This window comes from Lithobates pipiens, unplaced genomic scaffold (assembly GCF_037356315.1).
Source record: "Lithobates pipiens isolate NorthernLeopardFrog02 unplaced genomic scaffold, aLitPip1_a1.2 Scaffold_28, whole genome shotgun sequence".
In the NCBI taxonomy this organism is placed as follows: Eukaryota; Metazoa; Chordata; class Amphibia; order Anura; family Ranidae; genus Lithobates; species Lithobates pipiens.
Window position 1 is genome coordinate 143,990,499 of NW_027507789.1, and position 576,716 is coordinate 144,567,214.

The 576,716-nt window shown below is 45.2% G+C and overlaps 1 protein-coding gene across 1 annotated transcript; it reads left to right on the plus strand.

Annotated features, from left to right (window-relative positions):
* Positions 1-84,835: 84,835 nt before the first annotated feature.
* Positions 84,836-391,608, plus strand: GRIN2C (glutamate ionotropic receptor NMDA type subunit 2C). Its single transcript, XM_077459635.1, has 13 exons — positions 84,836-85,353; positions 87,372-87,787; positions 185,970-186,556; positions 192,809-192,923; positions 192,999-193,210; positions 193,368-193,530; positions 196,835-196,988; positions 200,368-200,493; positions 255,244-255,473; positions 310,502-310,662; positions 321,108-321,295; positions 387,525-387,757; positions 390,038-391,608. The coding sequence occupies exons 2-13, from the start codon at positions 87,386-87,388 to the stop codon at positions 391,076-391,078; spliced, it is 3,612 nt and encodes a 1,203-aa protein (XP_077315761.1). The 5' UTR covers positions 84,836-85,353; positions 87,372-87,385; the 3' UTR covers positions 391,079-391,608.
* Positions 391,609-576,716: the final 185,108 nt, after the last annotated feature.

Genomic DNA, 576,716 nt, shown 5'->3' on the forward strand with positions numbered 1-576,716 from the left:
ATTGTGAGTGATCAAAGCGATTATATAATGGAACTATTAGAATTTGCTACTGGCCACAATTATTTTTGGTTTAATGGCAAGTTCTATATTCAACAAAACGATGTGGCTATGGGGGCTAAATTTGCCCCCAGCCTCGCTAACTTGTTTATGGCTAAATGGGAGGAGGATGTCGTCTATCAAGAGGGTGGTTCCTCACTAGTCCTTTGGGCTAGGTATATAGACGACATGCTCCTCCTATGGGATGGGAGTCCAGAGTCTTTGCGGGACTTCTTTTCCAATTTGAATCTCAACGATCAAAGTATTCATTTGACATATGAATCGAGTGCAAATAGTGTACATTTATTAGATTTGAAAATTTGCATTAATTCAGGAAGTTGGGAATTTCAGACTTTTTTTAAACCCACCGATAGAAACGGCTTTATACCTATCGACAGCTGCCACCATCGGTCGTGGCTTAACGCTGTGCCCAAGAGTCAGTTCCTCAGACTCCGTAGGAACTGCACTGACGTCGAGATTTTTAAACAACAAGCCCAAGAGTTAAGAAATACGTTTCTTGATAAGGGATATGATCCCATATCTGTGCAAGAACATTATGAGGAGGTCCTTCGGACAGACCGTACTTTATTGTTTGACCTCCCCCCTAGAGAACGTGACAACTCGCATAAATGGTCTATTCTGACTTCATACTCTATTCAACATAGAGATATACAAACTATTTTAAATAGACATTGGGGAGTGTTAAAGACAGACAAAACCTTATGCTCTCTGTTACCAGAACGGGCAAGAGTTACTTTTCGAGGTGTCCCGTCACTTCAAAGTAAAATAGCTCTGAATATAATAAACCCTCCTGTTCGCCTGGTATTTTTCCAGGATTTAAAGGGTTGTTACCCATGCAAAAAATGCACAGTGTGCTGTCATAACATAAATGGTAGGTCTAAAACTCTTCAGTTTGGTTCAACAGTTACTAACCAAGTGTATCCGATAAAGGGGTTCCATACATGTGCCTCTAGATATGTTGTTTACCTAATAACATGTCCTTGTGGGAAACAATATGTTGGTCGGACCACTCGCACGTTCTCTACTAGAGTGGGTGAACATGTCTCTAAAATTAAGAAATTGGAGATGTTAAGCATACAGTCCCGAGACATTATAGGGAGTGCCATGACCGCAACCCTATTGGCACTAGTTTCCTGGTAATTGACAGTTATGTCCCACCATGGAGGGGTGGAGCTCTGACCAGAGGCTTTTCGCAGCTCGAAACATATTGGATACATGAGCTCCAATCCTATCAACCGTGGGGTATTAACGTGGAATGGGACATTAATGCGTTTTTAAATAAAGCATAAATTCCCACACTATTTTTAACCAGAAGTTCTGTTTATATTTTGATAATATGGTATCGATGTCTGTTTCTTTTTTAGTCAATTTTTAATTTTTTTAATTATTATTATTATTATTTTTTTCTCTCATTCCTGTTTTTATAGTTTTCATATTTTTGATTTTAAGTCTTAGTCGAATTACCAATTCTAATTTTGATTGTATTTATGTGATATTTATCATATGGGTTCATTTTATTGTTGGAATGGTGTGTATTCATTTATTATTATATTTATATGTACACTGTGGGGTTCACATGGGGGTCAGCCCCCCAAGAATTACTATAGTCAATTATTAGAATGCATTATAAAAACATTTTTTTTAATTTTCATTTTTGTGGTCACTCACATTATGAGCGGTTTTTATTAGTTAATCTATGTTAATTTACATGCCCGTTTTTATTTAATGATGTGCAAAGCTTTTTGAACTGATTGTGTGTTCGTAGTGTTTTTGCTGACCAGAAGCACTGATCAGAATGAGGCTTGGACAGCAAGCCATGGGTGCCATTTTGCTGACCAGAAGCACTGATCAGAATGAGGCTTGGATAGCAAGCCATGGGTGCCATTTTGCTGACCAGAAGCACTGATCAGAATGAGGCTTGGATAGCAAGCCATGGGTGCCATTTTGATGATACCGGAAACAGTTCATACCTGGACCTAGCTGATAGGGGAGCTGACCTTCTAATGTGAGTACCCCATAGTCTATATAAACGTGGTAGCCGCAGTGTGCTAACATCCCCAGATGATGCCTGTTTAGGAGAAGCGCGTCGGGAATGGCTCATTGATGCCACTGCGTTGCCAGATTTTATTTCCATGCTTGTATTTGCCTGTAATATGTGTTGTGGAAATTTTAGATGTATTTATTATATATATTGTCATAAGAGTCCTCCTGTGTTCATTCTCCCCCAGCCCGCTCTTTTAAAGCTGACTGGGGCAGACTGACGCTGGTTGAGATCCGTTAGGTAGTGGATAATATCTTGGGGTTGGAAAGAAAGGTGTTTGCGGAGTGGGGGTATGTCCACCAGCAAAAGGGCCCCTGTACATTGTACAGACGATCGTCTGGGGACATATGCGTGCTCTGCGGGCATTGGTTGTGTGCGGATGTGTGCGCATTGTCTCTGCTGTGTCTGATCAGCACATAGAGATAGGCAGTGCACATCTGTAGATGGCTTTCCATTCACAAGAGATGTAGAATTATCCAAGTATACATTGTTCTCTGGAACAATGTATATATTAAGGATTTCTATCAACGGAATTATAGTCATCGTTCATTGGTTTTGTATGGTTTCCATCATTGAAAGCATTTGGTCAGTCTGTGTAACAGACTATTTGAATGTATACATGTCTGTAAAGGTACCTTGTATTGTATTGTATTGTATTTTATTGTATTGTATTGTCCTTATATGGGCATTAACATCCTGTTACTGCTGTGAGGTCACATCCTTTGTGGGAGGTGTTCAGCTGTTGGAGGCAAACCCTCCAGGGCGTGGCTTCCAGTGGGAAAAGTAAATAAAAAGCTTGGTCAAGGGCTCGCTGGAGCTTGCGGGCTGACGATGAAGCAGAAGGAAAGACTGCTCATGATGTCTCTTTAAATGGGTAAAAAGAGGGGCCTGGCTGAGGAGCAGCCAGGCTGAGATGAGGATGTAGGCTGCATTGGGGATGTCTGGTCATTGGGATGAATGTGTTGGAAGGTAACCTAAAGAATTATATCATTAAGACGGAAATGGGTGCTTATTGGAAGCACAAAGTAGGTAGTGGGGCTGTGTGCATAGCATAGCAGCCAAATTACCACGACATATGTGAGTACCCATTTACGCTTTTAACCACTTGCTTACTGGGCACTTAAACCCCCCTCAGTCCCAGACCAACTTTCAGCTTTCAGCGCTGATACACTTTGAATGACAATTGCGCGGGCATACAACACTGTACCCAAATGAAATTTTTATCATTTTTTTCCCACAAATAGAGCTTTCTTTTGGTGGTATTTAGTTACAGCTCGGAGTTTTATTTTTTGCTAAACAAACAAAAAAAGATGCAAAAAAAAAAAAAAAAAAAAAATCATGTTTTAATAGTTTGTTATAAAATTTTGCAAACGGGTCATTTTTCTCCTTCATTGAAGTGCGCTGATAAGGCGGCACTGATAGGCTGCATTGGTGGGCACTGATGGGCTGCATTGGTGGGCACTGATGGGCTGCATTGGTGGGCACTGATAGGCTGCATTGGTGGGCACTGATAGGCTGCACTGGTGGGCACTGATAGGCATAGTTAAGGCGGCACTAATAGGCACAGATAAGGCGGCACCGATGGGCACAGATAAGGCGGCACTGATGGGCAAAGATGGGCACAGATAAGATGGCACGGATGGGTGGCACGGATAAGTGGCACTGATAGGTACCACAGATAGATGGGACTGATGGGCACTGATAGGTGGCACTGATAGGTGGCTCTGATAGGTGGCACTGCTGGGCACTGATGGGCGGCACTGCTGGGCACTGATGGGCGGCACTGGGGTGCAGCACCTTTGAGGCAGATTGGGTGGCACTGTGGGGTGGCACTGTGGGTGGCACTGTGGGCACTATGGGCACAGACGGGGGGCACTTACTTTTACTTTTATTTATCCTTCAGGATGGCACTGCGGGAGGCAGGTGGGCACTGGCAGGTGGCATGTGGTGCCTTGCATTGCTGGCCGTGATCGGGACTGATGTCCCGATCACGGCCGCCGGTGATCGGGACTGATGTCCCGATCACGGCCGCCGGTGATCGGCTTTTTTTTTTCTCCTCGCGCTGTCAGCGCGAGGAGGAATAATAGCCGATTACCGGCTCCGTTCTATCACATGATCAGCTGTCATTGGCTGACAGCTGATCACGTGATAAGGGGTCGGGATCGACCCCTTGCACGGATCGGTGATCAGGCGAGTCTCGTAGACTCGCCGATCACAGAGCGCGCCGCGCGCGCCCCTCAGGGGGCGCGCAGGCCGCTCGTAACCGGGACGACGTCAATAGACGTAGTCCCGGAAATCTAGGTCCGCGCTAATGCCGTCATTCGGCAATAGCGCGGTACCCAAGTGGTTAATGTTAATAAAAGTTTTAAACGGTATTTCACTATGAGGCTGTATTTTCTTTTTGGCCTATAATATACGTGGAAGAATCTCTGTCCTCAGTCACCCCAAAAGGTGGATAGCCATTTCATCTATTTTTGGGTCATCTCTCTGTCTACTCTGGTACCCATGAGAAGTTACAAGTTTTGCCAGCTGTTTTTTCGTGTGGATTTACATCAATAAACTTGTGTGACTCACTAGGTACATACCTAACTGGGTCCATTACATCTGGTAAGCCTCCTCTCAAGTGGTGGTGGATTTCTGCAAAGTATTCACTGAAGTCACTATAACTTCTCAAGATATTGCACTTTGTCACCATATTGTTTCACTTATGGACTCTTAACACGTTCACCTTTTTTTTTGTATATTTGGATATAGTGTTGTCTAAAACATAGAATCATTAATAGTGTTAATTTATGCAGAGTTTTCACTATTAAAGTTGATTATATTATTTACACTGGTAAAAGATTATATAGATATTGTCATAATCTAAGCGCTGCACCTTTTTTATTATTTCACCATTTTGTTTGTTGCAGTAAGTCTGCGGTGCTGGCAGCTATTATTTATTTGTTGTTTGTGGATAGCGCGGTTTTTTCTCACTTTATATATACTATTTTACACTAACCTCAGTAAAAATATGTTTCTGGTTAAGTGCATTGGTGTGGAGTGTTGTTCCTTTTTCAGCAGCAGGTGGAGCCATCGGATACCCAGGTAATAACAAAGGTATACTGTTATTATATTGCATATTGTGGGGTTATCCTTCATTAGTTCCACACCAACATTGCACCACAGCTGTGTCAAGGGGACTGAGCCAAGTCAGTGGGGGTTCACTAGCAGAGTACAGGCCCAAACAAATTCAGCAGCTCCTCCAGGGGCTACATATATATATATATAAAATACACTGTCTGCACTTTATACAGTATATAGTCTACACTGACTACACTGTATATACTAATATATATATGTAGCACTGACCCCCGAATGAGCTGCTGGTTTTTGTTGGGCTTACCATTACCTCCCCTGTTCACTGTATCCGTCCTAGGGGTCCCATTGTAGAGTGGATTAAAGAATGTCAGCTCCCACACTTAGTCCTTTTTCCAAAGATTTATTTGAAAGAACATGCATTTTGCAATAGAGGGATAGAGGGTTAAGGGGGAATCAGGTACCTTGTAATTGCGGATTAGAGGTATTTACTTGATCCAGAGGACAAACAGCTTCCACATGCAGGTTAGGTACATGCTTTGGCCAATCAATTATCAGATATCAATGCACTGTGATCTCATTATGGGGCGTTTCGTGGCACTCTAATTTCCTGCGAACTCCCCATAATGTTCAGTATTCGCCGAACAGGCGAATTACCTTCGACTCGAACGTTGGGCTCATCCCTAACAGCAATTAACAGAACTGAATTGCTTTAACAACAGTATATAAAGACAGTCCTAACGTGCTGTGACAGTCCCAGTTTTATCATACTGGTCAGTGAATGGCCAGCAAAGTTGGGACATTTGAAGAAAGCACAACAGTTCCCAGCAGACAGCAGCATAACTTGTACAATATTAGTCTCCTACCAGACCCAGGGCACCCTCTTTTGAGTCTTTGGATATGTACTCTAATTAGTTCAAGGCCTCATATAGGGATAGGAGTTGTTCTTATGTCTCAGTTTCAATCCCACTGAGGCAGTCCCCCTCTTTTCTTTCCTTACAAGTGTTGGAGTTGCTCTCTAGTACGGTATGATCTCATCAGACATCCAAATCACACCTCGCTTTCCCAGGGAGAAAGTTAATCTCTGAGGCAGGGTCCTGTGCGTTCAGTAGTCTCTCCTGATTGTTGTCAGATATAGCAGCGCTCCGTCCTCCTTGCTTTGTTGCATCAACCAATTACCATCCTACAGGATCAATCCAGACCCAGCCAAGATGGCTGCCCCCTGCACTGGAAACACTCCATAGATGAGCATCGCAAAATGGTCTTAACGATGGCTGTTGTACTTCTGCATTATTGAATACTCAGTTTAACCCTGTCCACACTGCAGAAGAATAATACAGCAGCAACAATGGAAGATGTTTGGTAGCAGTAATCAGCTGCAGTCCAAGATAAATAATAAATATATATATATATATATTATATATATATATAATATATATCTCTTTTTTTTTATAAGTGATGTCAGCAGGAGGCAGAAACCCAGCAGAACACTGATCTTCCCATTGAAGATCTGTACAGAGGAACACATCAGCAGAAGGCAGGGAAACATCAGTATAATAAACTTCCCAGTGAAGAGCTGTGTGGGGTGAGCATGTCGGCAGGGAGCAGAGAAAAAGCCTTAGCCCTTGTACACACGATTGGACACATTCCGTCGAAATCTCCGATCGGAGCGTTTTATCGGATATTCCGACTGTGTGTGGTCTGCATCGGACTGTTTCCGTCGGACCAAATTTTCCAACTTGCTGGAAATATTTTCCGACAAAATGCTCCGATAGGACATACTTCGATCATGTGTAGAGAATTCCGATCGGACAAAGTGCCACGCATGCTCAGATCAAATTCCTACATCAAAGCTATTGGCTACTAGCCTGAACGTAGTCCCGTCATAACGAAATTACGTCATCACGTTCTGAAAGATCAGATTTTCCGTCAACTTTTCCAACCGCGTGTATGCAACAGTTTCGGACAAGATCCGTCGGACAAAATCTGACGGATTTGGTTGTTGGAATCTCCGACCGTGTGTACAAGGGCTTACACTGATCTTCCCAGTGAATAACTGTGCAGAGGGCATGTAAGCAGACATATGGCCATTGGAGGACAGGCAGGCTGCGCCCCCAAGTAAAATGCAAATAAAAAAACTGATCACTCTGGGATGGATGAGCTGTCCCTAATGTGGTCAGTTTGAAATAAGAAAGCAGAGGGACTGCCAGGAACACCAGGGATTTCACACAAAAACAGAAATACAAAGAGAACTGGAGACTTGTTAAAACAACTACATGGTACAACCAATAGCAGGAATATTAAATATTAGGGTAACATACACTTTAAGTTTCTGGCACTTTGAAATTTAACATAGTAAAAACGGTAACTTACAAAATTCACTCAGAGCTTTCACCCCACCCTCCTTTTTAGATGGAACAGAGATTAAGAGATATTGATATAGGTCCTCTGAAAAGAGATGCATGGGGTGGGATCATAACTTATTGGGGTGTTTTTTTGTAAATAAAACAGTGTAAATGTAAAAACTGCTTTGACACAGGGGTCAATTCACTAACGTGTACCACATGCAATGACACATTACTCATTTGCATAAATTATTGTATGCAGTAAGAAAGTTAATATATATGAATATTTATCTGCATCTAAAATGAGCAGACGTTAAAGAAAAACTTGAAGAGTAACTTCACTTTTGTTAAGATAAAAACCTTTCCCTCTGGGTGATCTACAGTTATGTACATTGCAGGGATTTTACCAAACTGTGTTGCAGATAATTACCTTTTGTCTTTCTGAAGAAATAGGTGTTTGTCTGTATCCATGTGCTCAGTGAATCTGTATAGGGGTGATTTTATAATTATTCAGCTGCTGCACTTGCAAGGCTCCCGTGTGGAAAGTGGCAGGGTCTGCATCCCTTTAGATGTGATTTACTATTGGGAGTATCTCACCAAAAATAACATTTATGTTACAGGGGATGCCAAAAATCTAATTTGTATCTCAGTGCGGAATCTGGGAAAATCAGTAAGCCAATTACACAAGCGGGAAATTACATTCAGAATGCCTCCAGATAGACATACTGCATTGCATTTTACAGAAGATTCCAATATTGCAGATTGAAAAGGAAAGGACATTTTTAATAAAATTCAATTACAATATGACTTGTGGCACAATAGAACATGCTATAAATATATATAAATATATATATGTATATTTTTTTTTTCCCCATGAAAGTGGAGTTGCCCTTTAAACAAAGCAGGTTTGTTTAATACAACAAACCATCATTTCTTTTTGGAAGTGGTTTGCAAAAAAAAATAACTATTCAGCTCATACATAACTCAATGGTGCATAATCAGTGAAATCTCTGCACCAATCTGTCCCTGCTATTCCCACACTGGGCACCACCATCTCACCTATCTCATAGGATAGGGAAGGTGAAAAACAAGCTGTCAATTGCAGTTTGCATGTCAAAGACACATTTGTTCATCCTACGATTACAATGGGTCACTGTTCTCTGCATAAGTCAGTGGCCAGGCAGGTGGTTAGAGGTGGAAATGAGGGCTTAGCTGCTGACTTTTGACATAGGGTCAAAATTTACATATCAGTAAGACTGTTTAGTATGCATACAATTCATGTTGTGGGAAAAGTAATTTAAAACAGCTGAAGGAGCAGATTATTGTGGTACCATTATGTTTACATGCTTGGGGAATGGAAATTATACTTTTAACAAAAGTGGCGGTTGTTGCATTGAACAGGAGTTGTCTTCTCACCACCAGGGGCCACATGTGGCTCTTTGCTTGCCTTTATCCGACCCTTGGACACCAACAATGGGCCACCATTGCTTCCACTGACACCAATGATGGGGCAACTATTCCTTCCCTTAACCACTTGCCGCCCACCATATAGCAATATGATGTTGGCAAAGTGGTTACGATATCCTGACGTCATACGACGTCGCAAGGATATCAAGCTGCTGCGTGCGCCTGGGGGCGCTCATCGTGGTGATCATTGTTGCGGTGTGTCAGTCTGAAACACTGCAACTCCGATCTAGGTAAAGAGTCTGACAGAGACTCTTTACCACGTGATCAGCTGTGTCCAATCACGGCTGATCACAATGTAAACAGGAAGAGCCATTGATCGGCTTTTCCTCACTCGCGTCTGACAGAAGCGAGTAGAGGAGAGCCTATCGGCTGCTCTCCTGACAGGGGGGGTTTGTGCTGATTGTTTACCAGCGCAGCCCCCCCTCGGATGCCCACCCAAGACCACCAGGACCCCCATGTATGGCCACTACACTGGACCAGTAGGTATGCCACCCTAGACCACCAGGGGAATGTCAATCTTTCCCCAAGCAACTGCCAATCAGTGACATTGAAAAATGCCTGCCAGTGATGCTTATCAGTGAAATCCAGTGCCAGCCATCAGTGCCCATCAATGCCGCCTTTTAGTGCCCATCAGTAACGTCTATCAGTGCCCATCAATGCCACCCATAAGTAACCATCACTGCAGCCTTTCAGTGCCCATAAGTGTCGCCTATCAGTGCCCATCGTCGGTGCCATCAAATCGGTGCCATCTCATTGGGGCCACCTCATCGGTGCTGCATTATCAGTGCCCATCAGTGCAGCTTTTCAGTGCCCATCAGTGAAGGAGAAATCTTACTTATTTACAAAATTTAATAACAAAAACAAAGAAAAACATTTTTTCAAAAAATTTTTTTTTTTTATTCGTTTAGCAAAAAATAAAAACTGGTGATCAAAGCTCTATTTGTGGGAACAAAAATTATAAAAATGTAGTTTGGGTGCAGTGTAGCATGACCGTGCAATTGTCATTTAAAAAGTGACAACACTGAAAGCTAGACATGTACATTCGTTTTCGTCCGAATGCATTTTCGTCTGAATTTCAGGTATTTTCGTTTTCGTTTTGACAAACGATAACGAAGGTGCAGAATCCGAAAAAAGAAAGATCCGACATAAATAAATGCTTTATTTTTGTTTTCGTTGTTACAACAGTTCGATATAGAATAGTAGATTCGATGTGACTCTGACAATAACAATCTGTGTCTATTGAACCTGTGGTCGAATGTGCCTAACCTTACCTCTATTAGTCCAAGATTATATAGAGAAAATATTCAACAGAGAAAATATTCGACATAGAGAGAAAAGATTCGACAAAGAGAAAAGAATCTAAAGTGCTAAATTTAAAGGCTAATATGCAAGTTACTGTCCTAAAAAGTGTCTGGGAACCTGGGTCCTGCCCCAGGGGACATGTATCAATTAAAAAAAAAGTCTCTATAGTATGCCTGTGAAGGAGTGCATGTTTCCCGTGCTTAGAACTGTCCCTGCACAAGTGTAATTTCTGAAGGAAAAAAAAGTCATTTAAAATCACTCGCGGCTATAATGAATTGTCGGCTCCCGTAATACAGAGAACACTCATTGAAAGTCATTGATAAAAAAAAAGCGTGGGGTTCCCCCAAATTCAATTACCAGGCCCTTCAGGTCTGGTATGGATATTAAGGGGAACCCTGCGTCAAATTAAAAAAAAAAATGACGTGGGGTCCCCCCTAAATATCCATACCAGACCCTTCAGGTCTGGTATGGATATTAAGGGGAACTCCATGTCAAATTTGACGTGGGGATCCCCCTAAAAATCCTTACCAGACCCTTTATCCGAGCACGCAACCTGGCAGGCCCCTCCTGAACCGTACCAGGCCACATGCCCTCAACATTGGGAGGATGCTTTGGTGTCCCCCCCCCCCAAAGCACCTTGTCCCCATGTTGATGGGGACAAGGGCCTCATCCCCACAACCATGGCCGGTGGTTGTGGGGGTCTGCGGGCGGGGGGCTTATCAGAATCTGGAAGCCCCCTTTAACAAGGGGACGCCCAGATCCCGGCCCCCCGTTTGAAATGGTAAGGGGGTACAAAAGTACCCCTACCATTTCACAAAGAAAGTGTAAAAAATAGTTAAATAAGACAAACACACTTTTGAAAAAGTCCTTTATTAAAAATAAAAAGATTCCAGCGGTGATAATCATCCGTCGCTGGATAGCAAGAGTGGATCATCTCTCTGGGGTCCAGCGATGGCTGATCTGATCCAGAGCAGCGAATCCATCCATCTTCTGTCTCCACGGAGGAGACACTGCGGGATCCCGGTGGCATGATGTTTCTTATATGTGGAGGGCGGGCCACCCATCACATGACCCCGCCCCCTCTGACGCAAATGGGGAAGCCAGGCTTCCCCAATGACGTATGGGTGACCCTGCCCCCCTCTGATGTAACGGAAACCTGCGTTACATCAGAGGGGGCGGGGTCACCCATATGTCATACAACAAATATAAATGTATTTTTCGAACGAAAACTAAACAAAATATTTCACTCTGCACATGTCTACTGAAAGCTGAAAATTGGCCTAGGCAGGTAAGTGCGAAAGTACCCTGTATTGAAGTGGTTAATATCAACGATTGCCACTATTCCACCTTTTAATACAAGGGACTATTTCTCAGACTGATACCAACAATGGACCACCATTCCCTCCACTGACAAGAATCATTAAGCATTGCATACTCCCACTGATGTCAAAGCATTTTCTACTCACAATTGTCACATTCCGGCCTCCAGAAAGTCTGAATCACAGTAAACTGGCCCTTTGTCAGAAGGTTTGGTGTGGATTCTGTTTAGGCAGGGCACCAAACCAGGGGCTCCAAACTCTCTAAACAAACATCTGATGCTGTGAGTGTGTCTAGAAAAGTACAGCACAATGCCATCTTTAATAAGTCGCCAGTGAACTTCAGATTTGGTGAATGCAGTTGAGCATATTACGCAAATATTGGGCAAATTTATGCTCAAACTTCGAAGGGACATTTGATCAATTAATTGCATGAAGTGAAATAACAAATTTATTGTCCAGTATGTGTTAGCTAAGTTGTATTACCAATTTCTGGATGCAATGCATTTTTTATGTTATCTTATATACAATGTTAATATTTGCTGTCTATTCAAAAATGTCTTCTATCATTGTGGTCACAGATGTAATTTGTAATGCAACAATAAAATTTATCAAAATTGAAACCACATGTAGTGCTAACTAGGCATGGGCTTTATGTTCGGGACGAACATTGGCTGTTCGCCTAATAGCGAACAATTTGGGATGTTCGGAGCAAATTTGAAAGCTGCAGAACACCCTTTAAAAGTTTATGGGAGAAATCAAAAGTGCTAATGTTAAAGGTTAATATGCAAGTTATTGTCATAAAGTGTTTGGGGACCTGGGTCCTGCCCCAGGGGACATGTATCAATGCAAAAAAAACTGATGTTTTTTCGGAAGCAGTGATTTTAATAATGCTTAAACTGAAACAATAAAATGTAATATTCCTTTAAATTTTGTACCTGGGGGTGTCTATAGTATGCCTATAAACTGGTGTATGTTTTCCATGTTTAGAACAGTCTGACAGCAAAATTACATTTCTAAAGGAAAAAATGTCATTAAAAAATTACTTGCGGGCTATAATGAATTGTTGGTCTGGCAATACACATAAAAGTTAATTGATAAAAATTACATGGGATTCCCCTACAGGGGAACCCTGAACCAAAATTAAAAAAACAAATGTGTGGGGGTCCCCCTAAATTCCATATCAGGCCCTTTAGGTCTGGTATGGATATTAAGGGGAACCCCGCACCAATTTTTTTTTTAAATACCATGGGGGTCCCCCTCAAAATCCATATCTGGTATGGATTTTATGGGGAACCCCACACCAAATTTTTTTTTTAAATGGCGTGGGGTCCCCCCAAAAATCCATACCAGACCCTTATCCAAGCACACAACTTGGCAGGCTTCAGGAAAAGAGGGGGGATGAGAGAGTGGTCCCCCCTTACTGAACTGTACCAGGCCACATGCCCTCAACATTGGGAGGGTGTTTTGGGGTAGCCTTCCAAAGCACCTTGTCCCCATGTTGATGGGGAGTAGGGCCTCATCCCCACAACCCTTGCCAGGTGGTTGCGGGCGGGAGGCTTATCGGAATTTGGAAGCCCCTTTTAAGAGGGGGTGGGGTCACCCATTTACATAAACGGGAGGAAGAAGAAGACCGAAGACCAGAAGAAGATGGAAGAAGAAGCGGGGAAAGAAGAAGACATTAATAAAGGAATTGGTAAAAACCGTCTATTGTCATTTTTGTCACTTTTTGTGAAATGGTCCATTACCAATTCACACAGAGGGGCGGGATCTGGGGGTCTCCTTGTTAAAGGGAGCTTCCAGATTCCAATATGCCCCCCCCCCCCGCAACCACTGGGCAAGGGTTGTGGGGATGAAGCCCTTCTCCTCATCAACATGGGAATAAGTTGTTTTAGGGGGCACTCTCTCCTCCCCCTCTTTTCCTGTGGCCTGCCAGGTTGCATGCTTGCATAAGGGTCTGGTATGGATTTTGGGGGGGACCCCATGCCATTTTTTCAATTTTGGCGAGGGGTTCCCCTTAATATCCACACCATTTTTTTAAAAGAATTTGGCATGGGGCCTTAATATCCATACCAGACCTGAAGGGCCTGGTATGGAATTTGGGGGGAGCCCCACACATTTTTATTTTATTTTTTTAATTTTGGTTTGGGATTCCCCCGTGGGATCTCCCATCCTGGGTGGGTGTCATATGATGTCCTCCCATTTCCGGCCATCTAGGGGGCGTACAAGCACCGCCAGCGGCGCGCGTACCCGTGGCCTCGCTCGGGACCTGGTGCGTGTGCCCCGGCGGCCGCAATGTCCGCCGGGCACCCGCGATTGCCCGGGAACACAACAGGACAGTGGCTCTGTGTATGTAAACATCCTGTCAGAGGCGAGGAGACCAATGGTGTGTTCCCAGTACAGAGGAACACTGTTTGGTCTCCTCCCCTTGTGAGTCCCCTCCCCCTCACAGTTAGAATCACTCCCAGGGAACTTAATTAATCCCTGCAGTGCCTCCTGCTGTCAGCCCCTTCCCTGCCAGTCACATTTACACAGTAATCAGTGCAATTTTATAGCACTGATTGCTGTGTAAATGTGAATGGTCCCAAAAATGTGTCAAAAGTGTCCAATATGTCTGTCACAATGTCGCAGTCACAAACAAAATCGCAGATCGCCATTACTAGTAAAAAAAAAAAAAAAATGCCATAAATCTATCCCTATCCCTAGCTTATTGTGATTTTTTTTTTTTACCAAAAATATGTAGAAGAATACGTATCAGCCTACATTTATTTTTTATTTTTTAAATGGGATATTTATTATAGCAAAAAGTAAAAAATATTGTGTTTTTTTCAAAGTTGTCGCTTTTTGTTTGGGTGCAATGTCGCATGACTGCACAATTGTCAGTTAAAGTGACGCAGCGCCGAATTGCAAAAAGTGCTCTGGAAAGGAAGGGGGTAAAATCGTCTGGGGCTGAAGTGGTTAAAATCACTGCTCCTGAAAAAACTGCCTTTTTTAAAACTTTTTTTGCATTGATAAATGTCCCCTGGGGCAGGCCCTGGGTCCCTTTTTCAGACAATATCATGCATATAAGCCTTTAAAATTAGCACTTTAGATTTTTCATGTTCATGCCCCATAGACTTTAATGGTGTTCGCGTATTCGAACTGGGGGGGGGGGGGGCGGTGTTCAGCTCATCCCTAGTGCTAATCCTCAAAGGGGGTGCTGGAAATAACCCAGGTCTCCATTACTGGTTCAGAGGCTGCTAGGCCCAAATACTAGCTCCAGAGCACAACGCAATGCTACATATTTTTGGTAAAAAAAATCTCTAAGCGTATATTGATTGATTTGCGGAAAAGTTATAGCGTCTATATTTATGGAATTTTTTAAAATTACATTTTTTACTAGTAATGGCGGCAATCAGCGATTTTGTGGGGCTGCAACATTGCAGCGGAAAAATCGGACACTAGGTGACACTTTTTTGGGGACCAGTGACACCAATACAGTGACCAGTGCTAAAAAAAATGCACTACGCTTTTTACCTTTATTATTTATCTATTTAATTTTGTCATGTTGCAGTGTTAGCAGCTATCTCTCTTTCTTTATATATAGCGCAGTAAAAACATATACTCAAATAAAAAAATGCACTGTCACTGTACTAATGACACTGGCAGGGAAGGGGGTTAACATCAGGGGCGATCAAGGGGGTATATCCGCGTGTGGCAGTCCTTAAGGGGTTAACAAACATATACAGTGAATATAAAACGTGTAAACCTCTGACACACCCTGGGCCCACTGCACAATATGAGCCAGGGTATCTGAGCTTCAATGCCACACCTGCTTCTCCAGGAAGGAGTCAGTTCACACTTTTGCAATTTAGATACATCGTAGGGACTTGCACCAAAAATCTGTTATTAGAACTACCTGCATCTCATTCAGACAAGTACCAGCGTTCGTAAAATTACGTTTTTTTAAGAAGGGGTTAAGTGTCTCACAAGAATGTAATTCTTGTGTGACCACTAGAGGGCTCCCTTTTTCCTAGAGAGAGTATATATAGAGAGCTGTGGAGTGGGTGTGGGAGGAGTTTGGGTACCGGATTAGGAAGAGGAGAGTTGGTCCCTGTGGGAAATCTTGGGGCCGGGGGCCCTTCTGGGAAAGATGTAGGCTTCCCAGAAACAGGTTGTTTGCTGTCAGTGAATTGTCTTGAATACATTTGCACTACTTCCTGTGTTAATTTAACTGACAATTGGGTGGACATGCAATGCTGTACCCAAATAAAATTGATGTAATTTTTGTTCCCCACAAATGGAGCTTTCTTTTGGTGGTATTTAATCTCTGCAGTTTATTTTTTGCGCTATAAACAAAAAAAGACAAAGACAATTTTGAAACAAAAGCATCCAATTAAAGAAAAAAAAAATCTTTATACATTTAAGCCAATGTGTATTCTGTTACATACTTTTGGTAAAAAAAAATCCCAATAAGCGTATATTGATTGATTTGTCTACAAACTATGGGATATATACTGAAATTTGTATATATTTTTTTTATATTAGTAATGGTGGCAATGACACTGGCTGGGAAGGGGTTAAGCACCTAGAGCGATCAAAGGGTTAACTGTGTGCCTAAGCAGTGTTTTTGTGTCGTGTGTGTGTGCTACTTTTACTCAGGGAAGCGATGGATTTTATAATGCAGGGACACAAAATCTATCCCTCCCCCTGTGGGAACGGAGCTCTGCGTTGTTTACTAGACATGTGCATTCGTTTTCGTTTGAATGCATTTTCGTCTGAATTTCGGGTATTTTCGTTATCATTTTAACAAATGATAACGAAAGTGCGGAATCCGAAAAACGAAAGATCCGACATAAACAAATGCTTTATTTTTGTTTGTGTCGCGGCAACAGTTTGATATAGATAGGAGATTCGACATGATGCTGACAATGGCGATCTGTGTCCATCGAACCTGTGGTTGAATGTGCATAACCTTAGCTCTATTAGTTCAAGATTATTATACATAGAGAGAAAAGATTCATCATTGAGAGAAAAGATTCGACATTATAGAGATAATAGCAAAAAATGTCGAATGTGCCTAATCTAACTCTATTAGTCCAAGATTATTCGACATGGAGAAAAAAGATTCGACATGAAGATTCGAAGAAGCATTCGCCGCGAGTGGACATTTATGGTCAAATGCTCTACCCATAGGCTATAGAAGAATTCTAATGTTGGTTGACTAGTAATAATAATTAATAAATATAATTATTACTAGTGTCATACAACATTCGATTTCTACTATAGCTTGTAGGTGGAACATTCGACCGGAAATGTAGGATTGCGGCGTCGTACAGTTTAGCTGCTCCGTCGAATCTTTGGACAGACATCATAAGCCTTCAATGACAGGCTCGACCTTAATTATTTCGGATTTTTGGAGGAATGCATTTTTAAACAAAACAAAATAAATAAAAACGAATTTTGGGAGTAGCTAAATGTATTTTTCGGACAAAAACAAAATTCCGAAACAAAATATTTCAGTGTGCACATGTCTATTGTTTACATAGGCAAAGTCTCGTTCTGTATCTGCCCGAAGATCGACGTCAAGTGCCCGTCACCCGCAGATCACCTTATGCTGTGAATAATCAAAGCAGATGCAGCCCGCCGGGAGCGCACATGCGCCCGCACCCCCTGTTGGCAGTGCAAAATTACATATCCATAGCTTCCAATTGTCCCTGATTTCGAAGGACTGTCCCTGATTTGGAGCAATGTCCCTCTGTCCCTCTTTCCCCCTCATTTTGGTCTGATCCATATAGCTGTATATAAAATGCACTTTTTATCTTTCAAAAAGTGTTAAACCTTTTATCTAAATTCTAAATTGCTGCATTTGTACATTTTAAAAGCCAATATAAAGATATGGTAGTGGTAAAAAAAAGCCCTTGTGAATTTAATTAACCCTTTTCTTGGGTTAATTCTCCTTTAAAGAGGAAGTAAACCCTGATGGGTTTACTTCCTCTTTTTTTCCCTGCAAAGGTAAAGCATAATGGACTACTATGCATCGCATAGTAGCTCATTATGTGTCACTTACCTGACACAGGAGCCAGCGAAGTCGCCGCTGTCCCCTGTAGTCCGCCGCATCCATCTTGCTGGTGGCGTCTCGCAGCTCCGACGAATCACAGCGGCGAAGCCGCGATGACGTCACTCCCGCTGCCATTCGGCGAAGCCGCGATGACGTCACTCCCGCGCATGCGCATGGGAGTCGACAAATTAGGCAAATCCATTCTTGGACTTGCCGCATTTAGTGCGCCTGCGCGCCGCTGTCTACGGCGCATGCGCCGTAGACAGCGGTGCCCATTTTCGGGCAAATATCTCCTAAACCATATAGGTTTAGGAGATATTGCTTGGACCTACAGGTAAGCCTTAATCTAGGCTTACCTGTAAGTCAAAGTGGTTTGAAAGGGTTTACTTCCTCTTTAAGGGGGTGTGGCAGGGTGAGTGCCCCATGCCTACATACGTTTTCTGGTAGGTGTCCCTCATTTCCATCTCAAAATGTTGGGAGGTATGCATATGTATACGTGATTCTGCACAGGAGTTCCACCCTGTAGCAGATTTACTGCTATGGGGCAGTCAGTAAGTGGTTAAGACAAGAGGCCTGTTGGTGGTACCCAGGAATCAAATGTTATGCCAACATTGCTTTTGGTCCCATGTACAAGTGGACACAGGATCACCAAAATTGGATAACAGGAGAGTAGAATTTTTTTTTCCTGGCAACATACCAGTGTTAAAATTTGGTGTATATCCTTATGGCCAACAATTGTGCAGTAACTTTGTAAGACATTAGGACAGCATTGACTAAAACCCCCCAAGATCATTCCTTGCATATTGCTAAATCCAAGTTGTGAGAAACCTTTATGTTGTTCTGAGGGCAAAAAAATGGGCCCTACTAGCAGCTACATAGGTGAACCTAGAAAAGTGCCCACTGGGTGTAGGTCAGTGGTGGAACTACCAGGGTCACAAAGGTCGCACTTGGGCCCCGGCTTTCTGCCACCGCAGAATAACAGCAGCAATAGGGCCCCTGCAGAACATGTGAAAGGGTCCCGCTGTGGAACCATAAGGTTCAGCTCGCACTGCTGTGACCCTAAAGTTGTGCAACTTGTGATTTCATTGCAATTTAACATTGCAGTCTATGACACTCAAATCACACAAAGTTCTCAGAAAAGTAGTGCAGGAATCTTTTTTTTCTTTATGTCGTTGTGACTTGAGTCGCACTGATTAAGATGGCACCCATTGAAATGATTGTGTTTTGAATTGTTATGTGGCTTTATGTGTTGCAAGTCCCAGCAGTGTGAACCAGGCTTTTTAACCACTTAAGGACTGAGCTTTTTTGAGATTTGTTGTTTACAAGTTAAAAACAATTTTTTTTTGCTAGAAAATTTCTTATAACAATATTATACGTTCTAACACCCTAGAGAATAAAATGGCAGTCGTTGCAATACTTCCTGTTACACTGTATTTGCGCAGTGGCCTTACAAGCGCACTTTTTTTGGAAAAAATACACTTTAAGATAAGACAACAGTAAAAACAAATTTTATATTGTGAAAGATAATGTTACACTGAGTAAATTGATACCCAACATGTCACGCTTTAAAATTGCGCCGCTCGTGGAATGGCGACAAACTTTTACCCTTAAAAATCTCCATAGTCGACATTTAGAAAATTCTACAGGTTGCATGTTTTAACTTAGAGGAGGTCTAGGGCTAAAATTATTGCTCTCGATCTACCGATTACGGCGATACCTCACATGTGTGGTTTGAACACCATTTTCATATGCGGGCGCTACTCACGTATGCGTTCGCTTCTGCACGCGAGCTTGTCGGGATGGGGCGCGCTTAAAATGTTTTTATTTTTTTATTCTTATTTGTTTTATTTTTTATTTTTACAGTTTTTTTTTTTTTTTTTTTTTTTTTTTTTTTAGAGGAAAAAAATGCATCACTTTTATTCCTATTACAAGGAATATAAACATCCCTTGTAATAGAAAAAAAATGCATGACAGGACCTCTTAAATGTGAGATCTGGGGTCAAAAAGACCTCAGATCTCATATTTACACAAAAATGCAATAAAAAAAAAAAATCCCTTTTAAGAGCTGTGGGTAGAATTTACATTTTGCTATCACTTACGCACTGCAATGATATGGAGACGGTTGAGGGCCATCTTCCCCTCATTCATCTCCATGTCAGGCCACAGGAAGGATCTGATTGTCTCCACCACTGCCGACGGCTCCGGTAAGCGGCGGAGGTGGGGGCCCTCTCCCGCCGCTGACAAAAGTGATCTCGTGGCGAATCCGCTGCAGAGACCACTTTTATCTTAAACCACTCACTGAAGAAGAGGATGCCAGGGTTTTGGCAGATAGCTGCTGCCATAACAACAATATTCCTCTTCAAACAGCCAACGTATAATGACGGTGGGCGGTCTGGAAGTGGTTGAAAGGCCCCACAATGGGAGTAAAGGGCCCTAGAACTAGAGGAAAGGGCCCCAGGACAAATGGAAAGGGGCCCCAGGGGTCAGGGGGGCCCTTCATGGTTTCTTACACCAGGGCCCTGAAGGTTCTAGTTACACTTCTAGTATAGGTCAATATATCAGACAAAAAAAAAAAAAAAAAGTGGTAGAAACCAGCACAGATGGATATGGCTCTACAAGAAGGACATATTCCCCTGAAGAGGGACGGCTGGGAGCTATAATTATAGCTTTTTAATGTTAGCCACCTCCAGCATAAACAGTATTTTTTTTTAATCTGTTGTAAAATTATACCTATTAGCCATACCTAATGAAGAGGAAAATATTCATTAACAGGCAATACTCCATCATTTCTCTATGGAAAGCTTTTACAAATTAATAACAGATTTGCTATTTCTTCTGTATTTTTCTGCTAGTTCTTTTTAATTAAAACATACTCGAATGCAAACAAGTGACTGCTCTTAAAGTGACACTGCTTCAGTGTAAGGTGGGTACAACTAAGAAAACTGCTCCTGGCAGAGGGTATCAATTTTGCATGTTGTGTAGAAGGAGAAATATCACAAAGAAGATTAATTAGCACTTTAACAAATGTTCCCAAATGTTGGAATATGTGTTAGTCAGAAGTACTCATTACCCCTAACCCGGAGAACCTGATATTTATCCATTTCAATCATTCCTCCACTAGGAAAGATCAGGCCACCCATACAGATGAAAAGCCTTTTTCCTTGTTCCTTTCTATACCCACCAAAATAAGTAAAGGCCCGTACACACGATCGACTTTTTGACAACAAACGTGCAAATTAGCTGTTTTAAAGTGGAGGGCCACCCTGAAAAAAAAAAATACATTAAAAATAAAAAATAAATCCTAAAAAAAAAAATGAGAATTTTTTTTTTTAACTTACCAGAAATGCCTGTTGCTAGGCACATCATCCTAATCTGCCTCTTACTCCTCCGCGGAGATCTTCTTTCTTCTCTCCTCCACGTGACGTCTTCTGGGTAATGGGTCGCGCTGTGTTCTGCGAACTGTGTGTCCCAGAACCCAGCGCACCCCATTCACAAAGCGCAGCGCGACTCGCGCATGCGCAGTAGGAAACGGGCAGTGAAGCCGCAAGGCTCCACTGCCTGTTTGCCTTAGTTGAAATGGCGGCGCCGGGAGCCGAGAGCCGAGGGACGGGCCGACATCGTGGGAACCCTGGACAGGTAAGTGTGTTTATTAAGTGTGTTTATTAAGTCAGCAGCTACAGTGTTTGCAGCTGCTGACTCTTTAAGGCCCTCCTCTTTAAGGCAACATCAGACTGTGTGTATGCTCCATCGGACAAACGTTTTCGGTTTTCATCGGACAAATGTTGGCTGTGCGAACAGACAAATTTTTCGACAACATAAGTCCGATGGAGCAAAGTCCGATCATGTGTACAGAAAACCATCGGACTTTACAAACACGCATGCTCAGAACCAATGCAAATGCAGAAGTTGACAAGTTGAGCAGAAAAACCACGTGATTTAGTGAAAGTTGGCTGAAAAAGTCTGATCGTGTATATGCTTAACAAGTTCACGGGCAACTCCCTTTGTACAGAAATCCACAGGAAAGTTTGTTTAAAGTCCGATCGTGTGTATAAGGCTTAACTTTCATCCAATACTAGCCATACACAGCTAAGTTTCTTTCATTCAGCCCAAGGGCTAAAGAGAAAAATCCAATAGCTTCTTCCATCCATGCTAAACAGTTTGCATGAAAGAATCTCCCCTGCTGGCTTGTGTACTCAGACAGCCACAGCACCCACGGCTGACTGACTACCTGAACAGCAACTGCATCTGATTGGATGCAATCCAAAATACTTCTACGCAGCATTTTTCAATCAAAGTTTGTAGACAGTCATCCACAACCCTTATTATTGTTTGGGATGTTTTTTTTTTTATCATCCCTAGCCACTCCACCTTAAGCTGCAAAGCCATTGGATAGGGTTGTACACATGCTGCAGCTGCAATGCTTTGCATCAAGATACATCAAATTTTATCCCCCACTAGGGATGCCCCCCCCCCCCCAAGTTCGGTTCGCACCAGAACATGCGAACAGGCTAGCAATTTGTGCGAACATGCAAACCCTATTAAAGTCTATGGGACACGAACATAAAAAATCAAAAATGCTAATTTTAAAGGCTTATGTGGCAGTTATTGCAATAAAATGGTTTTAAAACGGCTGTTTTTTCAGGAGCAGTGATTTTAAGAATGTGTAAAGTAAAACAATAAGAATGAAATATTCCTTTAACCACTGGGCACTTAAACCCCCTTCCTAATCAGACCAATTTTCAGCTTTCAGTGCTCTCGCATTTTGAATGACAATTACTCAGTCAGGCAACATGCTACCCATATGAATGTCTTGTCCCTTTTTTTTCCACACAAATAGAGCTTTCTTTTGGTGGTATTTAATCACCACTTTTTTATTTTTTTGCGTTATAAATTAAAAAAGCACTTTTATTTGTTTCAGTTATAAAATTGGCCACAATTTATACTGCCATGTATCTTTGGTAAAAATAACCCAAATCAGTGTATATTATTTTGTCTGGCACCATAGCTTGTAGAATCTATAACTATCACGCAATCACTCAAAATGTATCTCACCTGATCATACCTGATGTACTGACAGCCTATCTCATGTTTTGAGTCACTAACAAGCCAGGAAAGTACAAATACCCCCCAAATTACCCCTTTTGGAAATTAGACAATCCAAGGTATTTAGTAAGAGTTTTTTGAAGTTGTCATTTTTTCCCACAATTCTTTGCAACATGAAGATTTTTTTTCTTTTTTTTTTTTTTCCCACAGAATTGTCATATTAACAGATTATTTCTTTCACACAGCATATGCATACCGCAAATTACACCCCAAAACACATTCTACTACTTCTCCTGAGTATGGTGATACCACGTGTGTAGGGTGCAGGGAGCACCATCAGGCATTCTAGGGACATAAATTACACATTTAATTTTTTGACTACCGCTTACATTTTTGAAGGCCCTGGAGCACCAGGACAATGGAAATTTTCACAAAATGACCCTATTTTGGAAAGTAAACACCTCAATGTATATTCTATAAGGCATAATGAGTCTTTTGAACATGTAATTTTTTTCACAAGTTTTTGGAAAATGTGGAAAGAAAATGAAAATGAATTTTTTTTACAGAAAGTAGTCCATTTATAAAATATTTCAAAATAGCAAAAATAACACCCTAAAATATATTCTTCTACTCCTTCATATGGCGATACCACATGTGGGAAACTTTTCCACAGCCTGGCCACTAGGGATAAGCTTCGTGTTCGAGTCGAACATACGTTTGACTCAAACATCGGCTGTTCGCCCGTTCACCGAATACCAAACGTTATGGGCCGTTCATGCCAAATTCGTGTGGCGCTCACGGCCCACAATGCACTGCGCCATCGCAGTGCATTGCTGGCTCATGATTGGCCAAGCATACACTGTGACCCCGCATGCTTGGCCAATCACAGCGCCAGCAATGAGGAGAGCAATGATTGGCCACAGGCAGGATGCCTGTGGCCAATCATAGCTCAGGCTGTGTAGTACACGCCCCACACTATATAAGGCTGCCAGCGCGGCGGCCTTGTGTAGTGTGTTGGCGTCTGTAGGAGTTAGCGGGTGTTCTCTGTGTACCTTCAACACAGTATACACCGTCCATTATCGGCCGATTTTGCGCTCTTGCTCTTCTGTAATTGAGCTGTTAGCAATCTGCAGGAGTTTGGGCCTGTTGTCTGCGTACCCTGACTGCAGTATACACCGTTATATCCACCTATATACAGTAGCTAGCTATATTGCTCTTTTGTAATAGAGCTTGCAGTCAGTTGTAGCAGATTGTGCCTGTTTGCGTGCCCTGACCGCAGTATACACCGTTATATCCACCTATATAGCTAGCTATATTGCTCTTCTGTAGTAGAGCTTGCAGTCAGTTGTAGGAGATTGTGCGCGTTGTCTGCGTGCCCTGACCGCACTATACACCGTTATATCCACCTATATAGCTCTTCTCTAATTGAGCCATCTGCAGGAGTTAGTGGGTGTTGTGTGCCTCCAGCACAATATGCACTACCCAATTGCTGGTTTTCCCATCTCCCTTCAGGCCATTACCATGTCTGGAAGGCCAACAAGGAGAGGCAGACAGGCGCGAGCCAATAAAAGAGGGCAAGCAGGCTCTGTGTCTAGAGACAACAGTGCTGGTCATGGACGCGGTGCATCGTCATCATCAGCACGTGACCATGGGACACGCTTGTCCTTCTTTTCGGCAGCTGGACATGTTGAGCCGCATCATGCCGAAGACTTGGTAGAGTGGATGACCAAGCCCTCTTCATCCTCCTCATCCTCTCTCACCCAGGCTCAGGGTACTAGCAAAGCAGCTGCCAACGCATCGTCTTCCCTCCTCTCAATGTCATCATCAGTGACTCCTTCCCTAGACCCACCACGTCCTCCTGAGAAGTCTCCTGAACTCTTTGAGCACAGTGTTGGGTACATGCTCCAGGAGGATGCCCAGTGTTTTGTAGGCTCTGATGATTCTCAGCTAGAGGAAGGCAGTAGCGTGAGCGCATAGAGAGGGGATGCTCAAGAAGGACAGCAATCTGGCAGTCATGTTCCACAAGCTGCAGCATACTGCCAGGTTTGCTCCAGCAATGAAGAGGGAGGGGATGATGAGGGCACTGACTCCACGTGGGTGCCTCCTAGGAGAGAGGAGGAGGAGGCCCATGTCCAACGAGGCAGGATGCCCTCCGGGGGCCAGCTTAGGAGCAGCACACGGACTGAATCACACCGCAGAGCTCCGCCTGTGCAGGGCGCTGCCTCTGCGCGTTATTCTAAAAGTTCTTTGGTGTGGCCTTTTTTTGAGATGAGTGCATCAGATCACACCGCTGCTATTTGCAACATATGTCTCAAGCGTATCTCGCGTGGCCAAAACATCAGCCGCTTGGGCACCACATGCTTGACCAGACATATGTTGACCTGCCATGCAGCTCGTTGGCAAGCATACCTCAAAGACCCACACCAAAGAACAAAGCGGACCTCTCCTTGCTCCTCATCAGCTCGGATATCCAACCCCACTAGACCTTCAGTCCTCTCTGAAACCTGCTCTGAGTGGAATGAAGGTGTAGAATTAGGTGTGTCACAGCCAAGTGCTTCCGGGCACTCTGCTAGCAGTACACCCACGTCCGATTTATAGCAGGCAAATTTCCCTGCCCCAGCTGCTGGACTGTCGAAAAGTTCACTCCCAGCCATCCACATGCCCAGCGGTTGAATGCTAGCTTGGCTAAATTGCTAGCACTTCAACTGCTGCCTTTTCAGTTGGTAGACTCGGCCCCCTACCGTGAGTTTTGTACAATGTGCGGTTCCTCAGTGGCAGGTCCCCAAACGCCACTTTTTCTCACAGAAGGCGATTCCGGCTCTCTACCGGCATGTGGAAGGCAATGTCCTTGCCTCGCTGGACAGGGCGGTCAGCGGTAAAGTGCATATTACCACTGACTCATGGTCCAGCAGGCATGGACAGGGATGTTACCTGTCTTTCACGGCCCATTGGGTCACTCTTCTGGCAGCTGGGGAAGGATGCAGGACAAGGTGCAGTAGTGTTGGAGGTTGTTCCGCCACCACGCCTCCAAAATGCTACTAATGGTTTTGATACACCTCTCTCCTCCACCCCCTCCTCTTCTACCTCCATGGCCTCTTCCAGTGCTCTGTCCTCAGAACCAGCGGTGATCCCTAGGCATTCCAGGGGCTACGCAAGTACGCAGGCAAAACGATGCAATGCCGTGCTTGCTCTGGTTTGTTTGGGGGACAGGAGCCACACTGGGGCAGATATTTTGTCAGCTCTGCAGGGGCAGGCTGAGAGGTGGTTGACGCCACGCCAGCTTAAGCCATGGATGGTGGTTTGCGACAATGGCACCAACCTGCTCTCCGCCCTCCGACAGGGACAACTGACCCATGTGCCCTGTGTGGCTCACGTCCTTAACCTGGTGGTGCAGCTGTTCTTGGGCAGGTACCTGGGCTTACAGGATGTCCTGAAGCAGGCCAGGAAAGTCTGTGTACATTTCTGCCGATCATTTAATGCTTGTGCTCGGCTGGCTGAGCTCCAAAAGGAGTTGAACCTGCCCAAGAACCGCCTTATATGTGACATGCCCAACAGGTGGAACTCAACATTGGCCATGCTGCAGCGGCTGCTCACGCAGCAGAGGGCCATCAATGAGTACCTGTGCGACTACGGCACCAGGACAGGGGAGCTCGGTTTTTTCTCACCACGCCAGTGGGGCATGATCAGGGATGTATGCACTGTCCTGTCACCATTTGAGGAGGCCACAAGGATGGTGAGCAGTGACAGTGCATGCATCAGTGACACTGTACCTCTTGTCCACCTGTTGGAGCATACGCTGCGTGGAATAATGGACAGGGCACTTGAGGCAGAACAGAGGCAGGAAGAGGAGGACTTCCTTGCCTCTCAAGGCCCCCTTTATCCAGACAGTGTTCCTGCTGTCCCACCCATCGCACAGGAAGAGGAGGAGGATGATTGTGTCAGCATGGAGGTGGAGGCTGGCACTCAGAATCAGCAGCAGTCTTGTAGGGATGATTTACAGTCCCAAGAAACCCGTGAACTTGTACGTGGCTGGGAGGAGGTAGCTGCGGATCATGTTGTCCTTAGTGACCCAGAGGACTCCAGACCGAATGCCTCAGCTAACCTATGCTGCATGGCCCCCCTGATCCTGCAAAGCCTGCGGAAGGATCCTCATATTCTTCGGATCAAGGAGAGGGACCATTACTGGCTGGCCACTCTCCTTGATCCACGGTACAAGGGTAAGGTTGCCGACCTTATCTTGCCGTTGCAGAGGGAGCAGAGGATGAGACATCTCCGGGAGGCCTTGCAGAAAGGTCTGTGCAATGCGTTCCCAGAGACTGGGAGGTTACAAACTCCTGGTCCTGGACAACGTGTTGCTGAGGCATCGGTCAGAAGGAGCGGTGGAGAAGTTGGCAGCCTGACCGATGCGTTCAGACAATTTTTTAGTCCACAGCCCTAAGGTATGATCGGTTCCAGCAACCATCGCCAGCGTCTGATTTACATGGTGCAGGAATACCTAGGGGCAAGGTCAGACTTGGACACCTTTCCCACCGAAAATCCTCTGGCTTACTGGGTCTTGAGGATGGATCACTGGCCAGAGCTTGCACAGTATGCAATTGAGCTACTGGCCTGTCCTGCATCCAGCGTTCTTTTGGAACGCACCTTCAGTGCTGCTGGTGTCTTTGTTAGCGATCAGAGGGTGCGCCTGTCCACCGAATCAGTTGATCGACTGACCTTCATCAAGATGAATCAGCCTTGGATCACCCACAGCTACCAAGCACCTGAAGCTGATGTAACCGAATCATTTTTTTTTTTTGAAATATCACATCCCTTCAAGACTGCCTATGCTGATGCTGAGTGACTGTCCTGTTATGTTGATTGTTATGTTGATTATACAGGGGTGATAACCCTTCCCTATGTTTTCCAAAAAGCTTAAAAATAGTTTTTTTGACTGGAGCTACACTTTAAAAATGTACCAGTTCAAAATTACACACAGATTCTACTTAAAGTGGTTGTAAACCCTTACAAACCACTTTGACCTACAGGTAAGCCTAGATTAAGGCTTACTTGTAGGTGCAAGAAATATCTCCTAAACCTATAAGGTTTAGGAAATATTTACCCGAAGACAGCCACAAATCTACACAGTCCCTGTCTTGTTTGCACCTGTATACTGCTGTTCTGAGTATATAGGGCCTGGGGGCCCCACGTCTTTCCTTTTTTTAATATGGGTACGGGGTTCTCCTTAATATCATCTGTATAAGACCCAAAGGGGCTGGTAATGGGCAGGGGGGGCTACCCATGCCATTTTTCTCATTGATTTTCATCCATATTGCTGGAACCAGATATTACATTAAAAACGCAAGCAGTTTGAAATTACTTTTTTTCCGTTAAATGTCATTTTGTGCAGGGACTGTTCTAAAAACGGCAAACATGTGGCATTTCACAGGCATACTATAGACACCCCCCAGGCACGATATTTAAAGGAATATTTCACTTTTTTTTTCACTTTAATCGTCATTAAAATCAGTGCTCCCGCCAAAACGGCCATTTTTAAAAACATTTTAGGCATTGACCCATGTCCCCTGGGGCAGGAGCCAGGTCCCCAAACCCTTTTTAGGACAGTATCTTGCATATTAGCCATTAAAATTAGCACTTTTTATTTCGAACGTTCGAGTCCCATAGACTTCAATGGGGTTCTAAAGTTCGTACGAATTTTCAGTCCGTTGGAAAGTTCTGGTGCGAACCGAACCGGGGGGTGTTCGGCTCATCCCTACTGGCCACATACAGAGGCCCAACATGAAGGGAGCATCATCAGGGACATACATTTCAAACCTAATTTGACTACCTATTACACTTTTGCGAGACACTGATGGGCACTGTGGTGGCAAGGATGCGGCATGGATGAGAACTGATGTGGCACGGCTGTGGCAAGGATGAGCACTGCTGTGGTATGGATGGAGCATGGATGAGCCAGGGTTGAATGGAGCATGGATGAGCCAGGGATGGATGGAGCATGGATTAGTATGGATTGAGCATGGATGGGGCACGGATGAGCCAGGGATGGATGGGGCACGGATGAGCCAGGGATGGATGGGGCACGGATGAGCCAGGGATGGATGGGGCACGGATGAGCCAGGGATGGATGGAGCACGGATGAGCCAGGGATGGATGGAGCATAGGTAGAGCATGGACGGAGCATGGATGAACACGGATTGAGCAGGGATGGATGGAGCACAGATGAGCAAGAGATGGATGGAGCACAGATGAGCAAGAGATGGATGGAGCACAGATGAGCAAGAGATGGATGGAGCACAGATGAGCAAGAGATGGATGGAGCATGGATGAGCACGGATGGATGGAGCACAGATGAGCCAGGGATGGATGAAGTATAGATGGGCACATATAGAGCATGGATTGGCAGTGGGCACATATGAGCACATATGGAGCATGGATGGGCACATATGAGGCATGGATGAGCACATATGGAGCATGGATGGGCACATATGAGGCATGGATGAGCACATATGGAACATGGATGAGCACATATGGAACATGGATGGGCACATATGAAGCATGGATGGGCACATATGAGGCATGTATGAGCACATATGGGGCATGGATGAGCCAGGGATGCATGAATGGATGTAGCATGGATAAGCACAGATCAACACTGTGGGCACTCCAGAGACAGCCCACAGCACTGCTGCACCCGGCTCCTTCCTCTCCTCGCACACTGTATCGATTGGTGTAAGGAGAGAGGAGGAGCTGCACCGGACAAGCTCTGGTTTGTTAAGTGATCATTGGACGGAGCGATCACATGGTAAAGGGCCGCTGTCATTGGCCCTTTACCCCGCTCCATGATGCACCTGGTGTGGAGGTCACAATGGTCATGGACATTCCCGGGGGCACGCGGGAGTGCGATTCTGTGAGGACGTCCATGGACGCCCTCTCAGAATAAGCTGACCATGCTGTAACCATCTTTCGGCTATGGCCCAGTCGGCATGTGGTTTAATATCGTGCCTGGGGGTCCCCTTAGTCTGCCTGTAAAGTGGCGCATCTGCTTGCGGCCTAATGTATTGCTGACTCCCAGTAATATAGATAAAAATAAAGGTAAAATACAGTGTCCCCCCCCCAGTCCATACCAGGCCTTTTGGAGTTTGATTTGAAGATGGCTGGATATCGCAGGACACTTTTTTTTTTATTTTTTTATTTTTTAATAAACTCATGCCATTTTTTTTTTTTCTTAATTCTGTCATAGTGTTCCCCTTAACCACTTCAATACACTGTATTATATGCTGTACACTGACTGAACTGTATATATAGTCTACACTACACTGTGTGTGTGTGTGTGTGTGTGTGTGTGTGTGTGTGTGTGTGTGTGTGTGTGTGTGTATATATATATATATATATATATATATATATATATATATATATATATACAAATATACACACACACACACACACACTAAACTGCTTACACGCCACTAGCTAACGTTCTCTCAATCATTACACTTTTGGGGGCATGGACTTAGCCCCCTAAGCCATGATTGGCTAAATGCACCCTGCCTTTGGCCAATCATGGCTCTCACAGCAGAGCATGCTGTGATTGGTCAAAGCATGCACGCCAGGTGCATGTTTTGGCCAATCATCAGACATCAACGCACTGCGATCTCGCAGTGCATTACGGGACATTCCGTAGCGCTCAAATTTGCCACTAACACCCCATAATGTTCGTTATTCGCCGAACAGGCGAACACCTGATGTTCAATTTGAACTTATATTCAACTCAAACATCGGGACTATCCCTATCCCCAACACTATTGTGCTTGTCGCACAATACCACCCGCTGAATGTGACACATTCAACTGAATAGGGCCAAGCTACAACTACATATGAGGCTCGCAGTTGTGGGGTGGTGATTAAAACAAGCAGTGAAGAGATGACATGACGCCTCCTTATCACTTGTTAAACAGATTTTGTAAGTGTAAATGAGCCATTAGAATTGGCACTGCAGTCTGCTAAGGCCCCTTTCACACGAGTGGTCCAATCAAGTCTTGCCTGTTTTTTTTTTTCAGGTCAACCTGATTGGAGCCTCTACTCTTCTCTATGGGCAGTCAGATGTAAATGGATTTGTTAACCACTTACAATCCTGCCCATTTTCATTTGACATCCGCAGGAGGGATCTCCCATCCTGGGCGGGCGTCATATGATGTCCTAGGCTTCCAGAGGGGCCGTCTGGGGGGTGCGTGAGCGATGTTGGCGGCATGCGCGTGCCCCCGCTACGTCACTTGGTAGCCGATGCACGTGCCCGGCGGCTGGGATGCCCGCCGAGAACCCACAATTGCCTGTTAACAGAGCCTTACCATGGATCTGTGTGTGTAAACAGGTGAGAGGAGATCGATCATGTCTTCCCAGTACAGAGGAACACCAATCGGTCTCCTCCCCTTGTGTGTCCCCTCCCCTACAGTTAGAATCACTCCCTAGGTAACACAGTTAACCTGTAGATCGGTCTCTAGTGTTAACCCCTTCCCTGCCAGTGACATTTATACAGTAATCAATGCATGTGTATAGCACTGATCGCTGTATAAATGTGAATGGTCCCAAAATGGTGTCAAAAGTGTTCTGATATGCCCGCCGCAATGTCACAGTCACAATAAAAATTGCAGATCACCACCATTACTAGTAAAAAAAAAAAAAATAATAATAATAATAATAATAAAAATGCCATAAAACTATCCCCTATTTTGTAGAAACGATAACTTTTGCGCAAACCAATCAATATACACTTATTGCAATTTTTTTTAACCAAAAATATGTAGAAGCATACATATCGGCCTAAACTGAGGAAAAAAATAGTTAAAAATATAATTAGGATGTTTATTATAGCAAAAAGTAAAAAATATTGTTTTTTTTTTTTCAAACTTGTCACTCTTCTTTAGTTTATAGCACAAAAAATAAAAAACGCAGAGATGAGTTGTGGGGATGCATGGCCGTGCAATTGTCATTCAAATTGCGACAGCTCTGAAAACTGAAAATTGGCCTGGGCAGGAAGGGGGTGAAAATGCCCTGTATTGAAGTGGTTAGAGACCCTGGGCTCAATTCAAAAGTTTAGAACACTCTATTTCAGCCATGTAACTCATTTTCAAATCTCTTTGGGAACTAGACTTTTAAAGAAAATAACAAAAAAAGCACAAAAACAAAAAAAGTATCCTTATCCTGGTGTCTTAGCTTTGTAACTTCTCCTGTCACCACATCCTACATTTAAATGAAAGATATAAACCCAATTCATGAGATTGGAGCTGGGCACATATTATCTTCAGTGTTTTCTTATCTCTCTTCAAAGCACTATATCCTGTAGCTGTCTCCAGCTTTGTTCTTCTGTTATCTGCCTGATCCGTCAACAGATAAAAGCAGCCTGAGTTTTGTGTTGGGGAGGATGCTATGAATAGATTAACAGAGCTGAACGATTCAACAAAGCTGGAAGTCTCTACCTATGAAGAGAGGGAGGTGTGTGCCTTTCCTCCAATCAGCTGTCTTGCTGTGTGCCCAGGCTTCACTGCAATTCTGAACAGGAAGAGAACGTATGTACAGAGATTTGTTTCATATTTTTGTATCATCTAAGGCCCCATGCACACGAGACGCTGGTGAAAACTCTGCTGAACACGTTTTTTTAAAGTTGAAACCGGCATTTAGAAATGCTAGTTTTGCCGCGATTTTACCGCGTTTGCGTCTAGAAGCATTTAGTTAAGAAAACATCATAAGACCCTCCCCAACCTCAAAAAACAGTATTAACTATTTCAGCCATTTTGTGAGACCAGAGTGAGTAGCAGCAGCTGTGAGAGCAGCAGTGTACTTGTATTTAGCGTGTCACATGCCACGTCACCTGCCACAAGTTTGGTATTGTCCACTTGCTACGTCACCTGCCACATCACTTGCCACGTCAACTGCCACAAGTTGTGGATTTTCCACTTGCCACGTCACCTGCCACAAGTTGTGGATTGTTCACTTGCCACATCACTTGCCATGTCACCTGCGACAAGTTGTGGATTGTCCACTTGCCACGTCACTTGCCAGGTCACCTGCCACATCACTTGTCACGTCAACTGTCACAAGTTGTGGATTGTCCACTTGCCACAAGTTGTGGATTGTCCACTTGCCATGTCACCTGCCACGTCGCTTGCCACAAGTTGTGGATTGTGCCACGTCACCTGCCACAAGTTGTGGATTGTCCACTTGCCACGTCACCTGTCACGACACTTGCCACGTAATCTGCCACAAGTTGTGGGTTGTCCACTTGCCACATCACTTGCCATCTGCCATGTCACTTGTCATAAGTTGTGGATTGTCCACTTGCAATTGCAATTGTTTAAAAATCTCAAAAATGATGGCAAATTATGAAAAACCATTAAAAAAATATTTTAACGTCAAAAAGATAGGGCACCTTTAATAACGATTATAAACGAAAACGTGGCAAAATGCGGTACCTGCGTTTTGCCGCATTTGGCATCTGAAATGTGGAAAACTTTGCGTCTGAACCCATTTTTTTGCTTCTGGAAAAAATGAGGTTAAACGCAACTGCATATAAATGGCAAAAAACAAGACTGTGTACATGGACGCATAGGATAACATTGAATGAGTTCAGGGGCAATTGAAAAGTGTCCAACTGCCTCTGAACGCACGTTTAACAGCGCCTCGTGTGCATGGGGCCTAAGTCTGTTGGGGATTGCCCATTTGCCACATCACCTGCCACGTCACTTGCCATGTCACCTACAAGTTGTGGATTGTCCACTTGCCACATCACCTGCCACAAGTTGTGGATTGTCCATTTGCCACGACACTTGCCAGGTCACCTGCCACACCACTTGCCACGTCAACTGCCACAAGTTGTGGATTTTCCACTTGCCACGTCACCTGCCACAAGTTGTGGATTGTCTACTTGCCATGTCACCTGCCATGTCACTTACCACGTCACCTGCCACAAGTTGTGGATTGTCCACTTGCCACATCACTTGCCACATCACCTGCCACGTCACTTGCCATGTCATCTGCCACAAGTTGTGGGTTGTTCACTTTCCACGTTATTTGCCATGTCATCTGCCACAAGTTGTGGATTGTCCACTTGCCACGTCACTTGCCAGATCACCTGCCATATCACTTGCCACGTCACCTGCCACAAGTTGTGGATTGTTCACTTGCCACGTCACTTGCCATGTCACCTGCCACAAGTTGTGGATTGTCCACTTGCCACGTCACGTGTCATGTCACCTGCCACATCACTTACCACGTCACCTGCCACGTCACTTGCCACAAGTTGTGGATTGTGCCACGTCACTTGCCACGTCCCCTGCCACAAGTTGTGGATTGTCCACTTGCCACGTCACTTGCCATCTGCCATGTCACTTGCCACAAGTTGTGGATTGTCCACTTGCAATTGCAATTGTTTAAACATCTCAGAAATGATGGAAAATGATGAAAAACCATTAAAAAAAATATTTTTATGTCAAAAAGATAGGGCACCTTTAAAAACGATTATAAACGAAAACGTGGCAAAATGCGGTACCGCCGTTTTGCCACGTTTGGCGTCTGAAATGTGGAAAACTTTTGCGTCTGAGCCCATTTTTTTGCTTCTGGAAAAAACTAGGTTAAACGCAACTGCATATAAACGGCAAAAAACTAGACTGTGTACATGGACACATAGGATAACATTGAATGAGTTCAGGGGCAATTGAAAAAAGTGTCCAACTACCTCTGAACGCGCATTTAACAGTGTCTTGTGTGCATGGGGCCTAAGTCTGTTCATTTAACTGGGTATATGTGGGGGTTTACATCCACTTTAAACATCTCAAGGACAAAGAACTTTAAAATCAATTGGTATGGTATTATCTTATATATATACTGTATACAATATATATACCAGGGACGTGCAGCCAGGGGAGGCAGCGAGTGCATGTGACCTTCATCTGACCTGCTTCTGAATAAAGTCTGTAGACACAATTCTGAGGTCATTCAGAGTTCACTGAGAGCGGCATGTGACCTTCAGCTGGCCTGTGTAAAAAAGATTTTTTTTTACATTCTGTCTTTTTTTTTATTTTTTTAACAAAAAATAAAAACTGCATAGGTGATCAAATACCACCAAAAGAAAGCTCTATTTGTGGGGGAAAAAAATGATAAAAATGTCATTTGATTACAGCGCAGACCTGAATTTCTGATCACATGATCTAAACAAAAGCTCTGTAATCTTTTTTTTTTTTTTTTTTTTTTCTCCTCACGCTACCAGCGTGAGGAGAAAAAAAAAGCCGATCATCGGCTCATCTTCAAGGGACATCGGTCCCAAAGAGGAAGAGGCAATTCTGCCTCATCTGTGCCATCAGTACACCCTGCCAGTGCCACCTGCCATTGCCACATGCCAGTGCCATATATCAATGCCTGCCATCTATCAATGCCCACAAGTGTCACCTATCAATGCCCACCAGTGGTGCTAATCAGTGCCACCTAGCAGTGCTTGCCTATCAGTGTAACCAACCAGTGCAGATCAGTGCCCATTACTGTCACCCATTAGTGCCCATTACTGTCACCCATTAGTGCCCATTACTGTCACCCATTAGTGCCCATTACTGCCACCCATTAGTGCCCATTACTGCCACCCATTAGTGCCCATTACTGCCACCCATTAGTTCCCATCACTGCCGCCTCATCAGCGTACATCAATGAAGGAGAAAAATTACCTTTTTGCAAAATTTTATAACAAAATATAAAAAAATTATATTTTTTCTTTAAAATTCGTTTTTTTAAAACATTTTTAACAAAAAATAAAAACCGCAGAGGTGATCAAATACCACCAAAAGAAATCTTTATTTGTGGGAAAAAAAATTATATATTATTTGGGTACAGTGTTGTATGACTGTGCAATTGTCATTCAAAGTGCATCAGCGCTGAAAGCTAAAAATTGGTTTTGACAGGAGGGGGGTTTAAGTTCCCAGTAAGCAAGTAGTTAAACAACATGCTTTAGCAAACTACATTTTCTTCAGTTGGGTATCTAGGGGTTTACATGGATGTTAATGCTAGAGTCAGATTCCTCATTGGTGTATTTTATATACCCATAGTTATACATTAGAGCAGTAGTAGTTTAAATGGTTTAAGTGGTATTAAACCCAAAACCAAGAATGTAATATACTGCAGCCTGCCAATCCTTAAATGTGTTTGCTGCTTTAGTTTTTTTTAAAGCTTTTTTTCCTTTATCTTCTGTGGTAAATGGCCTCAACCCTCTGTTACTTTGCCTGGACAGCTTGGTATGTTAAAGTTGAAAAATAACAGACTTACCGGCTGGATCACCAAGTGAAAATAAAGGGAAAAAATCAAGGGCTTTTTTTTCAGCTGGAACTAGTGGAACTCGGTTCCACCACCTCCAGCTCAAGCCCTCTGCTCCCTGCTCACCATTATCGCTCTGTGGCAGCCAAATTATCACTTGTAAACACAGAAGTTTCGGCTTCTGTGTTAACAAGTGACAGCTTGGCTCCCTCAGATCAGATCTCCTGAATGGCTCCCACTAAATGCAGGATATCTAGAAGAGGAATGCAGGTGCCCAGGGTGTGTGCAGGGTATGGTTCAGTTCCTGCACCTATTATTTGAGAAAAAAAGCCCTGAAAAAAATCTAATAAAGAAAACAAATGCAGCCATCACATCTAAGGATTGATAAGCTGCAATTTAATACATTTTTATTTTGGGGTTTAATACTGCTTTAAAATTCTGCACCATTTTATTTAGCTTTGACATGCTTGGTCTAGACTGATTGGAAAAAAAAACAATACTCACTTATGTGGCATTTCCATTAACTCAGCAGGGACTCTGACTTTATGTCTGCAATACAGATATCAACAAATATGGATGTGAAATCCGCTCAAAAAATGTGCAACTGCAAGCATGTAAAATTGTAAGTCACAGCAAAAATGACATTCAGGTATACTTTACAGTGATAACACAAAAGGTGAAAATGAATTAGAACTTATCCTTAAAGGATAACTAAACCCAAGAACAAAATTTCATATATTGCACAGTCCTTAGATGTGGTGGTTTCATTCCTTTTTTATTTTTTTATTTTATTTTTTGCAAGCTAAGAACTATTTAGGAAAAAAATATAAAATACTGGCTGATCCTGCCACAAATGCAGTGTCCTTGTCCCTTCCAAAGATAATTAAATGATTAATAGATGAGCAGAACCTAAAAACACAGAGCATAACAGTATTGTTCAGGGTTGCTAACTGTCAGTAAATTTACTGACAGTATGTAAAAATAAGTGATTTTTTTATAGAAATCAGTAAATGTCTATTAGATAAATTTATGTCACTAAAAACCAGTCCTTTTTTTCAAGTAAGGTAGTGTTGGCTCAGCAAGTGCAAGAAAGAACCCCTTGATGCAGCACCAGCAGCCACTTATTCAGGCAGAGTTTAGAGCCAGTTGACATTACTTTTAAATAGAAGCAGGCTGGAGCTGTGCCCCAGCCCCTTGTGCCCTGTGCCCATGGCCCCACATGCCCTGCAGTTGCACTACACTCTCCTCCTGAGAAACCCGGCCTTCTCTTCTGCAACCGCAGTACTGTCGAGGGGGATTTGGGGGTGGAAGTAGAGTACTGTACTGGGGGAGGAGGGGATTTTGGTAAAGGGGGTACCCCGGTACTCTGCACAGTGTATGCAGTGCACCCCTGAACCCTGCACTCTGTACACAGCTTATACCTGAACCCTGTACGCAGCTTGCATCTAAACCCTGCACTCTGTACGCAGTTACACCTAAACCCTGCACTCTGTACGCAGTTACACCTAAACCTTGCACTCTGTACGCAGTTACACCTAAACCTTGCACTCTGTACGCAGTTACACCTAAACCTTGCACTCTGTACACAGTTACACCTAAACCTTGCACTCTGTACGCAGCACACACCTGAACCTTGCACTCTGTACGCAGCACACACCTGAACCTTGCACTCTGTATGCAGTAAAAACCTGAACCTTGCATTCTGTATGTAACTAGGGATGAGCCGAACACCCCCCGGTTCGGTTCGCACCAGAACTTTCGAACGGACCCCAAATTCGAACGAATGTTAGAACCCCATTGAAGTCTATGGGACTCGAACGTTCGAAATGAAAAGTGCTAATTTTAACGGCTAATATGCAAGATACTGTCCTAAAAAGGGTTTGGGCACCTGGCTCCTGCCCCAGGGGACATGGGTCAATGCCTAAAATGTTTTTAAAAATGGCCGTTTTGGCGGGAGCACTGATTTTAATGACGATTAAAGTGAAAAAAAAAAGTGAAATATTCCTTTAAATATGGTGCCTGGGGGGTGTCTGTAGTATGCCTGTGAAGTTCCACGTCTTTCCTGTGTTTAGAACAGTCCCTGCACAAAATGACATTAAACGGAAATAACACCATTTAAAACTGCTTGTGGTTTTAATGTTATATCTGGTTCCTGCAATATGGTTGAAAATCATTGAGAAAAATGGCATGGGTAGCCCTCCTTGCCCATTACCAGCCTATTTGGGTCTTGTACGCATATTAAGGGGAACCCTGTACCCATATTAAAAAAAGGAAATGCGTGTGGCCCCCAGGCCTATATATACTCAGAACAGCAGTATACAGGCGGTGCAAACAAGACAGGGACTGTGTAGGTTTGTTGTGTTAAGTTGAATCTGTTCGTAATTTTCAACTGGTACATTTTTTTAAGTGTAGCTCCAGTCAAAAAAACTATTTTTAAGCTTTTTGGAAAACATAGGGAAGGGTTATCACCCCTGTATAATTTGTTTTGTCGTCCATCTTTTTTCATCTCACTTGCTGTTGTCTCCTTCCGTTTGCAAGTAGGAGATGTTTGTAAGTTGGATGTTTGAAAGTAGGGGCCTGCCCTATATGCTCTGCAGAAATGGCGGAACAAGGTGTTGGTTTTGCCACAACATTGTAAGCCCTCAAAGTGACTCTTGGTGGGCGCTGGAGCGCCCTGCTGTGAACGATTATATCAAGAATTGTAATTACATGCCATTGTTGAACAGTGGTAGAAAAATTGACCTTTGGTGGTTGTGGTGCTGGTGCCACAACACTATAAGTCCTCACCGTTACTCTGGGTGGGCACAGGAAGGGGCCCTCCTGTGAAATATTATATCAAGAATTGTAATTACATGTCCCTGTTAAACAGGGGTAGAAAAATTTGGCCTTAGGCACTGCTGCTGGTGCCACCACACTGCAACCTCTGCCATATACTCTAGTTTTATTGCAGGAATTAGCCCTGCTGCAAAGCATTGCATCAAAAATTGTACTTAAACGCCCCTGTTAAACAGGGGCAGAAAAATTGGGCTGATGGCATCAACCAGGACCAGAAATGTTCTTCCAACATATCAGCGGAGGAGGAAGAGGATAGACAATCAACATAACAGGACAGTCACTCAGCATCAGCATAGGCAGTCTTGAAGGGATGTGGTATTTCAAAAAAAATTATTCGGTTACATCAGCTTCAGGTGCTTGGTAGCTGTGGGTGATCCAAGACTGATTCATCTTGATGAAGGTCAGTCGATCAACTGATTCGGTGGACAGGCGCACCCTGTGATCGGTAACAAAGCCACCAGCAGCACTGAAGGTGCGTTCCGAAAGAACGCTGGATGCAGGACAGGCCAGTAGCTCAATTGCATACTGTGCAAGCTCTGGCCAGTGATCCATCCTCAAGACCCAGTAAGCCAGAGGATTTTTGGTGGGAAAGGTGTCCAAGTCTGACCTTGCCCCTAGGTATTCCTGCACCATGTAAATCAGACGCTGGCGATGGGTGCTGGAACCGATCATACCTTGGGGCTGCGGGCTAAAAAATTGTCTGAAAGCATCAGTCAGACGGCCACCTTCTCCACCGCTCCTTCTGACCGATGCCTCAGCAACACGTTGTCCAGGACCAGGAGTTTGTAACCTCCCAGTCTCTGGGAACGCGTTGCACAGACCTTTCTGCAAGGCCTCCCGGAGATGTCTCATCCTCTGCTCCCTCTGCGATGGCAAGATAAGGTCGGCAACCTTACCCTTGTACCGTGGATCAAGGAGAGTGGCCAGCCAGTAATGGTCCCTCTCCTTGATCCGAAGAATACGAGGATCCTTCCGCAGGCTTTGCAGGATCAAGGAGGCCATGCAGCGTAGGTTAGCTGAGGCATTCGGTCCGGAGTCCTCTGGGTCACTAAGGACAACATGATCCGCAGCTACCTCCTCCCAGCCACGTACAAGTCCACGTGTTTCTTGGGACTGTAAATCATGCCTACAAGACTGCTGCTGCTGATGCTGAGTGCCAGCCTCCACCTCCATGCTGATACAATCATCCTCCTCCTCCTCATCCTCTTCCTGTGTGATGGGTGGCACAGCAGGAACACTGTCTGGATAAAGGGGGCCTTGAGAGGCAAGGAAGTCCTCCTCTTCCTGCCTCTGTTCTGCCTCAAGTGCCCTGTTCATTATTCCACGCAGCGTATGCTCCAAGAGGTGGACAAGAGGTACAGTGTCACTGATGCATGCACTGTCACTGCTCACCATCCTTGTGGCCTCCTCAAACGGTGACAGGACAGTGCATGCATCCCTGATCATGCCCCACTGGCGTGGTGAGAAAAAACCGAGCTCCCCTGACCCTGTCCTGGTGCCGTAGTCGCACAGGTACTCATTGATGGCCCTCTGCTGCGTGTGCAGCCGCTGCAGCATGGCCAATGTTGAGTTCCATCTGGTGGGCATGTCACATATAAGGCGGTTCTTGGGCAGGTTCAACTCCTTTTGGAGCTCAGCCAGCCGAGCACAGGCATTAAATGATCGGCGTAAATGCACACAGACTTTCCTGGCCTGCTTCAGGACATCCTGTAAGCCGGGGTACCTGCCCAAGAACCGCTGCACCACCAGGTTAAGGACGTGAGCTACACAGGGCACATGGGTCAGTTGTCCCTGTCGGAGGGCGGAGAGGAGGTTGGTGCCATTGTCGCAAACCACCATTCCTGGCTTAAGCTGGCGTGGCGTCAACCACCTCTCGGCCTGCCCCTGCAGAGCTGACAAAACATCCGCCCCAGTGTGGCTCCTGTCCCCCAAACAAACCAGCGCAAGCACGGCATGGCATCGTTTTGCCTGCGTACTTGCGTAGCCCCTGGAACGCCTACGGAGCACCGCTGGTTCTGAGGACAGAGCACTGGAAGAGGCCATGGAGGAAGAAGAAGAGGAGGGGGTGGAGGAGAGAGGTGTGTCACAACCAATAGTAGCATTTTGGAGGCGTGGTGGCGGAACAACCTCTAACACTACTGCACCTTGTCCTGCATCCTTCCCAGCTGCCAGAAGAGTGACCCAATGGGCCGTGAAAGACAGGTAACGTCCCTGTCCATGCCTGCACTGTAATATGCACCTTACCGCTGACCGCCCTGTCCAGTGAGGCAAGGACATTGCCTTCCACATGCCGGTAGAGAGCCGGAATCGCCTTCCGTGAGAAAAAGTGGCGTTTGGGGACCTGCCACTGAGGAACCGCACATTGTACAAACTCACGGAAGGGGGCAGAGTCTACCAACTGAAAAGGCAGCAGTTGAAGTGCTAGCAATTTAGCCAAGCTAGCATTCAACCGCTGGGCATGTGGATGGCTGGGAGTGAACTTCTTCCGCCAGTCCAGCAGCTGGGGCAGGGACATTTGCCTGCTATAATCGGATGTGGGTGTACCGCTAGCAGAGTTCCCGGAAGCACTTGGCTGTGACACACCTAATTCTACACCTTCATTCCTCTCAGAGCAGGTTTCAGAGAGGACTGAAGGTCTAGTGGGGTTGGAGATGCCAGCTGATGAGGAGCAAGGAGAGGTCCGCTTTGTTCTTTGGTGTGGGTCTTTGAGGTACGCTTGCCAACGAGCTGCATGGCAGGTCAACATATGTCTGGTCAAGCATGTGGTGCCCAAGCGGCTGATATTTTGGCCACGTGAGATACGCTTGAGACATATGTTGCAAATAGCAGTGGTGCGATCTGATGCCCTCGTCTCAAAAAAGGCCCACACCAAAGAACTTTTAGAATAACGCGCAGAGGCAGCGCTCTGCACAGGCGGAGCTCTGCGGTGTGATTCAGTCGGTGTGCTGCCCCTAAGCTGGCCCCCGGAGGGCATCCTGCCTCGTTGGACATGTGCCTCCTCCTCCTCCTCCTCCCTCCTTCCAGGCACCCACATGGAGTCAGTGCCCTCATCATCCCCTCCCTCTTCATCGCTGTAGCAAACCTGGCAGTATGCTGCAGCTTGTGGAACATGACTGCCAGATTGCTGTCCTTCTTGAGCATCCCCTCTCTCTGCGCTCACGCTACTGCCTTCCTCTAGCTGAGTGTCATCATCAGAGCCCACAAAACACTGGGCATCCTCCTGGAGCATGTACCCAACACTGTGCTCAAAGAGTTCAGGAGACTCCTCAGGAGGACGTGGTGGGTCTAGGGAAGGAGTCACTGATGATGACATTGAAAGGAGGGAAGACGATGCATTGGCGGCTGCTTTGCTACTACCCTGAGACTGGGTGAGAGAGGATGAGGAGGATGAAGAGGGCTTGGTCATCCACTCTACCAAGTCGTTGGCATGTTGCGGTTCAACATGTCCAGCTGCCGAAAAGGACAAGCATGTCCCATGGCCACGTGCTGATGACAATGCACCGCGTCCACGACCAGCACTGTTGTCTCTAGACACAGAGCCTGCTTGCCCTCTTTTATCGGCTCGCGCCTGTCTGCCTCTCCTTGCTGGCCTTCCAGACATGGTAATGGCCTGAAGGGAGTTGGGTAAAACAGCAGTTGGGTAGTGTATATTGTGCTGGAGGCACACAACACCCACTAACTCCTGCAGATGCCTTTATTATAGAACACCAGAGATAAAGGGGTATATACAGATGTATACTGTGCTGTGCTGGAGGCACACACAACTTCCAATAACTCCTGCAGATGGCAAGTGGTCTCAAATAGAGAACAGCTATGTAGGTGGATATAGCGGTATGTACTGGGTACAGAGCACGCAGACAGCACGCACTATCTCCTAACACTACTGACTGCAAGCTCTATTATAAAAGATAGATCACTAGCTATATAGGTGAGGTGAATATAGCGGTGTATACTGCGCTCAGGGCACACAGACAATAACCACTACACAACAGCAAGATAGAAAATCGGCCGAAAACTATCGGTGTGTACTGTGTTGAAGGTACACAGAACACCCACTGCTTCAGACGCCAACACACTACACGAGGCCGCCGCGATGGCGGCCTTATATAGTGTGGGGCGTGCACTACACAGCCTGAGCTATGATTGGCCACAGGCATCCTGCCTGTGGCCAATCATGGCTCTCCTCGCTGCTGGCGCTGCGATTGGCCAAGCATGCGGGGTCACAGTGCATGCTTGGCCAATCATGAGCCAGCAATGCACTGCGCCATCGCAGTGCATTGTGGGCCGTGAGCGCCACACGAATTTGACGCGAACGGACCAAAATGTTCGGATTTCGCCGAACGGACGAACAGCCAATGTTCGAGTCGAACGTACGTTCGACTCGAACACGAAGCTCATCCCTATATGTAACGCACCCCTGTATTCTGCATTCTGTATGCAGTGCACACGTGAACCTTGAACTCTGTATGTAGCGCACCCCTGTATGCTACACTTTGTATGTAGCGCACCCCTATATTCTGCACTCTGTATGTAGTGCACAACTGAATCTTGCACTCTGTATGTAGCTCACACCTGAACCTTGCACTCTGTATGCAGCTTACACCTGAACCTTGCACTCTGTATGCAGCTTACATCTAAACCCTGCACTCTACGCAGCTTACACCTAAACCCTGTACGCAACTTAAACCCAAACCCTGCACTCTACGCAGCTTACACCTAAACCCTGTACGCAACTTACACCCAAACCCTGCACTCTGTATGCAGCTTACACCCAAACCCTGCACTCTGTATGCAGCTTACACCCAAACCCTGCACTCTGTATGCAGCTTACACCCAAACCCTGCACTCTGTATGCAGCTTACACCCAAACCCTGCACTCTGTATGCAGCTTACACCTAAACCCTGCACTCTGTACGCAGCTTACACCTAAACCCTGCAATCTGTGCACACCTGAACCTTGCACTCTGTACGCAGTGCAAACCTGAACCTTGCACTCTGTACGCCGTGCAAACCTGAACCTTGCACTCTGTACGCCGTGCAAACCTGAACCTTGCACTCTGTACGCCGTGCAAACCTGAACCTTGCACTCTGTACGCCGTGCAAACCTGAACCTTGCACTCTGTACGCCGTGCAAACCTGAACCTTACACTCTGTATGTAGCGCACCCCTGTATTCTGCACTTTGTATGCAGTGCACACCTGAACCCTGAACTCTGTATGTAGCACAACCCTATATTCTGCACTCTGTATGCAGTGCACACCTGAATCTTGCACTCTGTATTCAGTGCATCCCTGAACCCTGCACTCTGTATTCAGTGCATCCCTGAACCCTGCACTCTGTATGCAGCTTAGACCTGGGGTATATACAGATGTATACTGTGCTGTGCTGGAGGCACACACAACTTCCAATAACTTTTGCAGATGGCAAGTGGTCTCAAATAGAGAACAGCTATTTAGGTGGATATAGCGGTATGTACTGGGTACAGAGCACGCAGACAGCACGCACTATCTCCTAACACTACTGACTGCAAGCTCTATTATAAAAGATAGATCACTAGCTATATAGGTGAGGTGAATATAGCGGTGTATACTGCGCTCAAGGCACACAGACAATAACCACTACACAACAGCAAGATAGAAAATCGGCCGAAAACTATCGGTGTGTACTGTGTTGAAGGTACACAAAACACCCACTGCTTCAGACGCCAACACACTACACGAGGCCGCCGCGATGGCGGCCTTATATAGTGTGGGGCGTGCACTACACAGCCTGAGCTATGATTGGCCACAGGCATCCTGCCTGTGGCCAATCATGGCTCTCCTCGCTGCTGGCGCTGCGATTGGCCAAGCATGCGGGGTCACAGTGCATGCTTGGCCAATCATGAGCCAGCAATGCACTGCGCCATCGCAGTGCATTGTGGGCCGTGAGCGCCACACGAATTTGATGCGAACGGACCAAAATGTTCGGATTTCGCCGAACGGACGAACAGCCAATGTTCGAGTCGAACGTACGTTCGACTCGAACACGAAGCTCATCCCTATATGTAACGCACCCCTGTATTCTGCATTCTGTATGCAGTGCACACGTGAACCTTGAACTCTCTATGTAGCGCACCCCTGTATGCTACACTTTGTATGTAGCGCACCCCTATATTCTGCACTCTGTATGTAGTGCACAACTGAATCTTGCACTCTGTATGTAGCGCACCCCTGAACATTGCACTCTGTATGCAGCTTACACCTGAACCTTGCACTCTGTATGCAGCTTACATCTAAACCCTGCACTCTACGCAGCTTACACCTTAACCCTGTACGCAACTTAAACCCAAACCCTGCACTCTACGCAGCTTACACCTAAACCCTGTACGCAACTTACACCCAAACCCTGCACTCTGTATGCAGCTTACACCCAAACCCTGCACTCTGTATGCAGCTTACACCCAAACCCTGCACTCTGTATGCAGCTTACACCCAAACCCTGCACTCTGTATGCAGCTTACACCCAAACCCTGCACTCTGTATGCAGCTTACACCCAAACCCTGCACTCTGTATGCAGCTTACACCTAAACCCTGCACTCTGTACGCAGCTTACACCTAAACCCTGCAATCTGTGCACACCTGAACCTTGCACTCTGTACGCAGTGCAAACCTGAACCTTGCACTCTGTACGCAGTGCAAACCTGAACCTTGCACTCTGTACGCAGTGCAAACCTGAACCTTGCACTCTGTACGCCGTGCAAACCTGAACCTTGCACTCTGTACGCCGTGCAAACCTGAACCTTGCACTCTGTACGCCGTGCAAACCTGAACCTTGCACTCTGTACGCCGTGCAAACCTGAACCTTACACTCTGTATGTAGCGCACCCCTGTATTCTGCACTTTGTATGCAGTGCACACCTGAACCCTGAACTCTGTATGTAGCACAACCCTATATTCTGCACTCTGTATGCAGTGCACACCTGAATCTTGCACTCTGTATTCAGTGCATCCCTGAACCCTGCACTCTGTATTCAGTGCATCCCTGAACCCTGCACTCTGTATGCAGCTTAGACCTGAACCCTAAACTCTGTATGTAGTGTAAGGATGAGCTTCAAGTTTGAGACAAACTCATGTTCGACTCGAACATTGCCTGTTCGCTGAACAGCGAACAATTTGGGGTGTTCGCAGCAAATTCGAAAAGCTGTGGATCACCCTGTAAAAGTCTATGGGAGAAATCTAAAGTGCTGATTTTAAAGGCTTACATGCAAGTTATTGTGATAAAAAGTGTTTGGGGACCTGGGTCCTGCCCCAGGGGACATGTATTAATGCAGAAAAAAGTTTTAAAAATGGCTGTTTTTTCGGGAGCAGTGATTTTAATAATGTTTAAAGTGAAACAAAAAAGTGTAATATTCCTTTAAATTTCGTACCTGGGGGGTGTGTATAGTATGCCTGTAAAGGGGCGCACGTTTCCCGTGCTTAGAACTGTCCCTGCACAAAGTGTCATTTCTGCAGGAAAAAAAGTAATTTAAAAGCACTTGCGGCTATAATGAGGCTATTGCACCCCTCCCAGCACTTCTGATGTACACTGCTACTACCATTCACTATATATTTTATCTGTCATCCATAGGTAAGAGTGGCTAGGACCATTGTTATGCTCCCCCTCTTTGCCTATGCATATAATCAATTACTATTGATTATTATTATTATTATAATATATGATTTATCACAGGTGTTCCAATATACAGCTGCTCCTGATGAGTGGAGATAATCCACGAAACGCGTCGAGCTCTTTACCATTGGATGCCATGCCCCAGCGGCCATAATTCTACTATGGGTTTGATCTACTTCAATCATCAATTCATTTTATTGGTTATTACTATATACACACTTTGGAATGTACTGTCGGTTTATTGTTTACTTTGTTATGTTTCATTATTATCATCGTATCATGAATTTTATTGGACTATGCGACAATTATATTAATTATAATATTTAATTTTGTATATCGTATATCTGATTATTATTAATATACCCACTGTACTACCTCTTGATGTGCTTCCAATAAATTAGTAATTTTAATATTTTATAATGATTGAATTAATTCACCCTAAGTAATTTGTTTCATATAAAGTCCCGTTGCCCATTTTTTGCCCCCTTCCCTTCTCCTTATTATATATTATATAAGGAATTGTCGGCTCCCCATAATACAGAGACCAGTCATTGAGAGTCATTGATAAAGAAAAATAAAAAAATAAAAAAAGCGTGGGGTTCCCCCAAATTTAATTCAGGTCTGGTATGGATATTAAGGGGAACCCCGCGTAATTTTTAAAAAAAAAAAAGACGTGGGGGTTCCCCCCAAATATCCATACCAGATGGTCTGGTATGGATTTTAAGGGGAACTCCACGCCAAATTTTAAAAAAAAGGCATGGAGTTCCCCCCAAAAATCCATACCAGACCCTTTATCCGTGCACGCAACCTGGCAGGCCGCAGGAAAAGAAGGGGGGCGAGAGAGCGTCCCCCCTGAACCATACCAGGCCACATGCCCTCAACATTGGGAGGATGCTTTGGGGGTCTGTGACCCATCAAAGCACCATGTCCCCATGTTGATGGGGACAAGGTCCTCATCCCCACAACCCTGGCCGGTGGTTGTGGGGGTCTGTGGGCGGGGGGCTTATCAGAATCTGGAAGCCCCCTTTAACAAGGGGACCCCCCCCAGATCCCAGCCCCCCTGTTTGAAATGGTAAGGGGGTACAAAAGTACCCCTACCATTTCACAAAGAAAGTGTAAAAATTTGTTAAACACACACACACCGTTTGGAAAAGTCCTTTATTAAAAATTTAAATTTTTTTTTAAAAAAAGATTCCAGTGGTGGTAATCCACTCTTGCTTTCGAGAGATGGCTGATCTCTTCTCCAGGGTCCAGCGATGGGTGATCTGATCTCTTCTCCAGGGTTTAGCGATAGGTGATCTCTCCTGATGGTCCAGCACAGCGCATCCATCCTGTCTCCACCGTAGACACTGCGGGAATCCCGGCAGCCTGACACATCTTAGCTGAGGAGGACGGGGCCACCCGTCACCTGACCTCGCCCCCTCTGACACAAGGGGAAAGCCAGGCTTCCCCAGTGACGTGCAGGTGACCCGCCCCCCTCTGATTTAATGGAAACCTGCGTTACAGGTGAGGCCCAGGTTGCGTGCTTGGATAAAGGGTCTGGTATGGATTTTTGGGGGGAACTCCACGCCATCTTAAAAAAAATTTTGGTGTGTAGTTCCCCTTAAAATCCATACCAGACTTGAAGGGTCTGGTATGGATATTTGGGGGGAACCCCACATCATTTTTATTTTATTTTTTTTGATGCAGGGTTCCCCTTAATATCCATACCAGACCTAAAGGGCCTGGTAATTGAATTCGGGGGAAGCCCACGCATTTCTTTTTTTTTTTTTTTATCAATGACTTTCAATGACTGTTCTCTGTATTACGGGGAGCCGACAATTCATTATAAAACAGAACAAAAATATTACAGCTCACACATGCAAAACTAACATTTACCTCCAGCAAGGCTTTTTTAAAAATACCTAGACATTTTAAAAAAACATTATCAAAAAATATGGGGATTTGGTCACACCATATTGCTATATGGTGCTTAAGCCCACTTACTACGACAAAGTACGCCATGATTAGTGGGTCCTACACGAGCCAAAGATTGGGAGATCCTGCTTCTCTGAACCATGGGAGCTATACTCCTCTGTATGGGAGAACATGAGGTCTCCACCATGACACAGGTGGTCACTAATGAGAGGTACTTACTGAGGGAGTGGGGTGCTGCACCCAAAAGGATTTGGTCAGAATCCATACAATAGACAAACAAGATATTTGGGGGGCACACCCAAAACAAATGCATAAAGATGGTGCTGCCATAAGACCATACAACAGAACAAAAATATTACAGCGCACACATGCAAAACTAACATTTACCTCCAGCAAGGCTTTTTTTAAAAACACCTAGACATTTTCAAAAAACATTGTTTGACAATTCATTATAGCCGCAAATGCTTTTAAATGACTTTTTTGCATTGATACATGTCCCCTGGGGCAGGACCCAGGTCCCCAAATACTTTTTAGGACAATAACTTGCATATTAGCCTTTAAAATTAGCACTTTTGATTTTGAACGTTCGAGTCCCATAGACTTTAACCTCCCTGGCGGTACGATTATTTCGGATTTTAGGTGCTAAAAGCGGTACCATTATTTTGCATGAAAATTTGGCGTTTTATATTGTAGTCCTGTAATTCTTAGGAATAACTCTCTTAAATCTGTCCAAACCAGAGTCTAGCAGACATCCCGGGTATGATAAAGTTTGAAAAATGAAATCATAAATTATAATATAATAAATAACTATAAATAATTGTACCAAATAATAATATAACAATAATAAAAATTATTCAATAATGTAATCAAATCAAAAACACTGAAACTTGCTCAGTTGCAGAATTGTCACTGTCATTACTTTTCAGTATTTGATGACGATCTCCCCACAAATCGCTATCGCTCAATTCTGCGAGTGATTCCAATTTATTATCGCTGTTTTCTAGCTGGTCTAAAACCATTTTTGATGTAAAATGACAGTTTGGTTGCTATGGACAATCTCCAGTTTCCAGGCATAAAGAACAGTTTCTATTATATAAAACTGCATGCAGAGCACTGGACAGACCACTAGGGACAAAGGGGATGTAAAATTATTACATACAGCAATGTAATCTGTAAGATTACATTATACTGTATGTATACTGTGTGTTTCATTTTTTTAATTTGGCGCCGATCTCCATCACCGGGCGTCGCAATTCTCGCAGGGCACGGAGATCGGCTCCGTGATAGATCGAGCGAGACACGGCTCGCTCGTACAGCGGGGAGACAACGCTGGATCCGAGGGAGAAGGTAAGTAAACATCCTCCTGGATCCAGCGATGCAGTCCCGAGTCTGGCTCGGGGTTACCGCTCTTGGTATAAAAATTCCACCCCGAGCCAGACTCGGGAGGAATACCGTCAGGGGGGTTAATAGGGTTCTAAAGATCATGTGAATTTTAAGGTCTGTTCACAGGTTCTGGCGCGAACTGTACTGGGGGGTGTTCGGCTCATCCTTAATGTAGTGCACCCCTGTATTCTACACACTGTATGTAGCGCATCCCTATGTTCTGCAATCTGTATGCAGTGCACACCTGAATATTGCACACCCCTGTATTCTGCACTCTGTATGCAGTGCATCGCTGAACCCTGCACTCTGTACGCAGCGCACACCTGAACCCGACACTCTTTACACAGCGCACCCCTGAACCCTGCACTTTGTATGCAGTGGACCCCTGAACCCTGCACTCTGTATACAGCGCACCCCTGAAACCTGCACTGTGCATGTAGAGCACACTTGAAGTCTGCATTCTGTGTGTAGCTCACACTTGAACCCTGCACTCTGTACATAGAGCACACCTGAACCCAGCACTCTGTACGTAATGCACACTCCTGGTATTTAATACCCCCTTAAGACCTTCCCACTGTTAGCGCAGGAGGTGATGCTGCTGCACCCTGAATGTGTTGTTTTCCCAGCCGAATGGGAATTATGCATTGAAATACTGTGTCACAACTGCAAGCATTTTGCTTGTGGCTGCTGAGCAGCCCCATTGAGCTCAATGGGAAAGTTTGACAGGCGATGCTGCCTGTGAAACTTGACATGTCAAGTTAAAATTGCTGCACTATGAAATTAGCATCGAGGCCATAGCAATGTGTACCCACTCAAGCAGCTACTATGTTCATTTAAAGGTAGGTGGTCAGCGAGCAGTTCTGTTTAATCATCCTCTTTTAGGCAACTCCCACTATTAGATCTGGTTGTGCCCATTGCTCTCTTTGGCCTCCATAACAGAACGTTTTTTAACTGTATCCCAGCAGGGTCGTTTATAATTTTCCATGTGTCGTGGGTAAACCACCATACTCTTTTGCGCTATTAAGCGCCCTTCCAGCTTTTCAGTATAATGCATCTTTAAACAACCCGTGTCTCCCGCATTTCCCCAATTATCAAACATAATAACCTTTCTGATGTTGGCTCCATCGCTCAAAACCAACTGACTTGATCTCATCCTGGGAGTAAACTTTATTCATATGAACAATGGAGCCTCATGGTTTCACAACCGACCAATCAAGCCCAGCCATGCCTTCAAACAGGAGGGGCTATACAACAACCAATGAACAATGACTAGGGGAGTCTTATGGGCATGTCTGGGCATGGGCAGTGTGTATGATTTCCTGTCTCTGTAAGCTATCATCTTCAGCTAGACCATGGAAGCTGCATGGCTGGGCTGAATCATGGACGCTGTCAAACAATAACGCACGCAACGACTCTCATTTTTACAGTTTGGCGTGAATCCTTATTCTGCGTTGTTCAGAGAACAAAGCATACCCAGATTATACTACTGTCCAGTGTGGATGGGAGATTATCTGCAGGTGCACGCAACCGCACCCCCCCCCCCCCCCCCAAATGTGTTGATTAAGCATACAGGGGTGACACGAGTGTATATCCGCTAAACCGATAATGTCTTTACAGAGCAAAAACACCACCCAGATGATCGTTCTCTGCATCGTGCAGGGGCCCTTTTCTGGTGGACATATCCCCACTCCGCAAACACTTCTCTACATCCCCAAGGAGCTTTTCACTACCAAACGGATCTCAACCAGCGCTAGTCTGCCCCAGTCAGCTCTTTAGAGCAGGTTACGGTAGAAATAACACTGGTAGACACTATGACAATACATATTTAACACATCCTCATAAAATTTACACAACACCATGTTGTGCTTATTTTTTAAATGTAAACCAGGCCAATTATCTGTAAGCCTGGGTTCACACTGATGCGACTTCAAAGTAATACAACTTTTGCACGACTTTGAATCCAACATCCCTGCGTGACTTCATTGCGGCATACATATGGCTTCTTTAACATAAGTCAATGCAAGTCGTATTGAAGCCGCACCAAAAGTAGTGCAGGAGCCCTTTTCTATGTCGGAGTGACTTGAGTCGCATCAATTAGAACGGTTCCATTGTAGTTAATGAGGTGCGACTTGTCATGCGACTTTCAACTCTCAAGTCACACAATAAGTCGTGGCAGTGTAAACCAAGGCTTATGGGTGTTGTCAGTGTTTACAGATTGTGTTTATACTGTTTGAATAAAACATTTAGTTTCTAATAGGAGTTTGGTAAAAATGTCAGGTTGTCAGTAAAAAACTTGCTCTGTCAGTAAATTTCCCTTGTTCTGCTTATAAAAATAGTTACGGGAGGTTGGCAGCCTTGGTATTGTTACTGTAGTCCCAGGAAGGTAGTAAAACAGATAAAGAATACAAATAAAAACAAACAGACCTTATCTTACAACTGAATAGATATGATCATTGCAGAATTGAAATGCAATGTGAGAAGCTGGCATGGGTAGCCCAAGGAAACCAATTAAAACACAACTATGGAAATGCAGCCTTGAAGAAAAAGAAAGAAAGCCCATACTGTAGCATATTAAAACTAGAAAACTAATTAATAAATCTGAAAAAAATGAATGGCTTGCAATGCATTGTACCAGGGGCGTTGCATGGTCTACAAAAGATGTGGGGCTAGAGCCCTTAGCAGCGAAGTAAATAAAGTCAGAATAACAGTTGCTCCAGAGCTTAGAAAATGAGCAGAAGCTCTGCTGACTTTCATCATCCAATTGTGTGCAAACAAAAATGCATTTTTTTTTCTTCGCACATGATTGGATATTCGTTGCAAAGTGAAGCCTTACCTCATTTACTAAGCTCTGGAGCAACTGCAAAGTGCACCGTCTATTTGCCTTTAGAAAATCAATCTTAATGTGTCCAGCTGTGATCCTCGTAGGTAATTGCTAGCTGTGTGAACGTGCCCCTGGATGACGCAATTTTGTTGCGAAACGCGTAGGGCTGAGTGGTACGCTATACATCACCTCGTGTTTGTGACGGTTTCCAGGAGAACGGGTCTGTCCGTGTGCGTCCGGCCGTCGCAACGGACTTAAGGCTTACTTTCGTCTACACATTTGTAAGTGCATTTTTACTTTTTTATCTTTAGTAATAAAGGGTTTTACACTATTTGGAGTTTTATTTTCCCTTTATGGTTCCGATGTCCCTGCTTTTGAGTCCCTTTTTGGACCTTTGAGGAAGACGTCCGGAAGTAAGTCTTCTTCCCAACCCCCACTGGAGTGGTGGAACCAGGAGGACACCGAGGACCCCCCCTTGGCTGGAAGTTGTATCCATTCTTACAAGTCTCGTGTGACCCTCTGTAGTGGGGGGTCATGTCTTTCTGGTAAGCAGCAAATTTTATCGTATGTTGGTGGTGGATCGAACACTCTTTTTCCCATTGGACTTAGTGGCTTATTTTCGGAGGACTTTATTCACAGCCTTGTGACAATTAGTTTTGTGGTTCATGTGTACGGACTTATTGTTCAAACACTGGGTGTCTTTGTCCCATCCTTTTTTATGTTGATATAGGTTTATATAATGGAAATTTATATTGTAAGGGTTAAGCTCTATGCTTTGAGTTATTAATTTATGTGTGTTTTATATCACGCACGTTATAGATATACACTAATCTATATATGGTCGCTAAACTTTGTTTACTATTTATTTCAATTTTTTGCACAATTAGTTGTTTGTATAAGTTAAGCACGGCTTAGTATTTTTTATTTTTGTTTGTTCTGTATTTATGTGACACAGTGAAGCCGCAGCTAAACGTTTATCCCTAAAAGTATCACACAAGAGCTTATATATCTTATACCTTTTTTTTCCACCTTAGCGCAGTTTTTTCTCCTTTTTTAGCTGTGTGAACAGCCATGAATAGGTTTGGCCACTGGCAGCCTGTCATTGCATTTTATGGGCTCGGAGGCTGCAGCTATCTGCTACCAGCTGTCAAAGGATTCTATAGATGTTTGCTACTAGGAATTGCATCATGGCTAAACAACCTGTGTGAATGTGCCCGTAGCTTCCATCAGAAGTATGTGTGAAAGGTAAGGATGAAAACACAACAGCATCATTGCGAGACAAGACTAGAAGGCTGTTACCCTAGAACAGCAAGTTTCTAACCCCTAAAACCCTGCAACAGCGTTCTGCAAGTGTGTGCACTGCATTGTGTGGTGTTTAACCACTTGCCTACTGCTGCACGCCGATATACGTCAGCACAATGGCAGCAATGGGCAAATAGGCATACCTGTGCGTCCGCTTTAATTGGCGGGGCTAGCGGGGGCGCATGCCCGCCGTGTACAGCGTGACCATGCCCACGGGACACGCGGACTCGATGTCCGCCGGTGTCCCAGCGATCGTGTCACAGAGCCGCAGAATGAGGACATGTAAACAAGTCATTTCCCCGTTCTGCCTTGTGATATGATGGAAATCACTGCTCTGTCATCGGCAGCAGTAATCACTGTCATGTGAGTGGTAGCTCATCCCCCATAGTTAGAATCACTCCCTAGGACACACTTTACATCCCAGTGTTTAACCCGTTCCCTGCCAGTGTCATTTACACAATAATCAGTGCATTTTTATAGCACTGATCGCTGTAAAAATGACAATAGTCCCAAAATAGTGTCAAAAGTGTCAGATGTGTCCGCCATAATGTCGCTGTCCTTGTTCAAACATGGTATTTTTTTTGTCTGAACTGTCTGCTGTCACCCTACAATTCTGAGATTCACAACCAGATATTGTAAGAGTTTCTGCTTCAGTGATCCAAGTTCCCACCTGTGCAGTGCATTCCAGTGCAGCCAACAAAAGTAGAACATGCCGTATTTTTTCTGTATGGAACTACACTGTAATGTGGCAAAACGCATCAAAAACATACTGGAACACATTACAAAAAAAAGAAGAAAACTTTGGCAAAAAAAAAAGAAAAAAGCAAGCGGGGAAAAAACACACTGAAAATGCAGAATGCATCTGGATCACGAAAAAAGTGTGGGGTGAACAAGCCCAGAATCTATAACACAAAACACATCCAGTACCTGCAAAATTTGTAAAATATAACTAAGGGAATAGCTTGTAGTAAGAAGCCTCATTTGTAAGTTTCTCCCCCTCTGAACTGGATTTATTTTTCCATTAACTCTGTGTGACCAATCAAAGCATCTGATGTATTGTACATTTGAAATGCATTGAAGTGTTGCACTGTTCAGAAATGTTCTGAATTTTTTTAGAATTTTCACCTTCATATACAACTTCTGATCAGACTTCTGAAGCACAAAATAAAAAGAGGGGGAGTGAGAGCAAGTGGGGGTGAGAGATTTGGGAGAAAGAGAGGGGGGAGAGCTTGGTCACAGTGTTTACTTACAGGCTTATGGCCTGTACACACGATCCGAAAATCAGGCGAGAGACTTTTTTTCGCTTAATGGTCGCATGTAGAAATTGAATAGGTTACTAAAGTCACGAAAATTCTCGCACAACAGAAAAAAAAATCTGAAGTGATGTCATGTATTGTATTTACGGACGAAAAACTGTACTGACTAAATGAAAATCGTACCATCTGGTATCATACGAGAAAATTTTTTGTGCTTGTACGATCTAATAATATCGGATGAATTGTCGTGATCGGCTCTCGAAAGTTCTGTACTAATGATCCGATTATCGTACGATTGCGTCAAAAGCGGTGTTTTTCGTCCGCTTTTCAGATCGTGTGTACAGGCCATAAGGCTTATCCCAGGAGACTCAGACAGTGTTCGTGTAGAGGAGATAGCTGCTGTTTCAAAGTTCCCACCCACACATCCTCTTCACGTGCAATGCACAGCCACCAGAATTGGAGTGAGGGGGAGGGGCGGGAGCAGGAGTAAATCAAGGCTTCCTGATCTCCTGTTTGTGCAGAGGGGTTGGGGGTGGGACTGCACTGGCTGGGCTCTGTGAGAATGTCAGACTCATGCAGCCATGACACAAGCAGCCCACTGCTGCACCCAGTAAGATACTCGGGGCTATGATCCCCAGATTTGGGGCTACAGTCCCAGTAGCCACCCCCTAGTGACCCCACTCCATTGCACTATATCCATATAATGCTTTTTATGAGGGATATATTGGAATGAGGACAAGCTATGTGCATTTTAATATGTACATATGCTAAACAAGCAGTAAATAAGTCCTCACTGACCTCTGTAGTTACAGCCAATGTGGAGCAATTGATCCCCGAAATGAACAACATAGGTAGTAAAGTCAGAAGCATTTTTTCTCTCTTGTTCTTGTGCACCTACTCTGTATGGGCACAAGAACTTCAAAAAAAATGAATGGCTTACAGTGCATTGTACCAGGGGCGTTGCATGGTCTACAAAAGATCTGGGGCTAGAGCCCTTAGCAGCGAAGTAAAGAAAGTCAGAATAACAGTTGCTCCAGAGCTTAGTAAATGAGCAGAAGCTCTGCCGGCATTCATCATCCAATTATGTGCAAGAAAAAAATGCATTTTTCCCAAGGCGTCTTTCAGGACAGCACCTGAGAGATAGCGACTCCTCCCTTCTCGTTGGGAAACACCTTCTTCCTCCAGACTTTAAAAGGAGGCACCTCTCTACCACACCTCAGTTATTGTGTATCCTCCGGCCCGGAGGGAACATCTTTTGGGAGGGAGTCAGATCTCTTGGGTGTTCCTGAGGGACAAGGCTTCCTTCCCTTTTTTTTTTTTCCTCCTTAAGGGACCCGCTGTTCTCCCGACCTACCCAGGCCTCGGCAGCGGTAGCAAGCGGGCTCCTCTTCCCCTCTTGGTGCTCGGAGAGAGCCGAAGATTCGGTGGCCGCCATGTTTTTTTTTTCGGCGGTCGCGCCGGAAATGACAGAGCGGGTCACTGGGTCGGCTGAAACGTAGTTTCCAGCGTGGACGCGGGGGGGGGGGGAGAGGAGCTGGTGCCTATTTCGCTTCCGGTCCGGTGCAGATGCATTATGGGAGTCCGGAGGCGGCGTGTAGCCACAAGTGGAATTCTGCACACCTGTTATGGAAGATTCAGCGTCTGCAGCGGTGGGGACAGGCACAGGCACCAGCAAAGCCCAGGTAGGAGGCAGCGGTTAAAGTCTGCCTTTTTCTCCTATTTCCTGGCGTTTGGTCTCTCTCTTTTTTTTTTCTTTCCCCCCTGGTGGCAAGGGGCCTGTCTGGGCACTAGAGGCTGACTGGTTTCTTCTCAGTGCACCTGTGTGGTGATCCCTATCAAGGCTGAGACTGGGTCTCACTAAGGGTTCCCTGTTTTTTTTCCCTTTTTTTGTCTTTTTCTTCATAGGCTAAGAGCTCTGACCCAAAGAAGAGATGTCCTTCTTCTTGCAGGGCCAAGCTGGGAGAAAATTGGAAGAAAACCTTATGTAGTTAAAAAGGAATCAGCCTCTGTATGCAAGGATCTGGTTGCCTCTGTAAAGGAGCTATATGCCACGATTCAGAATTTTCGTGACTCACTAGTAAACCCGGCTGCTAGTCAGCCTTCCACTTCAGAGTCCTCCCAGGGGTCTTTCCCTATCCCGGTATTGGAATCTCTGCTTGAAGACCCTTCAGATAGGGGAAAAGCTGTCCACTGCTCTTTCTGTTAAAGATTCGGAAGAGGAGTTGGAGGAGTCTGAGGTAGCCCCCTCTAAATTCAAACCTTCCCTTGAAGAGGTAGATGGGCTCCTTAAAGCCATTCATGCTACGCTTGGCTTAAGTGAGGAGAGAAAGGAATTATCACTCCATGACCGCATGTATGCTGGGTTGGATGAGCCTAAGGGCCGAACGTTCCCAGTTTATCCGGTCATCTCTGAGGCCATTAGGAAAGAATGGCAAGATCCAGAGAAAAAGCCCTTTTTCTCCAAAGCCCACAAAAGGCGTTTTCCTTTTGAGGAGGACCCTGCAGCAGTGTGGAACAAGGTGCCCAGACTGGATGCTGCCTTCTCCCAGGTCTCCAGGTCCATGGATCTTTCCTTTGAAGACATGGGAGTTTTGAAGGATCCGATGGAAAAACGCATAGATCTTTTGCTCAAGAAATCATGGCAATCAGTTATGAGCAATTTAAAACCAGAAATGGCCACAACGTGTGTAGCCAGAAATTTTGAATACTGGATCAACCAGTTAGTCGCATATAGCTGCAGATTCCCCCAAATAGGAAATCTTAGATTCTTTTCCTACCCTGACTGCGGCAGTTGCTTATATTGCAGATGCCTCAGCTGAGGCAATTAAGATGTCAGCCAGGTCAGCAGCTCTAACTATTGCTGCAAGAAGAGCCTTATGGCTTAAAACCTGGCCCGGTGATTCGGCATCAAAGAACAAGCTGTGTGGGTTACCCTTTTCGGGTGACCTTCTCTTCGGCCCTGACCTCGATAATATTCTTGACAGGACAGCTGATAAAAAGAGATCCTTCCCGGTCAAAAAGAAAAAACAGGTACCAAAACGTCTTTTTCGACCTCAAAAAACTCAGGATCAGGACAGCAAGTTGCAGGGGAGAAGGAAAAATTGGTCCGCCCCGAAGCCGAAAGGTAGAGGCGGAATTCTCTTCCGTCCTCCTACATAGGCCGAAAAATCTCAATGACTCGTCTCTGCGGGTGGGCGGAAGACTACAAGAATTTCTTCCGCAGTGGTCAGGGATAACTTCAAATCAGTTTATTCTGACCACTCTCTCGCAGGGTTACACACTCGAGTTTGCCAACAACCCCCCAAAAAGGTTCCTGATTACAAACACCCCGCGGGACTCGGTAAGGGCCCTGGCCATGAAGTCCTCTCTAGAGGAACTGATGCAGCAGGGTTTAGTGGTACAGGAGCCCCTGCAAGAACAGCAGGAGGGGTTTTATTCCCATGTTTTCCTAGTAAAAAAAAACGACAGGAAAATTTCGGCTGATTCTCAACCTAAAACCTTTAAACCAGTCCATCAGGTACAGAAGGTTCAAGATGGACTCAATTTTTTCAGTCAGGAATCTGTTGATACCAGGATGTTTTATGGTGTCAGTGGATTTAAAGGATGCATACCTACATGTTCCGATCTCTCCCCAGTCTCAGAGGTTCCTCAGGCTGGCGGTGAGGTTGGGGGGTGTGGTTCATCATCTCCAGTTCAGGGACCTTACCCTTCGGTCTGTCATCATCTCCCTGAATTTTTACCAAAGTAATGGCAGAAGCTTTAGCTCCGCTGCGACTTCAGGGAATCGCAGTTATTCTTTATTTAGACGATCTGCTGTTTTTCGCCCCATCCAGCGAGGAATTGCAGATCAATCTAGGCAAAGCTCGCAGCCATCTGGAGGCTCTGGGGTGGATTTTGAACATCCAAAAGTCGTCCCTAAAACCATCCCAGGAGATTCGGTTTTTAGGGTATCTAATAAATTCGGTGGATCAAAAAATCTTCCTTCCCTTAGACAAAAAGGACAGGATTTCCAGTGCAGTGTCTTTACTGCAGACCAGCCAAAATCTGACAGTAAGACAGGTGATGACAGCTTTGGGGGTTCTAACCTCAACAATGCCGGCAGTCCAGTGGGCAAGAATGCATTTCAGGTGTCTGCAGGCTTTTCTTCTAAAATCTTGGGATCACACAGTGGCATCCCTAGAGGCAGAGGTAAGAGTGCCAACCCAGGTAAAAAGGTCCCTATGGTGGTGGAAAAGACAGGATGTCTTATCAGAGGGGTTAGTCTGGGCTTTTCCAGTCGAGAAAAGACTAACAACCGACGCCAGTTCCTGGGGGTGGGGAACCCACCTAGGAACACGTTTTACTCAGGGATCCTGGGCCAAAGAGGAGGCAGAAAGGTCCTCAAACTGGAGGGAGCTCAAGGCGATTGCCTTGGCTATGGAATTGTTTGTTCAGGAGCTTCAGTCCCATCACGTTCAGGTCCTAACAGACAATGCCACGGCGGTGGCTTATTTAAACAAGCAGGGGGGTACAAGAAGCAGGTCGCTTCAAGTACTGGCCATGGAGATCCTTCGGTGGGCGGAAAAGCATTTGTTGTCTCTATCAGCAGTCCACCTAAAAGGGGATCTAAACAGGTTAGCGGACTTCCTAAACAGAAACCCTATTCGGGAAGCGGAATGGTCTCTAAATCCAGAAGTCTTCGCAATGGGGGCTACCAGAGGTGGACCTGTTCGCCTCAAAGGAGAACGCTCAGGTTCCCCAGTTCTTTTCCCTGGACAGTCGCGATGGGTCGCTGGGCACAGATGCGCTAGCATATCCATGAGAATTCTGTCTTTGCTACACTTTCCCCCCATTTCAGTTAATCCCGTTAATTTTAAGGACAAAGAGGGCCTGGTTTTCGACAATTCTAGGTCTGGCAATCAAGCCTTGTTGGCATCTGCCCCTCAGGCATGATCTGTTGTTGCAGGGCCCAGTAAACCATCCAGGAGTGGCCAGTTTCTGAAAGGCAGCTCCTTAGGAGCAAGGGGTTTTCCAGCCGTTTGATCTCTACCCTTTTAGCAAGTAGGAAAAGGGTTACAGGGGCCATTTATTCTAAGGTTTGGAAGCGTTATAAAACATGGTGTTTTTCAGCCGCCCAGGTGCCAGGGAGCCTTGTCTCCATCTTGGAGTTTTTACAAGATGGAGCAGATAAGGGACTAGCAGTTGGTACCCTGAAAGTGCAGGTAGCAGCTCTGTCAGTGTTCTTAGAAAGATCTGTAGCCTCAGATCCGCTGGTGATCAGATTCTTTAGAGCCCTTAAAAGGTCTAGGCCAGCACCTATTAAGGTTTTTCCTAGATGGGATTTGTCGGTAGTCCTACAGTCTCTAACAAAGTGTCCTTTTGAGCCCCTTGAGGAGGCGCCCCTTAGGTTTCTCACATTAAAGACAGTTTTTCTGATTGCCATTGTCTCTGCACGCACGATCAGTGAGCTAAATGCTCTGTCGGTTAAAGAACCGTATCTATCCATTTTTCCTGACAGAGTTATTCTTAGAACAGATGCAAAATTCTTACCGAAGGTAGCTTCAGTTCAGAACCGTATACAGGACATAGTACTTCCAACCTTTTGCGTTAACCCCAAAGGAGATAAGGAGACTCTTTTCAACATGTTGGACGTCAGGAGGACTCTGCTGAGTTATTTAGAAAGGACGGAGTCCTTCAGATGTTCAGATTCACTGTTTGTACTTTTCCCAGGAAGTAAAAAGGGTTTCCAAGCTTCTAAAGTTACTTTAGCTAGATGGCTGAAATTATCTATCTCGGAGGCATATTCCCAGGCAGGATTATCCCCTCCAGCAGGAATTTGTGCACACTCAACCAGGGCTCTGGCGTCTACATGGGCAGAGAGCTGGTGCCATCCCTGAGCAGATCTGTAAGGCGGCGACATGGTCGAGTTTTCACACATTTGTGAAACATTATAGACTGGACCTCACTTCGGCCAGCGATCAAGCGTTTGGCAGAAGGGTCCTGCAAGCTGTTGTCCCGCCCTAAGGGGTAAGTCTCTGTTATCCTCTCAGGTGCTGTCCTGAAAGACGCCTTGAGAAAGACCAAGTTAGACTTACCGGTAACTTGTTTTCCAGAAGTCTTTCAGGACAGCAACATCCCGCCCTATGGTATTGTATTATGCTACGCTGTGACTAACGTATATGTTTGTGTTCCAGCCGGGGCCAGAGGTTCTCTTCTACAACTGAAGTGTGGTAGGGAGGTGCCTCCCTTTAAAGTCTGGAGGAAGAAGGTGTTTCCTAACGAGGAGGGAGGAGTCGCTATCTCTCAGGTGCTGTCCTGAAAGACTTCTGGAAAACAAGTTACTGGTAAGTCTAACTTGGTCTTTTTTATTTTTCTCGCACATGATTGGGAATTTATTGCAAAGTGAAGCCTTACCTCATTTACTAAGCTCTGGAGCAACTGCAAAGTGCACCGTCTATTTGCCTTTAGAAAATCAACCTTAACCACTTCAGCCCCGGACCATTTTGCTGGTCAAAGACCAGAGCACTTTTTGCGATTCGACACTGCATCACTTTAACTGACAATTGCGCGGTCATGCGATGTGGCTCCCAAACAAAATTGATGTCCTTTTTTCCCACAAATAGAGCTTTCTTTTGGTGGTATTTGATCACCCCTGCAGTGTTTATTTTTTGCGCTATAAACAAAAATAGAGTGACAATTTTGAAAAAAAAAGCATTATTTTTTTACTTTTTGTTATAATAAATATCCCCCAAAAATATATCAAAAAACATTTTTTTCCCTCAGTTTAGGCTGATACGTATTCTTTTACATATTTTTGGTAAAAAAATCGCAATAAGCGATTATTGATTGGTTTGCGCAAAAGTTATAGCGTTTACAAAATAGGGGATAGTTTTATGGCATTTTGATTAATAATTTTTTTTCAGCGATTTTCTTTATTTATTATTTTTTTTTTTTTATTGTGACTGCGACGTTATGGCGGACACATCGGACATTTTTTACACATTTTTGGGACCATTGTCATGTATACAGCAATCACTGCTATATAAATGCAGTGATTCCTGTGTAAATAACACTGGCAGTTAAGGGGTTAACCAGTGGGTGGCAGTGTAGGGGTTAAGTGTTCCTAGGGGTGTGTTACTAACTGTTGGGGGCTGGGCTTTCATTTAATGAACACTGATCTCTGCTCCAATCATATGGAACAGAGATCAGCGTCACTAGTTGCTAGGCAGAACGGTGAGATGCTGTTTACAACGGCATCTCTCCATTCAGCCGCCCCGTGAGACGATCATGGGTATGTCCGCGGCGATCGAGTCCGCAGGACCCGCGACCGGAATCATGGGGGACCCGACCAGCATGCGAGGCAAGGCGGCATTAGAGATTGGACATACCTGTACGCCAATATGCCTGCCCGAGCCATTCTGCCGATGTACATCGGCGTGCGCTGGTCGGGAACCGGTTAATATGTATAGCGCTGGCTCCTGACGAGCCGGCGCTATGTTTTTTTGAAAAGTTAATTTGCCCGAAACCACAGTTGGGTTTCAGGACTATTTCTCTAAATTTCTGGTTTCAGCACCAGTCCAGCTGGGTTGCACTGGGTTCTCCTTGACCGCAGGTGTCGCTGTCACTGCCGGCAAGAGTAGAAACGCAGTCTAGCTGGGTGCTTTGAATGCCACTAATTCTCACAGAACCAGCCCAGTGGGAGTGTTTTCCTGCTGTGCATTATGGGAGGTGGTATTTACGGTACTGATGCCATGTTGTTAGGGGTTCCATTATTTATTTTCTGTCTGTTCACTTCTGGTGGACCTCCTGACCCAGCCCCATGGCCCTCCTGGCCTGGGGTGCGGAACCATGCATCCCGAGTCTCGGGGCCGGCTGGCTTGAGGCGACGCAACTGCGGGGACAGGCCTGACTGGATTTCGGGGCCTACTGATCCAAGGGTAGTCCGGTGCCGTCTCATCTGAAGGGAGAGGCCCAGCAACTGAAGAACCCCAGGGGAGGACTCTTCAGGAGAAGGCTGTGTGTAAGGCTGGCTTCTCTGAAGGAGCCTTGAGGCTTAGTTGAAGGACGCAACCTGGATCAACACACATACGATATCGCCGGTTCGTTTGAGAGAACCTGGTACCGTATGTTAGCTCTTTAAATTTATCTACGTCCCTCAGTAACGCTCAAGTATACATCACAAGTCTGTGGCAGAGACTTTGTCGAACACCCTACCGGTTGCTAGGCCTAGTGAGAGGTGGTCTATCCGGGGGTTGTTAAACCCATTTGTGAAACGGTCTTTATTCTCTGGATTTTCTCTAAGGACTTCCATTATTTTTTGCAATCTAAGTACCTGAACTCAATCCTAACCCTCTACCCTTTATTGAAAGACTCTGTTTCTGTTCCGAATAAATAACCCAAAAGAAGATTCAGTGCCAGTTTCCACATTCTTCGTACCATCTATCACGGGAATCCCTAGACGGAGAAGCAAACAAAGAGAGCCCAATAAAACCAGCAGCTCCTTCGGGGGTCAGTGCTACATATGTAATATGCTAAACAAGCAGTAAATAAGTCCTCACTGACCTCTGTAGTTACAGCCAATGTGGAGCAATTGATCCCCAAAATGAACAACATAGGTAGTAAAGTCAGCATTTTTTCTCTCTTGTTCTTATGCACCTACTCTGTGTGGATACATTAGAGATTAGCAAGCTGGCAGACTCTTAAATCACTACTAGTAAGGGGGAGCTGAGCTACTGAGAAAAAAGTGAAATGAAAACTGAAAAGTTTTGCCTGCAAATTTTTGGAATAAATCACCCTAGATTGGCTGCAGCTACATGTTGGAAGAGCATGCTATGTAAAGTTGCTTTTATAAACCGCCTGTGTACTGTGTGTATTATACTTTTCTATCCAGCAGGTGGCACTGCAGTGTTATAGTGTGTTATTCTATGGTAATGTGATCATAGGATGTTCAGTGTATGTACTTGTATGCTCCTTGTTCCTGTTTCAGGTTTCTAACGCTGTAAAACATAATCTAACATCCTCCATAAAAGTTAAGCCATTTGCTGTATCCAAGAAGCTTCCAGCGCTTAATTGCAATACTCTGCACAATAGGTTATGCGCCCAGCAGGCACCCAGGCACTGGAAAGAGAATTCTGCAACTCAGTGAGTACAGTGAGTCTGAGTACTGTATACAAGCTACTGGAAGATGGCAAGAGGTTCAGAGGTGAAGGTTGCATTTGCAAAGCTGAACAATGCCATTTACCAGCTGTGGAAGTTTAACCCGTTCACTGCCAGGTCCGTACGCCATACGGACCTACAGAAGTGCTCACAGGTGGCCAAGTACGTACGTTGTATGGACCTCACTTCTCCCTCTCCTATAAGCTTATGGTCACTTTGATGACCATGAGCTTATATTAAAATTGTTCAGCAGACTCTGCTGAACAATTCTATAACTCTGATCAGCGAATTACAACCCGCTGATCAGAATTATTAACCCCTAATGTGAAAGTGATCTCTCCTATATCCACTGGCAGCTGATGCATAGTAAACTGCGAGAAATACTATGTATCAGACTGTCATTTTATGAATTAATGGAATCTCTATACAGATTCCTCATTCATTCAAGTACAGTGCTACAGAGAAAAGAGACTATCTTCAGTCCCTTTCTCTGTCTCCAAATAGGAGATATGGGGGTCTGCTTAGACCTCTGATATCTCATTAAAAAATAAATGTAAAAAAAATAAAAAAGTAAAAACATATATAAAAAAGACACAAACACAGTAAGATCCCCAGGTACGCCCGCACTCACCCCTCCATGGTGACGGGCTCCCCCACACTCACCCCTCCACGGCTTCCTCAGCTTCTTCTCCTGGCCAACCCAATCCTGATCGGCCAGAAGCAGAAGTCGTAAGACAATAGCGAATATCAAAGTGGGTTCGGTTGGGGTGCAATGCTTTGCACCCCAACCCCAACCCCTTCGTTTGTTTGGGAAAAAATAAAAAACCCAGTGGTGATTAAATACCACCAAAAGAAAGCTATAATTTTGTTTGGGTACAATTGTCATTCAAAGTGTGACCGCGCTGAAAATTGGCCTGGACAGAAAGGGGGTGAAAGTGCCCAGTAGTCAAGTGGTTAAATGATCAGTCCCAGCCAGTGCCGATCCTGACCTCCCTGGGGCCCTAAGCAAAATTCTGCTAAGGGGCCCTCTAGCTGACTCATGATGCCATGAGCTATGTAATCCATTTGCCATTGCCACACAGTCACACCTGACACTTCAGTGCTCCCAATACAATCCTCCCTCCTTTAACTCTTTCACGACTAAGCCTATTTCTGACATTTGGTGTTTACAAGTTAAAATCGCTATTTTTTGCTAGAAAATTACTTAGAACACCCAAGCAGTATATATATTTTTTAGCAGAGAATCTAGAGAATAAAATGGTGATTGTTGCAATATTTTATGTCACACAGTATTTGTGCAGTGGTGTTTTAACCGCAACTTTTTGGGAAAAGGGACGCTTTCATGAATTAAAAAATAAATAAACAGTAAAGTTAGCCCATCTTTTTTGTATAATGTGAAAGAGAAGCACGGATTAAGAATGCAATGATATAAGGAGTGCTGGACATGACAGTGTGGATGAGGGACACAGAGGGTTAAGCTTTATGGGTGGAGCTGAGGAAAAAGGTTTGCAGGAAGCAAGTTCAGTGTAGGGGAGGGGTCATATAAAAGGGAGGGGTGTGGCTTTAGGGGATCATTCGGATCCCAGCGTGACACAGAGGAGGCAGTTTTTCTCTGCTCCTCTGTGATGGCCGACCTGGATGGGATTTTCAAGAGGCTGAGACGGGCAGCGGAGGCGCGCGGAGCGGAGTGGCTGCGGGACCGAGCGGGGACCTGGAGGACGCCGCGGAGGATGTCGGTGATGCAGGTGAGGCGCCGCTGCGTGCGCGGAGGTCTCGGCCTCCGGCGCGTTTTTTCCCCGGGGCCTACACCTCATCCACCTCGTGACTGTCAGAGCCCGGGGGCCGACCGCTCGGTCCCCCCGGCGAAGAGGAAGGTGCCTTGGGGGTGCAGCGGTAGGGGGGGATCCTCGGACTGGGGGTTCCAGCATGGGGACACGCGCGGTGGGGGGGCAGGGTTTGGCGCGGGGGGGGGTCGCAGCTCCCGGGATGGGGCGGGTGGGATGATGAGAGCCACCGAGGTGCCTGGCAGGGCTGGTCTTGGACACCAGCATGCCGGGGGTGGTCGGGGGCCACAGGCACTGCGGGATGCGCCTGAACGCGCTGACCAGGAGGTCTGCGATTCGCCCAGGGGGATGGCGGCGCCCCCAGCGCGCACCGCGGAGGACAAGTCCGAGGGTGAGCTGTCGCAGGAGGAGGTATTTTCACATGCAGCGCACGGAACCATGACTGTCGGCAAGGCCCCGGTGCGGCCAGGTAAGTCACGTGATCCTTTGGTTCTGACGGAAGCCTTGGGGGATTTGCTGGGGGACCCGGTATCCCAGAACGGCAAGGGGATGGGGGCAGAGGGCCGGTCGGCGGGGGTTGGGCATGTCGCCCTTGGGGGGGCCCACGGACAGCGGCGTGACCTTCTTGGAGGGGCTGCGGGCCCTGGTGGGTAAGTTTGCCGGGGGTTCGGGGGCGCCGCAAGTGGGTCCCTGGATGGCTGCGGGCCCAGGGTCGGGGGGAGGGGGGTCCGGGGCCACGCCGGTGGTGGACCCCCCGACCGCTGCGGCTTCTGGGGGGGTGGTAGACATGGGGCCTGGGGGCACGGGGGTTCCCCCAGTGGTCACGGAACCTGGGGCGTGGACCGATGTGGTCAGGATTGCGGATGCTGCCCGGTGCGAAGTATATGTTGATTCGAGGGCCCGGTGGGGGCGTGCCTGAAGCAGGAGGTGCGGGAGAATATTGGCATGGGTGAGTATGTGGAGATTTTCTCTTTGCTCCCCCTTGAGAAGTTCAACTTGGATAGGGTCAAGCCGGACAGTTCCAAAAGGACGACGAGGAGAAGCGTAGGTATACTTTCTACAATTGGCTTCAGGCGTTCGCTGGCTTAGCTAGCGTGATTGGGGAGAAGAACCCCGAGCATTGCTCGGCGTTGTTCTGCTGTATGGACGCGATTGGAGAGGCTTATCGGGTGTATGGGGGGGTGGCATGGCTGCGTTATGACGAACAGTCCAGGCAGCGGTAAGCGGTGCGGCCGGAACTATGCTGGGACCACAAGGACATCAGCCTCTGGATGAGGCTTATGTCTGCGGCTCGGACTCCTGCTCCGTTTCTTCAGGGGGGGGCGGGAGTGTGTTGTCCTCAGGGCTGCCGGCCGGGAAAAAGTGGGGTGTGTGCGGGCCCTTTAACGGGGGGCTTGTACATTCGGGAGAGCGTGCCGATTTAAGCACGAGTGCTCCGGCTGCGGCGGCGCCCTTGCACTGTCCCGCTGTTTCAGGAAAGGAAAGCGTTCCGGCGATGTTGCTCACGAAAGGGATGACGCCGGTAACCCTGGAAAGGATGCTTCCTTTCCTAAGTAAGTATCCGGATGGTGAGGTGGCGCTGGGGTTGATTTCGGAGTTTCGGGACGGTTTCAGGATTCCTTGTTCATTGGCGGAGGTGCCGCCAGTGGCCCGGAACTTGCGATCGGCTTTGGTATACCCTGGGGGTGGTAGGCGAAAACTTGGGCAAGGAAGTGGCGTTGGGCCGGATGGGTGGGCCTTTCGAAGTGCAACCGTGGGGCGACCTGGTGGTGTCCCTGCTGGGTGTAGTTCCTGAGAAAGAGCCAGGGAAATTTCGCTTGATTCATCACTTGTCCTTTCCTAAAGGGGGGTCGGTCAATGACTTCATCGGCCCTGATGCGTGTACGGTCTCATACACGTCTTTTGATGCGGCGGTGAGGTGGGTCAGGCTTTCTGGATGCGGGGCTCTTATGGCCAAGGCAGATGTGGGGTGCCATTGGCGGGGCCAGTTCTATATGAGTAAGTGCCTGCCCATGGGTTGTTCCATTTCCTGCGCCTACTTTGAGGCGTTTAGCTCATTTTGGAGTGGGTGGTGAGTGACGTTTCGGGCCTGGAGTCGGTCATCCACTATTTGGACGACTTTCTGTGCGTGGGCCCCGCCTGCCTCCAGTGTGGGTGCGATTTTTCTGTCTACGTTGCAGCACATTGCAGGTAAGTTCGGGGTACCGTTGGCGGGGGTTAAAACAGAGGGACCAGTTACGGACTTGGGTTTTTTTTTGGGATAGTGATCGATTCGAGGGCAATGGAGTGTCGATTGCCCGAGAATACATTACTTGATCTGAATATGGAATTGGCGGAGATGCAAGGATAGTAGAAGGTCCGGTTGAGGGCCCTGCAGTCTCTGTTGGGCTAGCTAAATTTTGCTTGCCGGATCATCCCTAGGGGGGCGGGTGTTCTGCAGACGGCTGTCGGCAGCCTCGGCCGGGGTGAGTGTGCCTAACCATGTTGTGCGTCTGCGGGAAGGAACACAGGGAAGACTTGCGGGCGTGGCTTGAATTCCTAGCCTCTTGTAACGGGCGGGACATGTGGATGTCGGGGCCAGTGAGCAATTTCGATGTGGAATTGGTCGCTGCCGCGGCTGGGTCGGCAGGTTATGGGGCGTATTTTCGGGGACGGTGGAGTGCTGAACCTTGGCCGCGATCTTGAGAGGTGGCGGGGTTGTTGGGCAACCTGGTTCTGCTCGAACTATTCCCGGTGGTGTTGGTATTGGAGCTGTGGGGGGAGGAGTTCCGTATTATGAAGTTGCGCATTAGTTGAGACGACATCGGGGTGGTTCAGGTCCTCAACCATTTGGCTGCTACGGCAGCTGGTGTTTCGGTGCTTACGGCTCAATGTTTACGTTTCGGCAGTGCACATACCTGGGGTGGAGAATTCTTTGGCTAACTCGCTCTCTCGTTTTCAGTGGGTCGAGTTCCGGGATCTGGCGCAGAGAACGGAGGAGGCTAGGGCGTCTTGCCCTGGGTGGATGTGGGGGATGCCCTTGTAGTCGCCGCAGGTTGGATTCAGGGGTCTTTGAGTGAGTCCACGTGGGCTGCCTATTCTGGGGTGTGGTCAGAATGGTTGGGTTGGAGCGGTTGGTCGGGGCTCCGACCAGCGCTGGTTGGTGCTGTATTGGGTGGCACGGAACATTGAGATGGGATTGGCACCTGCGTCGATTGATCGGAAATTGGCGGGGTTGGCATTTTTGTTTAAGCTGTGGGGAGAGCCGGACGGGAATGCGGATTTTTGGGTGCGGCAAACCTTGAAGGGGTATAGGAGGGAACGGAAAGGTCGGGATGCGCGCAGGCTGGTGAAGTGTGATAACTTGGTGGCGATTTGTTCCCGGCTTGTGGAAGTTTGTTCTTCCGCTTACAAGGCCATCCTGTTCACAGCGGCTTTTTCGTTGGCGTTTTATGGGGCGTTTGGGACTGGGGAGTTGGTGTGTCGGTCTAAACGGGTTGCTGAGGGGCTGTTGGATCAGGATGTACAGGTGGCTGCTGATCGGGTGAGTATACGGTGGCGGAGGTCCAAGCCTGACCAGCTGGGCAGGGGAGTGGTGAGTAGACTGTTTGCCTTGCCGGGCTCGGCAGTGTGCCCTGTGGAGGCGGTAAGGGCCTTTCGGGCGGTGCGGCTGGAGGGGGGGGGGGCCTTTCTTGCTGCATGCGGGGGGCTCTTTTCTCTCTAGGTTGCAATTCGTGTCAGCTTTCAACGGTGCCTGCGGACTGTGGGTTTGGACGACCGGGAGTACTCGTCGCACTCCTTCCGTATTGGGGCGGCCACTGAGGCTGCCCGATGTGGGCTGGCTGAGGCGATTGTTCGCCGGATCGGTCGTTGGGAATCTAAGAGGTTCCGTTCGTATGTCTGGCCGCAGTTGATCCTGGGGTGAGCTGGGGCGCGGCTGGGAGTGTTTTGCAGTATGGGGTTGGGAGTTACAGGTGTTATGGTATATTACGTTGGTTGGTTGTTATATGTTCTGTGTTATGTTTTTTCATTCCAGATGGAGGTTCCTCACGCCTTTGGATCCTAGGGCACTCGGACGTGTGCTGGGGGGCCGGGAGAGGTGATGCTCGGCCGGCAGGCAGGCCATTGGGAATTCCCGGGCGGGAGGCTAGGTTGATGTGGTTGGGTTTCCCGGGCATGCGGTGGGAGCGTGTGATGAAGGAAGTTGAGCGCTTTGCAATGAGGGACAGGCCCCCGGATGTGTTGGTCATTTACGCAGGGGGCAACGACCGGGGCATACGGAAGGAAAGGGACATCTTAGCTGATGTTAGGGCGGATGTTTTGCGCTTACGAGTCCGCTTCCTGGGTACCATCTTGGTTTGGTTGGACATTGTGGGCAGATCGGTGTGGAGGTGGGCTAGGTCCATGGTAAGCATCAACAAAACCAGGATGGGGGTCGGACGTGGGTATTGACCTTTGGTCATTGGGTCTGCAGGAGGGTATACAAAAAAGCTCTTAGGGTGTGGGGTGGCCCTCAAGGTTGAGGGGGTCACCCTTTCGGGCTGTGGCGGTGTGTTTTCTGGTGGTTTCTGACGGTAGACAGGTACTCAGAAGGGATCTGAGGGTGTGGGGGGCTCATCTAACGATCGGCCCCTCTGGGTATTCCTGAACGTTGGAGGGAATACGGTTATGTTCACTGGCGGAAGTTGTCTCCGACCGGTCACAGGTGGAGGCCTTTGGGAAGTTGGTCAGGTGTACCGCAGTGATTGGGTATTGGCTTAAGTGGGGTCACCGTCAGAGATCACCAGAATGGGCAGTTAATGTTATTTAATGTGGTTTAATGGTAATAAAGTTATTTATATTTATATATCTATATATATTTAGATATTTTCATATTTACAAGTTATTGGAGTGAATTTTGAGTTATGTTTAATAAAGGCTGTTGTGGCCAGTTTACTCCAACCTATGGTGTGGTCTCGTTTCTAATAGGGGAAGGTATGGGTAAGGAATAATATAAGGGGAACATTCAGACTACACTAGTCAAGAGAAGCACGGATTAAGAATGCAATGATATAAGGAGTGCTGGACATGACAGTGTGGATGAGGGACACAGAGGGTTAAGCTTTATGGGTGGAGCTGAGGAAAAAGGTTTGCAGGAAGCAAGTTCAGTGTAGGGGAGGGGTCATATAAAAGGGAGGGGTGTGGCTTTAGGGGATCATTCGGATCCCAGCGTGACACAGAGGAGGCAGTTTTTCCCACCCTCCCGCCCTAATGTTATGTGTTTGTTTTGTTGTGTCGTTTGTTGCTGGTCTTTTCTTCTTTTGCATGTTTCGTCGGTTGTCACGGCAGCTGAAGGTTTTCCTGTGTTGGCGGTGTGTTTTCTGGTGGTTTCTGACGGTAGACAGGTACTCAGAAGGGATCTGAGGGTGTGGGGGGCTCATCTAACGATCGGCCCCTCTGGGTATTCCTGAACGTTGGAGGGAATACGGTTATGTTCACTGGCGGAAGTTGTCTCCGACCGGTCACAGGTGGAGGCCTTTGGGAAGTTGGTCAGGTGTACCGCAGTGATTTGGTATTGGCTTAAGTGGGGTCACCGTCAGAGATCACCAGAATGGGCAGTTAATGTTATTTAATGTGGTTTAATGGTAATAAAGTTATTTATATTTATATATCTATATATATTTAGATATTTTCATATTTACAAGTTATTGGAGTGAATTTTGAGTTATGTTTAATAAAGGCTGTTGTGGCCAGTTTACTCCAACCTATGGTGTGGTCTCGTTTCTAATAGGGGAAGGTATGGGTAAGGAATAATATAAGGGGAACATTCAGACTACACTAGTCAAGATGTCATGCTTTATAATTGCACGCACTCGTGGAATGGCGACAAACTACGGTACCTAAAAATCTGCATAGGCGATGCTTTACATTTTTTATGGTTACCAGGTTGGAGTTACAGAGGAGGTCTAGTGCTAGAATTATAGCTCTTGCTCTGACAATTGTGGTGATACCTCACATGTATGATTTGAACCCCATTTACATATGTGGACGCAACTTACGTATGCGTTTTCTTTGCTGCGTGAGCTTGCGAGGATGGGGGCACTTTAAAAAAAAAATCTTATTTTTATATAATTAAATTGTGTTTAAAAAAAAAAAAAAAAATTATCACTTTTATTGCTGTCACAAGGAATGTAAACATCCCTTGTGACAGTAAAGCCCCATACACACTATCAGTTTTTCTGCTGAGTTTTTCCTTCAGATTTACCAAAACCATATAATATGAGGGCAAACCTTAGGAGTTTCAATGTGTATGCAATCAGGCAGGCCCTTGCATTATATGGTTTTGGTAAATCTGAAGGAAAAACTCAGCAGAAAAACTGATAGTGTGTATGGGGCTTAATAGGTGGTGAAAGGTACTCTTTATGGAGGGAACGGGGACCCCCGATCCCTCCTTTACACTTCAAAGTATTCAGATTGCCATTTTCCGCGATTCTGAATACTGTATATTTTTTTAAAACCACCGCCATTGGCAGCCGAGTAAACAGGAAGTGACGTGACGTTGCTTCCGTGTTTACAATCAGAAGACTGGAACAAAGCCATTTACGGCATGTGCCAGTCTGTCCCTAGCCACCAGAAGTGGCGGTCTGAGAATCGGGTCTCCTGTTTGGACGGGAGGCCCATTCAGAGAGGCAGGAGGCAGCGGGAGGGGAGGTCGTCCCCTCCTGCTCCTCCAGGATAACAGACGAACGGCTTTTAGCCGCATCGGTTGTTATCCCTGGAAAGCCAATCGCCCGCTCTAAACAACGGTACTGGGATGATGCCTGCAGCTGCGGGCATCATCTCGGTATAACCCCCTAAGCCCAGTGGGGCCCAGCGGGTGGCTGAGTGACAGGTGAGAGGAGCCCTGCCCTCCTCCATCAGGGGCCTGCCCGGGGGAGGGGATGAGGACGGAGAGGCCGTCCGGGATTGCTGCTTCTGGGGAGCATCTGAGCAGATTGGAGGTCCAGGAGCAGAGCCGATCTGCCCTTGGGGGCCCCCCCCACAGCGGCGGGGCCCTATCGCAGCTTGTATAGTGCGCGTATAGGGTGGATCGGCTCGGGTCCCAACCATGTATGTTAACCCCTCAGCACTCAGCTCAGATATATGTGCATTAACCTCACAGCATCTAATCTTCTTCTTATGTGCATTAATCTCTCAGCTGCCAGTACCTAGCCCATGTGCATTTACTGCTATGCAGCCACTCTCCAGCACATGTGTAATAACCCCTCCATGTGCAGTATAAGGGATAGTCCCTTAGCTATAATTGCCCGTTGTCACCTCTTCTTCATACCAAACCAAAAATACCGAACACTTTAGAGGCCTGGGACACCTTTGAGATCCCCAAGGAGAGTCCGGGTAAATCCAGGACAGGTGGCAACCCTACCCTTAGCACCCAGTCTCCAGCACATGTGTGATAGTCCCTTACATTTATCCAGTGCACCATGTCTAAATGTAGTCTCATATTCACTGACTCTGGTTCAGAGGGAATCTTACCTTCACTACCCTAGTTCCTGTTTAAAGAGGAAGTAAACCCTGATGAGTTTACTTCCTCTTTCATTCCCTGTAAAGGCAAAGCATAATGGACTACTATGCATCGATGTCACAGCTGTCCCCTGTAGTTCCGAGCGTCCATCTTCTTGGTGGGTCTCCGTGGGTCTCGCTGCTCCGGTGCTGTGATTCGCCGGAGCAGTGATGACATCACTCCCGCGCATGCGCGCGGGAGCCGAGACTCGCGGCATTGCCGTCATCAACGATGCCCTGCTCAGTGCGCCTGCGCGCCGCTACCTACGGCGCATGCGCCATAGATATCGGTGCCCGTCTTGGGGCAAATATCTCCTAAACCGTATAGGTTTGGGAGATATTTCTTGGACCTACAGGTAAGCCTTAATCTAGGCTTACCTGTAGGTCAAAGTGGTTTGTAAGGGTTTACAACCACTTTAAGCACTTGCCACATTTAGGCCATTCATAAACATCCTGGACTTCAAGTGTTTAAGACAAGTTCAGGGCTAAGGCTTCATGCACACGGGACGTTTTTACAACCTCTCCTGAACTATTTAACTTGACAGATAGTAACCCACGGTTAAAACATCAGTTTTGCCGCATTTACGTGCCATGTTTACCGGCGTTTTGCCATGCTTGCGTTTAGAAGCATTATTTTTTTTTTCAAATAGGCAAAAATGAAAAATGCCTGTAAACGAAAAGCAGCTAAACACAAGTTACCGCGTTTTGACACGGTTGGCGCGTAAAATGAGGCTTAAGGCCTCATGCACACTGGAGGTTTGCCCATTTCTCCTAGATGCCTTTCCTCCTGGCAGCAGCATTTTGGCATAAAAAATGCTTGATGCTTGTAAACGTGCGTATTGCATTTACGTGTGCTTAGGTGCAGTTAGGCATGTCAAGCATCTGGGTATTAATTCATTTCATTGACCAGAATAAATTATTAGCCTAGCATTAACGTGCTTTTAGAAGCGTTTACACGCATTTAGGAATGTCAAATATTTTCTGCTGCTCCTGGAAGCACTAGCTGTGGGGATTTTTCCTGCTTCTAAACACCCCTGCCTCAAATTGCCTTTATATGCCTATGTGTGCAAGGACACATAGGCTTACATGCAGGGGTGTTTAGAGGCAGGGGTGTTTACAAGCAGGATAAAAACCCAGACGCCCCTAACACCAGCATTAAAAATGTCCAGTGTGCATGAGGCCTAAAGCTAGAGCTATGAGCTTGGTATCATTTTCTTTTAGCTGGTGATTAGTTGTTCAGTAATGGGGATCTAGGTGGCTCTACAGCTGCATGATCACATTTGCAGTAGTGAGAAAGGGCCAAACTCCCCATCTCCAACTGCTGCAATTCCTGGTCTCTTCCATTCCTTTGGGAAGCCTGGGACCATGTTAAATTATATGCCTAAAGCACAAAGATTCCATCACTTCCAGTTTAAGTTAATTTATTCACTTGATCTGTGCTTGATTAGCTGCCGTGGACGGCAGAGAAGATATTGGGGGTCTAATAGACCATTAATGTCTCCAAAGAGAGTCACCTGCTCATGCTATCACTAATGGGTTTGTTAGCCCCTTTGTGATGGAAATAAAGTTATATGAAAAAACGATTACAAAATTAAAGTAAAATATAATAAGTGTAGCACCCTCTAGCAGTGTACTAGATGTAAATAGGTATACTAGTTTAGTTAAATTGATTTGTCTGAGAGCCAGATCTGGTTTGAATCTGGATCAGGATTGAGTGACTCAGGGAGGCTGGATGACTCAGCAAGCAGTATCTCTGGAACCTTGGAGAAGCTTCCTGATGTAGTGGGCTGGGAGGAGCTGCTTGGCATATTTATGAGGGCCCCCAGCCAATCTCCAGCAAGTGGGGCTGACAGGGGGCAGGCACCCCATGGATGGGCATGGATCATGCCAGAAGAGGCAGTTGCATGGAAGATAGAGTGCTCAGAAGGCTGTCGGTGGCCCTTGAGGGAATCCCCTAGTCTGAGGAGGGGGGTGATCTCGGGCCTGGGATTCTGGTGCTGGAAGGATCCCCCACAACACACGGAGGAACCCCTTCCGGGAAGCACAGGAGCAAGGAGAGGACAGCAGGAGCAGGTCAGCACTTCTCGGAGATCTCCTGAGAAGTCAGCCAGTCTGGTGAGTCTTCAGTCTGGGAGGACTATGGAGAAAGAATCAGTCTGGGAGGACTGTGGGGAAGTTAGCCTAGAGGGCTAGTGAAAGAAGGAGCTGCAGCCAGGCAGGGTGACAGTGCATGAAGAGGTGGTGCTGGGATCAGAGGGATGTATGCTGGACACTGACTTTTTTGCTACACAGCCAAGGGGTCTTGGTTTCCTGCCTATAACAGGCTTTTGCTCAAAAATCTGCTGTGTCAGATCCGCCATCAGTGTGTCAGTGGAGAACTGCAAGCTGGTGAGTGCTGGAGAAATCAAAGGAGTGTATATAGACTGTATATAGGAGAAGTGTCCCTGAAGTTTGATCGGAAGTCAAGTGGGCATCCCATAATACCCTATCCCCATCCAAGTCGTGGACTGCTCTCTGACTCTGAGTGACTGTGAAAATGTGGTGTGCCTTGCTGTGCAGGGTGGGGGGATCCCAGTTCACCTGCAACCCTTAAAGGGATGGGCTACATAAATAAATGTAATTTTTAAAAGTGTTTAAAACACCCCCATCATCCCGCACATACATGCAAATGCAAATATAAGCATAGGGCATGCACATGATAATTTGCACCACACAGACGCCTTTCCCATTCTGGACTGGACACACTTTTGCTAGGTAGAATAGCACCTAGTGATTCTGGAATGAAGGTCCTTGTGCAGTCAAGTCCTGTTATGTGGTAAAACACTCTATCCCATAATTATGCTCCTGGATTGTCACACTGTTGCATGCACCGGTGGGGACTATAAATAGCCGTGCCAATGTTTTTAATGCAGACATGATCCTCTACTCATCACCAGGAAGAAAGCCCTGTGTAAAGATACACAGCTGCTAGTGGAGCACATGCATGTAGACAGAAAGTGGCTGCAAAGGTAGCAGAAGATCAGCAGCACTGATATGCAAATAAAAGGATGTGAAATTATGAAAACAGCATTTTCTTAAAGAGCATGGCAATTGTTTACGATGCACAGTGCTTTAGCAAACTACACTTTATCCAGCTAAAACGTAACTCTGTGTGGCTAGGTGTCAATGTAAGTGTAAATTTCTTCTTTAGGTCTAGGGAAACAAAAGAAGATTCACTTACCCAATCCTCTGCTCCTCCCAGCTGTTAGACTGGCCCCTATAATGTCTTTTCCCCCCACACTTTAGGGTGCTGACATCATCAGGACCAAAGCAGGGTCCATAGCCCTGCATTGGATGCGATGACACCGACAAACAGTCCACAGTGTGGAGAAAATCCAGGGGAGCGAAGGATCAGGTAAGTAAAACCGTTTCTCCCCTCTCCTAAATAAAATGAACTATTAAACCTGCAGTGCAGACACAGCCCCACTGCAAGCGATCATTTTACATTTTCCTGATGTTGTACTTTAAGGTTTAGATCTGCTTTATTGCGCAGTAGGAGGGAAAATGATACAACAGTGAATTTCCATCCAGATCTTTTCAGCCATAGGGCAGGTGACATGAGATATTGTTACTTTATTCTTTATCTTAATACATTTCACTTGTTTTTTAAGCATCCCTTTAATTCTACCTGTTATACTCAGATTTATTTTAAGATAGGTGTTGGAAACTGAGCAATCACATTTAAGGTGATAGTAAAGGCATGGCTTTGAAAGGGCTCGGGATGCAAAACTGAAATCCAGCCTTTGCCCAATTGCTTTCAGGTCTTGTAAGGGTCCTTTCACACGGGGCGGATCAGTTCTGAACCGCCCCGTGGATGTCCGTTTGCTCAGCGGGGATCACTCCGCCGATCCCCGCTGAGCAGGGAGATGACAGGTCCGTCTCTGCACACTGCGCAGGGACGGACCTGTCACAGCGCCGCTCTCCCCTATGGGAGATCGGATGACGACGGACCGCAGTGCCCGTCGTCATCCGATCCGATCCGCAGACGGATGGAAAAATAGCTTTTTCCTCCGTTACACTTTTTCGGATCGGAGCGGGTCGGATGTCAGCGGACATGTCACCGCTGACATCCGACGCTCCATAGACCTCTATGGAGCACCCGTTCAGGTCCGCCTGAAAAACTGACAGGCGGGCCTGAACGGGACATCAGTGTGAAAGAGGCCTTACAATCACATGAAATGTATAATATTTATCTAATGTCTGTATACACTCAACGGCCACTTTATTAGGTACACCTGTTTAATTGCTTGGTAACACAAATTGCTAATCAGCCAGTCACATGGCAGCAACTCAATGCATTTAGGCATCTAGACGTGGTGAAGTCAACTTGCTGAAGTTCAAACTGAGCATCAAAATGGGAAAGAAAGGGGATTTAAGTGACTTTGAACGTGGCATGGTTGTTGGTGGCAGACGGGCTGGTCTGAGTATTTCCCAAACTGCTGATCTACTGGGGTTTACAGAGAATGGTCCGAAAAAGAGAAAATATCCAGTGAGCGGCAGTTGTGTGGAAGAAAATGCTTTGTTGATGTCAGAGGTCAGAGAAGAATGGGAAGACAGTAGTTCAAATAACCACTTGTTACAACCAAGGTATGCAGAATACTATCTGTCAGAGAACTCACATTGCTAATGCCTGTCTCCGTGCAACAGTGGCCAATTCCCATTAAGCTAATGCCAATGGGCATGAGCTGTGTCCCCAACAGAGACGAACGAGATCCAGAGCAAACATGCACACTGGCGCACCCATATGAGCACGGGTGTATTAGCGGGCACACATTCGCACCCGCCAATCCCGGTGCATGGCTCCCTATATAAACAGACACTCTGCCTGATACCAGTGCTGGATCATCTTCAGCTTGTCCCTGTGTTCCTGATTGCTGTTCTGATCTGCTGATCTTGCTCCTGGCAACCCGGCTTTCTTGACTACTCTCCTGGACTACCCCTGCCTGTTTATCTGCCTCTACTCCCATACAGACCTCTGCTTGGATTCACTACCACGTCTCTGCCTCCTCATCTTGTACCTCGCTGCCAGCCCGTTGCCGGCCTCTGCTTGTCCTTGACTATGACCCTGTCTTCCATCTATGTACCTAGTTGCCAGCCAGTTGCCAACCTTGCCTGTTCCTGATGCTGCAGTTGTTCCTGAGTCCATACCTACCTGCCTGGCTCCTGCTGAACAAGTCTGGTGATCAGTCTTCACGCCTTCCTCTGAGGGGTTCCTGTATCTCCAAGCTCCAGCCTTCTGCCTGAAAGCACCTGCACCCTTTCATTGCCCCAGCACTCCCTGTCCCCACTACGGAACCGTGCAAGAGGCCACCCTCAGCATTCGGACTCCACTGCAAGGTATGTGACACTATCACTGAACACACTACACATCGAAGCCTGAAGCAGATGTGCTACAGCAGCAGAAGGCCACACCATGTGCCACTCCTGCTACATTTTGCACAGGCTCACCATCATTGGCCAATAAAAGATTGGAAAAACGTTTCCTGGCCTGATGAGTCTCAATTTCAGCTGTGACATTCAGATGGTAGGGGCGAGGGGAGAGTAGGGACTTTACAGGAGGCAATGAGTGGCAATGAGTGGGTAGGTTCATCTGCCTCCATCCCTAATAATGGATTAAATACAGGAAGGGTTTGTGGGACTTTAGATCAAGCACTACTGCAAACACATGTGTAGTATGCAAACGCGTTTAATGATTCCTCATCCATATACAAAAATATGTAGTAAATTGTGTAGCAATAAATATCATCTTAATATTTTATATTTCATATATACACACATATTCCAACATGATTCACAATTGTAGTGATAAACATATTGATATAGAGTTAATTATTCAAATTAGATATAAGCATAAATTATCTTAAAATTGATAATAATGATAAAATCGTTGAAGAAATACATAGTCCTGGAGAATCGCAAACACATGATGCAATAGTGTAGCATATAACGGATCTACGCGTTTCATGGAGTTCTCAGGAGCAATTTTGGGTAAAAATATCTATAAAGAAATAAATGAATGCAAAAGGATCAGATAGTTGGAACAAGGGGAACAATAGGGAAGAGGAGGGACAAGATTTCCCCAATCACTCTTACCTAAGGTAAACTAAGGCAGAAAGTTCTCTTGGTAATTCTTCTGCCATACTAGCTTTGGTTAGCTATGTGGTCTCTATCACTAAGCGATTGTACTCTCCACCTGACCTTCCACTCTATGACATGTCCCTCTGGCCTGTAGTCTTACTTTGTGCCTTGTGCAGTCTCACATACTTATTTACACATTGTTCTTTCCACGGAAGCTCTTTGGAATCGCCATACAGTATACACAACACAATTGCTCATTGGGGACTACAGTTCTTTAGATGTTTTACTTCATGCTGTTTGTGCCACGAGGTGGCCATGGAGATTGCTGCCACAGCATCTGGGGATGTCTGTTCCAATGGCGTCCTCAGCTCTCAACACTATTTTTTGAAGGCTTAGCTGACCTTAGGTAAGAGTGATTGGGGAATTCTTGTCCCTCTTCCCTTTTTTTTCCCCCTTGTGCCAGCTATCTGATCCTTTTGCATTAATTTATTTCTTTATAGATATTTTTTACCCCGAATTGCTCCTGATGAGTGGATAACGCCACAAAACGCGTAGAGCCGTTATATATGCTACACGATTGCATCATGTGTTTGTGATTCTCCAGGACTATGTATTTCATCAACAATTTTATCATTATTATTATCAATTTTAAGATCATTTATACTGATATCCAATTTGAATAATGGACTCTATATCAATATTTTTATCACTACAATTGTGAATCATGTTGGAATATGTGTGTATATATTAAATATAAAATATTAAGATGATAGCTATTGTTACCGATGCTACACAATTTACTACGGATTTTTGTATATGGATGAGGAATCATTAACCACTTCAGCCCCAGATGATTTGGCTGCTGATTGACCAGGCCATTTTTTTGGATTCGGCACTGCTTCGCTTTAACTGACAATTGCGCAGTCATGCAACGCTGTACCCAAACATTGATGTCCTTTTTTTCCCACAAATAGAGCTTTCTTTTGGAGGTATTTGATCACCTCTACGGTTTTTATTTTTTGCGCTAAACAAAAACTTTTTTGAAAAAGACACAATATTTTGTAATTTTTGCTATAATAAATATCCCCATTTTTTTTTTTTTTTTTAAAAAGCAAATTTTTTCCCAGTTTAGGCCGATATGTATTCTTCGACATATTTTTTGTAAAAAAAAAAAACACAATAAGCGTATAGTGATTGGTTTGCGCAAAATTTATAGGGTCTACAAAATAGGGTATAGATTTATAGCATTTTTATTATTGTTTTTATATTACGTTTTTTATTTTGTTTTTAACTAGTAATGGCGGCGATCTGCGATTTTTATCATGACTGCGACATTATGGCGGACACATCGGACAATTTTGACACATTTTTGGGACCATTGGCATTTATATAGTGATCAGTGCCATAAAAATGCATTGATCACTGGCGGGGAAGGGGTTAACACTAGAAAGTGATCAAGGGGTTAACTCTGGGAGGTGTAATTTTAACTGAAGAGAGAGGAGACTGACTAGAGGAAGTGACGGATCATGGTTCCTAGCTAATAGGAACACACGATCTGTCACTCTCAGAACAGAACATGGATTTGTGTGTTTACAGACACTTCCTCATTCTGTCCCTTGTGCTCGCTATCGCTTGTGGCCGGCGGTCATCCCAACTGTTGGCCACAAGCATCGGCACCCCCGATGTGCATCCTGATCATGCGAGTCGACGTATAGCTATGATGGTTTGTGGGATTGTGCTGAGCTGCCGCAGTAAAATGACGGTGGCTGGTCGGCAAACGGTTAAAAATTTTCTTGCATACCTATTTCGCAGTGGTGCTTCATATAAAGTCCCACAAACCCTTCCCATTTTTAATTCAGATGTAGGGTCAGAATTTGGCATAAACAACCTCCATCCTGCCTTTTATCAATGGTTCATGCTGGTGGTGGTGTAATGGTATGGGGGGGGGGGGATATTTTATTGCCACACTTTGGACCCCTTAGTACCAATTGAGCATTGTTTAAATGCCATAGACTACCGGAATATTATTGCTGACCATGCTCATCCCTTTATGACTACACTGTACCCATCTTCTAACGGCTACTTCCAGCAAAATAATGCTCCATGTCACAAAGCTCAAATCATCTCACACTGGTTTCTTGAACATGACAATGAGATCACTGTACTCCAATGGCCTCCATAGTCACTAGATCTCCATCCAATAGAGCACCTTTTGGATGTGGTGGAACGTGAGATTCGCATCATGGATGTTTAACAGACAAATCTGCAGCAACCGTGTGATGTTATCATGTCACTATGGACCAAAATCTCTGAGGAATGTTTCCAGAACCTTGTTGAATCTATGCCATGAAGAATTAAGGCAGTTCTGAAGGCAAAAGAAGGTCCAACCCGGTAATAGCAAGGTGTACGTGATAAAGTGTTGGAGAGGTAAGTCTGGGACACTTCTGGGCATGCTAGAATTGAATCTGGCTAGTGATGTCACTAACCCTAACAGGTTTGCCACCCCAAAACACTGGCCATAATCCAGCGTGAAATGGAGGGTAGATTACAGTGATGTGTACATTATCTATTATCTACATTATCTATGTTATCTGAATCATTTAATATTCTCACCCTTCCTATTATAGAATGCAGTAGACTGCAAAAAAAAAAAAAAAATGGGTAGTTCATTCATAATGTCCTGGATCATCATACTATAATGCAGCCTTTCCTAACCTTTTAACCCCAGAGGGACCCTTGAAATAATTTTTAGGTCTCAGGAAACCACTACTAAGAAGGATCCATTGGGGTCATTGAGCAAATGCCCCTTACATTGGTAGTGGTCAGTGGTAGGAATGCCACCTTTGCCATAATGGTGCTGGCTCTGCCAATAGGTATTAAACTTGGAACTGTTCCAGAACCATGTGATGTAAGGTCAATTAGCCGCAGCTCAAGGAACCCCTAGCTACCTCCGAAGGAGCCCTAGTTGAATGCCTAATGTAATGTATTTTTCTAAATACAAGTAACCCTGAAAAGGTCACCTTGCCCCTTCTAAACATAAACCACAACTGAATATGAAAGTATGGGGGATATGGTATAGGACTAGGTCTATTGGCACAAAGATGATGCAGGTGTGGTAGTACAGGTAGCATGAAAACATAAGGGAATAGTGAGATATTAAGAATGCCAACAGAATGGGCAGGATGAAAATTACATATCATAAGCATCCTTTAAGCGTCTGACCAGTTGGTACCAGTGCAGAACAATATGCTTATAAACAATATTAAGTATGCTGAGAGTCCAAAATCTTATTCTTTTTTTTTTGCAAGGACTCAAAAAATCTTAAATACAAAGAACAGGCAAAAAAAAACAAAAAAGCAAAAAAAAAAAACAAAAAAAAAAAAAAAACATGCGATGGCAGCCTACATATTTCCATCATTACAGTTTTCCTTTAAATACTAAACCCATCAAAAAATAAACAGACTGTGTATTCTCAGCATCTCATACAGACAGTGCAAAACATAATTACAACTTTCAAAGCCAAGGGGTTGTAAACATAGATAAGGTACTTTTTTTTTTTTTAACAAATGGTGGAAGTAAAGTTAATTAAATATGAGTAAACCAAAAGGGGATTGAAAACTGTCAAGATATAATGGTATGTCTAATTCAGCAGTGTACAGTGACCAGCTATGTTTTTTTTTTTTTTTTTATACATTAGAAAGCTTTGCATATTAAAGATGTCTTCAGTTTTAATGTGTCGGCCCCAGTTTGCATTTATACACATGCTAAATGGACAGAAAGGAGACTACTGGTGCCACTGGGGTGGACTTCTTCTTTCCTCTGTTTCAGCATCTTGCAGAATGGAATTGTGTACATGTATGTATGTATGTATGTATGTGCTATATGGGTATATACTGCCCTTTAAATTATAATTTATTTTATATTTTATTATATCTATTTTATATTATTTGTATATGATCTCTCTATCCATGTAGTAAAAGGTATCATAGCTTTTATATTTCTCTATCTATCTATGTATCTATGTATCTTTCTGTCTATCTGTCTGTCTGTCTATCTGTCTGTCTATCTGTCTGTCTATCTGTCCATCTATCTGTTTGTGTGTGTATACATACATACATTCAGGATTGGTCGGGAATGAGCACTACGTGAATGTGTATATGAGTGTGCGTACGCATGTGTGTGTATTCCCAGTGATCAGGAGTTAATGATTTAGCCTTAATTTTGATGGGAAGCTAAAAAAAATCATAGGCAGTATAGCATAAACATACATGCCTATATGGAATTTATAGTAAAGTTGATTTTTAAAGATGACACATGGTTTATTAAATAGAATTGTAATATTCTGTACAGTGATTGATGGTGATACAATAAGGCTCCCTGCAGTTGTTCATACGTTATACATAATATATATTCCAGAAGATGAGTTACAACAAACAGGTGTAGAGAGAACATAAACCCATGGATCTGTTGACCATTAAGGTCATAGATATATAGGAAGGGTGAATGATATAATATATGAGATATATTTTATATATATATATATATATATATATATATATATATATATATATGTATATATATAGATATAGATATAGATAAATAGATATAGATATAATATATATTATATTCTAATGGTATAATATAATATATGAAATGTACCAATGATATAATGATATATGAAATATATAGGAAGGGCACATATCACCATTTACGGGGGTTCCTCTGTATGCCTAGACTGTACAAGATGCAGGTTATCTCAACAAGATTCAGCAAAAAAGTTAGAAAAAGACAAAAAGGAAATGATTGAAAGCAACTGCACCGAGCTTATCAAGAAACCAAAGTCAAGATCAATAAAATGTGACAGTGAGTACCAGAGAGAGAAAAAAAGACAAAGTACTAAAAGGAAAAATCTCTACCGGAGGAGATGAACTCAAGTAGAGAGAGCACTATCCGCTAGGTATCAGGTAGAAGAAAAGGGCATGCCTGGTGAACACCATATATTCCCTAATACATAATTCAAGAGATCTTTAGATGTCAGAAAGAGAGCGTTGTAAAAAGGGAGGACATGAGATCCCTAGATGAGCGGAGGGAAAGTGTAGAGTGTATGACACCCAGCCACGGACAGGCAGTGCTCATTTAGCTGTGAGTGATATAGAGCTCCCCTCGCTCTCTGTCTCTGCCCTTGATTCTGTCCTTTCTCTCATGCCTCTCTTTTCACTCTTGATACCTGTCTCTTTCTCCTCCCTGCTGTCGGTTTCCTCCCTCTCCCATCTTACATACCTCCCCGTTCACTCTCTCCATCCTGTTCTCCCCTTCATCGTGTCCCACACTTCTCACTCCATCCTCATCCTTATTCCCCCTCCTCTATCTCTCTCTCTTCCACCCTGTACCACCTCCTCCCTCCTTGATGCCGTTCACTCTTTGCATTCTCCAAGTCTCTACTGTTTCTTGTTGCTCTCCTCATTCTTTCCTTTCATACTTTCTCTGTTCTGTTTTGTATAGTTCTGTCCTCTGTTCTCTGTCTCTCTCTCTGTCTCTTTTCCCTATCCTTGTGTTTAGATGTGTCTCCTTTGCGCTCTTCTTCTAACAGCTGGCTTTGCGAGCTCTGCTCTATATTACGTTCCGCTGGCTTCTTCCTGTGCGGCTTGTGGCTCAGGGCAGGTGAGGGATGAACATTACCTGGCTAGTGCAGACCTTCCTGAAGATTCAGCTCATTTCCTCTTTCATTGCCTTACACCTATTTTTATTAACTCTCACCCTCTTCCTTCACTTCTTACCCCCCAACATCTATCCTGCACTCCACCTGTGTCTCTCACTTCAGCTTTCTTTTTTCTATGGGACATGGCGGCAGCAGGTGGCTCGGAAGATGGAAGCAGTTGTCCATCCTTTGAGCTGAACCTGATGAAGACAAACGACTGAGCTAACTAATGTATTTCCAGTTCTGTGCTTCCAAGAAGCCCCAGGAGCCATATGCCATGTTTGTGTGGTGCCCACTGCATTATGCCATGCTCCTGAGCCAGTGCATGGCATTTTGCCACATTCCTGCAAAATCAACATCCTTCTACCACTTTCCAGTTATGCTTGTATAATTAGGCTGTGCTTCTGAGGAACCTAAATTATTAGGCCTGGCTCCAAAGTAGCTTCGAGCACCATACCACCTGCAGAGTTGTTGACATTGTGCCATAGTCCTTTAGTGCTCCTCTATGTGTAGAAAGCAGATGCAGTGCTTTGGTGGAGAACTCAGTCCTTGTGCTGAAATGTTTCCATGCTTCTAACTTTTGTATGATTACCGGTGTTTTCAGTTGCAGAGGACAAATCTGTACGACCAGAGGGTCCCAATAATTGTGTAGTGGATTGTGGTGACAGAGCAGGCCTAACGAACACTTATAATCCTCATTTGCATCGGATTTTCCAGGTTCTTGCTGCTTTGATTTAGACCTGCTTTGGTGTAGATGATGCCATGAAGATTAAACACCTTTTGGCTTCATTCCATTTTGGATTCGTGTTGCGTAGTCATTTTGGCATAGCAAAGGTGAGATTTTCTTTTTAAGAGGGATGCATTTGTCCTAATGATCCTTCCAGGCGTCTTGGACACGTTTGTCTGTAGATCAGGTTTCTAGTTTATGCAGTTCAGGTTTTGGATCAGTGCTGGCTGTGTTTGAAGTCTGGTTCTGGTTATGTGGTATGATCTCAGTATGACGTATGCTGCTCAGTCAGGAGTCACAGGATCGACTGGCACATCCACCCATGAATAATTCATGGTATGCCTAAAAATACATTGTAGTGTCTTCTCTATGTCCCATTGTCCTCCCTTATTTTATGTCACAGCATGTTTCCTCCCTTAAGATGCAGATTTTGATGACCTGCACCGATATACTTTCTTGGGCTACACTCATCTTCTGCATGACGCTAATGTATTCCTGCTTGGGTGCTGGTTACCTGTTGGCTGCCACTAGTGTCATTTCACCAGTCATTAGTAAATCATTTGTGCTTCTAGATTTTCTACCTAGAAAAGCTCTTTACTACTCTTATGTTTGTCTTTCACTGTTCTTAAGCCCATACCTCACACCGGGTCTCATTTATTGAAGAATCCTTCATATAAACTGTCAGCATTGCCCAAACATACAAACTGTCAGCATACCTCACACTGGGTTTAATTTATTGAAGAATCCTTCATACAAACTGTCAGCATTGCCCAACAGCAGCCAGATACAAACTTTTCATTCTCTTGCTGTTGATTCAAATTGATCAGGTTGCTTTTAGGCAGTGCACATAGAAAGACAAAAATTAGAGCTTTTGCAAAGTCATGTTGTCCTTCCATTATTATTCATGTAGGAATATTGAAAAACAAAATGCAAAAAGCAATGCCAAGTGCAGTAACCCATAGCAACCAAACAAAATCCGATCCCAGAATGGTTTCTTCTGACGGTTACTATAAATTACTGCACTCTGTTCTGCCATAAGGTCCACTCCTTTGTGTTTTTCATAGATTCCATGACAAATTCCAAATCACACATTGTTTTTTCCAACACTTCATATATTGCATTTTAGAATTCTTCCTTGAGTAGCATGCAAACCAAGTTATGATTGTTATTAATCTTACATTATGTAATATACAACAATAGTACAACCATGTAAATGGGTAGACTGGCATAACACTCTTTTGTCTTCACCTGCAGGTTCAATCTTTGACATGTTCCTGGCTTATTCCGTGGGTTGTCTTTTTCTTGGCGCACTAGGGTGTGGTGCTGTAGTAATGGAAACGCTGCTACCTCAAGCTGGAGGACCTGTGGTGAATGTGCCTCTAGTATTTGGGGGTTCGTTTTCTCAGATGGAACTGATGGGACCTCTTCTTCCAGAAGGATCTTTAAGTCTTCCTCTCGACATTCACACATTTTCAGTGTTTGTCAACGACAGTGGCCCAGGACCACTTCTGCGCCAGCTGTGCCTGGCACTAAAAGGGGCCCATGCGATGGTGTTTCAGGATAACATTGGAACAGAGGCTGTGGCACAGATTCTGGACTTTGTATCTTCACAGACTCTTGTACCAATTATCAGCATAAGCGGAGGATCAGCTGTCGTTTTAAAACCAAAGGTAAGATGTGATGATCAAGGAACCTTGTTTTACTTGTTTGTTGAACTGAAAGGATGGATAGATACATAGATAATATAGACATAACATAGATGTGATAAATATAGCAAATTACTGGATAGGGAACTATAAAAGCTGGGATACCTTTTACTGCATGGATGTGTCTATTTTCATGATAGATGTGGTTATTGATGTAAACTGTCATGGTAAATTAACATTAAAACAACTGATTTCAGCTACAGAATGTGAACTAGGAGAAAATTGGCTAGCATTGTTGTCAGATTGGCAGGTTTTCTGCCAAACTGGTTTGGTGTTATGTACAGTACTTTAACCCACCAGACAGGACACAAGTTCAGCCTCAGGTTTTGGAGCCTCTGGGTGGGTTTGTTATCCCCCAACATTTTAGCTGGATTCTATCTCCATGTGTGGATACTAGAGGGCATACACACATCTGTACAGGCTATGGAATATGTCCTTCCATATCCCCAGGAGTAGTTGCTGCCTGTCCAACCGATGTTCACTCTAAAGCTGAGCCTTTAAATATATATGAAAGCACATAAAGATGCCTACATGTAGGTTCACAAGCCTTGTAGCACTCCCTCAAATGCCCAAAGTCAATCAAGATCCTATCACATACTTGGTGAAGACTGCAACGTTGTGGAGGCCTCTCCTGCCCAACATTTCTGAAGGTTGAGACAGAGAGTGTGAGGGCATGGAGTGACACAAGTGCCAGAATAGCTGACTGGTGATGTCCGCTCCTTAGGTAGGTTGAGCAGGAAATCGGAGTCCTCATGAGAGGATGCTGAAGCAGCTTGGCACCAGAGCAGTAGATTGAAGCAGGCGACAGTCAGCAACAGCCAGGCAACAAAGAACCAAAATCGGCATGCAGAGCAAGTCCAAAAAGCAGGCCAAGGTTGGTAACAGCTGGGCAAAGCAGTCTGAATCAGCAGGCAGAGACAAGTCCAGTATAAAGGCAGAGGTCAGGGTAACCAGATGAGCAAGGTTGAAGCAAAGAACAGAGGAAAAGCCCAAGGAGAGGCAAAGGTAGGCAAAGACAACGGATCAGGTCTCGGGATTCAGCAATCCAGGTGACACGTCCATTTAAATAGGCTGCAGGGCACCAGGTGTGCACGCCATTTGCTATGTGCATGTGCACATGCACACATGGATATCTCGGATCAGCACAGCACATCTGGTGTTGCCCAGAAATACGAGCAGCAATCCATGAGCATGAATTCACACCGATTTCCTGAAAAAAACGGTTTTCTTTACCCCACATGTAATTTCACAATGGAGATACCTAAATGTAAGTTTGCATAACTTGTAGCTATCCCTGGAAGCCCCAAAGTTCATGGAGATCCAACATTTAAATAGAAACTTTGGTTTGTTAAAACATGCTTTACCCCATCCCTCTCACTTTTCATTTGTCACAATAGGTTCTTCACTGTTATAAGCTTCTGTACCAGCTGTGTGACACCAGAGAAAAGTACACTTAGGCCCCTTTCACACTAGAGGTGCGATCAGGTCCGCCTGTCCAATCTCCTCTTTGGAGTGGCAGGTGTAAAGGGACATGTGTCCATTTATACCTGCCAACACTCAAACTGATCTGCTAAAATCAGGTGGATGGAGATCTGTTCTCCTTTCGTGTAGCAGATGGGTATAAAACGGACAGGTGGTCCATTTACATTCATCCATCCATAGAGGAGAGCAGGCTGTTTCCAAGTCCACTCTGCATAAGTGGAGTGGACACAGACCAGCCATCCACCTGCTAAGCGGGTATCAATGGACAGAGTCAGTCCCGTAGGAAAGGGGTCTTAGACTGTGATTGAAAAAAACTCAAATAAAAGCCAATGGAGCGCCTCTATTATGTACTAGTTCACAATGTCCAACCAGTGTGAGAAGAAGATAAACCAGGATTTCAATAGAATTCAATGTTTCTATTTATTCACAAAGTTCAGTAAAAAAATAAATAATGTATGTATGTATATATATATATATATATATATATATATATATATATATACACACACACACACATACACAGTATCTCACAAAAGTGAGTACACCCCTCACATTTTGTAAATATTTTATTCTATCTTTTCATGTGACAACACTGAAGAAATTTCACTTTGCTACAATGTAAAGTAGTGAGTGTACAGCTTGTATAACAGTGTAAATTTGTTGTCCCCTCAAAATAACTCAACACAGCCATTAATGTCTAAACCGCTGGCAACAAAAGTGAGTACACCCCTAAGTGAAAATGTCCAAATTGGGCCCAAAGTGTCAATATTTTGTGTGGCCACCATTATTTTCTGCCTTAACCCTCTTGGGCATGGAGTTCACCAGCGCTTCACAGGTTGCCACTGGAGTCCTCTTCCACTCCCCCATGACAACATCACGGAGCTGGTGGATGTTAGAGACCTTGTGCTCATCCACCTTCAGTTTTGAGGATGCTGCACAGATGCTCAACAGGGTTTATGTCTGGAGACAGCTTGGCTAGTCCATCACCTTTACCCTACCAAAGTAGTGCAGGGAGCTTTTTCAAAGTCGGACTGACTCGTGTCGGACTAGTTAAGACAGCTCTCATTGGGAATCATTGCTTTACACACATCATGCTACATGTGCTCCCAAAGTCGGAGCTTATGTCGTACCAGTATGAACCCAGCCTAATGCAGTTACATGTTTATTTTAAAAAAAATATATAAAATCTGTTTTTAAATGCAACTAGCAAATGTATTTGAGTCTAAAAGTAGATTAGGAAGAACTACACATGGACCCAATCAGATGTGATTTATGATGAAAATACCCACGCTTAGGTAAATAAACTTTTATATAAACCAATTTGAATAAATCCTTTTACCAGCTGCTGCTCTAATAAGGTTCTGTACCTTTTAAATTGCATGTATAGATATTTTTAAAGCACTGCCTGGTTATAGATGCAAATCCCCACTTATATGTTCATAATAACTGATACCTAATCAAAAAAGTCCCAATTGGCTGTAAAAATGATCTTAAATAATCAGATTACATAAAATGAAAAATGAATAAACATGTGTCATATATGAGTCTGTGTCCTTTTGTCTTCATACATGGAGGATTTCATAATCAATTATCTAACCGTGCAGTGCCAAGTGCTTTTCCTTAACCACTTTCAGACCGGACCATTTTGCTGGTAAATGACCAGAGGTCTTTTTACACTTTGGCACTGCGCTGCTTTAACTGGTAATTGCGCGGTCATGCAATGTTGTACCCAAACAAAATTTGCGTCCTTTTCTTCCCACAAATAGAGCTTTCTTTTGATGGTATTTGATTGCCTCTGCGATTTTTATTTTTTGCGATATAAACGTAAAAAGACCGCAAATTTTGAAAAAAAATGATATTTTCTACTTTTTGTTATTAGAAAAATCCAATAAACTCAATTTTAGTCATACATTTAGGACAAAATGTATTCAGCCACATGTCTTTGGTAAAAAAAAAGTCAATAATTGTATATTTATTGGTTTGCGCAAAAGTTGTCACATCTACAAACTAAGGTACGTTTTCTGGAATTTACGCAGCTTTTAGTTTACGACTGCCTATCTCATTTCTTGAGGTGCTAAAATGACAGGGCAGTACAAAACCCCCCCAAATGACCCCATTTTGGAAAGTAGACCCCCTAAGGAAATTGATAAGAGGCATGTTGAGCCCATTGAATATTTTATTTTTTTGCCTCAAGCGATTGAATAATGACAAAAAAAAAATTTTTTTTTTTTTTTTACACAAAGTTGTCACTAAATGATATATTGCTCACACATGCTATGGGCGTATGTGAAATGACACCCCAAAATAAATTCTGCTGCTTCTCCTGAGTACGGGGATACCACATATGTGGGACTTTTTGGGAGCCTAGCCGCGTACAGGGCCCCGAAAACCAAGCACCGCCTTCAGGCTTTCTAAGGGCGTCAATTTTTGATTTCACGCCTCACTACCTATTACAGTTTTGAAGGCCATAAAATGCCAAGATGGCACAAAACCCCCACAAATGACCCCATTTTAGAAAGTAGACACCCCAAGCTATTTGCTGAGAGGCATGTTGAGTCCATGGAATATTTTATATTTTGCCACAAGTTGCGGGAAAATTACAAACTTTTTTTTTTTTTTTTTTTTTTTCACAAAGTTGTCACTAAATGATATATTGCTCATGCATGCCATGGGCATATGTGAAATGACACCCCAAAATAAATTCTGCTGCTTCTCCTGAGTACGGGGATACCACATATGTGGGACTTTTTGGGAGCCTAGCCGCGTACGGGGCCCCGAAAACCAAGCACCGCCTTCAGGCTTTCTAAGGGCGTAATTTTTTGAGTTCACTTCTCACTACCTATTACAGTTTTGAAGGCCATAAAATGCCAAGATGGCACAAAACCCCCACAAATGACCCCATTTTAGAAAGTAGACACCCCAAGCTATTTGCTGAGAGGCATGTTGAGTCCATGGAATATTTTATATTTTGCCACAAGTTGCGGGAAAATTACAAACTTTTTTTTTTTTTCACAAAGTTGTCACTAAATGATATATTGCTCACGCATGCCATGGGCATATGTGAAATGACACCCCAAAATAAATTCTGCTGCTTCTCCTGAGTACGGGGATACCACATATGTGGGACTTTTTGGGAGCCTAGCCGCGTACGGGGCCCCAAAAACCAAGCACCGCCTTCAGGCTTTCTAAGGGCGTTACAGTTTTGAAGGCCATAAAATGCCAAGATGGCACAAACCCCCCCCCCCCAAATGACCCCATTTTAGAAAGTAGACACCCCTAAATTTAGGGGTACACTAGTGAGACTAGGTAATAAATGGCGGGTGCCCTGAAACTATAAAAAAATAACTAACCAACCAGCGTCACCTGTAACAGTTATATGGTGATCACTGGTGAAAGGGTTAACTAGGGGGCAATCAGGGGGCTTTATGCGGTAGTATATGGGGGTCCCTGGCGCTATAAAAAGCTGCGGCGAACCTAAATACCTACCTGCCTAACTAGCGTCACCTGTGACACTAATACAGCGATCAGAAAAACGATCGCTTATTAGGCTGGGTTCACACTGGAGCGATGCGGGAACGCCACGAATGCGCGGCGGGTTCCCGCATCGCATGCCTCCCGGCGGCAGTTCACACTGCCCTATGCGAACTGCTGGGAGTGTCAGTGAAATGTTAATGACACCCCCAGATCAGTTCGCATATCGCAGTGCGATCTGCAAACTTGGATCGCATGGTGTGAACACCCATGCGATCCGATTCTGCTGCGGACCAAAAAAAGGGTCCCGTGCGAGTTTGCGGCGGGTGCGACACGAATTCAGCCATACTATCTGTATAGCTGAACTCGAATCGCACAGAGATCGGATGTGATTTGCACTGCAGTGCGGTGCGAATCACATCCGTTCTCATAAACCGCTGCAATGTGAACCCAGCCTTAGTGACACTGGCGACGGGGGGTGATCACGGGGTTAAACCTTTATTGGGGGGGTTAGGGGGGTACCTTAGAACTAAAGGGGGCTAACCCTAACTGCCCTAACAGTTATTAGTCACAAATGACACCTGCCGGGTGATCAGGGGGTTAAACCTTTATTAGGTAATAAATGGCGGGTGCCCTGAAACTATAAAAAAATAACTAACCAACCAGCGTCACCTGTAACAGTTATATGGTGATCACTGGTGAAAGGGTTAACTAGGGGGCAATCAGGGGGCTTTATGCGGTAGTATATGGGGGTCCCTAGCGCTATAAAAAGCTGCGGCGAACCTAAATACCTACCTGCCTAACTAGCGTCACCTGTGACACTAATACGGCGATCAGAAAAATGATCGCTTATTAGGCTGGGTTCACACTGGAGCGATGCGGAAACGCCGCGAATCCGCGGCGGGTTCCCGCATCGCATGCCTCCCGGCGGCAGTTCACACTGCCCTATGCGAACTGCTGGGAGTGTCAGTGAAATGTTACTGACACCCCCAGATCAGTTCGCATATCGCAGTGCGATCTGCAAACTCGGATCGCATGGTGTGAACACCCATGCGATCCGATTCTGCTGCGGGCCAAAAAAAGGGTCCCGTGCGAATTTGCGGCGGGTGCGGCGGGTGTGGCGGGTGCGGCGGGTGCGGCGAATGGCTGAACTCGAATCGCACAGAGATCGGATGTGATTTGCACTGCAGTGCGGTGCGAATCACATTCGTTCTCATAAACCGCTGCAATGTGAACCCAGCCTTAGTGACACTGGCGACGGGGGGTGATCACGGGGTTAAACCTTTATTGGGGGGGTTAGGGGGGTACATTAGAACTAAAGGGGGCTAACCCTAACTGCCCTAACAGTTATTACAGTCACAAATGACACCAATGCAAAAAAAAAAAAAAAAAAAAAAAAAATGACATTGGTGTCACTGTGACTGGGGGGCAGGGGTAATTGGGGGGGTGATCGGGGGGTAAAGGGGGGGTGTGAGTGTGCCTGGCATGTTCTACTGTGTGTGGGATGTGTTGGTGCAACTCACTGATCCGCTCTCCTCCGTGTCGGAACGAAAAATACCGACACGGAGGAGAGAATACATCACTTCCTCTCCTGTGTTTACATTACAGGAGAGGAAGTGATGTCACCGGGGATTTCCATTCGTCGGGAGCGATCGCGAGGGGGTGGCCATGAATGAATGGCCGTCCCCTCGTCCGGGATCGCTCCCGAACGAAAACCGACCGCCGCAGGCACCGGGCGGGGGCCCGATCGGGCCCCCGACCCGCGGGAGGCAAAGGACGTACATATATGTGCTTATGCCTGCCCGTGCCATTCTGATGACGTACATCAGCGTGAGGCGGTCGGCAAGTGGTTAAATAAAGTGCAAATTGTGATCCCCTTCTGTGTCCTCACTCACCGACTAACATGGACTCCTATATTATAGGGGTCCTAAACGCTTACTAGTATCCTGGGGGTGCTGGAACTTGTAGTCCTCCTCTTTGGAGATGATCGGCATTAGTAAGCCATGGCGTTGTATTTTTCCTGAGATTTCCTCAGCCCTTCCAGACAGCAAAACTAGGCTGGAGACCTGAGACCTTTCTCTACAGCTGTTTGACATTTGTACTGTGCAAGGTAAATCAGTACAGCTGAATAGTGTGCATTACTGGAGTCTTTTGTGGCTGGACACTATATCAATGGATATATTAGAATGTATTAGTGGATAACTCAAACATGACCTAGTTATTATTATTACTGCACTAGGTGGGTAGAAAGACATTACCTAAATTACATGTACATAACCAGAGACATTGCTGGGACGGGGCAACTGAACATCAGCTACCAACCACAAATCGCATTGTACTCTTACCATCCTACTGTTCAGGGCCAGAATCGGAAGCAGAGGGAAGGCAGTACAATACAAGGGCATTGTGTGTGCACATCCAAATCATCTTGGTCAGGTTTCTCAGGTCTCAGTTGTTGTTTGGTATACGGTGCTACATTGTATATTCTAGTATATTATGTTTTTAACCACTTCAAGTCTGAACACTTTCACCCATCGCTCCCAACTGTCCCTGATTTGGAACAATGTCCCTCTGTCCCCCTTTCCTCCTCATTTGTCCCTCATTTTGGTCTGATCTATATAGTTGAATATAAAATGCACTTTTTATCTTTCAAAAAGTGTTTCCCAGAGCTAAACCTTTTATCCAAATTCTAAATTACTGCATTTGTAAATTTCAATAGCCAATATAAAGGAATATTAATGGTAAAAAAAAGCCCTTGTGTGTTTAATCATTTTATATTATATAATTCTCCTTTAAAGTGATTGTAAGGGTTAATTTTTTTTTTTTTTTTTTTTTTTTTAACAAACATGTCATATTTACCGCCACTGTGCAGCTCATTTTGCACATAATGGCTTCAAACCTGCTCTTCTGGGGTCCCCTGGCGGCTCTCACGGCTCCTCCCCACATCAGATAACCCCCTAGGAGAAGCCTCCCCCCGAGGGGGTTACCTTGCGGACGTGCTCCCGAGTCCAGCATTGGGCGTCCATAGCCGCTGAATGTATGACTCCGCCCCGGCGCCCCTGTCACTGGATTTGATTGACAGCAGCGGGAGCCAATGGCTGCGCTATCAATCTATCCAATTAAGAGCTGAGAACCCCGAGCAGAGAGACAGCGTGTCCCCATCGGGTCAAGTTCCAGGGCTCAGGTAAGTAAAATGGGGGGCGGTCACTGGCAGGTGTTTTTTCACCTTAATGCATAGGATGCATTAAGGTGAAAAAACACACAGGTTTACAGCCCCTTTAATTACTTAAGGACCAAGCCTATTTTTCAAGCTTGGTTTTTACAAGTTAAAATCGTTTTTTTTTTTTTTGCTAGAAAATTATTTGAAACCCCCAAACACACCCTAGAGAATAAAATGGTGGTTGTTGCAATACTTTGTGTCGCACTGTATTTGTGTAGCGGTCTTGCAAGCTCCATTTTTTTGGATAAAAAAAAAACATTTTTTGAATTCAAAAATAAGACAACAGTAAAGTTAGCCCAAATTTTTTTTTATATTGTGAAAGATAATGTTACACCGAGTAAATTGATGGCAACAAACCCTAAAAAATCTCCATATGCAACGTTTAAAAATTTCTACAGGTTGCCAGTTTTGAGTTAAAGAGTATATTCATATGTGGGCACGACTTGCGTATGTGATCGCTTCCGCGCGCGCACTTGGTGGGACGCTTTAAAAAAAAAAAAATCGTATTTATTTTACTTTATTTTTACACTGTCCTTTAAAGAAAAAAATGTGGTCACTTTTTTTCCTAGTAATAGAAAAAAAACGTAACAGGACCACTTAAATGTGAGACCTCAGATCTAACGTTTACACTTAAAGGTAATAAAAAATAAATCCCCCTTTAGGATCATTGGGCAGAAGTGATGTTTGACATTGCTTCCGTCATCCAATGTTATGGAGCCATCTTTTCCCTCACTCTGCTCCATGTCTCAGAGGAGAGAGGACCCAATCTGCTCCGCTGCTACCGACGGCCCCGATAAGCATCAGAGATGACCGGAGCGCCGAGGCCCTCTCCCGCCCCCGATAAAAGCGATCGTTCGGCAAATCCGTTGGTCGGCAAGTGGTTAAGGGGCATGGCAGAGGTCATGTCCTATGCCTACATCATTTTGCTAATAGGTGTCCCTCATTCCCATTTCAAAACAGTTGGGAGCAATGCTTTCAACAGAGCACTGAAAGCTGAAAATTGGCCTGGACAGAAAGGGGGTCTTCCTGCCCAGGCCAATTGTCAGCTTTCAGTGCTCTCACACTTTGAATGACAATTACTCAGTCATGCAACTCTGTACCCATATGAACTTTTTATCATTTTTAGAGAAAGATGGAGCTTTCTTTTGGTGGTATTTAACCACTTCCCGCCCGGCCTGTAGCAGAATGACAGGCAGACGGTGATTCCGTTATCCTGACTGGACGTCATATGACAATAGGGGGGGGCGCGATGATCGTTGGTGCTGTGTGTCAGTCTGACACACCGCACCACCGATCTCGGTAAAGAGCCTCTGGCGGAGGCTCTTGACCACGTGATCTGCCGTGTCTAATCATGGCTGATCACAGTGTAAACAGGAACAGCTGTGTATTGGCTTTTCCTCACTCGCGTCTGACAGATACGAGTAGGGGAGAGCCGATCCGCTGCTCTCCTGTCAGGGGGGTCTGAAGATGCCCACTTCAGACCACCAGGGATACCGCCAGCAGCACCAGGGATTGCCACCACTGGGAAAAGTGCCTGGTATTGAAGTGGTTAATCCCTCTAGAGGGTGCACATGAGCGACGGTGTGGGAGGACGTACATCCACCAGCACCGGTGCTCAGGGCCGCTGATAGGGGGGGACCACCAGCCCTCCTGTACTGGGCCCTGCCCTATAGGGGGGCCCAGAGGCAGAGGGGGGACTCCCACATTATAGGGACTATACTAATCCTGAGCTAGGGTCCCATGTAGTGTGCTTGGGAGGAAGCAGAAAGCAAATTATTTAAACACTTTTGGGAGTAATCTGCAGCCGTATGTCCAGACTATTACATACAGTACATTGCACAAGTCCCAGTCTCTTCTATATCGATACGCCGGCCGGGACTTGTGTAATGTAATTGTCTGGACATACGGCTGCAGATTACTCCCGAAAGTGTTTAAATACTTTGCTTTCTGCTTCCGGCTGTCCAACTTTGTGCCCGGGAGGAAGGAGCAGAGGTTTTAGAGGAGCTCAGCTTCTGGCCGGTCCCCACGCTCCCAGATCCAGAGGATCCAAGCCCCCCCACCATGGGTGTCCGCAGAACTTTTTCCAAGGGGGGGCATCATTTCAAGGCCACTCATGCTCTGCCCCTTTTCGACAATCTCATGAAAATCTTTCCACTGGTAATACATATGTGTTATATAACAGATAATTCATCTTCACTTTGTATTGGAAGTTACTCTGGCAGCTGTGTTCCAGGCCCATACAGCCTAGAGAATGTACATCTTTTACATTGCAATACATCTGTTGGGATTCCAGGGGGGGGCACTTGACCCTCCTTGCCCCCTGCTGCGGATGCCCATGCCCCCCACCCCAGGAGAAGCACTGCATGAGGACCCCAGATAAAAGAAGCCAGCAGGACCAGGTACTTGTGAAGTCGGGGGATGTTAGGTGGAGGTAGAGATTGGACCCGGGCTCTGAGCATAAAGTTGGCCATACTGCATACTGCTCTCCCACATATCTAAAATATTGTGGGTATTCACCGTGCCCAGAGTGAAAGTATTTTCCCTTCTGTACTTTCTATTGCGTTAATATATAGTATATGTATATTAAACCCTGCATTTCTCCATTGTACACAGTCCACGGGTTAGAGGGAGGAGTGCTCAGGTTCAGGCTTATGTGGGGGGCCCCGCCAGGTAGACTGTACGGGGCCCCATGATTTTTAACAGCGGCCCTGCCGGTGCTGCTCACATCCGGTTTATGCAATGGGAAGTGGTTAAGGCTACTGTATTGCTACCATGTTGAGGAGTATTGTGGTAGGGCAGTCATGGAAATATTATTGTAGTATTGTAGTAGATTATATGTAATTATATGTAAGCTCAACCACTAAATCTCATATAAATGTTAAAATGTCATGCAATTTAAGTCGTTTTCAATATTTTTGAAATGTACAGTTTTATCAAAAAAAATCTATGGTCACAGCATACAGGCATGGCCAAAAGTTTTAAGAATAACACAAATATTCATTTTCACAAAGTCTGCTGCTTTAGTGTTTTTAGATACTTTTTGTCAGATGTTACTATGGTATGTAGAAGTATAATTACAAGCATTCCATAAGTGTCAAAGGCTTTTATTGACAATTACATTAAGTTTATGCAAAGAGTCAATATTTGCAATGCTGACCCTTCTTTTTCAAGATCTCTGCAATTCACCCTGGCACTGGGCCACATCCTGACTGGTGGCAGCCAATTCTTGCATATTCAATGCTTGAAGTTTGTCAGAATTTGTGGAGTTTTTTTTGTTCACCTGCCTCTTGAGGATTGACCACAATTCTCAATGGGATTAAGGTCTGGGGAGTTTCCTGGCCATGGACCCAAAATTATGATGTTTTGTTCCCCAAACCACTTAGTTATGGCTTTTGCTTTATGGCAAGGTGCTCCATCATGCTGAAAAAGGTATTGTTTATCAACAAACTGTTCATAGATGGTTGGGAGAAGTTTATTCATGGCTGTGTTCTTCGGCAATATTGTGAGTGAGCCCACTCCCTTGGCTAAGAAGCAACCCCACACATGAATGGTCTCAGGATGCTTCACTGTTGTCATGACAAAGGACTGATGGTAACACTCACCTTTTCTTTTTTTGGATGCCCTAAACTATTGGAAAGGGGATTCATTCGAAAAAATTACTTTAACCCAGTCCTCAGCAATCTAATGCCTGTACCACTCCCTGTACCTTTTGCAGAATATCAGTCTGTCCCTGATATTTTTCCTGGACAGAAGACCATCCTCCAAATGTCTTCTCACTGTGTGTGCAGATGCACTCACACCTGCCTGCTGCCATTCCTGTGCAAACTCTGCACTGGTGATACCCCAATTAGGGTTGTCACCTGTCCGAGATGCACCCGGACGGTTCGGGTTTGGAATCATGCGTCCGGGTTTCAGACTGCCTAAAACCTGGACACAATATTCAGACTGGACTATGGCTTTCCAGGGTTGTTGGCTGCAGTTGTCTAAGCTGAGTGTCTGTTATGCCACGTACACACAATCGGTCCGCCGGACAATCCGCCCGTGTGTGGGCTCCGGCGGACTTTTTCTTTCCAAAAGTCCGGCGGACTTAGAAAGAAGTTTTGACTCAAAATTGCCCGCCGGACTCGGCAGTCCGACGGACAATCCGTCCGTCTGTGTGCTAGTCCGCCGGACTTTTGAAATGAACGGACTTGCCCACACACGGAGAAAAGTCCGTGCTAGCCCCGTCGCCTGGTATGGGTTTAAAGGGGAAACCCTACACTGAAAAAACGGTGTGGGGGCCCCCCAAAGTCCATAGCAGACCCTTATCCGAGTACGAAGCCCAGCCGGATGGGAAAATGGGAGGGGACGAGCGAGCGCCATCCTCCGGGACTGTGACATCATAAGGGGCGTAGTCACCATGTGACATCACCCGGTGACTCCGCCCCTTGTCCCTATATAAGTCGCCGCACAACGCGTCCCTGCCATTGCGGCCAGAGAGAGCGTTGTGTCAACATCGCAAGGAAGAAGAAGAAGAAGAGAAGAAGGCGGCGGCAGCAACAGAAGACCGGGCCAACGCTAGTAAAAGAGCTATAGGAAGATAGCGGAGGCCCAGCAAGAAGAACCGAAGAGCGGGACAAGACCCCTGAAGAGCGAGACAAGACCCCGAAGTTAGAAGAAGACCCCCGGGCGGCAGCGGCGACGACAAAGAAAGCCAGGCTCCTCTGCTAGTAAAAGAGCTAGCAAAAGAGCAGAAGATAGCGGAGGAGTCCGGAGAGAAGACCCCCCAAGACGGAAGAAGAGAAGACCACCGGAGCTGTCTAATAAATTATTTTAAAAACTTGTGTTGTTTTTTTAGTTACACTTTTTTTCACCAGGTGAATGGGTAGGGGTACAATGTACCCCATACTCATTCACATAGGGTGGGGGCCGGTATCTGGGGGCCCCTTATTAAAGGGGGCTCCCGGATTCCGATATGCCCCTGCCTGCAGACCCCGAACAAGGTTGCTGGGAAGAGGCCCTTGTCCTCATCAATATGGGGACAAGGTGCTTTGGGGTGGGGGGGGGGCAAAGCACCTCCCCATGTTGAGGCCGCGTGCCTGGTATGGCTCAGGAGGGGGGGTGCTCGCTCATCCTCACCCCCTTTCCTGACTGGCTGGGCTGCATGCTCAGATAAGGGTCTGCTCTTTACTGTGGGGGGACCCCACACTGTTTTTTCAGCGTAGGGGTTTCCCTTTAACTCCATACCAGGTTATGGGGCTAGCGAGGTGTCAATCTCGCCGATGGAGGTGCGGACATTCACTTCCTTCGCTAGTCCCGGCTACCTGGAACCACGTTGAAAATGAATGGACTTTTCTCCGTGTGTGGGAAAGTCTGTTCATTTCAAAAGTCTGGCGGACTCCCGCCATACTCCGGCAGGTTGTCCGCCAGACCTAGCCTGCCAGAAAAGTCCATTCGTGTGTGGGCAGGTACACTCGTTCGGAAAGTCCGGAGGACCTCAGCTGCAAAGTCCACCGGATAGTCCGATCGTGTGTATGCAGCATTACACTCTTTCATGCTTCCCAAAGCCAGCACTAACAATCCCCCCTCCCCCCCCCCCACACACACACACACACACTGACGGGAGAGGAGACAGGGCTCGATCTGCACCTCTTCCTCCTGCCCCTAACCCTCTGTGTCTGCCCACACTCCAATCTCCAACGCTGTGCCTCAGAAAAGTGGAAATTTGAAGTCCAGCAACCTCAGATATATCTGGATGAGAGGTGCTGACTGCCAAGGGGTGAGTGAGCTCACCATCCATCCCTGTCTGTGACTGAAGTCTGCCCCTTCTCTGAGTGAGTAAACCTGCCTCTGCCTCTGAGTGAGTAAACTAAGGTAAATCAGGGTTCTCAAAGCACCCCTTGCATTGGAGTTCCCCTTTACACCGGAGGCCAGTGTCTCCCCTTGCATCAAAGCCCTCTCTGTACATCAGAGTATTCAGTGTTCCCCCTAAATCAGGGTTCCCAGAGCATCCTTTATGTTAGAGTCCCCAGAGTTCTTCTTTACATCCGGGTCTGCAGAGTCCCCCCTTACAGTGAAAGAGAACTCTGCGAGTTCGGATGTAATAGGGGAACTCTGTAGGCTCTGATGGAAAGGGGGACTCTTGTTATTAACTTCCTATGATTAGAAATGTTATTTATTAGCAAAATATATGTATAAAAAAATTGCTGTGCACCGTTAAAGTGTTCGGGTTTGACTTGAAGAAAAGGTGGCAACCCTAGCTCCAATCCCACGGCTGAATGAACTGTAGGAGACGGTCCTGGCGCTTGCTGGACTTTCTTGGGAGCCCTGAAGCCATCTTCACAAATGCAGTGGACATTTTATTTTTATAGGATTAAGTTAATTTTCATGGCTAAGAGGGACTTTGCAATTAATTGTAATTCATCTGATCTCTTTTCATAACATTCTGGAGTATATGCAAATCGCCATCATAAAAAATGAGGCAGCAGACTTTGTGAAAATGAATATTTGTGCCATTCTCCAAATTTTTGGACACAGATGTACACTTTAATTTTATAACATCATCATTGTAATGGCAATCCAATCAATAGTTATATTTGACAATCCAATATAAGCTTACTTGAACAATCCCATTTCATGTTGTGATCACTGGCCTTTCCCCTGGCCATCTCTTTCCATATTTTCCTGGATTCTCTGCATGCTTTGAAGCTTCGCTGTTTACATTACGTCTGAGGCTTACGCTGTTTTATGCCTTGTACACACACGGTCGAACATTCTGACCACAAAATCCGAAACTGGTGTTGCATACACACGGTCCGCCAAAGTTGTCGGAAAATCTGATCGTTTGGAACGTGATGGCGTTCGTTGCGTACGATGGGGCTACGTAGAGGATAGTAGCCAACAGCTCTGGTCTCGTAATTTGATCTGAACATGCGTGGCACTTTGTCCGTCGAAATTCTCTACAAACTATCGGAAAAAGTGCGATCAGATATTTTTGTCTGAAAATTTTAGATCCTGCTCTCAAATTTTTTCCATCGGAATTTCCGAAAAAGTTCGATAGAACCCACACACAATCGGATTTTAATGCCATGTCCCTGTCTCCCAATTGTACTCCGCCATTGGAATGCATGTCACTGGGAGGTAGCTGAAAAGAGGCAGATTAAATTGGCAGATTGTGGATATTTAACAACCTTCTGCCCTCGCTATATCACTGAACGACGGCTACAGCGTGGGCCTTAATTGCATAAGCTGCCTGCACACCCCCTGCAGGGCACGCACAGTGTGCTCTGTGATCACAGAGACTTGGCTGATCACAGATTGGAGTAGGGAGCTGATCCCGGACCCTTAAAATGTGATCAGCTGTCAGCCAATGTTAGCTGATCACGTGATGTAAGCACAAGATCAGTAATCTGCTTTTTTCCAATCACCGGTTTTTAACAGAGGGACATCGGTCCCGAACAGGGTAATATGCAGTGTCCTCCAGTGCCACCTACAGGTGCATATCAGTGCACACCAGTGCCACCTATCAGTGCTGCCTATCAGTGTTGCCTACCAGTGCAGCCTATTAGTGCCCATCAGTGCTGCCTCATCAGTGCACATCAATGAAGGAGAAAAATTACCTGTTTTTAAAATTTTATAACAAACTATAAAACAATTGTTTTTTTTATTGCAACATTTTCGGTCTTTTTTGTTTTTTTTCAAAAAATAAAAACCCCAGTAGTGATTAATGTCACCAAGCAAAAGTTCTATTTGTGGGAGAAAAATTATAAAAATGTTATTTGGTTACAGTGTTGCATGACCGCACAATTGTCATTCAAAGTGTGAGAGTGCTGATGGCTGAAAATTGGCCTGGGCAGCAAGGGGGTTTAAGTGCCCAGTAAGTAAGGGGTTAGTATAAAGTCTTGCAGCGTATTTGTTTTCTGGCCAGAAACCTGGTGCTAGGTACTTCTTGGGGCTAGAATTGTAAAAACCAAATATGCATAAAAAAAGTATAAAAATAAGATGGTCTCTCTTTAACCCCTGCTCTCTAATTTTAAAATAAACCTGTCTTGAAGAAAATAAAGGGGTGGTCATTGCTAAGCTCCTTCCTAAAATGCAAGTTACCTGGCTTTTATACGGACCTCTAAATACATTTAAAGGGACACCAAAGGTTCGTAGTTTTTCACCTTAATGCATCCTATGCATTGAGGTGAAAAAACACCTGTCCATGACGGCCCCCCCCCCCCCCTTTTACTTACCTGAACCCTCTAACTTGACCCGCCGGGGATGCGCGCTCTCTCTGCAGGGGGTTCTCGGCTCTTGATTGGATAGATTAATAGCAGCGCAGCCATTAGCTCCCACTGCTGTCAATCGAATCCAATGACGCGGCTGCTGGGGGGCGGAGAACGCTTCTCCTAGCTGGTTATCTTATTCGGGGAGGAGCCGAGAGAGCTTCCGAGGGAGCCCAGAAGAGGATGCTTGGGGCCACTATGTGAAAAACGAGCTGCACAGTGGAGGTAAGTATGATATGTTTGTTATTAAAAAAAAAAATTCACTAAATTAGAAAAAGCATGCGGTTCAGGGGAATCAAAGAAAATTCTGAAATATAGAGGTTGATTAAAACCGGAGAGTGCCAGTTTCTGGGCACCAGATTTTGCACTCTCCAGTTTTAGTAAATAACCCCCATTGTCTCATCTGCATACTTGTTCTTATTTATTGACACTAAGGCAGGCCATACATTATGTAATTTTCAACCCATGGAATGAAAATTGCTTGATTTCTAACAATTGTTAATGGGGGAATCCCCCCCCCCCCCCACAATGCTATTATGTTCTTCCAGTGGGGAGCCTTCCTCACCAGTAGAATACAAGGATTGCTGATGACAGCTATAGCCATCAGCAGTGATCGCAAAAAAAAAAAAAACCCGACAGGCTGGTTGTAATGAGCGAAAACAACAGGTCAGCATGATAGCTATAATGTTTTCAGAAGGAGAGGTCAGTGATGACAGCCTCTATACTTCCGTCATGACAGGTATCCCTTGACTCAACCATACCTCATATTTTGGCGATGTGAAAACAAAGATATTTAGCTGCAGAATTAAAAAAAAAACCCACACACTGTGTGGTACATCTTGTTATTACAGAGGGCCTGACAGGAATTGGAATCACTAACTTTACCGCCAGATGAAATAGCGGTGGAGAACGGCTCTCACACAGACTCCCCAGCTAACAGGCAGGGAGGGAGGAGGAAGGAGGAAAGGGAGAGCAGCAGGGTGACAGAGGCATGTAAACTGACCATGGTATCATGGATCAGCAGCCATGATTACTGTGGTCAGCACACTAAGGGAGGCACAGGATCAACCAGGTATAATATAGCATAGAAAGGGACAAATGACACCATACAAGCACTATATGGTTTAACATGCTTTAAAGCAGGGGTCTCTAAACTTTATAAACAAAGGGGGGGGGGCAGACTGTGGCCAATGGGAGAAGTAAATGTCCTAGCATCAGTGGGAGTAAACAATGCCCTATCGTTGGTATTAGGGGGAGTATAGGTGCACCTTAGTTGGTATGAGTGGGAGAAGTAGTGCCCCGTCATTGGTATCAATAGGAGCAATAGTGCTCCATTGTTGGTGTCAGTGGGAGGAATAGTGCCTCATTGTTGGTATATATGAGAAGAATAGTTCCCCATTGTCAGTGACAGCGGCAGGAACTATACCCCACTGTTGCTGACAGTGGAGGGGGGGGAAATAATGTTTCAAGGACCGGGTAAAAGCAAGCAAAGGGCCACATCCTGAGCCCTATGGCCACAGTTTGCAGACCACTGCTTTAAAGGAACAGGATATTTTTTTTGGGCTACAACCTGTAATCTCTTTTTCATTAAATCATTTCTTATGGTGTTTTTCTGCCTCCTTTGATATCTTATGTGAACTCCCAAACCTCTTATTTTCCCCCTCACTTCTATTTGTTTGGATCAAATAGTGCACGATAGTTGGCAGCCATACACACTGCTCTATGCACACTACAAATCACCTATTCCATCTCTGAAGTGAGCAAGGGAGGGTGGCTATGTTCATACATAGAGTGTGGGTATCTCCATGATCCTACTCTAACAGGAAGTCAAAAAAACGCAGCAAAAAAAAAAAAAGGCTGAGTGCAAGAAAAGGTATTCAAGATTTACATACAGTATATACATTTTTTTTAAACCAGAGTTTAATATCACTTTAAGAGACTGTAGAGAATGAAGCAATGCAAAGCACCGCTGCAGAGGCGCTTTGCCGGCGGTATAGCCATGCTGCCCCATTGATTTCAATGGGTAGGAGCGGTTTAGGAGCGGTGAATACACCGCTCATTTCACCGCTCCAAAGATGCGGCTAGCAGGACTTTTTTCACCGTCCTGCTAGCGTACCGCTCCAGTGTGAAAGCCCTCCGGCTTTCACACTGGAGTAAAAAGGGCCGTTTTTTTCAGGGGCTACACAGGCGCTATTTTTAAAACCGCCCCACTGTGAAAGGGGCCTAAGTCATCTGCTCCAGTATCTAGGACCCCTAAACCTCACCTCTTTACCCATTTTTGCAAATTTAAAAAGAAAATAACTCGTGCCCAATATTCCTTCTTAGTCCCCCCATATTAATCATGGACTCTATATGCAGCTGGGGGGGGGGGCACAGTAGGGGTTCCTGTGTGTCCCCGTTCACTATTCCAGATCTGAATTAGGACCGAATTTTTGGCTAAATTTGGAACTGAAACAAAGCCAAAGACACACATGACCCTTCTGCTATGCTCTCCGTGGCTGCCCCGGAGATATGTGAACCAGCTCCAGAGAGCCGGTCACACTCTCCTGTCATGCGAATTGGATGCAGGGAAATTCCGCATCCAATTTGCAATAGTGTGAACCCAGCCTCAGTCCTGGGGGGAAATGTCAGCCCGTCCCTGGCCTCTGGAGGTGCTATCCTGCCTTTGGGGGTGTCAGAGGGGTGCTACATATAACAATAGTCCATCCAAAACAAAAATAAAGAGTTTTGCCTGGATTTGAAGAAAGAAAGTGAAACATTTATTTGAATTTCACAGTCTAGCTGCACTTGCTTACTGGGTCCTCATGGACTATGGTGTCCCCAGCCTCAGGAGATAGTCCCATAGAAGTCTAGGTTCACCCGGCTTGCAGATGCAGTAAATGGGACGAAGATTTGATTTGCAAGATGTAAACAGTGCAGCAGTCTGAGGCAGCGAGGTTCACGCATGCAGCTGGGATGGGGTACTTTAGGCTTGGATTGGGGGGGGGGGGGGATAAGAAAGACCTACATGGGAAATATACTTACCTTTAAATTTTTAGCCTCTTCTCAGTGTAAGAATATTGAGCGTCACCATAACAAATTGATAAGCGGATCTTTGCTGTGGGTGGGACATTGATAATTTGGTAATCTATGAAATCGCACCACCCACAAGGCAACTTTAGCTGGAACCTATGGCCCAGTGGACAACCAGGAGGCTAGCCTTCATGCCGTAAGCCAAGAGGATGATGCAATTGGTCAAAGCTGTGCACCTTGCCTGTCACTTTCCAAGGCAGGATGTACTTCTACTCAGTTGGTGTCTTATATGGTCATGCCAGACAATACAAATGGGGTGGCTTCTCTGTGTCTGTTACAATTCTTATTAATGTCATTCTCAGGGATGGGGGACCATAGCTGCTGCCTAGCCTAAGGCCCCATTTTGACTTAATTTGTCTCTGGGAAGCATATCCATCCATGTGTACTTCCATTCATTTATGGTTTTACTAGCATTTATACATGTGTGTATACAGTATTTAAATATAAAACTTGCACATTTTTAGTTTAAACATTCTTTATACATCATTGTTTCCTTTGTAGATTTACTATGATGTTGTCTCTAACAGTACAATAAAGCATTTATAAAATCAGAGCCTACCATCCAGGGTATTATTTACCCACCACTGACTGGCTGTGCCACACTAAGCTGCAGTGACAGATACTAAAGGCTTCTCGTAGCTGAGCACCATGGTCTTAGCTGTGCACTCCATGCAGAACTGCTTTAGCAGTAATGCCAATGATCTTGCAATCACAGATGTACAGTCTCAGTCTCAGAAACCTTAGTCACCTCAGAAGCAGAACTCCAACTAAATACAGTGCCCTGCAAAAGTATTCACCCCCTTGGCTTTTTACCTATTACAGCCTTGAGTTCACTTTTTTTTTAATCTGAATTATATATGATGGATCAGAACACAATAGTCTAAGTTAGTGAAGTAAAATTAGAAAAATATATACATAAAACTATTTTTCAGAAATTAAAAACTGATAATTGGCATGTGTGTATGTATTTAGCCCCTTTGTTATAAAGCCCATAAAAAGCAACCAATTACCTTCAGAAATCACATGATTAGTGAAATGATGTCCACCTGTGTGCAATCTAAGTGTCACATGATCTGTCATTACATATACACACACACCTTTTTGAAAGGCCCCAGAGGCTGCAACACCTCAGCAAGAGGCACCACTAACCAAACACTACCATGAAGACCAAGGAACTCTCCAAACAAGTAAGGGACAATGTTGTTGAGGAGTACAAGTCAGGGTTAGGTTATTAAAAAAAAATATCCAAATCTTTGATGATCCCTAGGAGCACCATCGAATCTATCATAACCAAATGGAAAGAATATGGCACAGCAGCAAACCTGCCAAGAGATGGCCGTACAAGGAGGCCATTAATCAGAGAGGCAGCACAGAGACCTACGGTAATCGTGGAGGAGCTGCAGAGTTCCACAGCAGAGACTGGAGTATCTGTACATAGGACAACAATAAGCTGTACTCTCCATAGAGTTGGGCTTTATGGCAGAGTGGCCAGAAGAAAGCCAGTTCTTTCAGAAAAAAACAAAATGGCACATTTTACGAAAAGGCATGTGGGAGACTCCCAAAATGTATGGAGGAAGGTGCTCTGGTCTGATGAGACTAAAATTTAACTTTTTGGCCATCAAAGAAAACACTATGTCTGGTGCAAACCCAACACATCATATCACCCAAAGAACACCATCCCCACAGTGAAACATGGTGGTGGCAGCATCATGCTGTGGGGATGTTTTTCAGCAGTCAGGACTGGGAAACTGGTTGAGGGAAAGATGGATGATTCCTACCCAGGACAATTTTCAACTTTCAGTGCTGTCAACTTTGAATGAAAATTCAGTGGTCATACAGCTCTGTACCCATATGACATTGTTAGAATTTCTTTTCCCATACAAATAGCGCTTTCTTTTGGTGGTAATTAATCACCACTGGATTGTTTATTTTTTGCTAAACTAACAAAAAAATACTGAAAATTGGTAATTTTTCTCCTTCGTTGATTTGCGCTGATAAAGCTGCACTGATGGGCACTGATAGGAGGCACTGATGAACCAGCCCTGGTGGGCACTGATATTGGCTGCACTGATAGGTGGCACTGATAGGCAGCACTAAAGGACACTGAGAGGTGGCACTAATAGGCGGCATTGATGGGTAATGGTAGGCAGCACCGATAGGCAGCACTAATAGGTGACACTGATGATGAGGCACTGATGGGCTCTGATGGGCAATAATAGGTGGCACTGATTAGCAGCAGTGGTGGGCAAATGTTGGGGCCAATGTCACTTTAACATAAGCCAGTTATCGGCTTTATTTTCTCTTCACGCTGTCAGCATGAGGGAAAAAATGCAGATAGGCAGCTTCTGTTTAAATTGTGTAACTAGCTGTCATTGGCTGACAGCTGATCACGTAGTAAAGGGCAGCCGCTGTCATTGGCCCTTTACCTTGATATGTGATCAGGGACTTCGGATTCGGCAAACACAGGGGGCATGCGGGCAGCGCAAGCAAGGGAGGAGGTCCATGGATGCTGTCCCGGCATTGTAAGCCCACGCTGTATCTGCCTTTCAGCTATAGCACGAGCAGGAACAGGTTAACCAGTTGCCGACCGCCGCACGCCGATGTACGTCGGTACAATGGCACGGGCAGGCATAAGGACATACATGTACGTCCCTTGCCTCCCGCGGGTCGGGGGCCCGATCGGGCCCCCGCCCGGTGCCTGCGGCGGTCGGTATTCGTACGGGAGCGATCCCGGACGAGGGGACGGCCATTCATTCATGGCCACCCCCTCGCGATCGCTCCCGACGAATAGAAATCCCCGGTGACATCACTTCCTCTCCTGTAATGTAAACACAGGAGAGGAAGTGATGTATTCTCTCCTCCGTGTCGGTATTTTTCGTTCCGACACGGAGGAGAGCGGATCAGTAAGTTGCACCAACACTCTACACACACAGTAGAACATGCCAGGCACACTCACACCCCCCCTTTACCCCCCGATCACCCCCCCAATTACCCCTGCCCCCCAGTCACAGTGACACCAATGTCATTTTTTTTTTTTTTTTTTTTTTTTTTGCATTGGTGTCATTTGTGACTGTAATAACTGTTAGGGCAGTTAGAGTTAGCCCCCTTTAGTTCTAATGTACCCCCCTAACCCCCCCAATAAAGGTTTAACCCCGTGATCACCCCCCGTCGCCAGTGTCACTAAGGCTGGGTTCACATTGCAGCGGTTTATGAGAACGAATGTGATTCGCACCGCACTGCAGTGCAAATCACATCCGATCTCTGTGCGATTCGAGTTCAGCCATTCGCCGCACCCGCCGCACCCGCCACACCCGCCGCACCCGCCGCAAATTCGCACGGGACCCTTTTTTTGGCCCGCAGCAGAATCGGATCGCATGGGTGTTCACACCATGCGATCCGAGTTTGCAGATCGCACTGCGATATGCGAACTGATCTGGGGGTGTCAGTAACATTTCACTGACACTCCCAGCAGTTCGCATAGGGCAGTGTGAACTGCCGCCGGGAGGCATGCGATGCGGGAACCCGCCGCGCATTCGTGGCGTTTCCGCATCGCTCCAGTGTGAACCCAGCCTAATAAGCGATCATTTTTCTGATCGCCGTATTAGTGTCACAGGTGACGCTAGTTAGGCAGGTAGGTATTTAGGTTCGCCGCAGCTTTTTATAGCGCCAGGGACCCCCATATACTACCGCATAAAGCCCCCTGATTGCCCCCTAGTTAACCCTTTCACCAGTGATCACCATATAACTGTTACAGGTGACGCTGGTTGGTTAGTTATTTTTTTATAGTTTCAGGGCACCCGCCATTTATTACCTAATAAAGGTTTAACCCCCTGATCACCCGGCGGGTGTCATTTGTGACTAATAACTGTTAGGGCAGTTAGGGTTAGCCCCCTTTAGTTCTAAGGTACCCCCCTAACCCCCCCAATAAAGGTTTAACCCCGTGATCACCCCCCGTCGCCAGTGTCACTAAGGCTGGGTTCACATTGCAGCGGTTTGAGAACGGATGTGATTCGCACCGCACTGCAGTGCAAATCACATCCGATCTCTGTGCGATTCGAGTTCAGCCATTCGCCGCACCCGCCACACCCGCCGCACCCGCCGCAAATTCGCACGGGACCCTTTTTTTGGCCCGCAGCAGAATCGGATCGCATGGGTGTTCACACCATGCGATCCGAGTTTGCAGATCGCACTGCGATATGCGAACTGATCTGGGGGTGTCTGTAACATTTCACTGACACTCCCAGCAGTTCGCATAGGGCAGTGTGAACTGCCGCCGGGAGGCATGCGATGCGGGAACCCGCCGCGCATTCGTGGCGTTCCCGCATCGCTCCAGTGTGAACCCAGCCTAATAAGCGATCGTTTTTCTGATCGCTGTATTAGTGTCACAGGTGACGCTAGTTAGGCAGGTAGGTATTTAGGTTCGCCGCAGCTTTTTATAGCGCCAGGGACCCCCATATACTACCGCATAAAGCCCCCTGATTGCCCCCTAGTTAACCCTTTCACCAGTGATCACCATATAACTGTTACAGGTGACGCTGATTGGTTAGTTATTTTTTTTATAGTTTCAGGGCACCCGCCATTTATTACCTAGTCTCACTAGTGTACCCCTAAATTTAGGGGTGTCTACTTTCCAAAATGGGGTCATTTGGGGGGGGTTTGTGCCATCTTGGCATTTTATGGCCTTCAAAACTGTAACGCCCTTAGAAAGCCTGAAGGCGGTGCTTGGTTTTCGGGGCCCCGTACGCGGCTAGGCTCCCAAAAAGTCCCACATATGTGGTATCCCCGTACTCAGGAGAAGCAGCAGAATTTATTTTGGGGTGTCATTTCACATATGCCCATGGCATGCGTGAGCAATATATCATTTAGTGACAACTTTGTGAAAAAAAAAAAAAAAAAAAAAAAGTTTGTAATTTTCCCGCAACTTGTGGCAAAATATAAAATATTCCATGGACTCAACATGCCTCTCAGCAAATAGCTTGGGGTGTCTACTTTCTAAAATGGGGTCATTTGTGGGGGTTTTGTGCCATCTTGGCATTTTATGGCCTTCAAAACTGTAATAGGTAGTGAGAAGTGAACTCAAAAATTTACGCCCTTAGAAAGCCTGAAGGCGGTGCTTGGTTTTCGGGGCCCCGTACGCGGCTAGGCTCCCAAAAAGTCCCACATATGTGGTATCCCCGTACTCAGGAGAAGCAGCAGAATTTATTTTGGGGTGTCATTTCACATATGCCCATGGCATGTGTGAGCAATATATCATTTAGTGACAACTTTGTGAAAAAAAAAAAAAAAAAAAAAAAGTTTGTAATTTTCCCGCAACTTGTGGCAAAATATAAAATATTCCATGAACTCAACATGCCTCTCAGCAAATAGCTTGGGGTGTCTACTTTCTAAAATGGGGTCATTTGTGGGGGTTTTGTGCCATCTTGGCATTTTATGGCCTTCAAAACTGTAATAGGTAGTGAGAAGTGAACTCAAAAATGTACGCCCTTAGAAAGCCTGAAGGCGGTGCTTGGTTTTCGGGGCCCCGTACGCGGCTAGGCTCCCAAAAAGTCCCACATATGTGGTATCCCCGTACTCAGGAGAAGCAGCAGAATTTATTTTGGGGTGTCATTTCACATACGCCCATAGCATGTGTGAGCAATATATCATTTAGTGACAACTTTGTGTAAAAAAAAAAAAAAAAATTTTTTTTTGTCATTATTCAATCGCTTGAGGCAAAAAAATAAAATATTCAATGGGCTCAACATGCCTCTTATCAATTTCCTTAGGGGGTCTACTTTCCAAAATGGGGTCATTTGGGGGGGTTTTGTACTGCCCTGCCATTTTAGCACCTCAAGAAATGAGATAGGCAGTCGTAAACTAAAAGCTGCGTAAATTCCAGAAAACGTACCTTAGTTTGTAGATGTGACAACTTTTGCGCAAACCAATAAATATACAATTATTGACTTTTTTTTTACCAAAGACATGTGGCTGAATACATTTTGGCCTAAATGTATGACTAAAATTGAGTTTATTGGATTTTTCTAATAACAAAAAGTAGAAAATATCATTTTTTTTCAAAATTTGCGGTCTTTTTACGTTTATATCGCAAAAAATAAAAATCGCAGAGGCAATCAAATACCATCAAAAGAAAGCTCTATTTGTGGGAAGAAAAGGACGCAAATTTTGTTTGGGTACAACATTGCATGACCGCGCAATTACCAGTTAAAGCAGCGCAGTGCCAAAGTGTAAAAAGACCTCTGGTCATTTACCAGCAAAATGGTCCGGTCTGAAAGTGGTTAAAGTGTATGTTACCTCAACATTTCATATTCCTGATATGTGCATGTTTTTCCATGTACTCGTATTAAAAAGATGAGTTGTATTATCCGATTCTCTTTCCACTGATTCCTTTGTGTGAAATACCTGGTGATCCTGCCAGTCCCCCCACTTTCCCATAAAATAAAATGGCAACCGCCCCAACTTTTAACTAGACTTTGCAGTAAGGAGCACATGGAAGGGCAACACACATCAGAAACAAACAAAAATCCCCAGCTCACTTACCAGATAGCCTGCAATAAGACCAAATTGACTAAACCCCTTGTTTTTAACATGAACTGTTAAGCCCCATACATACTATCAGTTTTTCTGCTGAGGTTTTCCTTCAGATTTACCAAAACCATATAATATGGAGGTCAAACCTTAGGAGTTTAAATTTGTATACAATCAGGCAGGCCCTTGCACTACATGGTTTTGGTAAATCTGAAGGAAAAACTCAGCAGAAAAACGGTGTGTATGGGGCTTTAGGGTCTATTCGGGTTTGTTGCAGACTAGCTGGTGAGTGAGCTGGGAATGTTTGTTTTTGATATCCCCTTGTGGCAGGCGCAGCACTATGAAGTGCCTTAAGCGCTGTGGCATTAGAAGAATTTTAATCTCTGACCTTTTAGTCCAAACAGGACTGTCTCTTAAGCCCCATACACACGGTCGGACTTGTACAAACTTTTCCGTGGACTTTTGTACAAAGTGTGTTGTCCACAAGTTTGTATTGCATACACACGGTCGGACTTTTTGACAACAAACACGAACGTGGTGACGTCACAACGTACTGACGCCGCTTCAAAAGAGGACGTTCAATGACTCCAGCGCCACCTTTGGTCAACTTCTGTATTGTAGTCTGATCGTTTGCAATGGTTCTGAGCATGCGTGTTTGTACCTTGTACAAAAGTCCGATGCTTTTGCATACACACGGTCGGACTTTGCTCCATCGGACTTCTGTTGTCAAAAAGTTTGTCCGTTCGCAGAGCCAACAAAAGTCCGATGAAAACAGAAAAAGTTTGTCCGATGGAGCGTACACACAGTCGGATGTTGCTCCAAAACAGCTAATTTGCATGTTTGTTGTCAAAAAGTCCGACCGTGTGTACGGGCCTTTACTCTATAATTCCTCTAGCACCGTTTTATTGAAGCAGTAGGTTTAAAGAGCACACCAAACCTCTATGATATCTTCTTTATTAACTTCAGCTTTTCTTCATATATAACACTGACAATTTAGCAGCAGGTAGTGCACGTACAAACATGTGTTGAATAAAGTATAACAAACAGCGGTTCAACTGTTTAATTTTGTCATTCTATATAAAATAGTAGATATATTTCTCTCTTCAGTATCTGTACTTTCACTTTAACTACTTTAGACACTTTATAATCTCTCTGAGAGGAATATCTGAGGCTCAAGAAATAGTTTTGTTTGCTTGAACGCTTGCTATGATGTCTGTTTGCTTGAACGCTTGTTTGATAATGCTTGTTTGTTTGGTTTGGTGGAACTACAAGTGAACACATAACTCGTTCAGTATACAGTTCTAATCACATTATTTAACAATAATAACATATATAACTGTATTAAATACCTATTTTGGCCACTTGATTCCATAAAACTGAACTCTGTTGGATCTTTAATCTGTGCAGATCCTCTCTCTCTGGTGTAATGAGTTCTAGCCATGTGCTGGGTAATTTTGCAGACAAAATAATAGGTGTAAGGCTGGCTGTGATTGGCCAAGACTCTTGATCAGTGTGAGATTGGCTGTGATTGGCCAAAACTCCTGATGAGTCACAAAGGTTTAACTTTATGTTTTCAATTCCGCTGTGTCTTTGAGCTTATCTTTTACTGTCATATAATGAATCTTAAAATGCATATGTTTCTCGTTTGCTTCTGTGAACACAATATACAACTGTTATATGTCACAGTAAATAACTATTTTTTTCTCTATTTTATCTCTCACATGTGAGCATATAAACTGTATTAAGGTTATTAGCAGGTCCATCTGCATATGCATGTAAATCACAATAGCAACTTAGGACAGGTTTTAGCTGGCCAGCTACACCCCTGCTTTCCTATTCCACACTGACTATGCCAGTGCATAGAAGCATATCCATCCCAATGTGGTCAGTTTTATTCTTTGTATTTTACTTAGGAGCACAGCCTGCCTGTCCTCCAATGGTCAGACTTCTGCTGACACACCCTCTGCACAGCTCTTCACAGGGGAAGGTCAGTGTACTGCCCTTTCTTTAGATCCAGCAATGTGCACAAGAGCAGCTGCTTTGATGGGTCTCCTGCTGGCTGAGACAGCTACTGTCAATCAAGGCAATTGAGCCAATGAGGAGAGAGCAGGGGCAGGGCCCAGCCACGCACTGTGTGAGAATGGATAGACAGTAGCAGCTCGGGAGCGAGCCTGCTCGGATGCCCTCATAGCAAGCCGTTTGCTATGGGAGCATTCGGCAAGAGGGAGGGGCCAGGATTGCTGACGAGGGACCCGAGAAGAGGAGGATCCGGGTTGCTCTGTGCAAAACCGACTGAGCAGAGCAGGTAAGTATAACATGTTTTTTTTTTTTTTTTAAGTCTGCCTTTAATATCACTTAATGACAGTTTTACCACTGCCAACAGTGGGGCACCCTGGGTAGAGGGCTAGCATAAAAATAGACTTGGCAGGGAGCCACCAGTGGTTTGCCCTGGGAAGTGGCTGAGGACAAAGCTACAGCAAGTGTGTAGGCTATAAGGAATTTATTTAAGAGCTTACCCTTAGGCCCAATTCACGCCTGAGCGTAGTGTTTTCAGGCAGAAAGTCAGGTGATTTTACTGCGCTTTTGCCGCAGTTTTCACTATGTTTGCCTCGATTTTGATGCATTTTTGCTGCAATTCTGTACAGGTCAAAATATCACCAATGTAAAAAGCAGAAAAACGCCCAAATTTTCCTAAAAAAAAGTTCCAGAACTTGTTTGAGCTTCAGGCATTTTGGAGCTTCTGTCTGCTACAAGCTACAAAATGCTCAGGTGTGAATTAGGCTAGGCAGATTTGGGCATTTTTCTGCTTTTTACCTATACAAAATCGCAGCTTGTTAAAGCGGACCTTCGCCCTCCCGTTTCACCTATGGCTCTCTGCACTCATGCCCACCTCTACCAGTGGTGGCTGGTGCTCAGAATTTTTGGGGGGAAGCAAACAAACTGAAAAATTCTGAAAAATACTGAAACAAAAACATCAATTGCAGCCTCACTGTGCCATCATATGCAGCCACTGTGCCCAGCAAATGCAGACAACTGTGCCCATCATATGCAGACAACTGTGCCCATCATATGCAGACCTCTGTACTCATCAAATGCAGTCTTTGCATATGATGGGCACAGTTGACGGCACTTGAGCACAAAGACTGCATATGATGGGCCCAGTTGGCTGTATTTGATGGGCACAGAGTCTGCATATGATGGGCACAGTTGGCTGCATTTCAGCACAGACTCTGTGTCCATCATATGCAGAATCTGTGCCCATCATATGCAGCCAAATGTGCTCCATCAATTGTAGCATCTGTGCCCATAACATGCAGCCAACTGTGCCCAACATATGCAGCCAACTATGCCCATAATATGCAGCCTTTGTGCTCATCAAATGCAGCCAACTGTGCCCATCATATGCAGACTCTGTGCTCATAATATGCAGCCATTGTGCCCCCCCCCACTTGCTGTCTGCCCGGCACTTACTTTATCATGGTGGTGTTTTAGGTGGCGAGCTGTAGGGCGGTAGCACGGCGATGGATGCTGTGTCCTCCGACTGCTCTGTGCATGTCTTCTTCCTGTATTGCTTGGCGCCAATGGGATTGCCTCTGCCTTCAGACAATCAGGTGCTCGGTATTATATCTGGGCCTCCTGATTGGTTGAGAGGTGGTTCTGTGCCAGCAAAGCAAAAATGTATTTGTTTTGCTAACACACCTTTTTTGATGCCTATTAGAGCCTATGGCTCTAATCGGGTGCTTCAAAAACACCCCCCTGCGCGCTCTGTTTTGATCTGGGGGCAGAGAGTGATTAGAGTAGCAGTGGGTGCGACCACCTGTGCTCTAGTTCTGAGGTGCCTCCCCTGCTTCCGGGGAGAATGTTTTGGAAGAGGGGCAGGGCCTAGAACTGGAGTGGCAGGCAGCTCATGTGGGAGCCCTGACCAATCCCCAACTGGTATTGGCAGGGATCGGGCCTCCTATATAAGCTGAGGTAACATGCCACTGGGTGGGCCATTTTCAAGAAGACCAGAAGGCTTGGCAGATGGCTACAATAGAGATGCTGGGGCGCCGCCCAGCCCCTGCCCCGCTGCCAGTGTCTGTGAACTATAATGGAAAGGGGCGGAAGGTGGGCGACGCCACAGCTCAGTCTGGATGTCAGAAGGGGGACAGTCTAGATGTCGGAGGCCAGTCTGGATGTCAGAGGGGGACCAGTCTAGATGTCGGAGAGCCAGTCTGGATGTCAGAGGGGGGCCAGTCTGGATGTCATAGGGGAGCCAGTCTGGATGTCAGAGGGGGGGCCAGTCTGGATGTCAGAGGGGGGGCCAGTCTGGATGTCAGAGGGGGGCCAGTCTGGATGTCAGAGGGGGGCCAGTCTGGATGTCATAGGGGAGCCAGTCTGGATGTCAGAGGGGGGGACAGTCTAGATGTCGGGGGCCAGTCTTGATGTCAGAGGGGGGCCAGTCTAGATGTCGGTAGGCCAGTCTGGATGTCAGAGGGGGCAGTCTAGATGTCGGGGGCCAGTCTGAATGTCAGAGGGGGGCCAGTCTAGATGCCGGGGGGCCAGTCTGGATGTCATAGGGGAGCCAGTCTGGATGTCAGAGGGGGGCCAGTCTGGATGTCAGAGGGGGGCCGGTCTAGATGTCGGGGGGCCAGTCTGATTATCAGATGGGGGACAGTCTGGATGTCAGAGGGGGGACAGTCTAGATGTCACGGGCCAGTCTGGATGTCAGAGGGGAGCCAGTCTGGATATCAGAGGGGGACAGTCTAGATGTCAGAGGGGGGCCAGTCTAGATGTCAGAGGGGGGCCAGTTTGGAAGTCAGAGTGCGCCAGTCTAGATGTGGGGGGGGCCAATCTGGATGTCAGAGGGGGGACAGTCTAGATGTCGGAGCCAGTCTGGATGTCAGAGGGGGGCCAGTCTGGATGTCGGGGGGCAGTCTGAATGTCAGAGAGGGCAGTCTGGGTGTTGGGCCAGTCTGGATGTCAGAGGGGGGCCAGTCTGGATGTCGGGGGCCAGTCTAGATGTTGGGGGCCAGTCTGAATGTCAGAGGGAGCAGTCTGGATGTTGGGGGCCAGTCTGGATGTCAGAGGGGGGCCAGTCTGGATGTCAGAGGGGCCAGTCTGGATGTCAGAGGGGACAATCTAGATGTCAGAGGGGGCAGTCTGGATGTCGGGGGGCAGTCTGGATGTCAGAGGGGAGTCAGTCTGGATGTCAGAGGGGGGGCAGTCTGGATGTCAGAAGGGCACCAGATGTACGGAGGACTGATGGGCACACCAGATGTTAGGAGGACTGATGTAAGGAGGACTGATGGTGCAGCTGATGTAAGGAGGGACTCTGCTGGGGGCACCTAATGGCATCTGGTGGCAGGCAACGTGGATAGTGATACGCTCATGGCACCCACTGATTCTGCATTATGGTGAGTTGAATGATTTCATTTTATATTACAATGTAATAATAGAAATAATGCACCCTGACACCATAACAATCATGGTGCCGGGATGATTGAATCGCTAACACGAGGCATTTGGAGTATCTTTATCTGCTGATTGTCAAACTCTAGAAAACATATATTGCTATTGTGGTGTAGGATCTGGGGCTGCTGTTCCTCCACCCTCCCCCCTTTCCCTTTCCATCCCGCATTCATCTCAGACTCTAACCACACCCATTTAAACCACGGCCACAATTTTAGGTAAACCACGCCCGTGTTTCGCCGTGGTGTGTGCAGTGCGCCGCATTTTCACCTTTTTCCTACACCACGCCTATAAACGCATGCCCCACCCCCTAATTATAATACAACTGCGCCTACAGCCCAAAAAATGTCCCGGATTTTTTTTTTTACAATGTTGGCAACTATGAAGATGTGATAGGAAAATTAATCATGCTACAGTATAAAGTTTGTGCAGGAGGGAGAGAGGATTTCTGAGAACATCACCCTTACGTGGTCAAGGGTGGTGTCCTCATTAGGGATGAGCTTCGAGTGGAACTCATGTTCGACTCGAACCTTGTCTGTTCGCCTGTTCAGCGAACAGTGAACAATTTGGGGTGTTTGCGGCAAATTCAAAAAGCCAGGAAACACCCTGCACAAGTCTATGGGAGAAATCTATAGTGCTAATTTTAAAGGCTAATATGCAAGTTATTGTCCTAAAAAGGGACCTGGGTCCTGCCCTAGGGGACATGGATCAACGCAAAAAAAAGGTTTTAAAAATAGATGTTTTTTCGGGAGCAGTGATTTTAATAATGATTAAAGTGAAACAATAAAAGTGTAATATTCCTTTAAATTTTGTACCTGGGGGGTGTCTATAGTATGCCTGTGAAAGAGGGCATATTTTCCATGCTTAGAACTGTCCCTGCACAAAGTGTAATTTCTGCAGGAAAAAAAAGTATTTTAAAATCACTCGTGGCTATAATGAATTGTCGGCTCCTGTAATACAGAGAACACTCCAGGGACCAGAGAGCACCCCCCCTCCTGAACCATACCAGGCCACATGCCCTCAACATTGGGAGGATGCTTTGGGGGTCTGTGATCCCTCAAAGCACCATGTCCCCATGTTGATGGGGACAAGGGCCTCATCCCCACAACCCTGGCCGGTGGTTTTGGGGGTCTGCGGGCGGGGGGCTTATCAGAATCTGGAAGCCCCCTTTAACAAGGGAACCCCCAGATCCTGGCTCTCCCCTGTTTGAAATGGTAAGGGGGTACAAAAGTACCCCTACCATTTCACAAAGAAAGTGTAAAAAATAGTTAAATAAGACAAACAGACTTTTGAAAAATTCCTTTATTAAAAATAAAAAAAAAGATTCCAGCGGTGGTAATCCACTCTTGCGGGGTCACCCATACATCATTGGGAAAGCCCGCCTTCCCTCACTAGCGTCAGAGAGGTTTCTTATATTAGGAGGGCGGGGCCATCAGTCACTCGACCCCGCCCTCCTAATATAAGAAACGTCAGCCGATACGTATTCTTCTACATATTTTTGTTAAAAGAAAATCGCAATAAGCGATTATTGATTGGTTTGTGCAAAAGTTATAGCATTTACAAAATAGGGATAGTTTTATAGCATTTTTATTAATAATTTTTTTTTTTTTTTTTACTAGTAATGGCGGCAATCAGGGATTTTTATTGTGACTGCGACATTGTGGGGGACCCATCGGACATTTTTGACACATTTTTGGGACCATTGTCATTTATACAGTAATCACTGCTATATAAATGCAGTGATTCCTGTGTAAATGACACTGGCAGTGAAGGGGTTAACCAGTGGGTGGCAGTGTAGGGGTTAAGTGTTCCTAGGGGTGTGTTACTAACTGTGGGGGGGTTGGGCTTTCATTTAGTGAACACTGATCTCTGCTCCAATCACATGGAGCAGAGATCAGCGTCACTAGTTGCTAGGCAGAATGGAGAAATGCTGTTTACACGGCATTTCCTCCATTCACCCGTCCCATGAGACGAACGCGGGTATGCCCGCGGCGATCGAGTCCGCGGGTCCCACGACCGGACTCACGGGGGTCCCGATGGCAGGGCGGCATTGAAGATTGGACGTACATGTACGCCAATATGCCTGCCCGTGCCATTCTGCCGACGTACATCGGCGTGCGCTGGTCGGGAACTGGTTAATAAAGGAATTTTTCAAAAGTGTGTTTGTCTTATTTAACTATTTTTTACACTTTCTTTGTGAAATGGTAGGGGTACTTTTGTACCCCCTTACCATTTCAAACAGGGGGAGGCTGGGATCTGGGGGTCCCCTTGTTAAAGGGGGCTTCCAGATTCTGATAAACCCCCCGCCTGCAGACCCCCACAACCACCAGCCAGGGTTGTGGGGATGAGGCCCTTGTCCCCATCAACATGGGGACATGGTGCTTTAAGGGGTCACAGACCCCCAAAGCATCCTCCCAATGTTGAGGGCATGTGGCCTGGTATGGTTCAGGAGGGGGGGTGCTCTCTGGTCCCCCCCTCTTTTCCTGCAGCCTGCCAGGTTGCGTGCTTGGATAAAGGGTCTTTTTTTTGGATTTTTAGGGGGACCCCCACGTCAATTTTTTTTTAAATTTGATGCGGGGTTCCCCTTAATATCCATACCAGACCTGAAGGGCCTGGTAATTGAATTTGGGGGAACCCCACACTTTTTTTTTAAATGACTTTCAATGAGTGTTCTCTGTATTACGGGAGCCGACAATTCATTATAGCCACGAGTGATTTTAAAGGAGTTTTTTTTCCTGCAGAAATGACACTTTGTGCAGGGACAGTTCTAAGCACAGGAAATATGCGCCCTTTCACAGGCATACTATACACACCACCCCAGGTACAAAATTTTAAGGAATATTACACTTTTATTGTTTCACTTTAATCATTATTAAAATCACTGCTCCCGAAAAAAACGCAGTTTTTAAAACTTTTTTTTGCATTGATCCATGTCCCCTGGGGCAGAACCCAGGTCCCCAAACACTTTTTAGGACAGTAACTTGCATATTTGCCTTTAAAATTAGCACTTTAGATTTTGAACGTTCGAGTCCCATAGACTTTAATAGGGTTCTAAATTTCACACGAAGTTTAGGTCTGTTCGCAGGTTCTGGTGTGAACCGAACAGGGGGGGGTTCGGCTCATCCTTAGTCCTCATCTTTACATGGTCATTGATGAGGAAGCAATAGTCTACAGGAGTTACGCAGAGAAGGAGCAATAGTCTGCATGGTGATGCAGGAAAAAGGCTGTGGCTGTTAAACATGCGCATCTTTCCTTCAGGCTCAAATGAAGTGTTAATCTACAAAAAAACTTTAAATATGATGGCAAAGATAATCTGTTCTATGGGCATCCCATATATCCTTTTCTCCAACCAAGTTGTACCCCCCAATAAACAAAAATAAAGCACAGCAAATGACTTTTCATTGTCTCTGCAAGTGATGTATGGAGTCTGGCAGCGGGTGATATGGTGGATGTTTGTTACTAGTGGCAACTACACCGCTACACTATACAAAAATGTTTTGCCTTTCATTTCTATTTTAAACTGAATAGGTTGTTTTACAAGGTGATTGTTTTACAATCGCTTTACCTATCAAATGCTTCTGTTTGCATATTAGTAGCAATGTGCTGTCATCTGGGACCAGGATGACTGTAAGCATGTATATATGGATTTGATTGTTCAGTAAAGCACCAAAATGAGTGCGCTTCTGGACTCTTCCTTGTCTAAATCTTTATTGGGAACGTCTCTTGGTAACAGGCTTGTATGAATGTAGGCTGCTGTAAAGCCTGTAGTGGGTATGGAAAGCACACCTAACAGGGACGTTTTATAAAAACAGTGGGCCTCTCTGCAAGATCATACCTTGGGCCTATGTGTCAGAGAAAAACTAAATTGGGTGTAGTTTTCTGTATGCTCAGGCACCCATGCTGTTTTTTTTCCCCTGAGCTCTCCCTTAAAACCTATACCAGATCTGTGTGAATGTTATGCAAATTTAGGACTTTTTATTGGTTTTCAAAGTGTAAAATATTTCCATACAAATGTAATGCACCGAAAAAACAAAAAACAATACCAGATCTAAAGTGCCTGGCATGACTTTTTGGGGGAATCTCGACCGTTTCTTTTCCACCTATCCACCTATGTGCTGGGTGTGGATGAGTCACTGGTTGTTAGGATGCCAGCTCCCTAACAACAGTGAGAAAGCTCTCACATTTAGCAGCAATAATAATACTTTTAACTACTTGCCGACCAGCTGCCTGTAGTTGTACTGCGTCAGGTTAACACGGCTGCGCGAATCTCCGTCATTATACGTTTGCCGTTTTAAGAAGTTATAGGGGGCACGTCAGAGCCAATGCACGTAGCTGAAGGCCGTAATGTCCACCGGCCACCCACAATCACTCCTCAGAGAACCAGAATGGGCATCTGTCAATGTAAACAAACAGATCCCCATTCTGGCACCGGAGTGGAGAGAGATCTACTGTTCCTAGTGATCAGGAACATCGATCTCTCTCCTCCTCTAGTCAGTACATTCCCCCCACAGTTAGAAACACCACCCTAGGGAACACTTAACCGCTTAATCACCCCCTAATGTTAACCTCTTCCCTGCCAGTGACATTTATATAGTAATCTGTGGCTATTTTCTTTTTCATACATCATGGGACACAGAGTTAGGCTAATATTCATTACCTGCTGGGCTATACTTCATCTCTAGATGAATGGACACTGGTAGACCAAAGGTCTTTAGAAGTGATCCCCTATATAACCCCTCCCATACAGGTAGTACTTCCGTTTTTTACCAGTGTCTGCAAGGTGGATGGCATAGTTGTTTGAGCTCTCTGAGCTCCAGGTCTCTAGTCCCACAAACGGTTCTTAAATGAATCAAGGGATTGACCAATCTGATCTATTTGACACAGGTTTTTTATGCTTCGATAAATGGTAGCCGAGCCTCACAAAGAAGACTCAAGATCCTGCAAGGTCTTACCTGTAATGCAGCCTCCATGCACTGGATCCTGCGAAGTAGAATCCTGGACACTACAGCACTAAGGTATTCCTGCAGGGTGCTGTACAGGTCCAATGGAGTGGACCCCAAAACATGAAAAGGTCTTTGAAGGTCCTCAAGTGACAGGAACCCGCAGTGTAGGGTGAAGATTGGGCCCTTAGATTCTAAGTGGCCCTGCGCCTGGACTGGTAAGGGAACCACCTTTATTTTATTATTGTGGGGTGTCCCAGTGATTGTTACAATCACTCACGCTAGCTAAAGGCTGGACATCTGTGTGCAGCGACCATACCAGGGAGTTCTGGGCAAGCTGTGGGTATTTTCAAAGTGTACCTTTTTTGCTTGTGTCTGGCTGTTTTTTAACTGATGGCGCATGACGGTGCACCATTGGTTTGACAGGGCGCATGTGCTTCGTCGTACATGCGCCATAGCCTTTATATGGGCGCATGATGATTTACGTCATTTGCCGAGACCACGCAGAACGTTTCAGCATCCAGTCAGCTTATTTAAGCTGTGTATGCCAAGCATACGGTGCTTCCAGAAGGCAGCTGTGGGACACAGAGCAGGCTCTGAACCAGACACTTGCAGTGGTTCATTTCTCCTTACCCGGGTCACGTGAGTCACCAGGTGTTGCTTGTAAGGCTAAAAGGTGCTTAGCGTAAAAGTTATAGCGTCTACAAAATAGGTGATAGATTTATGGCATTTTTTTTTAACTAGTAATGGTGGCGATCTGCAATTTTTTAGCGGTACTGCGACATTATGGCGGACACATCGGACACTTTTGACACATTTTTGAAATTGACAATTATACAGTGTAAATGTCACTGGCAGGGAAGAGGATAACACTAGGGGGCGATCAAGGGGTTAACTGTGTTCCCTGACTGTGTGTTCTAACTCTCGGGGGAGGTGACTGACTATAGGAGATGACAGATCATGGTTCCTAGCTATTAGGAACTCACGATCTGCCTCTCCTCTCCTCACAGAACAGGGATTTGTGTGTTTACACACACACGTACCTGTTATGCCTGCCGTGCCCGCGATCGCGTGCGACCGCCGCCCACGAGCATCGGCACTCCCACAATGCAGCGCCTGCCTGCTATGCCGCTTAAAGGAGCCAATGTACAGCTACGACTGTTCATGGCTGGTTGGCAAGTGGTTAAATAATCGCTGTAATGTGTCAAATGTGTTTATTTCATATGAGCGCCAGTTCCATCTAGTGGCCATAATGTGGTGTTTTCCTGAAATACTTAAATTGGGAAAATATTGCATTATAATAAATAAAAAAAAATTTCATTACACAGTATTTAGCGCCACCAGGTTGTGAAGCACTTTACAAAATAAAACAATTAGACATATTACAGCAATTACAGAGGGAGGAGGTCTGTAATGGAGGGGGGGGGGTCTTTTTGTATTTCTCTCATAACAAACCTTCTAGTACCAGGTGGGAACTGTTATCAAAGCTGCTTCAGGTATTTCTTCGAACCACACCTATTAGATCATGCCCATTTTGCACTGGCCACACCCTCTTTTTTCTGCCCCTTTAAAAACTGTCCCTCCTTTTCAAATTCAAAATTTGAAGGTATGCACTGTTTAATTTTTCTCTTTATTTTTTTTATAACATTTATTACATTTTATTACATCTATGTACTTCAGCTTCCTGCGACACACTTTTGGTGACGTGCAATGAGGTGCACTGCGTTACATAAAAATATATCATGTCTTTATTTTTTATGCAAATGACATCACAAACTGGGTGGATATAGAGACAATCCAGTGCAGTTAAATAAGTAACCACAGGGTGGCAGCATAACGATGAACAATTACAGGACATATTTGTGCAGCGGTTTTTTTAAATGCAGCTTTTTGGGAAAAAATTAATTTTAAGGAATAAAAAAAAAAAAATATATATATATATATATATATATATATATTTGTAAAATGGGAAAGATGATGTTACACCGAGTGAATACCTAACATGTATGTCACGCTTTAAAATTGCGCACACTTGTGGAATGGAGAAAAAAACAATGGTACTTAAAAATCTCCATGGACGATGTTTTAAACGCCTTTACAGGTTACCCATTAAGAGTTACAGAAGAGGTCTAGTGCCTGAATTATTGCTCTGGCTTTAACCAATTCATGCAAAACAACGTACTCGTACGTTGGTACTTTGATGCTAAAGACCGGAGTATACCTGAGTAAAAAAAAATCACAATAAGTGTATATTGATTGGTTTGCGCAAAAGTTATAGTGCCTACAAAATAGGTGATAGATTTATGGCAATTTTATTATTATTATTTTTACTAGTAATGGCGGTGATCTGTGATTTTTTATTGGGACAGACCGGACACTTTTGACACTTAGTTGGGAGCAGAGCTAAAAATAGCCACTGATTTTTGTATAAATGTCATTGGCAGGCAAAGGGTTAACACTAGAGGGTTGATCAAGGGGTTAAGTGTGATCCCTAGGTGTGTTTCTAAATTGGTGGGGATGTGACTGACTAGAGGAGGAGCCAGATCGTTATTCCTACTTAGTAGGAACACATGATCTGTCTCTACTCCCCTGACAGAACCGGGATTTGTGTGTTTACACACACAGAGCCCCGTTCTGGCTCTGTCAGGAGCAATAATCGTGGGTGGAGGTGGACATCGCGCCCACCAGCCATGTGCATCGGCTATGGGGACACGCTGCGGGTATGTTCCCGCATGCGCCTGCTATATTGATTTAAAGATCCAACGTACAATGACGGCAATGACGTACAATGACGGCAATTCGTGCAGCCCTGCCAACCTGCCATACAACTGCGGCAGCTGGTCTGCAACTAGTTAAAGGAGAAATACACCTAAAGCTAGTTTGGACGTACTTCTGTGGATCACAGGAGTGCAAATTGTTCCCATTTTCAGCAGACAGCGGGCTGAAGTCACAGAGCCAGTCCAGGCTTGGGCAAAATTACGACACTGGGGTCAGGATCTGCTCACATGGCTGGACTGGCACCCAGCTTAGACTCTCAGAGAGCCACTGAGAGTCTGAGCCCCTCCACAGCCCAGCGCTCCACTGAGCGAGGAGGGGCAGAGCAGCAGAGCAGAGATTGGTGACTGACAGTCAGAGGCTTTCTACTCAGGGAGCTGAGAGAACCAAGCGATCTGTGGTGTTAGATCGCTCGGTTCTCAGTGTTAGAGCTAGCGTGGGACAGCATCAGAGCGATGCTGTATCCACCTAGGTAAGTATAAATCTGCACAAACCCCATACTTCACTTTTAAGTTCTCAGACATTTTGACCTGTCCAAGCAGGCTTTTTATTTGTGGGGCAGGCTTGTATGGTATTATGATTGTTGCTGCCCAAAATTATAATTTTTTTTTAACAGATACTAAATGCCTTCTCAGAAATTGCGGCCTGTCCAGTCTTTTTAGCAGTGGTGCAAACCTATATGCTATTTCCACTGTCAGTGTCCAAAAAAAAGACACCTTTTTTAATGGATGATAAATGTTCAATTGCTCATAAACTATAGCCTATTCACACAGGCCTAATAACTGCTCTACAAAGGCTTGAAGGTGTCCTTCAAAACGGTTTTGTGTTTCAGTCTACAAACTTAGAAAATAGATTTGTAATCTGCCTACTCACTCTCTGCTTCACAACATCTGCTTCAATTTTTTTAGGTAGGTCTGAGAAAGAGACATTGTGATTTGTGTATCCCAGATCTGGTCGGCTAGATCTCTGACAGAATATACCATCCACTTGCCATCAGTTCAGTATTTATGGCGTGTTACTATGAAAAAAGCACACTCTAATTCAGGGGTGGGCAATTCATTTTCCCAAGGGGCCACATAAGAAACTGGGACTGTTGTTGGCTGAACTTAATTCTGCTCAATATTCTTTTTGGACCTGGGAAAGTCCATAGGTAAATAATATACACTCATCACTTTATTAGGTACACCTTGCTAGTACCAGGTTGGACCCACTTTTGCCTTCAGAACTGCCTTAAGTTTTTGTGGCATAGATTCAACAAGGTGCTGGAAACATTCCTCAGAGATTTTGGTCCATATTGACATGGTAGCATCACAAAGTTGCTGCAGATTTGTTGGCTGCACATCCATGATGTGAATCTCTCATTCCACCACATCCCGAAGTTGCTCTGTTGGATTGGGATCTGGTGACTGTGGAGACCATTGGAGTACAGTGAACTCGTTGTCATGCTCAGGAAACCAGTGGTGAGATTTGAGCTTTGTGACATGGAGCATTATTCTGCTGGAAGTACTCATCAGAAGATGGGTACACTGTAGTTATAAAGGAATGGACATGTTCCGCAACAATACTCAGGTGGGCCGTGCTGTTTAACCACTACAATACAGGGCACTTTCGCCCCCTTCCTTCCCAGCCCAATTTTCAGCTTTCAGCGCTCTAGCGCTTTCAGTGACAATTGCGCAGTCATGCTCCACTGTACCCAAATTACATTTTTATCATTTTGTTCGCACAAATAGAGCTTTATTTTGGTGGTATTTATCCACGACTCCGTTTTTTATTTTTTGCGATATAAGCGCAAAAAAGCGGAAATTTGGAAAAAAAAACAATATTTTCTTTTTTCTATTTTAAAAGAAATCCAATAAAATCAAATTTTGTCATAAATTTAAGCCAAAATGTATTCTGCTACATGTTTTTGGTAAAAAAAATTCCGTTAAGTGTATAATAATTGGTTTGTGTGATCACGGACATATGTACGCAAATGATCATGTACATATGTGTGCAGGTGATCACGTACATATGTGTGCAGATAATCATTGGGACATGTGATTTTAGTGGGACATATGTGGGGGACATGTTTTTATTATTAGTGACATGTGTTTTTATTATTTGGGGACATGTATGTTTTGGGGACATGTGTGGGGACATTGTGTTTATACTGTGTGGTGTGTTTACTGTGTGGTGATTTGTGTGTACACTAGACTAGTGATCAGTGAGTAAAAAGCTGTAAAAAACAGCTCATACTCACTGATCATCAGCCGGCTGCAGCGATCTGCTCTCCTCTCCTCAGCGATGACTTCTGTGTGAGGAGAGGAGGAGCCGATTGCCTAGCAACCGGCTGTTTGTTTACATCACATGACGGCCATGATTGGACACGGCCATCATGTGATCAGGAGGGCCAATCACAGAGCCCTCCTGCCGATCTGAGATGCGCCGTGTCCGGGTGACACGGGTGCATCGGGATCGCGCCGCTGCGCGGGCGCGATCCCGCTCCTCCTGATGGACGTTCCTGAACGTCCTATCAGGAGTAGACGGCTCCCACCCGGCCGTATATGTGCATTGACCGGGTGGGAAGTGGTTAAACAATGCTCAATTGATACTAAGAGGCCCAAAGTGTGCCAATAAATTATCCCCCACACCATTATACCACCACCACCAGCCTAAAACCGTTGATACAAGGCAGGATGGATCCATGCTTTCATGTAGTTTACACCAAATTCTGACCCTACATCTGAATGTCACAGCTGAAATCGACACTCATCAGACCAGGCAACATTTTTCCAATCTTCTATTGCAGGGCTTGACAAACCCCAGGCACCAGGTCACCAATGCAACCAGAAATCGCAACCTGGCGCCTAAGCTGCCACCAGTCCACTCACTATTGATGCCCCAGACATGCAGCATGAACACTGACTGCCGTCCTCCTCCCTCCTCCATACTCAGCCGCGCCGCGCTAAGTGTGTGAAACTGACAAGCAACGGAGAGAGAAGGATGTGTCAGATTTCAGCTTGATATCGGGGTGGGCGGGATCCGGCCAGGGTGGGCGGGACCCAGCAGCTATCAAACACCAGCAAATGGGATCTGAGCGGGCCGCTACGTGTACGTGGCCCCGCCCCTTTTCTTAAGCAGCCCAATCGTTGGCTGGTGTTTGATGGCTGCTGAGTCCCGCCCACTCGGCTGGGCCCTGCCCACCCCGGCCGGGTCCCGCCCATTCCAACATTAAAGCGGTTCTGCACTTAAAATAAAAATATTAAAAGCCAGCAGCTACTAATATTAATATCCAGCCATCCTCTGTCAGGGAATCGGGAAGTGAAGCATTACAGCTTCACTGCCCGGTTCCCTACTGCGCATGCGCGAGTCGCGCTGAGCGTCTCTTATGGTCCCCCGCTGTGTCTCTGGGAACTGTGTGTTTCCCAGAACACAACGGGGGGGGGGGGGGGGGCGACTGCGGCGGTCTGGCCGGAAGTGGGTGCAGTTACCTGGATTATCCAGGTAACTGCACCCCCTCCCCCCTGAAAGGTGCCGATTGTGGCACCGGAGGGGGGGAGGGATCAGATTAGTGGAACTTCCCCTTTAGGGTGAAGAACCGCTTTAAGCTCAATTCTGACAGCTCCTCTGTTACATTTCAGTAACAGAGTGCTCCGTGTAAAACCTGCCAGTGCCACCTGCCAGCGCCAACCAGTGCCATCTGCCAGTGCCACTGCCAATCAGTGCCACCGCCAATCAGTGTCACCTGCCAGTGTCAGTGCCACCACCAATCAGTGCCACCTGCTAGTGCCAAACAGTGCCACTGCCAATCAATACCACCTGCAACCACCAACCAGTGCCACCTGCCACCCCCAACCAGTGCCACCGCCAATCAGTGCCACCTACCAGTGCCACCTGCCAGTGACAATCAGTGCCACCTGCCACTACCAACCAGTGCCACCTACCAGTGCCAACCAGTGCCACCTGCCAGTAACAATCAGTGCCACCTGCCAGTGCCACCGTCAGTCAGTGGCACCTGCCAGTGCCAAGTGTCACCGTCAATCAGTGCCACCTGCCAGTGCCATCTGCCACTGCCAATCAGTGCCACCTGCCACCACCAATCAGTGCCACCGCCAACCAGTGCCACCTGCCAGTGCCAGCCAGTGGCACCTGCCACCGCTAATCAGTGCCACCTGCCACTACCAATCAGTGCAGCCTGCCACCACCAATCAGTGCCACCTGCCAACACCAACCAGTGCCACCGCCAACCAGTGCCACTAGCCAACACCAACCAGTGCCACCGCCAACCAGTGCCATCCATAAGTGACAACTAGTGCCACCGCCAACCAGGGCCACCTTCCACTTCCAAACCAGTGCCACCTGCCAATCAGTGCCACATGCCAGTGCCACCTGCCAGTGCCAATAGTGCTACCTGCCAGTTCCAAACCAGTGTCACCTGCCAATGCCATCTGGCAGTTCCACATGCCTGCCAGTGGCAACCAGTGCCACCTGCCAGTACCAGCCAGTGCCACCTGCCACCGCTAATCAGTGCCACCTGCCAGTTCCAACCAGTGCCACTGCCAATCAGTGCAACGTGCCACCTGCCAGTGCCACCACAAATCAGTGCCCCCTGCCAGTGCCACCACCAATCAGTGCCAACGCCAACCAGTGCCACCTGCCAACACCAACCAGTGCTACCGCCAATCAGTGCCATTTTCCAGTGACAACTAGTGCCACCGCCAACCAGGGCCACCTGCCATCACCAACCAGGGCCACCTGCCACTTCCAAACCAGTGCCACCTGCCAATCAGTGCCATGTACCACCGCCAGTGCCACCTGCCAGTGCCAATAGTGCCACCTGCCAGTTCCAAACCAGTGTCTCCTGCCAGTTCCAACCAGTGTCACCTGCCAGTTCCAACCAGTGTCACCTGCCAGTGCCATCTGGCAGTTCCACGTGCCTGCCAGTGCCAGCCAGTGCCAACTGCCAGTGCCAGCCAGTTCCATCTGTTGCCAGCCTTACTCTCCATAACACTGATGTAACAGCGTTTCATTTGAGTTATTGACTGGGTGCTCCATTGTGAGTTAGGGATAGGGGGTAAAAATGAGTGGCCTTATCCCGGGAGCTGACAATCCATACCACTCAAAAAAAAAAAAAAACTGGCTCCTAACTTTTTAACTGGCTCCTAAATTCAAAGCAAATTTGTCAACCCCTGTTCTATTGTCCAATGTTTGTGAGCCTGTGCGAATTGTAGCTTCAGTTTCCTTTTCTTAGCTGATAGGAGTGGCACCAGTCTTCTACTGCTGTAGCTCATCTGCTTCAAAATTTGATGTGTTGTGTGTTCAGTGAGAGTATTCTGCATACTTTGGGTGTAACACGTGGTTATTTGAGTTACTGTTGCCTTTCTATCATCTCAAACCAGCCTGCCCATTCTTCTCTGACATCAACAAGGCATTTTCCACCACACAACTGTCAATCATTGGATATATTCTATTTTTTGGAGCATTCTCTGTAAACCCTAGAGATAGTTGTTTGTGAAAATCCCAGTAGATCAGCAGTTTTTAAAATACTTTAGATATTAATATATTCAGACCTGCCCATCTGGCACCAACAACCATGCCACGATCTTCCCTATTCTGATGCTTGCTCCCTTTCCCCTTTCTTCCCCATTCTGATGCTTGAACTTTAGCAATTCATCTTCACCACGTCTAGAAGCCTAAGTGCATTGAGTTTCTGTCATGTGATTGGCAATTTGTGTTACCAAGCAATTGACTAGGTGTACCTAATAAAGTGGCCAGTGAGTGTTTAGACACAAACACCTGTCACTTGGAATAATAGGTGCAACTGCTCATGAAATACTGTGCACACTCACAATAATGCCGCGTACACACGTAACGGACTATCCGACGGACTTAGTCTGGCGGACTTCCCGCCAGACTGTCCGTCCGACTTTCCGAACGGGCTACTTGCCCACACGCGGCACTTTTTCAGCGGACTAATACGGCGTACTAAGTTCGCCGTAGTATCCGCCCTACTTTTGAAATGAACGGACTCGCCCACACATGCGGAGGAAAGTCCGCTCATTTTGAGCGCATCTCCAGGTAGGTGGGGCCCGCGAAGGAGATATCGCTGGCCCCGCCACCTGGTATGGACTTAAAGGGGAACCCCAATGCCAAAAAATCGGCGTGGGGGTTCCCCCCAGGTCCACATCAGACCCTTGTCCGAGCACGCTACCCGACCGGCCAGGAAAGGGGGGTGGACGAACGAGCGCCCCCCCCTCCTGAGCCGTACCAGGCCGCGTGCCCTCAACATGGGGGGTGCCTTGGGGAAGGGGGGGCCCCATGTTGATGAGGACAAGGGACCTCTTCCCGACAACCCTGGCCGTTGGTTGTCGGGGTCTGCGGGCGGGGGGCTTATCGAAATACCAGCCCTCCACCCTATGTGAATGAGTATGGGGTACAATGTACCCCTACCCATTCACCTGTGAAAAAAAGTACAAAAAAAGACAACACAGGGTAAAAATTGTTTATTGCACAGCTCCGGGGGTCTTCCGTCTTCGGGGGTCTTCTCGCCGGACTCCTCCGCTATCTTCTGCTAGCTCTTTTGCTAGCGGAGGAGCCCGGCTTTCTTCCTCGCCGTCGGCCTCTTCTTCCGACTTCGGAGGTCTTGTCCCCCTCTTTGGGGGTCTTGCCCCCCTCTTCGGTTCTTCTGTCGCCGCTGTCGTCGCCGCCTTCCGTTCTTCTCTTCTTCTCTTCAGATGTTGACTCGTCGCTCCCTCCGCTCACAATGACGGTGGACCGGGCGCGCGGCGACTTATATAGAGACATCGCTGGATGATGTCCCCGCCTATTATGATGTCACAGTCCCAGCATCCTCTGGGACTGTGACACCATAATGGGCGGGGACATCATCCAGTGATGTCCCTATATAGGTCGCCGCGCATCGCGTCGGAGCCATTGTGAGCGAAGGATGCGACAAGTTAACATTTGAAGAGAAGAAGTGAACAACAGAAGGCCAGAAGGCGGCGGCAGCGGCGACGACAGCGGCCTGATCTGATGTGGACCTGGGGGGAACCCCCACGCCGATTTTTTCAGCGTTGGGGTTCCCCTTTAAGTCCATACCAGGTGGCGGGGCCAGCGACGTCTCCTTCGCGGGCCCCGCCTACCTGGAGACCCGCTCGAAATGAGCGGACTTTTCTCCGGGCGGGAAAAGTCCGTTCATTTCAAAAGTACGGCGGACTGGCATACGCACGGCTGAATTGTCCGCCGAAATGCGAGTCCGGCGGGAAGATTGAAGTGCAAAACTACTTTCTAAGTCCGCCGTACTTTTGGGTCAAAAAGTATGCCGGAGGCTCCACACGGGGGGATTGTCCGGCGGACTTTTTCACCCGATTGTTTGATCGTGTGTTAAGCCGCGTACACACGTAGCCATCTGTCCGACGTACTTAGTCTGGCGGACTTCCCGCCAGACTGTCTGTCGGACTTTCCGAACGGGCTACTTGCCCACACACGACACGGATAGTACTAAGTCCGCCGTACTATCCGCCCTACTTTTGAAATGAACGGACTCGCCGACACACGCAGAGGAAAGTCCGCTCATTTCGAGCGCATCTGCAGGTAGGCGGGGCCCGCGAAGGAGACGTCGCTGGCCCCGCCGCCTGGTATGGACTTAAAGGGGAACCCCAACGCCGAAAAAAATCGGCGTGGGGGTCCCCCCCAAGTCCACAACAGACCCTTGTTTGAGCCCGCTACCCGGCCGGCCAGGAAAGGGGGGGCGAGCGAGCGTGCCAGGCCGCGTGCCCTCAACATGGGGGGTGCCTTGGGGAAGGGGGGGGCGCGCGGCCCCCCCACCCCAAAGCACCTTGTCCCCATGTTGATGAGGACAAGGGCCTCTTCCCGACTGGCCGTTGGTTGTCGGGGTCTGCGGGCGGGGGGCTTATCGGAATCCGGGAGCCCCCTTTAATAAGGGGGCCCCCGGATACCGGCCCTCCACCCTATGTGAATGAGTATGGGGTACAATGTACCCCTACCCATTCACCTGTAATATAAAGTACAAAAAATAAACACAACACACAAGATAAAATAATTTATTGTACAGCTCCGGGGGTCTTCCGTCTTCGGGGGTCTTCTCGCCGGACTCCTCCGCTATCTTCTTGTAGCTCTTTTACTAGCGGAGGAGCCCGGCATTCTTCTTCGTCGCCGCGGCCTCTTCTTCCGACTTCGGGGGTCTTGTCCCCCTCTTCGGTTCTTCTGCCGGGCCACCGCGCCTTCTTGTAGCTCTTTTACTAGCGGAGGAGCCCGGCATTCTTCTTCGTCGCCGCGGCCTCTTCTTCCGACTTCGGGGGTCTTGTCCCCCTCTTCGGTTCTTCTGCCGGTCTTCTTCTTCTTCTTCTTCTTCTTCTTCTTCTTCTTCTTCTTCTTCTTCTTCTTCTTCCAGAAGACCGGGCCACCGCCTGTAAAAGAGCTATAAGAAGGCGCGGTGGCCCGGCAGAAGAACCGAAGAGGGGGACAAGACCCCCGAAGTCGGAAGAAGAGGCCGCGGCGACGAAGAAGAATGCCGGGCTCCTCCGCTAGTAAAAGAGCTACAAGAAGATAGCGGAGGAGTCTGGCGAGAAGACCCCCGAAGACGGAAGACCCCCGGAGCTGTGCAATAAATTATTTTATCTTGTGTGTTGTGTTTATTTTTTGTACTTTATTTTACAGGTGAATGGGTAGGGGTACATTGTACCCCATACTCATTCACATAGGGTGGGGGGCCGGTATCCGGGGGCCCCCTTATTAAAGGGGGCTCCCGGATTCCGATAAGCCCCCCACCCGCAGACCCCGACAACCAACGGCCAGGGTTGTCAGGAAGAGGCCCTTGTCCTCATCAACATGGGGACAAGGTGCTTTGGGGTGGGGGGGCCTCGCGGCCCCCCCTTCCCCAAGGCACCCCCCATGTTGAGGGCACGCGGCCTGGTACCGTTCGGGGGGCGCTCGCTCGCCCCCCTTTCCTGGCCGGCCGGGTAGCGTGCTCGGACAAGGGTCTGTTGTGGACTTGGGGGGGACCCCCACGCCGATTTTTTTCGGCGTTGGGGTTCCCCTTTAAGTCCATACCAGGCGGCGGGGCCAGCGACGTCTCCTTCACGGGCCCCGCCTACCTGGAGACCCGCTCGAAATGAGCAGACTTTTCTCCGGGCGGGAAAAGTCCGCTCATTTCAAAAGTACGACGGACTGGCATACACACGGCCGGATTGTCCGCCGAAATGCGAGTCCGGCGGGAAGATTGGAGTGCAACACGGCATTCTAAGTCCGCCGTACTTTCGGGTCAAAAAAGTATGCCGGAGGCTACACACGGGGGGATTGTCCGGCGGACTTGAGTTTGCCGGACTTTTCCACCCGCTTGTTTGATCGTGTGTACGTGGCATAAGTGTCAGGAAAGACTCATCTTTGTCTCCCTTTTATATTGCTGCCTTTGGACCCAATCAAACTGCTTACATGTTCTCCAGCTACTGTTTGAAATGTTTTGCGTTTGTCTCTGAAACATAGCATTCAGATTTTTTCTGTCAGAAACCATGAAATCAAACTGAGACAGAAGTACAGCTAAATCACACTTGTTTAAAAATTAAAAGTAAAAAGAACAAATGTAGTCAAAACATAGCCAAAGTTCAGTAACCGGAACGGATAGTTAGCCAAGGCAGAAGTCAGTGATCAATGTAGTGGAACAGCAAGCAGGATCTGGAGCCAGAAGGGATGTCAGCCCAGCAAGTCTTTAACCACTTAAGGACCGCCGCATGCCAATGTACGTCATCAGAATGGCATGTACAGGCACAAGCACGTACATGTACGTGCTTGCCTTCCAGCGGGTGGGGGGTCCCCTCTCCCTGGATGCGGTGGTCCTTTTCGCTTCAGGAGCAATCCGGGATGAAGGGATGGCCATTGGTTTCTGGCCACCCCCTCTCGATCGCTCCTGGCGAATGAGAAGCTTCCTCCCGCTGTGTATAGTAAACACAGGCAGGGAGGAAGTGATGTCATTCTCCTCGGGGCGGTCTTTTTGACCGGACTACGAGGAGAACACTGAAAGTAAGTGCACCAAACACTACACTAACATGTAGGCACACATAGGCACACAAACCCCCCGGATCAACCCCCTCGATCGCCTCCCGCCCCCCTCCCCCTCCCAGTCACAGTGTCACTGATTGCAGTGATCATTTATTTACTGATCACTGCATTCAGTGTCAGTTATGACAGTAAAAAGTGTCAGGGCAGTTAGTGTTAGGTCCAGGGTAGCCCCCTACCACCCCCCAATAAAGGTTTAACCCCCTGATTGCCCCTAGAGTTAACCCTTTCCCCCCCCTTTTGCCAGTGTCACTAAGCGATCGTTTTTCTGATCGCTGCATTAGTGTCACTGGTGCCGCTAAGTAGCTAGTTATTTTTTTAGGTTCACCGCCAGGTTTTTATAGCGCTAGGTACCCCGATATACTACCCAATAATGGTTTTAACCCCCTGATTGCCCCTAGTTAACCCTTTCACCCCCTTTTGCCAGTGTCACTAAGTAATCGTTTTTCTGATCGCTGCATTAGTGTCACTGGTGCCGCTAAGTAGCTAATTATTTTTTTAGGTTCACCGCCAGGTTTTTATAGCGCTAGGTACCCCCATATACTACCCAATAATGGTTTTAACCACCTGATTGCCCCTAGTTAACCCTTTCACCAGCGATCACAGTATAAGTGTCACTGGTGACGCTGGTTAGCCAGTTAGTTATTTAGGTTCCCCGTCAGGTTTTTATATAGCGCCAGGGACCCCCATATACTACCTAATAAAAATTTGAACCCCCTGATTGCCCCATAGTTAACCTATTCACCAGTGATCACCGTATAAGTGTTACAGGTGACTCTGGTTAGTTAGTTTGCTTTTTATAGCATCAGGGCACCCACCATTTATTACCCAATGAAGATTTATTCCCCTGATCACCCGGCGGGTGATATCAATTAGGTTTTAGGGTCAGGGTCTGCGTCGCCCCAGGCAGCGCTAGGTTAGTGCCAGTACCGCTAACACCCACGCGCAAAGCATAAACCTCCCGTAGTGGTATAGAATCTGAACAGATCAATATCTGATCTGATCAGATCTATACTAGCGTCCCCAGCAGTTTAGGGTTCCAAAAAAACGCATTGTTAGCAGGATCAGCCCAGATACCTGCTAGCACCTGCGTTTTGCCCCTCCGCCCAGCCCACCCAAGTGCAGTATCGATCGATCACTGTCACTTACAAAACACTAAACACATAACTGCAGCGATCGCAGAGTCAGGCCTGATCCCTGCAATTGCTAACAGTTTTTTTTGGTAGCGTTTTATATTTAAATCCGGAAGGCAGTGCTTGGTTTTCGGGTTCCCGTACGTGGCTAGGCTCCCAAAAAGTCCCCCACATGTGGTATACCTGTACTCGGGAGAAGCAGCAGAATTTATTTTGGGGTGTAATTTGACTTATGCCCATAGCATGTGTGAGCAATATATAATTTTGTGACAACTTTGTGCAAAAAAAAAAAAAAATTGTACTATTCCTGCAACTAGTGGCAAAATATAAAATATTTCATGGACTCAACATGCCTCTCAGTAAATATCTTGGGGTGTCTACTTTCCAAAATGGGGTCATTTGGGGGGGTTTTGTGCTATTTTGGCATTTTATGGCCTTCGAAACTGTGATAGGTAGTGAGGAGTGAAATCAAAAATTTGCACCCTTAGAAACCCTGAAGGCAGTGATTAGTTTTCGGGGGTGCCGTACGCGGCTAGACTCACAAAAAGTCCCACATATGTGGTATCCTCGTACTCAGGAGAAGCAGCAGAATATATTTTGGGGTGCAATTCCACATATAACTATGGCATGTGTGAGCAAAATATCATTTAGTGACAACTTTTTGTAAACTTTTTTTTTTGTGTCATTATTCAATCACTTGGGACAAAAAAAAAAAAAAATATTCAATGGGCTCAACATGCCCCTCAGCAATTTCCTTGGGGTGTCTACTTTCCAAAATGGGGTCATTTGGGGGGGTTTGTACTGCCCTGCCATTTTAGCACCTCAAGAAATGAGATAGGCAGTCATAAATTAAAAGCTGTGTAAATTCCAGAAAATGTACTCTAGCTTGTAGACGCTATAACTTTTGCGCAAACTAATAAATATACGCTTATTTTTACATTTTTACATTTTTTTTACTAAAGACATGTGGCTGAATAAATTTTGCCCTAAATGTATGACTAAAATTGAGTTTATTCGATTTTTCTTATACGGTAACAAAAAGTAGAAAATATCTTTTTTTTTCAAAATTTTCTGTCTTTTTCCATTTATATAGCAAAAAATAAAAATCGCAGAGGCAATCAAATACCATCGAAAGAAATCTCTATTTGTGGGAAGAAAAGGACGCAAATTTGGTTTGGGTACAACAATGCATGACCGCGCAATTACCAGTTAAACAGTGCAGTGCGAAATTGTAAAAAGACCTCTGGTCCTTAGGCTGAAAATTGGTCCGGGGCTGAAGTGGTTAAACAGTAACACAGGAGATAGTCTCTGTGATGTTGACCAAGGCAAAGGCAGAGATCCTCTGGGCTGGACGGCTTAAGTAGGCAGGACTGATGAGCAGGATATCATCAACAGCTGAGTAACTTTGGACAGAGATGGGAGCTGGCAATTAGCCAACAGTTGAGCGGCCAGCTCAGAGACGGAAGGGCTGAGCCCAGCCCTGACATTTTCTTGTTCGGCATAAAATCTGACAATGTGTATGGGTTGTGGCTTGCATAGAACACACAGTGTTATTGAATAGAAGATCATAAGCTAAGCTTTGCAACTTCTTTTGCCCGTTTAACAATTTACATGACATTGATATCTTTGTTGTTTTAAACTATATACCATAAAATAGGTTTAGCTGTATTGCCTCTGCTGCTTCCAACACTCAATTATTACTTCTACACAAAAAAATTTGATTTTGCCAAAAACTGTTTGCTACAATTTATTTTGGGATGGAAATCAATCATATTGGGTTGCTGCTGTTGTATGTAAGCCAAGCAATTATGTAAATGTAAAGTAGATGAATAGACATGCAATTTATATACTGCCAGAATATGGTGTCACTGACGCTGCCCCCAAGAGTTCTAACATTCAAAGAAACAGCTTTAAGGGATCCCCCAAGTATGCTATTTAACCATTTCATGTCTGGTCACTTTCATCCCCTTCCTGTCCAGGCCATTTTTCAGTTTTTAACACTGTCACACTTTGAAAATTACTCAGGCATGCAATACTGTACAATACTGGACTCAAATTAAATTGATAGCCTTTTTTAAAAAGAGATAGCGCTTTCTTTTGGTATTTAATCACCACTGGGCTTTTTTTTATTTTTTGCTATGTAAACAAAAATAGACTGAAAACGTTTAAAAAATATTCATACTTCTACTATCAAATTTTGCAACTAAGAGCCGGTTCACACAGGGGCAACTCAGATCCGACTTCAAGTCGCCCCAAGTCACCTCAGGTCGCACAACATGTAGAAATCAATGTAAGTGAATGAGAGCTGTCTTAATGCACACTACTGAAGTCGCTCCGACTTCAGAAAAGGTTCCTGTACTACTTCAATCCAACTTGTAGGCAACTGGTACCCATTGATTTCAATGGAGGTCGCCTCCAAGTCGGATCTCCGTCTATACGAAGGCGACTCTCAGAGAATTATCAGTTCTCAAAAGGAGTTCCCCCAGAGCTCATTCTCTGATTGGCCACGGCAAGTCGCCTGGCCTGGGGCAACTTAAAGTAGTGTTGTAAGTCATGTCCAAGTCTGTCCAAGTCGCGTCCAAGTCACTCCAAGTCGCGTCCAAGTCACGTCCAAGTTGCCTCCAAAAGTCGTGTTGAAAGTCGTGTTGCCCCTGTGTGAACGGAGCCTAAATAATCGTTTTTTTTGGTAAATTTAAGCCAATATGTCTTCTGCTTCCTTTCTTTGATACAAATTACCCAAATCAGTGTATGTTATAGAGTCTACAAGCTATGATATATATATATATATTTGAAAATTGATCAGCCTTTGTGTACTGACTGCTTCACTCATTTCTTGAGGCCTTAAAATGGCAGGATAGTAGAAAAAAAACCCCGGATGGCCCCTTTTTCGTAAAGAAAATAGTCCAAGGTATTTAAATGGTATGGTGAGTTTTTCTGAAGTTGTCATTTTTAGCACACTTTTTGGAAATTAATTTGTTACGCCCTGTGATTTTACGCTATTTCAAATCGCGGGCAGAATTGTGCCAATTCCGCCTGCAATTCGAAATGCCAAGATGTGAACAAAGCCTAACAACAAAACGCTCCAAGGTGTTTTCTGAAAGACATAGTGAGTCTTTTGAAGACTTCATTTTTTGCCACAAGCTTTTTTGGAAAATGTGGAATGAAAATGAAAATGTATTTTTTACACAAAGGTGTCAATTAATAGGATATTTGTAACACACAGCATAGGCAAATTTAGATATACACTCCAAAAAACATTCTGCTACTCCTCCAGAGTATGGCAATACCACATGCATTAAACTTTTTCACAGCCTAACCACCAACCGCATGAAAAATAAACAAAAGAAGGTGCCAGCATCTAAGTGTAGAGGATTTATTTAAAAGGAATAAAAAGGGTTAAAATGCATTCACTACATGGGAAGGGTTAAGAAGCATATCATCCAATTCAGAATGATGCCCTCTGGGGAGCTGTGGGATGTTGCAGAGGTCGGCAGGGAAGCTGCTGATGAATGCAGAACTGCGCTAGGAATGCTGGTGTGAAGGTGCTGTCATCTGGAATGCAAGCATATAGTGGTGTGGCTAATTTCCTGACTACCTATCACATTGAGACTCTGGTGTACCACGACAGTGGAAACACCCACAAAATGGCCACATTTTGGAAGGTAAACACTCCAAGGTATATTTTAAGCGGCATGGTGAGACATTTGAAGACTTCATTTTTTGCCAAAACTTTTTGGAAAATGTGGAAATGTATGTGTTTGTGTCATAAATTGCCTGAACGATTAATTATGTATAAGTAATATCTAAGAATGCTAGTATGGTGGCCTAAATTTATGGGAGGAGCTGGGGGGGGGGGGGGGGTATTTAGGCAGACCACTCACCTGTGCCCTTTGTCGGTTCCAGTGTGCGATACCCTCCCTCCCATTCCCCTTTTTCAGGGCACTTCTCAGCACATTCCGCTCCATAATCTTCCATTACTTATCGTGGGTATTCCCCCTTTTCTTGGCATACCGACCAGCTGACCAAGGCACACCTCAGGTCTGCTGTATGTTATATTGTAAGTCTTGTAGCATGTTTATGTGATCCATATTTGTCTTGGTCTTTGACTATATTATATATCTATATCTATCTATCTATCTATCTGTCTATCTATCTATCTATCTATCTATCTATCTATCTATCTATCGATAGATAGATAGATAGATAGATATATATATATATATATAGAGAGAGAGAGAGAGAGTCTGAGGAAGTCATTCAGTAAGTTTGAGATCTGTGAGGAGATCAAGGGGGTGAGTTGAGTAGTGGAGATATATTTATAAATAACTATATATATATATATATATATATATATATAATCTCCACTCCTCAACTCACCCCCTTGATCTCCTCACGGATCTCAAACTTACTGAATGACTCAATCTTTCTAAAACTGAGCTTGTTATATTTCCTCCTTCACGGACCCCCCTGTAACTTCACAATTAATATCAACAACGCAATCATTGTTCCCCCTACACATGCCAGGGTGCTGGGTGTAATCCTTGACTCTGACCTCTCCTTCAGCCCCCATATCCAATCACTGGCTAAGTCCTGCCGCCTTAACCTCCATAACATCTCCAGAATTCGACCCTTCCTGACTAATGACACCACAAAGCAACTTATTCACTCCTTGATTATTTCCCGACTTGATTACTGCAACTCTCTCCTTAATGGCCTACCCTTACGCAGGCTTTCCCCCCTTCAGTCTATTATGAATTCTGCTGCTAGACTAATACACCTCACTAACCGATCCATGACTGCTGCTCCTCTCCGTCAATACCTTCACTGGCTTCCCCTATTCCACCGTGTAAAATTCAAAATGCTAACCATAACATACAAAGCCATTCACAACATCGCCCCATCTACATCACCAACCTCATCTGCAGATATCGCCCAAATCGTCCCCTCTGCTCCTCCCAGGACCTCCTGCTCTCTAGCTCCCTTGTTACCTCCTCCCATGCTCGCCTTCAGGACTTCTCCAGAGCCCATCCTCTGGAACTCACTGCCCCGGTATATCTGATCAGCCCCTACCCTGTCCAACTTTAGGAGATCAATGAAAACTCATTTATTCAGGGAAGCCTATCCCACACCCAGCTAACAACTGTCCCCGAGCCCCCCCATCAAATCATTCTCTACAGCTTTTACCTTTTGTACCACCACCCCCTCCCTTTTGAATGTAAGCTCTATGAGCAGGGTCCTCCCGTACCTTTTGTATTGAACTGTACTGTAATTGTGTTGTCCCCCCCCCATACATTGTAAAGCGCTGCATAAACTGTTGGCGCTACATAAATATTGTATAATATAATAATATATATAAGTAATTTGAAACCAGTACAGAAATCTTTACGAACACAATGAGAATCAATGTGACTATGGACTGGCTATAGACAATAAATTAATATTTATTCAATAAGACATGTATTCACAGTATATACTTAGATTAGTGGGTGGACATAGACACAATAATTCCACATCAAAATAACAAAATCGTAATAACACTCAATAATATATGTATATTGCTATATATCGAAAAAAAAAAATGATTACATTCTCCCGTGGACAAAATAAGCATATATAACTAACTATCAGTCTTTGTTTTATGAAATCCAACAGTTATTCCCCTGCAGTAGGAATAAGCGTTAAACTAAGTAAAAATGTTTTTTGCGCTATAGTAGCAGCAAAAACAGAAAATAATAAAAATTAGAAAACCAAAAATAGAAGTAAGAAAAATATAAATGGTTATAATATCGGGGGAGAGCAAGCTAGGTATCACAAGAAATAAATCAGTAGGCTTAGCAAGCTAAGCAACAAATCAGTAAAATGTCATTGTATTATAGTTACCCTTTTAAAATGACTACTGGCTTATAATGGTCATTAGCAGAGTCTCCTAAAATGGCTGCGATTCCTAAAATGGCATCTCGCTAGGTTGGAGCTACGTCTTGGCATGCCTGAGGAGTCAGATGATGAGACATGATGATGATGATGAGCGTCTCTCTGGATGGATAGGACTTGGCATGGATGAATGTACTGTGAATGGATGGGTGTCTGTCTACCTATATTCAGTTCTGAAAAATAAGTTCTGAAAATTTTTAAATAAGCCTAGCCCGGAAGGTGGAACTTCTTTTTCATTGGTTCATCCGGTTAACCACTGACTCGTTCTTTAAGCATTGCCTCTCTGAGCCACCAGGCATTATTCTAGGACAAGGAATGTCTGTTCTAATATCTTGTAAAATAATGTGGTATAGGAATGTTCATTTTCTCATAATAACAAGCAGAGCCATGTGATATTTCTAATATATATATATGTAATGTTTAGGAGATCTGCTAACTGCCAATGTATAAGTGTACATTTATGATGAAGCAATTTTTAAGAATAAGGAATTTTGATTATCAGGAGGTGGAATTCCAAATATAGCAATTGGAATACATAAAATACTTAGAACACTTAAAAATTTAAACTATTAATTGAATATAGTTACGTCACAACACATTTCCCTAACAATATTGATTACAAATAAACAAACTGTCATAGTAAGAGGAGTTCTGCCTGCCCCTTTAAAAATTAAAAGTCAGCAGCTACACATACTGTAGCTGCTGACTTTTAACATTCCAACACTTCCTTGTCCTGGAGTCCAGCTTGTTTACCCCCAGCAAATTGAGAAAAAAACAGAATGTTTCTGGGGGACACTTATGACTTCAGACCTGGAATTAACCTTTTAATATCTCGGCCTATCCAAAACTTAGACCAGTCAGTAATAAATTCATAAATCCCGGGTCATATTTTTAATTAAATAACTGATGCTCTGACAGGAAAGAAAATTAAAACATTTAGCCACTTTCAGACCGGACCATTTCGCTGGCTAAAGACCAGAGCACTTTTTGCGATTCGGCACTGCGTCGCTTTAACTGACAATTGCGCGGTCGTACTACGTGGCTCCCAATCAAAACATCCTTTTTTTCCTACAAATAGAGCTTTCTTTTGTTGGTATTCGATCACCACTGTAGTTTTTATTTTTTGCGCTATAAACAAAAAAAGAGCGTCAATTTTGAAAAAAACACATTATTTTTTACTTTTTTCTATAATAAATATCCCCCAAAAATGTATAAAAAAATCATTTTTTTCCTCAGTTTACGTCGATACGTATTCTTCTACATATTTTAGGTAGGGATGAGCTGAACACCCCCCGGTTCGGTTCGCACCAGAACTTTCGAAAGGGACCCCAAATTCGTACGAACTTTAGAACCCCATTGAAGTCTATGGGACTCGAACGTTCGAAATTAAAAGTGCTAATTTTAACGGCTAATATGCAAGATACTGTCCTAAAAAGGGTTTGGGGACCTGGCTCCTGCCCCAGGGGACATGGGTCAATGCCTAAAATGTTTTTAAAAATGGCCGTTTTGGCGGGAGCACTGATTTTAATGACGATTAAAGTGAAAAAAAAAGTGAAATATTCCTTTAAATATGGTGCCTGGGGGTGTCTGTAGTATGCCTGTTAAGTGCTACGTGTTTCCCGTGTTTAGAACAGTCCTTGCACAAAATGACATTAAACGGAAATAAGATCATTTAAAACTGCTTGCGGTTTTAATGTTATATCTGGTTCCTGCAATATGGTTGAAAATCATTGAGAAAAATGGCATGGGTAGCCCTCCCTGCCCATTACCAGCCCCTTTGGGTCTTGTACGCATATTAAGGGGAACCCCGTACCCATATTAAAAAAAGGAAATGCGTGTGGCCCCCAGGCCCTATATACTCAGAACAGCAGTATACAGGCGGTGCAAACAAGACAGGGACTGTGTAGGTTTGTTGTGTTAAGTTGAATCTGTTTGTAATTTTCAACTGGTACATTTTTAAAGTGTAGCTCCAGTCAAAAAAACTATTTTTAAGCTTTTTGGAAAACATAGGGAAGGGTTATCACCCCTGTATAATTTGTTTTGTCGTCCATCTTTTTTCATCTCACTTGCTGTTGTCTCCTTCCGTTTGCAAGTAGGAGATGTTTGTAAGTTGGATGTTTGAAAGTAGGGGCCTGCCCTATATGCTCTGCAGAAATGGCGGAACAAGGTGTTGGTTTTGCCACAACATTGTAAGCCCTCAAAGTGAGTCTTGGTGGGCACTGGAGCGCCCTGCTGTGAACGATTATATCAAGAATTGTAATTACATGCCATTGTTGAACAGTGGTAGAAAAATTGACCTTTGGTGGTTGTGGTGCTGGTGCCACAACACTATAAGTCCTCACAGTTACTCTGGGTGGGCACAGGAACGGGCCCTCCTGTGAAATATTATATCAAGAATTGTAATTACATGTCCCTGTTAAACAGGGGCAGAAAAATTGGGCCTTAGGCACTGGTGCCACGACACTGCAACCTCTCCCATATACTCTAGTTTTATTGCAGGAATTAGTCCTGCTGCAAAGCATTGCATCAAAAATTGTAATTAAACGCCCCTGTTAAAAAGGGGCAGAAAAATTGGGCCTTAGGCACTGGTGTTGGTGTCACCACACTGCAACCTCTCCCATATACTCTAGTTTTATTGCAGGAATAAGCCCTGCTGCAAAGCATTGCATCAAAAATTGTAATTAAACGTCCCTGTTAAACAGGGGCAGAAAAATTGGGCTCAGGCACTGGTGCTGGTGCCACGGCACTGCAACCTCTCCCATATACTCTATTTTTATTGCAGGAATTAGCCCTGCTGCAAAGCATTGCATCAAAAATTGTAATTAAACGCCCCTGTTAAACAGGGGCAGAAAAATTGGGCTGATGGCATCACCCAGAACCAGAAATGTTCTTCCAACATATCAGCGGAGGAGGAAGAGGATAGACAATCAACATAACAGGACAGTCACTCAGCATCAGCATAGGCAGTCTTGAAGGGATGTGATATTTCAAAAAAAATTATTCAGTTACATCAGCTTAAGGTGCTTGGTAGCTGTGGGTGATCCAAGACTGATTCATCTTGATGAAGGCCAGTCGATCAACTGATTCGGTGGACAGGCGCACCCTGTGATCGGTAACAAAGCCACCAGCAGCACTGAAGGTGCGTTCCGAAAGAACGCTGGATGCAGGACAGGCCAGTAGCTCAATTGCATACTATGCAAGCTCTGGCCAGTGATCCATCCTCAAGACCCAGTAAGCCAGAGGATTTTCGGTGGGAAAGGTGTCCAAGTATGACCTTGCCCCTAGGTATTCCTGTACCATGTAAATCAGACGCTGGCGATGGTTGCTGGAACCGATCATACCTTGGGGCTGCGGACTAAAAAATTGTCTGAAAGCATCAGTCAGACGGCCACCTTCTCCACCGCTCCTTCGATGCCTCAGCAACACGTTGTCCAGGACCAGGAGTTTGTAACCTCCCAGTCTCTGGGAACGCGTTGCATAGACCTTTCTGCAAGGCCTCCCGGAGATGTCTCATCCTCTGCTCCCTCCGCGATGGCAAGATAAGGTCGGCAACCTTACCCTTGTACCGTGGATCAAGGAGAGTGGCCAGCCAGTAATGGTCCCTCTCCTTGATCCGAAGAATACGAGGATCCTTCCGCAGGCTTTGCAGGATCAGGGAGGCCGGCCATGCAGCGTAGGTTAGCTGAGGCATTCGGTCCGGAGTCCTCTGGGTCACTAAGGACAACATGATCCGCAGCTACCTCCTCCCAGCCACGTACAAGTCCACGTGTTTCTTGGGACTGTAAATCAGACCTAAAAGACTGCTGCTGCTGCTGATGCTGAGTGCCAGCCTCCACCTCCATGCTGACACAATCATCCTCCTCCTCCTCTTCCTCCTCCTCATCCTCTTCCTGTGTGATGGGTGGCACAGCAGGAACACTGTCTGGATAAAGGGGGCCTTGAGAGGCAAGGAAGTCCTCCTCTTCCTGCCTCTGTTCTGCCTCAAGTGCCCTGTCCATTATTCCATGCAGCGTATGCTCCAAGAGGTGGACAAGAGGTACAGTGTCACTGATGCATGCACTGTCACTGCTCACCATCCTTGTGGCCTCCTCAAACGGTGACAGGACAGTGCATGCATCCCTGATCATGCCCCACTGGCGTGGTGAGAAAAAACCAAGCTCCCCTGACCCTGTCCTGGTGCCGTAGTCGAACAGGTACTCATTGATGGCCCTCTGCTGCATGTGCAGCCGCTGCAGCATGGCTAACGTTGAGTTCCACCTGGTGGGCATGTCACATATAAGGCGGTTCTTGGGCAGGTTCAAATCCTTTTGGAGCTCAGCCAGCTGAGCACAAGCATTAAATGATTGGCGGAAATGCACACAGACTTTCCTGGCCTGCTTCAGGACATCCTGTAAGCCCGGGTACCTGCCCAAGAACCGCTGCACCACCAGGTTAAGGACGTGAGCTACACAGGGCACATGGGTCAGTTGTCCCTGTCGGAGGGCAGAGAGGAGGTTGGTTCCATTGTCGCAAACCACCATTCCTGGCTTAAGCTGGCGTGGCATCAACCACCTCTCGGCCTGCCCCTGCAGAGCTGACAAAACATCCGCCCCAGTGTGGCTCCTGTCCCCCAAACAAACCAGCGCAAGCACGGCATGGCATAGTTTTGCCTGCGTACTTGTGTAGCCCCTGGAACGCCTACGGAGCACCACTGGTTCTGAGGACAGAGCACTGGAACAGGCCATGGAGGAAGAAGAGGAGGGGGTGGAGGAGAGAGGTGTGTCACAACCAATAGTAGCATTTTGGAGGCGTGGTGGCGGAACAACCTCCAACACTACTGCACCTTGTCCTGCATCCTTCCCAGCTGCCAGAAGAGTGACCCAATGGGCCGTGAAAGACAGGTAACATCCCTGTCCATGCCTGCTGGACCATGAGTCAGCGGTAATATGCACCTTACCGCTGACCGCCCTGTCCAGTGAGGCAAGGACATTGCCTTCCACATGCCGGTAGAGAGCCGGAATCGCCTGCCGTGAGAAAAAGTGGCGTTTGGGGACCTGCCACGGAGGAACCGCACATTGTACAAACTCACGGAATGGGGCCGAGTCTACCAAATGAAAAGGCAGCAGTTGAAGTGCTAGCAATTTAGCCAAGCTAGCATTCAACTGCTGGGCATGTGGATGGCTGGGAGTGAACTTCTTTCGCCAGTCCAGCAGCTGGGAAAGGGACATTTGCCTTCTATAATCGGACGTGGGTGTACTGCTAGCAGAGTGCCTGGAAGCACTTGGCTGTGACACACCTAATTCTACACCTTCATTCCTCTCAGAGCAGGTTTCAGAGAGGACTGAAGGTCTAGTGGGGTTGGAGATGCCAGCTGATGAGGAGCAAGGAGAGGCTGCTTTGTTCTTTGGTGTGGGTCTTTGAGGTACGCTTGCCAACGAGCTGCATGGCAGGTCAACATATGTCTGGTCAAGCATGTGGTGCCCAAGCGGCTGATGTTTTGGCCACGCGAGATACGCTTGAGACATATGTTGCAAATAGCAGCGGTGCGATCTGATGCACTCGTCTCAAAAAAGGCCCACGCCAAAGAACTTTTAGAATAACGCGCAGAGGCAGTGCCCTGCACAGGCGGAGCTCTGCGGTGTGATTCAGTCGGTGTGCTGCCCCTAAGCTGGCCCCCGGAGGGCATCTTGCCTCGTTGGACATGTGCCTCCTCCTCCTCCTCCTCCTCTCTCCTACCAGGCACCCACGTGGAGTCAGTGCCCTCATCATCCCCTCCCTCTTCATCGCTGTAGCAAACCTGGCAATATGCTGCAGCTTGTGGAACATGACTGCCAGATTGCTGTCCTTCTTGAGCATCCCCTCTCTCTGCATTCACGCTACTGCCTTCCTCTAGCTGAGTGTCATCATCAGAGCCTACAAAACACTGGGCATCCTCCTGGAGCATGTACCCAACACTGTGCTCAAAGAGTTCAGGAGACTCCTCAGGAGGACGTGGTGGGTCTAGGGAAGGAGTCACTGATGATGACATTGAGAGGAGGGAAGACGATGCATTGGCAGCTGCTTTGCTAGTACCCTGAGACTGGATGAGAGAGGATGAGGAGGATGAAGAGGGCTTGGTCATCCACTCTACCAAGTCGTTGGCATGTTGCGGTTCAACATGTCCAGCTGCCGAAAAGAAGGACAAGCGTGTCCCATGGCCACGTGCTGATGACAATGCACCGTGTCCACGACCAGCACTGTTGTCTCTAGACACAGAGCCTGCTTGCCCTCTTTTATCGGCTCGCGCCTGTCTGCCTCTCCTTGCTGGCCTTCCAGACATGGTAATGGCCTGAAGGGAGTTGGGTAAAACAGCAGTTGGTTAGTGTATATTGTGCTGGAGGCACACAACACCCACTAACTCCTGCAGATGCCTTTATTATAGAACACCAGAGATAAAGGGGTATACTGTACTGGAGGCACACAACACCCACTAAGCCCTGCAGATGGCTCTATTAGAGAACAGCAATAAAGGGTAGATACAGGTGTATATTGTGCTGGAGGCACACAACACCGACTAACTCCTGCAGATGCCTTTATTATATAACACCAGAGATAAAGGGGTATACTGTAATGGAGGCACACAACACCCACTAAGCCCTGCAGATGGCTCTATTAGAGAACAGCAATAAAGGGTAGATACAGGTGTATATTGTGCTGGAGGCACAAAACACCCACTAACTCCTACAGATGCCTTTATTATAGAACACCAGAGATAAAGGGGTATATACAGATGTATACTGTGCTGTGCTGGAGGCACACACAACTTCCAATAACTCCTGCAGATGGCAGATGGATCAAATAGAGAAGAGCTATGTAGGTGGATATAGCGGTGTGTACTGGGTACAGAGCACGCAGACAGCACGCACTATCTCCTAACACTACTGACTGCAAGCTCTATTATAAAAGATAGATCACTAGCTATATAGGTGAGGTGAATATAGCGGTGTATACTGCAGTCAGGGCACGCAGACAACAACCACTACAGAAGAGCAAGATCGAAAATCGGCCGATAACGATCGGTGTATACTGTGTTGAAGGTACACAGAACACCCACTAACTGCTACAGACGCCAACACACTACACAAGGCCGCCACGCTGGCGGCCTTATATAGTGTGGGGCGTGTACAATCATGGCTCTCCTCGCTGCTGGAGCTGTGATTGGCCAAGCATGCGGGGTCACAGTGCATGCTTGGCCAATCATGAGCCAGCAATGCACTGCGATGACGCAGTGCATTGTGGGCCGTGAGCGCCACGCGAATTTGGCACGAACGGCCCATAATGTTCGGAATTCGCCGAACGGGCGAACAGCCGATGTTCGAGTCGAACGTATGTTCGACTCGAACGCGAAGCTCATCCCTAATTTTAGGTAGAAAAAAATGCAATAAGCGATTATTGATTGGTTTGCGTAAATGTTATAGCGTTTACAAAATAGGGGATAGTTTTATGGCATTTTTATTAATAATGTTTTTTTTTACTAGTAATGGCGGTGATCAGCGATTTTTATTGTGACTGCGACATTATGGCGGACACATCGGACATTTTTGACACATTTTTGGGACCATTGTCATTTATACAGCAATCACTGCAATACAAATGCACTGATTCCTGTGTAAATTACACTGGCAGTGTAGGGGTTAAGTGTGTCCTAGGGGTGTGCTGCTAACTGTGGGGGGCGTGGCTGTGTTTTACACGTCACTGATCTCTGCTCCAATCACAGGGAGTAGAGATCAGTGACACTGTTGCTAGGCAGAACAGGGAGATGCTTGTTTACTTTAGCATCTCCCTGTTCTTCCTCCCCGTGAGACAATTGAGGTCCCGACCGGCGCGGATACCTGTATGCCCATTTGCCTGTCCATGCCATTCTGCCGACGTACATCGGCATGTGCTGGTTGGGAAGTGGTTAAAGTTGATAATTGAATAAAATATTTCTCGCACACAGCATGGACATACATAGTAACGGCAAACCAAAACACATTCTACTACTTCTCAGGAGTATGACTAATTATGTATCTTGTGTATCACACAAATTAACCAAATGTGTCAAAACGTTTATACTGTAATGGTCACAGCTTAGTGTAGTGTTACCTATAGTAGTCCCAGTTCCTATAAGCCAAGCAAGCCTAGCCTACTGGTACATAACTACCCCCAGGAATGCCATGTTCACTGGCCAGGAAGTACAGGAGCTGACGTGTTTCACACTTTTAAAAGTACTTTTGAAAGTGTGAAATGCCTCAGCTCTTGTGATCCGTTGTTTGCTGTGGCTTGAACTTTTTGGATTAGTTCATCTTTTTTTTAAAGGCATTTGATTTTGAGTGTGGCTTTCCAGAATCTTCAATTCATCCAATTACCTATGCTTAGCCAGCACCTGCTTTTCCGATTCTGAGGAGAGCTACATTTCCAGACACCCTTTCCTAGAGCGGCATCTCTCTTCCCCTTGCTCCTGGACTTTGCACATATATACAGGTGTGAGGGGGTCTGACAAATATACAGGTGTGTGGGGGGGCTGAAATATATACAGGATTGGGGGGGGCTGAGTGCGTACAGGTGAAGTGGCTGGTGTGCAGATTCGGTCATATAGGCAAATCCTGGGGAATGTTGGTGGTCAGGCTCGGGGTGGGGTGGGCAGGCCTAAAGCTGTGTAAGGGCAGATTATCCGATGGCTACACTCTCACCCTTTCAAAACTGTCTTGGTTCCAAATGATTCCCTGGACCCATCAAGAGGTTTTATGGAGAACGTGCTAAAAAAGAGGAAAAAGAGGCATTGCCCTATAGCAGCACCTGTGGAATTACACATATAAATAAATCATTAACTATATCACCTGACTTTCATTCTGGTCTTATCTGAATTGATTTGATTTGAGCCTAACCTAGTGTTTCAAGGAAATGTAATCGATCAATTGTTTCAAGAAAATGTAATCGATCGATCAATGTTTCAATCTTTTTCCGTATATGAACCACCTCTAAAGCCAGCAAATTTACAGAGTAATTATGCCAGCTAGAATTTAATTAAATAAGAATCAGGTTTTTGCTAATTAAACAAATACATGTTTTACTGTGATCATAATCCGCTATCCTATAGCTCTTACCTGAGCACTTCCCTTTTTAAGTTTATCACTGTTCCTTGGTTCAATGTCAGCACGACACCTCTTTAAACAGTGAAGATTGAAAAAGTTGCTTCAATCTATCACAAGGGCTAAACCCCTAAGAAAAAAGCCAAAAGAATTGTGACAGGTTACACACTCACAGAAGGCAATAAACTTCCCTGCTGAAATGGGAAAGAGACGGTAGCAATTTACTTTTAGACAGGTTAAGAGCCTCACTAGTAGCAGTGTGGATGGCCACAGCAATGTGGTGTGTTGGAAATGCTCATATATTCCATCATACCCCCAGAAATGTTTGATATCATTGATGATTGAGGCAATCAAAGGTTTCATTTGACACTAGTGTGATCAGGCTGTTTAGGGCGCCCTATCGTGCATGTGCGAGACCGCCGTGGTCATCTTGGAAAGTCTTTTTGCCCATACTTGAGAAATCTGGGAAAAGGCATGCTGTTCAGGTCTCGATGGGCACAAGGATAGATGCTCTCTATCCCGGGAGTGACCACCACCTCCCAGGCAGCCAGGTAAAGCCCCCCAATGCCTGCAGACCACAGTCGGCACATCGTGCTGTACCGCGCATGTGCGGACCCGCTGCGGCCATCTTAAGGGGTCCACAAGTTGAAATATGGGCCACAATAAGTAAGAGGCAGCAAAAATCTTTTATCCATCCTCACAATGGACACTACCAGCAACAATATGGATTACAGTTATTATATTTATTATATTGTGCTATATATCGAAGTTACCAATTACCCAAAGCAATGATTCTGGGGATCAAACAAAAGAAACTACCTAGCAATCAATCAGGGAATCAGTTTTGTGGGAGTATTTGCGATATATGGAGGGAACATGGCACTGCTCATGTGCCAAAAAAGTATACATTACTCATCAGATTAATTTAAAAACCGAAGTTTAAGGGGAACTATCAAAAGTGGACACTATAGAACTAGACCAAGTCAAGGGCCAGACTGTTACCACATCAGATAAACTTTACCTAAAAACAGCAAAAAGAAAATAAAAAAAGTTTTTTTTGTGTGCATTAGTAACCTATGACAACTCTTGCATCTTCAATTAATCCTCCACATGAAATCCAGAAAAAATGTAGCGTTTGATTAATCTTCACTGTCTTTCTTTGTTTGCAACTTGGATCCGTGTATCCGAGTATTTCTATTTTGCCCATTGGCCCGCTGATATGCTCTCTTTAGTAAGTTCCTGCCAAATCCTCTCTTTTTAAGACGACATTGTAATGCCTTGGAGCAATTGGAGGCGCAAGTATTGACTGTATGGTATACTTACTATTAGAGGGGCCGGGTCTGAGCTCCTAGGACTAAGAATGGTGTTACCTGATGATGGTTTTCTATAGAGGGTGGAGCCCAAACTTCCATCCTAATTTTTATAGATCTCAATATTCAAGAAATTCAGTTTTTTGATGGAAAACCTAGGTAAACTTGAAATTATAATCATTGGTTTTCAAGGCTTCCAAAAATCCTTCCAAATCTCTTGGGTCCCCAGCCAAATAAAAAACACATCGCAACCCCCCGCACCTGGAGGTAGTGGGAACGTTTGAAAAAAACCCACCAAAATGAAGCACAATAGGGCCAAAATAAATTGATTGTATGGACCAGCAGTCATGCCACTCTCTGATAAGAAGGTCTCTACAACCCGTACCCCTCAATTGTGGGGCATAGAGTTGTAGAGAGTTCTAGAGAGCTTCTACATTAAGAGCCACCAACCAGGCTCCCTCTGGTATGTTAATGCAAATCCAGAGCTCGAATAAGATCACTTGTGTCTTGAATATGAGAGGTAAGTGCCTTCACGTGGGGTCTCAAGTAGTTATCAACAAATTGACTAGAGAGTTCAGTTAAGCACCCGTTCCCCGACACTATGGGCCTCTATGGGGTTCTATCAAGCTCTTGTGAATCTTGGGTAGCGCATATAAAGTTGGAATTTTTGGGGTTCTAACATCGAGAAATTCAAGTGTTTTTTTATCAATAGTCCCCTTTAGAAAGACCTCATTTATAAGCCCTCTAAATTTGTTGGTCATTCTTTCCAGGTATATTTCAGGGACCCTTCTATACCATTCTTGGTTGTCCAGTATGTTCAGAACCATCCGCTCATACTGGGCAACCTCCATCACCACAATATTCCCGCCCTTGTCAGAGGGTTTTTTCAGTAGGTTTGAATTTCTTTTTAATTCATTTAGAGCCAGGCCATGTGAGATTTGAAATGAATGGATTTGTCCACGTGCATTGAATCTCTTGAACCACTTGCTGGGTGAAAGCCCAAATGTTGGGATTGGCTTGTAAAAGAGGAAATGCGTGAGATTTTGGTTTGTACAGTTTAGGATTTTTGTGATGAAAGATTAATCACCTCTAATTTGTCTGATTCGGCATGGTCTTGGCCTCTGGTGTTTCGGTCTTCGAACCCCTTTTGGCTTCTGCCATGACCGGGGAAAAAAAATTTGTGCTGTACGTTGGTCTACCCCTCCTATTGAGGGGCAGAGCTGACTCACCTTCGAAGTGGAGATTGTTTGGAGAGAGACAGAAAGAGTATTAGTCAACACAGCAGAGGATCTAGATGTGACCTGGGAGGTTGCAGCATTGGATGGTTGTGAGCGTAAAGCATTCCGTGATGGCGCCGAACCTGAAGTGTGCTTGGATATCGATGTGCATAAATCATCACTGTCCTGTTTTTGTTTCTGTGGTCCTTTCCCCTTAAAAGATTGATGGTGTGGAGTTGCCTGTTTAGACGAGACTGAAGAGAACCATCGAAATCATTCTGATGTGCTAAATTTCTATTCTGATTTGTTTTGCTTTTTTCACCTCCTTGTACTCATTTATAGGCCTCATTGGAGTCATATGCAAGCTTGTCCCTAGCAATTTTTTCTTTTTGCTGTTGTTTTTATGTAAAGTTTATCCAATGTGACAACAGTCTGGCCCTTGACTTGGTCTGGTTCTATAGTGTCCACATTTGATAATTACCCTTAAACTTCAGGGATAGTCTAGTTAGTAAATGAATCTGATGAGTAATGTATACTTTTTTGGCACATGAGCAGTGCCATGTTCCCTCCATATATCGCAAATACTCCCACAGAACTGATTCCCTGATTGATTGTTAGGTAGTCTCTTTTGTTTGATCCCCAGAATCATTGCTTTGGGTAATTGGTAACTTTGATATACCGTGGTATGATAAATATAATATAATAACTATAATCCATAAGACTATGCCCTGTTGCTGGTAGTGTCCTTTGTGAGGATTGACAAAATATTTTTGCTGCCTCTTACTTATTGTGGCCCATATTTCAACTTGTGGCCACCAAGTAAGGGCAGATGGTCCCCTTAAGATGGCCGTGGCAGGTTTGTGCATGCGCGGTATGACGTAATGTTGCAGACTAAGGCCTGCAGGCATTGGGTGGCTTAACCTGGCTGCCTGGGTGGTGGTGGTAACTCCTGGGATAGAGAACATCTATCCTTGTGCCCATTGAGACCTGAACAGCATGCCTTTTCCCAGAACTATCACATATGGGCAAAATGACTTTCCAAGAGGGCTGCGGCGGTCTCGCGCATTTGCGATAGGGCACCCTAAACGACTCGTTCATACTAGTGTCAAATGAAACCTCTGATTGCTTCAATCAGCAATGACATCAAACATTGCTGGGGGTATGATGGTAATTAGAGATGAGCTTTGAGTTCGAGTCGAACTCATGTTCGACTCGAACATTGCCTGTTCGCCTGTTCAGCTAACAGTGAACAATTTGGGCTGTTCGCAGCAAATTCGAAAAGCCGAAACACCCTGTACAAGTCTATGGGAGAAGTGCTAATTTTAAAGGCTAATATGCAAGTTACTGTCCTAAAAAGTGTTTGGGGACCCGGGTCCTGCCCCAGGGGACATGGATCAATGCAAAAAAAAAGTTTTAAAAATAGCAGTTTTTTCAGGAGCAGTGATTTTAATAATGATTAATGTGAAACAATAAAAGTGTAATATTCCTTTAAATTTCGTACCTGGGGGGTGTCTATAGTATGCCTGTGAAGGGGCGCATGTTTCCCATGCTTAGAACTGTCCCTGCACAAAGTGTCATTTCGCAAGGAAAAAAAGTCTTTTAAAATCACTTTCCATTGTCGTCTCCTGTAATACAGAGAACACTCAATGAGTGTTCTCTGTATTAGCCGACAATTCATTCATTGATAAAAATAAAAAAAATAAAAAATAAAAAAGCGTGGGGGTTCCCCTAAATTAAATTACCAGGCCCTTCAGGTCTGGAATGGATATTAAGGGGAATCCCGTGTCAAGTTTAAAAAAAAAAAATTGACGTGGGGGTCCCCCTAAATATCCCTACCAGACCCTTTATCCGAGCACACAACCTGGCAGGCCGCAGGAAAAGAGGGGGGGGGGGGCGAGAGAGCGCCCCCCCTCCTGAACCGTACCAGTCCACATCCCCTCAACATTGGGAGGATGCTTTGGGGGTCTGTGACCCCTCAAAGAACCTTGTCCCCATGTTGACAAGGGCCTCATCGCCACAACCCTGGCCGTTGGTTGTGGGGGTCTGCGGATGGGGGGCTTATCAGAATCTGGAAGCCCCCTTTAACCAGGGGACCCCCAGATCCCACCCCCCTGTTTGAAATGGTAAGGGGGTACAAAAGTACCCCTACCATTTCACAAAGAAAGTGTAAAAATAGTTAAAAAAGACAAACACACTTTTGAAAAATTCCTTTATTAAAAATAAAAAAAAAGATTCCAGCGGTGGTAATCCACTCTTGCTATTCAGCGACGGATGATCATCTCTCCGGGGTCCAGCGATGGCTGATCTGATCCAGCGACGGGAGATCTCACAGTCTAGCCCTGTCCATACATGCATCCGTCTTCTGTCTCGCACCTGCGTTACATCAGAGGGGGGCGGGGTCACCCATACGTCACTGGGGAACCACATGGCTTCCCTAACCAGTGTCAGAGGGGGCGGGGTCAGGTGACGGGTGGCCCCGCCCTCCTAATATAAGAAACGTCAGCTCTGGGATCCCTGCAGTGTCTCCGCAGTGGAGACAGAAGACGGATGCATGTATGGACAGCGCTGGACTGAAAACCACCCATCGCTGGATCAGATAAGCCATCGCTGGACCCCGGAGAGATGATCATCCATCACTGGATAGCAAGAGTGGATTACCACCGCTGGAATCTTTTTTTTATTTGTAATAAATGAATTTTTCAAAAGTGTGTTTGTCTTATTTAACCATTTTTACACTTTCTTTGTGAAATGGTAGGGGTACTTTTGTACCCCCTTACCATTTCAAATGGGGGGGCCGGGATCTGGGGGTCCCCTTGTTAAAGGGGACTTCCAGATTCTGATAAGCCCCCCGCCCGCAGACCCCCATAACCACCGGCCAGGGTTGTGGGGATGAGGCCCTTGTCCACATCAACATGGGGACATGGTGCTTTGAGGGGTGACAGACCCCCAAAGCATCCTCCCAATGTTGAGGGCATGTGGCCTGGTACGGTTCAGGAGAGGGGGGGCGCTCTCTCGTCCCCCCTCTTTTTCCTGTGGCCTGCCAGGTTGCGTGCTCGGATAAAGGGTCTGGTATGGATATTTAGGGGGACCCCCACGTCAATTTTTTTTTACATTTGACACGGGGTTCCCCTTAATATCCATACCAGACCTGAAGGGCCTGGTAATTGAATTTAGGGGAACCCCCACACTTTTTTTTTTTTTTTTTTAATCAATGAATGAATTGTCGGCTAATACAGAGAATACTCCTTGAGTGTTCTCTGTATTATGGGAGCCGACAATGGAAAGTGATTTTAAAAGACCCTTTTTCCTTGCGAAATTACACTTTGTGCAGGGACAGTTCTAAGCACGGGAAACATGCGCCCCTTCACAGGCATACTATAGACACCCCCCAGGTACGAAATTTAAAGGAATTTTACACTTTTATTGTTTCACTTTAATCATTATTAAAATCACTGCTCCTGAAAAAACTGCAGTTTTTAAAACTTTTTTTTTGCATTGATCCATGTCCCCTGGGGCAAGACCCGGGTCCCCAAACACTTTTTAGGACAGTAACTTGCATATTAGCCTTTAAAATTAGCACTTTAGATTGTGAACGTTCGAGTCCCATAGACTTTAATAGGGTTCTAAAGTTCACACAAAGTTTAGGTCTGTTCGCAGGTTTTGGTGTGAACCAAACAGGGGGGTGTTCGGCTCATCCTTAATGGTAATATATGAGCATTTCCAACACACCACATTGCTATGGCCATTCACACTGCTACTAGTGAGGCTCTTAACCTATCTAAAAGTAAATTGCCTTCTGTGGGTGTGTAACCTGTCACAATTCTTTTGGCTTTTTTCTTAGGGGTTTAGCCCTTGTGATAGATTGAAACAACTTTTTCAATCTTCACTTGTTAAAGAGGTGTTGTGCTGACATTGAGCCAAGGAAAAGTGATAAACTGAAAGAGGGAAGTGCTCAGGTAAGAGCTATAGGATAGCGGATTATAATCACAGTAAAACATGTATTTGTTTAATTAGTAAAAACCTTATTTAATTAAATTCTAGATGGCATAATTACCTTGTAAAATTGCTGGCATTAGAGGAGGTTTATATATGGAAAGGGATTGAAACATTGATCGATTGATTCATTAAAATTCCTTGAAACATTAGGTTAGGCTCAAATCAAATCAATTCAGATAAGACCAGAATGGAAGTAAGGTGATATAGTTAATGATTTATTTATATGTGTAATTCCACAGGTGCTGCTATAGGGCAATGCCTCTTTTTCCTCTTTTTTGGCACAGACGTTCCCCATAAAACCTCTTGATGGGGCCAGGGGATCATTTGGAACCAAGACAGTTTTGAAAGGGTGAGAGTGTATCCATCAGATAACTTCAATGTGTTGTTCATAATGTAAATGTATTATTAGGTACCAGTACTGGGTTCCTGTATGAATGTATTGCCAATTATTAAAAATACCAAACTGATTTTATATTTTTTTGTTTTAGTGGCAAATATTAAATAATAAGGTTCTACAAAAGCTCCAGGCAAAGCTTGTGGTGAAACATGTAGAGGCAATCACACTTTTGTACCTTAACCATTGGGTCGTTATGGCCTCAATTTTATAAATTGTTATATAATATCTATGTAATTCAATTTTCTATATTTTTTAGTAAATTTGGCTTTTGATTGATTTTTCTCTTATATTCACCGACCGACACAGCTCCTCTCTGTAACAAAATGGGTTGTCAGCCCTATCACTGGAGATACTAGGCAAAATTGTAATACAACGCTTCAGAACTTTCAGTTCTGCCCAGGGGGCGGTCCCTAGGCTACAACCCCCACAGCCTGCCCTAGCAGACTCAGTTTTTTTCTTGCCTAGCGAAGGAGATAGACCTAGGAACCCTGCAGGCCCATAGGCCCGTGTTTTTTGATGCAGAAGCTTGGATTTTTGCGCAAGCTAAATAATCCTGTGATCTTCCATCAACAGCCGGCTGGGTGACAGACTGGTTCACTTATCCTTGTAGTCTCCCCAGTCCGGCCATCGAGCGTGTGCAGGTCGCAGCTAGGGCTCGGCAGGCCACGACATACCTCAGCTCCAGAGATGGTCGGTGAGCTTTATGCTCAGGGGCATAGATATGACCGGGCTACTGATGTTTGCGTCACAGTATGCCGGGCCAGTAGTCTTCCCTGTACTGATCAGGAGATGACTACCATGGAATGTCTCCCAGCTCTTCAGGACTGGTAAGTACAGCTCTCCCTGTCTCGACAGGGTGGAGCAGCTGGGCATTCCCTGGGAGGTCGATTCGGGGGCCCCCCTCACCCCCTCTGTTCTCTCCCCTGTCCTTAACTCCCCTCCTTTCCCCCCCTCACGGGGGGGCTGTACATGTGCTGAGTGGTGTGTGTGTGCCCTGGGCTCTCACCTGGGGGTTTAGCTGTGCTGGGTGCCTGGATCCTGCAGCTTAGTCCCGCTGGATGCCTGTGTAGTCTGCCCCTGTGTTGGTGCAGTGCTGTGTCTGCCACATGTTCTCTCTAGCCTCTCATAGTGCTGATCGGCGGCCATTTTAAGTATGGGCAAGGGTCAGACATGCTTCTGGCTTCAAGCGTCCATTTTCCTAGTGATATTCTATTAGAACACTGGTGGCCATTTTCTTGTAGCCGGACCGCCTTTTTTGTGCTCTAGCAGCAGCCCCTGTGCCCTCAGCTTCCTGTTTGGTCATCACAGAGTGCTGGGAGGTTTATCCTGTGATTCTGGAAACGTGTGTCAAATCGCTCACTGATCGTTCACCGATCGTGCGGCCGGTCGGCCACCGACACAGTTTTGCTATCTCTGCATCTGGGAGCACTGGGAAACATCATGCACTGCGGTGATACAGGGCGGAACTGGTGTTTCTTCCCCCGAAATCCAGGCAATTGCAACCGGGTCACCTGCGGACTGTGCGGTCCCTATGGACACCCTTACGGCGGTCCTCAATTAGTTTGTTGCCAGGATAGAGGCGGTACGTGGGAAGAAAGGTGCTAAAAAGTGGCCCCTGCCCCCCCATCCTCTGGGGAGAGCTCTGACGCAGACTCGGGTCCTGCTGAGGCCGGTGACCCCTGCTCTGTCTTGTCAGATGACGCTGACCAGGACCGTTCGGACAGTGAGGATGAGTCCCCGTCCGGGTCCGTGCGTAACAAAGCTCTAGTTGGAGCACTTATCACAGCTGTGTGTGATACCCTGAAGATTCAGGAGCCAGCGGATCCCTCTGCTCATGTACTGGTCCCTTTTGGGTCCCAGAAGCCAGCACGTTCACCTAAGGTGTTCCCATATCTGACTTATCTGACTTCTCCGGTCGTGGACCCCCCAGTAAGAAATAAAGTAACCACGATCCCGGTTGAGGGGACTCCTACATTCAAGGATCCCATGGACAGGAAGGCCGAGGTGGCGTTCCTTGTTTACGGTTGTGGGGTCAGCCGTGCGACCTGTACTGGCATCCGCACTGGTGTCACAGACACTGACTGAGTGGGCAAAACTTTTGCACCACGAATTGGGAGAGCAACAGGCCTCCCCTGTCTGCGTGGAACTAGCAGACCGACTAGTGCAAGGCCTTAAGTACGTCTGTGATGCAGCCCTGGATACTCTCCCTCTGTTATCCAGGGCTTCAGTGGCAGCTGTGGTGCTGAGGCGCCTGATTTGGCTAAAATGCTGCTCTGCTTACCAGGCATCCATGAAAGCCCTAACGGATCTTCCCTTCCTTGGTGACCGGCTCTTTGGAGCCTCATTAGATGACATTATTAAAAATGCCACTGGTGGTAAGAGTACTCTACTCCCACAGGACAGGAAGGCTAAGGAGCCACGCCGCAGGCAAGGGCCCTCTTTTTCCACTCACAAGCGGCTTTTTCGTCCGCCCGGTGCCTTGACAAAATGTCACCAGCCCGACAGGGCGCCCATGGATGGTCAAAAATGTCCCTGGAACCACAAGCCTAACAAGCCTGCGAATAAAAGTGCTACCGCATGAAGGTTTGCCCCCACCCAGGTCTCGGGTGGAGGGGTCGCCATCGGGAGTTTGCAGCCCAATGGTCCTCCCGGTTATCCGACCAATGGGTCTGTGATCTGATTTCCACAGGCTACACGATAGAGTTCCTCTCTTGGCCACTAAAACAGATTCTTCCCCTCCAGCATACCTGTACCCCCGTATCGCCAGGAGGCCCTGTTGGGGGCTGTAAGGGACTTGCTGAACCGAGGGGTGATTGTACCTGTTCCGGAGCCGGAACGCTTCCAGGGATCCTACTCAAATCTTTTTGTGGTTCCCAAGAAGGAAGGGGTACGTCCAATCTTGGACTTGTAGGCCCTCAATCACTTTGTAAAAGTGCAGAGTTTCAGGATGGAAACAGTTCGCTCAGTAGTCGCTGCACTCCATCAAGGGGACTCCCTGGCCTCCTTGGACATCCAGGATGCGTACCTGCACATACCCATATGCCTTTGGCATCAAAAGTTTCTATGCTTTGCAGTCGGAGAAGCCCATTACCAATTTGTGGCTCTTCCTTTTGTTCTGGCATCAGCCCCCCAAGTCTTTACCAAGGTATTGGCTCCAGTATTGGCGTTGCTGAGACAACATGGGATCGCGATCGTGGGCTACCTGGACGATCTCCTCCTGAGAGCTTCTTCCACCTCAGAATTGGAGGAGGATGTGGCGATCACCATGCAGACCCTGCAAGAATTTGGGTGGCTGTTGAACCTAAAGAAGTTGGTGATTGTGCCGACCCAGCATCTGGAGTACCTAGGTTTGCTGTTGGACTCCAGGGAAGCGAGAGTTTTTCTCCCTTCAAACAAACTGCAGACTCTCAGGTCCACGGTGAAATTGCTGATGAACCGCAAGTGGTCGTTGCATGCGACCGTGGTCGCATGCGAGTACTGGGGCTCATGGTAGCCTCCTTTCGAGGCAGTACCTTACACCCATTTCCACACCAGAGTACTGCAGAAGGAGATTTTGTTAAAATAGGACAAGTGTCAGATGTCCCTGGATCGACAGACCCAGGTGAGCCAACCAGTCAGGGCCTCTTTGGTCTGGTGGTTGAGGTCCCCGGTGATTCAGTCTGGAAAATCGTTCCTTCCTATGAAGTGGACGGTGGTCGCTACGGACGCCAGTCTATCCGGCTGGGGTGGAGTGATGGGTGTTCAGTCGACTCGGGGCCTCTGGTCGACGGTAGAATCCGAGTTGCCGATCAATCTGCTCGAATTGAGAGTGATCAGGCTGTGTCTCCACACATGGTTTGGTGAGTATTCAAGTGCGTCCGATCAGGATTCAGTTGGACAACGCCACGGTGGTGGCATACATAAATCACCAAGGGGGAACAAGAAGCGTAGCCGCTGCTCGGGAGGTCGCTCACATACTTCTGTGGGCAGAGCGACATGTCCCGGCCCTGTCAGCCATTTACATCCCGGGTGTGGAAAACTGGCAGGCGGACTATCTGAGTCGGCAGATGCTGGACCCAGGAGAATGGGCATTGCATCCGGAGACATTCAGGCTGCTGTGCCTGAAGTGGGGAACACCAGATGTGGATCTATTGGCCTCCCGTCTCAATCGGAAGGTGCCAAGATTCGTGTCCAGGACGAGAGATCCGTGGGCAGACGCGTCAGACACGCTGGTGGCCCCATGGGATCAGTATCAGCTGATCTACGCCTTTCCTCCACTGAAATTGTTGCCACATCTTCTTCACAGAGTAGAAGCCGAGGGGATGCCAGTGATACTGGTGGCCCCAGATTGGTCTCAGCATCCCTGGTACGCAGATCTGGTGCGTCTGGTGGCAGATGCTCCCTGGCGACTGCTGTTGTGAGAGGACCTTCTGTCTCAAGGTCCATTTTTTCATCCTGCTTTACCATGCTGGCTTTAACGGCATGGCTGTTGAGATCCAGGTGTTGAGGAACCGGGGTCTGTCGGACTTGGTGATTCCAACTATGTTGAGGGCACGGAAATCTTCTAGGAAGATATACCATCGTACCTGGAAGGCTTACATCTCCATGTGTGAGGAGAATGGTTAGCATCCGCGTTCCTTTTCCATAGCAAGGATTCTGCTGTTTCTCCAGCGAGGACTAGACCAGAGATTGGCATTGAGCACCATCAAGGGGCAGATCTCAGCCCTGGCTGTCTTTTTTCAATGACCCCTGGCATCGCACTCCTTAGTGGGTACCTTCGTTCAGGGGTTACGACATGTAGTCCCTCCGTTGTGCCCACTGTTACCCCCATGGGATTTGAGCCTGGTGTTGTCGGCGCTTCAAAAACCGACGTTTGAAAATATCAGGGAGATTCCCCTGTTGACTCTTTCCCAGCAAGTGGTCTTTCTAGTGGCCATTACCTCGGCCAGGAGGGTTTCGGAATTGGCGGCCTTGTCTTGCAAGTCGCCTTATCTGGTCATCCACAGAGATAAGGTGGTGTTGTGTCCGCAACCATCTTTTCTACTGACTGTGGTCTCGGCCTTTCATATCAATGAGGACATTGTATTACCATCGTTGCGTCCTAAGCCAAAGCACCCCAAAGAGGTGGCCCTTCACGCTCTGGATGTGGTTAGGGCTCTGAAGGTGTATTTGTCTGCCACGGCTCCCTTTTGGAAGTCAGACTCACTGTTTGTTTCGGTGGCTGGTCCAAAAAAAGGCTATGGCGGTCTCTTCGGCCACCATTTCCAGGTGGATCAGACAGATTGTAGTACAAGCCTACGCCCTGAAGGGGCAGGTGCCCCCCTTTCCGGTCACAGCCCACTCTACAATTGCAATTGAAACGTCTTGGGTCTTCCGACACCAAGTGTTGGTCGCTCAGGTGTGTAAGGCGGCAACCTGGTCATCTGTCTATACGTTTACCAAGTTCTACAAGGTAGACGTCAGTGCATCGGTTTTGGCCGCAAAGTTTTGCAGGCGGCCGTGTAGTTGCAATTGGATATGCAAGCTCATTTTTCCTGTTCTTTTGATAAAAACTGAGTACTGTTATGTTTATGCACTGTTGCATTACTTCCGCAATGTTGCGGTCTTGGGGATCACTCCTGTTGAGGATACCCGGTTATATAGTGTTGTTTTTCCACACACTGCTGTTTTTTTGTGGGTTTAGTTTCACTAGTTCCCACTTGCCATGGTGGATGAAGTTTTTATGCTGTTTTTTTCACCCCTCGTTTGACACTGCTTGGGGACATCCCATTTTGTTACAGAGAGGAGCTGTGTCGGTCGGTGAATATAAGAGAAAATAGGATTTTTTGTACTCACCGTAAAATCCTTTTCTCTGTAATTCACCGACCGACACAGCACCCACCCCTCCTTTTTTCTCTTTACGTTTTACTGCTTGTTGACGTACTGAGTCTGCTAGGGCAGGCTGTGGGGGTTGTAGCCTAGGGACCGCCCCCTGAGCGGAACTGAAAGTTCTGAAGTGTTGTGTTACAACTTTGCCTAGTATCTCCAGTGATAGGGCTGACAACCCATTTTGTTACAGAGAGGAGCTGTGTCGGTCGGTGAATTACAGAGAAAAGGATTTTACGGTGAGTACAAAGAATCCTATTTTTTGCACCTTAAAACTCACATTTTGTGCTCTTTGGGTATACATTGGTTCCTCTAAATGATTCATTGCTACTTTTTATATCCTAATGTAATTTTCCTCGACCACATAAAGGAATGGCACTAATGTCCCAATATAGCAGGTACCATAACTATGGGGAGGTATCCACTTATAAGCCTTTTGAGCACCGATAAGTTAGTAGGGGTCTATTAGTATATATAGTGTAAAAAGTCTATGACCAGGGTAGCGTACATACTCATGGGTCTGATAATTGTAACATTTGGCTGCAGAAACATTGCCCACCCTAGGATATTGCCCCATTCCAGCATGGATTAGATAAAACAGATTCTGATCGAACAGGGGAAAATGATCCACTTCAGGTTGAGTATAACCCCATGAGGATGCAATAGGAGATATACGGACAACCTGAGCTCTATAGTTTTTGGGTGTATGTGTTATTCCCGGGAAGTCCTTGGAGGCTAAAAAACATTCTAATGCCTTGTCAGAAACCATGAACCAGACCGAGACAGAAGTACAATTAAATCACACTTGTTTATTAATAAAAAATAAAAACGTAAATAGAGTAAGCGTAGTCAAAGCATAGCCAGAGTCCAGTAACCGGATCAAGTAGTCAGCCAGGCCAGAGTTCAATAACCAGATCGGGTAATCAGCCAGGTCAGAAGTCAGGGATCCAAGTGGAGGAACAGCAAGCAGGATAAGGAGCCAGAAGGGATGTCAGCAAGTCAGTCTTTAAACAGGAAAGCATGAGATGGTTTCTTGTGATGTGACCAAGGCGAAGGCAGAGATGAAGCGAGCATCACAGCCTTAAAAAGGAAGTTAACCCAGACAAAAAATAAATAAACCCTGCAAGGCAAAGGCATAATGAGCTCGTATGCATAGCATACGAGCTCATTACGAATAACTTACCTGAGATTGAAGCCCCCGAAGCGGTCCTCGTTCTTCATCTCCGCTGTTGCCATGTATCCCGGAGTGACTTCCGGATCTCGAGGCTCCAGCGATGTGATTGGCCGGAGCCATGATGACGTCACTCCGGTGCATGCGTGCAGGAGCCGTCATTGATGGCATGTCCGCCTTTACTTGCGGTGCGCCCAGTGCACCTGCGCCATTGTCTATGGTGCACATGCGCCATAGACTACGGTGCCCTTTTTTTGTAAAATATCTCCTTAACCGTGTAGGTTAAGGAGATATTTATTGGACCTACAGGTAAGCCTTAATCTAGGCTTACCTGTAGGTCAAAGTGGTCTGTAAGGGTTTACAACCACTTTAAGTAGGCAGGTCAGACGAGCAGGATCAGAAACAGCTGGGTAACTGTGGAGAGAGATGAGAGCTGGCAATTAGCCGACAGCTGAGCAGCCAGCCCAGAGAAGGAAGGGCTAAGCCAGCCCTGACATGCCTTAATGAATTTACCATCTCTAAACAGGATGTAATTTGGATTTGTCATATTTTCTGTTCTGATGCCACATTGTATACCTCTTGTCTGTGCTGAGCAAGTTGATATTCCCAAAGGCCTTTGGTTATATTTAAAATATGGTGATTTATCAGAAAAGTAAAACATTTGTGGCATTTCTAGGCATACTGGTATGTGGGCAGCCTTGTATTGTTTAAAATCAGAGTGAAGGTAAATGGGTTTAACATCCGGGGCCTGACTAAGGCCAATGCCTGGCTTGGACCATAAGGATACAGTTTTCCTGGTGGTTAAATTAATGGGAGTGGGTACTAGGTGTATACCTTTTTAACTGTCTGGCCTATGTGAACAGATCCAGCAATTACTGAAGTTACCCCTCATGCCCGCCATCATGTGTAATTTGTACAGCTGGTTTTCTTCTACAGCCTTGACTGTTAAGATCAAGTAAAGGCATACCTGTCATCTTTTAATGTTGGCTGTATTTTCTTGCAATGGCTGGCATGTATCCATGTCTGCTTTCCTTCCAACTTTACAGCTGTGGCAGTTGTCAGGAGTACTTGGTAAGGTCCTTCAAATTTCAATCCCAAGGGCACCTTCACGTGTTCTTTCACTAGGACCCAATCACCTGGCTGTAAATCGTGTGTTCCAGTTACTTGATCTGGAACTGAACAAAAAACAAGCTTGTGCGTAACAGTTAGTTGTTTGTGTAAAGCAATTACAAGATCATTATACATTACAGCAGTCTGGTGTGAAAAATACAACCCTTCCTCCCATTCCTGCATAAGTTTAGCTAGCCTGTTTTTAATAACCCCATTGTATCTATCTACCTTTCATGAACTCTGAGGGTGATAAGGAGTGTGGAGGAAGGCCTGCTCAATTCCCAAGTCCTTATATATATTTGCATGATCTGTCCAGTGAAATGTGTCCCTCAGTCGCTCTCAATGGTTTCAGGGACTCCAAAACGACATATTATTTCAGAAAGGAGCTTTTTTTGCTGTTGTCTTGGCATATTTTTTATCCACTGGCCAGGCTTCTATCTAGTTTGAAAACATGTCTACGCACACCAAAACATATATATTGGCCTGATTTGGGCAATTGCATGTAATCAATCTGAAATCTTTGGAAAGGGAATATTGGCTTGGCCAAATGTCTTTGTGTTACTCTGGTCAGTTTTCCTGGGTTATTTTTAGCACAGATTATGCATCCCTCAACAAAGTCTTGACTAGGGATGAGCTTTATGTTCGGGTCGAAGCTATTATCGGAATACGAACATTATAGAGCGTTTGCGCCAAATTCGAGCAGCGTGTCACACCCCATAATGCACAGCGACATCGCAATGCATTGCTGTCTGATGATTGGCCAAGCATGCACTATGACCCGCATGCTTTGGCCAATCATAGCCCCATCAGCAAAGAGAGCCATAATTGGCCAAAGACAGGATGCCTTTGGCCAATTATGGCTCAGGTTGTTAATTCCATGCCCCACACTATATAAGGCCACCTGCATGTTGGCCCTGTGTAGTGTGTTGCTGGCGTTAACCGAGAGAGTGTAATTCCCTTTAGATTGAGCAGGCAGGTGATTCGGTTAGCTGCAGTGTATTTAATATATATATATATATATATATATGTATAGATCTCTCTCTCTCTCTCTCTCTCTCTCTCTCTCTCTATATATATATATATATATATATACATATATATATATATATATATATCTCTATAACGAGAGAGAGAGAGAGAGAGAGAGAGAGAGAGAGAGAGAGAGAGATCCAGTTTAGCTAGATCTGACTGCAGTCCGTTCCTGGTGTACTCTTTCTAATATACTTCAGAGAGGCAGGTGACTCAGTTAGCTGCAATGTATTTAATATACATACAGTCTTGTGTGTGTGTGTATGTATATATATATATATATATATATATATATATATATATATATATATATATATAGCCACTGTATCTAGTGTAGCTAGATCTGACTGCAGGCTGTCCCTGGTGTACTTTTTCAAATATACTTTCAGACAGGCAGGTGATTCATTGAGCTGCAGTGCATAAAATACATATACAGTCTCCTACATATATATATCCACTGCATTCTAGTCTAGCCAAGCTTATATTTGACTGCAGGCCATTCCTGGTGTACGTTTTCAAATACTTTTTCAGGCAGGGGATTTAGTGATCTGCAGTGCATTAAATATATATGCAGTCTCCTACATGTATATATCCACTGCATTCCAGTCTAGCCCAGCCTATATCTGACTGCAGGCCATTCCTTGTGTACTTTTTCTCGTAAACTTCAGGTGGTGTTTTGATAATAAAATTTTACAGAATGTCTGGAAGGCCACCAAGGAGAGGCAGACACTCACAGGCTACTAAAAGAGGGCAAGCAGGCTCTGTGTCTACAGCCAACAGTGCTGGTCGTAGACGTGGTGCATCCTCAGCATGTGGTCGTGGGGCGCGCTTGTCATTTTTTTTGGCAGCTGGCCAAAACTTGCAGAAGAGTTGGTAGAGTCCTCATCCTCCTTATCCTCTGTCACCCAGGCTCAGAGTAGTTTGCCTACCAATGCAGCTGCCAAAGTGGCCTATTCTATCGGTTCAATGTCATCAGTCACTCCTTCCCTAGCCCCACCATCATGCACGGAAAAGTCCCAGAACTATTCGACCACAGTGTTGGGTACATGCTGCAGGAGGATGCACAGCGTTTTGAAGTCTCTGATGATGATATCCAGGCAGAGGAAGGCAGTTACGTGAGCCCAGAGAGAGGGGGTGCCCAAGAAGGACAAGAAACTGGCAGTCATGTTCCCCCAGCTGCAGCATACTGCCAGGTTTGCTCCAGGGATGAGGAGGGAGGGGATGATGAAGTCACTCACTCTATGTGGGTGCCTGATAGAAGAGAGGAGGAGGAGGCACATCTCCAATGAGGCAGGATGCTCTCCAGGGGCCAACTTAAGGGCAGCCTCCGGACTGCATCAAACCGCAGAGCTCCGCATGTGCAGGGCGCTGCTGACTCCCCATGTATTTTGAAAAGTTCTTTGGTGTGGGCCTTTTTTGATATGTGTGCAGCAGATCGCACCGTTGCTGTTTATGTTGTCAGATATATGTCTGAAGCGTATCAAGCGGGGCCAAAATAGCATCCTCTTGGGCACCACATGCTTGACCAACTAGACATATGTCGACCTCCCATGCAGTCCTTTGGCAACAGTACTTAAAGTGGTTGTAAACCCTTACAACACACTTTGACCTACAGGTAAGCCTAGATTATGGCTTACCTGTAGGTCCAAGAAATATCTCCTAAACCTACACGGTTTAGGAGATATTTGCCGAAAGACAGGCACCGCTGTCTACGGCGCATGCGCTGTAGACAGCGGCGCGCAGGTGCACTGAGCGCGGCACCGTCAACTACGAAGATGCCGCGCGTGGCGGCTCCCGTGCGCATGCGCGGGAGTGACGTCATCGCGGCTTCGCCGAATGACAGCGGCGGAGCAGCGAGACCCACCGAGAAGATGGATGCGCCGGACTACAAGGGACAGCGGTGACATCGCTGGCTCCTGTGTCAGGTAAGTGACACATAATGGGCTACTATGCGATGCATAGTAATCCATTATGCTTTGCCTTTGCAGGGAATGAAAGAGGAAGTAAACTCATCAGGGTTTACTTCCTCTTTAAAAGACACACACCAAAAAACAAGGCGGACCTCTCCTTGCTCCTCATCAGCTGGGATCTCCGAACCCCATAATACCTTCAGTCCTCTCGGAAACCTGCACTGAGAGGAATGAAGGTGTAGAATTAGGTGTGCCAAGTACTTGCGGTCAATCTGCTATCGCTACACCAACATCCGATTGTAGCAGGCAAATTTCCCTACCCCAGTTGCTAAACCATTGAAAGAAATTCGATCCCTGCCATCCACATGCTCAGCGGCTGAATGCTAGCTTGGCTAAATTGCTAGCACTCCAACTTCTGCCTTTTCAGCTGGTAGACTCTGCCCCCTTTTGTGAATTTGCCATTTCTTTTCATGGGAAGCCATTCCAGCTCTCTACCGGCATGTGGAAGGCAATGTCTTGGCCTCTTTGGACAGGGCGGTCAGCAGTAAGGTGCATATTACTGCTGACTCATGGTCCAGCAAGCATGGACAAGGACGTTACCTTTCTTTCACGGCGCACTGGGTAACTCTGCTGGCAGCTGGGAAGGATGCAGGACAGGGTTCAGTATTGTTGGAGCTTGTTCCACCACCATGCTTCTAAAATTCTAGAAGGGGTGATTCTGCCACACCTCTCTCCTCCACCCCCTCCTCTTCTTCTTCCTGTATGGCATTCAAGGGGCTACGCAAGCACCCAAGCAAAAAGATGCCATGCGGTGCTTGAGTTGGTCTGCTTAGGGGACAGGAGCCACACTGGGGCAGAGATTCTGTCAGCTCTGCATGGGCAGACTCAGAGGTGGTTGATGCCATGCCAGCTTCAGCCAGGAATGGTGGTTTGCGACAATGGCACCAACCTCCTCTCTGCCCTCTGACAGGAACACTTGACCCATGTTCCCTGTTTGGCTCACGTCCTTAATTTGGTGGTGCAGCGTTTCTTATGCAGGTACCCAGGCTTGCAGGATCTCTTGAGGCAGGTCAGGAAAGACTGTGGGCATTTCTGCTGGTCATATAATGCCAGTGCTTGGCTGGCTGACCTTCAAAAGGAATGCAACCTGCCCAAGAACCACCATTTGTGACATGCCCACCAGGTGGAACTCAACGTTGGAAATGCTATAGCCGCTGCACACGCAGCAGAGGGCCATCAATGAGTACATGTGTGAGTATGGCACCAGGACGGGGTCAGGGGAATTTTTTCACCACACCAGTGGCTACTGATCAAGGATGCATGCACTGTCCTGTCACCATTTGAGGAGGCCACGTTGTATGTGCCTGGGAGGAGGTGGCTGTGGTTCATGTCATCCTTAGTGACCCATAGGACTCCGGATCGAATGCCTCAGAAAACCTCTGCATGGCCTCCTGATCCTGCAAAGCCTGCGAAAGGACCCTTGTATTCGTGGTATCAAGGAGAGGGATCATTACTGGCTGGAAACCCTTCTTGATCCATGTTACAAAGGTAAGGTTGTGGAACTTATCCAGCTTTCTCAGAGGGAGCAGAGGATGAAACATCTTCGGGAGGCCTTGCAGAAAGGTTTGTGCAATGCGTTTCCAGATCCTGGAAGGTTACAATCTCCTGGTCCTCCTGGAAAACATGTTGCTGAGGCTTCGATCAGTTACAGAAGGAGCAGTGGAGAAGGTGGCCGTCTGACTGATGTGTTCAGACAATTCTTTAGTCCGCAGCCCCAAGGTCTGATCGGTTCCGGCAACCATCGCCAGCATCTGATTTACATGGTTCAGGAATACCTAGGAGTAAGATCAGACTTGGAGACCTTTCCAACCAAAAATCCACTGGGTTACTGGGTCTTGAGGATGGATCACTGGCCAGAGCTTGCACAATATGCAATTAAGCTACTGGCCTATCCTGCATTCAGCATTCTTTCTGAATGCACATTCAGTGCTGCTGGAGGCTTTGTAACTGATCACAGAGTGCGCCTCTCCACAGACGCAGTTGATTGGCTCACTTTCATAAAAAAAAAACGCAGTCTTGGATCACCAGTTACCAAGCACCTGATGCTGATGTAACCGATTAATTTTTCAATGAATGTGAGATCCCTTGAAGACTGCCTATGCTGAGTGACTATCCTGTTATACTGAGTGACTATCCTATTCCTCCTCAATGTTCATGTTGATAGCTTCTAAGAACATTTTTGTTTCAGGACACCAACACCAGTGCCTAAGGCCCGATTTTTCTGCTCCTGTTTAACAGGGGTGTATAAGTATAATTTCTGCTGTAATATTTTGCAGCAGGGCTCATTCTTGCACTCAACAAGAGTATCTGTGATGCTTTACAGTGTTGTGCCACCACCACCGCCGCCTAAGGTCCAATTTTTTTTTAACAGGGGCATGTAATTACAATATTTTCTCCAATATTTCACAGCAGGGCTCGTTCCTGCACTCGACAACAGAATCTGTGAGGGTTTACAGTGTTGTGGCACCACCACCACTGCCTAAGACCCAATTTTTCTGCCCTGTTTAACAGGGGCGTGCAATTACAATTTTTGATCTAATATTTCACAGCAGGGCCCACTCCTGCACCCACCAAGAGTAAATGAGAGGGCTTACAGTGTTGTGGCACCACCACCAAAGGCCCAATTTTTCTGCTCCTGTTCAAAAGGGGCATGTAATTACAGTTCTTGATATAATATTTCACAGCAGGCCCTGTTCCAGAGCCCACCAAGAGTAACTGTGAGGGCTAACAGTGTTCTGGAATCAACACCTAATGCCCAATTTTACACAGAGTGTATAGGACAGGCCGTATAGTATATTCAGGCAGTCCCCTACTTTCAAACATCCGACTTACAAACAACTCCTACTTACAAACGGAGGGAGACAACAGGAAGTGAGAGGAAATCTACCCCTAGGAAGGGAAATTTTTTCCTGTAAGAGTTAATATGGGAAAACGGTGCCTCCATTGATTTATCACCAATCCTTATTTCCCTAATAACCCCACATTTTTTAAATACAATTGTCATTGGAACAGAATGTGAGGTGAAATCTTCTGAACAGGGGCACCGACAACAAAACAAATGTTACAGGGGTTATGATAACCCTTCCCTATGTTATCCAAAAAGCTTAAAAATTTATTTTTTTGGCTGGAGCTACACTTCCAAAATGTACCTGTTCCTAATTACAAACAGATTCAATTTAAGAACAAATCTACAGTCCCTGTCATGTTTGGAACACCTGTATACTGCTGTTCAGAGTATATAGGGCCTGGGGGCCCCACGTCTTTTTATTTATTTTTTTTATTTGGGTGCGGGGGAGTACCCATGCCATTTTTCTCAATAATTTGTATCCATATTGCCGGTTTCCGACATTACATCACAGCCGAAAGCAGTTTTAAATGACTTTTATTCCTTTAGAAATGTCATTTTGTGCAGTGACTGTTCTAAACACAGGAAACACGCGCCTCTTTACAGGCATACTATAGTCACCGCCAGGTACAATATTTAAAGGAATATTTCACTTATATTTTTTCACTTCAAGCATTATTAAAATCACTGCTCCCCAAAAAATGGCCATTTTTAAAACTTTTTTTTGCATTGATACATGTCCCCTGGGGCGGAGCAGGATCCGGGTCCCCAAACACTTTTTAGGACAATAACTTGCATATTAGCTTTTAAAATTCGTACTTTTGATTTTTCACGTTCGTGTCCCATAGACTTTAACGGTGTTTGTATGTTCGCACAAACTTTTAATCCGTTTGCATGTTCTGCAGCAAACCGAATCGGGGGGGGGGGGGGGTGTTCGGCTCATCCCTAGTCTTGACATGCATTTATGGAGTATTGTATAAACCATCCAGCCTTTTCAATGTTTCTTTCCATTGCCTTAGGGCCTACATGACCTGGACCATGGGCTAGTTGCATGATCATCTTCACTGTTTGAGGTGGGACACATATTCCATTATCCTTGTACAAGAGCCCATCTTGGTCCTTCTTTGCTCTGCCCCTTTCCATGATTTCATACCAATCATCGGGTGCAGATTCTTGCAATTTCTTAATCAGTTCTTTTGCTTTCTGTATTTGTTCTCTTCTCTCATCCAATCTTTTATGGGCTTCTTCTTCCTTTGCAAAATCAGTGACAAGGGTCATGATTGCTTCCATTGGTGTTTCAGCAGTCTTTCTGTCAGTATGATCAGCCAACTAGTTTCCTTTTTCTTCTATGGTTTGTCCTCCAGTATGTGCCTTGGCCTTCAGGATGGCTACTTCCTTTGGGAGGGTGACTGCTTCAAAAGGTTCAAGTTTTCAGCTTTGAATTGGTTCTCCTGCAGCAGTTATGAATCCTCTGTTCTTCCATATGTGTCTATAATCATGAACTACTCCTAGTGCTTACCTGCTGTCAGGATAGTTGTGAGCTTATTGATCTTTTGCAGTCTCACATGCTCTGATGAGTGCTACCAACTCGGCAACCTGTGCTGAAAGTGATGAAGGGAGTAGTTGGGTCTCAATCACTTCCTCCAATGTTGTCACTGCATATGCCATTCTTGGGACTCCATCTTTGTACAGGCGTGAACCGTCTACAAACAGGATGAGATCAGGATTTTCAAGAGGAGTGTTCTTTACAGGGGGTCCCCGGGTTACAAACCCATTAGGGACTGTCCTCCTGTTTGTAATTCGTAGATGTCCGTAAGTCAGCTGTGCATGCGCAGAACAACAATTACGGACATTTCCGATGTCCCGTCGAATGCCGCTCTAGGCATGCACGGCAAATTATGGACATTTCCGATGTTTTCTGTAATTTTCCGAGGCTCCATCTGTGCAGAACGGACGATGTCCACCCGATGTCTGCGCAAAATGGCAGAGGGTCCCCGCAGCGCCCAGTTCGTAAGTAGGAGATGTTCATAGGTCGGGCGTTCGTAAGTCGGGGACCCCCTGTACTGGGGAAATTTTCTGCATTTCTTCTTCCATGAGTTCCAAGCAATTATGGCCACCCTCCTCTTCAAAGCCTTCCACTCTCTTTGGGAGAAAACTGACAGGATTGATTGTGGTGCATCTTTTCAATTCTATTTCTCCTGATTCAAGTAGGATTGCTTCATACTGGCTTAGCCTTGCCGATGACAAGTGTTTGGTCCTTGCTCTTTCCAAGATTTCATTTGCAGCATGTGTTGTATAAACTGTCAGAGGCTGATTTATCTTTACAATGGCAACCTTCTCGACCAGTAATGCAGCAGCTGCAACTGCTTTTACACAGGTTGGTGTTCCATGGAGAATTGGATCCAGTTGTAAACTTTTATAAGCCACTATGTGTGTTCCTTATTGTGACCTCTGTGTAAGAACTCCATTTCCTGTAGCTCCCTTGAAAGAGCAAAATAGTTGAAAGGGTGTCAAGAAGGACGTTCTGACCACCCGGCTGTTCCCAGAAATCTTACCGGCAGAATCCCCAATTCACCCAAGGCAACACTAAAGAAAGCATTTGCTAGGTCTATTACGGTGTACACCCGTGTTCCTGTAGGTAGGTTATTGAGCAGAGTACTGGCATTTGGGACAACAGGAGTGTCTTCCTCGATGATTTGATTGATGACCCTTAAATAATGTACCATTCGATACACTGGCTTTTCTCCCTTTTTGGCCTTTTTCTTTACAGGAAACAATGGCGTCTGTGCTCTACTGTTTTCTTTATGATACCTGCTTCAAGTAATTCTTTTATTTGTACTCGTAAACCAGCGAGTTGATCTGGTGACAGTGGATACTGTGGTATGCGCGGGATTTGAGCTCCTGCTTTTATTTTGACTTTAATCGGAGGGACTTGTAGAAGTCCGACATCATATTTTCCCTTGGTCCAGAGAATATCATGTATTTGAGCAACAATTTCAGGTGGAATATTACCTTCAATCTCTTCCTCTAATTCCATTGTTGTTAATCCACATATCATTTTCACCTAATTTTCCAATATGTACTTCTACTCTTTTGGGTGTATATTGTACACAGGCTTGTAAGTAACTCAGTAGGTCTCTTCCCAATAGGTTGCATGGTACAGTGTCAGAGACAAGCAGCTTATGAAACATATTGCGGCTTCCAATTCCAATTTGTATGGGGGACATTTCCTTGAGAGGGGTAGACTTTCCTCCCACTCCAACTGCCAGTGGCCCAGATGTAAGGGGGATGTCTTTTGGTAGGCGGGACTTTTGAATTATAGCTCGGGCAGAGCAGGAATCGACTAAGTAAAATTTCCTGATCTGTTAGTTGTGGAAGGGTGTGGAATGTCCCTTGTAAGAACATGCATCTCTCCTGGAGAAAAGGGCTGGTAACTACTAATTATTGGTGGTTGTACACCATCCTGTCCTTGTCTTATATTAGTAATTATGTGAACAGGATAGGCACTGTATTTTAAGCCTAATTCAGCTTAATTTTCTTCCTGGGCACCTATAACCTCTAGGTCCCTTATGGCCAGTGATGTAAGTAACTCAGTTAAAATAAACTGAGTTATTTAAACAGTTACTTTAAAGGGGAATGAGTAATCTAACTGATTACTCTTCCCCTCATGGTAACGCCGTTCCGAAGAAAAAGAAGAAAGAAGAAGAAGACCGGGCCAACGCTAGTAAAAGAGCTGTAAGAAGATAGCGGAGGCCCGGCAGAAAAAGCAAAGAGTGGATAGACGAAGGAGAAAGCCAGGCTCCTCTTCTAGTAAAAGAGTAGAAGATAGCAGACCCCCGAAGTCAGAAGAAGACCCTCAGAGCTGTCTAATAAAGTACTTTAAAAAGCTATGGTGTTTTTTTTATCAACACTTTTTTCCCCAGGTAAATGGGTAGGGGTACATCATACCCCATACTCATTCACATAGAGTAGGGGGCCAGAATCTGGGGGCCCCCTTATTAAAGGGGGCTCCTGGATTATGATAAGTTCCCCGCCCGCAGACCCCGACAACCAACGGCCAGGGCTGTCGGGAAGAGGCCCTTGTCCTCATCAGCATGGGGACAAGGTGCTTTGGGGTGGGGGGCACAGGGCCCCTCCTTCCCCAAAGCACCCCCCCATGTTGAGGGCACACAGCCTGGTACGGTTCAGGAGGGGGGGCGCTCACTTGTTCCCACCCCCTTTCCTGACCGGCCAGGCTGCATGCTCAGATAAAGGTCTGCTATGGACTTTGGGGGGACCCCCACGCCTTTTTTTGGCATAGGGGTTCCCCTTTAAATCCATACCAGGCGACGGGGCTCGCGAGGTGTCAATCTCGCTGATGGAGGAGGCGACATTCACTTCCTTCGCTAGTACCATCTATAGAATATTTAAAAAAAAAGACACTTACTTTGCTGAGTAACTAATTACGCTTCCAATGTAGTAACCGAGTTACTAACACAATTCATTTTTGGGAGAAGTAATTTGTAACTTAACTACCGTATATACTCGAGTATAGGCCGACCCGAATATAAGCCGAGGCCCCCAATTTACCCCCAAAAAAACTGGCAAACTTATTGACTCGTGTATAAGCCGAGGGTGAGACATGCCTGTCCATCCCTGTGTGTGTGTCCGTCCATCCCTGTGTGTCCGTCCATCCCTGTGTGTCCGTCCATCCCTGTGTGTCCGTCCATCCCTGTGTGTCCGTCCATCCATCCCTGTGTGTGTCTCCATCTGTGTGTGTGTGTGTGTGTGTGTGTGTGTGTGTGTGTGTGTGTGTGTGTCCAGCCTACCTTTGTCCCGAGCCTCCGTCCCGTGCCTTGCCTCCTTGCCTCCGTCCCGTGCCGTGACTTGCCTCCTTGCATCCGTCCCGTGTCGTGCCGTGCCTTGCCGCCGCCGTCCCGTCCCGTCCCGTGCCGTGCCTTCCCTTGCCTCCGTCCCGTGCCCTCTTCGTCGGCGGCCATTGTAAAGTTCAAAAGCTGCGCCGCCGCCTTCGCCTGTGATAGGCGGAACACTGAATTTCCCAGCAGCCTGTGTTCCGCCTATCACAGACGTCGTATCATCCTCGTCCGTAGTACGAGGATGATACGATGTCCGTGATAGGCGGAACACAGGCTGCTGGGAAATTCAGTGTTCCGCCTATCACAGGCGAAGGCGGAGCCGGAGGCGCGGCTTTTGAATAGAATGGCCGCTGTCTGTCTGCTCGACACGCTGATCGAGCGGGCAGACAGCGATGACTCGAGTATAAGCCGAGGGGGGCACTTTCAGCCTCAAAAAAGAGGCTGAAAATCTCGGCTTATACTCGAGTATATACGGTAATTACCTTTTTAAAGTAAGATGACCAACACTGCTTATGGCCCCCCTATAAGATCCTTGCCCAGCAACATTAGGTGCAGGGTGTGCCTGGTAACTTGAAGGAGAAGGAAGAGGAGCTGAATAAGAGGGTGCTGTAGGAGATGGGGACACTAAGGAATGAGCTTGGTGTGGTCTTTTGGACAGAGGAAGGGTCTTTGTCTCTATCCTTTTGGTCACAATCACTGTCCTCATCCTCACTTTCTTCCCCTTCCCTTTACCTTTGCCTCTCTTGTTTCGTCTAGGACGTTCATTGTCCCAGGACAAAAGCTTCAACCATCTGACAGATTTCGTTCACATATCTTTCCATTTCCTAAACATTTAGGTAGCACTTGCATTGCCTGATCTAATTCCTTTTTGCTAGGCCCATCAGTGATATGCTTTAGAAAAATTTTAACAGGTTCATGACTAGTCAAGGTTTCATCACGTTGCATACTTTCAAAAACCCAATACTGTACACATTTAATGCCCTTATCCAACTCTGTCAATCTACCATGAAAATTTACATACACAGAGACCCAACTTGAGACATCGTAAAACTCCTTCAGTTAGAATTGGATCTGCTCTATTTTTAGTCCAGCCTATAATAGCTTTGATGTCATTTCTTAACCACTGTCCATATCCGTCTGTCATTTCTGTCAGAAAACTTAATTTACTTGTGCCATTTTTTTTTACCTCTCCCTGCATCGAGAGGTGCATGGGAGAATGGTTCTTCCATTCTTAGAGTCCTCACTTTGAGTCTCTAACAATTTGTGGGTCGTCACCCAAAAATATATATGTGTATTTTTTTTTCTCTGGGGTACACACAGTAGCCGTTAAATGGCACTTATTACACTTGACCACACAGGCCTGTAACATAGTCATACACAGGCTTTTATACCACTACAGTCCTCTGGGCAAACATTCTCACAAGACTCATAAATCTCATAAATCTATCGACACCCCAAGCATAGAAAAAAAACATCAAAAATCCACCAACAATGATTATTACTATTTCTGCAACAAGTGAAGTAAAGGAGTTATTGGTGTCAAACTGTGTAGCATTAACATTACTCTGGTTTGCATTCATTTTATCTCACCACCTCATCAAAAAAAAAACACCTCAGAGATCAGCCAATAGACTTCAGACACCGACTGGTACTTGCCGTGGTAGGCAGAATAAGTAAGAATAAAAGTTTCTTACCATGAGTTTTGCATCTCTAAAAAAAAAGAACGTCTAGGGAAAAAAAAAAAGTGTATTACCAATTCTTAAAGTGATAAGTCTAATATATAAAACTCAACATTATCAGACCCCTATAATTCTACTCACACTGGTGTGGTGAAACTGTGCCTGCTATGGCAGTTATAAGGAACAATAGTCTGGTGACACTGGTCTGGCAGTGATCAGGGGCACTGTAATTGATGGGGTGGTAATCAGGGACAATATGACTGGTGTGGGGGTGATCAGGGACACTGTGTGGCAGTGATCATGGTGACTTCAGGAACTTAATATGTACAGTCTGCAGAAAAGAAGGGAAAGGGGAGGCATAATTTGAAACCTTTAAATACATACGATTCAAGAGGGCAATTTTTTCAATATGAAGCCAAGAACACGGGGACATGACCCCAAACTAACTGGAGGAAAGTTCAAAACTAATTTTAGAAAGTATTATTTTACTGAAAGGGTAGTTTATGTTTGGAATAAACTTCCAGCAGAGGTAGTGAGACAGTCAACAGTAAATGGCTCTGGGGGGGGGGGGGGGGGGGGGGTGATGGAGATATTTCTTTATTACACTATGATTGCTTATACCGTGATGATAACTGTCTAAACAATGTGTTTTTTAACTGTATCTAGCATCCATTTATGATGCCACTGTTTACTACTGTGATTTCTGTGATTGGCCACAGCCCGTTACCTCTATTGGTGATCTGCTATGTCCAGTGGAGAGTGTTTCACCACGTGGGCTTTACTCGTGGGGGAAGTGTGGTTTAGTTAAAGGACAACTTCCCTAAATGTCAAGTTTTCCATTATGTCTGATTTTTAACTGCTAGCTGTCATTTCCAGCTCAGTGCTGTGGAATGAAACCAACGACAGTCAGGCAACAAGCATTTTCAGAGCAGGGTCTGACATGACTAGGGTAGCCAGAAAGCTTACTTCCCCAATAACACATGTATACTACTTATCACTACTATTCAATAATAATGACATGGACACCTTCTTGGATGTAAATGGCCTGTTCAGCCTTTATTAACAATAAACCAATAAAATGTAACCTTTTGTAGCATTTGTACCTTTAAAATGTAACAATTTCAAATATTTAAACTAGGGCTGATACTGATTAAAATTTTAGTGTTCGGTTAATAGATTTTTTTTTAATCGATTAATCGTCTAATATCGATTAATTATAATGCACATACAGATCCAACTATTTTAGCCGATCTCCATGCATTGCAACTCTGCAATAGTCAGTGGTAAATGTGGTATACACTATATACAATCACCTTATACTAGTTAGTTTGCACAATCCATGACTTACCTTCACAGTTCACACAAATTCGTTGTGAATTCAAACTGTAGCACTGACATAAGTAATTATTTTTCCACAGAAGCGGGACAATCCCTCCACCTCCGGTCTAACTAATCACTCTCACCTCATGGCATGGACCCCTGTGCAAACAGGTGGTCGTGCAAGCGGGTATCACAAGGATTAACACGGACCATAAACTTCTCTCGCGTCTCCTTAGATCTCAGCAAGGACGCCAGGTCATGGGTAGAAAGAAAAGATCGAAGTGCTCACTGCTTAAGTATAAGATTACATTTTTGTGTTCAAACACAAACTACTCACATAAAGATGATAAACACAGCATGTAAAGCCGACAATCGTGTTAGTTCCGTAGGGCAGCAGTGGGTGACGTCATGCGTAGCTCCTCCCCGAGCTCGTTACGTTCAATCAGAACTTCAACGTCACTGGACTCCTCCCCCCTTCCCTTCGTTAGCAGATGGAGGCACTTGGGGAAGGGGGGAGGAGTCCAGTGACGTTGATGTTCGTGGCGTCACAGGATCTGGGACGGAACTCCCAAAAGACCTGGAAGCCAGCGGAGAGGTGAATACCGATCAAAAGTATTTTGATTGATCAAAAAAATTAATAGATTAATCTAGGAATTAATCTTTAATTTCCACAGCCCTAATTAAAACCATTTCATATATTCCAGTTCAACTCAAAGTAAGTGGTTGCTGGCCCCTGACAACCCCCCTTTTACTTTTTGAGCCTGTAATCCCTTTTTAGTTAGCATCTGTCCCCAGCCGCCAACTCGCCTCAGGGACTCACTAACTGACCACAGACCCCCGCAACTTATTATCCGTTAGTCTGGCCTGACACCAGACCACCCGGGAGGACTCCATAGCTGTGATGGGTCCTAATGTTTCCCAATACCTCATGCTTTAAATCTGTATCTGTATATCTGTTGTCAAGGACCCAACCGCAATGACACTCCTTCAAAGTCCATCACCGCAACTTCAATTAGGGTGGGCGGGAGGGAACATTTCTCCTATCCTGCTGACTCCGGACTGCTGTCCCTCCTCCACCCAACTTCTGTACTACCTCCTACACTCCACCCATCACATCAATACTCCAATCCGGTAAGACCATTACTTTTTCTACCCATCCTATCTTAACCCATTCCTCTCGCCGTAAGTATTGCACCCTGTCATGTCTGTACTATGCTTACGTTCCACTGTAGCTGCGTACATGTCTTAACAGCTGTAGTAAGTTAGGTAGAACAGGTTTTCTCTAGTACAGACTTAGGCTGTCCATGGTTACTAGTAGTTTTTCAAATTAATACATTCATATTAACATTCATACAAACATTTGTATAAACATTTCCAGTACATTTGATGCATGTTGTTTAAAAGTATTTAACATTTTTGTTTGCTTTTAGCATCCAATTTGAGAATAAATGGATTTTCCTGAACAAAAAAACACACTATTAAAAATCCTTTTGTTTAAGAATTTTTTTCCATCTGGCTCCTTTGAATTTTTTTATGACTGCAGTTGAAAACGAACATTGATTTGACCTCACAAATGATTAGTAAATCAAACAAAGGTTTTTAAAACAGAACATTTCAAACTAAATTCTGCTAGTGTATGGCCAGCTTTATTTTTTTATTTATTTCAAGTATTGGGTGATTGAATTGCTTTTGGCATAACTGAATTTTTTACAATTTAAAACATTCTAATTAAAAACATTTGTGCTACTATAGCACTGATGGGATATTAGACATAGCAGCAATTAGTATTATACCACAGTACAGTATATAAAAAACCCCAGTCCTTCTGAAACACCTATTTATGTTTAACCAGTTGCCAACCAGGCCATAGGCGAATGACAGCAACAGCGAGGTTGGATAACTCTGGAAGGGCATACCATGACATCCTCCCAGAATTGTGCTCCCACGCAATCCCATGAGCCCCCAGGGGCGCACACCCGGTAATGTCTGTGACCGCCAGGTCTTCTGGGCCAATCACAGTTGGGTCCTAAGGGCCAATGACAGCTGCCCTTTACAACATGATCGCCTGTCCAATGATGGAGCGATCAGTTGTAAACAGACCGGATCATGTCCGGTTCAGATCCACCCCTCTCTTTACACTGATCGGTACAGTGTGTGAAGAGAGGAAGGAGCCGGGTGCAGCAGCGATGTGGGCTGGATCTGAAGTGCCCACAGTGCTGATCGCTTCCCATCTATGCTCCATCCATGCTCCAGCCATGATCATTCATGGTCCAGCCATAATCATCCATGATCCAGCCATGATCATTCATGATCCAGCCATGCCCAGCCATGATCATTCGTGCTCCAGCCATGATCATCCATGCTCAAGTCATGATCACTCATGCTCCAGCCATGATCATCCATGCCCAGCCATGCCCATCCGTGCTTCATCCATGCCCATCCATGCTTATCCATGCCCAGCCATGCCCAGCCATACTTATTCATGTCCAGCCATGCTCACCCTTTGCTCAGCCATCCCCTACCATGCACAGCCATGTTCATCCGTGCCCATCCATGGCTCGTCCATGCTCATCTGTGCCACATCCATGCCACATCAGTACTCACCCGTGCCACATCAGTACTCATCCATGCCACATCAGTACTCATCCATGCCACATCAGTGCTCATCCGTACCACATTCATACCACATCAGTGCTCATACGTGCCATATTCATGCCACATCAGTACTCATCCGTGCCACATTCATGCCACATCAGTTATCATCCGTGCCACATCCATGCCACTACAGTGCCCATCAGTGTCTCACAAAAGTGTAATAGGTATTCAAATTAGATGTGTAATTTTATGCTCCTAGAACACCTGTTGGTGCTCCCTGCATGTTGGGCCTCTATATGTGGACAAGTCTCACACGTGATATTGCCATACTCAGTGGAGTAGCAGAGTATATTTTGGGGTTTAATTTTTGCTATGTACATGCTATGTGTTAGCATTTTTTTACACAAAGTTATCCATTTATAAGATATTTCTTTTTCATTTTCTTTGCACATTTTCCAAAAACTTGTGGAAAAAATTACATGTTCAAAAGACGCATTATGCCTCATAGATTATACATTGCGGTGTTTGCTTTACAAAATGGGGTCATTAAATGTGTAATTTATGTCCCTAGAATACCTCATGGTGCTCCTTGCATGTTGGGCCTCTGTATGTGGCCAGGCTGTATAAAAGTCTCACACATGAGGTAACACCATACTCAGGAGGAGTAGTAGAATGCATTTTAGGGTGCAATTTGTGTTATGCATATGATGTGAGAAATAATATTATTACAATGACAATTTTGTGAAAAAAAATTTAAATAAAAAAAAAATCTTCATTTTGCAAAGAATTGTGGGGAAAAAAATTACAACTTTAAAAAACTCACCATGCCTCATACTAAATACCTTGGAATGTCTACTTCCATGTAGCAGTATACATTTTGGCCAAAATTTATAAAGAAAAATTACTAATTTGCAAAATTTTATAACCGAAACAAAGAAAAATGCATTTTTTTTTACAAAATTTTCGGTCTTTTTTCATTTATAGTGCAAAAAAAAAAGAAAGCTCTATTTCTGTGAAAAAAAAGGATAAAAAATTCATATGGGTACAATGTTGCATGACTGAGTAATTGTCATTCAAAATGTGTGGTCACTGAAAGCTGAAATTGGTCTGGTAAGGAAGGAGGTTTAAGTGCCCAGTGGGGAAGTGGTTAAAGGACACCTAAGAAAGGGGTTTCCCATTGCTTCTTATCCCGACAGGAAATCAGGGGAAATCTTCCAATTAGGGAAACAGACCTCAAATAAAAACCTCTCAGAGGTTTTATTTCTTCCCTATGTTGTTCAAAACGACAAAAAAAGTAAAGGAATTTTGGAGTTGCGTTTAAAGTAATAATACAGAATAGTTTACAATATTCATATGTACTACTTATTTTGCTATTTTCTCAGAATATGCAAAAACACCTCTTCATTACTTTTTCAGGAGCCCAGCTCTTCCTTCCTGCAGATGGCAGCCTCGGTGGAGCAACAGCTTACTGTCATTTTCAAGGTGCTTGAAGAATATGACCTGGGTCCATTCTCTGTGGTAACCAGTCATTACCCTGGACACCAAATTTTCCTGAAAACAGTGAGAGCTCTGTGTGAGGCTATTCAGCCAGGTTGGGGACCCCAGGATGAGCTAATATTAGAACCAGGCACTGGTCCACATGGAACCCAGCATGTTCTCAAACAAGTATCCGCTCCCGTGTTTCTACTGTTCTGCTCTAGAGAGGAAGCTGAGGAGTTATTTTTTGTGGCTGGTGAAGCTGGACTTCTTGGACCTGCCCATATATGGATTGTACCAAGCTTCACAATTGGTTCTCCAGAGCGGCCTGCTAATTTTTTCCCTGTTGGATTAGTTAGCGTTGTGACTGATGGCTGGAGGCGGAGCTTACAGCAAAAGGTACAGGATGGCATAGCAGTAATTGCTGCAGCAGCTAAGAACTATATTCAGAAACATGGTGAATTGCCCACTCCTGGAGGAACTTGCTTGGCTCCAATGCAAATCCAAGGAAATGACACCTTATATAGGTACGTGTCAGGAAATTGTGTTCAGCCCATTAAATATCTTATATTTTAGTATATTATCTTTTTACAGTACAACCATCAGTGTACTTTAACATCTTTTAGAATTTAAGGCGGGCCGTAGACGGTTTCAAATCCTGCTGAACTGACCGAGATTCGAACCGTGTGTGGGCAGGCTGAATGTGCCAAATTGATCGATCAACTTGGGTACAACTAGAAATCTTCCAGTGGTGGTATCATGACTATATATCCAGCCCTTGTCTGATGGTTATGGTCATCCTAACTTTAAAAAATAATAATATAAATCTGCTTAAATGTAATAAAGCAGCACTACTTAGCTCTACTAGGCAGTATTAACTGAAAGTAGAACTATAGGCAAAAGTTTTTTTTTTCATTTTGGATTGAGTAAGGGAGGGTTATAACCCCTGTAAGGCCGCGTACACACGGGCGGACTGTCTGTCCAACTTAGTCCGCTGAAACGTGTTTCAGCGGACAATCCGCTCGTGTGTGGGCTTCAGCGGACTTTTTCAGCGGACAGTCTGGCGGACTAAGTCTTTTGGAATTTCCGTAATACAGTCCGTCCAAACTTGGTTTCAGCGGACAGTCCGCTCGTGAGTAGGCAAGTTGGACGGACTAAGTATGGCGCATGCTCAGAAAGGATTTACACGGCCGAAGGTTGCATTGCAGTGTATTGGACGTCGAATTTCTAGTCCCGTCGTACGTGCCGTACACGTCATCGCGCAAGCTTTCAGCGGACTGTCTGTTCATCGTGTGTGGTCAAGTCCGTTCATTCAAAAGTAGGACGGACTGTCTGTCGGATTGTCTGACGAACTTAGTTGGCCAGACAATCCGCCCGTGTGTACGCGGCCTAAGGCTTATTTTTGCCATTTTTGTCCCATTGGCAAGAGTAACCTTCACTTCCTTTTCCATAACCAAACAGGAAGTGAGAGGAAATCTCTGCAAATTTAGAGACACTCTTGGGGACCCCCAGGTCACCAAAACTAGTGTCTCCATCATAATATTTCCCCTCTATTTCTTTTCTTCGGACAAGGCAAAATATGGGATTTTCTTTTTATTTTGCAACAGTTATTCTAATCCATCTCCCCTCTAGCCAAAGCAAAAAAAAAAGTTTTGCCTTTAGGCTGGGTTCACACTGGTGTGAATTGGATGTGGATTTCTCCGCATCCAATTTGCATGTCAGGAGACTGTGACCATCTCTCAATGGAGCCGGTTCACACAGCTCCGGGGTGGCTGTGGAGTGAATTGCACAGAGGTCCTGTGCGTCTACTGGTTCGCTTCAGGTTTAAATCCAGCCAAAAATTTGGATCTGATTCGTCCCTGAAACGAAGAACAGGGAGGTACTGGACCCCTGCTGTGAGGGGCTCTACACAGCAGTGCGAATCCAGCCTTAGCTATACTTGAAGTCTTTTTCCGTGTAACCACTTCTATGCTAAACCGGACAAACAACTTTGTAGGGGAAATTGTCACATCACGGTCCTAACAAATTGCCCATGGAAAGTTCTTTTGGCCCCAGTCTATTGACCATGCTTTATACTCCGACAGCTCTAATGATTAGCATACATACAATTATGTATTTTATGCAAAATCCTTCATACTTTACTCTGGTACATTTTGTTAGAAATGTTTTTAATATACTGTATTGCAAGTAAAGCCGCGTACACACGGGCGGACTGTCTGTCCAACTTAGTCCGCTGAAACACATTTCAGCGGACAGTCCGCTTGTGTGTGGGCTTCAGCTGACTTTTTCAGCGGACAGTCTGGCGGACTAAGTCTTTCGGAATTTCCGTAATATTGTCCGTCCAACTTTGGTTTCAGCGGACAGTCCGCTCGTGAGTAGGCAAGTTGGACGGACTAAGTATGGCGCATGCTCAGAAAGGATTTACACGGCCGAAGGTTGCATTGCAGTGTATTGGACGTCGTATTTCTAGTCCCGTCATACGTGCTGTACACGTCATCGCGCAAGCTTTCAACGGACTGTCTGTTCATCATGTGTGGTCAAGTCCGTTCATTCAAAAGTAGGACGGACTGTCCGTCGGATTGTCTGACGGACTTAGTTGGCCAGACAGTCCGCCCATGTGTACGCGGCTTAAGTAAATAACTGCTGCGCTTATAACCACACTTGAAATAAAATTATCAAATAAACAGCAGCTAGTACAATATTGAAGGAAATGACATTAAAAAGTTGTATAGGTGCAGTGCTTATAAAGTAAGTCCACAGGAAGCAAATCCAGAGACAATGTTCAACACAATTCACTAGATGGTTAACAGAAGGTCAACAAAGGAAGAAAACATCACCGGCACCCGATTACACAGCCGCTTACCCCCCTTAGTGGACCCTCATTACAAAGGCCACATAAGCATTTGAATAGTAAAGGAATGCCTTTGAATTCCATACATCTGGGTCAGGGACAGCAAGCTGAGATATAGATGCAACAACCCCCATTTTCAGCTTTCCTTTTCAAAAGGCTCCAGCAACGGTCACCACAAATTATTCCATCCCATGTGAATATAGAGAGATAGACTTCATAGTGCAGTATATCAAGCAGCATTTAATAAGGATAAAAAGGAGATGAACTCACATGCTCCAAAATAAAAACACGTTTGTTTCTCAAAACATTCAGCAGTCCCCACCAGCAAGATGGCCGCTGCTTCCCAGCATACACCAGCATTATATGGCTGACTCCTTCCTATGTCGTTTCGCCATAGAATGACGTTGTCAGGGGCATGGCTAGATGGACGTTCTAATGCCTTAAATATGCGGGACGAGATATGCAAATGGTGGAAATATGCTGCCATACCCTAGATTAAAAATAATAATAAAAAATACATCACCATCTTGTGGTTAAAGAGGATAATACATTGTAATTACATAGATAACAAATCTAACTGAGACACTAATATTTATAAACCATAATGATTTGCAAACATTTACAGTAATTTATAATTAAGACAAAATATAAAAAGTTTAAACTACATAGTTCCAATTCCACAAAATACTAAAACAGACCCAAGCAAAGAGGAGAAGGACACCATTAATTATGCATTGCTGAAAAATGCATTTACATCCCACTCAATATTCATACCATAGGGGCTATATGTCTTGGCATTATAAATCTATTGGCTTTCTAATTGAGAAACTCCTCTGGTCATATGGCTTCCCATCCAATTCTCAGTGAACTTATCAATAACCAAAAACACATTCCTTTAAATTCTCATTATGGTGGATAACATAATGGTGCGAGGGGGTGTGCTTTGGGTACCCATTTTTAATATTGGTCACAAGTTCCTTAAATCTTGTCTGGAGTTTACAGATGGTACGGACTATATATTCGAAGCCACATGGACATCGTATAATATACATGTTGACGTACAGGTTATAAAGGGTTTGATTGGAAAGTGTTCATGAGTGTAATTGGACACAAAGGAGTCTATTTTCTAACCCTCCTCCACCAAGGATATAAGTTCCTTCTTAAATGAATCCACCAGGCAGTCTATCCCCTTCAATTTCAGTGTTTAGGGATGTGGTTGCAAAGGGATTAAAGCAACTTCAGGTTAAGAGAAACAGGAGTGACTTTATGTTCAAGAAGGGTCTTGATCTCCTGTGAGAACGTAAGGACATATTGGTAAGTCCTGTTAACAAAGAGGGGGGGGGGGGGCATAGGGATTCTGGACTTTAGGGCCTACAAATCTGAGATGTCCAGATTAACGCAGAAAGATGTAGGAAAATAGACTCCTTTGTGTCCAATTCCACTCATGAATACTTTCCAAACAAACCCTTTATAACTTGTACATCTAAACGTAGTCTATATTATACAATGTCCATGTGGGCTCGAATATATAGGCCGTACCATCCATAAACTCCAGGCAAGATTTAGGGACTATAAGTCACCAATATTAAAAATGTGTACCCAAAGCGCAGCCTCTTATGCTACCCACCATAATGGGAATTTAAAGGGGACTGTGTTTTTGGGTATTGATAAATTCACTGGGAATTGGAGGGAAATCCATATGCCCAGGGCATTTCTCAATTAGAAACCCAATGGATTTATAAGGCCAAAACATATAGCCCCATGGTATGAATATTGAGTGGGATGTAAATGTATTTATCAGTAATGCATAATTAATGGTGTCCTTCATCCTCTTTGCTTGGGTTTTAGTATTTTGTGGAATTGTAACTATGTAGCTTAAACTTGTTATATTTTGTCTTAATTATGTAAATGTTTGTGAATCATTATGGTTTATAAATATTAGTGTCTCAGTTAGATTTGTTATCTATGTAATTACAATGTATTATCCCCTTTGACCGCAAGATAGTGCTACGTCGGAGCATTATTTTTCTGTGATGTATTTTTTATTATTATTTTTAATCCAGAGTATCTTTAACTGTCCATTATTAATTCAAGAGAGTCTATTTAGTAGATTCTTATGATGGATTTAACTATTGAGTTCCTTTTTGCTGTGAAAAATCATTTTTTTTGATTTAATGCTGCTGTCTATTTGCTGGGATTGTAGTCATGACTTCCATTGGTTGGAATGCAGCCTTTTTCTGCCATTTGTTTATTTTGTCCCACATATATAGAGTGTCCATCTAGCCACGTCCTTGACTACGTCATTCTATGACGAAACTACATAGGGAGGAGTCAGCAACGGGATGCTGGTGTATGCTGGGACACGGCGACCATCTTGCTGGTGGGGACTGCTGAATGTTTTTAGAGACAAAGGTGTTTTTATTTTTGAGCATGTGAGTTCATCTCCTTTTTACTTTTATTAAACGCTGCTTGATATGCTGCACCATAGGTCTATTTCTCTATACTCACATGGGATTAAATAATTTGTGGTGACCATTGCTGGAGCCTTTTGAAAAGGAAAGCTGAAAATGGGGGTTGTTGTATCTATATTCCGGCTTGCTGTCCCTGACCCAGATGTATGGAATTCAAAGGGCTTCCTTTACTATTCAAATGCTTATGTGGCCTTTGTAATGTCCACTAAGGAGGGTAAGTGGCTGTGTGATTGGGTGCCGGTGATGGTTTCTTCCTCTGTTCACCTTCTGTTAACCATCTAGTGAAGTGCGTTGAACATTGTCTCTGGATTTGCTTCCTGTGAACTTACTTTATAAGCGCTGCACCTCACCTATATAATATACTGTATTGACAAAGTTGGCAAAGTGTATGTACAATAAAACCTTTTTCTTTAGTTTTAAAAGTGTAAAAGGGTTACAAATGTCTGAGTTTTACTGTTAACTGGGGGCCCAAAACTGGAGATTTTCCCTCACTTCCTGGTCTGCTAGCAATGGTTTCACAAGATGGGAAGTCAAGTCACGGTTGATCTCCAACAGCAAGAGAGACAAAAATATATATATTTTTAGCAGAGCAGGGGAAGGTTGGAACCTCTGTTATTTTTTATTGTTGTCTGTCTTCCTGTTGTAGGTTTTCTAATGCCGCGTACACACAATCGGACATTCAGACAACAAAATCCTATTGGTTTTTTACGACGGATGTGGCTCAAACTTGTCTTGCACACACGGTCACACAAAGTTGGTCGGAAATTCTGAACGTCAAGAACGCGGTGACGAACAACACGTACGATGAGCCGAGAAAAATGAAGTTCAATAGCCAGTGCTGCTCTTCTGCTTGATTCCAAGCATGTGTGGCACTTTGTGCATCGGAATTGTGTACACACAATCAGAATTTGCGCAAATGGATTTTGTTGTCGGAAAATTTGAGAACCAGATCTGAAATTTTGTGCGACAGAAATTCCAATGGAAACTGTCCGATGGAGCCTACACACGGTCGGAATTTCCAACAAAAGGCTCCCATCGAACATTTTCTGTCGGAAAATCCGACCGTGTGTAGGAGGCATACGTTTCTAACTAGTGAAAGTTTTGCCAGGGAGGGGAAATCTCGTTAATAGAGTTCTGGATAGCAGTAAAACCCAACAGGGTTATAAGCCTTTTCCTACTTTACCCCAAGCTAAAAAAAAAAAGTTTTGGAAGGACATACAGTTTAAGGTTTACCTAAAGCCAAAACACATTATTTTCATTTTGGATAGAGTTGTTTTTGTTTTTTCATTTTTTAATTCCCTGGCCTGTCTGAGTTTAAACTTTTTATACAGTGTAACTCTACACTAGATGTTATAGTCTGGTTGCATTCAGCATGTTTTATTTATTTATAGTTTAATTACATTCCTTTCTAAACTCTTTAAGGTCCTCATTATTCGTTTTCTGTGTCCATCTTTTAGGCATATGCTCAATATAGTTTGGCAGGAGAGAGACCTGTCCTTCACTTCTCAAGGATTTCTACGAGATCCTTCCATGTTAGTTATTACATTGACTCCTCAACGAGTGTGGGAGGAGGTAAGACATCATCTATCTTCTTCTTTTCAGCTGTGAAAAAACTTCCTCAGCCAAGGAAACTTTCCTCTTCCCTAGGTTGGCAGGTGGGATCATGGTATAATTCGAATGAAGTACCCTGTATGGCCACGTTATGGTACTGGTCAACAGCCTGTGACTGATACTCGTCATCTAACTGTAGCCACCTTAGAAGAGAGGCCGTTTGTTATTGTCGAGAGCACAGACCCAGTAACAGGAGACTGTGTGCGGAACACTGTGCCTTGTCGCAAGCAGAGCAACCTGACTTTGAGGTAAATTGGGATCAACTGGAAGCTCACAGTTTTTTTGCGGGTAGGGGCAAGCTAACTAAAATGCAAATTTAGTATTCAAAATCTGGTAAATATATTGTTTTACTCTTTTTTTCACTAGTGCATCACTCCCAAAGTTTTTTTTTATATTATTCCTTAGCAGTTCGGGGGAACCCTATTCCAAGCTGTGCTGTAAAGGATTCTGTATTGACATCTTGAAGAAGTTGGCTAGAACTGTTAAGTTCTCATATGATCTTTATCTGGTGACCAATGGCAAGCATGGGAAGCTTGTACGAGGGGTGTGGAATGGCATGATTGGAGAGGTAAGAACCTCGTTTTTAAAGGAATGTCAACAAGCCAATGCCAGCCATTGGCAACCACATAGATAGAATTTTGACATAGTGATCTGTTTTTTTCTATTTGGGTCTTCAGTCCTCGCTATGGCATAATATTACTTTCTGTGACTGTATGCAGTAATTGTTTTTTTACTGGTGATCCTCTTCTTCATTTACACTCAACGTTTCCAAACATTACTGTCTTTTCCAGTGAGTCAGTTCCTCTTATAATACGACATGTTTAGTCTAGTCTTCTGGGCTTCTAGTAAAAGATTGGGCTGATTTGTTAAAGGATTCCTTTGTTTGACCTGTCCCATCTTGATTCCTAACTGTACAACTGTTGGTAGACTGTTAAAATCTGACATCAATCAAACTTGTTTTAAAGAAAAAAGCAACTGGGGCTTTAAAGCCCAATTTCATGATAGAAAAAACCTTGCAATGTGCCCCCTCTTTTCCACATTGCAAGAGCTACATGCTTGTTAACTCTAGGGCAGGCATCACTGAAAGGTGGACCACGTTCTCCTGTTCGGATCTGCACAATCCCACCATTTATGAGCTGATTCTTCCTCCCTGCCTCTGCTGCTGTTACTATCACAGCAGGACGATGAGCTGGAGGAATATTTCTGCACACAGAGCTGGAGACACAGCAGCACTAGTTGGAGGGCAGGAGCTGCACAAGTAAACTTTCCAGATTTACCAGCAGGTGATTGGTTGATAGAATGCTGGGTGGTCCTAAGCAACCAATTACAAGTTTATTAAATATGAAAAAATTACTTTGCCATCTCCCGCTTCTGCCCTCCATGTAGCGCTGCTGTGTTTGTGGGGCTGTGATAATAAGGAGGGTCAGAGCTGCTGGGCAATTTAAAGAAGGGACCAGAGCTGCAAGGGGCTCTGGTGAGAAGGGGGAGGGTGGGCCAGAGCTACAGGGGGCTGTGATGTGAAGGGAGGCCAGAGCTGCAGGGAGCTGTGATGTGAAGGGGGATAGAGGACACCACTGGGGGGGGGGGGTGAAAGGGGGCAGAGGACACCACTGTTAATTTGGTTTAGAACAGGGGGGTTGTGAAAGGGAAACTGTGATGAGAATGGGAAACTGTTATATAAAGGGGGGCGGTGGATGTAAGAACAGGATTGTAAAAGTAAAGGAGGGGGGCTGTGATGTGAAGGACCTGAGTCATTGCACAAACATGGGATGCGGACTTCTGCTGGAATAACTTTTTATTGATCAGACCTTTGTGAATTTTAATTGAATACCCCTGCTCTAGGGAGCAGAGAAAGAAGCTGTGTTACTTAGTATATTCCACACTCTGGAAGGCTCTAGCACTCTATTGTTGCTGATCCGTCAGGGTCATCACACACAATGCAGGAAAGTTAGACCTGCATTATATGTAAGGAGATAAACATGCAACCACAGGCTGAAGTGCCTTAGAGAGGAGCATTTGGGGAACCAGTGACACTGATGGAGTGAGCCTGTCAGTGCAAGGAATAAGGTAAGATTTTTTTAATAAACATTTAACCCATGCAATGTGAGAGGAGGGCCCCCTGCAAGGGTATTTTTTTCCTTGCAGTTTAGTAATAACAGAATATTATATACACGTATGTACAATGAAATACCACTTGAACATGACCTGAAAGGATAAGCAAGAGTTAAGCATTAATTCTGGCTGTACTTCTAAAGGGAAACCCAGCCCGGCCTATTTAAACTTTTAATCCTAATGAGAGATCAAGCAAACAAGAATGGTATGAGGGTCCTTTAAGCAGTAATGACAGCAATGTCCCTGTTGCAGGCCTGATGTTCTTCACTGGCAGTCAGAGCTTATTAACTATATCCAATAAGGTACAATAGCAGGGTAATTGTATTCCTTGGAATGGTTGAAGCTAAAGGTGTCTATGTACAGTGCTCAAATAGAAGTGCAGTAAAGTATTCCCAAGGTAAAGCTGTCTGTACACAGTGTCCCAGTGAAGCACCAAAGAAAAGTTTGCAAAAGTGGGCACCTCTCACCAATGACCAATGATTAGATGCCTTCTGAACAGCGACTCCCGGAGAGGCTTCCTTGCAGTGGATCTGCTTGCGACAACCACCTGATGCGAAGCACAGAGTGCAGGTTGTCGGATGGCCGACTTGATTCTAGATAGATGTCTGAAGGACAGCAAGCAGTGCTAGGCCCTTCTCGGCCAGGCTGGAATGTTGTACACCGTGTGGTAGGCCGTGACCTCACTCTCCCTGTACAGAGAGAGCCATCACACACAAGGCCCAGGAAGAAGAGAGCGCCGGGCAGGTCTCCGGCCTCTTCTATAGCTCTTCCCAGCATTCGCCCTGATGGTAGCAAAAATCCCTGGGATATGTAGTCCGGGTGTATAGTCCAGGTGCAGAGGAAAAGCCATTCCAAGGAACTACTAATTCTACAATCCCTTTGGTTTGGCCCACAAATATGATGTCAGTTAGTAATGCTGGGCACTAGAGGGACAATACAATCCATAGAAATGACAGGGAATCGCTATACTTTGCAATTCTAGTCCATATTGCTACATAAAAAAATAAAGTTAATAAAAAGACACTTACCTGCCAAGGGATCCAGCGCTGTCCTCACCTGGGCCAGTTCATCGCCAGTCTTTGGGTCCCCAGTGCTGCTATTTGTACTATGGAAAGCTGGTTGTGACCCCTTGCGGCTTCACAGCTGGTTACCCAAGGTGCAAGTGTGAGTCATGGGGGGTTGAACCTCCACTTCTATCTCCTAAGCGATCCAAGCAGAAGTGGGAGTGGATATCTGTCAAAACTAGATAACCACTCCCTAAAACAAAAAAAACTAGTAGGCGAGGAGGAAATTTAGACCTGGCTCACACCTATGCGGGTTGCAGTTAATGCATGTTCCAGGTGCAGTTTGAATTTTTCAATACACATTTTTGATCCATTGATGTCTATGGAACCAAAAAACAGAAAAATGTCCCTTGCCATTTCCATAAAATGCACAGATGTGAACATGACCCATAGTAAACCATGTTGAATGAACTGTAGTGTGTTTCTGCAAAACTGAAAATGCACAAAAAAATGCATAGGTGTGAACCAGGCCAAAGTGAAAATTCAAAGGCAAGTTCCTTTTTATCTTCTCCCCTCCCCTCCCACTTTGAGGTTTTTGTTTCCCTAGGGAGTGGGTAATATATGTTTTTGTTGCTTTTGGTTTATATGAAATACTTATTACATATGTTACCCAACTTTTCTGATGTTTTAAGATCGTATACTCCTATTGCCTTGTTATATTTTAATTTCCTTCTTTCTCTTTACACAATTCTGCAGGTTTATTACCAGCGTGCTCACATAGCTATTGGATCGCTCACTATAAATGAGGAGCGTTCAGAGATTGTGGATTTTTCAGTTCCCTTTGTAGAAACTGGAATCAGTGTCCTGGTATCACGAAGCAATGGAACTGTATCTCCCTCAGCCTTCTTGGGTGAGAAAAACAGAATTTAACTCTTGTGTCTCCCCTGCAAAATATTACTCTTTAGTCGTTCATTAAAGTTATGCATTCCATTGATTTCTAATAATTAAGCACAATATCATTGTTTGAAACGCGTCTACCAAGACTTTCTGTTGGTGTCCCATGGGATGACTTTGATGGTTCTTTAATAAACGGCAATTGGAACGTCACAATGTGTAGCCATTACATTTTATCCTGATATTGCTTACTGAATTGTGCCAGGGCTTGCCACTCGTTAGAAGATCCCATCAGGTTATCTGTCTCACCTGGAGCAGTGAGGTCTTTCACTATGCATTCCATTGAGATGGTTTATAGATTTATTTATTTATTTTTATTTGCCATGGTTTACCAACTATGATGTTTTTTTCCCAATATCTGTTTTCTTTTAAATAGTATATAAATTAGTGTTTCATGATTCCTTGCCTAGGATCAACATTTCTGATTTTTAAAAATGCTGACGTTGTAAAACATTATATATATATATATATATATATATATATTTATATATTTATATTTAAAATATAGCTTCAGACTTTTTTATGTTTTCAGTATATTGGCATTTTTGGTTTACCGGTAAAAGTCTTTTCTTGCAGTACATCACAGGACACAGGGTATCCTTCTCTCCATTGTGATAGATTATGCTGGCATCTTCAGGTGAATAGACACCGACAGAAAAGACAGGGAATCTGCTCCTAGACATAACACTTTCCAAGTAGGCAAGGCTTTCCTTTCCCTGTGTCTTGTGATGTACTCCATCAAAAGGATTTTAGAGGTAAACCAAAAATCCCATAGGGTGTCTTCATAATCAGTATGATAGGGATATCTCAAAGCACTGAATATGAGGTGAAGCAGCACAGCAACAAGCCAACAGGCCCTATACAAGTAAACTAGAACAGTTTAAAAACTCATGCAGCATCCTGTAAAACACGCCAGCCAAAGGTAGCATCCTCATCGGCTTGAACATCCACGTGGTAAACCTTTGTAATAGTATGAACTAAAGACCAGGTTTAGCTTTACAAACTTGAGCTACCAAAGCCTGATGACAAAAAGCCCAGGATGTATTGACACTCCTGGTAGAATGACTTGTTAACAACATTGGTGGAAATTTTAGACCATGAGCTTAAAAAATAAGCTGACGGATACATTGAGAGATGGTAGATTTGGAAGCTTTATAAAAAGGATATCAGCTGTCCCTAACTCTGGAGGTCACCATTAGGCCTGGAGAGGCCCGGGACTTGGCTACAAGTGTATCTTGCTCCAAGTGCACCGTCTGGTATTGCCTACATTAGGAGGAGTTACTTCTTGCAGAGCTTTTGCACTATTATTCACAAGTTACTGACATTGACTCGGTAATTTGTAATTCAAAATTTCTTAATTTGTAAGAGATTTGCGTTTCTTTACATAACCTCTCCATTACTAATGCTCCACTACATTTTAATAGGATTCAAATCAGGGCTTTGACTAGGCCAGTCCATAACCATTCATTTTTTCTTTGTGAGTCATTCTTTATTTGGTTTAATTGTGTGCTTTATCTCATTATAATGTTAAATGCTCTATTTTAAGTACAACTTCAACTTTCAGACAGATGGCCACACATTGTCATTAAGTATACTTTGAAATAATGCAGAATTCAAAGTTAACAAGCTGCTCAGAAACTAAATCAGCAAAGTGACTCAAACCATAACATTTCCACCACCATGCTTCACAGTTAGTATACACTTTTTCTCCTGAAATGCTGTCTTCAGTTTGCACCTAACATGTTCAGTGTTACTGTGACCAAACAACTTTATCTTTGATCCATTCTACAGCACATTGTTCCCAACATCCTGGTCATTGCCTATATTTTTAATTCCAAATTTTAGTCTTCTGTTCTTTTTGGACAGAAAAGGTTTTTTTGATCCTAGTACACTTTCTAGGCAGGTAAATTGGTACAATCTGTTTCTAATTGTAGATGTACGCACAGAACACCAGCTGTTGCAAGAGTTACTTGCAGATCATGCAATAAACGATTGCATTTCGTGAAGACTTCTTTTAGCTTCAAACAGTCAGCTCTTGGGCTGAGTTTGTTGGGCAGACCAGTCCTGGACAAATTAGAAAACTATGCCACCTGTAGATTTTCTTACAGTTACTCAGAGCCTTGTGATGTTATTGACCCTATATGATCATGTCCTTATATGGCCAATGACATCATCCAGACACCCTGCAATTTTGCTTATATTATGACAGCGGGGACCAGGTGATGAAATTCAGTGGCAGAAGGTGCACTTGGTTTGGCATATCCAAAATCTGTCAGGAACTTGTGGATCACCTACATTATGCTGTTCCTGTCACAATTAGTATCTCTTCTTATTCCACTTTTGTGGACATCACCCATCCTACTTGCATCACTTTCTGAAAGTTCACCAGTGCCAGTTAAACTTATCTTAAGCTAGAGTCCTTAAACAATTGCATTGGAAATTCCAGGCAAGCAAACAAATAGAAGGATATTCTGTAAGTATTTGTTTGGTTTTCACAATGATCATGATTATATTTTATAGAGAGAAGTGCTGAGTCAGCACTGGTCTACACCAAAAAAGAGTTCTGCCAACATCCTTAAATAGCTTGAATAGAGAACAATGATACACCAATTGGGACTTTACAGGCAAACCAAAGGAGTAGTGAGGAAGTGACGTGACCACATGGTCAATTGATACCCATATCAGTAAAAGCAAACAACATGGTGACACACAGAATAAAAGGAAGATAGCTCCATCTAACGCAAAGGTACTGGATCACCAGGCTGGCCAATGTGAAGTATAAGGCCCAATCCTTAGAGGGGTTCACAGGGCAACCCAATGCGTTTCGGAGATATATTTTTTCCTTCTTCAATTGGGAGAAAAGTGTGCAAAAGTCTAAGGTATACAGTCATTAAAACTTTTTAATGACTGTATTTATTAATGACTTTTGCACCCCTTTCTTTCCCATGAATAAGGAAAAAACATATCTTACGAAACACGTTGGGTTGCCCTGTGAACCCCTCTAAGGATTGGGGCTTATACTTCACATTGGCCAGCCTGGTGCTCCAGTACCTTTGAGTTCAAGGATGCGATCTACTTTTTATTCTGTGTGTCATCATGTTTGCTTTTACTGATATGGGTACTAATTGACCATATGGTTACGTTTTACAATTGTACAACAATAACGTTTTTGTGTGGTCTTTTTTTTTACTTTTGTTTTACTTCCTCACTACTTTAGTCTGCCTGTAAAGTCCCAATTGGGGTATCATTGTTCTCTATGATCATGAATATAGGTTTTACATTGTCAATCTATAGTAGTGAGCTCCATATAACAAAGCCTTTTATTTTTTCCCTAGAGCCATACAGTCCTGCCGTCTGGATGATGATGTTTGTCATGTGTCTGTCTGTTGTTGCTGTGACTGTCTTCATCTTTGAGTATTTCAGCCCGATGGGATATGACCAAAACATCAACAATGGAAAACGTAAGAGAATGTTTTTACACTATTGGTCACATTTTAAATAAAAACATGAGGAAAATGACAGGACACAATTATTTAAAGGGTTGTTGTGGGAAGTAGAAACTTGGAATTATTTAATCAATTTTCCTGATATGTATGCTGTATATTATAGACCTCATATGGAGCTACACCTGGTTATTCTGCTGAATTATATAATTCAAATTCAGCGGACGTATGCTATATGGCTTAATTGCACTGACACTGCCTCTTCTGCTGTACTATCTTCCATAGGACTGCACTTTGGCTACATGCCAGCAGTCAGATAGGAGGGATGATATTTCATTGTTCCCCGGTACTTGCAATCCTGATGCTTGCAGAGTGTCATTCTCCAAATACACCAGTCATGAAGCCATCTATGTCTCATCTAACACTGCCTAAAACACTGATTTGCCTGTCTTCCATACTTCTGTTATACAGTTTTATGCCCCACTCCCCCCTCCCAATTATGGTAAACTATGGTAAATTTTAATATCATTACTTCATTTTTTATGTAGCACGCTGCACTAGTTAGCCTAAACATAGTTTGGCTCTGGTGTGCTCAGTAGAGCAGCTATTTATTTTTTGGGTCTGGTCAGGTTTCCCTAGATTTGGTGGCTGAGTGCTCCTGTCTGCCTCTGGAGGAGGCTTCCATAGGTAGAGTGGGAGAGACAACCACTAAGTTGTGAATGTTTACCTGACCTCTTCCTGGGGCTGCTGCCCCTAGGAGGCAGCCTGTGCGTTGAAAAGCTGTTGTTATGCCTCAGCGTGTGCTTGGCCAAGGGTCTGGGAAAACTTGGATGGAAAGACATTTGCTGAAGGACATCACCTGTAGAAGCAAAACTGGAGAAGGTTCTTTTCTCCCACTGAAGAGTTTCGCACAGAAGCTGTGTGGACGACAGCTGTCCTTGGACATCGTGAGTAGTATCTTGATCTAGGACTCCAGGTGTGCATGTGCTTTGGAGATTAAAGGGGTTGTAAAGGTATGTGTTTTTTCACCTTAATGCATCCTATGCATTAAAGTGGTTGTAAACCCATTACAACCACTTTAACCTACAGAGTAAGCCTAGATTAAGGTTTACCTGTAGGTGCAAGAAATATCTCCCAAACCTAAAAGGTTTAGGAGATATTTTCAGAACCAACTGCACTGATGTCTACGGCGCATGCGCCGTAGACATCGGGCGCAGATGCACTGAGCGTGCCATTTCTAATGGCGATCATGCCGTTAATGGCGTCACCAGCGCACATGCGTGGGAGAGATGTCATCGCGGCTCTGGCCAGTCACAGCGCCGGAGCCGTGATACCCGGAAGTCACTCCAGGATAGATGTCGACGTCCAAGGAGGGGAACTAGGAGCGATTCGGGGGCTTTGACCTCAGGTAAGTAATTCATAATGAGCTAGTATGCTATGCATACTAGCTCATTATGCCTTTGTCTTGCAGGTGTTATTTTTTTACTTCCTCTTTAAGGTGAAAAAACATCTGGCAGTCACCGGCCCCCCAGCCCCCTGTTTTACTAACCTGAATCCCTTTATTCAGTTGCCAGGGACACGCTGGCTCCTTCTGCATGGGCTCCTGGCTCTTGATTGGAGAGATTGACAGCAGCGCAGCCATTGGCTCCCGCTGCTGTCAATCAAATCCCATGACGTGGGCGCTGGGGGGGGGGGGCGAGCCCGGCATTCTGTGTCTATAGATGCAAATACTGGACTCGGGAATGCGCCCCGCAAGTTAACCCCCTCGGGGAAGCGATTCTCTGAGGGGGTTATCAGATGTGGGGAGGAGCCATGAGAGCCGCCGGGGGACCCCAGAAGAGCAGGTTCAGGGCCACTCGGTGCAAAACAAACTGCACAGTGGATTTAAGTATGACATGATTGTTATTTTAAAAAAAAATAATAATAAATGACCCTTACAATCACTGTAATACCAGAAGTTGCTGCAAGGTATAGGACTGCTCCTCCAGAGTCTTAGATCAGCTGGTTATTCCCTCTACCTTTGGTAAAGGTTGCTGCTAGAGGATTTGTGATTTAAACACTGTTCTCTTGTACTTGTTTGTGGTTTGAAGTATCATGCACCCTCATCACTCTCTCCCAGTGTTAATTTTGACATAATATTTTAATTTAGTTTTAGTTATAGTCTTCTGAATAAAATACCATTTTAGTTTTAGTCAAGTTTTAGTCATCTGATTTTTTTGTTTTAGTTGTATTTTAGTCATCTGAATTGTTTTAGTTGTATTTTAGTCATCTGAATTGTTTTAGCCGTATTTTAGTCATCTGAATTATTTTGGTCGTATTTTAGTCATCTGAATAGTTTTAGCTGTATTTTAGTCGACTAAAATCTCTAGTACATTTTAGTCAACTAAAATCAAATTGGTTTAGTTAAATAGTAATGTATTATTTAAGAATTTCCAAACTCCTTGAGTAAAAATCTAATAACGTGGTATTTAGGATAATAAGGTTTTCGTACATGCGCTAGACACAGATTTAACTGTTGTGATAAATATATCGTCTTTATAAATAAAACTACGTTTCATAACAAAAATATTGCTTTTTGCAAAGCAAAAGTGCAATTAAAAAAAATAAATCAGAACTGAATCTGTGCAATCAAAATTGGATAGTGTATGGGAGCTATGTTAACCAACATAAATAACAAAACAATGGTAATGCACCCACAAACTTTAGTGTGCAAAAACGAGATGAAAATCAATTTGAATTACCATCAATGTTAGTGCATTTACAAGCTTCAGTGTGAAAAAGGCATAGATTTAGCTTAAAGTGGATGTAAACCCAAAAAACATTTTTTTAGTTAAGGCTTGTACCTTGTAGAGTATAGGTTCTATATCATCTGTGCCCAGTCTTGCCACGAAGAGTTAATCCAGCTATGAGCAATCCTCTTATCTTTTTTCAGTAAGATAAAAAATGACATACAGAGAAATAGGTGTCAGTTTCTCCCCCTTGCTGTGACAGACAGGTGATTTCCTTATCTCAGTGTGAGAGAGGCATTCTGTGTACTTCACATCCCCCCCCCCCTTCCTTTCTTCTGCAGCATGCTGAAGTCATGTGGTGACTTTCCTAGGTTTTGACTGGAAGTTAGCAGGCATGTACTGTCCATTGGGACTACAGGGAGTTTCCCGGTGGGCCGATGGCTCAGTGGGCCAGTCAGGTGTAGTCCTGGAGCCAATTCTCTCTGACAGTGAGTGATTGCGATTTCACTCCTGTTAGGAGGAGCAGCTGCCGTCACTTGCTGGAGAGAGCATTAGGCTTTCTGCTCCCTCCAGCCTGCAGGCAGATAGACAGACTTTCCATCCTCTCTCCCCTTATCACTTGTCACTATCACATGACTGGAGAGAGGAACGAGAAGCTGCCTCCAGAACTGTGAGCACACGTGGGAGGGGGAGGAGAGGGAGGACACTCTGATGTAAGGGGAAGTGCTGATGGAGACACTCAAAATTAAAGTGAGCCGACCTTGATGAAGTCCAGGGCCAAATTTTTGTCCCAGTCCAGCCCTGGAAGTTAGTGATCATAGCAGAAGTTCAGTGTAAAAATACACAGGAGAAAATATGTTGCTAAGGGGAGTGTAGAGCTGGGCGGGGAGTCTACTGACATCACAGCTCCGCCCGCCGAGCTCCAGACAACAGATCTGCCCACAGAAACCAGAGTTTTTCAGGGCTAAAAACAGAAAAACGGGAGCTATTGGACAGGTAAGGATTCATGCAGGAGGCATGTATATCCTTAGAGATAAGCACTATGGCAGTAGTTTAGCAATGATGAGAGTGGGTTTACATCCACTTTAATGTGAAGCCATCAGTAGTCCCAACTGGTGCCATTGGGATCATGAAGAGGCAGTAGATGCCGATGATAAGATCCAGAGAAGCTGTCAGAGAGCCACCAGGGGAATCTAGGAAGAACTGTCAGATGAAGCTGTCAAAAGTCTAGGTGCAAGTAGCCAATCAGGCTAAACCATGCTGCCTCCTTCATCTGCCTCTTTTATCATCAGCTGATAAAGGAGGCGTGGTTTTGCCTCTGAAATGGATCCTGATTGGCTACTTGCACCCAGACTTTTGACAGCTCCATTTGACAGTTCTTCGGAAGTTCTTTCTGTTTCACACTGAAGCTTGTGAGTGCTTTACCATTGTTTTTATACATTTTATACAAAAAAAAACTTGCTGCACGTATGGCAGCCTGGTATCTCTCTCTCTCTCCTTCCCTTACTATAAAAAAAAGTCCCTCCCACACATTTTAGTTCCGTTTTAGTTTTTGCCATTGATTTTTGTCATAGTTTTTGTCAATTGACGAAAATCCAAATAGATTTTCGTCTGGTTTTTGTCACTGAAAACATGCCTCTGAGGAAAATTATGACCAAAATATTTCAACGAAATTTACACTGCTCTCTACTGTTAGTTACTGCAATAAATGCACAAAAACATCCCTAGACTAAGCCTGCATTTGTCAGTGTGCTTGGAACTGGTGTCTGGGCCTGGCAGCCTCTAAGCAGGTAAGGGAGACCTGGCATATTCTCAGTGGTACCTATGTGAGAAAGCACTTCTAGACATGTGCAATTTGTTATTTTTTCGGGTTCGGCGGTGTGGTGGGCAGTGTGATTGATGATGGATCTACACAGAGGGAAATTGCTTTTGATTTTTTTAATAAATGAGTTGTCAAAAGCTAGTGTAGTGCCTTTATTCAGTTTTTACACTTTTTTGGCCATACTCATTCACATTGGGGGGGGGGGGGGTACAGGGGCCCCCATGTTAAAGGGGGCTTCTAGATTCCGATAAGCCCCCTGCCCGCAGACCCCCACAATCACAGCCCAGGGTTGTAGGGAAGACATGGGGACAGGGTGCTTTGGGGTGGGGGGGCAGAGCTTCCCCTTTTCTGGCCTGCTCGGATGAGGGTCTGGTATGTATTTTGGGGAGGCTCAAAGCAGTTTTTTTTTTGTTGACATGTGGTTCCCCTAAAATCCATACCAGACCCAAAGGACCTGGTATGGATTGGGGGGGGGGGGACCCACGCTTTTAATTTTCTATTGCCCATATTCTTTTGGTTACATTTCAGCTCTCAGCGGGGAATCCCACTCATCAGTTTTGAGGATGTTGCAGCCCGCTTCCAGGCCTGCTCCTTAACAACCAACTGTTCTTCACACAGAATTTGAATCAGTTGGTCACTTTTGGACCGATCCAAATTTGAACCATTCTGAAAATGTGGAAATCGTTAGAAAATGGATAAACTAAATTAAGCTATCAATGAAATACAATTAGTAACATAACAAATCTATCCAAAACTAAATACTTTTTTTTGTTCTGCACAATGCACATGTCTAAGTGCTACATCTACTTAAAGTGGTTGCAAACTCTTACATATACCCAGTGAAATGACTAGCCTCAGGTATTATATATGGATGAAATAGATCTCCTACATAAGTTGTATCTGTTTATCTGCAGCAATTTCTTCTGTGCAGCTATTAAAAGCCCAAAATATACACAGTATTTTTGAGCTGCAGAAAGTAGGGTGTGGGAGGGGGGGGTGAAGTTAACACTCTGCAGAGCTCTCAGTGAGAGCTTATGGATGGGAAGGGACATACTCCCTGCACACAGGAATAGAGCGGAGGCTCTTAATCACAGCCTGTGTGCTGGAGCTCCCTCCCCTGCCACCTTTTTACCTCTTGGTGTCAGAAAAACTTGTCAAAACTGACTTATGCAGATAGCAGAGGAATGAGGCAACAGAGAAAAATGACACTTAAAGGTGTTTTAAAAGCAGTGCTCACAATCATTGCCAGCCCCTCTGCTAGGATAATATGTTCTATACAATGTATGTCCTTTTTTTAAATTCTTCTTCTAAATACCTTATTCTCGCGATCAGCAATCACGTGACTGCCTGTTACTTTCTTCTTCCGATGTATGTATTACACAGGGAAGGTCAGAGATCTCTCTCTGATGTCTGCCGGGCGATCACGTGACCACTGATTGGTGAGAACAAATAAGGTATTTAGAAGAAGAATTAAAAAAAAGGACATACAATGTACAGTATGTGTTATCCTAGCAGAGGGGCTGGCAGTGATTGTGAGCAGTATTTTTTTTTACTGCTTGGAACGGTGCTAGAAGGGGAGGGGCGGTTCACACACAGGAGCTGACAGGAAGGGAGGGGAAGGGGGAGAGGAGGACAGAAGAGAGCTGTGGATGACCAAGGGCTCAGCAGCCATGATTAACCGTGGTCAGTTTACAGGGGGGGGAAGGCAGAACATGGCAGGATCAGCCAGGTATTTCAGATGATACAGGGATCCAAATTACACTATAGAGGGATATGCTTTAATCATATTTCATGTCTGTGGTTTACCACCACTTGACCTCCGGAAGGTTTTACCCCCTTTATGACCAGGATATTTTGCTAATTTAACTGCCAATTGCTCAGTCATAGAGCTTTGTTTTGGTGGTATTTGATCACCATTGTTTTTTTTATTTTAAGACCAAACAATTTGAAAAAAAAATGTTTTATACTTTCTGTTATAAAACACATCCAATAAAATCAAATTTCTTCATAAATTAAGGCCAAAATGTATTCTGGTAAAAAATACATAAATAAAAAAAAATCCAAATAAGTGTATATTAATTGGTTTATGTAAAAAGTATGGCGTCTACAAACTATGGTATATGTACTGAGATTTACGCAGCTTTTACATTCTGACTACCTATCACATTTGAGGCACTAAAGTGCCAGGACAGTACAAATACCCCAGAAATTACCCCTTTATGGAAAGTAGACACCCCAGAGTATTTGCAGAGAGGCATGTTGAATCCATGGAAGATTTTATTATCTATGTAATATCTGTTTGCTCACTGGTGCGGTGAAGGTTCATCAAAGTAGCTGCTAAGAGGTTGAGGCTAATCAGGACTGCTATTTGGATTTGGAACTTTTTTAATTTGACAACTTTGGTTAATTGCACAAGTCACTGTTATGGTGATTGAAGTGGAAGTAGCAGTAAATGAGTTGCATCAATTTTTCTTGCTACTTTTCACATCTATGAACCTTTAGTAATAATTTTGCACTATGGTATATATTTTGCATTTTTATGTACAATACAAAGGTTTTTTGAAAAGGGAAGTAGCTGTGGACATGTTAGAGGAGACTGCCTTCACTCACAAATGTGTATATACAATTTTGTAAATGATTTAGTGTGTTAAATTTTAATTACATATTTGGTCAAATATTGCTGGAGTTAGCACATCCACATTTTTAACCACTAAAGGACTGAACCTCGTTTTGAGATTTAGTATTTACAAGTTAAAATATTTTATTAAATTTTTTGCTAGAAAATTACTTAGAACCCCCAAACATTATATATTTTACCACATGTGAGAGACTTTTTTGGAGCATAGTCATGTATGGAGGCCCAGAATCCAATGAGCACCTTCAGGCTTTCAAAGGGAGTAACTTGTGCATTTGATTTCCTGACTACTTATCAATGTTTCAGAGGCTCTGAAATGCCAGAATGATACAAACACCAAATTACCCCTTTTTGGAAAGTAGACACTTCAAGGTATTTATTAAAAGGCAAGATGAGTATTTTGCAGATCTCATTTTTGGTCACAAAGTTTTGAAAAATGAAAAAAGAAAACAAAGACATTTTCATTTTCTTTGTGTCCTACCATAGGTTGTAGCTTTTGTGCACTTTGACCAAAAATCTAAAATACTTACCTTACCCCTAATCCTTTCTTCTGCCATAAGAAAGCTATAATTCAGTATAACCAATCCCTTCCCTCTGCCTAACACAGTATAGCTCTTGCAACATTGTGTTGCACCTGGTCACAATCTGGGTCCAAAGAATAGCAAGAATCCAAAAATGTTCCTAAACATATTTTTTTAAATTTTATTTTGCATTTGAATTCACATTCTGCTTCTACAAGGGCACAAGATAATCCTATTTCATCTGTGTTATCTGAACTTTAGCTAATTCCAAATACCTCTTCTAAATTTCTAATTTACTTTCTTAGCCATTCAAGTCTGATACCCTCAACTGACTTCACTGCCCAAGACTTTGCCTGCTACTCCAGAGATAAGATTAATACAGTAAAGTAGGAATTACAAATAAAACCAACGTGGAATGACTATCCTACCTGAACTCGCCATCCTCAATGCACCTCCTTATAGTTAATAGCACTGTTTAAAGTCTTCTTCAGTGACAGTGGGCACTGGCCGTTTAAGGCCCCCTCAAGAATGAATTGAATTAATATTGATTTGATCGTAAAATAAAAATTACAATGAAGCTTTCCTAAATTGTTTACAAAAGATAGAAAAAAAAATGAATCAACTCAAAGAAGTAAAAACTGTACATTAAAGACTCTATATAGAAAATGCTGTATTAACCACTTCAGCTCCAGAAGTTTTACTTCATGACCAGGCCATTTTTTGCTATATGGCACTGCATTACTTTAACTGAAAAATCGTACCCAAATAAAATATACTTTTTTTCCCCTCCAATAGAGCTTTCTTTTGGTGGTATTCGATCCCCTCTGCATTATAAACAAAAAGGACTGTCAATTTTGAAAAAATAACAATATCTTTCTGCTATGGAAAAACACATTCAATTAAAAAAAATTAAAAAAATTGAATTTCTTCATCAATTTAGGCCTAAAATAATATTCTTCTACATATTTTTTTTATTCTTCTACATATTTTTGGGAAAAAAATCCCAGTAGCTGTATATTGATTGGTTGGCACAAAAGTTATAGCATCTACAAACTATGGAATATATTTATGGAAATTGAATGTATCTTTTACTTGTAATGGCAGTGATCAGCAAATTATAGCAGGGCTGCGATATTGCGGTGGACAAACCGGACACCTAACTGACATTTTTGTGGGAACCAGTGACACCAATACAGTGATCAGTGCTAAAATATATGCACTGTCACTGTACTAATGACATTAGCAGAGAAGGGGTTTACATCTAGGGCGATCAATGGGTTCAATGTGTGGCCAGCATGTGTTACTGTATACTGTGGGTGCTGTTGTTACTAACCAATGTGCTGTTTTTTGCTTCCTGCTTTGCGCTCTCTACCCGAGTGTTTGGATCACGTACTAGGTATCCAGAGTGATCTGGCGCAGAGCGGCCACCCTGCCACAGTATATCTCCGGTGGGTGGTCCACAAGTGGTTAATGTCATGTAATATTTCCTCCCCCACGTGCCTCTTCCCCTGACTTATCTGTCAAGAGCAATGGCACAACCATTCACCAATCCCCACATATCAGTGTACTAAGGGTTATCCTGGACTCTGAACTCTCCTTTCGGCCCACATCAAATCACTTTCCAAAGCTTGCCGTCTCAACCTCCGCAACATCTCTAAACTATGTTCCTTTCTAACTAATGAAACCACAAAGATCCTGATTCACTCTCTGGTTATCTCTCGCCTTGACTACTGCAACTCCCTTCTCATTGGCCTACCTTTAAATAGACTATTCCTTCAGTCCATCATGAATGCTGCTGCCAGACTCATCCACCTTACAAACCGCACAGTGTCTGCTACCCCTCTCTGCCAATCCCTCCATTGGCTGCCACTTGCCCAACAAATTATTCAATTCAAAATACTAACAATAAGTTGCAAAGCCATCCACAACTCTGCCCCCAGCTACATCACTAGCCTAGCCTCAAAATACCAACATAATCGCCCTCTTCCTTCCTCCACTTCCCTCATCACCTCCTCCCATATCCGCCTCCAGGACTTCTCCTGAGCCTCGCCCATCCTCTGGAATTCGCTACCACAATCTGTCAGACTGTCTCCAAATGTATTCACTTTGCGATCCCTGAAAACTTTCCTCTTCAGAGAAGTCTATCATGCCTCCATCTAACAACTGCACTATTTTCTTCATTAGCTCATCCCCCACAGCTATTACCCTTTTGTATAACTTGACCCTCCCTTCTAGATTGTAAGCTCTATTGAACAGGGCTCTCTGATTCCCCCCTGCATCGAATTGTATTGTAATTGTACTGTCTGCCCTAATGTTGTAAAATGCTGTGTAAACTGTCGGCGCTATATAAATCCTGTATAATAATAATAATATACACCCCAGACAACGTCACCTATGACGAAACGTGCGTCGGGTGGCTTAGACACGCTGACACAGTCACGTGATCTCTAAGTGAACGGGCGCTCACTTGCCGGCCGGCAGATATGCTGTTATTTGACTTCTGTTTGTGAGTATTTTGTGTTTTTACTACGAATAAAGTTGCTTGCCAGTTTTACATTATGGGAGGCTTTTCTATTTATGTTTTATGAGTTATCTGCGTACTTGAGAGTTTCCCGGGAGAAGTTCCAGTCAAAGTTGGTGGGGATTCTGTGATCCATCTGGCAAACTAAGTGACCTATTTAGTAAGCATTTACACGTTTCCCTCTGGTAAGCGTGCATTTTTACTGGTGATCAGCACAGTGTGTTGGTGAAGGAGGATTGCATGTTTCATTGATATCAATTTAAGGAGCTACCCCTCTCACTGAAAGGACTTTTATGTGGACTGTTTCACTTTGGGTTTTGGGTTACTTTGTCACTTTTTTTCTTATAGGTCATATTTTTTAAATTATTTATTTTTTCACCTTGCTTGCTCACTGTCATATATTAGTATTATTTACTAATTTGAATAATTTATATTCACTATTTAATCATTTATTAATTTGTGTAATAGTTATCAATATTTATTTATTTTTTCACCCTCATCGTTCAATAATATTTTTTAAGAGCATTTATGAATTTTGTATAATATTTATTTATTTATTCATTATTTACACATTCATTATTTTGTCTATATGTTGATTAATTATTTGGAAAAGTATTTACCTTATTGATTATGATGATGGTTTTGTGATAACATCAGTCATTTAAACTCAGTTGGGTGGGAGCTTTTAGCGCTTATTAATAATAATAATACCCAATAACAACTTAATGTACATAAACCATAATAAACCATAGACATCTGGTTTACATTACAGTTTGTCGCTTAAAAGATCATCTTCTTTCAGCTGTTAGTTTGTAAAACATTTTGGTTCAACCTACATACATAGCTCCCAACTGTCCCTGATTTTGAGGAACTGTCCCTGATTTTGAGGAACTGTCCCTGATTTGGAGCAAAGTGCCTTATTGCTCCTTTTTTTGTCCTTCGTTTTGGTCTGATGCATATACCTGTATATAAAATGCACTATTTATCTATCAAAAAGTGTTTCCCAGTGCTAAACCTTTCATCCAGTTTCTAAATTGTTGCATTTGTACATTTCAAAAGCCATTATAAAGGAATAGAAGTGTTAAAAAAGCACTTGTGGATTTAACTAATAATTATTTTTGTATAATTCTCCTTTAAGGGGGTGTGGCAGGGGGCGTGCCCTATGCCTACATACTTTTGCTCATAGGTGTCCCTCGTTCCCATCTCAAAAAGTTGGGAGGCATGTACCTACAGTATGTGTAATGTACAGTACTGATGGTCATCTTTTAGCAGCCTGCAAGGTTTAGGAGATATCCCTGTATTTGCATGTGCCGACATCATCGGTGCATGAGGACGGCTGCAGGGGCATCGATCTCAGGTAAGTATTTCATAATGAGCTAGTATGCTATGCATACTAGCTCATTATGTCTTTAGCAGGTTGTTGTTGTTTTTTTTGTTTTTTTTAAGGGTTTACAACCACTTTAAGCACTTCCCCCCTCACACCTGCATGTCCCCTATGTACCAGAGCAAATTTATATATCTGCTATGGGTCTGTTTATGTGGCAATAACAAAATCATAATCAAACAAGGCTTTCTTTTCATAATGTTTCCTTGCAGATTTTTCCAATTGATAGATAAAATTATAGCAAAACTAAAAAAAAAAATTTTTTTTACTTCTTTTATCAGTGTTTTGTTAACCACCTCCCGCCCGCCATGTAGGCTCTCTTGTTCTGGGAGGACATCATAGGACGTTGTCCCACTCTCGCTGTGCTGTGCAGGGGCACACAGCACGACAATCGGCATGCAGGCTGGGTCCCTGGGTCATGGTGCATCCCCAATCTCGGAAAAGACGAGGCTCTTTACCCATGTGATCAGCTGTGTCCATTCACAGCTGATCACATGTAAACAAGAAAATGCCAGTTATGCGCTTTCCTCACCTCACACTGACAGAGCGTGAGGAGAGGAGAGACGATCAGCGGGATTTCCTCACAGGGAGACCTGCACAGATAATCAGGGCACTAATCATCAGTGCCCTGATTATCAGCGGAGCCCCAACAGTGCCCATTTGTGATGCCAGTCAGTGCCCAGCAGTGATGCCAATCACTGCCTTTCAGTCCCCATCAGTGATGCTCATCAGTACCACCTATCATTTCCCATCAGTGCACCTATCAGTGCTGCATATTAGTGCCTCCTCATCAGTGCTTCAGAGCTGTCTCATCAGCGCACATCAGTGAAGGAGTATAATTACTTATTTACAACATTTTCTAACAGAAACTAAGAAACTTTTTTTTAAACATTTTCGATATTTTTTAGTTTCTTTTTTAGCAAAAAATAAAAAACCCAGTGGTGATTAAATACCATCAAAAGAAAGCTCTATCTGTCTGAAAAAAATGTTTTATTTGGGTACAAGTTGCATGACCACTTAATTGTCATTCAAAGTGTGACAGCAATGAAAGCTGAAAACTTACCTGGGCAGGAGGGGTTGAAAGTGCCTGGTATTGAAGTTGTTAAACAAAAACTATTGTTACTGTAGGTAAAAGTAGATAAAAAGTATAACTTCTATGCTATCATTTGTCCTTTTTAAAATGTCACTAAAACTATGATTCTAGTGCAAAGCATTGCAAAGCTCTTTACAAATGAATTAAAAAAGGTTTTGTTTTCTGTGCTTTCTTAATTATGCACTAAAAAAAAGTATGACTTTTAATAATAGGACACTTACCTGTCCTGGAGTTCAGTGACGTAAACGGGTGACCCTGCCCCCTCTGACGCCATGTGACATCAGAGGAAGGTGGGGCCACTCGGTGACGTAAACGGATGACCCTGCCTTCCTCTGACATCATATGGTGTCAGAGAGGGTGGGGTCACCCGTTTACCTCACCAGTTGGCCCTATCCTCAGCTATATAACAGCTGTCATTGCAAAGAGGCTTCAGTCAGCAGGAGCCTCCCATGGAGGCGGAGTTGTTGTGTTTTTTTTTTTGGGTCGTCGGACGCTGGGATTGAAGATGAATGGACATCGTGGGACTTTTCTTTCTTTTTTTTTTAAATAAAGGACACATTTTGTTGGTGAATGCTTAGGGGTATAATGTACCCATTCACATGGGGGAACGGGATCTGGGGGTCCCCTCCCGCTGACCCCCACAACCCTTGCCTTGGCCCTTGTCCACATCAACATGGGGACAAGGTGTTTTGGGGGGGACCCCAAAGCATCCTCCCCATGTTGAGGGCATGTGGCTAGGTATGGTTTGGGGGGGGATTCAAACCCCCTGTTCCGGTTGGCCTGCCAGGTTGCGTGCTCAGATAAGGGTTTGGTATGTATCTTTGGGGACCCCTACGCCATTTTATTTATTTTGGCGCAGGATTCCTCTTAATAACCATACCAGACCTGAAGGGCCTGGTATATATTTTGGGGGGACCCCCACACATTTTTTATTTTTGTTTTGGTGTGAGGTTTACCTTAATATTCATACCAGATCCAAAGGGCCTGGTAATGGACTGGGGGGAACCCGTGCCATTTTTTCAATGATTTTTCTATATATTGGCACGGATCCGACAATTCATTACAGCCGCAAGCAGTTTTAAATGACTTTTTTCCTTTAGAAATGTCATTTTGCTGTGGTACTGTTCTAAACACAGGAAAACTGCACCACTTTACAGGCATACTATAGACACCCCCCTGGCACGATATTTAAAGGAATATTTAATTTTTATTGTTTCACTTATTAAAATCACTGCTCCTGAAAAACGGCTATTTTTAAAACTCTTTTTTGCATTGATACATGTCCCCTAGGACAGGACCCAGGTTCTCAATAGGTCTGCGGAGTTTCCTAGCCAAGACATGAACCCAAAACGTTGATAATTTGTTCCCAAAGCCACATAGTTATCACTTTTGCCTTATGGCAAGGTGCTCCATCATGCTGGAAAAGGTATTGTTGCTCACTGCACTGTTCTTCGATGGTTGGGAGAAGTTGCTCTCGGAGGATGTTTTTGTACCATTCTTTATACGTGGCTGTGTTCATTTCAGTATTGTGAGTGAGCCCACTCCCTTGGTTGAGAAGCGACCCCACACATGAATGGTCTCAGGATGCTTTACTGTTGGCATAACACAGGACTGATGGTAACTAGGGATGGGCCAAACACCCCCCAGTTTGGTTCGCACCAGAACATACTGAACAGGCAAAAAATTTGACAGAACACACGAACACCGTCTATGGGACATGAACATAAATAATCAAAAGTGCTAATTTTAAAGGCTTATAAGCAAGTTATTGTCATAAAAATTGTTTGAGGACCCGGGTTTAGCCCCAGGGGACATGTATCAATGCAAATTTTTTTTTTTAAAACTGAAATTTTTAGGGAGCAGTGATTATTTTAATGCTTATCCACTTTCAGACCGGACCATTTTGCTGGCTTAAGACCAGACCACTTTTTGCAATTTGGCACTGTGTTGCTTTAACTGACAATTGCGCGGTCGTGCGACGTGGCTCCCCAAAAAAATTTACGCCCTTTATTTCCCACAAATAGAGCTTTCTTTTGGTGGTATTTGATCACCCCTGCATTTTTTTCTTTTTTGCGCTATAAACAAAAATAGAGCGTCAATTTTGAAAAAAACTCATTATTTTTTACTTTTTGTTATAATAAATATCCCCCAAAAATATATAAAAAAAAATGTTTCCCTCAGTTTAGGCTGATACGTATTCTTCTACATATTTTTGGTAAAACAAATCGCAATAAGCGATTATTTGATGGGTTTGTGCAAAAGTTATAGCGTTTACAATATAGGGGATCGTTTTATGGCATTTTTATTAATTTTTTTTTTACTAGTAATGGCGGAGATCAGCAATTTTTATTGTGACTGTGACATTATGGCGGACACATCGGACATTTTTGACACATTTTTGGGACCATTGTCATTTATACAGCAATCACTGCTATACAAATGTAGTGATTCCTGTTTAAATGACACTGGCAGTAAAGGGGTTAACCAGTGGGTGGCAGTGTAGGTGTTAAGTGTTCCTAGGGGCGTGTTACTAACTGTGGGAGGCTGGGCTTTGTTGTAGTGAACACTGATCTCTGCTCCAATCACATGGAGCAGAGATCAGCATCACTTGTTGCTATGCAGAACGGGGAGATGCTGTTTACAATGGCATCTCCTTGTTCAGCCGCCCAGTGAGACGATCGCGGGTATGCCCGCGGCGATCGAGTCCGCGGGACCCACGTACGGACTCACGGGGGTCCCGACGGGCACGCTCGCGTACATCCGCGTGTGCCAGTCGGGAAGTGGTTAAAGTGAAACAATAAAAATTAAATATTCCTTTAAATATCATGCGGGGGGGGGGGGGGGTGTCCATAGTATGCCTGTAAAGTAGCACATTTTTCCCATGTTTAGAACAGTACCACAACAAAATGGCGTTTCCAAATTTTAAATTGTCATTTAAAACTGCTTGCGGCTGTAATGAATTGTCGGATCTCAGCATGTTGATGGGGACAAGGGTCTCATCCCCACAACCGTTGCCCGGTGGTTGTGGGGGTCTGTGGGCAGACTGAAAAATTAAAAAATAAGAACCCACAGTCGATCCGCCTCCATGGGAGGCTCCCGCCATCTGACGCAGGTGACAGTTCTTATATAACTGAGGACGAGGCCAAATGGTGACGTACCCGGGTGTCCCCGCCCCCCCCCTCTGACGCACAGGGACTTCCCCATAGCTTTCCTGGGGCATCAGAGGGGGTTGTGGCCAACCGGTTACGTAAAGGGTGTTGGCATAAGACAGGACTGATAGTAACTAGGGATGGGCTGAACACACCCATGTTCGGTTTGCACCAGAACATACCGAACAGGCTAAAAATTCCGCAGAACACAGGAACACCTCTAAAGTCTATGGGACATGAACATGAATAATCAAAAGTGCTAATTTTAAAGGCTTATATGCAAGTTATTCTCATAAAAAGTGTTTGGGGACCCAGGTCCTGCCCCAGGGCATCAGAGGGGTATGGGACCGCCCAGTTACATAAAAATGTGGCCCCGACACACGAGGACTTTCCCATGGCTTCCCGTGGTGTCAGAGGGGGCGGGCCACCTTTTTATGTAACTGGGCAGTCACCAGGGTACGTCACTGTGTAGCCCACCCACGATGTCTGCCAGTCATCCGCGATTGCCCCGGGAACACAGCAAGACCGTGGATCTATGTATGTAAACACACAGATCCACGTGCTGTCAGAGGAGAGGAGACCGATGGCGTGTTCCCAGTACAGAGGAACACTGATCGGTCTCCTCCCCTTGTGAGTCCCCTCCCCCACAGTTATAATCACTCCCAGGGAACATAATTAACCCCTGCAGCGCCCCTTAGTGTTAACCCCTTCCCTGCCAGTCACATTTACACAGTAATCAGTGCAATTTTATGTATATCTTTAGGGGATTGCGCCTCCCACTCACTATTTATACTACCCCCTTCTCAATAGAATATGCTTAATAATACTTATATTCACTAAATAATCACTGTGCCCCCATATTATCCAAAATATATACACAAGACATTAATTTATAATTGCAAAAAATATAGCGTCCTTATTGTGCGATATTTTAATTCGATTGCTCCAACTGTGCCGTCTTAATCACCGATCATCTTCTAATCAAAAGTCCACTTGTGTCAACTAAAATAACCAAAACTGAGCTTCCTGACGACGCTCAAATGTGAAACGCGTAGGAGTTGTGGGAGACATACGGTCCTTGAATACAAGCCAGGAACAGGTCGGTCCAATGGAGGGAGATTAACACCACCTGCGGAACATCAGTGGCTTGCCCGATTTTAGAACGGTTTTCTCATTGCTGGAAAGGCTTGGTGTCGGCCAATAGACACATTGAAATGTGAGTGCAATACGTTTTTTATAGATTTTTCCATTAAAGTTAAAACGATTTTACACTATATTGGTTCCATTTAATTTTGTATGAATATATGGACGTTGAGGAATTGCTAACGGGAGGAATGCGTTGTGGATTGGTTATCCGTTGAATGAACTGAAGGCTTACTGATTGGGGACATCTGGTGAGTGGCCATTCTGCTTGGTGACGGTGGCAGAGTTTTGGTTATTTTAGTTGACACAAGTGGACTTTTGATTAGAAGATGATCGGTGATTAAGACGGCACAGTTGGAGCAATTGAATTAAAATATCGCACAATAAGGACGCTATATTTTTTGCAATTATAAATTGATGTCTTGTGTATATATTTTGGATAATATGGGGGCACAGTGATTATTTAGTGAATATAAGTATTATTAAGCATATTCTATTGAGAAGGGGGTAGTATAAATAGTGAGTGGGAGGCGCAATCCCCTAAAGATATACATATACATCATCCACTTACCCTGGTTTTTCTGGGGGGGGGCTAAGACTGGGATTGCAGCGGACCCTCAAGCACAGCAAGGGGGAGGTTGAGCGCCGGTACAACTTGGTATTTTTAGTGCAATTTTATAGCATCAATCGCTGTGTAAATGTGAATGGTCCCAAAATGTGTCAAAAGTGTCCGCTATGTCCATCACAATGTTGCAGTCACAAAAAAAAAAAAAAATCGCAGATCGCTGCCATTACTAGTAAAAAAAAAATGCCATAAATCTATCCCCTATTGTAGACGCTCTAACTTTTGCGCAAACCAATCAATATACGCTTATTGCGATTTTTTTTTACCAAAAATATGTAGAAGAATATGTATCGGCCTAAACTGAGGAAAACATTTTTTTTTTTTTTTAATGGGATGTTTATTATAAAAAAAAAGTAAAAAATACAAATACCACCAAAAGTAAGCTCTATTTGTGGGAAAAAAATGACGTCAATTTTGTTTGGGTGCAACATCGCACGACAGTGCAATTGTCAGTTAAAGCAACGCAGTGCCGAATCGCAAAAAGTGCTCTGGTAAGGAAGGGGGTAAAATCTTCCAGGGGTGAAGTGGTTAACAAACCTTCAGGAATTGGTGACCCTCGGGGAACCCACACTCCTGGACCCATAATAGCACCCCGCCAGTAAAACTTTATGGTTTTAAAATACCAAAGTACTGAACCCGGGGGTCCAGCTCTCTAAAAAGAGAAGCGTTGCAGGCCCCAGCAAGGATTGCTCCAGTGGAGCTCAGCACAGGTCATCTTTACTCGTGACCAACACCTTAGACACTGGCGAAAAAAACTGAGGACTCCCAGTAGTGGGAGGGGTTATATAGGGAGTAGACTTCTTGTTTTGGGGCATGCCAGTGTCCATCACCTGAAGGTGGCCTATAACCCACATAGTATCTACTATGGCTCTGTGTCTCTTGATGTACGATAAGAAAGCACCGTACTACCGATCAGAAAATCGGCCGATCATTCTTCGGGCGAAATGTACCTTCTGAGTTTCTGATCATGTGTACGGGCCTTAATTCTAACTCAATCAGCAATACAGAGTGATTTCCAGCCTTTTCCTCATCAACACTGACACCTGTGTTAACGAGAGAATCACTGACATGATGTCAGCTGGTCCTTTTGTGGTAGGGCTGAAATGCAGTGGAAATGGTTTTATTGGGGGATTAAGTTGATTTTCATAGCAAAGAGGAACTTTACAATTAAAGCGGTAGTAAACCCGCAATTTTTTTTTTTTTTTTTAAACCTGCAAAGCAAAATGCATAATGAGCTAGTATGCACCGCATACTAGCTCATTATGAAATACTTACCTTAGAACGAGGCCTCGACATCTGGCCCGATCCGTCTCTTCCGGGTATCGCGGCTCCGGCGCTGTGAGTGGCCGGAGCCGCGATATCGTCACTCCCGCGCATGCGCGCGGGAGATTTCAGTCCGGCCGCACGAGCGCTGCCGGATTTTCACGTAGAGAACCCCCTTGTGCGCATGCGCCGCTGCAGTCAGCGGCGCATACCGAGGGGAATATCTCCTAAACCGTACAGGTTTAGGAGATATTATTTTTACCTACAGGTAAGCCTTATTATAGGCTTTCCTGTAGGTAAAAGTTAAAAAATTGACCATACTACCACTTTAACCACTTGCTTACTGGGCACTTAAACCCCCCTCAGTCCCAGACCAATTTTCAGCTTTCAGCGCTGATGCACTTTGAATGACAATTGCGCGGGCATACAACACTGTACCCAAATGAAATTTTTATCATTTTTTTCCCACAAATAGAGCTTTCTTTTGGTGGTATTTAGTTACAGCTCGGAGTTTTATTTTTTGCTAAACAAACAAAAAAAGATGCAAAAAAAAAAAATAAAAAAAATCATGTTTTAATAGTTTGTTATAAAATTTTGCAAACGGGTCATTTTTCTCCTTCATTGAAGTGCGCTGATTAGGCGGCACTGATGGCTGCATTGGTGGGCACTGATGGGCTGCATTGGTGGGCACTGATGGGCTGCATTGGTGGGCACTGATAGGCTGCACTGGTGGGCACTGATAGGCATAGTTAAGGCGGCACTAATAGGCACAGATAAGGCGGCACCGATGGGCACAGATAAGGCGGCACTGATGGGCAAAGATGGGCACAGATAAGATGGCATGGATGGGTGGCACGGATAAGTGGCACGGATGGGTGGCACGGATGGGCACTGATAGGTACCACTGATAGATGGGACTGATGGGCACTGATAGGTGGCTCTGATAGGTGGCACTGCTGGGCACTGATGGGCGGCACTGCTGGGCACTGATGGGCGGCACTGCTGGGCACTGATGGGCAGCACTGGGTTGCAGCACCTTTGAGGCAGATTGTGGGCACTGTGGGTGGCACTGTTGGTGGCACTGCTGGATGGCACTGTGGGTGGCACTGTAGGTGGCACTGTGGGCACTATGGGCACTGATGGGGGGCACTGATGGGGGGCACTTACTTTTATTCAGGATGGCACGGCGGTGGGCAGGTGGGCACTGGCAGGGGGCAGGTGGTCAGCTGTATTGCTGGCCGTGATCGGGACTGATGTCCCGATCACGGCCGCCGGTGATCGGCTTTTTTTCTCTCCTCGCGCTGTCAGCGCGAGGAGGAATAATAGCCGATTACCGGCTCCGTTCTATCACATGATCAGCTGTCATTGGCTGACAGCTGATCACGTGATAAGGGGTCGGGATCGACCCCTTGCACGGATCGGTGATCAGGCGAGTCTCACGGACTCGCCGATCACAGAGCGCGCCGCGCGCGCCCCTCAGGGGGCGCGCAGGCCGCTCGTATCCGGGACGATGTCAATAGACGTAGTCCCGGAAATGTAGGTCCGCGCTAATGCCGTCATTTGGCAATAGCGCGGATCTGTAGTGGTTAATTGCAATTCATCTGATCACTCTTCATAACATTCTGGAGTATATGCAAATTGCCATCATAAAAACTGAGACAGCAGACTTTGTGAAAATTAATATTTGTGTCATTCTCAAGACGTTTGGCCACAGCTGTATAGAAATGGCAGATGGCAGTTTTATCTACTTTCTATGTGATTTGCTGAGGGGTCAGACCTATAAAGTCCAGTTTTTATTTAATTTTCACTTTTTGTTATGATTGTGTGGTATGATTACTTTTTCCCCCGAAAGCACCTTTAATTTCTGATAGATGGATCAAAATTCAGTCAGTTTCTGCTAAACCGGACAAATTTAGATCGATTTATGGGCACACAGGATGTTTATTCATCGCTCCTAGAAGCCAGCAGCATTTTTATAGAAAAAATGCCTGACACTTGTAAAAGCTTTTAGGAGCTTTTACAGGTGTCAAGCTCTTGGGCGGTAATTCATTTAACTGCCCAGAGTAAATAATTTATTCTGGACTTTGAAATGAATTAATGCTCAAGTACTAGGGTTTAGAAACTTCTAGCACCTTTTAGTAGCATCAAGCGTTTTTTCTGACCAAACTCCTAGATGCACTGGCAGTGTTTGTTTTTTTAGCAGCCAAAACGCTGCTAAAAGCCTGTGTGTGCATGGACACATAAGTTAACATGGAGGGGCGTTTAGAGGCAGGAAAAAAAACACCAGACACCCCTAGGAGCAGCTGTAAAAACATCAAGTTTGCATGAGGCCTTATTCATCAGTAATCACAATAAAATGATAAAATATATATTATGGTGAAGAGCCCTCTGACCGATACGGACAAGGATGATAGACAAGGACAACATAAACTCGCTACCTGAAATGGACCTGAAAGTGTGCCCTGGTCTAACGTACGGTATACCAAAATAAGGGGGCATACCTTAAAATGAAATGAATATGAAATGGGTGAAATGAGTACTCATATGAGGAGTATGCTAGAGTGAAGGCCTGATAAAAGGGGACGGGTGGGCGGGTATCGCGCACCGGAACCGACGAGGAAGATGGGCGAACGGCAGGTTATATACACCACCGGGCTCCTCCCATAATTTCAGGCCACCATACTGGCCTTTCTATTTATGGTGAAGAGCCCTCTGACCGATACGGACAAGGATGATAGACAAGGACAACATAAACTCGCTACCTGAAATGGACCTGAAAGTGTGCCCTGGTCTAACGTACGGTATACCAAAATAAGGGGGCAAAACACTCAGGTAGGGGATGTATTTTATTGAACCAAGACTGTTACTGGGTAAGTTTGACAAAGGCCTGGGCCATCTCAACTTGCAGATTGGGTACGTAACGGGCAAAACAGGAGGACTTCCATCTACCCAACTTTTTGATAACGTGGACCGGGACCCCTTGGCGGGAGGCCGTTGAAGCTGCCCCGATGCGAAACGAATGTCCCGAGTAGTGTGCAGGATTGAGGTGAAGGATGCCCAGGAGTATCCTGACATGCTCCATGAACTGGGCTGCGTTGAGAGGTTTGGAGTGAAAGGGGAGAAGTGGGCCAGTCCCTGGTTGATCGGCCAAAAGGGTCAGCAAGCGGGTGAGGACAGCAACCGGACACCAGCGGTTGTGGGTTTTATAGAGATGTATGTCCGTACCTGGGCCAAGCTGCTGTGTCTTTGAGACCGCTAAATGTAGGATGAAATGGTCCTCAAACCTAACTAGATGGTGCTTGCACAGCATACGTGCCGAGGGGCCACTGCAGGTAAACTCGCCTGGCCGCAAGAAGCCGTAGAAGGCCAGGTGTATGGCTGCTTGCAGGACGACACTGACATGGAGACCGAAAGGTGAGGAGGCCAGAACGTCTGACATGTCCCTGAACACTTCGCCCGTGATAGGCAGCCGTTTGATGCTGGAAACCGGCCGACGTTTCTGAATGCCGCGCATGAGTGCCCGGACGGCGTGAAAGGTGAATAAGGAGGGCTTGGTAGGGTCCTGGAGGGACGTGAAGTGTTGTACCCCGGCCAAGTACAATCGGATTGTGTTGAAAGATAATGCCAAGTCCGAATGGCAGTAGGAAAGGAAGGCAAGGACTTGCTTGACCCGGGAGGTCTCTGTATTGTGGGATGATATGAAGCGAGTAAAGGCCCTCCAGGCCGACTGATAGGCCTTGCGGGTATTGTCTGAGAGGGAGTGATCAATAAGTTGAGTCGCTGCTGACAAGTGCGGGGCTAATCCAATGTCAGTTGAGACCAGTCCGGGATAGCTGCAGAAGTTGGTCCGGCTCCGGGCACCTGATCAAAAAACGAAACAAAGTTAAAGCGGGAGAGGGCATCCGCCGCCTGATTGAATTTGCCGGGGACAAAAGAACAATGAAGGTTAAACTGAAACAATAATGAGAGCTGGGTCAGTCGCCGCAGGAAGGACATAATCTGTAGAGATCTGGACCTGCCTTTATTGACAATCTCCGCAGTGGCCAGGTTATCTGTAGAAAAGACCACCGTCTGGCCTGACCAGCTGCGGCCCCAGGTGTGTGCAGCGGCTACAATGGGATATAGCTCAAACAGGGAGGACGTCTCAGTGAAGCCAGGAATAGCCAGTATCTGTGGAGGCCAGGGGGCTGCGAGCCAGAGGTTGCCAAAAATAGCCGCAAAGCCCGTGGAGGCCGCCGCGTCGGTCACCACCCGAGGTGAAAGGGCGGACACGGAGGGGACGAACAGGGACACTCCGTTCCAGGAGGACAGGAATTCCTCCCACATGGCTAGGTCTGCAATAGCCGCGGAATCCAGGTTGAGTACTTGCTCCGGATCCTGAGAGTGGGATAATAAGGCCAGCAGGCGTGACACGAACGAGCGCCCCTGGGGGATGATGCGCATAGCAAAATTGAGCATACCAAGAAGGGACTGGAGCTGTCTCTTGGTACAAGTCCTGGCATGAGTAAAGTCCCTCAGGACCGTCCTGATGCGGGTCAGTTTATCCGGGGGAAGGCTGGCCTGCATAGTGTTAGTGTCTAGGCTGACCCCGAGAAAGGTGATAGCCTGCGACGGACCCTCCACCTTGTGCTCGGCAATGGGGACATTAAGGTTATTGAAGACTCCCCTCAACTTAGCCAGATCTTGTGGGGGAGAGCCGGGCGGCTCTATCAGCAGGAAGTCATCCAGATAATGAATGACTTCCCGACACTGGGCTACGTGTAACAAGATCCAAGCAAGAGCCTGTGCAAAGGTGTCGAAGAGCCAAGGACTACTCTTGGACCCGAACGTGAGCTTAGTGGCAAAGTAGTACCGCTGCCTCCACTTGATTCCATGCCAGCACCAGAGGGAAGGATGGATAGGAAGAAGTTTAAAAGCATTTGAGATGTCGGCCTTGGAGAGCCAGGTACCTGTGCCTGTCTTAAGAATGGCCTGGATGGCCATGTCTACTGATGCATATTTAAGGGAGAACTCCTCAGAGGGAATAAGGGAATTGAGGCTGGGAACCGTGGAGGAATGAGGCGCTGACAAATCATAAACCAATCTGAGTTTATTAGAGAACTTGCCCTTGACAAGCCCAATAGGGCTGACTCGCCAGGTGACGAATGGGGGCTGTACGAAAGGGCCGATGACAAAGTCCTGATCTAGTTCAGATTGTAGCAGTTGGTCGATGGCTAGCTCATCCGTGGCTGCTGAGCGGAGGTTCTGGCATTCGTGTGTGACGTGAGGGAGAGAGATAAGTCCAGTGTGAAAGCCTTCCGTGAAGCCCTGGACGAGGAAGGTGGACAGTGAGGGGGTAGGGTGGCTGGATAGGTAGACGCTAAGCCATGACACATTGAGCTGGCTTAGTCAGGACCTTTTGAGCTGCTTGATCTCGCACATGAGCCGGGGGTGAGCTCTATGACATTGAGTGCACACATGGAGCAGCCTACACTGGCTGAAATTACACGACCCACTGTTATAATTATTGCAGATTGAAGCACCGCCCATGGTCTTAACTGGGCGCCCTAGCTTATCGGTCTGTGGCGGGCGAGCTGGCGCTTGCAGGCCCTGAGCGGTCCCCGAGGTAGATGGGCCGACGACGGGCGGGGCTGCCACTGAGGTAGCGCACCAGGCCGCAGTATGTGTTGCTGACTGGCAGATTGCACACAGAGGGGACCGAAGCCCCGCGAAGTGGCGGCAGAACAGTTCTGTGTCCATGGTGCTCCAATCCGTAGGGGTCTGGAACTGGGAGAGCCTGGCGGCTGCTTTAGCGGAGAAGGATCGGTGGTAGTCATAAAATGAAAATCCGCCGTACTTGTAGCCCAGGTCAACTACCACATGGAGGTACCGATCCAGCTCCTCCCTCCTGCCAGGGGAGGCTGAGCAAATGATGTCCCTCATCATGCCAAAGGCTAAGGTAAACTCAGTGACAGAGAGTTTTCTATCTAATCTGGGGTCCTTAGCTTTGAGGACCACTGATACGTCCCCCCAAGTATAGGCCTTATTCTCTGCCAGCTCATGAATTGAGATCAGCAGGGAAGCCAAATTGACGTCCTTTCCCTCTAAGATGTCCTTCCTGATGTTTGCTGACACCAAATGCGATGGGTACACTATTGGTGCAGCTCCGGGGATACCTGCAGGAGGGCTCACAACTGGCAGGGATGCTGGTACAGGCGGAGAAACAGAGGGTTGGGTCTCGAGGAGGGCCACTCGGCCCTGCAGATCTGTCATTGAGGTCGTGATGGATGACACCAGGGTGTGGAGCTGGGAGATAGAAGAGGCGATGGAGCCTAAGGAGGCCTGCTGAGTAGAAGCCTCCACCGCCGCGGGAGGAGGAAACAGGAGCCGGAAAAGCTCTGCCTTTCTGGCTGTTGCTGAAAAGGGCACACCCCTGCGTCTCAGCTCGGCTGTTAGCCTGGGAATGGTCCAAGCTCTGAAGGCCCTTTGGCTGCCATTCTCTGAACCGGATGGAGACAATGGAGCCGTGAGGTCCTCGCTGCCGGCCTGGGACATGGTGGCGGAATTTGGGTCTGACGAGGCCACAAGCCCTCTGATGCGGGTCTTTCTCCTAATACGGACCTATAAGGGGTGACATGGATTACAACTGGTTGGAGACTCCTAAAGAAATACCTGTTTCAAAGAAGGCAGCTTTGCTGAAGGGCATTTTCCCCGCTAGATGATTATGCTTACCTAAGGAGGCACCGTCTGACCAGGTGCAGGCTGGACCTACTGAACTCGACTGACCTGAGGAGATGAAGGTGAAGTTTGTTTGAGACTCCCACCTGACGAAGGCTAGCTAACAGTGGAGGTGAGACGTCACACATGAGATAAAATGACACCAAAGAAGGAAATAAAATTTTTTTTCTCTTCCCCCCCCCCCTGAATCGCCCCCCCCCCTTTTTTTTTTTTTTTTTTTACCCCCCCCCCCCTTTTTTTTTTTTTTTTTTCTTTTCCCTTTTTTTTTTTTTTTTTTTTTAGTGAAATGAGGCTGACGAGCAAGGGCCCCCCGATAAGAATCCAACGTTGAAGAATCAACTGGACTAGAAGCGGGAAGTGATACGTGACCGTGAAATGAATGAATCTGCCATGACAGAGATCCGAATCGCCATGCCACAAACTTGCGACCGAGCACGAAACGGAACCTGGAGCATGTACTGAAATGAGGCCATTCCTGGGGCACGCCGGGACGAATTGGTCCATGAACATGACTATTCGTACCGGAACGTGATAGGTGAAATGAAATGAAACCCATGACAAAGACTGGAATCAGAAGACGAGCCCATGCACCTAACAAATGAATCCCGTCTTTGGAGCATGTACTGAAATGAGGCGTAGCAGCTGGGCACACCGGAACGAATCGGTGCATCAATAATGCAACAAGATTCGAATCGGAGTGTAATAAGTGACAGAAATGATATCCCATGACAGAGACAAGATTCAACGACTGGACTGATGGTAGCAAATAATGAATCCGTCTCTGGCGCATGTACTGAAATGAGGCGTAGCAGCTGGGCACACCGGAACGAATCGGTGCATCAAATAAATGCAACAAGATTCGAATCGGAGTGTAATAAGTGACAGAAATGATATCCCATGACAGAGACAAGATTCAACGACTGGACTGATGGTAGCAAATAATGAATCCGTCTCTGGCGCATGTACTGAAATGAGGCGTAGCAGCTGGGCACACCAGAACGAATCGGTGCATAATAACATGCGACAGGATTCGAATTGGAGTGTAATAAGTGACAGAAATGATGTCCCATGACAGAGACAGGATTCAACGACTGGACTGTAGGTAACCAAAGAATCCGTCTCTGGAGCATGTACTGAAATGAGGCGTAGCAGCTGGGCGCACCAGGACGAATCGGTGCATAGAGGAATGCGACAGGATTCGAATTGGAGCGTAATAAGTGACAGAAATGGTATGCCATGACAAAGACAAGAATCAGGGACCGAGCGTGAACCTGCAAGTGATTCAGTCTCTGGAGCATGTACAGAAATGAGGCCGAACCCTGGGGCACTTCAAAGCGAATCGGTGCACCAGCGGTGCGACAGGATTCGCGACGGAGCGCGACTAGTGACAGAAATGATATTGGAGCAGCAGAAATGACTGGGACTGAAATGTTTGAACGAGGTGAAATGAGACACATAACATAATTGCAAGAAATGAAGAGACATATTCGAACTGGAGCAGAGCAAGCGAAACGTGCGGACTGATTGCCTTGTCGTAACAAGCAGTCGGCTGTGGGTCGAACGATTCGACCGCTACAAATAGAAATGCACGGGCAGTCGAACGGTTTCGAATGCCGTAGCTGCGAATGAATCGCCTGACGTGGCGTAATCGAACGTGTCGAATGATGACAACGCCTACATCGAAAGTAGCATACAGTGACAAGCGTACGAGGCCACCGAAACATTCGATATGACAGAACCGAGCGGCTCGTGCGTGCAAGCATAATGACGGTACATCGAGAACATAATGAAAAGAGGGTGCCGAAGCCCTACCTGCGACAGCCGGCCCGAGCGACAAATTCGATGGGTACGACGTCGACGAACCTACGGACGCTGATGGACGAGACGGGATTGTCAAATTGAAGACGAAAAACGCGGGAACCGCCGAACAGGCTCGCTGCGTCTGATCTGGATAGTCGGCCCTTGATATCTGACGTATCAGGTATCGCGCACCGGAACCGACGAGGAAGATGGGCGAACGGCAGGTTATATACACCACCGGGCTCCTCCCATAATTTCAGGCCACCATACTGGCCTTTCTATTTATAGGTAGCTCAGCGTTATGAAAATGGTAGATAACACAGGCACACTTCCAAAGCTGTTATACTATCATCAATAAAGAAGAAAGAAATTGTATTAGGGAATAGCTGCTAAACTAGCAACTACTCCCCAATGAGCATTAAATAAGGTTCCAGCTGAACTGAGTTCTTCTCAAATCCAAGGGAAACTGTAACATGATTGCAGACTACTGGCCGAAGAAGCTTCAACCATGCAATTCCCCACCCTGCAGCTGCATGTAACAAAGGAGTGGGGATGCTGGTGACTAGGGATGAGCCGAACACCCCCCGGTTCGGTTCGCACCAGAACTTTCGAACGGACCCCAAATTCGTACGAACGTTAGAACCCCATTAAAGTCTATGGGACTCGAACGTTCGAAATTAAAAGTGCTAATTTTAACGGCTAATATGCAAGATACTGTCCTAAAAAGGGTTTGGTGACCTGGCTCCTGCCCCAGGGGACATGGGTCAATGCCTAAAATGTTTTTAAAAATGGCCGTTTTGGCGGGAGCACTGATTTTAATGATGATTAAAGTGAAAAAAAAAAGTGAAATATTCCTTTAAATATGGTGCCTGGGGGGTGTCTGTAGTATGCCTGTAAAGTGCCACGTGTTTCCCGTGTTTAGAACAGTCCCTGCACAAAATGACATTAAACAGAAATAACATCATTGAAAACTGCTTGCGGTTTTAATGTTATATCTGGTTCCTGCAATATGGTTGAAAATCATTGAGAAAAATGGCATGGGTAGCCCTCCCTGCCCATTACCAGCCTATTTGGGTCTTGTACGCATATTAAGGGGAACCCTGTACCCATATTTAAAAAAGGAAAGGCGTGTGGCCCCCAGGCCCTATATACTCAGAACAGCAGTATACAGGCGGTGCAAACAAGACAGGGACTGTGTAGGTTTGTTCTGTTAAGTTGAATCTGTTTGTAATTTTCAACTGGTACATTTTTAAAGTGTAGCTCCAGTCAAAAAAACAATTTTTAAGCTTTTTGGAAAACATAGGGAAGGGTTATCACCCCTGTATAATTTGTTTTGTCGTCCATCTTTTTTCATCTCACTTGCTGTTGTCTCCTTCCATTTGCAAGTAGGAGATGTTTGTAAATTGGATGTTTGAAAGTAGGGGCCTGCCCTATATGCTCTGCAGAAATGGCGGAACAAGGTGTTGGTTTTGCCACAACATTGTAAGCCCTCAAAGTGACTCTTGGTGGGCGCTGGAGCGCCCTGCTGTGAACGATTATATCAAGAATTGTAATTACATGCCATTGTTGAACAGTGGTAGAAAAATTGACCTTTGGTGGTTGTGGTGCTGGTGCCACAACACTATAAGTCCTCACCGTTACTCTGGGTGGGCACAGGAAGGGGCCCTCCTGTGAAATATTATATCAAGAATTGTAATTACATGTCCCTGTTAAACAGGGGCAGAAAAATTTGGCCTTAGGCACTGCTGCTGGTGCCACCACACTGCAACCTCTTCCATATACTCTAGTTTTATTGCAGGAATTAGCCCTGCTGCAAAGCATTGCATCAAAAATTGTACTTAAACGCCCCTGTTAAACAGGGGCAGAAAAATTGGGCCTTAGGCACTGGTGCTGGTGCCACCACACTGCAACCTCTGCCATATACTCTAGTTTTAATGCAGGAATTAGCCCTGCTGCAAAGCATTGCATCAAAAATTGTAATTAAACGCCCCTGTTAAACAGGGGCAGAAAAATTGGGCCTTAGGCACTGGTGCTGGTGCCACCACACTGCAACCTCTCCCATATACTCTTGTTTGATTGCGGGAATTAGCCCTGCTGCAAAGCATTGCATCAAAAATTGTACTTAAACGCCCCTGTTAAACAGGGGCAGAAAAATTGGGCTGATGGCATCAACCAGAACCAGAAATGTTCTTCCAACATATCAGCGGAGGAGGAAGAGGATAGACAATCAACATAACAGGACAGTCACTCAGCATCAGCATAGGAAGTCTTGAAGGGATGTGATATTTCAAAAAAAATTATTCTGTTACATCAGCTTCAGGTGCTTGGTAGCTGTGGGTGATCCAAGACTGATTCATCTTGATGAAGGTCAGTCGATCAACTGATTCGGTGGACAGGCGCACCCTGTGATCGGTAACAAAGCCACCAGCAGCACTGAAGGTGCGTTCCGAAAGAACGCTGGATGCAGGACAGGCCAGTAACTCAATTGCATACTGTGCAAGCTCTGGCCAGTGATCCATCCTCAAGACCCAGCAAGCCAGAGGATTTTCGGTGGGAAAGGTGTCCAAGTCTGACCTTGCCCCTAGGTATTCCTGCACCATGTAAATCAGACGCTGGCGATGGGTGCTGGAACCGATCATACCTTGGGGCTGCATACTAAAAAATTGTCTGAAAGCATCAGTCAGACGGCCACCTTCTCCACCGCTCCTTCTGACCGATGCCTCAGCAACACGTTGTCCAGGACCAGGAGTTTGTAACCTCCCAGTCTCTGGGAACGCATTGCATAGACCTTTCTGCAAGGCCTCCCGCAGATGTCTCATCCTCTGCTCCCTCTGCGATGGCAAGATAAGGTCGGCAACCTTACCCTTGTACCGTGGATCAAGGAGAGTGGCCAGCCAGTAATGGTCCCTCTCCTTGATCCGAAGAATACGAGGATCCTTCCGCAGGCTTTGCAGGATCAGGGAGGCCATGCAGTGTAGGTTAGCTGAGGCATTCGGTCCGGAGTCCTCTGGGTCACTAAGGACAACATGATCCGCAGCTACCTCCTCCCAGCCATGTACAAGTCCACGTGTTTCTTGGGACTGTAAATCATCCCTACAAGACTGCTGCTGCTGCTGATGCTGATGCTGAGTGCCAGCCTCCACCTCCATGCTGACACAATCATCCTCCTCCTCCTCTTCCTCCTCCTCATCCTCTTCCTGTGTGATGGGTGGCACAGCAGGAACACTGTCTGGATAAAGGGGGCCTTGAGAGGCAAGGAAGTCCTCCTCTTCCTGCCTCTGTTCTGCCTCAAGTGCCCTGTCCATTATTCCACACAGCGTATGCTCCAAGAGGTGGACAAGAGGTACAGTGTCACTGATGCATGCACTGTCACTGCTCACCATCCTTGTGGCCTCCTCAAACGGTGACAGGACAGTGCATGCATCCCTGATCATGCCCCACTGGCGTGGTGAGAAAAAACCGAGCTCCCCTGACACTGTCCTGGTGCCGTAGTCGCACAGGTACTCATTGATGGCCCTCTGCTGCGTGTGCAGCCGCTGCAGCATGGCCAATGTTGAGTTCCATCTGGTGGGCATGTCACATATAAGGCGGTTCTTGGGCAGGTTCAACTCCTTTTGGAGCTCAGCCAGCCGAGCACAGGCATTAAATGATCGGCGGAAATGCACACAGACTTTCCTGGCCTGCTTCAGGACATCCTGTAAGCCGGGGTACCTGCCCAAGAACCGCTGCACCACCAGGTTAAGGACGTGAGCTACACAGGGCACATGGGTCAGTTGTCCCTGTCGGAGGGCGGAGAGGAGGTTGGTGCCATTGTCACAAACCACCATTCCTGGCTTAAGCTGGCGTGGCGTCAACCACCTCTCGGCCTGCCCCTGCAGAGCTGACAAAACATCCGCCCCAGTGTGGCTCCTGTCCCCCAAACAAACCAGCGCAAGCACGGCATGGCATCGTTTTGCCTGCGTACTTGCGTAGCCCCTGGAACGCCTACGAAGCACCGCTGGTTCTGAGGACAGAGCACTGGAAGAGGCCATTGAGGAAGAAGAAGAGGAGGGGGTGGAGGAGAGAGGTGTGTCACAACCAATAGTAGCATTTTGGAGGTGTGGTGGCGGAACAACCTCCAACACTATTGCACCTTGTTCTGCATCCTTCCCATCTGCCAGAAGAGTGACCCAATGGGCCGTGAAAGACAGGTAACGTCCCTGTCCATGCCTGCTGGACCATGAGTCAGTGGTAATAAGCACCTTACCGATGACCGCCCTGTCCAGCGAGGCAAGGACATTGCCTTCCACATGCCGGTAGAGAGCCGGAATCGCCTTCCGTGAGAAAAAGTGGCGTTTGGGGACCTGCCACTGAGGAACCGCACATTGTACAAACTCACGGAAGGGGGCCAAGTCTACCAACTGAAAAGGCAGCAGTTGAAGTGCTAGCAATTTAGCCAAGCTAGCATTCAACCGCTGGGCATGTGGATGGCTGGGAGTGAACTTCTTCCGCCGGTCCAGCAGCTGGGGCAGGGACATTTGCCTGCTATAATCGGACGTGGGTGTACCACTAGCAGAGTTCCCGGAAGCACTTGGCTGTGACACACCTAATTCTACACCTTCATTTCTCTCAGAGCAGGTTTCAGAGAGGACTGAAGGTCTAGTGGGGTTGGAGATGCCAGCTGATGAGGAGCAAGGAGAGGTCCGCTTTGTTCTTTGGTGTGGGTCTTTGAGGTACGCTTGCCAACGAGCTGCATGGCAGGTCAACATATGTCTGGTCAAGCATGTGGTGCCCAAGCGGCTGATGTTTTGGCCACGTGAGATACGCTTGAGACATATGTTGCAAATAGCAGCGGTGCGATCTAATGCACTCGTCTCAAAAAAGGCCCACACCAAAGAACTTTTAGAATAACGCGCAGAGGCAGCGCTCTGCACAGGCGGAGCTCTGCGGTGGGATTCAGTCGGTGTGCTGCCCCTAAGCTGGCCCCCGGAGGGCATCCTGCCTCGTTGGACATGTGCCTCCTCCTCCTCCTCCTCCTCCCTCCTTCCAGGCACCCACGTGGAGTCAGTGCCCTCATCATCCCCTCCCTCTTCATCGCTGTAGCAAACCTGGCAGTATGCTGCAGCTTGTGGAACATGACTGCCAGATTGCTGTCCTTCTTGAGCATCCCCTCTCTCTGCGCTCACGCTACTGCCTTCCTCTAGCTGAGTGTCATCATCAGAGCCCAGAAAACACTGGAGCATGTACCCAACACTGTGCTCAAAGAGTTCAGGAGACTCCTCAGGAGGACGTGGTGGGTCTAGGGAAGGAGTCACTGATGATGACATTGAGAGGAGGGAAGACGATGCGTTGGCAGCTGCTTTGCTAGTACCCTGAGACTGGGTGAGAGAGGATGAGGAGGATGAAGAGGGCTTAGTCATCCACTCTACCAAGTCATTGGCATGTTGCGGTTCAACATGTCCAGCTGCCGAAAAGAAGGACAAGCGTGTCCCATGGCCACGTGCTGATGACAATGCACCGCGTCCACGACCAGCACTGTTGTCTCTAGACACAGAGCCTGCTTGCCCTCTTTTATCGGCTCGCGCCTGTCTGCCTCTCCTTGCTGGCCTTCCAGACATGGTAATGGCCTGAAGGGAGTTGGGTAAAAAAGCAGTTGGGTAGTGTATATTGTGCTAGAGGCACACAACACCCACTAACTCCTGCAGATGCCTTTATTATAGAACACCAGAGATAAAGGGGTATATACAGATGTATACTGTGCTGTGCTGGAGGCACACACAACTTCCAATAACTCCTGCAGATGGCAAGTGGGCTAGAGATAGAGAACAGCTATGTAGGTGGATATAGCGGTATGTACTGGGTACAGAGCACGCAGACAGCACGCACTATCTCCTAACACTACTGACTGCAAGCTCTATTATAAAAGATAGATCACTAGCTATATAGGTGAGGTGAATATAGTGGTGTATACTGTGGTCAGGGCACGCAGACAATAACCAGAGAACACCAGAAATAAAGGGGTATATACAGATGTATACTGTGCTGTGCTGGAGGCACACACAACTTCCAATAACTCCTGCAGATGGCAAGTGGGCTCAAATAGAGAACAGCTATGTAGGTGGATATAGCGGTATGTACTGGGTACAGAGCACCCAGACAGCATGCACTATCTCCTAACACTACTGACTGCAAGCTCTATTATAAAAGATAGATCACTAGCTATATAGGTGCGGTGAATATAGCGGTGTATACTGCGGTCAGGGCACGCAGACAATAACCACTACACAACAGCAAGATCGAAAATCGGCCGAAAACGATCGGTGTGTACTGTGTTGAAGGTACACAGAACACCCACTGCTTCAGACGCCAACACACTACACAAGGCCGCCGCGCTGGCGGCCTTATATAGTGTGGGGCGTGCACTACACAGCCTGAGCTATGATTGGCCACAGGCATCCTGCCTGTGGCCAATCATGGCTCTCCTCACTGCTGGCGCTGCGATTGGCCAAGCATGCGGGGTCACAGTGCATGCTTGGCCAATCATGAGCCAGCAATGCACTGCGCCATCGCAGTGCATTGTGGGCCGTGAGCGCCACACGAATTTGGCGCGAACGGACCAAAATGTTCGGACTTCGCCGAACGGACGAACAGCCAATGTTCGAGTCGAACGTACGTTCGACTCGAACACGAAGCTCATCCCTACTGGTGACATCATTGTCCTTATATAGGCACATGGCCATGTTTGGTCAATGACTATGTCCAAATATGGCCATGTGGCCATATACGGGTCAACCATGTCACCAGCATCCCCACCCCTTTGTTACAGCCAACCGTTTCCCTATCACACTTATAATGTTATGTTTTACATTGTGTTTCTGTGTGGAGGTGGCCATCTTGATAGAGGAACATCACTTGCACTCTCATGTCAGAGCTGCCCCAACTATCTGCATGGAGTTTGCATGTTCTCCCTGTGCTTATATGGGTTTCTTCCAGGTACTCCAGTTTCCTCCCACATTCTGAAGACATCCTGGTAGGTAAATTGACTCTAGTATGTGTATGTACAGTATGTATGTGGGATAGGAACCCTAGATTGTAAGCTGCTCAAGGACAGGGACTGATGTGAATGTACAATATATAAAGCACCTCATAAATTGTCAGAGCTATATAAATACCTGTAATAACTTTTGGGGCCCCGGAAATCTGGAATGTATCTACATGTGGTATGGTGAGCGTGTCCGGTGGTTTTTAAATTTTGGGCAAAGATTTTCAACCTATTCTGCACCGCACTGAGCAAAACCATCACTGTAGCAATACACAACATACACCCTTTGGATATTACAGCATCAAAGCAGATGGTGGCAGCTGCCTGGAAGACCACAACCCTTAGCCTAACTGCGGTTAGAAATGGGGTCACCTGTGATATCATACCTGGTAAAACTGAGTTCACCCTACTTGACTGAATCCTGGACTGAATCCCTAAATATACCCAATTCTGGCAGCCTTAGTTAGACAAATTCCTCCCTGCAGCTTTTTATACCATACTACAGTGCCTTGCGAAAGTATTCGGCCCCCTTGAACTTTTCAACCTTTTGCCACATTTCAGGCTTCAGACATAAAGATATAAAATTTTTATTTTTTGTGAAGAATCACCAACAAGTGGGACAAAATTGTGAAGTGGAACGAAATCTATTGGATAATTTAAACTTTTTTAGCAAATAAAAAACGAAAAAGTGGTGCGTGCAAAATTATTCGGCCCCTTTACTTTCAGTGCAGCAAACTCACTCCAGAAGTTCAGCGAGGATCTCTGAATGATCCAATGTTGTCCTAAATGACTGATGGTGATAAATAGAATCCACCTGTGTGTAATCAAGTCTCTGTATAAATGCACCTGCTCTGTGATAGTCTCAGGGTTCTGTTGAACGCGCAGAGAGCATCATGAAGACCAAGGAACACACCAGGCAGGTCCGTAATACTGTTGTGGAGAAGTTTAAAGCCGGATTTGGATACAAAAAGATTTCCCAAGCTTTAAACATCCCAAGGAGCACTGTGCAAGCGATCATTTTGAAATGGAAGGAGTATCAGACCACTGCAAATCTACCAAAACCTGGCCGTCCCTCTAAACTTTCAGCTCAGACAAGGAGAAGACTGATCAGAGATGCAGCCAAGAGGCCCATGATCACTCTGGATGAACTGCAGAGAACTACAGCTAAGGTGGAAGAGTCTGTCCATAGGACAACAATCAGTCGTACACTGCACAAATCTGGCCTTTATGGAAGAGTGGCAAGATGAAAGCCATTTCTCAAAGATATCCATAAAAAGTCTGGTCTAAAGTTTGCCACAAGCCACCTGGTAGACACACTAAACATGTGGAAGAAGGTGCTCTGGTCAGATGAAACCAAAATCAAACTTTTTGCCCACAATGCAAAACGATATGTTTGGCGTAAAAGCAACACAGCTCATCACCCTCAACACACCATCCCCACTGTCAAACATGGTGGTGGCAGCATCATGGTTTGGGTCTGCTTTTCTTCAGCAAGGACAGGGAAGATGGTTAAAATTGAGGGGAAGATGGATGCAGCCAAATACAGGACCATTCTGGATGAAAACCTGTTGGAGTCTGCAAAAGACCTGAAACTGGGACGGAGATTTATCTTCCAACAAGACAATGATCCCAAACATACAGCAAAATCTACAAAGGAATGGTTCACAAATAAACGTATGCAGGTGTTAGAATGGCCAAATCAAAGTCCAGACCTGAATCCAATCGAGAATCTGTGGAAAGAGCTGAAAACTGCTGTTCACAAACGCTCTCCATCCAACCTCACTGAGCTCGAGCTGTTTTGCAAGGAAGAATGGGCAAGAATTTCAGTCTCTCGATGTGCAAAACTGATAGAGACATACCCCAAGCAACTTGCAGCTGTAATCGCAGCAAAAGGTGGCTCTACAAAGTATTAACGCAAGGGGGCCGAATAATTTTGCACGCCCCACTTTTCATTTTTTTATTAGTTAAAAAAGTTTCAAATATCCACTTCACATTTGTGTCCCACTTGTTGGTGATTCTTCACTAAAAATAAAAATGTTATATCTTTATGTTTGAAGCCTGAAATGTGGCAAAAGGTTGAAAAGTTCAAGGGGGCCGAATACTTTCGCAAGGTACTGTACTTGATCCATAATATAATATACAGCACATCCGGAGAGTATTCACATCGCTTCCCCTTTTCCACATTTTGTTATGTTACAGCCTTATTCCAAAATGGATTAAATTCATTATTTTCCTCAATAATGAAAATGTGAAAAAAGTTTGTTTGAAATCTTTGCAAATTTATTAAAAATAAAAATCAAAAGAAAATCACATGTACATAAGTAATCACAGACTTTGCTCAATACTTTGTTGAAACACCTTTGGCACCAATTACAACCTCAAGTATTTTTGAGTATGATGCTACAAGCATGGCACACCTATGTTTGGGCAGTTTCTCCCATTCTTCTTTGTAGGACCTCTCAAGCTCTATCAGGTTGGGTGGGGAACACCAGTCCACAGCCATTTTTAGACCTCTCCAGAGATGTTCATGTCTGGGCTCTGGCTGGACCACTCAAGGACTTTCACAGAGTTGACCCATAGCCACTCCTTTGTTATCTTGGCTGTGTGCTTAGGGTCATTGTCCTGTTGGAAGATAAACCTTCGCAACAGTTTGAGGTCCAGAGCTCTCTGCAGCAGGTTTTCACCAAGGATATCTCTGTGCATTGCTGCATTCATCTTTCTCTAGATCCTGAATAGTCTTACAGTTCCTGCTGCTGAAAAAGATCCCCACAGCATAATGCTGCCACCACCATGCTTTACTGTAGGGATGGTATTGGCCAGGTGATGGGCGGTGCCTGGTTTCCTCCAGACATGATGCTTGCCTTTCAGGCCAAAGAGGTCAATCTTTGTTTCATCAGGTCAGAGAATTTTGTTTCTCATGGTTTGAGAGTCCTTCAGCGCCTTTTGACAAATATCAAGGGGGCTGTCATGTGCCTTTTACTGAGGAGTGGCTTCCGCCTGGCCACTCTACCATAAAGGCCTGATTAATGCGTGAGTGCTGAAGAGATGGTTGTTCTTCTTGAGGTTTCTTCTCTTTCCACAGAGAAATTCTAGAGCTCTGTCAGAGTGACCATAAGGTTCTTGATCATGCTCAGTTTGGGCGGGTAGCCCGCTCTAGGAAGAGTCCTGGTGGTTCCAAACTTCTTCCATTTATGGATGATGGAGGCCACTGTGCTCATTTGGACCTTCAATGCTGCAGAAATTGTTCTGTACTATTCCCCAGATCTGTGCCTTGATACAATCCTGACTCGGAGGTCTACAAGCAATTCCTTGAACTTTATGACTTGGTTTGTGCTCTGACATGCACTGTTAACTGTGGGACCTTAAATAGATAGGTGTGTGTCTCCAATCAAGTTGTAGAAACATCTCAAGGAAGTTCAGTGGAAACAGGATACACCTGACCTCAATTGTGGGCGTCATGGCAAAGGCTATGAATACTTATATACATGTGATGTTTTTGTTTTTTTATTTTTAATAAATTTGCAAAGATTTCAAACAAACTTTTTTCACTTTGTCATTATGGGGTATTGTTTGTAGAATTGTGAGGAAAATAATTAATTAAATCCATTTTGGAATAAGGCTATAACCTAAAAAAAATTGGAAAAAGTGAAGCTCTGTGAATACTTTCCGGATGCACTGGATAGGTGTATAATTCTAGGTGGCACTACCACTTCTACCTAGGACCACAGGAACACAAGCTCCTGCTCCCTCCTCCTACCCCACCACTTTTTTTCTCTCCTTTTTGTTCATCCTAATGTTCTCTATTGTCTTATAAAGTGGGGAAAATAATTATTTGACCCCCTGCAGATTTTATACGTTTGCATACTGACAAAAAAAATGGGTCTATAATTTTTATCATAGGTGTACTTTGAATGATAGAGACAGAATATCAACCAAATAAACAAGAAAAAACACATAAAACAAATGCTATAAATTAAGTTGCAGTAAAGTGAGTAAAATAAGTATTTGATCCCCAAGCAAAACATGACTTAGTACTTGATGGAGAAACCCTTTGTTGGCAAGGACAGAGGTAAGACGATTTTTATAGTTAGTTACCAGGTTCACACTCATCTCAGGAGGAATTTTGGTCCACTCTTCTTTATAGATCTTCTCTAAATCCTTAAGGTTTCTTGGCTGTTTCTTGGCAACTCGAAGTTTCAGCTCCCCCCATAAATTTCCTATAGGATTAAGGTCTAGAGACTGGCCAAGCCACTCCATGACCTTAATGGGCTTCTTCTTGGGCCACTCCTTTGTTGCCTTTGTCATGCTGGAAGACCCATCCACAACCTATCTTCAGTGTTCTGGCTGAGGGAAAAGGGTGCTCATCCAAGATTTTACAATACATGGCCTCGTCCATTGGACCCTCAATGCAGCAATGTCGCCTGTACCTTTAGCAGAGAAACAACCCCAAAGCATCATGTTTCCACCTCCATGCTTAAAACCAGTTCTTGGGGTCATATTCAGCATTTTCTTCCTCCAAACACGGCAAGTCAAGTTAATGCCAAAGTGCTCAATTTTGATCTCATCTGACCACAGCACTTTCTCCCAATCCTTCTCTGAATTATTTAGATGTTCATTTGCATGACTGTACATGTGCCTTCTTGGGGAGGGGGATTTGCCTCTGGGGGAATCTAGGATAAAATAGGACCTGGGGGTCCTAGTAGATGATAGGGTCGGCAATGGCATGCAATGCCAAGCTGCTGCAAGGAAAGCCAAAAGAATATTGGCATGCATTAAAAGGGGTATTAACTCCAGAGATAAAACAATAATTCTCCCACTCTACAGGACTCTGGTCTGGCCGCACCTGGAGTATGGTGTCCAGTTCTGGGCACTAGACCTCAGGAAGGATGTGCTGGAACTGGAGACAGTCCAGACAAGGGCAACAAAACAAATAAAGGACATTAGTTATGAGAAAAGGTTATGAGCACTGAATTTATTCTCTCTGGAGAAGACACGCTTGAGAGGGGATATGATTTCAATGTACAAATACGGTACTGGTGACCCCACAATAGGAATAAAACTTTTCTGTGTAAGAAAATTTAATAAGACATGTGGCCATTCACTAAAATGAGAAGAAAAGTGGTTTAACCTTAAACTGTGTAGAGGCTTCTTTACTGTAAGAGCGGTAAGGATTTTGCCTTCCACAGGCAGTGGTAAAAGCGGGGAGCAGCGATAATTAAAAAAAACAAAAAACTATTAAATAAGCACCTGAACGACCACAACATACAGGGATATACAATGTAATACTGACATATAATCACACACATAGGGTGGACTTGATGGACTTGTGTCTTTTTTCAACCTCACCTACTATGTAACTATGTTGTGTTTAGGGATCAAATACTTATTTTACTCACTGAACTGCAACTCAATTAATAGCATTTGTATCATGTGTTTTTTCTGAGAAAAAGGAGGAATTGGGACTTTAGATGAAGCACGCAGGATTAGAAATTCAAATTATTGGCAATCAATTTGTAATACTTAACGGTAATCATGAGTAAACATAAAGTATCAATATAATTTGTAAAATAGATGTACATACAATGAAGGCAGTTTGCCACATAATTACAGACAATAAATATCACATATTGCATATAGTAAAAATTGTTCAGTAGGACATACAGTATATAATAAACTAGGTGGGGCTTTATAAGTAGATCCATGCTGCTCTGTCTATCGATTAAGTGCTCTTGGAGTGTGTGAAATGCATCTACCAGCTTTCTCTCTTTTATTAACGCTTGGGATGTTCTGAATAAAAAATTATTTTGATAGAGTACAGAGTGTGGCCATTTCTTCTATTATTGACTGCATGCGGAGGCGAGCCGAGGCCGGCACCTGTCCAGATCATCAGGCATTTAATCGCACCTGGAGCAGCGAGTTTTCTTCTTTGGACAAATAATGAGCAAAAACACGGCATATAGTAGCTCTATGCATTTCGTGGATTTATCTACTCTTCAGGAGCATGCATGTGGGTCAACTGAGTTTTATAGTATGATGGGAAGAATATCTATATGATCTGACCCTGTCATCGCAGAGGAATTAAAATTCAATAAATAGGATGTAGAATTTACTGGGAAAAACCCCCACTCTTTGAAATAACTACACGAGGGGAGTGTGTGGCACTATGGATCAAAGGCCCCTTAGGGGAATCCCAATCCGGAGCTGAGGTGGTGTGGATGGCCCAGGACCAAACAATGATAACATCCAGGGAGGGTAGTAGTCAAAAAGTGAAAATAGTCATAAAGACTGTGAGTGCTGGACCAACAAGAAGAGATACTAAGAACTGGTATATTATGGTGTAACGTACAAAAAGTCCTACTAGACAATTTTTACTATATGCAATATGTGATATTTATTGTCTGCAATTATGCGGCAAACTGCCTTCATATTATGTACATCTATTTTACGAATAATATTGGATATTTTATGTTTTCTCATTATTACCATTATGTATTACAAATCGATTTCCAATCATTTGAATCTCTAATCCTGTGTGCTTAATCTAAAATCCCAATTCCTTGTCCCCTTTTTCTCATTTAGATAGGGATGGAGGCAATTGACCTTACCAGGTCACCACCTCAATACCATTTACTACATGAACTGAATGGACTTGTGTCTTTTTTTTCAACCAGGTGAACTATGTATGCACCACTGTGAAGCTAGAGAATAATATGCCAATATATTGATTATAATGGCAACAAAAACTTTACTTTACTTTTCCGCCAGCAAAAGTCCGATGGAGCATACACATGGTCGGAATTTCCGACCATAAGCTCACATTGGACTTTTGCTGGCAAAATTTCCGATCGTGTTTTACGGGGCATTAGGCCTTGTTCACACGTGTGGCTATTACTGCTGCCCCACTGACAAGCAAGCAGTGGATCCCTTTTCAGAGGGCATTTGACAGGCAGCGAGGAGGTAATAATCCACTTCCTCACTGTCTATTTTAACCCTGAAAATGCTGACTCACCATGCTGCAACTACGTGCACTGCACGTGGTTCCAGGTTGGTTGCGGCGTGGCCCCATTCATTTGAGTGGGCCGCATTTAGTGACAGTTCCACCTGCTGAATGCAACATGCCATTTAATATTTTTTCGCAAAGCATACATACAGTCCTGAGCAGCTGCATTTCTGTGTTTAGGTGGGTGGTCAGGGGATGGTAAAACCGTGTCTCTACAGCTTGCTTTTACCTCACCCAGCAACCATGGTGAATGAGCCTTAAAGAGTAGTTACAACTTTGCAGTTAAATTTGACCCCATCATTAAATATTTGTTATGGGCTCCTATTCACACAACATACCAGATTTTCTGGTTGAGAAGTAGAAAAGTGCGGTGAGGAAATCTAATACATAAGGCACCTCATCCCAGCATCCCAGTATGTTATGAAAAACAGAGTATAGGACTGGGGGAGGGGGATTATTACGGTGCCTAAAATTAATAAATAAGGAAAATCCCAAAACATTACAAACAAATGGATACAGTAGATCATTTAAAAGGAATGAACACTGGTTCTTTATTTAATGAGATAATCGTAAAAATATGTATCATCAGAAGTGAATCACAATAATACAAAATACATTAGATAAAATTGTCGTCTACTCAGTGTGATATAGTCGAAATTTTAATCGTTGGTCAAAAGAGTCCCAACATGTTTCACCATTATGATGGCTTCTTCAGGGGAACCCCCAGGGGAAAAAATGGTTCCCCTGAAGAAGCCATCGTAATGGCGAAACATGTTGGGACTCTTTTGACCAACGATTAAAATTTCGACTATATCACACTGAGTAGACGACAATTTTATCTAATGTATTTTGTATTATTGTGATTCACTTCTGATGATACATATTTTTACGATTATCTCATTAAATAATGAACCAGCGTTCATTCCTTTTAAATTATCTATTGTATCAATTTGTTTCTTAGAATAGAAGGGGAAGTGAAGATAAGTGACAAAGTGAGGGAGTTTCACTTTATAGAGTGTCAGGAACGCACACACAAACGATACGTGTTTTTGGATGCACAAAATCCCATGGTACCGCAGCACCATGCAGTTCCATGCAAAGCATTTTAAAGAAAGGGTCTGGGACATTTTTCTCCATGTTCCTGCTGACAGAGCAGCCCATTGAAATGAATGGACTCCCCTACCCAGTTTACATAGATCTGAACTGAGCCTAACATGGAATGTACCACCAAAGCCTTGGAGCGTTTGATATCCCAACACTTCATATTCCTGATATGTGGCTGCTGTACCATGTACTTGTATGAGAACGTATACTGTTCTCTTTGCATTGCTTCCTGTGTGAAATTCCTGGTGTTCCTGCCAATCCCTCTGCTTTCCTATTAATAACTGACCCCATTAAGCAGGAGAGCACACTGTGGTCAGTTCTTTAGCTGTGCTGGGAATTCGGTGTACTCTCCTCCAATGATCCATGGAATGCAGGCTAGCTACTGGTGTCCGGAGCAGCAGCAGGTATCACCTCGCGTGCGCTGAACATACTGGTCCCAGGGCAGGTACTCTCACATGTAAAAATAGATAGTCTTGCTTAAAAACAGAAAACCATTAATGATGAATAATATCCAAAATGCAGATCAGCATTCAATAGGATAACGTTTCAAGGCTTTCTAGCCTTTCTAGCCAAGGCCTTTCTCTGCATCTCTGGGCTCCTCCGCCAGTCAGATGTCACTCAATGAGTTGGATGGGAAGTTGTGTCACCCAAAAGAGACAAAGGCTCCATATAGCAAAGATTGATAAGAAAGCCTTAAATTTGGTGTGTCGGCTGACACACAACCAAACAAACCCATCCTTCAGGACACGAGGGAGATAGTGACGTCAGAGCGTCACTCTGCCCTATGCATTTCATCACAAATTATGTCATCATGTGTATTGCAGTGGCGGCTGCTCATCCAAGTGACCGGTCCCCTAATCTACATGCAGGGTGCTGGACACATGTATTTCCATGTTTTTTTTTTTTTTTTTTAGAAGCACAGGGTTAGAGCCTGAGGCCATTGAAGGGAACCACTACTGGTGGAACTTAAAAAAATGGCTTTAGCTGGTTCTCCAACCCAACCGGATACAACATCCTTTAGGAGAGCCAGCTGAAGGCATTTTTTGAAGTCTCATCAATTGTGTGCGGTCCTGTGGGGGCTTTCTGGTCACATAGTAGAGCTAGATGGGTTCTTTCTGAGAGACCATCACCTGGCAGGAGTGTCTGAGCCAGCCAGGGATATTTTTGGAGCATTAAGCGGGGCTTTTTCTCTTTGGGTCTAAATAAGTAACACAGTACTAACCAGGATTAGTGATGGCCGAACGGTTCGCCCGGCGGTCGTTTCGCGGCGAATTTCCGACTTTCGCCGTCCGCGGGTTCGAACGCCTTTTTCCGTCGTTCGCCCCGGCGGACTTACGTGTTTAATGTATACAAGAACTTTAACCTTTCGTGACACGTTTATCATGTGTTACAGGACAACCAATTGAGACATGACAGCTCATGGACACTTGGACATTCCCCCTAACCTATAAATACACCCGATCCGGTGGCCATTTTACATTCTTTCTTCTGTCACTGTAGGGAAAGGATCCTGTGTGGAGTAGGGACAGAGAAAACGCTAGCTATTTGGTACACAAAAGTTCTTTTCAGGACTGGTATAGGTGTTAGGTCAGCAGCCTGAGTTTCTTTTGTCAGTTTAGATAAAGGGACAGAGCGCTGTATGCTGCTATTTTAGGGACAGCTCAGCCAGATTAGTCTTTCTTCATCATCATCATCATCATCATCATTAGCTGTTACTATCAGGTCCACAAAAGAGCTGTTCCAGCTAATCGTTCCAGCCTACTCTTTTTTGCCAATTTGTATAGGGACAGGCAGGAAGCAGTGTGTCAGGCAGTGAGGATAATTTTAAAGACTTGCTGTTACTATTAGTTCCACAAAGGTTCTTTTCAGGACTGGTATCAGTGGTACGGTAATAGGCTTGTACACGTATAATATTCTTTCTTCCAAATATAGAAAGAATATTATACTTGACTGCTGCCCTTCTGCTGCAGTCTGCTAATCATTCACAACTCACTTGTTCCACAAAAGTTCTTATAAGGACTGGTAACTTGGTCTGTCTAGGGTGCTACGGTACATAGGCTTGGGTGCGGTACAGTCTGCTGTTCTGTAAGGACCGCTATCGGTCCACAATAGATAGGGTTGCCGTGCACTACTGCTGACCGCTGCCCTATACTGCAGCAGTCCTTCAGCGGTATAGGGACTGACGCACAGTCTGCTAAACACTAATACACAACCTGCTTGGTCCACAAAAGTTCTTATAAGGACTGGTAACTTGGTATAGGGTGCTACGGTACATAGGCCTGAGTGCGTTACAGTCTGCTGTTCTGTAAGGACCGCTATCGGTCCACAATACATAGGGTTGACGTGCACTACTGCTGACCGCTGCCCTATACTGCAGCAGTCCTTCAGCGGTATAGGGACTGACGCACAGTCTGCTAAACACTAACACACAACCTGCTTGGTCCACAAAAGTTCTTATAAGGACTGGTAACTTGGTATAGGGTGCTACGGTACATAGGCCTGAGTGCAGTACAGTCTGCTGTTCTGTAAGGACCGCTATCGGTCCACAATACATAGGGTTGCCGTGCACTACTGCTGACCGCTGCCCTATACTGCAGCAGTCCTTCAGCGGTATAGGGACTGACGCACAGTCTGCTAAACACTAACACACAACCTGCTTGGTCCACAAAAGTTCTTATAAGGACTGGTAACTTGGTATAGGGTGCTACGGTACATAGGCCTGAGTGCAGTACAGTCTGCTGTTCTGTAAGGACCGCTATCGGTCCACAATACATAGGGTTGCCGTGCACTACTGCTGACCGCTGCCCTATACTGCAGCAGTCCTTCAGCGGTATAGGGACTGACGCACAGTCTGCTAAACACTAACACACAACCTGCTTGGTCCACAAAAGTTCTTATAAGGACTGGTAACTTGGTATAGGGTGCTACGGTACATAGGCCTGAGTGCAGTACAGTCTGCTGTTCTGTAAGGACCGCTATCGGTCCACAATACATAGGGTTGACGTGCACTACTGCTGACCGCTGCCCTATACTGCAGCAGTCCTTCATTGGTATAGGGACTGACGTACAGTCTGCTAATCACTAACACACAACCTGCTTGGTCCACAAAAGTTCTTATAAGGACTGGTAACTTGGTATAGGGTGCTACGGTACATAGGCCTGAGTGCAGTACAGTCTGCTGTTCTGTAAGGACCGCTATCGGTCCACAATACATAGGGTTGACGTGCACTACTGCTGACCGCTGCCCTATACTGCAGCAGTCCTTCATTGGTATAGGGACTGACGTACAGTCTGCTAATCACTAACACACAACCTGCTTGGTCCACAAAAGTTCTTATAAGGACTGGTAACTTGGTATAGGGTGCTACGGTACATAGGCCTGAGTGCAGTACAGTCTGCTGTTCTGTAAGGACCGCTATCGGTCCACAATACATAGGGTTGCCGTGCACTACTGCTGACCGCTGCCCTATACTGCAGCAGTCCTTCATTGGTATAGGGACTGACGTACAGTCTGCTAATCACTAACACACAACCTGCTTGGTCCACAAAAGTTTTTATAAGGACTGGTAACTTGGTATAGGGTGCTACGGTACATAGGCCTGAGTGCAGTACAGTCTGCTGTTCTGTAAGGACCGCTATCGGTCCACAATACATAGGGTTGCCGTGCACTACTGCTGACCGCTGCCCTATACTGCAGCAGTCCTTCATTGGTATAGGGACTGACGTACAGTCTGCTAATCACTAACACACAACCTGCTTGGTCCACAAAAGTTCTTATAAGGACTGGTAACTTGGTATAGGGTGCTACGGTACATAGGCCTGAGTGCGTTACAGTCTGCTGTTCTGTAAGGACCGCTATCGGTCCACAATACATAGGGTTGCCGTGCACTACTGCTGACCGCTGCCCTATACTGCAGCAGTCCTTCATTGGTATAGGGACTGACGTACAGTCTGCTAATCACTAACACACAACCTGCTTGGTCCACAAAAGTTCTTATAAGGACTGGTAACTTGGTATAGGGTGCTACGGTACATAGGCCTGAGTGCGTTACAGTCTGCTGTTCTGTAAGGACCGCTATCGGTCCACAATACATAGGGTTGCCGTGCACTACTGCTGACCGCTGCCCTATACTGCAGCAGTCCTTCATTGGTATAGGGACTGACGTACAGTCTGCTAATCACTAACACACAACCTGCTTGGTCCACAAAAGTTCTTATAAGGACTGGTAACTTGGTATAGGGTGCTACGGTACATAGGCCTGAGTGCGTTACAGTCTGCTGTTCTGTAAGGACCGCTATCGGTCCACAATACATAGGGTTGCCGTGCACTACTGCTGACCGCTGCCCTATACTGCAGCAGTCCTTCATTGGTATAGGGACTGACGTACAGTCTGCTAATCACTAACACACAACCTGCTTGTTCCACAAAAGTTCTTATAAGGACTGGTAACTTGGTATAGGGTGCTACGGTACATAGGCTTGAGTGCGGTACAGTCTGCTGTTCTGTAAGGACCGCTATCGGTCCACAATAGATAGGGTTGACGTGCACCACTGCTGACCGCTGCCCTATACTGCAGCAGTCCTTCAGCGGTATAGGGACTGACGTACAGTCTGCTAAACACTAATACACAACCTGCTTGGTCCACAAAAGTTCTTATAAGGACTGGTAACTTGGTATAGGGTGCTACGGTACATAGGCTTGAGTGCGGTACAGTCTGCTGTTCTGTAAGGACCGCTATAGGTCCACAATAGATAGGGTTGACGTGCACCACTGCTGACCGCTCACCTATACTGCAGCAGTCCTTCAGCGGTATAGGGACTAAGAGTTTTGTCACAGGGTCATTTAAAAAATGACATGCAGAGGAAGAGGCAGGCCCTTCCGCAGGGGTGGTAGGGGTAGGGCAGGAGCAACAGGCTTGAGCCAAAGTGGGAAGTTGCAGAAGGTGCGTTCAATTACTTTAAAGGATGCACCAGACTTGGTTGAGTGGCTCGCTCAGCCTTACTCTTCTGCACCCTCCTCATCCTCTCGATCTGCACCCTCTTCTTCACTCTCTGCTATGTGCACCCCCAAAGACACTACCACCAACAACACGACCACCACCACCACCACCACATACCTTCCGCTTGAGTCACTGGAATTATTTTCCGATCCATATCAAGAGGACATTTCTGATGCGCAGCCACTCTTGGTATTGGATCAGGAAGAGGAGGTAGCAACAAGCGCTACTCAGCAGTCTGACGCCAGTACCCAGATCAGCCCAAGGAGGAGGTTGGTCCCCGGTGTTGCTGCCTACTCCGAGATCTCTACTTATAGCGGTGGGGAAGGTGACGTTGATGATGACGTGTCTAGTGATGTCACGTGGGTGCCCACAAGAGAGGAAGAGGAGGGGAGTTCAGAGGGAGATATGGACCAGCAGATAGGGAGGAGAAGCAGCAATGACTTACATTGCACAGCAGGGACAAAGCAGACTGCAAATGTATCAGGAGCGAGTCATCGACCATGTACGGTCACATCTGGCGCTCCCAGGACACCGGCACATGGCTCCGCAGTGTGGGCTTTTTTTAACGTGTCCGCTGCTGACAATAGCGTTGCCATCTGCAATCTTTGCAGTCAACGCGTTAGTCGCGGTAAGCCCAATACTCACCTAGGGACGACCGCCTTAAGAAGGCACATGAGCAGCCATCACCGAGCCCAGTGGGAGCAACGGAACACACAAAGCCACACTGCAGGCTCTCACCGTCCAGCCTCGTCTTCTACTTCTCCTTCTCCTCTCTCCTCACAATTGTCCTCCACTCCACCTTCCATCACGCCAAGCTCACATTTTTCTGCAAAAAGGCAGGCTTCCGTGGGCCTAATGTTTGAGCGTAAAAAAATGATGACGCCGGATAACCCTCTTGCCCAACGGTTGGCGGCTGGCTTGTCAGAACTCATAGCCCGCCAACTACTGCCATATAAACTGGTGGACTCGGAGGCCTTTCGCAAATTTGTGGCCATTGGAACACCACAATGGAAGGTCCCAGGAAGGAAGTATTTCTCAGAGAAGGGCATCCCAGAGCTATATGGCCATGTTCAGCGGCAAGTGAATGTATCTCTGGCACACAGTGTCGGTGCCAAGATACATCTGACCACAGACACGTGGTCTAGCAAACACGGGCAGGGAAGGTATATCAGTTTTACTGCCCACTGGGTGAACCTTCTGACGGCCGTCAAGCATGTAACCCGTGGCACCCGTGTAGATTTGGTTTTACCGCCACGGATTGCATGCAGGCCTGACTCTTCTTCTCCTCCTCCTACTCCATCCTCCTCCCTCTCCTCCTCAGCTGCCTCCTCCTTTTCCGCTGCTAGCGTCTCTTCCACTGCACCGCCCAAGCTCCCCAGAACCTATTCCACATGCCAGGTGAGACGTTGCCATGCCGTGCTGCGTCTGTTGTGCCTGGAAGCAAAGAGCCACACTGGCCCGGCACTCCTTTCAGCTTTGCGTTCACAGGCAGATGAGTGGCTAACACCGCTCAATTTGACAGTTGGTAAAGTGGTGTGTGACAACGGTGCCAATCTGCTTAGCGCATTGAAACAGGGCAAAATCACGCACGTGCCGTGCATGGCACACGTCTTAAACTTGGTCGTGCAGCGATTCCTTGTCAAATACCCTGGGGTCCAGGACATCTTGCGGCAGGCAAGGAAAATCTCGGCCCATTTCAGAAGATCTTACACGGCCATGGCTCGCCTTGCTGACATTCAGCGGCGACACCATCTGCCGGTCAGACGTCTTATTTGCGATTGCCCGACGCGATGGAACTCAACCTTCTATATGCTTGATAGGCTGCTCCAGCAGAAACGTGCAGTTAACGTCTACCTGTATGAACTCTGCGAAAGAAACGGTTCTGGGGAGCTGGGTTTTTTTTCACCGCGCCAGTGGCTGCTCATGCGCGACACATGCAGACTTCTGCGGCCATTTGAGGAGATCACCAAACTGGTCAGTCGCAGCCATGGCGCCATCAGTGACATGGTACCTTATGCCTTCTTTCTGGAGCGTGCATTGCGTCGTGTCATTGATCAGGCTGTGGAGGAGCAGGAGCGGGAAGATGAGGAAGTCGCAATGCTGGATGAATTCCCAGGGGGGGCTACTCTATCTGAGACAAGTCAACAACAGGAGTCTGATGAGGAGTCAGAGGAGGATGGTGCCGGGGCGGATGAGCAGGAGCAAGAAGAGCATGCTTTAAACCTTTCTGGGATACCTGTTGTGCGAGGATGGGGAGAGGAGAATGAAGAGGACGACATTATCCTGGATGATGAGCAGGAGCCAGGCCACCACACCGCTTCCACTTTAGTGCAAATGGGGGCCTTCATGCTCCAGTGTTTTAATAGGGACCCCCGTATAAAAAGCATGAGGGTCAAGGACCAGTACTGGGTGGCAACGTACTTAGACCCCCGGTACAAACACAAAATGGCGGAAATGTTACCGCCGTCGCAGAGGGCTGTCAGAATGCAGCACTTCCAGGCCTTGCTTCGAGAAATGCTGCATTCTGCTTTTGCGTGCGCTGGCAGAGGAGCAATTCCCACTCCCAGAGAAGGATTTGCGGGTACCAATCCAACAGCGCCTGCAAGAAGAGGCCGGTTTGAAGATGTGTTGGTGACTTCGGATATGAGGTCATTCTTTCAGCCGACCCATCGACAGGTGTCATCCGGATCCAGCATCAGGGAACGCCTAGACCGTCAGGTGTCCGACTACATTGGGTTAACGGCCGATGTGGACGCTCTGAGGAGTGATGAACCCCTAGACTACTGGGTGGGCAGGCTTGACCTCTGGCCAGAGCTTGCCCAATTTGCAATCGAACTGTTGGCTTGCCCCTCATCCAGTGTCCTGTCCGAAAGGACGTTCAGCGCAGCAGGGGGGATTGTGACCGATAAGCGTACTCGCCTAGCTCACCACAGTGTTAACTACCTCACATTTCTAAAAATGAATGAGGCATGGATCTCGGAGGAATTCAACACATGTGATCAGTAGACCATGTATATGTCTATAAACAATTTTTGGAATCAAGCACACAGACCTTCTTAATTCATTTGGCTCACTTCCCTGACCCAAAAAAGCACACCGTACTATATGCCCCTACCCTCCTCTTTGAAGAGGTTGAGCGGTGTCATATTTCTACTGGGGCTGCTTATTATGAGGGGTTCCCACCATCCCTGTGCTGTGCTGACTTCCTCCTGGGTGTTCTTATTATGAGGGGCTCCCACCATCCCTGTGCTGTGCTGACTTCCTCCTGGGGGTTCTTATTATGAGGGGATCACACCATCCCTGTGCTGTGCTGACTTCCTCCTGGGGCTGCTTACGGTGCTGCTGTCAGCGCTGTATGTCACGGAGCTGCTGTCAGCGCTGTATGTCACGGAGCTGCTGTCAGCGCTGTATGTCACGGAGCTGCTGTCAGCGCTGTATGTCACGGAGCTGCTGTCAGCGCTGTATGTCACGGAGCTGCTGTCAGCGCTGTATGTCACGGAGCTGCTGTCAGCGCTGTATGTCACGGAGCTGCTGTCAGCGCTGTATGTCACGGTGCTGCTGTCAGCGCTGTATGTCACGGAGCTGCTGTCAGCGCTGTATGTCACGGAGCTGCTGTCAGTGCTGTATGTCACGGAGCTGCTGTCAGCGCTGTATGTCACGGAGCTGCTGTCAGCGCTGTATGTCACGGAGCTGCTGTCAGCGCTGTATGTCACGGTGCTGCTGTCAGCGCTGTATGTCACGGAGCTGCTGTCAGCGCTGTATGTCACGGAGCTGCTGTCAGTGCTGTATGTCACGGAGCTGCTGTCAGCGCTGTATGTCACGGAGCTGCTGTCAGCGCTGTATGTCACGGAGCTGCTGTCAGCGCTGTATGTCACGGTGCTGCTGTCAGCGCTGTATGTCACGGAGCTGCTGTCAGCGCTGTATGTCACGGAGCTGCTGTCAGCGCTGTATGTCACGGAGCTGCTGTCAGCGCTGTATGTCACGGAGCTGCTGTCAGCGCTGTATGTCACGGAGCTGCTGTCAGCGCTGTATGTCACGGTGCTGATGTCAGTGCTCTGTATTACGGTGCTGCTGTCAGTGCTCTGTATCTCCTGCACCCTCTTGTTTGCCTACCCTGGTCCCTGACCTTCCCTCTCCTCCATTGCCTTCATTAGCTCCATAGTCCTGAATTGTCAGAACAATTTCCCAAATAAAAAAAAAATGCTTGTAGTTATCGATCCCAAATTCACCTCATACATGTATTATGCTATTGTCCAGGTGGTGGGACTACGTGCTACCCCCTAATAATTACCCCGTGGCCGCAAATTCGACCTAAAGGTTTGCGAAATTCGCCTCCCATTGAAGTCAATGGAGCCCGCGGCGAACGGTCGTTTTCGCGAACGTTTGTGCCCGTTCGCGTTTCGCGTTCGCGAAACGTCCCGTCGGAAGTTCGTCCATCACTAACCAGGATGTTTTTCAGCAGGAATGTGATGGAATGCAGTTCTGGCAACCCCAGCACTGAATGTATGAAGTGATAAGGGGTGCTTGGGTGTGCTGTAGGGTCTATTGATGCTGACTGCTGCTGGATCCTTTGTTGCTGGGGGGGGGGTAGGGAGGTCTATTGCTGGTAGGGGATCTATTGTTGCACGGATATTTACTTTTAAATTGGGCATCAACGGTCAAAATGTCATTGAAACCCATGAGTTTTGGGTTTCCCATCAGAGGTCTTATGTTGCTGGGGGTCAATTGTTGCTGTGGGATCTACTGTTGCTTTCTGCTGGAGCTTCTATTCATGCTGGCTGGGGTCTGTTATTGCAGGGGATAAATTGTTGCTGGTGGGGGGGGGGTCTATTGTTGCTGTGGTAGATCTATTGTTGCTGGGAGGGGATCTATTTTTGCTAGGGGGTCTATTCTTGCTGGGGAGGGGGGTCTATTTCTTATATCTGCAGGGGATCTATTTTACTGCTTTTCTTGTTAAGTAATTTGTGTGAAATGTGTTAACACCACAAAATGATACTTGGTTCTGTTTTCTCTAAAAGAAGCGGGACTGGGAGATTGGTAGAGGGTGGAACCAAGGGATTGTGCTCAGCAGTATGTAGAGGGCAGAGACAAGGGGGTACTTGGAAGGGGGGACTACCTGCACCCATTCTCTGAGAAAAAAAAAAACCCTGGTACTAACAACCCTAACAGCAGAGGAGTGCTCCATAGCTACAACAGAAGATAAATGGAAATCCATCCAAAGTGAGACAATATGAGGAAACTCCCTCACCCTCACCCAAGAACTAGTGTCCTGACTGGAAGAGCTGCCTTCTATTTCTGTTCAGATAACCACTCAAAATTTAGGGTATTTTTTCGCTTTCACTCTTTTTTTATAGTGAACATGACAACAAACAGAGAGACTGAATCCCCCCAACAGGGACACAGACAGCAATAAAAACCTCTGTGATTTGTGGTGAAGCAGTGCTAAATACTTCTGCAACAATACTAAATATAGATTACTAATAATAAAGTGCTACTATTGTTCCTGGGTACCTCTGAACCAATCTTAAGGTATAAAGTGCTAATAATAAAGTGCTTATATCAATCTCACTTTCCAATGTGCAAAAAGTGTAATAGCAAATGACATCAAAGAATATGCAAAATAGTGTGATAGCAAATGACATCAAGGACTATATAAAATCAACAGAGATAACTAATTCAAGATGTAACTACAGATGCTAAGCAATACTCTCTATGAGAGTAAGTGCAGCAAAGAAAAGAATGAGTCCGAATGCAAATAATATAATAGCTTGTAGAGATGCTTCTCCAATCCACACCCTGTGTGTGCTAGCTTCTCACCTCAAAGGAAGACCCCAGATGGGTCTAGTCATGCATCAACAAATGTACACCACTGATGTGTCCTTTTCCTCCTCCTTGGGTATTGTCAGGTCACCTTGAGGCGAGGTGACAGATGCACACAGTAGGGATCAGGAGTGCACCGCAAGGTTGTGGACCCTACGGCTGACTGCTGCGGACGGGAGACAGATCCCACCGGGGTCAGAGCAGAAGATTCCCTGGGGCGCGGTGTCTAAGAGCCAGCAGGTGTTCACCAGAGCCTCTAGAGGTGAAGATGGACTTGGCTGCAAGGTCGCAACCCCCAGTAGGCAACAGGAGGATAGGGATAAAGCCAAGGTTGGGGCCACAAGCAGACAGGAATAGTCAGGGACACGCCAATAGGTCAGGATCACAGGCAAACAGGGATAGTCAAGGACACGCCAAAGTCGGTAACGGAACAACAGAAGAGCACACGGCAGGTAACAGGAAGCTAACACACAAAGGTTGATCAGCAGGGTTGGCCTGCAGTGCACAGGTTAATATAGAGTTCTCTGATAGGAGCTAGGGTGGAGTCATGCCAGAGGATGGATTACAAAAGCAGTCAGGTGAAGGTCGGCTGGTCTCTAGAGATGAACACATGGAAACAGGTAAGCAGACAAACTCTATTGCAAAACCATGACAGGTATATCCTAGACAGATGATCACTGTAATCTCCAGGCTATTTCTCCACAGACATCAAGTTCCACGACCAACTCCTTAAAAAAAAATTCAGGAAATCCAGCAGCAAGCAGTAATCACTCCCTTCTCTCCTGGGCAACCACAACCAAGCCAACAGTGTTTCCTATGGACTTGGCCTGGTTGTGGTTGCCCAGGAGAGAATGCAGTGACGTACAACACATACGACGGGACTAGAAAAAGGAAGTTCAATAGCCAATAGCTTCCGTCTCGTACTTTCTGTTGTTTTTGGTTCATCGGAACAGCATACAGACAAGCGGTTTTCCCGATAGGAATTAGTTCCGTTGGAAAAATTCAGAACATGTTTTCTTTCTAGGTCCATCAGAATTTGAGACGTAAAAATGGGGCATACACACGATCCGAATATACAATGAAAAGCTGCCGTCTGGATTTTTCTGTTGGAAATTCCGCTCGTGTGTACACAAAATAAGTGGCAGTCATGCACAGGGAAGCTTGCAGCAGCCTTTGCGCGTAGTATTATCTGGATTTTTTTTAAATCAAGGAGCACAATAAAAAATTCTGTGGCAATTTAAAAAAGACCTTTATATCTATATAAAATGTATCAGTACATTTTTTTGTTATTTTTTTGTGTAAAGGTGTGATTTTACCAGGACCCATTTATTGTTGATTATGGAAAGTATTTTTGGAGATGAAGGATACATACAGATGCCTAGAAATTCTGGTGTTTACTTATATTATCATTTCTTTTTCAGGTTTAGGAGGCCCAAGCTTTACAGTGGGCAAATCCTTGTGGCTCCTCTGGGCACTGGTGTTTAATAACTCAGTTCCCATACAGAATCCTCGTGGTACTACAAGCAAGATTATGGTGCTAGTCTGGGCCTTCTTCGCTGTCATCTTCTTGGCCAGTTACACAGCCAACCTTGCTGCATTCATGATTCAAGAGCAATACATAGACACAGTGTCTGGCCTCAGTGACCGAAAGGTGAGAGCATTCCCAAGCTAAATTGGTAAACGGATAACTGTATTGAGAGAAACATAGGGGTGTCTACTAAAGCTGGAGAGTGCAAAATCAGGCTCACTTCTGCATAGAAACCAATCAACTTCCAACCTTAGCTTGTTCAATTAATCTTTGGCAATGAAACCTGGAAGCTGATTGGTTTCTCTGCAGTAATGTTCCTGATTTTTTTACTCTCCAGTTTTAAAGTAAATAAACCCCATTGCTGAAAGTTCTATCTGCAGTTTCTAGTTCCCTGCATAACCTCATAGCTCCCAAGAAGTCCTTGATTTTGAGGGACTGTCCATGATTTGGAATAATGTCCCTCTGTCCCTCTTTCCTCTTCATTTGTCCCTCATTTTGGTCTAATCTATAAAGATGTATATAAAATGCACTTTTTATCTTTCAAATAGTTCTTCCCAGTGCTAAAGCTTTCTTCCAATTTCTAAATTGCTGCATTTGTACATTTCAAAATCCAGTATAAGGCAATAATAATGGTTAAAAAAAAATGCAATTTAATATTTTTTTTTTTTGAATTCTCCTTTAAGAGTGTGTTGCGTGTGTTCTATGCCTACATGCTTTTGCTAATAGGTGTCCCTCCTTCCCATCTCAGAAAGTTGGGGGGTATGATAACATACGGGCATGGGTCTGTTAAATATAATGCTAGTTGTGGACCAGTGCTTTTGGGGGACAACACTAGGTTTCAAATTGACAAACTGTGCTAGCAGTTTGTTTCCCTCTTGTGAACACCGCTGAAAATTTGTGATGACATTTACCAAGAATGCTGTAGAAAAATGAAGGTGCAGGAGATGGCGAGGAATTTTCATGGTTTAACCAATGCCATACATAAACAGCAGGTAAAATATGTATGGAAGATGTCACCATTTTTCTGGGCAAATATATTTCTTTTCTTTTTTTTGTTTACAGGAAAAATCGCTGGTATGATAGTATATTACATATAAAAAAAGAATTATTCAGATAAACTATTGTATACATGTAAAAACATCATTTGTATAATAATTATTCTTTTAGCCTGAATACACAAGTATTGATTGTAAAAAAAGAAGGGGACACTGATAAAATAAAGATAAATCAAATGAAATACATTTGAATACATTTGAATACATGTTTAACATTTGAAAATATATTGTCATTATGATGAATGAGTATTTAAATTCTTCCATAGGTGTTACCAAAATATAAGTTCAGTTTCAGTATAGGGGTTGAAAGAGAATTTCAGCGTGTTTGAACCATGGATCCCATTTTGTGTTGTAGAAATGCGTAGTGTTATATAATGTATGATAAACTCTTTCCATGAGACAGATTGAATTCAATCTTACTTTCAACTGATTGATAGGGAATAGGATGACTTCCAATGAAAAGCAATTAGCCATACGATAAGCATAGCGATTCACTGGTTAAGTCTCATGTGTGGTATGGAAATGCCAGGAATAGCTGTAAATAATAAGCAGTTAGATAGGGAAAGATTAATATGTGTGTCAGAAATAGCTGAAGAAAAGTCTAGATATGTGAAGATTTATCGCAATCCCAGAAAATGTGGGGAAAGGACCATCTTCTACACCAAGTTGATGGAGTTTATGGGATAATGGCATGCAATTTATTAGGAGTATAGTACCATCTTGTAAATAGTTCAATGGCCGTTTCTCTTACTGTTAATGATCTTGTGAATTTGTGGAGCTTTATAATGCTATCACTCCATTCCTCAGTAGAGAAAGATATGTTGCATTCCAGTTCCCATTTTTGAATGTAATGCCATGTACTCACGAGCAGTTTTTCCATCGGTTTCTACGACGGAATTTCGCTCAAGCTGTCTTGCATACACACGGTCACACCAAAGTCCAACCGTCAAGAACGCGGTGACCTACAACACGCACGACGGGACTAGAAAAAGGAAGTTCAATAGCCAGTAGCCAATAGCTTCCATCTCGTACTTGCTTTAGAGCATCCGTCATTTTTGGTACCTCGGAACAGCATACAGACAAGAGGTTTTTAGAACAATGTTCCCTTTCTAGATCCGTCAGAATTTTCGGCGTAGAAAGTCCAATGGGGCATACACACGATCGGAATATACGATGAAAAGCTCCTGTTGGACTTTTTCTATCAGAAATCCCGCTCATGTGTACACGGCATAAGAGAGTTTCTCTTGTGAGTCAAAATTCACTGGATTTTGGTATATTTCTGAAATTAGGCTTCTTCCTCTTGGTTTTTTTTAGGCATAGCTTTTCATAAAACGTGGAGGGGTCTGTGTCTGTTGTATTATTATTAGTAAGTATTATAAAATTGTCTAATTTGTAGATACCTATGATGTTCATTATTTGGTATATGATATTTTGTCTTTAGGGACTGAAATAAGGTGAAATCAGAGTTTTCAATAAATTTATGTAAGGATGGTAAATTTGCATATAGACCTGGATGGTATTTTGGGCCTCCTAAAAACATAGAGGGGGGATTTTGAGGTCAGATTGTATTTTTTTATATAGTCTCCATAGATGTAAGGAATGAAGAAATAATTGATTTAAATCTACAAACCTGTCAGGTCACCTTGAGGCGAGGTGACAGGTGCACACCATAGGGATCAGGAGTGCACCGCAAGGTTGTGGACCCTATGGCTGACTGCTGCAGACGGGGGACAGATCCCACTGGGGTTAGAGCGTAAGATTCCCTGGGGCGCAGAGTCTAAGAGCCAGCAGGTGTTCACCAGCACCTCCAGTGGTGAGGATGGACTTGGCTGCAACTGGCTCCAGGTCGCGACCCCCAGGGTCCCCCAGCTCCCACCCACAGTAGGCAACAGGAGGATAGGGATGGTGAGGGACAAAGCCAAGGTCGGGGCCACAAGCAGACAAGAATAGTCGGGTACACGCCAAAAGGTCAGGATCACAGGCAAACGGGGATAGTCAAGACACGCCAAAGTCGGTAATGGAAAACAGAAGCAGAGCCATGCTTAGAGGAGAGGTTATAAAAACCACCAGGTGGAAGTGGCTGACCTCTTAGTCTGAAGACATGGGGGAAGGTAAGCAAACACAGGAAGATCACTGCATAACCATGACAGTACCCTCCCTGTTACGAGGCCTCCCCCTCCCCCGCCTGGGTCCAGGCTTAAAGGGAAACTCCAGATGGAACCTCCTTAACAGACAGGGAGCAAAGACCTCAGATGCAGTGATCCAAGACCTCTCCTCAGGATCCAACCCTTTCCAAAGTACGAGGTACTGAAGAATGCCTTTACGGAGCCGGGAATCCAAAACTTGACTAACCTCGTATTTTAGATTATCCTCAGAGACCAAAACAGAGGTAGTGTCACGTACCTGGTTGGAGGCCGAAATGCCGAGAGGGCTCCCCTTGCGGCTGAGTGCAGTACACCCCTGAAGTTGGGTACAGAGGGTGTAGTGCCCAGAGAAGCACAGGTTGCCAGATGGATTCCGGAGATAAGAGCTGGTGGGCACCTGAAGGCCACCTGGTAATGCAGGAAGCACAGCTGAATTAAAGTCTATAAGAATCCTCGGTAATACTTGGCAAGGTGTGCATAAGAAACAGTAGTGGAAGCCAGGCCAGGGGTCAAACACAGTAGATCCGGCAGGAGGAGGAGGCAGGTTGCAGAAACGGGGACAAGTCAAAGGTCTGGTATCAGGAAGCAGGCAAAAACAGGTAACTGTAGCAAAGTCCGTGATACTAGCCGGGATCAAGTATAGGAGAAGACAGCAAGTCGGTAAAGCAAGCCAGGGGGTCAAACCAGAAGAGCAGATCAGACAGGCCAGGAACAAGCTGGGTCACAACAGGAATCCAAATAGTAATTTCACAGAGGTTCAGGAACACAGGAAGACTGACAAACCAGCAACTGCAGACACTAGCAGACTTCCTTATATAGGCCCATGTGACCTGCTGGTAGAGGTACTGGGTCCTAAAGTCCTTCTCCTGCCAAAGATTCTAGGTCCTCGAGCCCTTCTCCTGCTGTTGGTTCCCTGACAACTGGCACTATAGCCAGTTCTCCTACGGCCAATTCCCTGACAGGTAGGGAGAGGACGAGAGGACTTGAGGACTAAAGGCTTTTTAGGAATGGGTAAGGGCATGAGAAGATCAGGAGTTTGAGCAGGGTCCCCCACACCCTCAAAGATGAGCTGGGCATCCATGACAGGACCACCAGACTGGGCAGAGGTCAGTGGATCCCTGAGGTCAGGTTGGTTAGAAAGTGAGATGTCACAAGAGTCAAGCTGGATAGCTGCAACACAAACAGAATGCAGAGAACCCTGAGAAAAAGATTGAAAACCCCTCCTGGCCGAATGAGGTATTCTATCCAAAGGATGGATTGAGCCTCTTAAACGGGTTTGAACGGACATAGTAGCAGTAGGGTGAGGTCAGGTCACCGAAGGTGCTGAACAAGAAGCAGGAAGCTCATTGGGCATGGGCTGGACTGGCATAACTGGTGCAGAGGCCGACTGAATAGTATTGTCAAGTGTAGCGACCATCTGAATCGCATCACAGGGCATAGCAACTGTGGAACTTGCAGACAAGTTAGCCTGGCTGTGTGTCCAAGGGAGATTAGGGACAGACAAAGGTAAATGGTCATGCAGACTGGAGTGAATGATCGACTCAGGTTCATAGGTGGGCTCCTCATCCAGAGTACCACATGACCTAGAAAGTGCATCAGTCCAACTATTGCAGGACGTGTCCCAGAGACCGATATATACAGTGGGAATAGCAGAAGATACTGGGATGGTGGTAACAGGAAGTTTCTCTTTTGGGGTACCCTTGAGTAAGCAGGAAGAGGAACCCCAAGCCAGGATCTGACCAGCAGACCAGTCGACGTGTGGAGAATGGAGCCGTAACCAAGGAAGACCTAATATGATAGGAGACTTAGGTAAGACAAGGAAGGATATCCACTCCTGGTGGAGTGTCCCTACTGACATCTTAACAGGAAGAGTCTGGAAGCGGATAGGGCCCCCTGGGAGAACAGTGCCATTAATCGCCAAGAACACCAATGGAGTTGTAAGGGGCAAAAGGGTAAGTCTCATGGAGGATGCAGTTTCCCAATCCATGAAATTGGCAGCGGCTCCGGAATCCAGATATGCTGAGACCGAACGAGAGGAAGCACTGACATGAAGCAAGACAGAAAGGAGAAGACGAGAAGGTGAAGGTGATATTTCAGGGTCTAATACTCCACCTTCCAGATGTATTAGCCCTGAGCGTTTTTCCGGACTAAGAGAACAAGTGTCATGGAAATTACCTTTGGCTCCACAATAGAGGCATAGGCCCAGAGTTTTGCGCCTAGCACGTTCTTCGGGAGATAACTTTGTCCGGCCCAACTGCATAGGTTCCTCAGCAGGCAGGGGGTGCTCCTTGGATCGAAGAGAAGGGACTGGGGGCTCAGACTGCCTAAAGAACGGGGAGTGCTGGCGTCTTTTTTCCAGGGCCCTCTCCTGAAGACGAATATCGATCTGGTTACACAAGGTGATGACACTGTCCAGATCAGCAGGAAGGGATCTTCCTGCTAATTCATCCTTCACTCTATCAGAGAGGCCATGTAAAAAGGTTGCAACTAGGGCCTCATTATTCCAGCTCAATTCAGCTGTGAGGATACGGAACTGAAGAGCATACTGTCCCACAGACGCGGACTCTTGGCGGAGAGGTAAAAGAGCGCTAGCCGCTGAGGAGACACGACCCGGTTCCTCAAAGATATTCCGAAAAAGTTTCAAGAAATCAGACAGGCTAGAAACCACTGGATCATTCAGTTCCCACAGAGGGGCGGCCCAATCTAACGCCTCGCTGGACAGGAGGTATATGATATATGCGACTTTTGCCCGATTGGACAGGAAGTTTTGGGGCTGAAGTTCAAAATGAATAGTGCACTGGCTAAGGAACCCCCTGCAAGCATTGGAGTCCCCAGAGAAACGGACCGGAGCTGGTAGTTGTAATGAATGTGTGGCTGCGACTGATGCGATAGGTGCAGCGGCAGATAGCGGTTGAGGTTGTTGAACCGAGGGTCCTAATGAGGCCTGAACCTGTTCAACACAGGATGCCAAATCCTGAAGGAATCGCATCACCTGGGTCTGATGCGATTCTTGGGTCTCAAGTCGCCAAACTAAGCTCTGCAATAGATCATCTGCAGGAAGCGTCACGTCAGCCGGGTCCATGGCTGATCAAACTGTCAGGTCACCTTGAGGCGAGGTGACAGGTGCACACCGTAGGTATCAGGAGTGCACCGCAAGGTTGTGGACCCTATGGCTGACTGCTGCAGACGGGGGACAGATCCCACTGGGGTTAGAGCGTAAGATTCCCTGGGGCGCGAAGTCTAAGAGCCAGCAGGTGTTCACCAGCGCCTCCAGTGGTGAGGATGGACTTGGCTGCAACTGGCTCCAGGTCGTGACCCCAGGGGTCCCCCAGCTCACACCCACAGTAGGCAACAGGAGGATAGGGATGGTGAGGGACAAAGCCAAGGTCGGGGCTACAAGCAGACAAGAATAGTCGGGTACACGCCAAAAGGTCAGGCTCACAGGCAAACAGGGATAGTCAAGACACGCCAAAGTCGGTAACGGAAAACAGAAGCAGAGCACACGGCAGGAAACAGGAAGCTAACACACAAAGGAATACACAATGGTTGATCAGCACTGATGGCCTGCAGTGCACAGGTTAATATAGGGCTCCCTGATAGGGCCTGGGGTGGAGCCATGCTTAGAGGAGAGGTTATAAAAACCACCAGGTGGAAGTGGCTGACCTCTTAGTCTGAAGACATGGGGGAAGGTAAGCAAACACAGGAAGATCACTGCATAACCATGACAAAACCTTTTTTGTGGGATATTTGTAGACCATAGTATACCTGATAGAGTATAAGGCTCGGTTCACATCTACACAATTTGGATGCGACTTACCATACATCCAATTTGCAGAAGATTTTAAAATCTATTCGTTTGAATGATTCTGGTTCACATGTGCATTGCATTTACACTCCACATTGTCCAAAAAACTTGTGTGTTTCTAGGCATTGCGGCGTGAATTGCAAGCTCTCCCGGGTCAGCTGATCTACAGCTAAAATGGAGAGGAACCGCTGAACAGCTGCTTTTTCTTCTCACAGAGAAACCGGAGCTGGAATTCGCACCAGACTACTGTGAACCCAGCCTAAGTTATTTTCAAATTGGACCCAGCGAATCTTTGAATTAGCAATGTGCCATTGGGACAGATGTGCTGCTAAATAGTATAGCCAGAGGTAAATACATTTCTAAAGGTGCTATTGATGTGAAATTTTCACCACAAGTCGGTGACAACCCATGATATCAATACATATAAAAACACCAAAACAAATAAGTTCAGAAATTAACAAATATTTATTGTGCGACATAAAAAATGTTGTAGCAAAAAAATTGGGCCGGATAGCAACTGAGAAGAAGTTCTCTTTTTGGAGGTCCATACATCTAAAAAAAGAGACACAGCATGCTTCCTCTTACAGAACATTCTAGCAGTAGCCTTAAATAAAATAATGATATGAAACATGGTGTTGAGTTTGTATTAAAGAAGATCATTTAGATGTGTCCACTGATGTTTTAATATAGTGCTAGATATTTACCCAATACTGTGAGTCAGTAAACTAACATATAAAGACTTCTGAAGCCCCCCCCCCCCCATTTTTGGCTTGATTCACCCATGCGATTACGTGTTACTTTGATTTGATTGTGCACCAGCATTAGATAAGCCTACTATGAGGCTTTGATAAGCTCAGTGTTTTGTTTTTTACTCTCACCTCTCCTCCAAGGTCATCCTTGCGACCTAAAATCTTTCCTCCCAAGCACATTCTATTGCATTTTTTTGTGCACTTTTTACTTGTAAATGAGTGTTGTGCATACGGCAGCCTAAGCACTTGAATAGGCTGCCCTATGTGCTACAAATGCCCTAAAGTAGCTCAAGAATCTTTTTGGCCATAGAGCTTTGCGTGTTTTTTCAATGCACGTTTTGGTGCAATTGTAGCGCATGGCAAAAAAATGCAGCCGGGGGCGTTGCTAGGTCTACAAAAGATCTGAGGCTAGAGCCCATAGCAGCGAAGTAAAGAAGGTCATATGCTTGGGTGGGCATATATATATATTTATTATCGTTACATATCTGAGTGCAAATCCCCCTTACATCAGGGTCCCCAGAGAGCCCCCCCTTACATCAGGGTCCCCAGAGAGCCTCCCTACTTACAACAGGGTACCCAGAGAGCCCCCTCAATACAGCAGGGTCCCCAGAGAGCTCCCCTTACATCAGGATCCCCAGAGAACCCCCCTTACATCAGGGCCCCCAGAGAGCCTCCCTACTTACATCAGAGTCCCCAGAGAGCCTCCCTTACATCAGTGTGCCCAGAGAGCCCCCCTTATATCAGGGTCCCCAGAGAGCCTCCCTACTTACATCAGGGTCCCCAGAGAGCCCCCCCTTACATCAGGGTCCCCAGAGAGCCCCCTTATATCAGGGTCCCCAGAGAGCCTCCCTACTTACAACAGGGTCCTCAGAGCCCCCTCAATACATCAGGGTCCCCAGAGAGCCCCCCTTACATCAGGGTCCCCAGAGAGCCCCCCTTACATCAGGGTCCCCAGAGAGCCCCTCTTACGTCAGGGTCCCCAGAGAGCCCCCTACTAGCATCAGGGTCCCCAGCGAGCCCTTCTACTAACATCAGGGTCCCCAGAGAGCCCCCCTTACATCAGGGTCCCCAGAGCCCCCCTCATTAAATCAGGGTCCTCAAAGAGCCTCCCCTTAGATCAGGGTCCCCCGAGAGACTCTTACATAAGGGTCCCCAGAGAGCCCCCCTACTTACATCAGGGTCCCCAGAGAGCCCTCCTACTTACATCAGGGTCCCCAGAGAGCCCCCTTACATCAGGGTCCCCAGAGAGCCTCCCCCTTACATCAGGGTCCCCAGAGCCCCCCTCATTACATCAGGGTCCCCAGAGAGCCTCCCCCTTACATCAGGGTCCCCCGAGAACCTCCCCTTACATCAGGGTCCCCCGAGAACCTCCCCTTTACATCGGAGTCCCCAGAGACCCCATCCTTACATCAGGGTCCCCAGAGCCCCACTCATTACATCAGGGTCCCCAGAGAGCCACCCATTACATCAGAGAGCCCCCCTTACATCAGGGTCCCCAGAATTGCTCTTCCTTTAGCAATAAACATAAGCCTCCTAAAGCTTCTTACCTTCCTTAAATTCACAATGTGTGAAGGGGTGGCGGGGCATTGGCGGCTGCCAGGCCTAAATGAGAAGGTTCCACACTGGGAGGGAGCAGAGTTAGACAAACTGGTTGGTTAATAGCAACCAACTACAGAGGAGACAGTGAGCTGGGAGGTGTGGCAGCAGCCAGCCCAGGACCAGACTGCAAGCCAGGAAAGTTCAGCTCTCCGTTGACTGCCAGGGGGCGGAATCACGTGGCTGGTTGCTAGACACTTAGCGGTCCTAGCAACCAACCACTGCAGGAATGGCGACAGGGCTGGTGTTTCGTCACATATGGCGACCCATCATATTTGGCTACCCGCTGGACTGTGCATGCGTGACGACACCATATGAGTTTCACCCCTGACTCCAGGTTTAAGACCCACCATCCAAGTGGACATAGAGTTAGATTATAATTATGCCGAGTGAAGTGAGGCCATGCTCGAGGCGTGGCGAGCCCACGAGGAGCCCTGTGTTGGCGGCATCGCACATGCACACTCCAGCTGGTAGCAAAATGTGATGGGTAGCCAAATGTGACATGACACCGGTGCAAGGATTTGTTGACTATACGGGTGAAGGTGCATTTTGGTGCCCCCCCCCATTCTTCCTCCTGCTCCACCCCCCACCCCCATATGGCATACACATTATTTTTGCTCAATTAAGCTATAGTGGTTCTAGTGCTTAGAGTGTGTGTTTGTTTAACTTACAGAAAAAATTAAAAAAAACAAACACCAAAGTCAGTTATTGCATACAGTCAGTTATTGCATACATTGCGCAAGAGATTATCAGAGACTGTATACGTGGCCCAAAGGATGATTACAGGCTGCATACATGGCACAAGAGATGATCAGAGACTGCATACATGGCACAAGAGATTGTCAGGGACTGCAGACACTGCACAAGGGATTATCAGAGATTGCATAAATGGCACACGGGACGTTAGAGATTGCATACATGGTACATGGGACAGTCAGAGATTGCATACATGGCACAAGGGATGGTCAGAGATTGCATACATGGCATATGGGATGGTCAGAGATTGCATACATGGCACAAGGGATGGTCAGAGACTGCATACATGGCACAAGGGATGGTCAGAGATTGCATACATGGCACAAGGGATGGTCAGAGATTGCATACATGGCACACGGGATTGCATACATGGCACATGGGATGGTCAGAGATTGCATACATGGCACAAGGCAGGACTGGTAGAATAATGTACACAGCTTGCGTGCCTCATCTCACCTTCCACAGAGATGGGAAATCTGTATCTGTAACTGTGCTTTACCACCACTGCCAATTGCGCTATTCTGGGCCTTCTGCTGGCTTTGGCCTCTCCCCCTGGTCTCACTCAGTTGCAGGATCCTCCCTGGGCTCCCTCTCTTCTCACATGCTCTGTGTGCTTCTCAAAATAAAGGCGTTCGTGACCCTCTCAACTACCGCCTAGGTGGGAGGGATTTTTTTTTTCCATGATCCAGGCAGCGATCCTCACTGAAGAGAGTGGGGGTGGTCTTTGACTGTGTTACACTGCAGCTAGCAGAGGAAAAGTGCAGTAAGCAGGGTCAGGACTGTAGTAAGGGGATGCGAGCAGGTGTAGTAAACAGGGCCCGGCCGTGGTTGTGCTTCTCCGCCTCCTGTCAGTGTACTGAGCAGGGCTGGGTACAGGTGCCATGCTAACAGGGCCAGCCATCAGCGCCAGCATAAGCAACTCTTTGGGAACCCCTGGCTTTGATGCCCCCCTCTCCTGGTTCCCTCAGGCGGCTGCCTTATGCTGGTGCCGGCCCTGAGTGGCGAACAGGAACCGGGACTGCTGCGGCAGGAGTAGGGCACCACTGCACCCGGTAAGAGACTCTGGTAATGTGCTGAGTGCTGGGTGCACGGAGAAGTGCAGGTGGCATAGCGGTCCAAGATCTGAGCAAATTACCAGTGAATCCGTCCCTGAAGAAAGGAGCTCTCTATATATATGCCTCCAGTGGTGTATTAGACAAAAGGGGTTCTGACCCCAGGGCTGCCCTCTCCCTGTTTTTTTTTTTTTTTTTCAGAGACAAATAAATAAAAGGGAATCCTGGGGAGGAGAAAGATAACAAGGGGGAATATGAGGGGAAGAAACCAAAAAGCGAATGATCCTAAAACCCCAAAAGAGAGTCTTAATACAAGCACGATCCAGAAGTACCTCAAGGAAACAAGTTTAAAAAGTCCCGGTTTAGAAAAAAAACAACAAGGGGAAAGGGAGAGGAAGAAAGAGGCAACAAAGTTAGCTGGGGCACCGGGGGATACCTCTGGGGAGGAGATGGACTCAGACTTGGAAGGTAAAATAAGGGAGCAGAGGGACACCTCTCAAATTCCAACAAAAGGCGAAATGATGCAAATGTTTTCTAAATTAGAAAATACAATTAAAGCAGAGATCTCAATTGTAAGGGTGGACATGGGCCATTTGCTGAGGAGAGTTGAAGAAGGAACTAACAGGAAAACAGGCCCGGGAAATACTTGATTTAAAAAAACGCAAGTAAGGAAAATGCAAACGGTCCATAGGGATATCTTATACAAACTTGAGGAACAAGAAAACCAAAGCCGACGTCAAAATCGGAGGATTAGAGCCTTGCCAGAACAGCAGGGGGAAGACTTAGGGGCAAAAATATGAAAAATATTTAACCCTATACTGGGAAGAGGGAAAGGAGAAGAACTAAAGATTGACCGGGTACACAGAGTGAGGAAAACCCCAGGATTGAGGGAAGAGGTACCGAAAGACGTGATTATAAAATTTCACCTCTTTGAGGATAAAGTTAAGATCTGGAGTAAACTTAGAGAATTGCCCCCGGTACAATATGATGGGACAACGTTGCAAGTTTTTACAGATTTGTCTGCAGGTACCCTGGCCCGGAGAAGACAATTAAAACCTCTACTGGAACAAATGAGACGGGCAAACATAAGATATAGTTGGGGTTTCCCAGCAGTCCTATTAGTTCAGAGAGACAGAAGAACAATCAGACTAAAGTTTCTAGATGAACTGGAGGATTTTTGTAATAAATTAAGAATCCCAATCCCCAAAGATCTATGTGAAGATTACTGAAAACGGACGTTGGATGATGAGGGGGCGATGTTGGTTTTGGGATTCTAGTTTTCTTGCCCTTATTTTTGTGAGAAGCCGCGGCCGGAGTCACACCCTAGTTGGTAATGCTTGCAGAATGGAGTGGATCTCCAAATGCAAAGTAGAGGCCAGGACTGGGCCGGGGGATGGGGGGTGGGAGGTGTGGGGGGGAAGAGGGAGGGGAGTGTGATGATGTTCCTTGCAGAATTAAATTTAAAAAAAAAATCAAATAACAGGCAGAACCGAGGGCGGAGGTTATGTACGCCATTGGGAAACTATAGATGATAGAAGTAAAACTTATGTCGTATAATGTTAAGGGTCTAAACTCTCCGGATAAGAGGTATAAATTGTTAAAGGAACTACAGCAGTGCAGAGCAGAAATGGTGTTTCTGCAGGAGACCCACTTAACTCAAGATACAAATACTAAGCTATACTCAGATAATTTCTCGAACTGGTTTTACGGGGATTCTCCCATAAGGAGGGCCAAGGGAGTGGCAATAGGGTTTGAGAAACGAACAAGGTTTACTTTGCTCGATAGGTTGACCGAACCCGAGGGCCGATACTTGGGGGATAGGATATTTACTTTGGCAAATGTATACTGCCCAAATAAAAACCCCATAAGATACTTGAAACAAATCTTGAGGAGGTTAGCAGGCTTTAAAGAGGAAGTAAACCCTGATGGGTTTACTTCCTCTTTCATTCCCTGCAAAGGCAAAGCATAATGGACTACTATGCATCGCATAGTAGCCCATTATGTGTCACTTACCTGACACAGGAGCCAGCAAAGTCGCCGCTTTCCCCTGTAGTCCGCCGCATCCATCTTCCTGGTGGCGTCTCACAGCTCCGGGAGTCGACACGCGCGGCAGCTCCATTCTTGGAAATGCTGCGCTCAGTGCGCCTGCGCGCCGCTGTCTACGGCGCATGCGCCGTAGACAGCGGTGCCCGTTTTCGGGCAAATATCTCCTAAACCATATAGGTTTAGGAGATATTGCTTGGACCTACAGGTAAGCCTTAATCTAGGCTTACCTGTAGGTCAAAGTGGTTTGTAAGGGTTTACAACCACTTTAAGTTAGGTGATGTAATTTTAGCTGGAGATTTTAATTTTTGTATGGAGCCATCTTGGGACAGTACATCCCGGGCACAGGGGACAAATAAGAGGTTATTGAAAATGATCAAACTCCGGATGAGACAATATCAAATGATGGACGTTTGGAGGTTACAACATGATAAAATAAAAGATTACACCTTTTTCTCCCCTGTGCATGGGACGCACTCCAGGTTAGATTACATAATGGTTGATCATAGACTGTTGGATTTAGTGACGGAAACGAAGCTAGGAATAGTTACTTTGTCAGATCATTCCCCGGTGTCAATGAAGATGAGGATACCTGAAATACATAGACAACCGTTCACTTGGCGATTAAATGAGAACCTTTTACAGGATGAGAAAGTCGCAGAGATAATACGGAAAGAAATAGAATTCTATTTCTCGGTTAATGACACAGGTGAAATTACAGGCGCCTCCCTGTGGGAGGGACATAAAGTATATGTTAGGGGTATCCTCATCTCCATGGGTGCAAGAATAAAAAAAGAAAGAAGAGAGAAAAGGGAAAAAATATTTAAAGAGGTCCACAGATTGGAGCAGGATCATAAAAAACAAAAGGGTCAACAGCAGGAACTCTTTCACTTACTGGTCAATAAGAGAGAGGAACTCAAAGATATGAGGGACCAGGAAGCAAGGAGGACGTTGGAGGGGAGAGTTAGAGAGAGATATCACTGGGGAAACAAAACAGGTAATTATCTAGCGAGACAGCTGAAAAGGAAGAGAGAGATCAACTTCATTGATAAAATACAGGATAAGAATGGGAGGATGGTCCACACAACTAAGGAGATAGGGGAGGCGTTCAAGCAATATTACGAAGCCCTGTACAACGTAGGTCAGAAAGGGGTACAAGGTAAAGGGAAAAAGGAAAAAAATTTAAGAATTTTTGAATAAAGCGAAACTTCCGCACTTAAAAGAGCGTGATAGATGTAACATAGATAGACCTATAACAGAAGAGGAAATATACAACGCACTGAGAGACTCGGCACCCGGTAAAAGTCCGGGACCAGACGGGTATACGATTTTCTATCTGAAAAAAATATAAGGAGATCTTAGTCCCTAGGCTCTGTCAATATATGAACGGTCTAGGTACAAAATATGAAATAGGGGGAGAGGCTTTGCGGGCCTCAATTACGGTGTTACCGAAGGAGGGTAAGAACAGCTCGCTCTGTTCCAGTTATAGGCCGATAGCCTTACTGAATGCCGACACCAAACTGTTTGCCAAGGTACTGGCATCTAGACTGAAGGAAAAGATGACCGAACTGGTGCATCCAGACCAGGTCGGTTTCATACCTGAGAGAGAAGGCAGGGATAATGGCGTGCGGTCGTTACTCCTACTCCAGGCCTTAAAAAAGAATGGGTTCCCAGGTCTATTCCTGTCGATGGATGCGAAGAAAGCACTGGAAGTAATGGGCATTGGGCCTAGAATGATCCGATGGATCAAAGTACTTTACAATCACCCGCAGGCCTCGGTAAAGGTGAACGGAGAATCATCCTCCCAATTTCAAATGGAAAATTGTACCAGACAGGGGTGCCCACTGTCGCCTCTCCTGTTTGTACTGTCTCTGGAACCGTTACTGGCCTCTATCCGAAATAATCAACATGGTAAGTCAGGGCGGTGGCCTTATATAGGAGCCCAGGATGCTACTGCCCCAGTTTTTTGGTGCGTAACTATGGCGTGGCGGGCTGTGCCTTTTACAGCCCAAGCACTAGACGGAAGTTACAGATACTGATGAAATTCAAATTTGGTGAGTGCTTTGCCCTTCTCAGCTGTAGCCTAGGGTGGGAGTTGCCGCCACTTCTCAAATTCAAGTCTGCCACCTTTCCTGTTGGTATCCCACATTCCTGTGCAGATCAAGGGCTTTTACTGCTCAGAGGCTGCTCAGCCTCAATCTTGCAGGGGCTTACTGTGCAGGTGTGTGCCATTTTATTCACATGCTGTTGGCTGGCCATTTCTCTCCCTGCTTCCTCCTGATTACGTTCCTTGGATGTTCTGGGCTCCCACTGGCAACAGAGATTGGTCAAAGAAGGCATACCCCCTTTCTACCCTACAGTACAGTTCTTAACTACTCCTGTGGGGTTTTTCTCTTCCTACACATGGCAGATCATAGGCACAAAAGGAATGGATCATTGGGCCTTTCCAGTTCACACTCAGATAATGGCTCAGGAAGTTCTACAGCATCTTCCCTAATGGCCCTGATTTTGATAGTGTGGACCTCTGCCCCCAGCTTGAGTCACTATCCTCATCAGAGGACTCCCTGGGCTATCTGCTATATCTGTAGTCGTCAAATCACAGGGGATGCAATCAGGCTTTCTTTGCCTCTTGTCATGGATCCAGTCATTTCCTACCTCAAAAACCCTTATTATCCTCTTATTGAGGCAGTCTAGGACCATGTGGATAAGAGCTTTTTATGGCACTGTTTTTTCTGGCTGATCCTGCTATGCAACCTGCTACCATGTAAGTTTTCCAGACCTTGGCTGTGTGCTTCAAGGCATGGTTCAAGACCCTGGGTTCATTTTCACAAATCCATCTGTCCTCCATCAGTTGGAGCTCTTGCCCATTCCCTTAAGCTACTGTTCCTTCAGAATTAAAAAAATTCCGTATGGAATCTGCCAAGTCAGTTATCCCTTCTCCTCAATTAGGGGACCTTCTGGCCTCTGTTAATATCAAGGACACCTTTTTACACAAAAAGCATTGCACCTGTGATCAGCAGATTGTGGGTGCCAAGAAGGACCCCTGCATACTGTCAGCGTAAGCTGTCTGCCCATACATCGTACGGGCAGGTAGTTTCACAAAGACAGCAAGATTCAATGAACTACAAGAGTGCTCAACAGCACCCTGGAAGTTTATTGAGAACAAAAGCTGTTGTTGCTTGTAGTTCATTGACTCACAGGGACCACAGGGATTTCAAATAGTGACAGCAGGTATGGGGAGAAGATCCCTGACCTGTTGTTGCAGGGAGTGCGGGGAATGGCTGCAGGATTGGTAACATGTTACTTGTCACTCCCTAAGGTGAACTTATTCTTTAAAGGGTAAAGGTTATAGCTTTATGATGGTGTAGATGGGATTGTGCACTACCTTCTTCTAGCTGATGCATGAGAGTTGGAAAAGGGTGTCCTTCTGACTAAAATAAAAGGTTGTTTGTTCTCCTAAAAACATATAGACTTAGGGGCTGTGCAGGAAAAGTTGAGTTGCTGTGGGCTCCTTGGCTTAATACCCCAGGGTTATCCCCCCTGGAGCTGGGTATAGATAGATTACTTATCTAAGAAATGAAAGAAGAGTCATGACTGAGGATATAAATGTATAACAGAGTTGGTATAGGCATGCCTGGGTGCACAGGGGTTGAGGCCTGATAGGCCATATAATCTACTTAAGATAGAATGCTGTATATAAAGGAGACAAATTTATTTATTACGTAGTGGTACGTAGCATTGACAAGTGAGCCGTACTTTTCTTTGTATGCTGTAAGTTTTGGTTCTTGTATGAACATGTATGTTACCTTGTTTTTTTGTACCAATAAAATCCTTTTTGAGAAAAAAAACACATATAGACTTCTTGACTAGTTATATAAACTATACAAAAATAAATTGGAACAAAAGCAGATCCATTGCCCACAGCAATGAATTGAATCCCACTTTCCCAAAAAGTGAAATGTTAAAACCTGAATGGTTGCTACAGACAACAACCTTTCTTTGTCCCCAATCTCCAGTTTGCTACCAGTAATGTTTTTTTGTTTTTAATCTGTTTTTAGGTAGGATTTAATTAATGGAAAATCAATAGATCATTTTCTTACTAGCCTATTTCTATTTATTTTCTGCTTCAATTGACCTAACCTGGATTTATTCAATCACATCAAGCCTTTCTTTTACGTCAGTTCATTAACAAGTCTTTTTACTTTTTTTATAAGATGAATGTAATTAGCACATCTAGCAGGATGCTTAGAAATGTAGCACAAAGAGAGGAAAGTAGATTGCCAGAAAGCTATCTTGATGGAGTTTGTATAGTAGCAATTAACAACATGGCACCTTATCAAAATGCCATGATACTGCAACATCCTTCTACTACACGACCCCAGGGCACACAATCTCTGAAAAAAAACATAACAAAGAAAAAGGATGGGTGGATAGATAGATAGGATATAAATAGTCTACACACCCCTGTTAAAATGTCAGGTTTTTGTGAGGTAAACAAATGAGACTTGGATAAATCATTTCAGAACTTTTTCCACCTTTAATGTGACCTATAAACGGTACAGCTCAATTGAACAACAAACTGAAATCTTTTAGTTGGAGGGAAGTAAAAATAATAAAAAAATAATATGGTTGTATAAGTGTGCACACCCTTAAACTAATACTTTGTTGAAGCACCTTTTTATTTTATCACAGCGCCCAGTCTTTTTGAGTATGAGTCTATTTAGCATGGCACATCTTGACTTGGAAATATTTGCCCACTCTTCTTTGCAAAAACACTCCAAATCTCTTCAGATCACCCCACAGATTTTCAATGAGATTCAGGTCTGGGTTCTGGCTGGGCCATTACAAAACTTTAATCTTCTTCTGGTGAATCCATTCCCTTGTTGATTTGGATATATGCGTTGGGTGCTGAAAGATGATGTTCCTCTTAATATTCAGCTTTCTAGCAGAAGCCTGAAGGTTTTGTGCTAATATTGACTGGCATTTGGAACTGTTCATAATTCTCTCTACCTTGACTTAGGCCTCTGTTCCAGCTGAAGAAAAACAGCCCCAAAGCATGATGCTGCCACCACCATGCTTCGCTGTTGGTATGGTGTTCTTTTGGTGATGTGCAGTGTTGTTTTTGTACCAAACAAATCTTTTGGAATTATGGCCAAAAAGTTCAACCTTGGTATCATCAGACCATAACACATTTTCCCACATGCTTTTGGGAGACTTCAGATGTGTTTTTGCAAAATTTAGCTGGGCCTGGATGCTTTTCTTCATAAGAAAAGGCTTCCGTCTTGTCACTGTACCCCATAGCCCAGACATATGAAGAATACGGGAGATTGTTGTCACATGTAACACACAGACAATACTTGCCAGATATTCCTGCAGCTCCTTTAACTGGTTCTCGAATGGCTCATGCACCTATACTGCAGCACAATGGCACTGCTGCGTGAAACCCTGTAGGTGTACGGCATTCCCTTTAAGAGCTGCCAGAGTGCTGCATGGCGGGTGACCTGCTGCGCATGGTCGGTGGTGACGATCACCGCTGGCCACATGCGATCGCGTTCATGAGAGCCAGCGCGGGGATTTGTGTGTGTGTAAATACACAAATCCCTGTTCTGTCGGGAAAGAGGAGACATATTGTTTGTTTCTATTAAGTAGAAACAACAATATGTCTCCTCCCCTAGTCAGTCCTATCCCCATACAGTTAGAACACACCTAGGAAACACACATTTAACATCTTGATCGCCCCCTAGTGTTAACCCCTTCCCTGCCAATGACATTTATACAGTAATCAGTGCATATTTATAGCACTGATCGCTGTATTAATGTCAATAGTCCCAAAAAATGTGTGAAAAGTGTCCAATCTGTCCGTCACAATGTCATAGTACTGCTAAAAATTGCAGATCACCGCCATTACTAGTAAAAAAATAAAAATGCCATAAAACTTTCCCATAGTTTGTAGACACTATAACTTTTGCACAAACCAATCAATATACGCTTATTGTGTTTTTTTTACCAAAAATATGTAGAAGAATATATATCGGCCTAAACTGATGAAGAAATTTTGTTCTTTTTCAAAAAATTGGGGGATATTTATTATTGCAAAAAGTAAAAAATATTGTTTTATTTTCAAAATTGTCGTCCATTTTTTGGTTTATATCGGAAAAAAAAAAAAACGCAGAGGTGATCAAATACCACTAAAAGAAAGCTCTATTTGTGGGGGGGGGGGGGGGGGGAGGACACAAAATTTATTTGAGTACAGCCTCACACAACCGCGCAATTGTCAGTTAAAGCGACACAGTGCCAAATTGTAAAAAGTGCTCTGGTCAGGAAGGCGGTAAAATTTTATGGGGCTGAAATGGTTAATGTTGCTGTAGGCCTCTTGACCAGTTTTCTTCTCATCTTTTCATAAATTTTGGAGGGACATCCAGTTCTTAGTAATGTAACTGTTGTGCCATATTTTCTCCACTTGATAATGACTGTCTTCACTGTGTTCCTTGGTATATCTAATGCCTTGGAAATTCTTTTGTGCCCTTCTCCTGACTGATACTGTACCTTTTTAACAATGAGAACCATCTGATGCTTTGGTCAGGTCAACAGGGTAACTAGTAATGCAGAATGAAAGATAATCAGTGTAAAGCCCCATACACACGGTCGGACTTGTACAAACTTTTCCGTGGACTTTTGTACAAAGTGTGTTGTCCACAAGTTTGTATTGCATACACACGGTCGGACTTTTTGACAACAAACACGAACGTAATGACGTCACAACGTACTGACGCCGCTTCAAAAGAGGACGTTCAATGACTCCAGCGCCACCTTTGGTCAACTTCTGTATTGTAGTCTGATCGTTTGCAATGGTTCTGAGCATGCGTGTTTGTACCTTGTACAAAAGTCCGATGCTTTTGCATACACACGGTCGGACTTTGCTCCATCGGACTTCTGTTGTCAAAAAGTTTGTCCGTTCGCAGAGCCAACAAAAGTCCGATGAAAACAGAAAAAGTTTGTCCGATGGAGCGTACACACAGTCGGATGTTGCTCCAAAACAGCTAATTTGCATGTTTGTTGTCAAAAAGTCCGACCGTGTGTACGGGCCTGAAGGATGTTTCTCTCAGTAGAGGACACCTCTATCAGTTTGCTGCTTGTAATTGGTAATGGTAACCTTGTCATATGGGGTGGCAAGAAAAGAACACACAGACAGTGTCGTTTTTCAAACACCTTTTCTTCAAAAGACCAGAATTCATAAAACATTAAGTTTGGAAGATATCCAGATCAGATAGAAAATTTACTTTACCAACATGTAGAGATGCCCCAGTTTCAAAGATCTTCAACACTTACAGAGCAATGGGATAAATCAATTCCCTTTAAGAACTGAGTTACTACTCACAGAATGGGCTTCTCCAGGCACTAATGCCCCATAGACACGGTCGGATTCTCCGAAGGAAAATGTTCGACGGGAGTTTGTTGGAAATTCCAACCATCGGACATTTTCCATCGGAATTTCCGACACACAAAATTTGAGATCTGGATCTCAAATTTTCCAACAACAAAATCTTGTTGGAAATTCCGATCATGTGTACACAATTCTGACGCACAAAATTCCACGCATGCTCGGAATCAAGCAGAAGAGCCGCACTGGCCATTGAACTTCAATTTTCTTGGCTCGTCGTACGTCACTGCGTTATTAACGTTCGGAATTTTCCACAACATTGTGTGACTGTGTGTATGCAAGACAAGTTTAAGCCAACATCCGTCGGAAAAAATCCCATGGATTTTGTTGTCGGAATGTCTGATCGTGTGTACATGGCATAAGGCTTCTCATAGATGGAGGACCTCTGTAGTTTTAAAATTTTCTGTCAGCACTGCACATTGCAGCGTAGATTTCAACAGGAGTCAAACCTTTATGCTGAATGAACGTCCTAGCTGCCCTCCTGACTGTCTGCAGACCCTAGCTGTTCCTGATAAGATGAGTTGCTGTCTGTCACATACCTGATGGTTGAGCCCACGGATGCAGGGAGCGGCTTTTTGTATTCCTCTGGCTCAAGAACTCCTGGTAGAGCAGACAGATGTTCAGGAGCACAGAAGGGGCACAAGTGCCTGGCAGGTCACAGATGCAAGGGCTGGTCCAGACTTCGAGTAGCAGACGGGGAACCAGATGCAGGCTGGAACCCGGAACAGCGGAGAGCAGGAGCAGCAGGAACACCGGAACAGATAGGAAGGTGTCTTGTAGATCAGGACACTAGCAGATCTTCAAACGGGGCGGGTTGAATGCTGGTAGGCAGGAACAGCACCAAGGCAGCAGGCAAGGCGAAGTCGGGGACAAGCCGGGTCGTACACAGGCGTACTGGAAAGATACCAAGGCAGCAGGCAGAAGAATCGTCAAGACAAACCGGGGTCGGTGGCAGGCAGCAAACAGAGGATAGTCAGAGGCAAGCCGGGTAACAGGTATCAGGTAACAATTAAGGTATAGCAGAGGGGTCATTCAGGAATGCTGTAGACCAGACAGCAGGGAGGCAAGGTGACAGGTCCCTTTAAATAGCCCCTTTGGTGCCAAGATCCGCCATAGTGCGCGTCCGCTCGCGTGCATACCCGTGCGCACATCAGCGTTAGCGCGCACCCGCATGCGCCCGACAGCGTTAGCACGCACCCGCATGCGCCGGTTGGTTCTTCTGCTGGGGATTCTGCAGGTAATTTCTGGGAACAGTCGGGTGATCAGAACGTCCTTTTTGACACTGTCCCTAAGGATGGTGTTGTAAATAAATTATGTTATTATGGAAACTGCAGTACACGTATACAAGGCTGGATTCAAACCATTGGGAAATTCACAACAGCAGGAGATTTTGCCTGGTTCTGTATGCAGCAGGTCAGGTGCGTTTTGCAGAAAAATTCTGTGCGTCTATTGGTCCGTTTCAGGTCCGAATTCAGCCCAACATTCATGCTGAAATTGGACCTGAAATGGTGGACCCGGACCCCTGCTGTGAGACGGATGCAGGGATGGTGTTAAAACCCAGCCTAATGCAATTCCTCCAATCCAAATGAATCTCTGGAGCAACTTGGTTTTCTAGGCAGATTAGCATTTATTGGATCCCAGAACAGATGACAACATCCACAGTGTACTTGCAAATAATACAATTATCAGAATCCTTTAGAGTCCTATTCAAAATACTTACTGTAGTTCTTTTCTGTCATAGCAAGCATAGAGGCACTTCAGCCACCCAGCATATTTATTCAATCTACAAATCTACAGTATATTATGCACCAAAGTAGCTTCCATGCAAGCAATAGTGCATAATATATTCAAACCTGTGCCTTCATAATAATTTTCTTTACTTAAAAGCTAAACTTCCCTTCATACAGATTACTAGCAGTAAGTAAAGCTGGAGGGGTTTCTGATTGGCTGGCCACGTGCTTTTGATCTTGACAAGAACAGACTTCCCTTGCAGTTTACTGGAAATAACAATTAAGGCCACTATGGCGTTTACTTTTACCAGGTAAACAAGTTACCCTTTAAATGCCATTTAACTTAAACAAGTACCACATGAATATTTAAGACCCCTTCAATTCTGTTTAGACAACCAACATTTTACAATGACTTATATATAACACTGTAAAGAACCTACTTTGGAATGTTTAATTAACTGGTTCACGACCACCCCACAGCAGATTTACTGCTACAGGGCAGCCGCTCAGTGCAGAATCATGCATATATACGTGATTCTGCACATCCAGGTTTTGGGCATGCTCTGCCGGCAGCTCGCTCCTTCTACGATTTTACACAGCAGGAGCTGATTAATGGGTTCCGCGGACCCGTTGTCCGCCGGTACCCGCCGATCATTCAGTACTCTGACAGAATGACAGTCTTCCTATGTAAACAAAGCAGACTGTCTTTCTTTGAGTGCACAAGACATGAATCCTGTGTTTCTGTGCAGCAGAAACACTAATCCATGTCTTCAACCACTTCAGCCCCAGAAGGATTTACCCTTTTTAACTGACAATTGCACAGTCGTGCAACACTGTACCCAAACAACGTTTATGACCTCCCCCCCCCCCCCACAAATAGAGTTTTCTTTTGGTGGTATTTGATCACCTCTACGGTTTTTACTTTTTGCGCTATTAACAAAAAAAGCCGCCAATTTTGGAAAAAAATTAAAAACAATATTTTTTTTACTTTTTGCTATAATAAATATCCCCCAAAAAATAAAGCAAATTTCTTCATCAGTTTAGGCCAATATATATTCTTATTATAAGATCCTATTATTATTATTATGCATATTTTTTTTTGCAATTTTTAGCAGGACTGCGACAGATCACTTTTGACCTTTTTTTGGGACCATTGACATTTATAAAAATGCACTGATTACTGTGTATATATCACTGGTAGGGAAGGGGTTAACACTAGGAGGCGATCAAGGAATTAAATGTGTTCCCTAGAGAGTGTTTCTAACTGTGGGGGGATGGGACTGCCTAGAGGAGGAGACCAATCGCTGTTCCTAAGCATTAGGTAGTTAGGTACAACAGATCTGTCTCCTCACCCCTGACAGAATGGAGATCTGTCAGTTTCCGTTCTGTCTCTGTGAGGAGAGATTGCTGGTGCCCGGCGGCAAACGCGGCTGCCAGGCACACTCAGTAGCTCCTACGTCACGCGTCAGGTGTGCACGTGCCTTATACCCCTTAAAGTGCCCGCTGCACAGGGGGACAACCTGACGGTGGCTGGTCATCAAGTGGTTAAAGAGGAACTGCAGTCTTCTCACATAATTTGTAATAAAAACATCTTTGCCATGCTGAAGCTTCCCTCCAACCACTTTGCATATTATTTTATATATATATATATATATATATATATATATATATATATATATATTTATATACTGTGATTCTGTACTTGCCAAATATGCTGCAGAAATCTCCCTCCACTGAGTCTGACTGTAGCCATTTTAACTGTGGGCAGCTGATGCTGCTGCCTATTCACTTCATGGATTTACACAGACACACAGAGGCACACCTCCAGCTCTGCAGCTATCATTGGCTCTCTTATGACTCACCCCCCCCCCCCCCCCCTTCCCGGCAAACCCTGTCACTAGAGTGGGAGAGAGAGCTGTGTAAGAAACAGGAAGTGGACTGTATATTGTATTTACTGGCAGAAAAAACATTTACCAAAACCATATAATATGAGATCAAACTTTAGGAGTTTAAATTTGTATGCAATCAGGCAGGCCCTTGCACTACATGGTTTTGGTAAACCTGAAGCTCAGCAGAAAAAAAAACTCAGCAGAAAAACTGATGGTGTGTATGGGGTTTAACTAGCCAAAGTTTAAACAAGGGCAGAAGATTTAATAGACAGAAAGTTGAAAAAATGACTGAAGGTCCGCATTAAGCACCTCCCCCACAGTTAATAAACAGTCCCTAGGAGCTCATTTAACCCTTTGTTCACCCCTGATGGTATCCCCTTCCCTGCCAGTGTCATTAGTACAGTAACTGCATATTTTTAGCTGATCACTGTATTGGTGTCACTGGTCCCTAAAAAAGGTGTCAAAAGTGGCAGTTAGGTGTCCGATTTTTCCCTCCACAATATGGCAGCTCCTCTATAAGACGCTGATTGCTGTCATTACTAGTGAAAAAACTAAAATGAATAAAAATATCCCATAGTTTCTAGACGCTGTAACTTTTGCGCAAACCAATCAGTATACACTTATTGGGATTTTTTTACCAAAATATATAGCAGAATAAATTTTGGCCTAAATTAATGAGGAAATTGGAGTTTTTTAATTTTTTATTGGATGTGTTTTAGAGCAGAAATTAAAAAATATTGTTGTTTTTTTTTTGTTTCTAACGCAAAACATAAAATCCGCAGAGGTGATCAAATACCACCAAAAGAAAGCTCTATTTGTGAAAAAAAAAGACCATACATTTTATTTGGGTACATCGTCACACGACAGCGCAATTGTCCGTTAAAGTAACGCAGTGCCTTATTACAAAAAATGGTCAGGAATAGGAATGAGCTCAATGTTTGGGTCGAACATAAGTTAGACTCAAACATCGGGTGTTCGCCCGTTCACTGAAGAGCGAACATTATGGGACATTCGTGGAAAATTTGAGCGACGTGGAACGCCCCATAATGCACAGTGCATTTCTGTATGATGATTGGCCAAAGCATGCACCTGACCTGCATGCTTTGGCCAATCACAGCGCGCTTTGCTAAGAAAGCCATAATTGGCCAAAGGAAGGGTGGAGTGGATAACAAAGCCGTCCTCATCCTCTGTCACCCAGGCTCAGAGTAGTTTGCCTAAAAGTGGCCGATTCCACTGGTCCCTTGTCCACAATCACTCCTTCCGTAACTCCACCATCATGCACGGAGGAGTCCCCAGGATTATTCAACCACAGTGTCGGGTACATGCTGCGGAGTAACTTCAGCCTAGAGAAAGGGTGTGCCCAAAAAGGACAAGAAACTGGCAGTCAAGTTCCCCCAACTGCAGCATACTGCCAAGTTTGCTCCAGTGATGACGAGGGAGGAGATGATGAGGTCACTGACTGTACTTCGGTGCCTGAGAGAGGAGAGGAGGAGGAGGAGGCACAACTCCAATGAGGCAAGATGTCCTAGGGGGAAGCTTAAGGGCAGCCACCCTATTGCATCACACCACAGAGCTCCGCTGGTGCTTGACCAGACATATGACGACCTGCCATGCAGTCCCTTGGCAACAGCACTTGAAAGCCCCGCATCAAAGAAAAAGGTGGACTTCTCCTTGCCCCTCATCTGGGATCTCCAACCCTACTATAACTCCAGTCCTCTCAAAAACCTGCACTGAGAGGAATGAAGGTATAACAATAGGTTTCCCAAGTACTTGCAGCCAATCTGCTAGCGGTACACCACCAATTGATTTAAGCAGGCAAACTTCCCTACCCCAGTTGCTGAACCATAAAAATAATGGTCCCTGCTATTCACATGCTCAGTTTCTAAATGCTAGCTTGGCCAAATTGCTACCACTGCAACTGCTGCCTTTTCAGCTGGTAAACTCTGCCCCGTTTTCTGAAGTTATGGAATGTGCTGTACCTCAGTGGCAGGTTCCAAAATGCAATTTCTTTTCATGGAAGGCAATTCCGGCTCTCAACTGCATGTGGAAGGAAATGTTTTGGCCTTGTTGGACAGGGCAGTCAGCATTAAGGTTCATATTACCGCTGACTCATCGTCCAGCAGGCATGGGCAGGGACGTTACCTTTCCTTCACGGCCCACTGGGTAACTCTGTTGGCAGCTGGAAAGGATGTAGGACAAGGTTCAGTGTTGTTGGAGCTTGTTCTGCTACCGCGGCTCCAAAATGCTAGTGGTGATTCTGCCACAACTCTCTCCCCCACCCCCTCCTCTTCTTCTTCTATGGCATCTTCTGCAGATTTGTCCTCTGAACCAGCGGTGCTCCGTAAGTGTTCAAGGGGCTAAGCAAGCAGTCAGGCTAAAAGATGCCATGCAGTGCTTGAGTTGGTCTGCCTAGGGGGCAGGAGCCACACTGGAGCAGAGATTCTGTCAGCTCTGCAGGAGCAGGCACAGAGGTGGTTGACGCCATGCCAGCTTCACCCAGGAATGGTTGTATGCGACAATGGCACCAACGTTCTCTCAGCCCTCCGACAGGGACACTTGACCCATGTTCCATGTTTGGCACACTTCTTGAATTTGGTGGTGCAGCGGTTCTTCAGCAGGTACCCAGGCTTATAGGATCTCCTGAGGCAGGCCAGAAAAGTCTGTGGTCATTTCTGCCGGTCATACAATGCCAGTGCTTTGCTGGCTGATATTCAAAGGGAATGTAACCTGCCCACCAACCGCCTCATTTGTGACATGCCCATCAGGTGGAACTCAACATTGGCAATGCTGCAGCAGCTGCACACAGAGCAGAGGGCCATCAATGAGTACCTGTGCGAGTATGGCACCAGGACAGGGTCAGGGGACTTGGCTTCTTTTCGCTACTGATCAAGGATGCATGCACTGTCCTGTCACCATGTGAGGAGCCCACAAGGATGGTGAGCAGCGACAATGCATGGATCAGTGACACTTTCCCTCTAGTCTTTCTGTTGGAGCACACGCTTCATGGAATCATGGACAGGGCACTTGAAGCAGAACAGCGGGAGGAAAAGGAGGACTTCCTTACCTCTCAAGGCCCCCTTTATCCAGACAGAATTTCTGAGGGCCCGCCAAACACACAGGAAGAAGAGTAAGATGATTGTGTCAGCATGGATGTAGAGTAAAACACTCAGCAGCAGTCTTCAAGAGATGGTTTTCAGTCCCCAGAAACTCAAGGAGTTGTACGTGGCTGAGATGAGGTAGTTACGGATCATGTGATCCTTAGTGACCCAGAGGACTCAGAATCGAATGCCTCTGCAAATTTATGCTGCATGGCCTCCCTCATTCTGCAAAGCCTGCGAAAGGACCCTAGGATTCGTGGTATCAAGGAGAGGGATCCTTACTGGCTGACAACCCTTCTTGATCTACATTACAAGGGTAAGGTTGCAGAACTCATTCTGCCTTCACAGAGGGAGCAGAGGATAAAACATCTTCAGGAGGCCTTGAAGAAAAGTTTGTGCTATGCATTTCCAGACCCTGGGAGGTTACAATTCCCTGGTGCTGGACAACGTGTTGCTGAGGCTTCAGTCAGAGGAAGAGCAGTGAAGGTGGCCGGCTGACCGATGCCTTTAAACTATTTTTCAGTCCTCAGCGCCAGCATTACATGGTACAGGAATATCTAGGGGCAAGAGCAGACTTGGATACCTTTCCAACAGAGCATCCCCTGGGTTCATCAATCTTGAGGATAGACCACTGACCAGAACTTGCTCAATATGCAATTGAGCTACTGGTCTGTCCTGCATCCAGCCTACTTTCTGAACACAAATTCGGTGTTGCTGGAGGAATTGTAATGCATAAAAAAGTGCCCCTGTCCACAGACTATAGGCTCACATTCCTTAAAATGAATCAGTCTTGGATCAGCAGCTATCAAGCACCTGATGCTGATGTAACTGATTTAATTTGCTATGGATGTGGGATCCCTTGAAGACTGCCTATGCTGATGATCCTATTCCTCCTGATTCTTGATGATGCTAGCTTCCAACAATATTTTTGGTTTAGGGCACCACCACCACCCAAGGCCCAATTTTTCTGCCCCTGTTTAACAGGGGCATGTAATTACAATTGTTGATATAATATTTCAATGCAGGGCCCATTCCTGCACCCAACAGGGTTAACTGTGAGGGCTTACAGTGTTGTGGCACCACTTCCACCCAAGGCCCAATTTTTCTGCCACTGTTTAACAGGGGCATGTAATTAAAATGTTTGATATAACATTTGACAGCAGGGCCCGTTCCTGCACCCAACAAGACTATCTGTGAGGGGTTACACCGCCACCACCACCACCACCACCGCCCAAGGCCCAATTTTTCTGCCCCCGATCAACAGGGGCATGTAATTAAAATTTTTGATCTAATATTCACCCAACAATAGTAACTGTGAGGGCTTACAGTATTTTGGCACCACCACCACCCAAGGCCCAATTTTTCTGCCCCTGTTTAACAGGGGCATGTAATTAAAATTTTTGATACAATATTTGACAGCAGGGCCCGTTCATGCGCCCAACAAAAGGAACTGTGAGGGCTTACAGTGTTCTGATACCACCAACACCTAAGGCCCAATTTTCTGCATAGTATATAGGGCAGGCTGTATAGTATATATACTGCTGTTCAGAGTATATAGGGCCTGGGGGACCCCCACGCCATTTTTTTTTTTAAATTTGGGTGCGAGGTTTCCCTCAATATTCATACTAGACCTGAAAGGCATGGTATGGATTTTGGTGGTGACATCCATGCCATTATTTTTTGGTAATTTTTTTTTCTATATTGCCAGGATCGGACAATACATTACAGCCGCAAGAAGTTTTCAATTCAAATTTTTTCCTCTAGAAATGCAATTTTGCTGTGGCACTGTTATAAACATGGGAAAGATGTGCTACTTTACAGGCATACTAAGGACACCCCCAGGCACGATATTCAAGGGAATATTTCATTTTTATTGTTTCACTTTAAGCATTATTAAAATTACTGCTGCCAAAAAAAACTTTTGTTTTTGAAACTTTTTTTGGATTGATACATGTCCCCTGGGGCAGGACCCGGGTCCCCAAACACTTATTATGGCAATAACTTGCATATAAGCCTTTAAAATTAGCACTTTTGATTTCTTAAGTTCGTGTCCCATAGACTTTAACAGTGTTCATGTGTTCGAATGAATTTTTTGCCTTTTCGCATGTTCTGCTGTGAACCGAATTGGGGGGTGTTTAGGTCATCCCTAGTCAGGAAGGGGGTGAAACCTTTTGGAGCTGAAGTGGTTAAAGTTCATGTGTGTGTAAAGGCAGGTGCCCCAATACTTTTAGTAATAATATGTGTGTTTGTGTGTGTGTATATATATATATATATATATATATATTTATGGCCGAAGCCCTATGACCGATACGTATCCGAACAATACAAACTTATCATAAGATACACTATATGAAATGGACCTGAAGTGTGCCCTGGTCTAATGAATGGTATATCAAAATAAGGGGGCATACCCAGTGATTAGAAATGAATGTGTTTGAAGAGAAATGTTTGAGAAATGCCCTAAAAAAGGGGATGGGAGGGTGGGTATTGCGCACAGGAAACCGACAAAGACCACAGGCGAGTGGGCTGGTTAAATACCCCCTGGGCTCCTCCCATAAATTCAGGCCACCATACTGGCCTTCTTACTTATGGCTGAAGCCCTATGACAGATACGTATCTGAACAATACAAACTTATCATAAGATACACTATATGAAATGGACCTGAAGTGTACCCTGGTCTAATGGACGGTATACCAAAATAAGGAGGCAAAAACACTTAGGTAGGGGTAAGAGAACTTTATTGTTTCCAGCTTTATCTTTATTGAGCCAGTTGGGTGAATGCCCGAGACATCTCTGCCTGTGGGTTAGGCATGTATCGAGCGAAGCAGGCCGATTTCCACCTGCCCAATCTTTTGATGACGTGGTCCGGGACCCCGTGCCGGGATGCGGATAAAGCTGCTCCGATGCGGAAGGAATGGCCGGAGTACTCACCGGGATTGAGAAGTAAGTTGCGGAGGAGAATCCTTACGTGTTTTATGAACTGGCAGTTCGTTAACGGTTTGACCGGGAAGGGCAAAAGAGGACTAGAGTCCGGGAGCTCGGGTAGTAGAGAGAGTAACTGAGTAAGCACAGCGACCGGGCACCAGGCGTTGTTGGTTTTGTAGAGGTGGATATCTACGCCGGCACCTGCCTGCTGGGTTTTGGTTACCGAGAGGTGGAGGACGAAGTGGTCCTCGCGACGAAGCAGATGACATCTGCGAAGGACTGGACTGTGTGAGCTGTTATAGGTGAACTCGCTGGGCCGTAGAAAGCCATAGTAGGCCAGATAAATGGCCACCTGTATGACCAGACTGGGGAGAACACCGAAGGGGAAGCTGGTAAGCATGGTGGACATGTCCCTAAAGATGGAACTGGTGATGGGGAGCCGTTTGACTTTAACTGGCGGTTGCTGCTTCTGGATGCCGCGCAGGACGGCTCGGATCGCGTGGGACGAGAAGATGGATGGTTTGGTAGGATCCTGGAGTGAGAGGAAGTGCTGTATGCCAGCTAAGTATAACCGGATGGTGTTGAAGGACAAGGCCAGTCGACTATGACAATTTGAGGTGAAGGCTAGTATATGCCTGGCATCTGTGGGGGTGCCTACTGTGGAGGCAACCAGAAATTTGTTAAACGCTTTCCATGCTACCCGGTAGGCTTTCAGAGTGTTGTCTGAGAGTGATTGGTTGATGAGCTGAGTGGCTCCATGTAGATGCGGCTCTAGTCCAGGGTCAACTGAGACCAAAGCGGGATAGGAGCTGACACTGTATCGGCTTTGGGAACCTGCCGAAAGAAGGAAAGGAAATTAAAGCGGGACAGTGCGTCAGCTGCAAGGTTGTACTTTCCTGGGACAAACGTGCAGTAGACATTAAATTGATGCTGCAGAGACAGCTGCACCAGCCTGCGTAGGAAGGACATCACGGTGAGAGACTTAGACCTGCCTTTGTTGACAATTTCGGCTGTGGCCTGGTTATCGGTGGTAAAACCTACGGTTTGTCCTGTCCAGGTATGACCCCAGAGCTGGGCAGCTGCTACAATGGGGTAGAGCTCGAAGAGGGATGAAGACTGGCTAAACCCAGGGATCAAGAGTATTTGAGAAGGCCATGGTCCGGCGAACCAATGGTGGCCAAAAATAGCCGCAAACCCTGTGGAGGCTGCGGCATCTGTCACTACCTGTGGCGAGAGAGGTGAGATGGACGGGATGAACAGGGAGATACCATTCCAGGTGGACAGGAACTCATCCCACATTGACAGGTCTGCTATGGCTGCGGTATCCAAGCTGAGGACTTGATCCGGGTCTTGTGCCTGAGAAAGGTAGACCAACAGGCGCGAGATAAAGGAGCGACCCTGTGGAATTATTCGCATGGCGAAGTTAAGCATGCCCAATAGCGACTGTAGCTGCCTCTTTGTACATCCCCTAGTGCGGGTGAATTCACGGAGAACTGCCCTGATGCGGGTCAGTTTGTCAAGGGGCAGGCTGGCCTGCATGGAGCTGATGTCGAGATTGACTCAGAGGAAGGTGATGAATTGTGCGGGCCCGTCAACCTTATGTTCGGCGATGGGGACATTGAGGTTCCCAAAGACGGTCCTTAGTTTGTCGAGGTCCCTTGGAGGTACGCCCGGCTGCTCAATCAATAGGAAGTCATCCAGGTAATGGATAACTTGCTGACAACAAGCCTTGTGCAAGAGGATCCAGGCAAGAGACTGTGAAAACGTGTCGAACAGCCAGGGGCTGCTTTTAGAGCCAAATGTTAGTTTAGTGGCGAAATAATATCGGTCTCTCCATTTAATGCCGTGCCAGCACCAGAGGGACGGGTGGATAGGCAACAGCTTAAAGGCATTGGAAATGTCGGCTTTGGACAGCCACGCACCTGTCCTACTTTAAGGATGGCCTGAATCGCCATGTCAACAGATGCGTATTTTAATGAGAATTCTTCGGAGGGGATCAGGGAATTTAGGCTGGGAATGTGAGAAGAATGAGGCACAGACAGGTCGTACACCAATCGGTTTTTATTCGAAAATTTGCCCTTGACAAGCCCAATAGGGCTAACTCTCCACATATTGAAGGGGGGATGTCTGAAGGGACCTATGACGAAGCCTCTTTCCACCTCGGTTTGCAGCAGCCGGTCTATGGCTTGCTCGTCGGAGGCTGCTGAGAGGAGATTTCTACACTCATAGGTTGTGTGGGGCAGAGAGATAAGGCCGGTATGAAAGCCTGTTGTGAAGCCACAGATGAGGAAGGTGGCTAGTGAGGGAGTGGGGTGCATGGTGAGGTAGAAGCCCAACCATAGGACATCTATGCGGCTCAGTCATGAGCCCTTCTGAGTTTTAACCTCACACAAATTCCTGGGGTGCGCTTTGTGACATAAGACACAGACGTGGAGAAGGCGGCACTGGCTGAAATTACATGAGCCATAGTTGTAGTTATTACAAATAGCCGCCCCCCCCTATGGCTCGAACCGAACATCCAAACTTGTCTACTTGTGTCTTCAGAGCGGGGCCTGACGGGCTTTGGGCTGTACCGGAGGTGGAGGGGAACTCTACGGGGCGACTAACCGCCATGTTGGCGCACCAGGAGGCGGTGTGGGTGGAGGACTGGCAGATGGCACACAGGGGCGAGCGTAGGCTGGCAAAATGCCGGCAGAACAACTTGGTGTCCATAAGGCTTCAGTCTGTGGGTGACTGAAACTGTGCCAGCCTAGCAGCTGCTTTGGCAGAGAAGGAACGATGATAATCGTAGAAGGAGAAGCCTCCGTATTTGTACCCTAGGTCCACCACGGTGTGGAGGTACAAGTCCAGCTCTTACCTTCTGGCGGTGGATGCTGAGCAAATGACGTCCCTTAGCATCCCAAAGGCTAGGGCAAACTCTGGGATGGAAAGTTTGCGGTTCAGCCTAGGATCCTTGGCCTTGAGGACTACGGAGACATCTCCCCAGGTGTAGGCCTTGTTTTCTGCGAGGTCGTGGACCGAAATAAGCAGGGAGGCAAGGTTGACATCCTTGCCATCCAGGATGTCCTTCCTTATGCCGGCTGGAACCAGATGTGCTGGGCAGACAACGGGACATGTCCCTGCGGTACCTGTCGGCAGTAGTGACGGGACTGCGACTGGAACAGGGGTGGTTGTGGCTGGGTGAGCCACTAGGAGCGTCTACATTGAATGTAGCTGAGATATAGCCGCTGAGATGGACTGGAGAGAGGCCTGAGGTGGGGTACTGGGCCCGGCCGTAGCTGGCGGGGTAGAGAGGAGCCTAAAAAGCTCTGCCTTCCTAGCCGTAGCGGGGAAGGGAATGCCCCTGCGTCTCAGCTCTGCCGTCAGCCTGAGGATAGTCCAACCCCTGAAGGACTGTATGCTGTTGCTCACTGAAGGCGGACGAGGAGACAAGGGGGCGGTAAGATCTTCGCTGCCGACTTGAGACATGGCTCCAGGTGGATCGTGCCCTAGGAGTGATGTCCTATCTCTTTGGGGTCGCAAGATGGACGACCGGAACCTATAGAGGGTGACATAAGTCAAGACTGTTTCTCTATCTTACCAAGCAAATCCGCCTGTTGCTGTGCGCTAAGGCGGGAGCGAACGTGTATACATATATATATATATCATCACGTGCCTTCATATATATATATATATATATACGTATGCCAGCATGGTTGCTGTCGCATTTTGCCTGCCCCTTCCCCTCTCTCTTTTTATTTTTTTTTACCTGGGAAAGATAACGTCCAAGCTGGTGCAGGGTGGACCTACTGAACTTGACTGACCTGGAGAGAGAAACAACAGATGACCACTGATGAGGAGCCTGACAAGTAAACTGATGGGTGACGTAAACGGCTGGCTGATATGACCGAGGTGCACCGGTGAGTAGATCGTTTTCCGCAGTAATTCTCTAATTTTTTTTTTTCTTTTTTCATTTTTTTTTTCTTTCCTTTTTTTTTTGTATTCTTCTGTCCCAATCCGACGTATTATTGCGCAAAGGACGAAATGTGGGATGATCCGTGTCAAGCGTGGGAGCACGAATAAGTGCTGTAATTGTGAACGTAAAAATAAGACAACCTGTGTAAAAAGTGAAATGTGGCCGATCCATCTGGGGCACGCTGAAACGAATCGATGCATCACGGATGCTACTGGATTTGAATCGGAGCACGGTAAGTGATAGTGAAATGAAGCACGATTGCCATGACAGAGGCACAAAATGGTCGTGTCGCCAGAGCGACTGACAACAAACCGGACTCTGGAGCATGTACTGAAATGTGGGAAATAAACCTGGGGCGGACCGGAACAAATCGGTGCGTGTTTAGACGCGACAGGATTCGAACCGGAGCGCGGAGCATGACAGTGAAATGAAACGAACAACTTATGTCATGACAGAGGCCTAGATCGACCAGCCGCGAACTGTGACTGGAAAACTAACTGGTCTCTGGAGCATGCACTGAAATGAGGCTGAAAAAATACCTGGGGGACGTCCAGACGAATCGACGCACAGGGATGCGATCGGATTCGAACGGAGCGCATTACGTGATAATGAAATGATTCCCATGATAGAGACACGAATCGGGGAGGTCGTAAAACCTGCGACTAACAACGAGCGGGCTCTAGAGCATGTACTGAAATGAGGCCAACGCAACTGGGACACGCCGATCGAACCTGTGCATTGCGAATGCGACTGGTTTCGAGTTAGGACGTAATAGGTGACAGTGAAATGATTCCCATGACAGAGACCCGGATCGATAAGCCAAAGGCTACGACTAACAACGAGCGAGCTCTGGAGCATGTACCGAAATGAGGCCGAGCAACTTGGGGCACACCGGGACGAATCGTCGCATTGCGGATGCGACTGGATTCGAATCGGAGCACAGTATGTGACAGAAATGAGTGAAATGTTTGAAATGATAAAATGAAATGATCCAAGTGAGCCAGCCATGGCAGAGGCACGAATCGTTGTGCCGTGTGATGCGACTGGCAACGATTTGTCTGTGGAACACGGTGTCGAGGCAGACAATACAATAAGCTACGAAAATAGTGCAATATTTTCAGTTTAAGCAATTCTACCGAAATGAGGCCCGTGCAATGAAGCGAGCTGCGATAATAGTGCGTTCGAGTGACTAACAACCCGGTTTCACAACGGATGACTCAAGAGTTTGGTGTCGAGTTTCGGGTTTTAAGACACTCAATAGAAATGTTTTTAGTAACGGAAGGTCAATCGAGACCCTTACCTGCGGCAGTCGAGCCAGAGACATTGTACAAAAAACACGAACGGGAACGAAAACCACGAGACTTCTTGTAGAGAGAAGTTTATCCGAATGGCATCGAAACTCGAGCAGTCGGCCTAGTGACGTAGTATTGCGCACAGGAAACCGACAAAGACCACAGGCGAGTGGGCTGGTTAAATACCCCCCAGGCTCCTCCCACAAATTCAGGCCACCATACTGGCCTTCTTACATATATATATATATATATATATATATATATATATATATATATATATATATATATATATATATATATATTACAGAATAGCCTTTCATGGATCATTTTTTCTATAAGACAGCGAACTGATCAAAAAAGACTAAAAAACTGAAAAGATTCCTCCATCTCCATACAGATGAGGTGGCTAGGAGAATCCCCCCTGCTCTGTTATTGTATTCTGACAGCGGAAATTCTTCTACTGTCAGAATACACTGATCAGTGCTGCAGCTCATTAAATGCAGCACTGATCAAACAATGGAAAATTGTTTCACTTACCGTAATTTTCCTTTCCTGGCCCATCCTCACGTCAGCACATAACGGATTAACACCTCCTTTGGAGCCCCCAATGACCACATGTTCCAAGCTGAATATAAAAGACAGCCCCTCCCCCAACTAAGATGTTCGGTAACCTAGCCTGCGACAGGCCACTAGGGAGGGAGTCCTGTGCTGACATGAGGATGGGCCAGGAAAGGAAAATTACGGTAAGTGATAACAATTTTCCATTTTCCTGGCCCATCCTCCCATCAGCACATAACGGGATATACCAAAGCTAATATAGGGTGGGAGAGAACAAATGAATAGAGATACTGACAATCAAAGAAAAGCTGCTCAAGCCAGAAAGAATGGATCTCTCTTGTCCCAAACTTGCTGGTCGCATATTTAGTTTGTAAGGTTGAATGAAGACCACACCAGAACTTTTAAAGTGGAGGGCCACCCTGAAAAAAAAAATACATTCAAAATTAGAAAAAAATCTGAAAAAAAAAATGAAAAAAAAATTTTTTTTTAACTTACCAGAAATGCCTGTTGCTAGTTTCATCGTCCTAATCTGCCTCTTCCTCCTCCGCGAAGATCTTCTATCTTCTCTCCTCCGTGCGGCGTCTTCTGGGTAATGGGTCGCGCTGTGTTCTGGGAACTGTGTGTCCCAGAACACAGCACGCCCCATTCACAAAGTGCTGCATGACTCGCGCATGCGCAGTAGGAAATGGGCAGTGAAGCCACAAGGCTCCACTGCCTGTTTCCCTTAGCCAAAATGGAGGCGCCGGGACCCAAGAGCCAAGGGACGGGTCAGCCTCGGGCGGCCGACATCGCGGGCACCCTGGACAGGTAAGTCTGCTTGTTAAAAGTCAGCAGCTACAGTGTTTGCAGTTGCTGACTTTTAAATATTTTTTTTTAAACCGGCCCTCCTCTTTAAGCTAGCTATATCTTCCAAGCAACCCTGGCATAACTGCACCAAAGGCTGCCACCCCTCTAGTCAAATAGGCTTGCAATTGTTTCAGAGCAGAAAAGCATGCTTCCTGCATGCCAATCTAAGCACCCTGGTAACCCAAGAGTGGATGACTCGAGGGCTTGATGGCTAAATTAAAAGATTGTACACTTTCCTCTTTTGACCAAGTACACTGTTAATAACTCAAACGTGTAAGAAAACGGAAGTCTTCCTGCTGTGTACTCAGTGCCTCTCATGTGAAAACTCCAGAAAAACTGAGAAGTAGTCCCTCTGAAATTGGATACGACCGCTTGCTGACTGGCTCAAGCCGATATACGTCGGCAGAAGGGCTCGTACAGGGAGAATCACGTACCTGTACATTACCATTTAAGAGGCGGTCAACGGGCTCGTGCCCCCGCAGCAAGCTCCATGAGTCAGGTCGTGGGTTCCGCGGACTCGATCGCCGTGGGGATACCCACGATCGTCTCACAGGGAGGAAGAATGAGGAGATGCTAATGTAAACAAACATTTTCCCATTCGGCCTAGTGACAGTGTCACTGTCCATGTGATCGGAGCAGAGATCAGTGACATGTCACACACAGCCACGCCCCCCCACAGTTAGAACCATGCCTTAGGACACACTTAACCCCTACACTGCCACCTAGTGGTTAACCTCTTCACTGTCAGTGTCATTTACACAGGAATCAGTGCATTTGTATAGCACTGATTGCTGTATAAATGACAATGGTCCCAAAAATGTGTCAAAAATGTCCGAAGTGTCCCCCATAATGTTGCAGTCATGAAAAAAAAACACATCACCACCATTTAAAAAAAATATATATATTAATAAAAATGCCATTTTATTTTGTAAACGCTATAACTTTTGCGCAAACAATCAATAATCGCTTATTGCAATTGTTTTACCAAAAATATGTAAAAGAATACGTATCAGCCTAAACTGAGGAAAAAAAATTTTTTAAATATATTTTTGGGGAATATTTATTATAGCAAAATGTAAAAAATAATGCGTTTTTTTTTCAAAATTTACGCTCTTTTGTTTATAGCACAAAAAATAGAAACCACAGGGGTGATCAAATACCACCAAAAGAAAGCTATATTTCTGGGAATCGCAAAAAGTGCTCTGGTCAGGAAGGAGGTAAATCCTTTGGGGGCTGAAGTGGTTAAAATTTTACTTTGGAGATAGATGTGGTATCCCTGTCTCTATTAAAAAGAAAAAGACACCAAAGGGCCCTTGCAGGAAAGTGTTGCAATCTTCAATATCTGTCTGAAGTAGTTGCTGTCAGAACTATTTTTACCATGAGGCACTTCAGTGGAAATGAAACCTATTGGAGCAAAAGGGTGCTCTTGGATCCAAGCCTAAGTCCCACAGAGGGAACCAGGATTTGCCTCAAGGTCATATAGATTGTCTTTCGGAAGAAGCATCTGATCACTGGCTTTTGCACCCATCTGCAGCCTGTGAAAAGATAAGATAGTGATCTGTACCTTAAATGGATTTGTATGCCAGACCAACCTCTAGCGCTGACTGTAAAATGTCAAGGATTTTGGCTAGAGCAGGGAACACAGGAGATAAAGCTTTTGATTTCTTTCATCTTCTCTCCTATGTAGCGTTCATGGATGATCTTTTGGTCACCAGGGTCTGAACAACCTCAGATGAACCACCAATCCCTGGACCTTTAGTGTAGCCTATTCCCTAGCCAGGCTATTAAAAGTAGTCTTATTGGATTGGGGAGCTGTTACTGACCTTGCCATAAAGGATTTAATTCGACCAGAGACAAAGATCAAGCAGAGAATTCCATGGCACTGTGAACCTCTTGTATGATGGAGTCTTTACATTGGTATCCTGTTGCAAATATCAGAAGCTGCATGTTCAGTGAAGTCTCCCTGAGAGCTACTGCTGGAACACCCCATAGGGCCAATAAAGAACAGCACGTAGCCGAGAGCGAAGGGTAGGCGGAGGGCTGGCATGAGGATAGGGAACTATCAGCGGGGATTGGATAGGAAAGATTAGGGGGCGGAGTCAGTTAGCTGGGGGAAACACAGTGGTGGCGTCTCCGCCAGCTGCGTCCGGGGAGGTCACGGGCCAAGGCACGGGGGACTCGGTGGTGGCTGCTACGCCCGCAACGCCACCGGGGTCATCGGGAGATAAGGGCAAAAAACAAGATCTGGTCAGATTGGCGGATGCGGCGCGTTGCGAAGTGTATTTGTGCTTCGAGGGGCCGCTGGGTGCGCATTTGAAACAGGAGGTTAGGGAAACGATCTGGAAAGGGGAATACGTGGAGATATTTTCTCTGTTGCCCCTGGAAAAGTTCAATCTAGACAGAGTTAGGCCAGAGGACAACAAGAAGGAGGACGAGGAGAAGAGACGGTACCGGTTGATACCGAGGACGTTCCCGAATTGGCTACAGGCGTTTGCGATTCTCGCCAGCGTAATAGGGGAAAAGAATCCGGAGCATTGTTCAGCACGTTTTTGCTACTTGGACGCGATTGGGGAAGCGCACAGAGTCTACGGGGGATTGGCTTGGCTGAGATATGATGAACAATTTCGGCAACGGAGGGCGATTCGGCCTGTTCTTCGCTGGGATCATAAGGACATCAGCCTGTGGATGTGTCATCGTCGAGGATGCCGAATCAGTTTTTTCGGGGGGGGCGGTGGATAAGGGGCTTCCGGTCAATTGGCCGCTAGAAAAAAGGGAGTCTGCTGGCAGTACAACGAAGGGAGTTGTAGGTTTGCAGGGAGTTGCAAATACAAACACGAGTGCTCAGGTTATGGGGGAGCCCACCCGATTTCTCGGTGTTTCTAGCAAGGAAAAGGCAGGGCAGGAGAGCCTTCAAACAAGAGGGATGACGTGGGTGAGGCTGGAAAGATGCGTCCTTTTCTAGATCGATATCCGGATAGGGAGGCAGCGTTGATTCTGGGTTTGGGGTTTGCGGAGGGGTTTCGGATACCGGCAGTCCTCGGGATGACCCCTCCCGGTGTCTAAGAATTTGCGGTCCGCCATGCTACATCCGGAGGTGGTTTGGGAGAAGCTGCGGAAGGAGGTGGCGTTGGGGCGGATCACGGGCCCGTTTTCAGATATGCCCATGCCGGATCTGGTGATGTCGCCTCTGGGGGTGGTACCCAAGAAGGAACCGGGTAAGTATCGTTTAATCCATCATCTGTCCTATCCAAAAGGGGGATCAGTGAACGATGCCATCGACCCTCGGCTGAGTGCAGTGTCCTACACGTCCTTTGATGCGGCGGTGTTTTGGGTAAGGTGCTATGGTCGGGGGGCGTTGATGGCCAAAACGGACATCGAGGCGGCTTTTCGCTTTCTCTTCGCTGCCAAGAGTTTTCGGCTTTTAGGCTGCCCTTTTAGGCAGGACGCGTACTATGTCGACAGGTGCTTGCCCATGGAATGCTCCATCTCATATGCATTGTTTGAGCACTTCAGCTCCTTCGTGGAATGGGTGGTCAGGGACATCGTGGGAGTGAATTCGGTCATCCACTATCTGGATGACTTCCCGTGCGTAGGTCCGACCTCGTCGGCGATCTGTGTGGTGCTGTTGATGACGTTGGAACGAGTGGCGGAGAGTTTTGGTATTCCACTGGCCCCTGAGAAGACCGAAAGGCCCACTACAGTGATCAGTTTTTTGGGCATCGTATTGGATTCGGAGGCGATGGAGTGTCGTTTGCTTGAAGATAAGTTGGAAGCGTTGAAGGCGGACATACGTGGGTTGGTGGGCATGCGGAAGGTACAGCTCAGGACTCTTCAGTCTGTGCTAGGGAAATTGAATTTCGCATGCCGGATAATACCCATGGGTAGGATTTTCAGTCGGCGGCTAGTGGCCAGTACGGGTGGGGGTGGATTCCCAGAGACACTTTGTCAAAGGATCATCGGGAGGATCTACGGATTTGGCATGTGTTCTTGAAACGTTTCAACGGGAGGGCGTTATGGATGGCTGGGCCGGTGAGCAACTGTGATTTGGAGCTCTATACGGATGCGGCGGGGTCCACAGGTTTTGGGGGCCTATTTCCAAGGAAAGTGGAGTGCGGGCCCCTGGCCCGACTCCTGGAGAGCTGGAGGGTTGCTGAGGAACATGGTGCTGCTGGAGCTCTTTCCGGTGGTGCTGGCGGTGGAGCTCTGGGGGGAATCCTTCAGGGACCGGAAGGTTTGTTTCCATGGGGACAATTTGGGTGTGGTGCAGGTCCTTAACCGGGTATCGGCGCCGTCTCCGCCGGTGGTGAGAATGCTGAGGCATTTGGTACTACGATGCATGCAATTGAACATCTTTATACATGCGGTGCACTTACCTGGGGTGGAGAATGTTGTAGCTGATGCACTGTCTCGCTTTCAGTGGGACAAGTTCTGGGAGCTGGCACCGTCGGCGAATGCTTACGGGGTCCCCTGCCCAGAGGAAGATTGCGTTGGACGAGCCTCCGACTGGATCAGGCTGTCGGTGAGTGGGGGCACTTGGTCGGCATACAAGAAAACATGGGCGGAATGGGAGGCGTTGGGGTTGCAGGTGGGGGCAGATGTGCGAGACAGGCGTTTGATGGTAATATACTTTGTGTCAAGGAACTTGGAGAATGGTGTTTCAATTTCCCGAATGGGGCAAAAATTGGCCGGTTTGGCTTTTTGGTTCAAACTGAGGGGGGGAGCAAGACTTCACCAAGGATTTCTGGGTGCGGCAAGCGATGAAGGGTTATCGGAGGAGACGACAGGTGAAAGATGACAGGAGACCGGTGTCTTTCGATCTGTTGGGTAGGCTTTGTAATCGGCTGGGGGTGGTGTGATTTTCGGTATACAAAAGAATGTTGTTCAAAGCCACGTTTGTTTTGGCGTTTTTTGCCGCTTTCCGGATAGGAGAATTGGTCAGCCCTTCTAAGAAGGGGCAGGGGGGTTTGTTTTTTGAAGAGGGGGACTGTATGGGCGACCGTGTGCGCATGTGGATCCGGAGATCAAAAACAGATCAGGAGGGCAAGGGCAAGGAAGTTGTGGTGTTCGCAATTCCTGACAGCAAGCTTTGGCCGGTTCTAGTGTTACGTGAATTCTTGAACGTTCGGCCGGCGAGTCCGGGCCCATTGTTGATACATGTAAATGGAGAGTTTGTATCGAGATATCAGTTGATAGGGGTTTTTAGAAAGTGCCTGAAGGCATTGGGTCTGGAAGGGGAAAAGTTTTCCTCGCACTCTTTCAGGATTGGGGCCGCGACAGAGGCGGTAAGGTGGGGGTTGGATGATGAGTCGGCGAAGATGATTGGCCGCTCGGAGTCTCGGAGGTTTAAATCGTATGTTCGGACGGAATTGGTGGGCGTTTAGCTGAGGGGCTGGGAAGTGTTGGCATGGGTTTGTGTTACACATGTACAGTTACTTTGATTTGGGTATGTGTTTTTCTTTCTTTCAGGTGCATCGCCAGGGTTGGTCTGGATAATGGGTCACTTATACGTCTGCTGGGGAGCCAGGAGGGGTGATGTTAGGCCGGAGGGCAGACAACTAGGCATTTCCAGGCTAGAGGCGTGCATAAAATGGTTTAGCTTTCCAGGCATGCTCTGGAGCAGGATGGTGCATGAGGTGCACCGTTTTGCGGGGTTTGACAGGGCCCCGGATGTTCTAGTTTTGCATGTGGGGGGTAATGATTTGGGCCTCCGCACTAAGTTGGATGTTATGCGGGACATCAAATATGATTTCTTGCGCCTTCGTGCAGCCTTTCCGAAAATGATCATAGTGTGGTCAGACATAATTGCTAGGACCAAGTGGAGGTTTGCAAGGTCAGTGGACAAGGTTAACAAGGCCAGGAAGAAGGTGAACCAGGAGATCAGCCGTTTTGTGGTGCATAATGGGGGGTTAGCGGTTAGACATTTGGAGTTGGAGGTGGAAACATGGCGGTACCTAAAAGATGATGGGGTGCACCTCAATGCCGTGGGCATTGATATGTGGGCTCTAGGCATACAGGATGGGATTGAGCGAGCCTTGAGGGTGTGGAGGTGCTCTCAAGGATAAGGTTTTATCCTTGCTTGCTGTGGCGGGTGTTGGTCGGTGCAGGTAAAGGAAGATAACCCCTCACCACAGAGAAGTTGATGCGGGACACATTGGAGATATGGGCTCGTTGCTGATATGCCATATAGTAATGGTTTATATGGCAGCTGGTGAATGGGTGCACTGCGGTCAAGAGTTGGGTGTCTTTGAGCTAGCATGTCAGCTTGAGGCCTAGTTACAGTAATATTACTGCAGTGCCTGCTTTTGATCGATATGCTAATGGGGTGGGGAGGGGGAATGTCCTGCAGAAGACCAACGCGCTCAGTGTTTAAGTTAACTGATGTTTTATTGATGTTTTGGTTTTATATGTTAATTATTATTTTGATTAATAAAGGGGCTGCTACGGCCACTAATTACTTCAAAAGAAGGTGTGGTCTCCTTAATGGGAAGGGGCAAGGTATGGAGTTGGGTGGTCGGTATAGCAGCAGCGCAGCATCAGTTATACTATAGTCATGGTATGAGGCACTTGTTGAAAAAAAAAATACTCTGCCTAACCGAACCAATAATTGGCTTTGCTATCCTGGCAAGAAGGCCAACCTTAACTGAGTTAAGTGATTCTCTGCCCCACGAAAAGTTTCATTTCAAGATGCAACAAGAAAGACTTTTGGTGTCCCCTTTTTAGGCAATGTAGGCTACTACTGTCTTGTTGTCAACCCATTGAAAATCTTGAAAGGCTTGCAATGCTAGAAAAAGGCTTTTTTCCAAGATGCTTGGGGAGTCTGCGCTTCACCGCGCTCCAATGGCCTTGCACTTGTCGCTTCAGATGGTGGACTGCCCAGTCCCAGAGACTGGCATCAGGCTTAAGAATCATCCTATCGCCTGGGCTGAGAGGCATGCCTCCGAAAGAAGCGCAGTGGCAATGTCCAAAATTTTAGTACTTGTTGAGTTTGCATAGGCACAAATATTTTCTGATCCATAGACAGCCCAGCTCATAGGCTAAAGAAGGCAAATTGAAACGCCCTCATGTGCCACCTGGCCCAAGGTACCACCACTGCCAACAAGATCTTCAAAAAGATTCCTTGGGCTGTGCCAATTCTGTAAAAGGCAGACAACTGGAAGTGACCTCTGACCACCACAAATCTTACATGCCTCTGGTGTTTAGCACTGATCGGTACATGGAAGTATGAGTCGGCCAGTTGAATGATTCCAACTGGTCCTCCTGCTGAACTGTACCTGTGACTGCATGGACTCCATCTGGAACCTCTTGATGTATATGAACACATTCCATTCCTTCAAACTGAAACAGATCCTGCCTTAGGTACTAGAAAAACTGGGGAGAAATGCCCTCAGATGATTCTATGTTTTTGGCATCAATTGCTTGATGGCCTTGTAGCAGCATAAAAATCTTGCAAACATTTTCTCTTCTTAAATCTGTTTTCCATTGTCTACCCACCTGTCTTCTGGACCCATTGGTCTTTGGTGATTGTTGTCCAAACCCTCCGGAAGGAAACTATAATCATCTACTTCACTTAGGCCCCCTGGCCCCAACTGGAAAAGACTGGTTGGGTGCACCTTTAAAATAGACTTTCTATCCATCTTAGCAGCTTGCTCTGCACTTATTTCATGTCAAAAGTAACACTGAGATACCTCCATTGTGATCTATTAAATCTGCAGCCTGTCCTATAAGATTTCTCCTCCTGCACCCTCTGAAGTTCAGTGGGCTTGAGTAAAGGATAGCAGCTTCCTCTTACTTGTCTGTGGCTACAGTCCAGACTTTCCCTCCTGACATTTGCTTAATTGCATTGTTCAGTGTTTGGCCGAACAATAACCTCCCATTATAGGAAATGTCGAATGCTTTTGTAGAAGTTCTGCCTACCCTCCAGTGGCATAATGCTTTCCTAGCAGTGACTGAGTGCGCTAGCGCTTGTACTAGGTCTATAAAAAGCATCAACCAAAAGTCTGTTGCCAGGTTCCACTCTTTCCAGAAACTGTGCCAAATCTTGTGGTTTCCAATGTTGAATGTAATGCCATTTCTGAAGTTAATATATCGAAGTTAACTCTATTGCTGGTTGGCAGGCAATATCTGTCAATGTATAGATTCTGTGCAAGCCTGATGGCCAGATAAGCACAGTTTCTGCATTTCAGATGTGTTTCTGCATGAGTGTTTTTGATGCATTCTACATGAGTTTTGCCACTTACCAGATGTGTTCCTATAAAGAAACAATGCAACATTATACTCTTGTTGACAGCACTAAAGTACACTGTAGTGGTGTGAATTAAGTAATTGGAATCAAAGTTAAACACTATCCATGCTTTCTTGATGCAGAAATAAAAACACACTTGACTGCCTTTTTATAATTTGGTTGCCTTCAACGGACTTGTTCACACCAGATGCAAAGACACTTGCTGCACCGGACACAAGAGGGCAGCAACCACCCCTGGAAGTGCAGTGCATAAACATACAGCAGCCATCCTCCACCATGAGCGATTTACGCTCTGTCATTATGGGAAAAGGCCATCCTCCATCATGAGCGATTTATACTCTGTCATTATGAGAAAAGGCCATCCTCCATCATGAGCGATTTACGCTCTGTCATCATGGCAAAAGACCATCCTTCATGAATGAGCAATTTACGCTCTATTGTTATGGGTGTTGCTTGTGGCGTGGATAATTGCAGCATACTTTCTGCTATAGCCATCTTAATAGGTCTTAGAATTTTGCACAACCCTCATCCTTGTGAGGCAACCTGTGCAATTTCATTTCTCTGCCACTGCAGACTGCATGCAGGCCCAAAATGCATCCTGAGCTTGACAAGGCATCTTCTATCATGCTGGCATAAACGCATGTGCCAATTTCATGGATTCTGTCCCTTCACAGATTTAGTGGAAACAACTCCTTTAGAGTGTATTGACCACATGCTTAAGAATGTGACAACCTGTTAGGTTTCGTCATCCTGTGATCGTTGGCGGGTCTTATGTTTTTTGAAGAGTTTGCGTTCAGGGTTTCTGCTCCTAAAATACTGCAAAACACCATATTGTCCTTGGGAACTCTTTTAAGAACCATGTCCCACGTGCCCCCCACCCCCCCCCCCCCATTTTGATAATCTTCTGTGACACTAACAGGTGTGGTAAGCTCATATTTGCACAAAATATATGGAGAAAAGCATATTACCTCTCACCAGAAAACATGGAACCCTGTCTCTTTAAGAGCCATCTGCCTTCATCCTCTCACCTCAGAAGTATCTGCAGGTGAGCTTCAGACAGCATTTCCAAAGGCAGCAGACACAGCCAGAGTCTGAGACAAAAACCAGTCAGACTGTCAATCCCACAGAAGTACTCAGCATAGCAGGGGAGCCAGGACAGCACCCCAGAGACAGACAAGAAACTCAGCCAGAATCTGAGGTAAGTCTTTTACCCGGAAGGACTACAGAGAGAGAGGGAGAGAAGCTCTCCCAACGTCAGACCTCCAAAATCAGTTACACCATTGCATGGTGTCTGGCGGTTCCCATCTTGTGCTGCATATGTCCCCACACTCTGTGACACCATTCAGACTGACAATAAAGCCAGGAGAGCAGTGCAGTGCACTGCATATAATAAAAAGGCAGGAAAAAACAAACAAAGGGAGAGACAATGATGACATTGCAGAGCTCTTATAATACCACACCTGTACAATATATCAGTGCTGTTTAAGCATTATTTTGCCCGCAGCCTTGGCACAAGGCACCACAGTTTTTAGAAAGATTTACTTACCACCTGCAATCAACATGTGGTATGGAGCATGACCAAAAAAATAACATCTTAGCTGGGGGGAGTGGCTGTCTTTTATATTCAGCTTGGAACATGTGGTCATTGGGGGCTCCAAAGGAGGTGTTAACGGGAGGATGGGTAGGAAAAAAATGTTTCCAACAATCCTGTTGATGCAGCACGGATCTGATAACTGATTTACTGGCTCACAAACTGAATTTAGATCCATGAACTCACGCATTCCCAATCCAGGCCCCCTTGGTGAAATAAATCATACTTTTTATAGCACCTCTGCATCCTAACGTGGGAACTGAAATCACGCAGGTATCAAAATGCAACACAGGCTCCCCAAAAATGGAGCCTAGAGCACATAGCAGACCTACAACCTAGTGATCATAGGATTGGTGTAATACTCACTGGTATAGCTAATCTGAGTGATACCATCAGTAGCTGCACTTAATCTCTCCTGCCTACAGACTTATTTCGTAAATTAAGCAAAATGGTATTCTAAGCATTTGTGGTCAAATCTGAAAACATGTCTGTCACCTAAATAGATAAATAGGTAGATACATAGATACATAGACAGAGATTTATTCTTGCTAATTATGTACCATATGTCAGCATGTTGATGGATATTAGTATGGAGGTAAATTCAGAGTGATCACAGACGGTAAACTAAAAATGGAACAAAGCTGACATAAATGATTCAGAAATGCTAAACAAAGGAGAGAAAGAAATGAAAGGGGTGTAAACAAACAACAGGTTGTAACATTCTGGTAATGGGTAAAAAAAGCAGACATCCCTCATTATGTCTGCAATCATTAACATATGTTGTTAATTGCCAGGCCGGTACAAATTGCTATTATCTTGCCAGCCGCTGCAAGATCATGATCATACAGCAGACTGCAGAGGAGGGGCATAATAGATCTGGAAATAGAAGACATGTGTGATATAAATGTATGCAGCCAAAAGAGAATCTATTTTTATATGTTCTAAATATATATGTAAATATGGTTGGCTTTGTGCAGAAAACGTCTTGGGCGCCTGTCAGTATTTAATCAACCTTGTTTTTTTGATAGTGATAGATTGGTGAAAGTGGTTTTCATTATTAATAGGGAATGGGTTGCCATGTATGCTTATTATGGGGAAGCGCTGTTTTTCACTTAGTAATGGTGGCACCTTACTGTCAATTATTTCCAGTATGTGTTTATTTAAATTATTATACATCCTAGAATATGTCCTTTAAGTGATGTGTACTGGAGTAATACCAAAGCTGACTACATATTCTCTCTTTATTTTTGTACACCCTAGGGCCTTAGTTGCTTTTGGAACTTGACATTGAGTGCTTCTTCTTATTTTACTGTAACAAGTACTGTATTCCCAAGTCCTTTTATAGCTCTGTTTCTCCAACCTTACATTATCATATGCTGTTTAGCTGCTCTGTATTATGTCACTATCCTGCTGAGTTTAAATAAATCTACATAATTTAGTGTCATTACCAAAAGCAGAAATGCATAGGGACGGGAAAGGGTAGATTCTCCTTCATCCACTCTCAGACATCATTATGCTATTCCCTTGCAGGAAGGGTGTTTTAAGGTAGGTTGAGAAGGGTTTCTGTGCAGGAGAACTTCATACTCAAGGGCTGAGAATTCATTCCAGTAAAACAATGTCCACCGATATTTGCCATGGGTGGAACTGGAATGAAAAAGGGTCCATAGTCTTAATCTTGTTTATTTTGGCTATGTACAACTTTGTGGAGGGAGGGAGGTTTTTTGCAAAGATCTGGATACAACTCATTTGCTTTAATTAGTTGGGGGAGGATTGATATCTTGTAAGTTTTAATTGATCTGGAAATATGATGTAAAATAAATAAATAATGCTGCGCCATTTGAAATCTGAAAGTCCATTATTTTGTTTTAATAATGTTCCTGAACCTCTGGCCAAAAGGGTTGGAGTGCATGTTAAGCCCAGAAGATGGGCTAGACAGGGCCGTCTTAATAGCAACCCCCTACAGTCCAGCTTCCGTCAACAACATTCCACTGAAACTGCTCTACTAAAACTTACCAATGACCTACAAACTGCTAAAACCAATGGCCATACTCTTGGACCTCTCTGCTGCCTTCGACACAGTTGACCACCTGCTCCTCCTCAGCAAACTACACTCCCTTGGCCTCCGTGATTCTGCTTTACCCTGGTTCTCCTCCTACCTATCTCAGTGCACTTTCAGTGTCATTCACAATTCCATCTCCTCCGTTCCTCTTTCTGTTGGGGTACCCCAAGGCTCCATCCTTGGGCCCCTCCAATTCTCACTCACTACCTCTTCCCTGGGCCAGTTGATAACCTCCCATGGCTTCCAATACCACCTCTACACCAATGACACCCAGATCTATCTCTCCAATTCTCAAATCACCCCCCTGACCTCCTCACGGATCTCAAACTTACTGAATGACATATCAGTATGGATGTCACACAACTTTCTCAAACTCAGTCTTTCTAAAACTGAGCCTGTTATATCTACTCCTTCCCGGTCCCCCCCCCCCCCACACCCCCCATGACTTTACCATTGAGATCAACAGCACAACCATTGGTCCCCCCACACATGCCAGGGTGCTGGGTATAATCCTTGACTCTGACCTCTCCTTCACTCCCCACATCCAATCACTGGCTAAATTCTGCCACCTAAACCTCCGCAACATCTCCAGAATTCGACCCTTCCTGACTCCTGACACCACAAAGCAACTTATTCACTCCTTGATTATTTCCCGCCTTGACTACTGCAACTCTCTCCTTAATGGCCTACCCTTACGCAGGCTTTCCCCCTTCAGTCTATTATGAATGCTGCTGCTAGACTAATACACCCCACTAACCGATCCATGCCCCCAATCCCTTCACTTGCTTCCCCTACCCCAACATATAAAATTCTAAATGCTAACTACAACAAGGCCATCCACAACATGGACCCCCAGCTACATTACCAACCTCATCTGCAGATATCGCCCAAATCATCCCCTCTGCTTCTCCCAGGACATCCTGCTCTCTAGCTCCCTTGTTACCTCCTCCCGTGCTTGCCTTCAGGACTTCTCCATAGCCTCTCCCATCCTCTGGAACACCCTGCTCCGGTTTGTCCGATCAGCCCCTAGCCTGTCCATCTTTAGGAGATCCCTGAAAACTAATTTATTCAGGGAAGCCTATCCCGCACCCACCTAACTGTCCTCGAGCCACCCCCATCAAATCATTCCCCGCGTCTGTTACCTTTTGTACCACCACCCCCTCCCTTTAGAATGTAAGCTCTAAGAGCAAGCCCCCCCCCCCCCCCGGTCCCTTCTGTAGTGAACTGTACTGTAATTGTGCTGTCTCCCCTCTACATTGTAAAGAGCTGAGTAAACTGTTGGTGCTATATCGTGTATAATCGTGTATAATAATAATAATACACTATTCTGATTTATTATGGCTCAGACAGGGTGTTAAGTATAATTGAAAGATGGGGGTCACCAACCATCTTCCATCAATAAGGGGTACATGTTCAAAAGACAAATTTCCTTTTAACATGCATTCAACCAGTCATAATCATTTACTAACTGTTTACACTTTTGTATCTAAGCAAACTCAATATGTCACCTAAAAACTCCAGACTTTATGTCACCTAAAACTCAGGACCAACACGTAAGTTCCTGATTTATGGTTTCAAATTCAACACAAGCTCAATTCTTAACCACTTCAGCCCCAGAAGATTTTGACCCCTTACTGACCAGAGCACTTTTTACAATTTGGCACTGCAACGCTTTAACTGGTATTTACTCGGTCATGCAATGCTGTACCCAAAAAATATTTGCGTCCTTTATTTCCCACAAATAGAGCTTTCTTTTGGTGGTATTTGATCACCTCTGTGGTTTTTGTTTTTTTGTGCTATAAACAAAAAAAGAGCAACAATTTTTAATAAAAAAAACAATATTTTTAAAATGTTCCTATAATAAATATCCCCAAAAATGTTTTTAAGCATACATTGATTGTTTTGCAACAAACGTTATAGCGTCTACAAACTATGGGAAAGATTTAAGGCATTTTTACTATTTATTTATTTTTTACTAGTGATGGCGTTGATTTGCAATTTTTAGCGGTATTGTGACAGATTGGACACTTTTGATTTTTTTTTGGGACCGTTGACATTTATACAGTGATCAGTGCTATAAAAATGCACTGATTACTGTATAAAGGTCACTGGTAGGGAAGGAGTTAACACTAGGGGCGATCAAGGGGTTAAATGTGTGTTCTGACTGTACGGGGATAGGACTTTACACACACAAATCCCCATACTTGTGCGCATGAGCGGTGGCCACGCGCATCGGGTCCCCCGCCGCGCAGAAGGTGCGTGTGGTGCCCCTCCAGCGGCACGTGTGCGCCCTCTGGCGGCTCTATAAAACCCCGTACGGGAACAGGGTTTCATGCAGGGTTGCCATTCTGCCTCCGTAAATAGACGTGAGACAGTTGGGAACCGGTTAAACAATAATATATATTTACTTGATCAGCAAAATGATAAACTTAAAGGAGCAGTTGAGCCTTAGATTACAAAACACAAGGGGGGCTTTTTTACATTTCCTGTACGGCAGCTTGCGGAAGCACAGATGCTGGTGTGCACGCGCCATCGGTGGGACACTCTCGCTCCTGCTGCACACTGTGGGAGCATGGCCGCGAGTCGGGCGGACTCTGTTCGCCAGCGACCCACGATCGCCTAGTACAGAGGCAGAACGGGGATCTGCCATTGTAAACAAGGCGGATCCCCGTTGTGATAGGGGACATGTCAGAGATCTGCTGTTCCCAGTGTTCGGGAACAGTGATTTCTGCTATGTCCCAGTGAGCTCACCCCCCCCCCCCCCCCACAGTTAGAACACACCTAGGGAACACACTTAACCCCTTGATCGCCCCCTAGTGTTAACCCCTTCCCTGCAAGTGTCTATTTTACCTTAATCAGTGCATTTTTATAGCACTGATCAATGTAATAATCTCACTGGTCCCCAAACAGTGTAATTTGGGGTCAGATTTGTCCGCCGCAATAACATAATACTGCAAAAAATTGCAGATCGCCGACATTACAATTTTAAAAACTCCCTAAATCTATCCCATAGTTTGTAGATGCAATAACTTTTGCGCAAACCAATCAATATACACCTATTGCAATTTTTTTTAACCAAAAATATGTAGAAGAATATATATCAGACTAAATTGATGAATATATTTGTTTTTTTATATATATTTTTTGGGGATATTGATTATAGCAAAACTAAATAAATATATATTTTTTCAAAATTGTCGCTCTTTGTTTATAGCACAAATAAAAAACGCAGAGGTGATCAAATACCACCAAAAGACAGCTCTATTTGTAGGGGAAAAAAAGACGTCAATTGTGTTTGGGTACAGCGTCACACGACCGCACAATTGTCAGTTAAAGCAACGCAGTGCCGTATTTCAAAAAAGGGCTTGGTCATTAAGGGGGCAAATCCTACTGGTCCTTAACCACTTCCCACCCGGCCAATGCATATATACGGCCGGGTGGGAGCCGTCTACTCCTGATAGGCCGTTCAGGAACGTCCTTCAGGAGTAGCGGGATCGCGCGCGCGCGCACTCGCGCAGCGGCGCGATCCCGATGTGCTCGTGTCACCCGGACACGGCACATCTCAGATCGGCAGGAGGGCTCTGTGATTGGCCCTCCTGATCACATGACGGCCGTGTCCAATCACGGCCGTCATGTGATGTAAACAAACAGCCGGTTGCTAGGCAATCGGCTCTCCTCTCCTCACACGGAAGTCACCGCTGAGGAGAGGAGAGCAGAACGCTGCAGCCGGCTGATGATCAGTGAGTATGGGCTGCTTTTTACAGCTTTTTACTCACTGATCATCAGTGTAGTGTAAACACACAACACACCACACAGTACAAACAAAGTCCCCACATATGTCCCCAAAACACACATGTCCCCAAAACATACATGTCCCCAAATAATAAAAACACATGTCCCTAATAATAAAAACATGTCCCCCACATATGTCCCACTAAAATCACATGTCCCAATGATTATCTGCACACATATGTACGTGATCACCTGCACACATATATACATGATCATTTGCGTACATATGTCCGTGATCACACAAACCAATTATTATACACTTAACTGAATTTTTTTTACCAAAAACATGTAGCAGAATACATTTTGGCTTAAATTTATGACAAAATTTGATTTTATTGGATTTCTTTTCAAATAGAAAAAAGAAAATATTGTTTTTTTTCCAAATTTCCGCTATTTTTGCGCTTATATCGCAAAAAAAAAACGGAGTCGTGAATAAATAACACCAAAATAAAGCTCTATTTGTGCGAACAAAATGATAACAATTTCATTTGGGTACAGTGTAGCATGACCGCGCAATTGTCACTGAAAGCGCTAGAGCGCTGAAAGCTGAAAATTGGGCTGGGAAGGAAGGGGGTGAAAGTGCCCTGTATTGTAGTGGTTAAGTGGTTAATTTCTTCATTTTCCTAAAAAAAAATTTACCAAAAATTACAGCTTCAAAAAATACCTTGGACAGTCTACTTTCCAAAAAGGAGTCATTTGGGTTATATCTTTACTGTCCTGCCATTTTCAGGCCTCAAGAAATGAGATGGCTGTCAGTACATCAGGACTGATACATTTTCAGATGTATATCATAGTTTGTGGACTCTATAACTTTCCTACAGGCTAAATAATCTACATTGATTTGGGTTATTTTCACCAAAGAAATATAGCAGAATACAATTTGGCCTACATTTATGTTAAAAGATTAAATACTACTCTAAGAAAGCTCTATTTGTTTGAAAAAAATTATAAAAATTTCATATGGGTACAGTGCTGCATGACTGCACAATTGTCATTCAAATTGTGCAGCACTAAAAAGCTGAAAATTGGCCTGGGCAGGAAGGGGAAAAAAGTGCCTGGTATTGAAGTAGTTAAATATTCTTGATGTAAGGTTAGCAATTTGTTGTCCCATGGGTACCGTGTAGACTGTAAGACATTAAACGTAACATGTTTCATATAGGAATTATTTGTATTGTCCCATAAATACCAATTTTGTTTCCTGATACAATGGAGAATCAAAGCTAGAAATTAAATAGAATCTGATTGGTGAGTAATGCCGTGTACACACAACCGGACTTTCCGGCAAAAAAGGTCTGACAAAATCATTTCATCTGATTTTCCGATCGTGTGTGGGCTTCATCTGACTTTTAAAAAAAAAAATCTGACGGACCTAGAAATAGAAATAGAACATGTTTTATATCTTTCCGACGGAATCAATTCCTATCGGGAAAACCGTTCGTCTGTATGCTATTCCGACGGACCAAAAACGACGCAAGGTCAGCTATTGGCTATTGAGCTTCCTTTTTCTAGTCCCGTCGTACGTCAACGCGTTCTAAACTAACGGACTTTGGTGGGATCATGTGTAGGCAAGGAAAAATTGGTGGTGTGTACGTGGCATAAGGGCCAATACAGGCAGGTTATATTTAAGAATTATTGATAAATAAGGCCCACTAGGTCATGGGTGAGATGGTACACTGATATGGTAATGCACGCTTTGATCAAGTAATGCATGAAAAGTTTGCCGTAAACTATACCCAAGATTTGTATATCTATAAATCTGTATGATTATATAAATCAGTACAAAAACAGGATTTTACTCCTGTTAGTGCTCAATAATTTTATTATGATTTATTTTATGTATATTTAAATATAATTATATTATGTATAATGTTTTATTATTTTTTTTCAGTTAATTTATTTCATTCTGTGATATACAGTAATGCCCTCTACACATGAGCGGAAAAAGTTTACGATCGCAAATTCCAATCGCCTGTACCAATTACGCATGCTCTGAAACAATTTGACGCATGCTCGGAAGCACTGAACTCAAGCTTGGCTTGCATACACACGGTCACACAAAAGTTCTCTAAACTTTCCACAGTCAAGAATGTGTTGATGTACAACACTACGACAAGCGGAGAAAATGAAGTTCAGTGCTTACGAGCATGCGTCAAATTGTTTTCGAGCATGCGTAGGAATTTTTGCGCGTCGGAATTGGTACAGACTATTGGAATTTCCGATCTGAACTTTTTCCGACCGAAAAATAGAGAACCTGCTCTCAATCTTTTGCTGGCTGGAATTCCCCCAGCAAAAGTCCGATGGAGCATACACACCGTCAGAAATTCTGACCAAAAGCTCACATCGGACTTTTTCTGGCGGAAATTCCGATCGTGTGTACGGGGCATAAGAGTCTTCTAGAGGTAGGATACAAAATTAGAATTATTAAGTCTCATTCCTGGGCTCTCTGTTTCTCTTTGATTGCCATTTATCAGAAAATGGTCAATGACTAAACATGTTATATTTCTTCACTTTTAACTTCTGCTTTATCAACAGTTCCAGAAACCTCAAGAGCATTATCCGCCATTCCGATTTGGAACGGTCCCAAATGGGAGTACAGAGCGTAATATCCGTGCCAACTATCCTGACATGCATAGTTATATGGTGCGATACAATCAACGATCAGTGGAGGATGCTCTTGCCAGCTTAAAGGCTGGGTGAGTACTATGATAGGACCCATACCGAAAACCTTGATTGACTGTATAAAAGCCTTGGCCAATATAATATAGAACTATGTCTTTGCATAAATATTTTCACTGTTATTTTAATTGTATTTCCCATAAACATATTTACTAAATGACAAATTCTATTGGAACCATTTTTCCATCACCTGCCCAACTGTACAATTAAAACACATATACAGGGTTCTCTAAACTATGGCCTAGGGGACAAATGCAGCCCACTACAAGATTTTTACAGCCCAGATCTGATCCTGACAAATTTACTGACAAAGCGCCCAAAATTTACAAACAGCACCAATGTTGTACTGACAAAAATCATGAAATTTACTAACAGAGCCACATTTTTTAATGACACTTCAAAAAAGTACATAAAATGGTTGTTTTAAGCGCAAATATCAATGTTTAACCGCTAGCTGATCAGCTGTCGCAGTTATGCTGCAGCAGGTTGGCTTGGCTGCATGAATCGCCGTAGGTGCACGTCTGGCTCGTACACAACTTTCTGTGGGTGTGTGCTGATTGGCCAGTGGGGGAGCCAATCAGTGGGTCCGCCGGCCGCCCGCAATCGTTCCCTGCAGAGACAGAACGGGTATCTGCCGAAGTAAACAAGGCAGATCTCCGTTCTGTCAGGGGATGAACCAGAGATTCTGTCTTTCTGCTATGCAAGAAGACGAATCTGGTTGTTGTCTCAGGCGGCCCATCCCCCAAACAGTTAGTAAACACACCCTGGGAATACATTTAACCCCTTGAGCGCCCCTGATGTTAACTCCTTCCCTGCCAGTGTCATTAGTACAATGTCCATGCATATTTTTAGCACTGATCACTGTAATATTGTCCCTGGTTCCCAAAAAAACTTTCAAAAATGTCAGTTGGGTGTCCAATCTGTCTGCCGCAATGTCGCAGTCCCACTAAAAATCACAGATCACCACCATTACTCGTAAAAAAATAAAACAATTCAAATGCCATAAATCTATCCCCTATTTTGTAGACGCTATAACTTTTACGCAAGCCAATCAATATACGCTTATTGGGGTATTTTTGTGGGATATTTGTGGGGAAAAAAAGGACATTCAATTTATTTGGATACAGAGTCGCACAACCGCGCAGTTGTCAGTTAAAATAATGCAGCGCTGTATCGAAAAAAATGGCCTGGTCATTAAGGGGATAAATCCTTCTGGGGCTGAAGTGGTTAAGCTATAAACACATGCCTAGTGCTATTAGCAATGTGTTCAAGTCAAAAGCCATATTTCTCCATTTCCATGAAGGTCAGGTTAATATAACCCAGCACAGAGTTCCCTCTTACATTAAAGTAGTATTCCCCCCTACAGTGCAAAGGAAATTTTGATGTAAAAGAGAAAGCTGCAGATCATGATGTAAGGGGGAATGCTGCAGACTTTGGTGTAAAGGGGAACTCTGATATAAGGTAGTCTCTGGTCACCAGAGTCCCTCCTTATATCAGAGTCCACAGCGTTCCTCTTAACATCAGAGTTCCCACTTACTTCAGGGTCTGCAATGTTTCCCTTTACATTAGAGTCCACCTTGCAATGTAAGGGGACTCAGGTGACCACAAACCACCTTCCACAGAGTGGGGGTCATTGATATAAGGGTGAACCTTTATATCAGTGCCCTTCTCCCCTTGCCTTACTTTATTCTCTCCCCTCATATTAGTGACCCCCCCTCAGACTGGCCTGGCGGTGCTGTCACTGACCTCTTCTCAGGTGCACTGTGCAGGGCTTAGTCAGAAGGTCCTCTCCAGGCTCCAGCTTAGCGACCCTGGTTTCATCCTATATTCTCTTTTTTCCACAGTCCACACACATCTGATTCCCCCCGTGACCCCAGTCCCAGCGGTGCTTCCGCTCTTGACTCCTTTCGAGGCTCCCCCTCAGAGACTGCGAACAAGATTCAGGAGATGGTTAGAAATTGTGGACATGATACAGGAGATGGTTAGAGAGTATGGACATGATACAAAAGATGGTTAGAGATTGTTGATATGATACAAGAGATGGTTAGAGGCTGCGAACAGGATACAGGAGATGGTTAGAGATTGTGAACATGATACAAGAGATGGTTAGAGGCTGTGGAGGACAAGATACAAGAGGTGGTGGGGGTAGAGGAAGAAGGGGGGACAGAGCTGGGAGGAGAGGAGGTTGAGGTAAGGATAGAGCCAGGTAGACAGAAGAAAGGGGGGATGCAGCCAGGCGGAGGAGATGGATGGAAGAGAAGGAGGAACAGAGCCGGAGGAGGGGCAGAGGGAGCCTGATGAACAGAAGAAAAGGGGGGACACAGTCAGATGGAGGGGTCACACTCCAGTGATAAGGTCATCCTCAGACCTTAAATTTAGCCTGTAAATGGGCTAAATTTATGTATTGTTCATAATTTATGGACGATTGCCAATACTGCTTCAGATGAGCATACAGTCTTAAATTCTTCCCAATAGCCACAACTTCCCCTCTGGTCTTCAGCACAACTTCCCCTGGCTGCTCTGTCATTGGTTGCTAGGACAACTGGTGCCAGGACCTGGATCACCTGCTGGTGGGACTGTGTCCCTCCTTACATCTGTGTCCCCAGCGCAGCCCCTTCATACATCTTTGTCCCCAGCGGAGCCCCTCCTTACATCTGTGTCCCCAGCAGAGCACCAGGGTCCTCTATAATCCTGCATCAATAATTCCCCCTGTCTATCACCTTTCTGTGTGTTTTCTGTGTCCCTGGCAGCACAGCAGTCCCTCAAGGTACATCTGTGCTAGTTCCTGGTTTTCTCCGTGTGTTCAATGGAGAGGGGAGGGGCCTCCCCTCTACACTGAACCCAAGGGGATTAGTCCTCAGTGGCCATCTTTTTGTAGCCCACCGGAAGTGACTTTGTTCTCACACTGAGAGCAAAGCACCCAGTCGGGCGTCGGTGGTTGCTGCACGGCGCGATCATTTGTGCAGCAAAGCAGCTCCAAACCCCGCCAATGAAGCGCTGCGCCTGCAATCTCGTGATTGCATTGACGTGGCACTTCCCATAGTGCTCTGTGTCTGGCGCCCAAACACAGTGCACTTAGTTAAAGTGGAAGTAAACTCCCCTATCGTTTTCAGCCAAGGAAGCTGCCATCTTTGCTTCTGTTTAATCTTCAACTGCTACTACATGTGATTCGTTATGACACCAGCCATTGGATGGTTTGATAGTTTGGCTGAGAGCACAGCCAATGTGCAGTTAGCATTCCCGGCATGCCTTTTTTTTTTTAACTGTTTAAATCGATGGGTTTACTTCCACTTTAAAGGACATTTTTTTTTACGTTTGTTTTTCTTAAAGAAGGTTTTTTGTGAATACAGCAGGGGGGGGGGGGGGCGTCCCCTATGGACGGGCCTATGGAATCAGATCACTAACTGCTTGAAACAGACAACCCCTGCATGGTTTAGCTAAGACTATTCCTAAATATCATGTTATTCCAGATAGCCAATTATGGAATGTAGAATGAGTCTAGAGGGCCTTCCTGGCCTGCACATTTTTGCAGTGTACCTGAGCTCATGAAGGGGAATTTTGCTTCTGGCTAGTGATGGACGAACTTCCGACGGAACATTTCGCGAACGCGGCCGATAGTTTGCGAACCGTAACGTTCGCGGCGGACCCCATTGACTTCAATGGAAGGCGAACTTTGCAAACCTACAGGTCAAATTTGCAGCCACAAAATAATTACTAGCTGTGCAAACATAGTCCCACCACATGGCCAATGACATAACACATGTATGAGGTGAATCTGGGATCGACAACTACAAGCATTCTTTTTTTATATGTGAAATTGTTGTGACAATTCAGGACTGTGGCGCGCATGAAGGCAATGGAGGAGAGGGAAGGTCAGGGTAGGCAAAGAAGAGGGTGCAGGAGATGATCACCAGCAGCGTGACATACAGCAATGACACCTGCACCGTGATAGAGTCATCTGACACCAGCACCGTGATAGAGAGCACTGACATCAGCAGTGTGACATACAGCACTGACACCAGCACCGTGATATACAGCACTGACACCAGCACCGTGATATACAGCACTGACACCAGCACCGTGATAGAGAGCACTGACATCAGCACCATGATATACAGCACTGACATCAGCAGCGTGACATACAGCAATGACACCTGCACTGTGATAGAGTGATCTGACATCAGCAGCGTGACATAAAGCACTGACACCAGCACCGTGATATACAGCACTAACACCAGCACCGTGATATACAGCACTGACACCAGCACCGTGATGGAGAGCACTGACATCAGCAGCGTGACATAAAGCACTCACACCAGCACCGTGATATACAGCACTGACACCAGCACCGTGATAGAGAGCACTGACACCTGCACCGTAAGCAGCCCCAGGAGGAAGTCAGCATAGCACAGGGATGGTGGGAGCCCCTCATAATAAGCATAGCACAGGGATGGTGGGAGCCCCTCATAATATGCACAGCAGAGGTACAGCCCCAGGAGGAAGTCAGCACAGCACAGGGATGGTGGGAGCCCCTCATAATAAGCAGCCCCAGGAGGATGTCAGCATAGCACAGGGATGGTGGGAGCCCCTCATAATAAGCAGCCCCAGGAGGAAGTCAGCACAGCACAGGGATGGTGGGAGCCCCTCATAATGAGCATAGCACATGAATGGTGGGAGCCCCTCATAATATGCACAGCAGAGGTACAGCCCCAGGAGGAAGTCAGCACAGCACAGGGATGGTGGGAGCCCCTCATAATAAGCAGCCCCAGTAGAAATATGACACCGCTCAACCTCTTCAAAGAGGAGGGTACAGGCATATAGTACGGTGTGCTTTTTTTGGACAAGGAAGTGAGCCAAATGAAGAAAGAAGGTCTGTGTGCTCGATTTAAAAAATTGTTTATAGACATATACATGGTCTACTGGTCACATGTGTTGAATTCCTCAGAGATCCATGCCTCATTCATTTTTAGAAATGTGAGGTAGTTAACACTGTCGTGAGCTAGGCGAGTACGCTTATCGGTCACGATCCCCCCTGCTGCGCTGAACGTCCTTTCGGACAGGACACTGGACGAGGGGCAAGCCAACAGTTCGATTGCAAATTTGGCAAGCTCTGGCCAGAGGTCAAGCCTGCCCACCCAGTAGTCCAGGGGTTCATCACTCCTCAGAGCATCCACATCGGCCGTTAACCCGATGCAGTCGGACACCTGACGGTCTAGGCGTTCCCTGATGCTGGATCCGGATGACACCTGTCGATGGGTCGGCTGAAAGAATGACCTCATATCCGAAGGCACCAACACATCTTCAAACCGGCCTCTTCTTGCAGGCGCTATTGGATTGGTACCCGCAACTCCTTCTCTGGGAGTGGGAATTGCTCCTCTGCCAGCGCACACAAAAGCAGAATGCAGCATTTCTCGAAGCAAGGCCTGGAAGTGCTGCATTCTGACAGCCCTCTGTGAGGGCGGTAGCATTTCCGCCATTTTGTGTTTGTATTGGGGGTCTAAGTATGTTGCCACCCAGTACTGGTCCTTGACCCTTATGCTTTTTATACGGGGGTCCCTATTAAAACACTGGAGCATGAAGGCCCCCATTTGCACTAAACTGGAAGCGGTGTGGTGGCCTGGCTCCTGCTCATCATCCAGGATAATGTCGTCCTCTTCATTCTCCTCTCCCCATCCTCGCACAACAACAGGGGTCCCAGAAAGGTTTAAAGCATGCTCTTTTTGCTCCTCCTCATCCGCCCCAGCACCATCCTCCTCCGACTCCTCTTCAGACTCCTGTTGTTGACTTGTCTCAGATAGAGTAGCCCCCCCGGGAATTCATCCAGCATTGCGACTTCCTCATCTTCCTGCTCCTGCTCCTCCACAGCTTGATCAATGACACGCCGCAATGCACGCTCCATAAAGAAGGCATAAGGTACCATGTCACTGATGGCGCCATGGCTGCGACTGACCAGTTTGGTGATCTCCACAAATGGCCGCAGAAGTCTGCATGCGTCGAGCAGCGCAGTGAAAAAAAGCCCAGCTCCACAGAACCTGTTCTGCCGCAGAGTTCATACAGGTAGACGTTAACTGCGCGTTTCTGCTGGAGCAGCCTATCAAGCATATAGAAGGTTGAGTTCCATCGCGTCGGGCAATCGCAAATAAGACATCTGACCGGCAGATTGTGTCGCCGCTGAATGTCAGCAAGGCGAGCCATGGCCGTGTAAGATCTTCTGAAATGGGCCGAGATTTTCCTTGCCTGCCGCAAGATGTCCTGGACCCCAGGGTATTTGACAACGAATCGCTGCACGACCAAGTTTAAGACGTGTGCCATGCATGGCACGTGCGTGATTTTGCCCTGTTTCAATGCGCTAAGCAGATTGGCACTGTTGTCACACACCACTTTACCAACTGTCAAATTGAGCGGTGTTAGCCACTGATCTGCCTGTGAACGCAAAGCTGAAAAGAGTGCCGGGCCAGTGTGGCTCTTGGCTTCCAGGCACAACAGATGCAGCACGGCATGGCAACGTCTCACCTGGCATGTCGAATAGGTTCTGGGGAGCTTGGGCGGCGCAGTGGAAGAGACGCTAGCAGCGGAAAAGGAGGAGTCAGCCGAGGAGGAGTGGGAGGAGGATGGAGTATGAGGAGGAGGAGAAGAAGAGCCAGGCCTGCATGCAATCCGTGGCGGTAAAACCAAATCTACACAGGTGCCACGGGTTACATGCTTGACGGCCGTCAGAAGGTTCACCCAGTGGGCAGTAAAAGTGATATACCTTCCCTGCCCGTGTTTGCTAGACCACGTGTCTGTGGTCAGATGTATCTTGGCACCGACACTGTGAGCCAGAGATACATTCACTTGCCACTGAACATGGCCATATAGCTCTGGGATGCCCTTCTGTGAGAAATACTTCCTTCCTGGGACCTTCCATTGTGGTGTTCCAATGGCCACAAATTTTCGAAAGGCCTCCGAGTCCACCAGTTTATATGGCAGTAGTTGGCGGGCTATCAGTTCTGACAAGCCAGCCGTCAACCGTTGGGCAAGAGGGTTATCCGGCATCATCATTTTTTTACGCTCGAACATATGGCCCACGGAAGCCTGCCTTTTTGCAGAAAAACGTGAGCTTGGCGTGATGGAAGGTGGAGTGGAGGACAATTGTGAGGAGAAGGAGAAGTAGAAGACGAGGCTGGACGGTGAGAGCCTGGAGTGTGGCTTTGTGTGTTCCGTTGCTCCCACTGGGCTCGGTGATGGCTGCTCATGTGCCTTCTTAAGGCGGTCGTCCCTAGGTGAGTGTTGGGCTTACCGCGACTAATGCGTTGACTGCAAAGATTGCAGATGGCAACGCTATTGTCAGCAGCGGACACGTTAAAAAAAGCCCACACTGCGGAGCCATGTGCCGGTGTCCTGGGAGCGCCAGATGTGACCGTACATGGTCGATGACTCGCTCCTGATACATTTGCAGTCTGCTTTGTCCCTCCTGTGCAATGTAAGTTATTCCTGCTTCTCCTCCCAATCTGCTGGTCCATATCTCCCTCAGAACTCCCCTCCTCTTCCTCTCTTGTGGGCACCCACGTGACATCACTAGACACGTCATCATCGACGTCACCTTCCCCACCGCTATAAGTAGAGATCTTGGAGTAGGCAGCAACACCGGGGACCAACCTCCTCCTTGGGCTGATCTGGGTACTGTCGTCAGACTGCTGAGTAGCGGTTGTTGCTACCTCCTCTTCCTGATCCAATACCAAGAGTGGCTGCGCATCAGAAATGTCTTGATATGGATCGGAAAATAATTCCTGTGACTCAAGCAGAAGGTATGTGGTGGTGTTGTTGGTGGTAGTGTCTTTGGGGTGCACATAGCAGAGAGTGAAGAAGAGGGTGCAGATCGAGAGTATGAGGAGGGTGCAGAAGAGTAAGGCTGAGTGAGCCACTCAACCAAGTCTGGTGCGTCTTTTAAAGTAATTGAACGCACCTTCTGCAACTTCCCACTTTGGCTCAAGCCTGTTGCTCCTGCCCTACCCCTACCACCCCTGTGGAAGGGCCTGCCTCTTCCTCTGCCTGTCATTTTTTAAATGACCCTGTGACAAAACTCTCAGTCCCTATACTGATGAAGGACTGCTGCAGTATAGGGCAGTGGTCAGCAGTAGTGCACCTCCACCCTATGTATTGTGGACCTGTACCAGTCCTTACAGAATAGCAGACTGTACCTCACTCAACTCTATGTACTGTAGCACCCTACACCAGGTTACCAGTCCTTATAAGGACCTTTGTGGAACAAGTAGGTTGTGTGTGACTGATTAGCAGACTGTACATCAGTTACTATACTGATGAAGGACTGCTGTAGTATAGGGCAGCGGTCAGCAGTAGTGCACCTCAGCCCTATGTATTGTGGACCTATACCAGTCCTTACAGAATAGCAGACTGTACCTCACTCAACCCTATGTACTGTAGCACCCTACACCAAGTTACCAGTCCTTATAAGGACCTTTGTGGAACAAGTAGGTTGTGACTGATTAGCAGACTGCAGCAGAAGGGCAGCAGTCAAGTATAATATTCTTACTATATTTGGAAGAAAGAATATTATACGTGTACATGCCTATTACCATACCACTGATACCAGTCCTGAAAAGAACCTTTGTGGACCTAATATAGTAACAGCTACTGATTAAAGTGACCCTCACTGCCTCACACACAGCTTCCTGCCTGTCCCTATATAAACTGACAAAACAGAGGCTGCTGGAACAATAACTGGAATAGCACTTTTGTGGACCTGATAGTAACAGATAATGACTAAACTGACTGTCCCTGCAGCACACACCGTCCTGTCCCTTTCTCTACACTCACAAAAGACACTCAGGCTGCTGCAACAATCACTAGCACAGCACTGCCTAAAACCTATATCCTGAACTACACCTAAAACCTATACCAGTCCTGAAAAGAACTTTTGTGTACCAAATAGCTAGCGATTTGGGTCACTGCAATCTCTCCCTGCTCCACACAGCAACCTCTTCCTATAGTGACAGAAGAAAGAATGTAAAATGGCCACCGGATCGGGTCTATTTATAAGTTAAGGGGAATGTCCAAGTGTCCATGTGCTGTAATGTCTCAATTGGCTGTCCTGTACCCCATGATGGATGTGTCATCATAGGTCAAAGTTCTTTTACACAGTAAACACTGAAGTCCGCCGGGCGAACGGCGGCAATAGTCCGCCGATCGGGCGGACCGCGAACAGCCGAAATTCGCCGCGAAACGACCGCCGGGTGAACCGTTCGGCCATCACTACTTCTGGCTGTTTGTGATCTGTCTCTGCCAAGATTACATGACTGCAGCTTAGAGCCATAATTTTTAACTCCTCATGTTGAAGACTAAACAAAGCAGTTCTGGCCCAAGACTGTTATGACAACTCTCAAAGCTTAGGGGAAAAAAGGGAAGGGATAAGGTCTTGTTTACACTGGTGGCAGAGGGATAGCAAAGTTGGTTCAGTTGCAGTTTTTAGCCCCTAATCGCCCACCTTAACCCAACATGGTGGCTAGAAGGGGTGGTACAATAATTGTACCACAGGTACACTATATTCTCAAAAGTATTGGGATGCCTGCATTTACATGCAAATGAACATTGATGGCATCCCAGTCTTAGTATGTAGGCTTCAATATGGCATTGGCCCACTCTTTGCAGCTATAACCACTTCAACTCTTTTGGGAAAGCTGTCCACGAGGTTTAGGTGGGTGTCTATGGGAATGTTTGACCATTCTTACAGAAGCACATTTGTGAGGTCAGGCACTGATGGTGGACTAGAAGGCCTGGCTCACAGTATCCACTCTAATTCATCCCAAAGTTGTTCCATCAGGTTGAGGTCAGGACTTTGTGCATGCCAGTCAAGTTCCTGTACCCCAAACTCATCCATGTCTTTATGGACCTTGCTTTGTTCACTGGTTCAATTTGTTCCCATCAATGCATGACCTCACAAATGTGCTTCTGGAAGAATGGTCAAATATTTCTATAGACACCCTCTTAAACCTTGTGGAAAGCCTTCCCAGAAGAGTTGAAGCTGTTATAGCTGCAAAGGGTGGGCCAAATCAACATTGAACCCTTAGAACTAAAACTGGGATACCATTAAATTTCATGTGTGTAAAGGCAGGCGGGCCAATAATTTTGACAATATAGTGTATAGTGAATAGGACCATACCTCAAGTCAATAGGTACCATGCTGCAACCACATATAACATGCTTTGTTGCTAAAAAAAAACAACTGTCCAGGAGGCAACATATTGTTCCGAGCTGCCTGTCTAAAAAAGCAATCCACCTCAGATTGTTTTTCAAAGGGACTGCAAGTATAAATGAGGCCTACTGTAATTGTTATATTAGTAAGGCTTCTTGGTTTCCCTAATAAAGCTATTAAATGTGTGAAGCTATCATTTAACAGTGTTTATATATTAAAATACAGTACAGTCATCTTTGCCTTTCTTCTTCTCTTTTTATCTTATGGTAGAAAGTTGGATGCCTTTATCTACGATGCAGCAGTGCTAAATTACATGGCAGGAAAGGACGAAGGTTGTAAACTGGTAACCATTGGAAGTGGCAAAGTCTTTGCTACAACAGGCTATGGCATTGCTCTGCAGAAGAACTCGCGTTGGAAGCGTCCCATTGATCTTGCACTGCTGCAGTTTCTAGGAGATGGTGAGTATTGGGGTCAGTTTTGCAAAAAGTGGGTCCCAGAATGAAGCATAGGGAGCCAGAAGGTGTGTTTTGCTTATCCTACAATCTGGGATACAAAAGAGTCATTTTTTTAAAATAAAAAGTTATCATTGTACCTATAAGCAGTGCTGCCTATGGCATTACTTAAAGTGATTGTAAACCCTTCCATATACCCTGTGAAGGGACTAGTCTTTAATAGAGAATAAATACATCCTCCTACATAAGTTGTAGCTGTCTATTTGCAGTCTTCTCTTCTCTACATCCATTCAAAGTGAATTATAATGCTTGCCTGAGAATTCAGAAAAAAGGGGGCGGTGAGCTGAAGTTACACTCTACAGTAAGGAGAGGTCTGAGAGTTGATTGGAGGGAAGAGGCACAGCCCCGTCACACAGCACACAGGAACAGAGCTGAGGCTGTCAATCTGCTGGAGGTTCCTCCCCTGTCACCTTTTTTCTCTTGGTGTCAGGAAGTATTGTCAGAAGTGAGTTATGCTGATAGTGGAATGAAGCAGCAGACAGAAATTACACTTATGCCCCGTACACACGAGCGGATTTTCCTGGATGGTTTTTCCGAAGGAATTCCGCTCAAGCTTGGCTTGCATACACACGGTCACACAAAAGTTCTCTGAACTTTCAACAGTCAAGAACGCGTTGATGTACAACACTACGAGGAGCCGAGAAAATGAAGTTCAATGCTTCCGAGTATGCGTCGAATTGTTTCCGAGCACGCGTAGGAATTTTGCACATTGGAATTTGTACAGACGATCAGAATTTCCGATTGGAATTTTTTCCAACGGAAAAATAGAGAACCTGCTCTCAATATATTGCTGGCTGGAATTCTGCCAGCAAAAGTCGGATGGAGCATACACATGGTCGGAATTTCTGACCAAAAGCTCACATCTGACTTTCTGATCGTGTGTATGGGGCTTTAGTGCTTTTAACTGAGAACAGTACACACTATAGAGGGATATGTTTTGTTCATATTTCATGTCTGAGGTTTAAAACCACTTTAAAGCTCATTTTTAACCAGAACGTATCTTAGATTTCAGTAGGTTGAGGAAAAGTTAAAGCTTCTGTCAGGTTCTTATTGTAAGGTGAGCAGATTTTTAAAATGAAATCTTACTAGCAATGGCGGCAATCAGCGACTCTCTGCCCATCACCGCCCGCTTCACAGCCTGTCAAAACTTACTCTTCGGGCCCCGGGTACTACTGGGTGGGGAGCGGAGGAAGATCACTCTGCCAGGGAAGGCAAGGAGAAAAGCAGGCAGGTGGCTGGATGGGACATGAGCCAAGGCAGAACCTGAAACTGAAGAAATATTCCCTCCGCTCCGACCAGCACATCATCATCAGAAAGGGGCACAGATAATGGAAAAAATACACCCCCTAAGCTAGTAGGAGCAACAGAGCGGGGGGGGTGTAATTCAGATTTTTTTTTTTTTATTGTGCACTGACTGTCTTTGAAATTGTCCCAGCCCCTGTTCAAATACAATCCGGGGACAAAACTGGGGACAGACTTGGTCCAGGGACAGTGTCCTCAATCCGGGGACTGTCCACGTAAACCGGGGATGTCTGGTCACCCTATCTTATTGTGTCCCTCTCAAGGTGAAGAGATTCCTCCCCAACTTTATATCTGCATTAAACCCAGGCTAAGAAAATAACTTACAACCATACAGATGTTTAAACCTCTCCTAGTTTTCTAAATAAAAATACCGTATATACTCGAGTATAAGCCGAGATTTTCAGCCTCTTTTTTGAGGCTGAAAGTGCCCCCCTCGGCTTATACTCGAGTCATCGCCGTCTGCCTGCTCGATCAGCGTGTCGAGCAGACAGACGGCGGCCATTCTACTATTCAAAAGCCGCGCCTCCGTCTGTGATAGGCGGAACACTCAATTTCCCAGCAGTCAGTGGTCCGCCTATCACGGACATCCGCTCATCCTCATACTACGGACGAGGATGAGAGGATGTCCGTGATAGGCGGAACACAGACTGCTGGGAAATTGAGTGTTCCGCCTATCACAGACGGAGGCGGGGCTTTTTGAACAGTGGAATGGCCGTCGAGGCGCCGACGAAGAGCGGCGATCCTGGCATGGCAGAAGGACGGAGGCTCGGGACGGGACGGAACGGAGGCTCGGCTCGGGACGGAAGCTCGGGACGGGACGGAGGCTCGGGACACAGGTAGGCTGGACACACAAGGCTGCACGGACACACAAGGCTGCACGGACACACAAGGCTGCACGGACACACACGGCTGCACGGACACACACGGCTGCACGGACACACACGGCTGCACGGACACACACACAGGCATGGATGGACACACACACAGGCATGGATGGACACACACACAGGCATGGATGGACACACACACAGGCATGGATGGACACACACACAGGCATGGATGGACACACACACAGGCATGGATGGACACACACACAGGCATGGATGGACACACACACAGGCATGGATGGACACACACACAGGGATGGATGGACACACACACAGGGATGGACGGACACACACACAGGGATGGACGGACACACACACAGGGATGGACGGACACACACACAGGGATGGACGGACACACACACAGGGATGGACGGACACACAGGGATGGACGGACACACAGGGATGGACGGACACACAGGGATGGACAGGCATGTCTCACCCTCGGCTTATACACGAGTCAATAAGTTTCCCAGTTTTTTGGGGGTAAATTGGGGGCCTCGGCTTATATTCGGGTCGGCCTATACTCGAGTATATACGGTATATTAAAATGTGTCTTTGCTGCTGATACTTCTTCATTAAAAGCCTAACAGCGGTACCAACTGTTCATTATTCTATCCACAACTTAAAAAATAATTTTGGATTCGAGTCTGGCTTTAAAGATGACCTCCAGGAAGATATACAATTTCTATTAATTAGGTTATTAATTCTTTAAAATAATCATGCAGCTAGTGTAAGTGTCTGACTTTGTACGTTGATATCAGCCTGCTCTAATCCACTGTAAAGCAGCCATCAGGGTGGAAGAAAGAAGGCCAGGGCTAGGACCATGCACATCTGCTGAGTGTTAACATGCTGACAGCAGAAGAGTGCAAAGGTGGCAAAGATCAGAGATTCTGGCTATGCTGTCTGGCAGGGTTTCCTGGATAACAAGACTGGCTACAGATTCTTTGGGTGGTAAAACATTCCAGTATGTGTAGTCAGGGCCGGCACTATTGCAGCTGGGAGTGCATGTACTTTAGTAAAGCCAACTGGGGGCTTTCATGTGGAAGTGATACAAGTGGCTGTGAAATTGCCTATCATTCCACTACCGTGATGTGCTGAATGCTTTCCCCCCCCCCCCCCGCCCCCCGTGCGCCATGTTCACCCCGTTGTTGTCATGGCAGGTATTGCTGGCCAAAATGCACCTTTGCCTAAGTAGACCAAATCCTTGTTTCAGCCCTGTGTATTTAGCTGTTTGCTGGAACTCAGCTTCAAAAAGCCTGGGAGAAGCTAGAGGATACAAGGCATGGTAAGTGTCTAATTTATTGCTGTCTCTACGGGATGTTGCCTGAGGAAACATTATCATTTTTAGAAAAAGCCTAGGCTGGTGGCTTCTCCTCCTCTCCCTCCTTCAGTCATTCAGTGGCTGGAGGAGGGAAATGGAGGGGATCAGTATCTCTATATGCCACCCCTCCTATCCAGGTCCTGCTGCCCCGCTGTGATCTTCTGGCCCTGCTGTTTCCTCTCTCCCGGCCCCGCTGTCCTCTCTCCTGCCCCGCTTTGATTTGTGCTCTCTCTCTTTGTGCTCTCTCCCTGTCCCCCCCCTTATCTAACCCCCCCCCCCCCGCAGCTCTGCCAGCATCTCCTCTCCTGATCTGTCAGAATAGAGAGTAGGGAGGGGGCCAATAAATGTGTCATTTACCGACCCCTTGCTTTGTTTTTTTTGTTTTTTTATTCATAACTGAAGTATAGTAAAATGTGTATATTTATTCATAATCTGTGCCTCAGAGCCACATCTTATAATTGCTTTCTATTGGCTGCTGTACGCAGCACCTAAGAATTATTTTTATGGAAGTTTACGGATGCTGTACCCAGGGCCAGATTAAGAGTATCATTGGCCTGATGCTGAGGATTTTGGTGGGCCTTTGTATGGAATTGTTTCTGCACAATGATACCCTTTATCTCTGTCCCTATTCCATACACTGACACCCTTATCTACACTCTCACTCACACAAAGCACACTCCGGCACTAAAAACGCTTTTCACAGTCTCCCCATCCACACATACATGCATACTCTATCCCTTGCGACAAACTGCCTGCCCCTCCTGTGACAATATATGACCCTACGAGTGCCCCACAACCCCCTCGCTGCCTGTGACCTGTAACTGATAAAATTCCTTGCTCAGAATAAGATCTTGTCTGTCACGCTGGAACAAGCTCTCTGGCAACAGCGTTACCATCTTTTTTTTTTTTTTTTCAATTCTGTTTTTATTTTCAATTATTATAAAGCATTTCACATAATTAAGCAATCTCATACATATGAATATATATTACTTACATACATAATAATCACATTTATTATTTTATTTCCTCTTCCCTCCCTCCCTCCCTCCCTCCCAAAAAAAAAAAAAGAGGGAAAAAAAAAAAAAAAAAAAAGGGAGGAAAAGGGGAAGAATATATATCTGATTTCTCCCCCTCCTCCACTTCTCACTCCTCTCTCCTCCGCAAGTCCCTCCCTCCCCCCTCTTCCCTCCTAATTCCTCAGTCCTTTACCAATTTCCTATGCTGACTCCAGGGAGTCCAGACCAAGAGACACCTTTCATATGTATCTAATTCTTGAGCTAAGAGTATCTCCATTCTCTCTATGTTATCCATTTCTAAAGCCCATTCATTTATCGTAGGGGACTGGGATGATCGCCAGTGCCGCGGTATCACAGTTCTTGCCGCAGTCAACCAGTATCCCAGAAGATTCTTTTTAACGTTTTTATATGTTCTTGGTAACATAGAAAGAAGGGTGACTTGTGGTGTATTTGGAATTACCTCCCCAGTGATTGTTGTATATAATTGCATAAGCTTTTCCCAAAATCTGAAAATTAGGGGGCATTCCCACCAGATGTGGAGCAATGTACCCTTGTCTCTATGGCACCGCCAACATATATCTGATTTTTCTGGGTATATACGATGGAGTGTCACTGGGCTCCAATACCATCTTGAGAGCAATTTATAATTCGTCTCTTGTGCTTTAATCGACGGTGATAAACAGTGAGTGAAACTAAATGCCTTCTCCCATTCCCCAACCGCAATCTGAGCGTTGATCTCATTAACCCATTTATTTATATATTCTGGGGGCTCCGGGTGATTTTTAATAATAAACATCTTATACAGTATTGATATAACATGCTTTGGTTTCTGATCTTGTGTCAAGAGAGTTTCAAGTTCTGTTAAATCTCTACCCAGAGACTTATTTGAATGAATTGTACACCAAAATGATCGCAACTGCCAAAACTCCAACATTTGCATAGGTGATGGTCGCTGTGTAGAGAATAGATTTAATAAAGACGGAATTGTCCCCTGGCTTAGAATATTGCTCAATCTATAATGGGATTCCCTATTCCATATAAGAAAACTTGTCCTATTTAATGCCGGTGGAAAAAAAGGGTTGCCAAATAAAGGTGTCATAGGTCCTTCGTAGGAGGAAAGTTCCAATTTTATAGCTGTTTTTCCCCATATATTCAGCACATGGGATGTGAGGGAGGGCATAGACTCTTTCAACTCTTGATTTAAATTGCTACCAGACAGATCTAACCATGGTAACACCTTTAAATCCAGTTGATTTAACCCTTGTTCTATTTTTACCCATTGTTTGGTTTCCGAGCAATAAAACCAGTCCACCAGTCTAGTCAAAACAGCCGAAACATAATAATAATATAGATCAGGTGCACCCGCACCTCCTTTCGTTTTAGGTAATGATAATAATTTCTTTTGTAATCTTGGTTTTTTATGTCCCCAAATAAATTTTGTAAAAGCCGATTGCAGAGTGGAGAAAAATGATCGAGGGACACTAATTGGGATAGTTTGAAAAAAATACAGGAACCGCGGTATTATATCCATTTTCAGTATATTAATCCTCCCAAACCATGAATATTGCTTAACATCATATTTTTTTAGATCTTGTAGGGTACGTTGCAGAAGAGGAACATAGTTCATTGAATATAGATACTTTGAATCCGGGGTGATTTTAACACCTAAATATTTTACAGCTACAGAGCAAATCCTAAACATAAAATTGGCTCTCAACCTTGCAACCTGTTCGGGTACGAGCGACACGTTGAGAATTTCTGATTTTGATACATTTACTTTAAAATTGCTCAATTTTCCAAAAACAGCGTTACCATCTTGAGACACTTACATGGTTGCCTGGAGCAACCCAGGCAAATTACCCCTTACCTACAGGATCCATGTGCACTGTGGGGGTGGGGCCTAGCCTTCACCGGATCCTTTCGCCTTACATAAGTCCCAGACACCCTACAGTTCCTACTGGAAAGTTACAGAGCGGCACAGTGTATATTAACCAACTGGGGAGAGACACTGTAACCCTGGCAGAAATAAACCAAGACCAGCCCGCCAAGGGGTCCTGTGGGGACCGGCAACTGTGCTTAGAGAAAACTGATGGAAATACAAGAGCCATTACATAAAAGACAACTGCCTGATTCTGCTCATGCCATCATCTAGAGAGGGCGAGAGGAAAGCAGGGTGGGTCGCGGGAATCTTTCCCAGTCAGCCAATTGCTTTCCATGTGCGGCCTGTTCTTTTTTGGTGGCTGGGCCTATATTTTTTGTATAATATGTTTTTAATTGCATTTTTTTTAACTACATTTACAAAGTTCCAAAATACAACAAGTAGAGAGGAAATACAAATAAAGAGGAATACAGGAACTAGTAAACAAAATGATGACAAAGTTCTGGTGCAGAGGCAGTGGTAGCGGCAGTGACATTAGGCTCTGTTGTGTTTGCAGTATTCGTGTGCTACTAAGCTAGGGCTGCAGAGACAGCAGGGGTTGTGGTCCCTCCTCCATACCAGTCCTGGCAGCAGAAGATACATGAAATGTGGTGGAGTAGGGGGTCCAACAGTCTGGACCCCCTACTCCTGGGCATATCTGCCTTCAGGACCTCAGACTTCAGTGACACTAGGCTTCAGTGGTATTACAACACTGCAGGAATCCGTGGGAGTGTTGCTATTGCCCATCACAGCATTTTCAGGGGATGGTGGTGAGAGCTTGGCTCAGCTCCCCTGCACCTACCCCCAGCCACTGGGCCGATATTAAAGGAGTGACCTGGAGCTGCAGCTCCAATAGCCCCTATGTTAATCTGGCCCTGGCTGTACCGCCCTCATATAGTAATTTTCATGAGCCCTAGAAATTCTCTGAAATATATACTGTAACTAATAAACTTCCCCCAATGCTGTGTACAGAAAGCAATCTAAGACTGGAGGGCAATGTTCAGGCCAAGCTCTGTTTGATTGCACAAAGTAGACAGTCTAATTTTCATGCACTGGGAGCTGAAGGAGAGAAATTTAGGCAACTTACAGGAGAAGAAATGCGCAAGAAGAACTTTGGTAGTGTTCATTCATAGCCCTGTGGGCAAGCAGGTGACACAAGAGCCTGCAAACCAGCAAAAATGACTGGTGCGGTCACCAGCTTGGGTGTTTCCATTCTGTAGAAGAGCAATAGAGCCACCCTTATACAGCAGCATTGTCAACCTGTGGAGAGGGTAGTATTAGATAGATTAGCAGATTTAGATAGACTTGTATTTGGGTAGCTATACGCATTGCGGATAGATGTATGAGAGGCTTATAAATCCAGCCTTGGTTTGTCCATGTGGATGTATGTTCAAGTCCCTAATATTGAGGGCTGAATCGTGGTGGAAAGGTTTTATTTTTATCTTTCCCTGCTTCTCCTCTTTCTCCATTGATTTGGGTCCCTACAGCTTTCCCCCCAGTGAATTGTATGAGGGGTTATTTATATTCATATTACCATGCCATCAGCCCAATGCATGGTTTCTGGCACTGATAGAATCTGCCTCCCTATTTACATGGTGATTCTCTGTTGATCATTTGGGATACCTCCACGTGGAGATAGTCTTATCTTGACAAGATAATGAGACCTGTTCCTTTCAACTACCCCTAAGTGTGTCCTGAGGAAGCGAAACGCGTTGATGTACAGGGGCTCATTCTTGTCCATTTGGTGTCAATTTTCTGTGTACACCATACATTGTCAACTTATCAGGAACCATGAATCAGACCGAGACAGAAGTACAGTTAATCACACTAGTTACTACTAATAATAATGAAAAGCTAAACAGAGTAAGCGTAGTCAATACATAGCCAGAGTTCAGTAACCAGATCGGGTAGTCAGCCAATGCCAATGTCAAGAGCCAGAGATCAACGTAGTAGTACAGCAAGCAGGATCAAGAGCCAGAAGGGACGCCAGCCAGCCAAGTCTTCAACAGGAACACAGGAGAAAAGTCTCTGAGATGTGACCAAAGGCGAAGGCAGAGATGAAGTGAGCTTGGCGGCTTTAAATAGGCAGGACTGATGAGCATATCAACAACAGCTGAGTCACTGTGGAGAGATAGGAGCTGGCAATTAGCCGACAGCTGAGCGGCCAGCTCAGAGAAGGAAGGGCTGAGCCCAGCCCTGACACAACCATTATGTGTTCGCTGTGTGTTTTTTTTTTAACTCTTTTTCTACTTGACATGATATGATTCATTGTTAATAAAGTATACATTTTATTATTATATTCTCGTCCATCTTGCCTATAAAGTCCGACCCAGAGCCTTTGGGTTCTTAATTTTTTCTCCAAATTTAGATGGACTTGACTAACGAACTATCGCATTTTTAGCAGTCACAGCAATATTTTGTTTTTCCTTTTGCATTAAAGGTTTTACATAAATGAATAAAAACTGATCATTGTAAGCACCCTTGGCAGTTGTAAATAGTTTGGCTCAAGCCCCATGCAAAGTGCATGCAATGGGCCCTCATACTTTACCCTCCTCACATTAAGCTACAGTGCATAGATGTGAACCAGACACATGGGGGAAAAAATTGTATTTCTACTTAAAGCGGTGTTCCCACTTATAAAAAAAAGCTACAAATACTGCAGCTGCTGACTTTTAATGATCGGACACTTACCTGTCCCAGGGTCCAGCAATGTGGGGGATCGAAGCCCCGCTCGTCCTCCCCTCCACTCGGAGGCACCACCATTTTAACTGTGGGCCACAGCCGGGCACCCACTGCGCAATCATCTGGGACCGGTCACATGTCCCAGATTATTGACAAGAGGGAGGGGGGAGAGGCGATCTCCCTTCCTGCGCTGAGGGAAGTGACACCAGGAGCCCAGGCGCTGAATGAGGCAGACTACAAGGGACCCCCTAGCAACAGGCATTTAGAGGTGAGTAAAAAAAATGAATTTTCTCCAAATGTTTATTTTTTTTTAAACACATTAATAATTTTTTTTGGGGGGGGGGACTCCACTTTAAAATGCATTTTGGTGCGTTAAAAATGACATGTTTTACAACAGAAGAGCAAAAAGTGTGAATAGGCCCTTAGACTGTCTGTATACCCACACTGACTCTGTAATATTTATGCTAAAAGATGTCCTTTAACTGACATATGCTTGATCAGTTTATCTAAAACCACTTTAACTGCAAGAACCTTCTGTGCCATAATGTGGTATTCAGTGCAATAAAATGTGTTCCATCTGCAGAAAACGTCTCCATTTCTATGCAGAGCAGAGCAGACAGGAGAAAATGAAATGAGAGCACAATAAAATGGCTGCACAGCTTTGTCCATAGAATTAGAATTCCTTGTAAATCATACATACGTTTCAAAGTTCTGCCCATCAATCACAAACATAGAGTGGAATCAATTTATATAGAGCAGAAAGCACTCACCAAACTTTATTTCACTACTGCCATTTGTAGGAGCCTTTGACAAATGGCAGTCAATTAAGTTTAGGCAAACATCATGCATAAAGCTGAATATAAAATCTTCATGTACATTCAGTAATGTGCTGATTCTCAGGATCGTAAACCAAAATTCTAATGCTTATGATCAACAGGAAAGAAATTTGCTTACCATTAGGTTAAAGGTAATGGTCCATTAGAGAAAAAAAGAGAAAAATGTTTCTGCCACATTGTTGTCCAGGTTGATGTTAAAGTGGTTGTAAGCTCTGTTACACCACTTGTACTTAAAGGCAAGCCTGCACAGTTTAGGAAATATTCAGAGTGCATGCAGCCGATGACATCAACAGTGCCAGACCTTCAGAGCCCATGCTGGAAATGGCGGCTCTCGTGCGCATGCGCGAGAGTGAAATCATTGTGCCCCCAACCACTCATGTAGCCGGAGGCCGCAAACCCGGAAGGAAGAACGGATGAAGATGTCAGCTGTCTCAGCGCTGTGATTGCGGCCCTGGAGGGCTTCATTTTAGGGTAAGTTTCTCATAATATGCTAGTATGCGATACATAGTAGCACATTATGACATTGCCTTGCAGGTTTTTTATTTTTACCCCCAACAGTTTACAACCGCTTTAACTACTTGTCAGCCAACCGCCATCATTGTACTGCAGCATGTCTGCTCATTCCCGCGAATCACCATCATTTTATTCCAGCTCAGGAACTCTAGTTTGTGGCGTGCGCATGCCCACTGGCCAACAGGGGAGCCAATCAGCAGGTAGGGCGGACTCGATGTCTACCAGCAGGGGCGATCCTGGGCAGGTGCTCTGGGGGCGCCGAAGTGGCAGAATGCTCCTCTCCTTGTTCGTGACACACACACACACTGGCCCAGACTGTGTCTGCTCTTCCTCCCCACCAACGATGTAATCTTCAGTTCGTAAAGATGACAGAGAAGGAGGACAGAGGCAGAGATGTCAGTGTCCAAATGTATGGAGAGGAGGGGGAGGGGACACACATGGTCATCCAATCATTTGGCTGGCTTGTAGAATATTTTTTAAACCCGGTGTTCTATCGATATCCCCTTGCTGACTGAACACTGAGGTGTGGTGGACGTCTGGAGAGCCACAAACCCCGCCCCATGTATGTGATTGGAGCATTCATCAGCTCCCTGTGCCTAATTTCTGCAGGCTCCTCCAGCTCTTACGAACAGTGATTGGTTTGAGGGGCGGAGCACTGAGTCTGATCCTAATGTGCTTTACACCAGTTTCCATGCCCAGGTGACATTTGTGGCACAGGGGATTTGATTCCATGGGCAGGAGCTGTACAGGGTCTGAGTTAGTCTGGAGGGACAGAAGTTGAGTGTAGGGGGTGTTAGTGTCTTGGGGAGTGTGGGTCTGTCTGGGGTGGTGTCAGTCTTGAATGAATGGGGCATGGGGGGACAGTCTGGGGTAGATGGGGTGCAGGGGTCAGTCTTGAGTGAATGGGGGTGAAGGGTCAGGCTGGGGTAGATTGGATGGGGGTAAATCTGGGGTTGATGGGGTGGAGGTTCAGTCTGAGGTAAATGGGGGTGGAGGGTCAGTCTGGCATAGATGGGGGTAGAGGGGTCAGCCTGGGGTAGATGGGATGGAGGGTTCAGTCTGGGGTAGATGGGGCGGGGTTCAGTCTTGAGTGGATGGGAGTGGAGGGTCAGTCTGGGGTAGATGGGGGTGGGGGGGTCAGACTCGACATGGATGCATGGCACACCTGTGTGTCCCTTGTGCAAGTAACCACAGCCTTCCATGGGCATAGACTTTAGTATGCTCCTGCGAGCAAGTCCTAATGGCGCGTACACACGATCGGAAATTTTGGTCGGAAAAAGTTTTGATGGTTTTCCCGACAGAATTCCGACAGGATTTCGCTCAAACTGTCTTGCATACACACGGTCACACCAAATTCCGACCGTCAAGAACGCGGGGACGTACAACGCGTACGACAGGACTAGAAAAAGGAAGTTCAATACCCAGTAGCCAATAGCTTCCGCCTCATAGTTGAATCTGAGCATGCGTGTGTTTTTACGCGTCGGAATTGCATACACACTATCGGATTTTCCGTCGGAAAAATTGAGAGCATGCTCTAAAATTTTTGTTGGTGAGAATTTGGCCAGCTAAATTCCAATGGAGCATACACACGGTCGCATTTTCCGACAAAAAGCTCTCATCGGTCTTTTGCTGGCCGAAATTCTGATTGTGTGTACGTGGCATTAGGCTCCCAGCTCACATCTTTCTAGAAGAAAAAGTATGATCCGTATAGTGAATGAGGTTACTCCGATGTGTATACATCCATGTGAGTATTAATGTGTGCAATTTCTCCACCTCCCAATTGGCTCTTTTGTATAAAAATCTTCAATTAATATTCTAATTGATGATCTTGTTGACTTTTCTTGCATTTTTTTTTTCAAGGGGGTTGTGCTTTGTGTGTACACATGTGTATGAGTAGTCAGGTGTACCCATAGAAAATACTGACCAGGAATTATTTCATGTATTTTTTTACAGATCTGAACGCAGTGCTAGGAGCTGGAGATCTGCAGATCTGCACACAGAGTGTTTTCATATTAACAAGCATGTAGTCACCCGCTTGTTAATATGATCCAAATCTGCAGCTCCTCTCGCCCCTGCCCTGCTGATATGTCGGTGGGTGGAAAAGGACACGCAGGGTGACTCCTTACGCTGCTCTGCAGAACATAGGACCAGTGGCGGAACTACCGCCATAGCGACCCACGCGGGCGCTATGGGGCCCGCAGCCGAGTTGGGGCCTGGGGAGTGGTGTTAGCGGGCGGGTGTTGGCCCTCCCGGTGACACCCGCCAGAGGGGTGACACACTGGGGTAGCGGCAGCCGCCCGCATCACTAACACTGCTCTCCGCTGTACCTCGTGCCGGGACAGGGACACAGCAGCACGGACCTCAGCCGCCTCCCCCTCCTCTCTGTTTACATCCACAGAGGAGGAGGAGCCTACGCTCGAGGGACACACACTGCACTGTGTATCAGCGCTGTTCTGAGGTATGTAGGGGGGGTCTGCACTACTGAGGGGGTCTGCATTGAGTGGGGGTCTGCTGCACTGAGGGGGGTCTACACTACTGGGGGGGTCTGCACTATTGAGGGGGGGTCTGCTGCACTGAGGGGGGTCTGCACTACTGGGGGGGGGGTCTGCTGCACTGAGGGGGGTCTGCACTACTGAGGGGGGTCCTGCACTGGGGGGATCTGCAGCACTGAGGGGGGGTCCTGCACTGAGGGGGGTCTGCACTACTAGGGGTTCTGCACTACTGAGGGGGGTCTGCTGCACTGAGGGGGGTCTGCACTACTGAGGGGGGACCTGCATTGAGAGGGGTCTGCACTACTGAGGGGGGTCTGCTGCACTGAGGGGGGTCTGCACTATTGAGGGGGGGGGGTCTGCTGCACTGAGGGGGTCTACACTACTGAGGGGGGTCTGCTGCACTGAGGGGGGGTCTGCACTACTGAGGGGGGGTCTGCTGCACTGAGGGGGGTCTCACTACTAGGGGGTCTGCACTACTGAGGGGGGGTCTGCTGCACTGAGCGGGGTCTACACTACTGAGGGGGGTCTGCTGCACTGGGGGGGTCTGCACTACTGAGGGGGGTCTACACTACTGAGGGGGGTCTACACTACTGAGGGGGGTCTGCACTACTGAGGGGGGTCCTGCACTACTGAGGGGGGTCCTGCACTACTGAGGGGGGTCTGCACTACTGAGGGGGAGGGTCTGCACTACTGTGGGGGGAGCTTGCACTACTGAGGGGGAAGTCTGCACTACTGAGGGGGGGGGTCCTGCACTACTAGGGGGGTCTGCACTACTGAGGGGGATCTGCACTGAGGGGGAGTCTACATTACTGTGGGGGGGTCTGCACTACTGAGGGGGAGGGTCTGTGCTGAGGTGGGGTCTGCACTACTGTGGGGGGAGCCTGCACTACTGAGGGGGGGTCCTGCACTACTAGGGGGGTCTGCACTACTGAGGGCGGTCCTGCACTGAGGGGGTCTGCACTATTAGGGTGGTCTACACTACTGAGGGGGGTCTGCACTGAGGGGGAGTCTACATTACTGTGGGGGGGTCTGCACTACTGAGGGGGAGGGTCTGCGCTGAGGGGGGGTCTGCACTACTGTGGGGGGCGCCTGCACTACTGAGGGGTAAGTCTGCACTACTGAGGGGGGGTCCTGCACTACTTTGGGGGTCTGCACTACTGAGGGGGGTCTACACTACTGAGGGGGGTCTACACTACTGAGGGGGGTCTGCACTACTGAGGGGGGTCTGCACTACTAGGGGGGTCTGCACTACTGAAGGGGGTCTGCACTACTGAAGGGGGTCTGCACTACTGAAGGTGTCTGCCGTGAGGTGGGGAGTCTGCACTACTGAGGGGGGAGCCTGCACTGCTGGGGGGGTGTCTGCACTGAGGGGAGTGTCTGCACGGCTGGGGGGTCCTGCACAGAGGGGGGTCTGTAATGGGGGGGTTGTCTGCACTACTGAGGGGTGTCTGCACTGAGGGGGGTCTGCACTACTCAGGGGGGGTGTCTGCAATGCTGGGGGGTGTCTCCAATGCTGGGGGTGTCTGTAATAAGGGGGTGTCTGCACTGGGGGTGTCTGTACTGCTGGGGGGTCCTGCACTGAGTGGGGGTCTGTAATGGAGGGGTGTCTGCACTACTGAGGGGGGTCTTCACTGAGGGGGAGTCTGCACTACTGAGGGGGGGGGGTCTGCACTGAGGGTGGGTGTCTGCACTGAGGGGGGTCCTGCACTGAGCGGGGTGTCTGCACTGGGGTCGGTCTGTACTGAGGGGGTGGTCTGGCCTGGGGGGTGTCTGCACTGGGAGGTATTTGTACTGCTGGGGTGGTCCTGCTCTGAGGGGGGGGGTCTGTAATGGGGGGGTGTCTGTACTAAGTGGGGTGTCTGCACTAGGGGGGTGTCTGCACTGCTGGGGGGTCTGTACTACTGAGGGGGGTCTATACTGCTGGGGGGTCCTGCACTGAGGGGGGTGTCTGCACTGGGAGGGTCTGCACTGGGGGGGTGTCTGTACTGCTGGGGTTCTGCACTGAGGTAGGGGGTGTCTGTACTGCTGGGGTTCTGCACTGAGGTAGGGGGTGTCTGTACTGCTGGGGGGTCTGCACTGTACTGATGGAGGTCAGCAATCTGTGTCCTTCAGGGGCTGCATACAGTATACTGCATACTTTGTTGTTCGAAATGAATATAAGCTGTTGCCTGGGTACTGTGCCACATGGGTGTGGTAATCTGTTGTTCAATGGCATTAGTTATTTTTTTTTGGGGGGGGGGGCCCCATACAACATTTTGCTATGGGGCCCTGTGATTTCTAGTTAGGCCCCTGCATAGGACTTTGCAGGGGAGGCAGAGAATAAGACCTCTTTCACATTGAGGTGCTTTACAGGCGTTATAGCGTTAAAAATAGTGACTGCAAAGCGTTCTGAAACAGCGGCTCCATTCACACTGGAGCGGTGCGCTGGCAGAGCGGCATAAAAAGTCCTGCCAGCATCTTCCTTTTAGCGCATTAGGAGCAGTGAAGTGAAGGTACCCCTGAAGGCACCCCTGCCCATTGAAATCAATGGGCAGCACAGCCGAACCGCCCCCAAAGCGTTGGCGCGGTTTTAACACTTTTTTGGCCGCTAGCAGGGGTTAAAAGTGCCCGCAATGGAAAACGGTAAAGCGCAGCTAAAAATAGCAGCATTTTACTGCTGACGCCCGGGGCGGCTCAGTGTGAATGGGCCCTAAAATGTGAATGGACTCTCCACTGAGAGTAGAGAGAAAAGAGGAGGGGGGCATGACAGCAAGGCGCACTGTGATGGGGAGGGGCTGTGATTGCTAGGGGCACTGTACTGTAAAGGGGCACAATAATAATAATAAAGTGCAGTGGACCGACTCCACACTATTCCATAACTAGCCATCCACACAAACGTCCGACGTGTATCATTTTATCAGTCTCTGACCATCTCTTGCAGTACTAAAATCAGCACTCGAAGGAACAAACAAGTTCATAAATGTCCAACACAATAGTGAGGAATACACATATTGTTTGATCAAATAAAGATCCAATGTGGGAATAAAGCAAAAACAGTAACACACTATACCTACCGCCTTCCTTCTGGAAACAAGGGGTTAACTCTCAGCTGTAGATCTGTTGACTGATAGTCAGGGCGTAAAGGACTCATAGCTCCATGCTGCAGTGTGGCGATTTGTTTATAACAGGCTACTGTCCTCTTTAAGAAAATGTAAACTGAGATGGTCACAGTTTAGGATGGCCAGGGGTCAAGTAGCAACGTGTCAGAAAAACAAATCCAATCGCGGTGAGCAGTGTCCTGCAGCGATTCCCCAGAGCGACACAAGGTTAGTGTCCCATACTACACGCCGTGTGGTGGGGAGGGGGAGGAGCCCGAGTCACCGGAAAAGCTGTCAGCTGCCATTCCGAAGGGTAGGGCGGTATGCGAGGCTCAGTCAGTTGCCGTGACGACCGTGATTGACATGATTTGCGCGCCTGTGCTTTCACAAAAGTCAGACAATGACCCAAAGCACACGTCAAAAAGCACCTAGAAATAGTTTAAGACAAAGCTCTGGAGAGTACTGAACTGGCCAGCAATGAGTCCAGATCTAAATCTCATAGAGCTCCTGTGGAGAGATCTCAAAACAGCAGTTGGGAAAAGGTCCAAAGGAACCCTTTCAAACTGAGATATCTGAAGCAGCTGGCAAAAGAAGAGTGGTCCAAAATTACAGGAGAGAGGTGTAAGAAACTCATTAATGGTTACAGGAAGAAATTGATTTCAGTTATTTTTTCCAAGGTAGGTGCTACCAAATATTAAACTGGGGTGCCAATAATTTTGTCCAGTCAATTTTTGGAGTTTCTGCGTGGAAGGTGTCAGATTTAGCTTTATTTCTTCACTTTTTTGTGTCATGCCAATACAAACAAAAGAAATAAAGATGATAATGCCTAAACATTTGTAATTGCAACAATCTTCTGGGCAAAGTGGTGCATTCTCTGACAGAAAGGCAGGGGTGCCAATACTTTTGGTCATGACTGTAGCAGTGAATTGCATTGCTATAAGCAAGCATTTTACTGAATGAAATTGATTAATTCAGATTGTTTTGTTGTGATTAGCTGTGATTGGCCACAAGCTGATCACAAGGCACAGATGGGCTGTGATTGGCCCTGCTGTAATTGGTTACAGCGGTCACATGATATCGACAGCGGTCACATGATACCGGCAGCGGGCCAGTACAGTAAACAGGCATCAGCTGTATCCTATGACATCCACCCTATGACATCCTGTGTCATATGACATTCACCCAGATCGACGTAATTGTAAAAAAAAAAAAAAAATAACTACTGTCACCTTCACCTCCTTTCACAAAAGCATTTTTTTTAAATAAAATAATAAACAAAATAAATTGTAAAAAATATATAAAAAAATAAATTGTATAAAAATAAAATGAAAATAAAAAACTACTGACACCATCCACTGCCCTGCTGACATGATTCACTGCCCCAAGCCTCCCCCCAAAAAAAAAAAAACATTGTGAAAAAAAAGAATAAATAATTTAGAAAAAAAATATGACACTGTCACCTCCCCCCCCCCCCCCCCCCCCCCACAGAAGCACTGTGAAAAAAAATAGAAAAAATAAATGTAAAAAAATAAAATTGTACAAATTAATAAAAAATGTCATATATATTAAAAAAATTGCCACCATCCACTGCCCTACTGACACCATCCAACCTTCCACTGCCCCTCACCCCCATTGTGAAAAAATCATTTAAAATTGTGACAGACGTAGCCGGGACACAGGCTTTTTGAGAGGACTGAATGCGAGCCTCTTGCCGACTGATTATGGGCCCTGGATTTTAAGGGGCACAGGGTGAATGAGAACCCCGCTATAATCTGTGCTAGTCATATTCAATGCTGTATATATGTATATATAATGTGTATTGCATCATGCTGTTGGGACACAAACTGTTAGATGCTAATGTCATGAACTCCAGCCACCTGTCTGTTGTGTAAATGAGTCTAGTCTGGCTTGTAGGAGTATTCACACATTGTTGTTTGTGCTAATTAACCCTGTGTTTGTGTTTATGGTAATGTTTATTGAATTGTTAGTGAGCTAGGGGCCGAAAAGTCTTATCCCTCAGTCAACTAGTCTGAGTGTTGATTTAGATGATTAGCTCATGCTAATTAGGTTAGGTTTTAGTCTTCTACTGTGTTATAAATACTTGGAATTTTGGTTTTAATAAATGAGTCCATGTTGAGCAGCTAAGCGAGTGTCGTCTTGCTTTGTGCTTGTGAGCGGTTGGAATATCTGATCTCTATATTCAGACTTAGGATCCCCCACACTCTGCTTGAGTGCTTCTGTCAGTATACCGCTTCCTATCTGTCCCAAAAATAAATTGTAAAAATTAATAAAATAAAATTGTAAAAAATAATAAAATAAAATGGTAAAAAAATTATAAAAAATAAAATAATAAAAATAACAAACAACTGACACTATCCATTGCTCTAATGATGCCATCCACTGCCCTACTGACACTGTTCACTGTCCTTCCAAAGACGTTATGAAAAAATAATACAAAAAATAAATTGTAAAAAAATAATGAAAAAATAAAATGATAAAAAAATAAAATAAAAAAATCTGGCACATTGCTCTACTGACAGTGTCCACTGCCCTATTGACCCATCCACTGCCCCCAAAAGCATTTAGAAAAAAATGAAATTGTAAAACAATAATAAAAAAATAACTGCCCTACTGACACCATCCTCCACATACTACCCACCGCCAAACACTGTGCACTCTTCACCTACATATACTACCCACTGCCATATACTCCATACTTTTTTCCTGGACATACTACCTACCGCCATACACTCCGCACTACTCTTCTGCACATACTACCCACTGCCATACACTCTGTACTCCTCTTCTGCACATACCACCTACCTCCATGTTAGCAGGTTATTGTTGTATGCAGCAGAACACCTTTACTTTCATGGAGGATTAGCAATGCATGTCTTACAGAATAAGAAACATGAAACAGGAGGATACAACTACACACCTAGCATACAGTATTGTTCACAGTATGAAGCAATATAACATTACTTGCTGTTGTTCTTTCAACACCGCTTCTCAACAGCATGTGCTTTGTCAAATTATATTCAGCTTCTTCTGGCTATAGTTATGATGTTCCTTCAACAAATGCTTGGTGAGGGCATCGGCAGTCATATCCTCTGATGGGCAGTATTGAATGTCAATAACACTTTGCTCTTGATTGTCCCTCGGTAGGTGATACTTGAGATTGACCCTTTCTGATTGCATAAACTTTATACATGCCTGGTAGTCGTCAAAAATGGGAATTGGTTTTTACACGTCTATCCCAAAGTCCACAAAAAGTTGACAAATCCATATCTCTTCTTGACATGCGCGTGCTGCTGCAATTTACTCTGCTTCAGTTGAAGATAAAGCGACAGTTGTTTGCTTTCAACTAGACCAACTAATGGTTCACTCCTCATACTGGAAGATGAATCCACTTATCCGATCAGTTTTAGATTGAATGTTACTGGTAACCTTAACTTCATCTGAATTGTTCCTTTGAGGTATTGTATCACTTTTTTTTATTGTGTTCCAATCACGCTGACAGGGAGCTGAAACTTTCCTGCACAGTATGTCCACTGCTGTGGCTATGTCTGGTCTTGTCACAGTGACAACATATAGCAGCTTACAAATTTCTCTGCGATACGTCATTGTCGGGTAGCAAATTTTCTGCTTCCTTGCTCTTTTGATAGCCTGGTTCCATAGGAGTTTTCACTTCCCTTGCATCTTGCTTATGGAATTGTTCCAAGATTTCGTAAGGTTTTCTGAGATTGCTTGAGAAGATAACTTCCATCTTCTTTTCTCTCTATTTGGATTCCCAGATAGATTTTAATCCCCCTCTTGTTCAAAACAAATTATAATGTCATCAACATAGATAAGGATGTATATCCATCTGTCTCCTCTATTCCTGGAGTAGAGACAGGGGTCTGCTTTTCTTGTTGAGAATCCCTGTCTGGTAAGCACTTTCATCATAATCTTCACCAAATTTCTAGGGGTAACCATTATCAACTAGTCTGGTTTTGTATTTGTGGATATTCCCTCCTGCGTCTGACTTTACTTTGAAAGTCCACTTAATTCCTACAGTTTTGCAGTTAGAAGGGAGCTCTGTGAGTGTCCAGGTTTTTTGAAGTGACTTTAATTCTTCTGCTGCCTTTCTCCATTTATTGGCTTCACATTTTGGCAGTTTTCTATGTCTTCCCAGGATGTTGGTTCAAGAATGTTGTGTGCTTTGACGGTGAGTGACAGCTTGCGGGGTGGTAACCCGTTTTTAGTCTGAGTAGATCTTCTGACTTCAGGCAGTTTAGCAGGATCTGGTGGGGAACTTGATTTAGGCATACTGTGTTCCACCTCTTGTTCTGACTCCTGTACAGATTTGCTTTGGTCGATATTTAATTCAGATCTGCTGTACATATTAACTTCACAGCTTTCAGTGATTGGTGTTTCTGGTGATGGGCTCTCATCAAAATATACACACTTGCTTATTGTCATTCTGACAGTCTTTGAGTGGAGGATTCTGTAACCATTAGTTTGCTCACTATAGCCTACTAGAATGCCCTCTATTGTTCTGTTCTTCAGGTTGGATCGCTTTTCACTTGGGATATAAGCATATGCTTTACATCCCAACACTCTGATGTGCCCTATGTCAGGCTTTGACCCATGCAACATTTCTAATGGAGAACTTTTAATGACTCTTGAGGGTAGTCTGTTTTGTAGATAGGTTGCAGTCATTATTGCTTCTCCCCAATACTTGTGAGGTAGGTTGGCATCTGACAACATGCATCTGTCCGTTTCTATAAGTGTGCGATTTTTCCTTTCTGTTACACCATTTGTTCAGGCGTGCATGGTGTGGTTGTCTGGTGTACTATTCCTTGTCTCTTCAGGTATGAGGCCACTTTATTGCTTATGTATTCTCCGCCATTGTCGGTGCGTGTTATTCCTGGTTTCCATTGGAATTTGTTGCTAGACATGGAAACAAACTCTTGAAGGTTCTCTGATGTTTCATTCTTGTGTTTCATCAGATAAGTAGTTGTGTACCTGGAATAATCATCAATTAAAGTCAGTAGATATCTATTCCCGCCTGACATGGCAGTTTTCATTTGACCGCATACATCACTGTGTATGAGCTGCGGGGGGTAGTAGTTTTTCTTTGAGATACCTGTGGAATGGGAGCACGTGTGGCTTTTGCTTCAATACAGCACTTGCATTTCATGAGCACTTTGTAAGGTGCTATTGTCAAATCTTCTGATAAGTCTGTCTTTATAATGTCCCGTATAGCTTCTGAACTTCTGTGCCCAAGCCATCTGTGTTATAAGTGAATACATTTGCTGTGTAGGTCATTAGAGACTATATTGGCTTGCTGGTCTGTGGTGATAAGCCTGTATAGGTGATCATCTAGTTTTTCTTTTGTGAGGAATCGCATATTATTGTGAATTGTGCATTCATCACCCTGGAACTTAACTGCGAGACCGTTTTCAAGACTTTTCACTGATATAAGGCTGCCTTCTAGTTCTGGAACATACAGCACTTTCTTTACAAGAATACTGTGGTGACCTTCTTGTGGTATAATGCAGTTCAGGAAGCCCTGGCCTTTACTTTCTAAGGTGATGCTTTTCCCGTTTGCTAGAAAAACGTTGTCTTTTTCACTGTAATCAAGGATTGTGAAGAAGGTCTCATCACTAGTCATGTGGTTTATTGCACCTGAGTCTATGCACCAGCTGAGTGGCTTACTGCTTTGTGTCACTTTAACCACTTGCCGACCAGCCGCTTTCATTATTATATGGCGGTAGGTCGGCTCGATCCCGTGAATTGCTGTAGCTGTATGTCAGTCCATTTAACAGCTATAGCAGGTGCACATGCCTGCTGCGTGCTGAGGGAGCAGATGCGCGTGGCCGCGATGGCAGCTGGCCACCCCCGATCATTCCACAGAGAGTCAGGAACAGAGATCTATCAATGTAAACAAACAGATCCTCATTCTGTCAGGGGAGTACTGAGTGATTGTCTGTTCCTAGTGATTAGGAATAGCAATTTCTCTGTACTCCAAGTCAGTCCACTCCCCCATAGTTAGAAAAACCTCCCAGGAAACACATTTAATCACCACTAGTGTTAACCCCTTCCCTGCCAGTGTCATTTATACAGTAATCGGGGTATTTTTATAGCACTGATCACTGTATAGATGTCACTGGTCCCAAAAAAGTGTCAAAAGTGTCCGATCTGTCTGCCGAAATAGAAAAGGAAAAACAAGCAGCGCCAACCTAAGTGCAGTAGTACAATACACGTTTTATTTGGTTGTAGTCAAAATGCACTCACCCTCTCTTTGGTTAAAAACAGGCACTTCTTAATGATGAAGTCTGGGTGGGCAAGTATAATGGGTGATCTGGCTCCAGGGAAGGTGATCCTGTTGCGCTGTACAGTCCCGTCTGGCGGCACCGGTGGCTTCCAGTGTCCCAGGCTGAGGTTGACAAGGAGCAGTGGAGGATCGTCATTCACATTCCCGCTAAAAATTGCAGATCATCGCCATTACTAGTTAAAAAAAATATAATAATAAAAATGCCATAAATATATCCCTTATTTTAATAGATAGAGTGTTTTTTGAGGGGTGCCAGCAGACATTGAAAACAGGAATATATATATATATATATATATATATATATATATATATATATATATAAAATTGTTGTATTTTAATAGTACAAACATAGGTTATTTAAAAGTTTGTTAATATACAAATATGAACATCAAATACAACTTGTCTTATGGTGTGCCGTCAAGGAGGAAGTGATCTTGTCATGTAAGGGGTGACAATTAGATGGTTATCCCGACATGTTTTGCCACCGTGGACTTCCTCGGGGGATATAATTGTGACAAGAAGTATATCACTACATAGAAAATGAAACATATTTTAAGACAACTGTAATAACAATTCATAACAAATATGAAACAGAATTTTAAATATTGGTTGCCATGTTAAATCATATTGCAACTCACCTGACTCAACTTCCTGTTACCTTCAACCCGGGAGCCAATGATGATGTAATTGACACGAGGGGGCGCACACAGCAGCCGCATGAGAGCTGAATGAATCAGACTGGAACATAATAGTACTCCATTAGTTGTCTATACACAACCGAGGCATTTGAAAAGCATGAAGGGAAGGTGGGAGTGAAAGGAGGGTGGGACCACACACTGGAGTGACACACCAAGCACAATATAGCCAACTGACAGCACGTTGATATACATGTAAGCCAAGGTTGCCATGATGGAGTAATAATGCTGGTTGTCAGAATAAAGTCAAGCAGAGCGGCTGAAAATATATTAAGGAATATATAATAAGAATGAGCAAGGTGCAACTCAAGGTTATTAGTTGTCATTAAGAAAACAGATAAAACCTTAGGTAATGATAAATAAGGTATACAACACATGAATATAGTAAAACACAAAAGAGAGCAGCGCCATCTAAGTGCAGCAATATTAAAACATTTTAACATAGGACAGACAATTTGGAACTCACAAGATCGTAGAGATCACAGCACATGTAGGAAGGTATAAGAGGTATAAGAGGTTCATCCACTCCTGGGGGAAGGCAGTAGGCTCACAGATGGAGAGGTAGCTGATGTTCTTGGCTGCGCTGGTGGCTCCCAGCACTTCCTGGTTCACAGAATTGGCTCAGGGGCTGCTGGACACGTCACTTCCAGATGGTGAGGGAGTGGGGAGGAGCACACGTTTGGAGCATGAAGAAGTGATCAAATACCACCAAAAGCTGGATAGCTCTAGCTTTCATTGCTCGACGTTCTAGATAGAACAGTCCTTTTTGAAGTAACCGATGACCGGTTTACAGCGAAAACAGGCTCTGCTTTCTTTGTTGTGCTTTGTGCCTTTGTACATCTTAGGAGCTTTGTCATCACAGTGCGCATTTTCTTTCCTTCTGTCATATTCATTGATTAATTTCCCTTTGATATATTCCAGTGTCAGCTCAGATCTGGTTTCTAAAGTGTTAATAAGAACAGTATATGTCTCTGGAAGGCTGCAGAGGAGCAGGGCAACAATATGGTTATCTTTGATGTCCTCTCCGATGGCACGAAGCTGTTCTATGATATATAGCATAGCCTTCACGTGGTCACACATTTTCTGGCCTTTTAGTCTCATCTTATATAGTTTTCATAGCAAAAACCGTTTGCATGAGCTTTTAAGTCTAAACAGCAGTTTTTGTAATGAAGTCCAAATACGTTTTTCCATTTTCTCTTTTTGTTCTTATGTGGATAAGCTGATCATCTTCCACTAGCAAGCTTATAATCACTTTTTCCTGCCTATCCTTCCTATCCCAGTCCTCCATCTCTCTGTCTGTGGGTCTGTTTGTTTTCAGCACTCGCCACAAGTCATCCTTGCCAAGAATCATTTCTAGTTTAAACTTCCACAGCTGGTAATTGGCATTGTTCATCTTTGCAACTGAACCACTTGCCATCTTTCAGCTGCTTGCATACAGTACTCACAGATTTGCAGAATTCTTTCCAGTGCATGGGTGCTGCTGGGCTACCTGGGTTGGCTGGGTGTGCCTGGGCACATAACCTATTAGCAGGTTATTGAATAATTATGCACTGGAAGCTTGTTGTATGAAGCAGAACACCTTTACTTTCAAGGAGGATTAGCAATGCATGTCTTACAGCATAAGAAATCGGAAACAGGAGGATACAACTACGCATACTTAGGAACGAAGGTACTTCCTCTAAATACATTACCATAGAATACACATTATAACATGCAGTGCCACCTACTGGTATAGATAGATATAATGCATACAGTATTGTTCACAGTATAAAGCAATTTTGCATTACTTGCTGTTGTTCTTTCAACACACCATACACTCCATACCCCTCTCCTTTACATACTACTCACTGCTATACACTCTTCATTGTACATTCCCTATTTAAATTTATCACATTCTGCAATGTATGTTGTCTCAGACTCTATTTACCACACCCCATTTAAGCCACTCCCAATATTCAGCACATTTTAAAGCACATTCACTTTTCAATATATTCTTTTTAAATCAATGCCTAGGGCCCACTTTTGATCTTGCACACGGGTCCACTGATTTCATGATGTGCCCCAGTTGTTAGTGTCCTGTTAGATTGAGATAATGATCGCTCAAGATAGTGCCCCTTTTCCTCTCTGAACTTCCCCCTTTATTCCTAAGATTTCCTTATCTAGGGATTAGCTTGAAAAGGTGGTGTTCAGCATATTTATCTACATCTGGTTGGATGCCACTTCTATTGGATAAGCTGTTTGTTTAGGTGTTGAATGTACCTGTCCACCAGATGGCGCTCTAAGACTAGGGATTTCTATTTTAGGTCTTCTGAAAATAAAATTCTATTTATTTAAATCAACGTTATCTGGGACAATAATATTTTTATCCATGGGTAAATATAGATATTTTATCTCCATCACAGTGTGAATAGATTCTTGCAGAATAAATTAACTTGCAATCTTTTATCTTAATGTTTCCTTATTTTAATCATGGGACATTTGCTTAAGATGTGTGATTGATCCAGAGATCAATTTAGATGTAATAATTATTCACCCTTAAAGGAGATCTGGATAAATATCACATTATAATTTTCCATCTCACTTATAGACCATCCATATTATAAAAACATACTTATTTGAAGTATTATGATCGCACATATACAGTACATGGTACCATTATTCTTATCATGACTAATGCCCCGTACACACGACCAGACTTTTCAACATCAAAAGTCTGACGGAATGATTCCGGCAGACTATTCGAACGTGTGTGGGCTGCAGCGGACTTTTGATTTGCAAAAGTCTGACAGACTTTAGAAATGGAACATGTTTCAAATTTTTCCACCAGAACTCTGCCGGACCCAGAAATACGCTCGTGTGTGTGCTAGTCTGACGGACTAAAACCGACGCTAGGGCAGCTATTGGCTACTGGCTATGAACTTCCTTATTCTAGTCCAGTCATACGTCATCACATTCGAATCCGTCGGACTTTGGTGTGATTGTGTGTGGCCAAGTCCGTTCATTCGGAAAGTCCGTCAGAACTCTGTCAGAACTCCGTCGAAAGTCTGCCGGACTTAAGTCCTGTCGTGTGTACACGGCATTAGGCATTTTAGATGTCCAGTAAATACAAAAATTGAAAAGCGTTTTAACATTTTAGAGTTTTTTTTTTTTCCAATAGTGTCCCTGAGGTCTAAAACGGTTTTGTTTTATTCAGGAATTTTTTACAGTCAATCAGATTGATGGAATAAGTTCAGTTCACCTTGATTTGACTTCTTTCTGAATTTTTTCTTTCCATTTGCCAAGAAATCCCAGAGAGTTTCACACTTGTTAATATTATATTGGTGCAAAATTGAGTTTGTTATCAGGTCTCAATGCTTGGACAATGCAAGAAGCAAGCACTATGCAAAAGGTGTTGTCTCTGCCAGCTGGATAAACAGACTGTATTTCCTCAGTGATAAACTGGTTGGTTTTTGTATACAGTGGTGTGAAAAAGTGTTTGCCCCCTTCCTCATTTCCTGTTCCTTTGCATGTTTGTCACACTTAAGTGTTTCGGAACATGAAACCAATTTAAACAATAGTCAAGGACAACACAAGTAAACACAAAATGCAATTTGTAAATGAAGGTGTTTATTATTAAAGGTGAAAAAAAATCCAAACCATCATGGCCCTGTGTGAAAAAGTGATTGCCCCCTAAACCTAATAACTGGTTGGGCCACCCTTAGCAGCAAAAACTGCAACCGAGCGTTTGCGATAACGTGCAATGAGGCTTTTACAGCGTCCTGGAGGAATTTTGGCCCACTCATCTTTGCAGAATTGTCCTAATTCAGTTACATTAGAGGGTTTTCGAGCATGAACGGCCTTTTTAAGGTCATACCACAACATCTCAATAGGATTCAGGTAAGGACTTTGGCTAGGCCACTCCAAAGTCTTCATTTTGTTTTTCTTCAGCCATTCGGTGGTGGACTTGCTGGTGTGTTTAGGATCATTGTCCTGCTGCAGAACCCAAGTTCGTTTCAGCTTGAGTACACGAACAGATGGTCGGACATTCTCCTTCAGGATCTCTTGGTAGACAGCAGAATTCATAGTTCCTTTTATCACGGCAAGTCTTCCAGGTCCTGAAGCAGCAAAACAGCCCCAGACCATCACACTACCACCACCATATTTTACTGTTGGTATAATGTTCTTTTTATGAAATGCAGTGTTCCTTCTACGCCAGATATACTTGGACACACACCTTCCAAAGAGTTCCACTTTTGTCTCATCGGTCCACAGAATGTTGTCCCAAAAGTCTTGGGGATCATCAAGATGTGTTGTGGAGAAATTGAGACGAGCTTTGATGTTCTTTTTGCTCAGCAGTGGTTTTCTCCTTGGAACTCTGCCATGCAGGCCATTTTTGCCCAGTCTTTTCCTGATGGTGGAGGCATGAACGCTGACCTTAACTGAGGCAAGTGAGGCCTGCAGTTCCTTGGACGTTGTTGTGGGGTCTTTTGTGACCTCTTGGATGAGTCGTCGCTGCGCTCTTGGGGTAATTTTGGCCGGCCGGCCACTCCTGGGAAGGTTCACCACTGTTCCATGTCTTCGCCATTTGTGGATAATGGCTCACTGTGGTTCGCTGGATTCCCAAAGCTTTGGAAATGGCTTTATAACCCTTTCCAGACTGATAGATCTCAATTACTTTCTTTCTCAATTGTTCCTGAATTTCTTTGGGTCTCGGCATGATGTGTAGCTTTTAAGGATCTTCTGGTGGACCTTACTGTGTCAAGCAGCTCCTATTTAAGTGATGCCTTGATTGTGAACAGGTGTAGCAATAATCAGGCCTGGATGTGGCTAGAGAAATTGAACTCAGGTGTGGACAACCACAGTTATAGTATGTTTTAACAAGGGGGGCAATCACTTTTTCACACAGGGCCATGATGGTTTGGATTTTTTTTCACCTTTAATAATAAACACCTTCATTTACAAATTGCATTTTGTGTTTACTTGTGTTGTCCTTGACTATTGTTTAAATTGGTTTGATGTTCCGAAACACTTAAGTGTGACAAACATGCAAAGGAACAGGAAATTAGGAAGGGGGCAAACACTTTTTCACACCACTGTATGTATATGTTTCTGAATATGCCATCTACACATTGTTCCGCAGTCTTGAATGTCCTTGGTTGCTTGGAGATTACACAAGCTTCTTTTACAAATCAACCTTTAATTTTAAGTACACCTATGATTTTCAGTTTATGTGAGGTTAAAGTGGAGTTCCACCCAAAAATGTAACTTCCGCTTTAAGCACTCCTCGTCCCCTTACATGCCACATTTGGCATGTCATTTTGGGGGGGGGGGGGGCGGGGGCTTGGTTAGGAGAGGGACTTCCTGTTCCACTTCCTCCTTCCGCCCATGGACCACCAAGGCGACTCCTCTTTTCGCCTTAGGCGGCCCCTCCCTCTAGGCGATCTCCTGGGACACGAGACAGGTCCCAGGAGATTGCCTGTCCACTCCAGGAGAGCAGCGTGACTCATGCATGCACCGTGCTTGCCTGGCCGTGAAGTTAAAAGCTGTCATGGCTGGGTGCCCAGAGTGGCAATGGAAGTGCTGGTGGGGAGGAGGGGGAGAGGAGCGGTGCTCCGTTCGGCTGCATCATTGGACCATGGAACAGGTAAGTGTCTGTTTATTAAAAGTCAGCAACTACACTTTTTGGCGCTGCTGACTTTTAATAAACATAAAAAGCCTGGAACTCCGCTTTAAGCTCGGGATTTCATTGATATTCCTCTCATTTATAATTTCATGTCACAAAAATCCTGACAGACATGTGGTCCAGCAAGTATAAACAGGGGTGTTATATATCATTTGTGGCCCACTGAGTGACTCTGCTGGCAGTCAGAAAGGATGCAGAACAGGGCATAATGCTGGAACTTGTGCAGCTGTTCTGCTGCTGATTAGGGAGGGTTCAGGGGATTAAGGGTTCAGCCCGAGCATAAGTTCAGGCCGAACTTTCGCTTTTCGGATCATTCAACCATTTGTTCGCCCCCCGAAACTGACCACAATGCATTGCGGGGCTGAACAGTGCAGTGCATTGCAAGCCCTGATTGGCTGAAGCTTTCACTGCTTCTGTTAGAGTCATGATTGGACACTGTCATCATGACTTTATCCAATCATGGCTCATTCCCGCCCCACAGTATAAAAGTATTCTTTCAATGGCAGCCATTTTCAGTGTGATTTCGGCGCGGCGAGAGATAGAACAGGGCTCTGTTCAGTGCTATTAGTGTGCTATACTGTGCTATTTTGCTTCAATTGCCAGTGTAGAACATTAGTTTAGTGTCAGTCTAGGGATAGCGTGAGTGTAGGGAGGAAGACCATTATTGAGCTTTGCATAGTGTGCAGCTAGAGTAGGCACAGCACAGATAGTTTCACTGTAGTTTAGTGAGACTGTGTCATTCAAACATACATTAGTGTAGAGTAGGGACAGCTCATATAGTTTCAGTGTAGTGTAGTGAGGGTCAGTAATCTTGACATTAGTGTATAGCTAGAGTAGGGACAGTTCAGATGGCGTCAGTAGTGATGATTGAACACTGTCTATTTGATTGTGTTACTGCCAGTTTAACGCCATTTACTTCTGTGTGTGTGTTACTGCCAGTTTAACGCCATTTACTTCTGTGTGCATTACTGCAAGTTTAACGCCATATAGTTTTGTGCGTTACTGCCAGTTTAACGTCATATAGTTCTGTGTGCCTTACTGCCACTTTAATGCCATATAATGCTGTATGCATTACTGCCAGTTTAACGCATATAGTTTTTTGTGCATTACTGCCAGTTTAACGCCATATCGTTTTGTGCAATACTGCTGGTTTAATGCCATATAGTTTTGTGCATTACTGAAAGTTTAACACCATTTACTTCTGTGTGTGTTACTGCCAGTTTAACGCCATATCGTTTTTTGTGTGTTACTGACAATTTAATGCCACATAGTTTTTTGCGTTACTGCAAGTTTAACACCATTAACTTCTGTGTGTGTTACTGCCAGTTTAACGCCATATAGTTTTGTGTGCGTTATTGCCAGTTTAACGCCATATAGTTCTGTGTGCGTTACTGCCAGTTTAATGCCATATAGATGTGTGTGTGTTACTGCCAGCTTAATGCCATATTGTTTTTGTGCGTTACTGCCAGTTTAACACCATATCTTTTTTGTACGTTACTGCCAGTTTAACACCATATCTTTTTTGTACGTTACTGCCAGTTTAACGCCATATTGTTTTTTTGTGCGTTACTGTCAGTTTAATGCCATAAAGTTCTGTGTGTGTTACTGCCAGTTTAACACCATATAGCTTTGTGCTTTACTGCAAGTTTAACTGCATTTACTTCTGTGTGCAATACTGCAGGTTTAATGCCATTTACTTCTGTGTGCATTACTGCAAGTTTAACGCCATTTACTTCTGTGTGCGTTACTGCCAGTTTAGCGCCATATAGTGCTGTGTGCGTTACTGCCAGTTTAATGCGTATCGTTTTTTGTGTGTTACTGCTGGTTTAACGCCATATAGTTTTGTGCATTACTGATCGTTTAACGCCATTTACTTCTGTGTGCAATACTGCAAGTTTAACGCCATTTACTTCTGTGTGCGTTACTGCAAGTTTAACGCCACTTACTTCTATGCACGTCACTGCAAGTTTAATTCCATTTACTTCTGTGTGCATTATTACCAGTTTAAAGAGGAAGTAAACCCTGATGGGTTTACTTCCTCTTTTTTTCCCTGCAAAGGTAAAGCATAATGGACTACTATGCATCGCATAGTAGCTCATTATGTGTCACTTACCTGACACAGGAGCCAGTGAAGTCGCCGCTGTCCCCTGTAGTCCGCCACATCCATCTTGCTGGTGGCGTCTCACAGCTCCGACGAATGACAGCGGCGAAGCCGCGATGACGTCACTCCCGCGCAATGCGCACGGGAGTCGCGTCTCGCAGCTCCGCCGCTGCCATTCGGCGAAGCCGCGATAACGTCACTCCCGCGCATGCGCACGGGAGTCGACAAATTAGGCAAATCCATTCTTGGACTTGCCGCATTTAGTGCGCCTGCGCGCCGCTGTCTACGGCGCATGCGCCGTAGACAGCGGTGCCCATTTTCGGGCAAATATCTCCTAAACCATATAGGTTTAGGAGATATTGCTTGGACCTACAGGTAAGCCTTAATCTAGGCTTACCTGTAGGTCAAAGTGGTTTGAAAGGGTTTACTTCCTCTTTAATGCCATATAGTTCTGTGCGTCACTGTACGTTTGGCGCATTATATTGCATTGTATTAACGTGGAATGTGTCTGTGTAGTGTGAGTACTCAAATTAAAGTGCACCAAACACCACTTTACATTTATTTAAAGTGGAAGTAAACCCATGGATTTAAACAGTTTAAAAAAAAGGCATGCCGGGAATGCTAACTGCACATTGGCTGTGCTCTCAGCCAAACTATCAAACCATCCAATGGCTGGTGTCATAACGAATCACACGTGCAGCACCATAGCAGTTGAAGATTAAACAAAGGCAAATATGGCAGCTTCCTTGGCTGAAAACGATAGAGGAGTTTACTTCCACTTTAAAGTGCATCTAAGTACAGATTTCCACTTCTTCTTTACATTTGCTTATAAGCACCGCCCCCTCCCTCCCAATAATGTCTGGCAGGACAACTAGGAGAGGCAGATGTTCCCTTGGCACTGTAAGGGGGACAGCAACAAATGTGTCCACACGCAAAGGTGGACCTGGTGGTCACTCCTCAGGCAGGGCATCATTTTCTCTGTTTAGTGAGTTTGCCCATGCTATCCAGCCACAGCATGCAGAGGAGGTGGTAGACTGGCTTACTAAACCTTCCTCATCCTCTGTCACGCAAGCAGAGACAAGTGTGCAGTCCCCTTCAGTTGCCAGAATGGCTCAGCTGTCTGGGCCTTTTTCAGTACATCTGCAGCAGAACGCACTGTTACTATCTGCAAACTGTGTCTCAGGCACATCAAACGTGGCAAAAACACCAGCCATTTGGTTACCACATGCTTAACAAGGCATTTAACATCCAACCACTAAGCCCGTTTGCAAGAGCACATAAAAGCCGCACAAAAGGGGCACAAATCTGTCCCCCCTCCTCTTCCTCCTCCTGCTTACCCACTTTTGCCTGCCCCTGCTATACCAAGTCATTACTGACAAGGATGATGGTATAGCACAGGGTGTTCCAGCTCCTAGCAGCACATCTGCCAGCAGCACACCACCAGCTGTAGAGTGTAGCTGGCACATTTCTCTGCCCCTTCCTCTGCAGTGGGAAAAAATACAGTCCCTGCCAGCCACATGCCCAGCTTCAAAGCTTGTCAAAGCTGTTGGCTCTCTGTCAAAAACCATGAATCAGGCTGAGACGGAAGTACAATTAAATCACACTTGTTTATTAATAAAAATAAAAAGGTAAATAGAAAAAGCGTAGTCAAGCATAGCCAGAGTCCAGTAACCAGATTGGGTAGTCAGCCAGGCCAGAAGTCATGGATCCAAGTAGAGCACAGCAAGCAGGATAAGGAGCCAGAAGGGATGTCAGAAAGCCAGTCTTAAAACAAACCGCAGGAGATGGTTTCAGTGATGTGACCAAGGCGAAGGTAGATGTGAAGTGAGCTGGAAGGCTTTAAGTAGGCAGGTCAGACTAGCATCATCAGGAACAGCTGGTAACTGTGGAGAGAGAAGAGAGCTGGCAATTAGCCGACAGCTGAGCAGCCAGCCCAGATAAGGAAAGGCTAAGCCAGCCCTGACACTCTCCAACTTCTGTCTTTCAGCCTGGTGGATTCTGCCCCATCCATGAATTCGCACAATGTGCTCTACTACAATGGTAGGTTCCTAGTCAATACTACTTTTCACATAAGGCCGTTCCATTTCTCTACCATCACGTGGAAGTGAATGTTCTGGCATCGTTGGGCAAGGCAGTCAGCCATAAAATCCACCATACTGCTGACACATGGTCCAGCAAGCATGGGCAGGGACAATATATTTAGTTCACAGCATATTAGTAATATATCAGTATATATATGAGTAATTTATAAAACAGGATGATCTAACAGAGAACCAGTATGGCTTTATGAAAGAGAAAAAAGAGCAAAGAGGGTGCACCAGCCTTGTGCATTATCCTTTAGGTACGTATTTATTAAAGAAATAAAAAGAAAAATACTCACAAACAGTCGTATACAATTTTGCAGTAAGAGTAGTCGTCCAGTGGTAGCATCTAGTACCAGACAAACGGGACTCTCCAGAGGACACAAAGGAGCTCACACCACTCACTACCCGCTGACGTGTTTAGAGGGGACCAACCCCTCTTCTTCAGAGCTCAGTAGTTGGCTCTCCTTCAGCAGTCCCTGTATTAATGCCCAAAAGCACTCGCACACTTGAAAAAATACATAAAATCACATGTGTATCTACATAAGCACCTGCACTCAATTAGGCATTAGGCCTGGGCCACTCCCCCTCAGCTCAGCTACCAGCTGCAAAACATCCCCCCCCCCCAAAAAAAAAGGAAAGGAGCACCCGGTCTGACAAGCACCCCTTTTAAGGGGAGCTATACATAGACTTACTGCACAAGGGGTTGCGCCTCCGCAAGTTACCATATGCCCATAAAATACAGTGTAGTGGTAGTAATCCATCATGCATTAGCCAGCCTGGAACGCACACCGCCATTTTCGAGGCAGGCACAAGATCATCCACTCAGCGCCACACGGCGCACACCAAATTCCAAGCCCCCATACTGTACTGCGGCAGCCCCAATCCACAAAAGAGCCTGTTACGTACACCGCCATGTTTGCGCTCCAGGCACATACAGGGCATGTACAGTGTCACTTCCTGTGCACTGTTCGGCGCTCGTCAATGACACAAGCTTTGATCGCCGCCATACTCCCGCAGGCCAAACCAAGGACTAGTTTGACTGTCGCCCAGGGAAAAGAACCTAGCTAATTGATTACGAAGTAATAAACTGTGTTATGTTATATTGAAATTTCCCAATCACTTTCAACTTTAAATAATAATTAAAAAATAATAATTAAAAAGCTAAACGGATGAATAGGAGACTGAAAGGGACTGAGAGGGAACTAGTAAAAAACAAATTAAAAAAAGCATGGCACCATAGAAAATGTATAAAAATATAAAGAAAAAACAATATATATAAAATATATAAAAAATAAAAATATATGAAAATTTTTTTTTTGCCATGAATGCAGAACATATGTGCATACACACGTCACCGGTGTGCGGTGACCGAAATAAGAGTGAAAAAAACAACTTAACAAAACAGTTGACTAGAGAGACAGCTGAAGGAGTGGGCACATGCTACATTAAGTAGTAGTAATTATAATGAATAAAAACAGCATAAGCAATTCCCTCACGGGTAATGTACTTGAAAATTACACATATATGTAGAGATTAAAATATTGAATATGAATATAAATATATAAAAATATGTACATATATACCTCTACTCAATGCATGCAGCATATGACTATAAAATCTAACAAAAAAAAAATAAAAAAAAATAAAATAAGACATTAATCATAAAGTCGAGCGTATATCTCACACACATGGTATCACAATAGCAACAGCAATAGACATGGGAAAAAAACAACAAAAAAAAAACAACTAAACCTGTTCATGCAATTTTATGAATGTCCAGATCTTCATTCAACCCCGCTGGAGTCAAACTCCCAAGGGTAAAAATCCAGTAGGCCTCACGCATATTTTCAACATATTCTCGTTTGTGCAAAATGTGCCGGAAATGATTCCAAACCCCACACTGGAGGCACATAACGAAAAAAATGAAAATAATAAAAAATGCAAAAATAAAAAAAAAATAAAAAAAAATATATATTTTTTTTTTAAAACAGAAATGACAATAAAAAATGATCATGTGAGTGCACAACAGGCACATACACTCAAATCAAATATCTAAGCTTGTATGAGCCTGTATAACAGTATCACCCAAAAACGATCCCAAGCCAACTGAATTGGCACACTCCATCAACCAAGAACATTAGTAGCTGTCAAGAGTGTAAAATATTAATGAAAAAGGTGAATACTAAAACGGATTAAATTAAAATAAAATGACATAAAAATAACTATTGTTTGTGACTGCTAGTCTGCAGTCACAAACTGAACTCAAATACCCAGATCACTAGCCCATCCGGGCTGACATTTGTAATATACATCTCCAAAAAGGGGGTATGAAAGATAACAAAAATTACCCACCCAGACTAACAGTCACAAACAATAGTTATTTTTATGTCATTTTATTTTGATGTAATCTATTTTAGTATTCATCTTTTTCATTAATATTTTACACTCTTGACAGCTACTAATGCTCTTGGTTGATGGAGTGTGCCAAACCAGTTGGCTTGCGATTGTTTTTGGGTGATACTGTTATACAGGCTCATACAAGCTTAGATCTTTGATTTGAGTGTATGTGCCTGTTGTACACTCACAGGATCATTTTTTATTGTCATTTCTGTTTTTACATTTTATTTTTATTTATTTTTAATTTTATTTTTATTCTTGCATTTTTTATTATTTTCATTTTTTTCATTATGTGCCTCCACTGTGGTGTTTGGATTCATTTCCAGCACATTTTGCACAAATGGGAATATGTTGATCTAAGGTTAACTTGGATCGAAAGTTTTTTAGCCCATATGGGTTATAGTGGGTACGGTAAACATAGACACAGGTTTGTGGCTGTGTTTCCTTTGTTTTTTCAGTCATTGGATACATTTTTATTTTGTTTTTGTTTTTATTCCTAGTTTCATTAGTGGGCGCTTCCAGGTTGGTTTAGGATCTTACATCATATGTTCATGACGGTCGCTGATTGGGAAAGAGACTTGGTTCACGACTTTGTGGTGTTTTCAGCATTGTTTACATTCCCATGATGGCCGCCGACCCAGAACGAGGCTTGGTTTATTGCGATGTGTATAAAGGAGGTGGCATGGCGCGCCATCCGTGCCCCTGAACGACTTAAGTTATTACGAAACGCGTAGGGAGGAGCGACGCTCTGATGTCACCTCGTTTTTGTTTGTTGGCATTGTAGGAAGCACGGGTTGGTTTGTTTGCGTGCGTCTGGCCGGCGCACACTTCTTAAGGCCTGATGTCCTATTAAGTTTGTAAGTGCAATACTTTTTATATATCTGTACAATTAAAGTTAAAGGTTTATTTGGAGCCTTTATATATTTTTTATGTGCTGCCGCATTGAGTGGAGAGTGGTGCACGGGAGGGGAGGATCTGTGATTGATTGAGTCAGTGTCATACTGTGAGGACTACAGGATCGGAGGACCAGTCCAACAGCATGAGAGCCCATTTACCGCATTTTCACATCTGTTGTGACCCTCTGAAAACGGGGAGTCATATTCTTCTGGTAAGGAGCCAATCTCTATATTTCTGGTGGTGGAGATAGCACGACTTGCATTTTTGAAGAGTCCTATTGGAATTCAGCATTTTTATATTTTTATTCACTATTAATAAATTGTGTCCATATTAAATGACCAGCCACCCACGATAAAATAAATAATAATAAAGTAGTGTCCATATTAAATGACCAGCCACCCACGATAAAATAAATAATAATAAAGTGATGAAAAAAAATTGCAGCCCCATTGGAGGGGTACTAACAGGGTCAGAGCCATCTCTAGGCTTGAGACAAGATGGACAAGATTGAGACAAGATGGATATTTGAGATATCCATTATGCCCTACGGCCTTAATGTTGAATGGGATATTAATTTGTTAATTAATAATTCTTAATGTAATTTTTTTTTATAAAAATTTTTTTTAAATAAAATAATCACTTTATTATTATTTTATCATGGGTCGCTGGTCATTTAATATGGACACTACTTTATTATTATTTAATTTATCACGGGTGGCTGGTCATTTAATATGGACACTATTTATTAATATTAATATTTATTAGCACTATTATTATTTTGTTTTAAATATAATACCATTTTATCAAATCTCAATTCATAATATAAAATTAATTAATTTAATAATTATTTAAAATTAAATAATTTTATTTAAAAAAAATTGCATTAAGAATTATTAATTAACTAATTAATATCCCATTTAACATTAAGGCCGTAGGGCACAAAGGACTGCATCTCGAATATCCATCTTGTCTCAAGCCTAGAGATGGCTCTGACTCTGATAGTACCCCTCCAATGGGGCTGTAATTTTTATTTTTTTTATCACTTTATTATTATTTATTTTATCACGGGTGGCTGGTCATTTAATATGGACACTATTTATTAATATTAATATTTATTAGCACTATTATTATTTTGTTTTATATGTCTATTTAATTATTTTTTTAAATGTGAGGATCACAAACATTTGTTATACAGTAATTGGCACTTGTTTTTGGAGGAGTGGTTGTCACAACACTAATCATTTTTGATCTGATGATTGGTGATATCAAGTTGTATCAGCACAAGGTTGATTTTGTGTTTCCCATATACATTTATATGTTTCATTATTCACAGGTTATCGCAATTCATATTTTTCTATTTTCTATTTGATAAATACGTACCTAAAAGATAATGCACAAGGCTGGTGTGCTCTCTCTTTCTTCTCTCTTTTCGTTCTCTTTTCTCTTTGATTTCTAGGGTTCTCCACCCTTGAGGGCAGCAAGGCCAGTGTGTGCTTTTTCGTGGCCGGTCTGGGGGACCGCCTATGCTCAGGAGTGCTTTCGTTTTGTTTTTGTAATGGCTTCATGAAACATAGATCCCCATAGATATTCACCTTGGAAGTGCTATTTATGTGATTTTACAAAACTGCTTTATACTATTCCTTGTAATAGTTTTGTGGCGTTCTCGAGGCTGCAAGGTCTACAGGAACATCTTATGTATCTACTTGGTTAAAGAACAAAAGACAATCAGTTTTAAATAAAATGTATCTGAAATGGATTGATGTTCCTCAAGAATTAGTGTTGACCCCAATTCTTTTCAAGCTTCTTGTAAACGGTCCAGTGAATTGAATAAAAAATATGCAGCTATTTTTGCAGATGTCATAAGATTTTGTAAATTTATTAAAACCCACCATGCAAGTGACAAATTACTAAAGAACCTTAACATGACATGATGGCAGCATGAGCAGTTAAGTGGTAGATAAAATGTAATGAAAAATTATGCTCCCAAAATAGGTATAGCAGAAGCATTGCCCTCATTTAAATGGAATACAATTAAGCAAACACAACTGGAAAATACTTGGGAATACTGATTAATACTTAATGCCTAACAGCAGTTACAAAAGCAAATCAAATCCTAGGATGATAAACATGATGCAGCATTGTGTAGTCTCTTTATAAATCATTATAAATTACTCAGTTACAGTTTTGGTTACCACAACGTATGCAAGACAAAGAAGATTTGAATGTCAAAGTGGATTTGTTTCATCTCTGTGTATCAAAGTGCAAAGAAGTGCAGCGCTGATAATAAAATTACCAAAAAAGTCAAATTAATTATCACATCAATAGGACGTAAAATAAATAAATAAATTAAATCAATAAAGAATAAAAAAAATATATATATACTTATTTAATTATTTATCCCACTAAAGAGACGTGAAATAAATATAATATCCCACCAAAGTGACGTGAAATAAATAACAATAATAAATATATTAAGAAATATTAAATAAATTATAATCAATACCAAGGTAATGGTGAAAAATCCCTAAAAAGGTAAAACTAAGGCAGACACCAACCAAAATTCATAACCATCCTGACATGTGTTAAAAAAAATTTTGCTGTGATATCAGACAATAGTACATAGCCTATACAAATAACATATACAAATAACATATACAAATAACCAAAACAAATTTAATAAATAAAAATGTCCAATATAACGTTAGGTAGTATAATAGTGCACAAAAATAGTCCACATAAAGTGCTAGAAAACACGATCCAGTCTCAAGTGAAGACAGATTCCTTTATCCCAGTCGGTGACTATATCCAAACAAGTGACACACCAGAAGGGAGTAATGATAAACCTTACCAACTCCAAATGGCCACACTGCAATGGTCACTTCAAGCATGGGGAGAAATTCTCCGGTATCCCCAAAACCTGTAACGGCTCCTCAAACGGCTCACAGAATGGGTATGGGTATGGGTATGGCAATCATGCCGCTCAAAAAATAAGAACAAGAGATGCCTCCATAGTTGAATCGTTTTAAGCACTTTTAATAGGTAGATAAAAAATTGCACTTACAGAAGAGCATCAGGATAGCACATAAAATCAAATGTAGAGATTGCGGCGCATCCACTGGATTCCCGCTGTTGTCCTGCTGCACATCAATCTCCTAACAGCGTGATGACAACAGCGTCACTGGCCCCATCCTACGCGTTTCGTCACAAGGGGACGTCGTCTGGGGATTGGCCTAGTGACACCGCCATCGCGCTGAAGGTCTAAATACCTCCGCAGCACCATCTTAGATACTGGCCGCTCAGGGTAAACGAATGGATGCCGCCATCTTATATACTGGCCGCTCCATGTAACAAATGAACGTCGCCACCTTAGATGCTGGCTGTTCCACGTAAATAAATAGGCGCAGCCTCCCTGGCAACCGGTAAAAAACAATGGGCATAACACAAAAGGAAGGCAAATCACTAGATTTTTTTTTACTAAAAAAATCCTTACGCCATCTTGTAGCTAAAAATCAGGTAGGATAGATGGTATACACAGAAAAACAGCTAAAAAAAAGCACAGTGGGTCACCGCTAATAATAATTATATAAAAAACAATTGTATAAAAAATCAATTACTAAACATAATACCATTTTATCAAATCTCAAGTCATAATATAAAATTAATTCATTAAATAATTAATTATTTAAAATTAAATTATTTTATTTAAAAAAAATTACATTAAGCATTATTAATTAATGAATTAATATCCCATTCAACATTAAGGCCGTAGGGCACAAATGACTACATCACGAATTTCTATCTTGTCTAAAGCCTAGAGATGGCTCTGACCCTGTTAGTACCCCTCCAATAGAGCTGCAATTTTTCCAGAGCTACAAATAGTGCCTCGATAAATTGTGCTTGCTAAATCCAATATTACCTATATGCTCAGAGAAACGCACGTGCAAAGCTCTTTTAGTGCGACCAATGTATTGTTTAGAGCATGGGCACTGTATAATATAAAAAACATATTCAGATGTACATGTGATAAAGGACTCCATATTATAGATTTTGTTAGTCTGAGTGGACTGAAAATTCTCACACCTACGCCCCCTAAAGGAATTAATCCTACAAACCTCACATTTTATACAGGGATTAAAAACATTCATGGTCTGGAAGAAAGAGATAGTCTTGGGAAGATCAATAACATTTTGGGCAATCCTATGATGTATAGAGGGAGCCCCTCTATAGATAACAATTGGATGGTCAGGGAGTGTAGGCCCAAGTACTTTATCATTCTTCAATAAATTCCAATCTTTATTAAAAATCTTTTTGACAGAAAAGTGCCGATTAGAATATCGTGTCACAAAAGAGCAGGCAAACCCTTCTTTGGTTTGTCTAGCTCTTCTTGTAGTGTCAAGCATACTCTTCTTGTCCATACTCCCAACTTGAGCAATTATCTCATTAATCTCATCTTCGCCATACTCTTTCTCAAGAAACCTCTCTTTTAAAACTTGAGCCTGTTGTTGATAGTCTAAAATATTGGTACAGTTGGAGTCGGTAAGGGTTATCATTAATCACTTCTGGTGTGTCACTTGTTTGGATATAGTCACCGACTGGGATAAAGGAATCTGTCTTCACTTATTTGAGACTGGATCATGTTTTCTAGCACTTTATGTGGACTATTTCTTTGTGCACTATTATACTACCTCACGTTTTATTGGACTTTTTTATTTATTAAATTTTTTTTGGTTATTTGTATATGTTATTTGTATAGGCTATGTACTATTGTCTGATATCACAGCAACATTTTTTTAACACATGTCAGGATGGTTATGAATTTTGGGATAATTCATTAAATAAGTATATTATTTATTTTATTTTATTTATTGATTTAATTGATTTAATTCATTTATTTATTTTACGTCATATTGATGTGATAATTAATTTGACTTTGTTTGGTAATTTTATTATCAGCGCTGCACTTCTTTGCACTTTAGTAATTTTAGTTATTGTATCCAGACTCCAGTGCTAGCTGCTTCCTTCATCATATTTAATTAATTATAATTAATTAACATCACTTTTAGAGCAGCGTTAATCCTCCTTTGTTTTTTTTTACCATTTCTAGTGCTTGATACTACAACGTTGCTGCTGTATTTTTGTTATGGATATTTTTGATTTAGATCTAAACACAATATTAATGGTGAGGGTGTTTTTGATGGGAAGGAGGAGCAAACTGATGAAATAGGCGGTTTGTTCCTCAGATTGAAAAACCTTCTAGTCTCTGAGTTACATACTCAGATGTGGTGTATCTTGAACAATATGTTACACAAAAAATGGTACCACAAAGCCTGAGATGGGAAGTGAATCCTCAAAAGGAAGGGTGAGACAGACCTGGAAGGATGGTTTGTGTATTTTAACAACGTCGGGATTCAATTTCTCCAATTTTTGTTGGGGAAAAAACACAACAAACTTAAATACCTTAATGAGGAGATCAGTAAAATAAAGGAGAAATTATCTCCACTTAAAGATCATTATATTTACAAACAGTCTGATCATCTGAAATTGTTCCTTGAAAAAGAGGACAATGATCAAAAAATAAAAAAGAAGAAAAAATATAATCGGGATTTTGCCGATTATTCGAATAAGGTGGTCTTTAACCACTTCCCAACCAGCGCACGATGATGTACGTCGACAGAATGGCACGGGCAGGCATATTGGCGTACAGGTACGTCCAATATTCAATGCCGCCCTGCCATCGGGAGCGCGCCGCCGGTGGCGCGCTCCCGCGCTGGTCAGGACCCCCGTGAGTCCCGTCGCGGGATCCGCAGACTCGATCGCCGAGGGCATCCCCGCGATCGTCTCACAGAGCGGCCGAATGGAGGAAATGCCGAGTAAACAGCATTTCTCCATTCTGCCTAGCAACTAGTGACGCTGATCTCTGAATCATGTGATTGGAGCAGAGATCAGTGTTCACTAAATGAAAGCCCAACCCCCCCACAGTTAGTAACACACCCCTAGGAACACTTAACCCCTACACTGCCACCCACTGGTTAACCCCTTCACTGCCAGTGTCATTTACACAGGAATCACTGCATTTATATAGCAGTGATTACTGTATAAATGACAATGGTCCCAAAAATGTGTCAAAAATGTCCGATGGGTCCCCCACAATGTCGCAGTCACAATAAAAATCGCTGATCGCCACCATTACTAGTAAAAAAAAAATAATAAAAAATTATTAATAAAAATGCTATAAAACTATCCCTATTTTGTAAACGCTATAACTTTTGCGCAAACCAATCAATAATCGCTTATTGCGATTTTTTTTACCAAAAATATGTAGAAGAATACGTATCGGCCTAAACTGAGGGAAAAAATGTTTTTTTATATATTTTTGGGGGATATTTATTATAACAAAAAGTAAAAAATAATGCGTTTTTTTCAAAATTGTCGCTCTATTTTTGTTTATAGCGCAAACAATAAAAACCGCAGGGGTGATCAAATACCACCAAAAGAAAGCTCTATTTGTGGGAAAAAAAGGACGTCAATTTTGTTTGGGAGCCACGTCGCACGACCGCGCAATTGTCAGTTAAAGCGACGCAGTGCCGAATCGCAAAAAGTGGTCTGGTCTTTGACCAGCAAATTGGTCCGGTCTGAAAGTGGTTAAGTGCCAGATTAAAATCGAACTTATGGAGAGTGAAGGTATACATAATTTACCCAATTTTCCAACACAGCTGCCGTTAGGTACAAATAATCCATCTAACCTTCCAATATAGGTGCCTCATTTGTTGGTGCCTAATTCTACCGTTTTCTCTATGTCCCAAACTGAGGACAGTAACTCTGGAGGACAGAGAGGATTGGTTTCCCAGAGCTGCTATGTCCCTCAGGGTGGGCATGGTGGCTCAGAGGCTACTAGACCTAAATATGATAATAGGAATAAAAACAAAAGTAAAGGCTATCAACAACCTAGAGGTCCCGCACGATATAAACAAAATAATAACCATGTTAGGGATCTGGATTTCCATTCGCAGAGTTTACCCTTTAGAAATGATTCTTTAGCATAGCGGACCTCTTATAGATATGATGGGCCGTCTCAAAGGACACCCTACAGGAATGATTCTCATAGACAGAAAGATCCTAGAGACCGTGTAAATCATCATAGAGGCAATTATGTAAGGCAGACCCCTAGAAACACTGATATACTTCTTCAAAATAGGTTCGCTCCTTTGTTACAATATCATGATGATTCCTACGAGGTTGATCCTACCATTATACACAATCCTAATAATGCTTTGTCTCGGTATAGAGACAACTACCAAGATTCTAAGTTTGAGAGAATGGAACAATCTATTTTTTTCCCTTGGGAAATACCAGGCCAAAAAGGGGATACGAAGAAAGAGAGGCATCAGAGGGGGAGGAGGATACAGTCCAAAGAAAAGAAAACGGTAAATATCAGTGGAGTTTTCAGTCTGAGTTCTGTTCAATTATCAGTGGGTGAACAGAGAGTTCTCAGTCATGGACTTAAATTCGAGCCCTCAATAAAATCGAAACCTTTATAGATGTTCACAAGTTCGTTCGCAAAATGAACATCAAGAGCCATTAACTCTTGAATACAATAGGTAACCGGAGTCAGGTGGTTTCTACTAATGTTTATCAGAGCAACAATGTAGTATCTTCTAATGTCTCTCAGAATGTAGATCGAGTTGTTAATACCCCATCTTTGTGTTCTTCTGGAGAAGGTATAGTCGCTCGGATTAAACACACTAATTTTTCTAATGCTACATTCAGGTGTTTAAGGAGATGGTTGTCAACAATTGTATTGCTCTTAAAACCCCAAGGTTTAGGAATAACCTTGATTTACAGTATAATTTGAAGCAAATCTGCACACGTAATGGCATTGTCATACGGCCTGCAGATAAGGGTGGTGGGGTGGTTATTCTAAACAAAAGTGACTACCCTGACGAAACGAATAGACTATTGTCAGATGGTGTGACGTATACAAGGTTGGGATCAAACCCAACATTTAAGTATAAGAAGGAACTACTATCTTTGATTGGTGATGGGTTCCAATTGGGTGTTTTGAACAAAAACTAAAAATTATATCTGGTGCCCTCTGCACTAAGGGTACCAGTGATTTATTATTTGCCCAAAATACATAAAAATGGATCTAAACCTCCAGGCCGGACAATTATTAGTGGCATTACTTCTATCATGGCCAGAATTGGTAGATATATTGAAAGTTTCTTACAACCCCTTGTGGTAAAAACTCCAGCGTACCTGAGAGATACGACTCAAGTTATCAACCTTTTGGTGGATTGTGGATTTAGAGAGGGCTACATTCTTGCGACTGCAGATATTGCCTCTCTATACACTGTCATATCACACCAACATGGTTTTGAGGCGCTAAATTCTATTTAGAGCAAGAACATTCTCTGTCATCAATACAGAGAGATTTTATCTTAAATCTCTTGGCTTTTGCTACTAGTTACAATTATTTCTGATGTGGAGGGAATTTCTTTTTACAATCTATTGGTGTGGCCATGGGCGCTAAGTTCGCCCCTAGCCTAGCGAACTTATTCAGTGATTGATGTTAACCCACCAAAGGAGTTACTACTATGGAAAAGGTACATCGATGATGTACTTCTCCTTTGGGAAGGTGATCTACCCTCTCTGGAGGCTTTCTTTTTGAGGCTTAATTCGAATGATAGGGGTATTTCCCTTCAATATGAAGCCAGTCAAACACAAATTAATTTTTTGGATTTAAATATATCGGTTGTAGATGGTGAATTAATCACCACCACCTTCTTCAAGGAGACAGATCGTAATGCCTACTGAGAGCGGTCCCTAAGGGCCACTTTCAATGGATTAGGCAAAACTGTACCAATATTTGAGACTATTTCAGTGGCTGACACTACGAGAAGAGCTAGACAAACCAAAGAAGGGTTTGCCTGCTCTTTTGTGACACGATATTCTAATCAGCACTTTTCCGGCAAAAAGATGTTTAATAAATATTGGAATTTATTGAAGAATGATAAAGTACTTGGGCACTACACTCCCTGACCATCCAATTGTTATCTATAGAGGGGCTCCCTCTATACGTCATAGGATTGCCCCAAATGTTATTGATCCTCCCAAGACTATCTCTTTCTTCCAGACCATGAATGTTTTTTAGAAAATGCGAGGTTTGTAGGATTAATTCCTTTAGGGGGCGTAGATGTGAGAATTTTCAGTCCACTCAGACTAACAATATCTATAATATAGAGTCCTTTATCACATGTACATCTGAATATGTGATTTATATGATACAGTGCCCATGCTCTAAACAATACATTGGTCGCACTAAAAGAGCTTTACATGTGCGTCTCTCTGAGCATATAGGTAATATTAAGCGTGGATTTAGCAAGCACAATTTATCGAGGCACTATGTAAAGTATCACAATAAAAAACTTAAAGGGACTCTATTTGTAGCCCTGGAAAAATTGCAGGGTTACTAACAGGGTCAGAGCCATCTGTTATGTCCCTGGATGGTGAGTCTGACTTGGTGGAAGGAGACCTCTCTTACGGCTCTGGTTCAAGTCTCTCTGAAGTGGGGAACAGAGGGACAAGAGCACAGCGGGGTAGGAGCGTCTGGCCAGATGCAGCAGCGGACGCTGATGAGATGGAGATCTTCCTGATGCAGGAACTTTCCGCAGCAGATGGCAGCCGATAATGGTTGGCAAGCTGACTGTGATGATGGAATGGACAGTCCACGGACCTGGAGAGACAGTAGCAGGCTCGGAAAGGTCTCAGAGCAGGAGGACAAGCAGGACCAGCAGCAAGCAGGAACCAGCAGGGGAGAGGCAGAAGAATCGTCAACAAGCAGAGGTTCAGCAATAGGAATCAGTCCAAGAAAGGTCAAACAAGCCGGGGTCGGAGCAGGAGAAGGCAGCGGAGTCAAACGGAAGCCGGGTCGGGTATCAGGTAAACTTTCAGGCAGAGGAACAGGTTGCTTCAGGTACTAGCTGCAGACGAACAGCACAGAACATCTGCAGCTGTACCTTTAAAAAGGGCCACTGGCGCCAATCGCGCTAGCGCGCACACGCCGCATGCACGCACGCGAACGGCGTGCACCCGCGCGCGCCTGGGGCGGTGCGAGTGCGCATGCACGAGCGGCGATCCGCTCGCATGGAACGGACGGATCCCTGACATTGCCCCCCCACAAGGGGAAACCTCCGGGTGCCCCTAGCGACTCTCTTTTCCGGATGTGCAGAAAAGAAGGCCTGAATTAATCTATCAGCATGCAGGTTAACAGCAGGTTCCCATGAATTATTCTCCGGGCCATAGCCCTTCCATTTAATCAAGAACTGACCTTGTCCCTGTCGTCTTCTGAAGTCCAAAATGGCCTCCACCTGATACTCTTCATTGCCATTAATCAACACAGGCTCAGGCGGTCTTGTACCTCTATCGGGAAAGGGATCAGGTACAGCAGGTTTGAGCAAAGATACATGGAAAACTGGGTGTATTTTCATGGAATCAGGTAAGGACAGTTCATATGATACTTCATTAATCCTCCTCTTAACTGGAAATGGCCCCAAAAATTTGGGTGCCAGTTTCTTGGAGGGACAGGCTAATTTCAAGTTAGAAGTGGAAAGCCATACCTGATCCCCGACTTGAAGAATCAATTCTCCTCTTCTTCTTCGATCGAAGTTCCTCTTACTGTCCGCCTGAGCCTTAGCTATAGCTTCTTGTAAGATCCGGTTGTTACGATGGAGAAAGGACACCGTGTCCTGGACTGCTGGAACATGGGATTCTGAAAGGAGATCAGGAAGAAAAGACAGATGAAAACCATAGTTAGCAAAAAACGGTGACTGCCCTGTGGTAGCATGACTGGCGTTGTTATAGGCGAATTCCGCCAGGGGTAAAAGGGAAACCCAATCGTCCTGAACAAAGGACGTAAAGCATCTAATGTACTGTTCGAGGGTTTGGCTGGTACGCTCAGTCTGCCCATTGGTCTGGGGGTGATAGGCGGAGGACAAGGCCAGTTCTATTTTCAAGGTCTCACATAGGGCTCTCCAAAAACGAGAAGTGAACTGGACCCCCCTATCTGATACGATATTAGCGGGTACCCCGTGAAGTCTGATTATCTCCCTAATGAAGATGTGGGCCGTCTCAGATGCGGAGGGAGTTCCCTTCAAGGGTAGGAAATGGGCCATCTTGGACAAGCGGTCACAAACCACAAAGATGGCTGTACAGTTTTCAGAGGAAGGAAGTTCTACAATAAAATCCATAGTAATCATCCGCCAGGGTCGATCAGGTGCGGGAAGTGGTTTAAGCAGACCCCAGGCCCGGTTTCTGGGAACCTTACTTCGATTACACACGGGGCAAGAGTCTACATATTGTTTGCAGAATTCCCTCATGCCAGGCCACCAGAAGGTACGCTGTACAAGCTCTAGTGTTTTGCGGAAACCAAAGTGCCCTGCGAGAGGGTGATCATGAAGAAAACCCAGGATCCTCATTCGGACGTCTTCAGGAACAAAGATTAAATTGTCTTTCCATAGCAGCCCCTCTCTGGATACCAACGTAATTCCTGGGGGACAGGAGGATATGAGGGAAGCTCCGCTTAACTGGGACAACAGGTCTGGCTGGACGAGCAAAAACGTGTTGGAAGGAAGGATGGTGTCTGGAGGTGCGATGTCTTTGGAACTATCAAACATGCGAGAAAGCGCATCCGGCTTCACATTTCTTGAACCAGGACGATAGGTAATGTGAAAGCAGAACCGAGAGAAGAAGAGAGCCCAGCGGGCCTGCCGAGGCTTCAGGCGTTTTTTTGCGGTACGGAGGTACTCAAGGTTCTTATGATCAGTGTAAATGAGTACAGGGTGAACCGCCCCCTCCAGTAAATATCTCCACTCCTCTAAAGCAGACTTGATGGCTAGTAACTCTCGGTCCCCCACGTCGTAGTTCCTCTCCGCAGGAGAAATCTTCGAGAAAAGAATCCTACGGGGTGCATCAGATCATTTTCACCTTGACGCTGGGAAACCACCGCCCCCACTGCTACCTCAGAAGCATCGACCTCCAAGATATAGGGTCGAGACGGTCCGGATGGCTGAGAATGGGAGCAGAAGTAAACAAGTTCTTGAGTCTCTCAAAGGCGGCCTGTGCTTCAGGGCCCCAATAGAAACGTACGTTTTGCTTAGTAAACTGGGTGATGGGAGAGATGATGCCCGAGAACCCCTTAATGAATTTTCTATAAAAATTGGCAAAGCCCACAAAGCGCTGGATCCCCTTTTTATCGGTGGGGGCTGGCCACTCAAGAACAGTGGAAACCTTCTGCGGGTCCATTTTAATGCCTGCTGGGGAAATTTCAAGGCCAAGAAATTGAATGTTCTGCTGCTCAAACTTGCATTTTTCGGCTTTGGCGTATAACCCGTGTTGTCGGAGCCGAAGTAGCACCCTGCCGACGTGCTCACGATGCTGTTCCAGAGATCCGGAGAAAACCAGAATGTCATCTAAGTACACAATGACGAAAATGTCCAAAAAGTCCCGGAAAACATCATTTATCAGATGCTGGAAAGTGGCTGGGGCGTTACAGAGCCCGAAAGGCATAACCAGGTACTCGTAGTGCCCAAAACGAGTTCGGAAAGCAGTTTTCCACTCGTCGCCAGCCCGTATACGGACCAGGTTATAAGCCCCCCTCAAGTCCAACTTGGTGAAGACAGTAGCCAAACTCAGCTTTTGAAAAAGTTCAGGTATCAAAGGTAGAGGATAACGTTTTTTAACCGTAATTCTGTTCAGCTCCCGGTAATCCACACAGGGCCGAAGTGTCTGATCCTTCTTAGTGATGAAGAATATTCCGGCACCAGCAGGAGATGTGGAGTGGCGGATAAACCCCTTCTTGAGGTTTTCGGAAATGTAGACCTTCAGGGCTTCTTGTTCTTTCTCAGACAGGGGGAAGACACGTCCGAACGGAATCTCTGCTCCTGGAAGAAGCTCAATGGGACAATCGTAAGGGCGGTGCGGAGGAAGGGAATCAGCCCCCCGCTTACTGAAAACGTCCAGAAATTTGTGATAGGGTTCAGGAACTGACTGACACAAGTCCAGGTCTGGGTCCAGACAGAGGAGCGTTCTGGGCTGAGCAGGAACCCCAGGAAGGCAGGGATCCAGGCAATAGGGGGATAGAAACCTCACCTCCTCGGAGGACCAGTCAATGGAGGGATTATGTGCCTGAAGCCACGGTATGCCTAGGATCACTGGAAATAGTGGTGAAGAGATAACATCAAGTGTTAGCAGTTCCGTGTGCTGGCAGGAGGTGGTAGCTAGTAGTGGAAAGGTCTCCTGGGTGACTCGACTGGATTTAATTTGAGAACCGTCGGCCAAGAAGATGGAAAGTCCATGAGATTTTTTCCGAAGAGGTATGGAATGCAAGTCAGTGAAGGCAGAGTCAATGAAACAACCGCAGGCCCCGGAGTCAAGGATAGCGTTGACGCGGACTGTTCTTTCCTGAAGCTGAAATGAGAGTAGAAGGGCAATGTGGGAAGTGTTGGCAGGCAAGATTACGGAACTGTTGGACACAGAAGAAAGGCACTTACGTGTCTTAACAGGGCAGTTGGTCACGTAATGTCCGGATCCGCCACAATACAGGCATAAGTTCATCTGCCGGTGCCGGGCTCGCTCTTCAGGTGACAGGGTAGGCCGCAGTAGTCCAAGCTGCATGGGCTCCTCAGAAGTTTGAGCAATACTGGCAGGCCCCCCTTGAGGGGAAGAGGTAAAGAAAGGTGCCGGAGTAGGGGTTCTAGCGGTCATCCAGGCTGGTCTTTGAGGTTGAGAGGAGCGTCCGGCCCTACGCTCACGAAGTCTCCTGTCAATCTGAATGGCCAAAGCAATTAGGCCTTTCAGGGAGTCTGGGGTACCAACACGAGCCAGTTCATCCTTAAGACCCTCAGACAGACCCATACGGAATTGATGTCTCAGGGCCGACTCGTTCCACTGGGTGTCTGCGCTCCAGCGTCTAAAGTCCGAAACATAGTCCTCAGCCGTCCTACGGCCTTGCTGGAGCGCAGATAATGCAGATTCCCACGGTGGCAGTCCGTTGGGGGTCGTCATAGAGCTGAGCCATTCTTTCGAAGAAAGAAGAGAGGGTCTGGGTAAGAGAGTTGTCGTTTTCCAGAAGGTGATGGGCCCAGGACTGGGGTTCTCCTTGCAGAAGGGAAATAACGAATCCCACTTTAGTTGCTTCCAGGGAAAAGGTCCTGGGCTGAAGGGCGAAATACAACTGGCAGCCGTTGCGGAATGCCCGAAATTTGGAACGGTCCCCTGCAAACCTCTCCGGGATGGGAACCCTTGGTTCAGGTGGAAGCATCATAACGGCAGAGTGGGTAGCTGGCTGAGCAGGAGGAGGCTGAGGTGCTGTGACTGCTGGACCGGGAGCAGATAGATGCTGAACACGCTCTCCCAACCTGGTGTATCCGTCCTGAAGGGATTTCACGGCCTGGGTGAGAGCCGCAAGGTGCGAGCAGATCTCCTTCATGGCGGAGGCCCCTTCCGCAGACTCAGTCATGGCTGTTTGTACTGTTATGTCCCTGGATGGTGAGTCTGACTTGGTGGAAGGAGACCTCTCTTATGGCTCTGGTTCAAGTCTCTCTGAAGTGGGGAACAGAGGGACAAGAGCACAGTGGCATAGGAGCGTCTGGCCAGATGCAGCAGTGGACGCTGATGAGATGGAGATCTTCCTGATGCAGGAACTTTCCGCAGCAGATGGCAGCCGATAATGGTTGGCAAGCTGACTGTGATGACGGAATGGACAGTCCACGGACCTGGAGAGACAGTAGCAGGCTCGGAAAGGTCTCAGAGCAGGAGGACAAGCAGGACCAGCAGCAAGCAGGAACCAGCAGGGGAGAGGCAGAAGATTCATCAACAAGCAGAGGTTCAGCAATAGGAATCAGTCTGAGAAAGGTCAAACAAGCCGGGGTCGGAGCAGGAGAAGGCAGCGGAGTCAAACGGAAGCCGGGTCGGGTATCAGGTAAACTTTCAGGCAGAGGAACAGGTTGCTTCAGGTACTAGCTGCAGACGAACAGCACAGAACATCTGCAGCTGTACCTTTAAAAAGGGCCACTGGCGCCAATCGCGCTAGCGCGCACACGCCGCCTGGGGCACGAGTGCGCATGCGCGAGCGGCGATCCGCTCGCACGGAACGGACGGATCCCTGACACCATCTCTAGGCTTGAGACGAGATGGATATTCGAGATGCAGTCCTTTGTGCCCTATGTCCTTAAAGCGGGAGTCCGCCGGGAGTTCCGCCGTTTTTTTTTAAAAAAGCCAGCAGCTACAAATACTGCAGCTGCTGACTTTTAAAATAATGACACTTACCCGCCCAGCGCGCCCGCGATGTCGGCACCTGAAGCCGATCTCTCGATCGTCTCTCGGGTGCTGCCGCCGCCATCTTGGGTATGGGAATCAGGAAGTGGAGCCTTTCGGCTTCATTTCCCGGTTCCCTACTGCGCATGCGCGAGTCACGCTGCGCAATAAGGATGCGTGGGTCCTCTCTGGGATCCGTGTGTTTCCCAGCAGGCAGCGGGGGACTTTCGGAAAGGGGCGTAGATTCTGTGGAAAGGGGCGTACCTTCTGCAGAATCTACACCGGAAGTGGGTGCAGATGCCTGTACTGTACAGGTACCTGCTCCCCCCTCCCCCCTGAAATGTGCCAATTGTGGCGCCGGAGGGGGGGAGGATTCCAATGAGCGGAAGGTCCACTTTAGGGTGGACCTCCGCTTTAATGTTGAATGTAATATTACCGTATTTATCGGCGTATAACACACACTTTTTTCCCCCTAAAATCAGGGGGAAATCGGGGGTGTTATATGCTGATCCCCCGCCGTTCCTAACCTTCTCTGCCATTCTCGTGGCTTTCAGGTATTTTCGGCCGTTCTCGAGTATATTCGGCCGTTCTCAGCTATTTTCGGCTGTTCTCGCCTATTTTCGCCCACATTCGGCCATTCTCAGCGGCTTTTGGAAAGCCGAAAGCCGCCGAGAATGGCCGAGTGCAGCTGAAAATAGGCGAGAAGGGCTGAAAATAGCCGAGAGCGGCCGAATGAGGCCGAAAATACCCGAAAGCCACCGAGAGCGGCCGAGAATGAGCGCAGCCGAGATACACAGGACATCCGCTCTGTATCTCGGCGGCGCCATTTTTAAAATGGCAAAGACACTGACAAGCCGGCAAATAACTGACAAGGCTGCAAACAACTGACAAGGAAAAGCTGCAAATTACACTGATATGGCTGCATTGATGGGCATTCAAATGTAAGTTTTTTTCCTTAAACTTCCCTCCTAAAAGTTTTTTTCCTTTACATTCCCTCCTAAACTTGGGGTACGTGTTATACGCTGGTGTGTATTATACGCCAATAAATACGGTAATTCTTTTATTAATAATTCTTAATGTAATTTTTTTTTATAAAATAATTTACTTTAAATAAATAATTATTTAATTAATTAATTTTATATTATGAATTGAGATTTGATAAAATTGTATTATGTTTAGTAATTGATTTTTTTTTATACAATTATTATTAGCGGTGACCCACTGTGCTTTTTTTAGCTGTTTTTCTGTGTATACCATCTATCCTACCTGATTTTTAGCCACAAGATGGCGTAAGGATTTTTTTAGTAAAAAATGTTCTAGTGATCTGGTTTCCTTTTCTGTTATGCCCATTGTTTTTTATCGGTTGTCAGCTGTTAAGATGGTGGTGCCTATTTATTTACTTGGAACGGCCAGCATCTAAGATGGCGGTGTTCATTTGTTTACATGGAGCGGCCAGCATATAAGATGGCGGTGTCCATTCATTTACCCTGAGCAGCCAGTATCTAAAATGGTGCTGCGGGGGTATTTAAACCTTCAGCGCGATGGCGGTGTCACTTGGCCAATCCCCAGATGACGTCCCCTTGTGACGAAACGTGTAGGGTGGGGCTAGTGACGCTGATGTCATCACGCTGTTAGGAGATTGATGGGCAGCAGGACAACAGCGGGAAGCCAGTGGAGATGCCGTAATCTCTACATTTGATTCTATGCGCTATTCTGATGCTCTTCTGTAAGTGCAATTTTTTATCTACCTATTAAAAGTGCTTAAAACGATTCCACTATGAAGGCATCTCTTGTTCTTATTTTTTGAGCTGCATGATTGTCATATCCATACCCATTCTGTGAGCCGTTTGAGGAGCCGTTACAGGTTTTGGGGATACCTTAGAATTTTCCCCTATGCTTGAAGTGACCATTGCAGTGTGGTCATTTGGAGTTGGTAAGGGTTATCATTATTCACTTCTGGTGTGTCACTTGTTTGGATATAGTCACCGACTGGGATAAAGGAATCTGTCTTCACTTATCTGGGACTGGATTGTGTTTTCTAGCACTTTATGTGGACTATTTCTTTGTGCACTATTATACTACCTCACGTTATATTGGACTTTTTTATTTATTACATTTTTTTAGGTTATTTGTATAGGCTGTGTACTATTGTCTGATATCACAGCAAAATAATGTCAGGATGGTTATGAATTTTGGTTAGTATCTGCCTAAAATGTCTTAATATATTTATTATTGTTATTTATTTCATGTCACTTTGGTGTGATATTATATTTATTTCACGTCACTTTAGTGGGATAATTAATTAAGTATATTATTATTTTTTTATTATTTATTGATTTAATTTATTTATTTTACGTCATATTGATGTGATAATTCATTTGACTTTGGTAATTTTATTATCAGCGCTGCACTTCTTTGCACTTTAGTAATTTGAGTTATTGTATCCAGACTCCAGTGCTAGCTGCTTTCTTCATCATATTTAATTAATTATAATTAATTAACGTCACTTTTAGCGCAGCGTTAATCCTCCTTTGTTTTTTTTTACCATCTCTGTGTATCACCTGAAGCCAGTCACTTCACTGTGTATGTGTAATGCCGCATACACACGACCGGACTTTCCGGCAGAAAAGGTCAGACGGAATCATTCCATCGGATATAAGGCTGGATTCACGCCTGTGGCATTTTTAGTGCTTTTTGCATTTTTCAGATTTTCCCTACAGAACGTGTTCCATAGGAAACCATGTTAAATGGGCTGTAGTGCAAATCTGCAAAATGCAAAAAGCACTAAAAATGCCACAGGCGTGAATCCAGCCTTACAATCATGTGTGGGCTTCATCTGACTTTTCTTCAAAAATTCAGACGGACCTAGAAACAGAACATGTTTCAAATCTGTCCGAAGGAATCAATCTATCAGGAAAACCGTTCGCCTGTATGCTGGTGCGACGGACCAAATACGACGCAAGGGCAGTTATTGGCTACTGGCTATTGAACTTCCTTTTTTAGTCCCATTGTACATCATCGCATTCAAAATGAATGGACTTTGGTCTTTTTGTGTGTGTGTGTGAGCAAGTTCTGTCGGAAGTCTGACTCACGAGTGCCCCCATAGAAAGCAACTTTCTATGGGGACACTCGCCAAAAAGGAGGACCCCAGAAGAAGAGGATTGGGGCTGCACTGCGCAATACCATTGCAAAGAGCAGGTAAGTATAACATGTTTATTATTTTGATAAAAAAAAAAAAAGCTGACGCTTTAATATCACTTTGAGCTTATAAGGGAATCAGAAAATATATTTTTTTAGATAGATAGATAGATACATAGATACATACATACATACATACATACATATACATACATCCACCGGCCACTTTATTAGGTACACCTTGCTAGTACCGGGTTGGACCCCCTTTTGCCTTCAGAACTGCCTTAATTCTTCGTGGCACGGATTCAACAAAGTGTTCTAAACATTCCTCTGAGATTTTGGTCCATAGTGACATGATAGGATCACGTGGTTGCTGTAGATTTGTTGGCTGCACATCCAAGGCGCCAATCTCCCGTTCCACCACATCCCAAAGGTGCTCTATTGGATTGAGATCTGGTGACTGTGGAGGTCATTGGAGTACAGTGACTTCAATGTCATGATCAAGAACCCAGTGATGAGATGATTTGAGCTTTGTGACATGGTGAATTATCCTGCTGGACGGAGCAATCAGAGATGGGTAAAACAAGTAAAGGCAACAGCTGGATCAGATTATCCCACAGAGTGAATAGAAATAAAAAATATGACATATAACCATATTGAAATGATAAAACGGTCTGAAAGGACAGGGCTAAAGTCCAAAAAGTAATTGGGGAGTGGAGAAGAGTCCAACACTCAGGGCTGCCATCATATAGGAACAGAAACTTGGTTCCTTGGTTCACTGAATGAGACAAGGAGAGAGGCGCCTCTGGGTGTAGATTTGTGACAATTTTAATTAGCACTTCAGAAAATGGCACCTAACATTTGGAAAGTGTTTCACAGGCACAGAAAAAGAGGTCCCAGAAAGGAGGGGGGGGGGGGGGGGGTCATCGGCAGACGATCTAATCCTGTGATCCCTTCATGGAAGAGCGCTTTTGCTCACTGTACACTGCTATATGGGAAGCCAGCTGTGTTGGAGGAAAACTGAAAGCGATACATTAAGAGCAGATGGTGAGGAGGCAAGGGAGGATAACGTCACCGGTATGCAACGCGTTTCATGAACATGCGCGCTGCAGATGACAGGGCAGCCACGATCCTTTGTCAGGATTGAAAAAGGGGCGCGGCTGCCATGTCATCCGCAACACACATGCTTGTGAAACGCAACGCATACCAGTGACGTCATCCTCCCTTGCCTCCTCACCATCTGCTCTTCATGCCTCGCTTTCTGTTTTCCTCCAACACAGTTGGCTTCCCATACAGCAGTGTACAGTGAGCAAAAGCGCGCTCCCATGAAGGGATCACAGGATTAGATCTGCCGATGACCCCCTCCCCTTGCTGGAACCTCTTTTTCTGTACCTGTGAAACACTTCCCAAATGTGAGTTGCCATTTTCTGACGTACTAATCAAAATTGTCACAAATCTACACCCAGAGGCGCCTCTCTCCTTGTATCTATCAGAAGATGGGTACACTGAGGTCATAAAGGGATGGACATGGTCAGCAACAACACTCGGGTAGGCTGTGGCGTGTAACCGCTTCAGCCCTGGAAGATTTTACCCCCTTTTGCGATTTGGCACTGCGTTGCTTTAACTGACAATTGCGTGGTCGTGCGATGTGGCACCAAAAATTTACGTCCTTTTTTCCCCACAAATAGAGCTTTCTTTTGTTGGCATTTGATCTCCTCTGTGGTTTTTATTCTTTGCACTGTAAACAAAAACATAGCGACAATTTAACCACCTCGCGCCCGCCCTATAGCCGAATGACGGCCGTAGAGCAGGCGCGTTCGTCCGGGAGGCCATCCAAAGCGTGATCGGCGTGTCCAATGGGAGATGATCTCATATGTAAACATATGAGATCATCTCTCAGCGCCGCTCTCCCTCCTCACACAGACAGTGTGAGAGGGGAGAGATGAACGGCTGCAGCGGCAGCCGTTCTGCCTGGAGTTGATAAAAAAAAAAGTAAAAAAAAAAAAAGTGCCATCCTCCCCCAGCAGTGCCATCCGCCCCAGTGCCATCCACCCCAGTGCCATCCACCCCAGTGCTACCTGCCCCCAGTGCCATCCACCCCAGTGCTACCTGCCCCCAGTGCCATCCACCCCAGTGCTACCTGCCCCCAGTGCCACCTTCCCCCAGTGCCACCTGTTGTCAGTGCCATTTGTCCCCAGTGCCATCTGTCATCAGTGCCACGTATAAGTGCCATCTGTCATCAGTGCCATCTGTCATCAGTGCCACGTATTAGTGCCATCTGTCATCAGTGCCACGTATCAGTGCCATTTGTCATCAGTGCCACCTGTCAGTGTCACGTGCCATCTGTTGTCAGTGTCACGTGTCATCAATGCCACTTATCAGTGCCGTCTGTCATCAGTGTCACGCGTCATCGGTGCCATGTATTAGTGCCATCTGTCATCGGTGGCACGTATTAGTGCCACGTATTAGTGCCATCTGTCATCGGTGCCACGTATTAGTGCCACGTATAAGTGCCACGTGTCATCAGTGTCACATATTAGTGCCATCTGTCATCAGTGCCACATATTAGTGCCATCTGTCATCAGTGCCACGTGTCATCAGTGCCACGTATAAGTGTCATCATTGCCACGTATCAGTGCCATCTGTCATCAGTGTCACGTGTCATTGTCCTGGTGCTTCAAAAGTGTAATAAATAGTCAACAAGTTAGATGTGTAATTTATGTTCCTAGAACACATGATGGCGCTACCTGCATGTTGGGCCTCTCTATGTGGCCAGGCTGTGAAAAAGTCCCACACATGTGGTATTGTAATACTCAGGAGGAGTAGCAGAATTTTTGGGGGGGTGTCATTTGTGGTATACACATGCCACGTGAGAGAAATAACCTATTACAATGACAATTTTGTGGAGAAAAAAAAAAGAAAAATCTCAATTTTGCGAAGAATTGTGGGAAAAAAATGACAACATCAAAAAACTCACTATGCCTCTTACTAAATACCTTGGAATGTCTACTTTCCAAAAAGGGGTCATTTGGGGGGTATTTGTACTTTCCTGACTTGTTCGGGTCACAAGAAGCGAGATAGGCCACCAGTACATCAGATGTGATCAATTTTGTGCGATTCGCACCACAGCTTGTAGATTCTCTAACTTTCACAAAGACCAAATAATATCCACTAATTTGGGTTATTTTTACCAAAGATATGTAGCAGTATAAATTGTGGCCAAAATTTATGAAGAAAAATTTATAATTTGCATAATTCTGTCACAGAAACAAAGAAATATGCGGTTTTTTTCAAAATTGTCGGTCTTTTTTCATTTATAGCGCAAAAAATAAAAACCCCAGAGGTGATCAAATACCACCAAAAAAATTGGTCTGGGCAGGAAGGGTGTTTAAGTGCCCAGTAAGCAAGTGGTTAAAAAAAAAAACATTATTTTTTCCTTTTTTTTGCTATAATAAATATTCTTAAAAAGTATATAAACATTTTTTTTTTCCCTCAGTTAGGCTGGATTCACACCTATGCATTTTTAGTGCTTTTTGAATTTTGCAGATTTGCACTACAGAACGTGTTCCATAGGACACCATGTTAAATGCACTGCAGTGCAAATCTGCAAAATTCAAAAAGCACTAAAAATGCATACGTGTGAATCCAGACTAACTGAGGAAAAAAAAATATGCCTATATGTATTCTTCTACATACATGGTAAAAAAAAAAAAAAAAAACGCAATAAGCGTATATTGATTGGTTTGCGGAAAAGTTATAGTGTCTACAAAATAGTGGATAGTTTTATGGCATTTTTTATTTTAAATTTTTTTTATATTAGTAATGACGGCGATCTGCAATTTTTATTGGGACTGTGACATTATGGCAGACAGATCGGACACTTTTGAGACTATTTTGGGACCATTTACATTTATACAGCGATCAGTGCTATAAAAATGCATTGATTACTGTGTAAATGACACTGGCAGTGAAGGGGTTAACCACTAGGGGCAGTGAAGGGGTTGAATGTGTCCTAGGGAGTGATTCTAACTGTGAGGGGGCTGGGCTTCAACACACAGGAAGGTGATCACAGCTCTCGATGACAGAGAGCAGTGAAGGTATCGCTGAGCTCCTGAACAGATTGAGGTGCAAGCTGGTGGTGTTGGATGGACCAAAACATAATGTCCCAGAGGTATTTTATTGGATTTAGGTCAGACGAGTGTGTAGGCCATTCAATAGTATGAATTACTTCATCCTCCAGGAACTGGTTGCATGCTCTCGTCCAGGGGTCAAGTCCTGGGGAAAAAAGTGTGGGAACTCCCACCCAAGATCCACTCCCCCACCAAAGAAAAAAAAATGATACGCTCATATGCACGAACACTTCAAAAGTGGTATTTTTCATCCAATTTTCGTATTGTGTGTATGAAGCTTAACTGTTACTACATAAAAAAACAAAAATCCTCAATAAACATAAATACGGTAATTCTCTAAATAATCAGCATTCATTCAATTGTGCTTCCATGCAAATGTGAACATCATGTTCTGATCTTTATTGGGGAATTTTATTTTGTATATAGAGTGTTTATGTGGTGAGTTTACACTTTTCATTGGACAGAGTTTGGATAACACAGGGTTAAAAGGAAAGGTCATAAATGAACTGCACATTATCTGGACAGAATGCTTGGGGAGATAGTGATGTGTTCCTGCTTAGGAGATGTATGTTAGCTTGGGGAGCTGCAAACTCTGCAGGGCTCCAACACACGCTTGCTGCTATTCCAACCCTTCACATATTTCCACATAAACTTCCCTCCTGGCATTAAACTTTGCCAGGTATTGTGTTATTGTTACCACCCCAAACTGATGTTCCTCCCTCAGCTCACCTCTCACCCTGCATATCCTGTGAGCAGAATAGCTGTGCTCCTCCTCTGGGTTCTCTCATCATATGGCACTGAAGATAGAGGAGGGGGGGATTCAGCGGGACACACAGAGCAAGTATGCAGGAGACTGGGAGGGGATGAGGAGACAGAAAATCAGGAGGGGCTGGCAGGGAGGAGCGCATCAGGAGAGGTCTGACTAAATACAATCTCTTAGCAGTAGGGACCTGATCTACCCGTCAGCTAGCTGTGATTGACAGGTAGATTGATGAGGAAGCTGTCATGGGGCCCCCTACTGGCAATACATGAATGGTCAGTCCACCCCTGGTGTGCACCACTTACTATTGTGAGCTGTGTCGACGGCTGCTGGTGTAGCACCTGCCACAAAGCTTGCATACTTCAATGTCTTGCAGGATGCAGCTTCTAATGGGAACTGAGTTCCTGTTGTGGAAAAAGTACAGGAACTCCGTTCCCATGCGTTCCCACAGGACTTGAGCCCTGCTCTCGTCACGTTGTGCACCAGGAGTAATCCAGGACACACTACACCAGCATAGGGTCTGACAATGGGTCCAAGGATTTCATTCCAATACCTAATGGCAGTTCATTGATATGCCTCCCCAGACCATCACTGACCCACCATCAAACCGGTCGATGATCGATGTTACAAAACAAAAAATATGTAGGTGCAGATCTCTGTCATGTCACTAGGCAGAATGGGGAAATGCTTTGTGTACAAAAGCATCTCCCCGTTCTTCCTCTCCATGACACGATCGCAGGCACCCGGCGGACATCGAGTCTGCGGGCCCCAGAGACTGCGGCAGGCGCACGCCTGCGACACAAAACAAGAAGCAGCGCACAATGGGCATAGCACAAAAACGTATTAGTCTTTAAATAAGTAACAACACAGCTTCTTAAAGGGGACGTACATGTTACACCCTTTTGCCTACCAGTGCCATTCTGCCATGTAAATCTGCGTGCGCTGGTCAGCAAGCAATTAAACGATGCTCAGTTGGTACTAAGGGGCCCAAAGTGTGCCAAGAAAATATCCCCCACACCATTACACCACCAACAGCCTGAACAGTTAATACAAGGCAGGATGGATCCATACTTTCATGTTGTTTACGCCAAATTCTGACCCTACATCTGAATGTCACAGCTGAAATTGAGACTCATCAGACCAGGCAATGTTTTTCCAATCTTCTATTGTCCAATTTTAAAGAGCATGTGCAAATTGTAGCCTCAGATTCCTCTTCTTAACTGACAGGAGTGGCACCCGGTGTGCTCTTCTGCTGCTGTAGCCCATCTGCTTGAAGGTTCGATGTGTTATGCGTTCAGAGATGGTATTCTGCATACCTTGAATATTTGAGTTATTGTTGCCTTTCTATAATCTCAAACCTGTCTGCCCATTCTGCTCTGACCTCTGACATTAACAAGGCATTTTCCTCCACACAACTGCCGCTCACTGGATATTTTTTTCGAACTATTTTCTGTAAACGTTAAAGATGGTTGTGTGTGAAAATCCCAGTAGATCAGCAGTTTTTAAAATACTCAGACCAGCCCGTCTGGCACCAACAACCATGCTACGTTCAAAGTCATTTAAATCCCTTTTCTTCCCCATTCTGCCTTGAAAAAGTATTCATAGCCACTGAAATTTTCCATGTTTTGTGATGTCACAACAAAAACCATAAATGTATTTTATTGGGATTTTATGTGATAGACCAACACAAAGTGGCACATAATTGTGAAGTGGAAGGAAAAATTATAAATATGGCGTGCATTTGTATTCAGGCCCCCTGAGTCAATAAGTATTAGAAGCACCTTTCGCTGCAATTACAGCTGCAAGTCTTTTTGGGGATGTCTCTACCAGCTTTGCACATCTAGAGAGTGATATTTTTGCCCATTCTTCTTTACAAAATAGCCCAAGCTCTGTCAGATTGGATGGAGAGCTTCTGTGAACAGCAATTTTCAAGTATTGCCACAGATTCGCAATTGGATTTAGGTCTGGACTTTGGCTGGGCCATTCTAACACATGAATATGCTTTGATCTAAACCATTTCATTGTAGCTCTGGCTGTATGTTTAGGGTTGTTGCCCTGCTGGAAGGTGACCCTCCGCCCCAGTCACAAGTCTTTTGTAGACTCTAACAGGTTTTCCTCTAATATTGCCCTGTTACTGTATTTAGCTTCATCCATCTTCCCATGAACTCTGACCAGCTTCTCTGTCCCTGCTGAAGAAAAATATTCCCACAACATGATGCTACCACCACGTTTCACTGTGGGGCTGGTGTGTTCAGGGTGATGTGCAGTGTTGTTTTTCTGACACACATATGCCGCGTACAGACGATCGAACATTCCGACAACAAAATTTTGGATTTATTTCTGACAGATGTTGACTCAAACTTGTTTTGCATACAAACGGTCGCACAAATGTTGTTGGAAATGCCAAGCGTCAAGAACGTGGTGACGTACAACATGTACGACGAGCCAAGAAAAATGACGTTCAATAGCCAGTGCGGCTCTTCTGCTTGATTCTGAGCATGCGTGGAATTTTGTGCGTCAGAATTGTGTACACATGATCGGAAAATTTACTACAACGCAATGTCGGAAAATTTGAGAACCAGCTCTTAAATTTTGTTTGTTGGAAATTCCGACAAAAATGTCCAATGGAGCCTACATGTGGTCGGAATTTCCGACAACAAGCTCACATCGAACACATGTTGTCGGAAATTCCAACCATGTGTACGTGGAAAAGCAAAAGTGTTTTGCTTTTAGGCCAGAAAGTTCAATTTTGGTCTCATCTGACCAGAGCACCTTCTTCCACATGTTTGCTGTGTCCCCCACATGGCTTCTTGCAAACTGCAAACTGAACTTCCTATGGCTTTGTTTCAACAACAAAGGAAAATGTGTATGCAAATCTAGACAATATTGTGATAATGCCCACCATGTGAAAAACTGACAGGAATGTGGTAAAAAACAATAAAGTCTAGTAAAAATGGACAATGTCTGTAGGATAATATTTGTAGGACGGTGGACATCAATGAAGGTGAACAGGTAAGGGAATCTTGTGAGGAGACTGCCATCAATTATCTGAAGGCTTACCAGAAAGATGGGACTTGAAGGGGCATATACCTCTAAAGTCAAACAGGCTTGGGTGATAAACACCATTGATGATGTGGAACCAGCGACAATCCGGATGGCCTTGGTCACACCAAACTTAGTACGGTATAGGTCACCAGTATGTGTTCAAACATACATCAAAGTATGGTACAGACGATGCAGAGGATGCCCAGGGAAGTTAAAATCATCCCACACAGTAAAACCAAAATGACAAAAAAGGTTCCACATAATGGAACAAGATTCCCTTACCTGTTGACCTTCATTGATGTCCACTGTCCTACAAATATTATCCTATGGACATTGTCCATTTTTACTAGACTTTTTGGACTTTTACCACATTCCTGTCAGTTTTTCACGTGGTGGACATTATTACTATATTGTCTAGATTTGCAAACACATTTTCCTTTGTATTATTGTGTGCACTTCATGTATATTTTTTCTTTTGGTTTATTGCTGTTTGTCTTTGGCTATGCTTCTTCTTGCCAATTTTCCATTAAGGCCAGATTTGTGGAGTGCACGACTAATGCCACGTACACACGACTGGACTTTCTGTCAGAAAAGGTTTGACCAAATCATTCCGTCGGATATTCCAATCATGTGTGGGCTTCATCTGACTTTTTTATTCAAAAATTTAGACGGATCCAGAAATAGAGCATGTTTCAAATCTTTCCGATGGAATCAATTTCTATCGGGAAAACTATTCGTCTGTATACTGGTCCGACGGACCAAATACGACACAAGGGCCGCTATTGGCTACTGGCTATTGAACTTCCTTTTCTAGTCCCGCATACGTCATTGCGTTCGAAACGAAAAGACTTTGGTGTGATCGTGTGTGGGCAAGTCCATTCGGTTGGAAGTCTGTCGGAACTCCGTCGGGAAGACCGTCGGACCTTTCCTGTCGGAAAGTCCGGTCATGTGTACGCTGCATAATAGTTGTCCTGTGGACAAGTTCTCCCACCTGAGCTGTGGATCTCTGCAGCTCCTCCAGAGTTACCATAGGCCTCTTGGTTGCTTCTTCTGATTAATGCTCTCCTTGCCTGGCCTGTCAGTTTAGGTAGACTGCCATGGTTGAACTGGATGGACTGGTGTCTTTATTTAACCTTACTTACTAACTATGTAACTATGTCTTGGTAGGTTTGCAGTTGTGCCATACTCTTTCCATTTAAGTCTGATGGATTGAACAATGCTCCGTGAGATGTTCAAAGCTGGGTATATTTTTTTTATAACATAATCCTGATTTAAACTTCTCCACGACTTTATCCCTGACCTGTCTGGTGTTTTCCTTGGCCTTCATGATGCTTTTTGTTCACTAAGGTTCTCTAATAAACCTCTGATCGCTTCACAGAACAGCTGTATTTATACTGAGATTACATTACACACAGGTGGACTCAATTTAATAATTAAGGGACTTCTGAAGGCAATTGGTTTCACTAGATTTTAGTTAGGGGTATCAGAGTAAAGGGGGCTGAATACAAATGCACTCCAAACTTTTCAGATATTTATTTGTAAACAACATTTAAAATCATTTATCATTTTCCTTCCACTTTACAATTATGTGCCACTTTGTGTTGGTTTATCACATAAAATCTCAATAAAATACATTTATGTTTTTGGCTGTAACATGACAAAATGTGGAAAATTTCAAGGGGTATGTATACTTTTTTTTAAGGCACTGTATATAAACGTGTATATATCCCTTTCCCGCCGAGCGTACGCAGATCTGCATACTCGGCTTCCGGGGGGTATTCCCGGGATGATGCCCGCACCTGCAGGCATCATCCCGGTACCGTTTTGTTCAGCGGGCGATTGGCTTTCCAGCCATAACAACCGATGCGGCTAAAAGCCGCTCGGCTGTTATGCCGGAGGAGCGGGAGGGGACGTCCCCCCCTCCCGCCGCCTCCCGCCGCTGTTACCGGTGCTCCCGCTCGATCGGGAGCACCGATTCTTGCTGCGATGCCTCCGGCCGCTGGGGAGGAACTGGAACGAAGCCGTAATCGGCTTCGTTCCAGTCTCCTCATAGTAAACACAGAAGCGACGTCATGACGTTACTTCCCGTTTACTCGGCTGCCAATGGCGCCGGTTTTAAAAAAATATCCGGTATTCAGAATCGCCGTTTTCGGCGATCTGAATACACTGAAGTGTAAAGGAGGGGTGGGGGGTCTTTTAGACCCCCGATCCCTCCATAAAGAGTACCTGTCACCACCTATTACTGTCACAAGGGATGTTTACATTCCTTGTGACAGCAATAAAAGTGATCAAAATTTTTTTTTTTATTTTAAACAATTTAGTAATTTTAAAATAAATAAAATAAATTAAAAAAAAAAAAAAATTTTTTAAAGCGCCCGCCGTCCCCGCGAGCTCGCAAAGAAAACGCATACGGAAGTCGCGCCCGCGTATGTAAACGGTGTTCAAATCACACATGTGAGGTATCGCCGCGATCGTCAGAGCGAGAGCAATAATTCTAGCACTAGACCTCCTCTGTAACGCTAACCTAGTAACCGTAAAAAATGTTTAAAGCGTCGCCTATTGAGATTATTAGGTACCGTACTTTGTCGTCAATCCACAAGTGCGTGCAATTATAAAGTGTGACATGTTTGGTATCTATTTACTCGGCGTAACATTATCTTTCACATTATGCAAAAAAAATGGGATCATTTTACTGTTTTGTTTTTTTTTAATTCATGAAAGTGTACCTTTTCCCAAAAAGTTGCATTTAAAACACCGCTGCGCAAATACCGTGTGACATAAAATATTGCAACAATCGCCGTTTTATTCTCTAGAGTCTCTGTTAAAAAAATATATATAATGTTTGGGGGTTCCAAGTAATTTTCTAGTAGAAAATATGGATTTTAACTTGTAAACACCAAATTCCAAAAATAGGCTTAGTCATGAAAGGGTTATAAAATCACTTTTACATGTACTCAGGCTGTGTTTGCATGCAGCTAAAATTTAATTGAGTGTATTTTACAGAAAATGTTGATCTGATGAACAGTAGTGCAAATATTGTATGATGTAAAAAACTGCACATACTGCCATTTTTTCTACAGGGTCTCTGCTTTCAGAAAATATATAATATTTGGAGGTTATATATAATATGTTGGGGTTTGAAGTGCATTTCCCTGCACATGTGCATTTTTGTATGTGTGCACAAAATGGAAAAAAATAAATGGTTCTGGTGGTGAAACGGTTATTTACACTTTCATTTTTATTGAAAGGGGCAATTATCTATGCATGGAGTATAGGAAGGAGTTATGGTAAGAATGATTTAGCTGTGGTTCACATGTGGAATGCCCTATTACATTAAATGGTAATGTCAAAATCAATAACATAATCTAAAAATAAACTGAATGCTTTTCTTAGTATTAATGGTATCTACGGATGTAGAGTATAGTGTTTTAGATATTTAACCTGGGAAATTGATTTGACTGCCTCTAAGAGTCTGGGAGAATTTTTCCCCGGGGTTGCCCATGGGGTTTTGTATTGCATTTCTCTAAACTACAACATAAAACTGCTTGAGTTTGATCCATTTCTAACAAATGTATGAATGTTTTGTATAAGGTGAAACTCAGAGACTGGAGACAGTGTGGTTATCTGGGATATGTCAGAATGAGAAGAATGAAGCTGTAAGCAGTAAACTGGACATTGATAACATGGCTGGAGTCTTCTACATGCTGTTGGTTGCTATGGGTTTAAGCCTGTTGGTCTTCTCATGGGAACACCTTGTGTACTGGAGGATGAGACACTGTGTACCCAGACCTTGTGTGGAGCAGAGCCTGCTTGGAATCAGTCGGGTAAGCCTGAAAAAAATTGAACAGTTTTCAAAGAAGGTATTTTTATGTTTTTTTTTAATGTACAGTGTTTTTGTATACATACAGTATATTCTCTTTTTATTTATTATGTTCAGCACAATTTCAACAAAATTTTATAAAATATTGTTGTAGTTCCCATGTGGTTGAACAAAGTCTGCTGACCACAGTGCGTAGTAGCTCAGGTTGAAATTTACAAGCATAGCTGAATTATTAAATACAGTCGAGGAACAAACCAGAGGTCGGTAACGAGTAGTAGTGGAGATAAGAACAGTTGCAAGTACACAAAGGAGCAAGATATCGGCTGACCACAGTGCGTAGTAGCTCAGGTTGAAATTTACAAGCATAGCTGAATTATTAAATACAGTCGAGGAACAAACCAGAGGTCGGTAACGAGTAGTAGTGGAGATAAGAACAGCTGCAAGTACACAAAGGAGCAAGATATCGGCTGGAACGAGCACAGTAATCTGGCAAAAAGGAAGTTCAAAGGCATGGCTTAAATAGCAAACGTGTTGAAGGAACAAGGTGTTCAAGGTTCACTGAAACAAGGTACAAGATTATATAAGGGTCTAGACAAGATGCTGTCCAACATCTCAGGTGGCTCCGTAAGGAGAGCTACTGCCAGACACAGCAGAGGTCGTGGGATCAGATCCTGGTCTTGATAGAGAAAAAACTTTTCACAACTTTGTGGAAGAGGCAGAGTCACAAGATACTGTAGAAAACATGTTAGTAGAAATTACATTTTTTAAATGCAGAATTTTTTTTCTGAAATTGTAAGTTCAAAATATTGCATGCAAAGCTGGAATTGCATCCCCAATTGTAGAGTATAGGACACAGCTTTGATATTCATAGACCCTGGGTTATAGGCTGGTAACTTCAGGTGATTGGACATTGACAAAGCTTTTGAGGACATACCATCTGGGCATCCCCCTATAACCATAACCCACTCCATCAGGACTCACCAAGTCCTCCGTTTTTTGCTAATGCCCCAGTAGAAGCAGTGTATCCCAATCTGTGCAACCTTTGTATAACATAAAAACTTAAAAAAGTGACGAAAAAAAAAGACCAAGTGGTCGATTGAGCCTGACGCTTTTTTAAAAATATATATACAGTATGTTTTTTTTTGGTTACCTTCTTTGTCTGAGAATAGATTTATGTTTGTCCCAAGCATGTTTGAATCCACTTTCTGTTGACTGACTCAGTACCTATCCTTTTCCAAGCATCAACTACTTTTTCTGTAAAATAATACTTTCGAAGATTAGTTTTGAACTTTCCTCCAGTTAGTTTGAGGTTATGTTCCCATGGTCTTGATCTTGGCTTCATATTGAAAATACTGCTCTCCTGAACCTTATTCACCCCTTTGAACACCGAACCGGGGGGTGTTCGCTCATCCCTACTCTCCAGTATCTTCACAACTATGGAAGTTAAACTAACAGGTCTATTGTTACTTGGTAAAGACTTTGATCCCTTTTTAAATATACACGTAGACACCACATTGGCCTTACACCAATCCAGTGGATTATTCTAGTCATTAAAGTGGTTGTAAACCCTTTAGAACCACTTTTTGCTACAGGTAAACCTATAATAAGGCTTACCTGTAACTACCCCAGATATTTCCTAAACCTGCACTATTTAGGAGATATCCCCTGTATCAGCATGTGCCGACATCATCGACACATGTGCACTAAAGCAATGGCACATTCGTGCAGTTGCTTCAGCTAGTGTGCCATTACCGGCCACTCCTGCAAGCATGCGCAGGAGTGAGGTTATCGCAGCTCTGGCCAATCACAGTACCGGAGCCTTCGATACCCGGAAGTACCGCTGCGAGGGTTTCGATCTAAGGTAAGTATTTCATAATGCTATGCATACTAGCTCATTATGCCTTTGCAGTTTTTTGTTTTTGTTTTGTTAGTGGATTTACAACCACTTTAAAGAGTCCCTAAAATCAATTTTGAGCCATAGTGGATTATTTGGGGCAGTGTCACAATGTTTCATCCCTCCCACAAACTATACCATATGGCATATTGATAGCATAAAATATTGATAAAGCAAAACAAAGCACAGATTGCAAGGTATGCATGCATGCACTTTTAACTTTCAGTTTCAGAGTGTTTGCATTAAAAAAGGTACTTTAAATGAAAAAAAAAATTAGTTGTGTTCAGTGCTGACTGTAAACTGACATATTAGTTCTGGGTGGCTTTGGGTAGCAAAAATAATTCATTCAACATAATTCTCATTATCTGTTTTTTTTTGTTTGTTTCTTAGGGTATATATAGTTGTTTTCGAGGTGTTCAGAGTCCATCTCATGGCCCCGCTTGTCCTGAGCCTGATGTAACAGGAACTCCGGTACCCGTCAATGTTTTAAGGGTTCTGCAGACGGCCAAGGATCTTGTTTCCTCCTCTGCTGTTGGTGGGTCCCTGGAGACTGCATCACATGCACTACGTACTTGGAGACAAAGAAGTGAGAGTTTGCAAGCTGTCTTCTCTGTGCAGGGTCCACAGCAACAATCACAGGCCAATTCATCCCCTCATTATGCTGTCACTTCAAAACCGATAGTAACTGTAGCCCCCTCGAACAATATATCCCTTGTTTCTCCTACTCTCCGAACAACCCAAGTTCCATGCTCACCAAGAGAAGAAACAGATCCCAAGCCTTCAATTATAAATACTTGTCTTAGTCCAGATACTATGCCACCAATGGCTATCACTACCCTTAATGAAAGTGTCCGGAGAACAGAGCCTGGTGCTGCAAGTGGAAACTGTGAAACATCCCCTCTTTTGGCATGCAAGAGATGGGAACTATTGGAAAGAGCGCCTGCTACATCCACAACAGCAGTTCCTCACTGTAGTTCTTGGTGTCATTCCCCTATCCCCAGCCAACCAAGACGACATATCTTGCTATATGATTCATTTAACAAAAAAGACTGGAGGCTACACCAACACTGTGGGTGCCCATCGTACTGTTCCCTCCCTCATAGCAATCAAGTATGCTTTGTATGCAGCAGTAGTCCTCCTTTTGAACAAAAAGGGAGAAAATGGCTTAGCCCAGTTCACTGTAAACCCTCCCAACAGGAAGCGTGCTTTGCTAGCCCAATCTCTACATGTGCCAAGCCAGCCACGCTAAGCCACAGAGACCATCATACTGCTTACAGCGTAGCATCTGTAGGGAGAACTGTTTGTCACAGCAAGACAAGAAGTAGAAGGAAGCCTACTCCTTTTCCTTTAGGGACATTTCCAACTGAAAGATCAAGAACACATCATCCAACTGAAACATGGAAGAGAATTAGCAGGGAATCAGAAGTGTAAAACTGGAATAAAATGGGTGTTCTTATGAAAAATGGCAATAAGGACTTTACCAGTTTTAATGGATGCAATAATGGATGCTGCTGAAGCTCAGGTACAGGTGGCACAAACACTGTATATCTGTTCAAAAAAATTAAGCAACATTATCAATGGTATTGATATAATTTCAACATTGATACCCTGTCACTTATCAAATTTGCCTATTAAAGATGTATTAATGCTATTTACAAAGTGGTATATTCTATCCAATATGTTTTCAAATATTAAACTATATGTATTCCCCTGCATTCACCCCAGTGTGTTTTTGAAATATGCAGTGTTTTTTTTTTTTGTCTGTTTTTTTTTTTTTAGGTTGCCCCCGGGTCCTGCTTGTCCACAAAAAATATATTTTACTGAGATGATTTTGTGTTTCATCTGATAGTTTAGCAGCAATAACTCAATGCAATGACCTGAGAACTGCACATAGGAGATCACAAAAATACACAATATTCTGGTTTTATCCAGTAATGTTTACAAAATGCCTGCCCTAAATAAAATGCCTTCATGTCATTGAGTATTCCTTATTATTGTACAAATAATGTGTATACGTATTTTTATGTCGTTTCGTAAGAATGCAGCAAATTGTCTGGTGTGGAAATGTATCCATGAACATTGGATAATTATCTTCTGATACCTGTGATTGTGCGATATCTGGGCCTTAATGGGTTACATGTGCTTGAAGTGATGCGTGAAGAAGCTATTGTTGTATGTCTATGTTGTGTGAAATAGACTATTTGGCAGTTACCTAATACCCAACTGCCATCGTATAATTATTCCAGTTTTAGAACTCACACTGCTCTACTCTACTGCTCACAAAACCACCATATACATTATATGGTATTTGATGTTGTTGGATGAGATTATTATAAACCGACCTCCAGATGGATATAAAATATACAGATAAATTCAGCTCTGTGATCATTAGTATATCCCTAAATAAATGTATGTTTTAATATAAGCAATGTAAGTACCTGACTTTTGACTTAGTTTAAGCCTTTTGCAGTTCCTGTACAGCAGAGCTAAGGGAGATGCAGCACAAGGAGTCAATCAGTTGTTCTTCAGTGCAAGGAACATACCGACAAGAGAGAGCAGAGTGAAAAAAAAACAATGAGCTCGTTACTCTACTTCTTCTTCTTTCACTTTACAGTCACAGGCTGAAAAGGGGACATAATATTAAAACCTATTTAAAGCTAATTTCAAGGCACAAAAACTTTCATTCATATACAGTGCATCCAGAAAGTATTCACAGTGCTTCACTTTTTCCATGTTTTGTTATGTTACAGCCTTATTCCAAAATTAATTAAATTCATTATTTCCTCAAAATTCTACCCCATAATGACCACGTGAAAGAAGTTTGTTTGAAATCTTTGCAAATTTATGAAAAAAATTAAAAACAAAAAAAATCACATGTACATAAGTATTCACAGCCTTTGGCATGACACTCAAGATTAAAGCGGGAGTCCACCGGGACTCCGCGTTTTTTTTTTTTTTTTTAAAAGCCAGCAGCTACAAATACTGCAGCTGCTGACTTTTAAATAGTGACACTTACCTGTCCAGCGCGCCCGCGATGTCGGCACCCGAAGCCGATCGCTCGCTCGGCTGCCGGCTCCCGCCGCCATCTTGGGTATGGGAATCAGGAAATGGAGCCTTTCGGCTTCATTTCCCGGTTCCCTACTGCGCATGCGCGAGCCGCGCGGCGCAATCCGGACGGTCCCCGCTGCCTCTGGGAGCTGTGTGTTTCCCAGCAGGCAGCGGGGCACTTGCTGAAGGGGGCGGGCGCTTGCGGAACGTACGCCCCGTTCCGCAGAGAGCTAGCCCGGAAGTGGGTGCAGTTACCTGGATTATCCAGGTAACTGCACCCCCCTCCCCCCTGAAAGGTGCCGATTGTGGCGCCGGAGGGGGGGGGATTCCGATGAGCGGAGGTCCATTTTAGGGTGGACCTCCGCTTTAAGCTTAGGTGCATCCTGTTTCCACTGATCATCCTTGAGATGTTTTCACAACTTGATTGGAATCCACCTGTGGTAAATTCAGTTGATTGGACATAATTTGGAAAGGCACACGCCTGTTTTTATAAGGTCCCACAGTTAACAGTGCATATCAGAGCACAAACCAAGCCAAGAAGTACACGGAATTGTCTGTAGACCACCGAGACCGAAAGAATTGCAATGAGGCCCAGATCTGGGGAAGAGTACAGAAATATTTCTGCAGCTTTAAAGGTCTCAATGAGCTCAGTGGCCTCCATCATCCATAATTGACAGAAGTTTGGAACCACCAGGACTCTTCCTAGAGCAGTCCGCCTGGCCAAACTATGATCGTGGGAGAAGGGCCTTAGTCAGGAAGGTGACCAAGAACCCGATGGTCAGGCTTACAGAGCTCCAGCGTTTCTCTGTGCAGAGAGGAGAACCTTCCAGAGGAACAACCATATCTGCAACACTCCACAAATCAGGCCTATATGGTAGAGTGGCCAGACGGAAGCCACTCCTCAGTAAAAGGCACATGATATCCGCCTGGAGTTTGCCAAAAGGCACCTGAAGGATTCTCAGACCACGAGAAACAAAATTCTCTGGTCTGATGAAGCAAAGGTGGAACTCTTTGGCCTGAATGGCAAGCAGCATGTCTGGAGGAAACCAGGTACCACTCATCACCTGGCCAATACCATCCTTACAGTGAAGCATGGTGCTGGCAGCATCATGCTGTGGGGATGTTTTTCAGTGGCAGGAACTGGAAGACTGGTCAGGTTCGAGGGAAAGATGAATGCAGCCATGGACAGAGACATCCTTAATGAAAACCGGCGCCAGAGAGCTCTGGACCTCAGACTAGGGCAAAGGTTTATCTTGTCCTTGAGTGGCCCAGCCAGAGCCCAGACTTGAACCCGATTGAACATCTCTGGAGAGATCTGAAAATGGCTGTGCACCGACAGTCCACATCCAACCTGAGGGAGCTTGAGGGGTCCTGCAAATAAGAATTGGAAAAACTGCCCAAAAATAGGTGTGCCAAGCTTGTAGCATCATACTCAAAAAGACTTGAGGCTGTAAGTGGTGCCAAAGGTTTTTCAACAAAGTATTGAGCAAAGGCTATGAATACTTATGTACATAGGATTTTTTTGTTGTTTGAAATCTTTGCAAATGTATTAAAAATTAAAAACAAACTTCTTTCACGTTGTCATTATGGTATATTGTTTGTAGAATTTTGAGGAAAATAATTTAAGTAGAATTTAGTCCATTTTGGAATAAGGCTGTAACACAACAAAATGTGGAAAAAGTGAAGCGCTGTGAATACTTTCCGGATGCACTGTAGATTCCTTAATACTTAGCCCTTGTACACACGGTCGGAGAATCCGTCGGAATGTGTCCTATCGGACCGTGTTGTCGGATAATCCAACTGTGTGTGGTATGCATCGGACTGATTCCGTCGGAATATCCGTCGGACCCAATTTTCCAACTTATTGGAAATATTTGCCGACCAACTGGTTCGATCGGACATACTCCGATCATGTGTAGAGAATTTTGATCGGACCAAGTGCCACGCATGCTCAGATCAAATTCCTACATCAAAGCTATTGGCTACTAGCCTGAATGTAGTCCCATCCTAATGAAATTACGTCATCATGTTCTGAATGATCGGATTTTTCGACAACTTCGTCCGACCGTGTGTATGCAACAGTTTTGGACAAGATCCGACGGACAAGATCCGACGGACAAAATCCGACGGACAAAATCCAACGGACAAAATCCGACGGATTTGGTTGTCGAAATCTCTGACCGTGTGTACAGGGGCTAACACTTACATACTTGGACATACTTGAATCCAATTTGTGTGCACTAAATGCCTTTACAACTAGATAATGCCTTGTAAACATAGCAGTAATATCATCATTGTGCTGCACAAAGTCTGTGTGGAAAGCCAAGCTGTGGGAGGGACCAAGCAGGCCCCACCCACTACAAGATGCCTGCAGAAAACTACAGAAGGAGGTGGGAACAAGACCAGTCACCCTGCACAAGGAGAGACAGCATCAGTGATGGTCTTTATTACAAGAAGGTCCTGCACAAGGGGAAAGTTTCACATTTGATTACTGCGCAGATCTCGAAGAAATACACAAAGCTCACCAAGATTCAAGTAAGAACACACATTACTCTTGTATTATGACAATATTTGCTTGTTCTAAAGTTCAACTTCACAACTTCAAAAAACTCTTCAGCGTTATATACTTAAAATGAAAGTGCCTTTAAACCCAGGCTATAGAAAACTCTTATTATATGCTATATAGTAGAGTGTTCATACTCACAAAGTCACTACAGCATTCATCTTGAGTAAAGTGAAATATACCTGGTTGATCCTGCCTTCTTCTGTCCCTCCCATTTTCTCTGTGACCCCCACTGCATCCTTGATTGTGTAGACCAGCTGTTGTCATCTACTGTGCATGTCCCAATTTGAGTTCCCTTTTATGCTTTCAATTTCCTCCTTTTTTTCCTATACTTTTTTTGCAGTCCACATGACTATAGAGTCACATATGTGGATGTACAGTATACACAGTGGTCATACTGTGGCAGGTCGGCTCCTTGCCGCGAATCGCCGTAGCAGGCACGCATGCCACGGCGGGGGACCTCATGCGCGTGGCCAGTGCCCGCTGTGTCCGCCGGCCACCCACGATTGTGTGAAAGAGATCCAGAATGGGGATCTGTCAATGTAAACAGACAGATCCAAGTTCTGACAGTGGAGGAGAGACAGATATGCCATTCCTAGTGATTAGAAACGGCGATCTCTCTCCTCCACCAGTCAGTCCCATCCCCCCACAGTTAGAAGCACCTAGCAGTGAACACATTTAACCCCTTGATCGCCCCTAGTGTTAACCTCTGCCCTGCCACTGACATATACACAGTAATCGATGCATTTTTATAGATTTTTTTATTTCATGTATAATATTTTTTTTGGGACCATATTAATGTCAATGGTCCCAAAAAAGTGTCAAAAGTGTCCAATCTGTCCTCCGCAATGTTGCGGTCCCGCTAAAAATCGCAGATCGCCGCCATTACTAGTAAAAAAAAAGCCACAAATCTATCCCCTATTTCCTAAACGTTATAACTTTTGTGCAAACCAATCAATATACGCTTACTGCGATTTTTTTTTTTTTTTTTACCAAAAATATGTAAAAGAATACATATTGGCCTAAACTGATGAAGAAATATATATTTTTGGGATATTTATTATAGCAAAAAGTAAAAAATATTGTTTTTTTTCACAATTGTCGCTCTTTTTTTGTTTATAGAGCAAAACATAAAAACAGGTGATCAATTACCACCAAAAGAAAGTTCTGTTTGTGGGAAAAAAAGGATGTCAATTTTATTTGGGTACGGTGTCGCACCACCGCAGTACAGTTTTTGAAAATATAGTAAATTACCTTAGAAACAATATATAATATTTATTTGTATATTTCTTACTTATGGTAATTAACCCCTTGCTACTCTCAATAAATATTTTTGCTGCCATATTTTCACTAGGAAAACAGCAAATTTTATCAAATACTTACTATAATACCTTTCCTGGTTCCTACCTATAGCAGCATACGCGCCCCCATCCTTGGTATGCAAACATTTGCAAACACAGAGAATATCAGCGGTCCTTGTTGTTTCTTTTTTATGCTACTCACTGGTCCTGTGGTGGGGTTGGAGGAGGACCTCTATCACTGGCATGCTGCCATGGACAGGAAACAGGAAAGGAAAATGACAGTAAGTATTTATCACAATTTTTTCCATTTTATTGTAGTTCTGAATAGAACAAAAAAATGTGGAAACACTTTTTGGTTTTTAATTTCTTCCGTGTTCCCATTGGAGAGATGTACCCTCTGTATTTATCTCGGTGACCATTGTCAGCAGGAAATGAATGGAATATTTTAGAGGAATAAAGAGGGCGTTTTTAGCTTTCTAAGAGGGTATTTCCCCTTTGGAACTTTGGAGAGATTTACTATTATGTCCTGTTGTGTCTCATGTATAGGAAAGCAAGAGAAATCACTGCAATAGGCTACACACAGCTATAAGAAAAAATCCACGTGGGGATTTTAACCACTTACTACTGTGACGGACCCTTGGCACCTTTGGCTTGGGTGCTTCCACCAAACAGTGCTTCCTGATCGTCATCCTTCCAGCAGACCAAGCACTAATACCAGCCCTTTTACCCCAAGCATAGTACACAGAGATGATGTTGGGATAAGAACCAAAAGGAATGACTGTTTATTGAACAAAAATACAGTTTTTTTATGCACTTCAAAAGTAGGTCAGTAACCACAACAATAAAACCAAATATTACCCAAAACATCACACAATGGTTAAATAATGAGTTAGAGTTGACACAAGGCTAATCCCATCATGTAGGAACCTCCAAGAGTTAGCCAAATTAGCCAACAGATAGAAACAATAGGTGACTCAATTAGCAATTCACACCTAGACAATGCTTTGAATAATCAGGGATCCCAGACTGTCCAGAAACAGTCTACAATAGTCTATGAGACAAATCTTATGCCCTGTACACACGGTCGGAAATTCCGATGGAAAAAGTCTGATCGGATTATGTTGTCGGAAAATCCGATAGTGTGTGGGCGCTATCAGACTTTTTCTGTCGGATTTTCCGACACACAAAGTTTGAGAGCAGGATCTAAAATTTTCCGACAACAAAATCCGATCGCATAAATTCTGATCGTGTGTAGATTCCGACGGACAAAGTGCTACGCATGCACAGAATAAACGAAGAGACAAAAGCTATTAGCTACTGGCCCGTTTATAGTCCCGACGTACGTGTTGTACGTCACCTCGATCAGAACGATCAGATTTTCCAACAACTTTTTGCGACCGTGTGTATGCAACACAGGTTTCGGACAAAACCGTTGGAAAAAATCCAACGGATTTTGTGGTCGGAATGTCCGACCGTGTGTACAGGGCAATATGCAATGTTCCAGCAGTCTAAAGATAAATGAATTGCACTTTTTAAAAGATTTCTTGAAAGATATTGTTGATAATAATTTTTGTTCCAAGTAAAGGAGCCATTCCAACCCAACCTGCACTCTGCAGGAGGGCCACCATATTCCTTCTATTAACCAGCACAAGATTAATATTACACCTTTCTATCCACTCCAGAAGGGAAGCTTTATTGTCCTTATTCAAATAATTAATCCAAGCTTCGCTCTCAGCGTTCACCATGTTGTGGTCCATCCAGGGCCTCTAATAGAAATCATGGGCCTAACTGACAGGGCCCCCTTCAACCCCACCCTCAACCCCATCCCTGGCCCCTCCCCTGCCTTAAAAAAATGGACGGTTATGGCTGGACTGTGTCAGTAGAGCAGTGGACAGTGTCAGTATTTTTTTTATAAATTTTATAAAAAATTTTTACAAATTTTTCTTTTTTACAATTTAATTTCTTTTTATTCACAATTATTTTTAATTATTTTTATTATTTTAATTTTTTTGTTATTTTTTTCTTTTACGATGCTGTCTTTTTTTTGTGGGGGGGGGGGGGGTAGTGGATGGTGTCAGGTTTTTTATTTATTTTTACAATTACATTTTTTTATATTTATTTGTTACAATTCCTTCTTTTTTATATTAGTCATGTGGGGGGGGGGGGGGGGGGCTTTGGTGAGACCTCTGACATCTCCCCTTTGAGACAGAGAAAAGGACTGAGGACAGAGATTCCCCAGTCCCTTTCTCAGCAGCCTAATCTGCACTGAAGATGAATGAAGAAGAGACAAAGGCTCCTGAAGTATCGTAAACACAGTTATGAATGGACAGAGTCAGTGTTCATTCAGAAAAGGAAGGAGCTGGTAAATTACATATTTACCGACTCCTTCCTCTGCTCTCCATTGGGCCAAGGGAGACGGGAGGAGGACCCGGGGAGCCGGAGGAGGTCACGGGGGGCCAGAGATTAAGGGACGTTTGATGGGCAGTCGGGGATGATCGGTCCGGCAGTGAGGGGAGTTGCAAGCTTCGATCGTCTTTCAGTGAAGCAGCTGACAACCTCCTGTGGCTATCAGCTGCTTCATTGAAAGCCACATAGGAAGATTGGTGCTTGTAACTTCCCCCACCGTCGCACGATCATCTGTGAGGCTGCCCTGGCCCCCCTGCTGAGCTGAGGATGCCGGGCCAGATCAGCGGTCTATTATTAGAGGATGATTTGCGCTCTCCATGGGATCAGAGGCTGAACTGAGCTCTTTCCCATGCTCTGACTGGGCCATAATCAGTGGGTAGGAGACTAGCCCCTAGTCCCATCCAAAATCCCCTGTCCCAGTTTGGTCTGTCCACCATCCCAGTTGGGTCTGTCTCCTGCCCCCTGTCCCAGTTGGGTCTGTCCCCTGTCCCATTTGGGTCTGTCCCCTGTCTTCTGTCCCAGTTGGGTCTGTCCCCTGTCCCAGTTGGGTCTGTCCCCTGTCACCTGTCCCAGTTGGGTCTGTCTCCTGTCCCAGTTGGGTCTGTCCTCTGTCTCCTCCCAGTTGGGTCTGTCCGCTGTCTCCTGTCCCAGTTGGGTCTGTCCCCTGTCTTCTGTCCCAGTTGGGTCTGTCCCCTATCCCAGTTGAGTCTGTCTCCTGTCCCAGTTGGGTCTGTCTCCTGTCACCTGTCCCAGTTGGGTCTGTCTCCTGTCCCCTGTCCCAGTTGGGTCTGTCCCCTGTTCTAGTTGGGTCTGTCACAACTACCTTATCCAAAACAAAAAAACAATAGTGGTCTTTATTGTACTTTCAACTGAAATAGTGCATCTAGCATAGAAATGCATGGATTATCTAGTATACAAATATAAAAAGCTAGTATGTTAAAGTATATCTAATCTAATTTTGGAAAGAGTAGAGGAGGGTTACAACCACTGTAATTCTCAATGAGACATAGATAATAAAACAATATTTCCCTTCACTTCCTGTCCTGTAGACTCAACAAGTGAGAAGATATCTTTCCAATGTGAGGGAAATCCCTTCATAGACAGTTATCAAAGGAACAAATGTCCCCATTGGAAGATTGTATCTATATTCCTGTTCTGGTAGCAACTCAAACTTTTGGATGTAACCTCACGTTTACTATAAATGCAATGGTCAGTGTTGCAATTGAAATATAAAATGATCCAGTATGTTATTTTACCAGAATGCGGTTTCCGTGGTATTGCTGAGCGCACAGGCTGAAGGGGAAAAAAAATATATAAACAAAAATAGAGCGACAATTTTGAAAAAAAACACATTATTTTTTATTTTTTGTTATAATAAATATCACCCAAAAATATATATAAAAATTTTTTTCCCTCAGTTTAGGCCGATACGTATTCTTCTACATATTTTTGGTAAAAAAAAATCGCAATAAGCGATTATTGATTTGTTTGCGCAAAAGTTATAGCGTTTACAAAATAGGCGATAGTTTATGGCATTTTTATTAATAATTTTTTTTTTTTACTAGTGATGGTGGCGATCAGCAATTTTTATTGTGACTGCGACATTATGGCGGACACGTCGGACATTTTTGACACATTTTTGGGACCATTGTCATTTATACAGCAATCACTGCTATATGCAGTGATTCCTGTGTAAATGACACTGGCAGTGAAGGGGTTAACCAGTGGGTGGCAGTGTAGGGGTTAAGTGTTCCTAGTGGTGTGTTACTAACTGTGGGGGGCTGGGCTTTCATTTAGTGAACACTGATCTCTGCTCCAATCACATGGAGCAGAGATCAGTGTCACTAGTTGCTAGGCAGAATGTAGAAATGGCAGGGCGGCATTGAAGATTGGACGTACCTGTACACCAATATGCCTGCCCGCGCCATTCTGCCGACGTACATCGGCATGCGCTGGTCGGGAACTGGTTAATAAGCTTTTAATTTTTTATTTTGACGCATATGCACATAGATATTCTTTATGGGCACACTCTATAATCACAGTTGTGTTGTGTTATACAAAATGCATGGAGATTTCAGGTGACCAATTAAGTCTAATTGGTTAATTGATCAATTAAGTAAATTTTCTGATCACATGGTCTACAATGAAAAGGTATTTATACTGAATTCATTTCTGTGAATATTAGCTATGACTAAGCACTGTATTTAAGTGTGAAAGCTCAGCTCTTGTCCTTTCCTGCTCTGGCTTGTATTTTTGTTTACAATTTTCAAATAAAAGGCAAAAACTTTTTTGGAGTGCGGCCGTCCAGAACTTCTTCCTGTTTCTAATTGCTACAGTAAATGCATTGCTGGCACCTGCGCTTCTAAACTGGATGAGAGTCTTTTTTACCTTTGTTTGACCTGCCTGGAGTGGTGATATCCTCTTCACCACCAAAAGAAAGCTCTATTTGTGTAAAAAAAAAATGATATAAATTTTATTGACGTACATGATCGCGCAATTGCAGGTTAAAGTAGCATAATGCTGAATAGCAAAAAATGGCCTGATCTGAATGCATTTCTCAACCAGGATGCTCTGACACCCCCGATGACCTCAGATAGCATTCCAGGGTGCTGCAGCACCCCGCTTGAGAAGGAAAAGTGAGAGCTGAATCCAGAAGTGGCATAATACACAGTAGAGCCTGGGATATACTGTATGACAGGAGCAGTCCGAGGGGAAGGGGGTTGGCAATACATTTGGCAGGGTGTAGAAGTGATTAGACAGCTTTACAGTCACCCAAATCAAGTTCATCACAAAGCCCATCGCTGGGTGAACAAATAGCAACCTGGAATATGTTTATATGTGTTTAAAATCTCATTCTATCAGCTGCTGTTAATAAATGGCCTGGTAGACAAATGGTTAAAGAACGTTAGGTGATAATAGAAATAAAGCACACTTTTTTTGTTGTTGACTAGACATAATCTTTTATGTCAGAAGAGACATACTAGTGTTTCCTGTCTGCACAGCTCAATGTACAATCCTGGCATCTGCTAGGTGCTGGGATGAATTAAAGTGATATTAAAAGCATTTTTGTTCAATAACAAACATGTCATAGTAACCTGCTCTGTGCAGTGGTTTTGCACAGAGTAGCCCCGATCCTCCTCTTCTTGTGTCCCCCACTGGTGCTCCTGGCCCCTCCCTCCTGCTGAGTGCATCCAGTGCAAGCAGCTTGCAATGGGGGCACCCAAGCAAGCTCACGCTTAAGCTGCTGCTCTGCATGTCCATTCACACACAAAGCTGTGCCTTGGCCCTGTATCCTCTCTTCTCACTGGCTGTAATTGACAGCCAATGGCTCCTGCTGCTTTCTCGGCCAAGGGAGAGTCCCCAAAAAGCAGAGGCCCTCATGCACCTAGTTAGAACGTGATGGGGCTCAGGTGAGTATTGGGGGGCTGCTGCACACAGGTTTTTTTACCCTTCTGCGTAGAATGCATGAAGGTAAAAAACCTTGAGCATTTAGAACCATTTTAACTCCCATGTGAATGGACATGCGCAATACATTACCCTAGCCTGGCCAATTCCCATGGCCAATAATCCCAAACCTGGAAAAGCTGGGGAGATGATTACAGTGGTGGTGAGACAGCTGGAGAACACTGCATCACTGTAGCGAACATGGTTATAGTTCCACTTTAAATCTCAAATACTAATATTAATAATAAATAACACCACAGAATATAGACCTATGGAGTTTCCTGACTGGGGATCAGGAAGCAGTGTTTCCCCTGGACCATACTTTTAGGGGTGTGTACATGGGCATCCGCAGAACTTTTTCCAAGGTGGGGCATCATTTTAAGGCCACTCATGCTCCGCCCCTTTTCGACAATCTCATGAAAATCTTTCCACTGGTAATACATATGTGTTATATAACAGATAATTAATCTTCACTTTGTATTGGAAGTTACTCTGGCGGCTGTGTTCCATGCCCATATAGCCTAGAGAATGTACATCTTTTTACATTGCAATACATCTGTTGTGGCCATATTTTGATCTCATACTGTCACTGTATAGGCTGTTTTCATCAAGATAAAAATATGGCAAAAACAGATGTATTGCAATGTAAAAAGATGTACATTCTTTATGCTATATGGGCATGGTACGCAGCCACCTGAGTAACATTGTGGACGCCCATGCTTTCAAAAACCAGCCCTGGAAAAAACTTCATACCAGCCTCACAGCATTATTATACCAGCCCAACAGCATAACGTCATTATTTTCTTGTTCATGAAAGGGAAAACCATACATTTTACCAGTTAATAGTGGTAAGGGATCAATCATCAAGGGGGACCCCAGGAACTCAGAACGTGGGGGGGGAACCACCTTCTGCAGAAAGAATACTCGAAGGTAAGGGGGGTGGGTTACTAATATAAGGAGGAAACCCTTTATATCAGTGCCCCTTACATTATTGTATTCACTCCCCCCTTACATCAGTGACCCCCCCCCCCCCCCCCGACTGGCCTGGCAGTGCTTTCACTGACCTCCTCTCAGGTGCACTGTCCAGGGCTCAGTCAGTCGGCTCCAGCTTGGTGGGTCTGGTTTTATCCTATGGTCTCCTGTCCACAGTCCACACAAGTCTGACTTTTGCCATGACCCCCATCCCAGCGGTGCTCCCACTCTTGACTCCTCTCCAGACTCCCTCAGAGACTGCAGACATGCTACAGGAGATGGATAGAGACTGCAGACTTGATGCAAGAGCTCAATGCAGCCTCACCAGTGCCCATCAAATGCAGCCTCACTGTGCCCACCAAGAGCAGCCTCACTGCGCCCACTAAATGCAGCCTCACTGTGTCCATCAAATGCAGCCTCACTGTGTCCATCAAATGCAGCTTTACTGTGCCCATCATTGCAGCCCCTCCTGTGCCCCATTTCCCAGTGTGCAGTCCCTGTCTGTGGGAAGGTGTGTTGTTGATGCTTGGTACGGTACCTTGCATGCCAGCAGGATATCCATGATGGGCAGCAGCAGGCAGGGTCTGTTCTCTGCTGTGAGATGGAGTGGTCCCTGGCCACCTGCACCTTCAGCCATCCTCATTTTCCGACCCCAGTCAGCCTGTCCTCTGGTCCTGGGGAAGTGGAGAGCACTGGGTGGGAGTTGGAGAGTACAGGGGTGGGGAGTGGAGAGTGCTGGGGGGAGCCAAAAAGAACAGAGGTGGAAAGCACGGGGGGGGGGGCTGGAGAGCACCAGGGGGGCAGAAAGAACAGGGGTGGGGAGAATGGGGGGCTGGAGAGCACTGGGTTGGGGGCTGGAGAGTGATGGGGAGAGCTGAAGAGCACTGGGGGGAGGGGGAAGCACTGGGGGGAGTGGAAAGAAGAGGGGGAAGAAAGAACAGGGGGGAGAGCACTGGAGGGAGTGGAGAGCACTGGGGGGGGGAACAGGGGGGAGAGCACGGAGGGGAGAGGACTGGGGGGAGCGGAGAGTGCTGTGGGGGTAGGACGGGGGAGCACAGGGGGGAGTGGAGAGCACTGGGCAGGGGGGAACAGGGGGGAGAGCACTGGGGGGGACAGGGGGGGAGCACTGGGATGGTGGCTAGAGAAGGATGGGGAGAGCTGGAGAGTTGGGGGGGGGGGCAGCAAGAACAGGGGAGGAGAAAACTGTGAGGGGGCAGGAGAGTGTGGTGGAGAGAGGGGGAGGCAGGAGAGTGTGGTGGTGGAGAGCACTGGGGGGGGGGGGGGCAGAAGAGTGTGGTAGTGGAGGAGAGCACTAGGGGGGGGCAGGAGAGTGTGGTGGTGGAGGAGAGCACTAGGGGGGGCAGGAGAGTGTGGTGGTGGAGGAGAGCACTGGGGGGGCAGGAAAGTGTGGTGGTGGAGGAGAGCACTGGGGGGGGCAGGAGAGTGCATTGGTGGAGGAGAGCACTGGGGGGGGGCAGGAGAGTGTGGTGGTGGAGGAGAGCACTGGGGGGCAGGAGAGTGTGGTGGTGGAGGAGAGCACTGGGGGGGCAGGAGAGTGTGGTGGTGGAGGAGAGCACTGGGGGGGGGGGCAGGAGAGTGTGGTGGTGGAGGAGAGCACTGGGGGGGGGGCAGGAGAGTGTGGTGGTGGAGGAGAGCACTGGGGGGTGCAGGAGAGTGTGGTGGTGGAGGAGAGCACTGGGGGGGGGGGCAGGAGAGTGTGGTGGTGGAGGAGAGCACTGGGGGGGGCAAGAGAGTGTGGTGGTGGAGGAGAGCACTGGGGGGGGGGGCAGGAGAGTGTGGTGGTGGAGGAGAGCACTGGGGGGGCAGGAGAGTGTGGTGGTGGAGGAGAGCACTGGGGGGGGGGCAGGAGAGTGTGGTGGTGAAGGAGACCACTGGGGGGGGCAGGGAGCACAAGGTGAACTGGGGACAGTAAAATAAGTTGGATACCCCCCACCCCGATCCTCCTATCCAGGCACTGTGGCACATAGGGCGGGCTGTACCTGCCGCATCTCCTTCTCTTGATCATAGTGCTGGATGGCTCTGTGTACTGCGGCCGCTCTGTAACATGGCCCCGCCCCCCCCAGACTGGCTCATGTGATAGGCGGAACGTTGATTCTCTTTACTATCACACGAGTCGGTCTGAGGGGGCGGGGCCATGTTACAGAGCGGCCGCAGTAAACAGAGCCATCCAGCGCTCTGATCCATAGAAGTCGGAGAGGGCGGAGGATGCAGCCGCCAGCGGACAAAAAAGTGAAAAAAAAAAGTGAAAAAAAATGCAACATGGCGGCGGCTACGGCAGACACCTTGGGGATTCCAGGGGGGGCACTTGACCACCCTTGCCCCCTGCTGCGGACGCCCATGGGTGTGTAGATGAAATTGATGTTTAGGGTTACTGTTTTCTTTTGGGTAAATGGGAATGACATGTTTTTTCTATCTACATCTTGACGCAGTAAGGCCTCAGTCACATGGGCAGCTGGAGGAGTAAAAACAAGCTGTTGAGCCATGGTTTTACACCCCCGATCAAACACCCCAATAAAAGGGAAAAAATATAGTAAAGTCCTGGGTCCATTGATGCCTAATGGCGACCTCCAGAGTTAGGGATAGCTGACATCCTTCTGTGTAGAGTGGGTTACAAGGCATGCTGGGTGTAATGCAAGATGAAATAGTGGGTGCCAGACACTTTTTGAATGCAAAGAGATTTATTGTCTCTTAAACAGAACTGGGGAGAGAGGGTTAGGGCTAGCACACCCTTAAGTAAATGCACTGATAATTGTCAGACTCTGAGACTTCTATAGGTAGGCAGTTATACAGGTGAAGGCCTCCAGCCGGACACCACTTCTGTATATGTAGGACTGCTGTCTCCTACGGCAACGATCTTATAGCAGTTACTAACGGTAGTTGTATTCAACTATTGGCAACACAAACAGTTCTCTTTACTCCACAGTCACTCACTGTAGATCTTCACTCAACAAACTCCCAGTCTTTCACTAGACTTCAGATCCATTAGCCACGGGATCCCCTTAGCTCTTCCACTTGTAGCAGTCAGTATCTTCCTCAAACATCACCCCCACTTCCCTGCTGGGTCCCTGGCTTGGCACACACAGATACTCTTCAAGCGTCACCCCTGCTGACCTGCTAGGTCCCTGCCTTGGCACCCATTGATGCTGGTGAGAAGACTGCTCTGGTACTGGCTTCAGCTTACTCACAGTGGCCTCTGGGAATGAGGTGGGTGGTGGATGGTCCCTTAGTGGTGACAGCTTCCCCTTCCACCTCTGACCACAGCTGGTTCCCTGTCCAGCTGAACCATTACTTCTGGTTGGACTACACGCCAGCAATCCCAACCCTACGCTGCTCTCCTGCTTCTGGATAGGCCCTCAGACATCCCAACAGCCAGATGTCCCTGAGATAGATCTCAGGCTTCCGGCCTAGCAGCCCGGGGCAGCATAACATACGTCTACCCAGACAGCCGTCCAGGTGGCACAGAACCCTGATCACCTGACTCCACCCAAATAAATAGGCTCTCCCAGCAGGCCAAGGGACCAAAGATCATCCCTGCCCATTGGCTGAAACACCCCATCCATTCATGTCTGAGCTTGCACAGCCCCTGTCTTATCTAATGTCACTAGCATAGCGCCACCTAGTAACAGAAGAGAAAGGGTACAACAATTCCGGGTTTAGAGAAGAGTCAATTGATCTCCTAACAATTGGCCAAGGCAACTATCGCCTGGCAACTAAATTTGATAACAACCCTGCCTAAACATCAGGGTGCTACAAAAAATATCCTTTAAAAAAAAAAAAAAAAGTCATACAATCCTATATACACAATCCTATACCCACAGTTGATCCACAGGAAGGCAAACAAAACACCAAAGCATGAATCAGTTTCCTCCGGCAATTCCTTCCTGATCTCCGAGAGGCAATCAGACATTCGCTGCATCAACTTTACCTGTAAATGTTAGTTTCCAGTTATATTATGTACATTTAGGAAAGAATCCAAGTCTTTTTTAAAGCAATCTATTGAGCTGGCTAGCCCAGAACCTCCTTTGGAGGGAGTCCATTCCATATTTTCACAGCTCTCACTGTAAAGAAACCTTTCCGTATTTGGAGATGAAATCTCTTTTTCTCCAGATTTAAAGATTGCCCCCTTGTTCTCTGTGATGACCTTAAATCGAATAACCCAACAATAAGTTCACTATATAGACCACTTATGTATTTATACATGTTGATCATATTCCTCTTAATCTCTTCTTCTCAAGAGAGAATAAATTCAGTTCCTCTAATCTTTCCTGATAGCTGATGTCACGTACCTTCTAGTAGGGAGCCCGGATTGCGGAAAGAGGCCTCCCTTACAACTCCCACTACCGGTTTCCTGGCAATGTAACAGGGAACACAGGAGTAAGGAGGGGTACAGGTGCCTGGCAGGATCAACAGATGAGTAGGATGGGTAGGTGGAGTTCAGTGGAGCAGGTAATCACAGCGAATGGATCAGCAGGTAATTAAAGAGGAAGTAAACCCTGATGAGTTTACTTCCTCTTTCATTCCCTGCAAAGGCAAACCATAATGGACTACTATGCATTGCATAGTAGCCCATTATGTGTCACTTACCTGACACAGGAGCCAGCAAAGTCGCCGCTGTCCCCTGTAGTCCGCCGCATCCATCTTGTTGGTGGGGTCTCGCAGCTCCGCCGCTGTCATTCGGCGAAGCCGCGATGATGTCACTCCCGCGCATGCGCACGGGAGCCGACACGCGCGGCAGCTCCGTCGCTGAGAATGCCGCGCTCAGTGCGCCTGCGCGCCGCTGTCTACGGCGCATGTGCCGTAGACAGCGGTGCCCGTTTTCGAGCAAATATCTCCTAAACCATATAGGTTTAGGAGATATTGCTTGGACCTACAGCTAAGCCTTAATCTAGGCTTACCTGTAGGTCAAAGTGGTTTGTAAGGGTTTACAACCACTTTAATAGCAGATAACACGGTTCAATGGAACAGGTAACTTGATGAAAAGCAGTGCAGGGAAGTAGGCAACTTGTAGCAGATGAACAGTGCAATATACACAGGTACTTGCAGCAGATAAACAGTTCAATATGAGCAGGCACTTGCAGCAGGTGAACAGTTCAATAAGACAAGTGACTTGAAGCAGATGAACAGCGCAATATAAACAGGTACTTGCAGCAGATGAACAGCTCAATATAAGAAGGTACTTGCAGCAGGTGAACAGTTCAATACAAGTAGGTTACTTGCAGCAGATGACACAGTTCAATATAAGCAGGTTCACCTTTAGCAGACGGATGGTCAAAGCAAGCCGGGTCAGATATCAGACTGGAAGCGAAGTACAAGGGAACAGGCAGGAGAATCGTCACAACAAGCCAGGGTCGGGTGCAGGCAGATAGCAGATGGGTCACAGGCAGGCTGGGTCAAACAGGAACGAATACTATGGATCAGGTCTCACAGGTATAACGCTGTAGAGCAGACAGCAGAGACCATTAGCAAGAGGCTAGTTTAAATAGGCCGTTTGGCGCCAACACGGATGCACGCACGCGACCGCGCATGTGCCCGCGCAAGCGCACCTGCGTACGAACGCATGCGCGTTCGTAGGATCGTGCGTACCTGCGACGATCGTAAACCAGAAGACCTGGAGGTCAGTCTCTTCATGCGATTTTCATGACATTGCCCCCTCCCAAGGGGCAGCCTACGGATGCCCTTTCGGGCAAATTTTTCCGGATGGGCCCTTTTAAAGGATTGAATCAAGTTTTTTGCATGAATGTTGTCCTCGGGCTCCCAGGAGTTCTCTTCAGGACCATATCCTTTCCATTTGATTAAGAACTGGTTCTGGTTTCCTCTTCTTCTGAAATTTAGGATGGCTTCTATTTCAAATTCTTCTTCACCATCAACCAAGATCGGATCAGGAGGAGTGGTATTTCGGTTAGGAAATGGATTGGGAGTGAAAGGTTTCAATAAGGACACATGGAATACCGGATGAACCTTTAGTGAGTCTGGAAGTTCTAGTTCGAAAGCAACTTCGTTAATCTTCCTTTTGACTGAGAAAGGTCCTAAAAACTTGGGACGTAGTTTCCTTGAAGGGCACGCCATTTTCAAGTTTACCGTGGATAGCCACACCAAATCACCAGGTACCAGTACTAACTCCCCTCGTCTCTTCTTGTCAAAGGTTGCCTTGTTGTGCTCTTGAGTTCTAGTCATTGTTTCTTGCAGAAGTTTGTTGTTGGTTGAGAAAAAGTTCATCTTTTCCTGGACTGCTGGTACTGAGCATTCAGGAAGGGAGATGGGTAGAAATGAAGGGTGGAAGCCATAATTGGCAAAAAAGGGTGTCTGTTTGGTGGCGGAATGGACAGAATTATTATACGCGAACTCAGCTACTGAAAGCAGGGAGGTCCAATCATCTTGTGCAAAAGAGGAAAAACAGCGTAAATATTGTTCGAGAGTTTGGTTCGTCCTCTCAGTCTGCCCATTGGACTGAGGATGATAGGCGGATGAGAAAGACAGTTCAATATTCAAGGCCTTGCAGAGGGACTTCCAGAATCGAGAGGTGAACTGTACCCCTCGATCCGAAACTATATTGGCTGGTACCCCATGGAGCCTAATGATTTCCTTGATGAACACTTGTGCAGTTTCAGAGGCTGAGGGGGTACCCTTCATGGGAATAAAATGTGCCATTTTTGACAGACGATCAACCACCACAAAGATAGTGGTATGATCGTCTGCCGGAGGCAATTCAACAATGAAGTCTAGAGACAGCATTTTCCATGGCCTGTCTGGAACAGACAATGGTTTAAGGAGGCCCCAGGCCTTAGTTTTACAGTTCTTACTTCTAATGCACGTAGTGCAGGTGTTCACGTATTTCTTGCAATCCTCCCGTAACTGAGGCCACCAAAAAGTACGCTGTACCAAATCAATAGTTCTAGTGATACCAAAATGTCCGGCGAGTGCGTGGTCATGACACAGCTCTAGGATAGGTACCCGCAGAGTTTCGGGGATGTAGATCTTGTCTTTATACCACAGTAACCCACCTCTGTTTCTTGCTGTTGGGACGTGGCCAACTCTGTATGGCCTCGACTTTATTGACTTGGGGTTTTATCACCCCCCTCCCAATAGTGTACCCAAGATATTTGGCCTCCTCCTGTCCAATGGTACACTTCTTTGGATTGGCCGTAAACCCAGCTTCCCGGATAGAGTCTAGGACTGCTTGTACTTTTGGCAAATGTGAGACCCAGTCTGTGCTATGGATAATCACATCATCCAAGTAAGCTGCAGCATATTTCTGATGGGGGCCTCAGAATCTTGTCCATTTTCCACTGGAATGTTGCCGGTGCATTCTGTAACCCAAACGGCATTCTCTTATATTGGAATGCCCCATCTGGGGTTACAAATGCAGTTTTCTCCTTGGCCGACTCGGCCAGGGGAATTTGCCAATACCCTTTGGTGAGATCAAGAGTTGTCATATATCGGGCTGTTCCCAGCCGGTCAATCAACTCATCTATACGCGGCATGGGGTAGGTGTCAAATTTTGTAACTTCGACACTATTCAATTGTCGAAAATCGTTACAAAACCGCCAGCTCCCATCAGGTTTGGGCACTAGTACGATGGGACTGGACCAGTCACTCTGGGACTCCTCTATCACACCCAATTCCAGCATACTTTGAACCTCCCCACGTATTGCCTCCCGTCGGGCCTCTGGTATTCTATAAGGTTTTAGTTTTACCCTTTCTCTTGGCGGGGTGATAATGTCATGCTCTACGCCAGATGTTTGTCCCGGCAGCTCAGAGAAAATCTCTTTGTTACGAAGTACAAACTCTTTAACCTCCTGTTGTTGGGGTTTCGATAAGGTGTCTGCTATTCCAACCTCAGGAACTAAGCAATCAGGCTGTGCTTGTGACAAAGTCTCTGCGACTAGGGATTCCCTATCCCTCCAGGCTTTCAGCAGATTGACGTGATAGATCTGCTCCGGCTTTCGCCTTCCTGGCTGTCTAACCCTGTAGTTCACCTCACTAATTTTTTCAATTACTTCATATGGACCTTGCCATTTGGCCAGAAATTTGCTTTCAACCGTAGGGACTAGCACCAAGACCCTATCCCCCGGGGAAAAAGTACGGGTCTTGGCCCCACGGTTGTACACTCTCTGCTGTGCTAACTGCGCTTGGGTTAAATGTTCCTTTACAATTGGCATTACCTGTGCAATCCTATCTTGCATCAGGGCGACATGCTCAATCACACTCCTGTGAGGAGAACTCTCATTTTCCCAAGTTTCCTTGGCGATATCCAGCAGCCCTCTTGGGTGTCTCCCATAGAGCAACTCGAAGGGTGAGAAACCCGTAGAGGATTGGGGTACCTCCCTAATGGCAAACATCAGATAGGGTATTAGACAGTCCCAATTCTTTCCATCTCTATCCACCACCTTCTTTAACATTTGTTTTAGGGTTTTGTTGAATCTTTCAACCAACCCATCTGTTTGGGGGTGATACACAGATGTACGTATTTGTGTTACTTTGTACAACTTGCATAGTTCTTTCATAACCCGGGACATAAAGGGTGTACCTTGGTCCGTAAGCAGTTCCTTACAAATACCCACGCGGCTAAAAACAAGAGATAGCTCTTTGGCTATGGTTTTGGCCGAGGTATTTCGAAGAGGAATTGCTTCCGGATAACGGGTGGCATAGTCCAATATAACCAAAATGTACTGATGCCCCCTAGCAGACTTCATTATCGGACCTACCAAATCCATTGCGATCCTCTCAAAGGGGACCTCAATGATAGGAAGAGGTACCAGCGGGTTACGGAAATGTGGCATAGGTGCCGACTTCTGACACACAGGGCAGGAGGAACAATAATTTTCTGTTTCCTTCATGACCCCAGGCCAATAGAATCTCTGCAATACCCTCTCACTGGTTTTCTCGGTCCCCAGATGACCTCCCAGAATGTGCCCATGGGCCAATTCTAACACCAACTTCCTGTAAGGTTTGGGCACCACAAGTTGCTCAATGGTTTCTTCTGCCCTTTGAGCCACTCGATACAGCAGGTCCCTTTCCATAGTGAAGTACGGGTAAGTGCAAATCTTATCTGGGTTCACTAACTCGCCATCTATTTTCACCACATTTTCCCATGCCTTTATTAGGGTGGGGTCTTTTAACTGTTCTGTGGCAAAATTTTCCCTGTGAACCTCAAGATCCGAAAACTCCACAAACGGGCTGTTTTCATCTGAGGATGTTGGCTCCTCCCCAGTTTTTCGAGTTTCCCCCGCCAATACCGACAAGGGAAATTCAGGAGAGTCCTCACCACTCCCAGAGGAATTCTGGTCATCTTCCTGGTCTATAGGGGCACCAGTGGGGGGCTCAGGACAATCCCAGAGTTCCCAGAATTTTGGAAAATCCCTTCCCACAATAGCATCATGTGGTAAGTGAGACACTAACCCCACCTGATGAGAGAGGTTACCTTTGGGGGTCTCAAAAAACACTGAAGTTACAGGATACTCTCGGGTGTCCCCATACACACAAATAACAGCCACCTTGTTCTTCCCAGAGACCTTTGTAGTAACTAATTCAGCTTTTATCAATGTTACCAGGCTACCTGAATCCAGCAACACATCAACATTTCTACCATTAATACGCATTTTACATAAATGTTTCTCAGGTCCCCGAATGGCAGTGCATGCAACTGTCGCAAACAGCGACTGACGTCTCTCCCTTATAAAGTCACATTGCATAGGCTCATCCACAACTGGGCAATTGGCTGCAATATGTCCCTCTTGCCGGCAGCGGTAGCAAATAATCTTTTTCGCTGCCTCTTGCAGCCTGGGCTTCCCGGGCTGCTCCCGCCAGACCTTAGGTAGAACTCCCACCCTCTCACTCTCTCCACCTTCACCCCTTGGAGTCATCTTGCCCGCCACTGGGGATGATCTGGTCTTAGGGTGGAAAGTCCGTGAGTCCCTGGAAGAGGTGGTCAGGTTCTCTGTAGCCAAGTACCTCTCAACCAGATCCACAAGTTTATCTGCATTTTCTGGGTCTCCATGGCTTACCCATTTTTGGATGGCAGTAGGAAGAGCTCTCAGGAAACGATCCATAACAACACGTTCCACAATGTTTGGTGCGGTCAAAGTCTCTGGCTGCAGCCACTTTCTGCTCAGGTGAATGAGATCATACATTTGAGACCTGGGGGGTTTTCCAACCTGAAAAGTCTAATTATGCACACGCTGAGCCCGGACGGCCAGGGTAACACCCAGCCGTGCCAATATTTCTGTTTTTAGCACCACATAGTCTTTTGCTTGGTCAGGCTCTAGGTCATAATAAGCTTTCTGCGATTCCCCAGTTAACGGAGGGGCCACCAGTCCAGCCCATTGCTCCTTAGGCCACTTTTCCCTTTCAGCAGTCCTTTCAAATGTGGTCAAAAACACCTCCGGATCATCCTCTCCAGTCATTTTTGTCAGTAAACGGCTCACACCAAAGGATGAGGTATTATTGTAACCACTTGCCTCATTGGTCTGCGGACGTTGCTGTATTAATGTCTCTATTTGCTGTTGAAAACACTGCTCTTGCTTCTGCAACAGGTCTATGAAGCGGGCTTCAGATTGCTGCTGGGCTTGTTGCTGAGCTTCCAGACTCTGCAGGTGAGCTTTCTGCTGAGCTTCCAGACTCTGCTGGTGAGCTTTCTGCTGAGCTTCCAGACTCTGCTGCAAAGTTGCATTTGTCTGCTGCTGGGCTGCAAGGCTCTGTTGTTGAGCTGCAAGGCTCTTTTGTAAACCTGCATTTGTTTGCTGCTGATTTGCATTTGCTTGCTGCTGGTTTGCATTTGCTAGAGCCAGCTGTCTCAGTATCTCCCCCATGCTGGCCTTAAAAAATAAATAAAAAAAACTGCCAAAATTCTCCACCAACTGTGAGGGGGTTAGCTCGGCAGCGGGTGTGTGTGACCCCCTGGATGGGTTCACAACACAAAATTAGGCACAGCAGACAGCGTTGTAGGTGCAAAAAAACAAAAAATGCGGTTTATTTATGCTACATGCAGTGAAACATATAACAGCCAAACAAAAATAAAACATGAAAATAAATCCTGGTCAGCTTGACCTCTAATTACACACTTAGATTCCCTGTCTACCAACTGAGTGCAGCCTTGTGCTGCACCAGTCCCTGTCTCTGTTGTAGAGGTTTGCCACACAGGCGTTAACTCACCGCACAGAACAGGTGTCACACTCCCCAGTCTATACAAACACAAAACTGGTTCCAGGATGGAGCGTCTCCCTAAGCATGCTGGGGTTTTTTGTAGAGGTCTTAATGAGCCCACTTACTTCAGCTGGGCTCATTAACTCTTCCCCTATAATTAAACAAGTCTGCATAAAGCCTGAATCTAGGGCACACATATTTCCCATCCTGGATACAACCAGGTGACTTTACCTGCGTGCTGCCACAGGGTCCATATTTATACCCTTACTAGAAATGATCAGCCCCAAGAATGGTATACTTTCCTGTTCGAACAAACACTTGTCTGCTTTTGCACATAGTCCGTGTTGGCGGAGCCAACCCAACACGCTTTTGACGTGCTTGCGATGGGCTTCAAGGGAGGAAGAAAAAATTAAAATATCATCTAAGTAAACGACAGCGAATAAGTCCAGAAAGTCCCGGAGCACATCATTGATAAAGTATTGGAAGGTGGCGGGGGCATTACACAAACCGAAGGGCATCACCAAATACTCAAAGTGTCTGAATCGGGTTACGGAAAGCGGTCTTCCACTCATCTCCGGCCTTGATACAGATCAAGTTGTAAGCCCCGCGGAGATCGAGTTTAGTGAAAACCGTAGCAGTTCCCAGTCTTTGGAATAACTCTGGAAATAGAGGGAGAGGGTACCGGTTCTTTATAGTGATGTTGTTTAATTCACGGTAGTCCACGCAGGGTCGGAGAGTGTGGTCCTTCTTCTCAACAAAAAAAATACCCGCACCTGCTGGGGACGTGGACGGGCGAATGAACCCCTTCTTTAAATTTTCTTCGAGGTATTCTTTGAGTTTCTCCTGCTCTACCTCTGTTAAGGGGAAAACCCTTCCAAACAGAATTTTGGCTCCAGGAAGTAACTCAATGGGGCAGTCATAAGCTCGGTGGGGCAGGAGCACCTCTGCCTTTTGTTTACTGAACACGTCCAGGAATTCGTGGTAGACTCGGGAATGGCCTGGCGTAAATCGATCTCTGAGTCAATAGATAATAAGGTTGCTGGTCTCAGGAAACCGGAGGAACCACAGAACTTCTGGCAATAAGGTGAAGAAAAAGTAATTTCTCCTGTAGCCCAATTTATGGTTGGATTGTGGGACTGTAGCCAGGGCATCCCAAGTATTACAGGAAAAAGTGGGGAGGTGATAATGTCCATACGGAGAAGTTCTCGATGCGAACCAGAGATAACAGTAGATAGAGGTGCAGTTTCTTGAGTTACAGGACCAGATTTAATAGCGGAGCCATTGGCCAAATGGATAGAGAGTCCACGGGTCTTAGGTAGGAGAGGAATCTGATGTTGGGCAGCAAAGGATGAATCCATAAAACAGCTGCATGCCCCGGAATCAATAATGGCGGGCGTCTGTAAAGTCTTTCCTGGGAACTGGAAGGAGACAGAAATGATAAGGTGAGATGAAAACTTTATTAAAGAGTCTGGGAGATCAGGAGGCATAGATGGACACTTACGGAGCTTAATAGGACAGTTCCTGACGTAATGTCCAGATTCCCCGCAATAGAGACATAGATTGTTATTCCGCCGACGTTGACGTTCTTCGGGGGTAAGAAATGGTCGCAAGACCCCAAGTTGCATAGACTCAGGTGTGTCAGACGTGGCCCCGGGTCGGGCGGCAGGTGCTGGATGTAAATGGCTTGGGGCCTTTGGAAGCATCCAGGTTGGGCGAGAGAAACCTGTGGCCCTCTCAGCTCTCCTCTCTCTCAGACGACGATCGATCTATATCGCCAAGTCAATTAGTGCGTTTAAGGTCTGTGGAACACCGACTCTAGCAAGCTCATCTTTCAAAGAATCAGAGAGTCCCATGCGGAACTGATGACAAGGGCAGCATCATTCCAGTTTGTATCCGCGCCCCATCGCCTGAACTCGGCCACATAATCTTCCACCGCCCTTCGTCCCTGCTGGAGGGTCCGCAAGGCGGTTTCTGCAGTCGCTGAAAGTTGGGGATCTTCGTATATTTGAGCCATTGCATCAAAAAAAGTAGTAAGCGTAGCCAACGCTGCGTCCTTCTGTTCTAACAGGCGGTGGGCCCAGGTCTGGGGGTCTCCAGAGAGTAAAGATACCACAAAACCCACCTTGGTAGCCTCCAGAGAAAAAGTCCGTGGTTGGAGGGCAAAATATAATTCGCAGGAGTTGCGGAAGGCCCTGAAGCCACTGCGATTCCCAGAAAATCGCTCGGGGGTGGGGACTTTAGGTTCTGGTGGTAACATCACAATTGTAGGTGCTGGTCCTGCTTCAAATGAAGAAACTGATGGTTGAGGGGCCCCCAAGGATCCGGAGGGGTTGGAAAGAGCGATCACCCGTTCTTCCAGCCGGGTGTAGCCTTGCTGAAGGCCCTTAACTGCCTCAGAAAGTCCTGCCAGGTGTTGACAAAGTTCTTCCATGGCGGAGGCTCCCCGCTCGGGCTCAGACATTGGCTGTCTGCTACTGTCACGTACCTTCTAGTAGCGAGCCCGGATTGCGGAAAGAGGCCTCCCTTACAACTCCCACTACCGGTTTCCTGGCAATGTAACAGGGAACACAGGAGTAAGGAGGGGTACAGGTGCCTGGCAGGATCAACAGATGAGTAGGATGGGTAGGTGGAGTTCAGTGGAGCAGGTAATCACAGCGAATGGATCAGCAGGTAATTAATAGCAGATAACACGGTTCAATGGAACAGGTAACTTGATGAAAAGCAGTGCAGGGAAGTAGGCAACTTGTAGCAGATGAACAGTGCAATATACACAGGTACTTGCAGCAGATGAACAGTTCAATATGAGCAGGCACTTGCAGCAGGTGAACAGTTCAATAAGACAAGTGACTTGAAGCAGATGAACAGCGCAATATAAACAGGTACTTGCAGCAGATGAACAGCTCAATATAAGCAGGTACTTGCAGCAGGTGAACAGTTCAATACAAGCAGGTTACTTGCAGCAGATGACACAGTTCAATATAAGCAGGTTCACCTTTAGCAGACGGATGGTCAAAGCAAGCCGGGTCAGATATCAGACTGGAAGCGAAGTACAAGGGAACAGGCAGGAGAATCGTCACAACAAGCCGGGGTCAGGTGCAGGCAGATAGCAGATGGGTCACAGGCAGGCTGGGTCAAACAGGAACGAATACTATGGATCAGGTCTCACAGGTATAACGCTGTAGAGCAGACAGCAGAGACCATTAGCAAGAGGCTAGTTTAAATAGGCCGTTTGGCGCCAACACGGATGCACGCACGCGACCGCGCACGTGCCCGTTCGTACGATCGTGCGTACCTGCGGCGATCGTAAACCAGAAGACCTGGAGGTCAGTCTCTTCATGCGAATTTCATGACATCTGAGCTCCTCCATGCCTTATCAGTTTAGTTGCCTTTTTCTGCACCTTCTCCAGTTCCTCAATATCTATTTTAGGAACTGAGATCCAAAACTGAACTGCATATTCCAGATGAATTTTTACTAATGATTTTTACAGGGGCAAATGATATCTTTCTCTATGGAGTCCATACCTCTCTTAATACAGGAAAGGACTTTGCTCGCTTTGGAAACCGCAGCTTGGCATTACATGCTATTATTGAGCTTATGATCCACCAAAACTCCCAGATCCTTCTTCACCAGAAATGATTGATAAGGCTCTACCAGGATCAATGAACTTGCCAATGATTCCTTTTCAGTTCGATCATATTGGTTCTATCCAATGTACAATTTAATGATCATATTGATACATGTGTAACCACTTTACGATTACAATGGTAACCAATCAAATCAATCAAAAATAATCTTTTGCTGCTCCAATGTCTATATAGAGAAATCTGATTGGCTGCAAAGGGTATTAGCACTTTACACATCATCATTTTTCTTTGCCGTGGTTTATTGAACATCCGGGAATACAAGTCATAGGGATGCTTTGATAAAACATCTTCTGGAATCTCAGCAATCAATGCAGAATGGAGACAGGCAATGGGCTTCCTTGTTTTACTTGATCCAATTCCTAGATTTTGCTGCATGCCTATCCCTGTACACCAAGCTATCAGTCACTACAACATATTATTCAGCGATAAATAGGGATGTGAGTGACATATGCTACAGCTCAAAGCTATAGATCACAAAGCTAACAACCGAGGACAAAATTACATGAGCACATCAGTTATTTGCATCAACGTGGAGGCAATTTGTCACTGACACAGAAACTATTACTTTTGTCGCAAAGACTTATGTAAGTAACATATCAGAATACATAACTCTGTCTGGATTGAAAAAAGAAAGGTTTATGAATTAAGAAGCTTTAAAAAAATCAAATACAAATAGCCTTAGGGTTGAAAGTCAGATTACAATAGATGATGCTCTCACATGCCGTCGAATGTGAATGGGTTTTGGTCATGTGAACACTCACATTCAGAAAGCAGCTACAGAAGGCTAATACAATCTGGGTGGATATTAAATGGGGAATATAACAAGAATGGAATTGAAAAGTTATGTGTAACCGATTTTTTATTTTTATTTTTAGATAAAGTAGGCAAAAAGGACCTTTCCCCCTTTTCACTATAAATCACAGCACCATCCCGCTCTGCATGCTGATAGTAAATCTTCTGTCAGAACCTGGGTCACTTGCTGGTTGCACTGTCCTTCGCAGAGTAGAAACTTGTCGTTCCAGTGTCCACCAGTAGGTGTCTCCAAGCAGCCAGCAGTTTCCAGTAATCAGTCTCCACCTGATGCTGTTTGCTGGGAGGGTATTTAGCCTTGCATCTGCTAGTACACTTTAGGTCAGTTTTAGGCCAGCTTCACACTGAGCCACAGCCACATTAGGGCTAAAGCGCCATTCGTTTTAGCAGGGCTTTAGCGATGTTTAAGCAGTGCTTTTTGGCCTCTAGCTTTCAACCCACACTAGCGCATACCTCCCAACTTTCTGAGATTGGAATGAGCTACACCTATTAGCAAAAGTATGTAGGCATAGGACACACCCCCTGCCACAAGCTGCTTATGGAGAATGGTACGAAAAAACAATTGGTTAAAACCACAAGTGCTTTTTTACTACCACTATTTCTTTATATTGGCTTTTTGGACATTTACAAATGCAGCAATTTAGAAATTGGATGAATGGTTTAGTACTTTAAAATACTTTTTGATAGATAAGTAGTGCATTTTATATACAATATATAGATTAGATTAAAATGAGGGACAAATGAGGAGGAATGAGGGACAGAGGGACTTTGTTCCAAATTAGGGACAGTTCCTCGAAATCAAGGACAGTTGGGAGCTATGTACTAGTGACCAAACAAGGGGCCTGTGTTGAGGCACTTCCGAATCGCTTTTCAGGTGCTTCCCAAGCACTTTTCAGGGGCATTGTAAGCTCTCCCCATTCATTTAAATGGGTAGGGAGCTTTGGGAGTGCTGTATGCGCCCCAAAATGCTGCTTGCTGGACTTTTCACACTGGGGCAGTGCGCTTGCGGGACATTAGGAAAAGTCATACTGAAATGAATGGGAGAATGTTTTCAGGCATTATGTAGAGGCTATTTATAGCACTAAAATGCTTGAAAACTGCTTGAGTGTGAAGCTGGCCTTAAATCAGGATTATAAAGCAGAGATGACCAGATCCGCATGGCTACACTTAGAAACTGAGACCAGACTATATATAGCAAGGACAATTTATTAAGTAAGTAAGTAAAGTAAACAAAACAGCCACATACCAGCAAACACTAAAATACAAGTGAACCACAACCATATAACCAAAATAGTTACAGGATATAAGGAAGCAGGGTACAGGATGCAGAACAAGAGCAAGAAAAATGGCAGCAGAATCTGATTTAGCACAGGAAGTAAAGCGAAATAATGATTGGAAGGTGTAGGGCACATGAGGGGCTTTAGTACCCTCCCAACAGCCAAAATCATATGGAGACTGATTACTGAGATCTGCTGGCTGCTGGGAGACACCCACTGGTGGACATTGCTTCCCAATGCGGAAAGTTGTGGTTCTCCAGTGTCATTAAACCTTACCATTACCCTAGCCTAACCGTAACCCTAACCATAGCCAAAACCCTAGCCTAATCCTAGCTATATCCCGAACCCTAGCCTAAGCCTAGTCATAACCCTAACCCAACTCATAACCTTAACTCAAACCTTAGGCTAGGGTTATGGTATTGGCTAGTATTAGGCTAAGATTAGTCATATACCTAACCATAAGTATAACCCTAACACTAATCCTAGTATTCATAACCCTAGCCTAACACTAACCCTAGCCATAACCTATAGCCTAATCCTAAACCTAACCCTAGCATAACCCTAACACTAACATTAACCATAACCCTAGAAATAAGCCTAACCCTAACCCTAGAAATAACCTTAACCCTACCCTAACCTTATACATAACCCTAACCATAGTCCTAAATCAAACCCTAGCCCTAGCCTAACCCTTGTTATTACCCTAATACTAGCCTAATCATAACCCTAACCATAGCCAAAACCCTAGACTAAACCTAGCCTGAACCCTAACCCTAGCCATAACCTTAGATCAAATCTTTAGCTAGGGTTAGGGTATTGGCACATATTAGGCTAACAGCCCTATACCTACCATATGTTTAACCCTATATATTTCATAACCCTAGCAAAACCCTAACCCTAGTCATAACCCTAAACTAAGCCATAACCTAACCTAATTTATATCACTGGCAATTCAACTCACCTTTAATTTCTTTATTAGACACACATTACCGTATATACTCGAGTATAGGCCGACCCGAATATAAGCCGAGGCCCCCAATTTACCCCCAAAAAAACTGGCAAACTTATTGACTCGTGTATAAGCCGAGGGTGAGACATGCCTGTCCATCCCTGTGTGTGTGTCCGTCCATCCCTGTGTGTCCGTCCATCCCTGTGTGTCCGTCCATCCCTGTGTGTCCGTCCATCCCTGTGTGTGTGTCCGTCCATCCCTGTGTGTCCGTCCATCCCTGTGTGTCCGTCCATCCATCCCTGTGTGTGTGTGTGTCCATCCATCCATCCATCCCTGTGTGTGTGTGTGTCCATCCATCCATCCATCCCTGTGTGTGTGTGTCTCCATCCATCCATCCATCCCTGTGTGTGTGTGTCTCCATCCATCCATCCCTGTGTGTGTGTGTCTCCATCCATCCATCCATCCCTGTGTGTGTGTGTATCCATCCATCCCTGTGTGTGTGTGTGTCCATGTGTGTGTGTGTGTGTGTGTGTGTGTGTGTGTGTGTGTGTGTGTGTCCAGCCTACCTGTGTCCCGAGCCTGTGTCCCGTGCCTTGCCTCCTTGCCTCCGTCCCGTGCCTTGCCTCCTTGCCTCTGTCCCGTGCCGTGCCTTGCCTCCGTCCCGTCCCGTGCCGTGCCTTGCCTTGCCTCCGTCCCGTGCCTTGCCAGGATCGCCGCTCTTCGTCGGCGCCTCGGCGGACATTCTACCATTCAAACGCCGCGCCTCCGCCTCCGCCTTCGCCTGTGATAGGCGGAACACTGAATTTCCCAGCAGCCTGTGTTCCGCCTATCACGGACATCGTCTCATCCTCGTCCGTAGTACGAGGATGAGACGATGTCCGTGATAGGCGGAACACAGGCTGCTGGGAAATTCAGTGTTCCGCCTATCACAGGCGAAGGCGGAGGCGCGGCGTTTGAATGGTAGAATGTCCGCTGTCTGTCTGCTCGACACGCTGATCGAGCAGGCAGACAGCGATGACTCGAGTATAAGCCGAGGGGGGCACTTTCAGCCTCAAAAAAGAGGCTGAAAATCTCGGCTTATACTCGAGTATATACGGTACTTTAAGCCTGGGAAGGATGAGCACATGTACTTTATTAAATGGGCAAAGAAAAATGATATAACTTTACAGGATGTGATTATAGGAAACAGAATGTGCACTTTTAATGAATTAACACAAAAATGGGGAAACAGACCATTAGATAGATGGAGACATGCACAAATACAACACTTTACGCAGACACTCCCCCAGCCACTGCGAGGAAAGGGTAATATGAGGCCTATGGAGAGGTTATTCTCCTCCTCAGGGTGCCTGGAACAGAGTATGTCTAAAATATATAAAATATTAGGAGAGGAAATAGAACCCAAATAACCACCCTATTTGAGGAAATGGGAGGAAGAAATAGGAGATTTACAGGACGAGGAACATAGAGGTAGGATTTTAAGAGCAGTGTGTACTACCTCCAGAGACGTTAGGACAACCATATTGGGAAAAAAAAATATAGATAATATTTATCAAATAACAGGTGAGCAAGTTAGGAAGGAGACATGGACAGTTTGTTCCATGACACGGGTAAAACATTAGCCCAATATAAGAATACCTTGATACCTTATTTATTGAACGCAGCTAAAAGGATGATTCCAAAAGTATGGAGAACTCCTGATTCCCTCCCCCCCAGTGAAAGATTGGATAGTAACGATAGACTGGTTGAGATCAATGGAAGAAACAATACATAGAAGTGAAGACTCCATGGAAGTATACAATAATATTTGGGGGAGGTGGATGGAGTTTAAAAAAACAGCAGAACATCTGATAATGATGGAAAGGTAGAACGAGTTGCTGAGGTTGAAGTATGGGGGGTGGGGGTAATTATTTTTGCACTTTTTCCCCTTTTTCTTTTTTTTTTCTTCTTTTTCTTCTTTCTATTTTTTTTTTTCTTTTCAGGATTTGAAGAGGAGAGATGGTGCTCCAGTGTAGAATAAATAAATGGAAAATGTAAGGTGGAATCACCAACTCTCATAAATATTTAATATTTTATATTTGATAATGCTGTAAACCCTGAATAAATAACCCTAGTCATAACCCTAAACTAAGCCATAACCTAACCTAATTTATATCACTGGCAATTCAACTCACCTTTAATTTCTTTATTAGACACACATTACCGTATATACTCGAGTATAGGCCGACCCGAATATAAGCCGAGGCCCCCAATTTACCCCCAAAAAAACTGGCAAATTTATTGACTCGTGTATAAGCCGAGGGTGAGACATGCCTGTCCATCCCTGTGTGTGTGTCCGTCCATCCCTGTGTGTCCGTCCATCCCTGTGTGTCCGTCCATCCCTGTGTGTCCGTCCATCCCTGTGTGTGTGTCCGTCCATCCCTGTGTGTCCGTCCATCCCTGTGTGTCCGTCCATCCATCCCTGTGTGTGTGTGTGTCCATCCATCCATCCATCCCTGTGTGTGTATGTGTCCATCCATCCATCCATCCCTGTGTGTGTGTGTCTCCATCCATCCATCCATCCCTGTGTGTGTGTGTCTCCATCCATCCATCCCTGTGTGTGTGTGTCTCCATCCATCCATCCATCCCTGTGTGTGTGTGTATCCATCCATCCCTGTGTGTGTGTGTGTCCATGTGTGTGTGTGTGTGTGTGTGTGTGTGTGTGTGTGTGTGTGTCCAGCCTACCTGTGTCCCGAGCCTGTGTCCCGTGCCTTGCCTCCTTGCCTCCGTCCCGTGCCTTGCCTCCTTGCCTCTGTCCCGTGCCGTGCCTTGCCTCAGTCCCGTGTCGTGCCTTGCCTCCGTCCCGTCCCGTGCCTTGCCTTGCCTCCGTCCCGTGCCTTGCCAGGATCGCCGCTCTTCGTCGGCGCCTCGGCGGACATTCTACCATTCAAACGCCGCGCCTCCGCCTCCGCCTTCGCCTGTGATAGGCGGAACACTGAATTTCCCAGCAGCCTGTGTTCCGCCTATCACGGACATCGTCTCATCCTCGTCCGTAGTACGAGGATGAGACGATGTCCGTGATAGGCGGAACACAGGCTGCTGGGAAATTCAGTGTTCCGCCTATCACAGGCGAAGGCGGAGGCGGAGGCGCGGCGTTTGAATGGTAGAATGTCCGCTGTCTGTCTGCTCGACACGCTGATCGAGCAGGCAGACAGCGATGACTCGAGTATAAGCCGAGGGGGGCACTTTCAGCCTCAAAAAAGAGGCTGAAAATCTCGGCTTATACTCGAGTATATACGGTACTTTAAGCCTGGGAAGGATGAGCACATGTACTTTATTAAATGGGCAAAGAAAAATGATATAACTTTACAGGATGTGATTATAGGAAACAGAATGTGCACTTTTAATGAATTAACACAAAAATGGGGAAACAGACCATTAGATAGATGGAGACATGCACAAATACAACACTTTACGCAGACACTCCCCCAGCCACTGCGAGGAAAGGGTAATATGAGGCCTATGGAGAGGTTATTCTCCTCCTCAGGGTGCCTGGAACAGAGTATGTCTAAAATATATAAAATATTAGGAGAGGAAATAGAACCCAAATAACCACCCTATTTGAGGAAATGGGAGGAAGAAATAGGAGATTTACAGGACGAGGAACATAGAGGTAGGATTTTAAGAGCAGTGTGTACTACCTCCAGAGACGTTAGGACAACCATATTGGGAAAAAAAAATATAGATACCGTATATACTCGAGTATAGGCCGACCCGAATATAAGCCGAGGCCCCCAATTTACCCCCAAAAAAACTGGCAAACTTATTGACTCGTGTATAAGCCGAGGGTGAGACATGCCTGTCCATCCCTGTGTGTGTGTCCGTCCATCCCTGTGTGTCCGTCCATCCCTGTGTGTCCGTCCATCCCTGTGTGTCCGTCCATCCCTGTGTGTCCGTCCATCCATCCCTGTGTGTGTCTCCATCCGTGTGTGTGTGTGTGTGTGTGTGTGTGTGTGTGTGTGTGTGTGTGTGTGTGTGTGTGTGTCCAGCCTACCTTTGTCCCGAGCCTCCATCCCGTGCCTTGCCTCCGTCCCGTGCCGTGACTTGCCTCCTTGCATCCATCCCGTGTCGTGCCGTGCCTTGCCGCCGCCGTCCCGTCCCGTCCCGTGCCGTGCCTTCCCTTGCCTCCGTCCCGTGCCCTCTTCGTCGGCGGCCATTGTAAAGTTCAAAAGCTGCGCCGCCGCCTTCGCCTGTGATAGGCGGAACACTGAATTTCCCAGCAGCCTGTGTTCCGCCTATCACAGACGTCGTATCATCCTCGTCCGTAGTACGAGGATGATACGATGTCCGTGATAGGCGGAACACAGGCTGCTGGGAAATTCAGTGTTCCGCCTATCACAGGCGAAGGCGGAGCCGGAGGCGCGGCTTTTGAATAGAATGGCCGCTGTCTGTCTGCTCGACACGCTGATCGAGCGGGCAGACAGCGATGACTCGAGTATAAGCCGAGGGGGGCACTTTCAGCCTCAAAAAAGAGGCTGAAAATCTCGGCTTATACTCGAGTATATACGGTAATATTTATCAAATAACAGGTGAGCAAGTTAGGAAGGAGACATGGACAGTTTGTTCCATGACACGGGTAAAACATTAGCCCAATATAAGAATACCTTGATACCTTATTTATTGAACGCAGCTAAAAGGATGATTCCAAAAGTATGGAGAACTCCTGATTCCCTCCCCCCCAGTGAAAGATTGGATAGTAACGATAGACTGGTTGAGATCAATGGAAGAAACAATACATAGAAGTGAAGACTCCATGGAAGTATACAATAATATTTGGGGGAGGTGGATGGAGTTTAAAAAAACAGCAGAACATCTGATAATGATGGAAAGGTAGAACGAGTTGCTGAGGTTGAAGTATGGGGGGTGGGGGTAATTATTTTTGCACTTTTTCCCCTTTTTCTTTTTTTTTTCTTCTTTTTCTTCTTTCTATTTTTTTTTTTCTTTTCAGGATTTGAAGAGGAGAGATGGTGCTCCAGTGTAGAATAAATAAATGGAAAATGTAAGGTGGAATCACCAACTCTCATAAATATTTAATATTTTATATTTGATAATGCTGTAAACCCTGAATAATTTATATGAATAAAAAGAGAATATACAAAAAAAATCCTAAACCTAACTCTAACCCTAGCATAACCCTAGCCATAACATTAACCCTAAGGCCGCGTACACACGGGCGGATTGTCTGCCCAACTAAGTTCGTCAGACAATCCGACAGACAGTCCGTTCAAAATTTGCATGAACGGACTTGACCACACACGATGAGCAGACAGTCCGCTGAAAGCGTGCGTGATGACGTGTACAGCACGTCCGACGGGACTAGAAAAACGACGTCCTATACACTGCAATGCAACCTTCGGCCGTGTAAATCCTTTCTGAGCATGCGCCATACTTAGTCCGTCCAACTTGCCTACACAAGAGCGGACTGTCCGCTGAAACCAAGTTTGGACGGACAAAACCAAGTTTGAACGGACTGTCTTACGGAAATTCCGTAAGACTTTGTTCGTCAGATTGTCCGCTGAAAAAGTCCGCTGAAGCCCACACACGAGCGGATTGTCCGCTGAAACACGGTTCAGCGGACTAAGTTGGGCAGACAATCCGCCCGTGTGTACGTGGCCTAACCCTAAATATAAACCTAACCCTAGCAATAACCCTAACCCTATCCTAACTCTAGACATAACCTTATCCATAACATTAACCCTAACCTTAGATATAAGCTTAACCCTAGCAATAATCCTAACCTTACCCTAACCAAAACCATAGCCAATACCCTAGCCTAACTTTAGCCCTAACTCTAGCCTAACCTTAGCCATAACCCTAACCCTAGACATAGCCCTAGCCAAAACCCTAGCCTAACCCTAGCCTGAACCCTAACCCTAGCCATAACCCTAACCATAACCATAACCCTAGCCATAACCATAACCTTGGCCTAACCCTAGCCATAATCTTAAATCATACCTTAGGCTAGGGTTAGAGTATTAGCTCGTATTAGGCTAACACTAGCCCTATATCTACCATAGGTTTAACCCTAGAATTCATAACCCTAGCAAAACCCTAACCCTAGTCATAACCCTAAACGAATCCATAATCTAATCCTAAACCTAACCCTAGCCAACCTAACTAAGCCATTACATTAATCCAGATAAAAGCCTAACCCTAGCAATAACCCTATCCCTACCCTAGCCATAGACATAACCCAAGCCCTAGCTATAATCTTAACCCTAGCCTAACCCTTTGCAATTACACTAACCCTAACCTTAACCATAGCCAATACCCTAGCCTAACTCTAGCCCTAACCCTAGTTATAATCATAACCCTAGCCTAACCCTAGCCATAACCCTAACCCTTGCCATGAGCCTAACCCTAGCCTAACTCTAGACATAGCCCTAGCCAAACCTTAGCCTAACCTGAGCCATAACTCTAACCCTAGCCATAACCCTAGCCCTAGCCATAACCTTAACACAAACCTTAGCCTAATCCTAGCCAATACTCTAACCCTAGCTTAACACTAGCCCTATACCTATCCATAGGTATAACCCTAACCCTAGTTTTTAACCCTAGCCCTAGCCATAACCCTAATCTAAGCCATAGCTTAATCCTAATTCTAACTCTAGCCATAACATTAACACTAATCTTTGATAATAATTGATTAAAGCAATAAATGAATAATATAGACCCGGAAAAAACGGTCCAAAAAATAAAGTCCACCAAAAATGCTTGAATCCTTAATAATGTTAATCGTGACATCACACAAAAGAAACACGGGAAGCAGTGACAAGTTCCAAAGAAAAGATCCTCCACCACTGTTCACACTGTCGCTTATCAGATTCTGAGATCTCTTTTTTAGGGAGATCTACAAGAGCTTGTGATTCCTTTCACAGACAGGGGTTCACTTTAAGAGTCAGGAGGGTGGGGCGTGGTCAAGCTGGAGGCCTGAGCGGACGTGTGCTGCAGGAGCTCCGCTCTTACCTGACTAATTTACCCGCTTAATACGGCACTTTACAGAACATTTTCCCGCTGTTACCCTGCCGATACCCTCGAGTATGAGAAGAGGCAAAGCTATCTCCAGACGGAAGAATCTCTCCATCCCTACTCTCTCCCCGCAGGATCAGAGGCACAAGTGGCCCCCTCATGCCGCCATGGACATGGCAACTCAAACTCTGGCCCCGGACCCAGCCTCAGTGGGGGAGGACAGCTTCCAGGCTCTGATGCAGGTGATCTCCGGCTGCAAAACAGCCCTTACGGCCAAGATTGATCAATTGCAAATGGGCTTTGGGCTAATGCGCCGGGATATGGACAAATTCCGGGAGAGGCTGGGAGAGGCCGAGTGCTGCGTGGGTGACTCTGAGAACTCCATTAGGGAACATTGCGCCTCCCTACACACGCTACAGGTACCGGTGAAGGCGCTGGAATCTCGAGCGGAAAATAGCGAGAATAGGAGCAGGAGGAACAACCTCCGAGTAGTGGGTTTGCCTGAGGGAGCGGAGGGGCAAGACCTGGTGGCCTTCACAGAACACCTGCTCCGGACCCTCCTGCCTGAGACCGCATTTTCTCCTCATTATGCGGTGGAGAGAGCCCACAGGATGCCCCCCGTGTGGGGTTCGCCTGGTGCACTCCCCGCACCTTCATCTTCCGCTTGCTAAACTTCCGGGACCGGGACCTGGCGCTGCGTGAGGCCAGAAAGGTAGCTGTACTCCGATTTGCTAACACACGCCTCATGATGTTTCCTGACTACTCAGTAGAAACTCAATGGCGGAGAAGGACCTTTGATCAAGTTAAAGCCCAGCTGCGAGCGAAGAACATCAAGTACAGTATGCTGTTCCCTACCCGCCTGCGGGTGACTGATGGAGAATCCACTCGCTACTTCACGTCAAAGAGGAAGCCTCCCAGTGGTTGGATACCCTCCCTAGACCCCGGTAACTGTATCGTTTCTCTCAACTACCTGTATCTCTCTGGTGACATACCGTGTTGCAGCCCCGTGTTGTCTTACTGTTCCCCCCCTTTCTCCCCTTTTCCCCCCCAGGTGGCTGCGGGCAAACTTTGACAGATAACTTTGTTATGGTTATTACTGTGCTCCGTCCGCCATGCAGCCTGCCACTGACTGATGTGATTTTTCCCCCTGCAGAGTGGCCCGGGGCCCCCCCCTCCTCAGCCCTATATGTGGAGGATGCCCGGAGCTGATGTTACTGCCCGCTCTTTGACACCGCGCCACGTGATATGATCTTCCCTGTTTGCTTGACTGTGACCCCTATGCTGCTTTGAATTGGATCTCTGAGGATGCTGGGGGGGCGGGGGAAGTTGTTGGGTTGGTGGGAGGGTGCAGACCCGGTTACACTACTGCGCGCCAAGAGATGGAAGGACATGGGTTTCTAAAAGGAACTGTTCAGGTTTATAACGCAAAGTTTTCAAGTATGTGCCCTTGGCTTTTGCCAAGTGAACTTGCTCACTATTACATTTAATGTTGGTTTTCGGATTTTGTACCTTCAGGTTGGGGTCGGTAGCCCAAGACTGGCATGGACTGTACGGACCTTATCTGCGGCGCCTCCTCCGGTGGCTCTCTGTTTGTCTCTATGCCCCCGCAGGAGATATACCTGATGTGCTCCATTTGAGCTGAGTTTTGGTTTAGGGAATGGGCACCCCCAACGGTTGTGTGGGGTGGGGGTTGGGGAGGGGGTTCTTTGGGGTGTTTTTTTACAATGTTATCTACATGTTGGAATGTTTTTACGGTGGTACTTTTCTCTGCCAGTTTCCCATCGACAGCCTAGGCTATTACCGAAGATCCTTGGAACCATACTTGTAACTAGTTGTGTGATGTGTGTTGCCTGCCTCTCCCCGGGTCCGGGTGTGGTGTGCTCCCCTGGCGTTCCCGAGACGCAGATCTCCCGATGGCACAGATGACACTGCTGTCCTGGAATGTCAGAGGATTGAACGATAAACTGAAACGTTCCTTGGTTTTAACATACCTTAAAAAATATCACCCTCACGTGTGTATCCTCCAGGAGATGCATCTGACGGGGAGTAAAGTGCTGGGCCTTAAGAGACCCTGGTTCGACCGCTGTTACCATGCCACGTACTCCAACTTTGCGCGTGGTGTCAGTGTGCTGATCCACAAGTCCCTGGCATATGAGCTATTGGATGTTAAGGTGGACCCGGGGGGAGGATATGTGCTACTGCATGTGGTTATAGACACTATTGAAATGGTGATTTTGGGCCTCTATATCCCTCCACCAGCCACTATGGCCCTCCTAACATACTTGTCTCCCCTCTTGTCTGGCTATCCCACCGACAACATAATTATTGCGGGTGATTTTAATATGGCTCCGAACCCGGCGTTAGACAGGTTGTCGCATGGGATGGGCAAGGACTCTCCCCTGTCAAAATGGGCCTCTCTCTATGGCCTGACAGATGTTTGGCGGTGGAGACACCCAAGGGATCGGGCGTACACATGCCATTCTGCTACACATAGAACTATGTCAAGGATCGACCTAATTTTAGTAAGTGAAGGAATGCTCTACCGTGTGAGGGTGGTGGATATGCTGCCACGGGGGATATCGGATCACGCCCCTATGGTGTGTACTTTTCAGACTCTGGCTCCCCCCTCGGAGAGACTGTGGCGACTGTCTCGATACTGGATCTCAGATCCCTTGATGGAAGCTGAAATCTCTACACAGATGCGGACCTTCTGGCTAACAAACGCGGGGTCTGCTGCAGTGCACACCGTATGGGATGCCTTTAAGGCCTAAGTTAGGGACTCCTATCAATCTACTATATCTAGTATATCTAGAGAACACAGCACAAGACTTAGAAGCCCGTTACATCTTTACCCACAACCCTGTTACCTATCTTGATATGCAGGCAGCATGTAGGGAAGTAATGCTCCTCAGGGTCTCCAAAGCCAAAAAGCAACAGTTGGCGCAGACTCAACGCATTTTTGAGCAGGGGGGCAAAACAAGACGACTTCTGGCCTGATTGTCTAAAGAACAACAGTCAACTACCTCCATTGCTTGTATCCAAGATTGGGATGGGGCAGTGCTGGTGGACCCCCTGAACATAAATGCCCGCTTTGCTGCCTACTCCAGCAATGTCTATGCTTCCAGGGTGGACTAAAACACAGAGGAACTGCAGTTCTATTTAGATCGGGTACAGTTCCCCACTCTGTCTGTCACAGCTCGCGGGCGCCTTGATGGCTTCATAACTGTGGAAGAGGTTCAGCAGGCTCTGGGTGAACTCCAGGCGGGGAAAGAAACCGGGCATGGATGGGATCCCCCCAGAGTTCTACCGACAATATGGGGAACAACTGGTACCCAAACTCCACCATATGATAGTTAAGGCTCTGGGGCAGGGGCCTCTGCCGGCATCCATGGAGGCAATTATAGTGGTGATACCCAAACCGGGCAAGGATCCAGAGCTGTTTTCCTCCTATCGACCCATTTCTCTGCTCAATTCTGATGCCAAGATCCTCACTAAGGTCTTGGCGCGGAGATTGAACGAGGTGATCCTTACACTGGTTCATGAGGATCAGACCGGCTTTATGCCAGGCAAGGGCACGGATATAAACCTGCGAAGGTTGTCTACGGTCCTGGGATCAGATACCCACCTGGCTCCTTCGGATGCAGTGGCCTCTCTGGATGCTGAAAAAGCATTTAATTCCATTGAATGGGACTATCTATGGGAGGTCCTGCTCCGTTTTGGCTTCGGCCCCAGATTTATCGCCTGGGTTAGGACACTGTATGACTCCCCGAAGGCGAGGGTTCGCACTGGGTCGGTTGTCTCCCCCCCTTTTTCCCTCCACAGGGGGACAAGACAAGGATGCCCGCTCTCCCCAGTGCTTTTCGCGCTAGCCATAGAGCCTATGGCGATCCTGATACGTACCATGGCGGCAGTCCACAGCATCTCTTTGGGCCCTGTGGAGGAGAACTTTTCTCTATATGCCGACGATACCCCCCTTTACCTTAGGGACACGCTCACCTCCCTGAAAGAGGCCCTTTGCCTTAAAAATGGGTTTGGTAGATACTCGGGTATTCGGGTAAACTGGGGGAAGTCCGTCCTATTTGCTCTCCATCCCTCGGGCACGGGATTGCCGACAGATACCCCACTGCAGACTGTCTCCCAGTTTAAATATTTAGGGATTGTTATCCACAAGAATCGGAGTAAATTTATTCCCCTCAACCTTGATCCAATTATGTCCTACCTTATACGGAGATGCTCAGCCTGGAGGGCCCTGCCCCTCACACCCATTGGCAGGGTTAACCTGATAAAGATGGTGGTACTCCCCAAATGTACTTATCTATTCAAACAAACATCAGTGCACATCCCGCAGGTTTTCTTTTGGAAATTAAATAGTCTGCTGACCTCCTTTATCTGGAATGGAGGCACCCCTAGGATAGCGCTGAGTACACTACAACTCCCAATCTCCCTGGGGGGGGTTTGGCCATGCCCTGCTTTGTCAAATATTACTGGGCGGCGGTCTTGGTGATGGTTAAATGGTGGCTGTCTAAAGAACCGACGAACCCTGCGGCCACCCTTGAGGCAGCATTGCTGGGCTCCTATTCCGAACTACGGAACTTAATACACAGAGGTCCCAGGTCTAACCCCAATGTTACCCCATCAATGCGAGTCACGCTGTGGGTTTGGGACACGATTAGGATCAAGTTAGAAAAGCCCAATAGCTGGTCCCCAGGTACCCCACTGTGGGGAAACCCGAGGTTGCCCCACTTTCGTTCCATTCCGAATCCGGCGGAGAGGTGTTACAACTTTGGCAGACATTGTCTCCTCAGGTGGATTGTATACGTTTGATGACCTAAAGCGTAGGTTCGAACTACGATACTACCATATGTTTTTTAGGTACATCCAGTTACGACATACCTACCAGGCACAATTTCCCCAACCCATTACCCTTGAGGCTAACTCCGTAGAAAGCATGCTGTCTCCAGGTAGGGATATAAAGCCGCTGCGTGCCCTATACGCTGAATTAATTGGTCTAGACACCTCGGCAGTCTCTGGGGTATTCTCAAGATGGAAAAGGGACATACCAACATTGGAGGAAGATGACTGGGGGGAGGGTGTTCAGCAGTACCTTTCCCTCATGATCTCCTCCCGGGACAGATTCACCCAGCTTTGATTCCTTCACAGGGCCTACTACTCGCCAGAGTACCTAGCAAAAATTTACCCTGACAGGAATGCTCTATGCCCCAAATGCACCTCTTTCTTCCATGTCATATGGTCCTGTGAACATCTCCAGGCCTTCTGGAGGGAGGTGGTCTCGGAAATTAATGCTAAATGTAACCTCAATGTTCCCGAGGCCTATGATACTGGGCATTGTTGACACAATACAGACATCACAAGCCAAGAAGCATTTTATATTCTACATGGCTTTCTATGCCAGGAAAGCGGTTCTTTTCAAGTGGAAAGATCCTAGCCCCCCCAATGATCCCCCAGTGGATGATCTTGTTGATGCGGCTTTACCACTTTATAAACTGACATATAGGGGGCGAAAATGCCCCAAGATGTTTGAACAGATCTGGGTGGCCTGGACACGAGAGGGGCAGGGCGACCCCGTAAGAACACTCAGGATGAATAGTAGTATGCTCATTAATAACTGTATACTGTATATAACACTGACTGTCTAGATGATTACATATGTCACCGACTGGTCTGATTTGTATACGCAGCTGATGGCTAACATTGTATTTCACGCCATGGTTCGCTATTTATAACCACTGTTGAGATTGTACCACTGTTCTAACATGTCATGTACAAAATAAATAAAATTTACGTTAAAAAAAAAAAAAAAAAAAGCGTCAGAAGGGTATTCTAGGCAGTATTCCTCCTCCATGTAGAAAACAGAAAAGCCTCATAGACGCTTCAGTGCCCCTGGAAGACGTCATCTGTGACGAAACGGCATAGGGAGGAGCGACGTGCTGACATCACTCCATACCGCGCTGGACCCTGAAGACATGGGCAGCATCTATGAACCGGCCAGCTTGATGATTTTAATTGAAGCGCTTTTTTGAAAGAACGTTTGTAAGTGCGATAAATTATTTTATTTAATAAATATTTTGTGTGAGAGATACACTATGGAGGCTTTTCTGTTTTTTACATGGGGGAGGAATACTGCCTAGAATACCTTGTTACCATCAGGGATGCAGTTGTGGGGACTACCCTCCCGACTCTTAAAGTGAACCCCTGTCTGTGAAAGGAATCACAAGCTCTTGCAGATCTCCCTAAAAAAGAGATCTCAGAATCTGGTAAGCGACAGTGTGAACAGTGGCGAAGGATCTTTTCTTTGGAATTTGTCACTGCTTCCCGGGTGTTTCTTTTGTGTGATGTCACGATTAACAGATTATTAAGGATTCAAGCATTTTTGGTGGACTTTATTTTTTGGACCGTTTTTTCTGGGACTATATTATTCATTTATTGCTTTAATAAATTATTTGTTTTGTTTTTGGATCATGTCATTTCACTGATTGCTTTGATTCATCACTTTAATGTTTCACTATGTTCATTTGTCTTTGGTGGCAATTTATGTAAAGCTTTTTTCAACGCAGCTAATAGGTTTGGAATAACCCTAACCCTAGCCATGATCCTAATCCTAACCCTAGCCATAACCTTAAGCCTAAGGTCCTAAAGAAAATACTAACCCTAACCCGAGCCATAACCCTAACTCTAGCCATAACTGTAACAAACAGTTAATACTAGCCAATACTCATACCTATGGATAGGTATAGGGCTAGGGTTAAACCCTAACCCTAGTTTATAACCCTAGCCCTAGTCATAGCTTAATCCTAAACCTAACTCTAACCCTAACATAACCCTAGCCATAACATTAACCCTAACTCTAAATATAAACCTAACCCTAGCAATAACCCTAACCCTACCCTAACTCTAGACATAACCCTAACATTAGCCATGACCCTAATTCTAACCCTAGTCATAACGTTAACCCTAAGGTCCTAAAGAAAACTCTAACCCTAGATGAACTATTGTCATTACCCTAACCCTAGCTTAACCATAACCGTAACCCTAGCCATAACCCTAACCCTAGCCATATCCTAGACATAATCCTAACACTAAACCTTCCCATAACTAGGGATGAGCCAAACACCCCCCCTGGTTTGGTTTGCACCAGAACTTGCGAACAGACAAAAAATTTGTGCGAACATGCGAACAGACAAAAAATTTGTGCAAACATGCGAACACCATTAAAATCTTTGAGACATGAACGTGAAAAAGCAAAAGTGCTAATTTTAAAGTCTTATATGCAAGTTATTGCTATAAAAAGGGTTTTTTGGGACCCGGATACTGCCCCAGGGGACATGTATCAATGCAAAAAAAAAAGCTTTTAAAACTGACGTTTTTTCAGGAGCAGTGATTTTAATAATACTTAAAGTGAAACCATAAAAATGAATAGGGATGGCCGAACGGTTCGCCCGGCGGTCTTTTCGCGGCGAATTTCAGCTGTTCGCCATCCGCCCGATCGGCGGACTATTGCCGCAGTTCACCCGGTGGACTTCCGTGTTTACTGTGTAAAAGAACTTTGACCTATGATGACACATCCATCATGGGGTACAGGACAGCCAATTGAGACATTACAGCACATGGACACTTGGACATCCCCCCTAACTTATAAATAGACCCGATCCGGCGGCCATTTTACATTCTTTCCTATGTCACTATAGGGAGAGGTTGCTGTGTGGAGCAGGGAGAGACTGCAGTGACCCAAATCGCTAGCTATTAGGTCCACAAAAGTTCTTTTCAGGACTGGTATAGGTGTTAGGTGTAGTTCAGGATATAGGTTTGAGGCACTGCTGTGCTAGTGATTGTTGCAGCAGCCTGTCTTTTGTCAGTGTAGAGAGACGGACAGGACGCTGTGTGCAGCAGGGACAGTCAGTTTAATCATCAGCTGTTACTATTAGGTCCACAAAAGTCCTTTTCAGGACTGGTATGGTAAAGTAATACAGGATATAGTTTTGAGTGCTATTCAAGTTATTCTTCCAGCAGCCTGTGTTTTGTCAGTTTAAATAGGGACAGGCAGGAAGCTGTGTGTGGCAGTGAGGGACAGTCAGTTTAATCAGTAGCTGTTACTATTAGGTCCACAAAGGTTCTTTTCAGGACTGGTATGGTAATAGGCTTGTACACCTATAATATTCTTTCTTCCAAATATAGAAAGAATATTATACTTGACTGCTGCCCTTCTGCTGCAGTAGTCCTTTATCAGTATAGGGACTGAGGTACAGTCTGCTAATCATTCACAACCTACTAGTTCCACAAAGGTCCTTATAAGGACTGGTAAGGTATAGGGTACTACAGTACATAGGGTTGAGTGAGGTACAGTCTGCTATTCCTTAAGGACTGGTATAGGTCCACAATATATAGGGTTGAGGTGCACTACTGCTGACTGCTGCCCTTCTGCTGCAGCAGTCCTTTATCAGTATAGGGACTGAGGTACAGTCTGCTAATCATTCACAACCTACTAGTTCCACAAAGGTCCTTATAAGGACTGGTAAGGTATAGGGTACTACAGTACATAGGGTTGAGTGAGGTACAGTCTGCTATTCCTTAAGGACTGGTATAGGTCCACAATATATAGGGTTGAGGTGCACTACTGCTGACTGCTGCCTATCTGCTGCAGCAGACCTTTATCAGTATAGGGACTGAGGTACAGTCTGCTAATCATTCACAACCTACTAGTTCCACAAAGGTCCTTATAAGGACTGGTAAGGTATAGGGTACTACAGTACATAGGGTTGAGTGAGGTACAGTCTGCTATTCCTTAAGGACTGGTATAGGTCCACAATATATAGGGTTGAGGTGCACTACTGCTGACTGCTGCCTATCTGCTGCAGCAGTCCTTTATCAGTATAGGGACTGAGGTACAGTCTGCTAATCATTCACAACCTACTAGTTCTACAAAGGTCCTTATAAGGACTGGTAAGGTATAGGGTACTACAGTACATAGGGTTGATTGAGTTTAAAAAAGCGAGTAGGTAGTAAAAAGCTCTACTCTTAGTAAAATACATATTACTCTAGTATTCTACTATACTCACAGGGGCGTTTCTTAATGAATAGCAAAGTCTTTGTGTAATATGTGAATCAGTATCCCTTCTCCTAAAGGGTGTGTAGCGGAGATATGTATGTCTTCATCCAAGGCATTTTGAACGTACTTTCAGGAGTAGAAATTGAAGAATCCTTTGTTCGTTCAATAGTTGGTTTATTGTTCAGAAAGATAAGCAAAGACAAGATTGACATCTGGTAACATATGGCATGGTTTTGGCTTCTAAGGTGGTACTTCTGGTGGTACATTTTCAAAGTATAGCATTCCTTCTCTTCCCACCGATCTTTTTACTCTCATAATCTTACTCCATTCTTATACTGTTTCATGATGTTATGTCAACATATCCTAATAACTCCCACATTTGCATATATACCTAATATGGTTCAGTCTATAGATAAGTAGCATAACTCCACCCATTATCCTGACATAGTAACTCAAAAATATAAATACCTACTCAGCAAAACTACTGCTCCCTATACTCTGTTGTTCTGTGACCTTCAGAAACCATTCTTATTACCGTACATATGACTTACATATATTTTCAGAAACTTTTATCACTTAAAATATCAATTAACTCAAAAACTTCTAACAATTCCCCCTCAATGCACTATATTCAACAAATAATACGTGCATTCATCTTAAATAATAAATGTCTCTGATTCTCTTTTTTCAATATAAACAATACAATACACATTAATACATTTTAGTGTGTCAGATATTGTACATAAACATTTTACAAAATTCTGAGATATTTCTATGAAAAATATTTAAATATTTCATTCCATTGAGAAAGTATGAATTATTATATTTATTAATTTTAATTAATTCTCCATCTAAATCATGTAATATTAAATATTTTCTTCTTTCAACTTAATACATTTATTTAACTTCTTGTGAAACTCTTATAACTTTAACCATATCATATAAATATTTTATGGATAATCTATGATCTTACTTTAAAAATGATCTTCTTTTCAAGTATATTGTTCCATTATATGACACATTCTGTGTATTCTTATCTGTGAAACCACTGACCTACTGACCTTTAATCATAAACTCTGGACATGGAGAACAACTGGTACCAAAATGACATTCACACAACTTAGATATTACCTAAACACTTCATTTATAGCCCTTTCATACACATTTTGAATCAATTGCTCCAGATGTACCATAGCTAATCACTGGATCAGATAAACCAGAAGTAATTTTCCGACTAAAAATACTTATCATAATTTTTCACCTTTTTTAGTTTCTTCCTTAATCAATTTTTAAAATCGTTTCATTCTAACCATAATACAAATTTGAAACAAAATACATAAAAACTTTCCCATTATTCGATTGTCATATTTTATATATGTCATTATTCAGATAATTCATAAAAAAATTCTTATGAGAAGCACATCCTAACTCCCCCTCACATAATGATCGACCGATCAATATGTCGCTTTTGATGCAAGTTCACCAAAAAATGATAGTCCTTGATAACATAATCAAAAAAATAATAACTTTTGAAAAAAACAAGAAATAGTAACAAATAAAAAATTAGTTGTGCTTGTTGCATTGTCATGGAAGAATTAAAAAAAAATTAGTTTTCTTTAAATTTAGAAACAAAAGACATATCTATAAAAGAAAATGAAAACAAGTATCTAATTCTTTAAAAAAATTATGTTTTCCTAAATAATTTTCATTAATCAATTTAAACCATTTTAGAATGATGATCCTATCTGTATTTACCCATTTTATTCTTATTTTTATTTTTACCAATTATTTTTATTTTTACCAATACTTTTGAAACAAAAAACTATAATCCCAATGTACCGTAAAAATAACAAAATAATCTTTCCAACTGATATCCCAGTTGACATCTCTGTTGACATCCTTGGTACCTTCAGATCTATAATTATTAACCATAACTTTAGCTACTGGAATACATTTCTAAACATACTCATTAGAAATAGAAATCTCATTCAAGACATCATTTCTATTTAAATTTAGCAAAGGCCTAGCCATGTTTTGTGAACAAACTTCTGAAATACCTATACCTGTTTGAAAAATTTGCAACCACACTACTTTCTATGCAACAGATTATATAAAAAAAACTAAGTATGCTAATCTCAAAAGACTGTCATTAACTCACAAAGTTAACAAACCCTATGTTTAGAAAATAATAAAGTTTTTATACTAAAACTATAGCAGGTAAATAAGTCACCCAATATTTACCTTTATTATCTTAACCAATACTATTCATACGTTCTACAATACCTGAGAACTTAAGATGATAAGAAACAAAAACTTTACTAAACCTAAAATTGCATACATGTCCTTCACTACCTGTTCTATAAAATTTTAAATCATTAACTGATTCCATGGTTTGAAATCCAACCCCAATGGAATATGACATAAGTTCACAACAACTTAGCTTTTATAAAAAATATATTTTTTCTAGAATTACCTCAATTAATTTATCAAAAAGAAACATTAACTAAAAAAACAACATCCTTGTAATCCTCCTTTAGCAGGTGAAAAAACTAATATAATCAATCTATATAGGATTTGCCAAATCCCTCAATACTTTATAGTATCAGGTTAGGCCTCTTTCACTTTAGATAATTCTATAAACAAATAAAACAATATTCAGACGTTTGATGACAAAATGTTCTAAAATGAGTAGTTCCGAATTTTTTTCATTAGCTAAAACAAAAAATCAATCAGTCAGTCAGGTACCTGGATATGCAAAAATAAATATTTTCATTTAAAAATAACTCTATCCATTATTGTTGGAATCCAATTATTTTTACAATAAATGTTCTCCTTTATCAGTCTGTACTGATTCTAACTAAGACAACATTTCATAGTCCCCCTCTTTATCCTGTGACTAATATTAAATCTTGTAAAAGAATAATCTTGCCAGATTACTGTTTTTTCTTTATAATTTCTTTAATTTTGTTAAGAACATTAATTTAGGTTGGACTTTCCTAAATATTCTATTTCTGAAAGAAATTTGATCATGTTGAAGTTTCTTTTCAGAACCAAGCATTCTCCTCATACAGTATAATTGAATGAACCACACCTGCTCTGTCACTGACTGCTAAACCAACACATGACAGTCTTAAATTCAGCTTTCAATGTGTCCACTAAAAGTTGAAAAAGTGACATTCTAATGATTAATTTACACAACTGTGGCTCTATCCCTCACACTACAGCTGATCTTTTTAACATCCAATTGCCATTAGACAAAGCTGTGTGTATTGACACCTCCTGTTTTCCTTAAAATAACACCTTTAGTGTAACATAAGATGTTTTTCAAAACAAATGGTGCTAAACCCACAATGTCTAACATCTGTAGCATTGGACAATGCACCCTTAACACATTTATTTATAAATACCAATGAAATTGTCTCATCATCCACATACACTTGAATGTACAATGACTGAGAGAAATTTTTATATTTACCAAAAATACTAAATTTATAAGGGCTTTCTTGAGATCTTCAAATGTTTGTATATAAGTTATCTTTTGTTATTAAAAATATATTTGCCCTACAGTAAGCCTATATAATTCATTAAAATTTACTCAGATACTTTGTCTGCAAAAATCTCAATGAACTCTCGAAAAAAGTTATTAAGGCCTAAAAAATCTTATTTTTTAAAAACAATTACTTTTAGTAAGGAATAATACCTTTTAAATATATATTTTCCTCATCAGTTAACCCTCTTCCAAGTATCTGGAAAATTTAACACAAAAATGTATTGTGCTTTGATCCATAAAAGTGAAAAATGTCATGGCATGACTGACCAGTCTGTAACTTGATCTGCATCTCTCTGTTGGTAATACACTTCTCACATGTCACATACTCTTCAGAGAATGATCTGTTACTGACAGTCTTGGCTACCATGGTTTGTACACCCTACACTGTACAATTCGGTAACAATCTCGTTTCTCGTTTTTTTTTTTTTTTTATGTTTATCCTTTTTATCACTTTTTAAACATATTTTGTTTGTACATCAACTTATTATTTCCTGCAACCAAATCTTTAGAATTTTTGTAAAACACTAAACATCATGTTTTTTTTTCCATTATCTCAATTTCATACAGTTCTTTCCACAATCTTAATCAATATTTTTTTTTCTCTGAAAACTTTGTTCAGGGCTTAAATATTAAATAGTATTAAATATACATGCAGCATTCAACTTAATTTTCTTATTAAAGAACTTCTTTACACTCTGGCATAAATGAATTAATTACCTTACTACTGCATGTATTCCTATATTCCATACATATGAAATATATAAATTTCCCGATAGTACTGAAACTTACTTCTGAGCCTAGAGATGTTAACCATTCCCATGTTATTCTTTCATTTAAACAAACACACTCACCCCTTGTTAGTATGATAGTCCTGTGTGCACTTAAAATAAAACAAGAGATGAATAATATCCTTTTAACTTTGTTGTTCATTGCTTTATCTTTCTTTTTCTTCTTTTCTTGTAGCTTTTTGCCTTGTTTCTTGAATTGTGTGCTGAAGTGTCTTGCCTGTTGATCTATTCTTCATCCTTTGTGCTTGGACCTTCCATCTTCAAACATCAAAATCCGACTTCCATATTAGCTCACCCAAAGTGTACATTTGCCTTTGTACCTACAATGGTGACTTTATCAAATAACGTGAAGTCTTTGTTCCTATTTCAACACTTTTCTCTTCTTGGGTAATAACCCAATATTTTCTTATGTGAGACTTTCTCACCTTCTTAGGAACTAACCTTGGCAGATATCTTCACGTACGTAACAAAATTGCGTCTTCACAAAGTCCTGGATTTTCCAAAAATAACTTGAAGTATACCGTCCAACTGGCCTTGTCAATCAACTTCGTAGGCTGTATCTTTTTTTTTTCTGTTTACAGAGAGGTGAGAAAACAAAGAGAAAAAACTCACCCTCCACTTTTTACTGGACCGTTGTCCACATCTGACGCAAACGCCTCCTTCTAGGTTCTTTGATAGTTTTTTCCCGAGACTTGATAAATCTCAGTTCGACTGGCTAGCCATTGAAAAAAAATAAGAGTGTGGAGTAGAGAGTAGTAGAAACGTAAATAATGTAAATGTAGTGGAAACTCTACATACTCTACACTTCCCAGTAAAATACATAATACTCTAGTATTCTACTATACTCACAGGGGCGTTTCTTAATGAATAGCAAAGTCTTTGTGTAATATGTGAATCAGTATCCCTTCTCCTAAAGGGTGTGTAGCGGAGATATGTATGTCTTCATCCAAGGCATTTCGAACGTACTTTCAGGAGTAGAAATTGAAGAATCCTTTGTTCGTTCAATAGTTGGTTTATTGTTCAGAAAGATAAGCAAAGACAAGATTGACATCTGGTAACATATGGCATGGTTTTGGCTTCTAAGGTGGTACTTCTGGTTTTACATTTTCAAAGTATAGCGTTCCTTCTCTTCCCACCGATCTTTTTACTCTCATAATCTTACTCCATTCTTATACTGTTTCATGATGTTATGTCAGCATATCCTAATAACTCCCACATTTGCATATATACCTAATATGGTTCAGTCTATAGATAAGTAGCATAACTCCACCCATTATCCTGACATAGTAACTCAAAAATATAAATACCTACTCAGCAAAACCACTGCTCCCTATACTCTGTTGTTCTGTGACCTTCAGAAACCATTCTTATTACCGTACATATAACTTACATATATTTTCAGAAACTTTTATCATTAAAATATCAATTAACTTAAAAACTTCTAACAGTGAGGTACAGTCTGCTATTCCTTAAGGACTGGTATAGGTCCACAATATATAGGGTTGAGGTGCACTACTGCTGACTGCTGCCCTTCTGCTGCAGTAGTCCTTTATCAGTATAGGGACTGAGGTACAGTCTGCTAATCATTCACAACCTACTAGTTCCACAAAGGTCCTTATAAGGACTGATAAGGTATAGGGTACTACAGTACATAGGATTGAGTGAGGTACAGTCTGCTATTCCTTAAGGACTGGTATAGGTCCACAATATATAGGGCTGAGGTGCACTACTGCTAACTGCTGCCCTTCTGCTGCAGCAGTCCTTTATCAGTATAGGGACTGAGGTAAAGTCTGCTAATCATTCACAACCTACTAGTTCCACAAATGTCCTTATAAGGACTGGTAAGGTATAGGGTACTACAGTACATAGGGTTGAGTGAGGTACAGTCTGCTATTCCTTAAGGACTGGTATAGGTCCACAATATATAGGGTTGAGGTGCACTACTGCTGACTGCTGCCCTATACTGCAGTATTCCTTTATCAGTATAGGGACTGAGGTACAGTCTGCTAATCATTCACAACCTACTAGTTCCACAAAGGTCCTTATAAGGACTGGTAAGGTATAGGGTACTACAGTACATAGGGTTGAGTGAGGTACAGTCTGCTATTCCTTAAGGACTGGTATAGGTCCACAATATATAGGGTTGAGGTGCACTACTGCTGACTGCTGCCCTATACTGCAGCAGTCCTTTATCAGTATAGGGACTGAGAGTTTTGTCACAGGGTCATTTAAAAAATGACAGGCAGAGGAAGAGGCAGGCCCTTCCGCAAGGGTGGTAGGGGTAGGGCAGGAGCAACAGGCTTGAGCCAAAGTGGGAAGTTGCAGAAGGTGCGTTCAATTACTTTAAAGGACGCACCAGACTTGGTTGAGTGGCTCACTCAGCCTTACTCTTCTGCACCCTCCTCATCCTCTCGATCTGCACCCTCTTCTTCACTCTCTGCTATGTGCACCCCTAAAGACACTACCACCAACACCACCACCACCACATACCTTCCGCTTGAGTCACAGGAATTATTTTCCGATCCATATCAAGACATTTCTGATGCGCAGTCACTCTTGGCATTGGATCAGGAAGAGGAGGTAGCAACAACCGCCACTCAGCAGTCTGACGACAGTACCCAGATCAGCCCAAGGAGGAGGTTGGTCCCCCGGTGTTGCTGCCTACTCCGAGATCTCTACTTATAGCGGTGGGGATGATGTCGATGATGACATGTCTAGTGATGTCACGTGGGTGCCCACAAGAGAGGAAGAGGAGGGGAGTTCAGAGGGAGATATGGACCAGCAGATAGGGAGGAGAAGCAGGAATAACTTACATTGCACAGGAGGGACAAAGCAGACTGCTAATGTATCAGGAGCGAGTCATCGACCATGTACGGTCTTATCTGGCGCTCCCAGCATGACGGCACATGGCTCCGCAGTGTGGGCTTTTTTTAACGTGTCCATCTGCAATCTTTGCAGTCAACGCATTAGTCGCGGTAAGCCCAACACTCACCTAGGGATGACCGCCTTAAGAAGGCACATGAGCAGCCATCACCGAGCCCAGTGGGAGCAACGGAACACACAAAGCCACACTCCAGGCTCTCACCGTCCAGCCTCGTCTTCTACTTCTCCTTCTCCTCTCTCCTCACAATTGTCCTCCACTCCACCTTCCATCACGTCAAGCTCACGTTTTTCTGCAAAAAGGCAGGCTTCCATGGGCCTAATGTTCGAGCGTAAAAAAATGATGACGCCGGATAACCCTCTTGCCCAACGGTTGACGGCTGGCTTGTCAGAACTCATAGCCCGCCAACTACTGCCATATAAACTGGTGGACTCGGAGGCCTTTCGAAAATTTGTGGCCATTGGAACACCACAATGGAAGGTCCCAGGAAGGAAGTATTTCTCACAGAAGGGCATCCCAGAGCTATATGGCCATGTTCAGCGGCAAGTGAATGTATCTCTGGCACACAGTGTCGGTGCCAAGATACATCTGACCACAGACACGTGGTCTAGCAAACACGGGCTGGGAAGGTATATCACTTTTACTGCCCACTGGGTGAACCTTCTGACGGCCGTCAAGCATGTAACCCGTGGCACCCGTGTAGATTTGGTTTTACTGCCACGGATTGCATGCAGGCCTGGCTCTTCTTCTCCTCCTCTTCCTACTCCATCCTCCTCCCTCTCCTCCTTGGCTGACTCCTCCTTTTCCGCTGCTAGCGTCTCTTCCGATGCGCCGCCCAAGCTCCCCAGAACCTATTTGACATGCCAGGTGAGACGTTGCCATGCCGTGCTGCGTCTGTTGTGCCTGGAAGCCAAGAGCCACACTGGCCCGGCACTCCTTTCAGCTTTGCGTTCACAGGCAGATCAGTGGCTAACACCACTCAATTTGACAGTTGGTAAAGTGGTGTGTGACAGCGGTGCCAATCTGCTTAGCGCATTGAAACAGGGCAAAATTACGCACGTGCCATGCATGGCACACGTCTTAAACTTGGTCGTGCAGCGATTTGTTGTCAAATACCCTGGGGTCCAGGACATCTTGCGGCAGGCAAGAAAAATCTCGGCCCATTTCAGAAGATCTTACATGGCCATGGCTCGCCTTGCTGACATTCAGCGGCGACACAATCTGCCGGTCAGACGTCTTATTTGCGATTGCCCGACGCGATGGAACTCAACCTTCTATATGCTTGATAGGCTGCTCCAGCAGAAACGTGCAGTTAACGTCTACCTGTATGAACTCTGCGGCAGAACGGGTTCTGGGGAGCTGGGTTTTTTTTCACCGCGCCAGTGGCTGCTCATGCGCGACGCATGCAGACTTCTGCGGCCATTTGAGGAGATCATCAAACTGGTCAGTCGCAGCCATGGCGCCATCAGTGACATGGTACCTTATGCCTTCTTTATGGAGCGTGCATTGCGTTGTGTCATTGATCAAGCTGTGGAGGAGCAGGAGCAGGAAGATGAGGAAGTCGCAATGCTGGATGAATTCCCAGGGGGGCTACTCTATCTGAGACAAGTGAACAACAGGAGTCTGAAGAGGAGTCAGAGGAGGATGGTGCCGGGGCGGATGAGGAGGAGCAAGAAGAGCATGCTTTAAACCTTTCTGGGATCCCTGTTGTTGTGCGTGGATGGCGAGAGGAGAATGAAGAGGACGACATTATCCTGGACGATGAGAAGGAGCCAGGCCACCACACCGCTTCCACTTTAGTGCAAATGGGGGCCTTCATGCTCCAGTGTTTTAATAGGGACCCCCGTATAAAAAGCATAAGGGTCAAGGACCAGTACTGGGTGGCAACATACTTAGACCCCCGGTACAAACACAAAATGGCGGAAATGTTACCGCCGTCACAGAGGGCTGTCAGAATGGAGCACTTCCAGGCCTTGCTTCGAGAAATGCTGCATTCTGCTTTTGCGTGCGCTGGCAGAGGAGCAATTCCCACTCCCAGAGAAGGAGTTGCGGGTACCAATCCAACAGCGCCTGCAAGAAGAGGCCGGTTTGAAGATGTGTTGGTGACTTCAGATATGAGGTCATTCTTTCAGCCGACCCATCGACAGGTGTCATCCGGATCCAGCATCAGGGAACGCCTAGACCGCCAGGTGTCCGACTACATCGGGTTAACGGCCGATGTGGACGCTCTGAGGAGTGATGAACCCCTGGACTACTGGGTGGGCAGGCTTGACCTCTGGCCAGAGCTTGCCCAATTTGCAATCGAACTGTTGGCTTGCCCCTCGTCCAGTGTCCTGTCCGAAAGGACGTTCAGCGCAGCAGGGGGGATCGTGACCGATAAGCGTACTCGCCTAGCTCACGACAGTGTTAACTACCTCACATTTCTAAAAATGAATGAGGCATGGATCTCGGAGGAATTCAACACATGTGACCAGTAGACCATGTATATGTCTTAATCGAGCACACAGACCTTCTTTCTTCATTTGGCTCACTTCCTTGTCCAAAAAAAGCACACCGTACTATATGCCCGTACCCTCCTGTTTGAAGAGGTTGAGCAGTGTCATATTTCTACTGGGGCTGCTTATTATCAGGGGCTCCCACCATCCCTGTGCTGTACTGACTTCCTCCTGGGGCTGTACCTCTGCTGTGCATATTATGAGGGGCTCCCACCATCCCTGTGCTATGCTCATTGTGAGGGGCTCCCACCATCCCTGTGCTGTGCTGACTTCCTCCTGAGGCTGTACCGCATCACCTGCCACATGTTGCGGATTGCCCACTTGCCACGTTGCCTGCCACCAGATGCAGATTGCAGATGCAGCGTAATGTGTGGCAGTTGACGTGGCCTTTGACAATCCGTAACATGTGGCAGGTGATGTGGCAAGTGACAATCCATAACATGTGGCAGGAGACGTGGCAAGTGACAATCTGTAATATGTAGCAGGTGACGTGGCAAGTGACAATCCATAATGTGTGGTAGGTGACGTGGCAAGTGACAGTCCGTGACATTGTAAGTGACAATCCGTAATGTGTGGTAGGTGATGTGGCAAGTGACAATCTGTAACGTGCGGCAGGCAGCATGACAAGTGACAATCCATAATGTGTGGCAGGTGACGTGCAAGTGACAATCCGTAAAGTGTGGCAGGCAACATGGCAAGTGACAATCCATAATGTGTGGCAGGCAACATGATAAGTGACAATCCATAATAAGTGACAATCCGTAACGTGTGGCAGGCAACATGACAAGTGACAATTTATAATGTGTGGCAGGTGACGTGCAAGTGACAATCTGTAATGTGTGACAGGTGACGTGCAAGTGACAATACGTAAAATGTGACATGCGACGTGGCAAGTGACAATCTGTAATGTGTGGCAGGTGACGTGGCAAGTGGCAGTCCGTAACATGTGGCAAGCAACGTGGCAAGTGACAATCCGCAACGTGTGGCAGGTGATGTGGCAAGTGACATTCCACAATGTGTGACAAGTGACAATCTGCATCTGGTGGCAGGCAACGTGGCAAGTGGGCAATCCGCAACATGTGGCAGGTGATGTGGTAAGTGACAAGCTGCATCTGGTAGCAGGTGACGGTGGCAAGTGACACGCTCAGGGCTCCCCCTGATTCTGCATTATGGTGAGTTGAACTATTTAATTTTATATAACAATGTAATAATAGAAATGTGTTTCAATCATCCTGACACCATAACAACCATGGTGCCATGATGATTGAAGCCCCCAAAAAAAAGTATTTTCTGGAAGTGCCCCTCCCGAGACAAGACTGTTAAGCCTCCCGGCCCCCACGAGCCCGTCTGTGTCCCGACACACGCCGCTGCATATAGCAGGAGGCAGGAGCAGAGAGCAGAGTGGGCGGGGCAGAGTGGGCGGGGCAGAACGCTCAAGCACACCTGGGAAGGGACATTGTTTTTCGGCACATGAGGAGGCTCTGACGTCCGGACAGGAGGTAGGAAGGGAGTGGGAGATTGTCATCTGTTTTGCACTGTTTTGCTATTTTTGTGAAGAAAATGCTAGCTATATTTTTTCATTAGGATAATTTTGGCACAAAGAGAGGGGAAGCAATGCCAGGTTCAAGGGTGCAGGTGTTCCTAAGACCTTAAGAATAAACTTGATCAAACTATCATTAGGGCCACTGTTCATCATTGCTGTCTTATTTCGCCCCTATTTGTCTTGTATTTTACACATACGTTTAATCAGAACAGAAATTGGTTAGAAGGCATGGAGGTCAGCAATGTGTGTCCTTCAGGGGCTGCAGACAGTATACTGCATACTTTGTTGTTCGAAATTAATATAAGCTGTTGCCTGGGTACTGTGCCACATGGGTGTGGTAATCTGTTGTTCGGTGGCATTAGTTCATTTTTTTTGTGGGGGGGGCTGTTTGGGGGGGGGGCCTATACAACATTTTGCTCTGGCGCCCTATGATTTATAATTATGCCCCTGCTTAGATATTTTCCTTCTGATCTCAGGGAGAGGGGCTGAGTATCAAGGACTAGAGCGAACTTATCTTCCCTCTCTAAAACCACTTATCTTCCCTCTCTAAAACCACTTATCTTCCCTCTCTAAAACCACTTATCTTCCCTCTCTAAAACCTTCCAGTTTATTAAGTACTTTTTTCAAGAAGATAGTAGGGCGTATATTAGGGCAGTATACATTCGCCAAGGTATAGTTGATATTAAATAGGGTCCCCTTGATGAATAGATACCACCCCTCTGGGTCTGCCTCCACTGCCTTCAGTATAAATCCTGTGTTCTTATCAAACCCGATTGCTGTCCCCCTTGATCTTTTATTAGATGAGTAAATATGCATCCATAAGGGAAAATTTTTAGATTCAAGGCTAATTTTTGATGTCCATTTTAAGCGAGTTTCTTGCAAGAAGACTATATTAGGCGAGAGTTCTTTCGGCTCCTGTGATATCTGATATATTTTATAGGGCTTTTTAATCCTCTCACATTATATGTGATTATTTTTAAGGTGCCATGTTATAACCAAGAACTCCATGTATCTTACAATGATAGAAAAAATAATAACAAAGGGGAGAGGTGGGGAATTTCCCCTTACTACAGGAATGTACCACTGAAACATCACAAATACACATATAAATACCAACACATAACATTGTAAGATCCTAAACCCCTCCCCGTCCTCCCCTCCCTCATCCCTCCCTCTACATTGTAAACCAATGTTGTAGCTCCTCCAACCTCTGCCCAATTGGGCATCCAGGCGGTTGAGTCCTACTTCGGGGGCTTTTATATGCCCACCTTGTCCTAAAGAGGCCTCATCTCCAATGAAATTAGGAGTGATTCCAGAGGCACTGGTGAGCACAGCCACTCCAAGCCGTTTCCCCCTCCAGGTGTTTCTCCCACCTACTTCTCTCTTACTCCATAAGCTTAAACTGTTCTTCTATGCCTGTTTTAAAAAAAAGAAAAAACCTCTATACTTTATTCCATTCTAATTCTAACCCCCACCTATAACCAATACTATTTTCTTGTAAATAAATTGTTAGGGGTTTCAATGCACTTCTGTAAGCTAATGTTTCAGGAGATAAATCTGTATTCCATGGGTATGGAGTCGTATACTTTGAGAAACCTGTTCCTTCCTTCCGTAGTGATGAAATCTTGCAATAACGTCGCTCGGAAGGGCTGCTGAAGATTAACGCCGTGTACACACGACCGGTTTTTCCATGTCAATAAACACTGAAGGTTTTTCTGACAGAGTTCAGACGGAGTTCCGCTGAAACGGACTTGCATACACACAATGACACCAAAGCCTGATCGTTTAGAATGCGGTTACATACAGCACATACGACGGGACTAGAAAAGGAAGTTAAATAGCCAGTAGCCAATAGCTGCCCTTGCGTTGTTTTTGGTCCATCGGAATAGCATACAGACGAACAGTTTCCTGATAGGAATTGATTCCGTCGGAAAGATTTAAAACATGTTCTATTTCTAGGTCTGTCAGAATTTTCGAAAGAAAAAGTCTGATGAAGCCCACACACGATTGGAATATCCGATGGAATGATTCTGTCGAACCTTTTATGCCGGAAAGTCCGACTGCATGTACACGGCATTATTCATTTTCTGTATTCTGTGAATTAATTTGAATCAGATAGGCTTCTCTTTTCAAGGCTCCCCGCAAGACATCTTCTAATTCTGCATTATTGACTGTCTCTGGAAGACCTCTTAGCCCACGTACACACGGTCGGAGATTTTTCCAGCCAAATCCGTCTGATTTTGCCCGTCGGATTTAGTCCGACCGATTGTGTCCGAAACTGTTGCATACACACGGTCGGGCCAAGTTGGCGAAAAATCCGATCTTTCAGAACGTGATGACGTAATTTCGTTACGATGGGACTACATTCAGGCTAGTAGCCAATAACTTTGATGTAGGAATTTGATCTGAGCATGCGTGACACTTGGTCCGATGAAAATGCTCTACACATGATCGGATTAGGTCTGTCCGGCCCAGTTGGTCGGGAAATATTTCCAACATGTTGGAAAATTGGGTCGGACGGAGATTCGGACGGAATCAGTCCGATGCATACCACACACAGTCAGATTATATGACGACACGGTGCGATAAGACTCATTCCGACAGATTCTCCGACCGTGTGTACAAGGGCTTACTCTTAAATTTTTCCATCTATGAAGATTTTCTTGATCCTCTAATTTTTATTGGATATTCCTTATTTCTATCCAACTCATTTCACCTTTTTCTGACGCTGATCTGATGCTACCTGGGGCGACGCAAAACCTAACTTTGATCCCCTGGGTGATCAGGGGGTTAAACCTTTATTGGGTAAAATATGGTGGGTGCCCTGATGTTATAAAAAAAATCTAGCTAAACTGCATCACCCCTGGCACTTATACAGTGATCATAAGTGACAGGGGGTAATCAAGGCGTTAAGCCTTTATTGGTGGGGGTTAGGGGGGTCCCTAGACTTATCTGGGGCTAATACTAATTGCCCTAACGCTGATTTTTGTCACTAATGACACCAGTACAGTGATCAAAAAAATCCGAACGCTGCACTGGGTGACACAGTGACAGGTGGTGAAGGGGTTAACTGAGGGGGTGATCAGGGGTGATCGGGGGGAGGGAGTGAATTGTGTGCCTATGTGACCTGGTGTCAGTGTAGTGTTGGTGCAAATCACTCTGTGATGTCTTCTCTCCTCGGTCTGGAACAGAAAAGACCAACATGAGGGGATGACATCACTTCCCCTGTCAGTGTTTACACTTACACGACAGGGGAAGGATCTCATTCGTCAGGACCGATCACCAGGTCCAGGCCAGATATCACTGGCCTGGGCCTGGGGATTGATCGGTTCCTGATCAAAGCTGATGGTCACGGCCGGTGTAACATGGTGGCGATTCACCTGCCTTTGCCATTATGGCACAGTACAACTGGTCGGAAAGCAGTTAAAGTGCTCATGGGAACCAATGTGCAAATGAACAAATAGTGATTAAATTTTCAATGTAAATATAAATAGGTGTTCAATTATTAGGCCGCATACACACGGGCGGACTGTTCGCCCAACTTTGTTTGTCAAACAGTTTCGGCAAACAGTCCGCTCAAAATTAGCATGGACGGACATGGCCACACACGGCACTTTTTTGAGCGGACTGTTTCAGCGAACTGTTTGCCAAACAGTTCGCTCAACTTTTGAAATGAACGGACTCGCCCACGTAAGGCGGAGGCAAATCCGCCCATTTCGAGCGCGTGTACAGGTAGGCGGGGCCCGCGACGGAGACGTCGCGGGCTCCGCCGCCTGGAATGGGCTTAAAGGGGAACCCCAACGCCGAAAAAAATCGGCGTGGGGGTTCCCCCAAAGTCCACAACAGACCCTTGTCCGAGCACGCTACCCGGCCGGCCAGGAAAGGGGGGCGAGCGAGCGCGCCCCCCCTCCTGAGCCGTACCAGGCCGCGTGCCCTCAACATGGGGGGGTGCCTTGGGGAAGGGGGGGCCGCGCGGCCCCCCCACCCCAAAGCACCTTGTCCCCATGTTGATGAGGACAAGGGCCTCTTCCCGACAACCCTGGCCGTTGGTTGTCGGGGTCTGCGGGCGGGGGGCTTATCGGAATCCGGGAGCCCCCTTTAAGAAGGGGGCCCCCGGATACCGGCCCCCCACCCTATGTGAATGAGTATGGGGTACAATGTACCCCTACCCATTCACCTGTGAAATAAAGTACAAAAAAAAACACAACACAGAGAAAAAATATTTTATTGCACAGCTTCGGGGGTCTTCCGTCTTCGGGGGTCTTCTCGCCGGACTCCTCCGCTATCTTCGTGTAGCTCTTTTACTAGCGGAGGAGCCCGGCTTTCTTCCTCCCCGCCGCCGGCCTCTTCTCCCGACTTCGGGGGTCTTGTCCCCCTCTTCGGTTCTTCTGCCGGGCCACCGCGCCTTCTTGTAGCTCTTTTGCAGGCGGTGGCCCGGTCTTCTGTCGCCGCTGCCTTCCGTTCTTCTGTCGCCGCCTTCGGTTCTTCTGCCGGGCCACCGCGCCTTCTTGTAGCTCTTTTACAGGCGGTGGCCCGGTCTTCTGTCGCCGCTGTCGCTGTCGCCGTCGCCGCCTTCCGTTCTTCTTCTTCTTCTTGTTCTTCTTCTTCTTCTTCCCCAGGAGATGTTGACACGTCGCTCTCTCCGGCCGGAATGCCAGAGCCGCGCTGTGCGGTCACTTATATAGTGACAATGGGGCGGTGTCACATGGTATATGTCACATGGGTTGGTCACATGGTGACCCCGCCCCCTTACGATGTCATAGCCCCCATGTGACATCAACCCATGTGACCAACCCATGTGACATATACCATGTGACACCGCCCCATTGTTACTATATAAGTGACCGCACAGCGCGGCTCTGGCATTCCGGCCGGAGAGAGCGACGTGTCAACATCTCCTGGGGAAGAAGAAGAAGAAGAACAAGAAGAAGAACAAGAAGAAGAAGAAGAACGGAAGGCGGCGACGGCGACAGCGACAGCGGCGACAGAAGACCGGGCCACCGCCTGTAAAAGAGCTACAAGAAGGCGCGGTGGCCCGGCAGAAGAACCGAAGGCGGTGACAGAAGAACGGAAGGCAGCGGCGACAGAAGACCGGGCCACCGCCTGCAAAAGAGCTACAAGAAGGCGCGTTGGCCCGGCAGAAGAACCGAAGAGGGGGACAAGACCCCCGAAGTCGGGAGAAGAGGCCGGCGGCGGGGAGGAAGAAATCCGGGCTCCTCCGCTAGTAAAAGAGCTACACGAAGATAGCGGAGGAGTCCGGCGAGAAGACCCCCGAAGACGGAAGACCCCCGGAGCTGTGCAATAAAATATTTTTTCTCTGTGTTGTGTTTTTTTTTGTACTTTATTTCACAGGTGAATGGGTAGGGGTACATTGTACCCCATACTCATTCACATAGGGTGGGGGGCCGGTATCCGGGGGCCCCCTTCTTAAAGGGGGCTCCCGGATTCCGATAAGCCCCCCGCCCGCAGACCCCGACAACCAACGGCCAGGGTTGTCGGGAAGAGGCCCTTGTCCTCATCAACATGGGGACAAGGTGCTTTGGGGTGGGGGGGGGCCGCGCGGCCCCCCCTTTCCCAAGGCACCCCCCCATGTTGAGGGCACGCGGCCTGGTACGGCTCAGGAGGGGGGGCGCGCTCGCTCGCCCCCCTTTCCTGGCCGGCCGGGTAGCGTGCTCGGACAAGGGTCTGTTGTGGACTTTGGGGGAACCCCCACGCCGATTTTTTTCGGCGTTGGGGTTCCCCTTTAAGCCCATTCCAGGCGGCGGAGCCCGCGACGTCTCCGTCGCGGGCCCCGCCTACCTCGAAATGAGCAGACTTTCCTCCGAGCGGGAACAGTTTGCTCATTTCGAAAGTAGCCTACACACGGGCGGACTGTTCGCTCAAACACAGTTTCAGCGGACAGTTTTTCGGAATTTCCGAAAGACTTTGTCCGTCAAACTGTCCGCTGAAACTGTCCGCTGAAAGCCCACACACGAGCGGACTGTCCGCCCAAACACTGTTCAGCGGACAAGGTTGGGCGAACAGTCCGCCCGTGTGTACGTGGCCTTAGATTTAAAAAAAGGGAGGGGACGGGGAGGTGGGGGAGAGGGCAGGAAAATGAGGGGGGGAGGGGGGTCAGCTTATAAGCAAAACATTTTTTTGATACAAAGAGATAAATATTCTTATACAAATGACTATAATCGTAAACATAGTGTAGATGTGAGTAAAGTACAGTCTTGTAATATAATGGATAATTCCACTTCCTAAAAAGAAAAATTAGCACACAGTCCAGTTTCCAAGTAAGGTATTGTAATGAGCAGTTTAAAATGTAGGTGTTGCATACAGATATACCAATAAGCAGTTATTGTAAGTCCAGTTATGAATCAGATATAATAAACCTCCACTAAATGGTTACTTTATATTAAAGTTGCAGAGTTTGATAGCTAGGACAGTTAGAATATAACCCTTATTCAGATGCTGTGTTATAAAAACCCAGATTTTACCATATGTGAATGGGTACATATACAGGGGACTTTAAAGACATACGTTCCACTACCCTTTCACCCAGTTTATTGGGTTGAATTTTTAAACACAGATCTGAAAACATACAGAAATATGCAGATAACCTATTATTTGCGTAATAACAATACGGGCAGATTTGTTGGTGTGATTTTTGCAGGTAGGTATGCGGTTAAAGTTGTTATATGAGGTTGAGGTAATATTTATATTAAATGACCAGGTCCTATAAACATATATTCAAAATAATATTTATATAGTTGCCTATTTGCTGTGGGATGGAAAGGCAGGTGGGTATGCAGAGGTATTTTGCGTTTGCAAGCAGGTGTGCAGGTATTTAATCAATTTCTATGTGATCCTGTGCTGAGATAGGCAGGCTAGGTGTATGGAAAGAAGAGGATCCTGGACGGTTGCACACCATGGAAGGCATCTTTCTTGATATGAAATAATAAAATCCAAATACAGTCATATAGGGAAAGAACAGGGCAGATAGCTAACACGTTCCACGCCCTATCATGGCGCTTATTCATAGCTAGGTGTATGGAACTTTAACCTAAGGTGCAGACAAGTATACTCATCGGGGCATCAATAATTTCCAGAGATCTCTAAACCGAAAGGTGTAAAATTGCTTCTCTCTTTCCCTTCTTCTTCAAAAGCTTAATAATGCTCAGTGAGGTATAACGGAAAAAGGTAGCACAACTGCCACCAGTTCGTTATAAATGTCCAAAAAAATATAATATAATAATTTTTATTAAACACCGCACAAAGGGAGGAATCCCGACAGTACAATCAATACTGAGATACAGTGGTGTGAAAAAGTGTTTGCCCCCTTCCTCATTTCCTGTTCCTTTGCATGTTTGTCACACTTAAGTGTTTCGGAACATCAAACCAATTTAAACAATAGTCAAGGACAACACAAGTAAACACAAAATGCAATTTGTAAATGAAGGTGTTTATTATTAAAGGTGAAAAAAAATCCAAACCATCATGGCCCTGTGTGAAAAAGTGATTGCCCCCTAAACCTAATAACTGGTTGGGCCACCCTTAGCAGCAACAACTGCAACCAAGCGTTTGCGATAACGTGCAATGAGGCTTTTACAGCATCCTGGAGGAATTTTGGCCCACTCATCTTTGCAGAATTGTCCTAATTCAGTTACATTAGAGGGTTTTCGAGCATGAACGGCCTTTTTAAGGTCATACCACAACATCTCAATAGGATTCAGGTCAGGACTTTGGCTAGGCCACTCCAAAGTCTTCATTTTGTTTTTCTTCAGCCATTCGGTGGTGGACTTGCTGGTGTGTTTAGGATCATTGTCCTGCTGCAGAACCCAAGTTCGTTTCAGCTTGAGTACACGAACAGATGGTCGGACATTCTCCTTCAGGATCTCTTGGTAGACAGCAGAATTCATAGTTCCTTTTATCACGGCAATTCTTCCGGGTCCTGAAGCAGCAAAACAGCCCCAGACCATCACACTACCACCACCATATTTTACTGTTGGTATAATGTTCTTTTTATGAAATGCAGTGTTCCTTCTACGCCAGATATACTTGGACACACACCTTCCAAAGAGTTCCACTTTTGTCTCATCGGTCCACAGAATGTTGTCCCAAAAGTCTTGGGGATCATCAAGATGTGTTGTGGAGAAATTGAGACGAGCTTTGATGTTCTTTTTGCTCAGCAGTGGTTTTCTCCTTGGAACTCTGCCATGCAGGCCATTTTTGCCCAGTCTTTTCCTGATGGTGGAGGCATGAACGCTGACCTTAACTGAGGCAAGTGAGGCCTGCAGTTCCTTGGACGTTGTTGTGGGGTCTTTTGTGACCTCTTGGATGAGTCATCGCTGCGCTCTTGGGGTAATTTTGGGCGGCCGGACACTCCTGGGAAGGTTCCCCACTGTTCCATGTCTTCGCTATTTGTGGATAATGGCTCTCACTGTGGTTCGCTGGATTCCCAAAGCTTTGGAAATGGCTTTATAACCCTTTCCAGACTGATAGATCTCAATTACTTTCTTTCTCAATTGTTCCTGAATTTCTTTGGGTCTCGGCATGATGTGTAGCTTTTAAGGATCTTCTGGTGGACCTTACTGTGTCAAGCAGCTCCTATTTAAGTGATGCCTTGATTGTGAACAGGTGTGGCAATAATCAGGCCTGGGTGTGGCTATAGAAATTGAACTCAGGTGTGGACAACCACAGTTATAGTATGTTTTAACAAGGGGGGCAATCACTTTTTCACACAGGGCCATGATGGTTTGGATTTTTTTTCACCTTTAATAATAAACACCTTCATTTACAAATTGCATTTTGTGTTAACTTGTGTTGTCCTTGACTATTGTTTAAATTGGTTTAATGTTCCGAAACACTTAAGTGTGACAAACATGCAAAGGAACAGGAAATTAGGAAGGGGGCAAACACTTTTTCACACCACTGTACATATATATAAGGAGCCTGTCTAACATAAAAACAGTACTAGCAAAATCACAGGGCCAGGAGTTTCACAGTGAACTTCCAGAGAGAGAACTAGGTGAAAAGGGGGGGGGGCATCAGCCAGGGAGATGGACATCCCTATCAGCGGGCCCGTACAGTAGCAAGGCCTCTATGAACCCAGGAGGGCAATCCCCCCCTCCGAATATATATATAGGTAATCCATATTGCCCATGTCGCTGTAAATTGCTCACTTTTATGTTGTGCTGTAAGGGCCAAGTCCTCTAATTTCCTAATTTCCTCCACTTTGCGTAGCCAATCTGTAACAGTCGGCGGGCATTGTTGTTTCCATCTAAGCGGACTACATGACTTTGCTGCATTCAGAAGATGGCGTATTAAAGACTTTTTATATTTTTTTAGGGAGATTGTTGACAGGTGTAGGAGGAAGAAGGCGGCATCATCTGGAATTGTATATTCCGCAAATTTCTGAGCAATGCGCCTAACTGCTCCCCAAAAATATCCAAGCTTGGAGCAAGACCAAAAGATGTGGAGCATGGTGCCTTCTTCCTCGCCACAACGCCAGCATTGGTCCGAAACGTCAGGGAAACATTCGTGAAGTCTTGAAGGAGTGAGATACCACCTATAGAGAACTTTATAATTTGTCTCCTGTATTCTAGTACATATGGACGTTGTAACAGCGCAGCTAATCATCCTCTGTTTTTGCGTGTCGGAGAACGTTCGGTTTAGGTCTTTCTCCCACTTTTCCAGGCCTATCAGGCGTGGTTGGGTGGTGGGTGAGTTAAGTAGTGCATACATATTGGAGTGTTCTAGTCAAAGGTTCAGTGCCTACGCAGAGCTCCTCAAATACTGTCCGTGGACGACAGAAGTCCTGGGGCTCAAGGATCGAATGCAGGAAGTGGTGTAGCTGCACCGCCTTCCAGAAATTGAGTCGGAACTCTCCCGTTCCGTCGGATAGTTCCATCAGGGCAGGCCAACGGTTCTGTATCACAAATTTAGCTGCATGGTCAACAGCTTTGTTACGAAGATCGACAAATTCCCTGGGGTGAAGGCCCGGCGTAAAGTCTGGGTGACCCAGTATTGGGTAAAGAGGGGATTTAAGCGAGGTTAGTGAATGTTGTACAGCTACCTGTCTACCGTGTCGTAGCGTGGTTCCCAGGAGGGGGTAATGTTTCGTGTCTAAGGGGAGGGAGTCGTAGCACCATAGCACGCCTTTCAGTGGGACAATCGTCTGAGCCTGTTCTAACTGTACCCAGAGTTTAACCCTGTCGTTCCGTCTCCAGTCCAGGATAAGACCCAAGTGTGTCGCCTGGAAGTACCGCCTAATATCAGGGACTGCCAAACCGCCCTGGCATTTGGGGAGGGAAATCTGGTGTCTATTAATCCTGGGTTTTTTGCCAGCCCAGATAAAGCGTATGAAAAGAGTGTGTATTTGCTTAAAGAACGACAGTGGGATATGTACTGGAAGAGCCTGGATCAGAAAGAGGATCTTAGGCAGTATACACATTTTGATGAGGTTGCATCTGCCGAACCAAGAATGGAGACCCCTGGACCAGCCATCTAAAAGTGAGCGGATCGTGACCGATATTGGTGGGAAATTCAACTCAAATGTTCGTGTGATGTCCATGGGAATTTGAGTCCCTAAATATTTCAGAGCCACCTTTGTCCATTTAAGGGTGAAGTGGGTTTGCATAGATTGCATAATTGAAGGGGGGGCAGCTACGCCCATTGCTGCTGATTTAGAATAGTTGATTTTTAAATTCGATAACTCCTCATACACCTCAAATTCTTTAAGGAGGTTGGGAAGTGAGATTGTGGGGTTGGTCAAAGTGAACAATAAGTCATTCACGTACGCCGAGATTTTACAATGCATGTCACCCACCTGAATACCTTGAATGTCAGGGTTTCGTCTAATGTTACACAGGAAGGGTTCTAGCGAAAGTGCGAAGAGTAAGGATGATAGAGGACACCCTTGCCTCATTCCATTTGTGATAGGGAAGGGCGGCGATAGGATACTATTAGCCTTCACCTGTGCCGTGGGGGAGGAGTAAATTTTGTTGATCCAGGTGAGCATTCTATCTCCTAGGCCAATATGGCGGAGTACTGAAAACATAAATGCCCAGCTCACCCTATCGAACGCTTTTTCAGCGTCGGTGCTAAGGAATACACATGGGGACCCTTTAGTGCTGGCAACGTGAAGGTGGTTTAGAAATTTTATAGTGTTATCACGCGCTTCCCTACCAGGTATAAAACCGACTTGATCTAAGTTGATTAGGGTCTGCAGGTGGCGGGCAAGTCGTGTTGATAGAATTTTAGTGAAAAACTTTAAGTCCGTGTTTAGCAGAGAGATGGGTCTATAACTCCCGCATCCGGAAGGGTCCTTACCCTCCTTGGGGATTAAAGAGATATGGGCGTTTAGTAGATCCCTAGGTAGGGCTGCGTCTGCACCCATGGCGTTAAAGAATCTCACCATGCGTGGACCCAGAACGGGGAATAACGTCTTATAGTATTGAGTAGTGTATCCGTCCGGACCCAGGGCCTTCCCCGGCTTCATAGCACTAATGGCAGTCTGAAGTTCCACTAAAGTTATTGGTGCTTCCAGTTCTTCCCTTACGTCCGTGGAGAGAGAGGGCATACATAAGCGCTAACGGCAGTCTGGGAAGGGCCCACACGTGGGAGGTTATATAATTTGTTGTAATAGTCACTGAATGCCGTCGAGATTTGTTTTGGCAGGGTAACTCTCTGTCCGTCCGGGCCTACAATATAAGGAATGTAGGCTGCCTGCTTTTGTTCCCGAATCGTTCTAGCTAGCGATTTCCCGCATTTGTCTCCGGATTCATGTGTAATTTGCTGGCTACGTTGTACTGCCGCCTTAGCCCTGTAGTGTAGCAGGTCCGTGATCTGTTTGCGTATCGTTCACAATTCTGCTTCCAAGGTCTGGGAAGGGGCGTGTTTGTGGCGTGCCTCCAATGAGACTAGAGTGTTTAGGAGTTTGGACAGAGTTTCGGATCTTTCTTTTTTTATGTGTGCCCCGTGGCTTATTAAGAGCCCCCTAATGACAACTTCATGCTCCTCCCATAGCGATCCCGGATCACAGTCAGGGGTGTCGTTCTCCCTAAAATATAATTCCAGCATTTTGTTCACTTCTGTTAGTATTTCAGGTGACTGGAGAAGGCTCTCATTCAGCCGCCAGAACCGCAAGTGGATCGCCGATCGACCAGTAAGTGTGTATGTAAGGTAGATAGGGGCATGGTCCGACCATGTAATGTGTCCTATAGCGGAGTCTATCACCACATGTAGTTGTTTGTGAGGGATCAAGAAAAAATCAATTCTGGAGTAAAGTTTATGGGTGCTTAGTCCTATAGCTATAGTCCCGTTCACCCGAATGCAGTAACCGCCAAACGTCTATTAGTTGGGCCTTGTGGAGGGACTGAGCCACACGTTTTCTGTGGGCTATGGAGACCGATGAGGATCCCAATGAGGTATCTGAAGATGAAATTAGAGGGATATTAAAATCCCCCCTAAAATCAACTGGCCCTCCGTAAAGTCGTCCAATTTGTCTAGAGCATTTGCAATAAAGGTGTGCTGTTGTTCGTTAGGTGCATACACTGTCGCAAGGGTGACTACTACGTCCCCAACAAGCCCTTTAAGGAACAAGCAACGACCTCCCGTGTCCCTAAGTACTGTTTGACATTTCCAAGGAATTTTATTGGAGATCAATATTGAGACTTTTGGCAGAAGGGTTGGTAGGGTTGGTAGCATGGTACGTCGTGGGGAAGAATCTGTTTTGAAGGAGTGGGACTTTAGTATGTTGAAAGTGAGTTTCTTGGATAAACGCTATGTCCACACGGGATTTCCGTTAACAGCATACGCCTTTTTTCCAGGATGTTAAGTCCCCTTGCATTTAGTGAGACTACCTTAATGGATCTCCCCTGGCTGATGAGAAGGGGGAAGGGGTGTGAAAGAGGGCTGGGGGGAAGAGGGGAAGAAAGGATGGGAGGGAGGTAAAGATGGGAGAGGAAAATGGGGGGTCAACGGGGAGGGGGGTGGGGAAGGGCAGAAGGGCGGCCCAAGAGAATATCAGAGACCACCCTCCCACTCGGGATAGAAAGTTTTTGGAATGGGTCTTAAAAAAAAGGGGACCCACAACTATCTAATCAAGACTAACCTTGAGAAGACACGCCACCTCCAGAAATCCGGGAGTGCGTGCCGACCTATGTGGGGGATGGGTTGGACTCTGGCAGGAAAGAGGAGCCCCCACCCTCCCACCCACCCGAGTCTACACTGTAACAGTGGAAGCGGCACATATAATTAACCAGGAAAAAACCTCATGGGAGGGAGAACACAAAAATCAATAAAAACAAAACAGAGCATTCCAAACAGAGTAAGTTAGTAATAGGCAAAGGAACTAAATACATAACACTTCACCAGATACCTACTAAGACCTGAGGCGTATCCCCCTAAGATAGGGGGGAGAGCTTGGTGGGGCCACAGGTCTGTTCAACCGGACCTATAATTAGAAATGTATAATACAATAACCCGGCCAACTTTGTAGCGAACACAACATCCCAGCATAATGTACCTCCCCAGCGTCCCCCCCCCACCCCGCATAATACCCCCACCCAGCACCCACAGCTCCCCTGTACAATACCCAGAGGCCCATGCCGCAGAGGGGGGGGGGCCTCCCAGCAGCACCACCATATCCCCCCCACCTTCAGCAAAGCCCCCCCAGGGGAGCACCCCAGCCAACAGCCCGGATAAAGTTTCAATGACCTGTCCAGATTGCTTACAATGTTTTTGCAGAAGATCCCAGATACTGATTGGCCAGTATATAGTGACCGGCTTCCTTCCCAGCACAGTCTGGACCAGTTGTCCTGAGGCTAGAGCAAAGTTGCACCCGCCGGACCGGTAGGGGGGGGGAGGGGGGCCGTCCACCGCATCAATGGCTCATAATAGGAAGTCATCATCCGGACCAACCCTCACCCACCACCCCGAGACACCCACCAGAGCTGGGGGGGGCAAACAAGGGCCCGCAGGTGCCAGATGATCTGTTCCGCTTGGGCTGCAGACCGTCACCCCCTGCCACCATCACCCCCCCAACCCCCACCCGCCAGACAGGGACCGCATCACCCACAGTGTTCGGAGGGCTCAAGAATGCACCTGAGGAGGTGCGGGGGTTGCACGGAGGACGTCCAGAACAGCCGGGCGTCCCCAATAAAGGATGCAGACCACCCACAGCCATTGTCCTTAGTCTATGCCTGCAGAGTGCCCGTTCAAACAATGCGTCCAGCGGTCGGGGGGGGGGAGACCAGAAGGAGTCAGGTGAACCCTCAGAGGTACGAAGTAAGGAGTCAGGGGGGGGCCTCAAAGCGCCCCCAGGTGGCAAGGCGGGGGGGGAGTCCAGAAGGAGCCATATAAACCAACAGAGGTATAAAGTCAGGGGGGCCCCAGAGCGCCTCCGGGCGGCAGTATGGGGGGGGCGGAAAACCAACAATGCAGCCAAAACAAAAGGAAACTCACATCTCTCTGCCTTCCTCTGGAGATGGTGCTCGGGAAAGCCATCTACTCCTCGGTGTTCTGGGAGGCAAGCCCGCAGCGACACGGCTCCTGTGCCCTTGATATTCCGGAAGGTAGTCCAGCCAGTTGGGTATCACTATCGGCTCAGCCTCCAAGAAGGTGAAAAGCGCCGGCAATGAATCAGGAGATCGAAGTGTAAAGGAACGCTGGTCCTTCCGGAAGGTAACGGAGAGGGGGAAACCCCAGCGGTAGGTCACTCCCCTTCTCCTGGCCAGATCCAGCAACGGTTTCATCAGCGATCTGCGCTGTAGCGTAGCCCTGGAAACATCCGGTAGGATCTTGATAGGCGCCCCGTCTAGTTCCAGGTCTCGAGTCTCCCAAGCCTTGCGGGCTATGATCTCCTTGTGAGTGTAGTGGTGCAAGCGGCATATCACATTGCGCGGTCTAGCTGGGTCTTCAGATCTTGGACCCAGCGCTCTATGGATACGATCAAATTCCATTTGGCCCTGTATTTGGTCACCCGCCACCCTGCGGAATATATCCGCCACGGTCGCCTCCAGATCCTGTGGACCAGTAGCTTCAGGGAGGCCACGAAGCCGCAGGTTGTTCCTACGGCTCCTGTCCTCCATTTCTTCCATATGGAGCTGTAGACCCATCGATCTCTCCGACTGTGCGTGGTGGTGTGCTTCTAAGTCCGTCACTCTGCGGTCCAATACTGATAGGGATGTCTCCCCCACCGTCAGTCTATCCGATAGGGAGTGTACCTCCTGCTTGACTGCGTTGAGTTCCTTACGGTGGGCTGCCCCCACCCAGCCAACCATGTCCTCAATGTCTGCCTTCGTTGGCAGTGCCTGCAGGATCGCTCTCAGTTTCTCATCCGCACTGCATGTCAGCCGCCGCCGCGGTGAACCCTCCGGAGGTGAGGAGAAGGCGAGAGGGATGTCTGGGACTAGCTCCGGGCTCCGAGATCCTGATGGTGTATTCAGTAGAGTAGTGCACTCCAAGTCCAGCACTTGGGGAGTATGCGCCTCCGCCATATTGGTAACTGGGGAGCTCGGTAGGGTTGCCCCAAACAAGCGCTGGATTTCGCCCCGGGGAGAAGTCGAGGGAAGCCGTCTATTAGTCCTCCTGCTCTTCCTGGATGTGTGCTTTCGAGAAGAGAGCATTATGCTGACAAAGGAGCTAAGTATCTCGGATAGGGTAGGAGACGGCCGGGAGCTTCACTCGGACACCTCTCTACTCCGCCATGTCCAGGCCACGCCCCTATAAATGTCCATTAACACTGAACCCCTCAAAGTCTCTACTCCATACAATCTTTTATGCAGAGTTTGTATAGTCCACAGCCTGCTTACCATACCCAAAGCCCATCTATTCCAGTTCAGTTCAATACAGTGCAGTCACTTTCCACTGAGGTTGTCTCTGCTACACCTCTGCACCCCTCTATTTACCTTTCCTGTAGAGGTCCTATGTCTTCGGATGCTTCCAACAAACTTAATCCTCTGCAGGAATGCCTCTCATTCTGTGCTCCGTCCTCCTCAACTCCTCTCCAAATTGCAGACTCGGAAGCTGATCTTCTCCTCTCACCTGAGCTACGATCTCCTCTGAACTTCTCCGAGCCTCTCTGGGGGGGGGGGACAATGCCAATCTCTGCAGAAGGGAGGACAAGTGGCGCATGGGCTGTCCAGCAGTCTTCCCCTGCTCCAAACTTAAAACCGCTTAAACACCTCACATTCCTGACCCATGACTCTTGGGAGCTGAACAACAGCCTGAACAACAGCCGGTCGATAGCAGCCAACAACAGCTAGGGCGGGGATGGACCTGTCAGAGCGCCGCTCTCCTCTATGGGGGATCAGATGAAGACGGACCGTAGAGTCCGTTTTCATACGATCCGATCCGCCAGACGCATGGAAAAATAGGGTTTTCATCTGTCACACTTAAGCGGATCGGAGCGGGTCGGATGTCAGCGGACATGTCACCGCTGACATCCGTCGCTCCATAGACCTGTATGGAGCTTCCGTTCAGGTCCGCCTGTCAGTTTTTTAGGTGGTCTGCCATGTGAAAGGGGCCTTAGAAGGGCAGCATAACTAAACAATGTTGCAGTTAGTACAGACAAGGCATAACGATAAAAAAACAAAAACATAACATCCATTTAGTATGCACCGCCCTACATGCTGATAGGAGGAGATAGCAGAGTGACAAAGAAATTACATCATCAGTGTTCTGCTTTTCCTTTTACTGTCACATCACTGGGTGGTGGTAGGGAGATCTGTAAATTAAAGTGAAATTGCAGCAGGGACAAGTCAGGCCTGCTCCTTGTCAAACAGAACTGGTCTTTGTGGCAGAACTGTATAAATCTCAGGTCTGGATTTACAGAAATACAATTCTTTTTGGTACATAAAAGCGTTCTCATATATATATTCCATATGTGTATTTTATATGTGCTATGAAAAAGTACTGTTCCTGCATGCACATATATTATACGTACCATTCACAGGGTAGACTCCAGATACTTGATTTCCCCTGAGCAAGCATAAAGCACTGTAAAATGATCATTCCCTGATTTAAAATGTCAAAGTGCTTAGGGGACATTAAAGGGGTTGTAAACCCTCTTTTTGATCCTATGCATTAAGGTGAAAAAACACATGGCAGTGACCGGCCCCCCTGCCCCCCATTTTACCTGAGCCCAGGAAGCTCTCTTCCTCTGCCCAGAGTTCTTGGCTCCTGATTGGATAGATTGATAGCAGCACAGCCATTGGCTCCCGCAGCTGTCAATCAGATCCATGCGCCAGGGGCGGGGCAGATTCATACATTCGGCGGCTATGGACGCCGAATGATGGACTCGGGAGCACGCCCGCAAGGTAACCCCCTGGGAGAGTGCTTCGCCTAGGGGGTTATCTGATGTGGGGTGGAGCTGCGAGAGCTGCTGAGGGACCCCAGAAGACGAGGTCCGGGGCCACTCTGTACAAAACGAGCTGCAAAGTGGAGGTAAGTATGACATGTATGTTTTTTTTTTTTAAATAAACGAAGCTTTACAATCACTATTAAACTCTACATTTTTAAGCACATTCAGCAGCTGATATCATTACTTGCTGATTAAACAGCTTCTTTATCTTTTAATCCTTGCCTATGCTCCAGTTTAAGCTTTCGCCATGACCACTATCCCAGGTTTCCTGTTTGAAGGCACCCTTGCATGGTTTGAGGAGTAAGGTTGACACCTTTTCTTCAAGACAAACCCGAACACTTTAGCGGCGCATAGCAATTTTCTTTATATAAGGGGTGTCCCTGTGGATTCTGGTGTAAAGGGGAACTCTTCTGTAAGGGAGTTTCTGCTCACCAAACCTCCCACTTACATCAGAGTTCCCAGCATTCCCCCTTAAATTAGGGTCCTTAACCACTTCCCACCCACGTCGTCGGGTTTGAGCGGTGATATCCGAATGATGCCTGCAGTTACAGGCATCATTCAAATATAGTATCATATCTTTTTCAACCAGCGATTCCCTACACCAGGTATATGCAATTAGCGAACCTCCAGCTGTAGTTTTGCAACAGCTTGAGGTCCGCTAATAGCATATCCCTGCTCTACACCATAAGAACATGGCTGTTCATAGTGATCCCCCCTCCTGCCGCCCTCCAGTGCTTCTCCCGGCTCATCCCTGCCATCAGAAAACCGGAGAAGGAACCGACCGGCTCTGGATGATGACCATAGAGATTTATGGTGGGTCAGATGGTCCGTGAAGTCTCTATGCTCGGTCATGCCACGCCCCAGCCTCTGCATTTGAAAAAATGGCGCTGCCTCGGCTGGGAAGCCAGGATTTTTTTTCCCAGCCTAGAGGTGAGATGTGGGGACTTATTGACCCCATATCTCACTGTAAATAGGACCTGTCACTCATTATTCCTATTACAAGGGATATGTACAATCCTTGCAATAGGAATAAAAGGGATACAAAAAAATGTAAAAAGAAAGCATCAAACTAGAAAAATAAAAGTAAAATTAACAATAAAAAAAAACAAAAAAACAAAAACAAATTTAAAGTGCCCCTGTCCCCACGTGCTCGCTCACAGAAGCGAGTGCATAAGTAATACATATAAATTAGTGCAGCGCTTAAAGGCACCTATCTCAATAGGTGAAAAAAATTGTGTATATCTGAAAAGCGAAGTGAATGAATAAGTCCACAAAATATTAAGAGCATTCCCAAAGTTAATCACTCTGGTGCATCTAGAGCTTTGTTAAAGTCCTCAGATGGCAATCAAGGCTAAGTATCTTGTCACGTTCTCAGACTTCAAAGCTTCTTGAAAGTAGATTATAGACAAGTAGAGAAGGTAGATACTCTTACCAGATAGGTTGGACATATCCACAGTATAGTAGTGTGTCTTACGAGCTTATGGGGGGGGGTCCAGCCACTCACCCCAGTACACCGGCCAGATGGTATTTTCCTCTTGGGATTCCTTACGGTATCCAGATGGGGAGGATGGATGGAGTTTCCGTACCATAAATTGCTGTAGAACTTGGTGCCAGAAGTCTCGTAAAGGTTCACCATAAAAGGGACAAAACATAAAAAACGCCTCGCATGGTGAAATACAACCAATGATGGTTTATTGAAAAAATTCTGATAAACAGAACTTGAAAAAAAATATAAAATCACGTGATACATAAAAACAACAAAAAATATAAAATTGCAATGTGGGGAACAAACAACTACTGGCCCTATGCGTTTCGACCTCTAAGTCATCAACAGGGGCATGTCATGTTGTGGGGCCCAAAGCAGCTGCCTCATACTTGCCAACTATCCCGGTTTAAATTCCCTTGTTCCTTGAAATGTTAGTCCTGTGCTGTGTACCAATATATAAGTGTGAAGTGCTGCTAATATTGCTGCCTAGCTCTGCACTATTGTTGTGTAAAAATTACTCACCTGCAGACCCTGTGTTTACATGTATATAGCCTGCATTAATATGTAAATAGTGGTGGCATTCATATGTATACCATGCCCCCTGAGGTCAAATCCACCATCACCTATATGGAATGCTTCCCACTGGGGAGGTAAAGTGGCATGCTTGAAAGTCCTGCCTACAACTCTGGTCATTAAGCCTAGCATCTGCCTGTTCTGTAAAGGCAAGCAAATTGGTGGGGGGGAGGGTAGTGTAGGGTGTGCAGAGGTAGGCAGAGAATGAATTACAGTTTGGGGTGCATAGGTGAGCAAGGAGGGGATGTTTAGAGGTAAGGAAGGTGGGTCCAAAGATGAGCAGAGGAGACAGGTAGAGTTAAAGGGGTGGAGGGTTGGAGTGAAGAAGATGGGGGAGGTTTGGGGTGCAGAGGTTAGCAGGGGTTTTAGGATGCAAAGGTGTACTGACGGTGGATAAAGATGTAGGTCGTGTGTAGGGCAGCCTATTAATTTCAATTGGCTGCTCTATGCACTAGAAATGTGGAAGAAAGTCCCAAATAGGGATGGCCGAACGGTTCGCCCGGCGGTCGGTTCGCGGCGAATTTCGGCTGTTCGCGGTCCACCCGATCGGCGGACTATTGCCGCTGTTCGCCCGGCAGACTAACGGGTTTACTGTGTAAAAGAACTTTGACCTATGATGACACATCCATCATGGTCTACAGGACAGCCAATTGAGACATTACAGCACATGGACACTTGGACATTCCCCCTAACTTATAAATAGACCAGATCCGGCGGCCATTTTACATTCTTTCTACTGTCACTATAGGGAGAGGTTGCTGTGTGGAGCAGGGAGAGACTGCAGTGACCCAAATCGCTAGCTATTAGGTCCACAAAAGTCCTTTTAAGGACTGGTATGGTGTAGGTGTAGTTCAGGTGTAGTTCAGGATATAGGTTTGAGGCACTGCTATTCAAGTCATTGTTGCAGCAGATTGTCTTTTGTCAGTGCAGATAGGGACAGGAAGCTGTGTGCTGCAGAGAGGGACAGTCAGTTTAATCATTAGCTGTTACTATTAGGTCCACAAAAGTCCTTTTCAGGACTGGTATGGTGTAGTAGTACAGGATATAGTTTTGAGTGCAGTGCTATTCAAGTTATTGTTGCAGCAGCCTGTGTTTTGTCAGTTTAAATAGGGACAGACAGGAAGCTGTGTGTAGCAGTGAGGGACAGTCAGTTTAATCATTAGCTGTTACTATTAGGTCCACAAAGGTCCTTTTCAGGACTGGTATGGTAATAGGGTTGTACACGTATAATATTCTTTCTTCCAAATATAGAAAGAATATTATACTTGACTGCTGCCCTTCTGCTGCAGTAGTCCTTTATGAGTATAGGGACTGAGGTACAGTCTGCTAATCACAACCTACTAGTTCCACAAAGGTCCTTCTAAGGACTGGTAAGGTATAGCGTTCTACAGTATATAGGGTTGAGTGAGGTACAGTCTGCTAATCCTTAAAGACCGGTATAGGTCTACAATATATAGGGTTGAGGTGCACTACCGCTGACTGCTGCCCTATTCTGCAGCAGTCCTTTATCAGTATAGGGACTGAGGTACAGTTTGCTAATCACAACCTACTAGTTCCATAAAGGTCCTTATAAGGACTGGAAAGGTATAGTGTACTACAGTATATAGGGTTGAGAGAGGTACAGTCTGCTAATCACAACCTACTAGTTCCACAAAGGTCCTTCTAAGGACCGGTAAGGTATAGCGTACTACAGTATATAGGGTTGAGTGAGGTACAGTCTGCTAATCCTTAAGGACTTGTATAGGTCTACAATATATAGGGTTGAGGTGCACTACTGCTGACTGCTGCCCTATTCTGCAGCAGTCCTTTATCAGTATAGGGACTGAGGTACAGTCTGCTAATCACAACCTACTAGTTCCACAAAGGTCCTTATAAGGACTGGTAAGGTATAGTGTGGCCATTGGAACACCACAATGGAAGGTCCCAGGAAGGAAGTATTTCTCACAGAAGGGCATCCCAGAGCTATATGGCCATGTTCAGCAGGCAAGTGAATGTATCTCTGGCACACAGTGTCGGTGCCAAGATACATCTGACCACAGACACGTGGTCTAGCACACACGGGCTGGGAAGGTATATCACTTTTACTGCCCACTGGGTGAACCTTCTGACGGCCGTCAAGCATGTAACCCGTGGCACCCATGTAGATTTGGTTTTACCGCCACGGATTGCATGCAGGCCTGGCTCTTCTTCTCCTCCTCCTCCTACTCCATCCTCCTCCCTCTCCTCCTCGGCTGACTCCTCCTTTTCCGCTGCTAGCGTTTCTTCCGCTGTGCCGCCCAAGCTCCCCAGAACCTATTCGACATGCCAGGTGAGACGTTGCCATGCCGTGCTGCGTCTGTTGTGCCTGGAAGCCAAGAGCCACACTGGCCCGGCACTCCTTTCAGCTTTGCGTTCACAGGCAGATCAGTGGCTAACACCGCTCAATTTGACAGTTGGTAAAATGGTGTGTGACAACGGTGCCAATCTGCTTAGTGCATTGAAACAGGGCAAAATTACGCACGTGCCATGCATGGCACACGTCTTAAACTTGGTCGTGCAGCGATTCGTTGTCAAATACCCTGGGGTCCAGGACATCTTGCGGCAGGCAAGGAAAATCTCTGCCCATTTCAGAAGATCTTACACGGCCATGGCTCGCCTTGCTGACATTCAGCGGCGACACAATCTGCCGGTCAGACGTCTTATTTGCGATTGCCCGACGCGATGGAACTCAACCTTCTATATGCTTGATAGGCTGCTCCAGCAGAAATGTGCAGTTCACGTCTACCTGTATGAACTCTGCGGCAGAACAGGTTCTGGGGAGCTGCTTTTTTTCACCACGCCAGTGGCTGCTCATGTGCGACGCATGCAGACTTCTGCGCCCATTTGAGGAGATCACCAAACTGGTCAGTCGCAGCCATGGCGCCATCAGTGACATGGTACCTTATGCCTTCTTTATGGAGCGTGCATTGATTAGCTGTGGAGGAGCAGGAGCGAGAAGATGAGGAAGTCGCAATGCTGGATGAATTCCCAGGGGGGGTTACTCTATCTGAGACAAGTGAACAACAGGAGTCTGAAGAGGAGTCAGAGGAGGATGGTGCCGGGGCAGATGAGGAGGAGCAAGAAGAGCATGCTTTAAACCTTTCTGGGATCCCTGTTGTTGTGCGTGGATGGGGAGAGGAGAATGAAGAGGACGACATTATCCTGGATGATGAGCAGGAGCCAGGCCACCACACCGCTTCCAGTTTAGTGCAAATGGGGGCCTTCATGCTCCAGTGTTTTAATAGGGACCCCCGTATAAAAAGCATAAGGGTCAAGGACCAGTACTGTGTGGCAACGTACTTAGACCCCCGGTACAAACACAAAATGGCGGAAATGTTACCGCCGTCACAGAGGGCTGTCAGAATTGAGCACTTCCAGGCCTTGCTTCGAGAAATGCTGCATTCTGCTTTTGCGTGCGCTGGCAGAGGAGCAATTCCCACTTCCAGAGAAGGAGTTGCGGGTACCAATCCAACAGCGCCTGCAAGAAGAGGCCGGTTTGAAGATGTGTTGGTGACTTCTGATATGAGGTCATTCTTTCAGCCGACCCTTTGACAGGTGTCATCCGGATCCAGCATCAGGGAACGCCTAGACTGTCAGGTGTCCGACTACATCGGGTTAACGGCCGATGTGGACGCTCTGAGGAGTGATGAACCCCTGGACTACTGGGTGGGCAGGCTTGACCTCTGGCCAGAGCTTGCCCAATTTGCAATCGAACTGTTGGCTTGACCCTCGTCCAGTGTCCTGTCCGAAAGGACTTTCAGCGCAGCAAGGGGGATCGTGACCGATAAGCGTACACGCCTAGCTCACGACAGTGATAACTACCTCACATTTCTAAAAATGAATGAGGCATGGATTTCAGAGGAATTCAACACATGTGACCAGTAGACCATGTATATGTCTAGAAACGATTTTTTTAATCGAGCACACAGACCTTCTTTCTTCATTTGGCTCACTTCTTTGTACAAAAAAAGCACACCGTACTATATGCCCGCACCCTCCTGTTTGAAGAGGTTGAGCGGTGTCATATTTCTACTGGGGCTGCTTATTATGAGGGGCTCCCACCATCCCTGTGCTGTGCTGACTTCCTCCTGGGGCTGTACCTCTGCTGTGCATATTATGAGGGGCTCCCACCATCCCTGTGCTATGCTCATTATGAGGGGCTCCCACCATCCCTGTGCTATGCTGACATCCTCCTGGGGCTGCTTATTATGAGGGGCTCCCACCATCCCTGTGCTGTGCTGACTTCCTCCTGGGGCTGTACCTCTGCTGTGCATATTATGAGGGGCTCCCACCATCCCTGTGCTATGCTCATTATGAGGGGCTCCCACCATCCCTGTGCTATGCTCATTATGAGGGGCTCCCACCATCCCTGTGCTATGCTCATTATGAGGGGCTCCCACCATTCCTGTGCTGTGCTGACTTCCTCCTGGGGCTGCTTATTATGAGGGGCTCCCACCATCCCTGTGCTGTGCTGACTTCCTCCTGGGGCTGTACCTCTGCTGTGCATATTATGAGCGGCTCCCACCATCCCTGTGCTATGCTCATTATGAGGGGCTCCCACCATCCCTGTGCTATGCTCATTATGAGGGGCTCCCACCATCCCTGTGCTATGCTGACTTCCTCCTGGGGCTGCTTATTATGAGGAGCTCCCACCATCCCTGTGCTGTGCTGACTTCCTCCTGGGGCTGTACCTCTGCTGTGCATATTATGAGGGGCTCCCACCATCCCTGTTCTATGCTCATTATGAGGGGCTCCCACCATCCCTGTGCTATGCTGACTTCCTCCTGGGGCTGCTTACGGTGCAGGTGTCAGTGCTGTATATCATGGTGCTGGTGTCAGTGCCTTATGTCACGCTGCTGATGTCAGTGCTCTCTATCACGGTGCTGGTGTCAGATCACTCTATCACGGTGCAGGTGTCAGTGCTGTATATCACGGTGCTGGTGTCAGTGCTTTATGTCACGCTGCTGATGTCAGTGCTCTCTATCACGGTGCTGGTGTCAGATCACTCTATCACGGTGTAGGTGTCAGTGCTCTATATCACGGTGCTGGTGATCATCTCCTGCACCCTTTTCTTAGCCTACCCTGACCTTCCCTCTCCCTCATTGCCTTCTTGTGCTCCTGAGTCCTGAATTGTCAGAATTTCACATATAGAAAAAGAATGCTTGTAGTTGTCGATCCCAGATTCACCTCATACATGTGTTATGTCATTGGCCATGTGGTGGGACTATGTGTGCACAGCTAGTAATTATTTTGTGGCTGCAAATTTGACCTGTAGGTTTGTAAAGTTTGCCTCCCATTGAAGTCAATGGGGCCCGCCACGAACGTTATGGTTCACGAACTATCGGCCACGTTCGCGAAACATCCCGTCGGAAGTTTGTCCATCACTAGTCCCTAACCCTTTTTCAAAATCACACGGTTCCAAGGCACATGTCAGCAGATGTATGAGGGTGTCATTAACAAGTGATGGCACTGCTGTGTATCTGCTAAAGGGCAGCATGGTTCTGTGTAGACATGTGCATTCGTTTTCGTCCGAATGCATTTTCGTCCGAATTTCAGCTATTTTCGTTTTCGTTTTGACAAACGATAACGAAAGCACAGAATCCGAAAAACGAAAGATCCGACATAAATAAATGCTTTATTTTCATTTTCATTGTTACAACAGTTCGATATAGAATAGGAGATTCGACATGACTCTGACAATAACAATCTGTCTATAGAACCTGCGGTCGAATGTGCCTAACCTTACCTCTATTAGTCCAAGATTATATAGAGAAAATATTCGACAGAGAAAAAAGATTTGACAGAGAGGAAAGATTCTGCAAGTTACTGTCCTAATAAGTGTTTGGGGACCCGGGTCCTGCCCCAGGGGACATGGATCAATACAAAAAAAAGTTTTAAAAACGGCCGTTTTTTCGGGAGCAGTGATTTTAATGATGATTAAAGTGAAACAATAAAAGTGTAATATTCCTTTAAATTTCGTAGGGGGGGGGGGGGGGTGTCTATAGTGAGCCTGTGAAGGGGCTCATGTTTCTGGTGCTTAGAACTGTCCCTGCACAAAGTGTCATTTATGCAGGAAAAAAAGTCCTTTAAAATCACTCGCAGCTATTATGAATTGTCGGCTCCGTAATACAGAGAACACTCATTGAAAGTCATTGATAAAAAAAAAATAAAAAAATTTAAAAAAAAGCATGGGGGTCCCCCAAATTCAATTACCAGGCCCTTCAGGTCTGGTATGGATATTAAGGGGAACCCTGCCTCAAATGTAAGAAAAAATTTGACGTGGGGTTCCCCCTAAATATCCATACCAGACCCTTTATCCGAGCACGCAACCTGGCAGGCCGCAGGAAAAGAGAGGGGGATGAGAGAGCGGCCCCCCCTCCCTCCTGAACCGTACCAGGCCACATGCCCTCAACATTGGGAGGATGCTTTGGGGGTCTGTGACCCCTCAAAGCACCTTGTCCCCATGTTGATGAGGACAAGGGCCTCATCCCCACAATCGTGGCCGGTGGTTGTGGAGGTCTGCGGGCGGGGGGCTTATCAGAATCTGGAAGCCCCCTTTAACAAGGGGACCCCCAGATCCCGGCCCCCCCTGTTTGAAATGGTAAGGGGGTACAAAAGTACCCCTACCATTTCACAAAGAAAGTGTAAAAAATAGTTGGCCTGGTACGGTTCAGGAGGGAGGGGGGGCCGCTCTCTCGTCCCCCCTCTTTTCCTGTGGCCTGCCAGGTTGCGTGCTCAGATAAAAGGTCTGGTATGGATTTTTAGGGGGACCCCCACGTCAATTTTTTTTTAAATTTGACGCGGAGTTCCCCTTAATATCCATACCAGACCTGAAGGGTCTGGTTATGGATATTTAGGGGGAACCCCACGTCAATTTTTTTCTTAAATTTGAGGCAGGGTTCCCCTTAATATCCATACCAGACCTGAAGGGCCTGATAATTGAATTTGGGGGACCCCCACGCTTTTTTATTTATTTATTTATTTATTTTTTTATCAATGACTTTCAATGAGTGTTCTCTGTATTACGGAGCCGACAATTCATAATAGCTGCAAGTGATTTTAAAGGACTTTTTTTCCTGCATGAATGACACTTTGTGCAGGGACAGTTCTAAGCACCAGAAACATGAACCCCTTCACAGGCATACTATAGACCACCCCCCCCCCCCTACTAAATTTAAAGGAATATTACACTTTTATTGTTTCACTTTAATCATGATTAAAATCACTGCTCCCAAAAAAACTGGCGTTTTTAAAACTTTTTTTTGCATTGATCCATGTCCCCTGGGGCAGGACCCGGGTCCCCAAACACTTTTTAGGACAGTAACTTGCAAATTAGTCTTTAAAATTAGCACTTTAGATTTTGAACGTTGGAGTCCCATAGACTTTAATAGGGGTTCTAAAGTATGCTATGTACTAGCTCCGTTGAATCTTCTTTATACATTCGACAGACACCATAAGCCTTCAAAGACAGATTCGACCGTAATTCATGTGGATTTTCGGATAAATGCAATTTTTGAACGAAAAACAAAATAAATAAAAACGAATTTCGGGAGTAACTAAATAAATTAAGTTTTCGGACGAAAACGAAATTCCGAAACGAAATATTTTACTCTGCACATGTCTAGTTCTGTGGTGTCAGAAAAGCGATTTTGCATGCATTCCTGACACACACAAAGGCTAAATGTCTCAGTTACATTGGTGATCAGTGTAAATCTTCTCATTACATTGGGGCTTGGTATACAATCATTTCATTCACACTAGTGGCCAGTGTGGAGGTCCCCTTACATTAGTGGTCAGTGTAAATCCCTCCTTACATTGGTGGTTACTGTGAATGCTTCTATTACATTAGAGGTCAGTGTAAATCTTCCCATTACATTGTATGAAAGAATACTACACCAAGCACCAATATAATGAGAAGATTTACACTGACCACCAATGTAATAGAAGCATTCACAGTAACCACCAATGTAAGGAGGGATTTACACTGACCACCCATGTAAGGAGAACATTCACGCTGGCCACTAGTGTGAATGAAAGGATTCTACACCAAGCACCACACTAGTGGCCAGTGTGAATGTTCCCCTTACATTGGTGGTCAGTGTAAATCCCTCCTTACATTGGCAGTTACTGTGAATGCTTCTATTACATTGGTGGTCAGTGTAAATCCCTCCTTACATTGGCAGTTACTGTGAATGCTTCTATTACATTGGTGGTCAGTGCAAATCCCTCCTTACATTGGTGGTTACTGTGAATGCTTCTATTACATTAGTGGTCAACGTAAACCCCTATTACATTGGTGGTCTGTGTAAACCCCTATTACATTGGTGGTCAGTGTTGAAACTGTTCTAGAGTAGCTTTGGATGTCTCTTTGGCTTTATGTACATTCTAAATTCTAACTTGTACTGTGTTGTATAAAAAAACACAAAGTTCTAACACTAAGATTTTATACATGGTATTAAGACAATGATTCTGTCCCAGAGTTAGAAGTTGAATTACACCCCAGGGTTTTTATCATTAATGTCTTTAAGCCATCTATTTTTCTAAGTTCAAATCATTCACTCACACACCAGCAATTACTCATAGCGGATAATTGCTGGTGTGTGAGTGACAATCTACCCTGTTTCCCCTAAAATAAGACCTAGCGTGATTGTCTGTGATGTCTGCAATATAAGCCCTACCCCCCCAAATAAGCCCTAGTTAAAGTCCTTGTAGGTCTTATTTCCAGGGTAGGGCTTATTTTCGGGGAAACAGGGTAGGGCTTATTTGGAGGGTAGGGCTTATATTGCAGCCAACACAGACAATCACGCTAGGTCTTATTTTAGGGGAAACAGGGTAGTAATCGCTGAAGTCTTTTTGCTAAAGATAGGTAAGGTGCTGCATTGATATAACTGTTTATCCACCAACATCCATTATAAATACAGCAGCATGCTTAGTTACCAAGAGACTCTAACATGAAATCTAGATTTTGCATCTGCATCTATCATCATCTGAAATACTGTATATCTAAATCCAAAACTTATTTTAAATTTGCCGAAGTAGGCAGGAGCTAGATTCCCTGTCAGGTTAAGATTTTCTGTGTCCCTGCTGCATGAGTTTTAACCTCTCGATTAGGGATAGGCTGAACACCCCCCCCATTTGGTTCGTACCAGAACATGCAAAAAAATTTGGACGAACACCGTTAAAGTCTATGGGACACGAACATGAAAAATCAAAATTGCTCATTTTTAAAGGCTTATATGCAAGTTATTGTCATAAAAAGGGTTTGGGGACCCGGGTCCTGCCCCAGGGGACATGTATCAATGCAAAAAAAAAAGTTTTAAAAACTGCAGTTTTTTTGGGAGCACTGATTTTAATAATGCTTAAAGTGAAACAATAAAAGTAAAATATTCCTTTAAATATCCTACTTGGGGGGTGTCTATAGTATGCCTGTAAAGTGGCACAAATTTTCCACATTTAGAACAGCACCACAGCAAAATGACATTTCTAAAGGAAAATAGGTCATTTAAAACCGTTCACAGCTGTAAGGAATTGTCAGGTCTCGGCGATATAGATAAAACTCATTGAAAAAAACAGGTCCTTTGGGTCTGGTATGAATATTAAGCGGAACCCTGAACCAAAATTTTAAAAAAATGCGTGGGGGTCCTCCCTAAGACCCCTTTCACACCAGGGCGTTTTGCAGGCGCTATAGCGTTAGAAATATCGCCTGCAATCCGCCCTAAAGAAGCTGCACCATTGTGTGCAGTGTGAAAGCCCCGAGGGCTTTCACACTACAGTGGTGCGCTGGCAGGACGTCAGAAAAAAGTCTTGCCAGCAGCTTCTTTGAAGCAGTGAAGGAGCGGTGTGTTTACCGCTCCTCCACCGCTGCTCCCCATTGAAATCAATGGGGCAGCGCTGTAATGCCGCCGGCAAAACGCCGCTATTGCGGCGTATTGCCGGCGGTTTTAACCATTTCGTGGCCGCTAGCGGGGGGTAAAAGCGCCCTGCTAGCGGCCGAAATGCGCCGCAAATCCGGCGGTAAAACGCCGCTAAAAATAGCGGCGTTTTTCCGCCGACGCTATCAGCGGTGTGGTGTGAAAGGGGTCTAAATCCATACCAGGCCCTTCAGGTGTGGTAGGGATATTAAGGTGAAACCTGTGGCAAAATAAAAAAAACATGGTGCAGGGGTCCCATGCAAAATCCATATCAGACCATTATCCGAGCAGGCAACCTGGCAGGCCGCAGGAAATGAGGGGGAGACCAGAGAGTGCCCCCCTCTGAACAGTACCAGGTCACATTCCCTCAACATGAGAGGGTGCTTTGGGGTCCCATCAACATGGGGACAAGGGCCTCATCCCCACAACCCTTGCCCGGTGGTTGTGGGGGTCTGCGGGTGGGGGGCAGGGGGCTTGCCAGAATATGGAAGCCCCCTTTAACAAGGCAACTCCAGATCCCAGCCCCCCTATGTGAATTGGTATTGGGTACATTGTACCCCTGCCAATTCACAAGAAAAGTGTTAAAAATAGTAAAAAAGACAGGAGACACTTTGGGACAAGTCCTTTATTAAAAAATAAAAATGTTCCACTATATAACAGCTGTCATCAAGAAGAAGCATCAGTCAGTGGGATCCTTCCATGGAGGTGGAGTTGCTGCGTTTTTTAAAATTTTTCGGTTGGTTGGACGGCATGAGATGGATGTTCGCCATGGGACATTTTTATTAAATTTTTTCTTAATAAAGGACTTGTCCCAAAGTTACCAATTCACATCGGAGGCTGGGATCTGGGGGACCCCTTGTTAAAGGGGGCTTCCAGATTCCGATAATAAAATAATAAAAGAAAATGGCACAGGGTTCCCCTTAATATCCATACCAGACCTGAAGAGCCTGGCATGGATTTTGGGGGACCCCCATGCAATTTTTTTTTTCATTTTGGTTTGGGGTTCCCCTTAATATTCATACCAAGCCCAAAGCCCAAAGGGCCTGGTAATGGACTGGGGGGGACCCATGCTGTTTTTTTTCAATGAGTTTTATCTATATTGCCGAGACCCGATATTATTATATATTTAAAGGATTTCATTTTTATTATTTCACTTTAAGCATTATTAAAATCACTGGTCCCGAAAAAACTGCAGTTTTTAAAACTTTTTTTGCATTTATACATGTCCCCTGGGGAAGGACCCGGGTCATCAAACACTTTTTATGACAATACCATGCGTATAAGCCTTTAAAATTAGCACTTCTGTTTTTTCATGTTAGTGTCCCATAATGGTGTTGGGCAGATTTTCTAATTTACCACAAACACTGCATAATGTATTACATTTGTGAAATTTCTTACCGTTTAAGAGAGATTTGTGATTGAATTTTCAGGAAGTTCAAAAAATGCATCATCTTTTCTGGCAGGGCGGATCTCTTAGAAGAGTGATTGCATCATAACCTCTTCTCTCTCTATAACTGTAATCAGACTACATTTCCCACATTTCCCACATTTCCCACATTTCCCATGAATACTTGGGGTTGGGAGTGAATGAGGAAGGTACACTAGGCTTGTACATATAAATGTGGAATCGCCCACTTTAACATATATCACACCCCTCATTCTGCAGCCAGCAAGCCATACATAACACACGGTATGATAGGTTACAACCTTATAAATGCAAACCAGTGCAATGTGTCAGTGTCATTGCCGAATGTCAGGGACCACCAGATCCAAATGTCAGGAACCACCACAGCCAAATGTCAGGGACCACCGGAGCCAAATGTCAGGGACCACCGGAGCCAAATGTCAGGGACCACCATTGCCAAATGCCAGGGACCACCGTTGCCAAATGTCAGGGACCACCACAGCCAAATGTCAGGGACCACCACAGCCAAATGTCAGGGACCACCACCAGTGCCGCATGTCAGGGACCACAGTGCAGATTATCAGTGCTTTATCAGTGCTCATCATTGCGGTGACACCAGTGCCTTATCAGTGCCCATAGGTGTGGTGTCACCAGTATGAGAAAATGTATGTGTATGGGGTGAATGGTGCTGCCTATCACCTAAAAGGTGTATGCTTAACCTGTGATCTATATTAGGTAATGTGCTAGTATGGCTCTATTCTTTGTGCTATTGGAAACTTTATATCCAACACCTACCTTCTGAAGTGTTCATGCAAAAAGTGATGCTAATCTCATCAATTCATCTAATACAGGCAATACTCATTCCTAGAGATACACACTTGTGCAAATTCATATATAATAATAAAGTGATAGTAAATTAATTATGGTGTGAAAGGAAAATACCTAAAGCAGAATCCAGTAGGAAAAAGTGTATCAAAAAAGAGATCAAAATAAAAATCAATAAAAATGGTTATTGAAAAAAATATATTTAATTAAGTCTAGTCTTAAATGGTGCAAAAAAATCGCACATTAGAAAGTGACTTGTGCTTTTCCAAAGTGACTCGTGCTTGTATTTATCCACCAGTGTGCAAAGAATCAAGCGACTTCTGTGCTTCTCTTCAGTTCCCCACTCACCAGATTCTAGCACCCCTGCAGGGGTAAGATGCGTATACTAAGTATACTGTCTGTATCTGGAACGGGCACCTGCACCTTTGGCTTGACGGACACTGGGGATATTCTAATCTCTCGACCCCCTCCTGGGGTGGATCCCTCTCACTATGATGCTCGCTTCTTCCATAGTAAAAACACAGAGTATTGTCAGGAAAGGTTCCCTCCGCTGGTAATAGCGATCATTTGGCATGCAGGACTGAGATCCACCAGCAGGTGTCTCCTGGCAGTTTGGAGCTGTCAGAAGAGCTTTTCCCTGCTGGAATTATGTCATCTTTGAGCCGCAGTACTGGCGTCCACCAGCAGAGGGATCCTGGCAGTGTGGAGCAGGTATTACCTTCTGCAGTCAGGTGTCACATGACTAATAGCAACCATTGTATAAATACCCAAGTGCACACACACCTTACCCTGGTATTGTCCTTGTGCCCTGACCTGCAGCCTGTTTATCTGTTACCTGATCCTGAACCTTGATTCCTGCATCCTGAACTTGTTGTACCTGATCCTGTCTATTCCTGCATCCCTGGAACCTTATCCCGCAACCTGATCCCTTTCTCCTTGTCTCCCCATCCTGTTTATGACCCTGGCCTGGCTTGACTACGATTCTGGTACTCCCTTTTGCTACATATGCTGGTTTGTTTGTTTATCATCACTGTTTGGTTTGTTCACTCAGTTTGTATTGGTGGTGTGTTCAAATGTATATGCATTTACTTTAATAAACTTACTGTCACCTATTTATGTCTGGTTCACTCTGTCGCAGTCACACAGTTCTGGTCACATCTAGTTTATGACAGAATACCAGGGCCATCCCTGACTAGAAGTGGCCACACAGGGGAACCATTTTTCTTCAGTTTGGTTGAAAACATGAATGCTGATGAGGTTATTTATGTTTCTCTGCCGGCATCTGAAAGTAGTGATTATTGCCGCCAGGCTTTGAAAAGATGGTCTAGTGACCAGTTGTTTGCAGCTATCCGTTTGGCTCACTCCCTGGTCGATCAGGGTTATATATTGTTTGTTTGGGGAGGTGCAGCCTTTGATCAAGATCTGTACTGAGGAGGGCGTGGCTTGCGCGCTGAAGAAGATGGCTGCTTAAGCCTAGAGCTCTCCACAGCCGGCCGTTTAACAGCAAAAAACAGACAGGTATTCTCCTCTAAAAACATACCTAAATACTCTGTAGTACTCCTGGGACAGTAGGGGCAATAATGTCTTGCAAAAGAGGACAAGAAAGGGGACCAAAAAAGCTGTCATTATTTACATTTAAACAGAGCAGTGAGCTAACTAAAATCCAAGATGGCGCTGCTGGAGCTGTGAGGAAAAATAATAAAACTCACACAAACCTTTCTGATAGCCATCCACCTGAAATGGATCAGGAATTATCATCCTCATATTCTAATGGCTCCTCTCATCTATCCCCGACATCCCAGGGACCTGCAAAATTGCGGATGAAGCTGGATTCATCTTGTCAGGCAGCTGATACTGTGAACACAGCTCTGCATAGTGATAATGCTATGTCCTCATTACAGACATCTATAGCTGCTTTCCCAACAGCTGGTCAGCCAGTACTAGATACCACAATGAAAGAAATGCTTGTGTCATTACAATCATCTATTATATCTAATCTATCCTCCATGATTCATAAATTCTCTCTTGATATGAAACATATGGATGGTAGACTGCAATACGTTGAAAACAAAATGGAGGAATGGACTGAAACAGTGAATGAGCTAGTGGATGCATGTACAGAACAAAAAGATGATTCCATGTGGGTCAAGATGAAACTGGCAGATCTCGAGGACCATTCACGTCGAAACAACATTAAAATGAGAGGAATACCAGAGTCAGTTCTACCTATGGACTTACGTAACTATGTAAATACACTATTTTCTACATTATTGCCAGAATTATTGCCGATTGAACTTACAATCGATCGTATTCATAGAATTCCCAAACCAAAACATCTAGAAGAATCAATTCCCAGAGATGTTATTCTGCAAATTCATTTTTATCAAGCTAAAGAGCAAATTCTCTCCAAAGCAAGGGAGCTAACTACTCTCCCACCACCATACTCAGATATACAATTATTCGCCGATCTCTCGCAATTTACACTACAAATGATAAGACAGCTCAAAACTGTAACAAAGGCATTATCTAATCATAAGATCACATACAAATGGAGACATCCAGCCACTATCTTGACCACTTACAACGGGAAACATTTTACTATATCTACCATTGAAAATGGCATGCAATTACTCCAAACATGGGGTATTATAGTTGATCTTCCACATAACACCCCTGCCTTGAAGGAAAAACCAAATTTGTTCCACTTTGGACAAAAACGTGAACAAAATAGAATTAAATACAAATGAACTACTCCTGCCTGTTAACTCATATGCATTACTGACATATACGGTCTGGTTTGATGCTCAATACCTTACTACTTGAACTTCACCCCCTATCTTGGTCAGCATTTCTTTAAGTGGATTACTGCTGACTCTTGGAAAATATTTTTTTCTTTACTCTTTTATTTATTTTTTCTCTCTTTTTTTTTATTTATTTTTTTTCTCTTGCAATATATATTGCCAAATAACTAATAATAGAGTAATAACTAGTTTTTTCATAGGTTTGAAAAAAAAATCTACATTGTTGTGTGCATGATTTAAATTATAGTAACATCTAATTTTGATATATATTAATATGTCTTTCAAAATATTGTCCCTAAATGCAAGGGGACTGAATCACCCAGCGAAACAAACCTCTATGTGGAGGTCTGCCTTATCCTTTAATTGTGACATATTATGTGTTCAAGAGACACATTTTGCTAAAGATGCATCTCCCAAATGTCAACAAACATTTTCCTCATATTTTTCAAACAAAATTCTCCAAAAAACAAAGAGGGGTGTTAATAGCTATTAGAGATACTATTACATTTCAATTAGATAATTGTATCACTGACCCTGAAGGTCGCCATATTTTTTTGATTTGTACCATTAACAATATTCAATACACCCTTGTATCTATTTATGCTCCGAATATGAGGCAAATGCATTTCATAAAAAAAACTATAGAGGAGGCGAAGAAAGTTCAAAAAGGACACCTCCTGATATGTGGAGATATCCATTTGATTCCAAACAATGATATGGATTCTTCTGCTAAGTCCAAACGCTATGCTTCTCCCCTTGATAAATTCATAACTTCGAACGACTTATTTGATGTGTGGAGATGTGGACATGCTAATGAAAGGGATTACACATATTTGTCACCACGGCACAATACCTACTCCAGAATTGACTTATTCTTAACAGATAAATGGCTGCTTGACAAGATTTCATCCTCCCATATACATACGGCCACGTGGTCGGATCACGCTCCCATTAGCATGTCTATAACAACCACATCATCCCAGCCAAATTCATAAATATGGAGAGCTAATAAATATATTCTCCAAAATGAAAATTACTCCACAACACTCCAACAACACCTTTCTGAATTGTTTTTGCTTAATTCGACGTCTATATCTGACCCAATGATATTATGGAATGCTCATAAAGCTGTTATGAGAGGGGTGTTTATGCAATTAGGTTCTAAAGCTAAAAGAAAGAGAACTCAGAGAATGGATGAACTTACTAAGGAGAAAGCCAAAGCTGAGGAACACAATAAAAATGATCCTTCTCCTTTCATTAAAACACACATTTTCCAGTTACATAATGAATTAAGAACTCTACTTCTAGAGACACATGAGAAATCCTATAAAAAATTCAGAGCTACCACTTATGCAACAGGGAACAAAGCGGGGAAAACAATGGCATTACGCATTAAAGGTTATCGATCTAAGACTAAAATTCCATTCCTCTACCATCCTCACACTAATGAAAAATTGCTTAAGCCTTCTTAAATAGCTGAAGCATTTTGCTCATATTATAATGATTTATATAACATTAAGAACGATGGTGATACCCACCATCACCTGGTCCAGATGGCTTTACGGGGGAATATTTAAAAAAATTCAAAGTACTATAGCACCTATACTATGGGACATTTATAATTTAGCAGCCAATTCTTCATCATTTCCCAATGAAATGCTGAATGCTCTTGTTGTAACTCTTCCAAAACCAGATAAGGAACCACCTTCACCTAAAAATTTTAGACCAATTTCCTTACTCAATTTAGATGTTAAAATTTATGTGAAACTTATAGCCAAAAGACTAGATAGTTTGTTACCCTCTCTTATCCATAGAGAACAATCAGGTTTCACCAAAGGAAGACAAGCATCGGATGCTACTAGAAGAATGATAAATATAATACACCATGTAGAACTCACCAAATCGCCGACCCTGTTTCTGTCGCTTGACGCTGAAAAAGCCTTTGATAGAGTTCATTGGGGATTCCTGTCATCAGTTCTGACTAAATTTGGCTTAACAGGTCAAATCATCAAAGCAATATTATCCCTGTACTCTGTCCCCTCGGCTCGAGTGTATACTACGGATTCTTTATCACCTCCATTCCCTATAAAAAATGGTACACAGCAAGGATGCCCCTTATCCCCCCTAATTTTTAACCTTGTTATCGAACCCCTAGCTGAGAGTATTAGATCCAACAAAAAAATTCTAGGAGTTAACATTGCTGAACAAGAACATAAAATCAACCTTTTTTGCAGATGATGTTGTTCTTATGATTACTGATCCTGTGAAATCCTTACCGGAAATTCAGGAAACACTAAATATGTTCAGCAAAGTTTCTTATTACAGGCTTAACGTGAATAAATCTTGTATATTGAACTTGGGGATAGATGAAAATACTACTAAACATCTTAAATTAAAATTCCCTTATCCATGGACTGAAAGTACAATTAAATATTTGGGTATTCAATTATCAAATTCATGTAAAACACTGTTCCAATATAATTATATTCCACTTCGTAATGCATTACAAGAAAATCTCACTAAACTAGCATCCCATGAATTTTCATGGATGGGTCATTTGGCAGCATTTAAAATGCTTCACCTTCCAAAAATGTTATACTTTTTTAGAACTCTCCCGATTCCAATCCCGTTAAAATGTTTCCAATCCCTTCGGATTCTGTTTTCTAGATTCATCTGGCAGGGTAAAAAATCTAGATGTGCTCATTCAAACTTAGTGAAGAAACGTCAAGCTGGGGGAACAGGGTATGTGGATTTCCAAGATTATTATTTAGCCTCGGTTCTCACACAGTCTAAGGAATGGTTTCTATCTCCTCCATCTACAATTTGGAGGAAGATGGAAACTGCTAAGATCCCAGGAAATAATCTATCAATATGGATTCCTTCCATGGCACTTGGAGCCAAGATACCTTCTCGCATCTCCCCAACAATATTAGCAACACTTAAATCCTGGGTTCGATTTCTGCATCTAACTTCCTCACACCCTCTTCCTACCAAAGTCCAAATTCCGCTAAATACTCTACATAATTTCATGAAGACAACCTCATTTACACCATGGATAGAGAAGGGAATTAAATATCTATCTGATCTACTTGATAATGGGGTGATCAAACCATTTCCTACACTTCAAAAGAAATTTCAATTGCCAAATTCAGATTTTTTCCTCTACATCCAAACTAAGAATTGCATTTCCAACCTCCCATCATGGACCCATAATGTTCCCCAATCGGCTTGGTCCTTCCTTAAGATCCCCATACATCAACAAAAAGGGATCTCTCTTTTCTATAATCTTCTTCAACAAAAAAGTGTGTTTTTGCAAAGACTATCCCTTTATTTAGATTGGAAGAAGACTTAGGATACACCTATACAGTTGACCAATGGGAAAAAGCTTGTAACACCACATATAAAGCCACATGCTGCTCTACATTATGGAAAGTATCCATTAAATTGACTTAACGCTGGTATCTTACTCCTGAGAAAATATCTAAATTCAATGGCACATTTGACAACAAATGTTGGAGATTGTGCAGCAAAAAAGGTGATATGTTACATACATTTTGGACATGCCCTAAACTTGGGAAGTATTGGAAACAAATCTTTCAAGTTATGTCTGAAATTACCAAAACAGTCATTTCTCCAAATCCCTCACTGGCTCTATTATCCATTGATCTTGATCGATATCCTATCCAGTTTAGAAATGTGTTTACACATATTTTGCTGTCAGCCAGGATCAGTATAACGAGGAACTGGAAAAATCCTGATCCTCCTTCCATAAAAGAAGTGATAGAATCGACTCAAACTCACTACATTTATGAATCAATTCTAGCTCTTCGGCCTCACAAAAAAGAACATACTCATAAAATATGGCAGCCATGGTTAAAATGGGCTAGTCCCCAAAACATTGCACGAGTTCTTTGTTCCTAGATAACTTGAATTTAAAAATTACTTACCCCGCTCTAATATTTTAATCTTTGTTTTGTATCTATTAAATGACAGGTTACTATTACTGTCCCAAACACAGTTTAGCACCCATAGGGGTGTTCGGGAATATATTTAGGTTCATCATCTTTGAATTACTTGAATTGGCAGTATATAAATATATGAAGATAATATTTATATTACTTTTGTGTATTGTCTCCACAATGGATGTATTAATAACCTCCCGATCGTTATCTTTATTATCCCTATTATAATTGAGATAATTAATATGGTTTTCTTTATATTATATTTTTTATTATTTTTGGATACTATTATCTGTGTATCTAAATACTGTAACTGATATGTTATTTAGTTATAATTTAAAATGGTAAGGGGGTACAAAAGTACCCCTACCATTTCACAAAGAAAGTGTAAATTTTTTTTAAATAAGACAACACACACTTTTGAAAGTCCTTTATTAAAAATAAAAAAAAGATTCCAGTGGTGGTAATCCACTCTTGCTATCCAGCGACAGATGATCATCTCTCCAGCAATGGCTGATCTGATCCAGCCCATCGAATCCATCCATCTTCTGTCTCCACGGAGGAGACACTGCGGGATCCCGGTGGCCTGACGTTTGTTATATGCGGAGGGTGAGGCCACCGCTGGATTCTTTTTTTTATTTTTAATAAAGGACTTTTTCAAAAGTGCGTTTGTCTTATTTAAAAAATTTTTACACTTTCTTTGTGAAATGGTAGGGGTACTTTTGTACCCCCTTATCATTTCAAAAGGGGGGGGGCTGGGATCTGGGGGTCCCCTTGTTAAAGGGGGCTTCCAGATTCTGATAAGACCCCTGCCCGCAGACCCCCACAACCACCGGCCAGGGTTGTGGGGATGAGGCCCTTGTCCCCATCAACATGGGCACATGGTGCTTTGGGGGGGACCCCAAAGTCCTCCCAATGTTGAGGGCATGTGGCCTGGTACGGTTCAGAAGGGGGGCGCTCTCTCGTCCCCCCCTCTTTTCCTGCGGCCTGCCAGGTTGCGTGCTCGGATAAAGGGTCTGGTATGGATTTTTAGGGGGGACCCCACGTCTATTTTTTTAAAAAATTTGACGCAGGGTTCCCCTTAATATCCATACCAGATCTAAAGGGCCTGGTAATTGAATTTGGGGGAATCCCACACTTTTTTTTTTTTAATCAATGACTTTCAATGAGTGTTCTCTGTATTATGAGAGCCGACAATTCATTATAGCCACGAGTGATTTTAAAGGACTTTTTTTCCTGCAGAAATAACACTTTGTGCAGGGACAGTTCTAAGCACGGGAAACATGCGCCCCTTCACAGGCATGCTATAGACACTCCCAGGTACGAAATTTAAAGGAATATTACACTTTTATTGTTTCACTTTAATCATTATTAAAATCCCTGCTCTTGAAAAAACGGCCGTTTTTAAAACTTTTTTTTTTTTTGCATTGATACATGTCCCCTGGGGCAGGACCCAGGTCCCCAAACACTTTTTAGGACAGTAACTTACATATTAGCCTTTAAAATGAGCACTTTATATTTTGAACGTTGGAGTCCCATAGACTTTAATAGGGGTTCTAAAGTATGCTATATACTAGCTCCGTTGAATCTTCTTTATACATTCAACAGACACCATAAGCCTTCAAAGACAGATTCGACTGTAATTCATGTGGATTTTCGGACGAATGCAATTTTTGAACGAAAAACGAAATAAATAAAAACGAATTTCGGGAGTAACTAAATAAATTTATTTTTCGGACGAAAACGAAATTCCGAAACGAAATATTTCACTCTGCACATGTCTAGTATACGCTGCCCCCAACCAAATACTCATATCCAGTCTCTGCTCCCTGTACTTATCCTGCATTCAACCCACCTGCCTCTTCTCCGCTGTCTACAAACCCACAAGATCTTCCCCCAGCTACCCCTTAACTACAGTCCTGCAGTCACCTACAGAGCTTCAGTGGCTAAGCCAAAGAAAAAAACTAAAGTTTTTCCCAACTTAAACGATCCTACCATTAACCCAACCTGCCTCCACACCCACCAATCTGTCCCAGCTTGAAGTTCCGGTGCCAGAGTTCCAGCCCAGAGAGCCAGAGTTCCAGCCTGGAGAGCCAGAGCCAGAGTTCCAGCCCGGAGAGCCAGAGCCAGAGTTCCAGCCCGGAGTGCCAGAGCCAGTTTCCTGGTCTGAAGGTGCTTTGCCCATTTCTCGGCTTGAAGTGCCCATGCCTGCTGCCCAGCTTGAAGTGCCTGCTTCCCAATCTGATGTGCCCGCTGCCCAGCTTGATGTGCCCACTGCCCAGCTTGAAGTGTCCATGCCTGCTGCCCAGCTTAATGTGCCTGTTGCCCAGCTTGATGTATCTGCTGCCCAGCTTGAAGTGCCTGCTTCCCAACCTGAAGTGCCCGTGCCTGCTGCCCGGCTTGAAGTGGCCGTGCTTGCTGCCCGGCTTGAAGTGCCCATGCCTGCTGCCCAGCTTGAAGTACCTGCTTCCCAACCTGATGTGCCCATGCCTGCTGCCCAGCTTGAAGTGCCTGCTTCCCAACCTGATGTGCCCATGCCCGCTGCCCAGCTTAATGTGCCCACTGCCCAGCTTGAAGTGCCCATGCCTTCTGCCCATCTTGATGTGCCCGCTGCCCAGCTTGAAGTGCCCGTGCCTGCTGCCCAGCTTGAAGTGCACGTGCCTGCTTCCCAATCTAATGTGCCCGCTGCCCAGCTTGATGTGCCCAGTGCCCAGCTTGAAGTGCCCATGCCTGCTGCCCAGCTTGATGTGCCTGCTGCCCAGCTTGAAGTGCCTGATTCCCAACCTGATGTGCCCGTGCCTGCTGCCCAGCTTGATGTGCCTGTGCCTGCTGCCCAGCTTGATGTGCCCGCTGCCCCACTTGATGTGCCCGCTGCCCCGCTTGATGTGCCTGCTTCCCAGCTTGATTTGCCTGTGCCTGCTGCCCAGCTTGATTTGCCCACTGCCCTGCTTGATGTGCCCGCTGCCCAGCTTGATGTGCCTGCTTCCCAGCTTGATGTGCCCATGCCTGCTGCCCAGCTTGATTTGCCTGCTGCTCCGCTTGATGTGCTCGCTGCCCCACTTGATGTGCCCATGCTGGCTGCCCAGCTTAATGTACCTGTTGCCCAGTTCGATGTACCTGCCACCCAGCCCAATGTGCCTGCAACTCAGCTTGAGGTTCCTGTGCCTGCTATCCAGCTTGACGTACTTACTGCCCAACCTGATGTGACTTTGCTCATGGCCCGGCTTAACGCAATGGACTTTCCTCAGCAACTGCTAGTTGGAGCATCCAGAGGTCACTCGTTCGAGGGGGGGTACTGTCAGAAAAGGTTCCCTCCGCTGGTAATATCGATCATTTGGCGTGCAGTACTGAGATCCACCAGTGGGTGTCTCCTGGCAGTTGGGGGTGTCAGAAGAGCTTTTCCCTGCTGGAATTATGTAATCTTTGGGCCGCAGTACTGGCGTCCACCAGCGGAGGGATCCTGGCAGTGTGGAGCAGGTATTACCTTCTGCCGTCAGGTGTCACATGACTGATAGCAACCACTGTATAAATACCCGGCAAGTGCACACACACCTTGCCCTGGTATTGTCCTTGTGCCCTGGCCTGCAGCCTGTTTATCTGTTACCTGATCCTGAACCTTGATTCCTGCATCCTGCCTCCTGAACCTGTTGTACCTGATCCTATCTATTCCTGCATCCCTGGAAACTTATCCTGCAACCTGATCCCTTTCTCATTGTCCCCCCATCTGCTGACCTCCTGTTTATGACCCTGGCCTGGCTTGACTACGATTCTGGTACTCCCTTTTGCTACATATGCTGGTTTGTTTGTTTATCATCACTGTTTGGTTTGTTCACTCAGTTTGTATTGGTGGTGTGTTCACATTTATATGCATTTACTTTAATAAACTTACTTTCACCTATTTATGTCTGGTTCACTCTGTCGCCAGTCACACAGTTCTGGTCACATCTAGTTTATGACAGGTATCCTCATAAACCAAACAAATGGGACCTCATAGTGTAAATCCGGATGGTTATTTATTTAAAAAAAAATTAATATAAAAGCAAATTGGTATCCAAAAAACCTGACTCAGGTACAAAAGCTAGCGTGTTTTGGTTGCAAAACATGAGTTCCCAACTGGCGTGCATTCCACGGGCCGGAACTCTGCAACCGTAAATTACGTAAGTGCGTACCAAGCTCTGCTCCGGGTTACGTGTTTCATCGTAGGATGTCGTCTGAGGTGGTGCCATCTTGGTGCACCTTATGACTATTATAGAGAACGGTCTGCGGGTTACACCTTTTATAGGTGTGTTTTAAAGAGCGGGGATTTACATGTTCACAGTCTGGAATTGTATATCGCATAGCGCACCTGGGCCCACCTGCAATAGATACATCCCTGTGGATCCCAAAGGGAAGTTTTATTTGGCCAATTGTATCAGACTGGCTTTAGCTCATTGGAGCTCACCCATTCATAAGCCATATCAGTGCCCATCAGAGTGGAGTCACCAGTGCCTTATCAGTGTGGTGAAATCAGTGCCTTATCAGTCCCATCATTGATGTGTCACCAGTGCCTTATCAGTGTCCATCAGTGCAGTGTCACCAGTGCCTTATCAGTGTCCATCAGTGCAGTGTCACCAGTGCCTTATCAGTGCCCATCAGTGCGATGACTCCAATGCCCAATCAAGAAATGCACTATGCAACAATGCAGCAGATATACCCAATGCATTTCAAGACTTTGCTTATGTTGCTTTCTCTTCCTCAGGGGTGTGTGCGATTAACACAAAACATAACACACGTCTGCAATCAAACAAGAATAATTGACATGTATATAGTGTCCTAATGAGAACATTCTGTGATCATAATGCATCATCTAACATCTAATTCCATTTACTATAATTTGAAAACATATACACTAGCTATACAAATTATAGGTGTTCCAGTATCCAGATTTTATTTTAAAAAGACAATGTACGTATAATGCGGAAAATTGGCCCCTCTCTGGTCTGCGAATCGCCAGGCAGTTCAGAAAGCCCTCCAAATGCAGCCAATTCCAGCAGAAACAGGATCTCCCACAAAGGGTGTCCAAATATGGCCGTATGAGGATAAATTCTCTAGATCCCCCAAATAAGGAAAAAAAAAAAAGAAAAAAAAAAAGGTGTAAGAATATTGTAAAAGTAAAAAAATAAGTATAGAGAGGTGTCCCTATAGATATCACATAAAGTGTTTCATCAATAATTATATATAAAGGAAGTCCATGGAGCTGGCAGCTGCAAGCTGTTGGCAGAGGGATGGCATGACATGTGCTGGGACTGTACAATCACCATTTTAAGTGATACAGGGGGCCGCTTTAAGGGAGGACTGGAAGGCGGGGCTGGGGGGGCGGAGCCTAGTGTCTCACTGGGAAGCCGAGCGGAAGTCGTGGCAGTCAGAGAGCGGAGGAGGACGAGATTGGACACATCCCTCACCGCTCTGTACGTCCATGATGGCTTCCAACGGTTTGATGGCGCAGCTGCGCTCGGCAATGGAGAAGGAGGGTGCCGCATGGCTCCAGGCCCAGATAGCGGCCATTGCGGCAGAACGGGAGGCGGCGGCAAGTAAGGGGACAGCAGTGACACCTCGGGCGTGGCGATCCAGGCCGCCTGAGCGGTTCAGCCCAGACGCTGGCCCAGGGGGGCCCCTGAGAGCGGCACGCACCACCCCCCGGCGGGAGTCCAGCGCAGCTCAGATGGCACATCAGTGGGAGACCCCAGCCTCAACCCCATCTGGGGCAGGGAGAAGCAGGTATGCAGTGAGGAGTGGGGCCAAGAGGAGAGGACAGGGGACAGCTGCAGGGGGGCCAGGAACCTCTCAGAGGTCAGCGCCCCCTGCACGGCGGCAGTGTCTGGATACAATTTCTTCCTTGTTGCATGATTTGTTAGGAAGAGGTAGTTCGCAGGGGTTGCCAGCCACAGGTGGGGGGGGACAGAACTGTGGGGTTGGTAGGCCACCCCCTGTCGTTGGGGGCTCCAGGTGCGAGGATGGGGCAGGAAGGCCTGGGGGGTCTGTTACTGGGACTCAAGGAGCTGGTTTAGAGACTTGAGCTAGTGGGCCGGTGAGTGGGCTGGTCCAAGCGTGGACACAGGCGACTGTGCCGGCTGCTGCCGCGGTCGGAGCAGTGAGTGGGGTACCGACACCCTCGAAGTTGGAGGAGCTTCGGATAAGTCGGTCGATAAGGGCACGGACCTGGTGAGGTTGGCAGATTCAGCGAGTTATACGTCTGCTGTGAGGGCCCTCTGGGAGCACACTTGAAGTCAGAGGTGAAGTAGAAGATTTGGAAGGGTGAGTATATCGAGATTTTCACTCTGCTACCGCTGGAGAAATTCAACCTGGATCGGGTGAAGCCAGAGGAAAGGAAGAAGGAGGATGAGGAGAAGCGGAGGTACAGGTTGATCCCTCGTACCTTCTCCAATTGGCTGCAGACGTTTGCCATATTGGCGAGCGTCGTGGGAGAAAGAACTCTGGAGGCCATTAGCGAGGCGCACAGGACTTACGGCGGTACGGCGTGGCTCCGGTACGATAAGCAATTTCGGCAACAGATGGCAGTACGACCATCGCTGAAACCACAAGGACATTAGCTTGTGGATGAAGTTGATGGCGGCGGCGAGGGCTCCGAACCAGCTTTTTCAGACAGCGGTCGGAGGTTTAGCAACCTCAGGAAACCGACCGAAAAGCGATGGGGTTTTTCCTGGCAGTTCAATGAGGGCACGTGTAAGTTTGGATCGAACTGTCGTTTCAAGCACTTATGCTCCGGCTGCGGGGGATCACAAGCATTTGCAAAATGCTTTACGAAAGGAAAAGGGCGTCCCAGAGATTCTGCTAACAAAAGGGATGACTCCAGTGCGGGTGGAAAGGATGCAGCCATTCATCAATAGATACCCCGACCGGGCGGGGGCGCAATTGTTGGAGGTGGGGTTTACTTTGGGATTCAGGATTCCTTGTTCACTGACCTCAGCATGTAATCGGCAGTGGTTACTGAAAAGTCGCGTTGGGATGCATGGCTGTCCCTTTTCGGGAGGCTCACCTCCCTAACTTGGTGGTCTCTCCATTGGGTGTTGTGCCGAAAAAAGAGCCCAACAAGTTCAGGTTGATTCATCACCTGTCTTTCCCCAAAGGGGGTTCCGTGAACGACGCCATTGCGCCTGAGGAGTGTGCGGTAATGTACACTTTCTTTGACGCAGCCATGTCCTGGGTCCGGTGTTATGGCCAGGGGACGTTGATGGCTAAGTCGGACATTGCCTCGGCTTTCCCACTCTTACCGGTTCACCCGGATAGTTTTCGGCTTCTCAGGTGCACCTGGAAAGGGGGGTTTTACGTGGACCGCTGCCTGTATATGGGTTGTTCGATTTCCTGTGCCTTCCTTGAGCAGTTCAGGGGATGTGTCGGGCATCAACTCGGTCATTCACTACCTAGATGACTTTTTATGTTTTGACCCGGAAGGCACGAACGTTTGCGCGGTTCTATTGGGAACGCTGCAACATCTGGCGGAGCACTTGGGTGTCCCGCTGGCACCGGGGAAGACGGAAGGGCCCACGGCTTGCCTCACTTTCTTGAGGATCGTGATTCATTCAGAGAAGATGGAATGCAGATTGCCCTCGGTCAAATTGGAGATGCTGCAAGAGGAAATATGTGGGACCGTCGGGGTTTGCAAGTTGCAAATGCGTCAGTTGTAATAGTTGTTAGGCAAGCTGAACTTTGCTTATTGGATTATTCCGATGGGGCGGATCTTTTGCTGCTGGCTGGCCGTGGCTACTGCGGGTGTCTGGGCCCCAGCCCATTATGTGACCCTGAAGCAGGACCATAGGGGCGACCTGAAGGTATGGCAGGAGTTCTTGGCATCATTTAACGGGGGCGGGCCCTTTGAATGTCAGGTCCAATTAGTAATTGGGACCTGGAATTGTTTACAGATGCCGCGGGGTCCACGGATGTCGGGGCCTACTTTAAAGGCCAATGGTGCGCGGATCATTGGCCCTCAGAGTGGTCTGAGGCCGGGTTTTTGAAGAACCTGGTTCTTCTGGAACTATTTCACATTGTGGTGGCCATGGAAATTTGGGGGGAATCTTTTCAGAACCTGAAGGTGCACTTCAATTGCGACAACTTAGGGGTGGTGCAAGTGGTCAATCGGCTGACAGCAGCCTCTGGGCTTTTACGCCATTTGGTTCTGCGTTGCTTACAGGTGAATGCTGTCATCTATGCTGTGCACCTGCCGGGGGTTGACAACACGCTGACTGACACTCTGTCTTGTTTTCAGTGGGACAGGTTCTGGGGACAGGCACCAGAGGCAGAGCGTCACGGGATCAGCTGCCCGACATGGACTTGGATCATAGGTAGATCGAACAGTCTGTGAGTAAGGCTACCTGGAAGGCCTACTCCAAGGTATGGCAGGAATGGTCGGAATGGCTAGCAGCGATCGACATGGCCCTGGGTGACGCGGGCATGGCTCAAATTGTGTTCTACTTCCTTAGCAAGGCTATGGAATGGGGGGGGGGGTTTCGGCAGCCTCAGTTGACAGAAAACTGGGGGACGGTTGGCCTTTTTATTTAAATGGGAAGGGCACCGGGATTACACAAAATAATTTTGGTTGAGGCAGGCAGTTAAAGGTTATCGGAAAGCGAAGAGGGATGGGAGGCGTCCGGTTTCTTTTAATGTGCTTCGCGGCCTATGTCGAGTGGTAGGGACGCTCTGTAGTTCTGTTTATGAGCAGGTCCTGATTCAGGTGGCTTTTTCCTTGACCTTTTTCGGGGGTTTCAGAATCAGTGAACTGTTTTGTCCGGTCAAGCACAAGCATGGGGGTCTGGAGGTGGGCGATGTCGAGCCGAGCTGCGACCTGGTTAGGATTTGGTTACGACGGTCTAAAACGGACCAGGAAGGGAAAGGGGTGCAAGTGGAGGTTGGCAGAATCGCTGAGACCGACATCTGCCTAGTAAGGGCAGTGGATGATTTTTTGCACCTGAGGCCACGGGTCGCGGGCCCCTTTTTTGTACACGTGGATGGTTCTTTTCTTTCCAAATTCCAGTTCTGTGCGGTCCTTAAGAAATGTGTGGTAGAAGCGGGTTTCAACCCACAGAACTTTTTATCCCACTCCTTCCGCATTGGGGCAGCCACCGAGGCTTCCAGGGCTGGGCTAAGTACGGAGGCTGTTAGGAGGCTGGGAAGGTGGGATTCAGATAGGTTTAAGTTGTATGTTCGTCCGCAACTGTTGTCATGAGGGTTGATGGTTTGGAAGTGGTTGGGGGGCTGTTGGTTTATGCAGGCTTTAGGTTTGTTTTTTCGTGTGTTTAATTCTTCTTGTTAGCAGGTTATGAAGCTGGGTTGGATTCTGGCCCATTCATACGTCTTTTGGGGTTCAAAGAGAGCTGACATTCGGCCGAACGGCAGACAACTTTGGATACCCAGGCATGAGGCACAGGTTTGGTGGATGGGGTCCCCAGTATGCGGTGGAGCAGGGTTTTGGGCGAGGTCCACAGATTCTCTCGCCTGGACCGGCCGCCAGATATCCTGCTTTTACATGTGGGGGGCAATGACATGGGGGCAAGGTCCATGAGGGACCTTATCAGGGACATTAAGTGTGATTTCCTGAGGTTAAAGGCTTCCTACCCAGGGATGGTCTTAGTGTGGTTGGATATGGTCAGCAGGACTTCGTGGAGGTTGGCGCTGTCCGATAAAAAAGTGGACAGGGTTAGGGTAAAGGTAAATAAGGAAGTAAGTCGATTCTTTATCAGGAATGGGAGCCTGGCTATTAGCCATCGGGAGTTGGAGGTCCATTTAAACGACGTTGGGACGGACCTCCCTCCAGGAGGGAATTCAGCAAGGGTTATGTGTGTGGCGGTGCTCGAAAGGGTAAGGTTTTACCACCTTTCGTGCTGTGGCAGTTCTTTGGGGTCAGTAGAAGAGGTTAACTGGTGCAGGTAGGAAATATGTTGTACCCATCCATGGGGATGGGGGTGGTTGGATGGTACTTCCCGGTTACAAGGGGTTAGCCTGGAAGAGTAAAAGGGGTAGGTCACTGTGCTGGTTTGGGTATAGCCTCCGAGACAGGGTATTCCGTCTGGAGGTCAAGAGGTAAAAGTTACGGATGTAGTGCGCAGTGACCAGTAGGTTCTTGGGTATACTAATGACCCATAATCCATTACAAATGTTGGAATGTTTTACAGTTACAAAAGTTATTTATGGAAAGTTTATATTTATATATATTTTGTTAATAAATTATGGCCAGATGGCCATTTACTCCAAACATAGTCTGGTCGTCTGTTAATAGGGGCCGGGTTTGGAGAGGGTTGGGTATGTGGTAAGGTTGCATCACGCTGGCCGTTAGTCACTACAGATGTAAAGCCTGATAGCATCATCTAGAGCATAACAGCAACCAAAGTATGGTGCACATTATAATATAATATATGCTTAATAAATAGATTCAGGAAAATAATAATTTCTCTGTGAATGTATATATGAGTGTGATGTACCAAACCTATCCCAGAAGGTAACCGGAAGAAGGATTTAATCATAACTATAGGGATTTTTATTTAGAAAAAATCTTTCACATCCATACTATATATGGAGTGAGACCCCACTATGAATGTATTGTACCATATATTTGGATTATTAGAGAAGGCTGTGACACAATGTATCAGGCCCATTAGCTCACTACACAAATACACAGATATATGTAACACTATTGTCTCAGTATCTGCATAATCAATAATGATAGTGAACCATTCAATATATCTATAAAGCTACCTTTAGCCTGAGAGAGTGCCAGCTGGTAGTGGAATCTGTTGACGTTTTTACACACAGAGCGCTGACACCACTGTCCAACACCGAGGTATCAGGTTACTGGAAATAGCCAGATACTTTTCCCTGAAGTAAACGGGGAGATAAGAGGAGAGAAGCCCCCATAGGGACACTACATTAAGGCTGTATATTATAGCTTGCAGAGCAGTGTGGCCAGACCGGCCACTGCATGTAGTACAGTTACCTGCACGCCCGGTCATGCCGGCCACAATGATGCAGTAAGTGAGTGAGGACATTTAAGTATGGTGTCCTAATTTTACCTACTGTGTTCGCCCGTGTGATGCAGTTGATCTGTAGTCCTTGCCATCCACGTCACCGGTGGCTAATTACAGCGAGGGTTTTAAAGTACTTGGTTAAAAGCATTGGACCAATCAGGTCCAGTCTTTCCTCTGAAGGGGGCAGGGCCATCCAGGATGTCCCCTGGGAAGGCGGCGCTTGGACGGCGCCTCTGCAGCTGTCATGGTTACCCAGCAGGCATAATGTGTGGATGAAACAATGCAATGCCGCAGGGACCAAACCTCCAATCACTGACGACCTGGGTGAAGCGTGGGCTGCACCGTCCCGCGCCGCCCCCCCCCCCCACGATGCACGTACAACAGTCACATGACCCAAATATTTTGGCCATGTGACCAAATGTAAACGCCGCCGTCGTGTAAACAACACCGGTGGCCCCCGTGCGCCAAGTAGGGGAGCATAGAGCGACGGATGCCGCAATGGTGACTAAAGAAATACCATAAACAATCCAGAGCAAGAGAAGGGGGTACAGTAAGACAAAGTCATTACAGGACCATTTAAACAGAAAAGTGCACAAATATAATAAATATAATAAAATAAATTCTAAAAAATTCCCCCCCCAAAAAAGGGAGGGGGGAGAACAAAGGGCCAGGGCTAATTATCATCAGACAGTTCCCATTCACACCCTCTGGAGGAAAAGCTTTCCAGAAAAGGCCTGAATGATATCATCCCATTCAGGCCTGGGGGTAAGGTAGCATTTACATGAAAAATCCAACGTTGTTCACGTTGGAGTAAAGCCCGGTTCCAGTCACCCCCCCGCATTCCCGAATGGACGCGGTCAAGGATGACAAATGAAACCCTCGGACATATTCCATCATGAACATTAGTGACGTGCCTCCCAAGTGGAAGGCAAGTTTGCATAGAGGCCAGATGCTGATAGGCTCTTTTCCAGAACTCTTGGGCAGTTTTGCCCACATAGAAGCAGCCGCAGTCGCACAGCAGAAGATATACTACTCCTGGCGTTCTGCAGTTTGCGAAATGGCATGGCCTATACCGTTCACCGTTAGGGAGCGTTAGGTTCTTGGTGGTGTTAATGAACCAACAATATCCACAAACTCCACAGGTAAATGTCCCAAAATGCTTACATGGGCCCCTTCCACCATCTTCTTTAAATTCACTAGACACCAATTGGTCACAAAGTGACCTTGCCCTTCTGAAAGTGAAGGCAGGAGTATTGGGTACATATGGGCCAATAATTGGGTCCATAGTTAGGACATGCCAATATTTCTGTACTATTGATTTAACCTTTGTATGTTGATTAGAAAAACCCGTAATAATTGATATCAGGTTTTCCTTTCTATCTTTGGAAGAGGGATTGTATAATAGATCACTCCTTGTTTTAGCGCATGCTCTATTATAGGCTTTCTTTAACCACCTCCCGCCCGCCCTATAGCCGAATGACGGCCGTAGAGCAGGCGGGTTCCTTCGCCTGGCCGTCCCTGGACGGCCTTGTGTTTACTTCCGCAATGCGCGCCGCCGGGGGCGCGCATCGCGGAAGTTTTGTATTCGCCGTGTCTCCCGGAGACAGGCAAACACAGATCGCCGTGAACGGCCAATCAAAGCGGCCGTTCACAGCGCGATCGCAGCTGCCAATGGGAGATGATCTCAAATGTAAACATATGAGATCATCTCCCATTGCCGTGTCTCTCCCTCCTCACACAGAGACAGCGTGTGAGGAGAGAGAGGATCTGTAAGTCAGCCCCAGTGCCATCTGTCAGCCCCAGTGCCATCTGTCAGCCCCAGTGCCATCTGTCAGCCCCAGTGCCAGTGCCATCTGTCAGCCCAGTGCCATCTGTCAGCCCAGTGCCATCTGCCAGCGCCAGTGCCACCTGCCAGTGCCAGTGCCACCTGCCAGCGCCAGTGCCTGCCGTCAGCCCCAGTGCCGTCAGCCCCAGTGCCGCCAGTGCCAGTGCCAACTGCCAGTGCCACCTGCCAGCACCAATTCCACCTGCCAGCACCAGTGCCATCCGTCAGCCCCAGTGCCGTCAGCCCCAGTGCCGCCAGTGCCGTCAGCCCCAGTGCCGCCAGTCCCGCCAGTGCCAGTGCCACCTGCCAGTGCCACCTGCCAGTGCCAGTGTCACCTGCCAGTGCCAGTGCCACCTGCCAGCACCAGTGCCACCTGCCAGCGCCAGTGCCGTCAGCCCCAGTGCCGTCAGCCCCAGTGCCGCCAGTGCCGTCAGCCCCAGTGTCGCCAGTGCCACCAGTGCCACCTGCCAGTGCCACCTGCCAGCACCAGTGCCACCTGCCAGCGCCAGTGCCACCTGCCAGCGCCAGTGCCATCCGTCAGCCCCAGTGCCGTCAGCCCCAGTGCCACCAGTGCCACGTGCCAGTGCCACCTGCCAGCGCCAGTGCCATCCGTCAGCCCCAGTGCCGTCAGCCCCAGTGCCGTCAGCACCAGTGCCGCCAGTGCCAGTGCCATCTGCCAGTGCCACCTGCCAGTGACACCTGCCAGCGCCAGTGCCACCTGCCAGCGCCAGTGCCATCTGCCAGCCGCAGTGCCATCTGCCAGCCCCATTTGCCAGAGCAATTAGCCAGAGCAAATAGCCAGCACCATCTGCCAGTGCCTGTGGCATCTGCCAGTGCCAGCCGCAGTGCCATCTGTCAGCGACATCTGCCAGCCCCATCTGCCAGCCCCATCTGTCAGCCCCATCTGTCAGCCCCATCTGCCTCCAGTGCCATCTGCCTCCAGTGCCATCTGCCTCCAGTGCCATCTGTCAGTGCCACGTGTCGTCAGTGCCACGTGTTGTCAGTGCCACGTGGGGTCACTTTGTGGGCATTTCCATTGTCCTGGTGCTCCAAGGCCTTCAAAACTGTAATAGGTGGTTGAGAAATAAGATGTGTCATTTATGCTCCTAGAACGCCTGATGGTGCTATTTCAATATTGGGCCTCTGTATGTGGCCAGGCTGTGTAAAAGTCTCACCCATTTGGTATTGTTATACTCAGGAGGAGTAGTAGAACGTATTTTGGGGTGTCATTTTTGCTATGTACATGCTATGTGTTGGAAATATCTTATAAATGGACAACTTTGCGTAAAAAAAATGCGTTTTCATTTTTTTTCCACATTTTCCCAAAACTTCTGGAAAAAAAATGAACCATTCAAACGACTCATTATGCATCATAGATTATACGTTGGGGTGATAGCTTTCCAAAATGGGGTCACTTTGTGGGCATTTCCATTGTCCTAGTGCTCCAGGGCCTTCAAAAATGTAATAGGTGGTTGAGAAATGAAATGTGTAATTTATGCTCCTAGAACGCCTGATGGTGCTATTTCAATATTGGGCCTCTGTATGTGGCCAGGCTGTGTAAAAGTCTCACACATTTGGTATCGTAATACTCAGAAGGAGTAGCAGAACGTATTTTGGGGTGTCATTTGTGGTATACACATGCCATGTGAGAGAAATAGCCTATTACATTGAAAATTTTGTGAGAAAAAAATAAAATAAAAAAAAATCTTCATTTTGCAAAGAATTGTGGGAAAAAGATGACAACATCAAAAACCTCACCATGCCTCTTAGTAAATACCTTGGAATGTCTACTTTCAAAAAAGGGGTCATTTGGGGGGTATTTGTACTTTCCTGACTTGTTCGGGTCGCAAGAAATGAGATAGGCCACCAGTACATCAGGTGTGATCAATTTTGTGCGATTCGCACCACAGCTTGTAGACTCTCTAACTTTCACAAAGACCAAATAATATCCACTAATTTGGGTTATTTTTACCAAAGATATGTAGCAGTATAAATTGTGGCCAAAATTTATGAAAAAAAATTATAATTTTTGCAAAATTTTATCACAGAAACAAAGAAATATGCGTTTTTTTCAAAATTTTCGGTCTTTTTTCATTTATAGCGCAAAAAATCAAAACCCCAGAGGTGATCAAATACCACCAAAAGAAAGCTCTATTTGTGGGAAAAAAAGGACACAAAATTAATTTGGGTACAGTGTTGCATGACTGAGTAATTGTCATTCAAAGTGTGAGAGCACCAAAAGCTGAAAATTGGTCTGGTCAGGAAGGGTGTTTAAGTGCCCAGTAAGCAATTGGTTAAGCACGTTTTGGAGTATCCACAGTTCAAAAGTCTAATTTTCAAAAGGTCGCCCTCTTTCTTAAATGTAATATCATCAGAGCAGTTTCTTCTGGCTCTCAGATATTGACTAGATGGGAAGGAGTTAACGAGTGCCCGTGATGGAAACTGCTGGCGTGTAAGATGGAATTTCACGCTGTGGGTTTCCTGTAAGTTCTACTCAAGAAACCCCTCTCATCCTTATGAATGGTCACATCAAGAAATGTAATACTGGAACTGTCGTGTGTCATGGTGAAATTCAAATTGAACTCATTATGATTGAGCCCAGCCAAAAATGAGCTCAAAAGTTCCACGGGACCAATTCCATACCAATGCCCAATCAATGCCCACCAGTGTGGAGTCACCAGTGCCTTATCAGTGCCCATCATTGCAGAGTGGGGAGAGTTACAGATCATCGAGATGACAGCACATCTTGGGCTGACAGGTCTGTAGTTGAGAACACCGTTTGTCATACAGCCCCTCCTCACTGCGGCGGAATTATGATAGACAGCACAGAGTGCACTGTTCCAATGTACAGGGAGGCAGGGCTGTACCACGAGCGTTGTTTTCACGTACAGATCTGTCAGCCCGAGATGCGCTATGTCATCCAGATGATCTGTAACTCTCCCCAGACTGGAGACAGATGGTGGGCAGGCAGTGGCGGCAGGGAGGACGGGGGTGGCGCTGGCAGGGAGGAGGAGCAGGAGGGAGCAGAGGAGAAGGATACCACCTCTATGGGTGGCACAGACCAGGGGGCTTTGAGACCCCTCCACCCACTACAGCAAGCCAGGTGTAGATAGAACTCCCTGCTCACTTTCAAAGGACTACAAGGGGGCACGTCAGACCGCTGGCTGAGATTACTGGGGGGATAGAAGCTAGCAGTCTTACAAACAGGAAGTCAGGCAATAACGTTTTTTTCAGCACGTTCAGCAGGTTATTGCAGAGGAACTACAGAGCTCAGAAGAACATGGCTGACATAGTTGGTGAAGGTAGGAGATCAGTAACTAGAACATGGAAAAAAGTTATTGCCTGGAGTTCTGCTTTAAAGTTGTGATCTGTATACTGAAGCAGATGCTTTTTTTTTTTTTCTGTGTGCCATCCTCCTCCTTCTCTAATGCCAGGTAACAGAAAATGTGCTACTTTATCCAGCACTGAACAAAAAGTAAGAAGATGAGAAAAGAAATGTAATGTTATGTTTTAAGCTAGTTCCTTTTTAATTTTGCAACAGTTGTGACTACTATATGTGTTTGCTCTAAGTAAGTAGAGTTTGGTCAATGGAAGTAGACAGATTTCATTTGAGTTGTAAGTGAAGTATATCTACAGTATCTAAAGTGCTTCACTAATCTGACATCCCATTCCTCCATCCCCTTATGGATGAGTATATGCCAGGGTTTTTTTTGTCAGAGAATAGGCGCAGGAACTCAACCATGCCCGCCACACTCACATACCTGCCAAATGGCATCAAATACTAGCTCTTTCCTCTGCATACAACCCCCTCCCTCCACTGGCCTCATTTTCTCCCCCCTCTTTAAAAGCTCCACCATCTGTCTTATATCTTACCTTTGTTGCAATATTAAGCTGAAACATCTATCCGGCTGTAGTACCTTCCAGCATACTATACTATACTACAGTCACTTGCAAGGGAGATTTTGCAGTCAGAGCATCATGAACTGGTCATCAGGGAAAAAATGGAGACCACAGAGGGTGCAGCCTACCACTCACCCTCTCCGGCCCATGACTGCACTGAACCCTGGGAACCTGTTCTGTGTCTCCCTTGTCCCTGACTGGCACTTAGTGGGATCTGTGCAGGAGATCTGACCTGTGGGAGCTACTGGGAGATAAGCTATCACTTGTAAACGCATAAGCTGGACTTCAGTGTTACCAAGTGTTAGTGGTGAGCAAGGAGCAGAAGACCTGAGCCAGAGGTGATGGAACTGAGTTCCCCCTAGTTTAAGGTGACTAGATTTTCAAAATGAAATCCGCGGACATATTTTTTTTTATTGGAAAATGGTAAACTATTTTATAAGCATATTTTTCCTCAAATGACATATGCAGTGTATGTGGTATGTGTTTATGGAATGATTGTATGAGATATATACATTATTTCTCACATTTTATTCATGAGATAAAAAAAAGAAATACTTCATACCACCGTCTAGGTAGGGCACTGTGTACATTACAGGCCTCCTCTCAGAGCACTGTGTAGCCCCCCAGTCTGCATAAACCCCCCCGCCTAGTCTGCAAAATTCCTCCCCCCATCAGCACAACCCCCCCCCCCCCCAGTCAGCACAATCCCCACTCTGAGTCTGCACAATCCCCACCCCCAGTCAGCACAATCCCCCCCAGTCTGTACAACCCCCAAGTCAGCACTATTCCCCCCAGTCTGCACAACCCCCCCAGTCTGCACAATCCTCCCAAGTCTGCACAACTCCCCCCCAGTCAGCACAATCCCCCCCAGTCAGCACAATCCCGCCCCCAGTCTGCACAATCCCCCCCCAGTCTGCACAATCCCCCCCCAGTCTGCACAATCTCCCCCCAGTCAGCACAATCCTCCCCCAGCCAACACAACCCTCCCCCCAGTCTGCACAAACCCCCCCATTCTGCACAGTCTCCACCAGTCTGCACAACCCCCCCAGTCAGTCAGGACAATTCCCCCCCCCCATCAGCAAAATCCCTCCCAGTCTGCACAACCCTCCCCCCAAGTCAGCACAACCCCCCCAGTCTGCACAATCCCCACCCATCTGCACAACCCCCCCCCCCCCCCCCAAGTCTGCACAGGGAGGAAAATAAAATGAGAAGGGAAAGAATCAAAGAGGTCTGGTGAGAGAGGAGAGCTGTTCATGGAGAGGATGGCTCACTCAGCAATTATGCCCCCCCTCTCAGGCTGGTTTTCACAAGTAGGCTGAGCATAGTGCAGGAGGCTGAGTGTGGGCGGGGTTGGACGGACACCAATTTGAGGTGGATTGTCTGATTGGACAGGTGACAGAGTGAGGGAGGAGCCAGGAAGTAATGATGGGATGGGTAACAGGTGATCCAGCCCGACTCCCGGAGCTAAAATGCGGAAGCGCCTGAGACTAAGCAGCTGAAAATAGTGGCATGGCTGCTGCTGCAACAATCCGCGGAAAAAAAACGGGCACATATTAGGTCCGGGGAGAGTGTCCCCAATCATGGGACTATACCCGGAAAACAGGGACGTCTGGTCAACCTACCCTAGTTCCTGCTGAAAAAAAAGCCCTGGTATATACTATACACTGCACCATGGAAATGCTCCTGCTTTGTGTCTTCTAAAAAATACCTGTAAACTTTTTGTTGTAGTCAGGGACGTAACTAGAAACCACAGAGCCCCATAGTAAAATGTTGTATGGGGCCCCCCCACAAAAAAAAATTAACTAATGCCATTGAACAATAGATTATCACACCCATGTGGAACATTCCCCAGGCAACAGCTTATATTAATTTTGAACAACAAAGTATGCAGTATACTGTATGCAGCCCCTGAAGGACACACATTGCTGACCTCCATGCCATCTAACCAATTTCTGTTCTGTTATATAAAATTAAATAGTTCAGCTCACCATAATGCAGAATCAGTGGGAGCCCTGAGTGTGTCACTTGCCACCATCGCCTGCCACCAGATGCAGATTGTCACTAGGTATGAGCCGAACACCCCCTGGTTCGGTTCACACCAGAACCTTCGAACGGACCGAAAATTAGTACGAACTTTAGAACCCCATTAAAGTCTATGGGACTTGAATGTTTGAAATCAAAAGTGCTAATTTTAAAGGCTAATATGCAAGTTATTGTCCTAAAAAGGGTTTGGGGACCCGGCTCCTGCCCTAGGGGACATGGATCAATGCCAACATTTTTTTTAAAAGCGCCTGTTTTTCGGGAGCACTGATTATAATGAAGATTAAAGTGAAAAAAAAGTGAAATATTCCTTTAAATATCGTGCCTGGGGGGTGTCTATAGTATGCCTGTGAAGTGCCACGTGTTTCCCGTGTTTAGAACAGTCCCTGCACAAAATGACATTTAACGGAAAAAAGTAATTTAAAACTGCTTGCGGTTTTAACGTAATGTCTGGTTCCCTTTGGGTCTTGTACGGATATTAAGGGGAACCCCGTACCCAAATAAAAAAAAGGAAAGGCGTGGGGCTCCCAGGCCCTATATACTCAGAACAGCAGTATACAGGCGGTGCAAACAAGACAGGGACTGTGTAGGTTTGTTATGTTAAGTAGTATTCTGTTTGTAATTTTGAAGTGGTACATTTTTAAAGTGTAGCTCCAGTCAAAAAATAAATTTTTAAGCTTTTTGGAAAACATAGTGAAGGGTTATCACCCCTGTAGAATTTTTTTGGCTGTCCGTGTTTTTTCATCTCACTTCCTGTTGTCTCCTTCCATTTGCAAGTAGGAGACATTTGTTAGTTGGATGTTTGAAAGTAGGGGCCTGTCCTATATGCTCTGCAGAAATGTGGCCCTAATGTGTTGGTGTTGCCACAAGTTAACACTGTAAGCCCTCAAAGTGACACTTGGTGGGCACTGGAGTACCCTGCTGTGAACTATTATATCAAGAATTGTAATTACATGCCATTGTTGAACAGTGGTAGAAAAATTGGGCCTTTGGTGGTTGGTGGTGCTGGTGCCACAACACTGTAAGTCCTCAGAGTTACTCTCAGTGGGTGCAGGAACAGGCCCTGCTGTGAAATATTATATCAAGAATTGTAATTACATGCACCTGTTAAACAGGGGCTGAAAAATCGGGCCTTAGGCACTGGTGCCACAACACTGCAACACCTCACAGAAACTCTAGTTAGAGAGCAGGAATGCGCCCTGCTGCAAAGCATTGCATTAAAAATTGTAATTACATGCCCCTGTTAAACAGGGGCAGAAAAATTGGGCCTTAGGCACTGGTACCACGACACTGCAACCTCTCCCAGATACTCTAGTTGGAGTGCAAGAATGAGCCCTGCTGCAAAGCATTGCATCAAAAATTGTAATTACATGCCCCTGTCAAACAGAGGCAAAAAAATTGGGCCTTAGGCACTGGTGCCACAACACTGCAACCTCTCCCAGATACTCTAGTTGGAGTGCAGGAATGAGCCCTGCAGCAAAGCATTGTATCAAAAATTGTAATTACATGCCCCTGTTAAACAGGGGCTGAAAAATTGGGCCTTAGGCACTGGTTCTGGTGCCACAACACTGCAACCTCTCCCAGATACTCTAGTTGGAGTGCAGGAATGAGCCCTGCTGCAAAGCATTGCATCAAAAATTGTAATTACACGCCCCTGTTAAACAGGGGCTGAAAAATTGGGCCTTAGCCACTGGTGGTGGCATCCAGAACCAAAAATGTTCTTCCAAGCTATCAGCAGGATCATTGAGGAGGAAGAGGATAGTCAGTCAACATAACAGGACAGTCACTCAGCATAGGCAGTCTTAAAGGGATGTGACATTTAAAAAAAAATTATTTGGTTACATCAGCTTCAGGTGCTTGGTAGCTGGTGGTGATCCGAGTTGGTGGACAGGCGCACCCTCTGATCGGTTACAAAGCCTCCAGCAGCACTGAATGTGCGTTCCGAAAGAACGCTGGATGCAGGACAGGCCAGTAGCTCAAATGCATACTGTGCAGGCTTTGGCCAGTGATCCACCCTCAAGACCCAGTAAGCCAGAGGATTTTCGGTGGGAAAGGTGTCCAAGTCTGACCTTGCCCCTAGGTATTCCTGCACCATGTAAATCAGACGCTGGTGATGGTTGCTGGAACCGATCATACCTTGGGGCTGTGGACTAAAAAATCATCTGAACGCATCGGTCAGATGGCCACCTTCTCCACTGCTCCTTCTGACCGATGCCTCAGCCACACGTTGTCCAGGACCAGGAGTTTGTAACCTCCCAGTCTCTGGGAACGCGTTGCACAGACCTTTCTGCAAGGCCTCCCAGAGATATCTCATCCTCTGCTCCCTCTGCGACTGCAAGATAAGGTCCGCAACCTTACCCTTGTACCGTGGATCAAGGAGAGTTGCCAGCCAGTAATGATCCCTCTCCTTGATCCGAGGAATATGAGGATCCTTCCGCAGGCTTTGCAGGATCAGGGAGGCCATGCAGCGTAGATTAGTTGAGGCATTCGGTCCGGCGTCCTCTGGGTCACTAAGGATGACATGATCCGCAGCCACCTCCTCCCAGCCCTGTACAAGTCCACGGGTTTCTTGGGACTGTAAATCATCCCTACAAGACTGCTGCTGCTGATGTTGAGTGCCAGGCTCCACCTCCATGCTGACACAATCCTCCTCCTCCTTGTCCTCTTCCTGTGTGATGGGTGAGACAGCAGGAACACTGTCTGGATAAAGGGGGCCTTGAGAGGCAAGGAAGTCCTCCTCTTCCTGCCTCTGTTCTGCCTCAAGTGCCCTGTCCTTTATTCCATGCAGCGTATGGACAAGAGGTACAGTGGCACTGATGCATGCACTGTCACTGCTCACCATCCTTGTGGCCTCCTCAAATGGTGACAGGACAGTGCATGCATCCCTGTTCATGCCCCACTGGCATGGTGAAAAAAGACCGAGCTCCCCTGACCCTGTCCTGGTGCCGTAGTCACACAGGTACTCATTGATGGCCCTCTGCTGCATGTGCAGCCGCTGCAGCATGGCCAACGTTGAGTTCCACCTGGTGGGCATGTCACAGATTAGGCGGTTCTTGGGCAGGTTCAACTCCTTTTGGAGCTCCGCCAGCCGAGCACTGACATTATATGATCGGCAGAAATGCACACAGACTTTCCAGGCCTGCCTCAGGACTTCCTGTAAGCCTAGGTACCTGCTCAAGAACCGCTGTACTACCAGATTAAGGACATGAGCCAAACAGGGCGCATGGGTCAGTTGTCCCTGTCGAGAGGGCGGAGAGGAGGTTGGTGCTATTGTCACAAACCACCATTCCTGGCTTAAGCTGGCAGGGCGTCAACCACCTCTCGGACTGCCCCTGCAGAGCTGACAAAATATCTGCCCCAGTGTGGCTCCTGTCCCCCAAGCACACCAACGCAAGCATGGCATGGCATCTTTAGCCCCCTGGTTTCAAGGACAAAGCAAATGAAGAGGCCATGGAGGAAGAAGAAGAGGAGGGGCGGAGGAGAGAGGTGTGTCACAACCAGTAGTAGCATTTTGGAGGCGTGGTGGCGGAACAACATCCAACACTACTGCACCTTGTCCTGCATCCTTCCCAGCTGCCAGAAGAGTGACCCAATGTACCGTGAAAGATAGGTAACGTCCCTGCCCATGCCTGCTGGACCATGAGTCAGCGGTAATATGCACCTTACCGCTGACCGCCCTGTCCAGCGAGGCATGGACATTGCCTTCCACATGCCGGTAGAGAACCGGAAACGCCTTCCGTGAGATTTGCATTTGGGAACCTGCCACTGCCACTGAGGAACCGCACATTGCACAAACTCACAGAAAGGGGGCCGAGTCTACCAACTGAAAAGGCAGCAATTGAAGTGCTAGCAATTTAGCAAGCTAGCATTCAACCACTGGGCATGTGGATGGCTGGGAGTGAACTTCTTTCGACGGTCCAGCAGCTGGGGCAGGGAAATTTGCCTGGTACAATCGGACATCAGTGTACTGCTATCAGAGTGCCCGCAAGTACTTGGCTGTGACACACCTAATTCTATGCCTTCATTCCTCTCAGTACAGGTTTTAGAGAGGACTGAAGGTCTAGTGGGGTTGGAGATCCCAGCTGATGAGGAGCAAGGAGAGGTCCGCTGTGTTCTTTGGTGTGGGTCTTTAAGGTACGCTTGCCAACGAGCCGCATGGCAGGTCAACATGTGTCTGGTCAAGCATGTGGTGCCCAAGTGGCTGATGTTTTGGCCACGCGAGATACACTTGAGACATATGTTGCAAATAGCAGCGGTGCGATCTGATGCACTCGTCTCAAAAAAGGCCCACACCAAAGAACTTTTGGAATAAGGTGCAGATGCAGCGCCCTGCGCAAGCGGAGGTTTGTGGAGTGATTCAGTCGGTGTGCTGCCCTTAAGCTGGCCCCGGAGGGCATCCTGCTTTGTTGGAGATGTGCCTCCTCCTTCTCCTCCCCTCTCCTATCAGGCACCCACGTGGAGTCAGTGACCTCATCATCCCCTCCCTCTTCATAACTGGAGCAAACCTGGCAGTATTCTGCAGCTGGTGGAACATGACTGCCAGATTGCTGTCCTTCTTGAGCATCCCTTCTCTCTGGGCTCACGCTACTTCCTTCCTCTAGCTGGGTATCATCATCAGAGCCTTCAAAATGCTGGGCATCCCCTTGGAACATGTACCCAACACTGTGCTCAAACAGTTTGGGGGACTCCTCAGGAGGACATGGTGGGTCTAGGGAAGGAGTGACTGATGCCATTGAGATGAGGGAAGAGGACGAGTTGGCAGCTGCTTTGCCAGTACCCTGAGCCTGGGTGAGAGGGTGAGGAAGAGGAGGGCTTGGCCATCCACTCTACCAAGTTTTCAGCATGTTGCGGCTCAACGCATCCAGCTGGCGAAAATAAGGACAAGCGTGTCCCATGGCCACGTGCTGATGACGATCTGCGTCCAAGACCATCACTGTTACCTCTAGACACAGAGCCTGTGTGCCCTCTTTTATTGGCTCGTGACTGTCTGCCTCTCCTTGTTGGCCTTCCAGACATACTAATGGCCCACAGGGAGATGAGAACACCAGCAATTGGGGGTAGCTTCAAGTGTATCCTGTGCAGGAGGCCCAATACACTGACTGTAACTACTCCAGATCCTAGTGGTATAGAAACGGAACAACATCAGCAATTGGTGGTAGCTTCAGGTGTATACTGTGCAGGTGGCACAATACACCGACTGTAACTGCTCCAGATCCCTGTGGTATAGAAACAGAAACAACACCAGCAATTGGGGGTAGCTTCAGGTGTATACTGTGCAGGTGGCACAATACACTGACTGTAACTGCTCCAGATGCCTGTGGTATAGAAACGGAACAACACCAGCAATTGGGGATAGCTTCAGGTATATACTGTGCAGGTGACACAATACACCCACTGTAACTGCTCCAGATGCCTGTGGTATAGAAACGGAACAACACCAGCAATTGGGGGTAACTTCAGGTGTATACTGTGCAGGTGGCACAATACATCGACTGTAACTGCTCCAAATGCCTGTGGTATAGAAACGGTACAACACCAGCAATAAGGGGTAGCTTCAGGTGTATACTGTGCAGGAGGCGCACTACACCCACTCTAAATGCTGCAGAGACCTGTGTTACAGAAACAGAACAACAACAGCAATAAGGGGTAGCTTCAGGTGTATACTGTGCAGGAGGCACACTACTGTCACTGTAACTGCTGCAGATGCCTCTGTTTCAGAAACAGAACAACACCAGCAATAAGGGGTGTCTTCAGGTGTATACTCTGCAGGAGGCACACTACACCCACTGTAAATGCTGTAGATGCCTGTGTTACAGAAACAGAACAACACCAGCAATAAGGGGTAGCTTCAGGTGTATATTGTGCAGGAGGCACACTACTGTCACTGTAACTGCTGCAGATGCCTGTGTTACAGAAACAGAACAACACTAGCAATAAGGGGTAGCTTCTGGTGTATACTGTGTAGGAGGCACACTACACCCACTGTAAATGCTTCAGATGCCTGTGTTACAGAAACAGAACAACACCAGCAATAAGTGGGAGCTTCAGGTGTATACTGTGCAGGAGGCACACAACACCCACTCTAAATGCTGCAGATGCCTGTGTTACAGAAACAGAACAACACCAGCTATAAGGGCTAGCTTCAGGTGTATACTGTGCAGGAGGCACACAACACCCACTTTAGCAGCGCTAGGTTCACAAGCAAAAAGACACTGTCCCTGACTATCCTGCTCTTTCCCTGCACGCCAACACACTACACAAGGCCGACACGCTGGCGGCCTTATATAGTGTGGGGCGTGTACTAAACCTCCCTGAGATATAATTGGCCACAGGCACCCTGCCTATGGCCAATTATGGCTCTCCTCACTGCCTGCGCTTTGCGATGGTGCAGTGCATTGTGGGCCATGACCGTCACACGAATATGACACGAAGGGCCCACAAAGATCTGTATTCGCCAAACAGGCGAACAGCCGGTGTTCGACTCGAACACCGACCTCATCCCTACTTGTCACATGTTGCAGATTGTTCACTTGCCACGTCCCAGATTGTCACTTGCCACACATTATGGATTGTCACTTGCCATGTCCTGGATTGTTACTTGCCACGTCACTTGCCACACATTATGGATTTTCACTTGCCACATCCTGGATTATTACTTGCCACACATTACGGATTGTAACTTGCCACATCACCTGCCACACGCTGCGGATTGTCCACTTGCCACATCCCCTGTCACACGCTGCGGATTGTCCACTTGCCACGTCACCTGCCACACGTTGCGGATTGTCCACTTGCCATGTCGCCTGCCACCAGAAGCAGATTGTCACTTGTCACATATTGCGGAATGTCACCTGCCACATGTTGCGGATTGTCCACTTGCCATGTCCCGGATTGTCACTTGCCACATCACCTGCCATTGATTATGGATTGTCACTTGCCACATCACCTGCCACACATTACGGATTGTCACTTGCTGTGTCACTTTCCTGCTGTGTCACAGAGTCATGCAGCAGATTATCAGTCAGGCAGCAAAGAGGTAATGTCATCTCTCTGCTCCCGGCTGCCTGCACAGTGAGGGGGAAACTGCACTGCAGGGATACACGGCAGAAGCCGGTCGGTGAGAGATGATGTCATCTCTCAACTCCCTGATTGACCAGCCCGCTCAAACCTGCACTCTCACCTGTGGACCCACGGAGCCTTCCACGCTGTTAATGCATGGAGCCACACACTCTCACCCATGGACCCACCTGCGGACCCACGGAGCCTGTCCTTACCGTGCCCCACTCGGCTGCGGGCCCCATAGCGCCCGCATGTGTCGCTATGGCGGTAGTTCCGCCACTGGTTGTAATCTTTAACAACTTCTCACCCAGGCCAATTCTTGGATTTCTCGCCTATATGTAAAAAATGACTAAGAACCCCCAAACATTGCATATATTTTTTTTAGCAGAGACCCTAGTGAGAGGATAGATTACTTGACAGCCGACCACCCTTGGTAATCCACAGTGATCCTGTCAGAATTCTGGAGACCCCAATGACACACACACAACAGACAGCTTTCGTGTGCAAAGTGAGTCTAAAATCATTATTCAGGATTGACAGCAATATATGCAAGCAACAAAACAAGAGTGGAGGAGTAAACTCGCTCCTAAGTTTCTAAGGGTTAAACAGTTTTCTACAGAGAGATTTTTTCATCATTAATTTTAGGCAGCTGAAAGGAGTTTACAAAGATAGCTTATCTGCAAGGAAATAATCGAAAATCAGCCTAAACACAATGGGGGTTATTTACGAAAGGAAAATCCACTTTTCACTGAAAGTGCACTTGGAAGTGCAGTCGCTCTAAATCTAAGGGGTAGATCTGAAATGAGTGGAAACTCTGCTGATTTTATTATCCAATCATGTGCAAGCTAAAATGCTGTTTTTTATTTTCCTTGCATGTCCCCCTCGGATCTACAGCAACTTTACTTCTGTGACAGACCTAGCCGGGACTAAGGCTGTTGTAGGGGATTGAATGCGAGCTTCTTGCCCACCGATTATGGGCCCTGGCATTTCGGGGAACGGTGCTCTTTGGGAGCTGTATGCCTGGGGACCCCTGAGGTGGTGTTACTTGGATTCAGGTCCGTGCCCTGTCCCCCCCCAAGGCACACAGACTCTGGATATGTATTTGCCATATTAGCATTAGACTGAATCACACTGCTGGGACACAAACTGTTAGTTTGCTAATTAACCCTGGGTTGATGTTTATGGTAATATGGTAATGTGTATTGAATAGTCGGTCAGTGAGCTAGGAGACGTACCCTGAAAAGTCTCATCTCTCAGACAACAAGTCTGGGTCAATGATTAGATAATTAGCTCATGCTAATTAGGTTGGGTTTTAGTCATCTACTGTATATATTTGTGGGAGATCTCAAATAAAACACTATTCCTGGTGTACTCCAAGACTGGTGTTGTCTAGTTCTTGGGGGTTCCTGTAGCCAGATCCATTGGACTTGTGTTCCAGGACTTAGGAAGCAGTATACTGATGGAAGCACTCAAGCGGAGTGTGGGGGATGTTCCGTCACAACTTCCAAGTGCACTTGCAGTGCAAAGTGCATTTGCCTTTAGTAAATAACCCCCAATGAGTCATACAGTGGGGGGTTTTAATTAAAATTTGGCTCAAACAAAAAAGTCTAAAAAATAACGAGAAAGAAGTGTAAGATAAGGCATGTACATTCTTTAAAAACAAGCTTATAGAATGGAGGAGAGATTACAAAATGGAGTTGCAGTTGATCATATGCTCTATTACAACCCCCTCTTAAGTCATAAACACGACTTACTTTACTACAGAGTTTCTACTGTAACAAAGACTGAGGAAAGTTTTACTTTTAGCACCTGGGTCAGGGATTCTAGTGGCTCTAGTAATTAAACACATAATTTTACCTTAATCTCACCATCTCATCAACAGCATAAGACTCCTTCAGCCAATGGACTCCAGGCACCGTCTATCTACTTGCCACAGAGTGCAGAATAAGTAAGAATAAAAGTTTCTTAGCATGGCCACTTGTCTGCTCAATGTGAGTTTTGTGTCTCTCTGGCCAGGAGCCCACTGGACTGTATCCGAGTCGAAAGGCACCATTCTGTTAAATCAGGTTAGGGAGTCTCCAATCAAGACATCCAGATGAGATAGTAGACCCAGATCTTTGTAAAATAATATAATTAGTTTACTAAATATCCAGTAACATTTTATCATGGAATGTAGTTGACGCTTCCCCTATCTCATTTTCTCCCAATGATTCTCTTTTTGACCTGTTATGTGTGTCATGTTATAGGTTGTGCCCCACATATGCCATTTATGGCACCCAAGTCCTCAGGGTGATATATACAGTTAGTTATGATCCATGTGGGTAGTGATCAAGAATAGGAGGCACAAGACCTTCCCAGAAGTCTGTGGTGAAATAAGCAAGGTCATCTTTTTAAGAGTCTTGACCACTTGCTTCACTTACTATTCGAGGATTTTCACTGCTTACTTCACCTCATTTGTCTTTAATCTTCCTCTTAGGTGTTTCGTTCACTTTCTTCGAGGGACTGGCATGAATCCAGACCTGTTGTCCTCTACCGGAAATAGCTGTGTACCTGCGATCACTGTGGTTGAGGGTCCAAAGGGATACTCCTGCTTCTTGGTGTGGTTCAATTGCTGGACCACCACGGTGTCACCCACCTTGAAAGGGTATGTAGGTTCCTGTGAAGAAAAAGGAGAGGTACGAACAAATTTCTTTCAATTTTATCCAAAGATTCTATAGGTTTTCTTACATATTCTTCCTGAATGAGATCAAGGACCTCTTTTTCTAACATAACTGGCTGTCTGGCCCATGGGGTGGGGAATGGCCTACCCATTAGGACTTCAAACGGAGAGTATCTTGTTTTCTTAGAGGGTGTCTTTCTTACCTCAGCTAGGACTGCTGGGAAGACCTTCTTCCAATTGGTATACGTACCTCCAGTGGCCTTCCTGATCTTATCCTTAATGGTTCTGTTCATCCTTTTCACTATACCTGAACTTTGAGGGTGATAAGGTATGTGAAACTTTCAGTCAATTTCGAGCATTTTTTAATAGATCTTGGCAGACTTTGGCCACAAATGCAGGGACGTTGTCTGAGTTGATTTGAAGTGGGTATCCCCATCTGGGAATGATTTCCTGTGTAAGAATTCTCACTACTGTGTGTGTATCTTTCTTTGTTGTGACAAACATTTCTATCTTGAGAACATGTTCACTATAAGTAGGTATTCTTGTCTCTTACCTAACTTAGGCATGTGTGTGAAATCAATTTGTAAATGAGCGAATGGTGTGGATGGATAGGTGTTCATGTATTGCCTTGTGAGGGTTCCTGGGATTTTTCTGGATGCATGTGATGCATCTGGAAACATATGCCTTCACTAAGCACTAAAGACCGGGGTTGTAAATCCTTGTCTAATAATTCACATGTGACCTGACAGCCTCTATATCCTACACCATAGTATTGTACAATGAATAAAGGAGCACTTGCTACAGGAATACATGGTATCTCCCCCCCCCCCCCCCCCCATGGCAGACCAACTCAGATTCTGAGCTTTTCTACACACCTACAGCATTCCATTGTTGGATGTTTTTGTCTGTAGCATATGTTTGGAGATCATGCAATGTTTGATCTAGGAGTGGGTTTCAGGTTAGAGCAATGGCATTTGGATGTCTACTGGCTGTGTGGATACTGCCTCTCTTGCTGCTTTGTCAGCTAAAGCATTTCTCTTGGCTATGTCAGGGAAATAGGCGCAACCTCGCAAGGTACGTTCGTGTTAACGCACGTCAGCGCACATGGAGGCGCAATGTGGTTCCAAGATGAACGCCCGACGTTGCGTCTGATCGAGTGCGGGTATGCGCAGTGTGATACGAACGCATAACGTTACACGTCGTAGGCGTATGAACGCTATGGCGCGCACACGAAGTGACCTAGGCACCTTGCCTATTTAAACGTTCACCTGACAGTGCCGCATCGCTGGATTATCGTCAGCTTCTCCTGTGTACCTGTGTCCGTGATTCCTGCTGTCTGATCTCCTGTGTACCGACCCGGCTTGTTTGACCTGCTTCTGTTGTTCTCCTGGCTCCTACCTCTGGCTTGTACCCGACGTCCCTTGTCTGCTCCCTGCACCCGACCTCGGCTTGGCTTGGCTCCTGCTCTCCGGTCTTCAGCTCAGGACCCGTTGCTCCGACCTCAGGACTGATCTTCCGTGTTTGACCCTCGGCCTGGCCTTGACCCTGCTATTGGACTTCTGTTATCTCTCTCCTGAACTTCCTTGCACAGTTGCCTCCGGAGACTTGCTTACTCAGCTCTTATCATCTGCTGCTGCTACCAGGCAACCTGTGCTACTGTGGGCACTGCATCCCTGTGTCATCTTCAGGGTTGTGCTGCACTCGGCCGCAAGGGGAGCCCTCTCAGCATCTCGGCCTCCCCTTAGATCGTGACAGTATAATCCAGCCATGTCAGAGGCCGACAGAGGTGACTCCCCAATGGAGGCCATTCTACAAGAAGTCATGGCCCTTACCCCAGCTACTCAGGAACTCCAAGAAAGGTATCTCTGGCTGAAGGAACATCTGCAGCACTCTCCTGAGTCGCCCATCTCCTCCGGCCAAGGTTCTGCTACCATAATTACAACCTCTCCAGAGCCACGAGTTCCAGCCCCAGAGTGCTTTCATGGGGACCGAAGAAAATTTAGATCCTTCAAGAACTCATGTTATTTATATTTCTCCCTGCAACCTCAGACTTTTGTGGGTTTTACCATTTTCCTATTAAGGGACGATCCCCAGACGTGGGCCCATGGCCTACTGGAGCAATGCAGCCCTTTCATTAATACTTTGGACCAGTTTTTCCAAGCTATGGCACGTCTATATGATGACCCCTTACGGACAACAACAGCTGAAGCAACTTTGTACTCCCTTTGCCAGGGTGAGCGGCCTGCAGAGGACTATACAGTGGAATTCCGCACATGGTCTACAGATTCCAGCTGGAATGAAGCGGCTCTAAAATATCAATATCGGGTGGGGTTGTCTGAAGTCCTAAAAGACGAGCTAGCCAGATTAGAGGTTCCCCCAACACTTGAGGATCTTATCCAACTTACTATCCAGCTTGATAGGCATCTACGGGAACGCCAGTCTGAACGCGCTCAGACTCTTTATCCTATCCAGGCTCCACCTTCGGGCCGGCGGCAACTTCTGTTCTGAATGGCCTGTTCCGTCCCTCCTTAACCTCTGAAGAAAGACTTCATCGCCGACAGGCACACCTTTGTTTCTATTGTGGGGAATCAGGACATTTCATAAACAACTGCCCCACAAGACCAAGTAAACCAATCCTCTGTACTCCATTTCACCTCCAAGTAACGAAGCCAGCTTCAGCCCATATCACCCTTCCTGTCATGTTGATGGTGGCAGGCAAAGGAGTTCATCTACAGGCAGTACTTGACTCCGGGGCCTGTAGCTGTTTCCTGGATTTAACCCTAGCTAAGAGTCTTGCTCTTCCACTCCTTCTCAAGAAACAAAGATTGACTGTCCGTCTGGCCGATGGCTCCTTACCTAGCTCCGGCCATGTCACCAGGGAAACAATACCCATCCTAACGACCACAGATTCGGGTCATCGGGAATTTCTTAAGTTTGATGTCCTGTGTTCTCCTATGTTTCCCATCATCCTAGGAATTCCATGGCTGCAGGCACACAACCCTCGGATTGATTGGCTCAAGAAGGAGATATCCTTCACTTCCGCCTACTGCCAGCAACATTGTCTGGATTCTGAATCTAGAGACTTGTCCAGTTGTTTGACCGTACAACCCATACCCAGTCCAGTTCCTAATATACCAGCAGCTTACCAGGAATTCAAAGATGTGTTCGACAAGAAGAAGGCAGATATCTTACCTCCACATCGCCCCTATGATTGCCCCATCGAGTTATTACCGGGAGCTCCCATTCCCTATGGCCGGATATTTCCCCTTTCTGAAACTGAACTTGAGGCCCTGAGACAATATATAGACGAGAACCTGGCAAAAGGATTCATTCGTCCCTCTTCATCCCCTGCCGGTGCAGGCATCTTCTTCATAGAAAAGAAGGACAAGACTTTAAGACCATGTGTGGACTACAGGGAATTAAATAATATCACCCTTAAGAACCGCTACCCACTTCCGCTCATCCCCGAACTTTCCCAAAGATTCCACACTTCACGTATCTTCCCCAAACTTGATTTAAGTGGAGCCTACAACCTTGTCTGTATCCGGGGGGGGGGGGGGGGGGGGGGACGAGTGGAAGACGGCATTCAGAACGAGATTTGGGCATTTCGAATATTTAGTCATGCCTTTCGGATTGTGCAATGCCCCGGCAACCTTTCAGCACTTCATTAACGACATCTTCCGGGAGCATTTAGATCACTTTGTTGTCGCTTATCTTGACGACATTCTTATTTTTTCGACCACTCTGGAACTTCACAGAATACACGTCAAGAAAGTATTATGTATCCTTAGGACACATGGATTATTCGTTAAGGCCGAGAAGTGCGATTTTGAAAAGGAATCCAGTTAGCGAGGAGGGCAGGAATCTGACACCCGCGTTCGTCACATATTGGTGGTGCTGTCAGGTGTGACGAACGTGTCAGATTCCTGCCCTCCTCGCTAACTGGCGACAAAGGACTGGCCAACCTCACACCCCGTTACCACTTACGTAACAATGCCACACTCAGCTGCACCCAGCACAAAGATTTTCCAGCTTGCGGGACCACAATCTAGGTGCAGGCAGCCTGAGAGAGATTGTCACTGGGCTAATTACACAATTAACCCTTTAACTGCCACCACCCCCGTTTAAAGACAGAGCCGGGGGGACTCGTAATTTTAGCAATACCAATTATAAGTTTCGAATAAGCGCCTGCAACACACACACTGCCACCACAGACAGGTCTGCTCAGTGCCTTACTCTACCACAGTAGCGCCCTTTTAAGAGACAGGTTTGTTTATAGTTTGCATCAAGAGCTTTAAAGACAAGGTTAACACTTTTCGACATAAGGATTTATTATGAAAAGGTCAAGGTTGGTGCGAATAAAACATTTACAGAAAAAGGATGTTTCAAAAAATAAAGACAATATACAGCCACAAAGAAATAAGGTAGAATTGAGAAGGAAGAATACTTGCAATTAATGTCCGAGAGTTGATCAGAGTTCAATCGATGAGCAAAGGTAATCGGTTCTCAAACTTGGCAGATGTTCCTGCTTGGATGGTAAAAGGAGAACTGACCATTGCCTTGGCCTCTCCTCTTTTCTGTCAAATCAAAGGGGGTGTTGACAGTGACCAGTGACCAATCGTCTGGTCATCTTGTTTAGGGGTTGGTTGCTGGGAGGTGTCTACACTCATGACCCTGTCCCAGGTACACTTTATGATACATATTCATATCTCTGCCTCTCTATTGTTTATAGACTGCAGATATTCATTTTAGTGATCAGCATGATATTTGCTTCAAAACAAGTCCACACATGACAGGTTTTCCATTTCAGGGTTACCTAGGAGGAGTAAGGGGTCCCAGTGGCTTCCCATATGACCTGGCATAGGGGTGTTTGGACTTGAAATGTTAGAAATTATCAGAGGAAACCAAATATATCCATATTATGGCTGTGCTATGATGGCTTTGAAAGTTATAAAAAATGTTGAATTTTCAAAACTTTACTAATCTTTCTGCAGTCTGTGGTTGGAAGTATTTACGACGGGTATCTGTTTGTTCTCTGAATGGAGAAAGTGACAGTTTTACGACAGGCCGGAATATCTTTCCAGGCAACATGAGCTTTGTGTATTGACCTAGCCTGGTTCTGCTTCCTTTGCTGAGATAACCTTTCTTTCCCTTTGAAGATTTTAAAAAGCTTTGGATTCCTAAAACAAGGGAGGGGGGAGTTCAGATTCTTCTGTAAGTTTACAAGGTAAGCAAACTGTCATGGCTGCGTTCCACACAAAATGGCAACTAGTTACAATATATCCTGGCTCGGACGTGATATCGTTACACCTCCCTCCTTAGGTGGTTGCATGGGAGGGAACTACAATTTCCCTCCTGACGCAACCGACTCTTGCAGGCTCGGCTTGTCGTGACAGCCCATCAGCATTGCCATGGGTGCTGCCTTTCTTATGCTGGATGGTGAAATCGTATTGCTGTAGAATTAAGCTCTACCGAAGTAGTTTGCCATTCTCCCCAGCCACAGCTCAGAAGTCTAGCTGATCGCCCCCCTGCAGAGAATGACAAACAAAAGGTCTACTGGGACAAAGGGAAACTGTATAGAGAAAATTTGTCTGCAGAGGGGAATGAGGCTGACATAGGTGACAGACAGCTAGTGGTACCCAGTCAATTTAGGGGACAGCTGCTAAAAGTGGCCTACCTCCAGGTTTTGGAAAGAGCTCTGTAAGTTACTGTCAATTAGAATATGTTTATCCTCGGCCTATCATCCACAGAGTAACGGTCAAACTGAAAGAACCAACCAGACGCTTGAACAATACCTACGATGCTTGTGTTCTTTTTCCCAGGATGATTGGGTTTCCTTGCTACCTTGTGCGGAATTTGCTTATAACAACTCAGTGCACGCCTCTACCAACCAATCACCTTTTTGGGCAAATTACGGATTCCATCCTTCATTTTTACCTAATACCATTCCTGAATCCACCGTCCCGGCAGTTCAAGATAGAGTAAACCTCATTCAAGCAAACTATCAAATGCTTCAGGATACCATGAAGAAGGCTCAGGAAGAGTACAAGAGACATTATGACAAAAGGAAGAGAGTTAACCCTACCTTTAAGATAGGGGACAAAGTGTGGCTCTCAGCAGCGAATCTTAAACTGCCATGTCCATCCCGGAAGTTGGGACCTAAATTCCTGGGTCCTTTTGAGATTAAACGTGAAATTAACCCTGTAGCATTTGAACTTGTTTTGCCTAAATCTTTCAGAATCCATCCTGTGTTTCATGTTTCTCTTCTTAACCACTTTAAGACCGGACCATTTTGCTGGTAAATGACCAGAGGTCTTTTTACACTTTGGCACTGCGCTGCTTTAACTGGTAATTGCGCGGTCATGCAATGTTGTACCGAAACAAAATTTGCGTCCTTTTCTTCCCACAAATAGAGCTTTCTTTTGATGGTATTTGATTGCCTCTGCGATTTTTATTTTTTGCGATATAAACGTAAAAAGACCGCAAATTTTGAAAAAAAATGATATTTTCTACTTTTTGTTATTAGAAAAATCCAATAAACTCAATTTTAGTCATACATTTAGGCCAAAATGTATTCAGCCACATGTCTTTGGTAAAAAAAAAGTCAATAATTGTATATTTATTGGTTTGCGCAAAAGTTGTCACATCTACAAACTAAGGTACGTTTTCTGGAATTTACGCAGCTTTTATTTTATGACTGCCTATCTCATTTCTTGAGGTGCTAAAATGGCAGGGCAGTACAAAACCCCCCCAAATGACCCCATTTTGGAAAGTAGACCCCCTAAGGAAATTGATAAGAGGCATGTTGAGCCCATTGAATATTTTATTTTTTTGCCTCAAGCGATTGAATAATGACAAAAAAAAAATTTTTTTTTTTTTTTTACACAAAGTTGTCACTAAATGATATATTGCTCACACATGCTATGGGCATATGTGAAATGACACCCCAAAAAAAATTCTGCTGCTTCTCCTGAGTACGGGGATACCACATATGTGGGACTTTTTGGGAGCCTAGCCGCGTACGGGGCCCCGAAAACCAAGCACCGCCTTCAGGCTTTCTAAGGTCGTAAATTTTTGAGTTCACTTCTCACTACCTATTACAGTTTTGAAGGCCATAAAATGCCAAGATGGCACAAAACCCCCACAAATGACCCCATTTTAGAAAGTAGACACCCCAAGCTATTTGCTGAGAGGCATGTTGAGTTCATGAAATATTTTATATTTTGCCACAAGTTGCGGGAAAATTACAAACTTTTTTTTTTTTTTTTTTTTTCACAAAGTTGTCACTAAATGATATATTGCTCACGCATACCATGGGCATATGTGAAATGACACCCCAAAATAAATTCTGCTGCTTCTCCTGAGTACGGGGATACCACATATGTGGGACTTTTTGGGAGCCTAGCCGCGTACGGGGCCCCGAAAACCAAGCACCGCCTTCAGGCTTTCTAAGGGCGTTACAGTTTTGAAGGCCATAAAATGCCAAGATGGCACAAACCCCCCCCCAAATGACCCCATTTTGGAAAGTAGACACCCCTAAATTTAGGGGTACACTAGTGAGACTAGGTAATAAATGGCGGGTGCCCTGAAACTATAAAAAAATAACTAACCAACCAGCGTCACCTGTAACAGTTATATGGTGATCACTGGTGAAAGGGTTAACTAGGGGGCAATCAGGGGGCTTTATGCGGTAGTATATGGGGGTCCCTGGCGCTATAAAAAGCTGCGGCGAACCTAAATACCTAACTGCCGTCACCTGTGACACTAATACAGCGATCAGAAAAACGATCGCTTATTAGGCTGGGTTCACACTGGAGCGATGCGGGAACGCCACGAATGCGCGGCGGGTTCCCGCATCGCATGCCTCCCGGCGGCAGTTCACACTGCCCTATGCGAACTGCTGGGAGTGTCAGTGAAATGTTACTGACACCCCCAGATCAGTTCGCATATCGCAGTGCGATCTGCAAACTTGGATCGCATGGTGTGAACACCCATGCGATCCGATTCTGCTGCGGACCAAAAAAAGGGTCCCGTGCGAATTTGCGGCGGGTGCGGCGGGTGCGACACGAATTCAGCCATACTATCTGTATAGCTGAACTCGAATCGCACAGAGATCGGATGTGATTTGCACTGCAGTGCGGTGCAAATCACATCCGTTCTCATAAACCGCTGCAATGTGAACCCAGCCTTAGTGACACTGGCGACGGGGGGTGATCACGGGGTTAAACCTTTATTGGGGGGGTTAGGGGGGTACCTTAGAACTAAAGGGGGCTAACCCTAACTGCCCTAACAGTTATTAGTCACAAATGACACCCGCCGGGTGATCAGGGGGTTAAACCTTTATTAGGTAATAAATGGCGGGTGCCCTGAAACTATAAAAAAATAACTAACCAACCAGCGTCACCTGTAACAGTTATATGGTGATCACTGGTGAAAGGGTTAACTAGGGGGCAATCAGGGGGCTTTATGCGGTAGTATATGGGGGTCCCTGGTGCTATAAAAAGCTGCGGCGAACCTAAATACCTACCTGCCTAACTAGCGTCACCTGTGACACTAATACGGCGATCAGAAAAATGATCGCTTATTAGGCTGGGTTCACACTGGAGCGATGCGGGAACGCCACGAATGCGCGGCGGGTTCCCGCATCGCATGCCTCCCGGCGGCAGTTCACACTGCCCTATGCGAACTGCTGGGAGTGTCAGTGAAATGTTACTGACACCCCCAGATCAGTTTGCATATCGCAGTGCGATCTGCAAACTCGGATCGCATGGCGTGAACACCCATGCGATCCGATTCTGCTGCGGGCCAAAAAAAGGGTCCCGTGCGAATTTGCGGCGGGTGCGGCGGGTGTGGCGGGTGCGGCGAATGGCTGAACTCGAATCGCACAGAGATCGGATGTGATTTGCACTGCAGTGCGGTGCGAATCACATTCGTTCTCATAAACCGCTGCAATGTGAACCCAGCCTTAGTGACACTGGCGACGGGGGGTGATCACGGGGTTAAACCTTTATTGGGGGGGTTAGGGGGGTACATTAGAACTAAAGGGGGCTAACCCTAACTGCCCTAACAGTTATTACAGTCACAAATGACACCAATGCAAAAAAAAAAGAAAAAAAAAAAAAAAAATGACATTGGTGTCACTGTGACTGGGGGGCAGGGGTAATTGGGGGGGTGATCGGGGGGTAAAGGGGGGGTGTGAGTGTGCCTGGCATGTTCTACTGTTTGTGTAGAGTGTTGGTGCAACTCACCGATCCGTTCTCCTCCGTGTCGGAACGAAAAATACCGACACGGAGGAGAGAATACATCACTTCCTCTCCTCACAGGAGAGGAAGTGATGTCACGAAGGATTTTCATTCGTCGGGAGCGATCGCGAGGGGGTGGCCATGAATGAATGGCCGTCCCCTCGTCCGGGATCGCTCCCGCACGAAAACCGACCGCCGCAGGCACCGGGCCAGGCACCGGGCCAGGGAGAGAAGAAGTGCCCCCGCCTCCGGTTCAGGTTGGTGATGAAACTGAATTCGAAGTTGAGTCTATCCTTGACTGTCGTCAGAGAGGTAGGACAATCCAGTTTCTAATTAAGTGGAAGGGGTATTCTACTGAAGAGAATTCTTGGGAACCTGCAAGTTATGTACATGCTCCTAGGCTTATACACAGGTTTCGCAGCCGTCATCCCGAAAAATGGGCTCGTTTAGGCATCCGGAGGCTGCCCCTTGGGAGGAGGCACTGTCAGGGAAATAGGTGCAACCTCGCGAGGTACGTATGTGTTAACGCGCGTCAGCGCACATGGAGGCACAATGTGGTTCCAAGATGAACGCCCGACGTTGCGTCTGATCGAGTGCGGGTACGCGGTGTGATACGAACGCATAACGTTACACGTCGTAGGCGTACGAACGCTATGGCGCGCACACGACTTGACCTAGGCACCTTGCCTATTTAAACGTTCACCTGACAGTGCCGCATCGCTGGATTATCGTCAGCTTCTCCTGTGTACCTGTGTCCGTGATTCCTGCTGTCTGATCTCCTGTGTACCGACCCGGCTTGTTTGACCTGCTTCTGTTGTTCTCCTGGCTCCTACCTCTGGCTTGTACCCGACGTCCCTTGTCTGCTCCCTGCACCCGACCTTGGCTTGGCTTGGCTCCTGCTCTCCGGTCTTCAGCTCAGGACCCGTTGCTCCGACCTCAGGACTGATCTTCCGTGTTTGACCCTCGGCCTGGCCTTGACCCTGCTATTGGACTTCTGTTATCTCTCTCCTGAACTTCCTTGCACAGTTGCCTCCGGAGACTTGCTTACTCAGCTCTTATCATCTGCTGCTGCTACCAGGCAACCTATGCTACTGTGGGCACTGCATCCCTGTGTCATCTTCAGGGTTGTGCTGCACTCGGCCACAAGGGGAGCCCTCTCAGCATCTCGGCCTCCCCTTAGATTGTGACAGGCTATGACATCTTGCTGACCTGTATGTGCCTTACAGTGAAATATAGCAATGGATTTTAGTAGTTGTATGGCTTCTAACAGGCTTGTGACAAGTGTGGAATGTGAGATGGATTTACTATTTCCTGCTGTATAGTCCCTTCTTTTCTATGTAACTCCAAATTCATACGCAACACTGAATGCATTTTTGTAGTCAGCGTAAATGTTTACATCCTGTCCTTCAAAAAGCTGACAAGCTCTATCAAGGGTTATAAGTTCTGCAGCTTGTGCTGATTGGAATGAGACAAGGTTTGTTTCCAGTATTTTATCAGGCAATTGGAAAACAGCATACCCTGCATGGTATGTGTTTTCATTTAGTCTTGAACAAGACCCACCCACAAAGACATTCTGTGCTCCAGGGAGAGCAGTTTAAGACATATCTGGTCTGGGGGATGTGTCTTGGTGGATGAGATCCATGCATTCATGTTGAGGAACTATCTAATTTTCCTCACCTTTCAAGCCTAGCAAGGAATTCAGAATTGGAGCTGGGCCAGAAGTGGGAGAGGCATATTTTATCCCAAGTTTTGGGTTAGAAAATAAAATTACTTCATAACTGCTCAGCCTTTGGGCTGACCTGTTGCTGGGTATGGATATTCTTTAGTAGAATGGATACATTATGAGTGGTGTGTAGTGTGGTGGCATGTTCTAGAGTGAATGATATAACCATTTCCAGCACCATCGCACAGGATGCCAAAGCTCTGAGACACTCAGGCATGCCCCACACTGGCATAGGCACAACCCTTGAAAAAAAATGCAATAGTGCAGAGTTTGCCCCCATGTTTCTGCACTAGAACCCCTGTCATTGTTTTACAAGGAAATGCCTTTTTTTTTAATCTCCTAGACATACCGTATATACTCGAGTATAAGCCGAGATTTTCAGCCTCTTTTTTGAGGCTGAAAGTGCCCCCCTCGGCTTATACTCGAGTCATCGCTGTCTGCCTGCTCGATCAGCGTGTCGAGCAGACAGACAGCGGACATTCTACCATTCAAACGCCGCGCCTCCGCCTCCGCCTTCGCCTGTGATAGGCGGAACACTGAATTTCCCAGCAGCCTGTGTTCCGCCTATCACGGACATCGTCTCATCCTCGTACTACGGACGAGGATGAGACGATGTCCGTGATAGGCGGAACACAGGCTGCTGGGAAATTCAGTGTTCCGCCTATCACAGGCGAAGGCGGAGGCGGAGGCGCGGCGTTTGAATGGTAGAATGTCCGCCGAGGCGCCGACGAAGAGCGGCGATCCTGGCAAGGCACGGGACGGAGGCAAGGCAAGGCACGGCACGGGACGGGACGGAGGCAAGGCACGACACGGGACGGAGGCAAGGCACGGCACGGGACAGAGGCAAGGAGGCAAGGCACGGGACGGAGGCAAGGAGGCAAGGCACGGGACACAGGCTCGGGACACAGGTAGGCTGGACACACACACACACACACACACACACACACACACACACACACACACACACACGGACACACACACAGGGATGGATGGATGGATGGAGACACACACACACAGGGATGGATGGATGGAGACACACACACACAGGGATGGATGGATGGATGGAGACACACACACACAGGGATGGATGGATGGATGGACACACACACACACAGGGATGGATGGATGGATGGACACACACACACACAGGGATGGATGGACGGACACACATGGATGGACGGACACACAGGGATGGACGGACACACACACAGGGATGGACGGACACACAGGGATGGACGGACACACAGGGATGGACGGACACACACACAGGGATGGACAGGCATGTCTCACCCTCGGCTTATACACGAGTCAATAAGTTTGCCAGTTTTTTTGGGGGTAAATTGGGGGCCTCGGCTTATATTCGGGTCGGCCTATACTCGAGTATATACGGTAATCCTTTCACCATGTCCACCATGTCCATGTGAAATTCATCATTATCACCATCCCGGGGGAAAGGACCGGAGCTATGTATAGTGTCAGTCCACCCCGATAGATTTGATACCCAGGGGACTATGAACTCACAATCTATACCACAAACCCTAGCTACATAATCTTTACATGGTCCCCAAGGGTTGGGAGGAGAGGGAGGAACTTCTTTACCATATTTTTGACCCATATTGACAGTGGAGAATGACTGTCTTACCTTACAATTGTCTGATCCACACAACAAATCATCTTATACTCCTAAGTGGCAGAAAGAATAAGCAAAACATGTTTTGGGTCGCGGTGGATTTACCTCATAGACTATTCTCCTTCCCAAAAGGAGTAAACAGTACTGTTTAATATCTGTGTCCTCCCAAAGGACTTTCTGAGGTCTGCCAAAGACATTTTTCTATATTTGTGTCCTCCCAAAGGACTTTCTTAGGTCTGCCAAATACCTTTTCCTATATTAGTCTATGTAGGCATGGTCCGTCTCCCCTCTATGCAATTTAAACGGGACTAAACCTTTATCAGAGCCACAGCAAGGAAATAATTAGTCATATGAGACAAAAATTCACTTACCATGGAATGACTGCTTTAACTGGGACAAGCCCCCATCTGAGAGGATAGATTACTGGGCAGCCGACCACCCTTGGTGATCCACAGCGATCCCGTCAGAATTATGGAGACCCCAATGACACACACACAACAGGCAGCTTTCGTGTGCAAAGTGAGTCTAAAATCTTTGTTCAGGATTGATAGCAATATATGCAAGTAACAAAACAAGAGAGGAGGGGTAAACTCGCTCCTAAGTTTCTAAGGGTTAAACAGACTTCTACAGAGAGTTTTTTTCATCATTAATTTTAGGCAGCTGAAAGGAGTTTACAAAGATAGCTTATCTGCAAGGACATAAACTATTGAAAATCGGCCTAAACACAATGACTCATACCGTGGGAGTTTTTAATTAAAATTTGTCTCAAACAAAAAAGTCTAAGATAAGGCACGTACATTTTTTAAAGACAAGCTTATAGAATGGAGGGGAGATTACAAAATGGAGTTGCAGTTGAGCATATGCTCTATTACACCTAGGGTATAAAATAGCGATCATTGGAATTTTTTTATGTCACACGGTATTTGTGCAGCAATTTTTCACAGGTAATTTTTTGGGAAAAAAACACACTTTCATGAATAAAAAAACAAAACACATTTACCCCAATTTTTCTGTATAATGTAAAAAATGATGTTACACCAAGCAAATAGATACCTAACATGTCATGCATTAAAATTGCGTACATTTGGAATGGCGCCAAACTTCGGTACTTAAAAATCTCCATAGGCTACACTTTAAAAATGTTTACAGTTTAGAGTTACAGAAGAGGTCTTATGCAAGAAATTTTGCTCTCACTCTAATGTTCATGTTAATCCCTCACGTTTATGGTTCGAACACTATTTACAAATGCCAGCACGACCTACATTTGCATTCACTTCTGCTTGCAAGCACAAGGGGATGGGGGCATTTTTAAAAAAAATTTTATTGTTTATTATATTTTTTTTCCCTTGAATTTTTTATTTATTGATCACTTTTATTCCTATTACAAGGATTGTAAACATCCCTTGTAATAGGAATAAAGCATGACAGGTCCACTTTATGGAGAGATCTGGAGTCTATCTGGAGATCATAAAAACAAAAAATTGATCTCAGACTTTCCAGCTAAAAAAACAAAAAACAAAAAAAGCAGCAGTGTTTACATCTGCTGGCATCGGAAGTGATGTAATGACGTTTCTTCCAACCTCTGAGGGTCATAGAGATGGCCATGGACCATCTGGTCCACAGCTGCTCTATGGTAAACCACCAGCTCCTCGATCGCATGGGCAAGCCCAGAGATGCACCAGAGGGCAACAGGAGGGGGTCTATCAACTCCCACCACTGGTAAAGGCAATCAAGCAGCTAAACAACCAAGTAAGATGGCTTTTATATTGCAGAAAATCGCTGGCTGTAAAAAAGATATCTGGATAATGCCTGTAGTTGCACCCATCATCCAGATATCTCCACTTCAAGTCCCCAGCATCATATGACATTTATCTCCAGAGTAAACTTACGCATCGTATGGGAGAGTGGCCATCCTCTTTTTTGTTTCTACCTATTCCTGTAGCAGTGACTGGGTGCGCACCCCATTGGAAGAGGGAATTCATTCATTTGCAGCTCAGCCTGTTCACCTGGAGCAGCGCAACTTAGTTGTCATATGACATCAACCTGGGGGAAATGGTTAAGAGAAAATTGTAAAGATTTATAGGGTTAATTAACATAGTGTAAACAATATTGTTTAGTAATGTGAAAGGTTTAATTTGAAGTTCCTCAATTCAATCATGATGAGGTTAATGAATACATCTTTTTATGGACATAATTAAGAGAAATGGTATACCATGTTAAATTAAAAAAGTACTAGATGTATATGTGCTCATTAAATGTGTTAATTGTAATAGGAGATATGCACTTAACCTTTCTTTGCAACTGACAGAAGGCTTACATCAAAAGCAGCGCAGCCCTGTTAATACACTCTTAACCACTTGACCTCCGGAAGATTTACCTCCCTTCATGACCAGGCCATTTTTTGCAGTATGGCACTGCGTTAATTTTTATTTTTTTTTTAAATCTGTTTATTAAATTTAATAACATTCAACAAAGAAAAAAAGAAACAAACATACATACATACACAGGTCACGACAGAGTAGACTTGCCAGGGTACCTACAGAGGTGCAACAGAAGGCAGATACTCATACAAGTTGAATCAGGGAGCACAAAACTGCACAAAGGCCGCAGCCGGTTTACTTTCAAGGGCCACAGGAACATCGCGGGGCTAAAGCATGTGTTCCAGGAGCAAATAATGCATGCACGGCACTGCGTTAATTTAACTGACAATTGGGCGGTTGTGCGATGCTGTACCCAAATAAAATGTATGTAATTTTTCCCCACAAATAGAGCTTTCTTTTGCTGGTATTTGATCACCATTGCGTTTTTTTTTTGCACTATAAACAACAAAAGACAGATAATTTTGAACAAAAAACAATATATTTTTAGTTTCTGCTATTTAACATATCCAATAAAATGTTTTAAAAAAATCTAAATTCTTCATAAACTTAGGTCAATATGTATTTGCTACATGTTTTTGGTAAAAAAATAAAAAACAATATTGAGTGTATATTGATTGGTCTGTGCAAACGTTATAGCAGCTACAAACTATGAGATCTTTTTATGGAATTTTTGTTTATTTATTTAGTAATGGCGGCGATCAGTGTAGTGGGATTGCAATATTACAGGCGGCGATCAGACATTGACTGAAACTTTACAGGAACCAGTGACACTAATACAATGATCAGTGCTAAAAATATGCACTGTCACTGTACTAATGACACTGACTGGGAAGGGTTTAAACATTTATGGCAAACAAAGGGTTAAATGTGTGCCTAGCCAGTATTTTTGTGCACATTGTGTAAAAGCTACTAGGGGAAGAGACTGATTCAAGTCTCTGCTTTGCAGAGACAACAAATACATTCCTTCCCCCCTGTCAGGACTGAGATATGCCTTAAAAGGACAAATGTAGCGCTAAAATAGGAATAAATGGTAAATAAATATAAAAATAAAAATGTCCACTAGAGTTCACCTGAATAGACAAAATGTGATCACATTTTTCATTTATTTTATGTACTTGGCATTTTTTTCAATAAAAACACACATCTATACCTTTGATTCTACACCATTGGAAGCCTCTTTTTTCTTTTATGTTTCTACATGCTATTTGCTCCTTATGCTTATTTGACCTTTCGGAGATACAACTTTTTTTGGATGCCTTGGCTGTCAACTTCTTGGTCCGCTGATCCCCCTGAACGTCAATCCCCTTGGATGGTTGTGGATAGCGAAGGACCCCATAGAGTCAGCTGCTTCAAACGATCACGATTATAGAGATTATCGTTATATGCTCATACGATCTGATGTCGCTGGCACACAGGTCCATCGTTTCCGGTAAGGCCGCGTACACACGCGCGGACTGTTCGCCCAACTTTGTCCGTCAAACAGTTTCGGCAAACAGTCCGCTCAAAATTAGCATGGACGGACATGGCCACACACGACGGACGAACAGTTTGCTGAAACCGTGCGCGATGACGTGAACGGCACGTACGACGGGACGAAAAATACGACGTCCTATACACTGCATTATAACTTTCGGCGTGTAAATCCTTTCTGAGCATGCGCGGAACTTAGTTTGACGAACAAGCCTACACACGAGCGGACTGTTCGCTGAAACAAGGTTTCAGCGGACAGTTTTTCGGAAATTCCGTAAAACCTTGTTCGTCAAACTGTCCGCTGAAACTGTCCGCTGAAAGCCCACACACGAGCGGACTGTCCGCCCAAACACTGTTCAGCGGACAATGTGAAAGGTTTAATTTGAAGTTCCTCAATTCAATCATGATGAGGTTAATGAATACATCTTTTTATGGACGTAATTAAGAGAAATGGTATACCATGTTAAATTAAAAAAGTACTAGATGTATATGTGCTCATTAAATGTGTTAATTGTAATAAGAGATATGCACTTAACCTTTCTTTGCAACTGACAGAAGGCTTACATCAAAAGCAGCGCAGCCCTGTTAATACACTCTTAACCACTTGACCTCCGGAAGATTTACCTCCCTTCGTGACCAGGCCATTTTTTGCAGTATGGCACTGCGTTAATTTAACTGACAATTGGGCGGTTGTGCGATGCTGTACCCAAATAAAATGTATGTAATTTTTCCCCACAAATAGAACTTTCTTTTGCTGGTATTTGATCACCATTGCGTTTTTTTTTTTGCACTATAAACAACAAAAGACAGACAATTTTGAACAAAAAACAATATATTTTTAGTTTCTGCTATTAAACATATCCAATAAAATGTTTTTTAAAAAATCTAAATTCTTCATAAACTTAGGTCAATATGTATTTGCTACATGTTTTTGGTAAAAAAATAAAAAACAATATTGAGTGTATATTGATTGGTCTGTGCAAACGTTATAGCAGCTACAAACTATGAGATCTTTTTATGGAATTTTTGTTTATTTATTTTATATTAGTAATGGCGGCGATCAGTGTAGTGGGATTGCAATATTACGGTGGCGATCAGACATTGACTGACACTTTACAGGAACCAGTGACACTAATACAATGATCAGTGCTAAAAATATGCACTGTCACTGTACTAATGACACTGACTGGGAAGGGTTTAAACATTTATGGCAAACAAAGGGTTAAATGTGTGCCTTGCCAGTATTTTTGTGCACATTGTGTAAAAGCTACTAGGGGAAGAGACTGATTCAAGTCTCTGCTTTGCAGAGACAACAAATACATTCCTTCCCCCCTGTCAGGACTGAGATATGCCTTAAAAGGACAAATGTAGCGCTAAAATAGGAATAAATGGTAAATAAATATAAAAATAAAAATGTCCACTAGAGTTCATCTGAATAGACAAAATGTGATCACATTTTTCATTTATTTTATGTACTTGGCATTTTTTGCAATAAAAACGCACATCTATACCTTTGATTCTACACCATTGGAAGCCTCTTTTTTCTTTTATGTTTCTACATGCTATTTGCTCCTTATGCTTATTTGACCGTTCGGAGATACAACTTTTTTTGGATGCCTTGGCTGTCAACTTCTTGGTCCGCTGATCCCCCTGGACGTCAATCCCCTTGGATGGTTGTGGATAGCGAAGGACCCCATAGAGTCAGCTGCTTCAAACGATCACGATTATAGAGATTATCGTTATATGCTCATACGATCTGATGTCGCTGGCACACAGGTCCATCATTTCCGGTAAGAGTATTTTAACATACCTGTTTATCCGGACCGTACTACTCATCTATACACAGCTGTCTGCTGCTTTTCTCCATGCAGGATTGACCTTCCAGCTTTGAGAATTTATTGTTTATTCAGATGAACTCTAGTGGACATTTTTATTTTTATATTTATTTACCATTTGTTCCTATTTTAGCTCTACATTTGTCCTTTTTGGTTTTTATGAATTTTTGAGACATTTGTATGTAGCTGCTGCACATAACTTTCCACTGCAACTTTAGCACAGTATTATCACGTTTTTCCTTGAGATATGCCTTGTTTACATATCTCAGTTCTCTGTGTTTTACTGACACTCGACGGGTACCAGAAGACATTGAGTGCCCGCCACCTACAGATCAGATTCTGCTGTAAATTATCACAACAGAAGCGGCCCGCTGGTGGCGCATGTGTGTCCCCTGCAGGTGAAAGTGCAGGATACCATATATATACTTGATTCTGTGCACAGTTGCCGCCCTGTAGCAGTAAAAGTGCTATAGGACGGTCAGTAAGTGGCTAGGCCACTATAGCATCCAGAAGTCTAGTCTATCTATAAATCCACCCAATTACTTACATGAATACTGAAACATGCTACTCACACTCATGAAACATGCCGCATCTCCAATATGTTAATATTTGAACATTTAGTCGAAGACATAACAATATATTTCTATTTTTATATTTCTAAGTTTATGATTATTGGTTTAGAAGATATACACTATGAACTACCCTCAGGGCCATCTTTAATATTGATTAGACCCTGGGCAAAAATTTTCTTGCCCCCCCCCCCCCCCATGCAATTCCACCCTCCAACTGCTCTGAGACATACAATAAATAGCAGCTAGACTTAAAATCAGTTTACTGTATCAGATCAGGCAGCAATTGAGATTGGTTGCCAGCGGTTTCAGCATATCATTACTGCTTACTGACTGGTTGCTGGAGGTTACAGCACACATTACGCTCACTAATTAGTTGCTAGAGGTTACAGCAAATGATTTCTGCATGTTAATTGGTTGATAGAGATTACTGTACAGTAATACTGCTCACTGATTGGTTGCTAGAGGATATAGCACATCTTCCCCTCACTGCAGGGGGGCGTGATCTACATATGAATGCCACCTTTATTTACATATCAATACCACCGACCGCAGCTGTTTACTTAAAAATGCCGAGAGAAAATTGTAAAGATTTATAGGGTTAATTAACATAGTGTAAACAATATTGTTTAGTAATGTGAAAGGTTTAATTTGAAGTTCCTCAATTCAATCATGATGAGGTTAATGAATACATCTTTTTATGGACGTAATTAAGAGAAATGGTATACCATGTTAAATTAAAAAAGTACTAGATGTATATGTGCTCATTAAATGTGTTAATTGTAATAAGAGATATGCACTTAACCTTTCTTTGCAACTGACAGAAGGCTTACATCAAAAGCAGCGCAGCCCTGTTAATACACTCTTAACCACTTGACCTCCGGAAGATTTACCTCCCTTCATGACCAGGCCATTTTTTGCAGTATGGCACTGCGTTAATTTAACTGACAATTGGGCGGTTGTGCGATGCTGTACCCAAATAAAATGTATGTAATTTTTCCCCACAAATAGAACTTTCTTTTGCTGGTATTTGATCACCATTGCGTTTTTTTTTTTGCACTATAAACAACAAAAGACAGACAATTTTGAACAAAAAACAATATATTTTTAGTTTCTGCTATTAAACATATCCAATAAAATGTTTTTTAAAAAATCTAAATTCTTCATAAACTTAGGTCAATATGTATTTGCTACATGTTTTTGGTAAAAAAATAAAAAACAATATTGAGTGTATATTGATTGGTCTGTGCAAACGTTATAGCAGCTACAAACTATGAGATCTTTTTATGGAATTTTTGTTTATTTATTTTATATTAGTAATGGCGGCGATCAGTGTAGTGGGATTGCAATATTACGGCGGCGATCAGACATTGACTGACACTTTACAGGAACCAGTGACACTAATACAATGATCAGTGCTAAAAATATGCACTGTCACTGTACTAATGACACTGACTGGGAAGGGTTTAAACATTTATGGCAAACAAAGGGTTAAATGTGTGCCTAGCCAGTATTTTTGTGCACATTGTGTAAAAGCTACTAGGGGAAGAGACTGATTCAAGTCTCTGCTTTGCAGAGACAACAAATACATTCCTTCCCCCCTGTCAGGACTGAGATATGCCTTAAAAGGACAAATGTAGCGCTAAAATAGGAATAAATGGTAAATAAATATAAAAATAAAAATGTCCACTAGAGTTCATCTGAATAGACAAAATGTGATCACATTTTTCATTTATTTTATGTACTTGGCATTTTTTGCAATAAAAACACACATCTATACCTTTGATTCTACACCATTGGAAGCCTCTTTTTTCTTTTATGTTTCTACATGCTATTTGCTCCTTATGCTTATTTGACCGTTCGGAGATACAACTTTTTTTGGATGCCTTGGCTGTCAACTTCTTGGTCCGCTGATCCCCCTGGACGTCAATCCCCTTGGATGGTTGTGGATAGCGAAGGACCCCATAGAGTCAGCTGCTTCAAACGATCACGATTATAGAGATTATCGTTATATGCTCATACGATCTGATGTCGCTGGCACACAGGTCCATTGTTTCCGGTAAGAGTATTTTAACATACCTGGTTATCCGGACCGTACTACTCATCTATACACAGCTGTCTGCTGCTTTTCTCCATGCAGGATTGACCTTCCAGCTTTGAGAATTTATTGTCTATTCAGATGAACTCTAGTGGACATTTTTATTTTTATATTTATTTACCATTTGTTCCTATTTTAGCTCTACAATTGTCCTTTTTGGTTTTTATGAATTTTTGACACATTTGTATGTAGCTGCTGCACGTAACTTTCCACTGCAACTTTAGCACAGTATTATCACGTTTTTCCTTGAGATATGCCTTGTTTACATATCTCAGTTCTCTGTGTTTTACCGACACTCGACGGGTACCAGAAGACATTGAGTGCCCGCCACCTACAGATCAGATTCTGCTGTAAATTATCACAGAAGCGGCCTGCTGGTGGCGCATGTGTGTCCCCTGCAGGTGAAAGTGCAGGATACCATATATATACTTGATTCTGTGCACAGTTGCCGCCCTGTAGCAGTAAAAGTGCTATAGGACGGTCAGTAAGTGGCTAGGCCACTATAGCATCCAGAAGTCTAGTCTATCTATAAATCCACCCAATTACTTCCATGAATACTGAAACATGCTACTCACACTCATGAAACATGCCGCATTTCCAATATGTTAGTTAATATTTGAACATTTAGTCGAAGACATAACAATATATTTCTATTTTTATATTTCTAAGTTTATGATTATTGGTTTAGAAGATATACACTATGAACTACCCTCAGGGCCATCTTTAATATTGATTAGACCCTGGGCAAAAATTTTCTTGCCCCCCCCCCCCCATGCAATTCCACCCTCCAACTGCTCTGAGACATACAATAAATAGCAGCTAGACTTAAAATCAGTTTACTGTATCAGATCAGGCAGCAATTGAGATTGGTTGCCAGCGGTTTCAGCATATCATTACTGCTTACTGACTGGTTGCTGGAGGTTACAGCACACATTACGCTCACTAATTAGTTGCTAGAGGTTACAGCAAATGATTTCTGCGTGTTAATTGGTTGATAGAGATTACTGTACAGTAATACTGCTCACTGATTGGTTGCTAGAGGATATAGCACATCTTCTCCTCACTGCAGGGGGGCGTGATCTACATATGAATGCCGCCTTTATTTACATATCAATACCACCGACCGCAGCTGTTTACTTATAAATGCAGACGCTATTTACATATGAATGCCGGTTATTTACATGTAAACACAGGGTTTGCAGGTGAGTCACCTGTACACAACAACAGGGCAGAGCTGGGCAGCATTAGTACCAGCACATCACACTGAGATAGCGGGACAAAAACTTCAAGGAACAAGGGAATTTAAACAGGGATAGTTGGCAAGTATGAGGCAGCTGCTTTGGGCCCCACAACAATGACAGGGCCCAGGGCAGCTGCCCCTTTTGCCATGCCTTAAAGACGGCCCTGACTACCCTACTTGGCATTGAGAGAGACAAATTATCTATTGTTTGTTGAGTTTAAGTGTAATTGCTTTGTAAACTCATTGAGGTCCAACAATCTGTCATTTCAGAGTTATTCCATGTCCATTCTCTGGAGAATTTATTCTTCGGCTTTGGCTACCCCATCATTTCCTAGGATTCCCCATGTATGGGTGGAATTGTGCAGATGGCAACTTAAATTGTACCTAATATGGTTCTCCTGTTCCTTACCATCTGACTTTGTTGCATGAATATTGTCATTATTTACCATCATCATCGTCATTTTCATCATTCTTTTTTTTAAATAGTCTATGTGGCACATAAATTTAATCTGTTGAATTTTGGGGACATTCCCAATAATATTTATTGATAGTCTGCAGTGGTTTTAAAGAACTGCATGAAAAAGTTGACAGCAATCTATAAAATAAAAATGTAAGCTAGTACCCATTAGGTCCAATCTGTTACTGACGTTAACACATCTACACCAGGTCTACACCAAACAGTTTGTAGTCGGAATGTCTGACCGTGTGTACAGGGCGTAAGAGGGATAGTAGCTAAAGCACTGTGAAAGAGGTAGCTAAAGAAAAGAAAGCTAAACGATTCCTCTATTCACTTTAAACAGTGTGGATGAAGCAGGTTCCCCTATTGTATTCAGACAGACTGAATGAAAAATCAAGAGAGCTCAGTGGAAAATGTGGGTAAAGACTGTTGAGCCAGATGGTACCAACAGAAGGAATTCAGAAGGAATCAGGCAAAATTGGACAAGGTATAGCTTTAGGAGTGTATCCAAATTTTTACTCCCCCTGCCCCACAAGCTAGAGGCAAAGTGAAAAGTTATAATGCTACTTTGAAAAGTTAATTTGCTAACATTTTGTCAGTTACATGACCATTGTATAACAGATGTACTTCCATACTTTCATACTGCCTGACCAACCCTTACTCCAACCCCCATACCATTTCCAATTAATAGAGACCACCCCAAGTTGGAGTACATTTTGGCCCCTTTATTAATCAATACATTTAGATGAACATAACCATGAACATCTGATATTCGCGTTGGTCTTTGCAGGCACTCCACATACCATCTGTTTAATAATAGTAATGCATTGCGGTACCTTTTATATATGATAATAGTCCTCTAGCCGATATATTGGCTCGAAAACAAGCAACTGACTGCAGCGCACTGTTAACCAAATTCCAGCTATACCACCGTTAGCTGGAATACCACCATTGGGCCCCATAACCACAGGTGGGTCCCAAACTCTCCTTATCCGAGGTTTCTTCATTCACCCGCAAAGACGAACACCCACCACAGTGCCCAAGGGGAAAACCTTCCCCTTGGGTGCCCCTCTAACCCCAACGCTCTCTAGATGCCCTCCGGCAAACCCAGGGCCCACATACTAATCCCCCCAGCATAGAGGTAAACTCCGTCACCCCGAAAGCACCTCCAAGTATCCACTTCCATCTCTAAATGCCTGCTGACCAGCCTCACCATTCCTAACCCAAAATCAGCTGACATCCCCGTTAACCTTGTCGGTAGCTATTTCCATCTCCTCTACTGATCGGTCCAATCTCCAAATCGTCTGAACAATGATGTTGGACCCCACAATCAGTATCCTCAGGAAAGCCCTCATCATTGCCTCTGTAAGGAAGACAAATGAGTGGTCCATCGGCATCTTGCCAAACCTCTGTAGCCTTGCAGGGATGAGCCTTTTCAGGTTCTGTTGACTGCTGCTACATTGGTCAAACTTGAGGGAAAGCCAATGTCACAACTCCCCTCAGAGACATCAAAACTCTAGGTAGGTTTCTGTGACCGTTTTACCAGCTAAGAGGGGGTCAAAATTTAATGAGTGAACCACTTCATAAGCCAGCGTCTTCCTAAGCTAGAGGGAGTCTTCAAACAGGGAGTTGTTTACTGTTTGCTGGGGTTTATGTGCTGCCTTTAGAAGTGTTAAATGGGTTCAGCTGGCCATTTGTGTTTTATCTGTAGCTGTCTCAAGTAGGCCTTCCACTGAGTGGAGAATAAATGTCTTTGTGCCAAACCCAACCAGGACAGGGACTTTTTGAGGGTAATGCAGGGTAGTCTCTTGCCTACTGACTAGGGGCCCTGGCTTTTTAAGGGGGCTCTATTCTTGGGTGGGTGTGTGTCTGGGGGACCCTTGGAGTAGTCTTGCTTCAGATTCGGGTCCATGTCTCCCCAAAACACACACTCTGGGAACCTAGGACCTGGATACAGATTTGGACCTTTGTGCCCAAAATCAGCAATAACTGCTTCACCCCCTCCTGGACTGCGAGACTCAGAAAAGATGTTAATATAATCAGCTCAAAACAACCTAATGCTGGGGTCTTCTACTATATTCTGTTTATTAAGGGGTCTTTCTTCCATGTCATAATTTCCCCATTGTAAATTCTATACAAAACCTATTTTTGGGATTTTGGCGGCAATCAAAGAAAACAATATATACATATATGTTAATTTAGTTAAAAAAGACACAGCCTCAATTGACAAGCAGTAACATGTCAGCGTGAAGGACAGTGCTTTAACCACTTCCCACCTGGCTAATGTACATATACAGCCGGGTGGGCGCTCTCTCCTTCTGAGTGGACGTCCAGGAACGTCCTTCAAAAGGAGGGAGTTTGCGTGTGCGTGTGCCCGTGCATCGGCTCGATCCCGATTCGGTCATGTCACCCAGACACGGCGCATCTCCAATCGGCAGGAGGGCTCTGTGATTGGCCCTCCTGATCACATGACGGCTGTGTCCAATCACAGCCGTCATGTGATGTAAACACAGAGCCGGTTGCTAGGCGAGCAGATCGCTGCAGCTGGCTGGTGATCAGTGAGTATGAGCTGTTTTTTACAGCTTTTTACTCACTGATCACCAACCTAGTGTAAACACACATGTAAAACACACATGTCCCCACACAATGTCCCCAAAACACACATGTCCCCAAATAATAAAAACACATGTCCCCCACTAAAATCACATGTCCCAGTGATCCCATCTGTACATGATCATTTGCGTACATATGTCCGTGATCACACAAACCAATTATTATATACTTAATGGAATTTTTTTTACAAAAAACATGTAGCAGAATACATTTTGGCTTAAATTTATGACAAAATTTGATTTTATTGGATTTCTTTTAAAATAGAAAGAAGAAAATATTGTTTTTTTTTCAAATTTCCACTCTTTTTTTTGCTTATATCGCAAAAAATTTAAGACGGAGTCCTGAAAAAATACCACCAAAATAAAGCTCTATTTGTACCCAAATTTTATTTTCATCATTTTGTTTGCACAGTGTAGCATGACAGCGCAATTGTCATTGAAAGTGCGAGAGCGCTGAAAGCTGAAAAATGGTCTGGGAAGGAAGGGGCGATAGTGCCCAGTTTGCATGTGGTTAAACAAACAGGTGGATTAATGTCTTGGTTACACTGCATGGGGATATATACCACTCTCTCCTTTCCCTGAGATCTGTGCTCAATTCTGGGGGCCAGAGATTTGGTCACATGTGATTATGATAGTGGTACTTCCCCAAGGAAGAACGTAGTGTAAATTGGCGTTCAAAGCACATTGAATGATTCCGGTTGGAAGTTTAATGTAAGGGTTCACCTCTATGACAGAATGTGGTACTGGTTGTACCACATTCTATGAAGTATTATCATGCTATGTTGACCCTCTTTTCTCTGCTTTTGTAATACAATGATGTAATTAAATGTGTTCTACTACTCCTAAACCATATAGTTTTTTATGCTATGTAATGGAAATAAAAATGTAAAACTTTTGTAATTAACATATACGGATATATTGTTTTCTTTGGTTGCTGACAAAATCCCCCAAAAAGAGGGATGGTGGCAACCAGTACCTACATTTGAAGTGATAATTTGCTATTCATTTTCCTATTGTGTGCCTCTTAGGTGTGAATCCCCATTGTTAATTGAGTCGCCTATTGTTTCTGTCTGTCTGCTACTTCTTTAGAGATGGATGGCCCTAGGTCGTCCTACTGGGGAAATGGTACCAAACAGTCTGGGTGGACATTGAGTCGCCTAGGCTTGTCTAGGTGACTAGTTAGCTTACTGTTTAATTTGATTACTGTTTATGCTTATGTTGGCTGTTTCTTAGCTGTTTCTTAGCTATGTTAATTATCTTACAGTTTGCATAAAGTGATCAAGCTCTTATCTGATCTTGTGTGGTATACTGTATATATTATGTGTGAGTTTACAGTAAAGTGAGTTCAAGTTTGCACCTAAGCTAGTGTTGTCTAGTTCTTGGGTGCTCAGCTATAATACCCGGTTCCTGGTTCCAGATTAAACAAAGCTGTAAACTGATGAAAGCACCCAAGCTGGGTGCTGGACAGTCCGTCACAGACTTCATTATCTTTTTTTTTCTTTTCCAGATTTTTCTAAAGCTTTATGGCCCAATGCTTTGATGCAACTACACAGGGCTAATTGAACTACTGGGCATGAGACTATATTGCTGTAATTTTTTTTTTTTATTTGAGCCGTTCAATTGGGACTGCCTTCGTAGCACTGATTAGACTGTTTGTTTTGTTTTTGTCTCCAGTGAAAGTTTGTTTGAAAAGGACACCTCTCATTCTTAGAAATATCATAAATTTATATGTTATCAAGCATCTCACTAGTTTTACTTTTGAATTGTTTTCTGTTATTTACTATCCTAACACTTGCTGTAAAGGTGTAATGGATGCATTACGAAAATGGCGGTATTCATGATTCTGTATTTTCACTTAATACTGAAGCTCCATTGAAGAGTCAGAACATTTACTTACTAGGTCTCTCTTCAAAGACATACAGCTTCTTGGCTACATTCTCATCTATTTACAGGGCACTACACTCTACAGCTCAAACCCTCTAATCCCTAAATATGAGCAAATCCTGACTCTATGTTTACAGAGTAGGTTGTACAGTTAATGGGGAAGTAACCCAGTGTGACATGGCTTGAGAAGGAAGAAGCTGGAAGCTGGAGAGGGGTCCACAAGATAGGGCAGGTGGCTGTGGATCAGGGAATAGCACAGAGCTGTCATCATTGGGACAGGGAATAAATTGAGCATATTATCCATTGTGCATGCACTGAGAGTCTGTGCTCAGACATCCTCTGGATTGCTAAGGTTCCAAGATTTGGAATTCCACTATATTTTCTTCTGCTTATGTTGCTGGCTGCTGGAAGACTGTTATTTAGCACAGAACTGGTAGAGTGTTTCTACAGTATTACCTAAGTGCCAACACCATTACTATTTCAGTACAGTCTACATCACAAAGACGCAAGTACCATGGGTCAGAAAAAAGAAGTGAGCTGTCAAATGAAGTTATAAAATAGAGCCTATTTACTGCATGAGAATAATGATTATTATTGATTTCTATAGAACAATCAATTTCTGTGGCCCTTTACAAGATAACATATATAGTATATGAAGGTGAGGTGATATAGATAACACAGTACATAAAATGTTTCAAGGACATTGCAGCTATAAACTGTACATGTATTTCAGGTTTTGATCACAGACCACGATTTCTTGAAAGGAGAGCTGTGACTCAAGATGGCGTATTTTATTTTAACTAGCATTTTCAGCCCAGGTTTTAAAATGAATAAGCTTATATGAGCCACATCCCTGTTTTTCCTATACATGTGGTCTTATTGGAGGAGAAAGCTTGCTGCTAGTTTCTACCACCCAATACAACCAACCTTTCACTGAGCTGCTGACCATCCCGGGGCCGGATTCCAAGATTTAGAGTTAATTTACTGATCTAACAGGTTGACACGTAATGTGGTATCTATGTCCAGTATGACCGAAGTCCAGCACCCAGGGTAAGAATGTGGAACTGTGCCCTCTCCCCCACTGCTAATGTATGGGATAGAACAGGTGTACCAACCTGTGCCCATTCTCTGCCTCCTTGCACCTGCTGCCCATAGTTGGCATTGAGCGTGCACTGTACATGTATGGCCAATTGCTAGTAGGTAGCTGCTCATGCTCGGTGTGTTTTCATCTCGGCTGTGGGAGGATAGTGTATGTTGGAGTACATTGTGACAGCTGTAAATGTCAGAGTAGACATGATTCCATGGCCAATTGTTTGCCAGTCACTGACTTTGAGCATGTGGTAAAGGATCTACTTAGTTAAAAATCAAGAGGTTACCTGGGTGTGGTAGGACTGAGCTCAGGTAACCCATAAACAGCACTCACACAGTTGATTCTGCTGGACTGAGCTGTCAATGTGTAAGTCTAGTCCTTTTTCTTTTAATAAGGTAATTTAATTTATTTATAGCTTTATTATATGATGCTAAATGGGCAATAGTATATGGAGTGTAAAGACTAAGTAAGGCCGCGTACACACGCGCGGACTGTTCGGCCAACTTTGTCCGTCCAACAGTTTGAGCGAACAGTCCGCTCAAACTTAGCATGGACGGACATGGCCACACACGACGAACGAACAGTTTGCTGAAACCGTGCGCGATGACGTATGTCACGTACGACGGGACTAGAAATAGGAGGTCCAAGACACAGCAAAGCACCCTTTGGGCTCCTTCTGCTGACTTTGCGTTAGTAGAAGTTTGGTTAGAGACGATTCGCGCTTTTCAGACTTCAGCTTAATTTGTCCGTTCACTGCGGCGCAGTCTACCTGTGAGGTTTGTATCTGTCTTTCGGTACGCGTGGATCAGTTGTACCTGTTATTAGGCGCTTCTGGTCCGCTCGTTTCTGGGTTTCAGGTCGTTCTTCATAGGTCTGGCTGTTCTTCAGTGCGTTCAGTTGAGCTTGTCTGTCCAGCCGACCGTTTCAAAGCCATGGAGTGTGGACGTACTCGGGAACGAGTTCGTGCTGTATGGGGGCTTGGTGTTGGGGTTAATTCTTTGACCCGAGCCCAGTCTGTGAACAGGGTGAGGAGGAGTTCATGGACAAAGAATTGGTTGCGCCAGCGTGACCAATTCTCTCATATGTCTTTACTCCGTGAGATCCGTGAGAATAATCCTGATGATTTCAGGAATTATCTCAGGATGACGGACCCCGTTTTTCACCGTCTGCTGGCTTTGCTGACCCCTTATATCAGCAGGCAGGATACCTGCATGCGGCAAGCCATCACTCCGGAGCAGAGGCTCGTCGCCACGTTGCGCTACTTGGCGACAGGGAGAAGCCTTCAGGACCTCAAGTTCTCGACAGGCATCTCCCCCCAGGCTCTGGGGATCATTATTCCAGAGACCTGTTCTGCCATTATTCGGGTCCTGCAGAAGGACTATATTAAGGTAAGTTTGTTATTTTAATATTGCATTGTATGTTTGTATTAATTTCATCATGACTTTTAATATCCATGACAGGAATATGATGTGAATGTCCCCTTTATATGAATGCATGCACTTTTTTTTTATATTTTTTTTTTGGTGTCATTTTTTTTTTTTTTTTTTCTTTAAATGTTTTTTTTTTTTTTGTGTCATTTTTTTAGCATTTTACCTTTTTTTTGTGTATACATCCTGTGTGTGGAGAGAGAGAGAGAGAGAGAGAGAGAGAGAGAGAGAGAGAGAGAGAGAGAGAGAGAGAGAGAGAGCGAGAGAGAAAGATAGATAGAGAGAGATAGATAGATAGAGAGAGAGAGAGAGAGAGAGAGAGAGAGAGAGAGAGAGAGAGAGAGATAGAGAGAGATAGAGAGAGATAGATAGATATAGAGAGAGATAGATAGATATAGATAGATAGATAGATAGATAGATAGATAGATAGATAGATAGATAGATAGATAGATATAGAGAGAGAGAGAGAGATAGATAGATATAGAGAGAGATAGATAGATAGATAGATAGATAGATAGATAGATAGATAGATAGATAGATAGATAGATAGATAGATAGATAGATAGAGATATAGATAGATAGATAGATAGATAGATAGATAGATAGATAGATAGATAGATAGATAGATAGATAGATAGATAGATAGATAGATAGATAGATAGATAGATAGATAGATATAGAGAGATAGATATAGAGAGAGATAGATAGATAGATAGATAGATATAGAGAGAGAGATAGATAGATAGATATAGAGAGATAGATAGATAGATAGATAGATAGATAGATAGATAGATAGATAGATAGATATAGAGAGAGAGAGATAGATATAGAGAGAGATAGATAGATATAGAGAGAGATAGATAGATATAGAGAGAGATAGATAGATAGATAGATAGATATAGATAGATAGATAGATAGATAGATAGATAGATAGATAGATAGATAGATAGATAGATAGATAGAAATATGGATTGTCAACTCATTAATTTAATTATTCCCCCCACTCAAATTTTTTTCATGTGTTGTGGACTTAGTAATTAGTCCCCACCCCACCCCACTTACCCACCTAATTTATGTCCCCTGGTCCATCAGAGGGCTGATTAATCTGTGAATTGGTCCGCCTATTTATATATATTTATTTATTTATTTTATTTTTTGGTGTCTTTTTTTTTCTTTAAATGTTTTTTTTTGTTTTGTGTCACTTTTTTTTTTCTTTAAATGTTTTTTTTTTTTTTTTTTTTTTTTAGCTTTTTACCTTTTTGGTGTATACATCCTGTGTGGAGAGAGAGAGAGAGATATATAGAGAGAGATATATAGAGAGAGATATATAGAGAGAGATATATAGAGAGAGATATGGATTGTCAACTCATTAATTATTCCTCCCCACTCAAATTATGTTCATGTGTTGTGGACTTAGTAATTAGTCCCCACCCCACTCAAATTATGTTCATGTGTTGTGGACTTAGTAATTAGTCCCCACCCCACTCAAATTATGTTCATGTGTTGTGGACTTAGTAATTAGTCCCCACCCCACTCAAATTATGTTCATGTGTTGTAGACTTAGTAATTAGTCCCCACCCCACCCCACTTACCCACCTAATTTTGTCCCCTGGTCCATCAGAGGGCTGATTAATCTGTGAATTGGTCCGCCTACTTTTTTTTTTCCTTGGCAGAAAACAAATTAGCAAGATTTCTGTTTAACTGTTGTTCCAAAATGTTTTTGAATTTTCTTTGTTATGAATTGTTTTTATTTAATGACTAATTTTTTTTTTTTTGTTTCAGCTTCCTTCAACGCCACAGGAATGGCAGACTGTGGCTTCCCAGTTCGCTGCCCGTTGGGACTTCCCCAACTGCGGAGGGGCCATCGACGGGAAACATGTGCGGATTGTGCCCCCACCCCATTCGGGGTCCTACTATTGGAACTATAAGGGGTTCCATAGTGTGGTGCTAATGGCGGTGGTGTCGGCACAATGTGACTTCCTTTATGTGGATGTGGGGAAGAACGGCCGGATGTCTGACGGAGGAGTCTTTAGGCAGACCGAGTTCTGCCACCGTCTTACCACTGGTGGCCTGGACTTGCCACCAGATGCCGAAAATGTGGAGGGGCTCCCGTTTGTTTTTCTGGCTGACGAAGCGTTTGGTCTGAGTGAACATCTCATGAGACCCTTCCCCCAAAGGACCCTCACCCCGGAGAGGAGGATTTTTAATTACCGGCTGGCCAGAGCAAGAAGGGTTGTGGAGAGTGCCTTTGGCATTATGGCCAGCCGGTTCCGTCTGTTGCTGACAGCCATCAACCTGGCAGAATATAAACTCAACTATGTTGTTCTGTGCTGCTGCATTCTACACAATTTTTTAAGGAAATTTTCTGGTAACCAGTACCTGCAGCCTATTGGGCCTGAGGCCGGACTCAGGCTTCCAGAACTGACAGGGCTGGATCATGCCCTTCCTGGCTTAGCCCCCCAAACAGCACGTGAGGTGCGTGACCGGTATGTCAGCTATTTTAATGGTAGGGGGGCTATTCCAATGCCAGCTGACCAATAAAAAAAATCTTTTTCTTGAAATATGTCTTGTCTGTTCAAATTTTTAAGTTTGGTTCTTGTTTGCTTTTCACATTGCTTGTATCCTACATTGACCTAATTCAGGGATATGCAATTGGCCAACCTCCGGCTGGTGCAAAACTACAAGTCAATCATGCCTCTGGGTCTCATGCTTGTGGCTGCCAGTCTTGCTATGCTTCATGGGACTTGTAGTTCTGCAACAGCTGGATTTCCACTAATTGCATATTCTTGTCCTAGTGCATTTGTATATCAAAGTGGTTTTTGACAATATGAAATAAGGCCCTTTGTGACAGAAAACACAAAATGACTTTACAAACTGGTATTGAGTATTGAAAGAAGTAGACACACACATTTTTTTTTTTTTTTTTTTTTTTTTTTTTTTAATAGTGCACATTAAAACCAGTGCCTCTTATTTAGAGCTTTTTTTATTTTTTTTTTATTTTTTTGTGAAATTGTTTTTTTAAAAATATTTGTTTTTTATATTTTTTTTGGTTTTTAAAAATTATTATTTTTTTTTTTTTGTTTTGTTTTGGTAAACATAAAAATATATAAATATATCAAAAATACAATTATCACTAAAATTTAAAATAATAAAATCAGATTTTGAACTATTTACACCAAACAAGGGGTAAAGCCAAATTTTGAAGATGCACACCAAAAATTGGTAATGTCAACATGTGCTATGTACCATCATGAGTGATCAATGGACGTGTTTGGTGTGTGCAATCCCTTCCTCTCTCATACTAGAAGGAGGAAGGGTTTGCAAACACCAAATGCGTCCATTGCGATCCTCTGATGGCACATAGCACATGTTGACACACCGTGTGCATCTTCAAAATTTGGCCTATAAAAATCTTGTAACAACCTTAAAAACTTTTGGGCAAGGAAATGAAGGACATGATCGATTGTGGTATAGGGGAAAGGGGGCTTATATTCTCCCTAAAACATCGATCATGTCCTTCATTTCCTGCCTCATAGGGACCAGCTGTTGCTGAATGCCCAGGATTTTTTTTTGCGTGGCCAGGATTTCTTGTTGCATGGCCTGGATGTTGCTCTCCATGATGTCGATCCTGGCATTCCAGGCCATGATCTGCCCTATCAGCCTGTGGGCACTGTCCGATGTAAATGGCTCGGCTACCACAACCAGATCATCACCTAAAAACATGTGTAGAAAAAAAAAATGGTTAACATATACAGCCATTAATTGTTTAGCTTAAGCTGGGTTGTCAGACACTCACTTTCACTCTCCTCCACATCTAGCCCTGGGCTCGGCTCATCCAGTGGAGCTACGGAGCTTGGTCCAGCGGAGGATACCGAGCTCCGTAGCTCCCTCGCAGACACAGGACTGGGCAGCTCCAATACCGATGCAGGGCTGGGGTTGGGGCTGGGGCTGGGGCTAATTGCCCAATCAGGCTGGCGAGGTCGGGGGGTCCTGGGCTGCTCCGCCTCTTGTCTGAGTCTTTGTTTCCCTATGAGAATGAAAAAAAAAAAAAAAAATACTTTTAAGCATAGTGATATTTGAGTTCAGAAATTTGAATATGAAACATTGGTTTGAAGTGGTGTAAAATTATTAGTTGCTTATTACAAGATCCTAGTTTAATACATCCTTAAAATTACTTTTTTACAGTTAAGGTTGTGTTCAGACTGCTGCGATGTGTGAACGCTGCAAATCTACTGTGGTTTCACGCATCGCATGCGGAGTTCGCACTGCCCTATGTGACCTGCTGGGAGTATCAGTGTAAAGTTTTATTGACACCTCCAAATTAGTTATCACTTCACAGTGCAATCTTTAAACTCGGACAGGAATCGGACCACATGGTGTGAACATCCATGTGATCCGATTTGGCTGTGGACTCAAAAAAGGGCCATGTACAAGTTTGGTCCGGATGCGATGTAAATTCAGCCATACTACATGCATGGCTGAAATCGCATCACACAGAGATCACATGTGATTTGCACTGCAGTGCGGTGCAAATCACATTTGATCTCGTACATTGCAGCAATGTGAACCTAGCCTTTAACCAAACTGTGATACTGTATATCTTTTGTCCAAGTTTCACAGACGGACACACTCGAATCAACGCCTGGAGTACCTGTGTGTGATTATGTCAAAAATGTTCTATGAAGGCCCAAACTACACTTATAAAAGTTTCCTAGTCCAGATGTTGAACCAGCATTTTATCTATCTATCTATCTCATTTTTTTTAATTGAGTCTACATTGCACTGAATAAATTTATGAAACTTTATTAAAAATTTATATCTTATAAACTGAGCGTGACAATTCAGTTTATCATGAACAATACAAAAAAAAAAAAAAAAAAAAAAAATAACTAATTAAAATCTAATCCAACACCAGATAAATTTACACCATACACAAATTCATGCTATTTACGCCCACATATACGAACAACCATATGCGCCATATTTTCATAAACAACCTACACGAACGATTACGATCCGCCAGAGGTTCAGTCACTATCTACATGAACGATTACGATCAAATCCGCCAGTTTTACATACACTATCTATACGTACGATTACGATCAAATCCGCCAGTTTACATACACTATCTATACGTACGATAACGATCAAATCCGCCAGTTTTACATACACTATCTATACGTACGATTACGATCAAATCCGCCAGTTTTACATACTATCTACACGAACGATTACGATCAAATCAAACGATTATGTCCGACAGTCACGAAAAACGCGGAGTTTACTCACTTTTTTTCAGGACCTTTTTGATGCGGTCATATTGGTCCGGCTCCCTGGACTTGATGTCCGACCATCTTTTCCGCAGCTGGTCCTTTCCTCTCCGTACCCCGATTTTTGACTCCAAGGTGGTGACCACCTCGTCCAAGATGGCGCTTTTTCTTATGTTGGGTTTTGGGTAAGGACCATGTTCCCCATCATAATCCTCCCTTTGAAGGATAGCTACCATCTCCACCATCTCTTCGAACGCCATATTGGTGGCCTTATATCTCCTCCTTGCTTGGGGCCCACGGCTTTCCTCCGCGCTGCTCACGCTGCTAATTGAGCTTGCATCCGCCATTTTCCACTCTCATACACCCACAGCGGAAGGAGGGTAAAAGGGGCGGGGAAACACGGTCGCAAGGAACCTTAAGGGAGGACGACGCAGGCGGAGCCTGAGCGCATGCGCCGCGTATAAAGCGGTACCACGAGGCCGTACGCTTGTCCGAACGGGAGCAGCGAGTGCTACACGCGACGGTAAGATAGTTGTCATTTGTCATTATTTTCGGTTAATTTAAAGCCTGCGTTAGGGATATTCATATTGAATTTTATTCTTATTGATGTTTAATTGATTTCTATGTGGGTTGGTGGTTGAGTGGGCTTGGTGTTTTGTGTGGTAGTGTGGGGGTGGGTGTTTAGGGGGTGGGGCTAGTGTGTGTGTGTGTGTGGGTGTGTGGGTGTGTGGGTGTGTGGGTGTGTGGGTGTGTGGGTGTGTGGGTGGGTGTGGGGGGGTGTGTGTGGGTGTGGGGGGGTGTTTGTGTGGGGGGGGCAGTAGTGTGTGTAGAGTGTGTGTGGGTGTGTGTGTGTGGGGGTGTGTGTGTGTGGGAGGGGTAGTGTGTGTGGGGGTGTGTGTGTGTGGGAGGGGTAGTGTGTGTGTGTGTGTGTGTGTGTGTGTGTGTGTGTGTGTGTGTGTGTGTGTGTGTGTGTGTGTGTGGGAGGGGTAGTGTGTGTGGGGGTGTGTGTGTGTGGGAGGGGTAGTGTGTGTGTGTGTGGGGGGGGGGGGGTAGCGTGTGTAGTAGTGTGTGTCTCGCCTACATTGTCACAATATAGTGTGCATTTGGTCTGACTATTTTTATTTTTTTTTTTCCAGAAAATGCAAAAGTATAGTGCAGACCCCTTTAAAGAGGAGGCCTTCCTCTCCACCTTTATAGACCTAGTGGAGTCCCACAGCAATCTGTGGGATACAAAACACCCCCAATACCCAATCCGTTCTGCCCGGAAGAAGACACTGGAGACAGTTTTGGCGTTTGTGAAAACCCGACTCCCCCAGGCAGACACTACCTTTGTGAGCAACAAAATTCAGAACCTGCGTAGCACGTATAGGCGGGAGCAACGAAAGATCCTAGAGTCCCAAACATCAGGATCAGCAGCAGGTCAGGTCTATGTACCCAAGCTGTGGTATTATGACAGGCTGCGTTTTCTGGATGACACGTCAGAAGCCAGGCCGTCACTTTCGACTCTTCCGTCTACCCGTCCCTCCACCCTTCCCTCCGCCTCAGGTGGGGAAGATCCAGACCCTTCCTTGCTGGACGAGGTTGATGCGCCCAGCTGGAGCCAGGTATATTTTAGTTTCTAACGTTTGGATTGCTCAAATATTAATGATGTCAAGTTCAATGTTTGAATTGCTTCCAAATCTAGGATTTCATCACAAATTAAATTAGATAGAAGGATACAGTAGTTTCCACAAATGTGGCTCAAATCTTAATGAACTGATGGAAAAATGATGGTGTCAAAATGATAGCCTTTTGTATTTCAAGACAAATGTATTTGCAAGTGAGAACTGTAAAATTGTTAGTGATTGATGATTTCTAAATATAGACATATTTTAGTTATTGATTGCTTTGTTTTTTTACACAGGATGAGCTCACCCAGGAGGAGGCCGGGACCAGTGGTATGGAGGAGGAGGCCGGGACCAGCCACACGCAGGAGCTAGCTGGGCCCAGCAGGAGTAGGACTGAGAGCCAGGTCCCTCCCCTCCGCCTAGCCAGCAAAAGGCCCAGGAGGATGTGCCGTACAGAGGAGGAGTCCTTGGTGCTGATACGGCAAGCCACCCAGATTTTGACCAAACCCCCCAATCCGCAGGAGGCCTATGCCACTTATCTGGCTAGCAAGCTCCAAGAAATGGACAAACCCCAAAGAGACATGTGTGAGGCAATCTTCTTTGATGCCATACAACTGGGTCTGAAGGGTGAGCTCACACCCACCACGAAGCTCTACAAAACAGACCCTAATGCTCCTCCTCCTCCTCCTCCTACCACAACTCCACCACCAGAGGCACAGCCTCCAGCGAAGCGTGGAGGGAAGGCTAGACGGAAGAGTCGCAAGTGACTGCCTGGCTTCAGTCTGCTCTGAAAGAAGACGCAGGCTGTTGTAGTACCACAGTCTGGGGACATAGATCTCATCTGCTGCTGTTCCTGGTCTTTGGGATTCTAGGACCTGGTTGTGCTCCCTATGTACATGCTACGCAGGTTCGGAATTTTGGTGTCCACTCACTTGATGTGTGCCTGGGGGACAAAAGGCTTCACAAACGTCAAAATTGTCTCCAGTGTTGCCTCCCTCTTAATTTATTTTGGTTATGAGGAAAAATAAAAATTTTTGATTTAAAAAAAAAAATTGTATGGTTTCTTTTATTTTTTTTTTATCAATATTTTTGTATAATTTTGGGTTAAAAAAAACAAAGTTTATTTGTGAGTAGGCAGATACATGTCAAAAACTCTGGGGGTTATTTACAAAACACACGTTCATGTAAATATGCTAACTTCAAGTGCAATTTTTAAAGCACTGCAAGTGCACTTGGAAGTGCAGTCGCTGTAAATTTGAGGCTTAACATTTGAAATGAGGGGAAGCTCTGCTGATTTTGAACATGCAATCATGTGTAGGCTAAAATGATGGTTTGGGTATCTATCTATCTATCTATCTATCTATCTATCTATCTATCTATCTATCTATCTATCTATCTATCTATCTATCTATCTATCTATCTATCTATCTATCTATCTATCTATTTATCTATCTATCTATCTATCTATCTATCTATCTATCTATCTATCTATCTATCTATCTATCTATCTATCTATCTATCTATCTATCTATCTCTACTTGCATAGTCCTGCTTGTCCCAAAAAAATGAAAGTCCATCTTGTTTCAAACCCCCCACCCAAAAAAAAAAAAAAAAAAAAATAGTAGTTCCAAAAATATATAGTAATAGATTTTTTTTTTTCCTGAAATAAATAAATAAATATATATATATATATATATATATATATATATATATATATATATATATATATATTATATATTATATATTTTATTTCTTTTTATATAAATTGGGAATATATTTTTGATATAATTGGAAGATTAATCATAGGATGAGGATGAATAAAAACATGTAGTATAACTCTGTGTGAATATAAGCAGCAAAGCTACTTCACTTTTCTTGCATTACGAAGAAGAAAAGAACGGGCTATATTAAAAAAAACCACAAAATTAGCAGCATGACGAATATGCTAGCTTCAATCCGAACACTAGTTTTACAAGACCGAGCGCTTCCGCCCTGTAAATTCTTTCTGAGTATGCGCGGAACTTAGTTGGCCGAACAAGCCTACACACGAGCGAACAGTCCGCTGAAACAAGGTTTCAGCGGACAGTTTTTCGGAATTTCCGTAAGACCTTGTTCGGCCAACTGTCCGCTGAAACTGTCCGCTGAAGCCCCACACACGAGCGGACTGTCCGCCCAAACACTGTTCAGCGGACAAGGTTGGGCGAACAGTCCGCGCGTGTGTACGCGGCCTAAGAGATACAGACCATAACAGACCTTACAATCTATTAGGGTGTATGCTCTGAAAGTGAGCTAGTGGAGGCAAGCCCAAAGCTAAAATGTGTGCTCTAGGTATACCTGCTCTCAGTTTCTCCATTACTTTGGTACAACATGAAAGCTCTCTAGACTACAGTTAGGACCACACTACACAGAGGGGTTAATGCGAGACAGTGTGACTTCCACATATATTTGCAAATGTGTGCAAATAAAACCCCTGTTTTTAGAGCAAATTGTTGGACAATGTATTTTTGAAATTTTTTTGGTGGATAGCTAGTAAGTATATTGGGAACAATTTGTTTTGTTTGGATACTCAAACGCTTCTCTGCCTAGGACTGCTCTTTGTCACGATCCAGCACTGGGCAAAAATGGACATCATCAACAATGAAAAAATAAAAAAACAAAAAGATCTCCACACACCTGCATGAGTTTAACTACAATTGTTTATTGCCTAAAAAAGCATAATACATAGAAAAAACATCAATCCCTATGCCCCCCTGTTAATTTTGGCCAGAGGGAAAAACCCCCAAAAAAGAAAAACCCCTCTGGCCAAAATTATAGGGGGACATAGGGATTGATATTTTTTTCTATGTATTATGCTTTTTTAGGCAATAAACAATTGTATTTTAACTCATGCGGGTGTGTGCAGTACGTTTTTTTTTTTTCAGTGTTAATGTAGTCTAATTTTTGATCACACTTCCCAAAATTCATTCGGCGAGTGCTACTATCTTGAATAGGCGGGATTCCCATCTGTGCTCTCTTTTTGCCAAAATGGACATCCCCTTGTCCACATATCAGAGATCTCAAGTCTCCCGCAACTCGTGGGAGTCTCCCACATCTGATGGCGTGCTCACGGACACCCGTGAGTTTGGCACAATCTCCTGGCTGTCAGCCGCAGCAGCCCGAGCCCCCCCTCCTCCCAGCCATGGGAGCCAGTGGCAGGGCCGATCATAGGCAGGTGCTTTTCACCCAGGCGCCTGCATAGGTGGGGGCACAGAAGTGCCAAATATCTCTCCTCCCTCCTCTTATCTGTGTCCGTCTGAACACCAGTGTGAGCATAGGGCAGCCTGGCAGTGCTGGGGGCGAGGGGCACTCCTCTTCCTGACAAGGGTTCTAGTTAATGGCTGCTGAGTGCTGATGTGCGGGAATGAATTCCTCACACTGGGAACCTGCACTGTCTCCACCAACTTCAGTGGCTCCCCCTCCCATCTCTATCTCAGGCTGCGTGGAGAGAGAACCGAGGTATGTCACACTCACAGTGTTCAGTGTGCTGGAGGATGGGATCCCCAGCATCCCTTTACATATGCTCTGGTTTGCCCCTGCTTTAGATATTTTATGGTAGGATAGATTACATATTACATAGGATACACAGGCCCTGTGCCTCAGTAGTCCATCTACAGATGTGATGTATAATGAGATGTACTAAGAGCCCTTTTACACTGACAGTGCAGGGGTGTTGGCGGTAAAATGCCGCTAGTTTTAGCGGCACTTTACCATCATTTTAGAGGTACTTTTAACCCCTGCTAGTGGACAAATAAAGCATTCAAAGCGCCACTGCCATGGCGCTTTGCAGGCACTGCCCATTGATTTCAATAGGCAGGGGCACTTTAGGAGCGATGCAGACACCACTCCTAAAGCGCTTCGAAGAAGCTACTTGCAGGAATTTTTTTGACGTCCTGCCAGCGCACTGATCCAGTGTGAAAGCATTCAGGCTCTCACACTGGGATTGCAAATGAGGCTTTTTTCAGGCGCTATTTTTAATGCTAACGTGCCTGAAAAAGGCCTCCAGTGTGAAACGGGTCTAATCTCTTGTACTATGTCTGCAGTCTCTGATCATCTCCTGTACTATGCCTGTAGTCTCTGATCATCTCCTGTACTATGCCTGTAGTCTCTGATCATCTCCTGTACTATGCCTGTAGTCTCTGATCATCTCCTGTACTATGCCTGTAGTCTCTGATCATCTCCTGTACTATGCCTGTAGTCTCTGATCATCTCCTGTACTATGTTTGCAGTCTCTGATCATCTCTTGTACTATGTCTGCAGTTAGGGTTGCCACCTTTTCTTCAAGTCAAACCCGAACAGAAATTTATTTTTTATAGTATAAGCTATACATATATTTTGCTACTAAATAACATTTCTAATCATATGTATATAAGTTAATAACAAAAGTCCTCTTTTACATCAGAGTCCACAGAGTTCCCCTTTTACCTCTGAACTCTGGGGACTCTGACATAAGGGATGCTCTGTGAACCCTGATTTATGGGGGAACACTGAGTACTCTGATGTACAGAGAGGACTCTGCTGTAAGGGGAAACACTGGTGTAAAGGGTAACTCTGATGTAAGGGGTGCTCTGAGAACCCTGATTTGACTTAGTGTACTCTCTCTGAGGAAGGAGAGGGAAGGGGGGAGACTTCATTCAGAGACAGGGATGGATGGTGAGCTCACTCACCCCTTGGCAGTCTGCACCTCTCATTCAGATGGATCTGAGGCTGCTGGACTTCAAATTTCCAGCCTCAACTTTCCTTTTCTGAGGCACAGCGCCGGGGATTGGAGTGTGGGCAGACACAGAGGGGTAGGGATGGGGGGGGGAAGAGGTGCAGCTCAAGCCCTCTCTCTTCTCCCGTCTGTATGTGTTGGTGGGGGGGTGGAGGGTATGGCTTGTTAGTGGTGGCTTTGAGCAGTGTGAAAGACAGTGTAACAGACACTCTCAGCAGTGAAAACTGCAGCCAGAAACCCTGCTGGGAAACCATAGTCCAGTCTAAATAATGTGTCCGGGTTTCAGGCAGTCTGAAACCTGGACGCATGATTCCAAACCCGAACTGTCCGGGTGAATCCTGGACAGGTGGCAACCCTATCTGCAGTCTCTGATAATCTCCTGTACTATGTCTGCAGTCTCTGATAATCTCCTGTACTGTCTACAGTCTCTGATCATCTCCTGTACCGTTTGAAGTCTCTGATCATCTCCTGTACTATGTCTGCAGTTTCTGATCATCTCCTGTACTATGACTGCAGTTTCTGATCATCTCATGTACTATGTCTGCAGTCTCTGACCATCCACTGATGGTGGGGGGGGGGGGGGGGGGGGGGGGGCTTGAGATTGCTTGAAACGCTACACAGCACCACCTCCCTGAAATGAGTTTTGACAGGTTGGGATGTCTGATATATGGACATGGACAGAATAGTGTGGGGGATATGACTAAAAACATTTAAATTTTAATTTCTGGGGGCATCAAAGTTTAAGCGCCAGTGATTTCAATGCAAAATATTTGTGTCAGCTTTAAATTCTTTCATTATTAACAAGAACTAGCTAAGCAAATAAAAACGACAGATGTCATTTTATCTCTGACTGGGGTGAAGAATAGAGGCTAATGGCATTATATTTTGATCTGCTGCAAACTAGAGAAAATATCAGATGGCTTTCATGTTTATATGCTGATGCATAGACAAGAGGAAGTGAGACACAGGGCCTGATTGACTAAAGGATGTGCACAGACGCCAGTGCAACCATTGTGTGCAGACAACCAAATCCTATCCTTATGGTATTTACTACGCTTCCACAACAATAGAAATGTTAAATTTGCTAACAAGAATGGCCTACTTAAAATGCATATTACCGGTGTCTGAATGTGTTCTGGCTAAGCCCTGGCATGCCTAAAATTTGCACACAGCAAAGTACTAAACTGCATTAAGTGCATACTGGTAAAGTAAATGTAAAAAAACAAACTAGTCAGCAATTTTTAAATGCAAATAATTTATCTTCCTGTAAAAAGCAATAAACAGTATACTTACGTCTACTGCCTGCCACTCTGCTGACACCATTGCATTCATGAAGTATCACCAAATACAGAAACCAACACTTTCAGGAGTGTCACTCCCCTGTGTTCCCTGCGGTGCTTGATGGTACCTCCCATCAGCCTTTACGTCACTGCAGCAGGAGGAAGCACTATGTGTTGCAGGGGACACAGCAGGAGTTCAACATTTCTGGAAGTGTTAAAAATTAGAAATAATATGAAATACTTATGTGCTGCTATGTAAACACCTATCCTTCCAACTATTCAATCAGTGAACCACTGCAACCATTTCGACGGTGAACTCAACCACTATTAATCAGAATATACATTATAAATGAACGGTGCGCTTGTTTAAAGTGTTGCGATTAATATTTATCACCTGTACATAACAATTCTTATAAAACTTCTATACATAAATTAATAATTGTTACAAAATTCCTAAATCTTTCATTAGTCCATAATGTGCCCATATCTACTACAGTGTGTCAAATGGTGACAGTCAAAAAGCAGTCCTACAGGGTATATCAATTCTGCCGCAAATAGTGGCAGGACAAGGTAATAGTGGCAGGACAAGATGGCAAACTGTGCCCCTCTTCATGACCAATTATGCGGTCATGCAACACTGTACCCAAACAAAATGTATATCATATTTTTTACAAATAAATAAAACAAATAAAGCTTTCTTTTGGTGGTATTCTTTTTGTGGTATTTGCACACCACTGGGTTTTGTTAGCTTTTATTATATGAATTCATTTATTTATTTTTTTAAATATATTTTTTACTTTCTGCTATAAAACATACAAAAAAAAAATCTTAATAAATTTAGACCATTATGTATTCTGCTGTCATTGGTGTAGCCGCGTACACACCATCAGAATTTCCAATGGGAAATGTTGGATGTGAGCTTGTTGTCGGAAAGTCCAACCGTGTGTATGCTCCATCGAACATTTGCTGTCGGAATTTCTGCCCACGAATGTTTGAGAGCAGGTTCTCAAATTCTCCGACAACAAAACTGCAAAAGTCTGTCGCACAAAAGTTCACGAATGCTCGAATCAAGCAGAAGGAGCATGGGCCTACATTTGTGTGACCGTGTGTATGCAAAACAAGTTTGAGCCAACATCCTTCAGAAAAAAATCCACGGTTTGTTGACGGAAATTCCGATCGTGTGTAAGTGTATATTAATCGGTTTGTGTGAAAGCTAAAATGGTTAAAAACAATGGCATATAATCTGGATTTTTTTTTTTTAATAATAGTAATTGTGGCGATCAGTAACTTATAGTGAGAAATCAACTATGTATCCTGTGTGTGCTGCTTTTTACTACAGATCGATTTGTTATTTTCCCTGCTTTGCAGGGAAAAGAAAAAAAAAAGGTGATCATTCCCTCTGTAAAGAGCCCTGTATTGATTATCAACACAACCAATCAGCAGGTCCCAGCCATGAATCATTGGCCGGGATCTGCTGATAGTCTCCTGCTGTGAACAAATCACAGAGGAATAGGTGGGTGGGACCATGGGAGCATGAACCGGAAACCCTGAAACAGGCAGCATCATATGCCTGTAGCTGCCACCACGTAGCAGTATATGTGCTGTAATGTGTGTCAAGTGGTTAATTACTAGGGATGAGCCGAACATCCCCTCGGTTCGATTCGCACCAGAACTTTCGAGCGGACCGAAAATTCGTATGAACTTTAGAACCCCATTGAAGTCTATGGGACTCGAACGTTCGAAATAAAAAGTGCTAATTTTAATGGCTAATATGCAAGATATTGTCCTAAAAAGGGTTTGGGGACTTGGCTCCTGCCCCAGGGGGCATGGGTCAATGCCTAAAATGTTTTGAAAAACTGCAGTTTTTTCGGGAGCACTGATTTTAATGATGATTAAAGTGAAAAAAAAAGTGAAATATTCCTTTAAATATCCTGCCTGGGGGGTGTCTATAGTATGCCTGTGAAGTGCCACATGTTTCCCGTGTTTAGAACAGTCCCTGCACAAAATTACATTTAACTGAAAAAAAGTCATTTAAAACTGCTTGCGGTTTTAATGTAATATCTGGTTCTGGCAATATGGATGAAAATCATTGAGAAAAAGGGCATGGGTAGCCCCCCCTACTCATTACTAGCCCCTTTGGGTCTTGTACGGATATTAAGGGGAACGCTGTACCCATATTAAAAAAAGGAAAGACGTGGGGCCCCCAGGCCCTATATACTCAGAACAGCAGTATACAGGCGGTGCAAACAAGACAGGGACTGTGTAGGTTTGTTGTGTAAAGTAGAATCTGTTGAAAAATGTACCAGTTAAAAATTACAAAGTGTAGCTCCAGTCAAAAAATCTATTTTTAAGCTTTTTGGAAAACATAGAGAAGGGTTATCACCCCTGTATAATTTGTTTTGCCGTCCGTCTTTTTTCATCTCACTTCCTGTTGTGTCCTTCCGTTTGCAAGTAGGAGACGTTTGTAAGTTGGATGTTTGAAAGTAGGGGCCTGCCCTATATGCTCTGCAGAAATGGCAGAAACAAGGTGTTGGTGTTGCCACAACACTGTAAGCCCTCAAAGTGACTCTTGGTGGGCGCTGGAGCGCCCTGCTGCGAACGATTATATCAAGAATTGTAATTACATGCCCTTGTTAAATAGTGGTAGAAAAATTGGGCCTTTGGTGGTTGTGGGGCTGGTGCCACAACACTATAAGTCCTCACAGTTACTCTCGGTGGGCACAGGAACGGGCCCTGCTGTGAAATATTATATCAAGAATTGTAATTACATGCCCCTGTTAAACAGGGGCTGAAAAATTGGGCCTTAGGCACTGGTGCTGGTGCTACGATACCCTCTGCCATATACTCTAGTTGTAGTGCAGGAATGAGCCCTGCTGCAAAGCATTGCATCAAAAATTGTAATTAAACGCCCCTGTTAAACAGGGGCAGAAAAATTGGGCTGGTGGCATCACCCAGAACCAAAAATGTTCTTCCAAGATATCAGCGGAGTGATGGGGGATCCAAGACTGATTCATCTTTATGAAGGTCAGTCGATCAACTGAGTCGGTGGACAGGCACACCCTGTGATCGGTAACAAAGCCACCAGCAGCACTGAAGGTGCGTTCCGAAAGAACGCTGGATGCAGGAAAGGCCAGTAGCTCAATAGCATACTGTGCAAGCTCTGGCCAGTGATCCATCCTCAAGACCCAGTAAGCCAGAGGATTTTCGGTGGGAAAGATGTCCAAGTCTGACCTTGCCCCTAGATATTCCTGCACCATGTAAATCAGACGCTGGTGATGGTTGCTGGAACCGATCATACCTTGGGGCTGAAGACAAAAAAATTGTCTGAACGCATCGGTCAGACGGCCACCTTCTCCACTGCTCCTTCTGACCGATGCCTCAGCCACACGTTGTCCAGGACCAGGAGTTTGTAACCTCCCAGTCTCTGGGAACGCGTTGCACAGACCTTTCTGCAAGGCCTCCCGGAGATGTCTCATCCTCTGCTCCCTCTGCGACAGCAAGATAAGGTCGTCAACCTTACCCTTGTACCATGGATCAAGGAGAGTGGTTAGCCAGTAATGGTGCCTCTCCTTGATCCAAAGAATACGAGGATCCTTCCGCAGGCTTTGCAGGATCAGGGAGGCCATGCAGCGTAGGTTAGCTGAGGCATTTGGTCCGGAGTCCTCTGGGTCACTAAGGACAACATGATCCGCAGCTACCTCCTCCCAGCCACATACAAGTCCACGGGTTTCTTGGGACAGTAAATCATCCCTACAAGACTGCTGCTGCTGCTGCTGATGCTGAGTGCCACCCTCCACCTCCATGCTGACACAATCATCCATCTCCTCCTCCTCATCCTGTGTGATGGGTGGGACAGCAGGAACACTGTCTGGATAAAGGGGGCCTTGAGAGGAAGTCCTCCTCTTCCTGTCTCTGTTCTGCCTCAAGTGCCCTGTCCATTATTCCACGCAGCGTATGCTCCAACAGGTGGACAAGAGGTACAGTGTCACTGATGCATGCACTGTCACTGCTCACCATCCTTGTGGCCTCCTCAAACGGTGACAGGACAGTGCATGCATCCCTGATCATGCCCCACTGGCGTGGTGAGAAAAAACCGGGCTCCCCTGACCCTGTCCTGGTGCCGTAGTCGCACAGGTACTCATTGATGGCCCTCTGCTGCGTGTGCAGCCGCTGCAGCATGGCCAAAGTTGAGTTCCATCTGGTGGGCATGTCACATATAAGGCGGTTCTTGGGCAGGTTGAACTCCTTTTGGAGCTCAGCCAGCCAAGCACAGGCATTAAATGATCGGCGGAAATGCACACAGACTTTCCTGGCCTGCTTCAGGACATCCTGTAAGCCTGGGTACCTGCCCAAGAACCACTGCACCACCAGGTTAAGGACGTGAGCCAGACAGGGCCCATGGGTCAGTTGTCCCTGTCGGAGGGCGGAGAGGAGGTTGGTGCCATTGTCGCAAACCACCAATCCTGGCTTAAGCTGGCGTGGCGTCAACCACCTCTCGGCCTGCCCCTGCAGAGCTGACAAAATATCTGCCCCAGTGTGGCTCCTGTCTCCCAAACAAACCAATGCAAGCACGGCATGGCATCGTTTTGCCTGCGTACTTATGTAGCCCCTTGAACGCCTACGGAGCACCGCTGGTTCTGAGGGCAGAGCACTGGAAGAGGCCATGGAGGAAAAAGAAGAGGAAGAGGTGGAGGAGAGAGGTGTGTCACAACCAGTAGTAGCATTTTGGAGGCGTGGTGGCGGAACAACCTCCAACACTACTGCACCTTGTCCTGCATCCTTCCTAGCTGCCAGAAGAGTGACCCAATTGGCCGTGAAAGACAGGTAACGTCCCTGTCCATGCCTGCTGGACCATGAGTCAGCGGTAATATGCACCTTACCGCTGACCGCCCTGTCCAGCGAGGCAAGGACATTGCCTTCCACATGCCAGTAGAGAGCCGGAATCGCCTTCCGTGAGAAAAAGTGGCGTTTGGGGACCTGCCACTGAGGAACCGCACATTGTACAAACTCACAGAAGGGGGTCCAGTCTAACAACTGAAAAGGCAGCAGTTGAAGTGCTAGCAATTTAGCCAAGCTAGCATTCAACCGCTGGGCATGTGGATGGCTGGGAGTGAACTTCTTTCGACGGTCCAGCAGCTGGGGCAGGGAAATTTGCCTGCTATAATCGGACGTGGGTGTACTGCTAGCAGAGTGCCCGGAAGCACTTGGCTGTGACAAACCTAATTCTACACCTTCATTCCTCTCAGAGCAGGTTTCATAGAGGACTGAAGGTCTAGTGTGGTTGGAGATCCCAGCTGATGAGGACCAAGGAGAGGTCCGCTTTGTTCTTTGGTGTGGGTCTTTGAGGTACGCTTGCCAACGAGTTGCATGTCAGGTCAACATATGTCTGGTCAAGCTTGTGGTGCCCAAGCGGCTGATGTTTTGACCACGCGAGATACGCTTGAGAAATATGTTGCAAATAGCAGCGGGGCGATCTGATGCACTCGTCTCAAAGCGCTGCGGTGTGATTCAGTCGGTGTGCTGCCCCTAAGCTGGCCCCCGGAGGGCATCCTGCCTCGTTGGAGATGTGCCTCCTCCTCCCTTCTACCAGGCACCCATGTGGAGTCAGTGCCCTCATCATCCCCTCCCTCTTTATCGCTGGAGCAAACCTAGCAGTATGCTGCAGCTTGTGGAGCATGACTGCCAAATTGCTGTCCCTCTCTCTGCGCTAACGCTACTGCTTTCCTCTAGCTGAGTATCATCAGAGCCTACAAAACACTGGGCATCCTCCTGGAGCATGTACCCAACACTGTGCTCAAAGAGTTAAGGGGACTCCTCAGGAGGACGTGGTGGGTCTAGGGAAGGAGTCACTGATGATGACATTGAGACGAGGGAAGACGATGTGTTGGCAGCTGCTTTACTAGTACCCTGAGCCTGGGTGAGAGAGGATGAGGAGGGTGAAGAGGGCTTGGTCATCCACTCTACCAAGTCTTCGGCATGATGCGGCTCAACACATCCAGCTGCCGAAAATAAGGACAAGCGTGTCCCATGGCCACGTTCTGATGACGATGCACCGTGTCCACGACCAGCACTGTTGTCTCTAGACAAAGAGCCTGCTTGCCCTCTTTTATCGGCTCGTGCCTGTCTGCCTTTCCTTGTTGGCCTTCCAGACATGGTAATGGCCTGAAGGATGATGGGAAAACCAGCAATTGGGTAGTGTATATTGTGCTAGAGGCACAGAACACCCACTAACTCCTGCAGATGCCTTTATTATAGAACAACAGGAATTAAAGGGTAGATACCGGTGTATACTGTGCTGTGCTGGAGGCACACAACACCAACTAACTCCTGCAGATGGCAGATGGCTCAATTAGAGAAGAGCTATATAGGTGGATAATGGTGTATACTGTGGTCAGGGCACACAGTATACAGTATAAAGAAAGTAATTGAGATCTATCAGTCTGGAAAGGGTTATAAAGCCATTTCCAAAGCTTTGGGAATCCAGCGAACCACAGTGAGAGCCATTATCCACAAATGGCGAAGACATGGAACAGTGGTGAACCTTCCCAGGAGTGGCCGGCCGCCCAAAATTACCCCAAGAGCGCAGCGACGACTCATCCAAGAGGTCACAAAAGACCCCACAACAACGTCCAAGGAACTGCAGGCCTCACTTGCCTCAGTTAAGGTCAGCGTTCATGCCTCCACCATCAGGAAAAGACTGGGCAAAAATGGCCTGCATGGCAGAGTTCCAAGGAGAAAACCACTGCTGAGCAAAAAGAACATCAAAGCTCGTCTCAATTTCTCCACAACACATCTTGATGATCCCCAAGACTTTTGGGACAACATTCTGTGGACCGATGAGACAAAAGTGGAACTCTTTGGAAGGTGTGTGTCCAAGTATATCTGGCGTAGAAGGAACACTGCATTTCAGAAAAAGAACATTATGTAAAATATGGTGGTGGTAGTGTGATGGTCTGGGACTGTTTTGCTGCTTCAGGACCTGGAAGACTTGTCGTGATAAAAGGAACTATGAATTCTGCTGTCTACCAAGAGATCCTGAAGGAGAATGTCCGACCATCTGTTCGTGTACTCAAGCTGAAACAAACTTGGGTTCTGCAGCAGGACAATGATCCTAAACACACCAGCAAGTCCACCACCGAATGGCTGAAGAAAAACAAAATGAAGACTTTGGAGTGGCCTAGCCAAAGTCCTGACCTGAATCCTATTGAGATGTTGTGGTATGACCTTAAAAAGGCCGTTCATGCTCGAAAACCCTCTAATGTAACTGAATTAGGACAATTCTGCAAAGATGAGTGGGCCAAAATTCCTCCAGGACGCTGTAAAAGCCTCATTGCACATTATCGCAAACGCTTGGTTGCAGTTGTTGCTGCTAAGGGTGGCCCAACCAGTTATTAGGTTTAGGGGCAATCACTTTTTCACACAGGGCCATGATGGTTTGGATTTTTTTTCACCTTTAATAATAAACACCTTCATTTACAAATTGCATTTTGTGTTTACTTGTGTTGTCCTTGACTATTGTTTAAATTGGTTTGATGTTCCGAAACACTTAAGTGTGACAAACATGCAAAGGAACAGGAAATGAGGAAGGGGGCAAACACTTTTTCACACCACTGTATACTGCGGTCAGGGCACGCAGACAACACCCACAAACTCCTGCTGATTGCTGAAAGCTCAATTACAGAAGAGCAAGAACGCTAAATCGGTCGATAACGAACGGTGTATACTGTGTTGAAGGTACACAGAGAACACCCACTAACTCCTACAGATGCCAACACACTACACAAGGCCGCTGCGCTGGCGGCCTTATATAGTGTGGGGCGTGTACTACACAGCCTGAGCTATGATTGGCCACAGGCATTATGCCTGTGGCCAATCATGGCTCTCCTCGCTGCCGGCGCTGTCATTGTCCAAGCATGCGGGGTCACAGTACATGCTTGGCCAATCATGAGCCAGCAATGCACTGTGATGGCACAGTGCATTGTGGGCAGTGAGCGCCACACGAATTTGGCACGAACGGCCCATAACCTTCGGTATTCGCCGAACGTGCGAACAGCCGATGTTCGAGTCGAACGTATGTTCGACTCGAACACCAAGCTCATTCCTATTAATTACCAATGGTATTTGTAATATGCAGCATGGAGGAGGTTAATGTACTGCCACTGGTAACTGATGTATTAGTAGCTGACCAGTGGCAGTACATTAATGCCTCTTCCTCTCCCCCAATCATATCCAGACAATTCATTTATTATATGCAGAAGGCATGGCATTTGGCAATAATTATCTGCTTACTGCTTGCTTACCTTTGTGCGATGCACACTTTTTTGGTTCCTCCTCGGCGGTCGCAGCTTAGGCAGCAGCTCTCTACACTCCTCCCACCTATCCTGCCTCTGGCCACGAGTGATGTCACGCCACCGGGACTACGAAGCATCTTCATAGGAGGAGAGAAGAGCTGGCAGAGAAGGGCTGGTGCAGTCTGTCTAGGTTTGTGCCGGGTGCAGGATCACACTCAGCACATCGTTACAGTAACAAGTCAGGTACAGATGACTACAGTACAGCCATTGGCGGCGCCGGCTAGGGTGTACTGTGAAGCACACTGCCAGCACTTCAACTGCACACCCCCCCCCTACTAAAATTGCTGATGTGATCTTGTGCTGAAAATTATCCACCACCAGCCACCAATGTGTGAATTGGCTGCTTACCTTAAGGCCGGGTTCACACCTATGTGAATTAGATGCGGGTTTCCCTGAATCGAATATACAAAAATCCGAAAGAACGAAAAATGATTCAGCCTACAAGTTTAATGAATCTCCTATATTCAGATAATTTTATTTTTTGTATTTTTTTATAAATAAATTATTAACTATTTTTATAGTTTTTATTATTATTATTTTTTATTATTATTTATTATTAAATTATAGGTATTGGAATTTCCTTTCAAATTTGGCTAAAGTAAATGTTATACCCTGTACACCCGGTCGGACTTTCCGACGGAAAATGTGCGATTGGACTGTGTTGTCAGAAAATCCGATCGTGTGTGGGCTCCATCTGACTTTTTCCATCGGAAATTTCCGGCACACAAAGTTTGAGAGCTGGATCTAAAATTTTCCGACAACAATATCTAATCGTTTAAATTCCAATCACGTGTAGACAATTCCGACGGACAATGTGCCACACATGCTCATAATAAATTACGAGACTTGTCGTCGGAATGTCTGACCGTGTATACAGGGCAATATGCCGCATACACACACCCGTTTTTTTCCATCAGAATAAACTCTGACGGTCTTTCCGACAGAGTTCTGCGGAAACAGACTTGCCTACACCCGATCACACCAAAGTCCATTCGTTTAGAATGCGATGACGTACGATGGGACTATAAAAAGGTAGTTCAATAGCCAGTAGCCAATAGCTGCCCTTTGCGTCGTTTTTGGTCCGTCGGAATAGCATACAGACGAATGGTTTTCCCGATAAGAATTGATTCCATCAGGAAGATTTAAAACATGTTCTATTTTTAGGTCCGTCAGAATTTTTGAAAAAAAAAGTCAGATGAAGCCCACACACGATCGGAATATCCCATGAAAAGATTGCGTCTGACCTTTTCTGCTGGAAAGACCGACCGTGTGTACACGGCATTAGTGAACGTAATGAATACAAATGCATCTGAAATGACAAATTAACCAAAGTAACGAATGCTGCATCTAAACAAATGGAACGTTACAAATATGAATGCATCCGAAATTGCGAATAATCCAAAGTAACGAATGGAACGGAACAAATACGAATGCAACCCAAGCAATGAATGCCGATCATAACAAATGATCTGATAAACGAAAAAAAAAAAAACGAAAATGAAAATAATTTTTTTTCCGTTAGTGCATTATCTAAAAACAGATAGATGACGTCTGATCGCCTCCTCACTGACTTCCGGGTACCAAAGACACCAGAAGCAATGTCACTTCCAGTGTCTCCGGGTACCCAGAAGTCAGTGAGGAGGCGATCAGTTGAGATCTATTTTTTTATATGCTATTTTACAAGTATGTTTACTTAAACTGGAAGTGAATGGAGTGGATTCACGCTTGCGCAGCGGATCCCTAGTGGAACACATTGAGCAAATAAACTAAATCTGGAGACTTTAATGACTCTTATGGTCAAATCTATAAAGTGAGCGGCCAATGCCACACATTGTTGGCCGTTAATGGATAATTTTCAGCACAAGATAACTTCAGCAATTTTAGTAGTAGGGGAGTGGATGTCATTGGTCATTGAGAACTACTTAAAAAGCAGTCCAACAGGGTAAATCAATTCTGCTGTGATTGTCACTTTTTTGAAATACAGTGGAACCTCCAATATTGCTGTTAACAAGCGTTTCGCAATACGAGCAATTTTTTAAAATTCTGACTCGGTTTGCAAGTGTTGTTTCGCAAAACGAGCAGGATTCAAGCCTCTGCCATGTGCAGTACCGCATTTGGCCAGAAGTGCAGGGGCACCAGTGACACTCTGAGCCGTTCGGAAATACTCTGAAATACTCCGTTCCCAAGCCTTTCCGAGGGTTTCCATGTGTATCCAAGCGGTCTCTGAGTATTTCATTGTTTCTCTGGTGCCCCCCCACCTCTGGCCACATGCGGTATTGCATGCAATAGAAGTCAATGTGGAACAAATTACCTTTGTTTCCATTGGCTTCTATGGGGAAACTCGCTTTGATATGCGAGTGCTTTAAATTAAAAGCATTCTCCTGGAACGGATTATGCTCGTAATCCAAGGTTACACTGTAGTACCGTTGATGCACATTATGGACTAATGAAAGATTTATGGATTTTGTAACAATATTTTTTTGATTGATGTATATAAGTTGTATAAGAATTGTTATATACAGGTGATAAATATTCATCTAAACAAAAAAAAAATATTGCTCAAGTATACAAACTAAATATAAAAGTGCAAGCTACTGGCAACAACACAACAGGACCAATCATGAAACAACAGAAAATGTTGCCATGCTAAACATAGATATTGAATAAACAAGTATCCATAAAGTGTGAACAACTAATGCTGTTCTAAATAGTGCAGATGAATTCCTTGATGAAAATCCAGTAACAATGATTATTATCGATGTGCGTTTTGATCACCCAAGTGCACCTCCACCGATACTGATATATTTTTTCTCGCAGATTACAGGCACAGCTTTTTCATCAGAGAGATACACTGTTTCGTTGGCCATAACTGCAAGGAAGAACGGCACTGTCAGAAGTCCCATTTACAGCCCACTTGACCCTCCGGAATTCCCCCTGCAAATTTGCTGTTTTGCTGCATACCTTGCAGCCGTGAGGTAATTATTTATGATAACCAGCACTGGCACGGAACACCGTTGGAGGAGAGTTATCTTGGCACATTGCACTTTATTTATGGTTGTGAAATCACATTTTAACCACTTCCCGACCGCCGCACGACGATGTACGTTGACAGCATGGCACGGGCAGGCATATGGGCGTACATGTACGTCCCTGCCTTCCCGCGGGTCGGGGGCCCGATCGGGCCCCCGCCCGGTGCCTGCGGCGGTCGGTATTCGTGCGGGAGCGATCCCGGACGAGGGGGCGGCCATTCGTTCATGGCCACCCCCTCGCGATCGCTCCCGACGAATAGGAATCGTTCGTGACATCACTTCCTCTCCTGTAATGTAAACACAGGAGAGAAAGTGATGTATTCTCTCCTCCGTGTCGGAATTTTTCGTTCCGACACCGAGGAGAGAGGATCGGTGAGTTGCACCAACACGTCACTACACAGTAGAACATGCCAGGCACACTCACACCCCCCCGATCACCCCCCCAATTACCCCTGCCCCCCAGTCACAGTGACACCAATGTCATTTTTTTTTTTTTTTTTTTTGCATTGGTGTCATTTGTGACTGTAATAACTGTTAGGGCAGTTAGGGTTAGCCCCCTTTAGTTCTAATGTACCCCCCTAACCCCCCCAATAAAGGTTTAACCCCGTGATCACCCCCCGTCGCCAGTGTCACTAAGGCTGGGTTCACATTGCAGCGGTTTATGAGAACGAATGTGATTCGCACCGCACTGCAGTGCAAATCACATCCGATCTCTGTGCGATTCGAGTTCAGCCATTCGCCGCACCCGCCGCACCCGCCGCAAATTCGCACGGGACCCTTTTTTTGGCCCGCAGCAGAATCGGATCGCATGGGTGTTCACACCATGCGATCCGAGTTTGCAGATCGCACTGCGATATGCGAACTGATCTGGGGGTGTCATTAACATTTCACTGACACTCCCAGCAGTTCGCATAGGGCAGTGTGAACTGCCGCCGGGAGGCATGCGATGCGGGAACCCGCCGCGGATTCGTGGCGTTCCCGCATCGCTCCAGTGTGAACCCAGCCTAATAAGCGATCATTTTTCTGATCGCCGTATTAGTGTCACAGGTGACGCTAGTTAGGCAGGTAGGTATTTAGGTTCGCCGCAGCTTTTTATAGCGCCAGGGACCCCCATATACTACCGCATAAAGCCCCCTGATTGCCCCCTAGTTAACCCTTTCACCAGTGATCACCATATAACTGTTACAGGTGACGCTGGTTGGTTAGTTATTTTTTTATAGTTTCAGGGCACCCGCCATTTATTACCTAAAAAAGGTTTAACCCCCTGATCACCCGGCGGGTGTCATTTGTGACTGTAATAACTGTTAGGGCAGTTAGGGTTAGCCCCCTTTAGTTCTAAGGTACCCCCCTAACCCCCCCAATAAAGGTTTAACCCCGTGATCACCCCCCGTCGCCAGTGTCACTAAGGCTGGGTTCACATTGCAGCGGTTTATGAGAACGAATGTGATTCGCACCGCACTGCAGTGCAAATCACATCCGATCTCTGTGCGATTCGAGTTCAGCTATACAGATAGTATGGCTGAATTCGTGTCGGACCCGCCGCACCCGCCGCAAACTCGCACGGGACCCTTTTTTTGGTCCGCAGCAGAATCGGATCGCATGGGTGTTCACACCATGCGATCCAAGTTTGCAGATCGCACTGCGATATGCGAACTGATCTGGGGGTGTCATTAACATTTCACTGACACTCCCAGCAGTTCGCATAGGGCAGTGTGAACTGCCGCCGGGAGGCATGCGATGCGGGAACCCGCCGCGGATTCGTTGCGTTCCCGCATCGCTCCAGTGTGAACCCAGCCTAATAAGCGATCGTTTTTCTGATCGCTGTATTAGTGTCACAGGTGACGCTAGTTAGGCAGGTAGGTATTTAGGTTCGCCGCAGCTTTTTATAGCGCCAGGGACCCCCATATACTACCGCATAAAGCCCCCTAAATGCCCCCTAGTTAACCCTTTCACCAGTGATCACCATATAACGGTTATAGGTGACACTGGTTGGTTAGTTATTTTTTTATAGTTTCAGGGCACCCGCCATTTATTACCTAGTCTCACTAGTGTACCCCTAAATTTAGGGGTGTCTACTTTCCAAAATGGGGTCATTTGGGGGGGGTTTGTGCCATCCTGGCATTTTATGGCCTTCAAAACTGTAACGCCCTTAGAAAGCCTGAAGGCGGTGCTTGGTTTTCGGGCCCCGTACGCGGCTAGGCTCCCAAAAAGTCCCACATATGTGGTATCCCCGTACTCAGGAGAAGCAGCAGAATTTATTTTGGGGTGTCATTTCACATATGCCCATGGCATGCGTGAGCAATATATCATTTAGTGACAACTTTGTGAAAAAAAAAAAAAAAAAGTTTGTAATTTTCCCGCAACTTGTGGCAAAATATAAAATATTCCATGGACTCAACATGCCTCTCAGCAAATAGCTTGGGGTGTCTACTTTCTAAAATGGGGTCATTTGTGGGGGTTTTGTGCCATCTTGGCATTTTATGGCCTTCAAAACTGTAATAGGTAGTGAGAAGTGAACTCAAAAATTTACGCCCTTAGAAAGCCTGAAGGCGGTGCTTGGTTTTCGGGGCCCCGTACGCGGCTAGGCTCCCAAAAAGTCCCACATATGTGGTATCCCCGTACTCAGGAGAAGCAGCAGAATTTATTTTGGGGTGTCATTTCACATATGCCCATGGCATGCATGAGCAATATATCATTTAGTGACAACTTTGTGAAAAAAAAAAAAAAAAAAAAAGTTTGTAATTTTCCCGCAACTTGTGGCAAAATATAAAATATTCCATGGACTCAACATGCCTCTCAGCAAATAGCTTGGGGTGTCTACTGTTAGGACCTGGGCTTGAACCTGGGACCTCTGGTGTGTCTGGCGGTGGCTCTGCTTGCTGAGCCACCTGGAATGCTGGACAGCTCCTTGGACAGCTCCTTGGACAATTCCTTGGACAATTCCTTTAGTGATCATGTCTTGAATCTTGTTTGCCTTGAACCTTGAACCCTTTGCTCCTCCCATGAACTTCCTATATAAGCCATGTCTCTGCACTTCCTCCTTGCCAGAATATTGTGCCTTTACCAGCCAATATCTTGCTTCTATCTCTCCTTCTGCCGACCGTATCCTTGCTACCTTTCGTTACCGACATTTGGCTTGCTCCTGGACTACGCGTCTGCTGAATCCCAACCTGCAACTATTGGTTACCGACTTTTGGCTTGTTTCTCAACTACGCTCCTACTTGATCTCTACCTGCTATATCTGCTACCAGACCCCCGGCTTGCTCACCTCCTGGTGGGGCTATCCTGAGGACCGCGACCTGGCACTAACACACAGCCAAGCCCATCTCCACCTTTGGGAGCTCTGGTGAATACCGGTTAGTGCTTAGACCCTGCACCTCAGGTGAACCCGTGCCATCAGCCAGGGTGACCTGTGTGAATATCTGCTCTGCTGCTATAGCTATTGGTCTCTGAGCCTGACTCCAGATCGTGACATCTACTTTCTAAAATGGGGTCATTTGTGGGGGTTTTGTGCCATCTTGGCATTTTATGGCCTTCAAAACTGTAATAGGTAGTGAGAAGTGAACTCAAAAATTTACGCCCTTAGAAAGCCTGAAGGCGGTGCTTGGATTTCGGGGCCCCGTACGCGGCTAGGCTCCCAAAAAGTCCCACATATGTGGTATCCCCGTACTCAGGAGAAGCAGCAGAATTTATTTTGAGGTGTCATTTCACATATGCCCATAGCATGTGTGAGCAATATATCATTTAGTGACAACTTTGTGTAAAAAAAAATATATATATATTTTTTTGTCATTATTCAATCGCTTGAGGCAAAAAAATAAAATATTCAATGGGCTCAACATGCCTCTTATCAATTTCCTTAGGGGGTCTACTTTCCAAAATGGGGTCATTTGGGGGGGTTTTGTACTGCCCTGCCATTTTAGCACCTCAAGAAATGAGATAGGCAGTCGTAAACTAAAAGCTGCGTAAATTCCAGAAAACGTACCTTAGTTTGTAGATGTGACAACTTTTGCGCAAACCAATAAATATACAATTATTGACTTTTTTTTTACCAAAGACATGTGGCTGAATACATTTTGGCCTAAATGTATGACTAAAATTGAGTTTATTGGATTTTTCTAATAACAAAAAGTAGAAAATATCATTTTTTTTTCAAAATTTGCGGTCTTTTTACGTTTATGTCGCAAAAAATAAAAATCGCAGAGGCAATCAAATACCATCAAAAGAAAGCTCTATTTGTGGAAAGAAAAGGACGCAAATTTTGTTTGGGTACAACATTGCATGACCGCGCAATTACCAGTTAAAGCAGCGCAGTGCCAAAGTGTAAAAAGACCTCTGGTCATTTACCAGCAAAATGGTCCGGTCTGAAAGTGGTTAAAGTTGCACGATTGGACTGTGTATGGGACACTTTATTGAGATCCACGTTTTTGCTGCTATTACGTTCCCTTTATATCAAGGAATATACTCGTACTTTTCTCTGTTTTTTGCACGTCTTAGATCACTGTTTTTAAAGCATTTATAGAACCTTTTTTTAGATCATTCTACCACATAGACTCATTGGGATATAGAGTATAAATTTGCTTGCAGTTTTATCACAGATGTTTATCTATTATCTTTTTTTATACACACTGCAATATTAATTTATTCCATGCACTTTATGGTTTTAAGCACATTTTTTGCCTATTTCCAGACACTGGAGTGACGCACAAGCACATTATATATTAGATGTTCATTTAAATGCACCTTTATAAGCTTTAAGTGCTACATATTAAGCACTACTGCACCTATTCTATATGATTATTCACACTTCGTTGAGTATCATTAGTTCTTATTTACTTTATTAGTTTTTATTTTTATTTCTTGGTATTTAGGAAGCACAACACATCCCCCTTTTTTTCTGTTTTCTACACCATTGAGAGTTCACTCAAAAGTGTTTGCTGCTCCGATTAGAACATATTCTTTGCTTCTTTCCCAATTTTTTTGCCATAGAGCGCATGAGCCCTCCTATATCGATACTGATATATACCAGAGATCTAGACTGCAAATTATAAGAGTTTAGACAGGCGTGATATGCAAGTATAGACATTTCAATCAGCTTCCTCTATTATATTGCAGGTGGTGGTACTGTCATGCCTGATGGTAAAGTTTACTCCATAATAAGGCAAAAATCCAGTAAAAACAAGCCTTATTAGATCTAAGACATCCAAGAAGTCGACGACTGGTACAGAGAATTGGTGTGTGTGGTCCCTCATGGACGAGTACTCCACCCAATGCATTTCGTTAAAATGAACGTCCTCTGATGTAAGGGAGAACTCTAATGGAGACACTGATGTAAGGGGGATTCTGATGGGGACACTGATATGAGAGGGGATTCTGATGAAGAAACTCATGTAAGGGGAAATGTTGATGGGGAGACTGATGTAAGGGGATATTCTTATGGGGACACTGATGTAAGTGGAGCTCTGATGGGTACATTGAAATAAGGGGGAACTCTGGTGGGGACACTGATGTAAGAAGGCACTGTGATAGTGATACTGATGTAAAGGGACTCTGATGGGAACACTGAAGTAAGGGGGAAATTTGATGGGGACCCTGCTGTAAGGGGGCGAATCTGATTCGGACCCTAATATAAGAGGGGACTCTGACAGGGACCATGATGTAAGGAGAGACTCTGATAAGGACACTAATGTAAGGGGGGGGGGGGGGGGGGTTCTGATGGATACACTGATATAAGGGGGAATTAACCCACAACCTATGGTCTTCTTGACCACTTCAGGCCTGGAAGATTTGGCTGCTGAATTGTTTTGCGATTCTGCACTATGGCGCTTTAACTGACAATTGCGCGGTCATGCGATGCTGCACCTAAACAAAATTTATGTCATTTTTTTCCCACAAATAGAGCTTTCTTTTGGTGGTATTTGATCATCTCTGTGTTTTTTCTTCTTTTTTTTTGCCCTATAAACAAAATAAGAGCGACAATTTTGAAAAAAACACAATAGTTTGTACTTTTTCTATAATAAATATCCCCATTAAAAAAAAAAAAAAAGCAATTTTTTTCTCAGTTTGGGCCAATGTGTATTCTTATACATATTTTTGGTAAAAAAATTGCAATATGCGTATATTGATTGGTTTGTGCAAAAGTTTTAACGTCTACAAAATAGGAGATAGATTGATAGGATTTTTTTTTTTTACTAGTAATGGGGGTGATCTGCAATTTTTATCGGGACTGCGACATTATGGTGGACACATCGGACACTTTTTTGGGACCATTGGCATTTATACAGCGATCAGTGCTATAAAAATGCACTGCTTACTGTATAAATGTCACAGGCAGGGAAGGTTAACACTAGGGGGTGATCAAGGGGTTAACTGTGTTCCCTGTGTGTGTTTCTAACTGTGGGGGAGGGGACTGACCTAGAGGAAATGACAGATCGTGATTCCTAGCTATTAGGAACACACTATCTGTCTCTCCTCTCAGAACAGAACAGGGATTTGTGTGTTTCCACACACACGTCCCTGTTCTGTCTCTTGTGCCCGCGATTGCTCGACCATCTGCACCCCTGCGGTGCAGCAGGTGCGTGCTATCCCGCTTAAAGGGGCTGACGTACAGCTACGACGGCTCCTACGACATGCCTACCTGCCGCAGTATGACTGGCAGTTAAAGAGGAGCTCCAGCCTCCTGTGTAAAAATTAAAAGCCAGCAGCTACAAGAACTGTAGCTGTTGACTTTTAATAAATAGCCACTCACCTGTCCCACAATCCAACAATGTGCTCACCCCAGCAGTTTTTACCTCTCATCTTCTGTCTTCGTCACCGGCATCTCCATTGTGGGCACCCAGCTATGACAGCTTATAGCTGGATGCCCACTGTACATATGGGAGTCACTGAGTCACGGTGTGCATTATGAATGGCCCTGCAGTTTTCCGAGTCCTGTTACGTGTCCCAGAAGTCTGTGGGGAGGGGAACTTCCGCTTCCAATTGCCTAGGCAATTGGAGCAGAAGTGGGAGCGGATACCTGTCAAAATTGGGTGCCCACTCCCCTCCACCCCAAAAGTGCCATTACTGAAAGAGGAGCAGGGGAAGGGGCATAAAGCGGAACGTCCCCTTTTGAGTGGTGCTCCACTTTAAGGAGAGTCTCTGATGTAAAGAATACTGTGATGGGAAATGTGCAGAATGAATTTATTTTTGTTTAACCTTTATTTACTCAAGTTTGTTTGGAATTTCTTTGCTTTGTTTTACTGAAGTTTATTTCTCTTTTTTTCTGAATTGTATCATGCTGATTGCAAAAAAGTTCCAATTAAACTAATTTATTTATTTCAATTTTATTAACTTATTTATTAACTGACTGATTTTTTAATTAAGATTTTTTAAAACTTTTTTTGTGGTCAATA

Bases quoted from the DNA above. Each gene is read 5' to 3' on its own strand.
- GRIN2C (XM_077459635.1), top strand. From the start codon at position 87,386: ATGTTCCTGGCTTATTCCGTGGGTTGTCTTTTTCTTGGCGCACTAGGG. The intron at 192,924-192,998 runs GTAAGACATCAT...CCTCTTCCCTAG, and splicing joins CTCAACGAGTGTGGGAGGAG to GTTGGCAGGTGGGATCATGG. The intron at 321,296-387,524 runs GTGAGTATTGGG...GTTTTGTATAAG, and splicing joins GCTGCAGTTTCTAGGAGATG to GTGAAACTCAGAGACTGGAG.